At 45.1% G+C, this 499,410-nt stretch overlaps 2 protein-coding genes, 3 long non-coding RNA genes and 1 other non-coding gene across 19 annotated transcripts in view; 5 read left to right on the top strand and 1 right to left on the bottom strand.

The window, feature by feature from the left end:
* Positions 1-22,162: 22,162 nt before the first annotated feature.
* LOC116269555 lies at positions 22,163-22,269 on the top strand. The gene has a single exon (XR_004177181.1). It is a non-coding gene; the product is annotated as a U6 spliceosomal RNA (small nuclear RNA).
* Positions 22,270-131,595: 109,326 nt separating this feature from the next.
* On the top strand, positions 131,596-297,342 carry LCOR (ligand dependent nuclear receptor corepressor). 13 transcript variants are annotated; one of them, XM_031652141.1, is made up of 8 exons: positions 131,596-131,750; positions 132,791-132,864; positions 215,921-215,986; positions 216,325-216,404; positions 243,950-244,082; positions 248,833-249,120; positions 252,535-252,628; positions 282,237-297,342. In XM_031652141.1, the coding sequence occupies exons 6-8, from the start codon at positions 248,883-248,885 to the stop codon at positions 286,573-286,575; spliced, it is 4,671 nt and encodes a 1,556-aa protein (XP_031508001.1). In that variant the 5' UTR covers positions 131,596-131,750; positions 132,791-132,864; positions 215,921-215,986; positions 216,325-216,404; positions 243,950-244,082; positions 248,833-248,882; the 3' UTR covers positions 286,576-297,342. The 13 variants fall into 13 exon arrangements, with proteins under 13 accessions (XP_031508001.1, XP_031508000.1, XP_031508009.1 ...); XM_031652149.1 differs by lacking the exon at positions 282,237-297,342 and adding an exon at positions 255,374-264,884 and having other exon boundaries at positions 131,605-131,750; XM_031652142.1 differs by having other exon boundaries at positions 131,619-131,754.
* A 2,072-nt stretch (positions 297,343-299,414) lies between these two features.
* On the bottom strand, positions 299,415-487,856 carry SLIT1 (slit guidance ligand 1). Of its 2 annotated transcripts, XM_003904064.5 has the most exons (37): positions 487,230-487,856; positions 465,477-465,548; positions 464,034-464,105; positions 458,393-458,464; positions 367,015-367,086; positions 365,825-365,896; positions 365,190-365,261; positions 364,487-364,650; positions 361,666-361,813; positions 361,111-361,182; positions 360,484-360,555; positions 358,343-358,414; positions 357,512-357,655; positions 350,301-350,464; positions 349,439-349,462; positions 349,156-349,300; positions 348,464-348,538; positions 348,128-348,271; positions 344,778-344,921; positions 344,308-344,474; positions 341,417-341,549; positions 339,122-339,190; positions 335,568-335,639; positions 332,492-332,563; positions 331,632-331,703; positions 321,841-322,004; positions 319,789-319,913; positions 319,396-319,493; positions 314,878-315,017; positions 314,600-314,693; positions 311,874-312,011; positions 307,677-307,914; positions 305,878-306,008; positions 305,257-305,411; positions 303,889-304,177; positions 303,528-303,739; positions 299,415-302,716 (listed from the first exon to the last, which is right to left on the bottom strand). In XM_003904064.5, exons 1-37 carry the CDS (start codon positions 487,424-487,426, stop codon positions 302,478-302,480), a joined length of 4,605 nt encoding a protein of 1,534 aa, XP_003904113.3. In that variant the 5' UTR covers positions 487,427-487,856; the 3' UTR covers positions 299,415-302,477. The 2 variants fall into 2 exon arrangements, with proteins under 2 accessions (XP_003904113.3, XP_009213340.3); XM_009215076.4 differs by lacking the exon at positions 335,568-335,639 and having other exon boundaries at positions 487,230-487,666.
* LOC108580438 lies at positions 406,502-407,595 on the top strand. Its single transcript, XR_001891490.3, has 2 exons — positions 406,502-406,570; positions 406,949-407,595. It is a non-coding gene; the product is annotated as an uncharacterized LOC108580438 (long non-coding RNA).
* On the top strand, positions 417,274-417,736 carry LOC110744156. The gene is made up of 2 exons (XR_002524385.2): positions 417,274-417,352; positions 417,539-417,736. It is a non-coding gene; the product is annotated as an uncharacterized LOC110744156 (long non-coding RNA).
* Positions 487,857-498,230: 10,374 nt separating the features above from the next.
* Positions 498,231-499,410, top strand: part of LOC103887669 — a 78,174-nt gene continuing 76,994 nt past the window's right edge. Inside the window, exon 1 of the long non-coding RNA XR_001891491.3 lies at positions 498,231-498,393. This is a non-coding gene — a long non-coding RNA (uncharacterized LOC103887669). The remainder of the gene's footprint in view (positions 498,394-499,410) is intronic.

The raw sequence follows: 499,410 nt of genomic DNA, 5'->3' as shown, positions 1-499,410 counted from the left end.
GGAGAAGGAGGAGGAGGAGGAGGAGAAGGTGGAGGAGAAGAAGGAGAAGGAGGAGGAGGAGAAGGAGGAGGAGGAGGAGGAGGAGAAGGAGAAGGAGAAGGAGAAGAAGAAGAAGTTAAATAACTTTTGCCCAAGGGCACACAGCTAGTAATTTGCAGTGCTGAGTTTTGAAACCACGAACCCACACAGTCTGGCTTCGGAGCCCATGCTTCTGCCAGCAGTTTAGGTGGTAAATGCTTGAAGCAGACCCTGCTATGACCTAAGGGCCCCACAAGTCACCACTAGCCTTTGTTGGCATCACCTCACATTGCAGGCAGACAGCAGCTCTCTGTCATCTGTGAGTTCCCCTGCTCTGCCAGAATTGCCTTCCTCTCACAAAGGACAAACATCCGTAAAGAGCCCCACCTTGGAGCGCTCCCAGCATCCCCTACCTCCCTGACTACCTCCCTGTCAGTGTCCTATGAGACCATCAGTGTCTTGATGGCAGGGCTATGTCTCTTTCATCACTGCATCTCTGATGCCCAGCACACAGTGGGTGTTTAACTGCTTTGTTTTTAAATTATCAAGTCCTACCTGCTCATTTTACAGATGAAGATACTGACATACAGGTTGAATGACCTGCCCAAGCTCCCATAGCTTTCATTCAAAGGGCTCGTTCTTCGTTTTGTTCAGCAGAGCAAGAGGACTCAGGCATGTTCATATGGATAGGGTGGAGTGCGTGAAGACTGGACTCCATAGGGCTGGCAGGTGGCAATGGGACATTACAGGTGGGGACAGGGATAAGGAGTTCGAGGGCATCAGTGCCTCTTTTTGCCTTGTGAACTCCCTGGCTTTATAAAGACTCCTGCCCTTCCTAACTGCCTGAGACAGTTTCAACCCAGTTCCAACCCAGTAGGGCATCATATCAAAACTCGATGCAGGTAATTTGGGAACATTTGTAACTTTCAGGAACAAGTATCCTTGCAGATGAAACCTAGAAGCCTACCCCTCCTTCCCTACTCACCGAAATGGCCACTCCCCATGAAGGCCACACCACTGCCTGTGGGCCCCTCCTTGGGCCATTTTGAGTGGTGGCAGTGCCCATTTCCAGGCCCTGGACCTCAAATTCAGAGAAACAAAATGTTGGGTATCTGCTATGTGGCTCTGATAAGGTAATTCACCTGACTCATGGTCACTGGGTTAGTAAGTATCAAAGCTAGATTTTAAATTCAAATCCATTTATTATGCCAGAATTGCCTCTCTTGTAATGTGTTGTGATTAAGAAGCCATGACAGCTGTCTCATGGCCATTGTTCTTAAGGGCAGCTGAGGATGACATCTTGGAGCAGTTGTGCCACCTTGCTGATTCATATTGAGCACATGGTCACCTCAGAACGCCAGCTCTTTTTCATGTAACTTGTAGAAGCCATGCCTTTCCTTTTGCCACATCACAGTTGTACAGTTGTGTTTGCTTTGTTGGTGGGGGTGCTTGAGACCCAGCAGCAATAATTTAATGCTTAATTAAACATATGGGCCGGGCGCAGTGGCTCACGCCTGTAATCCCAGCACTCTGGGAGGCCGAGGTGGGTGGATCACCTGAGGTCAGGAGTTCAGCCTGGACCAACATGGTGAAACCCTGTCTCTACTAAAAATACAAAAAGTAGCTGGATGCAGTGTCGGTCGCCTGTAATCCCAGCTACTCGGGAGTCTGAAGCACAAGAATCGCTTGAACCCAAGAGGCAGAGGTTGCAGTGAGCCAAGATCGCACCACGGCACTCCAGCCTAGGTGACAGAGCAAGATTCCATCTAAAACAAACAAACAAACAACAACAACAACAACAACAAAACAATAACAAACATTGTATGTTGGGTTGGGTCCAGTGTTCCAGCCTGTCAAGATTGTTTCAACTCAGGATTCCATCACTGATGGCAGAATTTAACAACTGGTCTACCAAAAATAACCTTAGCAACAAGAAAAAGGGGTGTCACAGAGATTGCTCATCGCCCACCCAATATTCATTCTCCCCTGGTTTCTTAGGAACAGAATTCCAGTTTTATTTGGGGACCACAATGTGCTCCACTAAAAGACTCCATCCCTCAGCCTCTCTTGCAACTTAGAGGAGGCTAATAAGGTATGAATGAAAGGGGTGGCCCTGAAAATTCTTTATAAGAGGAAGCTGATAAGGTGTAAATGGCTGGGGTGTCCCCGAAAATTCTTTTTAAGAGACTTAACTCTGCTGACAGACACCCTTTTTGCTTGCCTCTTTTTGTTTTACTTCCTGCCTGTAATTGAATGGGATGGCTGGAGATCCAATAGCCCTCTTAGATCATGAGGTGGCCATGTGGATGGAACCCATATACTAAAGATGGTAGAGCAGAAAGCTGGGCAGAGTCTGATTCCCTGATGACCACGGAGCTCCCAAACAAGCTCCAGGTTTCACATCTCTGACATCCTTTACAGGAGAGGAAAAACAAATACATCTCCGTCTTGATGGAGCCATGATTATTTGGGTGTTCTGCTATGTGTAGCCAAACCTCATTCTTTACTGATAAGGGAATGGAAGCTAGCATTTATTGAGCACCAACTATGACCCATGAACTCTCTTATGCTCTCTCAGTTAATTCTCACAATAATTCTGCGTCACAGGTATTCACTTCACAGATGAAGAAACTGAGAGTAAGTGAGATTAGATAATGTTTCCTGGGTCATTCAGCAGGCAGCAGACCTGGAGTTCAAACTCAGATCAGAGCCGGGAATGGTGGCTCATGCCTGTAATCCCAGCACTTTGGGAGGCTGAGGCGGGCAGATCACCTGAGGTCAGGAGTTCAAGACCAGCCTGGCCAACATGGAGAAACCCCGTCTCTCCTACAAAAATTAGCTGGGCACGGTGGCGCGTGCCTGTAATCCCAGTCACTCAGGAGGCTGAGGCAGGAGAATTGCTTGATCCTGTGAGGAGGAGGTAGCAGTGAGCAGAGATGGCTCACGCCACTGCACTCCAGCCTGGGTGACAGAGCGAGACTGTCTCAAAAACAACAACAACGACGACAACAACAAACCCAGATCAGTCTGAGCCCAGAGTCCATGATCTTCCCATAGTACAATGACAGTACAATGACATATTGAATGGCTTCCAGAGAGTTCATTTGAAAGTACTCCCTAAGGACATGTGGTGCTCTCAAGTCAGGGCCACCGTGAATCCCAGGCACTTCAAGTCCCGTGCAGATGGTGGCTTCATTCATGCATGAATGCATATCTTGCACATTTTCTACTTCTGCTTTTTGAGGTGCTGAAGCAGAAAGTCTAGGCAGCTGTGAAAAAAATGTTAGGACTTGGCTTCATAGACTCCAGAGTGTTAGAGCTGGAAAACACTCTAATAGGTCATTATTGGACACATGTGGAAACTAAGGCCAAGAGAGGCACAGTGACCTTTCTAACACCGTACTTTGAGTTGGAGGTTGAATCAGGACTAGAACCCTGGTCACTATTCCTAATCTGGTGCCTTTTTGCTATATCCAACCACCTACTTTCTCCCTACCAGTACATTCCAAAAGCAACTGTAGAAATTCTTTTCTTGATCTGATGCTTTAACTTTGTAGTTCTTCTCTGTAAATCTATCACTAGCACCTAGAGGGCTAATCAAATCTTGAACCTCTTACATACACCTCGCTTGGTCATAATATATCGTTTTTCTGATATATTGCCAACTTGCTAATATTTTGGTAAAAATTTTTGCAACTGTGTTCATGGGAGATATTGGTCTGTAATTTTCTTCTTTGTAATGGCTTTTGTCAGTTTTTGGTATCAGGGTTAATCTGGCCTCATAAAAGGAGTGTGGAAGTGTTCCTTCTCTATTTTCTGGTAGACAAAGACCAGTGTTTCCTTAATGCTTAATAGAATTAGCCAATAAAACTCTCTAGGTTTAAATTTTTCTTTGTGAGATTTTGCTAGAAATTTCAGTGTCCTCAATAGATATTCAGATTTTACATTTCATCTTGTGCCAGTATTAGTAAGTTGTCTTTTTCAAGAAATTTGTCCATTTTATCTGTTTTTTTAGATGTATTGACATAAAGTTATTTATAATGTTTTCTTATTATCTTCTTAATGTCTGCAGGATTTGTAATGATAGCTCCTCTTTCATTGCTTTTTAAATTTTTTAATTCTTATGAGTACATAGTAAGCGTATATATTTATGGGGTACATGAAATATTTCCTCTTTCATTTCTGATATTGGTAATTAGTGTTTTCTCTTTCTCGTGTGTGTGTATGTGTGTCTGTACCTCTGTGTGTCTGTCTCTATCAATCTAGACAGATGTTTATTAATTTTCTCGAGCTTTCCAAAGAACTAGTTTTTGGTTTTGTTAATTTTTCTATTGTTTGTTTTCTACTTCATTGGTTTCTGTTCTCGTCTTTGTTATTTCCTTCCTTTTATTTACTTTAGTAAGTTTAAGGTTCACTTTGCTCTTATATAACAATGGTTGAACCTTTGGCCACCAATTTTATTCCTTCCATCTTTGCTAATGTAAGCATTTAAAGTTATAAATTTCCCCAATTCAATAGTTTTGCTGTATCTCCCAAATTTTTATATATTGTATTTTCATTGTAGCTCAGTTCAACATATTTTCATGTCCCCTGTGATTTCTTCTTGGAGTCATAGGTTATTTAAAAGTGAGTTAAGCTGAGCACAGTGGCCTGTAATCCCAGGATTTGGGGAAGCCAAAGCGGGAGGATCACTTGAGCTTAGGAGTTCGAGACCAGCCTGGGCAAAAAAGGGAGATCTTGTCTCTACAAAAAATTAAAAAATTAAAAAAAAAATTAGCTGGGTGTGGTGGTGTGTGCCTGTAGTCCCAGGTACTTGAGAGGCTGAGGTGGGAGAATTGCTTGAGCCTAGGAAGTCAAGGCTGCCGTGAGCCAAGATTGTGCCACCATACTCCAGCATGGGTGACAGAGTGAGACCCTGTCTCATAAAAATAAAACAAAATAGGCCGGGCGCGGTGGCTCAAGCCTGTAATCCCAGCACTTTGGGAGGTCGAGACGGGTGGATCACGAGGTCAGGAGATCGAGACCATGCTGGCTAACACGGTGAAACCCCGTTTCTACTAAAAAATACAAAAAATTAGCCGGGCGAGGTGGCGGACGCCTGTAGTCCCAGTTACTCGGGAGGCTGAGGCAGGAGAATGGCGTGAACCCAGGAGGCGGAGCTTGCAGTGAGCTGAGATCCGGCCACTGCACTCCAGCCTGGGCGACAGAGTGAGACTCCGTCTCAAAAAAATAAAATAAAATAAAATAAAATAAAATAAAATAAAACAAAATAAAAAGTGAGTTAATATTTACATATTTAGGCTTTTAAAAGTATATATTATTGTTACTGAGTTCTAATTTAATTATGGTCAGAAAGCAGACTGTATGAACCTTTTAAATTTATTGATTTTTTTGTTCAAATCTTTGTTAAAAATATAAAAGTAAAAATAAGATTTAAAAACATGTGGCGGGGTGCTGTGGCTCACGCCTGTAATCCCAGCACTTTGGAAGGCCGAGGCGGGCTGATCACGAGGTCAGGAGATTGAGACCATCCTGGCGAATACGGTGAAACTCCGTCTCTACTAAAAATACAAAAAAATTAGCCGCCCGTTGTGGTGGGCGCCCGTAGTCCCAGCTACTCCGGAGGCTGAGGCAGGAGAATCGCTTGGAACCCGGGAGGGGGAGCTTGCCATGAGCTGAGATCGCGCCACTGCGCTCCAGTCTGGGCGACAGAGCGAGACTCCATCTCAAAAAAAAAAAAAAAAAAAAAAAACCCAAGATTTAAAAACATGTATTGATGCTTGTTTGATGGCCCAGCTTGTGATCGATCTTGGCGAATGAACATTTGAAAAGAATATGTGTTCTGCAGTTGCTGGGTACAATGTCAATTAAATCAAGATGGCCTGGTAATACTGGATTGTACTCGACATTGTACGCGACACTTGTAGAGAATGTGGATTCCATTATGCCTCTGAAAAGTTTTATTTTTAAGCAGGCAGTTATTTTGGCTCAATTGAAACTGCAAACTCTGTCTTCTTTACTGTGGTGGGCAGCAGCAGAACTCGCTGCCCAGTTTCTTCAGCCTGTAATGGGTTGCTCAGAGCCTGCCCCACAGAAGTCGGCCAGAGGTTTGGGCAGAGTTCATGCACAGGGTCTGGAGCTCTCCTCTATTGCTCACTCCTTTCTGAGATAACACCCTCCTTTGCAGCTGCTGTGTCCTTTGGTTCTCCAACGCAGTTACACAGTATAGGATCTATCTGAATTTCAGTTGCAACCCAGGGCATGGAATGGGGCCTGCCCTCTGGCGAAAAGCTGTAAACTGAGAACTCCAGTGCTGTTCCTTTCTTGTAAGCATTGGCTCTTCTCCAGTGTTTGTCTACTTTTTTCTTGTTCTTCATTGCCTTTAGATTCTTGTTTGTGTTTGTTTTGTCCAGTGAATAGTGCTGCCTCTGGAATGACTGGTCCAAGAAACAACTCATGAATTGTTGGGAGCATCTTGAGCCCAAAAAAGAGGTGGACTCGCTGAGCAATGCCTGAGGTGCCACTCTGTAAGGAATGCTAAAACATCTTAGGAATAAATCAGATATACGGTGCCAATTAACTCAAGTTTTTTTGCTTCTTTTTTTTTTTTTTTTTTTTTTTTTTGAGACAAGGTCTTGCTCTGTCACCCAGGCTGGAGTGCAATGGCGCAATCTTGGCTCAATGCAACCTCTACCTCCTGAGTTCAAGGGATTCTCATGCCTCAGCCACTCGAGTAGTTGGGATTACAGTCAAGCACCACCATGCCCGGCTAATTTTTGTATTTTTAGTAGAGATGGGGTTTCATCATATTGTTCAGGCTGGTCTCAAACTCCTGACCTCAAGTATCTGCCCATTTCAGCCTCCCAAAATGCTGGGATTATAGGGGTGAGTCACTACATCTGGCCTAACTTAAGTTTCTATGTGTGACTCCATATCTAATAGATGAGATGGAAATTGTTTCCTGATTAAGTAAACAGAGTACTCAAGTGGACGCTTAAGAACAAAGAAAGTCCCCCATTAACCCGGACACACTTCTAGGTCCATACACATATATCTAACTCATTATTTTTAAAAGTTGTGTAATACTCCATAGTATAGGTATATCATTATATGTCAATTCTCTACTCAGGGAAGTTCAGTTATTGTCCTTCAGGTTAAGTACATCTTTTTGCCCCTACAAAAGCCGTACTACAGAAAATCTCCTTGAACATATTTCTTCATGTGCTGGTGCTATTCTTTTTGTAGGATAGATTACAAAAAGTATTGTCAGAGGTGTATGAACCACAGCAACCCCGTCTTGAATAGGGGCTGAGTAAAACACAGCTGAGACCTACTGGGCTGCATTGCCAGACGGCTAAGGCATTCTCACTTACAGGAGGAGAAAGGAGGTCAGCACAAGATACAGGTCATAAAGACCTTGCTGATAAAACAGGCTGCAGTAAAGAAGATGGCCAAAACCCATCAAAACCAAGATGGCAACAAGAGTGCCCTCCGGTCGTCCTCACTGCTACACTCCCACCAGCACCATGACAACTTAAAAATGCATGGCAACCTCAGGAAATTACCCTAGCTGGTCTAAAAAGGGGAGACTTGAGTAATCCACCCCTTGTTTAGCAGATCATCAAGAAATAACCATAACAATGGGCAACCAGCAGCCCTCGGGGCTGCTCTGCCTATGGATTAGCTATTTTTATTCCTATACTTTCCTAATAAACTTGCTTTCAGTTTACTCTATGGACTGGCCCTGAATTCTTTCTTCCTGAGATCCAAGAACCCTCTCTGGGGGTCTGGATCGGGACCCCTTTCCTGTAACAGTATTGCTGGATCAATGGATATGTGCACTTCAAAATATATATTATTACAGTACTTCCCAGAGAGCCTGAAGAAGTTACTCGGGAGGCTGAGGCAGGAGAATGGCGTGAACCCGTGAGGCAGAGCTTGCAGTGAGCTGAGATGGCGCCACTGCACTCCAGCCTGGGCGACAGAGCAGGACTCCGTCTCACACAAAAACAAAAAAAATTTTCATTCCACACCCATATCAATAGTCTCACCAATCTTTTCTATTTTTTGCCAATCTGATGGATTAAAAAGAAGTTATGCTTATTATTATGCTAATTAGCATTTCCTTGAATACCAGTGGGATTAAGAATCTTTTCTTTTCTTTCCTTTTTTTTTTTTTTTTTTTGAGACAGAGTCTCGCTCTGTCACCCAGGCTGGAGTCAGTGGTGCGATCTCGGCTCACTGCAAACTCCGCCTTCTGGGTTCACGCCATTCTCCTGCCTCAACCTCTCAAGTAGCTGGGACTACAGGCACCCACCACTACGCCTGGTTGATTTTTTGTATTTTTAGTAGAGACGGGGTTTCACTGTGTTAGCAGGATGGTCTTGATCTCCGGACCTCGTGACCTGCCTGCCTTAGCCTCCCAAAGTGCTGGGATTACAGGCGTGAACCACCAGGCCCCGCCAAGAATCTTTTCATATTGCCTATGATTTGCATTTTTTTTCTGGAAGTGCCTGGGGATATGCTTGCCAAATTCTAATTGGATTGTCTTTTTTTTCATTGGTTTGTAAGAGCTAAGGTATGTTAGCAACTTTTCTCCTTTGTCATATATATTCTAAGTCTTTATTCTAGCCTATCATTTGTCTCTTGATTTTGTTTATGATTTCTTTCACTATATAAAAGATGTTAATTTTTCGAAGGTGATTCATGACTATTACTGTTAAATGCGACTCTTAGGGTTTCTGAGTTTCATCTTCTACTTCAGAAGGTCTTTTTTACTTTACAATTTTATAAACAACTTCTTACATTTGTATCTAATATTTTTATTTTTTACATTTAGGCTTTTAATCCATCTGGAGTTTATTTCTGCATATGAAGTGGGGTAGAAGTGTAACTGTGTTTTCTTCCAGATGGATAGTCAGTTCTGCTAGCACCATATATTAAGTAAACCATCCTTCCCCCTCTGAATGAAATGCCATCTTTATTTATATCAAGCTCCCGTTTGAATGTGTTTCTGGATTCTTTATTAGGTTCTACTTGTATTGTTTATTTCTGTGCTATATATATGGTTTTTATTATAATAGCATTGTAGTGAGTTTTATGATGTAGTATATAAGGTTGAATTGTGCTTAACTCCTAGCAACAGATACAAATAACAGAGGTTTACACAAGAAGTAATTTTATTTCTTTCATGTAAAAGAAGTCTGATATAGGGCCAGGTGTGGTGGCTCACACTTGTAATCCCAGCACTTTGGGAGGCCCAGGCCAGTGGATCCCCTGAGGTCAGGAGTTCCAGACCAGCCAGGTCAACATGGTGAAACTCTGTCTCTACTAAAAATACAAAAAAATTAGCCGGGTGTGGTGGTGCACACCTATAGTCAGTCCCAGCTACTCAGGAGGCTGAGGCAGGAGAATCACTTGAAACCAGGAGGTGGAGGTTTCAGGGAGCTGAGATCTCGCCACTACACTGCAGCCTGGGCAACAGCGTGAGACTCAGTCTCAAAACAAACAAAAAACGTAAGTCTGATATAGGATGCCCAGGACTGACATGGAAGAACCACACTCATCAGGAGCCCAGACTTCTTCCATGATATTCTTAGCTGTGGTTTTCACTCTCATGATCTCCTCATGCTCCAAGATGGCTGCTGAATCTCCAGCCATAAATCCCTTATTCCAGATAGGAAGCAAACAGAGTAGGGAAGGGCCAAAAGGGCACAGGCCAGCTGTCTGGCCTCCTTTTTAAAAGCGTTTTTGAAACTCTCATCTAACAGATTTATTTATACTCCCATCTGAAAGGGAAGCAAGGAAACAAAGTCCTTTAGATGTTAAAAAGGCATCTGGTTAGTCTCAGCCACATCTAGTCAGGTAAACCCTCCCCATCCCCATTCTTTTTCTGTTAATTGGTTATTCTCAGATATTTATGTTTTTTAATTAATAGATGTTTTGGAATTAGGGAAAAGTAGAACAGACAGTACAGAGTTTCCGCATATCCTGCCCGTTTGTCATATAACCCCTCCCACCACACAAACACAGTTTTCTCTGTTTTTAACATCTTGCATTAGTGTAGTACATTTATTACAATTAACGAACCAATATTGGTACATTACTATTAACTAAAGTCCACAGTTTACATTAAGATTTACCCTGTATGGTATACTTCCATGGGTTTTGATATATGCATAATGTCATGTGCCCATCATTACAGTATCAAACAGAATCATTTCACCACACTAAAAATTCACTGTGCTTCATTTATTCACCCCTTCCTGAACACCCCTAACTCCTGGCAACTATTAATCTTTTTATTGTCTCTACCGTTTGTGATATGGTTTGGCTCTCTGTCCCCACCCAAATCTCATCTCAAATTGTAATTCCCATATGTAGAGGGAGGAACCTGGTGGGAGGTGATTGGATCATGGGAGCAGTTTCCCCCATACTGTTCTTGTGATAGTGAGGAAGTTCTCACAAGAGCTGATGGTTTGAGAAGTGGTAGTTTCTCCTGCGCACTCCCTCTCCTGCTGTCTTATGAAGCAGGCACCTGGTTATCATTCACCTTCCGCCATGACTGTAAGTTTCCTGAGGCCTCCTCAGACATGTGGACCTGTGAGTCAATTAACCCTATTTTCTTTATAAATTATCCAGTCTCAGGTAGCTCTTTATAGCAGTGTGAGAACAGATTCGTATAGTTTGCCTTTTCCCAAATGTCATACATTACGCAGCCTTTTCAGACTGGCTTCTTTCACTAAGCAATATGCATTTAAGTTTCCTCCATGTCTTTTCATGGCTTAAGAGCTCACTTCATTTAAGATTTAGTAATATTCCATTGTATGGATATACTACAGTTGGTTTATCCATTCACCTATTGAAGGACAGCTTGATTGTTTCCAGTCTTTGGCAATTGTGATTAACAGTATTATGAACATTTGTGTGGAGGGTTGTTGTTAGTTTTTGTTTTTCAGGGTTTTGTTTTGTTTTTTTTTTTTTTTCGAGGCAGGATCTCACTCTTTTGCCCAGGTTGAAGTGCAGTGGTATGATCATAGCTCACTGCAACCTCAAAACCTTGAACTCCTGGGCTCAAGCAATCCTCCTACCTCAGCCTCCTGAGTAACTAGGACCATTAATTTTATAATTTTTTGTAGAGATAGAGGCTTGCTATGTTGGGCTCAAACAATCCTCCTCCTTGGCCCTCCCAAAGTGCTGGGATCACAGGCATGAGCCATAGCACTTGGCCTGTGGGCAGACTTTTATGTGGACATAATTTCAACACAATTGGGTAAATACCTAGAAGCACAATTGCTGAATTATACAGCAATTTGCAGTCCCCTAATGACATATGCTGTTGAGTATCTTTTCATATACTTATTTGCCATCTGTGTATCTTCTTTTGTGAAGTGCCTATTTAGGTATTTTGTCCATTTTATAATCGGACTGTTTGGGGGTTTTTTACTGTTGAATCTTAAGAGTTTCTTGTATATTTTGGATGTAAGTTCTTTATTTCTCAGGTGCATGTCTTGCAGAAATTTTCTCCCAATCTATGGCCTGTCTCTTTACAGTCTGAAGAGTGTCAAACTTTCACAGAGCAGTAGTTTTTTGTTTTAATGAAGCCCAATTTGTCAATTTTCTTGTTTCATGCGTTGTGCTTTGGTATTATATCTAAAAAGTAATAGCCAAACCCAAGTAACCAAGCTTTTCTCTGATGTTAGCTTCTCAAATTTTGATTGGTGTGTGCTTTACATTTAGATCTATAATCCATTTTGAGTTACAGGCATACCTTGTGTTATTGCACTTCACTTTATTGTACTTCTCAGATTTTGTGTTTTTTTACAAATGGAAGGTTTGTGACAACCATGCATTGAGCAAATCTATTGGTACGTTTCTGCAACAGCGTGTGATCACTAGTGTCTCTGTGTCATGCTTTCATAATTACTGCAATCTTTCAAACTTTGTTTTATTGTTATATCTGTTATGGTGATCTATGATCAGTGATCTTAGATGTTACTATTGCAATTGTTTTAGGGCACCCAGAACTGTGCCCACATAAGATAGTAAAATAGTTTGTATCTTTCATGGAATTGGTTAATTTCATCTAAATTTTCAAATTTGCAGGCATAGAGTTTGTTCATAGTATTTCTTTTTTTTTTTTTTTTTTTTTTTGAGACAAAGTCTCGCTTTGTTGCTCAGGCTGGAGTGCAGTGGAGTGATCTCAGCTCCCTGCAACCTCTGCCTCCTGGGTTCAAACAATTTTCATGCCTCAGCCTCCCAAGTAGCTGGGATTACAGGCACACACCGCTGCACCTAGCTAAATTTTGTATTTGTAGTAGAGGGGAGTTTCACTATGTTGACCAGATTGGTCTTGAACTACTGACCTCAAGTGATCCACCTGCTTCAACCTCCCAAAGTGCTGGGATTACAGGTGTGAGCCACCAGGCCCAGCTGCTTTATTATCCTTTTAATGTCCATGAAATCAGTAGTGATGACTCCTCTTCTATTTCCTTCCTTCCTTTCTTTCCTTCCTTCCTTCCTTCCTTCCTTCCTTCCTTCTTTTCTTTTCTTTTCTTTCTTTCTTCTTTTTTTCTTTCTTTTCTTTCTCCTCTCTCTCTCTTTCTTTCTTTTCAGGGTGTCACTTTCTCCTCCAGGCTGGAGTACATAGTGCCACCTCAACTCAGCACAGTCTCAACCTCCCTGGTTCAAGCGATCTTCCTGCCTCAGCCTCCCAAGTCACAGGAACTACAGGCAGGCAACACCATACCTGGAGAACTTTTGTATTTTTGATAGAGACAGGGTTCGCCCTGTTGCCCAGGCTGGTCTTGAACTCCTGAGCTCAAGTGATCCGCCTGCCTCAGCCTCCCAAAGTGCTAGGATTACAGGCATGAGCCCCTGTGCCCAGCCTTCTATTTCTGATATTAGTAATGTACGTTTTCTTTTTCTTTTTGTTTTCTTAGCTGGCAAGAGGTTTATCAAGTGTTTTGTCAAAGAACCAATTTTCGTTTTCACTGATTTTCTCTATTGTTCTCTTGTTTTCAATTTTATTATTTTCTGCTCAAATTTTTATTTTTTTGTTTTATTTTTTTTTTAGAGATGGGATCTCACTCCGTTGCCTGGACTGGAGTGCAATGGTGTGATCATAGCTTACTACAGCCTCGAAGTCATGGTCTCAGGTGATCTTCTCATTTCGGCCTCCTGAGTCACTGGGCTTACCAGGAATGAGTCACAGCACCTGGCTCTGTTCTCTGCTCTAATTTTTATTATTTCTTTTCTTCTACTTGTTTTAGGCTTATACTGTTCTTCTTTCTCTAGTTTCCTAACGTGGAAGTGTAGATTGATTTTAGATCTTTTTTCTTTGCTGATATATATGTACAATGCTAAAAGTTTCTCTCTAAGCATTGTTTGCATACACGATACGATTTTGTTTTTGTTTTCGTTCTTGTTTTTTGCACTGGCAAGTATGTACAGGAACTGCAGATTTTAATAAGTTGTATTTTCATTTTATCTAGTTCAAAAAATGTTTAAAGTTCTCTTGAGGCTGGGCATGGTGGCTCACACCTGTAATCCTAGCACTTTGGGAGGCCTAGGTGAGTGGATCACTTGAGGCCAGGAGTTCGAGACCAGCCTGGCCAACATGGTGAAATCCCATCTCTACTAAAAATACAAAAAATTAGCCAGATATGTATCTGTAATCCCAGCTACTTGGGAGGCTGAGGCAGGAGAATTGTTTGAACCTGGAAGGCAGAGGTCGCAGTGAGCTGAGATCGCACCACTGCACTCCAGCCTTAACAATAGAGTGAGGCTCTATCTCAAAAAAGTAAAAAATAAAAATAAAGCAAAAAAAAAAAAATTAGCCTTGTGCGATGGCCTGTGCCTGTAGTCGCAGCTACTCAGGAGGCTCAGGCAGGAGAATCGCTTGAAACAGGGAGGCAGAGGTCTTGGTGAGCCGAGATTGTGCCACTGCACACCAGCCTGGGCAACAGAGCAAGACTGTCTCAAAAAAAAAAAAAAAAGAAAAAAAGTTATCCTCAGACTTATTTGACTTTTGTGTTATTTAGAAGTATGCTGTTTAATCTCCAAGTATTTTGGACTTTTCCAACTGTCTTTCTGTTAATTATTTCTAGTTTAATTCCACTGTGGTCTGCGTCTGAGAGAATACTTCCGTTTTGTTTTTTGCTTTTTGTTTTTTGAGGTGGAGTCTCACTCTGTCACCCAGGCTGGAGTGCAGTGGCATGATCTCGGCTCACTGCAACCTCTGCCTCCCAAGTTCCAGCAATTCTCCTGCCTCAGCCTCCCAAGTAGCTGGGATTACAGGCACACACCACCATGCCCGGCTAATTTTTGTATTTTTAGTAGAAATCGGGTTTCACCACGTTGCCCAGGCTGGTCTCGAACTCCTGACCTCAGGTGATCCGGCCACCTCGGCCTCCCAAAGTGCTGGCATTACAGTCGTGAGCCACTGCACCCCCGCCTGAGAGAATAATTTGTATGACTTTTTAAAAATTCATTAAGATATGTCAGGTATTCATTTTTTAAATGAACATGCCAAGCCCTTTGTTCAATTAATTTTTAATTTCCTTTTTAGATTATACCAGATTGGCAAAATGTTGATATTTATTAAATCTGGATGATGAAAACATGAGGCTTCACTACACTATTTTCTCTATTTTGTGTGTATGCGAATATTTTAATAATAAAAAGCTTTTAAAACGATCTAAGTGTTCTGTGAGTTACCAGGAGTGAAAGGGGGAAAAAAAAACTACCTAAGGCCAGGTGCAGTGGTTCGCACCTGTAAACCCAATACTTTGGGAGGCTGACGTGGGAGGATCACTTGAGCCTGGGAGGTCAAGTCTGCAGTGAGCCATAATTGTGCCATTGCACTCCAGCCTGGGTGACAGGATGTGACCCTATCTCAAAAAACAAACAAACAATGAACCTACCTAAAACCAGAACACGGTATCTGACATATAGTAAGGGATCATCGAGCCATCATTATCATCATTATCACCATCGTCATCATCATCAAACAAGACAGTTTTGGGGCTTTGTGTCTCCTCCATCCTCAACTTCTTCCTCTCCAGACATTTCATCCTATTATTGAAACATATTTAGGTCTCCCTCCGTCCTTCTCTTTCACTTCTCAACTCAGTCATTTTTTACTCTCTTGATGTGTTGCCTCTTGTGTCTCTCTCTTTGGCTTCTGGGGCAACATCTCTCCTGGCTTTCCTCCAACCTCTCTGGCCTAATTTTTTTTTTTTTTTTTTTTGAGATGGAGTCTTGCTCTGTCACCCAGGCTGGAGTGCAATGGTTTGATCTCAGCTCACTGCAAACTCCGCCTTCCAGGTTCAAGCGATTCTCTTGCCTCAGCCTCCCCAGTAGCTGGGATTACAGATACCCACCACCACGCCCAGTTAATTTTTGTATTTTTAATGAAGGCAGGGTTTCACCATGTTGGCCAGGCTTGTCTTGAACTCTGACCTCGTGATCTGCCCACCTCAGCCTCCCTAAGTGCTGGGATTACAGGCATGAGCCACCGCGCCCAGCCCTCATTCTGTCTTTCTTGTGGACAGTTTTCACTGCCTGTTCCATATACTTTGCTGCTTCCCAGGGTTCTATCTCAGGTCTGTTTCTCTCTGTCTATGCACTGTCACTGGATGATCTCTTCCAGACAGTCCATGTTCTGTTACCATCCAAATGCTGCTGCCTCCAAAATTCATAATCCCAATCTGGCTTTCTCTCATAAATTTCAGCGACATATCTCCAGCCACTAGCTAGACCCTTAAAACTCAACAACATTCACAAAACTACAATCCATAAACCAGTTCTGATAGTCCCCATCTTGGTGTAGAGTACCACCACCTACCTACCTTCCACCCAATGTCCAAGCCGAAAGCCTGGGTCATCCTCTCTTCCTCCCTCTACTTCATCACCCAGATCCAGTCTCCATGTCCACTGTGGCTTGAATGTTTATGTGTCCTCCAAAATTCGTGTACTGAAACTTAATTGCCAACGTGCTAATATTAAGAGGTGTGGCTTTTACAAGGTGAATAAGTCATGAGGGCAGAGCCCTAGTGAATGGGATTAAGGCCTTTATAAAAGAGGCTTCACACAGTGTTCAGCCCTTTTTGCCCTTCTGCCTTCAGTCATGTAAAGACACAGTATTCAAGGTGCCATCTTCAAAGCAGAGAGCAACTTTTGCGACACTGAATCTGCTGGTGACTTGATTTTGGACTCTCCAGCCTCCAGAACAGAGAAAATAAATTTCTGCCCCTTATAAATTGCCCAGTCTGTGGTATTTTGTTAAAGCAGCACCAACAGACTAAGACAAGGTCCAAAGGAAACAACTTTCTTGCTACTTTGCGTTCCCTTCTTTCCCTTCAACTGCCCCATGTCCTAATTCAGGCCGCCATCTTCTCTCGTCTGGATCCCTGCATTGGTCTCCTACCTAGACTTCCTGCTTCAAGGCTTTTCCCCCTCCAATCTTTTGTCCACTGGAGTGATCTTTCCCAAATCCAAATCTGCATGTCCTTTGCTTGTTCAAACCCCCTCAATGGATCCCCATTGTGGTTTTCATCCCTAGCTACTTCATGCTATTTTCCTTCCCTTCCTCATCATCCTCTCTCTGCTCTCCTCCATCACCAACAACCATCCTCTACTTGAAACATATTTTTTATGGTGCCCATGAATGTGTCTCCGCACACGTCGCTCCCTATGCTAGGATCACCTTCTTCCTCTGCTCAGGGCTCAGGTCAGAAGTCCTCTCTGGGGCAGCATTCCCTGCTTATCTCCTGCCCTGTTTCCCTCCTCCTGCCCCCTCGATCGCTCCAGCTTGCTCATGGTGGATTCCACGGTGGATTCTATTGCCCGTCTCTCCTGAGACAGAGAGCCCCTGAGGGCCCATGCTGTGTGCCCTTAGACACCACTGGATTCCCACTACCTGGCACAGGCCTGGCAAATAGGTGCTCAGAAAATGTTGGCCAGATAAAGGAATGGATGCCTGAAGGAACAGAGGAACAGAAAAGGCAGAATTTGAGAACACATCAAGAATTTTACTTGCTTTTAGTTGTGGAGTAGAGCCCCTGGGCAGCATGGTTTCATTTTCGAGCATTCTGAAATAATGACATATTAAATAAGTACCTAGTTTATATAAGTTATATCAAATCAACATACAGGTTTAAACTAAATTAGATATTTTCTTTTACTTGCTTTGTAAGATAAACAAGTGGTGGTAGGGATCAAAGAATCATAAAAAGTTATGAGAAAAAAACTGAACATTTGGTAAATATTTTTATGATATGAAAAATACAATATAATACTTAATGAGAAGTCTTAACACAAAATCATATATGGTATAGCGTGTATTTTGGCGAAAAACAGCCTCCACAGTCAGATCTGCATTTGAATTTGAGCTCCCCACTTACTACCTGTGTGACCTCAGACAAATTTACTTACCTCTCTGTTCCTTGCGTTTTCATTGTTAAACAGGAAAAATATGTTTTTTGATTTTGTAAAAAAGTATTTATTTATTTTATATAGAGATGGGGTCTCACTATGTTGCCCAGGCTGGTCTTGGACACCTGGGCTCAAGTGATCCTCCTGCCTTAGCCTCCCAAAGTGGTGAGATTACAGGCATAAGCCAAAACACCTAGCCCAGAAAACAATGTTTTCACCTCATAGGGTTATTTTGAAGATTGCACAGGTCAGTATCTGTAAAGGGTTTAGAATAGTCTTTGCCGGCCGGGCGCAGTGGCTCACGCCTGTAATCCCAGCACTTTGGGAGGCCGAGGCGGGCGGATCACGAGGTCAGGAAATCGAGACCATCCTGGCCAACACGGTGAAACCCCGTCTCTACTAAAAACTTCAAAAAATTAGCCGGGCGCGGTGGTGGGCGCCTGTAGTCCCAGTTACTCGGGAGGCTGAGGCAGGAGAATGCCGTGAACCCGGGAGGCGGAGCTTGCAGTGAGCCGAGATTGCGCCACTGCACTCCAGCCCCGGGAGAGAGCGAGACTCCGTCTCAAAAAAAAAAAAAAAAAAAAAGAATAGTGTCTTTGCCAATTACAACAGGGAAAACAAAAAGAATAATTTAGAATAGTGCCTGACCCCAGTAAGCATTCAAAAAATGTTAAATGAACAATAGTAATAGCTATTATTCATAAATATTTCTAACATATTTATAAATATATTATTAATCAATATAGTCACAAAAAAGAGACTGGAAGGAAATATATCTAGCTATGTATAGGTAAAATTATGGATAAAAAATATTACTTTTACTATCAGAAATAAATATTATTTTCAGCCAGGCATGGTGGCTCATGCCTGTAATCCCAGCACTTTGGGAGGATGCAGTGGGTGGATCACCTGAGGTCAGGAGTTCAAGACTAGCCTGGCCAACGTGACAAAACTCCAACTCTACTAAAAGTACAAAAATTAGCTGGGAGTGGTGGCACGTGCCTGTAATCCCTGCTACTTGGGAGGCTGAGGCAGGAGAAATCAGTTGAATTTGGCAGAGAGAGGCTGCAGTGAGCTGAGATTGTAGCACTGTAATCCAGCCTGGGCGTCAGAGTGAAGAAAAGGAAGGGAGGAAGGGAGGAAGGGAGGAAGGGAGGAAGGGAGGAAGGAAGGAAGGAAGGAAGGAAGGAAGGAAGGAAGGAAGGAAGGAAGGAAGGAGGGAGGGAGGGAGGGAGGGAGGGAGGGAGGAAGGGGGGGAGGGAAGGAAGGAAGGAAGGTTGGTTGGTTGATTTTTTTGAGATGCAATCTCACTCTTGTTGCCTAAGCTAGAGTGCAATGGCGTGATCTTGGTTCACTACAGCCTCCACCTCCCGGGTTCAAGCAATTCTCCTGCCTCAGCCTCCCCAGTAGCTGGGATTACAGGCGTGTGCCACCACACCCAGCTGATTTTTGTATTTTTACTAGAGACGGGGTTTCACCATATTGGCCACGCTGGTCTCAAACTCCTGACCTCAGGTGATCTGCCTGCCTCAGCCTCCCAGACTGCTGGGATTACAGGCGTGAGCCACCACACCCAACCAAAATAATATTTTTCAAATGGAGATAATTCTATCTACAAATGCAGAAAATACTTCTGTTTTAGCTGTAGACTGCCTTGGTCCAGGGTACTGCACAGCCTAGTTTAAGAGTCACTGCCAGGTCACACGTCACAGGTCCGTCACACACACACTCAGCAGCCCTTCTACCAAGGCGGCCCTGACCTTCTGTTGAGTCTTGCCCCTCGGGCCGTCCTAGGCCTCCAAGAGCTGGCCATATGGGTAGGCCCAGATTCCCTGGGGGTCCTCTTATGCATGGTAAGAGGGAAAGAAATCAGCTTTCTCTCCTGGGCAGTCCATGGACTTTGCTAGGGGATGAGGGCTCCTCTGTGAACTGTGAGGGAGCTGTTGCCTCCTGAACCCTTCCCTGGAGGGTCTCCTTCCTCTAGGACCCTCCCGCCTCTGTGTCCCTTCACTAGTAGTTGGTCTTGGGTCCTGACAACAGGGATCGGGGCTTGGGGCTCTAAGTTTTGTGTGTACATGATGACTTCCTCATCTGGCATTTTCTACCTTCCGATGTCCTTAAAGTCCACATATGACTTGCCTAATCCAAAGCTCCTTTTCTATTTAGAATTTCTGCAAGCCTTTCCCACCCCTTCTTCTGTGACCTCCATTGACTTAGGCACACTTCCCTTTCCCAGGCTGGCCAGCCTTCTGGCAGAAGTCCCTCAACCATCAGCCCATCCGAGTCTGACAAAGCTCATGATTTAAAATAAATATATAGACATAGATGATATAGACATAGGCATAGATCCTTTTATTAGCACTAGTTTTTCATCAATCTAAGGAATCCTCAACCAAATAGTTGACTAGAAGCCCTCACACACGTGCATTGAAATTTCCTCCTGGATATGTCACTTCCCTCAACTTGTTCAAGCCCCCAAGAAGCTGCACGGGAAAGGGTCCCGGGTTTCAGGGTTGGAGAACTCAGCAGGGCGTCCCACGGATGTTTCGACACTTCCCCTTCCCCTTCGGGGCCCTGCGCCTACCCTGAGCTGCAGAGTCGCCCAGAACAGCCGCCTCTCCCTGCCTCACTGACTGCAGGTCTGCCCAGCAACATCTCCTTCCTGGCTCATGAGGCAGCTCACGCCCTAAAAACCTCCCCTAAACCCCCTCCGTGCCCCTGCAGGGTCCTTCTTCCCCCATTTCCCCTGTCCACACACACTTTTCTCACTTGTCCCCACATTCTATTTATTTTTCAGTTTATTGTGGTTACTGTTTTACTTTTTATTTTTTATTTATTTATTTATTTATTTGAGACAGAGTCTTGCTCTGTCACCCAGGCTGGAGTGCAGTGGTGTGATCTCAGCTCACTGCAACCTCTGCCTCCTGGGTTCAAGAAATTCTCCTGCCTCAGCCTCCCGAGTAGCTAAGACTACAGGAGCCCACCATCACACCCAGCTAATTTTTGTATTTTTAGTAGAGACAGGATTTCATCATGTTGGCCAGGCGGGTCTCAAACTCCTGACCTCAGGTGATCCATCCGCCTCGACCTCCCAAAGTGTTGGGATTACAGGCATGAGCCACCATGCCTGACCCCTTTATTTTTTTTCTTTAGAGAAACCGGGTCTTGCTCTGTTGCCCAGGATGGAATGCAGTGGTGCAATCACAGTTCACTGCCTTCTCAAAATCTTGGGCTCAAGCCATCTTCCTGCCTCAGACTCCTGAGTAGCTGGGACTACAGACATACGCCACCATGCCAAGCTAACTCAGTTCATTTTTGGTAGAGACAGGGTCTTGCTGTGTTGCCCAGGCTGGTCTTGAACTCCTGGCCTCAAGCAATCCTCCCACCTCAGCCTCCCAAAATGCTGGGATTACAGGCAGAATGCACCATGTCTGGCCTTGTTTTACTTTTTAATGTAAAACTAATATACATTTATCATGAAAGAGGAGGGGCCGGGCGTGGTGGCTCATGCCTGTAATCCCAGCACTTTGGGAGGCCAAGGCGGGTGTATCACAAGGTCAGGAGTTCAAGACCAGCCTGGCCAATATGGTGAAACCCTGTCTCTACTAAAAATATGAAAAGTAGCTGGGCATGGTGGCACATGCCTGTAGTCCCAGCTACTCCAGAGGCTGAGGTAGGAGAATCACTTGAACCCGGAAGGCAGAGATTGCAGTGAGCCAAGATCATGCCACTGCACTCCAGCCTGGGCGACAGAGCAAGACTCCATCTCAAAAAGAAAAAAAGAAAGAGAGAGAGAGGAAAAGAGAAAAGAAAAGAAGAAAAGAAGAGAAGAGAAGAGAGGAGAGGAGAAGAGAAGAGAAGGGAAAAGAAAAGAAAAGGAAAGAAAAGAAAAGAAAAGAAAAGAAAAGAAAAAAGGAGGTAAAGCAAGCCCTAGTTGAGGAATTAGCTAGTTCTGGATATGGACTGTGTTGGTGGGACCAGCTTAAAGACAGACGAAAAAGAATAGAAAAACCCGCTCCATCTCCTTTAGTGTTGCCTGCCTCCCCAGAAAAATATACTTTCCTAAAGGCGCAAATGAAAATTGTGAACCCAATGCTGACTATGATCTTTTTGAGGTCCACTGAGCAATGCAATATTCTCCTTGGGTTAAATTTGTGTTACATTTATCTGAATCGATTGAAATTCAAGAAACTATAGGCAAAAAAATAATTAATACTCAGTGCAGAAAAATTAAAAATTAAAACAGCAAGTCAAAAGGCAAAAATAAAAATAAGCCGCAGTCAATCTCCTCAGTGAGCAGCAGCACTGTAACAACACAATGCGTTCAGGCTTTCCTGATGCTTCCATAGTAACAGGTCAACAGTCTCTCATCTGGAACTCCCCCAGGCAAAAATCCCTGGAACCACAAGGCTGTTTTGTTTTCGTGTTTGTTTTCCAAGTTTATAGTGAATTTATTTGGCTTCACCACCTGATCCAAACTGATGTGGTGCTATTTATATTCTTTAGTTATCTCACTTAATGTGAATACTCATATGTTTCACTGCAGAAATATTAATGAATTTGACTGTTGTGAGTTGCTACCTCAAGCACACTAAGGATATTCTGTAATTATGCACCTTTGTAAAATCTGAAAAAGTTTGAATCACAAAATACATTGACTCCCAAGGGTCAGAACAGTAGACCTGAACACTTAAAAGAAGTGATGACAGTGCTCACTTCGGCAGCCCATATACTAAAATTGGGACAATACAGAGAAGACTGGCATGGCCCCCATGCAAGGATGACACGCAAATTCATGAAGCATTCCATATCAAGAAAAAAAAATTGTTTCAGGCCAGGCACTGTGGCTCATGCCTGTAATCCCAGCACTTTGGGAGGCTGAGATGGGCCAATCACTTGAGGTCAGGAGTTTGAGACCCACCTGATCAACATGGTGAAACCCTTTCTCTACTAAAAATACAAAACTCAGCTAGGTGTGATGGCAGGCACCTGTAATCCCAACTACTCGAGAAGCTGAGGCAGGAGAATCGCTTGAACCTGGGAGGTGGAAGTTGCCGTGAGCTGAGATCACACCACTGCACCCCAGCCTGGGTGACAAGAGCGAAACTTCATCTCAAAAAAAAAAAAAAAAAAAAAAAATTAGCTGGGCATGGGGTCATGCACCTGTAGTCCCAGCTACTTGGGAGGCTGAGGCACGAGAATCACTTGATCCTGGGAGGTGGAGGTTGCAGTGAGCCAAGATTGCACCACTGCACTCCAGCCTTGGCGACAGATCTAAAAATAAATAAAATAAAAATTTTAAGAATTAAAAAAAAAAATCAGTGACGATAATGTTCCAGGCACTGCCAAGCACTTTGCATATATTAATCAAATGCTTGTAACAACTCTATAGGGTAAGTACTATTACCTTCATCTGCATTTTACATGTGAGGAACAGGATTACATCGTACCTACTGTTTCACGCTTGCTTTCTGCACTTAATATGTCTTGACCATATTTCAATTGAATATTCAATTGAATATTCATCCACAGCACTGTGGCTGCATCATGTCCTGTTGTGTGGCTGTGCTATCTTTTCACCTGTCCTCTGGCACTGGACACTTAGGTTGCTTTCATACCCTTTCTTTGTGGTGCATTTCTCTGTGAGCCCCTTCAGTAGAGACCTGTGAGTCATCCCCCTCAAACCTTTGATCATGAGAGGACAGCACACCCCAGTGGCTATTGGCTCCTTGAGAGGAAGCTGTATCTTCCTACCTCTTAACCATTTCCCTTTTAATTTATTTTTTATTTTTTCCTATTCTAACAGAAACGTGCTCATTCTTTGTACATCTCTGTCCAATCTCTCAGCATTTGAGAGATCCATTTTGCCATTGTTGGGGCAGGATCTGAGATGGCCGGCATCCTGCACTTCATGCAACACGGCCTCTTTGGTTTCCTACCCTGAAATCCTGTCGGTTCTACTGACCTACTTCCCTCTCTGTGTGCCTTGGTTTCAGGTTAGCATGTCGTCTGTGTGAGATCTGCATCCCTATTGTCTGATGCTACATATTTAGTTGAATGGGTCCTCTTTTGATGTCTTTTAATCTTGATTCTTTTCCCAGAGTTGCCACTAAAATTGTCCCATGCCACCTGTGTTAGTTCCCTGTGGCTGCTGTGACACATTACCACAAATTTAGTGGCTTAAACTACACAATTTTTTTTTTTTTTTAGACAAGGCTTCACACTCTGTCACCCAGGCTGGAGTGCAGTGGTGCAATCTTGGTTCACCATAACCTCTGCCTCCGGACTCAAAGTGATCCTCCCACCTCAGCCTCCCAAGTAGCTGGGACTACAGGCGCATGTCACCAGGCCCAGTTTTTTGTAGAAATAGGGTTTCGCCATGTTGCCCAGGCTGGTCTCGAACTCCTGGGCTCAAGCAGTCCACTCACCTCAGCCTCCCAAAGTGCTGGGATTATAGACATGAGCCACCAGGCCTGGCCCAGATATTCTTTCACAATTCAGGAGGCCGAAAGTCTGGAATCAAGGTGTCGTCAGGATGGCACACCCTCTGAAGGCATGGAGGACAATCCTTGATTGCTCCTTCCAGCTTCTGGTGGCTCCAGGAGTTCCTTGGCTTATGGCTGCATAACTCAGATCTCTGCCTCCCTCTTCATATCACCTCTTTTCTCGAGGTCTCTCTTCTATGTCTCTTATAAGAACACTTGTCATTGGATTTAGGGTCCATCCAGATAATCCAGGATGGGCTGGGCATGGTGGCTTATGCCTGTAATCCCAGCACTTTGGGAGGCCAAGGCAGGCGGATCACCCGAGGTCAGGAGTTTGAGACCAGCCTGGCCAACATGGTGAAACTCCGTCTCTACTAAAAAATATATATATATTCAAAAATTAGCCAGGTGTGGTGGCACATGCCTGTAATCCCAGTTACTCTGGAGGCTGAGGCAAGAGAATCACTTGAACCCGGAGGTGGAGGCTGCAGTGAGCCGAGGTTCTGCCACTGCACTCCAGCCTGGGTGACAGAGCAAGACTCCGTCTCAAAACAAAACAAAACCAAACAAAACCCAACAGATAATCCAGGATGATCTCACCTTGGGATTACATCTGCAAATGTTTTTCCAAATAACATCACATTCACGGGTTCCAGGGGTTAAGATGTGGGCCACCTTTTTGGGAGCCACCATTCAATCCACAATAATATCACTCTTCCCAAATCTAAGGGTTCGCTTTTTCCCCTTCACACTCTCCAGGTGGGACCTCTCGCTCTCTCACTTCCCATCCAGGACAGCCTATCGCCCTAGGAGATCTCTCAGTCACGTGGAATGTGTGGAGTTAGACTATGGGCGTGAGAAAAATGGTTTCTTTCTTCTGCTAAACCACAAAAGAATCCCAAACCAGCCCTTTCACATACATTCAACATATTTTCTTCATCAAACTGGGTGTTGTTACTTATACTAAAACTACAGGCAGTTTTTCTTTACCCCCAGAATCAAAGTTTACATTTCAAGGAGGAGAGAGTTCTTTGTTTTGAGTGCTTAGAATACAATAAGTGCTGTTACACTATCTTATTTAACCCTCATAACAACCCGAGTCTTACAATCCATTTTCTCTTCTTCAGAGAATGGAAAACTGAGGCTCAGAGAGGTTAAGTAACTTACTAAAAATCACACAGTAAGTAGCGGGATACAGCTATGTCAACCCTATAACTTTTTGGTTCTGTCTCTACACTAAACTGCCTTTGGGAATTTTCCAGATGAGGTAAGTGCAGCACAGAGACAAAAAATGGTACAGAGAAGCCAGGGGTGGTGGCTCAGGCCTATAATCCCAGCACTTCAGGAGGCCAAGGCAGGAGGATCTCTCGAGCTCAGGAGTCTGAGATTAACCTGGGCAACATAGTGGGACCCTGTCTCTAATAAATAAATAAATAAATAAATGGCACAGAGGTCACTTAGCTAATGATGGCAACAGGAACAGAAGCTTGCTCAACTCCCAGCAATTTGCTCTTTCCCACATACCATATTCTTGACTTAGAACATAAGGTATCATTTGGGCTGACAGAAAGACACACATCCTGATTAAGGTCAGAAAGAACCTGAACTTCGGAGTCAGAGCCCAAGTCTATTCCAGTTCCTCTGCCTGGTAACCAGTGCTCCTGGACCAGTCACTCGGCATCTCTGATACTCAGTGTCCTTATCTGCAAAATGGTGTGATCATGCATCCACCTCTTTGCATCACTGTGAGGACTAGGGAATGCATGCTGAAATACATGGTATGTAGAATGTGTTCCACAAACAGCAGCTATGACAACTATTCGTATTTCGATTGCATACCTCTTCAGAAGTAAAAGGCTTTTTCAATGATAAAAGAAAAAGTAATTCATGTTTATGGTAAAGAGTATAAAGCCACACCTTCCCCATCCCAAAAGATCCCAGACCTCATCCCTGAAGGTGGCTATTGTTAACAGCACCTTTTGCATAGTTCCACAAATTTTCTATGCATTTGGAAGTATATATATATTCATCACACAAATAGGATTATAGAAGTTCACTGCTTACTTTTTTCATAAGTAATTGTCCCAGTTGTGCTCCCCAGGAAGCAAACTCTGAGAAGGAATTAAGTGTGCAGGGCTGGGCGCGGTGGCTCACACCTGTAATCTCAGCACTGTGGGAGGCCAAGGCAGGCGGATCACTTAAGCCCAGAAATTTGAGACCAGCCTGGGCAACATGGCAAAACCCCGTCTCCACAAAAAATACTAAAATTGGCCTGGTGCAGTGGCTCACACCTGTAATCCTTGCACTTTGGGAGGCCGAGGCGGGTGGATCACCTGAGGTCAGAAGTTCAAGACCAGCCTGGCCAAGATGATGAAACCCCATCTCTACTTTAAAAAAAAAAAAAAATACAAAAATACAAAAATTAGCCAGAAGTGGTGGCGGGCACCTGTAATCCCAGCTACTCAGGAGGCTGAGGCAGGAGAATTGGTTGAACCTGGGAGGCAGAGGTTGCAGTGAGCCGAGATCATGCCACTGCACTCCAGCCAGGGCAACAAGAGTGAAATTCCATCTTTAAAAAAAAACATACAAAAATTAGCCAGGTATGGTGCTGCATACCTGTAGTCCTAGCTATTTGGGAGGCTGAGGTGGAAGGATTGCTTGAGCCCAGGAGGTCGAGGCTGCAGTGAGCTGTGATCACACCACCGCACTCCAGCCCAGGCAACCAAGTGAGACCCTCTCTCAAAAAAACAAAAAAACAACAAAAAAAGGAATTATGTGTGTGCGATGCATGCTTACCAGGGAGTGCTCCTGGAAGCGCCGCCTGTGGAAGGAAGGACAGAGGGAAAAGTCCGGATGCTCGGACAGCCTGGGAGGTAAATGGTCCCTCAGAAAGGCCCAGGCCTTTCCACCCCCACTGCTGTCAGTGGACCAGCCTGGGCTGGGCGTGTCCTTGGGCGTCTTTGAAGGGGATGACAGTAAAGGGCTGTCTGCCCTCCCTGCACCCAACTGCCCTGGTGTGCTCCTGGCTGACCTGTATAACTGCTGAAGACCCAGGCTCTGTGGGTGAGTCTGGCTTCACGAGGCTGTGTTACTTTTAAACCAGTTTTATATGACTTTTTACTGTCTGGGGAGAGCCACCATTACCTTGTCTTCTTCCCCTTTTGACAGCAGAACTTCTGGTTCCTCTTTGACTGCAACCTGAGGTAAAAGGTCATGGGAAGGGAAAGGATGAAGCCCTCAACAAATTTCTCTGACAAATATGGAAAATAGAAAGCAGATAAGGATTCCCATCCAGTAAAAGACAAGCACAAAGAGTCATTCACACACGTGACAATGGGCCCATTCTAGCCACTTCCCCTTTCAATAACCTTTTAGTGTTTTCCTTAGTTCAGTACTTGATGAATCAGCCACCAAGGTGAGAATTTGGAGCTGTTGCCTGCCCCACGGTCTGAAAGGGTCAGATGCCACTGCCCTGCCCAGGAAATGCCCACAAAGAGGGCTGCCGTAAAACTCAGCATACTCTATGGACAACCGTACCCCTCACCCCCACTTCCTTCTTTCAAACTTAGGCACCCACTCATTCATAGAAAAGCAAAGATTCCAGCATGGACAACAGAGCAAGACCCTGTCTCTACAGAAAATACAAATAAATTAGCTGGAGCCGGGCCCAGTGGTTCCCACCTGTAATCCCTGCACTTCGGGAGGCCAATGCAGGCAGATCATTTGAGGTCAGGAGTTCAAGACCAGACTGACCAATATGATGAAAACCCATCTCTACTAAAAATACAAAAATTAGCTGGGTGTGGTGGCGCACACCCATAATCTCAGCTACTTAGAAGGCTGAGGCATGACAATCACTTGAACCCGGGAGGCAGAGGTTGCAGTGAGCTGAGATCACACCACTGCACTCCAGCCTGGGCAACGGAGAGAGACTCTGTCTCAAATGAATAAATAAATATAAGCTGGGCATGGTGGCATTCACCTGTGGTCCCAGCTACTTGGGAGGCAGAGGCAGAAAGATGACTTGCACCTGGGAGGTTCAGGCTGCAGTGAACTCTAATCATACCACTGCACTCCAGCCTGGGTGACAGAGCAAGATGCTATTAAAAAAAAAAGAAAAAGAAAAAGAAAAAAGAAGAGAAAAGAAGCGATTGGGAGGGGTGGACCAGGCCCTATTCTAGGGATGATGACCTTTGTGAAAGCAGAAGTTAGGCCTTAATCCACACTACCACACTACAGGTGGAGATGCAAAATGGTACAACCATTTTGAAAATTAGTTTGGTAAGTTTCTTATAAAGCTAAATAAACAACACATGAGCCAGCCTTTCCACTCCTAGATAAATGAAAACCCGTATTCACACAATGACTTACACATGAGTGTTCACAGCAGCCTTATTCATAATAGCTGAGGCTGGAAACAACCCAAATGTTCATCAGATTAAAAAAATGTGATATATTCTTACAACACGCTGGGTGTGGCGGCTCACGCCTATAATCCCAGCACTTTGGGAGGCTAGACAACAGAGCAAGACCCCATCTTAAAAAACAAACAAACAACAACAACAAAAAATAACGTGGATGAATCTCAAAAACATGTTGAACGAAAGAAGACAGACACAAGAGTACATAGTGTATGATTCCATTTATATGAAACTATAAGAAAATCAGTTCAATCAGTGACAGAAAGCAGATCTATAGTTGCCTGGGGTAATAAAGTTGACTCACGCCTGTAATCCCAGCACTTTGGGAGGCTGAGGCAGGCAGATCACTTGGGGTCAGGAGTTCAAGACCAGCCTGGCCAACATGATGAAACCTGGTCTCTACTAAAAATACAAAAATTAGCCAGACGTGGTTGCAGGCACCTATAATCCCAGCTACTTGGGAGGTCGAGTCAGGAGAATCACTTGCACCGGGGAGACGGAGGTTGCAGTGAGCCAAGATTGCACCATTGTGCTATAGCCTGGGTGACAGAATGACACTCCACCTCAAAAAAAAAAAAAAAAAAAAAGAAGAAGAAGAAAAAGAATGAGGTAGACCAAGCACGGTGGCTCACACCTGAATCCCAGCACTTTGAGAGGCTGAGGCAGGAGGATTGTTTGAGCTCAGGGTTCAAGACCAGCCCGGGAAACATGGTGAAACCCTCTCTCTATTAAAAAAAAACAAAAAAAGAGAGAGAGAAGAAAAAGAAAAAAAATTAAAAAGAACATGAGGGAACTAGGGACTAATGGAAACATTCTATGTCTTGGCTATAGTGGTTACTACATGTAATACAAATTTGTGAAAATTAGTGTATACTTAAGTGAATGAATTTCATTTTATGCAAATTATTCCTCAAAATCGATTAAAAACTAGAATACATAAGCAAGAATATTAAGAAACATATGGAAAGTAAACAAAATCAGATAGTTTTGATTTTCTAGCTATTTTAACTTACTGTAATTTACATTATAACTGTGCAATAGGCCAGGGGCGGTGGCTCATGCCTGTAATCCCAGCACTTTGGGAGGCTGAGGCAGGCAAATCACAAGGTCAGGAGATCGAGACCATCCTGGCCAACATGGTGAAATCCCATGTCAACTAAAAATACAAAAAATTAGCCAGGTGTGGTGGTGGACGCCTGTAGTCCCAGCTGTTCGGGAGGCTGAGGCAAGAGAATGGCATGAACCTGGGGGGCAGAGCTTGCAGTGAGCTGAGATCGTGCCACTGTACTCCAGCCTGGGCAACAGAGCAAGACTCCATCTAAAAAAAAAAACTGTGCAATAAATATTAGAAACACTATTAATATAAATCATTCTGTTAATAAAGGAGTATGACCCTAAGATCACCTCAATAGGTGCTAAGAAGGTATTTAATAAAAGTTAAAACTCATGTTCTAGAAACAAAAACAATGAAGAGAAACTAATAATAGCTTCTGGCCAGGAATGGTGGCTCATGCCTGTAATCCCAGCACTTTGGGAGGCCGAGGCAGGCGGATAACCTGAGGTCAGGAGTTCGAGATCAGCCTGGCCAACGTGGCAAAACCCTATCTCTACTAAAAATACACAAAAATTAGCTGAGCATGGTGGCACACACCTGTAGTCCCAGCTACTTGGGAGGCTGAGGCATGAGAATTGCTTGAACCCAGGCAACAGAAGGTTGTAGTGAGCGAGATCGCGCCACTGCACTCCAGCCTGGGTGATTGAGTGAGACTCTGTCAAAAAAGAAAGAAAAGTAAAGAAAAGAAAAGAAAGGAAAGGAAAGGAAAGGAAGAGGGAGGAAGGAAGGGAGGAAGGAAGGAAGAAAGGAGAAAAAAAGAAAGAAAGAAAGAAAGAAAGAAAGAAAGAAAGAAAGAAAGAAAGAAAGAAAGAAAGAAAGGAAGAAAGAAAGAAAGAAAGAAGAGAAAAGAAAAGAAAGAAAGAAAGGAGAAAACTTCTTTAACATGATAAAGATTATCCATCAGAAACCAAGAGTGTTGGTATCCAAGACAATGTTAAAATAAAAATTTTTTTTAATTAAAAAAAAAAAAAGAAACCAAGACCAAACATCATAAGGAATGGTGAAACAGACATTTTAATGACAAGTGCCTGCTAACATCTGTGACTCAGCATTGTACTGCAGTATCATTCTGGAATCACCATTGGGCCTCTACAGGGGAGGTACATGCACCCTAAGAGATCTGTACATATGTACCTTCTAGGAAATGTATTGGAAGAATGTGGGAGCATATTTGGTTATCATAATGATCAGGGGGTTGATATTTTACATACAAATTCAAGGATTAAGTCCTTTACAAGGATTTAATAATACACTGAAAAAATTCCAAGAATGAAACTAGTGCATAGCGTGAGGGAATATTGTACTTTGCTTTTTCCAAATTTTATCCAAGGTTGTTGAGCATTTGGAAGAATCTTGTTACCTGTAGCACCACGGTAGATATTTGAGTAGCCTAGTATCAGTCTAAATTTGTGTTGTCACATTCCCACTGGTAATGTACATAGATAGAAGTATCTCTGGCAGCTTCATTATGGCTGTTAGTATATTTCTGTCCCTAACATTTACATATTGAAATAATACTATCTTATTATAGAATTCTTTTCCTTAGGTTCTCCTTAAGTTCTTATTACTTTATAGCATAATACTGATGGTTTAGAAATTATGAGATTAAGTGGCTTATATTGCCTACAAATTTCATTTTAGATTATTAAAAGTATTGTTACATATTCTTTGTTATAAATGTGATGGAATTAAGAACCACTGTTCTGGGCCGGGTGTGGTGGCTCACGCCTGCAATCCCAGCACTTTGGGAGGCTGAGGCAGGCAAAGCACTTGAGGTCAGGAGTTTGAGACTAGCCTGGTCAACATGGTGAAACCCTGTCTCTACTAAAAATACAAAAAATTAGCTAGATGTGGTGGCACGTTCTGTAATCCCAGCTCCTCAGGAGGCTGAGGCAGGAGAATTGCTGGAACCTGGGAAGTGGAGGTTGCAGTGAGCTGAGATCACCCCACTGCACTCCAGCCTGGGCAACAAGAGCAAGACTCTGTGAAAGGAGAGGGGAGGGGAGGGGAGGGGAGGAGAGGGGAGGGGAGGAGAGGGGAGGGGAGGGGAGGGAAAGAGGAGAGGAGAGGAGGAAAGAAACACCGTTCTAGTGCTATAAGCAAAGTAACTGAGTGTGATTGACAATGATATAAACAGGCACTTGTTTTATTTTTCTTTATAAATATCAACTTTCCTTTGCAAACTTAACTCCTAACTCTAACCCTATGCTAGCAAGGGTGGGTGGAGGGTCGTGAGGAAGACTAAGCATTGCCCAGGAATGTCTCTTCTGCTACATGTAATGATTTTGTTCAGCATGATGGTGATTACCTATAGAGGTGCAGAGGGGATGGTGAAGGGGAGAGCAAGGACCACAGTCTCCCTATTACACTCTCTCCTCTGTTCCATGGGTCAAAGCTCTCAGGAGGAGACTAGACCACAATAATGTATGGTCTGCAGGGTAGGCTGTGCCCCTGGGCTACGATCTTTCGTACATTGGGTTCCTTTCCATTTTCGTTAAAGAAGAGAAAAAGAAAGAGAGAGAAGGGAAGGAGGAAAAGAGAAAGTAATTTTTTAAGAAAGTAAAGAAAGAATAGTGAAAACAAGCAGAAAAAGAGAGATACATATGTGCATGCTGGGAGCAAAGAAGGATATGCTCCCAAATATTAAAGTACTTGACTGACTTAGGGAAGGAGATGTTGAGGGGCAGTAGAGATGACTCTTACTTTGTGCAATCCTGTTCAAAAATTTTTACAACATGGTCTAGCAATTCCACTCTTAGGGGTCTAGCCAAGGGAAATGGAAACCTATGTTCACACAAAAACTTGTACATTAATATTCACAGAAGCATTATTCTTAATAGCCAAAAAGTGAAAATAACCCAAATAGCCATCAACCGATGAATGAATAAATAAAATGTAGTGTATCCATATGACAGAATATTATTTGTCAATAAAAAGAAATGAAGCCCAGACACTGTGGCTCACACCTGCAATCCCAGCACTTTGGGAGGCCAAGGTGGGAGGATCGCTTGAAGCCAGGAGTTCAAGCCCAGCCTGAGCAACATAGCAAGACTTCATTTCTATCTTTTCTTTAAAAATTGAAATACTAATACACGCTGAACTGAACATAGATGAACCTTGTAGACGTTATGCTAGGTGAAAGGAGCTAGTCACAAAGGACGGCAATATTTATGAATCCATTTTTATGAAGTGTCCAAAATAGGCAAATCTATGGACAGAAAGTAGAAAGTAGATTAGTGGTTGCCCAAGACCAAGGAAATGAGGGCATTGGGGGATGACGGCTAGAGGGTGCAAAGGTTCTTTTTGGGGTAATGAGAATATTCTGGAATTTATTGTGGTGATGGTTACACATATCTGTCAATATACTAAAAGCTATTGAATTATACACGTCAAATGGGTCAGTTGTATGCTATGTGAATTATATCTCAATAATAAAATCGTTAATAAAAGCTTTGCAAAGAGCTTGTATAACTTTTATACTAATAAAGTAGTACTTTTATCTGTTAAATGTACATATTATCATATGGATTTCTTACCTATTAACAGTTGGCCAAGAAAAAAAAAAAAAAACACCAGAACTACCACAATAGGACTCTGCCCTGAGTGCCCTGGATAATTTCTCTTCTAAATATGCGGTTATCTAACAAAAGTGGGAGGGAATACAATGTAGCAAAGGCAAAAAAATATTTTTAAAGGAAAAGAAAAGTAACACACAGCAGAGGACAAAATGGAGAATCCAGAAATAGACACCACTAAATATAAATTCATTATATGATACTGTAAGCTTTTAAAAACCCTGAGGTGAGGGCATTTTCTTTGAATGGTGTTGGAATAATTGGATAGTAATTTGGGGACGAAATTAAATCAGATTTCTATCTTAACAACATACTGCAAAAAGAAACTCCAGATGGTTTGAAGTATTCAATATAAAAGTCACATTAAATAAAATCGAAAAGAAATGAGAATGGATTATTTATCAAATCTGTGAAGGATTGGTAAGTTTCTCAACTCAGAAAGTATCTCTAAAGGCAGACACTCAATTATGCAAATTTTTCATATCTGTACCTTAACACTTAAGCAAAATTAAGATAAGAAGACATCAGATTAAAACATAGGCCAGGCGCAGGGGCTAAGGTCTATAATCCCAGCACTTTGGGAGGCTGAAGAGGGCTGATCTTTTGAGCTCAGGAGTTCAAGACCAGCCTGGGCAACATGGCAAAATCCAGACTCTACAAAAAAATTTAAAAATTAGCCAGGCATGGTGTCACAGACCTGTGGTCCCAACTACTTGGGGGTTTGAGGTGGGAGAATCACTTGGACCCAGGGGGTCGAGGCTCCAGAGAGCCATGATTGCGCCACTGGACTCCAGCTTGGGTGACAAAGTGAGACCCTGTCTCAAAAAAAAATGTATATTCATCACAAATATGACAAAAGATTAGTAGAGAAAAAAAGAGTTCATAGAAAGGTCTTATTCTAGCTATTAAAAAAAAGAAGGAGAAAAGAACCCAGCAGATAAACACACAAAAGAACAGACAATCTGCAACAGGAGAATTAATAGTAAACAGAAATATATTAAAAGGCCCATATTGATAGTAATCAAGAAATGCAAACTACAGCAGCTGCATTCTGAATCCTGGCACTACTGTATTAACCTACGTGATGCTTTAGATTCGGGGCCCTTACTTGCTTCAGCAAATAGACCTGGTTTCCCCTTCTCTTTCACAGAGCTCAGTTAGTGCCCAAATATAATAACCTCATTATCTATAGGAGGTCAAAATTATCTCCCATTTACTCTTCCATTCCCTGTACCTTTATGACCCATATTTTTTTCTGGGAAAAAAAGATAGTTATTGAATGGCTGGGCGCAGTGGCTCATGCCTGTAATCCTAGCACTCTGGGAGGCTGAGGCGGATGGATCACTTGAGCCCAGGAGTTCAAGTCCATGCTGGGCAACATGGTGAAACCCTGTCTTCACATACACACACAAAAAATACAAAAATCAGTCAGGCGTTGTGGTGCGTGCCTGTACTCCCAGCTACTTGGGAGACTGGGGGAGAATCACTTGGGCCCTGGAGGTAGAGGCTGCAGTGAGCTGTGATTGCGCCACTGTACTCCAGCCTGGGTGACAGAGCCAGACAAACTCAACAACAACAAAAAAAAAAATTGTTGAAAATATGTAAAAATACACTGCTTCCAATTTTTTTTCACAAGCAAGTACTAAGTCCATAATGCATATATATGTGAACTTTTTAACCCATGAGCTACCAGATGTCTCATGATACCTTGAGACACCTTTTAGCAGACCTATTAAGTGGCTCTGATGAGAGGATGAGAGTGACATCTTCCAGTACCATTTCATCTTTCCCTGACTCCCAGCCCATGCCTCGCACTCTTCCCAAATCCCTTACCATGACCCCTGCTCACAACACTCCATAAGCCCTTCCTCCTTCCTCTCTGCATCCCCATGACTTGCCTATTACAACACGGGCAGTGTCTCTCTGATACTGACCCTTCAAGCCTCTGTTTTGACTCTTGCCGCGTATTCTCAACCCCTGACTTTTTTTTTTTTTTTCTTTTTTGAGATGGAGTTTTGCTCTTGTTGCCCAGGCTGGAGGCAATGGCGTGATCTCGGCTCACCGCAACCTCTGCCTCCCAGGTTCAAGCGATTCTCTTGCCTCAGTCTCCCGAGTAGCTGGGATTACAGGCATGTGACACCACACCTGGCTAATTTTGTATTTTTAGTAGAGACAGGGTTTCTTCATGTTTGTCAGGCTGATCTCGAACGCCCAACCTCAGGTGGTCCGCCTGCCTCAGCCTCCCCAAGTGCTGGGATTACAGGCATGAGCCACCATGTGCCATTTTTAATTTTTTTTTAAATAAAGAAAGGTATGACTTGTTTTTGTTTGGAAAGTGATGTTGTTAAATTAGCCAAAAAGCAAGAATAATTTAATTATGATATCTGATGATACTGTGCTGATACAATCTCATGCTGCAGATGGAAGTAAAAATGACATAAAGGCCATAAAATTGTGCATTCTTTTTTAGCGTTTAAAAATTGCAAAAATGGCTAAGCGTGGTGGCTCATGCCTGTAATCCCAGCAGGAGGCTGAGGCGGGAAGATCACTTGAGGTCAGGAGTTCAAGACCGGGCTGACCAACATGGTGAAACTCCATCTCTACTAAAAAAATACAAAAAAAAATTTAGATGAGCATGGTGGCATGTGCCTCTGTAATCCCAGCTACTCTGGAGGCCGAGGCATGAGAATTGCTTGAACCCAGGAGGTGGAGGTTGCAGTGAGCCAAGGTTGCACCACTGTACTCCATCTAACCTGGACGACAAAAAAAAAAAAGTAAAAATAAAAATAAAAATAAAATAATTGTATACATTATATATTTACGGGGTACAATGTGATGTTTTGATCTGTACTGTTTTTGATTCTGTGGACGTGTGTGTGTGTGTGTTGTGTGTACAATGGCAAAAAATAATGACATTCTCCAAATGTGTAGCCACAAGGCAAGAGTTAAGTAAATTGTGACCCTGTCTCCTTGCAAACATTGATTGGAATAGGGATGGACTCCTGACCCAATAAATCCATCAGCCAACAGGTGATCTATAATCTCTATAGCCTGGTGAAAATAAGGTAAATTGAGACTATTAGAGACTCTGTCTCTCTCTCTCTCTCTTAAATTAAGAAATACATCCTAGAACACAGTTGAGAGAATATCATACCCTCCCATGGAGACAAAGTTCATTATCCCCAACTCCATTCCAACCCACCGGCCGGACAACCAAAGTTAACAAGTTGGTGTGTGTTTTTCCACACCTTTTCTAAGTTCCATACACACATATATCCAAGGGTTTTACTATTTCTTTTATATGCCAAAAGTGAATTGCTTTATGTTAGGATTCAAATCCGGCTCCTGAAATAGATCAACATATTTGTGGCTTAAACAAGATGGAATTTGACCTCTCTCACACATAACATCCTGAGAAAGGTGACCCAAAACTAGTGAGATGGTTCTAAGCTCTCTGAGGTCATCTTGGATCCAAGATTCTTCCATACTACAGCCTCATCATTCTTTGGGGGTTGCCTTAGCCACATTCTCCAGGGTGGTTTACACCATGTCTGTATTCTAGTCAACAGGAAGGGAAAAGGAAGGGGGAAAGGGAAATATTACTTTTCTCTAAAAACGGAATCTCGGCCAACAAGCATATGAAGAAAAGCTCATCAGCACTGATCATTAGAAAAATGCAAATAAAAACAACAATAAGATACCATCTCATGCCAGTTAGAATGGCAATTATTAAAAAGTAAGACAATGGCCGGGCGCGGTGGTTCACGCCTGTAATCCCAGCACTTTGGGAGGCTGAGGCAGGCGGATCACGAGGTCAGGAGTTCGAGACCATCCTGGCTAACACAGTGAAACCCCATCTCTACTAAAAATACAAAAAATTAGCAGGGTGTGGTGGTGGGCGCCTGTAGTCCCAGCTACTCTGGAGGCTGAGGCAGGAGAATGGCGTGAACACAAGAGGTGGAGCTTGCAGTGAGCCGAGATCGCGCCATTGCACTCCAGCCTGGGCGACAGAGCTAGACTCCATCTCAAATAAATAAATAAATAATAAAATAAAAAGTCAGGAAACAACAGATGCTGGCGAGGCTGTGGAGAAACACAAGTGCAAAAAAAAAAAAAAATACAAGCACTTTTACACTGTTGGTATAAGTGTTAATTAGTTCAACCATTGTGGAAAACAGTGCAGCTATTCCTCAAGGATCTAGAACCAGAAATATAATTTGGCCCAGCAATCCCATTATTGGGTATATACCCAAAGGAATATAAATCATTCTACTATAAAGATATATGCACACGTACGTTTATCTCAGCACTATTCACAATAGCAAAGACTTGGAACCAACTTAAATGCCCATCAATAATAGACTGGATAAAGAAAATATGGCCCATATACACCATGGAATACTATGCAGCCATAAAAAAAGAATTAGTTCACATCCTTTGCAGAGACACGGATGAAGCTGAAAGCCATTATTCTCAGCAAATTAACGCAGGAACAGAAAACCAAACACCACATGTTCTCACTCATAAGTGGGAGTTGAACAATGAGAACACATGGACACAGGGAGGGGAACATCACACACTAGGGCCTGTCAGAGGATTGGGGGGCAAGGGGAGGGAGAGCATTAGGACAAATACCTGATGCATGCGGGGCTTAAAACCTAGATGACAGGTTGATAGGTCCAGCAAACCACCATGGCACATGTATACCTATATAACAAAACTGCACGTTCTGCAAATGTATCCCAGAACTTACAGAAAAAAAAAAACTCCACCACCACCACCACAACAACAAAATGAAATATCAATGGTACACAGATAATTTGTAATCATTTCCCCTTGGCCATAATTTAGAACCATGTACACAACTAATTGCCAGGGAGGCTTGGAAACAGAGTCTTTAGCTGATTAGTCATGTGCCTAGTTAAAATGTGGAGGTTCTATTACCAAAGGAAAATAGGGAGAATGACTCTTGGGGGGATATTTAGCAATCTCTGCCACAGGGACTATACACAGTATTCTTCACTTTGCTTATTTCATGTGTCCCTCTAAGTAAATAGAGAACAAATCTTGTTTAATAGCTGCCTAATATTTCACTGTATAGTTATATCATAATGTATTCAGGCCAGGTGTGGTGGCTCACACCTGTAATCCCAGCACTATGGCAGGCCAAGGTGGGTAGATCACTTGAGGCCAGGAGTTAAAGACCAGCCTGGCCGACATGGCAAAACCCCGTCTCTACTAACAATACAAAAATTAGCTGGGCATGGTGGCACATGCCTGTAATTCCAACTCCTCAGAAGGTTGAGGCAGGAGAATTGTATGAACTCGGAAGGCAAAGGTTGCAGTGAGCCGAGATGGCACCACTGCAGTCCAGCCTGAGTGACAGAGCGAGACTCCATCTCAAGAAAAAAAAAAAAAAAAAGGAGTATGGTATTTTCCCAGGAATAAATTAAAAAATAAATGCACATTAAATTTTCAACTTTCAGTTCTATTCCACTACTCTAATGTAACAGCTATTTTTAGTTTTTGAAATCTTATCTTCCAGTCTTTACCTGTATAACCCGAAGGTCAGCCTCCTGGTGATCCCCAATTCTCCAGCTCTCTGGGGATATATATTTTGTTTGATTTTGTTTTACCCCTCTGTCTCCCTACGCTCTCTCTTGCACTTCTGCCTCATAGTGTTCTTAGAACATTCTCTTGGGCCATCTCTTCTCCTGAAGTCTCCAGCCTCCAGTCCTTTTGCCTACCTTTCTTTCTCTGATCTCACCCTTCATCTCCACCAGCTTCTCCCCATTTCTGCCCACCTTTGCTTGCTCCAGGAAATTAAAAATGTGCTTTCTTTATTTTGAAGAGCAATGCTGTGTTACTTGTCTCACTCTAACCCAGGCCAGATTGCTGCAACACTCTAGATTGCTAAAAACATGAGGGTCTTTGAAGTATTCAGCACAATTAAGAGAGCTCCCTGAGAATTTCTGCCTCTAGCTTTTCAAAGGAACAACACATCTTTCTCCCTGCTCCACATGCATAATTCTCACATAATTGTAATCACAGTTTATGTACATACATATTTGTGCTCTACTCTTTTCCATTCGGTGTTGTTTCATAAGTACTTTTCTCATTGTGAGTCTTATCTGGTAAAACTGTATAATTCTGGCTAGGCATGGTGGCTCATGCCTGTAATCCCAGCACTTTGGGAGGTCGAGGCCGGTAGATCACTTAAGGCCAGGAGTTCAAGATCAGCCTTGCCAACATGGTGAAACCCTGTCTCTACTAAAAATACAAAAATTATCGGGGAGTGGTGCCACACACCTGTAATCCCAGCTACTTGGGAGGCTGAGGCAAGAGAATCGTTTGAACCTGGGAGGTGGAGGTTGCAGTGAGCCAAGATCATGCCGCTGCACTTCAGCCTGGGCAACAGAGTGAGACTCTGTCTCAAAAAAGAAGGTATCATTCCATCCTGTAAAGTGACTTAATTCACTTAATCATTTCTCTAGTGTTGAACATTTAAAATATTTCTGCTTTTGTTGGGGAAAATTTGTTGTAAAATATTTTTTGAACAACTAAAGTCTCTTTCTATCACTTATGTTCTGCTGGGCGCAGTGGCTTATGCCTATAATCCCAGCACTTTGGAAGGCCAAGGTGGGTGGATCACTTGAGGTCAGGAATTGGAGACCAGCCTGGCCAACATGGTAAAACCCCATCTCCATAGCCTCACTTGTGTTGATTTTGTTTTCAAAAAAGTGTTTCAAATTTATAGATGTAAAATTACATCTTGTTAGTATTTCCATTTGCATGTATTTGATTACCAGCACTATTGAAAAGCCTACCACTTACTTAAATTTGTATTTTCTTTTCTGTATATTGTCTGTGTCCTTGTCTGTGTGTAATTGGCTTCTTGATACTCTGTTTTGTTTTGTTTTGTTTTTTTGAGATGGAGTCTTGCTCTGTCATCCAGGCTGGAGTGCAGTGGCGCGATCTCGGCTCACTACAAGCTCCGCCTGCCAGGTTCACGCCATTCTCCTGCCTCAGCCTCCGGAGTAGCTGGGACTACAGGCATCTGCCACCACGCCCTGCTAATTTTGTTTTTTGTATTTTTAGTAGAGATGGGGTTTCACCATGTTAGCCAGGATAGTCTCGATCTCCTGACCTCGTGATCCGCCCGCCTCAGCCTCCCAAAGTGCTGGGATTACAGGTGTGAGCCACCGCGCCCGGCCAGCTTCTTGATACTCTCAATCATAAATTTAATGAGAGCATTTGCTGATCCTTTATTGTATCTGCCGCAGCTGTTTCCTCTAATCTCTTCCTTTCCATGTTTATAGATTTTGTATATACATACTCTTATTTTTTACCATGTCCTAGCAGCTCAACTTTTCCCATATTATTTATTGGTTTATGCTAGAAGATAGCAGAAAATAGTTAGAAATGTATGAATTCAAATTCTAACACTCTTATTCCTCTCTGCCACTCTGGGTGACTGAGCAAATTACAGAGCCTCTCTAAGCCTTCTTTCCGTCTGTAACGACCTAATATCACTAATAATGGCACTGAGCACACAATGTCGTATAAGGATTAAATGAGATAATGCATAATGTGCACCTGGCACATCGCAACTGATGAAAGTAGTTACATCATTGTATTATTACTATCATTCTTTTATTCGTTCAAAAATTAGAAAAATGATTGTTTACCACAGCTGTGATAAATGACTGACTTGCTTTTTTACTAGTAGTTTTGTTTTTAATCTCCGTCATCCCTATTCAGCTCTTTTTTTTTTTTTTTTTTTTTTTTTTTAAAGGAGTCTGGCTCTGTCTCCCAGGCTGGAGTGCAGTGGTGTGATCTCGGCTCACTGCAACCTCCGCCTCCCAGGTTCAAGTGACTCTCCTGCCTCAGCCTCCTGAGCAGCTGGAACTACCGGCATGTGCCACCATACCCAGCTAATCTTATTTTTGTAGAGCTGGAGTTTCGCGATGATGGCCAAGCTGGTCTCAAACTCCTGACCTCAGGTGATCTGCCCGCCTTAGCCTCCCAAAGTGGTGGGATTACAGGTGTGAGCCACTGGGATTACAGGAGGTGCCCAGTGTCCTATGCAGCTCATTTTGATATATAATGGGTATATCTGAAACAAGAGCGGGAGATGGAGTCCAAGCACCAGAGATCACTCATCAGGGATTCTCATGGGGGCAGTTACGAGGGGAATGGGGATCATTCTCATGGGAGGAGAAAGGCTTATAAATTAAGCCAGAGAAGTTCATTAATAAAAAGGCTGTCCACATTAACACCTGTCAATAAACAGGATTCGAAATGGCAGGTGAGGAGCTCTAGAAGGTACTGCATCTAGAAACCTGGTGGGCAATAGCGCGGAGTCTGAGGGCGGAAATGAGGAAGTGCGGTATCAGTATGGAGCAAGCCAAGCCCACAGGGGCAGTGAAATGGGCCAATACTTAACCAGTATGCACCACAATAGCCATACAGTGAGACCCAGAAACATGTTTGTTCTGCTAGAATGCACATTTCTGTTATGGGAATCAGCTCACTGCAGCAGTAAAATTATAGCCATCATCAGGGAAGGAAGAAGCGCTCAGCTCAGCTGCTACACTAATTGCATGAGCCATTTCAGCTATATTTTAGGAAAACTGCAATGAGCACCCACACCCAGGGCCCTTTTCCCCAGCTCTCAGCCAGGTTGCACTGCTTCCTGGATCCACCTGACTAGCACTCAGAGCCCACCACCATCTGCATTCTTTCAACACTTGCCAGGCCAGCTCTAATTAAAGTGTTGCCAGCATGTTCCCACTCTATCATATTGAACATTTTAAATATCTACTGTGACAGTCTCCAGCCACACTGAGGCAGTCTGGGCAGTCCAAGTTATCTCCTTATGTGCAAACCACTATTTTTATTAGCATTCTGGTTACAGATTTGCATAGATTTGGAGTGATCTGCCTCTAACCCTATTTTCCCCATAAGCCCTATTACTTTTACTGCTTGATTTTGCCAAACACAAGGTTCTTCAGGAATGCCTAAGTGTTGGGTGCTCCATGGACTGCCTCAAATCCTCTTGGCCACACCCCGATTCCTGCTATTATTTGAGGACACAATTCTATGCAGGCTTCAACTCACCTCCTGTGGCCCTGCCTCCCCACAAGCATGCGCTGCACATTCCCCTGACCCCGCAGGGTTCTCTGACGTGGTGGTGTGGTGTGGCTGCAGGAGCACCCCGGCACTCGCTGATGTGAAACCTGCAAGCACAAGGGTGTTACAACCTTCAAGATGACCCTCTGTCAATGCCAGATGGGAGTTCATGGGGGAACACTTACAACTTCTGCCTTTCATCCATTGGGTGGTCAGTTTGAGGCACTATCTGCATAACTCCTCAGAAGTTCCTGTTGGGATGGAAGCCCCCGTGCCCACAGCAGTCACCAGCATGACTGGTTTGGCTTTGCCTTCTTCCCTGGTCAGTTTCCTTAGTCTCAACCCCTGCTCCCTGGGATCACTGTCCACAGTAAACACACACACAGTTCCTTGTTCCAGGCTTGTCTTCCCAGGGGAATAAGACAGCATGTGCTGCATTAAACTTGAAACACCTTTACTTACATTTATGTACTGTTAATCAATAGTCACTGCCCAATTCTTCCAAGTGGCCTTTGTCATCCCTTCCCTGTAACTTCCTGGGTCTCCCCATGAGACTCCTCCAAAGGAGTAATGTCACACACAGCAGGGGGCTGCCAGCAGGGGGCGCCAATCCTACAGCAGCATCTGTTCTGAAGGTGCATCAACCAGACTAGTGTTAAATGCTTTAGATTTCACCCTGGCAGTGAGATACAGGTATCGATAAGTGCCTATGTTCAAGCCTATGTTCCTTTTACCGACGATTCATGTAAAGCACACTCCTAATGAATTAAGGACTATTTTTTTTTTTTTTTTTGAAACAGGATCTCTCTGTAGCCCAGGCTGGAGTGCAGTGGTACAGTCATAGCTCACTGCAGCCTCAACCTTCCAGGCTCAAGTGATCCTCCTGCCTCAGCCTCTCAAAGTGCTAAGATTACAGGCAGTCATCACCACGCCCAGCTAATTTTTTTTTTATTTTTCGAAGAAACGGGGTCTTACTATGTTGCCAAGGCTGGTCTCAAACTCCTGTACTCAAGCAGTCTTCCTGCTTTGGCCTCCCAAAGTGCTGAGATTACAAGCCTGAGCCGCTGAGACCAGCCAGGGACTGTTTCAAAAAGCAAGGTCAGTGGACTAGGTATTTGAACTATACATTCATGGCCGGATGCAGTGGCTCACTCCTGTAATCCTAGCACTTTTGGAGTCCAAGGCGGGCAGATCCCCTGAGGTCAGGAGTTAGAGACCAGCCTGGTCAACATGGTGAAACCTGGTCTCTACTAAAAATACAAAAATTAGCCAGGTGTAGTGGCGCATGCCTATACTCCCAGCTACCTGGGAGGCTAAGGCAGGAGAATCACTAGAATCCAGGAGGTTGAGGCTACAGTGAACCAAGATTGCGCCACTGCACTCCAGTCTGGGTGAAAGAGTAAGACTCCATCTCAAAAAATAAACTAAATAAAATAAAATGAACTATACATTCATTATGGATGACCCAAAAAGGTTGGGTAAATATTAAAAATAATAAGAGACCTAGCAAGGGAATAAAGAATTATGAGGCCAAAAACTGAAAGAAGATGAAAATTCAGAGAAGAAAGCCCAGAATTTGGGCCACTTTTCACCTGTGGAAAATTGTCGATTTTTAAAAATTAATTAATTAATTAATGTATTTATTTATTGAGATGGAGTCTTGCTCTGTTGCTCAGGCTAGAGTGCAGTGGTGCCATCTCGGCTCACTGCAACCTCTGCCTCCCGGGTTCAAGTGATTCTCCTGCCTCAGCCTCCCAAGTAGCTGGGACTACACGTGTGCACCACCACACACAGCTAATTTTTGTATTTTTAGTAGAGTTGGGGTTTCACTATGTTGGCCAGGCTGGTCTCAAACTCCTGACCTCAGGTTATCCACCAGCTTCCCAAAGTGCTAGGATTACAGGTGTGAACCACCACATCTGGCTGAAACTGTCAATTATAAAAGAGGCGTCGCCGGGCGCAGTGGCTCACGCCTGTAATCCCACCACTTTGGGAGGCTGAGGTGGGTGGATCACGAGGTCAGGAGTTCGAGACCAGCCTGACCAACATGATGAAACCCCGTCTCTACTAAAAATACAAAAATTAACTGGACGTGGTGGCATGCGCCTGTAATCTCAGCTACTTGGGCGGCTGAGGCAGAAGAATCGCTTGAACCTGGGAGACAGAGGTTGCAGTGAGCCGAGATCGCGCCATTGCACTCCAGCCTGGGCGACAGGGTGAAACTCTGTCTCAAAAAAACAAAAAATAAAATAAAAATAAAAATAAAAGAAGTGTCTTGGCTGGGCACAGTGGCTCATGCCTGTAATTTCAGCAACTTTGGGAGGCTGAGGCAGGTGGATCGCTTGAGCCTAGGAGTTCCAGACCAGCCTGGGCAACATGGTGAAACACCATCTCTACAAAAAATACAAAAATTAGTTGGGCATGGTGGTGCATGGCTGTGCTCTGAGCTACTTAGGAGGCTGAGGTAGGAGGATCACCTGAGCCCCAGGAGGTCGAGGCTGCAGCGAGCCATGATCATGCCACTGCACTCCAGCCTGGGTGACAGAGTGAGATCTTGTCTTTAAAAAAAAAGAGAGAGAGAGAGAGAGAGGCATCCTAAGAGGCTCAAAAATGTAGCTGTGCTTTTGGACAGTCTTTGGAGCTAAGGGATAAAAGTTGGAGTCTAAGGATACAACAGGTTGGGGTATCTTGCAGCTCCCCCACCTTGTTCTGGGGTTAGGGCCTCAAAATGCTACCTTCAGAGTAAGGGTAAATGAGACATCAATCCACCCTTGGATTTGGGCAATACTGGACTGCTCGTGCCCCTAGCACTGCCTCTCTGGAGGAAAATAACATAATCCTAAGCTTCAAAATATTTATATATTACTTCAGGCACAAGGTTCAATATTTGTTTAAAAAACAGATGTGGAGACAGACCCGCAGGAGATCCAGATGATGGAGTTATCACATTCAGTCAGTCACATACCTATGCTTAGTATGGTTAAAGAGATAAAAGACAAGACTGGCAATTTTGAGCTGGGCATGGTGGTGCATGCCTATGGTCCTACCTACTTGGGAGGCTGAGGCAGGAAGATTGGTTGTGCCCAGGAGTTCAATGCTGCAGTGAGCCATGTTCACATCACTGTACTCCAGCCTGAGCAACACAGTGAAACCCAGTCTCAAAAAGAAAAAGAAAAAATAAAACTGACAAGTTTGCCTGAATATTGAACTCTAAATAAAGAATGAATAGAAAATCTGTCTCTCAAAACTATGATAACCAAAACGAGATACTACTCACTCCCAGTAGGATGACTATTATCAAAAACACAGAAATCTGGGCATAATGGTCATGCCTGTAATCCCAGCACTTTGGGAGGCCAAGGCAGGCGGAACACTTGAGCTCATGAGTTCAAGACCAGCCTGGGCAACATGATGAAATCCTATATCTACTAAAAATACATAAATTAGCCAGTGTGGTGGCATATGCCTGTGGTCCCAGCTACTGGGGAGGCTGAGATGGGAGGATGGCTTGAGCCCAGGAGGCAGAGGTTGCAGTGAGCCAAGATCATGCCACTGCACTTCAGCCTGGGCAACAGAGCCAGACTCTGCCTCAAAAAACAAAACAAAACAAAGCAAAACAAAAAACAAAATTACAAGTGTTGATGAGGAGTGGAGACACTGGAACCCTCCCTTGGATGTTGCTGGGGGAATGTGAAATGGTGCCGCTGCTGTGAAAAACACTATAGTGGCCGGGCGTGGTGGCTCACACCTGCAATCCCAGCACTTTGGGAGGCCGAGGCAGGCAGATCACGAGGTCAGGAGATCGTCCTGGCAAACACGGTGAAACCCCATCTCTACTAAAAAATACCAAAAATTAGCTGGGCGTGGTGGCGGGCGCCTGTAGTCCCAGCTACTTGGGAGGCTGAGGCAGGAGAATGGTGTGAATCTGGGAGGCGGAGTTTGCAGTGAGCCAAGATCACGCCACTGCACTCCAGCCTGGGTGACAGAGCAAGGCTCCATCTCAAAACAACAACAACAACCACAACAACAACAAAGCACTATAGTGGTTCCTCAAAAATTTAAACAACATTACCATATGATCCAGCAATTCTACTTCTGGATATACATACTAAAGAATTAAGAGCAAAGATTTGAACAGGTATTTGTACACCCATGTTCATAGTAGCATTATTCACAATAGCAGACAGGTGAAAACAACTCAGCCGGGCGCGGTGGCTCAAGCCTGTAATCCCAGCACTTTGGGAGGCCGAGGCGGGCGGATCACGAGGTCAGGAGATCGAGACCATCCTGGCTAACATGGTGAAACCCTCTACTAAAAATACAAAAACTAGCCGAGGCGTGGTGGCGAGCGCCTGTAGTCCAGCTACTCGAGGAGGCTGAGGCAGGAGAATAGCCTGAACCTGGGAGGCGGAGCTTGCAGTGAGCGAGATGCGCCACTGCACTCCAGCCTGGGTGACACAGCCTTGAGACTCGTCTCAAAAAAAAAAAAAGAAAACAACTCAAATGTTCATCAACTGATGAATGGATGAACAAAACGTGTGATATATATACAGTGGAATATGAGTCAGTTTTTAAAAGGAAGGACATTCTGACACGTTACGACATGGATGGACCTTGAAGATATGCTAGGTGAAGTAAGCCACATACAAAAGGACAAACATTGCATGATTCCACTTACATGAGGTAATAGAGTAGTAAAATTCACAGAGACAGGAAGTGTAACAATGGTTACCAGGGGCTGAGGTTGGGAGAGAAGAATCAGGAGTTATTGTTTAATGCAGCAGTTCCCAAACTTTTTGGCACAGGGGCTGGTTTCGTGGAAAACAATTTTTTCGTGGAAGACAAATTTTCCATGGACAGGTGTGGAAAGGGAAGATGGTTGTGGCATGACTCAAGTGCCTTAAGTTTATTGTGCACTTTATTTCTATTATTATTACATTGCAATACATAATGAAATCATTGTACAACTCACCATAATGTAGAATCCATGGGAGCCCTGAGCTTGTTTTGTTTCCCTGTAACTAGGCAGTCCCATCTGGAGGTGATGGGAGACAGTGACAGATCATCAGGCATTAGATTCTCATAAACAATGGGCAACCTAGATCCCTCGTATGTGCAGTTCACAGTAGAATTCATGCTGCTATGAGAATTTAATGCTGCTACTGATCAGACAGGAGGTAGAGCTCAGGTGGTAATGCAAATGATGGGGAGCGGCTGTAAATACAGATGAAGCTTTGTTACCTCACTCGTCACTCACCTCCTGCTGTGTGGCCCGGTTCCTAACAGCCCACGGAGTGATACAGGTCTGTGTACCCTGGTTTAATGGGTACTGGGTTTCAGTTTGGGAAAATGAAGTGTTCTGCAGATAGGTGGATGTGATGGTTGCACAACAATGTGAATATGCTTATGCTACAAAACTGTACACTTTAAGAAGTTTTAGGCCAGGCACGGTGGCTCACGACTGTAATCCCAGCACTTTGGGAATGCAAGGTGGGTGGATCACAAGGTCAGGAGATCGAGACCATCCTGGCTAACACGGTGAAACCCTGTCTTTACTAAAAATACAAAAAAATCAGCCAGGCGTGGTGGCGGGCGCCTGTAGTCCTAGCTACTCGGGAGGTTGAGGCAGGAGAATGGTGTGAACCTGGGAGGCGGAGCTTGCAGTGAGCCGAGATTGTGCCACTGCACTCCAGCCTGGGCGACAGAGCAAGACTCTGTCTCAAAAAAAAGAAAAAAAAGTTTTAAAACAATAAGTTTTATATGTACCTGACATGTTTTCAGGGAAAAAAAAAAATTTATATTATGTGTAATTTACCACATTACATGAGTATAATAATAAAAACTTAAAAACTCAAAAGATAGTTGGGAGGTCCAGGCAGATGGATCACTTGAGGCCAGGAGTTAGAGACCAGCCTGGCCAACATGGTGAAACCCCATCTCTACTAAAACTACAAAAATTAGCCAGGTGTGGTAGTGCGCGCTTGTAATCTCAGCTACTTGGGAGGCTGAGGCACTAGAATTGCTTGAACCCAAGAGGTGGAGTTTGCAGTCTGCAGAGATCACGCCACTGCCCTCTAGCCTAAGCAGCAGAGCGAGACTCAGTCTCGGAAAAACAAACAAACAAACAAACAAAAAACAAACCTCAACAAATGGGTTTATACTTTATTAGCTACAGTCAAATCAGTCAGTGAATGGAACAGGGGTCAGAAGAAAATTCCCAGAATGCAGCATAGAGGAATAGAAGTTACCCCAAAGAATAATACAGAATTTATGCTCTAGTGTCTGACATTGATTTCATGAGTCCTGTTTTGGGATTTCCCCTTTTATAGTAGAAGTTAGGCTTAATATGAGCTACCTTACATGCTCACCCAAAGGAAAAAGAATGGCAGCTTTGACATAAGCATGCATATGCATTGTTTCATTTAATTTAATTAATTTCATTTCATTTCATTTATTTAATGATTCTAAGAGAGAGGAACTGTGAATCCATTTTTGGGATAGATATTGAAGTCAAGTAGCTTGCCCAAGGCCACATGCCCAAAAGCCAAGATTCAATATAGGCTGATACAACTCCAAGCCTGTGTTATTTATAATACCTCAGACCGTGCCTCAAATGTTTATTTATTCATTCATTTAATAAATACTGTAAAAAATGAATTAAAAAATAATTATTGTGTACCTATTATAAGTCAAGACTAGGGGCCAAGCAAGGTGGCTCACACCTGTAATTCCAGCACTTTGGGAGGCCGAGGCAGGCGGATTGCTTGAGCTCAGGAATTCAAGACCACCCTGGCCAGCATGGTGAAATCCCATCTCTACTAAAAAAAAAAAAAAAAAAAAATTAGCTGGGCATGGTGGCATGTGCCTGTAATCCCAGCTACTAGGGAGACTGAGGAAGGAGAATCACTTGAATCCGGGAGGCAGAGGTCACAGTAAGCCAAGGTTACACCACTGCACTCCAACCCAGGTGACAGAGAGAGACTTCATCTCAAAAACACAAACAAACAAAAAAGAAAACAGTTAAAAAAGAAATATTTTTCAATGGTTCCTCTTCTTCCCTGACTTATTGACACTGCTTTGGGGTTAATATGTTTCCATTTCTTTCTTTTTTTTTTTTTTTTTTTCATGCTCTCCAAGCTGGAGTGCAGTGGCATGTTGATGGCTTATGGCCACCTCGAACTCCTGGGGCTCAGGTGATCCTCTCATCTCAGCCTCCTAAGTAGCTGAGACTACCCATGCCCAGCTAATTTTTGTGTTTATTGTAGAGATGAGGTTTCACCGTGTTGGTCTCAAACTCCTGGGCTCATTGATCTATCTACCTCGGCCTTCCCAGCATGCTGGGATTACAGGTGTGAGCCACTGTACCCAGCCAATAAGTTTCTGTTTGGTTGTTGTTTGAGATGGAGTCTCACGCTGTTGCCCAGACTGGAGTGCAGTGGCCCAATCTTAGCTCCCTGCAACCTCCGCCTCCAGGGTTCAAGTGATCCTCCCACCGCAGCCTCCCAGGTAGCACTTTGGGAGGCTGAGGCAGGTGTATCACCCAAAGTCAGAAGTTAGAGATCAGTCTGGCCAACATGGGGAAACCCCGTCTCTACTAAAAAAAAAATTAGCTGGGCATGGTGGCGGGCACCTGTAATCCCAGCTACTCAGGAGGCTGAGGCAAGAGAATCATTTGAACCCAGGAGGTAACCCAGTTGCAGTGAGCCAAGATTGTGCCACTGCACTCCAGCCCGGGCAACAGAGCAAGACTCCAACTCAAAAAAAAAAAAAAAAAAAGTGTACTTATCATGGGGCAAGGCAAGCTGAAGAATGGGAGACAATTCTCAAATCCACCTCATCAAGAATTTGGAGGGTAGAGTTTTTCATGGATAGCTCAGTGGGCAGGGGGCTAGAGAATGAGGAGTACTGATTGATTGGGTCAGGGATGAAATCATAGGGGATCAAAGCTGTCTTCTTGTGTTGAGTCAGTTCCTAGGTGGGGGTCACAAGACCAACTGAGCTAGTTTCTTGGTATGGGTTACTGGTCTGAGTGGTGCCAGCTCGTCCATCAGAATGTAAGGTCTGAAAAATACCTCAAACACCAATCTGATGTTTTGCAATAGTGCTGTTGTCTGTAGGAGCAACTGGGGAGGCTACAAACCTCCAGTTACATGACTCCTGAACCATAATTCTAACCTTGTTAGTTTTACAAAGGAGGTTTCAATCCCTGAGCAAGGAGTGGGCTAATTTTGGGAAGCACTTGTTATCATCTTTGTTATAAAGTTAAAGTATAAGCTAAATTCCTCCCATAGTTAGTTTGGCCTACACCCAAGAATGAACAAGGACAGTTTGTGACGTTAGAAGCAAGATGGAGTCAGTCACGTTGCATTTCTCTCACTGTCTTAATTTTTGCAAAGGCAGTTTCAATCTCATTGTACGCAGAAAAAAAAAAAAAACACTTTTTGTGTAATAAAGAAAGAGATGAAGAGAAGTAGTTCCCATGAAAACTGTTATTTTTGCCACACAAGTGGAAACCGAAAAGGTTTCTGCAGTTTGTAAGCTAGCACTGCTTAAAAAGACTGTTTCCTGGTTGGGCGCAGTGGCTCATGCCTATAATCCAGCACTTTGGGAGGCTGAGGCAGGTGGATCGCTTGAGGTTAGGAGTTTGAGACCAGCCTGGCCAACGTGGTGAAACCCCATCTCTACTAAAAAGAAAACACACACACACAAAAAAAATTAGCCAGGTGTGGTGGCACATGCCTATAGTCCCAGCTACCTGGGAGGCTGAGGCAGGAAGCGCTTGAACCCAGGAGGTAGAGGTTGCAACGAGCCGAGATCACATCACTGCACTCCAACCTGGGCAACAGAGTGAGACTCCATCTAAAAAAAAAAAAAAAAAAAATACTGTTTCCCAAGTTTTGCAGCAATAAAAAAGGAAATTAAGAAGAATGCTTAATATAAACATTGTATATACAAACAGATTTACATAAGTTTGTTTGGACTTGCTTCGTAACAATAGGATATAAGAAATATCACATTTCTTTATTTTTCTAAATCAAATTAAACTTAATTCACTCCCTACAAGGATTGATAGAAATTCACCCTCCATCATTTTGGGAAGCTTCTATACTCCCCAAGAACTCAAGAACCCAATTTATAGGCACCACTACAGATATTTTCTAATGTACCCTAGCTCCTGAAACTGCCTTTGCAAAAATTATGACAGTAAGAAAAATCTGCCACAGTTGACTCCATCTCACTTCTAACCTCCAAGCTGCCCTTGGTCATTCCTGCACATAGGTCAAGCTAACTTTGGGAGGAATTTAGTTTATAGTTTTATCTTAAAACAAAGATGATAATAGCCCTTCCCAAAACTAACCCTCCTTTATAAAACTAATGAAAGACCACAATGTTGGGATTATGAGAGGGGCCTGAATTCTAATAAGATAGGCATAGTTTCTATAATCCCTTACCGCTCAGGGGTCATGTGGCCAGAGGTCACAAGATTTGTAACTTCCCCAATTGCTCCTATAGATACCATCACTATTGTAGAACCTAAGATTGGATTTTTAAGATATCTTTCAGACAACCCCACCCAGACTTCTAACTAATGACTCAACGGGTCCTGTGACTCAATGGATGTGGAAAATGCCACATGCTTGTGATTTCACCCACAACCAATCAGCAGCACCCATTCTCTAGTCCCCTGCCCACCAAATTTGCCATAAAAACCCTAACCTCTGAGCCTTCAGGGATACTGGTTTGAGTGATAACTCCAACACTCCCATGTGGGCAGGCCTCACTTCAATCAAACTTATTCTCTACTGCAATGCTGTGGTCTTAGTGAATTGATTTGGTCTGTGCAACAGGCAGGAAGAATCCTCTGGGTGATTACATTCCTAGTCCAACTACCATGGTCTATTCAAGAATAGGTCACCCCCATTGCTGATGTCCATTCCCTCCCAGCTGAGCTCCAAAGCTGGAGTGCCCCAGGCAGCCACGTGGTCACAATATCAGTTATCTATTGTTGCATAACAACCCACTCCAGCCGGAAGTTTGCTGCTACCATCTGGCTTACTCTGTTGGGTAAATGAACAAATGATGCCCCAGGTAATAGCAAACAGGTGAAAAGGGCACTATTGAACTTGAAAATTGGTGCTTAGCTTTAATTCACATGTAGATTGTCTTATTTGTCTTAACACAATGGCCACTTCTACTACAAGCTCATTGTGCAAATTTGCAAAACATAAACCACAGTCTCCCAGTGAAAAATTCCTTCCTCAGTATAAGGAAGGTGACTCTGGAGGCTTTTATTTTTTTTTTAATTCTTCAGGTTCCTAAGAATTGGATATTATTAGGTAAATTACCAATTTGATTGTCTAAATGGCACTCCACTATACTAAAAGTCAAAGTAACTCCCCAAATGCCTTTATAATCTAATGGCAAAATTCAATGCCAAGTGTGTCTGAAAACTCATAACCCACTCAATAGAACAAATGTGGCTGGGTGTGGTGGGCTCATGCCTGTAATTCCAGAATTTTGGGAGGCCAAGGTGGGTGAATCACTTGAGGTCAGGAGTTTGAGACCAGCCTGACCAACATGATGAAACCCCATCTCTACTAAAAAAAAATACAAAATTACCAGGTGCATGCTTGTAATCCCAGTTGCTTGCGAGGCTGAGGAAGAAGAATTGCTTGAACCCAGGAGGCAGATGTTGCAGTGAGCCGAGATTGCGCCATTGCACTCCACCCCAGGCAACAAGAGCAAAACTCCATCTCAAAGGGAAAAAAAAAGATAGGCCAGGCGCAGTGGCTCACACCTGTAATCCCAGCACTTTGGGAGGCCAAGGCAGGCGGATCAAGAGGTCAGGAGATGGAGACCATCCTGGCTAACACGGTGAAACCCTGTCTCTACTAAAAATACAAAAAATTAGCCAGGCATGGTGGCGGGCGCCTGTAGTCCCAGCTACAGGCTGAGGCAGGAGAATGGCGTGAACCCAGGAGGTGGAGCTTGCAGTGAGCAGAGATCACGCCACTGCACACCAGCTTGGGTGAAGAGCAAGACTCCGTCTCAAAAAAATAATAATAATAATAATAAAAAACATAGATAATTCAAATGCAATTTGATCTTCTTACAAACTAGAAAATGTTTCTGGAAATGTTTCTAGACAGGGCCATTCATTAAATGTTAAAAGCTATTTAATTTGCCACTAGCTAGTTCATTGGCAGTAAAAATATGAGTTAACAATATATATTACAGCAGTGGTTCTTGAATTTTAACCTGCATCAGAGGCACCCTGGAGGGATCATTAAAACACAGACTGTTGCCTCCCCGCACCCCACCCACCAGGGGTTTTACCTTAGGTCTGGGTTGGGGTCTGAGAATTTGTGGTTTTTGTTTGTTTGCTCGTTTTGCTTTAATTATTTAAAAATTTTACTTTTTAAAAAAATTTTTACAAGTCCACTACTAACATCATGAGAATTTGCATTGTTAACAAGTGCCAGGTGATGCTTAAACTGCTAGGGAACCACACACTGAGAAACACTGTATTACAGGGAAGGCAAAAGCTCGTAGGCTAACTATGAAATGGACATAAATTCTGTTTTATTCAGGGACAAAAGGGGCTCAAAATTTAGTTTTGGCCTGGAACACAGGCTAGTGGGGCTAGTGGTTGTCCAGGGTGCTGGGGAAGTGACTGGAGGAAGTGGAGGCTACATTCTAAAAGAAGTTAAGAGGATGCTGATGCCATATTTAAATATGAGAAGCTAGGTTGCTGGAACCACCAGTCTATGAATGTGGTACATGCCACAGGCATTGAAATCTAACTCCAATCTAGTGCCTATGCCCTGGTTTCTCTACCACTACTATCCTTTAAAAATGAAAAAGAAATTATGTTCACTCTAGCCTAACCTCTCCAAGCCCCAGGTGTGAATTTACATGTGATTTGCCATTATCAGGGTGTAAAGCACTTTCACATTTATTATCTTCTTTGATCAAAAGAATCCTACAAGGTAGACCCTGTTATTCTTATTATACAGATAAGAAAATTTAATCAACAAAGGATAAATGATTGTCTCAACATTAGAGCTAATAATTAGCAGTGCCAGTGCTCAAGTCCAGGCTTTTGAAGATCAAGTACTAAAAGGTTAAGCTGTCCAAATATTAGATTTCCATAAATATAGAAACCAAAAAGAAAGTTTGTTACCCTTGTTATTGCTGTTTCTCAAACATGTTAGGAGTAATAACATTTAAATACATGTAACACTTTTTTTCATGAGGAGATAGCATAAAAAATAGATACCATCAAAACAAAGATGAGAAAAGAAATAGAAAGCAGCTGGGTGCAGTGGCTAATGCTTGTAATCCCAGCACTTTGGGAGGCCAAGGCGGGTGGATCACCTGAGTTCAGGAGTTCAAGACCAGCCTGGCCAACATGGCAAAACCCCTAAAAATACAAAAATACAAAAATTAACTGGGCGTGGTGGCACATGCCTGTAGTCCCAGCTACTCGGGAGGCTGAGGCAGGAAAATCACTTGAATCTGGGAGGCAAAGGTTGCAGTGAGCCGAGATTGCGCCCCTGCACTCCAGCCTAGGTGACAGAGTGAGACTCCATCTCAGAAAAACATAATAAGAAGAAGAAATAGAAAGCATGTTCTCCCATTTCCAAAATAGCGTTATTTAAAGGATACAACTTGTGGCTGGGTGCAGTGACTCATATCTGTAATCCCAGCACCTTGGGAGGCTGAGGCAGGTGGATTACTTGAGGCCAAGAGTTCGAGAGCAGCCTGGCCAACATGACAAAACCGTGTCTCTACCAAAAATACACAAATTAGCTAGCTGTGGTGGTGTGTGCCTGTAGTCCCAGCTACTTGGGAGGCTGAGGCAGGAGAATGCTTGGACCCAGGAGGCGGAGGTTGCAGTGAGCCAAGATTGTGCCACTGCACTCCAGCCTGGACTACAGAGTGAGACCCTGCCTCAAAAAATAAAAAATAAATAATAAAGGGGACAACCTGATAAATGTTATACAAACACGCCAGTGATCATCACCACAGTCAAGATGATGAACGTATTCATCAGCCCTCAAGGTTACTTTGTGTTCCTCTGGACCCCTACACAAACCTACCCCATCTCCAGACAAGCACTGAGCTGTTTTCTGTCACTATGCATCTATACATTAGTTTGCATTTCATTTTTTTTAAGACAGGGTCTCACTTTGTTGCCCAGGCTGAAGTGCAGTGGCATGATCACGGCTCACTGCAGTTTCAACCTCTTGGGTTCAAGCGATCCTCTCACCTCAGCCTCCTGAGAAGCTGGAACCACAGACATGAGTCGCCATGCCTGGCTACTTTTTTAACTTTTAGTGGAGATGGAGTCTCTCTGTTGCCTAGGCTGATCTCAAACTCAGGGGCTCAAGAGGTCCTCCTGCCTCAGCCTCCCAAAGTGCTGGGATTATGGGCCTGAGCCACCATGTCCAGCTCCTACAGTTTTATGTAAAAGAAATCACATAGTAGGTACACTTGTTTGTCTGCCTTATTTCATTTAGCATAATTATTTTGAAATTCATCCATGTTATAGTATGGATTTTTAAATTTTTATTTTTATTTGTTTACTTATTTAAATGGAGTCTCACTCTGTCACCCAGGCTGGAGTGCAGTGGCACAATCTCAGCTCACTGCAACCTCTGCCTCCCGGGTTCAAGTGATTCTCCTGTCTCAGCCACCCAAGTAGCTGGGACTTCAGGCGTCCGCCATCATGCCTGGCTAATTTTTGTATTTTTAGAAGAGACGGGTTTTCGCCATATTGGTCAGGCTGGTCTCAAACTCCTGACCTCAGGTCATCCGCCCACCTTGGCCTCTCAAAGTTCTGGGATTACAGGTGTGAGCCACCGTGCCTGGCCTATATTATGGATTCACAGTTCATTTCTTTTTGTTGCTGAGTAGTATTCTGTTGCATAGATATACCACAGTTTCTTCTTCTTTTTTTGTTTTTCTTCAACCCCAGATAGCCACAGTTTCTTTATCTGTTCACCTATTGATAGATATTTGACTTGTTTCTAAATCTTGGCTATTTTAAATAAACCTGTATAAATAATCATGTACAAGTCTTTACATAGACATATGCTGTATACTTTCATTCTCTTGGAGGAAATTCTTAGAAGTGAAATATATGGATCATATGATAGGTTTATTTTAACTTTTAAAGAAATTACAAATCTGATTTTCAAAGTACTTGTACATTTTTACATTCCTACCAACAACAGAACAGAGTTCTAGCTGTTCCACATTCTGATCAACACTTGATCTCATTGAGCTTTTGAATTTTGGCCATTCTAATGAGGTTGTAGTGGTATGGCATTGGATTTAAATCTGTATTTTCTGATGGAATACTACTCAGCCATAAAAAGGAATGAATTAATGGCATTCACAGCAACCTGGATGGGACCGGAGACTATTATTCTAAATGAAGTAACTCAGGAACAGAAAACCAAACATTGTATGTTCTCATTCATAAGAGGGAGCTAAGCTATGAGGATGCAAAGGCATAAGAATAACACAATGGACTTAGGGGACTCAAGAGAGAAGGGTGGGAAGGGGATAAGGGATAAAAGACTACGAATTGGGTGCAGTGTATACTGCTCAGGTGGTAGGTACACTAAAATCTCACAAATCACCACTAAAGAACAAACTCATGTAACCAAACACCACCTATTCCCCAAAAACCTATGGAAATAAAAAAATTTTTCAGCCGGGCATGATGGCTCACACCTGTAATCCCAGCATTTTGGGAGGCCAAAGCAGGCAGATCACCTGTGGTCAGGAGTTCAAGACCAACCTGGCCAACATGGCAAACCCCCGTCTCTACTAAAAATACAAAAAAAAAAAAAAAATAGCCGGTGTGGTGGTGCATGCCTATAATCCCAGCTACTCGGGAGGCTGAGGCAGGAGAATCACTTGAACCCAGGAGGCAGAGGTTGGTGTGAGCTGAGATTGCACCATTGCACTCCAACCTAGGCAACAAGAGTGAAACTTCATGTCAAAAAAAAAAAAAAAAAAAACCCAAGCAAAAATAACCCCAAACAAGTAAACAAACAAACAAAAAAGAAAACAAATGACTCAAATTTTTTGAAAGATAAAAGACACTTTACAACAGAAGATATACGGATGGCAAAATAAACACACAAAAGGATAGACAACATCATTAGTCATTAGGGAAATAAAAATTTATTTATTTATTTATATTGTATACTAATAAAATATATTAAAACAAGATACATAGCAATGATCGACATTTATACATCTAATAACAAACCTTCAAAACATCCTCTGTGCTCTACCCATGCCTCTCCTGCACCCTAATGGTGGCTCAAAATAAGAAAACTATCAATGTAAATACATCAGATTAATATAATAAAAGGGAAACACCACATAATCAACTCAATTGATGTAGAAAAGGCATTTGACAAAATCCAATACTCTTTTATAATTAAAAGAAAAAAAAACTCCCAGAAAACTAGGAATGTAGGGAAAATTCCTCAAGATGATAAAATACCCAAACATGATAAAAATGCATCCAATATTGTACTCAAGTGTGAAAGACTGAAAGCTTTCCCTCGAAAATCAGGAACAAGACAAAGGTGCCTACTTTCACCAGTTTTAAATTTTTTTATTATTATTATTTTTTATTTATTTATTTTTTTTGAGATGGAGTCTCAGCTCTGTCGCCCAGGCTGAAGTGCAGTGGCATGATCTCAGCTCACTGCAGCCTCCACCTCCTGGGTTCAACTGATTCTCCTGCTTCAGCCTCCTGAGTAGCTGGGACTACAGGCGCCCATCACCACGCCCAGCTAAGTTTTCTACTTTTGGTAGAATCTGGGTTTCACCATATTGGCCAGGCTGGTCTCGAACTCCTGACCTCAGGTGATCCACCCACCTCAGTCTCCCAAAGTGCTGTGATTACAGGTGTGAGTTGCCACACCTGGCACCCTAGGGGTTTATTTTCAGAAAAATAATTTGAAGGAAAGGGAACTGTATTTATTTTAGAATATTTTATAACAGTTTTTCCCCATACCAAAAAAAAAAAAAAAAGTTAAAGGAATGTCTCAAATGTTTAACAGTAGAGAAATGATTAAGCCAATTATGCCATCTCTACATGATGGAATTATACAGTTTTTAAAGATAAGACTCATGAAGAGAAAATTCATGCAACAACATCAACAAAAAAGAGTATAACAAATTTATATGTATATATATTTGGTAAAATAACATCAAATCAAAGTAGAACACAAATTTGTGTGTACATAAACTGTGATTACAGGCCGGGCGCAGTGGCTCATGCCTGTAATCCCAGCACTTTGGGAGGCCAAGGCAGGTGGATCATGAAGTTTGAGACCAGTTTGGCCAACACAGTGAAACCCTGTCTCTACTAAAAACACAAAAAATTAGCCAGGCGTGGTGGTGGGAGCCTGTAATTCAAGCTGCTCAGGAGGCTGAGGCAGGAGAATTGTTTGAACCTGGGAGGCAGAGGTTACAGTGAGCCAAGATCCGCCATTGCACTCCAGCCTGGGCGACAAGAGCGAAAAAGAAAACCAAACCTGTGATTACAACTATGTGAGAGTTACTCGCATCGAATAGGGAAAAAGAGGTGTTCCTTTGAAAAACTGGAGGCAGAAATCCTCAGAAAGTACACTCTCTTTGCTGGGCCAAATACTTCATAGACTCTCACGGTTGTAGCAATCTAGAGCTTAGAGCGGGCCCGGGTTAGAGTGAGATAAGTAATACAGCATTTCTCTTCAAAATAAAGGAAAACGGGCCGGGCGCGGTAGCTCATGCCTGTAATCCCAGCACTTTGGGAGGCCGAGGCGGGTGGATCACCTGAGGTCGGGAGTTCAAGACCAGCCTGACCAACATGGAGAAACTCTGTCTCTACTAAAAATACAAAAATTAGCCAGGCATGGTGGAGCATGCCTGTAATCCCAGCTACTCGAGAGGCTGAGGCAGAAGAATCGCTTGAACCCGGGAAGCGGAGGTTGCAGTGAGCTGATATCGTGCCATTGCACTCCAGCCTGGGCAAAAAGAGCAAAACTCTGTCTCAAAAAAAGAAAAAGAAAAATGGCCGAGTGCGGTGGCTCATGCCTGTAATCCCAGCACTTTGGGAGGCCCAGGCGGGCGGATCACAAGGTCAGCAGACTGAGACCATCCTGGGCAACATGGTGAAACCCCATCACTACTGAAAATACAAAAATTAGCTGAGAGTGCTGGTGTGTGCCTGTAATCTCAGCTACTTGGGAGGCTGAGGCAGGAGAATCACTTGAACCAGGGAGGCGGAGGTTGCAGTGAGCCAAGATCGTGCCACTGCACTCCAGCCTGGCAACAGAGCGAGCTCCATCTCAAAAAAAAAAAAGAAAGAAAGATGAATTTTAGTAACTGAGCAGGTGACTCACGCCTGTAATCCCAATACTTTAGAAGCCCGAGGCAGGAGGATTGCTTGAGCCCAGGAGTTCAAGACCAACCTGGGCAACACAGTGAGACCTGGTCTCTACAAAAAAGAAAGACAAATTTAATTTCTTGGAGCAAGCTAAAGTGGGCAGGAGTGGGAAGCAGCTGGTGGAGCTGAACAGTCGGATCAGAGAAAGAAAAGTGAGCAGGAGTGGACACTGGAGACTTCCTATTGTAAATATGGTAGTGCTCCTCAAATTGACCTGCAGATCCAGTGCAATCCTTATCAACGTCCCAGTTGACTTCTTTGCAGTATGAGCTGATGGTGAAATTATATGAGATATCACAGAACCTCTTTTTTTTTTTTTTTCCAGTCTTGAAACAAAAATAACAAGCTGGGAGTACTCATACTTGAGAGGCTGAGGTGGGGGAATCGCCTGAGCCCAGGAAGTCGAGGCTGCAGTGAGCCATGATCACACCAGTGCACTCCAGCCTGGGCAACAGAGTGAGACTCTGTCTCAAAACAAAAATTCTCCCTCGTGACACACAGTTTACCTATATAACAAACTTGCACATGTACCCCTGAAACTAAAATAAAAGTTAAAAAAAATCTTTGAAGAAAATATGTGTACATTTTGATGACTTTGGATTAGATGATGATTTCTTAGATATGATACCAAAAGCACAAGCAATCAAAGAAAAAAATAGGTAAATTGGGCATCATCAAAATTAAAAACATTTGTGCTTCAAAGGAAACCATCATGAAAGCAAAAAAAAAACCCACAAAAATATTTTTAAATTATATAGCTGATAGGACTCTAGTGTCCAGCATATATAAATAACTTTTACAACCCAATAACAAAAACACAAATAATCCAATTTTTAAATGGGCAAAGGATCTGAATATACATTTCTCCAAAGAAAATATACAAATAGCCAATAAATAAATGAAAATCTCAACACCTTTGGCCATTAGAAAAATGCAAATCAAACCCACATTGAGATATCAGTTCACACTTCCTAGCATGGCTATAATAAAAACAGATAATAAGTGTTGGTAAGAGTGTGGAGAAACTGGAAACTTTATGCACAGGTGGTAGGTAAGTAAAATGGTGCAGCCACTTTATAAAATAGTCTGGCCAGGCGTGGTGGCTCACGTCTGTAACCCCAGCACTTTGCAAGCCAAGGCAGGTGGATCGCTTGAGGCCAGGAGTTCAAGACCAGCTTGGGCAACATGGTGAAACCCTATCTTTACCAAAAAAAAAAAAATTGGCCAGGTATGGTGGTGTGTACCTGTAGTTCCATACTTGGGAGGCTAAGGTGCGAGGATTGCTTGAGCCAGGGAGGTGGAGATTGCTGTGAATCGAAATCATACCACTGCACTCCTGCCTCGGTGACAGATCAAGACCCTGTCTCAAAAAAAAAAGAAAATAAAAGAGTCTGGTCATTCCTCAAAAGGTTAAACATAGAGGTGCCACATGATTCAGGAGTTCTGTTCCTTATGCATATATCCAAGAGAATTGAGAACATATTATATGTTCACACAAAAACTTGAACATGAGTGTTAATAGCTTCATTATTTATAATGGCCATAAAGTGGAAACTACCCAAATGTCCATCCAATGCTATACTTTCTGCCTTATAATTGGGATATTTATACCACACAGGTGGGCAAACACAGAGGGCCATAGAGTAAATATTTTAGCTTTGTGTGACAAGAGGCAAAATTTTATAGTCAGTTATAGAAAAAAATTTACCATTAAAACACGTAAAAAACCACTTTTAGTTCACAAATACTGCAAAAACAGACAACAGATGGTGGGGTATGGTGGCTCATGACTGTAATCCCAGTACTTTGGGAGGCCAAAGCAGGAGAATCACTTGAACCCAGGAGTTTGAGGTCAGACTTTACAAAAAAAATACAAAAAAAAATTGTACTTGGAAAGCTGAGGTGGGAGGATCACTTGAGGTTGGGAAGTCGAGGCTACAGTGAGCCATAATCATGCTACTGCATTCTACCCTGCGCAACAGAGTGAGACTCTGTCTCAAAAAACAAACAAACAAGCAAACAAATCAGGAAACAGTCATGATTTGGTTTCAAGCTATAGTTCACTGACACCTAGTTGAAACTATTTATGTTGAAGGTGATTAGTGATACGACTAAGTTTAAATCTGTTATCTTGCTCTTTGCATTTCTTTTTTCCTCATCTGTCTCTTATTTTCACTTTTTTCCCCCTGCCTTTTTTTTTGCATTAAATAAATATTTGTTATGATTCCAAGTTATTTTATTTGCTTATTTGCTATTTTTTTTATTTTAGAAGTTGCTTTAGGTTTTATAGTATATATCTTTTACCTATCACAGTTTTTCTTAAAATGAGATACTTCTTCATGTATAGTATAAGAGCCTTATCAAGTATACTTCTGGCCTGGCACAGTGGCTCACACCTGTAATATCAGCACTTTAGGAGGGCAAGGCAGGAGGATCCCTTGAGGTCAGGAGTTTGAGAACAGTCTGGCCCACATGGAGAAACCTCGTCTCCACCAAAAATTACAAAAATTAGCTGTGCATGGTGGCACACATTTGTAATCCCAGCTACTCGGGAGGCTGAGGCAGGAGAATCACCTGAGCCGGTGAGGCGGAGCTTGCAGTGAGCCAACATTGTGCCACTGCACTCCAGCCTGGGCAACAGAGTAAGACCCTATCTAAAAAAAATATATATATATATATATTTATTATTATTATTATTATTATTATTTTCAGATGGAGTTTCACTCTGTTGCCCAGGTTGGAGTGCAGAGTGCAATGGCACGATCTCGGCTCACTGCAACCTCCGCCTCCCAGATTCAAGCAATTCTCTTGCTTCAGCCTCCCAAGTAGCTGGGATTACAGGCATGTGCCACCTCACCCAGCTAATTTTGTATTTTTAGTAAAGACGGGGGTTTCTCCATGTTGGTCAGGCTGGTCTCGAACTCCCAACCTCAGGTGATCCACCAGCCTTGGCCTCCCAAAGTGCTGGGATTACAGGCATGAGCCACCTCACCCAGCCTATATATGTTATTTTTAAAAAACTATAAAGGTCTTGACACAGGGCCAGGCCCAAAGGGATCAATACATGAGATTTCCCTACCCTAAAAGAGGACTTGATAGTTAAAGTTGGGTGGTTCTATGTGTAAATTATTTTGGTAACAAAATTATCATGTATGATAAACATATTTACATATCTATTAATTTACTTGATTTTCAAATGTTTCCAAATTTTGCTTTTTATAGAGCATTAATGCTGCTGTCATTGAAAGGGTCTGGCACTCTTTTACCAGTGTGAAAGCAATTGGAAATGTTAAAAAAAGAAAGGTAAAAGAGCACCATCTAAGAAAGGCAGAGAAGACTGGGCACGGTTGCTCATGCCTGTAATCCCGGCACTTTGGGAGGCCGAGGCGGGCGTTTCAGGTGGTCAGGAGTTTGAGACCAGCCTGGCCAATATGGTCTGAGGCAAAAGGATCGCTTGAGCTCAGGAGTTGGGGGCTGCAGTGAGCTATGACTACACCATTGCACTTCAGCCTGGGCAACACAGTGACACCTGTCTCTAAGAAAAAATAATAATTATTATTATTTTATATATATATATGTATATATATTCCCCTCTGATTAGAAAAGGCAAAGCACCCAGCTCAGCATATATGGTGAAACCCCATCGCTACTGAAAATACAAAAATTAGCCAGGTGTGGTGGTATGCACCTGTAGTCCCAGCTGGGATTACAGGTGTGAGCCACCAGCCCAGCCAATACTTGTCGATCTTATTGATGGAAAAGTGGAATTCACTATGAATGAGACTAACCATCTTTTCAGGTATGTAAAAGTCAATATTTCTCAATATGATTTACCTGTTCATGGGCTTTGCCCATTTTGTTGTTAGGGTATTTATCTTTAAGTTATTTAATTTTTAATTTTAATTTTTTTTGAGACAGGGTCTCACTCTGTCACCCCAGCTGGAGTGCAGTGATGTGATTATGGCTTATTGCAGCCTTGATCTCTCGGGCTCATGCGATCCTCTCACCTCAGTCTCCCTGAGTAGCTGGGACTGCAGGCATGCTCCACCATGCCCAGCTAATTTTTGTATTGTGTGTAGAGATGGGGTTTCACCATATTGCCCAGGCTGTTCTTGAACTCCTGGGCTCAAGTAATCAGCCACCTTGGCCTCCCAAAGTGCTAGGAGTATAGGCATAAGCCACCACACCCAGCCTAAATTATTGATTTTTAAGAACTCTTTCCAGGCCAGGCACAGCAGCTCATGCCTGTAATCCCAGCACTCTGGGAGGCCGAAGTGGGCGGATCACGAGGTCAGGAGGTGGAGACCATCCTGGCTAATATGGTGAAACCCTGTCTCTCCTAAAAATACAAAAAATCAGCCGGGCGTGGTGGCGGGCACCTGTAGTCCTAGCTACTCAGGAGGCTGAAGAAGGAGAATGGCGTGAACCCGGAAGGCAGAGCTTGCAGTGAGCACAGATCGAGCCACTGCACTCCAGCCTGGACAACAGAAAGAGACTCCGTTTCAAAAAAAAAAAAAAAGAAGAACTCTTTCCATATTAAGGAAAGTATTAAGGAAAGTAGCTCTTACAAATATTCAGGCAGGATGCAGTGACTTGCACCTATAATCCCAGCACTTTGGGAGGTCGAGATGGGAGGAATGCTTGAGCCCAGGAGTTTGAGACCAGCCTGGGTAACATAATGAGACCCCATCTCTTTAAAATATATATTTTTTATTTTGCTGTGCCTCTTTTGACTTCGATAGTATTCTTTTCAGTAGAAACATTTTTTGTGAGTCTAATTTTCCAGTTATTTAAATTGTGGCCTCTGGATTTAATATATTCCTTGAAAATGGCTTCCAACTCCTGGATAATAAAAACAGTGCAGCCATTATTTTCAGACTCAATTTTTAATAGTTCAATCTTTTTAACAGGTAAAACTTTGATTCATAAAGAACATGGTGGTAAAGAATGAGGAATAAAACTAATTTTATATTCTCCATAATTCAATTTGTCTTATCATTATTTATTGAATTATCAATCTTTTCCTTGCTTCTTTGAAATGTCACATCTATCATATAATAATTCCCTTTATGTATTTGATGACTTTGTTTATTGTATATTGTATTATGTCCTTTCTGATTCTTCAGGCCCTTCATTTACACTGCTATTTTTTTTTTTTTTTTTTTTTTTTGAGACGGAGTCTTGCTCTGTAGCCCAGGCTGGAGTGCAGTGGCATGATCTTGGCTCACTGCAACCTCTACCTGCCAGGGAATACACCACCATGCCCAGTTAATTTTTTTTTTTTTCTTGAGATGGAGTCTTGCTCTGTCGCCCATGCTGGAGTTCAGTAGCGTGATCTCGGCTCAGTGCAATCTTCACCTCCTGGGTTCAAGCTATTCTCTTGCCTCAGCCTCCTGAGTAGCTGGGACTCCAGGCACCTGCCACCAGGCCCAGCTAATTTTTGTATTTTTAGTAGAAACGGGGTTTCACTGTGTTGGCCAGGCTGGTCTTGAACTTCTGATCTCAGGTGATCCACCCACCTCGGCCTCCCAAAGTTCTGGGATTATAAGCGTGAGCCACTCTGCCCAGCCATTACACTGCTATTTCTTAATGAAGGTTTCCCAGGTATTAAAATCATAGAAGTCTAGCATTGTGAGGTTGTTCAAAATCATCTAGAACAGTCTCCAGTCAAATTTAGACATTTATTTCACCGCACACATGACAGATGGTCACCTAGCCCCAGCTTGAATATTTCTAGCAATGGAAAACTCAAACTCCATGTGACAGATGCTTCAGTTTTTGATCACTTCTAGTGATTAGAAACTTACATCATATTGTGCTAAAATTAGCCCATCTGAAATTCCTGTCCACTGCTTCTACTTCTACCCTGACAGCATACAAAACTATCAAATCTACCAATCTGTTCATGTCTGAGGCCATTATCCTCCCTTTGGCCTTCTTGATGGAAAAACATGGTTTTTGTTTGTTTGTCTGTTTTTTTATACAGGATCTTGCTCTGTCACCAAGGCTGCAGTGCAGTGGCGTGATCTCAGCTCACTGCAACCTCTGCCTCCTGGGTTCAAGTGATTCTTCTGCCTTAGCCTCCCGAGTAGCTGAGATTACAGGCGCCTGCCACCACTCCCGGCTAATTTTTTTTATTATTATTTTTTGGTAGAGACCGGGTTTCACCATGTCAGCCAGGCTGGTCTCAAACTTCTGGCCTTAAGTGATCCTCCCCTCTAGGCCTCCCAAAGTGGAAAATCATGGGAATTGATCCTTTTACCTCCCCTCCCATAGGCCAAACAATTTGTCTACTTTTTGGATAATTAACCAGTTAGTAATGTGATTTCTTTCTTGACACTATATTTCCAAAACTACATGTCTGTAAGATAAAAATTCAAAATCTCCACTTCCTACATTTCAACCTCCTTATAATTCCCTCTCATTGAGGAAACTAATGATAATCTTATGAAGCATAACTTTTAATTTATTTTTTCTATCCATATACAGAAATATGAGGGTTTTTTTTTTTTTTTTTTTTGGAGATGGAATCTCGATCTGTCACCCAGGCTGGAGTGCAGTGGCACAATCTCGGCTCACAGCAACCTCCACCTCCCAGGTTCAAGCAATTCTCCCACCTCAGCCTCCAGTGTAGCTGGGATTATAGGCACTCACCACCTTCCCGGCTAATTTTTGTATTTTTAGTAGAGCTGGGGTATCCCCATGTTGGCCAGGCTGGTCTTGAATTACTGACCTCAGGGTGATCCACCCACCTCAGCCTCCCAAAGTGTTGGAGAGAAGCTAAGGCAGGGCTTACATGTCTGCTAGACTTGCTGTCTCCTTGCTTCTAGCACTCCTATTATCTCAAGCAGCCATATGTTTCTCGTTCACTTGATACATTGTTTCCTTTCAACCCCCACATTCTCACCACCTGTTTCTTTGTTTGAGCACCAATAAATAGCTTGGGCTTCCAGAGCTGGGGCCTTTGCAGCCTCCATACTCGCCATGGCCCCCTGGTCCCACTTTCTCTCTCAAACTGCCTTTTTCTCATTCCTTTGACTCTGCTGGACTTTGTCACTCCCATGACCTGGTGTTGGGTCTGATCACCCCAACACAAAGTGCTGGGATTACAGGCATGAGCCACCGGACCCAGCCAGTGCTAAACATTTTTCTAAGTCAATGTGTATAGAAACCTATAGCATTCTTTTTTTTTTTTTTTTTTTTTTTTTTTTTTTTTGAGACGGAGTCTCGCTCTGTCACCCAGGCTGGAGTGCAGTGGCCGGATCTCAGCTCACTGCAAGCTCCGCCTCCCGGGCTCACGCCATTCTCCTGCCTCAGCCTCCCGAGTAGCTGGGACTACAGGCGCCTGCCACCTCGCCCGGCTAAGTTTTTGTATTTTTAGTAGAGACGGGGTTTCACTGTGTTAGCCAGGATGGTCTCGATCTCCTGACCTTGTGATCCGCCCGTCTCGGCCTCCCAAAGTGCTGGGATTACAGGCTTGAGCCACCGCGCCCGGCCGCTATAGCATTCTTTTAAATAACTTCATATTTCTTATTATGGATTTGCCATAATTCATTAAAACATTCCCTATATACATTAATGGTGATTCCAGATTTTTTGGCTATTATAAAAGAAATGATGTAATGCACATCCTTACATATAAATTGTTATATACCAGTGCTATTATTTCTATAAAGTACATTTCTAGAAGTAGGATTACTGATCAAAGGGTATGTGCATGTTAAATAAGTCATTTGGTCTCAAAATGCTTGGATTATATGTGTGAGCCATGGCACCTGGCACAGTCTTTGTTAAAAGAGGTTAAGCAAAACAAATGTTCTCTTTTATTTTCTGCTATTTTAATAGTTCTACTTTTTTGTATTGGTATTTTCAATCTCTGTGGAGTTTACTATTTATAGTATGAGTTATATGAGGCAAAGTTCTAACTTTGTTTTCTTCTAGATAGAGAGTCACCTGAGTAGTAAGTGCCTCAGCCTCCCAAGTAACTGGTATTACAGGCGTGCACCACCACGCCCTGCTAATTTTTTTTTGTATTTATTTTTAGTAGAGATGGGTTTCACTGTGTTGGCCAGGCTGGTCTTGAACTACAGTCCTCAAGCTATTCACCTGCCTCAGCCTCCCAAAGTGTTGGGATTACAGGCATGAGCCACAGCACTCAGCAAAAATACACTTTTTTTTAAACAAAGCCAAAAGATAAATTATAGACTGGAAGATAATATTTGCAAGATGTAACAAAGTGTAAATATTATTAAAATATAAATAACTGAGCCAGGCACAGTGGCTCATGCCTGTAATTTCCCACTTTGGGAGGCCAAGGCAGGCAGATCATATATATATATGATCTATATCTATATATCATTATATATATAGAATCTATATCTATAATCTATATATATAATCTGTATATATATGATTCAAATTAATTAGAAAGAAATATATAAACAAGCCCATAAAATGGGCAAAGGATAGGGATAAAAATACACAGAAAGAAATATAAGCAGGCCAGGTGTGGTGGCTCATGCCTGTAATCCCAGCACTTTGGGAGTCCAAGGCAGGTAGATCACTTGAGCCCAGGAGTTTGAGGTCAGCCTGGGCAACATGGCAAAACCCTGTTTCTAATAAGAATACAAAAATTGCTGGGTGCAGTGGTGGCTCACGCCTGTAATCCCAGCACTTTGAGAGGCCAAGGTAGGTGGATCACCTGAGGTCAGGAGTTCAAGACCAGCCTGGCCAACATGGTGAAACCCCGTCTCTACTAAAAATACAAAAATTAGCCAGGCATAGTAACATGTGCCTGTAATCCCAGCTACTTGGGAGGCTGAGGCAGGAGAATCGCTTGAACCTGGGAGGTGGAAGTTGCAGTGAGCAGAGTTCACACCATTGCACACCAGCCTGGGCAACACAGCGACAGAATAAGACTCCGTCTCGAAAGAAAAAAAAAGCAAGTGGAAGCATGTTCACGATGTCAGTGATAGAAGTGATGTTCCTCCTTCCATTTTCCAAATATTCTGTAATGTGGTTTTCACAGTTTAGAAAAGAAAAATGTAACATTCTCATACTGGTTTTGTTGTTGTTGTTGTTGTCGTTGTTGTTGTTTTGAGACAGAGTCTTACTCTGTCGCCCAGGCTGGAGTGCAGTGGAATGACCTCGGCTCACTGCAACCTCCATCTCCCTGGTTCAAGCGATTCTCCTGCCTCAGCTTCCCAAGTAGCTGGGATTACAGGCACCTGCCTCCAAGCCTGGCTAATTTTTGTATTTTCAGTAGAGACAGGGTTTCACCATGTTGGCCAGGCTGGTCTCAAACTCCTGACCTCAGGCCGTCTGCCCACCTCAGCCTCCGAAAGTGCTGCAATTACAGGTGAGAGTCACTGTGCTCAGCCTCTCATATTTTCTAAGCATGTTGCATATTCTAGAACCTCATTTTGCAGTCCAAATGCAATTTATACTTCTGCCAAATAAATCTTACACCTAAGCACTCTTCTACAATCTGAACTAGGAACAAAATTCTCATTTCATAATAAAGACTTTCATTTTATTATCTTCTTTACTGGCAACTAGAAAAAGAGGAAGTATGAGGGGAAGCTTTAGAGGGGGATTTTGATCCATATAAAGAAACAGTCCAGAAAGGGAACCTCAAGTTCACCTGGCTGCCCTTATTGTACAGAAGAGGAAACTGTAAGCTAAGAGAGGCAAGACCTCAGAAACCAGAGAGGATGTAAATGTGTAGCATCTGCTGCTAAACTTTATCATAGCTCACCCAAGGGAGTGTTCTACCCTATTGTGGTCCAGCCCCTTCTCTGCAGTCACACACTTTCCAGAAGGAAGGTCCCTCTGGTGCAGGCTTACCACTAGGTGGCACTGTGCACTGCTGGGCTAGATCTGGTAAAATACCCCTGACCCAGCTAAAGTCCCTCCCTCCCTCCCTCCCTCCCTCTCTCTTTCCCTTCTTCCTTTCCTCCTTCTTGCTTTCCCTCACTCCTTCCTTCCCCTTCTCCTCCTCTTCTTCCTTCCTCCCTTCCTTTCTCTCTCTCTCTCTCTTCCCGTCTTTCTTTCTTTTTTTTTGAGACAGAGTTTCCCTCTTGTTGCCCAGGCTGGAGTGCAATAGCACGATCTTGGCTCACTGTAACCTTCGCCTCCCAGGTTCAAGCAATTGTCCTGCCTCAGCCTCCTGAGTAGCTGGAATTACAGGTGCCCACCACCACGCCCAGCTAATTTTTGTATTTTTAGTGGAGACGGGGTTTCACCATGTTGGCCAGGCTGGTCTCGAACTCCTGACCTCAGGTGATCTGCCCGCTTCTGCCTCCCAAAGTACTGGGATTACAGGCATGAGCCACCACACCCAGCCCCTCTTCCTTCCTTCCTTCCTTCCTTCCTTCCTTCCTTCCTTCCTTCCTTCCTTCCTCTTTCTTCTCTTTTTTCTTCTTTCTTTTTCTTTCTTTCTTTCTTTCTCTTTCTTTCTTTCTCTTCTGTCTTTCTCTCTTTCTTTCTTTTCTCTTTTCCTCTTTATTTTCTTTTTAACTTTAATTTAATTTAATTTAATTTGCAGAGAAGGAGACTCCCTATGTTGCCCAGGCTGGTTTCAAGCTCCTGGGCTCAAGTGATCCTCCCACCTCAGCCTCCCAAAGTGCTAGGATAACAGCCATGAGCCACTGTGCCTGGCCAGAGCTTCAGTTTCTATGGACAGATCTTTTTGGGCTTGCTAAATCATAATTCTCCAAAATTCCTAAGATCAGCCAATTTTAAGAGCAGTAAATTTTTTTGTTGTTTTTTTTACAGTCTTGCTCTCTCGCCCAGGCTGGAGTACAGTGGTGTGATCTCAGCTCACTGCAACCTCTGCCTCCCGGGTTCAAGCAATTCTTGTGCCTCAGCCTCCCAAGTGGCTGGGATTACAGCCACGCACCACCACGCCCAGCTAATTTTTGTATTTATAGTAGAGATGGATCTCACCGTATTGGCCAGGCTGGTCTCAAATTCAAGCTATCCGCCCATCTTGGCCTCCAAAAGTGCTGGGATTGTAGGCGTGAGCCACCATGCCCGGCCTGATAGTAAATATTTTTGAGGAGAAAAAATGTTCTTAATGTTCTCGGCCTCCCAAAGTGCTGGGATTACAAGCGTGAGTCACCGCGCCCGGCCATAAAATGTTTATTTTTTTGAAAGTACATTAGAACAAAGTTTGGCTGGGTGCAGTGGCTCACACCTGTAATCCCAGCACTTTGGGAGGGCGAGGCAGGCGAATCACAAGGTCAGGAGATCGAGACCATCCTGGCTAACACGGTGAAACCCCGTCTCTGCTAAAAATGCAAAAAATTAGCCGGGCATGGTGGCGGCAGCCTGTAGTCCCAGCTACTCAGGGCGAGGCAGGAGAATGACGTGAACCCGGGAGGCGGACCTTGCAGTGAGCCGAGATCGGGCGGCTGCACTCCAGCCTGGGCGACAGAGCTAGACTTCGTCTCAAAGAAAAAAAAAAGAAAATAAGTCACAATCAATCTAGGTCTAACATGAAAATATAGGCGAGGAGTTTTTAAATGAATTGTAACATACAGTAGAGCTGATAATTGGTAAAGATAGATTTTGGGGCCGGGCGCGGTGGCTCAAGCCTGTAATCCCAGCACTTTGGGAGGCCGAGACGGGCGGATCACGAGGTCAGGAGATCGAGACCATCCTGGCTAACACAGTGAAACCCCGTCTCTACTAAAAAATACAAAAAAATCTTAGCCGGGCGAGGTGGCAGGCGCCTGTAGTCCCAGCTACTCGGGAGGCTGAGGCAGGAGAATGGCGTGAACCCGGGAGGCGGAGCTTGCGGTGAGCTGAGATCCGGCCACTGCACTCCAGCCTGGGTGACAGAGCGAGACTCCGTCTCAAAAAAAAAAAAAAAGATAGATTTTGGTTTGCATGGAGTAGTGGGGTAAAGAGCTGGACATAAATAATTTGCCAGTGTTTTGTCAGTAGTTCTCAGAGGAAAGAATATACAGTACTGGTTTGAGATGGCCAGTCCCAAATTCAGTAGAAATATATTTTAGAGTAGGAGAGAACAATTCCTCTGGTTACCATACTATAGTTTAAGAGAATAACTTCTAAAAGAGCATCCAACTCCTTTTGTGCTCATTCCACCTTGACCCCTGTGATTTTGTCTCCTGTAATCATATCCACTAGAATGATTAAGTCCTGAGCACATACACGTTCCTATCACAGATACTAACAATGGACCCCAGAACCGTTGGTCAAAAGAGTCCACCACCCTCATTAGAAGCTCATCCTGCACTTATGGTGTCTTACAAAGAGGTTCAGTCAACCACACATATACCAGCTCCTCTCTAGTCTTGGAAGAGAAACTACAACAGTGAGTTTCTGGGAGCCCAGGGCACCTGAGGTGTAGGTGGTTCTGTATGGGAGAATTGCTTTCTCACCTATTAGACTCAAGATTCACATCAAGTAGCCAGCCTTCCCAGGAAGGAGGCACTTACTCTCACACCCTGAGGATGTCTTGGGAAAGTTGGCCAGGAAAGGGAAACAAAGAAATGATAAGGATTCAGGAAATCATAGGAAAATATTTATTTCTTAAGTCATGATGGTTATATTTAGCTTTGTCTAAACTCTAACCTATCATCAGACTCATGGCACTGTAAAATAATTTTTCGGCATATTTCGGATGTTATGCTATTGTTTGTATTACTTGCATAGTGAAGTTTTCCTTTTTTTTTTTTTTCCAAAACATCCTGACTTTACCTCAGCAAGATTAGAAGATAAAGAGTTTCTCTGACCCTTTATCTTTTTCTTTTCCCTCCCTTCTTTCCTTCCTTCCCTTCCTTCCTTCCTTCCTTCCTTCCTTCCTTCCTTCCTTCCTTCCTTCCTTCCTTCTTTCCTTCCTTGACGGGGTTTCATTCTGTCACCCAGGCTGGAGTGCAGTGGCATGATCACAGCTCACTGTAGCCTCAGTCTTCCCAGCCCAAGCGATCCTCCTACCTCAGCCTCCTGAGTACCCAGGACCACAGGTATGTACTGCCATGCTAGCTAGGTTTTTTTATTTTTTATTTTTAAATTTTTTTATTTTTATTTATTTATTTATTTATTTATTTTTTGAGACGAAGTCTTGCTCTGTTGCCCAGGCTGGAGTGCAGTGGCGCCTTCTCAGCTCACTGCAAGCTCCGCCTCCCTGGTTCACGCCAGTCTCCTGCCTCAGCCTCCCGAGTAGCTGGGACTACAGGCGCCTGCCACCACACCCGGCTAATTTTTTGTATTTTTTGTAGAGACAGGGTTTCACCATGTTAGCCAGGATGGTCTCAATCTCCTGACCTCGTGATCTGCCCGCCTCGGCCTCCCAAAGTGCTGAGATTACAGGTGTGAGCCTCTGTGCCCGGCAGGTTTTTTTATTTTTAAAAATTTTGTACTTTGTAGAGACAAGGTCTCTCTGTTGCCCAGGCTGGTCTTAAATTCGTGGGCTCAAGCATTCCTCCCACCTCAGCTTCCCAAAGTGCTGGGATTACAGGTGTGAGCCGTCATGCCTTGGCTAGAATGTTAAAATAATACTTTTCAGCCCTTTACAATTTGGAAGGATCGTCTCTGGCACTCTCTTATTTCAGGCTGTTTTATGCTATTGTCTACCCCATCTGACAGATAAGGAGTTCAGTCCAAGATTAATAACTGACGGTGTAGCCTCCAATGTCCAACCTTGCAAATGGTTGGTACGATCTTTTTTCAGATCTTTACACTTCAGAACAAGGATGAATTGATGGCACTGTGAGCAGCAATAACTTGAGAAGCAACTGATTTTCTATGGCTAAGGTTGTCCAAGATTTCCTTAATCTGCAGAATTTGGGGCTAAGCCTGTTGATTTTGCTAAACTTGTAAAATGCTTTTCAATACCTTATTTTACGAGTTGGAGGTGAACTTTGGACTGTCTCAACTCTTGCAATTCCTTGCCACACAAAAATCTTTTTCCTGTAATGCAAAACTGTGGTCAATTTCACTTATGTTCTTGGGCTAGTTGCCTAACTGCACAAAGATTGAATTTTATATGTAAAAAGGAAGTCCTAACAATACATGCCTTTATAGGTTGTCAAGAGCATCAAATGGCCGGGCGCGGTGGCTCACGCCTATAATCCCAGCACTTTGGGAAGCCAAGGCAGGTGGATCACAAGGTCAGGAGTTCAAGACCAACCTGGCCGAGATGGGGAAACCCCATCTCTATTAAAAATACAAAAAAAAATTAGCCGGGTGTGGTGGCGGGCGCCTGTAATCTCAGCTACTTGGGAGGCTGAGGCAGAGAATTGCTTGAATCTGGGAGGTGGAGGTTTCAGTGACTCCAGATAGTGCCACTGTGCTCCAGCCTAGGCAACAGAGCAAGACTTCATCTCCCCCCCCAAAAAAAAAAAAAAAAAGAGCATCAAATGAAAATCTATATGGGGCCAGGCACGGTGGCTTACACCTGTAATCCCAACACTTTGGGAGGCAGAGACAGGCAGATCACTTGAATCCAGGAGCTCAAGACCAGCCTGAGTAACATGACAAGACCCCGTCTCTACAAAAAATACAAAAATTAGCTGGTCATGGTGACATCTGTAGTCCCAGCTACTTGGGAGGCTGTGGTGGGAGGATGGCTTGAGCCTGGGAGGGGGAGGTTGCAGTGAGCTGAGATAGTGCCATTGCACACCAGCCTGAGAAACACAGCCAGACCCTGTCCCTGCCACACCCCCGCCAGAAAAAGAGAATCTGTACATGAAAATCCTCTGTGAAATATAAAAAACCACATTAAGACTAGTTGGATATCCATACACATGCTTTTGTGTATGTACTTGGTGAGAGTGGCGAGATTTTGGATGATCTTTGGCAGAATGGGTAGAAATTAAATTAGCAGAGAGGAGAAGAGATGAATCACTCTATGGGAAAAATGGCATGACATAATAAAGAATAGTTCATCTAAGCTAAATCAAATTCAAGGAGAAACATGAGATGCATTCCCTTCAAAAGAATGATGCCCACTATTTCTTAATTATAATTATGTACTCCTTTGAAAATTATTTCTACTGCAATAAGATATGAAATAGAAGTAAAAGGAACAAACAGTAAAAATGAAAATACAAAGATATTTTAGATGGTATAGTTTCAGTACTAAAAGCTAAAAAGAATTGGTTAAAAGTATTGAAATTAATGTAGGTTTAGTAAAATAGCTACAAACAAATCAATTTGCAAAGAAGCAATAGCATTTCTGCAACTTATTGGAAAAGATAGTGAGATTTTGCCTACCTGTGATTCTAAATGCAGTTACCTTTTACTTCTCAGTCAAGTACCTTGTCCAAACCAGTTCCACTCTTTCCCACCACCATCCCCTTGAGCCTACATTGACACTACCCTGAGAATCTCATGTATTATATGTATATATATATATATATTAGTCTGAGTCTTACTCTGTCTCGCCCATGCTGGAGTGCAGTGGCACAATCTTGGCTCACTGCAGCCTCTTCTGGGTTCAAGTGATTCTCCTGCCTCAGCCTCCCGAGTAGCTGGGACTGTAGGCGTGTGCCATCATACCTAGCTAATTTTGTATTTTTAGTAGAGATGGGGTTTCACCATGTTGATCAGGCTGATCTTGAACTCCTGACCTCAAGTGATCCACCCGCTTCAGCCCCCCAAAGTGCTGAGATTACAGGCATGAGTCATCACGGCCAGCCTATATATTTATTTTTAGAGAATAAAATTTATCTTCAACCTTCTGTGTTAACACTTTGGGTGGACAAGGATTGTCTGAGAAGAGAGCTAAAGGCCCTCCATAAAATTGTTTGGTTTTGTTTCTGTTTTTCTCCCTTTCAGTGTCTCCTAGGTCTTGCTTTCCTTCCAACCCTTCAATAACTGTTACGAAATATAATAACTAGCAGACTTTCGTGATAAGCCTGCAATAAATGCCAGTGTCTGTCTGCACATGGAAGTAAGTGACTAATTCTCTTTCTCTTCTCCACCCACTTGTTACTTAGGCACAGACTCTGGAAGGGTTAGCAGAGTTCTAGAACCACAGTCTTTCTCAGCCAGTATATCTGCCTTGCCCACCAAGACCTGGGGAGGATTTTATGACCATAGCCTGACTGTCCGCAGCTTCTGTTGTCAGAGAGGTTGGCACCCTCAGGTCCTCGGTCTAGAGAGTGTTCCTGTCTCTGGCCCCAAGGGGACTTTGGCCCTAAACTTAATTTGAAGTTGAGGAATGTTGGAGGGGCCGGGCTGGGACTGGGAGGGCTGGTGATGGGAACAGAATATAATTGAGGAGGATGCAAAATGCCCCCCCTTTTACTGTTACTAGGAGTCTCCCTACAGGGCCAAACTTGGAACCAGCAAAGGCACATGGAGGGCATGGAAGGGTCTCAGCAGGGGTTTGGTGAGTGGGTGAATTTGATTCCTCTACTCTCCTGTTCCGCTTCAGCTTAACCCTGTTTTTTCCTGTTGAGCAGAGTGCCTGGCCCCTACTGAGCCTTGACCACCTGGTATGAATTGATGTCTTGCTCTGTATTAGGTGTGGCTGCACTAGACACTTTATTGTCAGGTCATCATTTAATGTGCCCATCAAGCTATCAAAATATAACTATTATAATTCACATTTTTCTGATGAAGAAACAAAAAACTAAAGAGGTTAAATCTCTTGCCCAAAGTCACCTGCCTAGTAAGTGACAGAATCAGAGAATCACACTTTGGTATAATGTGCTTTTTTTTTTTTTTTTTTTTTTGAGACAGAGTCTCACTCTGTTGGCCAGGCTGGAGTATAGTGGCATGATCTCCGCTTACTGCAACTTCTGCCTCCTGGGTTCAAGCAATTCTGGTGCCTCTGCCTCCCGAGTAGCTAGGATTACAGGCATGTGTCATGACGCCCAGCCAATTTATATATTTTTAGTAGAGACGAGATTTCACCATGTTGGCCAGGCTAGCCTCGAACTCCTAACCTCAGGTGATCCACCTGTCTTGGCCTCCCAAAGTACTGGGATTACAGGCATGAGCCACTGCACCCAGCCAAACTTTGGTCTTATGTGCTTTCAAAAAAATAAACATTTTATGGCCAGATGCAGTGGTTCACACTTGTAATCCCAGCACTTTGGGAGGCCAAGGTGGGCGAATCACTGTTTCAGGAGATCAAGAACATCCTGGCTAACATGGTGAAACCCTGTCTCTGCTAAAAAATACAAAAACTTAGCCGGGCATGGTGGCGGGCGCCTGTAGTCCCAGCTACTCGGGAGGCTGAGGCAGGAGAATGGCGTGAACCTGGGAGGCGGAGCTTGCAGTGAGCCGAGAAGGCGCCACTGCACTCCAGCCTGGGCGACAGAGCGAGACTCTGTCTCAAAAAAATAAAAATAAAAATAAAAATAAAAATAAATAAACATTTTAGCCAGCCATGATGGCTCATACCTGTAATTCCAGCATTTTGGGAGGCCGAGGCGGCTGGATCACTTGAACTCAAGAGTTCGAAACCAGCCTGGCCAACACGGTGAAACCCTCGTCTCTACTAAAACTACAAAAATTAGCTGGGCGTAGTGGTATGTGCCTGTAGTCCCAGCTACTCAGGAGTCTGAGGCAGGAGAATCGCTTGAACCTGTGAGGTGGAGGTTGCAGTGAGCCGATCACACCACTGCACTCCAACATGGGTAACAGAGTGAGACTGTGTCTCAAAAAATGAATAATTAAAAATAAACATTTTAACTGTACAGTAGCTTTAGATTTACAAAAGAAAAAAAACTTGCAAATATGGCACAGGGAGTTCTGTATACCCCATAGCTAGTTTCTCCCACTTTTTTTTTTTTTTGAGATAGCCTTGCTCTGTCACCCAGTGCAGTGGTGTGATCTCAGCTCACTGCAACCTTCGCCGCCTGGGTTCAAATGATTCTCCTGCTTCAGCCTCCAGAGTAGCTGGGATTACAGGCACGTGCCACCACACCCAGCTAATTTTTGTATTTTTAGTAGAGATGGGGATTTCACCATGTTGGCCAGGCAGGTCTGAAACTTCTCCTGACCTCAAGTGATCCACCCGTTTTGGCCTCCCAAAGTGCTAGGATTATAGGCGTGAGCCACCACACCCAGCCCCCTATTGTTAATATCTTACATTATCACAGTACATTGTCAAAACTACAAGAGCAACCTTGGCACATTGGTATTAACTAAACTCCAGACTCTATGCCACTAGTTTTAACTAGTATTAACTAAACTCCAAATTTTACTAGTTTTTTTCCCCCTAATATCCCTTTTCTGTTTCAGCATCCAATCTAGGATATTACATTGCATTTAGGGGCGTATGTGCTTTTAGCCATGATCTAAATCTGCTTAGATGGCTGTTTCCAGCTCCATCCCTGAGCTCCCTTCTAAGAATTTCATCCAACATAGGGAAGGAGAAGGAACCGAGATCCTAAGAAGATCAGCTCTAAAAGTCACCTCTTCACTTCTTATAAGCATTTCTTGGAAGTACAATCTCCAGAACTAGAATCTAACAAGATGTTCTGTTACTTTAAAGCAAAAGAGTGGTTTTGTTGTTGTTGTTGTTTTGTTATGAGACAGAGTCTTGCTCTGTCACCCAGGCTGGAGTGCAGTGGCCCCATCTCAGCTCACCGCAACCTCCACCTCCTGGATTCAAGGGATTTTCCTGCTTCAGCCTCCTGAGTAGCTGGGGCCACAGATGCGTGCGACCATGCCCGGCTAAATATTTTTGTATTTTTGGTAGAGACGGGGGTTTCACCATGTTGGCCAGGCTGGTCTCGAACTCCTGACCTCAGGTGATCTACCCACCTCGGCCTCCCAAAGTTCTGGGATTACAGGCATGAGCCACCACACCCAGCCAAAAGAGTGGTTCTATGGTCAAATAAATTCAAGAAATGCTAGGTGCCAAATCCCTCCTGGAAGAAACAAAGTGCCCATCAACAAGACAAAATTCCTCAGGAGTCCTGCAACAAATAAGCCACGTTATTTGGTTTAATAGACAGTTATCTCAAGTCTCAGTCATTTGTGTACTGCCTTCACGCCTTTTGCCATATTAGCAACCTGAGCTGTTACAGACATAATCTTCTATCTTTAAATCTACTCACCTTTTAAAAGGTACATTCTAAAAGAGTATTTTGTATCACTACTATAAATGGAAAAATGAGGATCATTTGCCAAAATTAGTTAGAATGAGAAAAAATATTAATTTGATCCCAGAACCTGCTAAGGTCATCCCACCTAACACCAGTGAGTGTTCCATACGACAGTTTGGGAAACACAGGTTAACAGAACTCCCTTTTCCATAACACCTGTTAACATCCTGGGGATACTTTGGGAATGCTGGTCCAGTTGGTTTTCCTCTGAGGCCCAGATGATCACGAATCACGCCCAGGGCCACACAGGTAAGGTCCAAACTAAAGCTGAAGGCTGCTTCCCACCTCTCTAGTGCTCTTCCCACAACCCTACTCACATTCTAGGGTTCAGACATCTCCTGGGCAAGGCCAAAAGGGGTTCCATGAGGGCCAAGATCTGTAATACAGAAGGTTCAAATTTCATGTGATCAGGTTTTGATCTTATGTTTCAGATATATATAGATATGTGTGTGTGTGTGTATATATATATCTATATATATATATATATATATTTTTTTTTTTTTTTTTTTTGAGATGGGGTCCCGCTCTATCACCCAGGCTGGAGTGCAGTGGCGCCATCTCGGCTCACTGCAAGTTCCACCTTCCAGGTTCACGCCATTCTCCTGCCTCAGCCTCCTGAGTAGCTGGGACTACAGGCGCCTGCCACCATGCCCGGCTAGTTTTTTGTATTTTTAGTAGAGACGAGGTTTCACCGTGTTAGCCAGGATGGTCTCAATCTCCTGACCTCGTGATCCGCCTGCCTCGGCCTCCCAAACTGCTGGGATTACAAGCGTGAGCCACGACGCCCGGCCTCATGTTTGAGATTTTAAAGAGATCACCACACCCAGATCAGAAGGTTCCCCATCCTTCTCTACTCCAGGGGAGAACTTGGGTCTGATTCTTGGTCAAAGTAAACAGGCAGAAAGGATTTCTGATCCTGGCTATCATTGCTGCCTACACCCTGGCAACTCCCATCCACAGACCACTGCACTTTGGACAGTTCTTCCTAAAGTCATGTTATTTTAAAATTTAATTGTGTTTGAGCACAAGGGTGTTGGCAATAGGGGCGCCCATAGTTAATTAGTAACAGAGAGCAGTAGATAAAGCAGATACTTCCAGCTTGGCCAGACACTAGTCAGCCTTCTGTTCTCCCCAAAGAGGGCCCTGAAACATGAGTACTCAATGCACTTGTGCCTTGGCTGACTTTTCATCCCAAGAAGCTAGACACCAGTGTCACTCTTCCCTTCTCCATTCAGCCAATGGCTTGATGCCTTGAGTGGATCTGACTGTAATGCTCACTACTCCCACCCCAGCTGGTATCAAATATTCAGGCCAGATGTTAGCTCCACTGGGCTTGATAATAGCTGCTAGAGTCATTCATTCCTTTCTTCATTCAAAATGTTGACTGAACTGGGTGCAGTGGTTCACACCTGTAATCCCAGCATTTTGGGAGATCAAGGCAGGCAGATTGCTTGAGCCCAGGAGTTTGAGACTAGCCTGGGCAACATCAGGAAACCCCATCTCTATTTTAAAAAAGGCCAGGCTCAGTGGTTCATGCCTGTAATCCCAGCACTTTGGGAGGCTGAGGCAGGAGGATCACTTGAGCTCAGAAGTTTGAGACCAGACTGGGCAATGTGGCAAGACCCTGTCTCTTAAAAAGAATTGACTGGGCGTGGTGGCTCATGCCTGTAATCCCAGCACTTTGGGAGGCTGAGGCGGGTGGATCACGAGGTCAGGAGATCGAGACCATCCTGGCTAACATGGTGAAATCCCATCTCTACTAAAAATATAAAAAATTAGACAGGCGTGGTGGTGGGTGCCTGTAGTCCCAGCTACTCAGGAGGCTGAATCAGGAGAATGGCGTGAACCTGGGAAGTGGAGGTTGCAGTGAGCCGAGATCGTGTTACTGCACTCCAGCCTGGACAACAGATTGAGACTCCATCTCAAAAAAAAAAAAAAAGAAGAATTGTAAAAATAAAATATCAGGGCCAGGTGTGTTGGCTCAATCCTGTAATCCCAACACTGTGGGAGGCTGAGGCAGGCGGATCACCTGAGATTGGGAGTTCGAGACCAGCCTGACCAACATGGAGAAACCTCATCTCTACTATACATTCAAAATTAGCCAGGTGTGGTGGCACATGCCTGTAATCCCAGGTACTCAGGAGGCTAAGGCAGGAGAATTGCTTGAACCCAGGAGGCAGAGGTTGTGGTGCACTGAGATCGCGCCATTGCACTCTGGCCTGGGCAAAGAGTGAAACTCGGTCTCAAAAATAATTAAAACTGAAAAAATAAAATAAAATAAAGTATCACGCCAGCACAGTGGCTCATGACTGTAATCCCAGCATGTTGGGAAGCCAAGGTGGGTGGATCAGCTGAGGTCAGGAGTTCAAGACTAGCCTGGCCAACATGGTGAAACCCCATCTCTACTAAAAATACAAAAATTAGCTGGGTATGGTGGTGTGTGCCCAGCTCCTAGATTACCTGGGAGCTGGTAATCTCAGCTCCTCAAGAGGCTGAGGCAGGAGAATTGCTTGAACCCAGGAGGCAGAGATCATGCCACTGCACTCCAGCCTGGGAGACAAAGTGAAATTCTCTCTCAAAAAAAAAAAAAAAAAAAAAAAAATCAAGTGCCTGTAATAAGCTAGCCTTCACTATGTAAACCAAAAATAAAATTTCACTGTCCCCCAACCATTTGAAAGGACCCCTTCTCTTGGCCAAGGAGATTCCAAAGTTAACCTGAAAAACTGGTTCAAGTCATGATGAGAAGGGAGGGTCAGACATGCTTCATTGTACCCTCCTCCCTTTTGGAATTCAGGAAAAGTCAACCAGCATTAACATCAACACAGACCTTAAGTCTGGTAAGAAACATTTACAATCTATTCTCTCTGAAGCCTGCTACCTGGAGGCTTCATCTACATGCTAAAACCTTGGTGTCCACAACCCTTTAATGTAACCCAGACATTCATGTCTATTGATAACAACTCTTTCAACCAATAGCCAATCAGAAAATTTCAAAATCTACCTATGACCTGGAAGCTCCCTGCCAAACTTCACGTTGTCCCACCCTTCTAGATCAAACCAATGTAAATTTTACATGTATTGATTGATGTATTATGTCTCCCTAAAATGTATAAAAGCAAGCTGTACCCCAACCACTGTGGCCACATGTTCTCAGGATCTCTTGAGGGCTGTGTCACAGGCCATTGGTCACTCATATGTGGCTCAAAATAAATCTCTTCAAATATTTTACAGAGTTCGACTCTTTTTATTGACAATAATTTGGCACCCAACATGGGGCCTCACAGAAGACTCAGGACCACGAAGGAACTGCCTGAACTCAGAGCTAAGGTACCAGCAGGGACCTATTGAAAGTCTCCCCAACTTCAGCTTTTCCTCCAGTGGAACTGGTAAGTCCTCCTGAGCCCCGCACCTCCCTTTGGTTGACAGTCCTTGATTTATTCTGAGCCAGGTTTTTTTTAATCCTAGGAAGTGGTTGTGGAGGATCCTAACTCTGCTTTGGAGGTGCATTCTAAAGGGTCTTCTCCATTACCTTTTTCTTTTTTTTTTTTTTTTTTTTTTTTTTTTTTTTTTTGAGACGGAGTCTCGCTCTGTCACCCGGGATGGAGTGCAGTGGCCGGATCTCAGCTCACTGCAAGCTCCGCCTCCCGGGTTCACACCATTCTCCTGCCTCAGCCTCCCGAGTAGCTGGGACTACAGGCGCCGCCACCACGCCTGGCTAGTTTTTTGTATTTTTTAAGTAGAGATGGGGTTTCACCGTGTTAGCCAGGATGGTCTCGATCTCCTGACCTCGTGATCCGCCCGCCTCGGCCTCCCAAAGTGCTGGGATTACAGGCTTGAGCCACCGCGCCCGGCCTCCATTACCTTTTTCTAAAGACAAAGAGAAAGACTCCTTTTTGAGGGCACCATTTGGTTTCTAGTTTGAAGGTGCATTCTAAAGGGTCTTCTCCATTGCTTTTTCTCCCAAAATTAAGCTCAATTGGCCCCTCTGCACATTTGCATGGGGAACTGAACTGTCATTTTTGTAAATAAATGAGAGACTGAGTTTCCTCAGCTCTGAAGAAAAGGGACATTTTGCTTCTCCCAGCCAAAAGGCCCCCCTGGATGGCTGGTGTATGAGTGGAAGTGACTTGGGGGTTGAGCCCCCACAACATTAGCAACCTACAGGGAACCCCCAACAAAATTAGTTTAAAAAGGCTTATCCAAGAAGCACATACAGGAGCTGGTCACTCCATGTTTTGAGCCCTCTCAGAGATGCTAGACCTCTGGAGAGAGAAACTGAGACACAAAAGAGAGCAGAAACGACTCAGTGACGACACACTCTGGAGTCCCACCCACAACCAGCACATTTCAACCCATTCTGCTAAACCCTAGGCCACAGCTCAGCTCCTCCTTGCTTTTTATTTAAGTGAGAAACAATCTCAGAATAAGGAAAAACAAGAAGAATGACCCCATTTGGGGGCACCCTGTTGGTTTTATGGCACCTCTACTTGAAAGGGTTTGTGTAAAATGGACATATTATGGTCTTTTTGTGCACATTTTAAATTGATGAGCAAATTACATCAAGAAATTGTATCTGCTGTATGTGGGCCCTGCGGCAGAGTGCAAAGTCAACCTGCAGTAATAGATTTCCTACATTCTCTCTTTCTCTGTTTTCTTTTCTGCCTGCTTTTAATCTGCTGTTATTTTTGTACTGAGATAAAAACCACTGTTTGGATACAACCTTTTTTTGTTATTGTTGTTTTTGCAAACTGGTTAGTTTCTATTAATATCACATGGCTAGAGTTCTGAAGTAAAAACTATAGGATCTTTGTGTGAGTATGTGTGTGTGTGTTTATGTGAACGTGCACATGTTTTGTTATGTGTTTTGGGCACAAGGTACCAAATTGGCTTAAAATTAAAGAGTACTTATAAATTAAATAATAAGCCCAAAAGCTATTCAAGTTCACATGACTTAAGTAAAGTCTTTATTAAGTAGCCCCCAAATTTGTAACTGTCTGAGGGGTTCTTCCTGTCTGCTGCATAAAGACTATGGCATTGTAGTAAAGAAAAAGTTTAATAGACATGAGGCAGGCCACACCAGGTGGGAGATAGAATTTAACTCAGATAATCTCTTCTGGAAGCTTACGGGTTAAGGGTTTTTCTTTTTTTTTTTTTTTTTTTTTTGAGGCCGAGTCTCGCTCTGTCACCCAGGCTGGAGTGCAGTGGCCGGATCTCAGCTCACTGCAAGCTCCGCCTCCCGGGTTCCCGCCATTCTCCTGCCTCAGCCTCCCGAGTAGCTGGGACTACAGGCGCCCGCCACCTCGCCCGGCTAGTTTTTTGTATTTTTTAGTAGAGACGGGGTTTCATTGTGTTAGCCAAGATGGTCTCGATCTCCTGACCTCGTGATCCGCCCGTCTCGGCCTCCCAAAGTGCTGGGATTACAGGCTTGAGCCACCGCGCCCGGCCCGTTAAGGGTTTTTCAAAGGCAATTTGGAGGAAGGAGTAGGGGTGGCCACATAATAACTGCTTGCTACTGATTTGTTGAGGCAGAGGTGAAATCTTGGAGGGTGGAAGCTGTCCTCCTGTGGGCTGAATCACTTCTGGGTGGGGCCACAAGAGCAGGGTTGGCAGATCTAGGTGGAGCCATGGGTGTCAGACATGCAAACAACCTGAAAAGATATCTCAAAAGGCCAATCTACAATAGTGGTGCTTACTATTTGCAGGAGTAATTGGGGAAGTTGCATATCTTATAACCTCCAGAATATTGGCTGAGAATCATTTATGTCTGCACCTTAGCAGACATAACTCAGTCTCTTCTCTTCCCTCAAGCTTGTTGGCCTCCTAGTAGCTTTATAGAAGTGGTTGAGGCCAGGTGCAGTGGCTCAAGCCTGTAATCCCAGCACTTTGGGAGGCCGAGACAGGCAGATCACGAGGTCAGGAGATCAAGACCATCCTGGCTAACACGGTGAAACCCCATCTCTACTAAAGAATACAAAAAAACTAGCCTGGCGAGGTGGTGGGCACCTGTAGTCCCAACTACTCGGGAGGCTGAGGCAGGAGAATGGCATAAACCCAGGAGGCAGAGCTTGCAGTGAGCCGAGATCCAGCCACTGCACTCCAGCCTGGGCAACAGAGCAAGACTTCGCCTCAAAAAAAAAAAAAAAAAGTGGTTGAATTTTGGGCAAGGCCTATTATCATTTAAATGATAGCCTAAATGTCTTCCAAAGTTAGCTTGGCCTAATACCCCAGGAATAATTAAGGAAAAGGCAAGATGGAGTGGTGGGTTAGCTCAGCTTACTGTTATAATTTTTCTCACTAACATAAGTTTTGCAAAGGTAGTTTCATAATTTTATTTTTTTATTATTATACTTTCAGTTATAGGCTACATGTGCACAACATGCAGGTTTGTTACATAGGTATACATGCACCATGTTGGTTTGCTGCAGCCATTAACTTGTCATTTACATTAGGTATTTCTCTTAATGCTATTCCTCCCCTTGCTCCCCACTCCATGACAGAACCCCATGTATGATGTTCCCCACCCTGTGTCCAAGTGTTCTCATTGTTCAATTCCCACCTATGAGTGAGAACATGCAGTGTTTGGTTTTCTGTCCTTGTGATAGTTTGCTCAGAATGATGGTTTCCAGCTTCATCCATGTTCTTGCAAAGGACATGAACTCATCCTTTTTTATGGCTGCATAGTATTCCATAGTGTATATGTGCCACATTTTCTTAATCCAGTCTATCATTGATGGACATTTGGGTTGGTTCCAAGTTTTTGCTATTGTGAATAGTGCTGCAATAAACATACGTGTGCATGTGTCTTTATAGTAGCATGATTGATAATCCTTTGAGTATATACCCAGTAATAGGATCGCTGGGTCAAATGGTATTTCTAATTCTAGATCCATGAGGAATTGCCACACTGTCTTCCACAATGGTTGAACTAGTTTACACTCTCAACAATAGTGTAAAAGCATTCCTATTTCTTCACATCCTCTCCAGCATCTGTTGTTTCCTGACTTTTTAATGATCGCCATTCTAACTGGTGTGAGATGATATCTCATTGTGGTTTTGATTTGTATTTCTCTGATGACCAGTGATGATGAGCATTTTTTCATCATCATTTTTTCATCATCATTTTTCATCATTTTTTTGATGAACATATGTCTGTTGGCTGCATAAATGTCTTCTTTTGAGAAATGGCTGTTCATATCCTTCACCCACTTTTTGATGGGGTTGTTTGTTTTTTTCTTGTAAATTTGTTTAAGTTCTTTGTAGATTCTGGATATTAGCCCTTTGTCAGATGGATAGATTGCAAAAATTTTCTCCCACTCTGTAGGTTGTCTGTTCACTCTGATGGTAGTTTCTTTAGCTGTGCAGAAGCTCTTTAGTTTAATTAGATCTCATTTGTCTATTTTGGCTTTTGTTGCCACTGCTTTTGGTGTTTTAGTCATGAAGTCCTTGCCCATGCCTATGTCCTGAATGGTATTTCCCAGGTTTTCTTCTAGGGTTTTTATGGTTTTAGGTCTAACATTTAAGTCTTTAATCCATCTTGAATTAATTTTTGTAGAAGGTGTAAGGGAGGGATCCAGTTTCAGCTTTCTACATATGGCTAGCCAGTTTCCCCAGCACCGTTTATTAAATAGGGAATCCTTTCCCCATTTCGTGTTTTTGTCAGGTTTGTCAAAGATCAGATATTTGTAGATGTGTGGTGTTATTTCTGAGGCCTCTGTTCTGTTCCATTGGTCTATCTCTCTGTTTTAGTACCAGTACCATGCTGTTTTGGTTACTGTAGCCTTGTAGTATAGTTTGAAGTCAGGTAGTGTGATGCCTCCAGCTTTGTTCCTTTTGCTTGGATTGTCTTGGGAATGTGGGCTCTTTTTTGGTTCTGTATGAATTTTAAAGTAGTTTTTTCCAATTCTGTGAAGAAAGTCATTGGTAGTTTGATGGGGATGGCATTAAATTTGTAAATTACCTTGGGCAGTATGGCCATTTTCACAATATTGATTCTTCCTATCCATGAGCATGGAAGTTTCTTTCATTTGTCTGTGTCCTCTTTTATTTCGCTGAGCAGTGGTTTGTAGTTCTGCTTGAAGAGGTCCTTCACATCCCTTGTATGTTGGATTCCTAGGTATTTTATTCTCTTTGTAGCAATTGTGAATGGAATTCCACTCATGATTTGGCTCTCTGTTTTTCTGTTATTGGTGTATAGGAATACTTGTGATTTTTCCACATTGATTTTGTATCCTGAGACTTTGCTGAAGTTGCTTATCAGCTTAAGGAGATTTTGGGCTGAGACAGTGGGATTTTCTACATATGCAATCATGTCATCTGCAAACAGGGACAATTTGACTTCCTCTTTTCCTAATTGAATATGCTTTATTTCTTTCTCTTGCCTGATTGTGCTGGCCAGAACTTCCAACACCATGTTGAATAGGAGTAGTGAGAGAGGGCATCCCTGTCTTGTGCCACTTTTCAAAGGGAATGCTTCCAATTTTTGCCCATTCAGTATGATATTAGCTGTGGGTTTGTCATAAATAGCTCTCATTATTTTGAGATATGTTCCATCAGTATCTAGTTTATTGGTTTATTGAGAGTTTTCAGCATGAAGGGCTGTTGAATTTTGTCAAAGGCCTTTTCTGCATCTATTGAGATAATCATGTGGTTTTTGTCATTGGTTCTGTTTATGTGGTGGATTACATTTATTGATTTGCATATGTTGAACCAGCCTTGCATCCCAGGGATGAAGCCCACTTGATCATGGTGGATAAGCTTTTTGATGTGCTGCTGGATTTGGTTTGCCAGTATTTTATTGAGGATTTTCACATCGATGTTCCTCAGGGGTATTGGTCTGAAATTCTCTTTTTTTTGTTGTGGCTCTGCCAGGCTTTGGTATCAGGATGATGCTGGCCTCATAAAATGAGTTAGGGAGGATTTCCTCTTTTTCTATTGATTGGAATAGTTTCAGAAGGGATAGTACCAGCTCTTCTTTGTACCTCTGGTAGAATTCATCTGTGAATCCGTCTGGTTCTGGACTTTTTTTGGCTGGTAAGCTATTAATTATTGTCTCGATTTCAGAGTCTGTTATTGGTCTATTCAGAGATTCATCTTCTTCCTGGTTTAGTCTTGGGAGGGTGTATGTGTCCAGAAATTTATCCATTTCTTCTAGATTGTCTAGTTTATTTGCATAGAAGTGTTTATAGTACTCTCTGATGGTGCTTTGTATTTCTGTGGGATCGGTGGTGAATATCCCCTTTATCATTTTTTATTGTGTGTATTTGATTCTTCTCTCTTTTCTTTTTATTCGTCTTGCTAGCAGTCGGTTAATTGTGTTGATCTTTTCAAAAAACCAGCTCCTGGTTCATTGATTTTTTGAAGGGTTTTTTGTGTCTCTACCTCTTTCAGTTCTGTTCTGATCTTAGTTATTTCTTGCCCTCTGCTAGCTTTTGAATTTCTTTGCTCTGGTTTCTCTAGTTCTTCTAATTGGGATGTTAGGGTATTGATTTTAGATCTTTCCTGCTTTCTCTTGTGGGCATTTAGTGCTATAAATTTCCCTCTACTCACTGCTTCAAATGTGTCCCAGAGATTCTGGTATGTTGTGTCTTTGTTCTCATTGGTTTCAAAGAACATCTTTATTTCTGCCTTCATTTCGTTATGTACCCAGTAGTCATTCAGGAGCAGGTTGTTCAGTTTCCATGTAGTTGTGCAGTTTTGAGTGAGTTTCTTAATCCTGAGTTCTAATTTGATTTCACTGTGGTCTGAGAGACAGTTTGTTTTGGTTTCTGTTCTTTTAGATTTGCTGAGGAGTGCTTTACTTCCAATGATGTGGTCAATTTTGGAATAAGTGTGATGTGGTGCTGAGAAGAATGTATATTCTGTTGATTTGGGGTGGAGAGTTCTGTATATGTCTATTAGGCCTGCTTGGTGCAGAGCTGAGTTCAAGTCCTGGAAATCCTTGTTAACCTTCTGTCTTGTTGATCTGTCTAATATTGACAGTGGGGTGTTAAAGTCTCCCATTATTACTGTGTGGGAGTCTAAGTCTCTTTGTAGGTCTCTAAGGACTTGCTTCATGAATCTGGGTGCTCCTGTATTGGGTGCATGTATATTGAGGAAAGTTAGCTCTTCTTGTTGAATTGATCCCTTTACCATTATGTAATGGCCTTCTTTGTCTCTTTTGATCTTTGTTGGTTTAGTGTGTTTTATCAGAGACTAGGATTGCACCCCATCCTTTTTTTTGTTTTCCACTTGTTTGGTAGATCTTCCTCCATCCCTTTATTTTCAGCCTATGTGTGTTTCTGCACATGAGATGGGTCTCCTGAATACAGCACACTGATGGATCTTGACTCTTTAGCCATTTTGCCAGTCTATGTCTTTTAATTGGGGTATTTAGCCCATTTACATCTAAGGTTAATATTGTTATGTGTGAATTTGATCCTGTCATTATGATGTTAGTTTGTTATTTTGCCCATTAGTTGATGCAGTTTCTTCCTAGCATTGATGGTCTTTACAATTTGGCATGTTTTTGCAGTGGCTGGTACAGGTTGTTCCTTTCCATGTTTAGTGCTTCCTTCAGGAGCTCTTATCAGGCAGGCCTGGTGGTAACAAAATCTCTGAGCATTTGCTTGTCTGTAAAGGATTTTATTTCTCCTTCACTTATGAAGCTTAGTTTGGCTGGATATGAAATTCTGGGTTGAGGCCAGGTGCAGTGGCTCATGCCTGTAATCTCAGAACTTTAGGAGGCCGAGGTGGGTGGATCACGAGGTCAGGAGATTGAGACCATCCTGGCTAACATGGTGAAACCCTGTCTGTACTAAAAATACAAAAAATTAGCCAGGAATTGTGGCGGGGACCTGTAGTCCCAGCTACTCAGGAGGCTGAGACAGGAGAATGACTTGAACCCAGGAGGCGGAGCTTGCAGTGTGAGCCAAGACCATGCCATTGCACTCCAGCCTGGGCTACAGAGTGAGACTCCATCTCAAAAAAAAAAAGAAAAAAAGAAAAAAAGAAAGAAAGAAAGAAAGAAATTCTGTGTTGAAAATTCTTTTCTTTAAGAAAGTTGAATATTGGCCCCCACTCTCTTCTGGCTTGTAGAGTTTCTGCCGAGAGATCTGCTGTTAGTCTGATGGGCTTCCCTTTGTGGGTAACCCGACCTTTCTCTCTGGTTGCCCTTAACATTTTTTCCTTCATTTCAACCTTGGTGAATCTGACAATTACATGTCTTGGGGTTGCTCTTCTCGAGGAGTATCTTTGTGGCAATCTCTGTTTTTCCTGAATTTGAATGTTGGCCTGCTTTGCTAGGTTGGGGATGTTCTCCTGGATAATATTGTGAAGAGTGTTTTCCAACTAGGTTCCATTCTTCCCATCACTTTCAGGTACACCAATCACATGTAGATTTGGTCTTTTCCCATAGTCCCATATTTCCTGGAGTCTTTGTTCATTTCTTTTTACTCTTTTTTCTCTAAACTTCTCCTCTCACTTTATTTCATTAGTTTGATCTTCAATCACTGATACTCTTTCTTCCACTTGATTGAACTGGCTAATGAAGCTTGTGCATGAGTCATGTAGTTCTCGTACCATGGTTTTCAGCTCCATCAGGTCATTTAAGGTCTTCTCTACTTTGTTTATTCTAGTTAGCCATTCGTCTAATCTTTTTTCAAGGTTTTTAGCTTCCTTGCAATGGGTTCGAACATCCTCCTTTAGTTCGAAGAAGTTTGTTATTACCAACCTTCTGAAGCCTACTTCTGTCAGTTCATCAAAGTCCTTCTCCGTCCAGCTTTGTTCTGTTGCTGGCGAGGAGCTGTGATCCTTTGGAGGAGAAGAGGCGCTCTGGTTTTTAGAATTTTCAGCTTTTCTGCTCTGGTTTCTCCTCATCTTTGTGGTTTTATCTACCTTTGGTCTTTGATTTTGGTGACCTACAGATCGGGTTTTGGTGTGGATGTCCTTTTTTTGTTGATGTTGATGCTATTCCTCTCTGTATGTTAGTTTTCCTTCTAAGAGTCAGATCCCTCAGCTGCAGATCTGTTGGAGTTTGCTGGAGGTCCACTCCAGACCCTGTTTGCCTGGGTATCACCAGTGGAGGCTGCAGAACAGCAAATATTGCTGCCTGATCCTTCCTCTGGAAGCTTCATCCCAGCAGGGCACCAGCCTGTATGAGTTGTCAGTTGGCCCCTACTGGGAGGTGTCTCCCAGTTAGGCTACACAGGGTCAGGGACCCACTTGAGAAGGCAGTCTGTCCATTTTCAGAGCTCAAACACTGTGCTGGGAGAAGCACTGCTCTCTTCAGAGCTGTCAGACATGGATGTTTAAGTCTGCAGAAGTTTCTGCTGCCTTTTGTTCAGCTAGGCCCTGTCCCTAGAGGTGGGGTCTACAGAGGCAGCAGGCCTTGCAGAGCTGCTGTAGGCTCCACCCATTTCTAGCTTCCCTGGCTGCTTTGTTTACCTACTCAAGCCTCAGCAATGGCGGCACCAGGCTGCTGCCTCGCAAGTTAATCTCAGACTGCTGCGCTAGCAGTAAGCAAGGCTCTGTGGGCATGGGACCCACCGAGCCAGGTGTGGCATATAATCTCCTGGTGTGCCATTTGCTAAGACCTCTGAAAAAGCGCAGTATTTGGGTGGGAGTGTCCTGATTTTCTAGGTACAGTCTGTTATGGCTTCCCTTGGCTAGGAAAGGGAAATCCCCTGACCCCTTGCACTTCCCGGGTGAGACGACGCCCCACCCTGCTTCGACTTGCCCTCCATGGGCTGCACCCACTGTCCAACCAGGCCCAGTGAGATGAACCAGGAACCTCAGTTGGAAATGCAGAAATCACCTTTCTTCTGTGTCGATCACACTGGGAGCTGCAGACTGGAGCTGTTCCTATTCGGCCATCTTGGAATGGAATATTAGTTTCATAATTTTAAATGCTACAGAACAAGACAGCATGTTTGGGTTAATGCAAGACCCACAGCTCACTATTAAACAATTGTCAATGAGCATGTGTGATCCAAATGCACAGGACATTATTCGTGAGAGAATAACCAGCCTAGTGGACTGGATAAACACCACTGCAAGGCCTGTATACCCTGAGAAGGGGACTGCCCAACTCTTCCTATAAAATGCCAAGTGGAGCACCCCTGATGAAGCAGCTGATATGCTGTGGGACTGGCTTTATGACAACCGGGATGTGCTCCCACTGAATATGCCTATTACCCAGGTCATTGCAAATGTTAGTGAAGTGGCTACATTGTCCGGAGTAAATACCTATGGTTTGTCATCTTGCACCAAGAAAATTGAGGACACGGACACACATGAGGAGTTTAGGAGCAGGAGTTTAATAGGCAGAAGGAAGAGGAAAAAAAAAAAAGAACAGCTATGTCTCTAGTGAGAGAGAGGGGCTTCCAAGAGGAAAGACCGGCTGGTGGCAGATGCATCGGATTTCATAGTCCGGCTTGAGAAGGTTGGGTCTGATTTATGTAGGGTTCACAGATTGGTTCAATCAGGTGTGACGTTTACATAGCATGCAGGGAAGGCTTGTCACCCAATCCTAGTCTTATTACACAAATGAGTTCTTTCCTTGGCTGGCACTATCTTGTCTGCTCCTTACTGTATATGTGGCTGACAAAGAGAAGAGAAGATGGAGCTGCCATCTTGAACATGATTGGCACAACTGCTGGCATCTAAGTCTGCGGCTCGATTTTACAGGCTGCTCTTAGTTAGAAAGGAAAATGATTTAGGGCTGCTTTTCATTAAAAGGAAAACCTTACCTTTTCCAGCCAGGAGTGGTGGCACCTGTCTGTAATTCCAGCTATTCAAGAAGGCTGAGGCAGGAGAATCGCTTGAACCCGGGAAGTGGAGATTGTAGTGAGTCAAGATTGCGCCATTGCACTCCAGCCTGGACTTTTGTACCCTTGCTATCTGCCTAAGTAATTTCTTCTTAACTCCTGTATCATTAAGGTTAAGGGAACCCCTTTTACATGGGTACCCCAGGTGAGACTGAAGCAGGAAGTTTTCCCCGACCCCTTCATAGGCAGGAAGTGGAGTGTGGGCACTGAAGCTAGTCAGTTGCTTCAGCACCAGCAGGGGCAAACTACTCACTAGGACCCACTGTGCCCAACCCTCATGGGAGGGAGCACACAGGTAAGTGCATGAAGGAGCAGAGGTGAGTGCTTTTGGGTGCTGGCAGGAGTAAAGCTCTGTGTAGGCCCTGCAGCAGCATCTAGTGGGGAGTACCCACAACCCCCGAAGCCCCAGAAGGAGGGTTACAGTCCATGCTCTTTTAGCTTTGCCATCCACAGATGGCTTAACTGTTAACAGATCAGTGGAGGGTCAGCGTGACAGCCTTTTGCATCCACACTCATGGTACCCAATCTCTTGTTCGGCATCCAGGACAAATCAGTTGCACAAATGAATCAACAGGTGGTGAATGAGGAGGATTTTATTGCCAATGAAAGTGGCTCTCGTGGCCAGGCATGGTGGCTCATGCCTGTAATCCCAGCTCTTTGGAAGGCTGAGGCAGGTAGGTCACCTGAGGTCAGGAGTTCAAGACTAGCCTGACCAACATGGTGAAACACTGTCTCTACTAAAAATGCAAAAATCAGCCAGGAGTGGTGGCACCTGTCTGTAATTCCAGCTACTCAAGGAGGCTGAGGCAGGAGAATCGCTTGAACCCGGGAAGTGGAGATTGTAGTGAGTCAAGATTGCGCAATAGAGTGAGACTCTGTCCAAAAAAAAAAAAAAAAAAGTGGCTCTCAGTGGGAAGGGGAGCTAGAAAGCGGATGGGGGGGATGATAATCTTCCCCCAGAGTCCAGCTGTCCCCAACCAGACTCCTCTCCAAAGCAACACCCTAAAGCCATCCCTCTGAAGTCAAGCTGCTTCTCTCCAATGTCCAACTGTAGTCTCAGATGTCCAGTTGCTTCTCCTTTTCTCCTCTTCCTCTCCTGCTCTGCTGGTGGAGCCTGGGGTTTTTATAGGCATAGGATGGTGGGCGGGGCAGGCCATGGTTGGTTTTGGAAAAGGCAATATTGAGCCAGAAAGCAGGAATGTATGTTTTCACTTGGGGCTGCGGTCCCAGGCTTGAGGGTGGGACCCCTAAGCAGGGACCTGCCATCTTCTGCCCAGAATTTCCCTGCCTCCTGTCCCTATCAACATTACTCCTGCAGAATCCTGGGGAGTTCTGTTTGAGAAGACTTATTAAATTTGCTATCCCTCATGGGTCCTACAGATGCTTAATAAAATATGATGGTAATTAACAAAAAAGAAAAAGAAAAAAAGGGAAAGGCAAAGACAGTGAAAGGACTTGCCCTAGAAGGGTGATGAAAATCTTTAGATGGTTATTATGAAATGAAATAAATAAAATGAAAATTGCCGAGGTTAGAGGCAAAGGTCTTTACAACACTATCAAAGGTTGGGTGGACGAAAGGGAACCTCTGCTGGTCCCCCAACATTAAAGGGCCCCACACTAGTTTTCCACATTTGCCCCAGATTAAGGAAATTTAAGAAAAACCAAAAGGCAAAGGTTATAATGAGAAAGCTGACATTGCCTGGGGCGATGTTGAGGCAAGTTAAGATAAAAATTGACAAAAGAACCTGAGTTCCTTGGCTGGATTCCCTGCTGGGAACCCAAATCTCTTTTTACCAGAAAAGGTAACATGATCTGGGAGTAGAAAAGAAGTTCCTGGGACCAGAACATAAAAACGTACAGGTTAGGCTGGGCGCAGTGGCTCACGCCTGTAATCCCAGCACTTTGGGAGGCTGAGACTGGTGGATCACGAGGTCAGGAGTTTGAGACCAGCCTGGTCAACATGGTGAAACCCCGTCTCTACTAAAAATACAAAAATTAGCTGGGCGTGGTGGCGGGTGCCTGTAATCCCAGCTACTCAGGAGGCTGAGGCAGGAAAATAGCTTGAACCCAGGAGACAGAGGTTGCCGTGAGCCGAGATCACACCATTGTACTCCAGCCTGGGACAGAGAGAGATTCCATCTCAAAAACAAAACAAAACAAAAAAGTACAGGTTGATAGGATGATGAAGCTTGCAATGTTTAAACAGTCTATGTAAGGTAGTTGTGACTGACTCCTATACCTAAATGTCTTGTGAAAGTAGGTATTGGGCTGGGCGCAGTGGCTCACACCTGTAATCCCAACACATTGGGAGGCTGAGGTGGGTGGATCACCCTGAGGGCAAGAGTTTGAGACCAGCCTGGACAACATGATGAAATCCCATCTCTACTAAAAATACAAAAATTAACTGGGTGTAGTGGCAGGTACCTGTAATCCCAGCTACTTCGGAGGCTGAGGGAGGAGAATCACTTGAACCCAGGAGGTGGAGGTTGCAGTGAGCTGAGATTGCACCATTGCACTCCACCCTGGGTGACAGAGTGAGACTCCATCTCAAAAGAAAGAAAGAAACACAGAAAGAGAGAAAGAGAGAGGAAGGAAGGAAGGAAGGAAGGAAGGAAGGAAGGAAAGGAAGGAAGAAAGGAAGGAAGAAAGGAAGAAAGAAAGAAAGAAAGAGAGAGAGAAAGAAAGGAAGGAAGGAAGGAAGGAAGGAAGGAAGGAAGGAAGGAAGGAAGGAAGGGTGGGTGGGTATTGGGCCAAATGTGGTGGCTCACACCTGTAATCCCAGCACTTTGGGAGGCCAACATGGGTGGATTGAGTCCAGGAGTTCAAAAACTGCCTGGGCGACATGGCAAAACCCCATCTCTACAAAAATAAAAAAGAAAAGAAAAAAAGAAAGAAAATGAGTATTGTACCTGACCAGGGGATATTTTCCCTATCTAGTACTATAAACCTGAAGGCCGGTAAATCTGGGCTTTCAGAAATGTTAATTGGACATACTAAATGGGAACTAGTAAGATTGCCTGAGCCCACAGAATATATAAGGATAAAAATCTGGAGTGCTGATAGGGACAGATCCTCCACCAATAGCCCTTGGTGGAGCATTGATTGGGTATTATGGCAAAAGACTGAGCACTTCCCACTGACAACTACTGGACTAGAGAATTTCCACTTGAGGGCCATATACTACCTTGCTATGAGATGTCAGCTGAAGCTACCCCTATGCTAATGGAAATAATGGTGCCCAGAATAATTCCATGATAAAATAAAAACAATTTACATAGGATCTTGCTACCTGGGAATACGAGGAGGAGATATTCCTAAGCAGGGAGCGTCTTTTTTCCCCCAGACTGACTATGTGAAGAGCTGCTAGATTCTGCAGTGCCTGATACATAGCTCTCATCTGTCAAGAGCTGCTGTGTGAATGACAGTTTCCAAGGTGAAGAAATAACTTCTTCCGGAGGCTGCTGCTCTGGATAAAGAAGAGTCAAAAAAAAAAAACAAAAAACAAAAAACTGTCTCTTTTGAGTTATTTATGGTTTGGAGAATTTGGATGAAGTATGTTTTGTGAGCAAATTTACCTCTCTCTCTATCTGGGTTCCTGCAAATTCAAAAACTGTTCATGATTTTATGACAATATAGTTATTTGCATAAGTTTAGTAAAGTGTCTTTTCTTTTAAAATAGGACAATTGGAAACACTGGTTATTTTACCAAGACTTTGACTAGAATAACACATTTTTAGTTAAAGTTCTAATAAAGCCAAGGTAAAAGGAGCCTATATGGCCAATCGATTCTTGCTGCACTTTGTTCGAATAATCAGGCCATGTAAGTAAAATAAGCCTAAAACTTACTTTGCACACAAATTGGTCTTACTATAATTTCTCTGTAATAGAAAAGGAAGGCAAGAGATGAGAGAGAGAGAGAGAGAGAGAAACTGTTTGAAAGGAAAAGTGTAACACTTGTTACAAGATTTCAGCCCTGCCTTTTTTTTTTTTTTTTTTTTTTTTTTAGTGCAGATTGAATCATGAATTATTTCTTGGCTACAATAATCCTCTAAAGAGTATAACATTAGGCCAGGCGCGGTGGCTCACCCCTGTAATCCCAGCACTTTGGGAGGCTGAGGTGGGTGGATCACAAGGTCAGGAGTTTGAGACCAGCCTGGCCAACATGGTGAAACCCTGTCTCTACTAAAAATACAAAAATTAGCCAGGCGTGGTAGCACATGCCTGTAATCCCAGCTACTGGGGAGGCTGAGGCAGGAGAATGGTTTGAACCTAGGAGGCGGAGGTTGCAGTGAGCCGAGATCATGTCACTGCACTCTAGCCTGGGTGACAACCAAGACTCCATCTAAAAAAAAAAAAAAAAAGTACAAGATTATAATTTTTCTTCATATTTTTAGTTGGTACCTTGATGGAATAGGTTCCTTTTACCATTCTGACACACAAGTACTCTTTTGATAGTCAAAATATTAAAGTTATTTATCTTTCCTTGTTTTACTTCCAAGGAAGCCAGAATCCTGGTGTTCTGAAGACTAGAGATGTGAATCTGCCTCATTTGGCATCCCACGGGGCCCAATCTGTTTTTCACTGCAAATGCCCTGCTGCTAAGACTATACAAGCACCTCCCTCTAGACCCAGGCACTGTTGTGGAAGAGGTAGGCGTGTGAGATTGTACGGGCCAGTTTAGAGGCACAGAATTAGTTCAGACCCTCCAAATCAAGGATGGGTACAGGGATGCCTAAACAGCTGATAAAACAAGGGGCCTTGTCTTTTGAGCTACTATGTGGCACCTTTTCTTTTCTTTTTTTGAGATACAGTCATGCTTTGTTGCCCAGGCTGGAGGGCAGTGGCATGATCACAGCTCTTTCCAGCCTGAACCTACCCAGGCTCAGGCGATCCTCCCACCTTAAGCCTCCCGAATAACTGAGTTTACAGATGTGCACCAGCATACCCAGCTAATTTTTTTTTTCTTTTTTTGGAGACAGAGTCTCATTTGTCCAGGCTGTAGTGCAGTGGTGGGATCTTGGCTCCCTGCAAACTCCATCTCCCAGGTTCAAGCAATTCTCATGCTTCAGCCTCTTGAGTAGCTGGGATTACAGGCACCCGCCACCACGTCTGACTAATTTTTATATATTTAGTAGACACAGGGTTTCACCATATTGGCCAGGCTGGTCTCAAATTCCTGACCTCAGGTGATTTGACCACCTCAGCCTCCCAAAGTGCTGAGATTACAGGCATGAGCCACCATGCCCAGCCAATTGTTGTATTTTTAGTGAAGATGGAGTTTCACCATGTTGGCCAGGCTATTCTTGAACTTCTGGCCTCAAGTGATCTGCTTGCCTCATCCTCACAAAGCGTTGGGATACAGACTGAGGCACCATGCCTGGCTGTGGTTAATTTTTTGTAATTTTTGTAGAGATAGTTTTCACTCTGTTGTCCAGGCTGGTGTGTAGCACCTTTTCATCCACCCCAATCATAAATAATTTCCTGCTTCCTGTAGAAGTAAAAGAAAATTATTAGTGGTAGTATATAAAAATACCTCATGACAAAGCCCCCTGGGTATGATACTCCTAGTTATGAGATTTATGCAGATAAACGTATTTTTAAAAAATGTTATCACCCACCTTAGGACAAATTACTAAAAGACTGCAAAAAGTATTGCAGCACAAGTGTCTAAAATTCCTTAGTTTAAAAGGTTTTAACAATGCTTATGTTTTGTATAGCTGATTACAAGTCTGTAACTAAAGCCAAGATTATAGCAGCTCAATGCATAGAAGTTAAAGATAAGTAAGTTTTGTAACCTCACCTTTGGCTTTTTGTTAGCTGGCTTTTTACTTAGAGGGTAATGAATGCCTGTCCATATCCATTTCTACCTGGCCTAGAACATTTAAATTGCCTGTAAGTCTTTTAACTCTAAGTCCTTTGGCCACGGTGGCAGGCGGGAGTTCTCTACTGAGGGACAGCCATGCCACCCCAGCAACATTACGGGACAAAATCAAAATTAGGTGTCCATTGATATTACCTCTGTCAAATCTCGGCCAGAAGGAGTAGAATATAAACCAATACTAAAATTCTAAGCCCCGCCCCCCGAGCATCTGAATGGACCCCTCCTCTCCGCTGAGGGCATTCTAAAGTTAACCTGAAAAACTGGTTCAGGCCAAGATGGAAAGGCAGGTCAGACATACCTCATTATACTCCTCCCATTTGGAATTTAGGAAAAGCTAACCAGCATTAACATCAACACAGACCTTAAAGTCCGATAAGAAACTTTATTTATTTATTTATTTTATTTTTTATTTATTTTAATTTTTTTTTGAGATGGAGTTTCACTCTTGTTGCCCAGGCTGAAGTGCAACAGCTCCATCTCAGCTCACTGCAACCTCCGCATCGCAGGTTCAAGCAATTCTGTCGTCTCAACCTCCTGAATAGCTGGGGTTACAGGCGACCACCACTACGCCTGGCTAACTTTTGGTATTTTTAGTAGAGACAGGGTTTCACCGTGTTGGCCAGGCTGGTCTCGAATCCCTGACCTCAGGTGATCCGCCTGCCTTGGCCTCCCAAAGTGCTGGGATTACAGGCATGAGCCACCATGCCCAGCCTTATTTATTTATTTATTTATTTTTTGAGACGGAGTCTCTCTCTGTCGCCCAGGCTGGAGTGCAGTGGCGCGATCTCAGCTCACTGCAAGCTCCGCCTCCCGGGTTCACGCCATTCTCCTGCCTCAGCCTCCCGAGTAGCTGGGACTACAGGCGCCACCACCACGCCCGGCTAGTTTTTTGTATTTTTAGTAGAGACAGGGTTTCACCGTGTTAGCCAGGATGGTCTCGATCTCCTGACCTCATGATCTGCCCGCCTCGGCCTCCCAAAGTGCTGGGATTACAGGCATGAGCCACCGCGCCCGGCCATTTATTTCTTTTTTAATTTTTTTCAGATGGAGTGTCACTCTTTCACCCAGGCTGGTGTGCAGTTGCACAATCTCAGCTCACTGCAACCTCCGCCTCCTGGGTTCAAGCAATTCTCCTGCCTCAGCCTCTGGAGTAGCTGGGACTACAGGTGCACGTCACCACACCTGACTAATTTTTGTATGTTTAGTAGAGACAGGGTTTCACCATATTGGTCAGGCTGGTCTCGAACTCCCGACCTCAGGTGATCCACCCACCTCAGCCTCCCAAAGTGCTGGGATTACAGGGGTGAGCCACCACGCCCAGCCGAGGAACTTATTTATTTATTTAGAGGAACTTATTTATTTATTTATTTATTTAGAGAAAGGGACTCATTCTGTTGCCCAGGCTGGAGTGCAGTGGCAAAATCTGGGCCCACTGCAGCCTCAACCTCCCAGGCTCAAGCAATCCTCCCATCTCAGCCTCCTGAGGAGCTGGGACTAAAGGCACATGCCACCACACCCAGCTAATTTTTGTACCTTTTGGAGAGACAGGGTTTTGCCATGTTGCCCAGGCTGGTCTCAGACAGCTGAACTCAAGACAGCTGAACTGAAATGCCTGCCTCAGCATCTCAAAGTGCTGGGATTACAGGTGTGAGCCACTGAGCCCAGCCTGATATGAAACTTTTATAATCTATTCCCTCTGAAGCCTGCTACTTGGAGGCTTCATCTGCATGATAAAACCTTGGTCTCCATAAATCCTTACCATAGCCAGACATTCCTTTCTATTGATAACTCTTTCAACACATTGCCAATCAGAAAATGTTTAAGTCTACCTATGACCTGGAAGTCCTTGCTTCAAGTTGTCCTGCTCTTCTAGATAGAATTAATGTAAATATTACATGTACCAATTGATGAATTATGTCTCCCTAAAATGTATAAAGGCAAGTTGCACCCTGATCACCTTGGCCACATGTTCTAGGATCTCCTAAGGACTATGCCATGGGCTATTGGTCACACATATTTAGCTCAGAATAAATCTCTTCAAATATTTTATAGACTTTGTCTCTTTCTTGACAAATAGGTCATATGAGTAATAATAGATAATATTTACGGATCTCTTGCTCATGTGTTAAGCACTCCTTGTACATGATTTCACTTAATTCTAGGACAACTCTGTGAGATCGATTTTTTTTTTTTTCTGTTTTAGGTTAAGTAAACCAAGCCTCAAACAATTTAAGTAACTTTCTAAATTTGACGTAACAAATGGCATACCTGAGGTTTGAACCCAGCCGTATACTTAATGCCAGAGCCCATCCTCTTAATCCTTGCCCTATACTACCTCCTTGGGAGAAGGCATGGTTTGGGCACTCAAGGACCTCACATATGCATAATAGTTATTTTAAGGTCCTTCAAAAATCTCTGTCATTGGCCAGGTACAGTGGCTCATGCCTGTAATCCCAGCACTTTGGGAGGCCAAGGCAGTAGGATTGCTTGAGCCCAGGAGTTCATACCCAGCCTGGACAACATAGCAAGACCCTGTCTCTACAAAGAATACAAAATAAGAATACAAAATAAGCTGGGTGTGGTGGTACACATCTGTAGTATACACCAGCTACTCAGGAGGCTTAGGCAGGAGGATCACTTGAGTCCAGGAGATCGAGGCTGCAATGAGCTATGATCAAGCCACTGCACTCTACCTGGGTGACAGACTAAGACCCTGTCATATATGTATACATATGTTGGCCACACACAGTAGCTCATGCCTATAATCCCAGCACTTTGGGAGGCCAAGGTGGGCAGATCACCTGAGGTCAGGAGTTTGAGACCAGCCTGGCCAACATGGTGAAACCCTATCTACCAACAACACAAAGAGGCAGGAGAATTGCTTGAACCCCGGAGGTGGAGGTTTCAGTGAGCCAAGATCATGCCATTGCACTCCAGCCTGGGCGACAAGAGCAAAACTCTGTCTCAAAAAAAAAAACAACCCAAACCCCCCCCCCAAAAAAAAAATATATATGTCGTATGTCATATATATACATATCATATCTGGATGTGTTTTTATTTTCTGTCCTCCCCCACATCCCTGGTACCTTGTCTGGTAATTTTTATTGATTGTTATACGTTGTGTGTGTTACATTGTAAAGCATCTGGATTTTATTGTCTTCCTGTAAAAAAAAAAGTGAAAGCTTATTCATTTTTTTCCTGGAAGTAAGTTAATTTAATTTGTATCAGCTTTATCTTATCATAGTTTTTTTCTGGGCTGCTATAGAGTTCTCTTATTCTACAGATAAAATAGCCCTATTCCTAAAGCATGAAAGTTTTGGGATCCAAACTCAATGCCCAGGGAATACATCAAGGTCTTTCTACTTTTTTTTTGAGATGGAGTCTCACTCTGTTGCCTAGGCTGGAGTGCAGGGAGGCAGTCTCAGCTCGCTGCAACCTCTGCTGTCCAGATTCAAGCAATTATCCGGTCTCAGCCTCCCAGGTAGCTGGGATTACAGGCATGTGCCATGACAACGGCTAATTTTTGTGTGTGTGTGTATATATATAAACATACATATATATGTAAACATACATGTGTGTGTATATATATGTAAACATACGTGTGTGTGTGTGTGTGTGTGTATATATATATATATTTTTTTTTAGTAGAGACAGGGTTTCACCATGTTGGCCAGGCTGGTCTCAAACTCCTGACCTCACGTGATCTACCCTCCTAAAGTGCTGGGATTACAGAAGTGAGCCACCGCTCCTAGCCTTTTTTTTTTTTTTTTTAATCAAGCAGCCTCCGAAGCCAGTGTAGGCTCAGAGAGACTCTCTTTTTCTATTCAAAACTATAATTTGGTATTCCTACACTCTCCCAGCAACTGCAAGTTATCTGTCTTCTTGCAACCCACCAGTAGCTGTTTTCTGCCAGAATTTGTGGATGTTTTCTTGTGCATGTACCACTTAGTATTCAACCAAAGACTAAGGGAATCCCTTTGTATTTCTTGAGCTCCTTTTCTGTGTACATCTCTACTTTCTTCTATTCTGCTAAAAAATTACAGCCACTACCACCATTTGGAACTCTGATCTCTGCTTCTTCAGCTCAGCAACATCTTTGTACTCTAATTAGGTGTCACCTCTCTGCACCCTGGTTTGGAAAGTGCGCCTGGGCAGAAAACTGTGTTGAATACGGAGTGCATCTCATGTATTTCTATTTTCTCAAAGATCACAGGAAGACTGTCTGTTGTTCAATGCCTAGAAACAGTCGCTTCATATATTTGCCAATTTTGTTGTTTCTGATGGAAGAGTAAGCCTAATACCTGTTACTTCATCATGACCACATCTAGAAAGCCTTGGCATTTTTCTTTTCTTCTTTGTTTTGTTTTTTAAAAATTAAAATTAATTACTCTTTCTTCTTTCTTTCTCCGAATCCTTCACAATGGGCATTTTCATTTTATAACAATCTGATAATCTCTGAATTTTAACTACTAACTTGGGGAGGAATTTAGTTTAGAGTTTAACTTGAAAACAAAGATAATAATAGTCCCTCCCTAAAACTAACCCCTTCCTAGCTCAGGGACCAAAAACCACCTTTGTCAGACTAATGAAAGGTCACAAGAATAGGATCACATCTTTTAAGATGTAGACATAGTTTCTTTCCTTCTTTCTTTCTTTCTTTCTTTCTTTCTTTCTTTCTTTCTTTCTTTCTTTCTTTCTTTCTTTCTTTCTTCCTTTTCTTTCTTCCTTCCTTCCTTCCTTCCTTCCTTCCTTCCTTCCTTCCTTTCTTTTTTCTTCCTTCCTTCCTTCTTTTCTTTCTTTTCTCTTTCTTTCTTTCTCTCTCTCTTCTTTCTTTCTTTCTTTCTTTCTTTCTTTCTTTCTTTCTTTCTTTCTTTCTTTCTTTCTTTCTTTCTTTCTCTCTCTCTCTCTTTCTTTCTCTTTCTCCCTTTCTCTCTTTCTCTTTCTCTCTTTCTCCCTTTCTCCCTTTCTCTCTCTCTCTCTCTTTCTCTCTTTCTTTCAGATGTAGACATCGTTTCTATAATCCCTTACTGCTCAGGCATCATGTGGCCAGAGGTCACAAGAGTTGTCACTTTCCCAATTGCTCCTATAGATAACATCACTCTAGATGTTATCTATAGTGTAGAACCCAAGATTGGTCTTTTTTGAGATGTTTTTCATATTGACCCCACCCAGACTCCTGAGCCGTGACTCAGCTGATCCTGTGGTCCCACCCAGAGGCAGACTCAGCTCATCGCATGAGGATTGTTTCCATACCCCTATGTTTTCATCCCCAACCAAGCTGCAGCACCCATTCCCTAGCCCCATGCCCAACAAATTATCCACAAAATCCCTAAGCTCTGAGCCTTCTGGGAGATTGATCAGGGTGATAACTCCAGTTCTCCTTCATGGGCTGGCCTTGGGTCAACTAAATTCTTTCTCTACTGCAATGCCATGGTCTCAGTGGCAGGCCTCAGTGATTTTGTCTGTGCAGCAGGCAGGAGGAACCTGTCGGGTGATTACATCACTTTCTTTCCTCACTGTCACTTTCTGAATCTCCGGTCTTCATTCTGAGACTGGTTTTCTTTTTCCTGAAGTCATTTTTTAGACATTCTTTTGGTGAAGGTCAGCTGTGGCAGAGTCTCTCAGATGTTATTAGCCTCAAAATAGCTTTATTCTTCCCTCATTCCTGAAAGATAATTCTTCTAGGTACATAATTCAAAGTGGATAATGATTTCTCTAATTCCAGGTTGACAGTTAGTGATTTTTTTTAGCACCTTGAAGATATTGTTGATAAACAGATCTTCTGCCTTTGTTGTTATAAATCCTGTAGTCTAGTTGTCATTCATTTATAGGAAAATGTGTTTAAAGATGCTTTTAAAATATGTTTACCTTTGTGTTCTGGAGTTTTACTATAAGGTATCTAGGTCTAGAGTCCTTTTTAAACTTTTTGGGTTTGTTTTTTGTTTTTTGTTTTTTGTTTTTGAGACAGGGTCTCATTTTGTCACCCAGGCTGGAGTGCAGTGGCAAAAATCTCAGTTCACTGCAGCCTCAACCTGCCAAGCCAAATCAGCCTCCCAAGTAGCTGGGAGTACAGATGTGTGCCACCACATATGGCTAATTTTTGTATTTTTTTTATAGATTGAGTTTTGCTGTATTGCCCAGGCTGGTCCCAAACTCCTGGACTCAAGTGCTATGACTGCCTCGGCCTCCCAAAGTGCTAGGATTATAGGCGTGAGCCACCATGCCCAGACTAGAGTCCTTTTTATTTATCAAGTTTGCTATAAATCATATTTTGGGCATTCATAAATTTATATCTTTCATCAGACTTGAAAAATAATCATTAATCCTTTAATTATTACTTTTTCTATATTCTCACTAATCTCCCAGAAATTCATAAATTAGATTTATTCTATTTTGCACATTTGTTAATCCCACTTTTATAATTTCCATCTTCTTGTTTTCTCTATTACACTCTAGGTAATTTATTCAGATTCAGCTTCCATGATATAATTCTCTTTCATCCATGTGTAATCTGCTGTTTCAGCCATGGCTTTATGAAGTTTTAAAATGTCAACAATTATATTTTTCATTTTCACATACGTTGTTTATTTCTATTTTAAAAATTCCAATTATTTATGATCATCTTTGTTGCTTGTTTTGTAATTCCATTTAAAACTTCGTAGTATTTCATATAAAGTTATTTTATAGTTTGAATATTATAATTCCCATATTTGAAGACCATGGAGGTCTAAATCTGTTGTTTGTTGTTCTAACTTAATCAGACTGACATTTTTTTCTTATGTTTGCTGATCTCTGATTCTGATTGTAAGAACATAGGTATTTATCTTATTCTTTGGGGATCTTGAAGGCTTAAATTGGGGATTATGGCCGGGCGCGGTGGCTCAAGCCTGTAATCCCAGCACTTTGGGAGGCTGAGACGGGCCGATCACAAGGTCAGGAGATCGAGACCATCCTGGCTAACACGGTGAAACCCCGTCTCTACTAAAAAATACAAAAACCTAGCCGGGCGAGGTGGCGGGCGTCTGTAGTCCCAGCTACTCGGGAGGCTGAGGCAGGAGAATGGCGTGAACCCGGGAGGCGGAGCTTGCAGTGAGCTGAGATCTGGCCACTGCACTCCAGTCTGGGCGACAAAGCGAGACTCTGTCTCAACAAAAAAAAAAAAAAAAAAAAAAAAAAAAATTGGGGATTTTTTGATGCTTTTACTAGAAGCCAACAGGAACTACCCTTCTGGAACTACTTTAATTTTTTCCAATATTTTTCCTTATCTAGGAATCTCAGGTTCAAGAAACCTCTCTGGAACTAGCCCAAAGTTTGTCTCTGAACAATTGTAAACACTCATATGTTTACATTTACCCTTAGGGCAATACCAAACTCCAAGTCTCTTATATTCATGCTCCCATGCTTGTTTGAGCCCTTTTTTTTTTTTTTTTTTGGACCATTTGAAGATTTTACTTATTTACTGAAATAAAATGTATTTAAAAACCTTTTCCAGAATCTCCTTGCTTTAGAGTAGCAGGGTGCTTTCTAGTATGTAGCCTGTCATACTGACAGAAGTCGAAATCCTAGGAAGGCCTCTTTTTAACTTTTTTTGGAAAACGATTTATGCATACTTCAGAATGGTAAAGAAGGTAAGATATACATTTGAAAAGTGATTCAGATATATTTATTTCAAGAACAGTGAAATCACAGTAAACAAGATGAAGAACGGTAAACTAAATGTATATCTTAGTAAAAAAATCAGATATAAATTTGAAACAGAAATGATATCAGAGTATTACCAATAGAAAGGGGACTAAAATGGAAACAGGTAAGAGTTAGCCTCAGAAGGAGTATTGATACAGAGGATCTAGATACTTTTTTATTCTGAGTATAACCAGAGGCTGAAAATCCAGGGTTGGTCCCAGAGCAGAAGCTCCCAGTACAGAAAACGGTGAAATCAGCTGAGATTTTGGCATACATGTGGAACAGCAGGGAGACAAATTGAATATTTCAGATGTCAAATGGAGGTGCCTAGTCATCCCCAGAAGCCGTGTGCCAAATTTTGAAGATGCTTGGGGTGGGAGACTGAATACCCAATCTGAAAACCTCTTTAGAGCAGAACTTAACTTTCCAAAAACCTTCAAGAAAGGTAACAAACTCCTATTTCTCAACTTTAAAAGCCTTAGAGGGTCATTCCCTAGGAAAGAGAACAAATCAGAGATAGGCTGAGTCTAGTCTAATCCACTTCTACCATACCCAGGCCCCCATCCTAATCCCACCCATGCTCAGTCCCAGATTGAAATGAGATGATCAGCCCCCTCCTCTATCAGCCCGACAGATTAAAGGGTGAATTCTCTATGATGGGCTAGAACACCACCTGGAGCATATATGGTACTTTAGATACAATACTGGCATACAGTCAACATTGTCTGCACGTGCGAAGACCAAGGCTTTAAGAAAATTCACAAATCCACAATTATAATCAGAGTTTTCAATACACCTCTCCCAAGAATTAAGTAGACAGAAAATAAGTAAGGACAGAGCTGACTTGAACAACACTCTCAACTTATTTGACTCCAGCCAACAAGAGCAGAATATACATTCTTTTTTTTTTAAGACAGAGTCTCGCCCTGTCACCCAGGCTGGAGTTGCAGTGGTGCGATCTTGGTTCACTGCAACCTCCACCTCCCAGGTTCAAGCGATTCTCCTGCCTCAGCTTCCAGAGTAGCTGGGATTATAGGCACATGCCACCACGTCCAGCTAATTTTTGCATTTTTAGTAGAGACGGGGTTTTTCACCATGTTGGCCAGGCTGGTCTCATACTCCTGACCTCAAGTGATCCACCCACCTTGGCCTCCCAAAGTGCTGGGATTACAGGCATAAGCCACTGCACCCAGCCAGAATACACATTCTTTTAAATCATTTTCTTTTTAGAAATTTTGATTCATGGCCGGGCGTGGTGGCTCACGCCTGTAATCCCAGCACTTTGGGAGGCCGAGGCAGGCAGATCACAAGGTCAGGGGTTCAAGACCAGCCTGGCCAACATAGTGAAATCCTATCTCTACTAAAAATACAAAAATTAGCAGGGTATGGTGGTGCACACCTGTAGTCCCAGCTACTCGGGAGGCTGAGGCAGGAGAATCACTTGAACTTGGGAGGCAGAGGTTGTGGTGAGCCGAGATCGTGCCACCGCGCTCTAGCCTGGGCAAAAGAGCCAGACTCCGTCTCAAAAAAAAAAAAGAAATTCTGGTTCATGTTATCTCATGAAAAGGATTTATTCTCAGTGAAAAAAACAGACGAAGATGAGTACATACTATATTATTTCATTTACATAAAACTCTTTGAAATGCAGTAGTGACGTAATAGATTATAGATATAATGCATCATAGATAATAGATAACAGAAAAATAGATATAGTGACAGATACAGATCAATAGTTTTATGGGGAGGATGTCAGGAAAAGACTAAAAAGGAGAACTTAAAAAGGAGAACTCTGCTTGGGTGTGGACTGGACTTAGTGACTGCATCCAAAGAAGATAGTATAGAAAGAAAAATAGTAAGTTTATATTGGAGAAACCTGGCAAGTATCATCTTAATGAAGTGATCAAGGTTTGCATCAACCCGTGATATCTCATATTGACATTTTGTGCCAGCTGACATGATCCACGGAGAAGGACACCTCACCTCTCGTGACATTCTTCCTCAAGTCCCATAACCTCAATGTAATCATTAGAACATGACAGTGAAACCCAAACTGAGGGGCATTCTACAAAATACCTGACCAGAACTCTTCAAAGTTCCAAGGTCATGAAGAGCAAGGAAAGCCTGCCATAGGCTGGAGAAGACAAGAAGACATAGTGACTAAATGCAATGTTGGTATTTATTTATTTCTTTTTTTGAGACAGGGTCTTGCTCTGTCACCCAGGTTGGAGTGCACTGCAACCTTAAATACCTGGGTTCAAGTGAACTTTCCACCTCAGCCTTCTGAGTAACTGAGACTACAGGTGTGCACCACATGCCCAACTAATTTTTTTGATTTTTGGTAGAGACGAGTATGTTGCCCAGGCTGATTTCCAACTCTTGAGCTCAATCAATCCTCCTGCTTTAACCTCCCAAAGTGGTGGGATTACAGGCATATTAGAACCTGGAACAGAAAAAGGACAATAGTGGAAAAACGGCTAAAATCTAGTTAAAGTGTATAGTTTAGTAAATAGCATCGTTTCAATGTTAATTTCTTAGTTTTGACAAATGTACAACGGTTATGTTAACATTAAGGGAAGTTGGGTGGAGGGTATTATCTGCAATTTTTCTGTTGCATCTAAAAATCATTCCAAAACAAAGAAGTTTGTTTTAAACAATTTTATTTATGGATGGGCCAGCATTAAACAAGTATAAAACGAGTTTCCAAAAAACCCACTAAGAATATCTTCACAAATCAAATACTTAGGAATAAATCTAATGAAAGATGTGAGAAACCTGTACATTGGAAACTACAGACTATAATAGGGTCAAATTTTAAGACCTAAATATCAGAACAAGGGCCGGGCGCAGTGGTTCACGCCTGTAATCCCAGCACTTTAGGAGGCCAAGACAGGTGGATCACCTGAGGTCAGGAGTTTGAGACTGGCCTGCCCAACATGGCGAAACCCCATCTCAACTGAGAAAACAAAAATTAGGCTGGGCGCAGTGGCTCAGGTCTGTAATCGCAGCACTTTGGGAGGCCGAGGCGGGCGGATCAACTGAGGCCAGGAGTTCGAGACCAGCCTGGCCAACATGGCAAAACCCCTTCTCTACCAAAAATACAAAATTAGCCAGGCATGGTGGCACATGCCTATAATCCCATGTACTTGGAAGGCTGAGGCAGGAGAATTGCTTGAACCCAGTAGGTGGAAGTTGCAGTGAGCAGAGATCGTGCCATTGCACTCCAGCCTGGGCTACAGAGAAACATTCTGTCTCAAAAAAATAAAAAAAGAACATCTCCTTCACCTTGGAGCAGGCAAAACATTTAAAAACAAGACAAAAGCACTAATTATAAAAGAAAAAAATTTGGAGTATCTTAAAATTAAGAATTTATGCTCCAAAAAGAGAATATATCACAAGAATGAAAAGCCAATGCACAGATGGGAGAAGATATTCAAAATAATACGCATATTCTACAGAAGACTCATATCCAAAATATATAAACTATATGTAAAAAACAACTTTATAAATAAGGAATATACTGTAGTGCCCCCTCGTTCACAGGGGACACATTCCAAGACTTCCAGGGGATGCCTGAAACAACAGATAGTACTGAATCTTACATATACTGTACTGTGTTTTTTCTGATACATACATTTGATAAAGTTTAACTTATAGATTAGGCACAGTAAGAGATTAATAAAAATGTCTATTAATAAAATAGAACAATTATAACAATATACTATAATAAAAGTTATGTGAATGTGGTCTGTCTCTCAAAATACAGGAGTCCCCCTTATCTGTGATTTCATTTTCCTCAGTTCCAGTTATCTTTAGTATAGTACATGAAGATATATTGAGAGAGAGAGAGACCACATTCACATAACTTTTATTACAGTATATTGTTATGATTGTCCTATATACTTACTCTTTACTGTTTAATCTCCCGCTGTGCCTAATTTATAAATTAAACTTTCTCAGGTAAGTGTGTATATATGTGTAGGAAATAGTATGTACAAGTTGAGCATCCCTAATTAAAATATCCAAAATCCAAAATGTTCCAAAATCTGAAACTTTTTGGGTGCTGACATGACACTCAAAGGAAACACTCATTGGAGCATTTTGGATTTCAGATTTTGAACTTTCAGATTAAGGACACTCAACCAGTGTGTATTCTGCAAATATTCCAAAATTTGAAAAAATCCCAAATCTGAAACACTTCTGGTCCCAAACGTTTCAGTTGAGGGATACTTCACCTGCATGGGACTTGGTACTATCAGTGGTTTCAGACATCCACTCGGGGTCTTGGAATGTTTTCCCCACAGATAAGGAGGGAACTACTGTCTAATGAAATATAAAGACAACCCAATAGGAAAATGGACAAAAGATGAACAGGTGGCTTTCCAAAAAAAAAACCCAAATGGCCAATAAATATGTGAAAAGGTGTTTAACTTCACCAGTTACCTCCAGAATGGCTAAAGTGAAAAAACAAAAAAAGCCAAATGTTGGAACTTCCAGAACACTCCTACACTGATAGTGAGTGTATAAATTGGTACACCTATTTTTGGAAAACTGTTTCACACTATCTACCGAAGCTGAACATATGCATACTCTATGAGCCAGCAATTCCACTCCTAGGTATATACGCAACAGAAATGCACACATATGTTCACTAAAAGGTATATAACAGAATATTTATTGGAGCATTATTTGTATGTCAAATGCTAGAAACTATTACCTAAAAGCCCATTAACAGTCAAATACTAAAATGTAGTGCGTTTATACAATGAATAGCACTCATCAATGAGAATGAACAGACCACAAACCCATGTAGCAATTTCACAAGTCCAATATTGAACAAAGGAAGCTAGAAAAGAGTACATACTGGGCTAGGCATGGCGCTTATTCCTATAATCCCAGCACTTTGGGAGGCTGAGGCAGGAGGATCGCTTGAGCCCAGGAGTTTAAGAGCAGCCTAGGCAACATAGTGAGACTTCATTACTACGAAAAAATTTAAAAATTAGCTGGGTGTGGTGGCACATCAGGTACTAGGAGGCTGAGGTGGGAGGATACTTGAGCCCAGGAGTTCGAGGTTGCAGTGAGCTATGATTGAACCACTGCACTCCAGCATGTTCAACCAAGCAAGACCTCAACTCAAAAAAAGAAGAGTACATATTGTATGACAACAATTTTTAAAGTGTAAGAACAAGTAAAACCAATATATTCAGTTAAAAGTCAGGATAGTAGTTTCCCTTGTGGGAAGGAGTGTATAGTGACTTGACCTAGAATGTTGGCTTCATTTGCAAAAATTCATTTATGCTGAGGTAACAGACGATCTATATTCACAACAACACTTGCTCACCTTATGTATTTGTTGAAGGTTAGCAGAATGGCTCAGGTCATCAGACTTACTCAGGGACCCAAACTGACAGAGTAGTGTTACCTTGAATGTTTCTGGCTGCCATCCACAGAGAAAAGAGTACCCAGGAGGGTGCTGTGTCAACACTCAAATGACCCAGCCTGGGAGTCATGTGTATCACTTCTTGTTTTTGTTTTTTGAGACAGAGTCTTGCTTTGCAGCCCAGGCCGGAGTGCAAATGTGTGTGTATCACTTCTGCTCACAATTAATTCATTGACTACAACAAGCACGTGGTTCCACCCAAACAGTGGGACCAGGAAGTGAAATGCTACCATATCTAGAAGCGGAGAGAACCAGAAACATGGTAAACAACATACTTTTTTTTTTTTTTTTTTTTTTTTGAGACACGGTTTCACTCTGTTACCCAGGCTGGAGTGCAGTAGCCAGATCTCAGCTCACTGAAACCTCCGCCTCCCAGGTTCAAGGCATTCTCATGCCTCAGCCACCAGAGTAGCTGGGGTTACAGGCGCCCGCCACCACGCCCGGCTAATTGTTTTTGTGTTTTTAGTACAGACGGGGTTTTGCCATGTTGGCCAGGCTGGTTTTGAACTCCTGACATCAAGTTATCCGCCCACCTCAGCCTCCCAAAGTCCTGGGATTATGGGCATGAGCCACCGTGCCCAGCCCTTGAACATACTTTCTACTGGCTACAAGGTAATCAGTCAAAGGGTGTTTCATCTACATAACCAATTCCCTTTGGTGAATATTAATTTGGTTCTATTTTTCCACTATTATTAATAATCAACTGTTAAAATTTTGTTAATTTGTTCACTGCTTTATATGAATCTTTACATGGGTTCGAATTTCTGCCATTATGAATACCATGGGAAGACCCTGCTTTAGATGCTTTTCTCTGTTTTGGTGATACCACATTTGCTAACTGGACCCATGAGATTTCTTTTATAATTCCTTTGTTTCAAAACTTGGCTGGGCGTGCTGGCTCATGCCTGTAATCCTAGCACTTTGGAAGGCTGAGGCAGGTAGATTGCTTGAGCCCAGGAGTTCCAGATCAGCCTGGGCAACATGGCAAAATCTTGTCTCTACAAAAAATAAAGAAATTAGTTGGGCATGGTGGCGTGTGCCTGTAGTACCAGCTACTCAGGAGGTGGAGGGACCACCTGAACCCAGGGAGGTCAAGGCTGCAGTGAGCCATAATCATGCCACTGCACTCCAGCCTGGGTGACGCAGTGAGACCCCCATCTAAAAAAAAATAAAAGAAAAGAAAAGAAAAAGAAACTTATTTTGCTAGGTCTTGTTGCTGTTTATTGCTGTTTTGGGGTTTCCTATTGATGCTCCTTTTGGAGCTATTGGTTTAGATGGCTTTAGCCGGTAGGCAGGCATATATTTCCTATATACGTTATCTTCTTCCCAAAAAACTCCTAATGCTTTACATTTTGAATGTATTATACCACCAAATGGAAAATAAATATCAATTTCATCACTTTGAAATGTGTAGGTTCATACAGAGTTGAGTCTATCTATATCAATTAAGATACCATGGCTTGTATGTTATACATTGTGATATTTTACTAAGATCTACAAGTATCGCTGGGCACGGTGGCTCACACCTGTAATCCCAGCACTTTGGGAAGCTGAGGTGGGTGGATTGCTTGAGGTCAGGAGTTCGAGACCAGCCTTGTCAACACGGCAAACCCGTTTCTACTAAAAATACAAAAATTAGGCATAGTAGCATGCACCTGTAATCCCAGCTACTCAGGAGGTTGAGGCAGGAGAATCACTTGAACCTGGGAGGTGGAGGTTGCAGTGAGCAGAAATGGCGCCACTGCACTCCAGCCTGGGTGACAGAGCAAGACTCTGTCTCAAAAATAAAATAAAATAAAAAAATAAATAAATAAAACACAAATCTACAAATATAAAATTGTTTAAGACTTTTGGGCATGTGACATTGATAAATCCTAATAACTTAGATAACTCAGGCTCTAAGGAAACTTGGCAACACCTTGTCCAACCTTCTCTTTGTATAGAATTAGAAAATAGAACTTGAGAGTTAGTCCAGCCTTCTTTTATAGAAGAAGAAAATGAGTCCCAAAGAAATTCAGTGATTTGTCAAAGGTCGTAAAGCAAATTGATTACTAAAGGATATGTTCAACATATTTCAAAGGTATAATGATGACTATATTATGAACTGACCAACAGAGTTTGCCAGAATTAATAGCATCGGACAACATGAAAGAGCATTTGTGTAGCAGCATCATTATCTGTTTGGAACCCCTAGGTCTTATTGACATCATTAACACTGAATCTAGGAGAGCATCTGTTAAGAAGAAGCTGACTAAGAGAATAAAGGTTTTCAGAAAGATGTACAGAGTAATTTTCAAGAAAAATTGCAAGGGGGAATTTTTAATGCTGAGGTGCCATCAACTGTAAAGCAACTTGTAGAGTTTGTTTTCTTTTTTAAAAACTGAGTATGTCAGCCATGCGCGGTGGCTCACGCCTGTAATCCCAGCACTTTGGGAGGCCGAGGCGGGTGGATCACGAGGTCAGGAGATCGAGACCATCCTGGCTAACACGGTGAAACCCCAACTCTACTACAAATACAAAAAATTAGCTGGGCATGGTGGTGAGCACCTGTAGTCCCAGCTACTCGGGAGGCTGAGGCAGGAGAATGGCGTGAACCTGGCAGGTGGAGCTTGCAGTGAGCCGAGATTGTGCCACTGCACTCCAGCCTGGGCGACAGAGTGAGACTCCTTCTCAAAACAAACAAACAAACAAACAAACAAACAAAACAAAAAAAAACCAACTGAATATGTGAAAAAGAGATGTCATTTATCAGTTTACTATACTTACTTTATTATTTCTGAAAATGAAATGTAACCCCATTCTGTGAATAAGAGCTGTTCTGTTTTACATTGTATCAGTTTATCAATAGTTTTAAGTTTTCTGCAGTGTGTACTTTCAAATTTTTTACCTCTACATGTCAATTGATGTTGGAAGAACTGTTATTGGATCAAGATGACAATGCTTGAGAAGAAAATTATATATCTGTGTTATAGGCAAAAGAATAGTCATAAAGCATATGTAATCATATAAGACATTCAGCATAACAGTTTTAGTGACAAGTTAGTGTTTGAACTTTTGAAAAGGCATTTAAATGAGAAATCACAAATAAAATAACTATTTCAAAAAATTTTCCAAAATATTTCAAAAATAATTTTTGAAAAGCATGTGGATGAGTTAACCAAATTATTAAAGATATTCTAATGCTTTATCATCTTTCAAGAGTAGCTGTGTTGCTCAATCCATGAGCGTTTATACTCTGAAGAAACAAAAATTCCAGTTTAATGATGCAGAACTTCAAAGACTTAGCGGACAAGCATTTGGTTTTCTGTTTTGTTTTGTTTTGAGACAGTCTTGCTTTGTCATCCAGGCTGGAATGCAGTGGCATGATCAGGGCTCACTGCAACCTCTACCTCCTGGGCTCAAGTGATTCTCCCACCTCGGCCTCCAGAGTAGCTATGACCACAGGCATGCACAACCACGCCCAGCTAATTTTTAAAAATTATCTGTAGAGATGAGATTCTGCTCCAATGCCCAGGCAGGTCTTGAACTCCTGGCCCCAAGTGATCCTCCAGCCTTGGCCTCCCAAAGTGTTGGGATTACAGGCATGAGCCACCATGCCAAGCCCAAGGATTTGTTAAATGCCAGTAGTTTGTATAGACTAAGTAAAAGAGAAGTTTGACATCTATCTTTTAATTACTTACAGAGCCAAGTTAGCATTGACCTTGATTGGTGAGGCACTACAGTGAAATAAATTCAAACCAAATTATTGGAATCTCTTGAGTTTAAATTCTTCCACCTACCTGTGGAGTGACTTTGAATAAGGTATTTTATATCTGTTTGTTTTATTTTCCCTGTCAGCTTAAGTGGTTAGCTCAGGACTTTGCACAGAGTCCTTGCTCAATAAATAGTAGTTCCTATCATTGTTCAAAAAATTCATGTAAGCTACTCTGATTTTTTTCCTAAACTGGTACTTAAGATGTCTGTATTGTCTTTTTGCAGTAATAACTGCTGAATTATCTGCAAACATGTATATATATATATATATATATACACACTTATATGCTTTTTTTTTTGAGACAGAGTTTTGCTCTTTTGGCCCAGGCTGGAGTGCAATGGCGCGATCTTGGCTCATCGCAACCTCCGCCTCCTGGGCTCAAGCCATTCTCCTGCCTCTGCCTCGTGAGTAGCTGGGATTACAGGTGCCCATCACCATGCCTGGCTAAATATTTTTGTATTTTTAGTAGAGACGGGGTTTCTCCATGTCAGCCAGGCTGGTCTCGAACTACTGACCTCAGTTAATCTGCCCACCCAGGTGTGAGCCACTGCGCCCAGCCTGCATTATATATATATAAAATATATATTACTATATAATAATATATAATATGCATATTAATATATTACATATATTATACATATATATTTTGAGACAGGGTCTTGCTCTGTCACCCAGATTCAAGTGCGGTGGCACAATCTTGGCTCACTGCAGCCTCAACTTCGGGGGCTCAAGCAATCTTCCCACCTCAGCCTCTCAAATAGTTGGGACTTACAGGCATGTGCTACCATGCCCAGCTAATTTTTGAATTTTTTAATGAGACAGGGTCTCCCTATGTTGCCCAGGTTGGTCTCCAGCTCCTGGCCTCAAGTGATTCTCCTGCCTGGGCCTCCCAAAGTGCTGGGATTACAGGCGTGCCCTGCCAAAGAACATGATTAAGAACCACCCACAAAGGTGAAACTGCTTTTTATGATAAGCTGAGTGCAGTAAAGGCTAGAGCTGATGAAATAAGCAGATGTGGGCCAGGCGTGGTAGCTCATGCCTGTAATCCTAGCACTTTGGGAGGCCAATGCAGGTGGATCAATTGAGGTCAGGAGTTCAAGACCAGCCTGACCAATGTGGCGAACCCCCCCGCCTCTACTAAAAATACAAAAGAAAAAAAAAAAAAGAAAAAAAATTAGCCGAGTGTGCTGGCACATGCCTGTAATCCTAGCTACTCCGGAGGCTGAGTCAGGAGAATTGCTTGAACCCAGGAGGCAGAGGCTGCAGTGAACCAAGACAGCACCACTGCACTTCAGCCTAGGCAAAGTGAGACTCCGTCTTCCAAGGAAAAACAAAAACCCTAAACTTTGAGCACTTCATTTGGTTTCAGACACTTTCATTTTCTCTAACTCAGATGCATGTTATGCCTTTTCAGCTATAAGAATTGTAACAGAAATTTTCCATATGTTGGAGGCTTGTAAACCAGAGCAACTCCATCTTGAATAGGAGCTGGATAAAATAAGGCTGAGACCTACTGGGCTGCATTCCCAGACGGTTAGCATTCTAACTTACAGGATGGGATAGGAGGTCAGCACAAGATGCACCTCATAAAGACCTTGCTAACAAAACAGGTTGCAGTAAAGCTGGCCAAAACCCAGCAAAACCAAGATGATGATGAGAGCGACTTCCGGTCGTCCTCACTGCTATACTCCCACCAGCACCATGACAGTTTACAAATGCCATGGCAACGTCAGGAAGTTATCCTATATGGTCTAAAAAGGGGAAGCATCAATAATCTGCCCCTCGTTTGGCATATCATCCATATATAACCACAAAAATGGACAACCTTTCTGGGCATGGTGGCTCAGCCTATAATCCCAGCACTTTGGGAGGCCGAGGCAGGTGGATCACAAGGTCAGGAGTTTGACACCAGCCTGGTCAACGTGGTGAAACCCTGTCTCTACTAAAAACACAGAAATTAGCCGAACGTGGTGGTGCGCGCCTGTAGTCCCAGCTGCTCCGGAGGCTGAGGCAGGAGAATTGCTTGAATGCAGGAGGTAGAGGTTACAGTGAGCTGAGATTGCGCCACTGCACTCCAGTCTGGGTGACAGAGCAAGACTCTGTCTCAAAAAAATAAATAAATAAAAAATGGGCAACCAGCAGTCCTCAAGGCTGCTCTGTCTATGGAGTAGCCATTCTTTTCTTCCTTTACTTTCTTAATAAATACTTTCTTAATAAACGTGCTTTCACTTTACTCTGCAGACTCACACTGAATTCTTCTTGCTGGAGATTCAAGAACCCTCTCTTTCCTGTAACACATAGAAACAGCTTTCCATTTTCACCTAGCTATAAACAACTCCTTACTGGTTATCCTATTAAAAATTACTTCTTATAGTCACCTAACATAGACAATAGTAATTAGTTTTTCTATTTGTTTCCTGAAAACTAGAAGAAAATATCATATGTTCAGGCAAAAAGAGATCAGCATTAAAATATGATTTTCAGGGTTTATGAAAAAGAGAGTCACTCCTTTAAAAATCAAAAATGATGCTGAAGATATTTAATTCCTACATCCTCTCAAACTGGCCTTTTTTTTTCTTTTTAAGACAGGGTCTCTGTTGCCCAGGCTGGAGTGCAGTGGTGTGATCATGGTTCATGGCAGCCTGGACCATCCGAGTCCACGTGATATACCCACCTCAGCCTCTTGAATAGCTGGGACCACAGGCTTGCACCACCACAGCTGGTTATTTTATTTTATTTTATTTATTTATTTATTTTTTGAGACGGAGTCTCGCTGTGTCGCCCAGGCTGGAGTGCAGTGGCGCGATCTCGGCTCACTGCAAGCTCCGCCTCCTGGGTTCACGCCATTCTCCCGCCTCAGCCTCCGAGTAGCTGGGACTACAGGCGCCTGCCACCTCGCCCGGCTATTTTTTTGTATTTTTAGTAGAGACGGGGTTTCACCATGTTAGCCAGGATGGTCTCGATCTCCTGACCTCGTGATCCACCCGCCTCGGCCTCCCAAAGTGCTGGGATTACAGGCTTGAGCCACCGCGCCCGGCCCGGTTATTTTATTTATTAATTTTTCTTTTTTGAGACAGAGTTCTACTCTAGTCGCCCAGGCTAGAGTGCAATGGTGCAATCTTGTTTCACTGCAACCTCCGCCTCCTAGGTTCAAGCGATTCTCCTGACTCAGCCTCTTGAGTAGCTGGGATTACAGGTGCTTGCCACCACGCCCGGCTAATTTTTGTGTTTTTAGTAGAGACGGGTTTTCACCCCGTAGGCCAGGCTAGTCTGGAATTCCTGACCTCAGGTGATCCGTCCACCTTGGCCTCCCAAAATGCTGGGATTACAAGCGTGAGCCACCATGCCCAGCCAACTATTTTATTTTTTGTAGAGACAAGGTCTCCCCATGTTGCCCAGGCTGGTCTCAAACTCCTAGGCTCAAATGATCCTTCCACCTCAGCCTTCCAAAATGGTGGGATTACAGGCGTGGACCACCACACCCGGCCTTGCCTATTTATATGTTAACTAATCAATTAATTCTATTGTCATTTGGGAAAAGAGCTCATAAATTTAAAATCCTACTTACATCATTCTGAGTGCAGTTTTATTCTTAAAATGTCTATCCAGGAGGCCAGGTGCGGTGGCTCACACCTGTATTCCTTGCACTCTGGGAGGCCGAGGCCGGCAGGTCAGCTGAGCTCAGGAGTACAAGATCAGCCTGGCCAGCTTGGTGAAACCCCTTCTCTACTAAAAATACAAAATTAGCCAGGTGAGGTGGTGCACGCCTGTAATCCCAGCTACTCAGGAGGCAGAGGCAGGAGAATTGCTTGAACCTGAGTGGTGGAAGTGGCTGTGAGCCAAGATGGCACCACTGCACTCAAGCCTGGGCAACAGACAGAGACTCCTTCTCAAAAAAAAAAAAAAAAAAAAAAAGCTGGGCGCGGTAGCTCACGCTTGTAATTCCAGCACTTTAGGAGGCCAAGGTGGGCGGATCATGAGGTCAGGAGTTTAAGACCAGCTTGGCCAACATAGTGAAACCCTATCTCTACTAAAAAAATATAAAAATTAGCTGGGTGTGGTGGCACTCACCTGTAGTCCCAGCTACTCAGGAGGCTGAGGCAGGAGAATTGCTTGAATCCGCGAGGCGGAGGTTGCAGTGAGCCGAGATGGTGCCATTGCACTCTAGCCTGGGTGACAGAGCAAGACTCTGTCTCAAAAAAAAAAAAAAAAAGTAAAAAAATTGTATTGTTCCTGGGTGTGTCCATGAGTTTGTGAGGGTGTTGCCAAAGGAGATTAACATTTCGGTCACTGGACTGGGAAAGGCAAACCTATCCTTAATCTGGGTGGGCACCATTTAATCAGCTGCCAGCACGGCCAGAATAAAAGCTCGGGTGGCTGAGGTAGGAGAATTGCTTGAACCCGGTAGGCGGACATTGTAGTGAGCCAAGATCGCGCCACTGCACTCCAGCCTGGGTGACAGAGTGAGACTCTGTTTCAAAAAAAATAAAATAAAATAAAATAAAATTTTTAAAAATAGGGCATTTCTCCCTGCATCTTCACATGGTGGAAGGGTTGAAAGTCCCCTTCAAGACTCTGGGTTTTTTTTTGTTTTTTTTTTTTGAGACAGTCTTATTCTGTCCCTCATGCTAGAGTGCAGTGGTGCAATCTCTGCTCACTACAACCTCTGATTCCCAGGTTCAAGTGATTCTCCTGCCTCAGCTTCCCGAGTAGCTGGGACTACAGGTGTGCACAACCACAACCACACCTGGATAATTTTTGTATTTTTAGTGGAGATGGAGTTTCACGATGTTGGCCAGGCTGCTCTTGAACCTGGCCCTCCCAAGTGCTAGGATTACAGGCCTGAACCACCACACCCGGCCATCAAGCCTCTTACAGAAGAACACTACGCTTATTTATGAGAGCAGAGTCCTCATCACCTAATTGTCTCCTAAACACCTGTCTGTGATTGTTAATATTAGGATTGAGGGATGCCTAGATGGCTGGTAAAGTCTTGTTTCTGGGTGTGTCTGTGAGAGTGTTGCCAGAGGAGATTGATATTTGAGTCAGTGGACTGGGAGAGAAGATCCACCCTCAATGCCAGTGGGCACCATCCAGTTGGCTGCCAGCATGGCAAAAACAAAGCAGGCAGAAGAAGGTGGGATGCCTTTGCTTGCTGTGTCTTCTGCTTCCTTCTTTTTCCTCCCATGCTGGATGTTTCCTTCTGCTTCTTCTGCCCTTGGACTTCAGATTCCAGGTTCTTTGGCCTTTGGACTCTAGGACTTACACCAGTGTTTTGCCAGGGGTTGTCAGGCCGTTGGCCACAGACTGAAGGCTGCACTGTCAGCTTTCCTGGTTTTGAAGCTTTAGACTCAGACTGAGCCACTGCTGGCTTCTTTCTTTCCCAGCTTGCGGATGGCCTGGGACTCCACCTCGTGATTGTGTGAGCCAATTCTCCCTAATAAACTCCCTTTCATATATATATCCTATTAGTTCTGTCTCTCTGGAGAACCCTAATACAAGGACCTATCTCTTAATATCACCACAATGGGGATTAGGTTGCAGCGTGAATTTTGAGGATACGCAAACATTCAGACACAGCTTGTATACACATATATTTAATATTTCTATTTTTTGAGTTATTTATTTATTTGTAGACAGTGTTCTGCTGTGTCACCCCTGCTGGCCTCAAACTCCTGGGCTCAAGCAATCTTCTCACCTCGGCCTTCCAAAGTGTTGGGATTACAGGTGTGAGGCACTATGCCCAGCTACATATTAATATTTGTAACCCAATCATGTTAAAGTATACATGCAATTTTGTAGCTTTCTTTTGTCACTTAAAAATGTATTATATCAAGTCCAACAGAGCTTAAAGGTAAAAAGAAAGTGTATTGTAGATCTTACTGTATATCTGTGTATAGAGCATATTTTATTCTCTTTTAAAAAATAAAATAAGTAGAGATGAGGTCTTGCTATGTTGCCCAGGCTGGTCTAGAACTCCTGGTCCCAAGTGATCTTCCCACCTCGGCCTCCCAAAGTATTGGGATTACAGGCGTGAGCCACTGCGCCAGGCCCTATTTCATTTTCTCTTAACTAGCTACAGGGCATTCCACTCAATGGGCAGACATTGTGACTTGTTTTATTTTTTCCACAATGAAACTTCCTTGTACATATATCTTTATACACTTGCTGAAAATATTTTTATAAATTCCTAGAAGTAAAAATGCTAAGGAAGAAGGTATGCATATTTTATAATTAGATAAAATATCAAGATTTTGGCTGGACGCGGTGGCTCATGCCTGTAATCCCAGAAATTTGGGAGGCGAAGGCAGGTGGATCACCTGAGGTCAGGAGTTCAAGACCAGACTGACCAACACAGTGAAACCCTGTCTCTACTAAAACACAAAAAAATTAGCTGGGCGTGGTGGTGCATGCCTGTAATCCAAGCTACTCAGGAGGCTGAGGCAGGAGAATTGCTTGAACCCGGGAGGAGGAGGTTGCAGTGAGCCAAGATCACGCCAGTGCACTCCAGCCTGGGTGACAGAACAAGACTCCTTCTCGGAAAAAAAAAAAAAAATTCAATATTTTACCATAAGACCCAATCATGTCAAAAGGTGATATGATCTGCAGAGACAGCATCTGTGGAGCGGGCTTTAGGGAGGATTTTAGTATCTTTGTGGGGGAGGGAGGGTCTATCTGATATAAATAATTCATAAATTAGTTTGTAAATAAATCAATGAAATATTATTATCAATATTCACTAGCCTTATGTGCCAGCCAGGTTTTACACGGATTATATCAGTTAATCCTCACAGTTAATCCTCACAACAACTCTTTGATATGGGTAATATTATTAGCCCCATTTTACTGATGAGCAAACTGAGCTTTAGAGAGGTTAGGATTCCAACCCAAGGAATGAAAGAAAAGCTAAAGCTGTTAATCTGTGGTCTAAGATAGGAGTATGATGGAAGAATGAGCAGATGGAAGAGAAAGAGAAGACATAACGTCTAGATAAAGAATAGGCCAGAGTCCTCCAACTTTTGTTATCCACAGAGAGGCCCTTTTCTAGTGATGGCTTTAGCTGCTGAGAAAAATCACGCCAGACTGAACACATTTGTCTTTAAATAGCTTACATTCTATGTTGGAAGAACAAAGTATTAAAATTTGATGAGCAGGACAAAATTTGCCCAAAAGCTCAGGACCACCACAGATGATGTCTCACATGTCAGTAGGTGATGTTATTTATTTATTTATTGTTTATTTATTTATTTATTTATGTATTGAGACAGGGTCTCACTCTGTTGTCCAGGCTGGAGTGCAGTGTCGCTATCGCGGCTCACTGCAATCTCCACCTCCTGGGTTCAAGTGATTCTCCCGCTTCAACCTCCCAAGTAGATGGCAGTACAGGCGCCCGCCACAACACCAGGCTAATTTTGTATTTTTAGTCGAGACAGGGTTTCACTATCTCGTCATAATCTGACGGAAAGCTACACACTGGCTATACCATCACCCCTAAATATCAGGTGTGTATGTCCACTGTCCACTGTTTTCTCATGACTAGACTCAGTCATACATTTTGGTAGGAAACCTATAGAAACCTACAAAGAAAGACAAGACAATTAGGCAAAGCAAAGCACTCCAAATCTAGATCACTGAATTCATAGCAAATATAGGGATACTCTTTTACATGAATCCTGCTGTCTTTTGTAGGAATGAGAAGTAGCCTTGAAGGGGTCAAGTTGATCTGGAGATGGACACAACTAACCTTTACTTCACACCTCAGATAGAATTTACTATATGCACAATTCATTTGAAAACTACTGCTGGGTGTGGTGGCTTATGCCTGTAATCTCAACACTTTGGAAAGCTGAAGAGGGAGGATCTCTTGAACCCAGGAGTTCAAGACCAGCCCGGGGAACAAAGTGAGATCCCATCTCTACAAAAAATAAAAAGCAATTAGCAGGGCGTGGTGGCATGCACCTGTTGTCCTAGCTACTCAGGAAGCTGAGGGGGAAAGATTGCTTGAGCCTGAGAGATGAAGGCTGCAGTGAGCTATGATCCTGCCACCGCACTCCAGCCTGGGTGACCCCTGTCTCAAAAATAAAATAAGGCTGGGTACAGTGGCTCACGCCTGTAATTTCAGCAATTTGGGAGGCCTAGGCGGGCAGATCACTTGAGGTCAGGAGTTTGAGACTAGCCTGGCCAACATGGTGAAACCCTGTCTCTACTAAAAATACAACAACAACAACAACAAAAAACATTAGCCAGGTCTGGTGGTGCATGCCTGTAGTCCCAGCTACTCGAGAGGCTGAGGCACGAGAATCGCTTGAACCTCGGAGGTGGAGGTTGCAGTGAGCCAAGATTGCACGACTGCACTCCAGCCTGGGCAGGAAAAAAAAAAAAAGACTCAGAATAACAACAATAAAACCATATAGTAGGTACATGCAGAGAGAGTGAAAGAAAATATGTTGAAATACTAAAACTTGGGGGAATCTGAGTGAGGGGGACATGAGAATTCTTGTAACTTTTCGGTCACTTGAAATTATTTCAAAATTAATATGGAACACATTCATATTCATAATAAACATAAAACATATGTCTACACAAAAACTTGTACACAAAAGTTCATAGCTGCATATTCATAATAGCCAAAAAGTGAAAACAATGAAAATATACATCTACTGAAATACATAAACAAAATTTCATATCTAAATGATGAAATATTTAACAAAAAAATAAAAAAAATTGATATAGGCCAGGCGCAGTGGTTCATGCCTGTAATCCCAGCACTTTGGGAGGCCAAGGCTGGTGGATCACTTGAGGTCAGGTGTGTAAGACCAGTCTGGCGAACATGATGAAACCCTGTCTCTAGTAAAAATACAAAAATTAGATGGGTGTGGTGGTGCACACCTGTAATCAGCTATTTGGGAGGCTGAGACAGGAGAATCACTTGAACCGGGAGGCAGAGGTTGCAGTGAGCCAAGATAGTGCCACTGCACTCCAGCCTGGGTGACAGAGTGAGACTCCGTCTCAAATAATAATAATAATGAAAAAGTAAACACAGATACATACTACAACATAGATCAACCTTTGCTTAACAGGCTGCTATGAAAAAACTATATAGATGAACCTTAAAAACATGCTAAGTGAAAGCAGCCAGTTTGGCTGGGCACAGGGAGGCTGAGGCGGGCAGATCACTTGAGCCCAGGAGTTTGAGACCAGCCTGGCGAAACCCTGTCTTTGCAAAAAAAAAAAAAAAAAAAAAATCCCTGCAAAATTAGCCTGGCTTGGTGGCACATGCCTGTAGTCCCAGCTACTCTGGAGGCTAAGGTGGGAGGATTACTTAAGCTTGGGAGGCAGAGGCTGCGGTGAGCCGAGATTGCACCACTGCACTCCAACCTGGGCACCAGAGCGAGACTGTGTCAGAAAAAAAAAAAAAAAATCACATATTGTATGATTTTATTTATGTGAAATGTCCAGAATAAGAAAACTCATAGAGAAAAAAATAGATTTGTTGTTGCCAGCAGGTGAGGAGATGGGGAATGATGAATAACTGCTGATGTTTCAGGGTTTCTTTCTGGGGTGATGAAATGTTCTAAAAGTGATTGTGGTGATGGTTGCACAACTTTGTGAATATACTAAAACCCCCCGAAGTGTACATTTTATTCTTTCATTATTTTGTAATGGTACTAAGTTCTACTAAAGATAGTAGAAAAGCTAATATCATCAAGTTCCTTAAATGATAGTAAGAAAATCTTCTGGGCGGGGCATGGTGGTGGGTGCCTGTAATCCCAGCTACTTGGGAGGCTGAGGCAAAAGAATTGCTTGAACCTGGGAGGCGGAGGTTGCAGTAGGCTGAGATCGTGCCACTGCACTCCAGCCTGTGTGATAGAGACTGTCTCAAAAAAAGAAAGAAAGAAAGAAAAAGAAAGAAAAGGAAGGAAGGAAGGAAGGAAGGAAGGAAGGAAGGAAGGAAGGAAGGAAGGAAGGAAGGAAGGAAGGAAGGAAAGAAAAGAAAAACTTCCGATGCCAGAAGCCGCCTTCACCAACAATCTGTCGAGCAACGTTCTTCACTCAGAGGCTCCCATCTGATACTAGGTAGGGAAGGCCTTGGTGCCCTTTACCCATAATGAGCCCATGACAGAATGCTGCCTTGGACAGAGCCCTCACTCACTCCAAAGAGGCCAGGAATGCTAGGTGGGGAGGAATTTACACGCCTAGGTCAGCTCTGGACCAGCGCCAGTCCTATGGTACAGAGAAGGACAGTGACAGCTAAAGAGCTTGGAAGAGTCCAATGCCAGTCTTGTTTAACACCAGTAACAATTTTACCCCTACACTGAGGGCTAAAATGCATCCAATTCCAGTTCCTCTTTCTCCACCTAAGTAACTCCAGAGGTGGCACTAAGCCTGGCCCACTCACACAACCTAGGACAGAGCAATAGTCAGACATCTCAATGGGCTCAGCTTCCCAGTAATAGGAGTTACTGAGAACAGCACTGGGGGAGCCTCTGTCCACACCAAAAAGGAGCACCTGAGGGGTTACTGCCATAACTCCATCCTTCTTGCTGTGCTTTGAGAAACGGAAGCCAAATCCTACCTCCCTTCAAAGAGCTCTAGTTGCTATGAGAACCAGTACCACTCCCCTACTCAGACTAAGTGTGAGTCCCGAGACTTAGGAGGGTATGGGACCAGGAGGAGGCTCCGGGGTGTCTCAAGAGCAGCCACACTTCTCTGTCAAGGATGTTCACATAGTGAACACTCATCTTATGTTTGTCATCCAGGACCGTTAGGGAGAAGAGAATGACCTTGGTGGGACTACAGGTCTGAAAGAGCCAGGCACTCCCTCTTATAGTGCAAACTTTGAGTGCAAAGTTGGATTGATGAAGCTCACTGCTGAGGGTGAGGCAGGTCCCCTGACAGTAAGGGAAGCTGGAAGTCTTGGGTGCAACAATACAGTCACCGCAGGCAGCTCTGTGAAGGTTCACTTTGCAATCCTGCGGATGACAGAGCTGCTCTGCTGGAAACATATCCTGGCCTTGGGCTATCTCCTCATGATTCTGGCCCGGGATCCCCAGAGTCAGCTGCTCCACACCAGGGATAAAGCACCTCTGGATGTAAGGCAGGTGAAACAGAGGTGGCTGTGTTGGCGACAAGGTCATAAACAGCAACACTATGTCTCACTTGCCTTTGATACTAAAACACTGGTTCAGGCTGGTGTCAGAGGCATTAGTAGCTGTAATCTTTTCCTCTGCCAAGAGGGTGGGCACCACCTCCATCCAATATATTAGTAAACAGTAGATCTCCAATAATGATCCTCCTTTCTGACTGGTAGGATGAAGATAATGGGGAAAGAGCCCAAGAGGAATCTTTTGCAGTTGGTGGTGGTTGGGGGGCGGGGGTTGATGGTTCTAGAACTCTAGAACAAGCTTAGTGACAAGGGGGTAGTGGGCACCCAAACCCACAGCTGTATCAAGGAAACCTCCAAGAAGGGAACTGCTTCAAAACAGACAAGTCAGTAGCTGTGTAGGAACTAGGAGCTTTTGGATGTGAGGGTAAAACCATGTTGCCAGGCAGAAAAGATCTCATTTATGTGGAAAGGCAGCATCCGGCTGGGACAGTCAAACGTTTCTACCATGCTAAAACATGCACCAAAGACCCAGAGCCAAGGGCCCATGAATAAGCCAAGAGCTGCCACTCCTCTCACTGCCACCCTCCATTGTGCCTGCTTTCAGATGGACACTTTAAATGAGAGAATTTTATGGTATGTGAAATATATCTCAATAAAACTACAGAAGAAAAATAAATGTCACACATACAACATAAAGTAAAATCATAAAGTTTCCTAGGCCAGTGGCATACAGTAGGCAGGCTAAAAAGAGAGAAACTCTGAAAGTTATTTATGTATTTATTTATTTATTGAAGCAGGGTCTTGCTGTGTTGCCCAGGCTGGAGTGCAGTGGCATGGTATCAGCTCACTGCAACCTCTGCCTCCTGGCTTCAAGTGATTCTCCTGCTTCAGCCTCCAAAGAAGCTGGGATTACAGGTGCGCCACCATACCCGCTATTTTGTATTTTTGGTAGAGACGGGGGTTTCACCATGTTGTCCAGGCTGGTCTCGAACTCCTGACTTCATGTGATCCTCCCAGTTTGGCCTCCCAAAGTGCTGAAATTACAGGCGTGAGCCACCTGGCTTGAAAGTCTTTTATTAAGCAAAAAGAACCACTACATGAGTAGTTTCTCAAAAAGACCAAAAGCCTTGTGACCAAGTGACATGACTTCCCTTCTGTCTGGCTAGGTCTCGTCTCTGATGCTAGGTCTCATTTCCCCGAAATAGCACCGGAGGCAAAAAATAGTGTGATGGTTATAGAGCTGGCTTTAAGTAACTCGCCCAAAGTCACACAGGTTATAGATCTGGATTGGAACCCAGGTAGCCAGACTGCCTGGGTTTGAATCCAGATCTATAACCTGTGTGACTTTGGACAAGTTACTTAACCTCTCTGTGCTCTGTTATAAAATGGGGATACTTGACTGGGTTGTTTCGAAGAATAAATAACATAATCTTTGAAACATGCTTCAAAAAGCATCTGTTGCTTATTGGAATTTATTTGAAGTTGATTTTTTTTTTTTTTTAAAGCCTCCCATTAGGACGTACTTTTTTTTAGAAGGCCCCAATCATTTCATCCTCCCATTTGTCAAAGATCATTTCTATGTTGCATGCCACTTTTAATAAGACACCGGGTAGTAGCTGATCTAATGCTGATAAGACAAGTCCTACTCCCCTTCTCTGACACTCCTTTTCTGCTATTGTGAGAACTATAAAACATGACCTGGAGAAGGTTGTTTTCAAAGGCTGAGGTCATTGCTGTCATTCCTTCATACTCTCACAGATTGACTCCAAACTGCAGAAGCATCTTGGTTTCCCATCATTCTGCAGACTGGGCCAGGAGATAGGAGCTTAGGAAGGCCTAATCAGAGAACAGATGCTCATTTCATGCTAACAATGTGCTAGCGCTATACGTGAATAGCTTCATTTCATTTTCACGTAAACCCCGTCTTGTAGACTATTATTATCCTCTTTTTCACATGAGGAAATTAATGACCAGAAAAGTTAATTTGTCAAAGTCACACAGCCACTGAGAAATGGAGTCAGAATTCCAACCCAGCTGTCTTCAGATCCTATTAACTGCCATGTTATATTGCCTGCCCCTCCCTAGAATGTAAAAGAGTTTACAGCAAGGCCGGGCGCGGTGGCTCAAGCCTGTAATCCCAGCACTTTGGGAGGCCGAGATGGGCGGATCACGAGGTCAGGAGATCGAGACCACCCTGGCTAACACGGTGAAACCCCGTCTCTACTAAAAAATACAAAAAACTAGCCGGGCGAGGTGGCGGGCGCCTGTAGTCCCAGCTACTCGGGAGGCTGAGACAGGAGAATGGCGGGAACCCGGGAGGCGGAGCTTGCAGTGAGCTGAGATCCGGCCACAGCACTCCAGCCTGGGCAACAGAGCGAGACTCCCTCTCAAAAAAAAAAAAAAAAAAAAAAAGAGTTTACAGCTAAGGCCCTCTTTCACAGTAGCCCAAAGCAACAGAGTTCAGAAATTGTGTCTTAGCTATCTGTGTGTTCTCAGTGCCTAGGACACCGCCTGCCATGTGATAGGAACTCAAGAGTGTTTGTCCAACTGCTTAACTGTGCACGGAACATGTCATGTAGAATTAAATGAATCCCCCAGTTGCAGAGTCTATTTTCTACTTATAAGACTATTTATTTGTTTATTTACTTACTTATGTATTCATCAAGATGGAGTCTCAACTCTGTCGCCCAGGTTGGAGTGCAGTGGTGTGATCTCGGCTCACTGCAATCTCCGCTTCCCGGGTTGGAAAGATTCTCCTGCCTCAGCCTCTTGAGTAGCTGGGATTACAGGTGCCCTTCACCATGCCTGGCTAATTTTTGTATTTTTAGTAGAGATGGGGTTTCACCATGTTGGCAAGGCTGGTCTTGAACTCCTGACCTCAGGTGATCTGCCCACCTCAGCCTCCCAGAGTGCTGAGATTACAGGCAGGAGCCACCACGCCAAGCCAATTTTCTACTTCTAACACAATTTAGAGGGGTTGTTGTCGAGTCACAGAGATCTTAGTTAGAATTTGGTAGCTATGTGATCTTGACAAACGTATTTAACTCATCTGAGTCTTGTGTCCCTAACTTGGAAAATGTGGTAAATATCTACTCATAGCATTATTATTTGGATGGAATGAAACAATGCTGCAATGATAAACATATAGTAGGTGGTCAATGAATATTAGCTGTTACTATTGCCTCCCTATCCTTTCTTCCAAACAGGTCTTTGTGACAGGTCAATCATGAGTTAGTTCCCAACTCAAAATAAGTGAGGCAGAAACTGGAACTTTTCAAAGTAGAGTAGTGGAACTAGCATTAAATTGGAAATTGGGAATCTTGTCTCCTGGCTTTTGTTGCCCTTTCTCTACCCAGCAACCATGTAATCTTGGTCAAGTCACCTTACTTGTCTGGGCTTCCAATTTCATATCTTAAGGTACAGAATTGATCTCTGAAGCCTCTAGGATTGTCTGAATCCATACGTCTGAAACTAAGAGATTATGTCGAGGAATTATTACCCTTGGCTTGATTGTTTTTTAAACAAATTAACGTGGGGGTGGTTGGAAAATACATTTTTGCTCATCTTAGAGTTACACGTTGTTCATTTATTTGAAACTGAAACGTACCTCCTCCAAACACCTTAGAAACTTGGTTCAAGGCTGCAAAAGACTCAAACCCACCACCTAGCGGCGAAGACAGGAAGTTTCAGGTGATACAACATGTCCTGCCACCACACCTGAAAGATGGTTGTCCATAGCCATTTTTTAAAATCTCGTATTAGTTCTCTTCCCTCAACACTCAGAACAGTATTATGTACCCAGAAACTCAATACTTCTGGCGTCTTCATTTGACAGTACTCTTAAGCCAACGAAATACTGTGGACGTTTGAGAATTTTAGAAAGCTCAATGTTTTAAGATTGGCGGGGTGGGGTGGGAGTAGGGGGAGGGGAAGGTGCCATCCTACCCTCGAATTTGCATCTCAAGCCACCCGTACCCGAGGCCCACCCAGTCCATCTGTTTATTGGTAGATACGCCATTCCGCCAGTGGCTGGTGCGGAGAACCACCTTTGAAAACACCTAAGTCAATACACCAATGGGATCCCTGATGTCAAGTATTTAACGACTTTGCTTTACCTACTACAGTAATTAAAATTAAGTCTTCAAACTTAAATTTAAATTTCTAAAAGCAGTAATGCACTGTCTTTAATCTTAAACACCAAAGGTGGTAGAAAGAGGCCAAAATCCTAGGGTACTAGGCCTACTGGTATAGGGCGATCTCTTCTGCTTTTCTCTTTCCACCCCATTTCTTTGCCCTTTCTCCTTTCGTTCCCCATCTTCCCTCTCTCTTCAAAGTAACAGTCACAAAATTAAGACCAGCATTATGTTTAAATGAAACAGGTAGTGCTCTGTGTAGCCTGATTCAATTATTTCAAGAGGGTTGCTCATCGAAAATATTTGTCTTCAAGCCCTTTCCTGAAATCTCAAACTAAAGCAATTCCAATACTCTGCTTTAAGTATTCCTAGTTAAGTCTATTTTTGGAAATATTAAATATTCTCACTTTAGCACAATGTTCCGAAATTCCCTGAACAGTTCGCCTATGATCAGTCTTGCTAGTAGAAACTTTTTTTTTTAATTTAAAACGCTTGATTTCCACTTTTTACTAGGTTTCCCAATGTTCGCGAAGTCTCCCAATGACTTAATAACGTGTTTCCATTTCACCTTTGAAAATCTTAAGAGTTCAGTGCATCCACGGGCATCCGGGCATTTATTCTTATTTCTGCTTCTTAAACAGGCTCTGGGGAGGAGCAGTTTCGACCGAGTTCATAGCAGCAGTTATTACGGAACTTGCAACAGTTGGTGCCGGGCGATAGGCAGGTTGGAAGTGATAAATGGGGCTGGTGTAAAAAACAAAAAGCCCAGGGGAGGGCGGGGGCAGCCGTGGCCTTGGGGGACAGTGCGAGGGCGGCGCGGGGCCGGCGGGGCTGAGCTCCGGCTGTGGGAAGGCGCCGTTCCGGGCGGCCAGAGGCGGCGGCAGCCGCGGAGAAGGACGGCGGGATCGCAGCCCGGCGGGCGGCGGGCGGCGCGCGGGCGAGAGGGCCCAGGCCGCCCCCGGGCCATGCCGGGGCCACGGTGAGGTGAGGCCGGCCCTGCCCCCGCACCGCCCCCGGCGGGAGGCGCGACGCCCGGGCCGCGGGTGCGTGCGCGGCCCCGGGCGACGCGGCTGGGCGTGCGCGGGGCCGCGGCGGAGGCTGGGCCGGGCGGGCGGCAGAAGATGGCGAGGGTGTGTAGGCGGCAGCAATGCTCCGTTGAGAAACGCGGCTTTCGGCAAGAACTGGATTCGTGGCGCCACAAGCTCATTCACTGTGTAGGTGAGACCCTCCGCCGACCGCCGCCACCCCTCCGGCCGCTCCGCCGCCGGCCGCCCCGGACCAGGGAGGGAGCTGGGGAAGTGGCAATTGCTGCTCCGGCCCGCCCGCCCTCTTTGGCTCGAGCGTCCCCCCCTCCCCCACCCCCCGGAGTGCGAGCGCGCGCGACCTCCAGGCGGGCTCCCCCGTTCGGCCGAGCGCGCGCCGGCCCCTCCCCTCCGCGCGCCTCCCCGGGGCGGGCTCTCGGCGGCAGCGCGTGTTCCTCCCCCTCCCGCTCTCCATCCCCGCCCGCTGGCTCCCCTCCGTCCCCGCTCCTGCCCCTGCTCCCGCTCTTGCTACCGCTCCGGGCCCGGCGCCCCGGCGCCGCCGCCGGCTTATTGTGGCGACTCGCCCCGCGGCACTGCCGCTGTAGTGGGGGTGGCGGGAGGGGCGCGGCCGTGCTCGGCCCCCACCCGCCCTCGGCCCCCACCCGCGCTCCGGCCGCAGCCGTCCTCCTCCCGCGCCACCCCTCCCCCACGCGCGGGGCGCGCCCCCAGCCCTGCGTGCACGCGCGGCGGGCGGCAGGCGGGCGCCCGGCGCTCGGGCGTGTGCGAAGCGTGAGGTGGAGATGGGGGCGGAGGGAGCTGGAGCTGTCACAGTCCCCGGGTGCGCCTGACCGAGCCAAGTGGGGTGTCATGGCCGCGGGGGGCAGCGGCTGCACTTCCTCAGCGGGCGGCGGCGGCCGGGGAGTTAATCCTCGACGCACGGGTCGGTGTGTGCGTATTTGTGTTCGGTGTCGTGCCGCGGGGAGGAGGGGGTGGGACTGGGTCCGACCGAGGAGCCTCGGCGGGGGTCGCTCTTGTCCCCTCCGGGGGATTGGCCGGAGCCGCAGCCTCGCCCGAATGCCCCGTCCGCCCCCCGCCTCCTGGACCTTGGGCCGCCCTCGGGTGGCTTTTTCCCTGCGGGCCGGAGGGAGCGCGGACGGGGGCGCCCCGGGAGGGGCCGGGCGGCCGAGCTGCGCCTCTCACACTGTGTGTTTTGTCTGTTTTTCTCTCCCAAGGTCCCGTTTCCCTCTGTGCGGCGGCCGGCGGGACCATAAGGGCTTAACTCATATATTTAACCCCCCTCCAAAAAGTAAGTGGCCCGTGTGGTGTCTCCGCTCCGCCCGCCGCCCCGTAGCCCCAGTTCATCCTTGTGTCTGACTCTCCTGTCCTCCAGCATTGTTACTTCCCCGTCTTTGCTTCGGTGCTGCTGGTGTGTGGGGAGATGCCCTCTCGTCGTCCGCTGTCCCCCACGCCCAGTCCTCGGGGAGGCCCAGAATTCCAGCCCTGTCTCCCCCAGGGGAATATTCTTGGGAACCAGGTCTTCCAGGCAGAATGTAGGAGAATCTATCCGTTCGCTTGGGCCCCTCATCCCCTCCTTCCCGTCAGGGTTTCGTTGGAAGGAATTATGCAAATCCTGCTTTCTGGTGTCCATTCAGCGGCAATTTCATGCGGTGAGAAGTTCTCTTTGTTGTGCGAGGGGGAGAACAGACACTGATTTAATAGACATATCTGTTGGGGGGAAGGGTGGAGGGGGTGTGGAGAGGCTCAGTTTGGAAGAATTACAGCACTTGGTTAGCTCAATGTCTTTGTGTTTGAGCCTTCTGGCTTGACAGGAGGGTCTGCCCTTTACAATGTCCCACAAGGGGTGTTTTCGATAATAGATTGAAAAGCAAAACTGAAACTTTAAACAAGTGAAAAATCAGGTAACCTTTACTTGAAGAATATACGCCTTTCCATTTCTACAGGGTTTCATTACGAAAATGTATAGCGTGAGTTTCGTTAAGGATTTAGACTGTAACACCAAAATTAATATAGGCAACAATGCTTTAAGGTATGTGATACCACTTTGGTTGTCCAAAGGTTAAAAGTGCATTTTCAAACATATGCTTGTGCAAATAATAAAGGCATGAGTCATTTTTTTGGTATAATTCATCTCATGAATATATTTTAAAAATCGCCTTCTGCCAATCCAAGACCAGTGCTGCCCTCCAGGAAACAGCCTTTTGGCTCTCAGTTATCCTGTACTCTGCTCTATCTCTACTTGTTTTATTCTTTCAGACCTATTATACTTTTACTAAAATGTCACGTCGGTTTAAGTACTTTTTGAATTATTTGTTATTTCGTACTATCATAGAAGAGAGCATATAGCAGGTTTTGAGAAGCATGAAATTGCGTTTTCAGAATTGTGGGTTAGTATCAAATACTGGAATTGTTTTGAATAATTTTTGGTTCTTGTATGTTTCACATTTGTTAGTGATTGGTTTTTTCAGCAGGGCTTTTTAGTCTTTGAAAGATTTTTAAATTTATAATGTAGTCCTGTCCTGTAGATTTTCTAAGTTCCATGTTGCTTTAGTTTAGATGATTTTAATTAGTGTGTCTTATTCTAATTCTCTTTGCTTTTAATCCTGGCCTCCTGCCTCGGGACCCCATTTTATCAGTAATTGCTAGTTAGTGATTAGTTACTGCTGCTTGACAAGGTGTGTTTTTGTTGTTGTTGTTCTTTTTTGTTTGTTTGTTTTTTTGAGACGGAGTTTCGCTCTGTTGCCCTGGCTGGAATGCAGTTGCGCCATCTCCGCACACTGCAACCTCTGCCTCCCAGGTTCAAGGGGTTCTTCTACCTAAGCCTCCCGAGTAGCTGGGACTACAGGCGTGCGCCACCACGCCCAGCTAATTTTTAGTAGAGACGGGGTTTCCCCATATTGGCCAGGCTGGTCTCGAACTCCTGACCTCCTGATCCGCTCGCCTCGGCTTCCCAAAGTGCTGAGATTACAGGTGTGAGCCACTGTGCCCGGCCGTGTTTTTGGTTCTTAAAATTATGACTGACAAATTATTTCTGTAAATATCTCAATGGAATATCAAAATTTTGATTCACTTTTTGAAGGCAGATTTTAATCTGGTGATCAAATTTCTTTAAGCATACTTTTAAGTCCAAATTTCCACTTTAAAGGTAGTAAAGTTCAGAAGATTACAGAGTCCAGAGTGCAGAGCAATATTTTAATCTGAGCAGTAACATATTCGTAGTCTCCCAACTAAAATCAGTGGGGCCTTATATTTTCTCTTTTATTATATGTTATTTTGTTCTTTAAGAGGAGAGTTCTAAGTAAATTAATTGTAGTGTTAAGAACTTTCTATATTTAAAAGGACTGGCAGTGATGCTTACACAATTTAAAAGGTAACTTGTTTACTTCCCGATGTAGTAATTCCTCTTTTAGTGGAATTGGTTCTAAACAGTTAACCTATTTGATTCTCTTGACTGATGAATGCTTTAGGGTCATTTGGTTTCTGAAAGGTATTTAATTTACAGCCCTTTGGATTAAAAATTCTCAGTCATTTCTAAAATCAAATTCTCCCTTCTATTAATACTTTTTTGGAGGGTGTGGGGGCAGGCGATGGTGGTGAAGTTGGTGATTAAATGATTAGGTTCAGTTAAATTGGAGTTAGTCCTGGGTTCAGACGGTGATTATGATCAAGATGGATATTTGGTTGCCAGGTGATTATTAAGGAGTCCTCTGAGACTAGGATGATCAGTTTTAGATTCCAGGAAGATCTAGGCTCTCTCTGCGCCTGATGTGATGTAACCTTTTGCTTTGCTGCACCTTGCCCTTGCCGTATTTTCAAGAAGCTCTTCCTAATGTGGGGAAAGTTGTGGTGATTTCAGCTTAGCTGTAGCTTGGCTAAAAATAGGATGGCAGATGAGTCTCTTTGACTTTCAGAAAGTTATTTCAGATTGCCCTAATTTCCTCAAACGTTCTTGTAGCTGGAGCAATTCTAGGAAGTATTTGAATTATGCCATTTTTTAGCCTTATGGAACTACACAGGGGGGCCTGGAATTTCTTACATAGTGAGAATTGGTTATTTGATGCCACTTTTATTTTTATTTGAATTTTTTTTTAGAGATAGAGTTTGGCTATGTTGTCCAGGCTGGTCTCAAACTCCTCCTGTCTCAGCCTCCCAAAGTCGCTTGCCTGATAGAACTTGCCACTTCAGAGTACCTGCCTAATCACCTAGCTGTTTGTATGCATGCTGTTTTTAGGATGAAGGGCAGTTAGGTGTTTACTTCATTTAAATAAGTATGTGTCTTTTATCAGGCACTGTGGGCAAACAAAGTTACTGGGAAAGCTGCCTTAACCTTAAGGAACTTTTAAATCTTAGAGAAAATGTGATCAGTTATTGTACAAGGCATAGTGTGTCATATGATGATGCAAGCAAATGCTAGTGGTGTTTAGAAGTGAAATAAATCTCTCCTGAGATGATGAAGGAAGATTTCTTGAAGGTGGTAGATTTTTGCTTCATTCTAATGAATATGGAAAAGGCATTCCATTCGTGATAAATGGCATGAGCAAAAGCGGAGAAGGACAGCAATGACTTGTCAATTTAAACTGCAGTTCATGATTAGTGTAAGGGATATACACGATAGGTTTGCAAAGGTAGGTTGTAGGATTTTCTAATGCATGTTAGAAAGTGGAGACTTTTTGTTAGGCAACTTGCAGTTTGCAACACGTTTTTTTCCTTAGCCCAGGGGAGGAATGTTTCCTTTAGTTAAGGATTTCATTGTGGAACTCTAAAAAAAGGACACAGAATCCTTTTTTTGTTTGTTTGTTTTGAGACGGAGTCTTGCTCTGTCGCCCAGACTAGAGTGCAGTGGTGGCACGATCTCAGCTCACTGCAACCTTTGCCTCCCGGGTTCACGCCATTCTCCTGCCTCAGCCTCCCGAGTAGCTGGGACTACAGGCGCCTGCAACCACGTCCGGCTAATTTTTTGTCTTTTTAGCAGAGACTGGGTTTCACCAGTTAGCCAGGATAGTCTCGATCTCCTGACCTCGTGATCCACCCGCCTTGGCCTCCCAAAGTGCCGGGATTGCAGGCGTGAGCCACTGCACCCAGCCTTTTTTTTTTTTTTTTTTTTTTGAGACGGAGTTTCACTCTATGCCCAGGCTGGAGTGCAGTGGTGCAATCTCGGCTCACTGCACCCTCCACCTCCCAGGTTTAAGAAATTCTCTGCCTCAGCCTCCCAAATAGCTGGGATTACAGGCGCGTGCCACCACACCCAGCTATTTTTTTTTTGTATTTTTAGTAGAGACGAGGTTTCAGCATCTTGGCCAGGCTGGTCTTGAACTCCTGACCTCGGGATCCACCCGCCTCAGCCTCCTGAAGTGCTGGGATTACAGGCATGAGCTACCGCGCCTGGCCGACAGATTCTTTTTTTTTTTTTTGAGATGGAGTCTTGCTCTGTCACCCAGGCTGGAGTGCAGTGGCCGGATCTCAGCTCACTGCAAGCTCCGCCTCCCGGGTTCACGCCATCCTCCTGCCTCAGCCTCCCGAGTAGCTGGGACTACAGGCGTCCACCACATCGCCCGGCTAGTTTTTTGTTATTTTTTAGTAGAGACGGGTTTTCACCATGTTAGCCAGGATGGTCTTGATCTCCTGACCTCGTGATCCACCCGCCTCAGCCTCCCAAAGTGCTGGGATTACAGGCTTGAGCCACCGCGCCCGGCCCAGATTCTTTTTTAAACCACCTTTACAGGGACAATATTATCATCCACAAAAGTATTATCTTCTAAGCAAGCTCATTTGGAGGTTATGCCTTCCATTGCTGTTACAAAACTATTTTTGGAATACCTTTAGGATTGACAGATTTTCATCCTTGGAAGTTGGAGTTGGTATTTGGAAAGAGTCAAAAAGTATTTGCTGTGAAATGTGGCAATTAAAGGTATATATTAAATAATGGGATTGGCTTTCTTCCCTGGCTTGCAGACTAGCTCAGAAAGCTCAGTAGAGGGGCTTGATTTGTTTCTATGTGCCTCCGAACCTCTCTCTTGATTCATATTTCCTTTAAGTGTGTCCATCTGTTGTGTGGAATCTCAAGTTTGTGATATTGGATAGATGCAAATAAGCAAAGCTGTTACTTTTCATAGTTTCAAGTGAAAAACTTAACATCACTACTGTATAAATTATCTTCTAGTCTATCTGTGTTTCTTTTTAAATTCCTTTTACTATTCCATACACTTGCACATTGCTCTGGGGATAAAAATCCAATATAAACCATTAGCTCATTTTATTGACCATTCTTGTATTCAGCAAGTATCCCAAGTACAGTGGTCCATACCTTGAATTTTTTTTTCATTTTTTAAGTGAGATATAATTCACATACCATAACAACTTAGTGGGTTTTAGTTAATTCAAATACAAGGTTGTGCATGTATCATCACTGTCTAATTCCAGAACATTTTATTTTTATTTTTTTCAGCAGTGGGGTCTTGCCGTGTTGCCCAGGCTGGTCTTGAACTCCTGGGCTCAATTGATCTGCCTGCCTCAGTCTCCCAAAGTCCTGGGATTACAGGTGTGCGCCACCACACCCACCCTCAGAACATTCTTATTTCCTAAAAAAGAAACCCTACATCCGTAGGCAGTTCCACATTCCATTCCTCCCGTGATCCAGCTCTTGGCAGCTACTATAATCTGCTTTCTGTTTTGTGGATTTGTTTGTTCTGGACATTGCATGTAATTGGAGTCATACAATATATGGCTTTTTGTGTCTGGCTTCTTTCACCTAGCATGATGTTTTTAAGATTCATTCATGTTGCCGGGCGCGGTGGCTCAAGCCTGTAATCCCAGCACTTTGGGAGGCTGAGACGGGCGGATCACAAGGTCAGGAGATCGAGACCATCCTGGCTAACACGGTGAAACCCCGTCTCTACTAAAAAATACAATAAACTAGCCGGGCGAGGTGGCGGGCGCCTGTGGTCCCAGCTACTCCGGAGGCTGAGGCAGGAGAATGGCGTAAACCCGGGAGGCGGAGTTTGCAGTGAGCTGAGATCTGCCCACTGCACTCCAGCCTGGGCGACAGAGCCAGACTCAGTCTCAAAAAAAAAAAAAAAAAGATTCATTCATGTTATGGCATTATCAGCACTTTGTTTCTTTTATGGCTAAATAACACTGCATTGTATGGACATACCACATTTTATTTATCCGTTAATCAGTTGATGGACATTTGGGTTGTTTCCACTTGGGGCTATTTTGAATGATGCTTCTATGAATATTTGTGTACAAGTTTTCGTGTGGACATTTGTTTTTAGTTTTCTTATGTACCTAGGATGGAATTACTGGGTCATGTGGTAACTTTGTTTTAGTTTTGTGGAAACTGCCAAATTGTTTCCTAAAGTGACTGCAGAATTTTACATTCCCACCAGTACTGTATGAGAATTCCATTTATCCACATCCACTCTAACATTTGTTATTGTCTGTTTTGATTATATAATAGCTATTTTAGTAGGTATGAAGTCCTATTTCAAAAAACCAACAAATACAAAAAAAAAGACAAGTTATATTTTATTGTGGTTTTGATTTGCATTTTCCTAGCAATGTTAAACATCTTTTCAGGTGCTTCTTGGCAATTTGCATACCGTTGGAGGTAATATTTATTCAGATCCCTTGCCCATTCTTAAAATTGGGTTATTATTTATTGTTGAATTGTAAGAGTTTTGTATATATTCTGGATATACTTATCAGTGTATGCTTTGCAAATATTTTTTCTCATTATACTCCCCATTTAAGAACAAGTACATATCAACACATGACCAAATACACTGTAACAAAAGCTAAACTGCAGGATACCTTACGAAGAGAATAATGAGCATGGTAATAGAATGAAATAGAATTCTCAAGAAAAGCTTTCTTTTTTTTTTTTTGAAATGAAGTCTCACTCTGTCACCCAGGCCAGAGTGCAGTGGTGTAATCTTGGCTTGACTCGCTGCAAACTCCGCTTCCCGGGTTCAAGCGGTTCTCCTGCTTCAGCTTCCCAAGTAGCTGGGATTACAGGCACACACCAACATGCCCGGCTAATTTTTGGATTTTTAGTAGAGACGGGGTTTCACCACGTTGGCCAGGCTGGTCTCAAATTCCTGACCTCAGGTGATCTGCCTGCCTTGGCCTCCCAAAGGGCTGGGATTACAGGCGTGAGCCTCCGCTCCCAGACAAGAAAAGCTTTCTTAAACATCCTTTCTATGAGTTATTAAAATTGTTAGTTACTTGATGGGGTTATGTAATGGCACAGATGATCTAAATTTCTGCCTCTTTATGGTGAGGGTTCACATACCAAGTTCAGATAATGTGGTATACCATATTATTTAAATCTATTTTATGCCTCAATTTTGAATAGTGAATGACAAGAGTTTGGATAGAGAAGGACAGCTTTGCTGAATATTGCCCAATCACAAATGTTTTGAATGAGTCTATTCCATTTCTGAGTTTACATAGTGAGAATTTGGGTAGTGAGAGGAATCTCGCTAGCAATATTTTTGAAATTTCAGATTACATTTTTTGTTTGCATTTTATAAAACTCAGACATCTGACAAGTTATACAATTTATGGCAAATGTTTTGTTTTTTTCTCTTTTTTTTTTTTTTTTTGAGATGAAGTCTCGCTCTGTCGCCCAGGCTGGATTGCAGTGGCATGATCACGGCTTATTGCAACCTCTGTCTTCCAGGTTCAAGTGATTCTCCTGCCTCAGCCTCCCTGGTAGTTGGTATTACAGGCGGGCACCACCATACCCAGCTTTTTTGTAGTTTTAGTAAAGACAGGGTTTCACCCTTTTGGCCAGGCTGGTCTCAAACTCCTGACCTTCCGTCTGCCTTGGCCTCCCGAAGTGCTGGGATTACAGGTGTGAGCCACCACCCCCGGCATATGTTTTGTTTTCTCCTGCTAAGTTAAATATACTGTTTTTAAAGTGTTTGAATTTCGTTGACTCTTGGTTTCTCTGATTTTTGAATTGGTTAGCTTTGGTCTGTTAGAAAGTGTCAGATATAATGATGTCTTAAGGATGAAACTAAGTATCTTATGGGGTAGTTGGCAGAATTGGATTGAGCATCTTTTGCTTAATGGATTGTGAGGGGCAAGTTGGGAAAGCTGTGTAGTAATGATTGGCATCTTCTAATGATTTTTGGTCTTGTTTTTCCTCCTTTGTTTCATGTTTTAATTTACTTTTTGTTAAAGAGAGTTGTAGATTCTTTTAGCATATTACTGAATCCTTTTTCTGGATTCGTTATTGTGCAAGTCAGTGAATTTTACATTGTAAAACTAGTATTTGTTGTGTTTTTACTATAATGAAGTTCTTTTTTTTTTTTTTTTAAGACGGAGTCTCGCGCTGTCGCCCGGGCTGGAGTGCAGTGGCCGGATCTCAGCTCACTGCAAGCTCCGCCTCCCGGGTTTGCGCCATTCTCCTGCCTCAGCCTCCCGAGTAGCTGGGACTACAGGCGCCCGCCACCTCGCCCGGCTAGTTTTTTGTATTTTTTTTAGTAGAGACGGGGTTTCATTATGTTAGCCAAGATGGTCTCGATCTCCTGACCTCATGATCCGCCCATCTCGGCCTCCCAAAGTGCTGGGATTACAGGCTTGAGCCACCGCGCCCGGCCATGAAGTTCTTGTAATTGAGGATAATAGAAGGATCCCGTCATGTGTAATGTGTATTTGTTAGTATAAGAGCAGGATAAGTCAGTTTGCTAAAAGAAAAAAATGATGGCTGTAACTAGTGGTTTAGACTAATGTTTCAAATTTGGTATTGGGAGACTAGAAATTAATATTCTTCAGAGGTGTCTTTTAAAATTTCCTCTATATATTTTTAAATTTAGATTAAAGAAAAACAGAGATGGGGTCTGGGATTACAGGCATGAGCCACTGCGCCTGGTCTGGACCTGTCTAAAGGGACTTCTCTTTAGACTTTAAATGTTTTCTAGAGACTAAAGAGAAAAAATAAAATTCTACTCAGTTGTGCTTTACAATTGTATTAAAAACTATTGTAACGATACTATTCGAAGTAAAGCAGCGTTTGTTATAACTTCTGAATCATTGAAAATTAGTCCATCACAGGCCAGGTGGGGTGGCTCACGCTTGTAATTCCAGCACACTGTGAGGCTGAGGCAGGCGAATTGCTTGAGCCTAGGAGTTCGTGACAAGCCTGGGCAACATGGTGAAACCTTGTCTCCACACAAAATATAAAAATTAGCTTTAGCTGTGTGTGGTTTTGTGTACCTGTAGTCCCAGCTATTCAGAAGGCTGAGGTGGGAGGATCACTGGAGCCCAGGAGGTCGAGGATGCAGTGAGTCATGATTGCATCACTGCACTCTAACCTGAGGAACAGAGTAAGACCCTGTCTCAGGAAAAAAGAAGTTCATCACAGTTGTTTACAAAGCTTGAAAGGGATTACTTAGAAACGTATCGTTGTCTCACAAGAATTTTTAAAATGTGCAATTATCTAGATGAATAATTAACTCTTTAAAATGACACAGCAGAAAGTGTCAGAAAATCTATTAATGGTATCACCATCTTATATATCTGTATGACACATTTAATACTTTAAAGAAAACTTACACTTTTTATTTATTTATTTATTTATTTTGAGACAGTCTCACTCTGTCGGCCAGGCTGGAGTGCAGTGGCACAATCTCAGCTCACTGCAACCTCCGTCTCCCAGGCTGAAGCGATTCTCCTGCCTTAGCCTCCCGAGTAGCTGGGATTACAAGTGTGTGTCACCACGCCTGGCTAATTTTTGTATTTTTAGTAGAGACGGGATTTCACCATGTTGGCCAGGGTGGTCTCGAACTCCTCACCTCAGGTAATCTGCCCTCCTTGGCCTCCCGAAGTGCGGGGATTACAGGCGTGAGCCGGTATGTCTGGCAAACTTACACATTATTTTATTGTCTTTATTTCAAAATGTAGGATGGGAGAGGTGGATATTAAAAAACAGTGGCTCATGCCTGTAATCCCAGCAACTTGTGAGGCCAAGGTGGGCAGATCGCCTGAGGTCAGGAGTTCAAGACCAGCCTCGCCAACATGGTGAAACCCCGTCTCTACTAAAAATACAAAAATTAGCTGAGCTTGGTGGTGGGCACTTACAGTCCTAGCTACTCAGGAGGCTGAGGCAGGAGAATCGCTTGAACCTGGAAGGCTGAGGTTTCAGTGAGACGAGATCACGCCACTGCACTTCAGCCTGGGTGACAGAGAAAGACTCCATCTCAAAAAAAAAATTTACTCAATTGGAAAACATTTAGTAATCTTGTTAACACAATTAGTGTTTCCCTCAGTGTATATACTTTCCTATTATCCATAGCAATAAGTGTATGATATTTTAATGTTAGAAAAGTCTGGAATATTTATGTAACATCTCAGGTAGGAAGAAAACATAGAACTGAGCTCTTCCAGAAGCAAACTTGCTTTTTTTTTTTTTTTTTTGAGACAGCATCGCTCTGTTGCCCTGACTGGAGTGCAGTGACATGATCTCAGCTCACTGCAACCTTGCTTCCCGGGTTCAAGGGATCTTCCCACCTCAGCCTCCTGAGCAGCTGGGACTACAAGCGCACATCACCATACCCAAGTTTTTTGTAGAGATGGGGTTTCACCGTGTTGCCCAGGCTGGTCTTTGAAGTCCTAAGCTCAAACATCAGCCCTCCTCGGCCTACCAAATTGCTGAGACTACAGGCGTGAGCCACTACGCCTAGCCCAGAAGTACACTTTTTTTTTGAGACAGTCTCGCTCTGTTGCCCAGGCTGGAGTGCAGTGGTGAGATCTTGGCTCACTGCAAACTCCGTCTCCCGGATTCACACCATTCTCCTGCCTCAGCCTCCCGAGTAGCTGGGACTAAGGCGCCCGCCACCACACTTGGCTAATTTTTTTGTATTTTTGGTAGAGACAGGGTTTCACCATGTTAATCTGCCCGCCTTGGCCTCCCAAAGTGTTGGGATTACAGGCATGAGCCACTGCGCCTGGCCAAGACTTTCTTTTTGAATTAGAAGATGTGAACACCAGTATTATTTCCCATGATAACTTCTGTTATTGGAAAACCTGTTTTTTTTTTATTATTAAATAAAAAATATAGAGATGGGGTCTCATTATGCTGCCCAGGCTAGTCTCAAACTCCTGGACTCAAGCAGTCCTCTCACCACAATCTCCCAAAGTGCTGGGATTACAGGCCTGAGCCACTCCACCCGGTGAGAGCATTATTTTTTTTACTCATAAAATATTAGATAGTCTGTGACTGTTGTTTGATCTCATGATTAGCTTATTTTTCATAAAATTCGAATCATTTTATCATTATCAGTAAATGATTATTGTGTATACTTCTCTAAGTAGGTGATTTTTTAGAGCTTTGCAGAAGGTAAAAGCATGCTTTACCTTTCCTAAACTCACAGTATAAAGGGAAAGAGAGGCCAGGCACAGTGGCTCATGCCTGTAATCCCAACACTTTGGGAGATCGAGACCGTCCTGGCCAACATGGTGAAACTCCATCTTTACTAAAACTACGAAAATTAGCCAGGCGTGATGGCGGGCACCTGGAGTCCCAGCTGCTCGGGAGGCTGAGGCAGGAGAATCGCTTGAACCCGGGAGGTGGAGGTTGCAGTGAGCCAAGATCGCGCCACTGTACTCCAGCCTGGCAACAGATCAAGACTCTGTCTCTAAATAAATAAATAAATAAATAAATAAATAAATAAATAAATAAGAAAGCAAGAGAAACTAAAGGGATCTATAGAATGTGTCCTACTTGGTAAAATAAAATTCCACATGTGAAAATGTGAATTTACCACAAAGACATCTGTTTCACTTTACAACATAATTCATATCTGATTTAATACAGTAACAGGCTCCTCTGGTACATTTAGAATGATCAGTTTATACAAAAATTTTCTAGAAAGTTTTCTTTCTTTTTTTTTGAGATTGAGTCTGGCTCTGTCCCCCGGGCTGGAGTGCAGTGGCGCAATCTCGGCTCACTGCAACCTGTGCCTCCCGGGTTCAAGTGATTCTCCTGCCTCAGCCTGCTGAGTAGCTGGGATTACAGGCACGCGCTACCACAGCCCACTAGTTTTTGTATTTTTGGTAGAGAGGGGTTTTACCATGTTGGCCAGGCTGGTCTTGAACTCCTGACTATGAATGATCCACCCACCTTGGCCCCCCAAATTGCTGGGATTACAGGTGTGAGCCATCATGCCCCACCCCTAGTTTATACAAATTTTTGAAATAAGTATATGTTGTATGTAGAGGAAGCAAATGTTGAATTTGTTAAATTGAGATATGCACAGATTCAGTTTGATGATCTCTTGTTCTTCACTTTTTTTATTGTTGCCATTGCATGGGTATTTGTGAACTTTTACCTGGCTACTCCTCTTCCTTCCAGTCAATGCAAGCATGTTTTCTTTTCTTTTCTTTTTTTTTTTTTGAAACAAGGTCTGGTTCTGTCTCCCTGGCTGGAATGCAGCGGCACTATCATAGCTCACTGTAAACTCAAACTCCTGGGGGTCAAAGTGATCCCCCTGCCTCAGCCCCTGGAGTGTCTGGGACTACAGCATGTTTCATCATGCCTGGCTAGTTTTTGTTTTGTTTTGTTTTGTTTTTGGTAGAGATGAGGTCTCGCTATGTAGCCCAGGCTGGTCTCGAACCCCCGGCCTCAAGGGGTCCTCCTGCCTCAGCCTCCCAAAGTGCTGGCATTACAGGCATGAGCGTCTTTGGCCCAATGCAAGCATATTTTCTAGGTTGGTTGTAGGTATTTACCGTTATATCTGCCCACTGGATATTATCCTGTTTTCTTTTACCTTTTTTTCCATCTTTTAGATTCAGTATTTATCAAAGTTAGAAAGGATGCTGTAACTTGTTTTCTTGTTCATCCATATCATTTAAACGGAAAGGAATTTAAAATCTTTTAGTTTGGAAAACTTCAAACATACAGAAAAGTAGAAAGAATAGTATGGTGAACAAACACCCAGCTGCATCAACTAATGGCTATTCTTGTTTAATCCCTAACTGAATTATTTTGGAGCAAATCTCAGACACCATATTTAGTATTGAATCTTGGTTGTATCCTTTTGTATTATGGCACCATCTTCGTTTTCCCACCTCCCATCTCCATCAAGTGGTTCATAAGTTTAAAGAAATAAATAAGACATTTAAATATGGAGAAATTTTTGCTTCTATTTTGTTTACTTGTAATGTTTCTTAAAAGCTACCATATATTGAGTGTTTACTGTGTGACAGACAAGAGACCTTTGATGTTAACATCTGTTTTACAGGTGTGGAAACAGATTTAGGGAGATTACAGATTTCATTCGTAATCACGCAAGGTTATAGATTTCATTCGTAATCACGCAGCTAAAATGTGGTAGACCTGGGATTGGAATGCACATTTTTACGCTCTTTAACCTACTTACCTTCCCTCCCTCCCTCCCTTCCTCCCTTTTCCCTCCCTCCCTTCCCTCCCTCCCCCCTCCCCCTTACCCCAAGACAGGGTCTCACTGTGTCACCCAGGTTTGGAGTGCAGTGGCATGATCCTAACACTGCAGTTTCCAACTCCTGGCCTCAAGTGATCCTCCTGCCTTAGCCTACCAGGTAGCTGGTACTACAGGTACACTCCATGGCGCCTGGCTAATATTTTTATTTTTTGTAGAGATGGGGTCTTGCTTTGTTACCCAGCCTTCTTCAGTCTTCAGCATTATGCATATGCCCTTCTTGCAGAATTTCCATTAAGTTGCCCGTCTTTGTTTCTAATTACTAATTGCTTATGTGCTTTATGTTACATTAAGGTATGTTGGTTTCTCTACCCATAATCTTACCATAAACAGGAGTTTATTCATTTTCTGTTCTCTGGCCTTGACTAGAATACCTTGCCTCCTTCTCTTCAGCTGTTACAGTCCTATTTGTGTTTCTTTTTTTCTTTTTGATTTTTTAGTTTTGTTAGCTAAATGAGTTTCTGAGCTGAATGTTTCCACTGGCTTAATTTTCCTTCATATCTTGCTCAACTGGCCATTCTTCACCATTAGCTGAGATTGGAGCATAGGTTTAGGAGAGGGAAAGGCAGCAGAGGATATCTGACACTGATCCTACGCCTGGTGAGTCTTCTTTGTGGACCAGCCTAATTCATAGGAGTTTGTAACAAAGGCCTTGTAACAGTGGAACTGCTTGGCCTTTTCTTCTATTGATATTCTTCTCAGAGACCTCAAGGAGGTGTGGGTTGGCGGTGGAGGGGCAAACAGGGTAAAGCAGATTGAGGTCTGGATTCAGGACTCCTGAATCTAGCCAAATGCCTTTTCTTCACTTCCAACCTTCTGTGACTTAAGTTTGGTTCAGCTGGCAATATTTTAAATTGTGTGACAGGAAAGGAAGTTGCTGAGTAGTGTGTAATTACTGAGAAGGAGAAGAGGAAATTGGATAAATTTTAAAAATGAATATATTATTTTGATAACTCGTACATTATTAGTCTTAGACAAAATAATGCTTACGAGCAGGCACAGGAAGATGTGACAAAGGTAATAAGGAGAAATTCCCATCAAAATAAAACGGGAAGGTTCTTGTCTTCAATAAGAGTGAAAAAATGAGGGGAACATGAATGTTGATGAGTATTTCACGTTTCAAATGTGGCTCTTTTGTTGCGCCATAAATGATTTAAACACTAATTTCATTTGTGTTAGGTTATATGAATTTTTATTCAGCTCGTAAAGAAGCTGACAAAGTTTACCTCTTATAAATAGGCTTATCTGATTACAGTAAAATATTTTAATTATGGATGAGTATCAAGAAGTCCATAATCTTTGGTCATTGTTACTGAGAAAAACCTTTAAACTGGTCATTTTTCTATGAATGTTTAATAGAGCTAATATGTCTTTTAAAAATGATTCGATTGGCCAGAGACTGTGGCTCACACCTGTAATACCTGCACTTTGGGAGACCAAGGCAGGCAGATTATTTGAGGTCAGGAGTTTGAGACCAGCCTGGCCAACATGGTAAAACCCCATCTCTACTGAAAATACAAAAATTAGCTGGGCATGGTGTATAGCTGTAATCTTGGCTACTCGGGAGACTGAGGCAGGAGAATTACTTGAATGTGGGAGGCAGAGGTTGCAGTGAGCCGAGATTGTACCACTGCACTCCAGCCTGGACTACAGAGCAAGACTCCATCTCAAAACTAGAATTTTGTTGTACTGGCTTTAAAATTTTTTTTTTTCTTTTTTTAAATTAAGACAGGGTCTTGCTCTGTCACTCAGGCTGGAGTACAGTTGTGCATTGTAGGCTCACTGCAGTTTCAGCCTCCCAGGCTCAAGCAATCCTCCCACCTGAGCCTCCCGAGGCTGGGACCACAGGTGTGTACCACCATGCCTGGCTAATTTTTTTTTTTTTTCCCTAGGGTAGGGTCTCCCTATGTTGCCCAGGCTAGTCTTAAACTCTTGGGCTCAAGTGATCCTCCCGTCCCAGCCTTCCCAAAATGCTGTGATTCACAGGCATGAGCCACTGTGCCTGTCTGTACTGGCTTCTTAAATCAAAACAAAACAGGTATGAGTAAAGTGATCAAGCTATTTCCCTTGTGAGACTTGTATAACCAGTTTTTATTTGTGTATATATTTACTGTGTATAGTTTTTCACTGTATAGTTTTTATTAAAATAGGTTCTAGCATGTTAAAATAAATAGACATATGGTGAGAAATCCCCATACATCTACTGAAAACAGTTTCAAAAAGACCCATGACTTATGGCTGCAAATGTACAATCTTATCTAAAAGAGAACCTTCCCTTTGGTCCCCTTCTCCTTAGGAGAAGAACTTCTGCTTAACTTTATGTAACATATCCATATCAAAGATTAGTACATTTTATTGGTGAAAGGTAAAGGTATTTAACTGGATAAATGGAGTAAAGATAGAGAAGAGAAATCAGGCTGGGGGCAGTGGCTCCAGCACTTTGGGAGACCAAGGTGGCAGGATTGCTGGAGCCCAGGAGTTCAAGACCAGCCTGGGCAACATGGTGAAACCCTGTCTCTACAAAAAATACAAGAATTAGTCATGTAAGGTGTGATGTGCCTGTTGGTCCCAGCTACCTGGGAGGCTGACATGAGAGGATTGCTGAAGCCCTGGGAGGTCAAGGCTGCAGTGAGCCATAATCATGCGCAGCACTCCAGTCTGGGCGACTGAACTAGTCCCTGTCTCAAAAAATGAAAAGAGAAGCTAGAATTTTCCACATTAGCTGAGAAGACTTTTAGGAAGGAGTTACCAGAAGCTATAATAGGAATTCATGTGGGACTTAATTTTTCCAAAAAAAACCCAAAACAAAACAAAAGCACACTGGTGACAGTTCTGAATGAGTTGTTTGGTCAAGAGACCTTTGATGTTGTTAACATCTGTTTTACAGGTGGGGAAACAGATTTAGGGAGATTACAGATTTCATTCATAATCACGCAGCTAAAATGTGGTAGACCTGGGATTGGAATGCAACATTTTACGCTCTTTGACCTACCTACCTTCCCTCCCTCCCCTCCCCTCGCCCCTCCCGCAAGACAGGGTCTCACTGTCACCCAGGCTTGGAGTGCGGTGGCATGATCCCAACTCACTACAGTTTCCAACTCCTGGCCTCAAGTGATCCTCCTGCCTTAGCCTACCAAGTAGCTGGGACTACAGGTACACTCCGTGGTGCCTGGCTAATATTTTTATTTTTTGTAGAAATGGGGTCTCACTTTGTTACCCAACCTTCTTCAATGTTCATTCAGCGTTATGCATATGTCCTTCTTTTAGAATTTCCATTAAGTTGCCCGTCTTTGTTTCTAATTACTGATTGCTTATGTGCTTTATGTTACATTAAGGTATGTTGGGTTCTCTACCCATAATCTTACCATAAACAAGAGTTTATTCTATTCATTTTCCTTTTCTTATGCTGAGTAATATCTGAGAGGTAACATACAAACATTTTTAACCATTTAACAAAAACAAACCTGCCATTTTTTCCAAAATAAAGTTTAAGTCCTCAGGAAAAGGAGGAAAAAAGGCAAAAATTGTCTGGGCCTTCAACCCTTTGCCATCTTGCCCATGCCACAATGTCAGTTTCTTTCTTTTTATGTTAACTACAGAACACTCTTCTCCATTAATTTACATTATCTTGCTTTTAAAAGATCAAAATTTGTAGATAATTCAATCTTTTTAACAGTTTTAATACTTTGACCAGGCTGGGTGGGGTGGCTCATGCCTGTAATCCCAGCACTTTGGGAGGCCGAGGCAGGCGGATCCCCTGAGGTCGGGAGTTAGAGACCAGCCTGACCAACATGGAAAAACCCTGTCTCTACTAAATGTACAAAATTAGCCTGGTGTGGTGGCACGTGCTTGTAACCCCAGCTACTCAGGAGGCTGAGGCAGGAGAATTGCTTGAACCTGAGAGGCGGAGGTTGCGGTGAGCCAAGATTGCGCCATTGCACGCCAGCCTTTTTTGAGACAGAGTTTTGCTCTTGTTGCCCAGGCTGTGAAGAAACAGGAATATTCTCTTGTTAAATCATGCTCCTGCCAATCTGTAGTTTCTGTGACTCAGGAACAGAAGTATAAGCAATGACAGTAGTGATAACTGTTACTGTTACTTTTTGATCTTGGATTTTAAAATAACCACACTTTAAAAACTGGATACTGGGCATGGTGGCTCACACCTGTAATCCCAGCACTTTGGGAGGCCAAGGCAGGTGGATCACTTGAGGTCAGGAGTTGGAGACCAGCCTGACCAACATGATGAAATTCCAGTCTCTGCTAAAGATACAAAAATTAGCTGGTTGTGGTGGCAGGCATCTGTAATCCTAGCTACTTGGGAGGCTGAGGCAGGAGAATTGCTTGAACCTGGGAGGCGGAGGTTACAGTGAGCTGAGATCGTGCCGTTGCACTCCAGTCAGGGCAACAAGAGCAAAACTCTGACTCAAAAACAAAACAAAACAACAAAAAATAAAAACTGGATGCTGAAAGGATGTTCTCAGATGGCAGAATCTGAGGATTTGCAGATTATTGGATCTGAAGGCTAGGATTCTACCAGGAATATTATTTCAGAAATAGTTAGCTTTTATGGATGATAACAGTTTTTCATTCACCTTTCTTCCTCATTTAAGAAATAAAAGATGTATTTCTATCTTTTCTTTATATTTTTCTTTGTTTTTGTGCATATAAAATAAATTGATCTATGTTTTTGGAACTATATCAAATTAGGAAACTGAATTAATTTTTTAAAAATATATACAGGTTGAACATCTTTTTTTTTTTTTTTTTTTTTTTGAGACAGATCCTCTCTGTCACCTGGCTAATTTTTTTTTTTTTGAGATGGAGTCTCCCTCTGTAGCCCAGGCTGGAGTGCAGTGGTGCCATCTCAGCTCACTGCAACCTCTGTTTCCTGAGTTCAAGTGATTCTGCTGCCTCAGCCTCCTTAGTAGCTGGGACTTACAGATGTGCATCACCACGCCTGGCTAATTTTTGTATGTTTACTAGAGATGGGGTTTCACTGTGTTAGCCAGGATGGTCTCGATCTCCTGATCTTGTGATCTGCCCACGTTGGCTTCCCAAAATGCTGGGATTACAAGCATGAGCCACTGCACCCGGCCTAATTTTTGCATTTTTAGTAGAGACAGGGTTTTGCCATGTCGGCCAGGCTGGTCTCGAACTCCTGACCTCAGGTGATTGGCCTGCCTCGGCCTCCCAAAGTGCTGTGATTACAGCCGTGAGCCACCACGCCCAGCCAGGTTGAGCATCTTTAATTTGAAAATCCCAAATTTGAAACGCTCCAAAATCTGAAACTTTTTGAACACTTAAGTAACACCGTAAGTGGATAATTACACCCCCGGCCTCATATGATGGGTTGCAGTCAAAATGCAGGTGCACGACATACAGTTTATTCAGTGTCCCCAAAGGAAAAAAACATCCTCACGGTGCTTTTCAGCTGAGATACATCTTTTCTGTATATGCCCAGATTCCCCCATGCAAGCATGCCCTCAAAGTGTAATAAGATGGCATGTGTGCAGACCAGATGTGTCAGTGGCAGGTTCCCCATGATGGGACCAAGGCCTCTGTGTATCACTCACTTTTTTTTTTTTTCTGATTCTCTGCTCTCTGGCGTAAATATATTGTTGGAATTGTCAGAAAGACCTGCAGATATCCCTGTGGGTAAAACAAATAAGAAAAAGGGAAAGCATTACTAGCAAAGAAAAGCTGTTGGAAAAACTGACGGCGATGTCTGAAATGTCTTACGGAAGAGTATGTTGTTGGAATGACCACTGTATATGACCTGAAAAACACAGTAGGATAAATTATTAAAGGTCTAGGTTGAAAGTGTTGGGCAGAAGTTAATGAAAAATAGAAAAGCACTGCATAAAGCTGAAAATGATCTTGATTAGATCTTCAAAGAGTAGATCCATCAGTATCACAGTGAACACATGCCACTTAATGGTATGCTAGTCATGAAGCAGAAAGATCGAGGCTGGCTGCAGTGGCTCACGCCTGTAATCGTAGCACTTTGGGAGGCTGAGGTGGGAGGATCACGTGAACCCAGGAGTTCAGTACTAGCCTCGACAACGTAGTGAGACCCTATATCTAAAAAGAAAGATCAAGCTTGATGAACTGAAAATTGTAGGGAACTGTGAATATTCAACAGGCTGGTTGCAGAAATTTAAGAAGAGACATGGCATTAAATTTTTATTATTTTTATTTATTTTTTTTGAGACAGCATCTCACTCTGTCACCCAGGCTGGAGTGCGTTCTCTGATCATAGGTCACTGCAGCCTTGATCTCCTGAGCTCAAGTGATCCTCTCACCTCAGCCTCCTAAGTAAGGGACTGCAGGCACATGCCACCATGCATGGCTGATTTTTTTAAATTTTTTTTATTTTTTAGTGGAGACTAGGTCTTGCTGTGTTGCCCAGGCTGTTCTCAAACCCTTGAGCTCAAGCAGTCCTCTCACAGCAGTCTCCCAAAGTGCTGGGATTACAGGCATGAGCGACCGTGCTGGGCTTCTTAAATTTTAAAAGATTTGTGTTGAACCATCTGCTGATCATGAAGCAGCAGAGAAATTTATTGACAAATTTTCTAGGGTCATCACTGATGAAAATCTGATGCCAGAACAAGCCTGTAATGCTGATGAAACATCACTGTTTTGGCGTTATTGCTCCAGAAAGATACTGACTACAGCTGATGCAAGGGCTCCTGTAGGAAGTAAGGATGCTAAGGACAGAATAACTGTTCTGGAATGTGCCAATAATGCAGCAGGCATGCATAAGAGTAAACTTGATGTAATAGGCAAAAGCTTGTATCTTTGCTGTTTTCAAGGAGTGAATTTCTTACCAGTCCATTATTATGCTAACAAAAAGGCGTGGATCACCAGGGACATCTTTTCTGATTGGCTTCACAAGCATTTTGAACCTGGGATTTTGTTCATAAGCATTTTGTTCTACTGCTCATACTCAACTGCAGGATTCTTTATTCCTTGATAACTTTTGGCATCCTCTAGCTGAAATTCTCATCAGAAATGCTTATGCCATGTACTTTTCACCAAATGTGACTTAATTCAGCCATGTGACCAGGTTATCCTTAGATGAATGAAGAGTAAATATAACAACACCTTCTTCAGGCTGGGCGCAGTGGCTCACGCCTGTAACCCCAGCGCTATGGGAGGCCGAGGCGGGTGGATCACAAGGTCAGGAGATCAAGGCCATCCTGGCTAACACGACGAAACCCCATCTCTACTAAAAATACAAAAAAAATTAGCTGGGTGTGGTGGCGGGCGCCTGTAGTCCCAGCTACTGGGGAGGCTGAGGCAGGAGAATGGTGTGAAACCAGGAGGCAGAGCTTGCAGTGAACAGAGATTGTGCCACTGCACTCCAGCCTGGGCGACAGAGTGAGACTCTGTCTCAAGAAAAAAAACACACCACCTTCTTCAGCAGCACACTAGCAGGAGTGAACAGAGGTGTGTGTGTGGAAGGTTTTCAAACGAGTTTAGCATGAAGGATGCCATGAATCAAGATGATTGTGATTACAGTAACAGTGAAGATGGTGATGTTAACACTCCAGAAAAAGTGCCCTATAGATGACGTGGTGAAATCGTGTCAGTGTTTAAAATTAGAGAGAGAACATGGTGAAATAATGTCAGTTTATTAAATTGAAGAAAAACTTCTAAGACAGAAAATGTTAATGAGGCAGATGACTCTAGAGCAAACGTTTTTAAAAAGCCATCCAGAAGAATGCCTCCACTTTCTTAGAGGATCCACTTCTGGGTCTCTCAACTGCTTCTGATGTTTCTTTTCACCCCCCGCAAAATAAATACAGTGTACAGTAATTTTTTAGTGAGAACATAACGTTGTAGATGGAGACTGAAAGCCTGACGTTATTGTTTAACAGCTGATTCCGGTATTCTGGTGATGCTCCTGTGCTGCTTAGTTACCCCAAGCACATTATTTTTTCACTTATTAATGGTATGTCATATTTTTTAATGTTAGTCCTTATGTGTGAATAAGTGTAAGAAAATGGTTGCTTATTGGTAGCATATAAATTGAGTCAGGAATGATGCTGATGCCACACAATCATACGTTATTCACATAGGTGGCTGAGAAGGTGATGCCTTGGTTTCTGATGCTTCAGTGCACACAAACTTTGTTTCATTCACAAAATTTTAAAAATATTGTATAAAATTACCTGTAGACTAGGCCAGGCACATTGGCTCATGCCTGTAATCCCAGCACTTTGGGAGGCTCAGGTGGGAGGACCGCTTGAGCCCAGGAATTTGAGACCAGTGTGGGAAATATAGGGAGACTTTGTCTCTCCAAAAATTATAAAAAGAAATTAGCCCAGCCTGGTGGCACAAGCCTGTAGTCCCAGCTACTTGGGAGACTGAGGTGGGAGGATTGCTTGAGCCCAGGAGGCGGAGATAGGAGTGAGCTGAGATGCACCACTGCTCTCCAGCCTGAGTGGCAGAGTGAGACCCTATCTCAAAAAACAACAAAAACCCACAGATTATCTTTAGGCTGTGTGTATAAGGCATATATGAAATGTAAATGAATCTTGTGTTTTGACTTGTGTGCCATCCACAAGATTCTCATTGTGTATATGCAGATATTACAAAATCTGAACAAAATCCTAAACCTGAAACACTTCTGGTCCGAAGTATTTTGGATAAGGGATACTCAACCTGTGTATCTGTTTTATTCTAGGGAAACAGGCTTCTTCAGAAGCCCACGGAGATAGAGCTCCATGAAGTAGAAGCAATGGTAGAAGTAGAAGCAATGGTGATGGTGATAGTTAAGGGAGTGAAATTAACTAGAGAGTTCCATGATGAAATATATTCACTAAGTCTATTTTTAGTGAATATTTTGGCTCTATTTTTGTATCATTGTTAATATTACTTCCATAAAACAATTTCATTTTGTTCTAATGTGAATAGCTTTGTCTCCTTATTTTCTCAATTGTTTATGAACTTAAAACATTTTAAGACATGTAAACTTTGTTGAAGTTAACTCCATTTCTAACAGTTTTAAAGGTATGCTTGGATAGTAAATTTGTAATGATAACAGGAATACGTTTTATTTTGTGTTTTTTTTTTTTTTTTTTTTTTTTTGAGACGGAGTCTTGCTCTGTCGCCCAGGCTGGAGTGCAGTGGCGCAATCTCGGCTCACTGCAAGCTCCGCCTCCCGGGTTCACGCCATTCTCCTGCCTCAGCCTCCCGAGTAGCTGGGACTACAGGCGCCCGCCACCTCGCCCGGCTAGTTTTTTTCTAGTTTTAGTAGAGACGGAGTTTCACCATGGTCTCGATCTCCTGACCTTGTGATCCGCCCGCCTCGGCCTCCCAAAGTGCTGGGATTACAGGCGTGAGCCACCGCGCCCGGCCACGTTTTATTTTGTTAATATTGTTGTCACCTTTTATGTTTTTTTGAGGTGGAGTCTTGCTCTGTTGCCCAGGCTGGAGTGCGGTGGTGTGATCTTGGCTCACCACGTTGCAACCTCCGCCTTCCGGGTTCAAGCGATTCTCCTGCCTCAGTCTCCTGAGAAACTGGGATTATGGGCACGTGCCACCACACCTGGCTAATTTTGTATTTTTAGTAGAGATGGGATTTTGCCATGCTGGCCAGGCTCTTGAACTCCCGACCTCAAGTGATCCGCCTCCCTCGGCCTCCCAAGTGCTGGGGTTACAGGTATGAGCCACTGCACCCAGCCTGTTGTCACCTTTTAATATCATAAATGGAAGAATAAAAATTATTTTCTATATTCACCTACCAAAATAAGATAGTGTTTCAGTTACTTGATATCACAGTAATGGTGCATATCAATCACAAAACCTTAGTGACATATAACTAGAAGCATTTATTGAACTCAAAAGTTTGAGGTTCAGCTAATCGAGTCTAGGCTTGCTCATGTAGTCAGCTGTGTTGTTGACTAGGCAACTCTTCTGATTTTGCCTGGGCTTATTCCGTGTCTGGGGTGATTTGGCTGATCTAGGTTGACCTAAGTTGGGATAACTGGGGCAACTAGTCTCTGTTCTATGTTTCTCACCTTCAGCAGGATAGCTTGGGCCTGTTACTGTGTATTTTAGTCTGTTCTCACACTGCTATGAAGAAATACCGAAGACTGGGTAATTTATAAAGAAAAGAGGTTTAATTGACTCAGTTTCTCATGGCTGGAGTGACCTCAGGAAACTTAACATTCATGGTAGAAGGTACCTCTTCACAGGGCGGCAGGAGAGAGAATGAATGCAAGCAAGGAAATGCGGATGCCTATAAAACCATCAGATCTTATAAAACTCCCTTACTATTATGAGAACAGCATGGGGGAAATTGCTGCCATGATTCGATTACCTCTACCTTGTCCCACCCTTGACATGTGGGGATTATGGGGATTACAATTCAAGGTGAGATTCATGTGGGGACACAGAGCCAAGCCATATCACCTTGACATGACAGAAATATACAAAGAATTTAGAAGTAAGCACCTTTTCAAGCATCTGCTTGTATAATATCTAATATCTCATTGGCTAAATGAATATCTCATTGGCTAAACACGTAATTGAGTCTACAGTAATGGTAGGATGATATTATAAAGTTACCTGGCAAAGGGCCTAGTTACATGGAGCGACAAAGAATTGGGTGCATTTACAATCTATATCAGAAAAGCATCAGTTTTCATTTCTTTGAGATGGAGTCTCGCTCTGTTGCCCAGGCTGGAATGCAGCGGTGTGATCTCGGCTCAGCCGCAACCTCCACCTCCCAGGTTCAAGCGATCCTCCTGCCTCAGCCTCCTGAGTAGCTGGGATTATAGGTGCCTGCCACCACACCCAGCTAATTTTTGTATTTTTAGTAGAGATGGGGTTTCACCATGTTGGCCAGGCTAGTCTCGAACTCCTGACCTCAAGTGATCCGCTGACTTTGGCCTCCCAAAGTGCTGGGATTACAGGCATGAGCCACCGTGCCTGGCCCATTTCTTCATATTCATGACAATAGATATTCTTCAGGCACTTAATAGGTGCTAAACAGATATTTTTCCCATTAATATGTACAGTCAGTTTGAAAAGAGTGTGATATTCTTTTGTATAGGAACAGAGACTAGGGTAATTAAATAATTCACAGATGTACTAGAATTTGTGATGTGCATCTAAGATTTTCTGACTTCAGAGTGTAATTGCATTCATCTGGTTGTAATCATGTAAATGGTGTCCCTAATTTTCTCCCTAAGTTATTCCATCGTTATTTTGGGGGAAAATTATATGTGTGTTTTATCATACCTTCTCTACTGAATATCTTGTTTTAGCCCTGCCAGGATCTTTTCTCTTCTACTCTTACGGCAGTAGCATCTTGATTTTCTTTTTTCTTTTCTGCCATTCTTGAGTTCAATATGATTTGGATGAGGCTGACTTGCCCCTGGGATTGATGTCTGGCCATTGGTCACAGTGAGTGAGTGGTTCAGGGATCCCTCTGAGATGTGGTTGGTGAAGTTCTTGGGAAAGAGATTTCTTTTCTCTAGGGTAGCTAAGCTCATAGCCTAAAGTGGGAAGCAGCTACCATGTGGGGAGAGCTTGCCTGTGAGTGATGCTATATGCATTTGTGTGAGACATACAGAGTGATGGATAAGAATTATTTCTGTGTACTTGGATCCAGCTGTGCATGCTCTAAAAAACCTACTTGAGCTGATAATTACCCTTTTTTGCTCACGCCCATTTAAGTTGGGTTTTTATTACCTGGAACCAAAAGTTTATTTTTTTTTTGTTTTGTTTGTTTGTTTTTGAGATGGAATCTGGCTCTGTCGCCCTGGCTGGAGTGCAGTGGCCGGATCTCAGCTCACTGCAAGCTCCGCCTTCCAGGCTTACGCCATTCTCCTGCCTCAGCCTCCCGAGTAGCTGGGACTACAGGCGCCCGCAACATCGCCTGGCTAGTTTTTTGTATTTTTTTTAGTAGAGACGGGGTTTCAACGTGTTAGCCAGGATGGTCTCGATCTCCTGACCTCGTAATCCGCCCATCTCGGCCTCCCAAAGTGCTGGGATTACAGGCTTGAGCCACCACGCCCGGCCAAAAGTTTTAACTAACGCTGTTTTTTTGTTTGTTTTTTTTGTTTTGTTTTTGAGATGGAGTTTCACTCTTATTGTTGCCCAGGCTGGAGTGCAGTGATGCGATCTTGGCTCACTGCAACCTCCGTCTCCCAGGTTCAAGCAATTCTGCTGCCTCAGCCTCCCTAGTAGCTGGAATTACAGGTGCCTGCCACCACACCTGGCTAATGTTTTGTATTTTTTAGTAGAGACAGGGTTTCACCATGTTGGCCAGGCTGGTCTCCGACTTCTGACCTTAGGTAATCCACCTGCCTCGGCCTCCCAAAGTGCTGGGGTTACAGGCATGAGCTACCATGCCCGGCCTGTCTAATGCTTTTGTTTTGTTTTGAGACAGAGTCTTGCTCCATCGCCCAGGCTGGAGTGCAATGGTGCAATCTTGCCTCACTGCAACCTCTGCCTCCCAGGTTCAAGTGATTCTCCTGCCTCAGCCTCCCGAGTAGCTGGGATTACAGGCATACACCACCATGCCGAGCCAATTTTGTATTTTTTTTAGTAGATACGGAGTTTCTCCTTGTTGGTCAGGCTGGTCTTGAACTCCAGACCTCAGGTAATCCTCCCGCCTCGGCCTCCCAAAGTGCTAGGATCACAGGCGTGAGCTGGCCATCTAACGCTGGCCGTCTAATGCTGTTTTTATTTTATTTTTATTTTTATTTTTTTATTTTTATTTTTGGAGGCGGAGTCTCGCTCTGTCGCCCAGGCTGGAGTGCAGTGGCATGATCTCCGCTCACTGCAAGTTCTGCCTCCCGGGTTGAAGCAGTTCTCCTGCCTCAGTCTCCTGAGTAGCTGGGATTACAGGCACGCGCCACCACGCCCAGCTAATGTTTTTCTATTTTTAGTAGAGACAGGATTTCACCGTATTGGCCAGGCTGGTCTCGAACTCCTGATCCACCCACCTTAGCTTCCCAAAGTGTTGGGATTATAGGCATGAGCTATGGCGCCCGGCCCTAATGCGCTTTTTTTTTTCCTATTTTTTTTTTTTTTATTATACTTTAAGTTCTAGGGTACATGTGCACAGCGTGCAGGTTTGTTACATATATATATATATGTGCCATGTTGGTGTGCTGCACCCATTAACTCATCATTTACATTAGGTATATCTCCTAATGCTATCCCTCCCCCCTACCCCCTTCCCATAGTAGGACCCGGTGTGTGATGCTCCCCTTCCTGTGTCCAAGTGATCTCATTGTTCAGTTCCCACCTATGAGTGAGAACATGCAGTATTTGGTCTTCTGTTCTTGCAAGAGTGTGCTGAGATTGATGGTTTCCAGCTGCATCCATGTCCCTACAAAGGACATTAACTCATCCTTTTTTATGGCTGCATAGTATTCCATGGTATATATGTGCCACATTTTCTTAATCCAGTCTGTCACTGATGGACATTTGGGTTGATTCCAAGTCTTTGCTATTGTGAATAGTGCCACAGTAAACATACGTGTGCATGTGTCTTTTTAGCAGCATGACTTATAATCCTTTGGGTATATCCCCAGTAATGGGATGGCTGGGTCAAATGGAATTTCTAGTTCTAGATCCTTGAGGAATCGCCACACTGTTTTCCACAATGGTTGAACTAGTTTACAGTCCCACCAACAGTGTAAAAGTGTTCCTATTGCCGGGCGCGGTGGCTCAAGCCTGTAATCCCAGCACTTTGGGAGGCCGAGACGGGCGGATCATGAGGTCAGGAGATCGAGACCATCCTGTCTAACCCGGTGAAACCCCGTCTCTACTAAAAAAATACAAAAAACTAGCCGGGCGCCGTGACGGGCGCCTGTAGTCCCAGCTACTCGGGAGGCTGAGGCAGGAGAATGGCCTAAACCCGGGAGGCGGAGCTTGCAGTGAGCTGAGATCCGGCCACTGCACTCCAGCCTGGGCGACAGAGCCAGACTCCGTCTCAAAAAAAAAAAAAGTGTTCCTATTTTTCCACATCCTCTCCAGCACCTGTTGTTTCGTGAGTTTTTAATGATTGCCTTTCTAACTGGTGTGAGATGGTATCTCGTTGTGGTTTTGATTTGCATTTCTCTGATGGCGAGTGATGGTGAGCATTTTTTCATGTGTCTGTTGGCTGTATGAATGTCTTTTGAGAAGTGTCTATTCATATCCTTTGCCCCCTTTTGATGGGGTTGTTTGGTTTTTTCTTGTAAATTTGACTGAGTTCTTTATAGGTTCTGGATAGTAGCCCTTTGTCAGATAAGTAGATTGCAAAAATTTTCTCCCATTCTGTAGGTTGCCTGTTCACTCTGATGGTAGTTTATTTTGCTGTGCATGAGCTCTTTAGTTTAATTAGATCCCATTTGTCAATTTTGGCTTTTGTTGCCGTTGCTTTTGGTGTTTTAGACATGAAGTCTTTGCCCATGCCTGTGTCCTGAATGGTATTCCCTAGGTTTTCTTCTAGGGTTTTTATGGTTTTAGGTCTAACATTTAAGTCTTTAATCCATCTTGAATTAATTTTCGTATAAGGAGTAAGGAAAGGATCCAGTTTCAGCTTTCTACTTATGGCTAGCCAGTTTTCCCAACACCATTTATTAAATAGGGAATCCTTTCCCCATTTCTTGTTTTTCTCAGGTTTGTCAAAGATCAGATAGCTGTAGATGTGTGGTCTTATTTCTGAGGACTCTGTTCTGTTCCATTGGTCTGTATCTCTGTTTTGGTACCAGTACCATGCTGTTTTGGTTACTGTAGCCTTGTAGTGTAATTTGACGTCAGGTAACGTGATGCCTCCAACTTTGTTCTTTTGACTTAGAGTTGTCTTGCTTGTGGTGGGGTCTTTTGGTTCCATATGAACTTTAAAGTAGTTTTTCCAATTCTGTGAAGAAAGTCATTGGTAGCTTAATGGGGATGGCATTGACTCTATAAATTACCTTGGACAGTATGGCCATTTTCACAATATTGATTCTTTCTATCCATGAGCATGGTATGTTCTTCCATTTGTTTGTGTCCTCTTTTATTTCACTGAGCAGTGTTTTGTAGTTCTCCTTGAAGAGGTCCTTTACATCCCTTGTAAGTTGGATTCCTAGGTATTTCATTCTCTTTGAAGCTATTGTGAATGGGAGTTCATTCATGATTTGGCTCTCTGTCTGTTACTGGTGTATAAGAATGCTTGTGATTTTTCCACATTGATTTTGTATCCTGAGACTGCTGAAGTTGCTTTCAGCTTAAGGAGATTTTGGGCTGAGACAGTGGGGTTTTCTAAATAAACAATCATGTCATCTGCAAACAGGGACAATTTGACTTCTTTTCCTTAACTGAATGCCCTTTATTTTTTTCTCTTGCCTGATTTCCCTAGGCAGAACTTCCAACACTGTGTTGAATAGGAGCGGTGAGAGAGGGCATCCCTGTCTTGTGCCAGTTTTCAAAGGGAATGCTTCCAGTTTTTGCCCATTCAGTATGATATTGGCTGTGGGTTTGTCATAAATAGCTCTTATTATTTTGAGCTACGTTCCATCAATACCGAATTTATTGAGAGTTTTTAACATGAAGGGCTGTTGAATTTTGTCAAAGGCCTTTTCTGCATCTATTGAGATAATCATGTGGTTTTTGTCTTTGTTCTGTTTATATGCTGGATTACGTTTATTGATTTGCGTATGTTGAACCAGCCTTGCATCCCAGGGATGAAGCCCACTTGATCATGGTGGATAAGCTTTTTGATGTGGTGCTGGATTTGGTTTGCCAGTATTTTGTTGAGGATTTTTGCATCGATATTCATCAGGGATATTGGTCTAAAATTCTCTTTTGTTGTTGTATGTCTGTCAGGCTTTGGTATGAAGATGATGTTGGCCTCGTAAAATGAGTTAGGGAGGATTCCCTCTTTTTCTATTGATTGGAATAGTTTCGGAAGGAATGGTACTAACTCCTCCTTGTACCTCTGGTAGAATTTGGCTGTGAATCCGTTGTCCGGTCCTGGACTTTTTTTGGATGGTAGGCTATTAATTATTGCCTCAATTTCAGAGCCTGCTATTGGTCTATTCAGGGATTCAACTTCTTCCTGGTTTAGTCTCAGGAGAGTGTAAGTGTCCAGGAAATTATCCATTTCTTCCAGGTTTTCTAGTTTATTTGCGTAGAGGTGTTTATAGTATTCTCTGATGGTAGTTTGTATTTCTGTGGGATCGGTGGTGATATCCCCTTTATCATGTTTTTTTTTGAGACTGAGTCTCGCTCAGTCACCCAGGCTGGAGTGCAGTGGTGCGATCTCGGCTCACTGCAAGCTCCGCCTCCCGGGTTCACGCCATTCTCCTGCCTCAGCCTCCCGAGTAGCTGGGACTACAGGCGCCCACCGCCATGCCCAGCTAATTTTTTGCATTTTTAGTAGAGATGGGGTTTCACCGTGTTAGCCAGGATGGTCTCGCTCTCCTGACCTCGTGATCCGCCCGCCTCGGCCTCCCAAAGTGCTGGGATTACAGGCGTGAGCCACCACGCCCAGCCCCCTTTATCATTTTTTATTGCGTCTATTTGATTCTTCTCTCTTTTCTTCTTTATTAGTCTTGCTAGTAGTCTATCAATTTTGTTGATCTTTTCAGAAAACCAGCTCCTGGATTCATTGATATTTTGGAGGGTTTTTTTGTGTCTCTGTCTCCTTCAGTTCTGCTCTGATCTTAGTTATTTCTTGCCTTCTGCTTTCGGCTTTTGAATGTGTTTATCTTGCTTCTCTAGTTCTTTTTAATTGTGTGATGTTAAGCGTGTCAATTTTAGATCTTTCCAGCTTTTCTCTTGTGGGCATTTAGTGCTATATTTCCCTCTACACACTGCTTTAAATGTGTCCCAGAGATTCTGGTATGTTGTATCTTTGTTCTCATTGGTTTCAAAAGAACATCTTTATTTCTGCCTTCATTTAGATTTATGTACACCAGTAGTCATTCAGGAGCAGGTTGTTCAGTTTCCATGTAGTTGGCTGAGGTTTTGATTGAGTTTCTTGATCCTGAGTTCCTAGTTTAATTTCTCTGTGGTCTGAGAACCAGTTTGTTGTAATTTCTGTTCTTTTTACATTTGGTGAGGAGTGCTTTACTTCCAACTATGTGGTCAATTTTGGAATAAGTGCGATGTGGTGCTGAGGAAAGAATGTATATTCTGTTGATTTAGGGTGGAGAGTTCTGTAGCAGACATCTATTAGGTCGCTTGGTGCAGAGCTGAGGTTCAAGTCCTGGATATCCTTGTTAACTGTGTCTTGTTGATCTGTCTAATGTTGACAGTGGGGTTTTGAAGTCTCCCATTATTATTGTATGGGGAGTCTAAGAGTGCTGCTGTAAGTCTCTAAGGACTTGCTTTATGAATCTAGATTGCTCCTGTATTGGGTGCATATATATTTAGGATAGTTAGCTCTTCCTGATGAATTGATCCCTTTACCATTATGTAATGGCCTTCTTTTGTCTCTTTTGATCTTTGATGGTTTAAAGTCCTGTTTTATCAGAGAGGCTAGGATTGCAACCCCTGCTTTTTTTTTTTTTTGTTTTTTTTCTATTTGCTTGGTTGATCTTCCTCCATCCCTTTATTTTTGAGCCCTATGTGTGTCTCTGCATGTGAGATGGGTCTCCTGAATACAGCACACTGATGGAGTGTGACTCTTTAATCAATTTGCCAGTCTGTGTCTTTAATTGGACCATTTGAATCCATTTACATTTAAGGTTAATATTGTTAATGTGAACTTGATCTTGTCACTGTGATATTAGCTGGATTTATTTTGCTTTCGTAGTTGATGCAGTTTCTTCCTAGCATCGATGGACTTCATTTTGACATGTTTTGCAATGGCTGAGGTACTTGTTGTTCCTTTCCATGTTTAGTGCTTCCTTCAGGATCTCTCTTGTAGGGCAGGCCTGGTGGTGACAAAATCTCTAAGCATTTGTTTGTCTATAAAGGATTTTATTCTCCTTCCTTACTGAAACTTGGTTTGGCTGGATATGAAATTCTGGGTTGAAAAATTCTTTTCTTTAAAGAATGTTGAATATTGGTCCCCACTCTCTTCACAACTGGAGAGTTTCTGCGAGAGATCTGCTGTTAGTCTGATGGGCTTCCCTTTGTGTGTAACCCAAACCTTTCTCTCTGGCTGCCCTTAACATTTTTTCCTTCATTTCAACTTTGGGTGAATCTAGCAATTATGTGTCTTGGAGTTGCTCTTCTCGAGGGTATCTTTGTGGTGTTCTCTGTATTTCCTGAATTTGAATGTTGGCCTGCCTTACTAGGTTGGGGGAAATTCTCCTGGATGATATCCTGCAGAGTGTTTTCCAACTTGGTTCCATTTTTCCCGTCACTCCAGGCACACCAATGAGCGTAGATTTGGTCTTTTTCATAATCCCTTCTTGGAGCTTTGTTCATTTCTTTTTACTCTTTTTTTTCTCCCACACTTCTCTTCTGCTTCATTTCATTCATTTGATCTTCAATCACTGATACTCTTTCTTCCAGTTGATCAGTCGGTTAGTAGGCTTATTACCCAATCACGCGTATTTCTCGTGTTATGGTTTTCATCTCTGTCCAGATCTTTATGAGTCTTCTCTGCATTGATTATTCTAGTTATCCATTCATCCATTCTTTTTCCAAGGTTTTAGTTTCTTTTGCTGGTTACATAGTTCCTCCTTTAGCTCTGAAAGTTTGATAGACTGAAGCCTTCTTCTCTCTTCGTCAAAGGTCATTCTCCGTCCAGCTTTGTTCCGTTGCTGGCGATGAGCTATGTTCTTTGGAGGGAGATGTGCTCTGATTTTCAATTTCCAGCTTTTCTGCTCTGCTTTCCCCATCTTTGTGGTTTATCTGCTTTGGTCTTTGATGATGGTGACATACTGATGGCGTTTTGGTCAGTAGGTGTCCTTTTCTGTTTGTTAGTTTCCTTCTATAGTCAGGACCCTCAGCTATCAGAGTCTGTTAGAGTTTGCTTGAGGTCCCTCCAGACCCCTCAGTGGCTAAGGTATCAGCAGGCTGAAAGATAGAGAATATTACTGCACAGCGAGTGTTGCTGTCTGATTCTCGGCTCTGGAGCTTCATCATCCCAGGGGTGTACCCAGCTGTGTGAGTGTGAGGGTGTCAGTCTGCAGCTAGTGGAGGATGTCTCCCAGTTAGGCTACTCTCCGGGGTCAGGGACCCACTTGAGCAGCAGTCTGTCCATTCTCAGATCCCACCCTCCCATGCTGGGAGATCCACTGCTCTCTTCAAAGCTATCAGACAGGGGCATTTACCTCTGCCGAGGTTTCTGCTACTTTTTGTTTAGCGATGCCCTGTCCCCAGAGGAGGAGTCTACAGAGGCAGGCAGGCCTCCTTGAGCTGCAGTGGGCTCCACCCAATTCGAGCTTCCCGGTGGCTTTGTTTACCCACTTAAGCCTCAGCAATGGCAGGCGCTTCTCCCCCAGCCTCGCAGCTGCCTTGCAGTTAGATCTCAGACTGCTGTGCTAGCAATGAGGGAGGCTCCATGGGCGTGGGACCCTCTGGGCCAGGTGTGGGATATAATCTCCTGGTGTGCCGTTTGCTAAGACCCTTGGTAAAGCACAGTATAGGGTGGGAGTTACCTGATTTTCCAGGTGTTGTCTGTCTCAGTTTCCCTTGGCTAGGAAAAGGGATTCACTTCCCCCTTGCGCTTCCCAAGTGAGGCGATGCCTCACCCTGCTTCAGCTCTCGCTGGTCGGGCTGCACCAGCTGACCAGCACTGATTGTCCGGCACTCCCCAGTGAGACGAACCCAGTACCTCAGTTGAAAATGCAGAAATCACCCGTCTTCTGTGTCACTCACGCTGCGAACTGGAGGCTAGAGCTGTTCCTATTCAGCCATCTTGGGCCTTCCCCCCAATGCACTTTTTAATCCTGTTTCCCTCCCTTCTTTTCTTTCTTTTCCTTCCCTTCCCTCTCTTCCCTCCCTTCCTTCCTTTCCTTCTACCCTACCTCCCCTCCCACCTTCCTCCCTGCTTGCCTTCCTTCCTTTCTCTCTCTCTTTCAGCCCCCACTCTCTTACCCTATTGCTCTACCCCTCCACTCTGACAGGGTCTTGCTCTGTCACCCATGCTGGAGTGCAGTGGTGTGATCAATGAGTAGCTGACACCACAGGCATGTGCCATCATGCCCAGCTAATCTTTTATTATTTTTGTAGAGATAGGGTTTTCCTATATTGCCCTGGCTGGTCTCGAACTCCTGAGCTCAGGTGATTCTCCCGCCTTGGCCTCCCAAAGTGCTGGAATTACAGGTGTGAGCCACTGTGCCCAGCTAATACTGTTTTCTTTCTCTAGAAAGATACCTCTCTGTTTTCTTTCTCTAGAAAGATACCTCTGTGAGGGGAGCAGAAAAAAAATAGGTCACTACAGGTGGACAACGCACCAAAAAAAAAAAGTTATCTAGCCTTATGGAATTGGGGAAGGTTTGTTTACCTGGGATGATACTGTTACTAGAAAGTAGTAGTAGGGAACAGTATGAGGGGAAGATCTACTTAATTTCAGGAAGTAGAAAAAATAGACTTAACCACTTCAAGGCATTCTCTTATTCCTTTTTAGTGAATTCTTCAGTCACCTGTGAATACTAAGATATTAGTATAGATATGTATGTGTGTATATATGTGTGTATATATAGTACATGTTTGAATCTTGCAGAGTTAATTTTAATTGTAGTTATTTCTATCTCACAAGACATGTTAGACAAAAAAATAGTATTGTAATTGTTGGTTATGATACCACAACCCACAAACATGATTTAAGTAAATGGAAGAGTTTAATTAGTGTATTATTGAAATAAAAAGAACAGACATCCATTCCCAATGCCATCCTCTGTACTTTTGTATTTCTTGGAAATGTTAAAGTCTTAAATTCCAGTATGCCATTATCCCATGTGTTTTGATAGATGTTAATTTTATATGTGGGTAAATGGTTGTGTGAATTGATGCTGCTATAAATTTATTATGTCCAGCTTCAGCTGGACTCTCAGTGCTGGGAATTCTTCTGTGTATTCCTGGTCGATCCCTGCAGTTTACCACAGTGGCTCTTTAGCCTCTATGTACTGCTACTTCTCTCTCAGCTGATGACCTTGTCACCTGCAGAACAGTGAAAATTGAGGCTATTGAAAGTGAATATTCCACAGCATCCTCCCTTTTACCCAGGACTACTTAGAAAATTTTAGAAAAATATTACCTAAAGCATTGTTTCAAAGTATTGATCGCTTGAACAAAACCGCTACCCTAGATGATCTTGGGCAGGGTAGGGGAATCTATGTTTTTAACACGTGTCTCAAATGATGCTTGGACACACTGAAGTTTGGAAGCCATAGTCAAGTGAATAAGGTTACTTTAACCAGCATGCAAGGTTCTCCAAGATATCTGATCCCAGGCTGTTTCTTCAGTCTCACCTCTGTCTGTATATCCTGCCCAGTCCCTATTCCCTAACCCCTGAAAGTGTTCTTTTTTTTTTTTTTTTTTTGAGATGGAGTCTGGCTCTGTCGCCCAGGCTGGAGTGCAGTGGCCGGATCTCAGCTCACTGCAAGCTCCGCCTCCCGGGTTTACGCCATTCTCCTGCCTCAGCCTCCCGAGTAGCTGGGACTACAGGCGCCCGCCACCTCGCCCGGCTAGTTTTTTTGTATTTTTTAGTAGAGACGGGGTTTCACCGTGTTCGCCAGGATGGTCTCGATCTCCTGACCTCGTGATCCGCCCGTCTCGGCCTCCCAAAGTGCTGGGATTACAGGCTTGAGCCACCGCGCCCGGCCTCCCTGAAGTGTTCTTACCATAAAATAGCTCACTCTTTTTCTAGTGTACCAGACTAAAATTGAGTAAAAGGTAGTGTTCTGTTTATTGTGATTCAGGTTACTTAAGGAAAAATAAAAACTAAAATGAGAAAGAGGGAGTGTTGATTTTTGGACAGTGTGGTGTACCCCTAATGACTTTAACACAGTGATTTTTAAAAGAGGTTAGGTGGGAGGAATTGTGCATTTGAGAACCACTGTATTAGAAGTATTAGAGATAGTAAGGACTGTAGCTTTTCTGTTTGTGTATATTGTGATGAGACATGTGAAATGTGACCTTTAACAGGTGAAACATCTTATCTAGTTTTACTTCAAAATGTAATGCTTTCCTTTTTGTTCAGAACATGTTACTCTGAGGTTTCTGAAGCACCAGCAAATGGATTAAGTAAAGGGCTGGGGATTTTCCACAGACAGATTAGTAAAAGTTGGAGGTGGGCAGCAGGCAGAAAAAGAAGACCTTTTAGATTGTATGTGAGTATAAAATGTTGATGCTCCTTCCAGAACTACAGGGATACTTACTGATATACTATGTGTGTGACACAGTTTGCTAGAGAAACAAACCATAAATAATGATAGGCATAATAAAGGGTGAGACTATCATGAATTTCCTCACAGTGGTGCTGCAGTCAGAAAGAAATATTCAATATGATTGTCACCATTCTGGCTAGCATTTAGTAATTTGGCTTGTCATTACTTTCGGGGATGATCATAATGTGGAGTGTCATTAGGGAGGGGAAAATTTTATGAATGTTTGGATACTTAGGGTTTTTTTTTTTTAAATAACTCTGGGAGTTTCTAATATTGTTTATATTTTGCTGTCAGGAACTCGCAGATCCGTACTTTTAACCAGCATGAATGAATTTGTAACTTAGATTCTAGAACCCTGCCTGGCAGATGACCTGGTGGATAGGGCCATCTGTGTCCTTTACACAGATACAAACTATTCTTTCTCTACTGGCTCTCCCTGTTCTTTGCTAAATTTGAGAAAATAACCTTAAAAAAGTGAGGTTCTCTTCTCAACCATATGGCACATTGCAGTGTTGTGCTTATATTTATCAGGACACTTTGTATTGCAAATAACAGAAACCCAACTCAGATTAGTTTAAGTCAAAAAGGTCATTTTGTGGGTTTATGAACTTGGAAGTTCAGAGCATAAAATTAGGTTCTGACAAGACAGGATCCAGGACTTTTAACTGATATCATCAGGAATGTTTCCATATTTCCATCTGTAAGCATTTTGTTGTACTTTTGGCTTTGTTCTTTGGCAGGTGTGATGGTAAAGATGGTCAGTGGCATCTGTTGCCCAGGCTGGAGTGCAGTGGCGCAATCTCGGCTCACTGCAGCCTCAGCATCCCGGGTTTAAGCGATTCTCCTGCCTCAGCCTCCCAAGTAGCTGGGATTACAGGTGCCTGCCACCACACCTGGCTAATTTTTTTTGTATGTTTAATAGAGATGAAGTTTCACCATGTTGGCCAGGCTGGTCTCGAATTCCTGACCTCAGGTGATCCACCTCAGCCTCCCAAAGTGCTAGGATTATAGGTGTGAGCCCCCGCACCCAGTCTAGACTTATATGCCAGAAGGAGGCATGTGTCTCTCTCCTTTTCTTTGAGACTGAGTCTTGCTCTTGTCACTCAGGCTGGAGTGCAGTAGTGTGATCTTGGCTCACTCCAAACTCTGGCTTCTAGGTTAAAGTGATTCTCGTGCCTCAGCCTCCCAAGTAGCAGGCCCTGCAGGCATGTGCTACCAAACCTGGCTAATATCTTGTATTTTTAGTAGAGAAGGGGTTTCACCATGTTGCCCAGGCTGGTCTCAAACTCCTGAGCTCAAGCAGTCCACTCTTGGCATCCCAAAGTGGTGGGGTTACCGGCGTGAGCCGCCACACCTGGCCTGATGTGTCTCTTTCTGTATAATACCAGCCAGACTGAGTGGATGGAAGGACATTGGCCAGGCTTGGGTCATGTGGCCCATCCCTGAGGCAGTCACTATGGCCAGGGGAGTGTGGTTCTCTGACTTGACCAGGGACAAGTGCCTGCTTTTGGAGAGGGGCTTGAGATCATCCTTCCCTTAGGGCCTGAAGGAGAAGAGTGGTTCTTCATATGAAAATTGGATGCTGTTACCTAAGAGAAATGGATATAGGTTAGGCAAAAATCAGTAAATATTCTAACCATGAATCTAGATCTAATTTTAAAGAAATTGACTGACTTGGGCCACGTGTTGGGTTGAATTGTGTCCCCCAGAAAGATACATTGAAGTCTTAACCTCCAGTACCTGTGAATTTTAGCTTATTTATATATAGGGTCTTTGCAGTTAAAATTAAGATGAAGTCATACTAGATTAGGGTGACCCCTAATCCAACAAGTGATGTCTCCAGAAGAAGTGGGAAATGAGGATACAGACACGGAAGATGGAGGCAGAGATTGGAGTTATACTGCCACAAGCCAAGGAATGCCAAGGATTGTTGGCAACCGCCAGAAGCTAGGAAAAAACAACAAAGGATTCTTTTCTAGAGCCTTTGGAGGGAGCATGGCCCTGTCAGTACCTTGGTTTCTGACTTCTAGCCTCTAGAATTGCAATGTTGTTTTCAGCCAGTTACCCAGTTTGTGGTATATGTTGCAGCAGTCCTAGAAAGCTAATATAGACTATATTTGGCACATGGCTGAAATTTAATTTTGAGTAAGCCCATCATTCTGAAGTGCTGACCATAAGTTTTCCCGGTGGATATCTTCAGAAAATGTGATGTTACTTTGTGGTTGGTTATATTTATGGAACTTTACATTTTAGTCTATAGTTAAGAGTTTAGCTGAACCTGTGTTCCTTGTTGATGGACAGCTAAACATTTCTCAGTGTGTTCTACTCAGCAGTCATGTGTGAAAACTAATAGAAGAAATAAAGTGAAACACCTACAGTAGATACATGCCAATATCCTGAGTATAAAAGAAAGAGTATGTTTGGGGCAATTAGCTGTTGAAGTAGGGATACTTAGTATTTTGGTGAGTCCAAGCAAAAACTTAATAACTTGAACGATATTTCCAGGTTCTAGTTCATTTTCAGCAAACGAAGAGTTGGATAACACCTTTAGGGTTGGCTGGACTTTGAAAAAAAAAACATATATGTTATGAATATTCTTTTGGTTTCTAATTTATAGAAAGTGGATATCTTCTATAGGTACTGTAATTCTTGTTGAGAACCTTTGTGATGTGACAAATTCATTTTTGAGGAACCTGAGACTTTACTGGAAAAACAGATTTTAGGAGACCTATGCAAGTAGTTTTAAATCCATATGCTCTCCCTCCCAGCCCTACTAAAATTCACTAAAATGAAATAACAGTAAGTAAAGAAAATGTCATAAGTTCGTAATGATGAGTGCAGTAAGCTTCTTTTAACACTTATAAATATTTTCGACAGTGGTGGTGTGAGTGTGGGAAAACAGTATCTGTTTTTCCTCTGCTCACACCGTATTACAATAATCACAGTCTTCAACACAGAAGAGTTCTGTGACCAAATGTGGATTTTTTTCTCCCACCAAAAAGCAGGCAATCAATTCTGCAGTGGACACTAGGTGGGTCTCTTCTCCCCCTCCCCCTCCCCCTCCCCCTCCGTCTCCCTTCTGTCTTTTTTTTTTTTTTTTGAGACAGGGTGTCTCACTCTGTCACCTGGGCTGGAGTTCAGTGCGCGATCACAGCTCACTGCATCCTCCACTTCCTGGGTTCAAGTGATTCTCCTGCCTCAGCTGCCCGAGTAGCTGGGGTTACAGATGCGTGCCATCACACCCGGCTCATTTTTGTATTTTTAGTACAGACAGGGTTTCACCATGTTCCAGGCTGGTCTCCAGTGATCTGCCTGCTTCGGCCTCCCAAAGTGCTGGGATTGCAGGGGTGAGCCACTGCACCCAACCAAGGTGGTGTCTTCTGCTTCAATTCCAACACTGTCTACCTGGAGATACCATCAGATCCCACATATGAGGGCTCCGTCTCTAAGACTGACCCTCCTCCTTCGTACACCAGTCTTAAGTCTGGGCCTCTGGAACTTCTTACGGACTGTCTTCAAGTTGGGGTTCCCATAACTCCCTCTTTGCATTTGATTACTTTGCTAGAGTAGCCCACAAAACTCAGGGAAGCACTTATTTACAGTTACTGGTTTATTATAAATGATATTACAAAGATACAGATGAGATGCATAGGGCAAGGCATGGAGGAAGGGGCACAGAGCTTTCATGCTCTCCCTGGGCACACTGCTCTCCAGGAACCTCCACATGTTCAGGTATCTGGAAGCTCTCCAAACCCAATCCTTTTAAGTTTTTATGGGAGGCTTCATTACATAGGCATGATTTTTTTTTCTTTTCCTTTTTTTTTTTTTTTTTTTTTCCGAGATAGCATCTCACTCTGTTGCCCAGGCTGGAGTGCTGTGGCATAACCTTGGCTTGCTCTAGCCTCGATCTGAAGCAGTCCTCCCACCTCAGCCTCCTGTGTAGCTGGGACTACAGGTATGCACCACCATCCCTGGCTAATTTTTGTATTTTTTTGTAGAGATGGGGTTTCACCATATTACCCAGGCTGATATCGAACTCCTGACCTCAGGTGATCCACCCGCCTCATCCTCCCAAAGTGCTGTGATTACAGGCATGCACCACCAAGTCCAGCCACGTAGGCATGATTGATCAACTGTTGGCCATTGGTGATCAACTTAACCATCAGCCCCTTTCCCTTTTCCAGAGTTTGGAAGGTGGGTTGCAAGTCCCAACCCTCTAATCCTGCCTTGGTCTTCCTGGTGACCAGCTCCCATCCTGAAGCTACCTAGGGATTGCCAGCCACCGTCAAGTCATTACTGTACAAAAAGACAACACTTTGTAGTCTCTAAGGATTTTAGGAGTTAAAGAGGGTCCAAGACCAAATATATATTTCAGAATATCATGAGTACCTCTTTTAAAGTTTAGTAATTTTTTTTTTTTTTTTTGAAACAGAGTTTCGCTCTTGTGGCCCAGGCTGGAGTGCAATCGCATGATCTCAGCTCACTGCAACTTCTGCCTCCTGGGTTGAAGCAATTCTCCTGCCTCAGCCTCCCAGGTAGCTGGGATTACAGACACCCACCACCGCACACCTGGCTAAATTTTGTATTTTTAGTAGAGACGGGGTTTCACCATGTTGGCCAGGCTGGTCTTGAACTCCTGACCTCAAGTTATCTACCCACCTCGGCCTCCCAAAGTGCTGAAATTACAGGTGTGAGCCACCACGCCTGGTCCATCTTGTGAATTTTCTGATTTTTTCACATTCAGAATTGATTTTCTGGAAATTGATTCTAAAAGTTTGATAGCATCATGAGTGCTTGGAAACGTGAAGTGTGTGGATTGGGATAGCATGATCAGATTTTTCTGAGGTCGACCCTTTTTGAGAAAACATAGACTGGTGGTGTGCAGTCTTTAAACTGCTTTAAAGGAGTTTAGGAAAACTGCTCAAATTTTGCCCGAAGGCTTGGTCTTGTATTTACCTTAGGCATTTTCTAAAATAGTTTTTCTCTAGTAAGTTTAAGTTGATATTTTTGGTTTGATTTAGTGTGTTCTGTAGAATGCTAGATGTCTTCTTTCATGATGCTATCTTTTATCTGTAACCTGCCTATTTTATCTGTTGTTTTTGGCACTTTATTCTTTCTGTATCAGTTAGCATTATGTTTACTGAGTGTTGGAGGAACTGTTTTGAGCTTTTTGGTAGGAATGTCACTTTGTATGTTTACATTCTGATGTGAAACACCCATCCCTGAGCAGTTATATTTCTATAGCTAATGATGCCATTAAATATTAACTTGGCAGTAGTTTATGAACCTTATTGCCTAATTTCTTTAGGTCCAATATCTTAGAAACTCTGGAAGCACATCATAAAATACACAACAGAGATTAAAGGTTATAAGAATAAATGTGCCCAACTAAGAAGGAACCAATAGGTAGAAGAAAAAGGATGGGAAATAATGACACAGAGGACAGTCCAATATTCTGAGAGCCAAGTTGAAAAGGAAATAGATACGCGAGTAATGACTCATAGATGCTAATCCAAAATGTTCTATGTCAAATAAAGGTATATTGACTTTCAGTTGATTTTTCAAACAAGGAAAAATCCTTATTTGCTTTGGGGACAGTCTTTGTTTAGATGGTGTGGTTGGATTGTATTTTTTATTCACTGAGCCAAATGTTCTGTGAACATCTTTACTAGCTACCGAGCACTATGGGGGGATACAGTGATGTGCAAAGCAGACTCTGTTCCTGCTCGCATGGCACTTAGAATATAATGGGAAAAATAGGGACATCAGTAACACGAGGAACCAGATAAAAGCTCTGAAAAGAGACATTGTTCTCTGCGTGTATGTATGGTCATGCGCCTCTTAACAACGTTTCAGTCAACAACAGACCACATATATGAGAGTAATCTTGTAAGATTATAATACTGTATTTTTACTATATCTTTTCTTTGTTTAGGTATGTTTAGATATACACATACTTACCATTGTGTTATGATTGCCAACGGTACAGTGGCATGCTGTAAGTTTGTAGCCTACGAGCAGTAGCCTAGGTGTGTAGTAGGCTATACTGTCTAGGTTTGTGTAAGTACACCCTATGATGTTCACACAACAACACACCTGTTGACATATTTCTCAGACCATATACCTGTTGTTAAGCGCTCAAGACTATAATTGTGTGTGAGTTGTGGGGGTGGATTGGAGTAATAGAAACTCAGAAGAATTTCTGAGAAAAGAAAATTTAATTTGAGAGACGAGAGATTAGTAGAAGTTGATTAACTATGGGCAGGAGGTGGGGTAAGTGTGGTTGGTACAAGGGACCGTAGGATATCAACATATATTTTCAGAAGATGGAAGAAGGAAAGTTAGATCTTAATTTCCGTCTTAAGACTCACTCTGGTTTATAAAAAATTCATATTTTTGTCTCACCATTTGATGTGCTTAAACATGCCTTTTTAAGGTTCAGTTTTAACTGTGGAATATTAGGCTGTTTTAAAAAAATTAGGGAAACTGTGAAAATTGGAAGGGGGCGCTGGATGAGTATATTGTTAAAATTTTATGGGAAGAAAAGATATACCTAGGCACTAGATATTTCTGTAAATGCATAGCTGCACAATTGCTCCCATTGGAGAAGCATGAAGGCATTCTTTTTTTTTAAATTATTTTTTATTTTTTTGAGATGGAATCTTGCTCTGTCGCCCAGGCTGGAGTGCAGTGGCGCGATCTCAGCTCACAGCAAGCTCCACCTCCCGGATTCATGCCATTCTCCTGCCTCAGCTTCCCGAGTAGCTGGGACTATAGACGCCCGCTACCACGCCGGGCTAATTTTTTGTATTTTTAGTAGAGATGGGGTTTCACCGTGTTAGCCAGGATGGTCTTGGTCTCCTGACCATCAGCCCGCCTTGGCCTCCCAAAGTGCTGGGATTACAGGCGTGAGCCGCCGCGCCTGGGTATGAAGGCATTCTTAAGCAGACACTCCGTCAGTTTCTACCTCTCTCTTTTGAGATACAATTGAAATGTACAGTAGTTATACACCCCTATTGCCATCACCCAAAACAAGAAATAGAACACTTCTGAGTGGGGTGCAATGGCTCACGCCTGTAATCCCAGCACTTTGGGAGGCCGAGGTGGCCTACAATTGCCACTCAACTGTAGCGTAAGAGATTGGCCGGAAAAGGATATTAGCAAACCTTCAAGGAGGCTGGCAGTGTTCTATTTCTTTTTCCTTTTTTTTTTTGAGATGGAGTCTCGCTCTTGTCACCCAGGCTGGAGTACAATGGCGCGATATCAGCTCACTGCAACCTCTGCCTCCCAGGTTCAAATGATTCTTCTGCCTCAGCTTCCCAAGTAGCTGGGATTACAGGCGTGCACCACCACGCCGACTAATTTTTGTATTTTTAATAAAGATGGGGTTTCCCCATGTTGGTCAGACTGGTCTCGAACTCCTGACCTCAGGTGATCACCCACCTTGGCCTCTGGGATTACAGGCGTGAGCCACCGTGCCAGGCTCAGAAGTGTTCTATTTCTTGTTTTGGGTGGTGGCAATAGGGGTGTATACAACTGTCATAACTACTGTACATTTTAATTGTATCTCAACTAAACACGATAAAAAAAATCACTCCTATTTGCTTTTGAGAGATCAAAAGAGAGTTTTGCTCTCGTTGCCCAGACTGGAATACAATGCTGCAATTTTGGCTCACTGCAACCTCTGCCTCCCTGCAGCCTCCCCCTCCCGGGTTCAAGCGATTCTCCTGCCTCAGCCTCCCTAGTAGCTGGGATTACAGGCACGTGCCACCATACCCAGCTAATTATTTGTATTTTTAGTAGAGACGGGGTTTTACTATGTTGGCCGGGTTGGTTTCAAACTCCTGACCTCAGGCAATCCACCCGCCTCGGCCTCCCAAAGTGTTGAGATTACAGACATGAGCCACCATGCCCGGCCCCAAACAACTCTTGAAAGAGGTTATGCCACCACTTTACATTCCCACCAACAATTTATGAGAGATTCGTTTTTCCACATTCTCCTAGATTTTTGGTATTTGTCAGTCTTTTCTATTATTATTATTATTTGAGACGGAGTTTTGCTCATTGCCCAGGCTGGGGTGCAATGGCGCAATCTTGGCTCACCGCAACCTCTGTCTCCCGAGTTCAAGTGATTCTCCTGCCTCAGCCTCCCGAGTAACTGGGATTACAGGTGTGCTCACCTTGGCCTCCCAAAGTGCTGGGATTGTATTTTGAGTAGAGATGGGGTTTCTCCATGTTGATCAGGCTGGTCTCGAACTCCGAACCTCAGATGATCCGCCTGTTTCCGCCTCTCAAAGTGCTGCGATTATGGGCATGAGCCACTGTGCCTGTCCAGTCTTTTCTGTTTTAAATATTGGCCATGTGCAGTGGGCTTCATCTGTAACCCCAGTACTTCGTGAGGCTGAGGCAGGAGGATCGTTTGAGTCCAGGAGTTTGAGACCAGCCTGGGCAACATATGGAGATCTTGTCTCCCCAAAACATTTAAAAATTAGTTGGGTGTGGTGGCACATACCTATAGTCCCAGCTACTCAGAAGGCTGAGGTGGGAGGATCACTTGAGCTGAGGAGATTGAGACTGCAGTGAGTTGTGATCATACCACTGCATTCCAGCCTGGTTGACAGAGTGAAATTCTGTCTCAAAAAATGTATTTATAAGCCGAATGTGGTGGCTCACTTCTGTAATCTCTTTGGGAGGCCAAGGTGGGAAGGCGGGAAGATGACTTGAGCCCAGGAGTTCAAGACTAGCCTGGATAATGTAACAAAACCTCATCTCTGTTTTATGTGTGTAGATATATATTTAATCTACTTAATATGTAAAAATAATACAATATATTTATGTGTAAATATATATAAGTTTTAGAATATTTTGTCCATTTTTTCAAGATAGCCTACTGGAATTTTAACAAAGATGATAATTGAATATATTAATTTTTTTTTTTTCTCTTTTGGAGATGGAGTCTCACTCTTGCTGCTCAGGCTGGAGTGCAGTGGCATGATCTTGGCTCACTGCAGCCTCAGCCTCCCTGGTTCAAGAGATTCTCCTGCCTCAGCCTTCCCGAGTAGCTGGGATTACAGGTGCACACCACCACGCTCAGCTAATTTTTGTATTTTTAGTAGAGACAAGGTTTCTCCATGTTGGTCAGGCTGGTCTCAAACTCTTGACCTCAAGTGATCCACCCACCTTGGCCTCCCAAAGTGCTGGGATTACAGGCATAAGCCACCGCACCCACCGGGGTCTCAGTTCTTCTTAAGGAAATATTTAGGTACGCTAAACTGTAAGCTTCATGAGGATGTATAGACTTACCTGTGGTGCTCATCATTAAGCCTAAGCTAGGGAATGATGGGGCTCATAGGCAGGATCTGACTTCAGAGCCTAAACTTCTAACCGTAAGTAGTTTGTTTTTGTTTTTGTTTTTGTTTTTTTTGAGACGGAGTCTCTCTGTTGCCTAGGCTGGAGTGCAGTGGCGCGATCTCAGCTCACTGCAAGCTCCACCTCCTGAGTTTGGACCATTCTCCTGCGTCAGCCTCCTGAGTAGCTGGGACTATAAGCACCCACCACCACGCGTGGCTAATTTTTTGTGTTTTTAGTAGAGATGGAGTTTCACTGTGTTAGCCACAACAGTCTCGATCTCCTGACCTCGTGATCTGCCTGCCTCTGCCTCCCAAAGAGCTGGGATTACAGGCGTGAGCCACTGTGCTCGGCCCTAAACCATAAGTTTTTACTTCTACTGTAAGAAGAAAAACAAACAAAAAAACACTAAACTAATTACAACCATAATAAAATCTCCCAAAGTCAGTAGGCACTGACATATTACAGCCTTTCCAAATCAGAACAAATTTTTCGTATGTTGTCAATTTACCAGACATAAAGAATAGCTCAGATCTCATAGACTCTTCAGATCTCACAGACTAATTTCCAGTCTTTTTAAAGTTTTGGAAAATACGTGCTATTTGGAATTATATCATCCTCGAATATTAAACCTGGGCTCAAAAATCTGTTGTTTGAAACTGGAAATAGTTAATTCCAGTTTTCTTCTATTAAGATAAAATTCTTTCATCATGTCTGTGCCCTCTAAAATAACCCTCCTATTGCTTTGTCTTCCCCTTCTTCCCTCCTAGTCCTTCTGTAGTCATTCTGTTTAGAACCAAGACGCTCATGAGTTTAAGAATTAGAGCAAGAAGAAATTGGGCTAGAGATGTACAAAAGCTTTGGACAATAGTAGTTTTGCTTGTCCTCATTCATATTAGAAGTGCTGTTAATTTACTGATAAATTCTAGGTTGGAGGACAAATCTTTGCAACTGGTTCCATATCAGTCAGTAATAGTTTGTTTTCCTTCAACCATATTGAGCTCCCGAAGTATGGAACAATGAGCAGATATGAACCAAGATGCTGGGATTTTTTAAGTTTCAGATATGTATGTTTATATATAAGAGACAGGATCTTGCTCTATTGTCCAGGCAGGAGTGCAGTGGCATGCATGATCATAGCTCACTGCAGCCTTGAACTCTCAGGCTCAAGAGATCCTCCTGCCTTAGCCTCTCAAGTAGCTAGGCCTATAGGCATGTGCCACACCTAGCTTTTTTTTTCTTCTTCTTCTTCTTTTTTTTTCTGTTGTAGAGACAAGGTTTCCCTATGTTGCCCAGGCTAGTCTCAAACTCCTGGCCACTAGTGATCCTCTTGCGTTGGCCTCCTGAAATGCTGGGACTACAGTGTGAGCCACCACTCCCTGGCTCAATTTTTTTTTTTTTTTCTAAAGAATCAGAATAGGAAAAGGTCACTTTATTTAGACCTTTACTTTTTTCTTTTTTTGAATTAGGGTCTCATTCTGTCGCCCAGGCTGGAGTGCAATAGCATGATCTCGGCTCAGTACCACCTCGGCTTCCTGGACTCAAGTGATTCTCTAGCCTTAGCCTTGAGAGTAGCTGGGACTACAGGCGTGAGCCACCATGCCTGGCTAATTTTTTTTTCTTTTTTTTTTTTTTTTGGTTGTTTTGTAGAAATGGAGGTTTCGCCATGTTGCTCAGGCTGGTCTTGAACTCTTGAGCTCAAAGCAAACTGGCCTGCCTTGGCCTCCCAAAGTGCTGGGATTACAGGTATGAGCCACATGCCTGGCCTATTTAGGCCTTTTCTAAGGAGATTAGAAAATTAGTTGGTAAATTAGTTTTAAAAAGTAACTGCAGTAGTTTATCAGTTATTATCGAACCATGATATTATAGGCAGAAAGGAGGAGGAGCATTTTAGGAGGTGTATCTTACAAAACAACAACAGTAAATAAACTGACTTAATAACCTTCTGAAGTCACAATATTTGCCACTTTCATAGAGTCAAGATAGAATCGTGGTCCTCAGTTCATCTTCTCCCCATGAAGTTTTGTAACTTTTGGTGGAGTCCCAAATAGACTCACATAGTCCGTGCCACATAGAAGCAGTTCTTCTGATCAAAAACACCTGAGATGAGGACTGCTCCTGAAATACTAGCCCTGTAGCTTGCCCCACAGTCTGTAGCTAACTCACATGCTACTGTCTCTACATAGGTAGCCATGTCTGATAGTCCACATAGCTGGAGTTAGGTGTGAACTCTATTGTGAGGGCACATGTGGCTTATGCCATTACCGCGGTGTCAGTAAAAAGTATTGCTGAAACTGTGGAAATTTCAGAGATACCATCAGTATCAGCAGCCACACAGTTTAGCCTTTGTTACGATGAGATTTTAAGAGTATCCAAAGAATCAGAGTGACCTGAACTGAGTGAAGATTTTAGCAAGATACAGAGGCAGTGCTGTTTACAAATGAAGGAGGAGGCTGGATGTGGTGGCTCACACTTGTAGTCCTAGCACTTTGGGAGGCCAAGGTAAGCGGATCGCTTGAGCTCAGAAGTTCGACACCAGCCTGGGCAACATGGTGGAACCCTCTCTCTACAAAAAATCAGCTGGGCGTGGCGGTACTCACCTGTAGTCCCAGCTACTTGGGGGACTGAGGCAGGAGGATTGCTTAAGCCCAGGAGGTCTAGGCTGCAGTGAGCTGAGATCACACCACTGCACTCCAACATGAGACTCTGTCTTAAAAAAAAAAAGGAAAATTACCCTAAGGAGCAAGCTAAATTAACGTAAGACCATAACTGACAAATTATAATGAAGATAAAGACTACCAGTTAATTCTTCTTATAACAATAATAGCCTTAGTGTTTCAGAAGCACAATAGAGGAAGATGTTCTTATTGTATAAGTATAAGCTGTTTGGGGTTGGGCAGATATTTATGTGATTTCAAATGAGGTTTGTATTTAAAAGGTTATTTTTATTAAAACAGTAAGTGTATTTTTTAAAAAACCTATAGTATTAGATGACAGCAGGGTTACCCCAAATCCCATATGCAGAAATAACTGCCATTATTAACACTGTAGACAACTTTTATTGCATAGATACAGATAGAAGGGTGAGCAAAGGGCTAAGATGGATGAGTGGAGGGATGGATGGTTGGAAAGATAGACATAAGTTTAATAAAAATTGAGTTATATATGCTGCTTGTATTTTTAAATATTAACTTTAATTCTATTTGAATTTAGCAGAAAGGGAAATTGAAGCCATTGGTACCTTGAAGTAAATGTTAATTCACAGCACGAAGTACTGTAATTAGTTTCTAAAAGCTTCTTCTAAGTTTGTGGGGAAAAAGATTATGAGGGAAAAAAAACTAAGTCATTGGAATTTTTTTAACTTTCCATTTTAGACAGTGATTGTGCTTTAAAAGGTGAGGAAATTAGCATTCTAACATTTCTTTTCATCACTTTTTCCCTGAATTGCTGAGTTTGTAAATTATTTTAGTTTTATGCTCTCCAGGTTTATGAAATTTACATTCTTTTCTTTAATCCTAATTCCTGTGGTTGTGTTAAATTGATTCTATGTTTGAATGGATTCAATATTAAGTTGTTTTGTTTTTTGATATATATATATATAATTTTTTTTTTTTTTTGAGACAGGGGCTCCCTCTGTGGCCCAGGCTGGAGTGCAGTGGTGCAATCTCAGCTCACTGTAACTTCTGCCTCCCTGGTTCAAGCGATTCTCCTGCCTCAGCCTCCTGAGTAGCTGGGATTACAGGAGCCCACCACCACAGTCCGAATAATTTTTATAGTTTTAGTAGAGATGGGGTTTCACCATATTGGTCAGGCTGTAAATAAGTTGTTTTGATGTTAATTCTGTGGTGAACAATGATTAAAATATTCTTCTAGGATTAAACGGTGTGGAGGAAGGGATAGCATCATGGAATTTTTAGAAAACCAGCTGTTGGGTTGACTGAGGGACATTCATGAGCTTTTGCCAACCTCTCTTGCTTGTAGAAAAGAGGACAATGGGGCACTTCAAGACCCAGAAAGAATTTTCTTGAAAATGATTTGCTTTACTGAATGGAAATTCCGTTTTACTAAAATAGAAAACATTAGATATAGTCCAAAAATATTTATTCTTGAGCATATGTATCATGTACTATAAAACTATTATTTTGTAGCTTTAGTAGAGATCAGTATGGTTGTAAGATGTCTTGCACAGTGTTTGCAGATTTCTGCTATTTTTTAAGTTTTTATCACTTCCACGTATGCCATCATTAAAGATTCTTTATGATTCTTGCGTATCTGGATTCCCATCCAATCTTTGACCTATATTGCCAGTGTAGTTTTTCTAAAACATTATGCCATTACCTGTCAATAATCATTCAATGACTCCTCATAATCTTCAGGATAAAATCTGAACTCTAACATGGCTCTCCACGCATATTTTAGTTTACTGCTTACTATTTTACCCAATTTATCTCCATGTCCCAGTAATCAGCATAATAATAGTTAACATTTATGTAGTATTTTTTATGCCAATAACTGACCGAGCAGTCATAATAAACTGCTTGTAATTCTGCAAATCATGTACTCTCAGTACTCTGCAAATAGACCATGTACTCTACGTCTACATGTAGAGTACCCTGTGACTAGAGTACTTTTTTTTTTTTTTTTTTTTTTGAGGCAAAGTTTCACTCTTGTTGCCCAGGCTGGAGTGCAGTGGCGTGATCTCGGCTTCTGGGCTCAAACGATTCTCCTGCCTCAGCCTCCTGAGTAGCTGGGATTACAGGCACGCACCACCATGCCCAGCTAATTTTTGTATTTTTAGTAGAGACCGCGTTTCACCATGTTGGCCAGGGTGGTCTCGATCTCCTGACCTCGTGATCCACCTGCCTCAGCCTCCCAAAGTGCTGGGATTACAAATGTCAGCCACTGAGCCCAGCCTGTCAATCTCTTTAATTATGTAACACTTGCTTATTCTTTGAGATTCCATCCAGACGTCATTTCTTGGAAGCAGAATTTCCATACTCATTTTCTGCACCACCACCCCCACCCCTTAAAATTTTTGTGAGCTGCCAGGGCAATTCATTATATAATACCTAGTCTAAAACGGCTGGGTGCGGTGGCTCACGCCTGTAATCCCAGCACTTTGGGAGGCTGAGGCAGGCGGATCACAAAGTCAGGAGATGGAAACCATCCTGGCTAACACGGTGAAACCCCATCTCTGCTAAAAATACAAAAAATTAGCCGGGCGTGGTGGCAGGCGCCTGTAGTCCCAGCTACTCGAGAGACTGAGGCAGGAGAATGGCGTGAACCCAGAAGGCAGAGCTTGCAGTGAGCCAAGATCGCACCACTGCACTCCAGCCTTGGCGACAGAGCGAGACTCCATCTCAAAATAATAATAATAATAATGTATAAAACAGAACACAGTTTTTTTCTCTCTTACTCTCATCCTGTGTTGCCCCTTTTTCTACAGTGGTTAAAGTTCAGTAGGACTCAGTTTAAGAGCAGAGGAAATAGGATTTTTGATTGTTCATCATCACCACTGCCTTCTTCAGACCATGTGTTTTAAAACATGTGAGCCAGGTTTGATGGCCCAGGCCTGTAATCCCAGCACTTTGGGAGGATGAGGTGGGCCAATCATTTGAGCTCAGGAGTTAGAGACCAACCTGGGCAGCATGGTGAAACCCTGTCTCTACAAAAAATGTAAGAGTTAGCTGGGTGTGGTGGGGTGCCTGTGTAGTCCCAGCTACTTGGGAGGCTGAGGTGGGAGAATTGCTTGAGCACAGGAGGTTCTTCGAGGCTGCAGTGAGCTGTGTTTGCACCACTGCACTCCAGCCTGGGCAACAGAGCAAGACACTGTCTCAGAAAAAAACAGCAGAAAACACACGTGGTCCACTGGTAGGAGGCATAAAATTAGTAAGATCTTGCTTTCGAAGATCCCACATTCTACTGGTAAAAGACTGACTTTTAAATAGCTGATTATATCTAGCTGGGTCAGAGACTTAAACATTAAAAAAAAAAAAAAAAGAAATAAAAAAAAAACATAAAAGAGGTAGAAGCAACATAGACAGTTTTTTCCCCTATCATATTGTCTTAGTTCATTTTCTGTTGCTGTGACAGAATACCTGAGACTGGGTAATATACAAAGAAAAGACATTGATTTCTTAACAGCTATGAAGTCTGGAAAGTCCAAGATTGAGGAGCCATATCTGATGAGGGCCTTCTTGCCTCTAATCGTGGAGGATACCTCATGGAAGAGAGCAAGAGTGCCAGCTCAGGTCTCCCCCTTCTTAAAGTCACTGTTCCCATCATGAGGACCCCACCCTGATGACCTTACCTAATCCTAATTACCTTCCAAAGGCCCTACTTGCAAATATCATCCAATATATGAATTTGGGGATTAATTTCTCAACACATGAAATTTGGGGATACATTCAAACAATAGCACATATCGAAATGGGAAAGGCCTTTAAATTATAAAAGAAATGGTGTTTATATAAAAATTAAATACTTTATGTGACAAAAGCCATATAATCAAAAAGCAAGAGAAAAAAGACTGCAGCTTTTATTAATACATAACTTTCTGCCATGTATTAGAATGAACTCTTAATATTCAGAAAGTTAAAAAAATTTTTTTTTTTTTTTTTTTGAGACGGAGTCTTGCTCTGTGCCCCAGGCTGGAGTGCAGTGGCGCGATCTCGGCTCACTGCAAGCTCCGCCCCCCCGGGTTCACGCCATTCTCCTGCCTCAGCCTCCCAAGTAGCTGGGACTACAGGCGCCCACCACCTCGCCCGGCTAATTTTCTTGTATTTTTAGTAGAGACGGGGTTTCACCGTGTTAGCCAGGATGGTCTCGATCTCCTGACCTCGTGATCCGCCCGTCTCGGCCTCCCAAAGTGCTGGGATTACAGGCTTGAGCCACCACGCCCGGCCGAAAGTAAAAAAAAATTAATGACTCATTAGAAAATACGGACAAGCAATGAATAGGCAGTTCACAAAGAATTAAAAAGCCCAATTGGCTTTTTTTTTTTTTTGAGACAGAGTTTCGCTGTTGTTGCCCAGGCTAGAATGCAGTGGTGCGATCTCAGTTCACTGCAATCTCCGCCTCCCAGGTTCAGTGATTCTCCTGCCTCAAACCTCCCGAGTAGCTGGGATTACAGGCGACTGCCACCACACCCAGCTAATTTCTTGTATTTTTAGTAGAGATATGGGGTTCATCATGTTGGCCAGGTTGGTCTCAAGATCCTGACCTCAGGTGACCCACCTGCTTTGGCCTCCCAAAGTGCTGGGATTACAGGCGTGAGCCACTGCACCCAGCCAATAGACATATTTAAAAATTGTTCAGTCTTTATTATAATCAAGGAGTTGCAAATGTAAACATCAAAGTAAAATCTTTTTGCCTATTGTGTATTGGCTAAGATAAGGTGAAGCATCCAGAGGACCCAGGGGTCATCTCATGTGCTCTCACTGGCCTAAGATGGAAAATAAACTATTTTTTAAAAATGGCTACAATGGATTTAGCTATATCAAATCAACAAAAATCCAGGAATTCATAGTGATACTTTGAAAATGGGCCAGGTACGGTCGCTCATGCCTGTAATCCAAGCACTTTGGGAGGCAGAGGTGGACGAATTGCTTGAGCTCAGGAGTTCAAGACCAGACTGGGCAACATGGTGAAAACCCCGTCTCTACAAAACATTCAAAAATTAGCTGAATGTGGTGATACGTGTCTGTAGTCCCAGCTACTTGGGAAGCTGAGGTGGGAGGTTCACTTGAGCCCAGGAGGTTGTGGCTGCGGTGAGCTGTGGTCATGACACTGCACTCCAGCCTGGGTGACAGAGTGAGATCCTGTCTCAAAAAAATAAGTAAAATAAAAATAATTTATTGATCATCTTTGGAGATTGCAAGGGTGTCAACTCATTTTTCTGATTTTTTTTTTTTTTTTTTTTTTGAGACAGAGTCTCGCTCTGTCACCCAGACTGGAGTGCAATAGCACAGTCTTGGCTCACTGCAAACTCTGCCTCCTGGATTCACGCCATTCTCCTGCTTCAGCATCCTGGGTAGCTGGGACTACAGGCGCCCGCCACCATGCCCAGCTAATTTTTTGTATTTTTAGTAGAGATGGGGTTACACCGCGTTAGTCAGTATGGTCTTGATCTCCTGACCTCGTGATCCACCCACCTCGGCCTTCCAAAGTGCTGGGATTACAGGCGTGAGCCACCGTGCCCGGCCTAAAAATTTATAATAGGAGAAGAATGAAGCATTTGTCCTCCCTATCACCCACAAAGTATATTACAAGGTAATCACATAGTTGATAGTGGAAAGCTGTTCATTGAATAATTTAGTTAATGAAGAAAAATGAAAGAGAGTACTATTTGGCATCCATATACAGTAATTGTTCCAGGCAGATTATCAGTATATGCTAGTATATTTAAAAGTGTAGAAAAATGACAATGCAGACCATGTAAGGTGTATAGGCCATTGTGACAACTTCCACTTTTACTTTGAGCAAAATCGGCAGCATTGTAGGCATTTGAGCAGGAGATTTGACAGGATGAGATATGACTTAGTTTTAGCAAACTAACTGGTTGATAATTGGCCAGGAGTGCTGGGAGCAGAATTGACATATACACCAAGCTGAAAGCTATTGCATCAATCCAGGTGAGAGATGAAGGTTGCTCGTACCATATACTAGTAGAGAACAGAAGTGATTAGGACTGTAAATATATTAGATTGATAGATCTAACAGACTGCTGATAGATTAATGTGAAAAGTGAGAAGAGAGAAGAGGAAGATTAAAGAGAGGAGGTTAGGAGGACTCTAAAGTTTTTGGTTTAAGCAATTGAAAGTTTAGAGTTGCCATTAACCAAGAAGGAGGCGACTGGGTGGCACAGGTTTGGAGACAATAAAGAGTTCAGTTTCGACTACTTCCACGTAGTAGGTACTCTTTGTGAGCATAGTATTGCTGAATATTAAATTCCGGGGGTATGAGAAAGCTGTCATGAGGTGGCCTTTCATTGTCAGCCTCATATTGTTCATTAACCATGATTTCTCATTTCATCAACTTGATGTTTTTGTATTTTGTTTTGTTTTTCCTTCTCTTCTCTCTTCTCCGTTTTCTCCTCTCTCCTCTCTCTTCTCTCCTCGTCTCTTCTCTCTTCTCTTCCGACATTGTCTGGCTCTGTTGCACAGGCTGGGTTGCAGCAATGCAGTCATAGCTCACTGCAGCTGTGACCTCCCAGGTTCAAGCAATCCTCCCACTCGCTTCAGCCTCCCGAGTAGCTGGGACTACAGGCTCACACTTCCACATCCGGCTAATTTTTTATTTGTTGTAGAGACAGGGTTTTGCCATGTTGCCCAGACTGGTCTCGAACTCCTGAGCTCAAGCGATTCGCCTGCCTTGACTTCCCAAACTGCTGGGATTACAGTCTTGAGCCACCATGCCTGGCCTTTATTTTGCTTTTCCATTTAAGATGTGTATGTATCACCCACTATATGCTGAATACTGTTTAGTTTTTCAAATATCTATTTAGTCCTCATAAAAACAGTGAAATATATTGTCATACAGGTTTCACAGGTGAAGCACAAAGAAATTAAGGAACTTGCCCAAGACCACTCAGCTAGAAAAGGTAGAACTAGGACTTGAACCCCTTGAACCCCAGTGCTTCAAGAGTTCATATTCTAAACCACTATGCAGTGCTGCTTTCCTTTTTTTTATTTCCCGTTATTTTATTGTAGTCACGAATGGAGAGTAGGATTGAAGCAAAAGCCAGAAGCTTATTCCAAGCCATCTCCACACAGAGTTTGTGGCTAATGAGTACTTCCGTAGCTTTAAAAATCATAGTTATTTTCATAATATAAAAAACAAACAGTAAGACTGCTAGTGCTGGTAGAAAAGTTGTAGAAATTATATCTCATTGTGCTCTTAGGCAATATTTAGGAGACCTTCTGAAATGTAATGGTTATCTAGGTTGAAGACTGTGTATCAATACTGCATCTTTTTTTTTCTTTTGAGACAGTCTCTCATCTCACTCTGTCGCCCGGGCTGGAGTGCAGTGCATGATCTTGGCTCACTGCAACCTCCGCTCCTGGGTTCAAGCTTTTCTCATGCCTCAACCTCCTGAGTGTGCTAGGATTACAGGAGTGTGCCACCACACCCAGCTAATTTTTGTGTATTTAGTAGAGGCAGGGTTTCACCGTGTTGGCCAGGCTGGTCTTGAACTCCTAGCCTCAAGTGATCTGTACACCCCAGCCTCCGAAAGTGCTGGGATTACAGGTGTGAGCTACCACACCTGGCCAATACTGTATCTTTGTGATTCTGTTTGCATGTCTGGCATGTTACAAGAAGTATTGGTTTGGGATTTGTGGATTAATGGTGTTTCATATGTTCCCATATTTAATGTTGCTTCAGTTGCTTCACTGTTAATACTGAAAATTCTTAAGGATCTGGCTGGCCATTTGCATTCAGGTATTGGTTTTGCTCTATTTGGTTTGAACTGACATTGCCTCAAAAGGCAGTGTAGCTTTTTAGTACATACTCCTCTTTAATAATGTCAGTGACCTTTAGAGCTGTCAGTTTGAAATAATACAACTTTGCAAAATGTTTTATATCATTGGTTTTCCCTGGAGGGCATAGTGAGACTACAAAGGTGATGATAATGGTGGCCTTCTAGCATTGAGAAAATATATTTTAAGGTCATCTTGTTTAGGTTATCTATATTCCTTGTTTTTTTGTGGGTTTTTTTTTTTTTTTTTTTTTTTTTGGAGTCTCACTCGGTCATCCAGGCTGGAGTGCAGTAGTGCAATCTTGACTCACTGCAACCTCCACCTTCCGAGTTCAAGCAATTCTCATGCCTTACCCTCCGGAGTAGCTGGCATTACAGGCATACGCCACCATGCCTGGCTAATTGTTGTATTTGTAGTAGAGACGGGGTTTTGCCATGTTGGCCAGACTGGTCACAAACTCCTGACCTCAGGTAATCCTCCTGCTTCGGTCTCTCAAATTGTTGACATTACAGGCATGAGCCACCACCCCTGGTCGGTTATCTGTCTTCTTAATGGGGACCACATAAATATAGAGCAACACTATATGATTTAATTCTGCTTCTCTTTGTTGGCATTAGTGAGTCATCGGTACAATTTTAGAAAAAATACACAGAATCATATTTTTCCAGATAGCCAAGATGTAACAGTTGATATTTGTTTCTTGTATTGAACGTAGGTGAACCACTGAACACAGTTTGAGTGACTGTCAAGTCTTTCAAGAATCAAATATAACTAGTATCATTTAGGATGCATAAGAAAAATAAATTCGTTACATATAGTGGATGTCTTAGTGCATTTGAACTTGATTCTCTCAGATAGCCTGGTTTTTAGGCTCATCTTGACTGTGGTCTGTTTTTGTAAGTCTCAAGAGCTAAGGGTGGTTTTTCGTGAAGTAGGGACAGAGATTGTATATGGTCTGCAACACTTGAAATATTTATTATCTGGCCTTTTACGAAAAGGTTTGTCTAACTCTCTCCTAAAGAAGAGAGTATGTAGATTTGAATCCCAGCCTCTCTCCTTTGGTAGCTGTTTGGCCTCATTATCTGACTCTAGATGGGAGATAGTAACAGTACCTATCTCAAAATTGTTGTGAAGATTACATAAAGTAATGAGTATCAAGTTTTAGAATACAGTTTAATGATGGTTAACTGGCATTTTAACATATTTAATATGTAGTATAAAATGGTAATATATGCTGTTGGTCTATGAATATGGCAGATACCAAGTCTTGGCTTTGTGATGCAAAGTGATGTTTTTGTTGTTGCTTTGGGGTTTTTTTTTTTTTTTTTTTTGAGATGGAGTTTTGCTCTTGTAGCCCAGGCTGGAGTACAGTGGCGCAACCTCGGCTCACTGCAACCTCCACCTCCTGGGTTCAAGCAATTCTCCTTCCTCAACCTCCCAAGTAGCTGGGATTACAGGCACCCGCCACCACGCCTAGCTAATTTTTGTATTTTTAGTGGAGACAGGTTTTCACCATGTTGGCCAGGCTGGTCTCGAACTCCTGACCTCAGGTGATCCACCCATCTCAGCCTCCCAAAGTGGTGGGATTACAGGCGTGAGCCACCATGCCCAGCCAAAGCAATGTTATTTTAATTGAGAATATTAACCAATATTTGTGGTACCATGATATTTTATAGATTGTTGTGGTAGAAATATCCTCTTAAAAGCCATGTAATCTGTCTTCCACTTTTCAGTGTTTGGTAATTCACTATTTCTCTTCTTTGGATAACACTGACTTACTTATTTTTAGTTGATGTACTGGCTCTGTCTTCCTCTAGCTTCCTCTAATTGCTATTCATTTGAGTTTTGTTGTCCTAGATAAGCAGCTCTCAAACTTTTTGGTCTCAGGACCCCTTAAAAATTATTGAGCTCTTTGAAGAGTTATTGTATTAATTATTTTAACTAATAATCAACCTCTTAACATATTAAACAACATATTAATGAAAAATTGTTTTTTCCCAAAACAAAAAATAAGTAGGAAAAGGGGCATTGCTTTTACCTCTTTGCACATTTCTTTAATGTCTGGGTTAACAAAAGGTAACTGAATTCTTATATCTACTTTTTCATTAAACTGTAGCATGTGTTATCTTGGTTGAAGTATGTCACAAAAATCCAGCCTGATACAGAAAGTTTGTTGGAAAATATTAAAATAGTTTTTCAGATAATTGTAGATATTTTTCTTTGATACACTAAAACTTGAGTAATGGTGGGATTTTTTAGTTAATAAACTTTATTTCTAGAGTAATTTTAGTTTCACAGCAATATTGAGCAGAAAGTAGTGTTCCTATATGCCCCTTCCCACACATGTACAGCTCTCCTCCACTGTTGACTTCTCCATGTTACAGTGGTACATTTATTATAGTTGATGAACCTACGATGACACGTCATTATCATCCAAAGTCCATAATTTATATTAGGGTTCACTATTGTTGTTGTATATTCTATGGGTTTTGACACGTGTTGATCATTGTACTGTTGTACAGAATAGTTTCACTGCTCTAAAAATCCTCTGTGCTCTGCTTGTTTGTCCCTCCTCTTGCCTAACTCTGGCAACCACTGGTCTTCCTACTGTCTCTATAGTTTTATCTTTTCCAGAATTTTATATAGTTGGAATCCTATAGTATGTAGCCTTTTCAGCTTGGCTTCTTTCACTTAGTAATACACTTTAATGCGTATTACTCCATGTCTCTTTATGGCTTTATAGTTCATTTCTTTTTAGCAATGTCTAGATGTGCCATGTACCATAGTTTATCCATTCACCTACTACAAGACATCTTTGTTGCTTAAAGTTTTGACAGTTATAAATAAAGCTGCTATAAAATTTATGTGCAGGTTTTTCTTTCTTTTTTTTCTTTCTTTTTTTTTGAGACAGAGTCTCATGCTGTTGCTCAGGCTGGAGTGCATTGGCACAGTCTCGACTCACTGCAACCTCTGCCTCCCAGGTTCAAGCAATTCTCCTGCCTCAGCTTCCCGAGTAGCTGGGATTACAGGCACGTGCCACCACCCCCGGCTAATTTTTGTATTTTTAGTAGAGACAGGGTTTCAGCATGTTGGCCAGGCTGGTCTCGAGCTCCCAACCTCAGGTCCTCCACCTGCCTCGGCCTCCCAGAGTACTAGGATTACAGGCATGAACTACTGCTCCCAGCCTGTATGCAGGTTTTTATGTGGACATGTTTTCATTTTGTTTGAGTAACTACCAAGAAGTGCAATTGCTGTATCTATCATATGATAGGAGTATGTTTAATTTTGTAAGAAACTAACAGTCTTCCAAAGTGGTTGTACAATTTTGCATTTTTGAGAGTTCTGTTGCCCCATGTCTTCACCAGCATTTGGTGGTGTCTGTGTTCTGGATTTTGGCCTTCTGATAGTTGTATGGTTGTATCTCATTGTTGTTTCAATTTTCAGTTCCCTGCAGACATATGATGTTGAACTTTCATATGCTTACTTGCTTTCTGTATGTCTTTGGTGAGGTGTTTGTAGAGGTCGTTTGCCCATTTTCAATCAGGTTGTTTGTCTTCCTGTTGTTGAATTTTAAATATCTTGTGTATATTTTGAATAACAGGCCTTTATCAGATGTTTTTTGCAGATATTTTTTTCCCAGTCTGTGGTTTACCTTCTCATTCTCTTGAATGGTAGTTTCTTTTTAATTAATGAATTATTTTAATTGACAAAAATTGTATATATTTATGGTGTCCATGTTTTGATACATATGTACATTGTGTAATGGCTAAATCAAGAGTGGAAGTTTCTTAAGAAATAATGGATTTTTTAAAAGTGATATTTATAGCTCACAGATATAATATATTACATATACCATATAACATTTCAGATGTTTATACTGTTAAATATATAATAATTCACCTCATTTGTAATAATTTTGCATAAATTATACAAGTTCGGGGACTTCTGAAGATTCAGGAGGTCAAAACTATTTTCATAATAATTATACTAAGCTGTTATTTGCCTTTCACTCTTCATTCTCTCACTAGTGAAGTTTTCCAGAGGTTATCGTATGTAATTATACCATCACTGACAACTAATGGAATGTGAGTCCATTTTCTGTTTAATTTCAAATACAGCAAATATCAAAGATATAATTTACATAAACAAAAGGTCTTTAGCGGTTTCAGTAATTTTTAAGAGTATAAAGTGATCCTGGGAGCAACATATTTGAAAACTGCTAAAGTAGTGTATTTGGATTCCTGTGCAGGGCATAAGCAAGGGGTTCACTTTGTCCAGCGGGACTCATCCTTTCTCTGTACCTCGGAAGAGAAGAACTTCCTTTGCCAGTGTTTGGATTCCGCACCCCGCCCCCCCCCCCCCCCCCCCCCCCCCCGCCCCGCGTCAAACCTTTCTGCAGTGTTTCTAGGACAGCACTTCTCAAACTTTAGTAAACGTAAGAATCACCTGATCACCTGGAAAGCTTGTTAAAACTAACATTCTTGAATACCATTTCCAGATATTCTGATTGATTAGGTCTGGGTTGAGGTACAAGAATTTACATTTCTGTGGAACAAGCTGCCCAATGCTGATATGGCAGGTCAGTGGACCACACTTTTGAGTAAGGTCTAGGGTCCTAGCGTTTATGCGAGAGTCTCAGTTTCATTTCTTAAGACCCTTCTGCCCCTGCATGTGTATTAAAACCCAAGTTGCCATGTTACCCATATTAATCAGTGCACTCAGCACTGTCCTCCAGATTTTCCATTTCTGGTACATGAGGCATTTCCTACCTACCTTTTCAGCTTAGCTTGATGTGTGTGTGTGTTGGGGAGGGGAGTGGGTATATGTGTGCACTTAACACATATTTTATCCATTATATGTAGTAATAGGACTTTTAAGATGTCTTCACATACTTCTCTGAATAGTTTGTTCCCACCAATAAACCTATCACTGTTCAACTGGAAGTTTCCTGTAAATCTATTTATAGACCTTTTGGAAAAATGCCCTTAAATAAATACCACATTATTTTGGCTTTAGTATATACTTAATTTAAGGAAACGCACTGCTTTACAGTTATTTAGAACATCACTTCTCATTTGAAAATGATAAAGCTTTCAGATTTGGACCCAGTGTGTTTTGAGCCTAGAATGTAACAATACATCTTTTTAAAAATTGCATTCTTAATCGTTTGTTGACTTGTCATTTGTTTCTCTTTTAGCGTTAGAATGTTAAATAGGTTTTGTTTTTGTTTTTGTTTTTATTTTTTTGAGCCAGGGTTTCACTCTGTTTCCCAGGCTGGAGTGCAGTGGCATGATCACAGCTCACTGTACCCTTGACCTCCCAGGCCCTAGTGACCCTCCTGCCTCAGCCTTCCAAGTAGCTGGGATCACAGGCCAGTGCCGCTGCTCCTGGCTAATTGAATCTTTTTTTTTTTTTTTTTTTTTTTTTTTAAAGTAGAGACAAGGTCTCCCTGTGTTGCCCAAGCTGATCTCAAACTCCTGGACTCAAGTGATCCCTGCCTCTGCCTCCCAAAGTGCTGAGATTACAGGTGTGAGCCACCGAACTTGGCTAAATGTTTTTTTAAAAAGGATTTCAGTTAAGAATTTGGGTTGTTCAGGATGAACCAAAAAGAAAAAAAAAGAATTTGGGTTGATCAGATTTTACTTAAAGTTCTAATTATAGGATACTTTAGATTTTATTTTATATTTTTGTTAAAAAGGATGCCCTGTTTTAATATTTCTTGATATGTTTCCCTTAATGATTTTAAAGATTGTATTTGTTTTTTGAGATAGAGTCTGGAGTGCAGTGGCTCTCTCTCAGCTCACTGCAACCTCCCCCTCCCAGGTTTAAGCGATTCTTGTGCCTCAGCCTCCCGAGTAGCTAGGACTAGGGGCATGCGCCCCCATGCCCTGCTAATTTTTTTATTTCTGGTAGAGATGAGGTTTTACCATGTTGGCCAGGCTGGTCTCGAGCTCCTCACTTCAAGTAATCTGCCCCACTTGGCCTCTCAAAGTGCTGAGATTACAGGTATGAGCCACCGTGTCCGGCTAAAGACTTTGTCATGTATCATTCTAGTTCTTTATATTTGCTTTGTTGAACTGCACTCAGAACTTCAGTAATCAGTTCATCACCACGTAAGAGGTATACAGGTTGAGTGTCTCTTATTCCAAATGCTTGGAACCAGAATTGTTTTGGATTTTGTAATATTTGAGTTATGCTTACCAGTTGAGCATTTCTATTTTTTTTTTTTTTTTTTTTGAGATGGAGTCTTGCTCTGTTGCCCAGGCTGGAGTGCAGTGGTCAGATCTCGGCTCACTGCAAGCTCCGCCTCCCGGGTTCACGCCATTCTCCTGCCTCAGCCTCCCGAGTAGCTGGGACTACAGGTGCCCACCACCTCGCCCGGCTAGTTTTTTGTATTTTTTAGTAGAGACAGGGTTTCACCGTGTTAGCCAGGATGGTCTCGATCTCCTGACCTCGTGATCCGCCCGTCTCGGCCTCCCAAAGTGCTGGGATTACAGGCTTGAGCCACCGCGCCCGGCCCCAGTTGAGCATTTCTAATCCGAAATCCTCCAATGAGCCTTTCCTTTGAGGATCATGACGATGCTAAAAGAGTTTCAGATTTTGGAGTATTTTGGATTTCAGATTTTCAGATTAGGGATTCTTAACTCATACTGTTTAGTTTATAATATTCTTCCCAAAAACGTTCAACAACTTATAGTATTCTCTTTTAGCTGTAATGACATTCTTTCTAATAATTGTAGATTCAGAGAAGAATATATGACACTTAGGACTTACTGATTGCTTAGGGTCCTTGTATAAATCTAATTTGGGTTGTTTTTTCCTTAAAAGCATTGCCTTGTACTTACCAACCTTAAGAGATTTTACTGGATTGTTTGTCTAATCTTTAATGCCATCTGTAAACTCTCTACATCTTTTCCTGAGCACTTGGAAAAATTAGACTAGATCCTGAGGTATCCTACTGCTTACACATCTCCAGTCAAAAGTACCCATATATTCTTATCTTTAAACCAGTACTCTAATCATATAACTTTATATTCTTTTACTCAGCAAATTGGGAACTAAAGATACGCTACAGTATTCTGAAAGTGTGACTATTAGTTGTAACTTTAATAAATAGAGCAAGAAAACTGTGACAAAAATAGATTGATTTGATCCTTCAGGGTCTCCAGGTGTGGTCCCTGGGCCCCTGGTGGTTCCTGAGACTCCTTTAGGAATCAGAAAGGTCAAAATTCTTTTCATGATGATATTAACGTGTCATTTCCCCTTTGCACTGTGTTGACAGTTGTACTGATATGGAAGAAGTGATGATGGGTAAAATTGCTCTGGTGCACAAATTAAGACAGTGGCACCAAACTTTTATAGTAGTCATTGTAGTCTTTCACTGCCTTGCACTCAATAGTATGTGCCAGTTTTACCTAAGAATGCCCACAATGAAGCAATAAAAATATACTACTTTTACTAAATCATAAGCCTTGGGGTTCCTTAATATTCTTTGCAATGCAGTTGGAAATATGCATAAAAGCACTTATGTGATCGAGTTGCAAGCTAAACTAGCTACTTTTTTTTTTTTTTTTTGGAGACAGAGTCTTACTCTCACCCAGGCTGTAGTGCAATGGCGCCATCTCAGCTCACTGCAACCTCTGCCTCCTGGGTTCAAGCAGTTCTCCTGCCTCAGCCTCCCGAGTAGCTGTGATTACAGGTGTTCACCACCACATCCAGCTAATTTTTGTATTTTTAGTAGAGACAGGGTTTTACCATGTTGGCCAGGCTGATCTCGAACTCCTGACCCCAGGTGATCCACCCACCTCAGCCTCCCAGAGTGCTGGGATTATAGGCATGAACCACCACACCTGGCCTACTTTTTTCTTTTTTCCTTTTTTTTTTTTTTTTTTTTGAGACGGAGTCTTGCTGTGTCGCCCAGGCTGGAGTGCAGTGGCCGGATCTCAGCTCATTGCAAGCTCCGCCTCCCGGGTTTTTACGCCATTCTCCTGCCTCAGCCTCCCGAGTAGCTGGGACTACAGGCGCCCACCACCTCGCCCGGCTAGTTTTTTGTATTTTTTAGTAGAGACAGGGTTTCACCGTGTTAGCCAGGATGGTCTCGAACTCCTGACCTCGTGATCCGCCCGTCTCGGCCTCCCAAAGTGCTGGGATTACAGGCTTGAGCCACCGCGCCCGGCCTCTACTTTTTTCATAGAATACCATTTTACTTGGAAGAATATCTGATGAACTGTGGTTATTCAGATTTCAGTATTTAGCAAACATTGTCTTAAAAATGAATGAAGTGGGCCAGGTGTGGTGGCTGATGCCTGTAATCCCAGCACTTTGGGGGGCCGAGGTGAGCGGATCACGAGGTTAGGAGTTTGAGACCAGCCTGGCCAACATAGTGAAACCATGTCTCTACTAAAAATACAAAAATTAGCCAGGCTTGGTGGTGGCCACCTGTAATCCCAGCTACTCAGGAGGCTGAGGCAGGAGAAACGCTTGAACCCGGGAGGCAGAGGTTGTAGTGAGCCAGATCATGCCACTGCCCTCTAGCCTGCGTGACAGAGCAAGACTCCGCCTCAAAAAAAAAAAAAAAAAAAAAGTTGTCAATTTCATCTTCCAAGAAAAAAAAAATAGAATATTGGAAAACTTAAATCCACCACTGCAGGCATGAGAACTTCCCTTAAAAGACCTTTCTGATAGGATCAGTAGTGATATTAACAAGTGTAATTTTTTTTGTGTGTGTGTTATATTGTGTGATGAAATATGTCAGCATTTGGAAAATGCACATACCTCAGTGAATCAATGCTTTCCAAATGACTAATAATGATGTTACAGATAAACATTGGTCAAGTGCAAAATAGACTGATGGATTTTTTGTGTAAGAGAAATTGTGTTTTTTAAATTAAGTTGTAGTAAAACCATTTTTGTGTACAGTTGTATGAATTTTACCACATATGTAAATTTGTATACCCAATACCACAACTAAGAAACAGAATAGTTTTATGACCTGAAAAAGTTCCCTGTGCTGTCTTTTCTAATTGCCCCACCCAAAACCTCTGGCAGCCTCTGATCTATTCATTTGCTATAGTTATGTTTTTTTGGAGAATGTCATATAAATGGAATCATACACTACGTAACCATTTGAGACTGGCTTCGTTCACTCAACATGTATTTGAGAGTAATCCAAGTTGTATCTTCTGATATTTCACTCCCTTTTAAATAATTAAAATTCACCATTTGAGCCATTTTAAGGTGTGTATAATTCAGTGACTTTTAGTATATTCACAGTGTTTTACAACCATTACACTAATTGTATAGCATTTTGATCACCCCCAAAAGATAGACCATACCTATTACATAGTCACTTCTATTTCCATATTTCCTCCATAATATCTTTTATGTCTGTGAATTTTCCTGTTCTGGACATTTCATATAAATGGAATCATACAATATACAGCCTTTTGTATCTGGCTTTCATTTAGCGTATTTTTGAAGTTCATCCATGTTGTTGTATGTATCAGTACTCATTCGTGTTGTCAGCTCAGGTTGCCGTAACCAAAATATCACAGGCTTAGTGGCTTAAACCGCAGATACTTACTTACTTACTTACAGTTCTGAAGGCCGAAAGTACAGATCAAGGTCCATCTGTATTTGTTTCTGCTGAGGCCTCTTCTGGCTTGTAGGTAGCTACCTTCTCACTTTAACCTCACACAGCCTTTTGTCTGTGCTTATACAGGGAGGCAGCACAAGTGATCTTGAGCGTGTGTGCACTTTCTCTGCACTTTCTCTGGTTTCTGTCCTGACAAGGACACTAATTCTGTCAGATCAGGGACCCACCCTTCTGACCTTATTTCATCTTTGTTGCTTCCTTAGAGACCTTGTCTCCACATATAGCCACACTGGGGTTAGGGCGTTAACATGAATTTTGGGAGTAACATAAATTTTGAGTCCTTAACAGTTCCTTTTTATGGTTGAATAATATTCCATTGGATGGTTATACTCCATTTTGTTTATCCATTCTTTAGTTGGTGGACATTTGAGTGTTTCCACTGTCAGATTATTATGAATAATGCTGCTGTGAACATTCATGTATGACTTTTTGAACACCTGTTTTCATTTCTCTTGAGTATATACTTAGGAGTTTCCGGAATGCTGGGTCATGTGGTAATTCTATTTTTAACTTTTTGAGAAACACCTAACTTGTTTTCCAGAGCATCTGCACCATTTTGCATTCCCACCAGCAATGTGTGAGGGTTCTCATTTCTTCACTTCCTTTACCAACACTCGTTATTTTCTTGGTATGTGTGTGGTTTTTTGTTTTGTTTTGTTTGGGACAAAGTCTTGCTGTGTCGCCCAAGCCAGAGTGGCAGTGGCATGATCCTAGTTCAGTGTAACTTTGAACTCCTGGAGTAAAGTGATCCTCCCACCTCAGTCTAGGACTACGTACCACATCTGGCTGACCTTTAAAATATTTTGTAGAGAACGGGTCTGGCTGTGTTGTGCAGGCTGATTTCAAACCCCTGGCCTCAAGCAATCTTCTCACCTCCACTTCCCCAAAGGACTGTAAGTGTGAGTCACCCCTGCCCAACCTAAAACTGATTTTCTTATGCTGATCTTGTATTCTACAACCTTGCTGAACTTGTTTATTAGGTTAATGGTAGTGTTTTGAAGATTCTTGAGAATTATGTATATATAAAATCATGTCATCTATAAAAGTAGTTTTACTTCTTCCTTTCCAATTTTGATGCCTTTTATTTCTTTTTCTTTTTTCTAACCACCCTTGCTAGAACTTCTAGACAGTGTTGAGTAGAAATGGTAAGATCAGACATCCTTGCCTATTTTTGATATTAGGGGAAAGCTTTCAGTCTTTTGCTGTTGAGTATGTTAGCTGTTTCATAACCAGGGTTATGAAAAAGCTCCTCTCGATTCCTAGATTGTTGAGTGTTTTTATCATGAAAAGATGTTGGACTTTGTCCAGTGCTTTTCCTATGTCAATTGAGATTATCAGGTTTCTCTTTTCCCCACTTTATTCTGTTAATATGGTGACTTTTTTTTCAACTAATTGATTTTTGTATGTTGAACCAGCCTTGCATCTCTGGGATAGTTCCGTGATAGATGGTCATATGCTGCTCAGTTTGGTTTGCTAGTATTTTGTTGAGGATTCTTGCGTCTGTATTTGTGAGGGAGATTGGTCTGTAGTTTTCTTATGATGATGTCTGTCTTTGCTATCAGAGTAATACTAGATTTACAGAATGAGTTTGAAAGTATTCACCCCTCTTCTCTTTTTTTGGAAGAATTGGAGGAAGGATTGATGTTCTTCTTTAAATGTTTGGTAGGATTCACCAATGAAGCCGTATGGTCCTGGGGGATTTTTTGTTGGAAGTTTTATTACAGTCTTCATCTTTTTACTTGTTACAGGTCTTTTCAGTTTTTTAGTTGAGTCAGTTTTGGTAGTTTCTAGAGGTTTATCCATTCATCTAGATTATCTAATTTGTTGGCATACAATAGTTCATAGTATTCTCTTGTAATCTTTTTTATTTCTGTAAAATTGTAAAGATGTCCCCAGTTTTATTCCTGATTTTAGTAAATTGAGTCTTCTTTCTTCTTTTTTCTTGGTCTGTCTAGTTAAAGGTTTGTCAATATTGATTTTTTTTCAAGAAACTTTGGGTTCATTGATACTGATTTTTGTCTTGACTCTTTTTTTTTTTTTTTGAGACAAGGTCTCACTCTGTCGCCCACCCTGGAGTGCAGGCAGTTCTACCTCAGCCTCCTGAGTAGCTGGGATTACAGGTGCACGCCACCACGCCCAACTAATTTTTGTGTTTTTAGTAGAGACGGATTTTTACCATGTTGGCCAAGCTAGTCGCAAACACCTGACCTCAGGTGATCCACCCGCCTCAGCCTCCCACAGTGCTGGGATTACAGGCGTGAGCCACCGCACCTAGCCTGTAGTTACTTTTTTGAGTAACTATTTAAGAATGTATTGTTTAATTTCCACATATTTTTAAATTTTTCAGTTTTCCTGTTATTGATTTCTAACTTAATTGCATTGTGGTTGGAAGAAATACTTTGTGTGATTTCAGTCTTTTGAAATTTACTGAAAATTTTTTTTGTGGTCTAACATATGTGCTACCCTGGAAAGGATGTTCCAGTGCACTTGAAAAGAATGTGTATTCTGCTGCTGTTGGTTGGAGTGTTCAGCATATGTCTTTTAGGTCTAGTTGCCTAACAATGTTGTTTAAGTCTTCTTTTTCCTTATGTATCTTTTGCTTAGTTGTACTACCCATTATTGAAAGTAGGGTGTTGAAGTCTCTAGCTATTATTGTTGAACCATTTCTTCCTTCAAGTCTGTCAGTTTTTGCTTCATAGAATTTGGGGCTGTGTTGTTAGGGGCATATATCTTTTTAATTCTTAAATGTTCTTGATTGATTGACTCTTAACATTATATTATGTCCTTTGTCTTTTTAAGTAGTTTTGTCTTAATGCCTTTCTTAGTCCACTCGGGCTGCGTAAGTGGCTTATAGAAAAAACAATTTATTTCTCACAGTTCTGGAGGCTGGGAAGTTCAAGATGAAGACACAAACAGATTTGGTATGGTGAGGGGCCGCTTTCTGGTTCATGTATGACTGTCTTTTTGCTATGTTCTCATATGACAAAAGGATGAGGAATCTCTTGGTGCCTCTTTTATAAGGGCACTAATCCCATTTATGAGGGCACTGACCTTGTTTTCCTAATCAGCTTCCAAAGGCCCCACTTCTTAATACTATCACCTTGGAGGTGATAGGATTTCAACATATGAATTTTTGGGGGGACTCCAACATTTAGACCATCGCAGTGCCTATTTTGTCTGATACTAGTATAGCCACTCCATTTCTTTTTTGGTTACTGTTTGCATGGGCTTTTTCTTTTCTTTCACCTTCAACCTCTTTGTATTCTTAGATCTAAATCAAATGTCTTGTGTACAGAATATTGTTGGATAATGCTTTTTAAATTCATTCTGCCCATACATGCCTTTTAATTGGAGGCTTTACTCCATTTACATGTAATGTAATTGCTGATAAGAGGGGACATTTGCCATTTTGTATTTCTTTCTGCCTGTCTTATATCAGTTTTGTTCAAGCCCTCCATGACTGATTTTTGTGTTACATAGATATTTTCTAGTGTACCATTTTTATTCCCTTCTCATTTCTTTTACTACATAATAGTTATTTTCTTAGTGTTTGTGCTGGGGATTATAATTAACACCTTCATTTGTAGCAGTCTATTTTGAATTAGTAACAACTTAGTTTCAATAGTATATAAAATACTTTGCTGCTATATAGCTCTCCCCCCTCCAGTAAATCTTTATGCATTTTTGTCCATCAACACAGAGTTATAATTATTGTTGTGTGTAGTCTTTTAAATCATAGGGAACAAAAGAGGTGTTAACAGACTGAAAACATAACGTATCTGCCTTCTTTCCTTCCTAACACTTTATAATATAATGCCTCTAATATGCTTTCAGATATTATTCTAAATAATTTACAAATACTTGTCTAATCACATTATAAATTTATATCCAAGGAAAGTGAGGTGTGAAGAAGACAAATAAATTGTACAAGGTTTGGCCAGGTGCGGTGGCTCATGCCTGTGATCCCAGCACTTTGGGAGGCTGATGCGGGCAGATCACAAGGTCAGGAGTTCTAGAACAGCCTGGCCAATATGGTGAAACCCCATCTCTACTAAAAATACAAAAATTAGCTGGGCATGGTGGTGGGCGTCTGTAGTCCCAGCTACTTGGGAGGCCGAGGCAGGAGAATCACTTGAACCCAGGAGGTGGAGGTTGCAGTAAGCCAAGGTCGCGCCACTGTACTCCAGCCTGAGTGACAGAACAAGACTCCATCTCAGGAAAAAAAAAAAAATTATCCAAGGTCATAGAGCTTTTAAAAGGCAGAATCAGATATTTGAACCCAGGTGATCTGGCTTCGTAATTCACGTTCTTAACCACTACATCTCACTTCCTAGAGTTGTAGTACTCCTTTTATTACACTACAACAGTGAATGTAAAATTCAGTTGGATACATAAAACGTACATTCATGTTGAAAATGAAGGAAAAATAAAGTGAAAAATACTGGGAATCATTTGGGAGGAAAGATAACAGTTGGAAAGGACTTTCGAACTATGGCCTGGAAGACCACATAGGATCAAGACTGTTGATATTTGAGATAACTTTTTTTTTTTTTTTTTGGTAATGGAGTCTTGCTCTGTCACCCAGGCTGGAGTGAAGTGGTGCGATCTTGGCTCACTGCAGCCTCCGCCTCCTGGGGGTTCAAGTGATTCTCCTGTCTCAGCCTCCTGAGCAGCTGGGACTACAGGCGCTCACCACCACGCCCAGCTAATTTTTGTATTTTTAGTAGAGATGGGGTTTCACCATGTTTGCCAGGATGGTCTTGATCCCTTGACCTCGTGATCCGACCTCCTTGGACTCCCAAAGTGCTGGGATTACAGGCATGAGCCACCGCATCTGGCCTGAGAGTACATTTTAGAAGGAACAAGGTGAAGAGAAGGATGAAGACACAGAAAATCAAGGCCTGCTTGAGAAGGAGATTGTTCTTGAAGGACCTTGAAAAGGAGTGTTGAAAAGATTCACTTTTGGAAGAATTTGAAAGCCAGACGAGCAGTTTGAATTTTATTATGCAGGCAGTAGCTAATCGTTGAACATTTTTGAGTAGGGGAGAACTATTAAGAATTTTGTATATAAATCTGAAAGCTGACTCAAACTTTGGTACAGTTTAAAATTTTCTAATGCATCCTTCAATTGGGGCCAGACTGAGGGTTTATCTTTTGTACTGCAGTATATTATGGTGTATTAGAAGTGTGGTAAAAAGTAATGATTTTTAAAATATATAAATTAGATATATTTAGATGTGTTTGATTATATTAAAAGGAATCGGTTTCCTTTCAGAGTCCTCTTGTATGACATTTGGGGTGGGGTAAGATGTGTCTTTATTTTAATAACACTGCCATATATAACAGTTCAGATCAGCTAGTATTTTTTGAGTACTTACCATCAAGTTGTTTGCTAGATGGTAAAGATAGAACAGTAAAAAAGACCTGATCTTAATTTTCAGTCTCTTTTTCTTTCTAATCTTTAAACATTGGAATGCTCCAGTGTTTGGTCCTGTTCCTTCCTTTCCTTAACTTAATATGATCTTACCTCGTTCTAAAGCTTTAAATTCTATCTGTACTTTACTGATTGCCAATTTTATATTGCCCCATCTCAGTGTCTCCCTTTTAACTTCCCAGTCACCTGTTCGGTTGCCTTCTTCATAGATCTACTTTGATTTCTAAGTAGCATCTCAGACTTATCTCCAAAACTGAACTAAATCTCTGTCTGCCAAACATTTATGCTCGTCTTCTCCATCCTAGAAAGTTAGACTACCATTTACTCAGTTCACAGACCAAAAGCCTAAGTGTCATTTTCCCTCACAGTCCACATCAGCACATCATCAAGCAAGTTGGTTTTATCTTTGATGTGTACCCTCTATGTAGTCACTGCCCTCTACCTCCATTGCTACCACTACCTCTTGCCAAGGCTGTTGTCATAATAGTCTCCTAATACTTTATCCAATAATCTGTTCTCTGTACAGCTACCTGGTAATCTTAAACAATATGTATCTGATTATTTTATCTCTACCACTACCTAAATATAAAACTTCAGTGGATTTCTATTAAAATTCAAAATCCAGTCTCCTCACTGCTATATGATCATACCTCTAAATCTCTTACCTCATCTTGTACTGCCCATCTTAATCACCTTGCTGAGCATGCCTGCTTTCTTACTAATTCTCAATATACTATACTTCATACCTTAACTACCTCAGTGCCGTTCACTCTGCCTAGAACACACATGTGTCTCCATATGGCTTGCTCCCTCACTTCATTGAGTGCTCAGAAATGTTACCTCCTTTGCCTGTAATCCCAGTGTTTTGGGAGGCTAAGGCAGAAGGATCGCTTGAGACCAGGAGTTTGAGACCAGCCTGGGCAACATAGCAAGACTCTGTCTCTAAAGAAAAAATTAAAAATAAGCTAGCTGTTGTGATGCATGCCTGTAGTCCAAGCTGCTCAGGAGGCTGAGGCAGGAGGATTGCTTGACCCCAGGAGTTGAGGTTACAGTGAGCTATGATTGTGCCATTACAACCCAGCCTGGGCAACAGAAAGACTCTGTCTCTAAAAACTAAAAAGAAAAAAAATCTTGCCTCCTAGATAATTTTTTTCTCAGCTCTCTAAATGCTCTCTTCACTGCTTTGTACAGTAGCACATATATGGATGTTACTGACATTTCTGGTATTTAGAGGCGTGTGGGATAAGGAGGGATCTCACTATTACCGTATAGTCATACCTTATGTCATTGACTTTTTTAATTCAGAAATGTATTAAGACTGAAATACTTATCTCAAATAGAGTTCACCACTTGTGAGGAATGGGGGAAAATATGAGTAACTTTAATTTCTTTTCAGTAAATTACTTGCAAAGTAATTTTATTAGCTTTATTATTATTATTACCATTTTTTTTTTTGAGACAGATTCTCTGTCTATTGCCCAGACTAAAGTGCAGTGGCATGATCTCAGCTCAGTGCAACCTCCGCCATGCAGGCTCAAGCGATTCTCCCGCCTCAGCCTCCTGAGTAGCTGGGACTACAGGCACATGCCACGAAGCCTAGCTAATTTTTGTATTTTTAATAGAGGCGGGGTTTTACCATGTTGGCCAGGCTGGTCTCGAACTCCTGACCTCAGGTGATCCACCCACCTCGGCCTCCCAAAGTGCTGGGATTACAGACATGAACCTTGACACTCGGCCCATAGTAATTTTAAAACAATACAGAGTTATTGAGATCTCCACACACCAAAGATAATAAATGCATCTCCTAACGGTATAAAGCTCCCGCAAGCATGCTAGTTCTAGGTTGGGGCTAACTCTGGAAAGAAGAGAGTAAATGGACAAAAGAATAGGGAGAGGATGGGAAGGGATAGAAAAGGAATCCCCACCTTTCCAACCCTAAGAACTTTCAAAGTTTAGTTTTTATCTCTGTTCTTTCAACTGTAGAAATTTCCATTTTAGGTAAAGTAAAGGAAAACATTCAGCTTATAATTTTGTTTTTACTTAGTTAACTCCATTATTCGCAAGGAATAGGAGGTCTTCCTTTAAACTTCCACTGAAGTAGAGAAAGAGAAAGAGAGAGACAGAGAGAGAGAGAAGCAAAAAAACCCAAAAGAATGCTTACCTCTCACACTGTAATTTGTACTTTTGGTATCTTTGAGAAAAAAATGTGATGTAAAAAAGAGATTATGGATTCAGTAGTGCTTTTTAAATGAGTACGTATTTAAACATATTTAAATATTTAACACATCCTGTTTGTAGCAGGATATGTTAAAAAAGAGTAGTTAGTGGCTATATAAGCACATTTTTATTTAATTTACCAACAGTGCTCATATGGATTTACCGACCTTGTAATGACGGAGGTCTTCAACGGGATTGTGGCCTATGGATTGTGAACTGATGTAATTGACTCATTCCTAATCAACCTCAGATTTGCATTTAAATGGTTTCTTTCTAAGCATAGTTAACCTAGACAGTTTGATATACTAGAAAAAATGAAACAAAACTGTCCTTGTATTTCCAAAGACTTAATCTGACCTAGCTACTCACTACCTCTGTGATTTTGGTAACTTATTTAATACCTTTAAATCTCATTTATGGCATTATGTATGTAAATACTGTATTCTGATAATGTTCTAACTACTCAGTATATCTTTCTTTTCCCTCCTTAATGTATTAATACCATTGTTTTTCAGTACTTTATCTGTTTTATTTTATTTCTATCTTCACTATGATTACAGCTTTCCACAAAAAAAGTTTGCTGGCCTCTGTTCGTGGGCCAGCAAAGAGAGCCCTTAATTATGTTCTGGTTTTGGTCCATAGATACAGGGAACCTAGTTGAGCTGGAGCAGAAAGCCATCTTTTTTTTTTTTTTGTCAGATATCTATTATCCTTCTGTTATTTCTGTTTTTTCAAGTCTTCAGCGTAGCTGACACACAAAACAAGAGTCCTCGTAAAATCTCCAACCTCTCAATTATAATGATGTAGGAATTTAAAAGAATGTATTTGCATTCATCCAACAAATATTTATTGAGCATTTACTTGAGAATGGTAGTTTAAAGAACAGGCTGATGTTAAAAGATGGATAAACTCCAATTCTTTGCTCAAAATCGAGTGGATTAAATACCAAAAAAGAGTGTAGTTTATAAATAGTACAACTTGAGTACTGATGAGGATGTTCCTAACTTTGCCTGGGGCTTATGGGGTGAGATGGGTGATACCTTAGAATTAGATTGAGGGTTGCAGGAAGAACACTGTAGGCTGAGGCGATATTGTGCTTAAATGGCATGGAAGCACTGACTGTGTATTGTGACTGATCAGTACGGCCAGAGCATAGTGTATGTATACAGAATATGGTAGTAGGAGAGACTGAAAAGGTAATTTGGGGTCAGAACCTATAATGATCATGCATGGCATCCAGAAATTTGAAATCTTCACTGTTGTCAGTGGAAAGCTATCAAATGTTTTTAAAACCTAGAAAGAATGATGCTTTAGCAGCAGCATGAAGGGTGGATTCTGGTGGTAGAGATGGTGGTGTAGGGGAATACTAAGATAAATTAAAAATTAAGAGATGTTATTAATAGGTAGTGTGATGAAATGAAAAGAGCCTGGGCTTTAGAATCACAGGCATGGTTTTAAATCTAGGTATTGGCTTTTGCAGTTGAGAATGAATTGGCTGCTTTGATTTTCAGTTTTGTTTTGTTTTGTTTACATGTTCCAGGTAGTAATAGTACTTGTTTTACAGTGTTCTTCTGAAGATTTTGTTATGGGCATGAAGCACCTGCTGTAGTGCTTGCCTGATACCAAATAAGGGTGCAGTTAATGATAACTGTCATTATTATTAACATGAGTGACATTTATTATAATTGTTAAGGTAAAAAATAGTGAAAACCTGAATGAATTTAAGGATGGAAAAGAGAGAACAGATTGGGAAGAATCTTTCTGAAGTAAAATGAATAGGACTCAATTACCGGAATACTTGGTGATTTATGGAAAGAATGGAATTGTGACTAACTAAAGTCTCTATCTAACCTGAATAACTTGGGGGGAAGGTGTTCGTGATGCCATTTTCCTGGTAAGGAATACAGAATACAGGAGGAATCTGTGATTGAGATGAAGGAAAGGAGTAAAATGATTTTGATTTGGTGGGCGTTTTTAGGTATTTAGGAGATTTTGGTGATAATATGAAGTAGGAAATTAGAAATTTGGTCTTAGGGCAAGAAATAAAGGATTGGAGAGTTATAATTATCTGCGTAGTGGTGGAAAAGCATGTTAATTTTGACTCTTTGACTAGAATTATAAATATCTTAATGGCAGGGCATATTTTTAAACATAACCCCTGTATCCCCACACTGCTGAGCTCTATGTAAACACTTGATTAGTTCTTATTAAATGTGAGATTTAAAAAATAATATCCTTAATGGCTTTGTGAATAGAAAAGGTAATGCAGTTACTTTGATTTTTAACTTTTAAATGTTCACTTTATTTAAATTTATAAACTTAAAACGTAGTTCTCTCTAAATACGGATCTTATTCTGTAACTAATTTTAACAAACCTTTGAGAAATATCTTAATTTAACTTCTTAAAACATTTAAATCTGTAAGTGTAAATTAAATTTATTTTCTCTGTAAATATTAATTTAATAAAACCTTAGCTACTTAAGTAAATCTTGTAAATCTAATATTTTAAAATTGTAAATGTAAACATTGTTAAGTTTTGTGAGTATTCTTGTTCAGGATGCAAACTTAGTAAAATTTCAGCTTAAAATCATAAAGTCTAAATCAGCTATTCAAGTATACATTTTAAATTAGAATTACAAGACTGGCTCTACTGGGCCAGATTTTCTTAAAACATTACAAATATATTTACCAAATAGGCATAAAGTACCTATTTGGTAAACAGCTTTATTGAGACATAATTTACATACCTTGCAGTTCACCTATTTTAAGTGTACAGTTCACCAATTTTTATTATAGTCACAGAATTATGCAACCATCACCACTGTCTAATTTTAGAATGTTTCCTTTAATGCGAAAAAAAATGTGTTGTCCATTTGCAATTATTTTTTCATTTTCACTCAGCCATAGGAAACCACTAATGTACTTTCTTCTATCCATAGATTTACTTTTTCAGTACATTTTATATCAATGGACTCATAGTATGTAGTCTTTTGTTTCTGTCCTTTTTTCACCTAACACAATGTGTTTTGAGACTTACTCATCCATATTATAATTTTATTCCATTGTATGGATATACCACATTTTGTTTATCACAGATTACCTCTTAATATACAATACTTAAAATTTTAATTGTTTTAAATCATCCTATACTTGGTTCTTTTTTTAAAAAAAGAAACCTGAAAATAAGTAAATGAATCTTTTGTAAGTTAGACAAAAATACAATAGAATAAACCCAAAGAAATGGATAATTGAAAAAAATTAGAGCAAAATTTAATGAAATCAGTGATATAATAGAGAAGATCAAAGTAGGTTTTTAAAAGAAAAAAAAACTTAAAAAGCTGATAGGATTGATCAAGGAATAAAAGAAACAAAAATAGTATGAAAATGAAGACTGACCACATATTAGAGAGTAAAAGACAAGGTATTTATAGCAGCCTGCCATTAGTTTTTATATAAACAGTCTTTTCCCTTTTCAGGAGATCTTTATTCCCAATCATATTTTTCTTAATGGAACTACTTTGGGTAACCCTTACCCCCCCCCCCCCGAGTGAATGGCTGTTCTACTTCCAAAATCAGAGAATATCTGTAAATGTCTTTTATCAATATTCATAAGCAACACATTGTCTACATTTTTCCTCTAGGATTTTGTAAATACTGCTTCATAGGCTTTTTTTTTTTTTTTTTTTTAACTTTCTTTTTTCTGTTTTAAGAGTTGGGGTCCGCCGGGCACAGTGGCTCACGCCTGTAATCCCAGCACTTTGGGAGGCCGAGGCGGGCGGATCACAGGTCAGGAGATTGAGACCATCCTGGTTAACACAGTGAAACCCCTTCTCCACTAAAAATACAGAAAATTAGCCGGGCGTGGTGGTGGGTGCCTTGTAGTCCCAGCTACTCGGGAGGCCGAGGCAGGAGAATGGTGTAAACCCAGGAGGCGGAGCTTGCAGTGAGCCGAGATCGCACCACCTCACTCCAACCCGGGTAACAGAGCAAGACTCTGTCTCAAAAAAATATATAAAAAGTAAAAAAATAAATAAAAGAAGAGATGGAGTCTCCCAGTGTTGCCCAGGTCAAACTCCTGGACTCAACCAATCCTTCCACTTAAGCTTCCCAAGTAACTGGGACTACAGGTGTGTGTCACCACATACCATACCCAGCTCTCCATAGATGTTTAGCATTTACATTTACCAGTGAAATGACTGGTAGTCTAGATCTCTTTCCTCTTATTTTAAGTAAAATTAAGTGAAATATTTTCCATATTTGGAGCTTGTAAATTTTTATTGTTGAAATTCAGATATTTTACCAGGAGAGTCTACATGTGTAGTTTCCCCTCCAACCCCCAGTTGCTGCCCCAGTATTTCATGGAGCCCATCAGATAAGAAGACTCAAGTCCGTAATCAACATTAGGAAGTTTTTGTTTCCTTTTCCTTCTTTAAACTTTTTTTTTTTAATTTAAATTTTTAAAATGTTCATTCTTTGCCTTTTCTTGTTCTAAAAATCCTGTTTTACAGATATCACACGTCTGGCCACCTCATTTCTAATCTTTTTATCATGATGTATGTGTCTTTGACACTTTACTATACAATATTAGGGCATTTCGTCTTTCCTTCCTTCCATCCGTTCCTCTGTCCGTCCGTCAGTCCACCTTCTTTCAGTGGTCTCCCTCTGTTGCCCTGGCTGGAGTGCAGTGGCGTAGTCTCGGCTCACTGCAGCTTCCATCTCCTGGGCTCAAGTGATCTTCCACCTCCTTGGCTCAAGTGATCTTCCCACGTCAGCCTCCCAGGTAGCTGGGACTACAGGTGTGTGCCACCACCCTGGGCTAATTTTTTGTACTTTTTGTAGAGACGGAGTTTTACCATGTTGTCCAGACTGATAGTAGGACATTTCTTAAGTTGATTTTCTAAATTGCTATTTTGTTGTGTATTTTTCTACTTAATTCTGTTTGGTAATTTTAGTAGTTTTTCTCCTTCCCCCAAGCATTTGTTGTCTGCTCTTTTATTCAGAGCTCTTTACTCTTTAAAAAAAAGGAAAAAAAAAAACTATTCCTCCCTGGCCTCAATAAAATTAGTATGTATAATTTTTCTTCAAGTTCTACTGTTTTTGTCTTCATTAATTCTGTTTCAGTTTGGGCCCATTAGTTGTGATTAAAGTGCTACTTCTCTTTGGTATATCTGACCAGGTTTCGTCATCAGTTCTTGTGCTGGGTAATTCTGAGAGTGGTAAGTGAGCCAACAAATAGGGTTCATCATAGTGCATCATCTGGGAGAATGTGCTCAGGAGGAGAGGAAGGATTATTAATGAATGTAGTTCTCTAATAATGAAATGAATCACCAGGGGTAGTAAGGGGAAGAGAAGCCTGAATGGTCATTGTTCATTATCTATAGAAGTTCATCTGGTCTTTGATTTAATAACACACTGAGATAGTTGGAGTGTCAATTAAAAAGAATTGATTACCTTAATTACCTTGGATAGAATATAAAAGATTGTATAATCTAGTGCTCTAAAATTATTACCACAATTACTATTGTACCAACCCAGTACTTTCACTTTGTGATTGACTTGGTATGAAGCTCAGTGTGGTGGTGGCATCAAGTCACACATTCTGAGTTTTAAGCAAACAACTCCAGATAATATCATTTGCCTCTTTGTTTATTAGGACACTAATTATTATTGCCAGCAAGCACTTTTGAACTGATACTTTGTAAAATATAATACAGTCATGTGTTGCTTAACAATGGGGGTGCATTATGAGAAATACATCCTTAAGCAGTTTCATCATTTTTCAAACATTGTGAAGTATACTTTCACAAACCTAGGTAATATAGCCTACTACATACATGTGCTGTTTGGTATAGCCTGTTGCTGCTAGCCTACAAACCTGTACAGCATATTACTGTACTGAATACTGTAGGAAATACCACCATTGTCACACAATATCATTGTCACACAGTGGTAAGTATTTGTGTATCTAAACATAGAAAAGGTACAGTAAAAATTGTCACACCTGGATAGGGCACTTACCATGAATGGAGAGTGCAGGACTGGAAGTTGCTCTGGGTGAGTCAGTGAGTAAGTGGTAAGTGAATACGAAGGCCTAGAACATTGCTGTACACTACTGTTGACTTATAAATACTGTATACTTAGGCTACACTAAATTTATTTAGGAATAAAGTAATTGCAGTCCAACATTACAGTGGCTATAATCACCAAGCAGTAGGAATTTTTCAGCTCCATTATAATCTTATGGGACTATCGTGGTATATGCAGTCCATCCTTGACTAAAACATCGTTATATGGCACATGACTGTACTTTATTGAAGATTGAGCAGCAAGCTCAGTATAAGCTTGAGTACAAGATCCAGGGGACCTTGATGTGGAAATTGCTCATTTTCTGGTATATTCCTACATTTCCTTCAACACCTCTCTGAAACTGCTAGTCTCTATACTGGTTATCTCAGGAGAGGTTCCCAAGACCCAGAAACCATTTTTTCATTCTATTAATTTTTTTTCAAAAAGAACAGGCTGTATTGGTGACCTTAGTTAGCTTTGTATTTGATATATTCCGACTCTTTTACTTTTTATAACCTGTTTTCCCCCTTTTCATTGGAAATGGATTGTGATTTAGATTGAAGGGGGAAATTTGTGGGAGATATTAGTCTTTTATCTTCTGTTTTTGAGAGCTGTGTGATTAAATCAGAAGCTACTCAGACATGTGAAGCCTTCCTATAAGAGAAACATTGTTCCTATAAGAGAAACATTGCTTCCTAGGCTTACTGGAGCATCAATTCTGCTTGAGGAGATAAGACATAAATGAATAAAAGAAAAATGAGAACATAGGGTTTAGATAGCCTGTGACAAATTTTATTTTACAAAATACTTGAAAAGACAGTATCTTGTAAATGGCAGAAAGCAGAGAAAATATTAGGCAACTGACTTTTATTTAAAATCAAGCAACAATCTGAGAATTTTGAGGATGAGAGAACTGGAAACTAAAGATCAATGAGGGCAGGTAACACGTCAGCTCAACACTGCCTGTTGAAGAGTCCCTGGCAGATGACAGACTCTCAGTTAGTATATATCGAATAAATGAATATGTATTTGTTGAACAATTTGAAGATTTTCTTGAAGGAGAGATACTATATTTGAGCAGAGGTGAGATGCAAAGGCTTGAGAAAATATTAGGAGGTAGGAATGATCACTGAACACAACAGAAGACCATCCTGACCAGAGCTGTGGGAATGAGCAGGAAAGCTCTGGTAAGTAAGCCAGGTGACAGTAGGTAGGGTCAAATTATAAGCAGTTTTGATTGCTGAATTAGGAAGTTGGGGTTTGTTCTTTAACCAGTGTGAACTTTGAAGAGGTGGTGGCATCATTGAAACAGTGTTTTAGGAATAGCCTGAAGACATGGGTTTTAGGAATAGCCTGAAGACATGGTGCAGGTTGCAGTGAAGAAGAAACGAGATCAGCCTTGAGACTAGTTGTGATGTTGGATAGGACTTCTTTCAAAAGTAGTCAACTTCCATAAAAAAAAATTTTTTTCTTTATATGTGATGTGTAAAGGTAGTTTTTAAGCCCTAGTGATTGAACATAACGGCATGGCTGTCTTTTTCAGTACTTAGTTTTCCATGGCATTTTGTTATTGAACTTTCTGGCTCTTCTGTGATATCATGGTATACATTTTGAATGTATTTGTTCTTCCCTTATTTGCCTTTTGTTAATGTCAAGCATAGCACATCAGACATTCCCTGTTGCTATGCAACTGCTAAATTCAATATTTAATATTAATAAAACTGAGTGGCATTAACATCCGTTGAACAGAGGGTAGCAAAATATGACTTTACAGTATCTAATCAATAATATTTGTTAGGTTTAATGTATTGTTGCAGTTATGAACAAAAGAGGAGTGACTTGTTTACAGTTGCTATTTTGAGCAAAATTAGTTGTGATTAAATCTTTGTGTTTATGACCAGATTTTTTGTTTGCTTTTGTTCTTTCTTTGTCATTGCTTTTTAATCTGTGACTCAAGTTTTTGTTAGTATTATTGATCTTCTGCCCAATTTTCTTACATCAGATTCTGTTCTTTTTTAACATTTTTATCTCCTAAAGCTTTTATTTGCATTTTTCTTTCCTGGCATTATTTCTTGCTATATTTACTTTTTTCCTTTTCAAGAATTTATGCTCAGCCCGCAAATTTGGAATTTGTTACAATTTTATATAAACCCAGGTGAAAGAATATTAGATTTGCTCTTCAGGATAAGACCTACTTAATAATTTCCTTTAGCTATTTGCAGTGTGTGTTTGATGCTTGCAAGGTGTTGAAATACTTTATTATTTGTGAAATCAGATTTTCTTTTGGGAGGGCAGGTAGGAGGGCTTAAGAATTGGAGATGGACTGTGGGATTTATTTATTTTTTTAAGTCAGATAGTTCTGAAAATATCCAATCTCTAGGGCCAAGATAGACAGTATCTAGCAGTTTCTTCTCTTCTCTTACCACTACCTACCCACTCCTACAACGCTACCCCAACCCTTTTTCCTCCCTAGTGTGGAAGAGAGGGGACCATAGCAATTTAGTGGAATATATTTTAATTTTAGTAGGTAAATAATAAACAGACATAGATACCTCCCATTTGTTTGAGTGGGTAGTTTGATTTTGTTAATGTCCTTGGAATAATTTTGATGGGAATTAAAGAGAGTTGGAAAACAATTACTCCCTAACAATAAATGAAAAATCTGGAATCTAGGATGTATCATATAGTGTAGAAAAACCAGCTCTCTAATTACAGTGTAAATAACACAAACTAGAGATTACTGAAAATTATGGCTTAATACTAAGGCAAAGAAATCCCTTACATTACCATCTTCTTATAGCCAGATACACAAAATACCATTTTCAGAGGCCATCATTTCTACCTCCTTACCTTCTAAATCCTTTTCTGTGGTTGTATTTGTGGTAAAGAATTGATACATGTGAGGGGGCCTTATGTATCCCGCAGGATGTAGTATTTTAATTTAAGTGGTACCTTTTAAGCATGGGAGTGCTTTTTAACAATTAAAATTGCAAGCCCCTAGGTGACAGATTATGTTGCAAAATACACAGTGCCCCTAGCTACTAGGAATTCAGTAACACTTTTTATATTTACTTTATTGCAGTAACAGTCCTATGCTTTTGAAAAGTAGTATGTATACTGAATGCACAAGACATTAATTTCTTCCCAAAGGCCACACTGAGAGTGCATATGGATTCATAAGAGTCCTTGTTTGTAATAACCATTTGAGTTCCCAGTGAGGTCCATGGCACACATTTTGGGAACCACTGTTTTAATGTGTTATTTCTGGTATGTTGTATAAAGATACAGTCTGATTCCTGCTCTTGTTTTCCTCCTTACTTTCTTGACCCATAAAAATTGCAAGATGAATCCCAGCACTTTGGGAGGCCAAGGCAGGCGGATCATGAGGTCAGGAGATCGAGACCATCCTGGCTAACACGGTGAAACCCTGTGTCTACTAAAAATACAAAAATTTAGCTGGGCGCGGTGGCGGGCACCTGTAGTCCCAGCTACTCAAAAGGCTGAGGCAGGAGAATGGCGTGAACACAGGAGGTGGAGCTTGCAGTGAGCTGAGATCACGCCACTGTACTCCAGCCTGGGCAACAGAGCGAGACTCCGTCTCAAAAAAAAAAAAAAAAAATTGCAAGATGGTGAAGATATATTCAAATTGTTTATCATTCAGTAGATCATCAGTATTTGAGATAACAAGCCAGAAAAAAAGTTTTTGATTTTTTTCATTTTCTACTTCTTTCACACTGGTAGAAGGACATAATAATTTAAACATTTGTGTACAAGTATATTTGTTTTTTTTTTTTTTTTTTTTGTATGTGTAATCAGTGGGGGTTTACATTTATAAAGGAACCAGCACATAGTTATTGTGGCAGTGTTAAATAGTTACAAAAGTCTTTTAAGTCTTGTACCTTCTTTACAAAAGTCTTGTACCTTATGTTTGTGTGATGTAGTTTTTCTCAGTAAAGATTTCATAAACTGTTAACTCAAAATCTGTTGTCTCAATTGGTATTTTGAAAAATGCTATTTAGATTATTTTAGAAAGTTGTGAAAAATTTGAAGCAGTTTTTGACTCATTCATTGAGAAAAGTACCTTTTAAAATGGAGCCTGAGAGTTTGTACAAAGAGGTGTTTGGGATTTTGTAAAATGATTAGAGAACCTGTGGATTTTCATTCCTTCATTGGTCTTGTTCTTGAATGTGCTCAGAATTTGTGTTGAATGTTAATCATTGACAGAAATGCAAATGCCCCTTTTAGATTTGTCATTGACACTCTTTTTCTAAGCATCCCTTTAATAGTAATCCAGGATCCTTGAGAACTGGAAGAAAACATCATTTTTTTTTTTTATGCAAAGATTATTCAATACTAGAATGAATATTATTGTGGTAATGGATTTTGTTTTTATCCTTTCAGGGTTTGAAAGTATTCTTGAAGGGCTGTTTGGACCTGCATTATTAAAAGATCTCAGTTTATTTAAAGGTATTCAAAATATTTTTGGTATTTCAAATTCTTCCTGGTGCCATACATGATACCTTGGTGATTTAAGCCTCAGTCTCCTTTTTATTCACGGTTTCATATGGATTAAAGTTATATTCATGTAAGCATCTTTTTGTGTTCACTCGATATTGTTGATATATGTATGAATAATGTATTAACTAGTGAGCAGTTAAGACTTAAGAATTTTAAGAGTTAAAAATTTTAAGACAAATATGGCCTAACTACTTAGGTTTTTGTTAAACAGTATTTTTGAAATTAATTCTGATTTATTTTCTGAAAAATTCTCTTTTATGACTATTAATTTGTTACTGTTTTTGCAGACTGTGAACCTGAAAGCATTTCTGATTGGACTTTTGATGAAAACTGTTTATTCTGTTGCTTGAGAAGAGATAAAGTAAAGGTAACTAAGAAGCTTGTGAAACTTTTATTTAGTGTAATATTTTAAAGTTTTCATTTTTTAAAACATTGTATTACTTCATTGGAGGATTTGTAGGAAAAGGAAGGTATGGTTTTATACTTACGAAAGAGTTTGATAGTAATCCTGGGTTTTGCAATTTAAATTATTTCCATCCTGTTGAGTAGCCTATTAAGAAACCTATATCCTACAATGCATTTGTTGTTGTTGTGGGATTTTTTTGTTTGTTTGTTTGTTTGTTTGAAACAGAGTCTCGCTGTGATGCCCAGGCTGGAGTGAAATGGCACGATCTCGGCTCACTGCAGCCACCGCCTCCTGGGTTAAAGTGATTCTCCTGCCTCAGCCTCCCAAGCAGTTGGGATTACAGGTGCCTGCCACTACACCGGCTAATTTTTGTATTTTTAGTAGAGATGGGGTTACACCATATTGGCCAGTCTGGTCTTGAACTCCTAACCTCAAGTGATCTGCCTGCCTCAGCCTCCCAAAGTGCTGAGATTACAGGCCTGAACCACTGCCCATGGCCCATGCATTATTTTATTTATATAGTTCACTAGGCAGAATAATTAATTAGGTCTCAAACTGTTGTGTTTATTTGAAAATGAAATGTGTGGCAGTTCATTAATGGGAGTTATTTTTAGCACAAAAAGAACAGTAAGGTAGATCTGGATCAAGCAGTTGCTAATTCATGTAGATTTGTATACTGTGGTTCTACTTTAAGACACTTCATAACATCTGCGCATTAATGCTGTTATTTTCAGTTATATAAACTGACTGAACCTTTGTGTATTTGTTGTTTTATTGCTTTGTTTTATACATAAACAGAATTTTGTTAGAAAACATTTCACTTGTTGGAAATACTTATTAATAATGGTTTACTGTCTTTTACTTTTTTTTTCATGGTACATCGATTCTCTGTTTTAAAGCCTTGGGAACACTTTCTTCTGCCCTATACACTCTTAACGTAAATCATTGACCAGATTTTATCAGTTTTTCCCTCATAATGAATTTCATTTTTTTTCATTTCCACAATCATTACTATAGTTCTCTCTGTTTTCTTCAGTCTCTTAAATAGTCCTACAAGGTTAAACTCCTCCCAACCCTCACCCCTTAAATGGTATAGAAATGTTACCTTATGCTTAGTCTTTGATGACTTTCTCATTGTCTTCTGGATTCATTAACCTAACAGTGCCTCAATACCCTCCACATTTTAATCCACTTTTCTTTCTAATGATGTCCCACTAGTCTTCTATACAGTTTTCTTTCAACTAAGCTATTTCTCTATAACTAGAAATTCCCTTCCTTTTACTCTTAAGCACCATCCTTCCTCTGCTTCTATTGCTGTTTCAACCTTTCACACTGTTGTCAATATTATCTGTGCAAATTACTTGTCAGTTAATATTCTGCCTTATTTTGTTCATCCTTTTTCATGTTAGAATCTTTTGTTCCTAACTACATTGTCAACTGCTAGAAACTAGGCAGACCATACTGTATGCTTCCTTGTACCTCTGCATATAACCATTATATCACTATTTGTGTTGGCAAGTTGTTTTAAAATTTGAAAGCCATTGTGTAGTCAACTTAAGTACTTCTTAATGTTCTTCTTTTATGGCTTCTTTTTCTTGTTTTCTACATGAAAAAGTTGTTGCTCTAACTATTTGGAATGGTCTGTTTTTGTTGAATTGAGGAAGAAAGTATTTTAAAATTTAATCTGTTTCCAAAAAGACTAGAAAAGAAAGCAACATTGTTTTGAGTTAAACTTCCAGTGAAATTGAAGTTCAGAATTTTAAACTCTGTGTGTGTGTGTGTGTGTGTGTGTGTGTGTGTGTGTGTCTGGTGGCTTTTTATTGAGCAAGCCATTTAATAGGAATTTTTGAAGAATAAAAAGAAGAAACAGTTACTAATTTTTTTTTTTCAGGTTAGGATAAGGAAGAGAGCCATTCTATGCTTGGTAGTTGTATATAGTATATTCTTGTAATATGATTGAGAGTTTTCCCTTGCTGTATGCGGGTAAAATATTATATGAATTTTTTTTTTAAGAGACAGGGTCTCACTGTGTTGCCCAGGCTGGATTAAGTGATCCTGCTTCTTCTACCTTCCAAGTAGCTGCGACTACAGGTACACGCCACCACACCTAGCTTGTGTGAATATTTTTAGAAGAAAATACAGATAGAGAAAGTCATGAAATGGTGAAGCACTTAAAACAACTGTTTTACTGTTTGTAGCTCTATAGTTTTTAGTTGGTTTTCTAAATAGAAATAATTTTTCCATTTGACAACTCAGCTGGTTCTGGGAAAGCTGTTTTTCTCCATTAGATATTATTTCCTGTCTTTGGCATTTATTTTCGGAGACAGTCATACATCTGTAATGGAAAATAGGAAAAGAGAAACCCTATATCATGTGAATTGTCAGATTTACAGTATTTCTTCAGTTGTGTTAGACTTAAAGTGTTTGTGTTGGAACTCTTTGCAGTCACTTGGAGCGTCTTGTCTGAGAAGAACTAGAGTCTGGAAATTAAATTTTTTTTTTTTTTAGAGATTTATTGTATCTGTTGGATTGAGGCTTGCATTTTAAGGCTGGCTTAAGATTCTAAAATAGAAGGAACTATCTGGAGAATATGGTAATAGCCAACAGGTGGCAACATAGAGCATGGTATTGGAAGCTCGAGTTTGAGATTGGCATGGTGAGATAATCTAGGTAGTATTTGGAAAAGCACTTAGAAATATTGACCTGATATTTGGGAAACAGCAGTTATACATACTTTTAGCTAGTTGGATTTTCAGTAAATGCTAAATCTGTAGAATGGATAAAGCAAATACATTATTTATATTTACCTTTAGAAATATGTAGGTGAAAAATCTGAAGTAGCCTCTTTGGGAAGTAGAACAGGGATTCACCTAGAGATTAGGAAAATTTGAACTACGCTTCAGGATCCTACGGAAGTTAGAGAATGTAATTTGTAAAGGAAAGGTAGCTAACATGTTCTGAGCATTTACTATGTGCCAGTTATTTTTACCTGCTCCATTTTTGGAGACAGGGTCTTGCTTTGTTGCCCAGAGTGGAGTGCAGTGGTGCAATCTTGGCTCACCGTAGCCTCCGCCTTCTGGGTTCAAGCGATTCTCATGCCTTAGCCTCCCAGGTAGCTGGGACTACAAGTGTGTGCCACCATGCCCAGCTAAGTTTTGTATTTTTGGTAGAGACAGGGTTTCACCATGTTGGCCAGGCTGGTCTTGAACCCCAATCTCAAGTGATCCGCTCGCCTCAGCCTCCCAGAGTGCTGGGATTACAGGCGTGAGCCACCACGCCCTGCCGCTCCTATTTAATCTTCAAAACAACCCTATAAAATTGATTAAAGACACCCTAGTTTTCTAAATAAAGAGGTGGAAAGGGTTAGAGATGTTCAGTTATGGGCAAAATCACATAGCTAGGATTTGATGCATGTTTTTAGAATATATGCATTTTGTTAACAGTAGGAGCAGGAACATGGAAAGTGGAGAGCAAGAATTAAGTAGGCCTTGGAATTCAGTTGGAAAGAGGGAGGGAATCCTCAGTTGCAAATTTCTCAGTTGGAAAGAGGGAAAGTGTATTTGAAATGACCAATTATAGCTGTGTTAGGAATCTGTGAGTGAATTACTGCCTGCCTGCCTGCCTCGGTTACCTACTTACTTCTTTCCTTCCTCCCTTTTTCTGTTTTATGGGCATATAAAGTAGGCACTCTAAAATATTTATTAAATGAGTGACTAAGAAGTCAGGAGGCTTAATAAACTTGGAAAATTATAATAATAGCCGTTTTGAGTGTTTTTACATATATACACAATTCTCTGTGTACTGCTTATTCATGAGGCTTTTCTTTAACTTTTTTTTTTTTTTTTGAGATGGAGTATCACTCTGTCATGCAGGCTGAAGTGCAGAGGCATGATCTCAGCTCGCTGCAGCCTCCATCTCCCTGGTTCAAGCAATTCCCCTACCTCAGCCTCCTGAGTAGCTGGGATTACAGGCGCATGCCACCATGCCTGGCTAATTTTTTTGTATTTTTAGTAGAGACGGGGTTTCACCATGTTGGTCAGGATGGTCTCGAACTCCTGACCTCAGGCAGTCCACCTCAGCCTCCCAAAGTACAGTTACAGGCGTGAGCCACTGCACCCGACCTTCTTTAACCTTTCTTTAAGCTTCAAATTTTTAAATTAATTTTAGCCTTATAAAACAGTTGTAAAAATTGTAAAAGGAATTCCCGTATATTCTTTAACCAGATTCTCCAAATGTTAGCGTGTTATATAACCACAGTACAATTATAAATTCAGGAGATTAACAATGATACAATAGTGTAATCTGCAAACCTTTGCAAATTTGCCAGTTATCCCACCAATATCCTTTATCTCGTCCAAGATCCAGTCCAAGATTACAGTCTGACTGATGTTATATCATTCTTCGTGCATCATGTCAGAAAGCACATGGTGATATTTACTTTGATCACTTGGTTAAGGTGCTGTCTGCCTCTTTTCTCTAAGGTTTCTTTCTTTTTTTTTTTTTTTTTCTTTTTTGTAGCTAATGGATACATTGTTGGGGGAGGTACTTTGAGATATTGTAAATATCCTCTTTTTAAATTATACTATTTTTTTATCATCTAATTTTAGCATCCATTGATGAACATTGGCTGAAAAAAAATATTACTGTGGTGTTTACCAAATGATTTTCTATTTCCATTATTTCTTCTACATTTATGAGTTGGAATTCTATTGTAAGGAAGAGCTTCTCTCTCCCCGTTTATGTTGTTGTTTTAATATATCAGTACGAACTCATGGATTCTTATTTCATTCTGTGGATTATAATTCATTACAGTCCTTGTTTACTTAGCAGTTCAGATTATCCTAGGCCATTTAGAGCCCTTTGAAGTTGCCTCTTGTGTCCTTTTTGACATCTTTGTTTTCTTTAAAGCACTTTTTTTTACTTTTTGGCATGAAAAGATGTTCCAGTCTTAACATGTACTTTCCCTGTCCCAGCCCTGGATTTCTCCAAAGAACTCTAGTTCCTTTTAATCAGAGAACTGTATAAGAATTCAAGGTGTGGGCACTAGGTGTACTGTTGGTACTAGAGTGTCATTGCTTTGAAACATGTATGTTTACTAAAATACACGTGTATCTATGTTATTTTATATATCAATGAAAAACCATCTAATGAGATTTTTTGATTACAGATATGTTGATAGTATGAAGAGCTAATCCAGTAGTAGAGGGTGGGGGAGACATAGGAAGGAAGAGAAATTACTTTTAGTAGTTAATTCCTAAAAACGGACTGCTTCAGTGATGAATCTGTTCTTGTGTATGGCTGGGATAGAGATAGCTGTTGTAAAGTACAGATAACATGGATGATTCACTAAGGATGATGGGAGTGTAGGATGTTATACCAAAATATAAAATTAGTTTATGTACTTAGGTTTAAGACTAAAGTAAGTTCAGTATTTGATTGGCATATTAGAAGAATGTTTTAAGAAGTTAGAACTTAAGGCTGGGTGGCTCACGCCTGTAATCTCAGCACTTTGGGAGGCCTCAGGCAGGCAGATCACTTGAGGCCAGGAGTTTGAGACCAGCCTGACCAGCAAGGCAAAACCCCATCTCTACTGAAAATACAGAAAAATTAGCTGACTGTGGTGGCCCATGCCTGTAATTCCAGCTACTTGGGAGGCATGAGAATCATTTGAACCTAGGAGGTGGAGGTTGCAGTGAGCCGAGATCGTGCCTGGGCAACACAGAAAAACTGTCTGCAAAAAAAAGAAGGTCGAACTTGATCTGTGTTTTTGAAGAATATGTAAGTCTGGATGAGCAGAGATGAAAGGTCACATCCTGGTTGGAACAGGGCATTCATTTTTGGAAGTAACCAGTGATATGGTTGAAGCCAGATAACCTTTCAGTGCCCAGCTAGCTCAGGAGTCATGTAACTAGATCTTTTTCACTGTATCAGCATATTTTGCTGAATGTTTCTTAATTTCTTCCAATTTGTGAATATGCATTAAGTTTGATTATGTCCCTTTAACATTTTAGTTTTTATTGCATTTTATTTTGTTTTGAGATGGAGTCGCGCTCTTGTTGCCCAGGCTAGAGTGCAGTGGCGCCATCTTGGCTCACTGCAACCTCCACTTCCCAGATTCAAGTGATTCTCCTGCCTCAGCCCCCGCAAGTAGCTGGGATTACAGGTGTCCGCCACCATGCCTGGCTAATTTTGTATTTTTAGTAGAGATGGGGGTTTCACCATGTTGGTCAGGCTGGTCTCAAACTCCTGACCTCAGGTGATCTGCCTGCCTCAGCCTCCCAAAGTGCTGGGATTACAGGCGTGAGCCACCATGCCTGGTCTTTATTGCTATTTTAATACATTGAATTTTTTTTTTCCCCAAGCCAAACTGTATCCAGCTTTATTAAAGATACGTTCGATAAACAATTGTAGTATTTCAGGCAGGACATGGGCAGACAGTCATTAACAGTATAGAAGAACTTTCAAACTCCCTTCTTCAGTGGACTACCAAAAATCAGAAAGCCACTATAAAACCGAATGAAGTCTTCATCTGATGCTCTGAATGGGGAAAGTTTAGAGTGAGGGTTGACATTTCACATTTAGCATGTTGTTTAACAGCTTTTCAAGAGCTGACCCAGACTTTAAGGAAGTGAAATGAAAATGGCAGTATTTATCTGAAGATCCACAATCTAGAAATGGAACCACTGCTCTTTTGAGGGGTGCCATCACTGGAAAGTCCACATTGCCTGACACACTGGTAACCAATTATTGGGGGTCAGGTCCCAACAGATGTCTGGATTTAAGGGAGTTAAGTCTATGCTGACAGGTCGAAAGGAAGAAGACATAAAAATGCATTTGTTTTTCCATACCACAGGCTTTTGTGCCATGGTGCCCACATGTATCAAAGTCAGGGAATCCCGCCTCCTGGGAGCCAAGAGGAAGTCTCTCAAAACTAGAAGGGAAAGGTGTTTTCCCCGCAACAGTCCAGCTTCGGAGACATTCTATTAGTGGCCTGTGCCCCTTCCCCCAAAAGCAACAATGAAGTATTCCATGTGCTCACAGCATAGCTTAAAAAAATACGTAAGTGAATAAGTCGGGCACGGAGGCTCACGCCTGTAATCCCAGCACTTTGGGAGGCTAAGGCAGACGGATCACAAGGTCAAGAGATCAAGACCATCCTGGCCAACATGGTGAAACCCTGTGTCTACTAAAAATACGAGAAAATTAGCTGGGCGTGGTGGCATGCGCCTGTAGTCCCAGCTACTTGGGAGGCTGAGGCAGGAAAATCACTTGAACCCGGGAGGTGGAGGTTGCAGTGAGCCAAGATTGCGCCACTGCACTCCAGCTTAGGGAGAGAGCGAGACTCCGTCTTCAAAAATAATAATAATAATATAAATAAAACGAAGCAAAACAAAATTCTGCATTTTTATGAAACTTGGTAAAAAATAGAATTTCAAACTATACAGTCACCAGAAGTACAGTTATCAAAAATGCACAAACTTCACTTGGCATCTGCAGCACCTTCAGCTTTCTGTGCCCGGTCTGATTTGGCATTTCCCATTTTCTGCAGGGTTATTCCCCTCCTTGCCAGCATCAGCTTTTCCCTTTTTCCCTTTTTCCCTTTGTGTACCTTCTCTCCCTCCTTTGCAGGGCCCTTTGAGGCTTGGGCTCTGGCTTTGGAGGAGCAGGGTTAGCAGACAACCTCGCAGATCTCTGTGATTCGTCCTTCACCTTGGCATTATCTCCTCTAGCATCCCCTTCAGCCTTTCTCTAGGCATATTGGCGGTGACAGGGGCAGGATGTAGGTGCTGGCCACGGGATGCAGTGGTGCGTGGCCTTTGGTAGTCCAAGGGTTGTTCTCACATCTTCTTCACGCTGTTCCCATTGAAAGTTTATATTGAGAGCAAGCAGGTGATAAATCTATTTATGTTGAATATGTTACTTTGGGCATATTCATACCTGCTCGATGTGACTTGCCTGTCATCTTACACCAGAATACCACAAATCAGTAAGTATTTACCTGTGATATAAAAGGAACTATGGAAGAAAAATTTCAATAAGTTTCTATGTATTAGGAGTGAGAAAGAAACATGAGATATTTAAAGAAGATATATATATATATATAATTTATTATTATTATTTTGAGACGGAGTCTTGCTCTGTCGCCCAGGCATACAGTGGCACGATATTAGCTCACTGCAACCCTCACCTCCTGGGTTCAAGCAGTTCTCGTGCCTCAACCTCCTGAGTAGCTGGGACTACAGGCACATGCCACCCCACCCAGCTAATTTTTGTATTTTTAGTAGAGATGGGATTTCACCATGTTGGCCAGACTGGTCTTGAACTCCTGACCTCAAGTGATCCGCCTGCCTTGGCTTCCCAAAGTACTGGGATTACAGGCGTGAGCCACTGTGCCCAGCCTGTATATGAGATTTAAATAGAATGCAGAGTTAAATAGATATCACATATTAATACATGTTAATTAGATGCTCAGTTAATTGTCCAAATCTAAATTGCTGGGTCTAACCTTGTTGTGTTTCCAGATGTTTGGTACAGATTATTTAGAAGGATTAAAGAAAACTGCTTGATATGAATCAGTGCTCAGTAAGAGATTCCATGAAATATCAAAGAGTTTATTTTTTCTCCTCCAATTTGTAGAGTTGTTTGCAAAACAGGCAAAGAGAAATTATTGTTGACTGCTCTGTTCAGTTTTATGTGGTCAGAGTCAATGAATAGACTAATCATTTGGCAAGATTATTAAATGTCTGGTTCTGTGTTTGGCCAGAGAGGATAACAAGTAAAAGACCTGGTCCCCCCTTGTTTGTGGAATATTGGGGAAACTGGGTGGCAAAAGCAATTAGACTTGTAATCTATAAGGAGATTTAAATCATCTACCCTGTGCACCCAGAACCAGAGTTCTCATATAGGCAGGGAACATTAAAAGTAAAATCCCATGCTCATTCCCATATTTAGTATTTTAGAGACAGTGGCTAATGCAAGAAAATATAAGTACGGTAGCAGTTTGAGAGGTGCAGTAGATGACACTGGAGTTGCTTAATCTAGAAGATAGAACTCAAACTGAACCTTAAAAGGATCTGTGTGTGTTTTAGAATGGTTTGGTAATTGTTTTTAGAATGTAGTATAGAAGGATTTACAGCGAGTAAATTATGGGAGGGTCTTACAATAATTCAGAAAATGAAACTGTTCTAGAGTCATGGCTGTGAAGATGCGTAAGGAAGAGATGTGCGTAGAGAATCTGGAATGAAGAATTGTCGAAGCTTAGTGATTACGTAAATACATAAATGAGGGAGAGGAAAGTGATACTGACATTAGGCTTCCACCCCAGATGGCTTGGCATGATGAATTAAAAGTCAATTAGAAGTCAAGAAGAGAGAAGGGGAAGTTTTGGTGCAGTGGCCAGTTTTACGAGGAGAGAATGGAGATAGCTCAAAGCATTTTGAGGTGAGAGTGAACATTTAATTGGAAGTGTCCAGTAGATAGGATTGTGAGAAATGAGTTGAAATAAAAGGTCTGGGGTGAAGATATATTGGAGAGGGTTTCTGAAAACATGTGATTGGATTATTTGAGCAAATGAAGTTTTTGAGGAGTAAAGCACAAAATACTGAGTTTTATAGAAGACCTTCATTTTAGGAAGTAAGGATCAGATTAAAAATCAGACAGAGTCATAAAATAAATGAGTTACCCATTTTGCATCAGTTATCTTCCTGGCCCCATACTCTATAATGACTGGGGGGATGGATTGTCATGTTCGTCAAACTAACATGGACTCCTGTACCATTTCCCAGAATGGACCTCAGATGGGTTGAGCAAGTACCCTCAAAACATACTACAGTGGGCTTTGAGAGAATAGGCTCTCAAGAATTCTGGTTGTGAGGGACAGACTATAAGTCTGACAGCATTGATGAATATGTGGATGTTGGTGGGAGTTAAGAAATGAATATACACTACTAGCTTGAAAAGTTGTCAGTGAAAGGAATGATGAAAACAGCACCATAGAAGAATAGGCAAAGGATTAAAGATTTTGGGAGCTAAAGGGGGAAGCTTAAGTACTATACTCATAGAAGAAGCTGAGAGGAAGAAATTAAAACTTAAAAGCAGGGAACAGTTGGAAAAGGCAAGATTGTAAGAGATATTAGTTACTGAACATTGGTAGGAGATTCCTACTGGAATTAGAATACAGTCAGTGTAACTTCAGGAGTTACAGTTGGTAGGAATTAAATGAGGCATGAATGCCTGAATATAAGAACCGTGGCCAGCTGACTTTGCACTCACAGTGACTGGTGAGAAACTCTCAGATATGAAATCAGTGTTTAACACAATAGTAAGGTGGAATAGGCCGTAGTAACTGTACTCCTCTCATCTGCAGCGCTGTTCAAAGTTTTCTAGTTATACTAGCAACATAAAAAGTAAAGTTTCAAGAAAAATAATAAGATTTCCTTATCTAGCAATGAGTTTTTAAGTATAAAAAACTACTGAAGTCTAGATATTAAACAAAATCTTATTTTTGTATTTTACATTTTGTCAGTGTAAAGACCATGAAGCAATTGGAATGTATACACATTGAGGTACCTTTCAACTCTAAAATAATGTGATTCTCTGAAAATCTGTTTTCAATAGCTTGATTAAGGAGATTCTTAGATTGCTTAAGGAGATTCTTAGAATTAATCAGTGATTTGAGTAAGTTTAGAATATGCCTACTTATATAAAAATTTGGGTTAGAGTTACATAGAGCCTCAGTGTTTCATTTGAATGCCTTAATAGAGTCAGTATTTTCTTTCTTTCTGCCCATGAGTGTAGGTCTCACTTTTTTCTCTCCTTTCTTATGAACTGGTATTTGCACATTAGACTTTCTTTGTTCTTTCCCCTTGATTATGAGAGCTTGTATTTGTTCTGCTCTCTAATCCCCTGCTCCCCTTTTATTAGGTCTCCATCTTTTTTGAAGTTATTTGCATTTTCTTCATGGATTGTACCTTTTTATTTTTTTAAATTACAATGAAATATACATGACAACATTTACTGTCTTAACCATATTTAGGTGTACAAGATCAGTAGTTAAGTACTTGCAGTGTTGTGCAACCAGTCTCCAGAACTCTCTTCATATTGTAAAATTGAAACTCTTTGTCCATTAAACAGTAACTCCCATTTCCTCCTCTCTCTAGCCCCTGGCAATGACTATTCTACTTTTTATCTCAATGAGTTTGCTTATTCAAGATATATGAGTAGAATCATATAGTATTTGTCATTTTGTGACTGGCTTGTTTTGCCTAATGTCCTTATGTTTTTCTATATTGCTTTATGTGTCAAAATTCCTTCCTTTTTAAAGCACAACAATATTCCACTTACGTATATATCACATTTTGTTCATCCATCCATCAGTGGACCCTTGGGTTGCTTTCACCTCTTAGCTGTTATTAATATTATGAACTTAATCATAAAGAAACATCAGAAAAACCTAAATTGAGAGAAATCCTATAAAATAAGTGTTCTAGCCGGGCGTGGTGGCTCAAGCCTGTAATCCCAGCACTTTGGGAGGCCGAGACGGGCGGATCACGAGGTCAGGAGATCGAGACCATCCTGGCTGACACGGTGAAACCCCGTCTCTACTAAAAAATACAAAAAACTAGCCGGGTGAGGTGGCGGGCGCCTGTAGTCCCAGATGCTACTCGGGAGGCTGAGGCAGGAGAATGGCGTGAACCTGGGAGGCGGAGCTTGCAGTGAGCTGAGATCTGGCCACTGCACTCCAGCCTGGCCGGCAGAGCGAGACTCCGTCTCAAAAAAAAAAAATTAAAAAAAAAAATAAGTGTTCTACCCTATTTAAAAAATGTCATTGTCGTTAAAAATAAATAAAAGGGCTGGGCCCAGTGGCTCATGCCTGTAATCCCGGGACTTTGGGAGGCCGAGGCAGGTGGATCACCTGAGGTCAGGAGTTCAGCACCTCAGGTCAGCCTGGCCAACATGGTGAAACCCCGTCTCTACTAAAAATACAAAATTTAGCCGAGCATGGTGGCACACACCTGTAGTCCCAACTACTCAGGAGGCTAAGGCAGGAGAACTGCTTGAACCTGGGATGCGGAGGTTGCAGTGAGCCGAGACTGCGGCACTGTACTCCAGCCTGGGCAACAACAGTGAAACTCCATCTCAAAAAATAATAATAATAAATTAAAATGAAATTAAATAAATAAATAAATAAATGGTTGAGGAACCATTCTAGACTAAAGGAGACTAAAGAGTAGTGGAAATCAAATTTAATGAGTGATGCTAAATTGGATTTTAAACTAAGAAGGGAGAATATAAAGGTCACTGGGGTAATTGGTAAAATTTGAGTAAGATTCATATATTAGTTAATATTGTATCAGGGTTAACTTTCCTGATTTTGGAAACTATGTAGTGTGGTTCAGTAAGCAGATATCCTTGTTCTTAGGAAAAAGGGAAATACACACTGAAATATTTAAGAGTAAAGAGGTCTGAGGGGTATGATGGCAACAACTTATTTTCATATGGCTCAAGAAAATGCCGTTTTGTACGCGGTAATTATGAAAAACAAAAAAGACTAAATAATAAGGCAAATATGGCAAAATAACAATTTGTGAATCTAGGTGAAGGGTATATAGCTATTTTTGTAGTATTCCTGCAACTTTTCTGTAAGTGTGAAATTACTTCAAAATAAAATAAAATATTGTAGTCTGTTAAGTGTGCAATAGCATTTTATATAAAGAAACAATGTATGTAACTTAAGAAATGCTTTATTGTTGGAAAATACTAACAATTATGTGAGCCTTCAGTGAATTGGAATCTTTTTGCTGGTGAAAGGTCTTGTCTTGATGTTGACTGCTGCCAACTGATCAAATTGTTGGTTGCGAAAGTTGGTGTGGCTGTGCAATTTCTTAAAAGAAGACAACAATGAAGTTTGCTGCATGGATTAACTTCTTTTCAGGAAAGATTTCTCTGTAGCATGTGAGGCTGTTTGCATTTTACCTGCAGTATAACTTCATTCAAAATTGGAGCCAATTCTCTCAAACCCCACTGCTGCTGTATGAACTAAGTTTGCTTAATATTCTATATCCTTTGTTGTTATTTCAACAGTGTTGACAGCATCTTCACCAGGGGTAGATTCCACCTCAAGAAACTACTTTCTTCAAAACATGATGTAGACTCATTTAAAAATAAACCACTTTTTTTTCCTCATCTATAACAAGCAACTCTTTATCCTTTCAAGTCTTGTCACGGGATTGTAACAGTTAAGTTACATCTTAAGGCTCCACTTCAAGTTCTCTTGCCATTTCCACAATATCTGCGGGTCCTTCCTCCACTGACATCTTGAACTTCTCCAAGTCATCCATGAGGGTTTGAATCAGCTTCTCCAAAACTCCTGTTAATATTTACATTTTGTTCTCCTCTCTTGAATCACGAGTGTTCTTAATGGTGTCTAGAATGGCAAATCTTTTCTAGAAAGTTTCTAATTTACTTTGCCCAGATCCTTATAGCCTTGCAAAATGTGTTTCTTAAGTAACAAGACTTGAAAGTCAATATTACTCTGGGATACGTGGGCTGCAGAATGGGTATTGTGTTAGTAGGCATGAAAACAACATTAATCTCCTTGTACATCTACATCAGAGCTCTTGAATGACCAGGTGGATTGTCAATGAGCAGTAATATTTTTAAAGGAATGTTTTTTCTTTTTTCTGAGCAGTAGGTGTTAACTGTGGACTTAAAATGTTCAGTAAACCGTAATGTAAACACATGTGCTGTCATCTAGACTTTGTTGTTCTGTTTATAGAGTACAGGCAGTGTAGAGTTAGCATAATTCTTAAGGACCCTTGAATTTGGGGAATGGTAAATGAGCATTGGCTTCAACTTTGGTCACCACTGCATCAGACTTTAACAAGAGAGTCAACCTGTTCTTGAAGCTTTGAAGCCAGGCATTGACTTGTCCTCTCCAACTATGAAAGTCCTTGCTGGCATCTTCTTCCAGTATGAGGCCTTTTTGTCTACATTGAAAATCTGTTGTTTTGTGTAACCACCTTCATCAGTGATCTTAGAGTGATCTTCGGGATAACTTGGTGTAGTTTCTGTATCAGCACTTGCCACTTCACCTTGCACTTTTGTTATTATAGAGATGACTTCTTTCCTTAAACCTCATAAGCCAACCTCGACTAGCTTCCAGCGTTTCTTCTGCAGCTTCCTCATCTCTCAGCCTTCATAGAATTGAATATCTGGGTTAGGGTTTGGCTTAAGAGAATGTTGTAGCTGTAGTGGTCTTCTATCCAGACCACTCAGGCTTTCTTCATATAAGCAATAAAGCTGTTGTACTTTCTTGTCATTTTTGTGTTCACTGGAGTAGTGCGTCTAATTTTCCTTAAGAACTTTTTCCTTTACATTCACAAGTTGGCTAACTGACATAAGAGACCTATGTTTTGACCTGTCAGCTTTCAGCATGCCTTCCTCACTAAGCTCAATCATTTCTAGCTTTTGATTTAAAATGAGAGACATGCAAGTCTTTCTTTCACTTGAACACTAGAGGTCATTGTAAAGTATATTAACTGGCCTAATTTCTATTGTTTTGTCTCAGGGAATAGGAGGTCGGAGGACAGGGAGAAAGACAAGGGAACAGGTGTTCAGTGGATCAGAACATACCTAACATTTATCAGTTTAGTTCACCATCTTATACAGGTGCAGTTTGTGGGACCTCAAAATAATTACTACAGTAACATCAAAAATCACTGATTAGGAATCACCACTATGAAATAATAACCATTAAAAAGTTTGAAATATTGCAGATATTACAAAAATGTGACACAAAGTGACCACATGCTCCTGGGAAAATGGCACTGCTAGACTTGGTTGACAGAGGGTTGCCCCAAACCTTTAATTTGTGAAAGACACAGTATCTGCCAAGTGCAATAAAGTGAGGTGTGCCTGTATTTTGTGCCATTGATCTGTATGTCTATCCTTACACCACTACCCCAGTGTCTTTATTATTATATCTTTATATGTAGAAATCTAGTAGTATGAGTCTTCTTATTTTTTTTGTTTTTCAAACTTGTTTTGCTAATCTAGGTCTTTGATCTTTCTTTATAAAGTTTATAAAGATTATAATCATCTTACCAATTCTTGAAAAAGCCTTTTAGGATTTTGATTAGGATTGTATTGAAACTTAAATTAATTTAGAAAGAATTGGCACGTCAGTAGTAGTATTTGAGTTTACATAGTTTATCTCATCTGTATTCATGTTTAATTTCTCTCAGCAGTTATTTTATACTGTCATTTCCCTTCAACCCAAATAACTTCCTAAAACATTTCTAGTGGCCCTGAGAGAGAGCTACTTTAAATTGTGGAGAAAAGCGTAGGGTCAACTTCTGTGCTTTCAATGGGGCCGCTCCAAAATGCAGGTGTTGCCAATATGATAGTATTAAGAGGTAGGGCCTTTTAAGAGGTGATTAGGCCATAAGAACTCCTTCCTTCTTAATGGAATTTAAAAAGGGACTTGGTGCAGTGCTAGGCTAGCTTACTTTCCCTTCTCTGCCTTCTGCCGTGTGAGAGTGCAGCAAGAAGGCCCTCACTAGGCACTGAATGCTGTTTCCATGATCATGGAATTCCAGGTTCCAGACTGTGAGAAAATAAGCTTCTGTTATTTATAAATTACTTACTCTCAGGAATTTTGTTATAGCAGCACAAAATGGGTTAGACATACTCCATATTTGAAAATATATTTTAGATATTTTATAGCCTTTCCTAGAAAACATAATAAAGGCTCATATTAGATAATAAAAGTATATATTTGTAAAGCTTTTACTGTTATTACAAATTATGAGAAATATTTTTAATGTTATTATTAAAGCTTTTCCTGTTGGAAAATATCTCAGCCCATTTAGTATTGTATCTCCTCCGCTGCTTTGGGTGATGGATGGCGACACCAAAAAGCACTGGTAGTTTTTTTTTTTTTCTTTGAAATGGAGTCTCACTCTCTTTCCCAGGCTGGAGTGCAGTGGTGTCATCTTGGTTCACTGCAACCTCCGCCTCCCAGATTCAAGTGATTATTCTGCATCAGCTCCCGAGTAGCTGGGACTACAGGTGCACACCACCATGCCTGGGTAATTTTTTTGTATTTTTGGTAGAGATGGGGTTTCACCATGTTGGCGAGGCTGGTCTCAAACTCCTGACCTCAAGTGATCCACCGCCTTGGCCTCCCAAAGTGCTGGGATCACCGGCATGAGCCACCGTGCCTGGCAGCATTGATAGTTTCTATAGCTCTTTTTCTCTCTGCTTCTCCCTACCACCTTCCACAATTCCCTTAAAAGAAATGACTTGGGCCAGGCGCGGTGGTTCATGCCTGTAATCCCAGCACTTTGGGAGGCCGAGGCGGGCAGATCACAAGGTCAGGAGATCGAGACCATCCTGGCTAACACGGTGAAACCCTGTCTCTACTAAAATAAAAAAAAAAAAACCTAGCCAGGCGTGGTGGCGGGCGCCTGTAGTTCCAGCTACTCGGGAGGCTGAGACAGGAGAATGGCATGAACCCGGGAGGCGGAGCTTGCAGTGAGCTGAGATCGTGCCACTGCACTCCAGCCTGGGCGACAGAGCGAGACTCCGTCTCAAAAAAAAAAAAAAAGAAATGACTTGAAGGATATTGGGACGTGGGACACAAAGTAGTGCGTCTACCAGAGAACATAACAACCTGAAGATAGATGACCTACACTTTCCCCTGAAAGCTGTATACAAAATTAAATTTTATATGCAAACATATATAAATACATTCTTCATTTGTTTCAGCAGCAGCAGTTAGGAAGTAAAAGAAAAATCCTTTCCATAATGACAGGAAAAAAGTAAGATAATAAGTATGTGGGAACTATATGAATAAACTTTGAAATCCATTAAAGTCCACTTGGGTAAATTTAAAGCAGTTCCTAAAAGAGAAGACTGAATATTTTAAGGATATTACTCTTTCTGAATTACTTTCTAGGTATAATGCTATTGTGATCAAAAACGCATTGTCTGTCTTTGGGGAGCTTTTGCGGGGGGGATAGCAGAATTCACTAATCTAGGTCTTTGATCTTTCTTTATAAGTGATTTTAAATATATAATCTGAAGAATAAAGCTAGAATGGCCAGGATATTTTAAAGATATAAATAATGAGAGGGGATTTTCCTTCCTCTAAATACTAAGACTTACGTAATTTTAAAAATATGCTACTGCCGGGCGCGGTGGCTCAAGCCTGTAATCCCAGCACTTTGGGAGGCCGAGACGGGCGGATCACAAGGTCAGGAGATCGAGACGATCCTGGCGAACATGGTGAAACCCCGTCTCTACTAAAAAATACAAAAAAACTAGCCGGGCGAGGTGGCGGGCGCCTGTAGTCCCAGCTACTCCGGAGGCTGAGGCAGGAGAATGGCGGGAACCCGGGAGGCGGAGCTTGCAGTGAGCTGAGATCCGGCCACAGCACTCCAGCCTGGGTGACAGAGCAAGACTCCGTCTCAAAAAAAAAAAAAAAAAAATAAAAAATAAAAATATGCTACTGATGATGGATTTGAAAAATAAATCAATAAAAATGGAATTAATGTTTGTAGAACTATTATGATGATTTTATAAAAAGTACCCTCAAACATTGCTTGGAAAATTAAGTGTTATTCAGCAGATGGTGCTAGAATTATTGGTTAATCATTATATTCCTTCCAGTAAACTCATAGGAAAGGAAAAAAGCTATGTAAGAACAATAAACCATTAAAACATATTGCTCCTTACCAGTAATCAGAGAAGTGCAAATTGAAACAAAGAACCTTATTTTTTTTATTTTTATTTTTTTTTTATTTTTTGAGACGGAGTCTTGCTCTGTCACCCAGGCTGGAGTGCAGTAGTGTGATCTTGGCTCACTGCAACCTCCGCCTCCCAGGTTCAAGCTACTCTCCTGCCTCAGCCTCCCTAGTAGCTCAGACTACAGGCGCACGCCACCACGCCTGGCTAATTTTTGTATTTTTAGTAGAGATGGGGTTTCACCATGTTGGCCAGAATGGTCTCGATCTCCTGACCTCATGATCCACCTGGCTCGGCCTCCCAAAGTATTGGGATTACAGGTGTGAGCCACCATGCCTGAGCCAAAGAATCATTTTATACCAATGAAATGTGATGTCTACAAGTGTGGCAACATTAGTACCCCCAACACTGCAAGTGGGAATACAAATTGGTGTAACTTTTTCTTAGAAAAAAGTTTAGGCCGGGCGCGGTGGCTCAACCCTGTAATCCCAGCACTTTGGGAGGCCGAGACGGGCGGATCACGAGGTCAGGAGATCGAGACCATCCTGGCTAACACGGTGAAACCCCGTCTCTACTAAAAAATACAAAAAACTAGCCGGGCTTGGTGGCGGCGCCTGTAGTCCCAGCTACTCGGGAGGCTGAGGCAGGAGAATGGCGTGAACCCGGGAGGCGGAGCTTGCAGTGAGCTGAAATCGCGCCACTGCACTCCAGCCTGGGCGACAGAGCGAGACTCCGTCTCAAAAAAAAAGAAAAGAAAAAAGTTTGCGAATATGTTTCCGTAAAGGAAGAAATTGTTTCTTTTGATTCATGCTTTCTCTTGTAGTAATCTATCCCAAGGAAATAATGAGAATCTAGAACAAGTTCATTAAAATGCAGTTATAGTAACAAAATAAAAAACTGGTCTAAGTGCAAATTATGGTACATTTATTAAGGTGTTTTTGGAGAATATGTAAAGATATAAGAAAGAAAATCCTAATATTGAGAATAGGTAAAATGATCTTCAGTGTGAATCTCATTTAATTTTTTTAAGTTAATATATCTGCATATGTGTTTTTTAGGGGAATGTATCAAATGATTAGCAGTTCATAGCTAAGATTGTTGAGAATACTAGTTGTTTTTACTTTTTCTTTATAACTTTGTGTACAAGGTAGCTTTTTTCAGGATCTTCCAGAGAATGAGAAAAACAAGCATTATTTATAAAAGCATAAACCTTGTAGGATTTCTGTGCAATATGTTTGTTTTAAGAAAAATGAAAATATAGATGATTGTGGCTTATAAATTTTTATTGATAAATGGTGAAACCTTTATTTGTATAGAGGAATAAAAGATAAAATAATACACGTCCCCAATTAAGTTAATATAAAGTTTAGTAGCTTAAATGGAATTGGTTTCAATTTACAGGTGGAAAGACTGTTTTTGAGATGGAGTCTCGCTCTGTTGCCCAGGCTGGAATGTAGTGGCACGATCTGGGCTAACTCAACCTCCATCTCCCAGGTCCAAGCAATTCTCCCGCCTCAGCCTCCTGAGTAGCTGGGATTACAGGTGCGCGCCACCACATCCAGCTAATTTTTGTATTTTTAGTACAGACGGGATTTCACCGTGTTGATCAGGTTGGTTTCCAACACCTGTCCTCGTGATGCACCTGCCTCAGCCTCCCAAAGTGCTAGGATTACAGGCATGACTCACCGTGCCCAGCCGAAAGACTCTTAATAGATTAAAACACAAATAAAAAGATACACTTGAATTTTTCAATATTGATTTCTCTTATGTAGTTCATTAAATAATTCACTTTGAAAAGACTTCTGACTCAACAATTTACAGCTCTCTAGTTTCTTGAAATTCCATAAGTTGAAGATTTTTATAGCATTTGTTTAATATATTTTTGTGCTAAGTGTTTTGTCAGGAAAAAAGTTGTGATGTTCACCTTAGCAAATTTCACAGCTTTGGCAAGACTTGTTTCTAAATACGACAACTCTCATTTAATGGAGGAAAATAATAAAATGATCTTTAAAATAATCCAGATTCAGAGGATTAAAATAAGATGGTAATAAGCTTTATAATCTTTAAATTGATTCTCTAGGTAAGATTACCTATATTATTTTTGTGTAACTGAATTTAAGCCAAAAATCCATTAAATAAACAGTATAGGACTATGAGAGATGGAGGAAACCCTTTGGGTTAATGGTGGTGTCACTGTAACAAATGGCTTAACTCTTCTACTGTCATCCCTCCCTCATGTTTTCAGTTGTTTATTAAGGAGAGAGCTTCTTAAAAACTTAAGGACTACTTTCTACCTTAGAGCTATAGAGTCATAAGCTCTGGGAACTTCTAGGCATATATGCTTCTAAGAAGCTCACAGTAGATTATATAACAGTCGCTTCTGCCTATGAGCCAACCAATCTAGGTGGACCAGTTTCTGCATCCTGAAGGAAGCAACTCCTCCTAGGAAGTAGAAATTCCAGTTGAAATCTGCAACTTTATTTGTATTTTTTTTTTAAGATGGAGTGTCACTCTGTCACCCAGGCTAGAATTCAGTGGCGCAGTCTTGGCTTACTGCAACCTCAGCCTCCTGAGTAGCTGGGATTACAGACTTGCACCACCATGCCTGGCTAATTTTTGTATTGTCAGTCGAGATAGGGTTTTGCCATGTTGGCCAGACTGGTGTCAAACTCCTGCCCTCAAATGATCTGCTCACCCGGCCTCCAAAAGTGCTGGGTTTACAGGCGTGAGCCACCGCACCTGGCCTACGTCTCCAGCTTTACTCCTATTTAGTTTTATGCCAACAACTTGTTTTTTAATAATAAATAAATATTCCTAAATGTATTAAGAATAATAAATGCAAAGAAAATAGTTTTTGAGTTACAGAAGAAGATTTCGCATCATTTTGTTATTTGCCATACTATACATAATGTATTATTTTAGAATTCAGCTGAGGGGAGACGACATGAGTTGGTTTCTTTAACTTTTCCTTATCTTCTGGCGCTATTTTACTTTTTTTTTTTTTTTTTTTTTTGTGAGACAGAGTCTGTCACTATTGCCCGGTCTGGAGTGCAGTGGTGCGATCTTGGCACACTGCTACCTCCACCTCCCAGGTTCAAGTGTTTTTCCTGCCTCAGCCTCTTGAGTAGCTAGAATTACAGGTGCATGCCACCACCCCCGGCTAATGTTTGTATTTTTAGCAGAGATGGGGTTTCACCACTTTAGCCAGGCTGGTCTCAAACTCCTGACCTCAGGTGATCTGCCTGCATTGGCCTCCCAAAGTACTGGAATTACAGGCTTAAGCCACTGCGCCTGGTCATCTCCTGGCTATTTTATTAGCTCTGTTTGTTGTATGTCATATAAACTTTTTTATTCTTATTGGTTCATTTTATTGGAAGGGTTGACATCACAAACAGAATTCCAGCAGGGTGCCTGTAATCCAGCACTTTAGGAAGCCAAGGCAGGAGGATTGCTTGAGGTCAGTAGTTCTGCAACAACCTCGGCAATAGAGTGAGACTCCTTCTCTACAAAATATTTTAAAAATTAGCCTGATGTGGTGGCACACACCTGTAATCCCAGCCACTTGGGAGGCTGAGGCGGGAGGATGGCTTTAGCCCAGGAAGTCAAGGCTTGCAGTGAGCCGTGATTGTGCCACTGCACTGAAGCCTGGGCAACAGAGCAAGATCCTGTCTTTAAAGAAAACAAACTTAACAACAACAAAAATAAACAGAGAACTCCAGAACTCTCTGGCTTAGAAAATCTCACACCTAAAAGTGTTGAAAATGATGAAGACCTGTGTGAATAGTAAAGAGACACCTGGAAGGTCCCTCATATTCGTAGCAACAGGTGAAATGACAGAACTGTTAGACGTTTATTTATTTATTTGATTCATGAATCAGGCAGTCTCCTGAGCCAGAGTAGGCTCTGAGGATTCCCCTGTTAGATGTTTAACAGAGAATCAGAATAAGAGACAAGCTAAGAGCCCTCCTGGGGTTGGAGGAAACCTCAAACATTGGCAACAGCATGCCCCTGCAAAGGGGCCCGGCTTTTACTGGATCAGGCAAAGGAAATTAGAAACTAGTTTCAGATGAATTTTTAAAACTTACCAAAATGAATGAGATGTAGCTAACAGTACTTAGAAGTTTAAATTTAAAAAGCAGATCTCAAATCAATACCCTAATCATCCACATTAGGAAACTAGAAAAAGAAGAGCAAACTAAACCCAAAGCAGGCAGAAAGAGGGAAATAGTAAAGATGCGAGAGCAGAAAGAAATGAAGTAATGTAAAAAATGATAAAATCAACAAAACTAAAAACTGTTTTTTTAAAAAAGATCAACCAATTAGGTAAACTTTAGCTCTGATCAAGAAAAATAGAAGACTCAAGTTACTAATCACAAATGAAATAGAGGAAGTCAGAAGTAAAAAAAATTGGGGAATACAGTGAACAATGTGTATGCCAGCAGTTTAGAGAATTTGATGAAATAGGCAAATTCCTAGAAAGTTACAAACTTACCAATACTGATGTAAGGCGAAACAGAAAATCTGAATAAACCTATGATGCAGATTGAATTGTGTCCCCCTAAAACATGAATCCACCCCTGGTACCTGTGAATGTGACTTTATTTGGAAATAACAGTAGTCTTCCCGCTTGTAAAGGGATGCCTGAAACTACAGATCGTACCAAATCCTATATATACTATGTTTTTTCCTGTACACACATACCTATGATAAAGCTTAATTTGTAAATTAATCACAATAAGAGATTAACAACTAATAATAAAATTGAACAATTATAACAAAAGTTATGTGAATATTCTCTCTCTTTTCTCAAAATATATTACTGTACTGTACCATGGGTAACTGTGGAAAGCAAAACTGCAGTTAAGAGGAGACCACTGTAAGGTCTTTGCAGATGTAATCAATTTATGATGAAGTTATACTGGATTAGAGTGGACCCTAAATCCAATGACTGTTGCCTTATAAGAAGAAAGAGACTTGGAGACACAGACACACACACAGAGGGAAGAGGACCATGTAAAGATGGAGACAGAGATTGGAGTTACACTGCCACAAGGCAAGGAATGCCAAGGATTGTCAGCAACCACCAGAAGCTAGGAAGAGGCAAGGAAGGACTCTTCTCTAGAGCTTTCAGAGGGAAAATGACCATGCTGACACCCTAATTTTGGGTGCCTGGATTCCAGAGCTGTGAGAGAATAAATCTCTGCTGTTTTAAGCCACCCAGTTTGTGAAAAAATGTAGCACCCCTAGGGAACTAATACAACTTAGAGCAAGCATTGAGATTAAATTAGTAATTTATAAACTTCCATCAAAGAAAAGCCTATGGCCAGATATCTTCACTGGTATATATATTTTTTCTTTCTTTTTTTAAATAGAGATGGGGTCTCATGATGTTGCCCAGGCTGGTCTCGAACTCCTGGGCTCAAGCGATCTGCCCGCCTCAGCCTCCCAAAGTGCTGGGATTACAGGTGTGAGCCACCACGCTCTGCCTTCACTGACATATTCTATTAGACATTTAAAGATGAATTAATACCATTTCTTCACAAACTTTTTCAAAGTATAGAAGAAGAGGGAAGACGTCCTTATTCTGTGAGGCCAGTATTATTTATACGAAAGCCAAAGATATCACAAGAAAACTACAGACAAATACCATTTATGAGTACCAGCACAAAAAAGTCCTCAACAAAACATTAGCAAACCAAATTTTGCAATATATAAAAAGTGTTACATACCACAACCAAATGGAATGTATCCCAGGAGTGCAAAGTTGGTTTAACACCCTATCTATCTATCTATCTATCTATCTATCTATCTATATCTATTTATTTATTTATTTATTTATTTATTTTGTCTCACCCTGTCGTCCAGGCTGGAGCACAGTGGCACAATCATGGCTCACTGCAGCCTTGACCTCCCAGGCTCAGGAAATATTCCTGCCTCAGCCCCCAGGTAGCTGGGACTACAGGTGTGCACCACCATGCCCAACTGTTAATAATTTTTTAACTGATCTGTAGAGACTGGGGTCTCCCTCTGTTGTGCTCAGGCTGGTCTCGAACTCCTGGGCTCAGGCGATCCTCCTGCCTCAGCCTTCCAAAGAGCTGGAATTACAGGCATGAGCCACTGTACCTGGCTGGTTTAACACACTTACGTCAATTACTGTAATACAATGTATTAATACAGTAAGTGACACAGACCACATGATCATCTCTGTAGACACCCTCCAAAATAGCATTTGGCCAAATCCAGCACTTTTTCTTGATGTAAAAACAAACCCAACAAACTAGGAATAGAAGGGAACTTTCTCAACCTGAACTACAAAAACACCCAACTAAAAGATGGAACAGCTTCCCCCAAAATCAGGAACAAGGCAGGATGTCCACTCTCACCATGTACATCCACCGTTGTACATGAGGTTCTAGCCAGGGAAATTAGGCAATAAAAAGAAACCAAAGTCATTCACATTGCAAAAGAAGAGGTAAAACTGTCTCGGTTTACAGATGACATGATGATGTATATAGAAAATCCCAAGAAATCTACAAAACACTGTTAGAGTTTAACAAGTTCAGCAAGGTTCAGAATACCACATCATTTTTAAAAAAACATAATTGTATTGCTATACACTAGCAGTGAACAATATGAACATGAAAGTTTGAAAACTACAGTAGCGTCAAAAAGATACAACACTTAGGAATAAATATAAAAGAAGTATAAGACTCATATGTTGTAAATTACAAAATATTGCTGAAAGAAATTACATGGAAAGACATGTTCATGGATCAGAAGACTTAAAATTGTTACCATGGTATTACTTCCCAAATTGATATGCGGATTCAGTGCATTTTCTACCAAAATCCCAACTGACTTATTTGCAGAGATTCACAAGCTGGTCCTAAAATTCATATGAAAATTTAAGAGACTTCAAATAGTCTAAACAATCTTGTAAAAGAAGAACAAATTGGGAGGATTTACACTTTACCAGTTTCAAAACTTACTATAAAACTACCTTGGGCAGCTTAATGTGATGCTGGCTTGAGGATAGATATATAAATAGTGGAATAGAATCGAGTGTCCAGAAGTAAAATGTATGGCCAGTGACTTTAGACAAGAGTTCTAAAACAGTTCTTTGGGGGAAAGAATTGTTTTTTCACCAAAAGGTGCTGGAACCAAGTGAGTATCCACATGCGAGAGAATGGGGTTGGACCCGTTCCTTATGCCATACACTAAATTAACTTGACATGTATTATAGGCCTAAAAGTAAGCCCTAAAACTATAAAATTCTTAGAAGAAAGCATAGGGTTAAATCTTCATGGCCAAGTTTTTTAGGTATAACATCAAAAGCACAAGTGACGAAAAATACATAGATTGGAATTCACTAAAATTAAAGCTTTCGTGCTACTAACAGTACCGTCGGTACTCTCAAGTAATAAAACTCAAAGAATGGAAGAAAATATTTGCAAATCATATATCTAATAATGAACTTGTTTCAGAATATATCAAGAATTCTTACAGTGCAACAGTAAAATGGTAAATGACTCAATAAAAAATGAGCAAGGATCTCGGCCGGGTGCGGTGGCTCACGCCTGTAATCCCAGCACTTTGGGAGGCCGAGGCAGGTGGATCATGAGGTCAAGAGATGGAGACCATCCTGGCCAACACGGTGAAACCCCGTCACTACTAAAAATACAAAAAGCCAGGCATGATGGTACGTGCCTACAGTCTCAGCTGCTCGGGAGGCTGAGGCAGGAGAATCATTTGAACCCGGGAGGCGGAGGTTGCAGTGAGCCAAGATCGCACCACTGTGCTCCAGCCTAGGCAACAGAGTGAGACTCTGTCTCAAAAAAAAAAAAAATCAATGATCTGAATGGACATTTTTCCAAAGAAGGTATAATGTGCCAATAAGCACATGAAAAGATGCTCAACATCATTAGTCAATTAGGAAAATACAAACCTTAAACCATGAGATGTACCACTTCTTATCTACTAAAATGGGTGTAATAAAAAAGATAACAAGTGTTCATAAGTATGTGGAGAAGTCAGAACCCGTATACATTGTTTTTGGAAATATAAATGATGTAGCTGCTTTGGCAAATGGTTCAGCCTTCCTCAAAATAGTTAATGTGATAGAGAAATTTATAAAAGAGAATGTTGGCAAATACAGCTATAATAAAGGTTCTCATTATTTATAAGACCTAAAATATTTCATTTAAATTTTTTAATACATTATATAGCAAACTTACTGTGCCTTATATAGCAGTGTTTAAGGATCATTATTTTAGTTTGACTATGCCAGTGCTTCATATTAAGCTTTTTACAATATATAATCCATGCTAAATACATATTTTGGTTGTGCTTTTCACATAAATCTTAGGATGAGAAATTATAGAAAGCCAGTTGCAAATATCAGTGGGTATTTTTTAAATTTTTGAGGGAATCATTTGTGCATTATAACATGTCTTCAATGTGTTGTTTAATTCCTTTTCATTGTGCTATGTCCCATTTTCTTATTTAGAGCACTTAGATATGGAAATAAAGACATTAATTCATACATTAAAGTGATTTCAAATAAATTATATGCGCTAGAACTTAAAGAACACTTAAATATGCACTTAGCTTTTTAAAAATACTTTTATTTTCTGTTATTGTAAGATACAAGAGTGGAGGTAGGTGCAAAGTATTGTCAACTTGGTCCAGTGCTCCTGCAGTCTGGGATTAGAGGCTGGGAATCTCAGGGATGATTATAGTACAGCGTATTGGAACTTTTTGGTCAGAGAAACTTTCTGATCTACTTTTCTTTTTTTGAGACAAAATCTTGCTCTGTCACCCAGGCTGGAGTGCAGTAGCATAATCTCAAGTGCAACCCCCACCTCCCAGGTTCAAGTGATTCTCAGGCCTCAGCCTCCTGAGTAGTTGGCATTACAGGCATGCGCCACCATGCCCAGCTAATTTTTGTATTTTTAGTAGAGACTGGGTTTCACCATGTTGGCCAGGCTGGTCTCGAACTCCTGACCTCAAGTGATCCGCCTGCCTCAGCCTCCCTAAGTGCTGGGATTATAGGCATGAGCCACAGCGCCCGTTTGGATTCACTGTTTATATTTCAAAGCTGTTCAAACATAGATATACTGTAACAAAAGACAATGCATTGCTTACACTCAGAACATGCAGTGCATTCTAGTTTTCAGTTCATTTTGCTAGTGCTGCTTTTGACCAGTTAATCTATTTTACAACCCATTAAAGGTTTGAGAACCACAGTTTTTGAAAAGTAATCTAAAGACAGAATAGTGAATTGAGATGTATTCTGAGTTTTTCTTCCTAATGGCCTTTTAAAAGTGTTTGTGTTTTGTGTCTGGTGAAAAATAGATCTCATGCTAGGATCCTCAAATGAGATTTGGAATTTAAAATTTTTTTTTTCTTGTAAATTAAAAACATTCTGTCTGAATTGAGTTGCCTGTGAAAGATAACTATAGTATAATAGAGTGCTTTCAAGGAAATTATCCCTCTGGCACTTAAAGTTTAATTAGACTAAGTTTTGAACAAAACTCATAGTAAAAAAAAAAGTGGATAAAATCCAACTAAAGAATATATTTACATTTATTTTGCTTTTATACTTTTTCATAAAATTTATACTGAAGTTTTAAAATATTTTAATTGCATCAAATTAATTTGCCTTATTTGCTACTAACTTTGTCTTTGATTTCGTATCTGTGCTTTTGTTATTGAATGGGAAAAGACTTGTGCAACTATTTCACCAAGTATTTTTGCAGGGACACTTAGTCGGTCTGGATGAACCAGCTTCGGGAGCTGGGCAAGAAGCTCTGCTTAAACAAGAGCAAGCAAAAATCATTCGATTCGAGAGACAAGCAGAAGAATTCCTCAATGCAGTCTTTTATAGAAAAGGTTGGTTTCAGTGAAGATGATATTTAGCATCTGCTTGTCTTGTATTATTAATCTCCTTAATTTCGATGTCATTTTTAAAGTTCCTCTTAAAAAGATTATTCTTTATTGATGATATAATTTATATTGTTCTATATCCCTTGGGTCAAGTTCAAATTGGAATTAGGGTTAAGGTAAACCCTGTTTGCCACATTTAGGCTCTGACGTGATGGTGAGTTAATAGTTTAGAAAATTATTACGAAATTCTAAAAATGTTAAGCTCTCAGTAGTACTATATTTTGTTAGACAACTTATAGAGACAGTTACTGTTTTAATCACTGATAACTAAAACCAACTGTAGTTTTTTTTTTCTTTTAGTGATTCCAACCTGAAATTTCATTTGGAGAGAAAATGTAGTTATATCATAAAATTAGATTTGTAAGCATTTTTTTCCTTGATACAGTCTTGTTTCACTAAAATTTTCTATATTAAAATTAGGGAAATTATTATTATGTAGTAAAACTTTTCCCGCTGCATTTGAGGTGGCATTTAATAGCTCACCCTCTTGCATTTTTAAAATTTATCTTTCTCCTTGAAACTTTTGTAGGCATATTTTACATTTCTTTTGAAATACAGAAAAGTTCTTCAGTCATGGAGTCTTGAAGCTTATAAATCCTTCATAGAGGCATTCAGATTTATTCTCTATTCACAAAGCATAATTGCCATCAGCCAGAACCTTCAGGAAAGTTCCCTTCATATTGCCTTCTAGTGAACAGTCTTTACTTTTAAGAAATTCTAAATGGATTTATACTTCTTATACTTTTCCTCCATTTCCAAGATGGTGGTTACTATGATGGGTTCTAAAAGTTTCATACAAACTCTTGATAATCTTAAATATTCTTATTTAATCTTCAGCAGACTCAGTGATTCCATTTTCTTTAATAATTCTTCATATGTTCTAGTTTACACCTCTCATTCCTCTGGAAATTCCCTCCTTCCCTTTGACATTGGTTAAAAGTCTCATAAGTGCTGGTTCTGTTGGGTTTCTTTACAGTTGGACACTAACTGGGCTTCTACTTAATGTGATCAGTATTTCCAAAAGGTGGTGTGAAGTGCAGTGTCATATAAAATTAAGAAATGCACAGAGATTATTGTCTGTGGCACTTTTTTCCCCATTTTCTTCCATGAGCACTCTAGACAGAATTAAATCGTTTACTACATCCTTAATTCTCTGTAAACACCCACTAGCATCTCCTGACCTAAATCTCCCAGCTCAGTCTCCTATGTCTTATTATTCCTGCACACTGCTCAGAATTCCAAAATTATGTTCAAAATAATTGTTTTTTTAGTTTTATGAACATTTGATTGTTAAAAGCAAATTTAAGTATCAACAACTGGTAGAGCAGTTCTATCAGTTTGCTTACCAAATAAAATGTCTTTGCAGCTCCTCTCCTGAAGGATGTACACAGAGTCATTGATCTGATGTGTTGTTATAGCAAGCTTCATTATCTGAAAAGAGGACTTCCTCTCCCTAATTTACGTGGAGGAACCACTTTTCATCCACTCTTTGCTTAGGGGACATTAATAAGGTCAATCATAAGACTCCTACAGAAAAGTTCTGTCGCACTTTTCTACTAGTCCCATCCCTTTGTCATAGAGGAATAACTTTAAAGTTTTTATAAAGTTTTAAGAAATTAAGCTTTTGGTTTATAACCTTTAGGGGAGGAATTCGTACCTCAGAATCAGTCTCAGGATAGATTTCAAAAGATGGGAATGCTCTGAAATTGTAAGTTGAGTTTATTTGTTTAAGTACAGGCATGTGATGCCCAGAGAAAGAACTCTTGCTCTGGAATTTGGATATTTTCTTCCCCTTTATGTATTAATATTGATATTTTTAGGTATAATTCTCTTGTAACCATCTCCAAGATAGCCATTAGTACTCTTTAAATTAATACCGAAAATGTTTAGTATCCAGGGATATAATGGACATTTTAATCTGAAGAGAATCTTTTGTTTTAATAAATAATTCAGATGCTTAGATTTGGTCCCTTGTTTCAAAGTATTGTAAATTCTGTGTTTTAAATAATTTGTGTAAAGATTATGTATAGTTAAGTAGAATCAGAGATGGAATAAAAGTAGGCTTTTATGATATGGAATCCATAATAAATTTCATTTTAAGAACAGTAAACCTACAAATGTCATAATGACATTTCTTTTCAGCTTGCTTCGTCACTTGTATTAAAAAGGTTAGATTTGCCTTTTAAGATATACTGTGATGTAACATGTTTTTCTGCAGTTTTATTTTTGATCTGATTTGTTGCTTTTATTTGACTCAGTTGTGCTGTGTTCCCCTGGGTGTGGATATGTTTGTAGATGTGTATTTTAAGTATGTCAAAGAATGAAATCTGTTCAATAAATTTTCACAAGATAGAGAAATTCAAATGGCAGAGATGTATTTCATAAACACTGTCTTGTCTCATGACTGTGTTTTCATTCAATAAAGAGACAAGATTCTGCAGACATTGAGTGCTCAAAGATAGTGGTCTATGGTCCCTGTCCTAATATCTTTGACTCTTCACAGAGCTCTTTATTAATACTACTTAAACACAGAGGCATCTCATAAATTCATAAATTTTATTTTACTTTTTGTATGGAAATTTCCTTTATGTATTACATGTTCTCCAACTATTCAGGGGTGAAAGGGTAAACTAATGTACTAAAACTTGAAATTTATACAATGGGTCATATGGAGATTTATGTAGGGAGAAAAATGGGTCTTAACTGGAAAGTTAAATGACTATTAAGAAAATTCAGTGGATGGAGATATTTAAAAAGCAGTGTATGTATAAAATATTTATTAAAACACTGAGGAACCATTTTCAGTAACTGTAGCAACTTCTGAACCTTACCTGGTTCCATACCTTTATTTTTAAACCACCGGAAATACTTACAGTCTCTATTTATGGAGAGGACATTTCAAGTTATAAATACTGCTTAGTATGACAGAAACATTGTTACTAGTAGAGTGAGCCTCACTAAACCCCAGAAGATGAAATAAATAGCACAACTTTGTGAGCATCTTCTGGTATTATCATCCTTTAGGGGGGAAAAAAACCTGTTCTTAGGAGTCCTATGAGGTTTTGATGATGTATTTGTTTGTTTGTTGTTTATTGTGGAGATTTTAGATTTTAGTTAGTAATTAGAGTCAGTTTTTCTTTAACTTTATAAATTAAACTCTTAATTTGTAAGTTCCTTACAGCTCCAAAATACTGTGGGTAAAGTTATTTGCCTTCTATAGCTAATCTTTAAAAGACTAAAGAAACCTTGGTTTCCTGAGAACTGTCTTGGAAAGCCTCAAAGGTGTCTTGGGAAGCAAAGGTCACAGGTAAAACAGTAAGACCAGGGGAAGAGTTTTAATCGAGGGTCTATCACTAATCCCCTATATAAATTTGTAGTGGCCGCCTACTCTTTTGATCACATTTCCCTTTTTTTTTTTTTTTAAGGACTATTTCATGTTGATTGACTATTTAGTATTCAACTAAATTGAATACACACTTTAGACCAGGCAAGATTAGGTATATAGAGGTACACAGAGGTAAACAAACACATTTTCTTCATTTTATTTTTTTTAAAAGGGCTATTTCATGCTGATTGATTTGATTGACCTGTTTAGTATTCAGCTAAATTGAATACACACTTTAGATCAGGCAAGATTAGGTATTTAGAGGTACACAGAGGTAAACACACACAGTCTCAGCTCTTGAGAAGCTTAGTCTTCCTGATTGACTATTATAGTGTGGTAATTATAGAGGCATGATGATAATATATTTATACAAGTCATTTTCCCTTTCATCTTAACCTCTTTTGCCCTTCAGAGTCTCTCCCAGTGCTAAAAGGTTTTTGAGTTAATGAGTTCTTATGGTCTAAACTTAACACTGACTAGATATTGATAATTTAGATGTTTATTTCATTATTTCCCTATTGTTTTACTAGTTGACAGAGTTTATTTAAAGTATCCTTGGAAAATACGTGGTTTTTCTTAGGTTTTTGAGATTTGACATTTAAACACCTAGCCCAGAGGTTCTGAAATTGTGGTCCCCAGACCAGCGGAATCTAAGAACTTGTTCGAGCGCCAGTTGAGTGCCAACTTGAGCCCACCCTAGAACTACTGAATCAGAAACTCTGGGGAGAGAACCCAACAATCTGTTTTTGCAAGCCATCAAGGTGATTCTGATGAACATTAAAGTGTGAGAATGGTTGCCCTAGCCTAAAATGGATCTGAAAATTAAGTATCTCCTTTTATAATCTTGGTACGCCTTCTGTCTTTAATATAAAGTAAATTCAGCACTCATGAACTCAGTAATGCATTCTTCAAATATTTAGGAGAAGGTGACTGAGGAAAAAAATCTAGGGAAACCTGATGTGACCTATAGGTATGTTAACATGAGAGTAATTATTTCCTAAGAGAAGGGTTTTGGGATTTCTGTGTCAGGTAAGTGATTCTTGCCCAGAAGATATTCTAGTTGTTATCCCTTTATTTAATTTTATAATGTTCAATTATTATATGGGGGAAAATGTTTAGAATTATTTTAATGAAAATTTTATTTTTAAAAATCAACAACTCAAAAGCTTAGAAAATATAAGTCAAAGGGGAGATACTATTTTTAAGATAACTGCATTTTAAGAAAAATAAAATGAAATTTTATGTTTACTTGAAAGCTGTTTTTTTAAGTACATTGTCCCACTTTAAAAGTAAATAAATCTTTATTTACAGACAGTCCCTGGGTCTCCGACCCCAATATTCCCCTAGTGGCCCGTGAGATCATGCAGCGAATGATCCAACAATTTGCTGCTGAATATACCTCAAAAAATAGCTCTACTCAGGACCCCAGCCAGCCCAATAGCACAAAGAACCAAAGCCTGCCGAAAGCATCTCCAGTCACCACCTCTCCCACGGCTGCAACTACTCAGAACCCTGTGCTCAGCAAACTTCTCATGGCTGACCAAGACTCACCTCTGGACCTTACTGTCAGAAAGTCTCAGTCAGAACCTAGCGAACAAGGTATGGTCTGATGTCAAGGTCTCCTCTATCTTATCAGAATACTTTAATTTAGGGAGAAAAAAAAAAGTGTTGGCAAGTAGAGCATCAGCAACAATAATAGCATAAAAACTAATGTGATTTTTAAATTATTTCTTACTATGCAATGATGGAGAAGTACAGCTAAAGTTGTTACAGCCTTATCTGTCAGCAGTTCATGGTCATGATTGATGTACCACTCAGGAAAGTCAGGTGGTTAACAGTTGTCACTAATCTTTCATTTGCTTGATATTTATATAAGCATTTTATATTTTCCATAGTATTTTTATGTTTTTTAAAACTCCTATTGAAAAGTAAGTTTTCCCCTTAACTATAAATTTTCTAGGACGAGCACCTATCTGAGAAATATGCCTCTACTTGTAAGTATAAGTTATATGCTCTGCAAATGAGATCATAAGGAAAAACATGTATTTGAATTTTGAAAAAGAAACTACTAGGGTTACAAATAGAGAAAGCAGCAAAACATACTTTAGGTTGTTAAGTATATTCAATGTTTTATAAATACAGAAACACATACATAAACACACACATCCACTGACTAACTTGAAAGTATTTCCAAAAGGAAATTTGTTGATGAGGACACTAAATGATGAAGTTAAGAAGTTATCAGTTTTGTTTAGCAAATGTTTCTTGAGTCTCTGAAGTTTATTTTCTTCAGTAGATATTCCTGTTGCTTTGTGATCTCATTTTACCTTTAATTTACAAAAATTGAAGCAAGCATTTCAACTCAGCCACTGTTTGAACCACTACAAATTGTAAATTGGTGATGTCTGTACTAATGAGATTTTATTGTCATAGAAATCTTGAGTATACAGAAAGGTTATGAGATTATGTAGATTTATTGGTGAGAAATACATGCTTATTTTGGAAAATACATTTAATTCTTAAATAACCTCTTTGAAATGAATTTTCTTTTGAGTAGTTTTCCTTTGCTTTTATCCTTTTCCTGTGTGGTGAACAGCAAACAAAATATCTGAGTTCTGAGAGATTTATTGACAGGAGACCTCCTCCTTGTTCACATTTCTCATGTACCTTTGGTTATCATATTTACAAAGTTGTATCTTTTTTATTGATGATTGTTTTCCACAAATTGGTAGTTTTCATTAAAGATCTCTTCACTCTAAATATTCCGTCAGAAGCTTCAGGTTTATATTAGGAGAATGACAACATAGAATTATATTTAAACTATTAATGGAGGTTAACATAAAATGATACCACTTAGTCTAATTTAACTGGTTATAACTACTGTTACACTTAAGAGATGATACATTGTATTGACAGCATGCTCTTACAAAGAGGAATTTGAACTACATGATAGCATTATAGTATGTAGACTTCAAATGAAGTAAAAAAATTTTAAATTATATTTCCTTAATGAATGTGTTTTCAACTAAAAAGCACAATATTTTTAGTGGTAGACTTAAAATATATTGCCTGTTTGATTAGACAAATTGACTATTTGACTTGTCTTTAAATAATAGTGTCTTTGGTTGGAAATGTTGTAAGCAGTACATTTGCTACTTAGATGTATAATTGGGTTAGATGTCTAATAGGATAATTGGTTCTATAAGCTTATAATTATATTTTTAGAAATATTAGTGACTCTAAAGGACGAAACTCTTACTTATGAGTGTAGTGATTTTTTGTTTACAAACTCAGTTGCCTGTTTATTTCTAACAGCCTGAAATAAAATGTCCTCCGATACAATTTGTAAGTAGCTTCTACCCTGGGGTAATTTTTAACGTAACTAGATTGTAAGACCCCTCTGCTGGCCAACTGAAAGTCAAAGACATTGTGTATTATCTTATTCTGTTAATTTCGGTCAGAGTGGTAGGTTTAAAATATTTCTTTTCCAGGTATTTCAATAAGGAGAAAAATGTCTTTGAGGGGAAAGAAAGTCTTCTAATTTTATGTATTAACATGAATTTGCGATTTGGTCTAGTTGCAGTAAAAAATGGTTGTACTTCCAGGCTCTCATCAATATCAAGACAGTTTCATTCTTCTTTCTTTCAGCTTTCTTCACCAATTTTTAATGTCTTCTTAATTGAAAAATTCTTACATTCATAAAATCCAGTACTTGAATTTTGAATCTCTGCAATTTTTTTTAAAAGACTGAATACAGGCCGGGCGTGGTGGCTCACGCCTGTAATCCCAGCACTTTGGGAGGCGGATCACCAGGTCAGGAGATCGAGACCATCCTGGCTAACACGGTGAAACCCTGTCTCTACTAAAAATACAAAAAATTAGCCGGGCGTAGTGGCGGGCGCCTGTAGTCCCAGCTACTCGGGAGGCTGACGCGAGAGAATGGCGTGAACCTGGGAAGCGGAGCTTGCAGTGAGCCGAGAGCGCGCCACTGCACTCCAGCCCGGGCGACAGAGCGAGACTCTGTCTCAAAAAAAAAGATTGAATACAAGTATACATTTTTTATAGTGGTCTAGAAAACTGTTAGGACACACCCAAATCATAAATCATTAACTAATTCATCTTACAGTAAGACCATCTTGTTTAGTATATACATGTGCTTTAATGACAAAAACTTACATTTAAAAACAATTTTTAGGCCGGGCGCGGTGGCTCAAGCCTGTAATCCCAGCACTTTGGGAGGCCGAGACGGGCGGATCACGAGGTCAGGAGATCGAGACCATCCTGGCTAACACAGTGAAACCCCGTCTCTACTAAAAAATACAAAAAACTAGCCGGGCGAGGTGGTAGGCGCCTGTAGTCCCAGCTACTCGGGAGGCTGAGGCAGGAGAATGGCGTAAACCCGGGAGGCGGAGCTTGCAGTGAGCTGAGATCCGGCCACTGCACTCCAGCCTGGGCGACAGAGTAAGACTCCGTCTCAAAAAAAAAAAAAAAAAACAAAAACAAAAACAAACAAACAAAAAAAAACAATTTTTATATCTTTTTTAAAATTTTCTATATCCAACTTGTATGTACTTTTGGAGTTTCAGGTAGATTTAGCTCTTGAGGGATTTGGTTCTATAGTTTGTATGCCACTGTGGGACATTAAAAACTTGTATGCTTTGATCAAGGAAAATTTAGAAAATGGAGTCTTAAAAATTCTGGTAACAGCGGACCTCATGCTATGTAAACTGCTATTTCTAGTATTTCACTATATCTTAACATCTTCAGTAATATGTTTTACCTTTTCTTTTTGCCCCATTAATAATATATTTAGCCCTTGAGGATATTAAGTATAACATGCCTTGCTAAATTTATGTTGTTTCAGGATTGAATTGATTTTTATAACTCAAATATATGACTAGCGTATCTGCTTAGTTGAATAAGCCTACTTACTGCTTTTTCATTTTTAGCCTACTCAGTTTACATTTGCTCCTAGCTTTTAATATCCTCAGGTGTTTCTTTGTGTCTCTGCAGACGGTGTACTTGATCTGTCCACTAAGAAAAGTCCATGTGCTGGCAGCACTTCCCTGAGCCACTCTCCAGGCTGCTCCAGTACTCAAGGGAACGGGTAAGGGAGAATATTTGTAGCCTTACACAGTTTCATATAGATAATTCATCAAAGGTTGATGCCAGTCTCCTTTTACATTTTAAAAAATAACCCTTCTAAGTAAGTCATTTATAAATATGGACCATAGATCATGTAAAAATGCAATCTGTGCAAAGTAAAATTGGCTAGTACAGATGAGTTTTTGTCAGTTTAGTACAAATAGTAAATAACCATGAGTATGGCAATTATTTCTTTAGACTTTTTGTTGTGGCATGTTTTGGAGTGTGAAACTCAAGTTAAATAATTCTGAAGTTTAGATATAAAGACATTGTTATGTGTGTTGAAGCCGTTTAATGAAAATTGAGCTCCAATACTTGGTATCTCTAGTGGGATTTGTGTGTATGTGTGTTCATTTTTGTTTCTTTTGGGTTTGATTTTGGTGGTTGATTTAAACTGTACTTTAACTCTGGCAGTTCAGAAAATGTAGTTTTCTGAAAGACTGATTGTAGATGTTGATGCATAACCATCTTAGGCTACCAAGACATTATTACTTGCTCAGTTTTGATAATGCTTAGGAGACTAAAGTAAATTCTCTGACTCCCTGATTTTATAGTATAAGAACTGTCTTCTCCCTGTGTGTATCTAATAACCAACTAGAAAAGTCAGATAGTAATAAAGACATTCAGATACCATGTTGAAAAGCATTTCTATAAAACTGTGTGACAAAAAATCAACTTTATCTAGATACGAAAAATAACTTGGTAAGTTTAAATTAGTTAATACTTAGTCTTATTTAACTTTCAGATTATCAATGTGGGGAAGTTACTTAGATATTAAAGGAACAAGTGGATGCTAAGTGGACTAACCTCTTCCAACTTACTGTTAACTACCTTCAAATAGAAGGATTCCTTTACAGACTTCTAAAATCTCCCTTTCTCTAAAATTCCAAAACTTTTCATTTCCAGAAAGTACTAATTTAGTCCATTATGCATAGTTTACTAATCTTTTTCTTAACTCTTTCTTTTCACTATGGTTTATACTAGATAGAAGTCAGCATGTTCCCAAATCTTTGGGTTCTATTTATATATCAAAAGGTACTTGAGCCGAGTGTGGTGGCTCACGCCTGTTATCCCAACACTTTGGGAGGCTGAAGTGGGCAGATCACCTGAGGTCAGGAGTTCGAGACCAGCCTGGGCAATATGGCAAAACCCCGTCTCTACTAAAAATGGAAAAATTGGCCAGGCGTGGTGGTGTGCACCTGTAGTCCCAGCTACTCAGGAGGCTGAATTGGGAGGATTGCTTGAGCCCAGAAGGTCACAGCTGCAGTGAGCCATGATCACAGCACTGCACTCAAACCTGGCTGACAGAGCGAGACCCTGTCGCCAAAAAAAAAAAAACCTCGAGTTGTGTAATTTAAGGACACATGTAAAAGTCCATGTGCAGTTTGCATAAACACATCCTTTGCTTAAGATTCACTGTAAACTTGGCTACCAGGTTCATGTATTATATGGCTGAAGTTGCTGTTTTTGTCCCTCTGAATGGAAAGTGTTTTCTACTGGTTTTATGGAAGAAAAATGCACCAATAGGATTGCCCATCTTTTAGTTGAATATTCAGTGTTATCCTAATTGTGTTACTGATGATAGTAGTCCCCATACAGTTTTGTAGAACATAACTGGTTTATCATTTCTGAGAAGCCCTCTTTTATGCCTAGTTAATGTAATCACCCCCTTGGGCGTGTTTTGCCACATGTCAGTCTTAATATTGATAATCTTTCCCTATTGTGAAAGTCAAAACCTTATGAATTAACTTTGTCTAAATAATTGACTTTTTAAACATTATTTGAAAGCCGTCCATTTGAAATTTCAAAATAGGTGTTGGTATTTCAAGAAGGGAGGTTTTTTTTAAAGCCAGAGAAAACTGCTAAAAACTTGTTTATATCCCTCTGACAGTAATTACCTTGAGTAGAACTTAAGGGGTAAATAAAGAGTAATTTCTTTTAAGCTTGGATTATTTCAAATGGAAAATCATGATACTCATGTATCTGCAACTAGTAGTGTTTTAAAATGAAGACATGTGGTAAGTTATAATGCAGTGGGTCTTTTGGTTTGGTTTGTTGGGGAGTTTTTTTTTTTTCTCCTTTGGGGCTGTTAGTCATATATACATATTTTTCCCCCCCAAGCAAAATAAGCAATATTATTTGGAATTGTTTGATTTTTGATGATGAATATCAACTTGTTTGTGGGATAAATGAGCAATTATCTATGGGTTCCAGTAATGTATATGGTTTCAGTTTTAAAACTAGTTGTCATGAATGTTGAATATATTGAATTAAAATAACTAATTTGGCTTACTCTTTTATTACTGTACTTGTTTAGTGGTAACGTCACATTGGCAACACAATTCTGTGTAGATCTATGGAGAGTGATGATTACTTTGTAATTAATAATTAAGATGCTATTTTCAGACAGTTGCGCGAAACTTTTTCTCCGAAAATTTGTGAACCCAACCAGAGACCAGCTGACAGGTTTAATTTTTCTTTGCCCAAAAAGCTCCTGATTTTTTTTCTTTTTCCTTTTTCCTTTTTTGTGAACAAGTTTTAAAACTAACTGCCGAGACCATTTTTTTTTTAATTTTAGAGAAAAATAAATAAATAACACAAAGTGATGTTACCCAAGCAAGGCCTTCTAATAAAGGAGTGGTCCCCTCACCCATCCCTCCCTACCTGTGCAAGTCCTGCTCACATCAGTTTCCTTCCATCCAATTAGGCGACCTGGGAGACCCAGCCAGTACCGCCCAGACGGACTTCGGAGTGGTGATGGGGTACCTCCAAGAAGCTTACAGGATGGAACCAGGGAAGGTTTTGGACACTCCACATCACTCAAAGTTCCACTGGCTCGATCCCTGCAGATTAGTGAAGAACTACTGAGCAGAAACCAATTGTCCACAGCTGCCAGCCTTGGGCCATCTGGATTACAGAATCATGGACAACACTTAATATTATCCAGGGAAGCCTCTTGGGCAAAACCACATTACGAGTTCAACCTCAGCCGTATGAAGTTTAGGGGAAATGGTGCACTCAGCAACATCAGTGACCTTCCTTTTCTTGCAGAAAACTCTGCTTTTCCAAAAATGGCACTTCAAGCAAAACAAGATGGAAAAAAGGATGTGAGCCATTCATCTCCTGTAGATTTAAAGATACCACAAGTTCGAGGAATGGATCTTTCTTGGGAGTCTCGCACTGGTGATCAGTACAGCTATAGCTCTTTGGTAATGGGTTCACAAACGGAGAGCGCGCTTAGTAAAAAATTAAGGGCTATTCTTCCAAAACAAAATAGAAAAAGCATGTTAGATGCTGGACCCGATTCTTGGGGCTCAGATGCTGAGCAGTCTACCTCTGGACAGCCATATCCCACATCGGATCAAGAAGGAGACCCTGGCTCCAAGCAGCCTCGGAAGAAAAGAGGGCGTTACAGACAGTACAACAGTGAGATACTGGAGGAAGCAATCTCAGTGGTTATGAGTGGAAAAATGAGTGTTTCCAAAGCTCAGAGTATTTATGGGATTCCCCACAGTACACTGGAGTACAAAGTAAAGGAGAGGCTGGGCACTTTGAAAAACCCTCCAAAGAAAAAGATGAAATTAATGAGGTCGGAGGGGCCAGATGTTTCTGTAAAAATTGAATTAGATCCCCAGGGAGAGGCAGCACAAAGTGCAAATGAATCAAAAAACGAGTAGGAATACTGTAGAGTGCCAATTACTGTACAAACTGGGTGAGCACTACTGCATCATTGTTCAGCTATCATTGCTTGCACGTAATTTCATTTACTGTGACACTTGTTTCTTTGCAGATTTTGCATTGACTTGTGTGTACAGAGATGAAATGTGCATTCTGAATGTTGCATATTTTAAATTTTTCATGTGCAGTATGGCTCGGAATATGTTTGGCCTTTTGCATGTTTCTCTACAAAAGAGAATTGAGTTACCTCACAGAGAACAGATACATGGAAGTGGACTCCTTGCCTGTAGAGCCTGCATGCTTTTTTGTTTTGTTTTGTTTTTTTGTTTTTTCTTAAGTTATATTTGTTTTTACTTTTTAAAAAAGAAGAGGAAAAAAAGCCCCCTTTTAGAAACTACGTCTGTCATACTGGGAGCTTTATCACTGCAAATTGGAAAGCCATCTTGTAATACAAAATTACTCACATTTTTCATCTACGATTCAACTAATTGAAGGATTAAACTAAAGAAAAAACTAAGAAGAACAATGAACCTTTGAATTTGAGAAATTTGGTTATTCACTGACATAATTATTGGGTCATTTATAGTTACACTTTATAATTTTCTTCTCACTATTAAATTTACTTAACAAATTAGCAAGCTATTAGTGCTCACCCAGAGGGGAAGGCGGTGGAAAATGTGCACACACTACCTTCAGAAATGCTTCAGTTAATTACTTTGAACACTACCTTTGCTGTAATTTCATTTGAGATTTTCTAAGGGTAGAATTTGGTCTCACCAACAAGTGAGGATATAGCCTTATCTCATGGAGGACGAGCTCCGTATTTACTCAGGAGCAGTCAGGGTACATTACATAAAACAATGGAGGATGCCTCATTTTAGCAAACTAGGTTTCTTTGTAATCTTCAGTCCTTTTACAGAATTGATGTGCTAACTGACTGAGTATCGTTGAAGCAACTAAATTAAGATATTCAAGATCTGTTTATTGGGGATGGGAGAAATAGGGAAAGAAATGTATGTAACTAATTATGATATTGCAAAAGTGATACTTAGATTTTACAGCCTCAGTAGTCTGCCCAGTATCCACGTTAATGAAGGATCCATGTTTGTAGTGAGAGAAAAAAAACAACCCCAAGGTAACCTGATAAGATTTAGGATGCATATCAGTTCTAACAATAATTCAATCAGAAGTCAAACTCATTGGAATTCCTTTTTTAACTGATCCAAATACTAGTAGAAGGGTGGGAGAGGTTTTTTTTTTGTTTGTTTTTGTTTTTTTTTAATTTTGTTGGTTAGAATTGTTTTCTCTTTTTTTGGCATCCTACATAATACCCCCTTCTTGACTTTTTCTGATAATTAGCTGATATTCGTGGTTGTTTAGCACACAGTTCAGGACCTTTGAGATCATGTTTGTATAAGCACTCCTTGAAGAATATCTAAGCTTTTTTTGAGATGGGCTTTTAAAATGAAAGTAAGGAAAGTTTATTTTCTGTGGTTTTTGCAAGAATAAGCAAAGCCCATGGAATTTAATTTTTCATTGTGATCAGATTACTATTTGTGCAAAACAAAATCCACACCACATATACTGTATATTCTAATCTGCTGAGAAAGGTGGTCAGGCCCTTCTAAATGCTTAACCAAAAACAAACATTGGAGTTTCAGTATTTAAAATAAAATTAAACTTGGAGCGTTGGTTAGATGTTGATTTCAGATGGATACTAACAGTTTGAGGGGAGGTCCAGATATTTCCAAGGCATAAATTCTTGCCTGGAAACTTTGGAGCAACTAATTAAATTAGGTTAAGTTTTCCCTCAACACACCTTTGTGTGTTCAAAGGTTAGGCACACCATTGCTGTTATTAAAATACATGTACTGCTCATTCTTGACATAGCTTGGGTGTGGGTTCCTCTTGATTTGGTTATTTTGTGTAGCAGTTTAATCAGTGGATAACTGAGCCTGTTTCCCCTTCGATTTCTAGACTTCTTAACAGAAAAAACAGTTTGGGTTCAGTAGCATTTTATGATTCTACAATATTTTGTCACCTAGCTGGAAGTTGCAATAAAAATTCCTTTTGAAATGTATGGTTTTCATCTGCAATTGAAGGAAATCTTAGAAAGTTTGCTGAAAGCAAAGGACTAAGCTTATGAAGGAACGCCTCCTTTGTTACACACTTAAGAATTTGTCAGCACACAATTAATTGCAGCCATAGTACCTTTTTGTGTAATGTTTGGGATATTCAGTAGCCCAGGATTGCTGCAAAAAGGTTCTTTGAGAAAATTAATTTGTGCTTGCTTTTATCCCCTCTCAGAAAGACATCACTAAAGGCCCATTAAAAATCTGGCCCTAAAAGTTCAACTTTTGTAGAGTTTACTGTTCAGAGAGGTTTAATCCTATGTGGTAGTCTATATAAGTGATGTATGAGTTGAGTTATGTAAATTTTGTCATTGTAGTGTACATGGAGTGATCATTTTACTAACATAAATATTTTCTATGTGTGTTTCAGTGGATGACAATCGAGCAGCAGAAGAATGGTGTGCCTACCCTTTAATGCTGCAGTTTAAATAAGAGAACTTGTATTGTGTCATTTCAGATTGTAGGCTGAGAGTTGTAAATAGTGAAAATTTGAGTACTTCTATTATTTGTTTTGGTTAGAAAGTGAATTTAAAAAACAAACCAAACTCTAAACTTTCTCAGATTAAAAGTCCTGAGACCTGAAGATTGTAATATTCATGTCTGTGAAGCTTTTAAACATTACACTTGAGATCAGTCATGACTTGATATTCAGGTAAATTTTCTTTTCCAAGAAGCTTTTGAATAAGCATATTTCCTCCAAAGGTCTCTCTCTTTCTCTCTCTTTTTTTGAGTGTAGATTATTTTAAAGCACTAATTGCATTACATTGGTAACTGCAATATAAAATAGCCATTATTGTTTTGTGAAGCATGGTTGAAATTAGCTAGTGGTCCCTTTTAAATTTCATGAGCCTCTCAAAAAAGAAAAACTTAAAAAAAAAAAACAAAAAGCTGCTGGAATATTTCGAAAGATATATATTTTACCTTATTATAGGTTTTGTAAAGTTAGTTTGTAATATTCAGGTGCACTTTTAATGTTAAATTTTGTGTTCAGAGTTCCATTATACCATGTATTTCTCGGAGGTGGCTCATCACACGGCTGACTGGCAGTCTTGGTGCCGCAGTGATTCCTTAATATTTGATTTATATCTTGATTCGCCACTATTCTGTATTGGCACTTTCAGTGTAGATATTCTGGTTTGGGGATGTCCTCACAAATGTGTAATAGAGATTGGTCTATTAGCACGCTTAATTTCTGCTAATCAGAGTTTTGCATGGCCCAAACAACAGTTGACCATTTTTATGGTATGGGAAAGTGTAGTTCACAACTGTCTTTGTCATGAAAGCTATTTTTCCTCACATTTTCCAGTAGGCAGATAACATTACTTAAATTATTAATATATAACACTCTTGGAACTATTGATAGGAAATAATGTATTTAAAATAATTTTTTGCATTTTCAGAGAACCTTGATATTATAGGGTAGATACGCTATGGCACTATAAAATCAAAAACACTAATTCTGTGCAAGGATATCTAGTTGGTATTTTTATTTTTAGCTTTCTCATTTCTGAGACAGCGTGGTCATCCAGCTTGACAGTAATGTAGTATATTACTTTGGTCAGTGGGCTTATAAGTGACTCTGAATTATGTTTGTGATGAGCTCTACACTTTTTTTCTGTTCCCCAAATACCATGAAGGACAAGGTCACTCTTTCAGGAAAAATAATTTATATTTGTGTATAATACTTTTTAATATTAAGTTTGTTGTTCTGAAGTTTAGATGTTGCTTGATAAACCTTTGCTGCAGCAGATCATGAATATGAGTAAGGCTTTGTGTGATAATAGGGGTCCTTATGTGAAGTTAATTACTGTTCAGTTCTGGTGAGCAAGCTCAACAAGTGTGAAGTGTGTATTAGCTTTATTTGGTACACTTTTACTTTACGATATTGAAGTGCTTTTAGAACTCTGGTTATCTTATATAAACCATTACCTCAACCAATTGGCATTTCTTTTCCCCAACATTTATCTTAGCTATAGTATGAGCTATGTGGGATCAGATGGTAAAAACTATAAAAGGCACAATGAGAAGTTTAGTTCCCAAGTTTCGGAGAGAACTCTAAATTAGACTAAAAACAACTACCTGTTAACACCAGTATCATAACTACCTTCTGTCATTAGGCAGTACATAGCAACCTTTGAGCTGCTAGTGAGCTATCTGTTCTCCCTCTACCCCCAAGTAAGCACACAGTGCCAGGCCTGGTTCTAAGCCTTTGTGATTCTCTTACATCTCATTGACCCATAATAGTGAAGCATGGATTCATTTCTTTTCATAAAACAAATTGAGTCAGCTCGATGTCAGAAGCTGAAAATATTTTGAGTAGTTATAGCAGTTATATGACAGATTGGCATCATTTTCTTTAACAGCTTTTATCTTTGTAGATTTCCTTTTGAGACCATGTATTTTTGCTTTTATAATTCTTTCATTAAATTGAGGTTGTTTTCATATTAACCAGTCTTTTCTGTGTATTCAGGTTGCTGTCATTGGTGATAGAATATGGCAATAGACAGAATTGTGCTCCACTTTATGTTTTATAGGAGATATTGAAAGTTATACGCTAAATTTTGGCCTTCTTGAAGATATCAAAGATTGTTTTCCTTGTTACCTTTAATTAGAATTTGGTCTTCATTAATGCTTTGGTCAGGCTAGTATTACTAAAAACTTGATGGCTTCAGCAGAACAGCCCATTTAGGAGACTATTAAGCTATCTAGGAATTTTTTAAAGAAAATTAGTTGCTTTCAAAATCTGGAAAGGAAAAACATATAATTGTGGTACAAAGAAGACAGAACTCCAGGCTCTTTCTTCTTAGTTTATTTTGGTTTAATTCTGTACTGGAGACTTGAATAGCATTTGTGAACATGGTGATGGAAAGAAAAATAGAGGACATTATTTGCGTATCCTCATTCCTGAATAATCTTGCAGTCACCTTTTAAAGAAGCAGACGTTAGCCCTGTAACACAACACTGTAGCTATAAGCCCTAAGTGTTCGGAAGGAGATTGGGGTGGGGAGGGTGGAGTAGGATGGAAAAAGCATGTAGACTTCTGAGAAGAGGCTAAAAATTCTGCCCTGTAATACTAAAAGTGAGTCACAAGATAATGTGGTGAAGTTAGGCCATCTTGATTTGATAGAAAAATCTTGTAGATTGTTTAAAAATGAGAATCGAGGCTAATTAATGTTGATTTGACAATAGAGCATGAGCTAATTCTGCAGCTGTTTGGGGGGTAATTTTACGGTTTCCAGTTCATTTAGAGCTGTATCAAGAAAAGCTAAAAAGCAAGCACTTTTAGTTAATCATAGATTTATTGGATGTAGCAAATATTATTATAATATTTAATCTCTATTATTTGAATGTGGAAATGAACTTTTTACCCCATCTTGAACTGTCATTGAACATGCTCAAGATGATCAACACTGGAAATGACCCTACACACATACCAAAAAAATCTAAAGCAGTAAGACATATTTGAAGATCCATACCTCTTAAACTTTTTAGATTTGTCTTGGGAAAGAATTTATGAACCTGTAACCAGTATTAGTGCAGTCTTGGGTTCCTTGTTCTGCATAATTGCACCCTTTCTCAGGTATGTCCTGACAACATAAATTTTAAAATAATCTCTTTAGAGATTAGATTCTCAGTGGATAGTGTGTAAGGGGACTAGGGGTGGGGGGCTGGGGGTAGTTGGACACAGGACACTGACACAGTAGAGCAGGGATTTTTAACAGTCAGTAGCCAAATAGAATTTCAATCTACAATATTTTTACCCCCTCAGAATGAGCGAAACAACTTCTATTATTTGGTATGCCCGGTGCTACACTCCTAAAAGTCTTTTTTTTCATCCAGGTGGCTTTTTTTATTTTTCCTGCTTGGTGGTGGAAGGTTATATAGTAAACTTCACTGTCACTAGGAAAGCACTTGTCCAAAATGTTTAAAGTACTAGAAAAGGGATAATTCAGCACTTTTTCTGTTACAACACTAAAGTCTTAATTTATCTTCAGAGTCTTAGGTACTGTAAGTTTTAGGATGATTATTTAGAAATATAAAACATACTACATAATATGGGGTCAGATCACATTTATATAAATCTTATTTTAAAAAAAGACAATAACATTTTGTACCTTTCTAGCAATTCCAAGTGATTGCCTCATTTTCTCTTATTAAGCATTTCAAGCTTAAGAATTTGGAATTTGAGAGAAGGTGAGGAGGAAGATTCCCCAAAATAAAAATTTGTTTCAGACCATTTTAGAAAAATAAATCACTAGGAAAATGGGTAGGGATTCTCTCCCCCTTTAAGTCTTCAGGGAATGAGCAGTATTTAGAATCTTTGGCTGAAATTCAAGCCTTTTTACTTTGTAAATTTTTAATATTAATTCACTGACATGCTTTTTACACCAGAGGACTGAAAATGGATCTTAATGTTTTTAAGTTGTGGAAGGGTATATTTCTAAAACGAGGGGGGGATGATTAACTAGGTTAGTATTACCAGCATTAGTAACTTTAAGGAATTTTAGTATGTAATAGCAAAGTGTTTGATTAAAAGTCTAATCCTATATTGCTAGTCGAAATTAGTTACATTCTGATCTAGGAATGATAATAGTCATTGGATATTGATATGCCGTGCTGTCAGAAAACCAGACTAAGATAGAAACCTTTATCTGATTCCCACATGTTGCTTGTTCTGATGGGATGTATACTTTACAGCAGCTTATTGCTGCTTTGAAAAAAAATGTATAAACTATACATTTGGAGTGTTTGCATATAATTCTTTATAACCTCCACTTAAAGCTGTCAGACATTGGTATTTTATCAGTCCATACTGTTTAATAAAACTAATGTTCTTAGGAATCCAGCTTGTACACACTGTTTAAAAACCCTCAGGGACAGTTTACACACTCTTCTCACTCAATTCAGGTACTTTGATGCTATTCTTAAACCTAACAGTGACTTGTATTTTTCTGTTTTGCTTTTATTTCAACGTGCTGGTAGCACATCTGATGAATGTCAACTTTAAAAACTCAGTTCAGGTATCCAGGTATAACTCAGCCAAACAGATTTTAAAGCTGCATATAACTCTCCAGCACATGGTGCCTCACACTCTTATAGTGGCATTCTATATATTCAGTTATTACTACTGAGCAGATAATATGGGGGTTCCTGTTAACAGTGTATTTTTTTTTTAAAGTACATAAATGTATAGCCAGCACACTACACACACACACACACACACACACACACACACAGTTAAACTATGTATTTTTAAATGCCACTAATAGCCAGCACAACTAAAACAAAAGACATTCCTAACTGCTCTGTAAGCTGTTAACAGATGCAGTTCCTTCTTGATGTGGCTCTTGCTTCTTCACGATAACTACTACTAAATTCAAGCACTGGTCCTTGGGTGTCTGACCTCTACATTCTAGTTTATGCAATGTCTTTAGAGAATTTTGTGCACTGGCCACTGTGATGGAACCATTGGGCCAGGAGTGCTTTGAGTTTATCAGTAGTGATTCTGCCAAAGTTGGTGTTGTAACATGAGTATGTAAAATGTCAAAAAAAATTAGCAGAGGTCTAGGTCTGCATATCAGCAGACAGTTTTGTCAGTGTATTTTGTAGCCTTGAAGTTCTCAGTGACAAGTTTTTTTGATGCGAAGTTCTAATTCCAGTGTTTTAGTCCTTTGCATCTTTAACGTTAAGACTTGTCTCTTAAAATCGCTTTTGTTTTCTGCAGTACTATCTGTGGTTAACAAAATAGATTATTCCTCTGCTTTAATATTTGATATCTTACATCTAAAATAAATTCTCTCCACATATAAAACCCATAGTCTTTGGAGATATGGAAAATGGCATCTTTCAGATTTCTAGAAGTTCAAGTGTCATACAACTAAACAGGAACCCCCTTTACTCTTATGGACCTCATTTCAATATACTGTTTACAGTTTGATGGAATTGTATAATTTAATATTTCTCTTGTACTGTAGTTTATATTTATTTACAGATTTTTTTTGTACTGTGTGATTTGAACTTTTTGTTCCTCGCTATGATCAATGTTTATATAGTAGAGCACTTATGATCACAAATTAAGTTTTTTGGTTTGATTGCACTACATTAAATTTTTTAATGCAGTTCTGATTTTTGACTGGACTAAAACTGTGTCTTAATGTATGTGATGAGTACTTAAAATTTTAATCCATGTGGTCCCCCCTCTTTTTTTTTTTTTTTTTTTTTGCATTGTACGTCAAAAGCGCTAGTTCTTTCGTGCATGTGTAAGATTTAATGGTTCCATTGTATAATTTGACCATGACATTTTGGAGAAACATTCCCAGCTGTAATGTTGTGTATGGTAGTTCTCACTGGATGCTAGACTTTGCAAAACCACTATTCTTCTAATAAATTTTGTTGTGAAAAACTGTTTCTAAAGCTTGGTTTCTACTTCCTAAGATTTTAGTGCTTTTTGAAAACAATTCACAAAATGGGTAAGAGTTGGATTGTACTCCAACTCTAAATACACATGGTAATCAAAGTTAGTGATTTTTTGTGATAAATTCTTTCTAGATGAAATCTCTTAAAGTTGCTGCTATGAGATTCTGCTTTCATAATTCAGGTGCAATACTGCCTTGTAACAGTGTCTTTACTCATTTGATACCTTGGCACTCAGATTACCTCAGTTTTCTTTGAGGTAATGAATCCAAATGAATAATTGGATTATTCATTTTAAAAAATGTATTCAACTAAACAAGATACAGTGATGTTTTCATAATACCTTCTGTCTTGAGTGAGTTTTGTATAATTTTCTTAAGAGTATAAAACTTAATGCCAGGATTCCTTATCAGAAAATAATAGTGACTATTTTTTGTTTGCTGTTTTCTTGAGGCATACGTATGAAAGCAACATTGTCAGTCAATTAAGGTTATATGGTAGTTCTCATTCTTGGCAGGATGCTGATAATTCCTTTTACCAGAACACATAAAGAACAGGTATATGTTGGTCAACATTTAAATTTTTTTTTTTTTTTTTTGAAACAGAGTCTCACTCTGTCACCCGGGCTGGAATGCAGTGGCCCAATCTCAGCTCACTGCAAGCTCCACTTCCCGGATTCACATGATTCTCCTGCCTCAGCCTCCCGAGTAGCTGGGACTACAGGCGCCCTCCACCATGCCCAGCTAATTTTTCAATATTTTTAGTAGAGATGGGGTTTCACCACTTAGCCAGGATGGTCTGGATCTCATGACCTCGTGATCCACCCGCCTTGGCCTCCCAAAGTGCTGGGATTACAGATGTGAGCCACCGCGCCCGGCCTTAAATTGTTTTTAGAAATTATAAAGAAGCTTTGCATTATAAAGTGGTGCCTTTTCTAAAGTGGTTAGGAGAGCTGAATTCTAGTACATTATGATTAGAAATAAGAGAAATGTATTTCAGAAAACTACTTTTTCAGGCTCATAATATAATTACCTGTAGGCAGTTTGAAGTGATTTTTGATGATTTTTTTTTTTTTTTTTTTGAGATGGAGTATCGCTCTGTGGCCCAGGCTGGAGTGCAGTGGCCCGATATCAGCTCACTGAAAGCTCCGCCTCCCGGGTTTACGCCATTCTCCTGCCTCAGCCTCCCGAGTAGCTGGGACTACAAGTGCACGCCACCTCGCCCTGCTAGTTTTTTGTATTTTTTTTTTAGTAGAGATGGGATTTCACCGTGTTAACCAGAATGGTCTTGATCTCCTGACCTCGTGATCCGCCCTTCTCGGCCTCCCAAAGTGCTGGGATTACAGGCTTAAGCCACCGCGCCCGGCCATTGTTGATAATTTCTAATGGTGGTTTTGGTTTTGTTTTTTGAGATGGAGTCTCGCTCTGTCACCCATGCTGGAGTGCAGTGGTGCGATCTTGGCTTACTGCAACTTCCATCTCCTGGGTTTAAGCAATTCTTCTGTCTCAGCCTCCCGAGTAGCTGGGACTACAGGCTCATGCCACCACGCCCGGCTAATTTTTTTTGTATTGTTAGTAGAGACGGGATTTCACCATATTACTCAGGCTGGTCTTGAACTTCTGACCTCAGATGATCCACCCGCCTCAGCCTCCCAAAGTACTGGGATGACAGGTGTGAGCCACCGCGCCTGGTCTCTAATGGTGTTTTATATTTAAAGATGATGCTATTGTTGTTAATTGGTCTAGTTTATCTTTTAATAGTTTTTGTCACACACAGACTGGCTATCTAGCTGTTTTCTGCCTTTGGTCTGATGTTTATAAAATAGCAGTTTATATTAGTACTACAGACTTGTTCTGTTGGCTTTATTTGTTCCCCTTAATTATGCCACATACTTAATCAAATTTTTTTTAGAAAGCTAATTATTTCACTGTAAGTTCCAAAGGCCATAGCTTGTTTGTTTATTGTCATTTCCTGCCATTATTCATTATAAACTGGCGGCCAGATCAGTAGTAAGATTACAGTTTCGCATCTCGTAAATGAATTTGCTTTATTTTAGTGATCCTATCTTCAAATTGATATTCAGCTTTTCAGTTATAAAGGCCCTATTTAAAGAAAGGACTTTTTCTTTTTAAACTGGAATTTTCTCTGATTCTGCTGCTATTTTGGAAATTAATTCAGGGGGCCCTATATCTTAACAGGTGTGGAAATTAGGGAGATTGCATAAGGGAAGTGAAATGCAGAAAACGGAAACTTTTTTTTTTGCCATATCCTGGAGTTGTGAATTTTTTCCCCCTAAGGACTCTCACCAAACACTGTATTCAAATATAACAGCATATGCTCAGGTCATGTGGTATTAGGTTTTGTAGCTGAAATGAGTGAATAATCCTTTTTTTAATAGAAAGTGTTAAGTAATATAGTAGATAAGAGCTCTTGTTACATTGTGTTCACTTTATTTGCTTCTAAAAGGTAAGCATTTTAGCACAGAATTTTATTTATCAGATTCTTACAAATCACTGAACTTCCTTTGTTTGACAGGATCTCATTCTTATTACCCAGGTTGGAGTACAGTGGTGTGATCACGGCTCACTGCAGCCTCGACCTGCTGGGCTTACATGATCCTCCTACTTCAGCCTCCTGAGTAGCTGGGACTGCAGGCACGTGCTGCCATGCCTGGCTAATTTTTACAATTTTTTGGTGGAGACAGGGTTTCAGTATGTTGCCCTGGCTGGTCTCGAACTCCTGAGCACAAGTGATTCTCCCACTTTGGCTTCCCTAAGTGCTAGGATTATAGGCATGAGCCATCATGCCTGGTCGACTGTAGAGGTTTTATAGGTTTTATAGGCATGTAAGAATACTACTGTTTCTTGACTAGTCGTTTTTATTTATTTATTTATTTATTTATTTTTATTTTTATTTTTTTTTTTTGAGATGGAGTCTTACTCTGGCGCTATCTCGGCTCACTGCAACCTCCACCTCCCAAATTCATGCCATTCTCCTGCCTCAGCCTCCCGAGTAGCTGGGACTACAGGTGCCTGCCACCATGCCCAGCTAATTTTTTTGTATTTTTAGTAGTGGTGGGGTTTCACCGTGTTAACCAGAATGGTCTCAATCTCCTGACCTCGTGATCCTCCCTTCTCGGCCTCCCAAAGTGCTGGGATTACAGGTGTGAGCCACCGCGCCCAGCCGACTAGTCATTTTTTAATGTTTGTTGTTTATCAGCAGTATGGAGTGGTAATGGTTTGATACTTTTTGAAATAGAGTCTGCCTGTGTCTCCTAGGCTGGAATGCAGCAGTGCGATCTCAGCTCACCGTAACCTCCACCTCCCAGGTTCACAAGCGATTCTCATGCCTCAGCCACTCGAGTAGGTGGGGTTATAGGTGTGTGCCAACATGCCCAGCTAATTTTATATTTTCATTAGCATCGGAGTTTCACCATGGTTGGCCTGCCTGTTTTGGAACTCCTGGCTTCAAGCGATCTGCCCACCTTGGTCTCCCAAAGTGCTGGGATTACAAGCGTGAGCCAACACACTTTGCCTGGATTATTATTTTAAAGTTATCTTTCAACTTGGTACACTAGAAAGATCACTTGTTTTTCCTTCTGTAAAGTGAAGGTGTTACAGACTGAATGGTTTTTAGACCTTATTTCAACTCTGAGTTGAAATATTTAAAATGATAGAAAATGTTATTTTCTATTTAATGTGAGACAAATATGCAAATCGTATCTGTACAAACATTGGGAAATACAGTAGAAACTTCATTGAATAAGGTCTTGTAAACCCAGGTCTCACCTTTCCATTGAAATATTTTCTAAAGGAAAAAAAGATCTGGATGTCATGTTTAGATGCCTTTTATTTAAAACAAAGTCTATTTTAAGTTTTGTTATGAACGGTATATGAATATGATGATACTTTTGCAAATATTAACTTGAAAAGTCACTTTAAGTTATGTTATTCATAATTTTTATTTCTGTTGTGTGCAGGGTAGGTCTACCTTGAATATTAGAGCACTAAGGGTCTTGGGAATCATCAGATATAATCAGTCTTAAGCAGAATCAACCTTTTAAAAATATAGATGCCTGTGTCCTACACTAGACTAGATCCACTGAATCAGTTTATAGGAATGCAGCTTAGACATGTTCAGTATTTTCAAAATGCTCCACAGGAAGTTTTTCAGGTTTTTTATTATGGTTAAAAGAAAGCATTAAAATTGCCATCTTAATCATTTTCAAGTATACAGCTCAGCATTGTTAAGTACATTCATGTTGTGACCACAGAAAGTTTTTATTAACCCGCTGATGAAGAAGTACTGTTGATCCCATTCTACTTTTTCATTTTTTTAGGTGAAAAACATGGAACTTGGAACCTTGAGGGACTTATCCCACCTCACACAATGAGTTGCCCATAATACTCATGATTTCATACCATCTTACTTATCTCTGTACCACTTGGCATTCTTGACTCAAGCTACAATTAGAATTAGGGATTGTACCTGCTAATAATTTTCCATTAGATTCAGTTTTAACTTATTAAATTTTAACTATTGAGTTCAGCTCTTGAGCAAACTTAACACTGCTTTTTAGGAAGAGAATGAAATCTGTTTTGTGAAATTAGCCATAAAAATATTGAAAGCATATAAAACTTCAGTGTTAAAAATCAACATTAATAGGTGACTTTCAGAAAGCCCTCATAAAGGAAATGAGTCTTGAAGAATAGGCAGGGCATGGATAGGAGAGGAGAGAATACCCCAAGTTTGAGAGAGAGGATTTGATGGGCCCAGTGTTAAATGCCATGTCTCACGCCAGTAATCCCAGTGTTTTGGGAGGCCGAAATGAGAGGATCACTTGAGCCCAGGAGTTTGAGACCAGCCTGGACAACATGGTGAGACCCCGTCTCTACAAAAAATAGAAAAATTAACTGGCTTGGTGGCTCATGCCTATAGTCCCAGCTACTTGGGTGGTGAGGTGGGAGGATCACTTGGGCCCAGGAGATAGAGGCTATAGTCAGCCCTGATGGCACCACTGCACTCCAGACTGGGTGACAAAGTGAGAGACCCTGTCTCCAAAAAAAAAAAAAAAAAAAATTTCAGCCTTTTCACTTGCTTACTACGTGATCTTGAACAAGTTATTGAACCTTCCTGAGTTTCAGTTTTCTTATCTGTGAAAGAGGGTCATAGATTTGCTATACGGTTTAAATGAGATTCTGTTGTGTAAAATAGCACTGTGGCAGGCTCTTTGCAAGTGTTCTATAAATGAAAGGCGTTGACAGCACGTGATGGGCATGAATTTAGTGTGAGGGATAGAAGAGTGAGAAAGTCAGATTGACATTATGCAAGAAACTGTATTGATTAGAACATTGAGAGTAAGGTCGTTGTGTTCATATTAGACTGAAGCAAAGGGCAGCCAATCTTGTTCAAGAACATAAAAATATTGGGACTGTGATTGAAACCTGGAATGCTGCTTTCCTGCATTTCATGGTACTGTTTTAGGGTAATATAATCAAACCATTAGTTATTGTTTCTTTTCAGAGACTAAAATGGAATAAAAGTTGTTTGGAAGTAGAAGATGCTTAAGATTAGAAATTTAAAAGTCATAGAATTAACTGTGTGCATTTCCATTGTATACAAAATTTTTTGTATGCTTTAAGGTTGAAGTTGTACATGCTTTGTAGACTTTTTGCATGGGTAGTAGAGTTTGAACAATGATCTAAGAGCTGAGGGTGTGAATGTGTATGTTTAATTATCAAAACTTTTCCAGTGGAAGAAGTTGGGGACAATTCTGCCTATTTAATGTGGTTTTATCAGTTAGGGGTTCTGTGGATTTCAAACCAACAGATCAGATCACAGCTGATATAGTTTAGAGGTACTCATTTCAACAATTTTTTTTTCTTTTTTTTTTTTTTTTTGAGACAGAGTCTCGCTCTGTCACTCAGGCTGCAGTGGTGCGATCTCAGCTCACTGCAAGCTCCACCTCTCAGGTTCATGCCATTCTCCTGCCTCAGCCTCCTGAGAAGCTGGGACTACAGGCGCCCGCCACCACACCCGGCTAATTTTTTTTTTTTTTTTTTTTTTTTTTGTATTTTTAGTAGAGACGGGGTTTCACCGTGTTAGCCAGGATGGTCTCGATCTCCTGACCTCATGATCTGCCCGCCTCAGTCTCCCAAAGTGCTGGGATTACAGGTGTGAGCCACTATGCCCAGCCTTCAACAACTATTAAATTGACTCCAGGCTAGGGGTCACACCTGTAATCCCAGCACTTTGGGAGGCCAAGGCGGGTGGATCGCCTGAGCTCAGGAGTTCAGGATCACCCTGGGCAACACGGTGAAATCCTGTCTCTACTAAAATACAAAAAAAAAAAAACGGGTGTGGTGGCACTTGCCTGTATTCCCAGCTACTCTGGAGGCTGAGGCACGAGAATCGCTTGAGCCCAGGAGGCAGAGGTTGCAGTGAGCCGAGATCACACCGCTTCACTTCAGCTTGGGCTGCAGAGTGAGACACCGTCTCAAAAAATAAATAAGAGTAAAAAATAAATCGACTTGAGGTATTTTTGCCAAGAAGACCTGGCAGTGTAATTTTGACTAGACAGACATGGATTAAGAAAAAATATGTATCTTCTTGGATTTCTTCTCTACCTACCAGGTATTTTTTCAAATTGGGTTGACCAGCTACAGCCTATTAATGGATTGTAAGAACCTAACCAGCATTTTATTTTATTTTATTTTATTTTATTTTATTTTATTTTTATTTTTATTTTATTTTATTTTGGAGACAGAGTCTCACTCTGTCACCCAGGCTGGAGTGAAGTGTCATGATCTCGGCTCACCACAGCCTCCACCTCCCAGGTTCAAGTGATTCTTGAGCCTCAGCTTCCCGAATAGCTGGTATCACAGGTATGTGCCACCACACCCAGCTCATTTTTTGTGTTTTGAGTAGAGATGGGGTTTTGCCCTGTTGCCCAGGCTGGTCTCTAGCTCCTGAGCTCAGGCAGTCCTCCTGCCTCAGCCTCCCAAAGTACTAGGATTACAGGCGTGAGCCACCATGGGCGGCTGTAGCCAGCATTTTAAAAAAGAAATAGAATCAGAGTACATAGGATTATAGTAAAGATAATGTTTCATGGAAACTTGTATCATTATACATATCTACATACAAACTGGAATGTGTGTACTGGGTCACTTTGTAAAAAGCATTTCTTGTTCTGAATGGCTGTTGAAAACCTAGTGGCATTTTAGAGCCGTTACGTAAACCATTCCTTTTCATCCCAGTTTTTCTGGTACCTTAGAGAGCACACTTGGACTGCCTGTGTGCTTAGTCAAAACCTACATTCTTATTGTCTGCCCTTCAAAATTCCCTTCTTTCCCTGGCTCGTTGAACTCATTTTTATTGAAAGGTTATTCTTTTCCCTTCTGATTATATGTAAAAATGTTTCCTCTACCCCTTTCAATTCCCTTGAAAAATGCATTTGGGAGAATTATTTTCACTACATAGTAATTTATTTGAATAGTCCATTTGTGACTGACTTAATGCCTGCCATGAGCTGAGCCCCAGGCTTTAGGCATTGAGGCTACCAAGTTGAAAAGGACAAAGTCCTTGACCTACAGGAGGTTCACTGTCCATGGAGAAGGCGGTTAGGTCAATAGTTACCATGCAGCATAAAGTATTGTTTAACAAAAGATGCAAGCAGACTGAGAGTAGAGGAAAAACTACCTAATGCAGCACCAGGGACAGGGTGCTGAGGAGGGTTGTGTAAGCAGTGGGGAGCTTATAGGGGTTTCATGCAAGAAAGTAACCAGATGAGATTTGGGCTTTAGGAAGATGGCGGTTCTGGATAATGTGATGCTTACTCTAAAATGAGGAGAAACTAGGGACAGAGATATACAATATAGCATTTTCCAAAGAAAGTCAACCCTTGTAGTTAAACTGGATGGTGTATTGGAGACAAAGGAAGTGAGGAAACTAATAATAAAAATTGAGGTAGAATAAATATCTAAATTGAGATAGAATATATAGCATAGAAAATCTAAATAACAGGCCTTATAACTCTTATGTCTGCATGTGTGCCTACACATTCAGTTACATTTTGTCCTCCAAGATTCCTGAGTAAAAAATTGAATGTAGAGATGATTTTATTAATACTTAGTTCAGTCCTACCCCCAGAACATCTGCAGCTGTAGCCTTGAGTGTTTCTAGAGAGGAGTGGGGTAGGGAATAGTTATAAAGGACTATTAATTCCTATAGTGCCCCAGAGAGGATGATAAATATAAAATACCTTGCTTATCCTCATACTTTAAAAAATAAAAATACTTAAAAAGTAAAAATTTAGTGTTATTGCTCACCCTATGAATATCAATGAGGTAAAGGGGTAAAATATTAAAAATATTAAAAATTTTTTTAAATGTATGTTATCCAGTCCAAAATCTCACATCTCTCAATTTTTTTTTAAATTGACACTATATATACCTTAGATTTTGCATAGTCTTACCAAGGATGATGAAGTTAAAAACAAAAGTCAATTTGGTAGGGGGAAAAACCATAGAAGTAGTTTGTCAGAGATGTCTGTTTTGTGAGGCTATTTCATTTCCAGAGAGCAGATGGAGGCATTGACCTGTTGTGCTTAGTGATCCTTGCTCTGACTTCCGGCTCTCCAAGTAACTTTCTGACCATATTTTGGCATCCTGGGTACATTTGTCTGTAGGGTAAAAATATGTTAAAGAATGAACATGAGAATCTTCTTCATAGTTTATATTTTTTATTGTAATTTAATAAATTTGACAATCTACTGAAAATGAAGAAAAATAGGAGATACAATATATAAGCTTTAAAGTGCTTCTATGATATTTAGGAGATCTATGGGATATTAAGCCTTAAGATACAGAAAGCTAGCAAACTATGACTTCATGCTCAGTAAATTTCCTCTGAAACACCTATTTTTCCCCCAGTTTCGATTATTAATTCGTGATTTTTTAACCTTAATTCTGCTCTTTCAGTGAACATGGTTAAGAACATGGTAAACTTAGCTATTACAAAGGGATTGCATGCCTTTTGTTTTAGATCAGTACCTCCATACACTTGAACAAATACCATGTTGCCATTAGCAATGGTGAGTCACTGAGGCTGGGACTTTTATAGGGGTGAAGAGATACAGCCTGGTTTCAACCCCTCGCCATTCTCTATGATTCTGATCTCATAGAGATCAGAAAGGGGATAATTTAACCCCAATTTTGAGAATTGCTTTTTCTGTATCTAGGTTCTGTCTACATCCAAATTCAGATAACTTGGATTTCAACCACCTGGAAATCCCATATTTAACTTCATTTCTCACTTTCCTGTATTCACTTTTGCCTACCCTTTCACTGCTTCTCCTAATCCAGTTCTGTGGAAAGAAAAGTTTGTTCAGGGGTTTTAAAGTACACCTATGGCTTTCTAAAGAGTGGAAAAATAAAATTTCCACACCCCATCCCAACCTTCTCCATTATGTGTACACAACTTTGTCATACCCCTTGGAATATCCTTATAGTCAGGTGTGGAGGATACACAGATGTGAAATAGCCAAGAGCAGATAAATTTCTCATTGTAGAGCAGGGACTTGTCAGCAGATTTTTTCAAGCCCTCCTGGCTAATACTTTCTGTGCTTAAAGGAGAAGAAGTGAGAAAATTAGGGGACAGAATTTCAGATTATTGTCTGGCAAAAAATATAACTGTTATGCCTTGAAGAGGGGTGAGGAAGCATTTTTATGTTTTATTTAAAGAGTCAAGCCATAGTAATTTACAACTCTTGACTATAGTCAGCTCTCTAAAGCTTGCTTTCCCCTTCTGTTTTCCTGGGACTCCCTGTTTCTGCTATTAAGATTAGCCCCTATCTAAACATCATTCACTGTGGCTGTTGATCTTTTTTGTCAAGAAGAATGTATTTTGGTCATCAGTGATATTGCCTTTGCCCATCAAGCAGTTATTGGTAGTTAGAGAGTAAACACCTCAATTCGTCACTCCCAAATTCTAGACTCTCAGACTTGTCACTTCACCTCCATGCCACATCTCTTCTCCACTTGATCTTTTACCCTAAGATAACATAAGCTTTGCCCACCCACCAGTATTAACCACAGGAATGCTTTCCATCAGGAATTAGATGTCGTATTATTGATTTGGTAGGCAAGTTCAGCTACGTCTAACTTGTGGTGTAGATAAATATCATTGAGTAAATCATTAAAGATGGGGTTATGAAACAACAATCATTCTTAAACTGTAGCTTTTAAAGGGTTTATGAATATTATCTTATCCTTTTACCACACCCTTAACAATTAGGCATGGAACTGAAGATAGGAAGACAGTGGTCAAGGTCATGCACACCGTTTCTCACCAAGGAGATAAACTGAAAACTAGTTCAAGTATTGGAAATCCAGTTTTTTCTTTTCCTTTATGAGAAGTGGGAGTACTTCCTCCCATTACCAATCCCTAGGATCTCACTGTGCTTTAGTGGTGGTTTTCAGGTATTTCTGATTAACGAATAATTCACTTGACTATTACAGAGAGTCCTCTTAGTGAGCAGAAGCAGCATGAACTAGCATGAGCTCAAGTCATTTCAACATCTGTTATGAATTACTGTTCTTATAAAGACCTTATTTAGTCAGATGTGAAGGACATCATATGATACAGACTATAATCTGCACCGAACTAAAACAGTGCTTCCTGGACCTTAGGCCAAGTTGAGGAAATGGTTTGCAGGACAGAAAATCACCTCTTTCTGGTTTCCCTACTAGCTGCCCAACAATATTCTAAGTTAATGCAAATGCTATATTTAGGGTCTGTTACAAATCTAAGGTCTTGGAAAAATTGAATAACTAGAAGCAAAAGTAAAGACAAGCTGTTTAAAAGAGGAAGAACTGGCTAACACCTTTTTTTTTTTTTTTTTTGAGACGGAGTCTGGCTCTGTTGCCCAGGCTGGAGTGCAGTGGCCAGATCTCAGCTCACTGCAAGCCCCGCCTCCCAGGTTCACGCCATTCTCCTGCCTCAGCCTCCCCAGTAGCTGGGAGTACAGGCGCCTGCCACCTCGCCTGGCTAATTTTTTTTGTATTTTAGTAGAGACAGGGTTTCACCGTGTTAGCCAGGATGGTCTCGATCTCCTGACCTCGTGATCCGCCCGTCTCGGCCTCCCAAAGTGCTGGGATTACAGGCTTGAGCCACCGCGCCCGGCCACACCTATTTTTTAACATAAAAAATAGTAATAGAATTAAATATCAGGAAGTCAAGATTTATTTTTAAAATATTCAAATGATAAAGTGAAATTCATCTAAACTTAGGTGCTATTGGCTGGGTGCGGTGGCTCACACCCGTAATCCCAGCACTTTGGGAAGCCGAGGCTGGTGGATCACTGGGTCAGAAGCTCAAGACCAGCCTGGCCAACATGGTGAAACCCCATCGCTACATCACTAGTAAAAATGCAAAAATTAGCTGGGTGTGGTGGCACATGCCTAATCCCAGCTTCTTAGGGGGCTGAGGCCCGAGAATTACTTGAACCCAGGAGGCAGTAGTTGCCGTGAGCCGAGATTGCACCACTGTACTCCAGCCTGGGCGACAGAGGGAGACTCTATCTCAAAATAAAATAATAAAATAAATACTTACGTGCTATTGAGAAAAATTCTAGGGAAAAAAGTAGGAAGCTGGATAACTTTGAGGCACAGCCAAAACTGATTTTATTGCTATATTGTAAAGTTAGCTGTTATGACAGGGCTTTTTAATGACACCTGGACAAAGGTTACTATTAATGTGAAGGCCCCTCAGATCGAAGGGAAGCTATTAGTGGGTTCATCATGCCTATGTGTCTAGTTGCCTACCTACATCTCAGATTCAGAATCGTGTAAATCTCCTAATACATATAGTACAGAGCTCTTCAGAAACATACACACCCTAACAACCACCAGCCACTACCTTTGTTACCTTTATTCCTTTCTGAGTAAATGGTGCTCCCAGGATGAAAACTCAGGAAGCATCCTAGATCTAGATGTCCCTTTTTCCTCTCCTCTTTTTTGCTAGGAGAAAACAGGAAAACATGAAACATGAAACATGATCCCTACCTGCGCTCAAGTAGCTTACATCTGCTTGGGAAGCTAAGACAAAAACAAGACAAAGTCAATACAAGATAAAAATTATAGGATAAATATTCAAGACCCTGGCTAGGCGCAGTGGCCCACACCTAGCACTTTGGAAGGCCGAGGTGGGTGGATCACCTGAGGTCAGGAGTTCGAGAGCAGCCTGACCAACTTGGCGAAACCCTGTCTCTACTAAAAATACAAAAATTAGCCAGATGTGGTCATGGGCGCCTGTAATCCCAGCTACTTCAGAGACTGAGCCAGGAGAGTTGCTTGAACCCGGGAGGTGGAGGTTGCAGTGAGCCAAGATCATGCCATTGCACTCCAGCCTAGGCAACAAGAGCGAAACTCCTTATGTGTGTATATGTATATACCCACACACACAAGGCCCCAGATAATTGAGTTTTACCGAGCACAGTGGCTTAGGATTTTCAGGAAATAATGCAATCAAACCAGGTGGGGTGGTTTTGAGCTGGCCAGTGACAGGCTGACAAGAATACCCTGATACCTGCTCTTATACATTGTCCCTGATCCTTTTTATGAGGAAAACATACAAATGGTCTTTTTTGTTGATGCCATTTTCTCTGGAGGTTGCCATTTGCAGTTCTGTGGAAAGAAAAGTTTATTCTTTTCATTCTCCTGAGCTTCCACAAACTACTGCTCTAAGTGTCTCTTAAGGTTGCTGTAGCCTGTGTCAGTCTCTCTGATGCTACTGTTTTTTAGTATCCATATGCTGTATTACATTGTTCCAGGTTAGAGTTCAGTGGATCCTGAACATGTTTCTTTAGCATGCCTTAGTGGTGGCATTGAAGGCGCCACTGCCTCTTGCCGTAAGATTGTGAAGTACATTCCTACCTACCTGTGGCTGTCTAATGGGGACTAGCTTGAGCCATACGGCCGCAGTTGTTGCTTCAGGGCTGGCTGCACGGCCCTTTGGAAGAGCTTCCATTAGTTAAAGGTAATGAAGATATTGGGGTGCTATTAAGTTATTGAAACATGGGACAGCAGCAGATTAGAGTCTCACAATCATAAAGGAGGTTAGATAATACCTGTGGACTAAATTATTACTCATTTATTCTGTGTGAGCATCACTTTAGAGGAAAGTGCTTCTTCAGCTTTCTTCATAGCACTCTGTCTTCTTACTGCCTGCATACCTCAATGTCATTCATCCCCAGGCATCTCGTTAATTCCAAGTACTAAAGCTTGCTTCCAGAACCCAGCTATAGGCATGAAGCAGTACCTAGAAAATTTTTGCAAAGAGTTAGGTAATGATTGTGCTTCTTGCATTAGGAAGAACCGTTTTTCTCTTCAGTATTTTACAATTAGATGCCATATTTCTTTACCCTCTTCACAGACCTTTGTCAACCTTTTTTTGTGTATTGCTAAAATGCACTTGGAGTATGTTCTTTGATGCATTGAAAAGGCATCCCACTTATTTATAGTCACCTACCTTGGAAACTTCAGGAACATATCCAAGAACCAGGAACTAAGGAATAAAGGCTTCTGAGCAGCAGAAGTTGTGGTTAGAAAATTCATTTACTTACCCCTAAAACTGTTCCTCAAGCTTTCATTCAGAGCCTATTTATTTTTACTTAAAGTACCATTCTGGCACTTGGGATATGGCTTCTCAGCTAGTGAGTAAAATTCTTTCCTAAAGTTAGAAGTAGGACTGCTAAGATCAGCCACTGTTTGGAAGCCAATAAGAAAGAAGATTTAATACAATACAGGCCACCACTGTGGCTTTTTAGGAAGTCAGACTTAATTGAGTCGCCCCCCAAACTATTAATCTAATTCAATTTAGTATAATAAAAATAATAGCCAAACTTCAGTAATAGTCCATATGGTAATGATCCCAAGTATCAGGAAGAATAAATTATGTTCCAAGATGATATAATTTTTTAAGACTTCCGTCAGAAAAAATTTGAATCTTTAAATATTTGCTTTAAAATGTTTGGTACTTGAAGGTTAAACTTTATCCAGAAAATGTGCTCCTTTTAGGTTATAAGAAAGCATTAATGCATGTTCTTGATCTCCAAGTTTGTTTGTTTGTTTGTTTGTTTTTTGATGTGGGGTCTCACTCTGTCACTCAGGCTGTAGTGCAGTGGCATGATCATAGCTCCCTGCAGCCTCGACCCCCTTAGCTCAAGCGATCCTCCTACCTTAAGTCTCCCAGGTAGCTGGGACTGCAGGCTCATGTTAGCAAGCCCAGCTAGCCCAGTGGTTTTTACTGAAGCACTTTTAATTTGATTCACTGACAGTAATAGTAGCTGATATTTGTATAAGCTTTGTAGGTTTTTCCTTGGAGAATTTCCAAGTGGTAGATGGGGCAGGTACTCTACTAAGACCCGACGTGGTTAAGTGTTTTGGACAAGGTCACGTAACTAGTAAGCAGCAGGACTACCTACTGGTTCTCCACCTCCTCACTCGTACTGTAGCCTGTAACACATACTGTGCTGTTGCTTTCATCTGATAGACATAGCGACAAAGGTCCTCCTAAAGGGGTCCAGGGGTCCTTCAGCAGGGGCCTCCTCCTGCCTGCTCCATGAACAGAAAAGTCTGCAGCTGTATGAGGAGTCTGTTGAGCTCCCTTGTACATCTCATTGAGTCAGAGAGTTGGAAATGTCCTAACAGTCAACTCATCCAAGGGTGTCACTGATGTCTTGCCTGTTCCAAAGGAAGAAGATAGTATTTGCCATTCTTGCAAAGCAGGAGGAGCTTATTCCATATGTTGCCTTTTTGAAACTTTTACTAAGTCCGCTTTACAAATAGAAAAGTACTCAGTAGGTTTTTTCTAGCTGCTTTTGTCTTTTCTTTCCTTTGGTACATTTTGTCCCCATCGCCAGCATGTACTTCAGAGTTCACCGTACTTGTGTACCTTTTGTAATACTTCTATAATAATCTTTTTTCCTAGTGTATTCACAATTCAGTTATCATTGGAAAGTTTGAGGTAGGCATTTTCTAAGACATTTCTAGTCTTTCAAATCCATGGTCTAATGTAGGCCCTTTCAGAAACCCATGGCACTACTGACTAAAACTGCTTTCTTGCTAGTTGTGCAAACAAAAACACAGTGTAACCTTTTCTCTGGTAAAGCAGTTTAGGTTAAGCAACAGATTTGACTAATTTCTTGGTTTTGTATTTAGACATGTTCAGCAACCTTTTCACCACTTGATCTTAAAGATCTCCCTAAGTCCTGAACAGAAACTGAAATTGTCTGAGCACCTGCCCTTTTGTGCTTTGTGCTTTGTGTTTTATGTATGTTATCTAATATCTCACAACAATCCTTTGAGATACTGACATTCAGTCCCAACTTACAGATGAGGAAACCAAGGTTCAGAGAGATGAAGTAACTTGCCTAAGATCCTGTAGATAGTAAATGTCAGAGCCATAGGTGGAATCTCGGATCTCCATATTCCACAGCCTGTGCTCTTTTCCTCTGTGACCCCATTGCTCAGAAGCCAGTGGAGGGTGGGAAGGTAGGAGGTGACGTGGGTTGTCTAGGGTCAGCCTTCCTGTAAAGGTGTCTCATGACTGAGACAGAAAAAGACTGAAGAAAAGAATTAGCCAGAAGATATTATCAAACATCTGTCTATACATTTAAGCTGCCTCTGTGCATTGCCATATTTCATGGCAAGTCACATAATAATCTCCTGAGGAATTATAATCCGTACAGAGAGAGAGGAAATTTGAGAAATTATATAAAACTCCAGGAAATTGGAGCATACCTACTGCATGGGTTCAGTACAACCCAGACATCCAGAAGCACAAAGCAGCTAGTGAAAGGCCTGGCTGTCTAAGCAGGTATTGCCTGTGGCATGTCTTGAGTCTAGCATCACCCTTTCACACAGTCCCCACTGTCTGCACTAAGCTCTAAATATTTGTCCTGGGTGACTTACTTAAATGGTGGAAAGGGGTTTTTAACATAGAATGATTTCTTGTGGATGATTGTAAAAGGTGTATTGAAGGTCTTAGAGAATGTAGCAAGTGGGCCTTGAGTAAAGATACAATACTACTTGCAGTGACAGGCCTGTACAGTTTAGTGTGGCTTCATAGCTATCTCCTCACTTAAGAGACTGTGAATTGGGACTTTACTCAAGTAAAGTACAGTTTACTGTACAGTTTAGTGTGGCTTCATAGCTATCTCCTCACTTAAGAGACTGTGAATTGGGACTTGCTTGTCATCTCACCTTTTAAAGTATGTGAAGTTATTGATTTCTATTCCTTTATGCTCCTAGGAAAGGGTAGAAGGATTCCCGCATTAGCATGACCAATTGGTCATGCCGAGAAACTATGTTAAAACTGTAAGTTCTCGGCTGAGTGCGGTGGCTCATGCCTGTAATCCTAGCACTTTGGGAGGTCGAGGCGGGCAGATTGCCTGAGCTCAGGAGTTCGAGACCAGTCTGGGCCACATGGTGAAACCCTGTCTCTACTAAAATACAAAAAATTAGCCGGGCGTGGCGGCGTGTGCCTGTAGTCCCAGCTACTTGGGAGGCTGAGGTAGGAGAATTGCTTGAACCCGGGAGGCAGAGGTTGCAGTGCGCTAAGATCGCACTGCTGCCTTCCAGCCTGGGCCACAGAGCAAGACTCTGTCTCCATAAAAAATAAAAAAAATAAAAACTAAAAAAAACTGTAAGTTCTGTAAGTACTTCTAACCCAAGATTTGTACTGTAGTGCACCTCAATTCTTGTCAGTGTTGTGAACTTATAAACCAATGATTATTTAACAGGAATACCCAGACCTAAAATAAAGTAAAGTATATGTTGACCAACTAGAGTTAATAGTGTGGTCAAAATTTTAGTTTTTTGAAAAAAAAATGTATTTGCGGCATTTCTTCTCTTTAAAATAAAAATGATTTTTGAGGGATTACTTTTTAAACTATGAAGATTACTTTTAAAGTACTTTTAAAGCATGAAAATTTGAGACTATAACAGGCTGACCTTATAATTAGGTAAATAATTCATATTTATTGAATCAAAAGTATATGAACAGACTTAGAAGCAGTTTTGGCCAAAGTACCCACTCTTTTTATAATACAGATAGCCAAGCAAGGTGGCTCACACCTGTAATCCCAGCACTTTGGGAGGCTGAGGCAGGAGGATCTCTTTAGGTCAAGAGTTCAAGATCAGCCTGGCCAACATAGCGAGATCTTGTATCTACAAAAAATTAAATAAATAAATAATGAAATGAATAACATTGGGTGAATTTTATAATGTAAAAATGGTTCTTTGGTAAATGACCATACTAATTCCTTCTTTCTCTTTCTCTGTCTAGGGAGAACTCAACAGAGGCAAAAGCAGTAGATTCTAACAATCAGTCGAAGTCCCCACTGGAGAAGTTTATGGTCAAACTGTGTACTCATCATCAAAAGCAATTCATTCGTGTTCTGAACGACCTGTATACTGAATCTCAACCAGGCACTGAGGACCTGCAGCCTTCTGATTCTGGAGCAATGGATGTATCCACTTGCAATGCTGGCTGTGCCCAGCTCAGCACCAAACATAAAGAAAAAGATGCTCTGTGTCTTGATATGAAGTCTTCTGCTTCTGTAGATTTGTTCGTAGACTCGTCAGACTCTCACAGCCCTTTACACTTGACGGAACAGACCCCGAAGGAGCCTCCTCCTGAGATAAACCCTGTAGATGGAAGAGAGAATGCCTTGACTGTTGTCCAGAAAGATTCCTCTGAACTTCCAACCACTAAACCGAATTCTATTAATAGCAGTTCAGTGGATAGTTTCACTCCGGGATACCTCACTGCATCTAATTCTTCCTCAGTGAACTTCCACCACATCCCTAAAAACTTGGAGGGGCAAACCACTGGACAGGAGCAAGACACAAATGTGAACATATGTGAGGATGGTAAAGACCATATGCAGAGTTCAGCTTTAGTAGAAAGTCTAATTACCATAAAAATGGCAGCTGAGAATAGTGAGGAGGGCAATACCTGTATTATTCCTCAAAGAAATTCGTTCAGGGCTTTATCAGAAGAGGCTTGGGACTCAGGGTTTATGGGGAACTCATCTAGAACTGCTGACAAAGAGAATACTTTACAGTGTCCAAAAACACCTATGCGCCAGGACTTAGAGGCAAATGAACAAGATGCAAGGCCAAAGCAAGAGAACCATCTTCACTCGCTGGGAAGAAATAAGGTGGGTTACCATTTACATCCCAGTGATAAGGGCCAATTTGATCATTCCAAAGATGGTTGGTTAGGCCCTGGCCCTATGCCAACTGTACACAAAGCAGCAAATGGACACTCAAGAACCAAGATGATATCAACCTCTATTAAGACAGCTCGGAAAAGTAAAAGGGCATCAGGGCTGAGGATAAATGATTATGATAACCAGTGTGATGTTGTTTATATCAGTCAACCAATAACAGAATGCCACTTTGAGAATCAAAAATCAATATTATCTTCTCGGAAAACAGCCAGAAAGAGTACTCGGGGATACTTTTTCAATGGTGACTGTTGTGAACTGCCAACTGTTCGTACACTGGCCAGAAATTTACACTCCCAGGAAAAAGCAAGCTGCTCAGCACTGGCATCAGAGGCAGTTTTCACTCCTAAGCAGACCCTTACAATTTCAGCCCCTAGACATACAGTAGATGTGCAGCTTCCCAGAGAAGACAACCCTGAAGAACCTAGCAAGGAAATAACCTCTCACGAGGAAGGAGGTGGAGACGTTTCACCTGGAAAAGAACCTCAAGAGCCTGAGGTTTGCCCCACAAAGATGAAGCCGAGTCTGAGCAGCTCCCCCAGGTCAGAGGAAACGACAGCCTCCAGCCTGGGGTGGCCTCTCCCCGCTCACCTTCCTGAAGAGGACCTGCCAGAAGGTGGCCCCACAGTCTCAGCTCCCACAGCAAGTGGGATGTCTTCTGAACACGACCAACCACCACTTGCACTGTTGGATACGGAGGAGATGAGTGTACCCCAGGACTGTCACCTGCTTCCCTCCACTGAAAGCTTTTCTGGGGGAGGCAGTGAAGATGTCATTTCTAGGCCTCATTCTCCTCCTGAAACAGTCAGTAGAGAAGAAAGTCCTCAGTGCTCAGAAAATCAGAGTTCCCCAGTGGACTTGGAGCCCCCCATGAGTCTGGGAAAGGCTGAGGACGACCAAAGCATCAGTGCTGAGGTTGAGTCTGGAGACACCCAGGAGCTAGATGTCAACCCACTCTTGAAGGAAAGCAGGACTTTTACTGATGAAAACCCCAGTGGAACTGAGGAAAGTGAGGTAGCAGGTGGTACAGGAAAATTAGAGGGAGAGGATGATGATGTAAAATGCCTGTCAGAAAAAGACACGTGTGATCCAAGCATTGACTCACTCGAAGAGAATTTAGACAAGAAGAAAAAAGGTAAAAAATTTCCTGAGGCCTCTGATAGGTGCCTAAGAAGTCAACTTTTGGATTCTTCCTCTGCTGACAGATGCCTAAGAAATCAAAGTTCAAATTCTTCCTCAGCTTGTCTTGAAATCAAAGTTCCTAAAAATCCTAGTGCAAAACGTTCAAAAAAAGAAGGGCACCCTGGTGGGACAACACCTGAGGGCCTTCCACCTGACAGTTTCCACACGGAAGCTCTGGAGGACACAGAAAAGCCAAGTGTCAGTGAACACTCCCCTGAGAAAGATGCCGAGCAGGAGGGCGAAGGAGGGGGGATCATCACCAGGCAGACTTTGAAAAACATGCTGGTCAAAGAAGTCAAGGAGTTAGGAGGAGAGATTTTCCCCAGCAGGGACCCCATAAGCACAGCTGGACAGCCACTGCCTGGAGAGAGATTGGAAATCTATGTTCAGTCTAAAATGGATGAGAAGAATGCTCATATCCCCTCAGAAAGTATTCCTTGTAAGAGGGACCCAGAACAGGCAAAAGAAGAGCCAGGGCATATTCCCACACAGCATGTGGAGAAGGCTGTAAATGAGGTAGACAACGAAAACACCCAGCAGAAAGATGATGACAGTGATGCCCCATGCAGCTCTCTTGGGTTGTCAAGTAGTGGAAGTGGTGATGCTGCTAGGCCACCAAAATCGGTGCCAAGGCCTAAAAGACTGACCTCTTCAACCTACAACCTAAGACACACTCATTCTCTGGGCTCCTTGGATGCTTCAAAAGTGACTTCAGAGAAGGAAGCTGCACAAGTAAGCCCCACAATGCCAAAGGAAAATGGAGCTTCAGAGAGTGGAGACCCCCTAGATGAGGATGATGTTGACACCGTGGTAGATGAACAGCCAAAGTTTATGGAATGGTGTGCTGAGGAGGAGAACCAAGAGCTCATTGCCAACTTCAATGCCCAGTACATGAAAGTTCAGAAGGGCTGGATCCAGTTGGAGAAAGAAGGACAGCCAACACCAAGAGCAAGGAACAAATCAGATAAACTGAAAGAGATTTGGAAAAGCAAGAAAAGGTCACGGAAATGTAGGGGTTCATTGGAGGGTCAGAAGTTTTCTCCTGTTCAGATGCTTTTTATGACAAACTTTAAATTATCTAATGTTTGTAAATGGTTCTTAGAGACAACTGAAACCCGGTCTCTAGTCATTGTGAAGAAGCTCAATACTCGCCTTCCAGGAGACGTGCCCCCTGTCAAGCATCCTCTTCAGAAATACTCTCCTTCCAGCCTATATCCCAGTTCACTACAGGCTGAGCGCTTGAAAAAGCACTTGAAGAAATTTCCTGGAGCTACCCCTGCTAGGAATAATTGGAAAACGCAGAAGCTCTGGGCTAAATTTCGAGAGAATCCTGATCAAGTGGAGCCAGAGGATGGCAGTGATGTCAGCCCCAGCCCTAATTCTGAAGACAGCATAGAGGAAGTCAAGGAAGATAAAAACAGCCATCCTCCAGCAAACCTGCCCACTCCAGCCAGTACCCGGATTCTTAGAAAATATTCCAATATTCGAGGAAAGCTCAGAGCCCAGCAACGTTTGATCAAGAATGAGAAAATGGAATGCCCAGATGGTCTGGCTGTGGAAAGTAAGCCAAGTCGTAAGAGCGTATGCATCAACCCTCTGATGTCCCCCAAGCTTGCCCTGCAAGTGGATGTAGATGGGTTTCCTGTTAAGCCCAAGAGTACTGAAGGAATGAAGGGACGGAAAGGGAAGCAGGTGTCTGAAATCTTGCCTAAAGCAGAAGTTCAGAGTAAACGCAAGAGAACAGAAGGCAGCAGCCCTCCAGATGGTAAGAACAAGGGGCCTGCGGTGAAAGCCAGCAAAGAAAAGCATGCCGATGGAGTCACCAAAACCCCTGCTGCCAAGAGGCCAGCTGCAAGGGACAGAAGCAGCCAACCCCCCAAAAAGACATCTTTGAAAGAGAATAAAGTGAAGATCCCTAAAAAGTCCGCTGGGAAGAGCTGCCCTCCCTCCAGGAAAGAAAAAGAGAATACAAACAAAAGGCCTTCCCAGTCTATTGCCTCGGAAACACTGACGAAACCTGCAAAACAGAAGGGGGCCAGTGAATCCTCTTCAAGGCCTCAGAAAGCCACGAATAGGAAGCAGAGTAGTGGAAAGACTCGGGCCAGACCCTCAACGAAAACCCCAGAGAGCAGTGCAGCTCAGAGAAAGCGAAAGCTGAAGGCAAAGCTGGACTCTTCGCATGGCAAACGGAGGCGGCTGGATGCAAAGTGATTGGAAAGATGGTAGCCAAGAGTAAAACTGTTCTATAGAAGTAACCTTTTATTTTGCATTAACTAAATCTGCTTTTATAAGCTTATCAAGCCTTTCAAATTTACAGTTAATGGAGAACACCGTAATTTGAGATGTCCGAAAATGCATCTCACATGGAGAAGGGAACTTGCAGAGTCCTTCTCTGAGGCTAAGGGAAGTTATATATTATATTCTGGTTGTTCCTTGGGTTTTAAACTTGGAACCAAGCAGTTTTCGTTTTTAAAAGTACAGTGCCTTATTTATCCTTTTTGTTTTTAAATTTACAAAAGCTAAAAAGCTGATCTATGTGATTAAAGGCTTGTATTTTATACTTGATGCACAAGCACTTGTACTGTAGCCGAGAAGACCACCATCATGCACATAAAAGGAGCTTTTCAGCAGCCACCCTGCAGCATCTGCCCACGAACAGATGCCCCTCTTTGCAAACCCCAGCAGTGAACTTCCCTCTCTGTCTTGTTTGTTTGTTTAGATGATGTTTGAAAGCTAAACCAAATCATTTTTATGGTATGCAGAGGATTTATAATTATAAAAGATTACTATTTCTGTTACCCCCCTTTTTAAAAAGATCATATTCATTGTTGGTCCCTCCTCTCACCTTTGATGTTTTGTCATTTGAGAGCATGTATTCTAAATTTTGTGCCCATGGGACGAGAGATATGTCACAAGTGTTAATTTTGTTTATAACCTCTAAAACATCATTTGCATCCCCAAACTGTATTGCTAATTCTCACCATCTTCTTCATTTCTGGTCTTGCTAGCACTCCTGCAAGGCTTCCATCCTACTTTGGGAGGGAAAAGTCTAGGATTTTTTTTTTTTCCATCTTGTAGCTGTAATTTGATGATTAGGATGAAAATGACTCTTCTTATTTTCTTTCTTACCGAGAGTACTTCCATATTCAAAGAAAGCCAAACTTATTATTTCCAGTAATAGAAAGGTTTAAGAATGTGTATGTCCATGTGTGTTTGGGTGCATTTGCATGTGGTTATCAGCCACACATGTCTCCCAATCCCAATTTTACAGTAAAATTCTTTCTTCCCCATGCAATGTGCTTGGGTGTCCCTGAGTTGAGTAATTAGCAAAGGACAGGTGGTTTAAAAGTAGCCCAGTGTCTCTGTGAGCAGCCCCAGTACCACTTTGGTACCAGACTCAGATCTAAAACAGCATAGAATTATGTAAAGGTTAGAGCAGCCTTGCAGTTAAAGGAAGCAACTCCAACATCTGTGGGGAGCCCACACACCCCCTACACCCAGAGCTGATGTTTAGCTGTATGCTCCAATGTGAATGTACTTGTTGGAGTAGATATTCATTCTGATTGATTAACACCATCCTAGTAGTTAAATGCTTGTAGTATCCCTCCTGCCATGTCATGTCAGGCTCTGTTCCGTGTCTCAGAAGTGAGAACCACCATGTTTTAATGACTTCGTTTGCCTTTCCCAGGTGAAGCCTGAGATTGGCGCATTGGCTTCAACCTAGTGCCTATGACTTTGCTCCATGATTACAACGCAGCATGTACTTGACTTTTCCATTGGGCCACTCTGCAAAAAAAGGCTTGGTTGTTGAAGCCTCATCCAGCTTCCTTAACCTGTTCTGTCACCAAAATCGGCTTGTGTGGACAGCTGCTGCCCTGTCCTTTTTATTTAAAAATTTTCCATTTAGGTTGTTTCAGATCTCTTTAGATAAGCCCAGATGGACTTTTTCCTGAAAATCATGATAATACAGGCCTTCTACCCATTCTGGTAAAGGTTTGCTGTATATCATGGAAACTTCTGATGATTGGATAAAACTGGAGAAAAGTATTTGATTGGTGAGAAATTTAGAATTGTGTTGAATTTCATAGCTAGAGAAGCTTACTATCTTATGAAGCCCTGACTGTTTTTCATATCTTCTCTGTCTGATGAGTCTTTTTTTTTTTTTTTCTGGTATCTTTGACTTGGGCCATTCAAGAGCTGCCTATATTAATGAAACTGCTGAGTGTGTATGTTGGCAACTCTTTCTCAGCATTAAGTTGCACAGAGGCATTAATGTGTTTTGAATAGGTTCATTTAATCTTAAATGGTTTTAAGGTTTTAAAAATATCTTTTCATATAGTTGTCACTGGATATTGTTTTTGTGGTGACTTAAACAGCTGATGTTTGCCAATGTCAGGCATGCTGATTCCTGTACAGAGGAGGTGCCCCCTTGGCTGCATACAGACTACCTTGTAAGGTGCTTGGATTAGGTTAGGGAGAGGTGTAAGGTAGTGAGTGGGTGGAACTTTTCCAGTTCCAAGTTTGTAATTCATTCCATTCGTTTTCTAAGTTCTTTTTCATTTTTAAAAACTCACTTACAGATAATAGCCTTCTTTCCCATTCTAGGCTGTGTGTGAGAAAAGGTGTTAATGTGTATGTATGTATTTTATATACCTAACAATGCAATGGATCATCTTTAAAATCAACTTATACTTTATAATAAGGACATTTAAATAGACCGAGAGTCTACATAATTATGACACTTAAAAGTTTAGAATGTTTATATTTGTTGAATCTCACTTTTGCTGATTCAGTTAATTTTGTTAATAGAAGAAAGAAAACAGCAAAACCTGAGGGCCAATCCTGAAAGGCCCTTTGATAGCTACAGCAGGTACTGGCAAAGCAGCTTCCCAGACACCTCCAGGCTCAGGCGTGGGATTGACTCAAGTCTGTTATTGTTTTCTGTCATTGCAGAAACCTTCTTCCCAGAGCCATCTTCAAGAATGGCTTACCACCAAATGCAAAAGCAGTCCATCTCACATTCCGATTCCAAATCAGAAAGGAAATTCTGCTCCTGGGTGTACACTTGGTGAAATGACAGTCCCAGTCTTGGGGCTGAAGTTGATGACCAAAGGACACTGGTATTCTCTGAGTTTCTGGAGAAGCTGGAAGATGTCTGGGAAGCAATCCCTGAAGCTGCCACAGCTCCCCTAGAGGAGGCCCCTCTTTAGGATACCCATCTTCTATCCCATGAGACTCCCTGCTATAGATGGACACGCAGGAGACCACTCCCTCACTTGGGGTTCTGAGCCTCACCCCAGCACTTCCTCAGACAGGTAACAATCTTGCAGCACATCAGGAAGGTTGCGATCCTTTGTTCTGCTCCTGAGGCTTCCTTCATAGGAATGCTATTAATGTCTGTAAGTCACCAGTCGCTAGCCCCTTGGATTCCTTGTTAAAGACTTCTATGCAGCCTTATCTAAAACAATAATCTTAGGCTGTGAGTCTCCTGCTGTATTGTTCCTAAAATTGTATGGGTAGAAGAGGCGCCCTTAGTCCCTTTACATACGTGGTGCTTTCTAATGGGATCTTCTATGTATCACATACTATGCAGGTGAATTTCTCACTGTTAAGATAGGTCATCAGTAGAAGGCATCACTTTAAGATAGTTACTTTGAATTGAGGTTTGACCTCTTTTCCTGCTTTGTAATGGGTTCGGTGGTGAGGGTGGGAGCTGTCATTCACATTTATGGGCAGCATTCCTGTTGATTAGTGGACCTAAGAGTCAAATAGGAAAATATAGCTTGCTGTGTGATACAAGCTGGAGATGCTGTAGTGTTACTATCGGCAGGTTCTGTGCGGGCTGCCTTTCGGATTCCAGATGATCTGTCAAGGGTCTGCAAACTGGTCTGGTCACTTGTTTGTGTAAATAAAATGTGTTTGGAATATAGCCACACCTATTTTCTTATGTACTGCCTGCGGCTGCTTTCACACTGCAAGAGCAGAGTTGAGTAGCTGCAGCAGAGACCCGTGTGGCCCTTACAGCCTAAGATACTATCTGGACCTTCAGAAAACATCACTGACCCTGCTTGAGAAAGTCATCCTTTTCAGGAACAAATATTCTTGATTTTCCTTCTCTCTTCTGCCCTTTTCTCTCTGTTCCTCTTTACTTCCTGTTTTCCTTGTCTCAATTTTGTTTTCTTTTACTCCTCTATAGTTGTCTTGCTACAAAGAAGACATGTTATATTGATATGCACTACTGTCCCCTTAAACTTGAGCAACCGTAGCATTCCATCTTTCTTTAAAAAAACCCATCACAGTAGCCAAAATAAGGCCATCTTACCCTATGGAGCCAGAACCCATTAGCAAATAGGGATTCAGAGTTCTAAAATTATGTGGCCGGGGCCTCTCATTTCACTCACACAGAACTGACTCTGGCTTTGTTTCTTCTTTATTAAAGTAAACCAAGATGTTGTTTCTGGTAAAATTAGTTGAGACTACTTTAGTTGGATGTCACATTTAGATGTGGAAAACGTTTTTTCACAGAGTAGAAACAAAGTCTGATCACAAACCCAAGCATTGTTTATTCTCACATATTTTGTTCAGCTTTTAGGAAAATAAAAATGTGTTGGCACTGATACCTTCTCAGTCACGTGCTTTCAAAATAATTTTATTAAAGGTAAGCCAACAAATAAAACATAGAGGCTTTTGAAGTGCTTTAATAATGATTTTAAAAATTGGAGTTATAACCAGAGTATGACTGAAAAACTATTAAAGTCTTCCTCCTTCTCCAAAAACTCAAGGATAAGGGGATATATCTTTTTTTTTTTTTTAAATAGAGACGAGGTTACGCTGTGTTGCCCAGGCTGATCTCAAACTCCTGGCCTCAAGCAGTGCTCCCACCTCAGCCTCCCAAAGGATTACAAGTGTGAGCCACCGCACCAACACAAGTATAAGTTTCTTTGCTGTTTTTTTTTTTTAAATGTGATTCAATGTCTTGTCAGTGAAAAATTTTTGTCAGTGGCCCCAAATCACTGATTGTTTTAGTTGTTTTGAAACAGACAATTATCATTTTGAATTCTTAGTATTACTTTGATGTCTTACTATGACTTGATATCCACTGAAATACTGGAATTTTTTTTAAGTATAAAATCAATTTGTGTAAGGCAGTCTTCATATCCTAGCAGTAAGTGCTCTTCCCCATGCTTGCTCTCAAATCCTTTTCAGGGGAAAAATAAAAAGATTATTGTATTTAAAATGAGCAGAATTGTGGAAGGGCCTTCCCCCCACCCCCTCCAGACAGGGTCTCAGTCTGTCGCCCCAGGTTGGAGTGCAATGGGCGTATGGTCTTATCTATTAGGGTATATAGTTTAAAAGTGTAGTTTTTTAAAAGTATAGTCATCTTCATTTTTATGACGCCCACTGCAGCCTTCATCTCCCAGGCTCAAAGAGATTTTCACACCTCAGCCTCCTGAGTAGCTGGGACTACAGGTGCATGCCACCACACCTAACTAATTTTTTTTTTCCAGTTTTAGCAGAGATGAGGTCTCGCTGTGTTGCCCAGACTGGGAAGTCTTTTGAGGCAGCCTTCAATATAATTCATCCTTTGAAACCTCAGAACAGAGTCCTGTATTCTACAATGGATGGATTGGAAGACTTGAAGACCCAGCCTCTTTCCTTTATAGATAATCAGACTCGGGCAGAAACTCAGAGCTCTCAGGGCTTTGCTGTGCTGTGCCGTGTCATGCCGTCCTGGAGCCCGGGGAACCACCCTGAGCACTTTGTGGAGTGTGTCCTTGCTCAGGCTTTTGCCTTGGGATTGAACCGAGGCTGGTCAGTTCCTTCCACTTACCTCCTCTCTGTCTGATCTTCCTTTTCCCAGAGCCTCAGTGCTTGATGCTCAGTGCTCAGGAGATGTCCTTTGCTCCGTTGTTCAGAGGGGCAGTTGTGTGGTTATGCTGCCGGGTGAGCACAGACACACATCCTTTCTCCCCTGGCTGGGGCCATCCCACACGGGGTGCTCAGTATGCATGCCTCACGAAAGCATAGACTGTCCATTTACAAAAAATCAGGTACTCACGGTATTACAATATGCCAGGGGTTGGACAAATGGATTTTTTACCCTTTTTTAAAGGGTTGTGTAAAAAAAAAAAAAAAAAGCAACTATATGTGGCCCACATAGCCTAAAATATTTACTTCCTGACTCTTGTATAAAAGCTCTACTGATCCTTGCAATAGTCATTAAAGATCAAATTGTGTAGACAGGCAGAACTTTTTTTTTTTTCATATAGTCCAACATTTTTTCATACAGTCCAGCAATTCTTTTAGATTTTAGAGTAGCTTGCCTGTGCATCTCAGTACACAGCTGCTGTTACAGATTATTCCTGAATAATGCTTTTGCATTAAGAAAAATTATCCCCCTTTGCCAGTTGTCTACTTGTTAATGAATTGTGGGCATGTGATCATATCTATTAGGGTATATAGTTAAAACTAAAAATGCAGTCTTTAAAAGTACAGTCTTCATTTTTATGAATCAGAGTGAACTTGACTGTGGTAGACATTCCATTAACAGCAGTTCAGCACAAACAAGTTACTCATGAACTGAAAGCCAAGAACAGTGCCTCTCCCTGAAAGTATGCGATGTGTTGGTTTTACCCCTAGAACGCTTCATTTCTCTTTTGTATCATATACTTGAAGGTTTCTCACTCTTCAAGCTCTGGTTGTGATATACGAACATAAATGCCTGGTGTTTGCCTGTTTGACTTCCGAGTGCAGACCACACATTCTCTTAAAACCACCAGCATGTCTGTGGCATCTTGTCAAGACACCAGCAGCTTTAGACAGAACAAGTTCAGGGCTCTCCAGTCCAACCTGAGCCACCTGCTGGTTCTGAGGAGCCATCCTTGGCACCTTGCCCTTCCTCCTCCTGCCTCTGCTTATGCCGCCAGCTCCCTTCCAGGAGGCATATTCTCTGGGACAGTCCCCCACTTGCCCAGTGCAGCCCTGAACACAAATTTGTCACATTAGAAGCATTTTTATCTCAAAACTCTGTTTTTCCTCTAGTATTTAGTTGTTGGGTTTAAATGCTATTCAATTTATCAACTTTTTTTTACCCCAGTTTTCTATGATCTGCACCTCATAGTTGTCTTGTAGCTAAAGCTGCAGTATTTGGGAGCTAATTTTTGGGAAAGAGACTATACAAACAAGATTTGCATAATTTTGTATATTTATACCACAGGTAGGGATTATTTTTAGAGCCACTATAGCTTAAGGTTATTGATTTCACTAGTGTGGTTTCTGCATTCTAAATAGTTCTCGGAGACTGTTAGTAACTGGTTTCAAATACATATATATAATATTTATACACACCACTGTGGAATTTATTTCACTGTGTAAATAGTGATATTTTCCTGTTCAAATGCTTCTATAGAAAGTATTTATTTTAACAAGAAAATTAACTGTCAAAAGGGCTTTCCAAAAAGTGTTCTTTCTAGCCACCCATCCTCCCCAGCTACCATGCTCAACCATTGAGTCCCCAAACAACAGTGAAAGCAGAAAGGTGTGGCCTTGAAACCTTCACTGTATTTGGGCAGATGCAACAGAAGCGCATCTCCCCACTGTCACCCCATCCCACAACAAAGTGGGACTCCCATCGTGGGTATGGCTGTGCCAGCATGGCATCGGGCGTGCCCCACGCAGTCTACTTCTTGCATGCACAGTTGGTACATTCAGCTGTACACTCAACAGCCTGTACAGGAAAATGAGCCTTAGTTGTAGCCCCAAGGAAACCCAAACCCATGCCTGTGAGATATGGAGAAACCACTGGTTGCCTAGAGAAAGCATTAAGGTGTATTTCTAGTTCCTCTCTCGTGTTGGTGAAAGACACTGTTCACACTCTCATTAATCATGGGAGATAAGCATGTTATCTTCTGCACCTTGACTATGCTTGTGAGCACCTGGCTCTTCTCTTCCTCCTCCTCCCCTGCCTGTCTCAGTGTGCATCTGTGCAGATGTGGGCCAGCCCCCCTGTAACCAGTGGTTACAGAATGATATCATCTGTTCTAAGATGTGGTCAGCTTTACTTCTCAGGAGTCCTGTCCTACAATTCAGAGCACCCCTGGATGGGATGGAACCAGTGCTTTATGATCATGTTCCTCTTCCCTGTGCCCTGTCCTTGGGCACCTCCATGTAAGTCATGATCCTCATTGTGCAGGGCTGGCTGGACTGAGAATTGCAACTCCAGGACAGCAGGGAGCTTTGGGACTAGGCACGCAGGGGTTTTGTCCATTTGAACCATAATTTGCATATTTTCTTATGGCCTCCCTTTGTCTTTTCTAAACGAATGAGGCAGACACTTGAACAGTAATGCTGGAGAATGTTTTTTTTAAAAGACTTTGTAAGCAAATCTGATTTTAAGATGAAATGTGAATGAGAAACTAGGTGCCAGGGAATTTAGCACTGAACTAGACAGTCAGAACTTTTTTAACTTTGCAGGAAGAAATAAATTTTGCTCTCGTCTAAATGTTCACAAGAAGTAATGTTGTAAATAGTTTTCTAAAAATATTTATTACCTGTGCTGTATACAAATTCATGTTTTGAGTGATGTTGGTTTGCATCGTAGTATTATAGAATATATTTTGAGCAGTGGACTTCCTTTCATAACACAGTTCACACATGGAGAAAGAACAAAAACCAGCAGGTTGAGAGCTGTTTGGGGCGTTTGATCTGTAATGTTACATCAAATCTAAGCTTTAACTGCCCCCTCTTCTCATCTGGTTATATTATATATATATATATATATACACACACACACACACACACAGGTGTATGATAAACTGGTCAGTGGTCAGTACCCAGATCTGCAGAGCAGATTTCCAGGTGTTCTTTCTGATGTGTTGCCCATAAGCAATAAGATCTTAGGTAATAACATTTATTCCGGGGCCCACACTGGCCCTTGTCTCAGAGGATAGGGTGGGGGTAGAACAGCTCTTGCTAAGACCTCTTGCCTTTGCCAGAGAGGTTGCTATACTTGAATTTTTGCTTCTGTTTGTCTGCACGCTCCTTCATGTCATAGAACTGTAGCAATGGATGAGAAATCTGCCAGCACCAGACACATCAAATCTGGGTGTGTAGATTGAAAAATTTGCAATTTTTCATGAATTTGTAGAGTTTCCAGAATCTAGTTGAGGCAAAGCTCATTTGGCTGTAGAGTAAATGTAAGACTTGTTACAATAGAAATTTAAGTGGCCAGTTCAATGTCCTTTGGCTATATTTGACCTACCATTAAAAGCTAGCCCATTTCATATAAGCATCTTCTGTGCCTGGGCTTGAAATGTCTAAAGCTGCCTTCGTGTCTGGGATTACACCATGTAGGTCAGTATAAAGAGGGCAGTCACTCCTCCATTTTTCCCAGCGTGTCCAGTTCAGCAGATTTCTAAAGCTGTTAAGCAGCCTCTCTTTTTGACCGTCCTAAACTTTGTGAAAATAAATACCCCACACCCAGATAACCATTAATAGAAGTAATGTAGTTTTTTAGGCTTTTGGAATATGTCTTCTCTTTTGTATTTATGATGGTGTTTGGAATTTTTCACTAGTGTTTTTTTAGATTGAAGTGGGTGCATTAGGATAAAACTTTCCCTTGCTGATCCTGAAGGCAAGCAAGAGGAAAGAAATTGACCTGTATTGTATCACTGGGGAGGTGACTACTTCTTGTGGTGGTAGGGGGTGGGGGGAATGGGGCATTGTAGGTTATGTGGGGGTACAATAGAATTCTGGCCTGAGGCTCCCCAAGTCTTATTACGTTGTATGAAAAATCCCCTTATTAGCCTCATTTAATCTCAATAGAAGCCTGCTGTTTACCCTCAGGGAACAAGTAGTTTTCAAAATTGAGCTCCTCCAAGGTCATTGGCCAATACTGTGTGCAAGCATTGGTCATCTTTGTAAACTCATGGCATTATTTCCCCGTATGCATTATAATACTAAGAAATTCATCCCCAACCTGTATGAAAAGCACAGCCCAGGGCCCTAATTGAGGCTAGCGTGAATGCCTTTGAGGGGCCAGGGGGCCATAGGAGGCCCATGCAATTTAACTGAAGCTCAGGTGCCACGTTGGATTTTTATTCTTATTAGGCCGCAACCCTTCTGAATGAGTTTAGGGCAGGGGCTGCTGATCCGGCTGTGGATTCAGGGAGCTCTAAAATGAATCTCTACCGTTCCTTTAAAGGTCTTTCTGGTTCCTCCCAGTGTTGTCATTGCCGAGGTCGATCTCGTAGTTGTTCAGTTGTGCTCTTTTTGCTGTCTTGTGAGTCTTAGCCAGTGATCCAGCTGCCCAAGGACAGGGCCTCCAGAGGGCCTAGCACCGTCCTGGTACCAAGCGTGTGCTCCCGGCCTGTGTGACAGTGTCTTTCCAGAGCAGTGAAATGAGAAATTCTGCAAGTGGCAACCCAGAAGATCAGTGTGTATCTCTTGGGCCTGGATTTCTACTATGTTAGTGAGTGTAGGAATATACTGTGTCTTTAATGGATGAAAATTCAATGTATGCTGTGAATTTGTTGGTTTGAAACATTGAAATTTTTCATTAGACAATGTTTACATACCTCACCTGAAGAACCTTTGAGAGTGTATATATAAAATTTAAAAATATATTAAGTTGCTTTAAAACAATATGTATAGCTATAAAAGTTGGAGTTATTTTAACTTTGAATATGTACCAAGTCTCTTAAATATTGAAATCTTGTAGACTTCTTGTGCTTCTGTGTTTTGCTTTCCTATCAGGCCATGTAGGAAACTGTGTTCTTGTTATTGGTAGAGGGGCCCTCACTGAAATCCAAGCTTGGAAGGATTTCCTGTGTTGTTTCCGATTCTCTTGTTTGGTTTTGAGGGATGGGGTGTGGAGCCAGAGGATGTGTGGGAGGGGTTTCTCTAACATTGACATCTATTCCATGAGCTTTTCCAAGGCGCTTATTTTATGGCAGCGTATTAAACTTCTTTGATATTCAAGTGTGTCTGTGTAGTCACTGAAGAGGGCATAGAATGCCTTGGAGCCGGTCATTCAACTTGCAGCCTAAGGCAAAATTGATGAGTTGCCAGAAGGAACCACAAAGCAATACTTCCACCAAGTGTCAGGGCTTAGAGAAGCCTTGTTTGCTAATGTCAGTAATACATCATTTTGTGAGTTCTGCCTAACTTCAGGGAAAAGAAAAGACAGTGGAGGAATCCTTGAGATTCCCATGGCAGGGTTGGAAAGGTGCCAGTATTTCATCCTGAGGGACAGGGAGCAATGAAGGGCAAGCTCCTGACCTCAGGCTAGCCACTGAGGAGTGTGCAGGCCACAGGCCAGGGCTGCCCAGCTCTCAACGCCTTTGTTGGAGTATGGCAGAAAAAGTCCTTCCATTTGCTAGCCTCATGAGTTTTTTCATTGTATTCTTTCAACTCTGCTTGAAGTGGGTCAGCATAAGGACCCACAAGAAGCTCATTTGACTGTGCCATCACTGTGCAGAACCACCTCCAGCAAAAATAACCCCACAGCTGACTGCCAGGCCACCCCTCTGAATCTGAATTTGGAAGACTACCTCATTCCAGATTGGTTGTTTTCATTGTTAAGATAGACCTCTTTTCCTCCAGTAGTCATCCTGTAGTGGAATAACGAAAATACTCAAGAGGTGCAGACTGGCTGCCTTGGGGTGAGGGGACATCTCAAAAATTAACTCTGAGGGCTTTGGGTTTAGGGATGATAGAGGTGTCATCACCATTCTCAGAAAAACTTGGCAGCCCTAGTAATCAGGATGTTGCCTGTTGGAAGTCTGGGCACTGCTTTTTGGCCTCCATCCTCCCAACCAAGCCCGGCTGTGCCCATTCCCTTGGCTGGGGATTTCCTTTTAGCAGTGAAATTTGCCACTGATTTTTCTTTAACTCAGAAATAGCAAACTGGTGGCCTACAGATGTGTTTTCTTTAGCCTTGTGTTTAAAAAAATACTTTGAGCTTTTCTTTACATAAAGATTGAGAGTTCTGACTTCTCTTTTAAAACAAAAATGAAAAAGATGAAGATTTGACTCTAACTCATGGTAAGAGTCAGCTGGCATGAGACTGGAAAAACGTGCCTTTCAGGACACCACAGCCCCTGACTGTCAGTTCCCATTTGATCACTGTTTCTTCACGGCAGGGGAATGGGTCTGTGTGCGTGCTGCCTTATCAGATGTGGCGACACAAACGACAGGCCAGTTGACTGACAGGTAACCAACCGACTGGCCTTGCGAGACAGGAGCGTCCAACCCCATTGGAACCCATTTTCTCTCCTGCACACTGTTCATTACATTTCCTCCAAAATCCCTAAATTTTTTGAAGGCACGGAAGTTATATCAACTGGCCACTTTCAAGATGACCCATGTGCTGTTAAGGTGTGGTTTGTATGACCATTGCCCTGGCCCAATTTTCCACGGAAATCTGTCCATGGTTGTGGCTCATGGTCCTGGCTCAGGCTTCCGTTTAGTGTCAGTGACCCTGCCCAGCCTGCCTGCCGGGGCCTGGCCTTACCCAGACATCCATCCTGAGTCCTATAAAATTGTGCTTGCAGTGTTCTCATCTGAATGGTGACGGAGCCACTGCAGACGTATGTGTGCCTGCTTTCTCCACCAATTTCTAAGAGCCACTGTGCTAGGGACAGAAAAGTGAAACTCACAGGACATCTGAGAAGTCACACTATTGATTGCTCTGATGGCTCCGAAACCCTCAGAGCCAGATTAAAGATGGGTGTGGCTCTGTGCGCAAACTTACAGAATGTCCATGTCACGGCAATTACTTGAAGGGAGATGAGGATGAGCAGCCTCCCCAGCTCGGCCGTGCACTGACAGACCCCGGGGGTCTATCAGACCCCTCTCCCAGGGCCCCCTCCTTCTTCAGGAGGAATGGACTTCAGGAAGGGCAGGGAGTTCCAGGAACAGACGTCCTACGTGTGTAGCCCCTTGGAGCCACCCCTGGATGATGGCCCATATGTGATCAGCCCAGAAGCCCTAGGAGAGAATGCTAGCAGCACCGGGCCCGCTTCTCAGTGGAGAAAGAGAGACCAACAAGGCAGAGTGAATCAATGTCATGTTCACATGGAAGACAACAGACAACATCGACATAGTCTAAAACAATACTTCCAGGGCAGGTGCGGCTCCCTCATGGGCCTGTTCTAAACCAGCCTCTAGGAGTCGATTCAAACAAGACTACAGAAACCCCCAACAAAACGTGCTACGACCACATAGCATCTGAAAGGCAAAACAAGACGCTGGATGTTGACTTTAACATATAAAAATACTATAACAAAATGAAATACAAATATATATTAGAATCTGTAAGTATTCTGTATAAAGAGATACTTTTGCGGTTAGGCTACCAGCAGGCAAAGAGGAGACAAAGTCCAGCCTTTTCCACTTCCTGACACCTTCACCGGGAGCCCCGGCCCTGTTGCCAGTGGTGTTGCAAGGCCACAGCTCCCTCGGGACGCACCCTGCTGTATCTCTTCATGTCTAAAATGCAGAGCGAACTAGGGGTCTTCACAAAGGGGGGCAAGATGTGGAGAGAGGACTTCTCAGAGGGGCGATTTCGCAGTAGCCGCTTTCCGGACTTTCAAGCGGAGTGTGAACAGGCAACGTGAGTGCTGACTCAAGTCCTTAGCAACTCGCTGGTTGATGGCCAAGTTGGAGAAAAAGTTGGTCCTGGGGCACACAGCTCTCCGCTCATCTCATGGTGGATTCCAGTCCTCAGACTGCACCGAGGTCAGCGCTGCTGTGCTAGGAGTCTGGACCATGTGGTGGGGCTGGTCAGGGGAGCCTTAAGCTCACATGGTGCTCCCTGGGAACAAACACACCAGCCGCTCACCTCCCAGCCCCATGGCGCCAGGTGAGGGGTGAGCATCACCTGTCTACAGGTACCCTTTCCACCTCCTGCAGAATGAAGAGGCCTCCTGCCAGTCAGTGCCCTTCAAGCCTGGGAATTGACTTCTCCAGGGTGGTGGGGAATGGTGGTGGCCAGGGAAGCTATCTTTCTCAGGGTTGGCGAGTCCCAGAGCAGCTTTCTTCCAGGGAAGAGGCAAGATGGCTGCTCTTGAGCTTTTCTGCCCTATCCAGCCCGGTGCAGATGCTCTGCAGGGTCCCAACGTGGCCTGGAAACTCAAAGTAAGAGAGGGATGCCATGTGGTCCTGGGAGAAGCCCCATGAGGCCCAGGCTGCAGTCTACTTGCGGGTGGGGCCAGACATTGTGGCCTTGCTCAGAGCTCCAAGCAAGTAGATCCCAGCCCCCTGGTGAGGGGCAGATCCTGCCATGAGGACACCTCCCATGTTAGGCAGGGCAGGGCCCTCTTCCCATCACAGGGACCCCAGGACTCATAGTTGCTAGGTTGAGTCCCCGTGGCATGGGACATGCCAGGCACCCTCTACCCCAGCTCTAGCCTTCTAATCAGCATCAAGGGCTCCCCTCACTGCCCTGGGCAGGGGACATGGGCAGGGGACATGGACACAATGACACTCTGAGCCTCACCTGAACATACACCCAGTCATACCTCCTGGTCACAGGTGGAGGGAGCCGGGGCAGAGACATGCTCACTGCCGCTGCCCACCGGAACTCCCCGGGGGTGTGCCCGCTTGGTGAGGCCTCTGGGGAAAGAGAGTGCAACTTTGCCTCCCTTTAGCCAATTCACAATTTGGCCTCACAAACCATCTTTCTACATTTTCACTGTGTATGGAAGAGAAGACGATGCAGTCAGGCAATCATGTACTCAGTGCCTCGTCCAACACTTGCTCCTTCATTGCCAGCAACCCTCTGGCCTGGGCCACTGTTTGTGGCTGGAGCCACCCCTCAGCTCAACTCTTCCCGGGCATCCTGGTCGTTCCTGCGATGCTCTGGGATGAGTTCACATCTGTCCATTAGGCCAGAACGCCCACAGTCCCCAGCCCTGGGTTAGGCACATATATACTTATTGATGTGATCAATGAAAATAGGTCTTCTAACTCCTCTGGCCTCCCAAGACCACAGTCGGGGAGTCTGCACTATTCCTTTAGTCATCCTGCCCCTACCTCCGGCCATTTTACAGCTGAGGAACCCGAGGCCCAGGCAGGGAAAAGTTTGCCCCGAGTGATAGAGCCAGTGGGGACTTCCCAATGCCTGGAGCACTGTCCCTTCCACTGCTCCCTACTGGCCTGCAGTGTGAAGGACTCTGAACCAGCTGCTCCCTGGTCAAGCACCCTGGGCCAGACCCTCACACCCAGTCCCTCTGCCAATAGGTCACCGACAGCTTGTGGCTGACTGGTGGCTGGGGAAGCCCAGGACCAATGCCCCTTCTGTGGCCAGTGTCTGGAGGCAGATGATGTTTGTTTACCTAGAGCAAAGAACCCCCTGTCCTCTTTGGTGGGGTCTGCCACCCTAAGCAGCTCCTGTGGCTGCTTCCTCCACATAAGTGCTCCTTGAAGCTACAGTAGTCATCCTAGAACTTTAGGATTCAGAGGCCTGGTCCTAAGAACCACCTCCACCCACAGCTTCGTTCCCAAGCAGTGGCTGCAGTCAATCCAGCGGGGAAGGGTCCAACCCTCCCTGGCCAGCAGGAGGCGGCATCCCCGCTCCACAGCCTAGCCTACCACCAGCAGATTCTGTAGCAGCAGAATGAACCAGGCTGGCTGCCCGGGGAGACTGAGAGTGCTTCGTGGTTGCCTGCAGAGGGGTAAGAGGCTTCCGGGGCCACAGACCCAGCTCCAAGCCAGCCTGGGCCACAGGCCAGAGGGAAGGGTTGGTTTGGAAAGCTGTCATTTTTCTTCTCCAGACTCAGGTAGCAGATAAGGAGGGGTGTCATCGTTCTGCACTTCTTGGCCTGACCTCACGCACACATTCATTCAACAAATATTTATTAAGCGCCTATTTGTGCAAGGCACTTCCGGAGAGGGCAGCCCGCAGTTCAGGCCTCGCCCACCCCCGCTGCCCCCAGCTATGGCGCAATTTGCTTTTAAAAGGCTGCTCTGGCACCACCCCATCCAGGAGGGCCCAGCTGCCCAGGAGCCGTCCTGTGATGACCTGCACCCCAGCCCAGCTGCTGGCGACTGTCTCTGCTGCTGCAGCGGCTGGGCCCCCTTGCCCACCCTCACCCGCCTGTCCACGCCCAGCGCTATGCGCAGAGGGCACAGCCACACTTGGTGGGCTTTTCCACCTCCTCGGCAAAAGAGGTCCCATCGCTGCACTCAAAGGTGAACTTCCTCCGCTTCAGCCGAAGGCCCTGGCAGCAGCCCTGGCCTGGGCACGTGCCCCGGCACTCCACCCATGACAGGGGGCGCGTGGTCTGGCAGATGGCATAGCCCCTCTGGACCTGGTGAAAGTCCCGGACAGGGTCCCCCCGGCACTCGGACTCTGGATGGGACAGACACCAAAAGAAAGCCTCAGGGCACACCCATGGGTGAGCTGCTGCCTCCAGGGAGGCAGAAGGAAGAGGAGGAGTAGGGCAGCATCTGTGGGGTGGATCCTTTGGCTCTCAGACCCCATCTCTGTCCCCAGCATACTTCCGCCTCCCGCTGACATGCACAAGCTTCTTCCCAGGGCCTACAGTCTGGTCCTAGCGCCAGGGCCCTCCAGGACAGATTGAACTGCCGGAGGGAGGCGAGGTCCCCATTGCTAGAGGCATGCAAGAGAGACTGGAGGCCCTGGAGGCAGTAACATTATGAAAAGGATTCGTGCTGGGGAGGGGATGGCCTAGGGGATCCTTAAGGTGCCTGAGTTCTGGGTTTCTCCAGCTTCTCCCTGCCCAGCCTTAACAGTCCGGATTCCAGCAGAAGCCATCTTGGTCAAGCAGGCCAGGGATGGCCTGGGAAGGAGTCCCCACCCCTCAGACTTCCTGCTGCCACTCCCAGGTCATGAGGTGATGGGGCCAAGGTACAGAGGTTGGGCCAGGAGCTGTTACCCTGGGTGGTCTCTTCTGCAAGGAGAGACCCCAGCCAGAAGAGGCACATACCCTGGATAAGGGAGCTGCAGGGCAAACTGGGCCAGGAGAGACCGGGAGCAGTGCCCAGAGGGTGAAGGGACCCTGAAAGCCCCATAGCAGCCCATGGTACCGGGCTGGGGGAGGACAGAAGGGCTGCCGAGGTTGGGAGGAAGAAAGAGTCAAATTGCTAAAGCAATTTGTGGGGGACCCTGGGGAGTGCACATCAGGAGGGGGGCCCCTGACCTTGCTCACACAGCTCGCCCGAAAAGCCGGGGTCACACACACAGTGTGCCCCCTTGGTGGCTGAGGCCTGGCAGTGGCCATGCAGGCACTGCAGGCCTCTACAGGGCTCTGCCAGGGCCCTGGCCTGGTTGCACAGGGCCCCCGAGTACCCATCCTGGCACTGGCAGCTGTAGGAAAGAGCGTCGAGGGGCACACATTGCCCATGGACACACCTGCAGGGGACAGAGAAAAGCGCTGTGAGGACAAACCCAGCCAAGCCCCACCTGACGCAGCCCACCCGGTCCTGACTTCACAGGTCTTTATTCTGTTCCCAAGATTGAAACAAAGGGAGTTGCATGCAACTCCAGTGCCCCAGGCTCACTTGTGGCCGTGGCAGGGACCATCAGCAGGCTGGTCACAGTGCAGGCCCACCCAGCCGGCCTCGCAGTGGCACATGGGCCCTGGGGTGGCATTGGGCTGGCAGATGCCATGCAGGCAGTAGAGCTTGAGGCAGGGTTCGCAGCCTGGCACCACGCCTGGCTTCATCTGAGTCTTGGTGAAGTCCTGCAGCTCGTTGTTGATGTATAGGTTTCGGATGCAGCCGTGGAAGCCAGTGCCATTGAGGATCTGCCACAGGCGGAAGGCAGCTGAGTTGACATCCACGGGCATCCCTGGGGTAGGGGAGAGAGCATAGCTGGGCTGAGTCAGGCTCGGGCTATGCCGGGCACCCACCTCTGAGGTCTAGGCAGCTCCATGGCCTTCCCTCATGCCTGCGGCCTCTGTCCTTCATCTCTGCAACCCTGATCCAAGGTCCTCTGCCACCTTGGAGGGCCCAGGCTCCTTTCCCAGAAGAAAGGGAAAAGCTGCTTCCTCTGTGATTGGAGCTGGGGTGTCAGGCCTGGTGGTGGCCAGCTGCTGCGTGCGGCTCTGAGGTGCCTGTTCCTAAAATCTGGCTGCCCTCGCCAAGGCGCCTTCTCTACCTGGGACACCAGCTTTTACCTCCCGGAGACCCCAGCCGTAGCAAAGGGGCGGAGCCGAGACATCATGTGTGCCGCTGGATCACTGCTTTTGTGGCTGTCCCTTCTCAGCAGCCCTCTGAAGTAGGGCTTGTTAAGCCCCATTTGACAGATGCTCATGACTGGCCTGAAGCTGCACAAGGAATAAGCTGCGGAGCTGGGCTGAGACCCAGGGCCATCCCTCACCTCTGCCCCAGCCTCAGCACGCCCCCCACAGGGTGTGGAGACAGCCCCGCTGCATCCAACAGCCTGCTTGTCAAGACCGAGAAATGCTTGCAGGTGGTCGATGGGGTCATCTAGCCTGCAAAGCCTCTAAGGCCAGCCCAGGCAGTCCCTGGTTGATGCAGGGACTCCAAACCTGAGTCTTCTTGCAGTGGCTCTGGGCCTCTGAGGGCCCCAAGACTGGGAATGGACCCTAAGCCACTGAAAAGCCCCTTCTAGCCCAAAACCAAGAGGAAAGGTGCCCAATGTGTCACAGACAGCCTGGACAGTCCCAGGACCTCTCCTAAGCCAGGCCTTGCACCCAACCCAAGCGTCTATCCTTCTTGGTCAGTCTGGGCCAGGCAGAGAGCAGCTGGGCCTCCAGGCAGTGAGGCCAGTCCACCTGCAGCTTGGCCACCACCAGGACCATCTTCCCACTTGGCATTTCCCACAGTGCAGTGCCTAGGCACCAGCTTTCCTGGCTGGCCTCAGGCCAGAGAGCAAAAGAGACCCCGCCAGGGCCAGGTCCTCACCTCCCACATAGAGTGGCGCCTCGCTGTTGAGCGTGTAATGTTTGCCAAAGTTGTCCATGGTCATGGGGCTCCCACCATCAATGGAGAGATTCACCATCTGGTCAAAGGCGACCAGCTCAACAGTGTGGAACTGCCCGTCATTGATCGTCTCAGCACTGGAAGAAGAGGGGGTTCCCCATCCCAGGGAGTGGGTGTCAGTCTGGACCATCCCTGCCTGGGCACTTCCCCAGAAACACCAGCAGGTTCTCCCCAGGAGACCAAATCTCTAAGGAAAAGGACTGTGGGGGCTCAATGGCCTATAACCCGATCCCTCTTATTCCCCTTCTTGGACTCCCTGGGGAAGGCTGAGAGGTTTGAGGCAGGGGTCTCAAACTTATGAGTCTCCTCCTCCCCATTAGGGAGCCTCCTCTAAGGTGGTAGTGGGTTGGGGAAGGACGGAGCCACTGCACAGGCCTCAGAGACCTCAGACCCAAACTGGGGCTAAACCAGATGGTTCAAGTGTCCTTCAAACTCAGCCCAGGTTTCTAGAGGTCTCGATAACCACCTGCTTTTGGCCCAGGAGACCTCGCCCTGGCAGTCCCGTACCCCTGAGGGCAGCTGGGGGGCATGAGGAAGCCCTACCTGTAGATGGCAGAGCTGGGGTAGCTGCCTGGGTCGTAGCTGACACGCACATGGCCCTGGTACAGCTCAACTGCAATGTGGTCGTTGTCCCCGTTGTACAGAAGGATCCCATTGTCCTCTGCCGTGGAGACCTGATGGGCAGTGGCACTTTCTCTCCCACCCCACCCCATGCAGCAGCAGCACAGGCTAGCAGGTGGGGCAGAGAGGGCACCCAAGATTGGAAGAGAGATGCTCTGTGCAGAGCTCTCTTCCCCCACCTGGCCAGCCTCCCCAAGGCCATTCCTCCAGGGGGCACCAACAGGGGCTGCAGCCTCTGGTTCAAGCCCCATCCACTGCCAGCCTGGCCAGGTCTGGGCAGGGAAGGGTGACGGGCCACTGAGGCCTGGAAACTCTGTGCCAGGAAAAGCAGCCAGGAGACCTCAGGACAATCTTCCCAGAGAAGAAAATTAGACTGGGACCCCTGTCTGGAGGGTGTGGGTAGCCCTGTTCTGTGGGCCTTGGGGAGCTAGCTGCTGAGTGGGGGAACTACAGAGAGGACAAGTTCAGGAAGGCTCTCTGACAGCCAGAGTCATCCAAGCCTAGTGGAAGGAGCCACTCAGAAGGTAGTGTCTGTCACTGGAACCGTGCAAGCAAAAGTGAGATCTTTGCCTCAGGAGGGAGATCCCTCTAAGATGCTGTAGGAGCCATGATCATTTTTCCCTCTCTTGTCCTCCTCCCTCCATTTCTTCTGGTAAAGACCCTGAGCCCCCTGGTCTGTGGAGCTGGGCACATGACCCAGGCTGTCTAGTCATACTGTCCCATCTCCTTGGACTCAGCGGCTGGTTCAGAGATGGGCATGTGACTAACGCCAGGCCAATCAGAGATCTTCCTTGAGCTGACCAAATTAGAGCTGGCAAGGAAGAGCCTTTGTAAATCACTGTCCGGTAAAAGATGAGGATAAACCAAGGACGTGCCCGAGGCAATGGCTGGTTATGGTTTTGGTGAATTTTATTTTTGGCGGTTAGGCTAGCTGTTGTCTTGCCATGTAGACTATGTAAGTGGATAGGATGTTGGAGATGTGACGTAGGGGAAGAGAGCAGAATGCACATGTTTGAGAGGCTGAAGAGTTCTGAGAAAAAAGGAAAAGAGGACAAAAGAGAGGGAAGAAAGATGTGGCATTTGTGACAGGGAATGGAATTCAAGGGAAAGAGAAAGATGACTAAAGGAGAGTTTAACGTTCTTTATCATGTGCTGTGCAATATAAGCCACTCTCCTCTCCATCCCCCAAAAATATTTAGCAAAATATTGATATATTTCATCAATGCTGTTGAAGTGGGACTTGCTTTATTTTCCCCTCAATAGGAAGATGTTCTGAGATGGAACTGAAGGCATGAAAAGGACAATTTAAGGGACCCTAGGGACATACGGTTAAAGGTATAAGCCCAAAGTTAATTCTGGCCACGTTCCAGCCACACGTAGAAAGCCTGTCTGCAGCACTGGAGGCAGACACTGAGGAGCAGCCTCCTCAAGAAATGGGACAAGAAATGGTGGGAGCGGAGGATGGCAAGTTTGGTTTTCTGGATTCAGTTACCCATGAGACCACGTCCACCCCTGCCCTGGTTTTGTGACACTATAACCTTTCTAATTGTGCTTAAATCAGTTCAAGCCGAGATTTTGATACCCATATGCAAAAAGTTTTGATTACACAGAGTCCTTCCAGTTCCCCAGGCACCATGCAGGGATGCATCTTGATGCTCTGGCCTAAGCCAGGGTCCCCTGCTCCCTGACTCCCCTCTGTGACCAAGCCCCCTGGCACGCACCTGCAATGTGATGTTGGCCCGTGGCCAGTTTTGCAGGTCAGTGAACTGCAGGTAAGTGTCCCGGTCCACAAAGTTGACACTGAGCAGCTTCTCACACTCAGGGCCACCGAAGCCTGGGAGGCACTGGCACACGGGCCTGTTGCCCTGGTCCACACAGTTGGCCCCATTCTGGCACTCAGTCCCCTCACAGGGGCTCTTGGGGGTAGGCAGATGGGGAGGGATCTCACAGAGCTGTCCACTGGGAGGAAAGGACACAAGTCAGAGAGGGCTGAGGAGGAAGGGGGTATCTTCCTCTCCCATAGCCCTGGAGAGAAATACACTAAACATCTTGAGAAAATGGATTCTTAAAGTGACAGAAGATGCTCCTAATAAACACTTTTCATGAGAGAGCTAAGAGCCAGAAGGATACCAGGATACAAGTATGGTCCCTGGTCCAGCAGCATCAACATTACCTGGACACTTGATAGAAATGGGAAACCCACTGAATCTGCTTTTTAACAAGATCCAAGGTGATTACTGACAATGTCAACAACTCTGCAAGCCAGATTTTACTATATACATTTTACAGAAAAGAAAACTGAGATTTAAGACACAAGCATAAAGAGGAAAGAGTCAAGTTACTAAAATAAGAAATAAAAGAAGGGACATTACTACCAACCTTATAGAAATACAATGAATTATAAAGGAATACTATGAACAATGATATACCAACAAACTAGATAACATAGATGAAATGCACAAATTCCTAGAAATATGCAAACTACCAAAACTGAACCAAGAAAAAAATAGAAAATATGAATAGACCTATAACTAGTAAAGAAATTGAATTAGTAATCAGAAAATTCCCAGGCCCAGATAGTTTAACTGGTGAATTCTACCAACCATTTAAAAACAATAAATACCAATTCTTCACAAACTTGTCCAAAAAATAAAAAATGAAGGAACATTTTCTAACTCATTCTATGAGACCAGCATTACCCTGATACCAAAAACAAAGACATCACAACAAAAGATATCACAAAAAACTACAGACCAATATCTATTATAAATATTGTCACCAAAATCCTCAACAAATTACTAGCAAATCAAGTACAGCATAAAAAGGATTGTATACAATGACCAAGTGAGATTCATGCCAGAAATGCAAGGCTGGTTTGACCTCTGAAATTCAATTAATGGAATATATGACATTGATAGATGAAAAAGCAAAAAAAAAAAAAAAAAAAAAAAAAGTTCATCTCAATAGATGCAGAAAATGCATTTGACAAACTTCAACATTCCTTCATGATAAAGACACTCCACAGACTAGGAATAGAAGTGAACTGCATCAACCTGATAAAGGGCATCTACAAAAAACACACAACTGACATCAAACTTAATAAATGAGAGACTGAATTTTTTCCTCCTAAGATTAGGAACAACACAAGGATATTTGCTATCACAATTTCTATTCAATATTTTACTGGAGGTTCTAGCCGTGGCACTTAGGAAAAAGGGAAAGGAAAAAAAAGGAATGAAGGAAGAAGGGAGGGAGAGGGAGGGAGGGAGGAAGGGAGGGAGAGAGGGAAGGCAGGAAAGCAGGAAGGAAGGCAGGCAGGCAGGCAGGAAGGAAGGCAAGCAAGGGAAGGAGAGAAGGAAGGAGAAATAAAATGTATCCAGATGACATGATCTTGTATAAGAAAATCCTACAGAGTCCATTAAAATGCTATTAGAATTAATGAAATAATTCAGCAAGATTGTAGAATACCAGATTAATGCACAAAAATCAAACAAAAAATGAAATTAAGAAAACAATTCCTTTATAATACATCAAACAATAAAATACTTAAGAATAAATTTTTTAAGTGCAAAACATATACTTTGAAAACTATAAAATGTTGAAAGAAATTAAAGAAGATCTAAATAAATGGAAAGGCATTCATGTTCATGGATCAGTATGCTAATATTGTTAAAATGGCAATACTGGGCCAGGCATGGTGGCTCACACCTGTAATCCCAGCACTTTGGGAGGCTGAGATGGGTGGATCACCTGAGGTCAGGAGTCCAAGATCAGCCTGGCTAACATGGTGAAAACCAGTTTCTACTAAAAATACAAAAAATAAGCCAGGCGTGGTGGCACACACCTATAATCCCAGTTACTCAGGAGGCTGAGGCAGGAGAATTGCTTGAACCTGGGAGGCAGAGGTTGCAGTGAGCCAAGATTGTGCCATTGCACTCCAGCTTGGGAAACAAGAGCAAAACTCTGTCTCAAAAAAAAAAAAAAAAAAAAAAAGGCAACACTAGCTAAATTGATCTACAGATTCAATAGAATCTTTATCAAAATCCCAGTTGACTTCTTTGCAGAAATCAACATGCTGATCCTAAAATTCATACAGAAATTCAAGGGACTCAGAATAGCCAAAACAATCTTTAAAAAAAACAAACTGGGAGGACTCACACTTCCCAATTTCAAAATATATTACAAAAACTACAGTAATCAAGAAAGTGTGGTACTGGCATCAGTACAGTCATATAGATTAATGGAATAGAACTTGGAGTCCAGAAATATCCTTACATTTAAAGTTAGTTGATTTTGACAAGAGTGCCATGACCATTCAACTGGAAAGAATTATCTTTTCAACAAATAGTGCTAGTACAACTGTATATCTGCATGCAAAAGAATGAAGTGGGGCCTTCTACCTCACACCAAATATAAAAATTAACTCAAAATGGATCAATGACCTAAATATAAGAGCTAAAACTATAAAACTCTTAGAAGACAACATAGGTATAAATCTTCATAACCTTGGATTAGGCAACGGTTTCTTAGGATACCCACAACACAAGCAACAAATAAAAAATAAACTAGATGTACCCAAATTACACACTTTTGTGCATTATCAAGAAAAGACAACCAACAAAATGGGAGAAAATACTTGTCAACATGTATCTGGTAAGGGGCTTGTCTAGAATATATAAAAAGCCTTTACAACTCAATAACAAAAAGACAAATACCTCAATTTCAAAATGAGCAAAGAACTTGAATAGAATTTTTTTTCCAAAGAAGATATTTTTAAGTGGCTAATAAGCACACGAAAAGATGCTCAACATCATTGGCCACTGAGGAAATGCAAATCAAAACCACAATGAGCTACCACTTCACACCTTCATATACTGGTGGTGGGAATGATGCAACCATTAGGAAAAAACAGTTTGGTAGTTCCTCAAACAGTTAAACATACAGTTAACATATGACTCAGAAAATCCACTCCTAGGCATATATCCCAGATAATTAAAAATGTATGTCTACATAAAAACCTGTACACAAATGTTGATAAGATCAGTCTTCATTATAGCCAAAAAGTGGCAACAAAGGGAGAAAGCCTATCAACTGATGAGTGGGTAAACAAAATGTGGTTATGTCCATACAACGGAACACTGTTTAGCCATAAGAAGGAATGAAGTGCTGACACATGCTACCACACGGATGAACCTCAAAACATGATGCTCAGTGAAAGCAGCCAGTCACAAAGGACAACAGATTGTACGACGATTCAACTTACAGGAAATCCCCAGAACAGGCAGATATATAGACACAAATATTAGGAGATTAGTAGTTGCCTGGAGCTGGGATAGAAGAGGGGCTGGTGTGACAGATAAGGGGTATGAGGTTTTTTTGGGGAAAATGAAAATGTTCAAAATCGATTGTGGTGATGGATGTACAACTCTGGGAATAAATTAAAAGTCATGGAATTTTACATGGAACTGAGTAAACTGTATGCTACGTGAATTATATCTCAATAAAGCTATTTTTTAAAAAATGAGTGAGCGGAGCATGGGATATGGGTGGCTGGAGAGAGGGTGGGCCCTCCAACCTCCCAGGGGAGCCCAGTGGGCTGGTAGATAACCTTTGTGGCAGGACATGTCTTCAGAGGCTCAGCTAGGCAGATAAGTGACAGCACACTGCCCTGTCATCTGCACCCACCTCTCACCCCCTGCACCAAACAGGTTAGGGGTCCTCTGCCTAGGCCCTGGGCAGTTACATGACTTGCCCAAGGCTGCACAGCTGGTGACTGGCAGAGCCATGGTTAAAACCCCAGCATCCAACTCCCAGGCTCTGACCCATACCCCTTTCCTTCGCCATGGCTGGAGGCTCCTGCCACCCCAGGGGCTGACAGCCACAAGGAGTCACTCCTAGTGTGTCCAGGGGCCACTCACCTGTAACCCTCAGCACAGAGGCAGGAGTAGCTGTTGACTTCATCCATACACTGGGCCCCATTCTGGCAGCGGTGGTCCCTGCAGTCATCCTGGTTCTCGCTGCAGTTGTCACCTGCGTAACCTGGCACGCACTCACACCTGGTGTGGGGGGGGCATGGGTAGTTGGGGGGTCAGCTACACAGAGCCTGGGAGGCCAGCGATGCACCAGGGCTCCCCACACACAGTCTGTACATGTGAGGGAGAACCTCAAGTTCCACTGAGGCTGTGGGGATCTCCAGGAGGTCACACAGAGCTCTGGATCTAAAAGGGCCCCTAGCCCATCCTGGGAGCCTTTCCTAGTAGGAGAAGAGAGCTCACGTGGACTTGAGGTAGGGGCCTGGGGCTGAAAGAGTAGACCCCAGTGGCAGGGGGAGATGGAGTCTTGTCACGGAGGACCCACCCTCACCAGCAACAGCGCTTCCAAGGCCAAGTGTCAGCCCCTTCCCGACCTCTCCAGCGGCTCAGCTGCACCCTCCCTGTTCTCCCAGGACCCGCTACCACGTGGCTGAGCTCCACAGACTCCCCCACTCCTCTTTCCCCAGCCTCCCAGTCCTCAGCAGGGCTAGTGCCCCCTGCTCAGTGGGTGCCTTGACCTCAGGTCAGCCCCCAGCTTCCCAGCTCCCACCATGCCTCACTGCTGGCCCAAAACACTCCCTTTGGGCTACTGTCTGCCTATCAAATAAATGAAGGACACTCCAGTAGTCCTTTCTAGTAATGGCCTTGCTCTCTGTCCTACAGGCCTCCTGATCCCCCGACACCAAACTCACCTCACCAAGCACTTCCCTGCCTTCACACCCGTGGATTCCAGAATACTGTCTCCTTTCTCCCAGCATGGTCCAGCCAGCTCACCTCCTCCAGGAAGCCTCCAGAGAGCACTCCAGCCCTCACTGAGCAGTCCCCTTGTCTGATCTCCTTCTAAACTCCTAACTCTGAAGCTCAATCACGCAACCTGGCAGATGGGTGCTCTTGCCTGGGTTTTTTACTCATTTCCTTGTCCAGTGTTTTTCGGCCTATAAGAAATACTTTCAAGCCCAGTACGTACACACACACACACACACACACACACATACACACACACTCAAAACCAGATTCATACAACAATACTGATTATCCTTATTCTATAAGATGGCACGTTGCTGTCTGATACTTTGTTTCATCCTTTAATGTTAGTCTTGACATTAATATTAAACAGGGGCTGGGACTCCCTTTATATCCAATTGATCACAATCTACTAATGAGTCTGGAGTTACAGTCTGAAAAATGTTATAGTAGCTAAGCCACCACTTACTCGTTCATTCATTTAATGACTATATATTGGATATATGTCTTGGGTTGCTGGTAATGCCAGGCACAGCTGAGCATGTCAGTTCTATCTTTCTACCAGGACAGGCAGTTAAGAGAACACGCACTCAACACTCCACTGTGTGCCACAGTCCCGGGTCCAGAGCTAAGCACAATGCTTACCCTTTGTGATTGAGGGACTGTGCTAGCAGCTCCAGGCTGGACAATGTGCAGTCCTGCCTTATCCCACCCTCCAAGGAGGGCGCATGCTGCCCAATCTACCACTGCTGATTGGTCTGCCTGCCAAGCCCCACCCCTGGGAGCCCCCGCAGGAGTACAGTGTCCATCCACCATTTGGATGAAGGCTCTTGTGGGCCCATCGACCGTGGAACCAGGCCTCAACAATCCTGGACTCTTGCTTCCTGTCATGGGCCTCAGGCTGCTCCAGTTAGACAGGGGGCTCCTGGGGGACTCCATCCGAGTCCCTGGGCTTGGGTCCCTCAGCCACAAGCCCCAGGAAACTCTGCCCTGACCACCCCTTGCTGGCCTGACTGGTGGAATGGAGAGGTCCCAGAAATGAGACTATGTTTGCAAAACTGCAGTGGGAAGCATTATTTTTAAAATGTGTGACCTTTATAAAGCTTAAGTCTTCAAGTAACAAACACTTTCACATATGCCGATAACAACCATGATGAAAATACAGACCGACAACTTTTACCCAAACCTCCTGGGACAGACAGGTTTTGGAATTCAACACCTTTTAGATTTTGGTAAGGTCAGACAATGCATATTACACAACCTACTGGTAGGAGCTGAGGCAACCTCATAATCAGACTTATTCACATTTCTGCCACAAAATCTACACATGTTCACATTACATGGGATGAATAACAACAAAAAGCAATCTCATACCAGTGCAGGGCAGCTTTTGTTACCAAATACGTCCAGGTCAGATAAGATTTGGCCATGAGATGGGATGCTTTCCTGAACTTTGTGGATTTTGTAATTGGGGATAAGAAATGGTGGATCTGGAATAATAGCCTAGAGCACTTCACAGATGCCAGATCTGGAGCTAAGCGCTTTCCATGCATTTTCTCATCTTACCCTTGCAGCCACCCCAGGAGGAAGCTACTGTTGCTCCCAGTTTACAGATGAGAAAACAAGCTCAGGGCAGGCAAGTGACACAGTCAGGGTCAGGCTGCAAACCCAGGTCTCTGTGGCCACAAAGCTGGGCACATCACCCCCTCTACCCCAACCCCGCATGGATTCTCAGGAACCCTGTAGAGCTGAGACCAGACTCACTGGACAAATGAGGAAATGAGGGTGGGGTGCGGAGCCCAGACTGGAATCCAGTCTGACTCAGGGGCCCAAGCTCCTCCCTGGCCCTGGAAATGGGCAACACTGACCTGGGCCCGTCCGGGGTGCCCACACACTGGGCCTCGTGTTGACACGGGTTCAGATCCGGAGAGCACAAGTCCACCAGCTGTTCACAGGCCCTTCCTGGGGAAAGAACGAGCAAGGGGCAGGAAAGAAGCTGTTCTCCTGTGCTCTGCTGGGTGGCCAGACCCACAGGAATCCTCCTGCAGACACTGAGGCAGGGACCCCCTTCCACTCCTGGGCCTGGGGGCTCAGGGCTGTCTCTGTCCCCCACCTCCCCCAGACACTGCTGCCCTGGCGCGCTTACCCTCATACTGCAGGGGGCACTGGCAGGTGTAGTTGCCTACGCCGTCCACACAGACACCCCCATTGGCACAGGCGTGATCCACACAGTCATCCGTGTTCACCCCACAGGTTGGTCCTTCAAAGCCGGTGGGACAGGAGCACCTGTGCGGGGAATGGGAGGATGGAGAGACAGCCCTCCTGGAACACTGGTGGAAGCCTGTGGCTACTGGTCAATATCACCATTCCACAGAGTTAGGGTCCCTACTCCGGGTCAGGCCCTTGCCAGGTGCTGGGCAGGGTTAGAGGTGACCAAGACTGACCCTGCCCTCATGGGATTCACTCACAGTCTAGTGGGGAGGCTAGAGGAGATGGGTGGTGAGAGGAGAGGTAGTGAGGACCAGGATGGTGTAAGCACTGAAGCCAGGGAGGTGGCACAGAGGGGCAGGAGACACCTGGCTCCTCCTTGGCACAGAGTGATAAGGGCAGGCTTCCTGGAGGAGGTGATGAATTAACCAAGGACCCTGACAAGGGAGAGCAGGAAGGGGAGGAAGGTGACTGGGGCAGAGGTGTGCGTAAAAGCCTGGAGTGGCCAAGCGCGGTGGCTCATGCCTATAATCCCCGCACTTTGGGAGGCCAAGGCAGGTGGACCACCTGAGGTCAGAAGTTGGAGACCAGCCTGGCCAACATGGTGAAACTCTGTCTCTACTAAATTACAAAAATTAGCTGGACATGGTGGCATGTGCCTGTAATCCCAGCTACTCAGGAGGCTGAGGCAGGGGAATTGCTTGAACCTGTGAGGCAGAGGTTACAGTGAGCCAAGATCACGCCACTGCACTCCAGCCTGGGAGATAGAGCAAGACTCTGTCTCCAAAAAAAAAAAAGCCTGGAGTGGAAGGGAACCCCACAGCCAGTCTTCTCCAGGGGCCCTGCCCATCCACACAGTCCAATACTTCAGGAGCACAGACTTCAGGCACAGTGAGCAAAGGGCTGCAGTGAGCAGGAGCCTGGTCATGAGGGGCCCTGGGGATCAGTGACCTTCAAACCAGGATACACCTTCCCCTGGGGCAGCCAAGGTTTCCAAGGGGTGTGCGGATCAGAGAGAGGTCCAAGAAATTAATTTCCAGATTTTCAAATATCTGCACGAGCTCCTCCCTAAACTCTAAAATGGTGGCATCTGTCCCAGCCCCAGCCCTTACAGACTGGGGGGTGATGGGACAAACCCTACAGGTAGAAAGGTGGGCATGCTTCCAGGCACCAAATAAAGGGGCAGTTAGGAATCCTGATGTTTAGAAAGTGAACAAATACATGCAATCTAAGTCAAGAGGTTTCCAGTTCTGTGCACTGGAAATAATTGAAGGAAGGCCTCATGGAACTGTCAGCTGATAGAACATTAAAAATAATCTTGATGGCAGGTCACTGTGGAGATTTGGCATATAAACTGGGAGGGCTTTCAAAGAATTAAGTGACATGGCTATAATAAAACTCCTAATCTCACCAGTTTATTTACATGAACAAACTTTCCCAGCATGTATATCTATAAAAACAAAACGAAACAGGAGAAGATCAACCGCTGTGTCCTCCCTCATTCGGCAACATGTACCCATATGCCAGCTGAGAGAAGAAAAGAACGAAAACGCACCCCATCCATCTCATTAAGAGAGAGACACTCTAATAAAATTTTCCTTCTATGTGTAATAATCTTCAACCCAATTCCATAATACAGTTATGTCGTTTCAAATTATTGTAGGGATAACTCACTGCAAAAGAAACTTTAAATCAGAAGCTTATAGTGATGAGAAATAAGAAAAAAACTTTAAGTTTTACCTTACGTGTACCCATGTTGGGGACAGAGTACTCAAGAAAAGACTCTAGCATAAAAATATATTCGGTTAGAAAAAAAAGACAGGAGGGTAAGGAGTAAAATAAAATACTAGTTAGAGGAAAAAAAAGAACAAGGTAAAATGTTCAACTGTTAAAGAAGAACTTGTTTGTGTCATTTTAAAATGGTGTCCAATTGGCCAGGTGTGGTGGCGCATGCCTGTAATTCCAGCACTTTGGGAGGCCAAGGTGGTTAGATCTCTTGAGGTCAGGAGTTCGAGACCAGCCTGGCCAACATGGTGAAAACCCATCTCTACTAAAAATACAAAAATTAGCCGGGTGTGGTGGTGCATGCCTGTAGTCCCAGCTACTTGGGAGGCTGAGGCAGGAGAATTACTTGAACCCAGGAGGCGGAGGTTGCAGTGAGTCGAGATCTTGCCACTGCACTCCAGCCTGGGTGACAGAGCAAGACTGTCTCAAAAAAAAAAAAAAAAAAATAGTGTCAAAATGATATGCTGTTTAGATTGCATTAGAGAATGATAAAAGAGTGATTTAATGTCATATTTTTAAAACTTAATTTTTTTTTATTTTAGAGACAGTTTCACTGTGTTGCCCAGACTGGAGTGCAGTGGTGTGATCATACCTCACTGCAGCCTTAACCTCCTGAGCTCAAGCGATCCTCCCTCCTCAGCCTCCTGAGAAGCTGGGACTACAGGCACTCGCCATTACACCTGGCTAATTCTTAATTGTCTATAGACATGGGATTTGCCATGGGGATTTTGCCATGTTCCCCGGGCTGGTCTCCAACTACTGGTCTTAAGGCCCTTCCACCTCAGCCTCCCAAATAAAGCGATAGTTTTATTTTTAAATGTTAATAATATTTACAATATCTGGAAAATTACCTCCTTTGCAATGAAAAACTTACAATGAAAATTTTAGCTGTCAATCTAAGGATGTGTGAGGGAGTGTTTAGTTTTTAGAATGTGTTTGGGGAGTCTGTGAGTAAAAAGACACTATTGTAGGAAATGGTCTGCAGTTAAATTTTTTTCCCTGAAGGCTGGAGGGGACCAGCAGCAGGGTTTTAAGCTGGGGTGACAGGGTCAGCTTCGCATTTCAGAAAGTGGCCTGTGGTAGGAGCTGGGCAGGATAGTGGGAGTGGACACAGGTCAGGGGATAACAGGCGCCCCAGAGAGCCTCGGGGTTGAGGGGTAACTCGTGGAGGCACCCCCTTTCCACCTGGAGAGCCCACTCTCCCAGCCCCCAGTTTGTAAGGCGGTGAGGTGAGGGGTGCCCCATCTCCCCATCTCAGGGTGAAGGGGGTGTCCTTTCAGCCCCCAGCTGAGGCGTCTCGGGAATGAGGAGGGCGCACCCAGGGAGCTGCTCACCGAAGCCCGGAGGAAGCTAGGCGCAGAGTGTAAGGACGCCGTTTCCAAGGCAACCGGGGGAAGAGAGGCCATTTAGTGATTCATTTTTACATCTGGTAATTTGGGTATGCAGAGGCAGGCTCAGCCATTTCTGCCCCCAGATTCAATATCATTTTCTGAAGAGCCAATGTATTGTGCCAGCAATTTACTTTCAGCAACTAAATACTATGTATTCCTCAGAAAAGCTCTGGGAGGGTGGGGCTCATTGGGCGGTCCTGGGGGAAGCAGCCAGTGGGAGGGGCTTGCGTTGTGATGTCAGCTCTGGAAGGACTTAAGAGATGGGGTCATTAGGGCTGGCCCCTTCACTGAACAGCAGAAAATGGGCTGCTCAGGGCAGGGCCAGAGGGCTATCCCCTCCCACAGTGCCCAGTGTGACTCATGAGATGGGGGAACCCCAGAGAAAGCAAAGAGCCCTTGGCTCCCACCTCTGGGCAGGCCTCACCCACCCAGTGGCAGCCCCAGCTGTGTCTCAGGGGCTCAGGGTGGCAGCTTGAGGGGGCTGGCCAGGTCCCTGCCTGCAGGCAGCACGGTCAGGAGCAGACTGTTCGAGGGAGATTGGAGGCTTTGGGATGAATTGAAATTTTCTTTTCTTTTTTTTTTTTTTTTTTTTTTTTTTGGAGGCAGAGTTTCAGCTCATTGCAACCTTCGCCTTCCAGTTTCAAGCGATTGTCCTGACTCAGCCTCCTGAGTAGCTGGGATTACAGGTGCCCACCACCATACCCAGCTAATTTTTGTATTTTTAGGACAGATGGGGTTTCACTATGTTGGCCAGGCTGGTCTCAAACTCCCGACCTCGTGATCCACCCACCTCAGGCTTCCAAAGTGTTGGGATTACAGGCGTGAGCCACCGCGCCCAGCCTGAATGGAAATTTATAGGAATTTCAAACACCCCTGCTGTGGTCCTTGGCACTGCACTGTGTATGCTTTGGCCATGGATTCCCAGTGCCTTCAAAAAGGCCCCCATGGCACCTGGCAGGAGCAGGAAGAAGGCCTGGAGCAGGAGGCAGCAGAGCCCACTCCAAGCCCTGGTCAACCCTGGAGCTGGGGAGCTGTATGGCTCAGGCATCCACTGGTCTCTCTGTGCTCCCACCGCATCTGGGCAAGGAAGGGGTTGGCCCAGTGAGCTTGGAGAGCCCTCTGGCTATGATTTGGAGTACATGCCTGCCCCCCACCATGCGCCTCCACCTCCCCCCAGGGCACAGAAGGTCTGGGCCATCCCTGAGGGAGAGGAGGGCCCTGAAGCACAGGTGCTGGACCCATCAGCACTCACCAGGCTCCTGCCCCTCCAGGTAACTCACATGAACGGGGCATCCTTGCCCTCCTGTGTATGGCAGGTGCCGCCGTTTTCACAGGGGCCACTGGAACAGCTGTCCAGGGACACCTCACAGTCTCGGCCCTGGGGGGAAAGTCAGTGATGGGGACCCCAGGGAGACCCGGGAGTTAGTATGAGCCCACAGCCAGCCAGACCCTCAGCAGCTCAGCCTCTCCCTGTCCCAGGAGTGACTTGTTTTCATTCATTCATTCGTCCACTCCATTAATTAATTAATTCTTTCATTCATTCATATGTTAAGTCATTGATTACTGGTTCACTCAAGCATCTGCTCTGAGTCAGGCGGTGCTCCGGGCCCTGGGGACAGCCCTGCAGTGCACAGGAGGAGCCCTCCTCCTCCCCGGCATCTGCCTCCACTCACCTTATAGCCGCTGGGGCAGGCACACCTGTACACCTCAAGGGGGTCGTTGTGGCAGATGCCCTGGTTCTGGCACGGACTAGACAAGCAGGGATCACACTTGGCCTGGACAGCCAGAGTTGGGGGACCTGCAGCAAGGGGAGGATGTTAGTGCAGGGGGAGGGGTGGGCAGCACAGGGTTGGGCACAGAGCAGGCGCTGTGCACCGTGGCCATTAGGGCCGCACGATCCATGTAGGAAGGGCACAGTCGCTACCACCGAAGTCAGCCAGCCCTTCCTCTTTCCCCTCATGCCCTTCTGAGGCAATGACCCTAGCCTGACACCTGCTGACTAGGAGGACAGAAGGTGGCCACCTTGGCAGAGAGGAGACGGTGACTCTGTGAGCACCGTGCCCAAGCTCGGCTCTGCAGGTTGGCCACACCAGGGAGCAGGAGTTGTTCCCCTCCACACCTGAGCCAGGGAGGATCATTTTCCCCCACCTCCCTGCTACAGCAGGCCCCTCCAGCATCTCCAGGATGCACTGGTTGTAGAGGTAACCAGAGGAGCTGACAGCCAGGCCACCTGGGACGCCACTCGTGAGTGGCAGCAGGATCTCAGGAGATGAAATAGCAAGACCAGTGAACTCAGGCTTCTCTGGAAGATGCCTTCTAGAAGGGGTGGAATATTGCTCCTGCTGAAGAGGCATGAGCATGAACAGAAATACAAACTTTTCAGCAGTGACTAGGACACATGACAGACTTCTGGGGTGAAGATGGGGTTCTGTTTCCTTTTTTTTCCTTTATTTTTATTTATTTATTTTTTTAGACAATGTCTTACTCTGTCACCCAGGCTGCAATGCACTGGCGCAAACATGGCTCACTGCAGCTTCAACGACCTGGGCTCAAGCAATCTTTCCATCTCCATCCAGTAGCTGGGACTACAGGCACACACCACCATGCCCAGCTAATTAAAAAAAATTTTTTTGTAGCGACAGGGTCTCTCCACGTTGCCCAGGCTGGTCTCGAACTCTTGGGCTCCAGCGACCCTCCCACCTCGGCCTCCTAGAATGCTAGGATTGCAGGTGTGAGCCGCCACGCCCAGCTGGGGTTCTGTTTCTTGGTCCAGGTGCGGGTTACCTGGGTGAGTTCAGCTTGTGAAACTTCAGCAACCCATTCACTCATGATCTGTGTACTTTAATGTGTGTGTGTTCTCTTTCAATAAAAATAATAAAACAAAACCAAACCCCTTCTCACCAGCACCAATCCCACCCCATTAAATAAACACAGAGCAAATGTTTCAGCATAAATTGACTTGCTCCCAACAGCCAAGCCGCAGATCAGGCCCCTCTGAGCCGTTAGGCTGTGACAGCATCCTGCACACAGGGTGGCCCAGGGCCTCCTCATTAACCTACAGCTGTCAGCTTCATTTCCGACGGTGGCCTCCGAGCTTGCAGAGGGCAGGGGCCGTGCTCCACGGCCTCCAGTGTCTTCCCCCTCGCTGTACCCCTGCACATAAAGCCCAGCCCCGGCGGCCACTCAGCCACCTGTCTGTGCTCAGCAGGGCTTCTGGGGCTTGGGCCATCACTCAGTCCCTGAATGAGTATTTACACATGCCCACAGTGGAGCGTCCCAGGGCAAAGCCGGAACCAGCCTCCAGTGACACTCTGGCTCTGCATTTCTGTAAACGTCGGGAGAGTGGCTGCTGGGTCCCCTGCTCCACCAGGGACTGAGAGAGGTCTAAGTTAACTGCTGAACACAATTCCTACCAAAGGGAGGTCTGAGCGCCTGCTCTGCTGCGAGGCTTGGAGCTCCCAGAAACACCGCTGCTCTGTTTATTTTCCTCATGTAACCACAGGGAGGGATTACAGCCCTGACGGCCTGAGATTTTTCTGCCTGGCTCTTTTTGTCCATGATATGTCAGGACTGGAAGGCAGTCATCAAGCCACAGGTGGCTTGTTCCTGTCCCCTGACTCACTGCCCAGCAGTCGCCACAGGGACACAGGCATGTTAGGAAGGCCCTGCAGTGTTGGGCCAGTTCCGTGGGCCCCCAGCAGCAGGGGCCGCGCTCCTAGGCTCACCTTGGCATTCAAACTTCTTGGCAGGTGTGGTGAGGAGCAGCTTGCCCTCCATGTCCAGGGGCCCAGCACAGCGGGCAATGCCCGGTTCCTTGTAGCCAGTCTTCACCCAGCTGGACAGCCAGCGGAGGTGGCAGTCACAATACAGGGGGTTGGCACCAATGGCCCTGAGCAGAAAGCAGAGAGAAGCAGGCATTACAGCTTCATGGGGTCCCTCGCCCACTGGAAACCTAGAGTCCCAGGCACCGCACCAGGGACTGGCAAAAATCTTAGCCTCCATTTTGTGAGCATTTACTGTGTAGCGAGTGCTGCTTCTCTTTTTTTTTTTTTTGAGATGGAGTGTCGCTCTGTCGCCCAGGCTGGAGTGCAGTGGTGCGATCTCAGCTCACTGCAACCTCCACCTCCCAGGTTCAAGCAGTTCTCCTGTCTCAGCCTCCCAAGTAGCTGGGATTACAGGCACACGCCGCCAAGCCCAGCTAATTTTTATATTTTTAGTAGAGACGGTGTTTCGCCATACTGATCAGGCTGGTCTCGAACTCCTGAACTCAGGTTATCCACTCACCTCAGCCTCCCAAAGTGCTGGGATTACAGGTGTGAGCCACTGCGCCCGGCTGCCAGTGCTGGTTCAAGCACTGCATATGCATTGTCTCACTTAGTCATCCCCACACACTACTATCCCCATTTTACATGTGCAGAAACTGAGGCTCAAAAAGGCTGAGGAATTTGCCTAAGATCACACAGAGAAGCAGGGAGCTGCTGGGGCCATGCTGTTGGGGCCAGAGCCTACAAATGCACTGCCTCTAATGTGCATGGGGAGAAAGCAACCCACATCGACCGCTGCAATGAGACAGCTGCTTTTCCTGTGTTTGTGCACCGAATCATCTCATCAGCTCCACTGCACAAGTTTTCTCCTCTCCATCTCAAAGACGTGGGCACCGAGCCTCCTATGGAATAAGTAATTTCCCTGGGGTCACACAACCAGCGAAGGGCAGCCCCTGGATCCAGATGCGCCACTGTCTGCCTCCGAAGCCCATGCTCTTTTATTTTTCTTTTCATTTTTAATTAAACAGAACACATGAGTGCATTCTCATTGTCAGCCATTCTCAAACATCGCAGACAAAGTGTCCGCCCTGCACAACACTGTGAATGATTAAATGCCACTGAGTTGCACACTTTTTAAAAAACGGCTAATTCGATATTATGTGAATTTCACCTCAATTTTTTTGAAGGCACATTCCTGTGTTACTGATGGGGGTGCAAAATGGTAGAGCGCCCGTGGAGGGGAATTGTGTGACACTTATCATATGACTCATGCACTTGCCTTCTGATCCAGCCATTGTTTCTGGGCGTTTACCTGCAGGCACACATAAAGACATCTGTGTAACAGTCTTATTTGTAACGGAAAGACTGCAAATCCTATGTTCATCAGTGGGGAGTGGTTATATAAATTGTGATACATCCACATTACAAAAAATAAAAGTCTACACCCCACTGTCACTGCCCTCCACAAAGGGGCACGTGGTCACAGGGTCACCATACTCGGATGTACAGCCTTCCAGGCCTTTCCACACGTACACACATGGTTCCTCCTTACAAATCACATCACTACTGAGCAGCTTGCTCCTTGTCACTAAACAGCACGTCTCGGGAATCTTCTCGGTCAGCATATAAGCATCTATCTCATTGTGTCCAACTGTTCTGCAATATCCCAGAGTGGATACCCCATGGCACAGTGGACAGCGTCCCTGTTGCTGGACATTCTGGTTCTTTCCAATGGCAGTGAACACACATGATACATGCCTCTTTGGGTTTTGGTTTTTTTTTTTTTTTTTTTGAGACAGGGTCTCACTCTGTGGCCCAGACTGCAGTGCAGTGGTATGATCTCAGCTCACCGCAACCTCTGCTTCCCAGGTTCGAGTGATTCTTGTACCTTATTCTACTGGGTAGCTGGGATTACAGGCGTGCACTACCACGCCCACCTAATTTTTTTTTTTTTTTTTTTTTTTTGTATTTTTAGTAGAGACGGGGGTGTCGCCATGTTGGCCAGGCTGGTCTCAAACTCCTGGCCTCAAGTGATCCGTCCACCTCAGCCTCCCAAAGTGCTGAGATTACAGGTATAAGCCACTACGCCTGGCTCCTCTTTGGGTGGTGTATTTCTCTAGAACAGATGACTAGGAGTAGGATTTGGAGGGCAGAGGAAGCACATGTAATATGCTAATAGCCCACCCCCACCCACAAAGGTTGTATCCACTTACACTGGCCATCAGTACAAGGCTGGGCCTGCTCTCATGCCTGCACCAACATACTGCCAACCCCTTTGTTTCTTACCGATCTGATGGGCAAGCTCAGAATCTCTCCACTAAACCACATGAGAGACTTAGAGATGGACAAAACATGGATTTGAGGGTAAGAAAGAGCCAGAGTTCTGGCTGGGCGCAGTAGCTCATGACTGTAATTGCAGCACTTTGGGAAGCCAAGGCAGGTGGATCACCTCAGGTCAGGAGTTCCAGACCAGCCTGGCCAAAATGGTGAAACCCCATCTCTACTAAAAGTACAAAAATTAGCCAGGCATGGTGACGCATGCCTGTAGTCCCAGCTACTCGGGAGGCTGAGGCAGGAGAATCACTTGAACGCAAGAGGCGGAGGCTGCAGTGAGTTGAGATCATGATACGGCACTCCAGCCTGGGCGACAAGACTGAAACTCAGTCGAAAAAGAAAAAGAAAAGAAAGAGAGAGAAAGAGAGGAAGGAAGGGAGGGAGGGAGGGAAAGAGGGAAGGAAAGGTGGGCCAGAGTTCTCTGACTCAGCAAATAGGAAAATCAACGCCTTATGCCTGAAGTTCATTGATATCAACATTATTTTGAAAATATAAGGCTAAATAACGTGAATGAGAATGGGCACATTGACTAAGGAACCAATGGATGCCCTGCCATTTTCCACCTGTTTCTGGGCAGGACAGAGGAAGCAGTTCCCCTTGAGACCTGTACAGCCTGATTAAAGCAGCAGTGGCTCTGAGCAGGAATTCCTCAGAATAGCTCAGCTGATGACTCACTATCTTATAAAGCAGGCTGAACAAGACCGGGACTCCGGCCCCCACGCAGCTGCCCCATGCCTGGGCGACCTTGAGTGGCTCCCTTAATATCTCTGGGGGTCACTTCATGTTTCAGTAAAGAGCCTGCAACCTAGAGGGAGAAGACAGACAAGCATGCATGACCTAAAAGAGGTGCCGAGGGAACAACACAGCTCAGAAAAGAGAGCAGGTTCGACTTTGGCATGTGTTTCATTTTTTCTTTCCTTATTTGCTGACAGTATCCATCCTGGCTAGTGGGATGGGTGATTTTTTTCTGAAGTTCCAGTGTGTTTAGAAAAACAAAGACTTTTTAAGATAACAGGAATTCAAAAATGGTGGTATATTTAAAATGTTTGCACTCACCAGATTAGTATTTTTATACTAATAAAAAGTGTGATGTCACAAAAGTATGTGATTCAAAAGATAAATACATAATTTATTTAAAAGTATATTTTGGCCGGGTGCGGTGGCTCACGTCTGTAATCCCAGCACTTTGGGAGGCCGAGGTGGGCGGATCATGAGGTCAGGAGATCAAGACCATCCTGGCTAACACAGTGAAATCCCGTCTCTACTAAAAATACAAAAAATTAGCCGGGCGTGGTAGCAGGCACCTGTAGTCCCAGCTACTCAGGAGGCTGAGGCAGGAGAATGGCATGAACCCGGGAGGTGGGGCTTACAGTGAGCCGAGACTGTGCCACTGCACTCCAGCCTGTGCGACAGAGCAAGACTCCATCTCAAAAAAAAAAAAGGTTTTTTTTTATAGCACACGATAAGGAGTGTGGCCTAGCAATGAGCCACAAGTTGAAAGATGATTGGGAATGCCTTATTTCCATCCTGTAGCTCATTTAGAGAAAAATGCCAAAAAGATGAAATCTGAGGCCATGTGAATGAGAGGGCCTGTGACGTGGCTTACGGTCCCTCCATAAACGGCAGCAAAGTGACACCTGAGATGTAAGTGCTCCTTCTCCTCTCTCCATCTTAAAAAAAATATGGGTGCAGGCCAGGAGTGATGGTTCACGCCTGTAATCCCAGCACTTTGGGAGGCTAAGGCAGGTGGATCACCTGAGGTTAGGCGTTCAAGACCAGCCTGGCCAACATGGCGAAACCCCATCTCTACTAAAAATACAAAAATTAGCTGGGTGCGCTGGCAGGCACCTGTAATACCAGCTACTCTACTCAGGAGGCTGAGGCAGGAGAATCGCTTGAACCCAGGAGGCGGAGTAGTGAGCCAAGATCAAGCCACTGCACTCCAGCCTGGGCAAAAAGAGTGAGACTCCATCTCAAAAAACAAACAAAAAACAAAAAACAACAACGACAAAAAAATATGGGTGCAAAGTCACATCTAAAGCTATTCAAAAATATGAATTCTGGATTGGCCCACACTTGCTTTTCTTTGTTTCTATACTGAATAGACTCTGAGCCACACCTGAATTCAACATTACAAGCTTTCATTTATCCAAAGGCTGGGTTTTCGTGGCTGAGGACTGCCTTGCCCTCTCTTCGGTAGTACTTGTAGTTTGTATTCACCTGGGGACTATTTCTCCCGACGAAAACTCCTGTGAACTCAGTGGGGAGTGGACAGCCAAGGCCCGACTGAGATGTATTTGGTGGGCAGGGATTGGGGAGGCAGACACCGCAGCCAGGCCATGTCAGTCCAAAAGGACTGTGGATTCAGGTTTATACCCCAGCCAAAGTATAAATAACCCTGTGTTGTTGATCTCTGGCATAATATGGAAATAGTTGAAACAGTAGCTATTTGATCTGTTCATGCCAAGGCCCCACCCGGCTCCTACTTGTGTAACCTGGACTGAAATAGCCTCCCCGGGCTGTCTCACAAGTCGCAGAACCATCCATCCCACTCCTAGGTGATCAATCTGTGTGCATTACTGTCATTTGAGGGCAGAAACCACTAAATCCCCAGCTGTGTCAGGCACTAGCAGGCACCAGTCAATGTTTGGTGAATGAATGAATGCCTGTCTAAAAGCATGAGAAAAGCACAACATCTCAGTGCAAAGGAAATTCAAAAAGAAAGGAACCATCTATCATCCCATAAATGCAACTGATTTGATTTTAGTATATTCCCTTTCATTTCCTGTGTGTATGTTTGTACATCACAGTGTACAGTCTACTTTATTCTGGGTTTTCATCAAATAATAAGTTATAGTGTTGGCCAGGCATGGTGGCTCATGCCTGTAATCCCAGCATTTTGGGAGGCTGAGGCGGGTGGATCACCTGAGGTCATGAGTTTGAGACCAGCCTGGCTAACATGGTGAAACCCCATCTCTACCAAAAATACAAAACTTAGCCAGGCGTAGTGGCAGGCGCCTGTAATCCCAGCTACCCAGGAGGATGAGGCAGGAGAATTGGTTGAACCCGGGAGGCAGAGGTTGCAGTGAGCCAAGATCACGCCACTGCACTCCAGCCTGGGCAACAAGAGCGAGACTCCATCTCTAAATAAATAAATAAATAAATAAATAAATAAATAAATGTGTTGTCATTATTAATTACTTGCTATTCTGTCATATGGGCATGCCATAATTTACTTACTCCTTCCATATTTCCTTTCATGCCAAATTCTTAATGAATTTGGACACCTAGCTTTCCAGCCTACAGCAAATTAGAGGCAACAAAATGCCAGATTATAGCAACAAAGACAGACACTGGGGAACCCTAGCCTGGGACATGGTGCATAGTAGATATTTGCTGATGGCTGACTGGATGGATAGATGGAAGATGAGTTAACTGCAAAGTAAATAGCAGACGATTGTGCAGGGCATTGAAGTGCAGCACAGTGAAGAGTGCTCACAATCGTTACAGCTTGTTTGAACCATGTGAGACCTTAGAAATCATCTTGGTGCAGGTGAGAAAAGAGGCCTTGAGAGAAGAATAAATTGTCTGAAAGCCCATTGCAAGTTGATGGCAGAACAAGAACCTAAAGCCCCAAGTCCTGATTAGTCTAGAGTTCAAGGGTTTTAAATATGATGACTTCCCCTCTTCCACATGCCCCTCCTCCACACTGCGAGTGGACAGGAGAGGCCCTGGCCAGAGTCAGATCAGGAACAGGGCATCTCAGTAACATCAGCACCTTTGGGAACCAGGAACACTGGATGGCAACTCCTGGCTGTCCCTCAATTATCACTTGTCATAGAGCGGTGTGCGAGGGCCTCCCTTCAAATTGTATACAGCTTTCATGAAGCCCGGAGTGAATGCAGTGGGTCTGTGTCATCTTTTTACCATTCTTCAACTCCTTATAAGTGCTCAAGAACTCTTTCTGGAAGAGTTGCAGGTCTTGAGTGCAGAGGCGACAACCGATGTGTGTGTACACATGACATATATCACATCAATACTACACGTGCATATGTGCACGCACATGAACATGAGTATACACACATCCTCCAGGCTGCTGCCTGTTTCCATCTTAAACCCCGGGTATAAAGGGCAGAGTTTATCCACAAGCTTTCTTGATAACAACGGAAGGTTTCTTTCACACAGATGCTATTTCGCAGAGAAATTAAGCTTAGGTGCAATTAATAAACACATTTAATCAGTAAAACTGATGCCATTTTCTACAAGTACCGCTAACCTGATCTTTACTTACTGGTTTATTTCTTAGAAACTAGATCTGGCTTCTGGCCTGATATTACTGTTCTCCTAAAGAAAGTCTTAATTTATAGATGGGTATAGGCTCAAAATTTGTTTTTGCAGCTTTGGTTTTTTTGGTTTGCTCAAAACATATGTTGTTTGCTCACTTCTCATTTGAAAAACAAAACCTGTATATTTTGAGTTGGAGACAAGATGCACTTGGGTGTTAATTTGGTTCTCGTGAGGAAGGAGAAAAGGCAGCCAACCACGCATCTGCACAGTTAAACCCTGAGTAGAAGAGAAATATTAAGGGCGAATGCAAAGATGTAAAATGTAGACTAGATGCTGAAAAGGCTAAGGTGGGCAGTAAAAGTGGACACTCAGCTATGCCCAGGGCTATGCAACAAAAGCTATGTGGTCCCAGGGTAGCAGCAGCCCCTGGTGCCCAGCAGAGACAAGCACAAATGCTCTCTGGAGAGGAGCATCTCCAACTTAGCTCTTCAGAATTCCTAAAGATATGTCAGCAAAAATGAGCGTGCAACCAAAAATTACCCAACACAGATGGAAACAAGCCCTGGTGAATTCAAGTCAGTAGGAACAATAAACAACACTGTCCCAACCTGACCTATGTCCAGAGGCACCACCTCCAGCAGGGCTCACTCCTGCCTCCTCCCATCCCACTCACCGTCTGTATGTCACCATGGGCTTTCCAGGAGTTTGCTGAAACTCAATTCCCCACAATTCCCCTTCTGTATACAACGAAGGGCAAACTCCTTAGCAGGCACAAATGGTCCTTCACAACAGAATTCCAATGTCCCTTTCCAGATTCATCTCCTCCCACCCCACATTCCTTCCCCAACCAAACACCCTTTATCCTATGCTGGACAACACAGCATCCCTGAACATCCCATTTTTTCGTGTTCACACCTTTGCACATGCTGCTCCCTCTTCCTAGGATGCCCTTCCTCACTTTCTCCAACTGGCCAACTCTAGTTCCTTTCCAATGACAGCATAAATGGTACCTCCTCTGTGAAGCCCCTTGGACTTGCTCAGAGTTAGTCACTGCTTCCTTTGAATTCTCTTTATAAGATCCCAAATGGTCACAGTGGGCAGAAACCTTGTGTTAGGAAATTCTTCAGCACTGGAGTCACTCTGGTTGCCCAGGATGTATTTATTAAGGCAATAAAGAATAAATAAAGAGCTTTGGAATCAGACACACCTAAATTCAAATCCTAGGGAAGCTGCCTAACTTTTTAGAACCTAGGACTGTAAAATGGAAATAATAAATCAAATCCTACCACCTGGGACAGAGCCCCTTACCCCTCCCACTTCCATGGCAGACATTACAAATCAATCACTGCACCCCTCCCACTGAGTCCAGGTCCAGCCCTGGAATCTTCAGTGTGGTCCTCAAGACAGTTCTTGCCAATCATGTGGAGCTGGCGCATAACACAAAACTCACTTCCCATTTCAATCATGGGGTAATCAAGACCTTGTAGATGAAGTAGAGTGCAGTATTTGACTCAGGCAGACCCTCAAAGAGCAACACCTATTACTATTTTATCTCCCGATGCTATTTGATGCACCGCTGATTTAACATGCTTTCTGAAGGATGGGGAACATTACCATACTAAATATACACTCTGGTTTTAGAGTTTAAAATGCAGAAAAAGTGAACCTTAGAGAAAATCTAGTGAGACTGATGAGTGAATGAACTTCAAGAAGAGTGGCTGGGGGCCCCAGAAGCTCTCCAACCTGGGTATGTCTGCCCACCAGGCCCTTTTAGGGCTTAAGGATGGGGCTGAGGGCAAAAGGAGACAGTTGCACCTGAGGTCCCAGGCATAGTCCACGTGACCACAGTTCTCCTATCCTGCCTTGGCCAGTAGTGCCAAGAGATGCCAGGAGAGAATGTGTGCCTGCTCAGTGCCCTGCCCAACCTCCAGAATTAGGATGGCCCTGTCACAGCCCAGTGCTTCTTGATTTTGTCTATTTTTTATATGGCAAAATATATATATCACATGAAATTTGCCACTTTCACCATTTTAAGTGTACAATTCAGTAACATTGATTGTATTCACAGTGTTGTACAACATCACCACTACCTATTTCCAAAACGTTTTCATCACCCCAAAAGAACTCTGTGCTTACTGACCACCAACTCCCCATGGCCCCTGCCTCCAGCTCCTGGCATCCACCATTCTACTTTTTGTCTCTATGAATTTGACTCATATATACAGAATCATATATATGGTACCTCATATATATGGAATCATATAATATTCATCCTCTTGTGTCTGACTTATTTCACCTAATATAATGCCTTCAAGATTCATCTGTGTGGTAGCACGCATCGGAAATTCATCATTTTTATGGCCAATATCCCATTGTATGTATATAGTATATTTTGTTTACCATCTGTGGACATAGACTGTTCCCACTTCATTATTATGAATAATGCTGCAGCAAACATTGGTGTACATGCATCTGTTTCAGTCCCTGCTTTCCATTCTTTTGGATATACCTCTTAGAGTAGATTGCTGGGTTATATGGTAATCCTATACTGAGATTTTTGAGGAATCAAGCCCACCGCTTTTAAAGAATTCTCATAGCACTGCTAGCTAAATGGTTTTGGAAGTAGTTCTATATCGAATTATAGCACGGATTGGGGGCAGTAAATTTCTAGAGCTCATCCCCCACTGTGTGAAGTCGGAGGCACAGTACCAGCGGAGCGCCTAAGAGCACTGGCCTAGGAGTCAGAAACCCCACCACCCCGCAGCTGTGCAGCTTCCAGCGAGCGTCCCACTTTTTCTCCATCCATTTCCTGGTGTGAAAGATAAGAACCACAGTACCTATGTTGTAGGACAATTGTGAGGCGCACATTAGCTGAGGCAGGCAAAGTGCACAGCAATCGATCAATGGTCATTACAACCTTCACTGCTGCTTGCGAGGAACTGTTCTACTCTATTGCTGTGGCTGATGAACCACTGGACGTATAAGAGTCCCAGAAGGTGCACATGGGAAGTTCACAAGCTTAATTTCAATGTAAAAGCAACAAATTCTGACAATCTCAGGAGGTGGGGTCTTCTCAGAAACCAAGTCCTGTTGAAATCCAGAGACCCAGAGAAAGGGGCTGGAGTACTCACAGGTGAGACAGGGAGGTCACGTCTGCAAAGATGCCCTCTTGGAGGGTGGAGATGTCATTGCCATGGAGAGACCTGAGAAGAAAAGAGGCTGCTGGTGCCTTATCCATGGACAGAGATGGGAGACCCGCTGGAGGGAGAGACCCAGCCCTCTGCAGAGACAGGACAGGCCGCGCCTTCCCTCTAGGCCTCTCAGTCAGTGGCTCAAGGGAGATGGCCCCCAGCTCAGAGACCCTGCCCCACTGGCCACAGGGAAGAAACCCTTGAGGTGGACCGCCCTGTCCCCCAGCCCTTCAGAGGACTGAAACACTGCGTTTATATTACAAACAGGACCTGTGCACCCAGAGCCCTCCCTCTTTTAGCAGAGGAGCCTAAGCGGGAGGCGCTTCTTCTTAGTGAGGAACTTAAGAAGGCCAGCCACAGGTTAGGGCTGGGAGAACGTCACCTTGCCCCTGGTGGGCTGACTGAGGCCATCATCATGGACGGATCGAGGGCTTTGATCCCAGGGCAAAACCTCCCAGTGAGAACTCATAGAAGAGGTTCACAAATCCCTTGCAAACATTTTTAAATCTGAACAGAAGTCTCACATGCAAATGAAGGGCCACCTTATTTTGGATGTCCCCCCGCCAACACCACAAACTCATCTTGGGGGTGACAGCAACCCCCATTTCTCAGATCATTTCCTATGCACGCCCTAGCTTCTTGGGAATGAGAGTATCCACAGGAGCTTAAGTGACAGCGCTCTGGACTCCACCACGGCACAGTGTGGGCCCTAGACATGGGAACATTTCTGTCCACCAGGGGGGTGGCGGGACCCTCGGTGGGGTGGATTTCCTGGCGGGATGGCGAGTGAGGAGACTTACAGCAGGCGCAGGGAGCGGAGTCCCTGGAAGGCCAGAGGAGGGATGCACTGCAGGGCATTGTAGCTGAGGATCCTGTGGAGGAAGGAGGCGGAGGAAGGGCACCGTGTTAGTGCCTGGCCCCCGTGGGCACAGCCACCGCCCAGGACGTAGAGGCCCCTTTCACCCAGCAGCCTCCTCGGGCTCTGTGAGGGGAGGCAGAGCAGCCGGCAAGCGCATGGGCTGGGCTGTGCCCTGAGAAGCTGGTGGTCATGGGCATGCCCCCTAATCCCCTTCTGTCTCAATCAGTTCCCTTGACTGTAAAATAGGGACAAAAATAATGCCAACTCCATAGGGCTGTCCTGGGGGTAAAATCCAGGTGAAGCCCTTAACACCATGCCTGGCTCCAATCAATCCTCAACAAAGGAGAGTTGCTGTTGTTATGATTGAGAACATTGCCTAAGGGGCTGCCCCAGCAAGGTGCATAGGCAAGTTCCCTATGAAGGTGACACCCAACCAGGACCTGCCTGCGGGGAGCTCACTGTCTCAGCTGACCACTTCCAGGGTGGACAGGCAAAGTCATCTACAATAATTTACTGTTGAAAAGCTGTGACAGAGAGGAAGGTGCTGTTACTACGCCCATCTTATAGATGAGGACACTGAGGCCTTGAGAGGTGAAAGAACTTCTCTGGGGTCACATTATTAAGCCATTAAGAAGGGGCCAGATGCGGTGGCTCACACCTGTAATCCCAGCACTTTGGGAGGCTGAAGTGGGCAGATCACCTGAGGTCAGGAGTTTGAGAACAGCCTGGCCAACATGGCAAAACCCCATCTCTACTAAAAATACAAATATTAGCCAGGCATGGTGGTACACGCCTATAATCCCAGCTACTCGGGAGGCTGAGGCAGGGGAATCACTTGAACCTGGGAAGCAGAGGTTGCAGTGAGCCAAAATCATGCCACTGCACTCCAGCCTAGGCGACAGAGAGAGACTCTATCTCAAAAAAAAAAAAGTTATTAAGAAGGGATTTTCATTACAGCTTTCAGTTTCCAGAGCCCACAGGCTAAGCCACTGTCCCAAAATGCTTCCAAGTAATTGAATCCATCCAGGGCAGACAGGCAGATGAATAAGGGAATCACACTTGCAACAGCGCCATGCTGGAAACAACCTGCGTGTCCCCAGCAGACGGACGGATGAGCAAACTGTGGCATATCCACGCCTGTGCAGGGGAACACCGCTCAGCAATGAAAAAGAGCCACCGGCACACGCAACACCACACCACGCTGAACCTCAAAATAACCATGCTGGGTGCAGAAGCCAAGCAAAAACGACTTTTTCCATTTGTATGTAAAACCCTAGAAAATGCAAACTAACCTATAGTGACAGAAAGCAGAGCAGTGGTTGCCCAGGTCTCAGAGCTGGGAGAGGCAGGAGCAGGGGATTAGCAAGAATAGCACTCTTTTCTTTCCTTCTTTCTTTCTTTCTTTTCTTTCTTTCCTTTCTTTCTTTCTTTCTTTCTTTCTTTCTTTCTTTCTTTCTTTCTTTCTTTCTTTCTTTCTTTCTTTCTTTCTTTCCTTCCTTCCTTCCTTCCTCCCTCCCTCCCTCCCTCCCTCCCTTCCTCCCTCCCTCCCTCCCTCCCTTCTTTCCTTCCTTCCTTCCTTTTCTTTTTTCTTTCTTTTTTTTTTTTAAATTTTTTTACAAAGTCTAGCTCTGTCACCCAGGATGGAGTGCAGTGGCATGATCTTGGCTCGTTGCAACCTCTGCCTCCCAGGCTCAAACCATCCTCCCACCTCAGCCTCCCAAGTAGCTGGGACCACAGATGTGCGCCACCACACCTGGCTAATGTTTTGTATTTTGTATTTTGGCTTGGGCCCACATCCTGCTCCTGGAGAATGGCTGGGTCAGGGCCCCTTCCTTTTTTGGGCACTGGCTCTACTGTTCTATCTGTAAAATGAGGTGTGGGGAAGGTGAATGAGATACTTTTACACACCAGGCAAATATAAGGGACACTTGGTAATATGTTCTGATCAATTGCTTGGAATATAATTAAAGCCAGCTTTTAAATATCTTAGAATATGGCCACAAAAAATGTTCAGAGGGTCACCGCTCACAACAATCCAAACTGGAAGCAACCCCAAAATCCATCAGGACTAGAATGGATGAGGAAAGTGTGGCCTGTTCCTCCAAAGGAACACTAGCTAGCAATGAGAGCGAACAGACCACAGCTGCCACGGTGGCATGAATGGATCCCACGGACAATGCTAAGCAAGAGAAGCCAGATACAAAAGACTATTGCCCATATGATTCCACTTGGACAAGGTTAAAAATGGACACAATTAGACTATATTATTTAGAAATGCATATGTCGATGGTAATGCTGTAAAGAAAATAAAAGAAGTGATCCTCATCAAGTCAGGACAGCAGCTGCCTCGGGGTAGGGGAGGAGAGAGCAATAAGGATCAGGAAGGGACAAGATGCTAGCCTGTTCTATTTTTTTTTTTTTTTTTTTTTTGAGACACAGTCTCGCTCTGTCACCCAGACTGGAGTGCAATGGCATGATCTCGGCTCACTGCAATCTCCGCCTCCCAGGTTCATGCGATTCTCCTGCCTCAGCCTCCCGAGTAGCTGGGACTACAGGCATGTGCCACCACGTCCGACTACTTTTTGTATTTTTGGTAGAGACGGGGTTTCATCGTGTTTGCCAGGGTGGTCTCGAATTCCTGACCTCAAGTGATTCACCTGCCTCTGCCTCCCAAAGTGCTGGGATTATAGGCGTGAGCCACCGCGCCCAGCCAAGTGTCCCTAATTTTTGACTTGGTATCTACGCGTGTGCCAGCTTTATGATTATTTGTGAAACTGTACATTTTTTTTGCACTATTTATTTTTTGCATTAACATTTTCTGTATATACCATATGTTGTATTTCACAATGAAAGATGTTTTTTGAAAGTCTTTTAGGCTCTCGGGCTGGGCATCCTCTCCAGAGGGCAAGGAGTCTGCAGGTGAGGGATCGCGGTGCAACGCACAGCACAGGCTGGGGCTTGGGAATGACTCACAACCCAGGCCCCGGGGCACCCACCCCAGCCCTGCTGGGACTCACAGCGTGGTCAGCTGGCTCATGTTGGTGAAGGAGGAATTGCTTAATGAGCTGATCTTGTTGTTGCTCAGGTCCCTGGAAAAGGCAAAGGCATCATGGTTGAGAAAGAACTCACTCAGTCCTGGCTCACGCTCCTGGGCTTCTTCCCCTCCCTCACTCTGCCCAGGGCCATTCCCCAGCCAGGCTGGCCAGGGGTGGAGAGGAGCCCCGGTCACAGTGCTTGCTTAGCTACAGCCCTGCGCTGCTCCCTCAACTCCCTCGGGTACACACCAGGCAAATATAAGGGACACTTGGTATATGGAGGCTTGGCGCCTCCATTTCCTGACCCCTACCCCCACCCCTCTGCAAGCAGAGCCTGGCTCTGCCCCTTTTCACCATGGAAACACTCCCACCAGGGTGTCGGTGGCCTCCCGACCAGATCCAGCACTCTCTCCTTTCTCTCCTGCCAGCACCTTAGGCGGGCCGGTTCGGAAGCCCTCCCTGCAAGGCAGTCCTATGAGGGAGAGGGCAGCCCCGTTTGACAAAGACCCAGAGTCTCAGCGGGATCTATGACTCTCAAAGGGTCACCAGCTGGTCAGAGGCAGAGCCAGATTCAAACCCAGTCCACTGGCCCCAAGCCCAGGATGCTGCCGTGGCCTCTCCGCGTCACCTGTGGCATCTGACACAACTGACCGCCCTTCTCCTCTTCTCAAAACTCCCATCACCCGCTTTCCTCCACTCCCGACTGTCTTCGGGGGCCTTTGGCTGTGCCTCCTCAGTCCCTGGTAGAAGCTTCCTTCGAACTCAGCCCAGAGGCATGGGGATCGCTAAACCCCATCTATGCCCTTTTTAGTTCAATCTGGGTGCCCTTGGGGATGCCCCTGTGCTGGCAGTGCCCCCCTCCCGTGGCCCCGGCCTGTCCTCTCATGAACTCCTCCTCTTGATGCCCACAGACACTCAAACTCCGTCCATGTCTTGTGCTCCCCACCATGCCCCGTCCCCCAGGCTCCAGCTCCATAACACCGCCTGCCCACATGTCCGCCCTCTCGTCCCACCCATCTGATCCGCCCCTGGCTGGTGGCCCTGGTCACCTCTCACGACGTGCCCTCCTCCTGAGCCAGCATCCTCTCTCTCGGGCTCCTGCCTGGATTCTGACCTCATCTCTCACCCACTGCTTTGCCCTTTTGATCCATCTGCCATGAGGGTGGCACCACAGAATCTCTCTATGACGCAAAGCCGACGAAGCCACTTCCCCACTGAAACCCCACAGTGGTACCCATGTGCCTAGCATGTGGACTCCAGGCCCTCTAGCTGGCCACCTGGCGCTCCTGGGTCTGGTCCCTGCCCCCCGCCCCTCTGCTTCCCGCCCCAAAGGTTTCCCAGGCTTAGGATTCACTAAGTTTCTTGAAGTTCTCTGAGCAGACTACACTCTGTGCCCCCATGCAGCTTATTCCCTCTGCCCACCAGTGAACTCGAACTCGTGTTCCAAGATGCCCTCCCCACCAGCCCCCTCACTGAGTTGATCACATCCTCCTTGAGCCACAGCCCTAATCGGCATTGACCTCTGTTGGAACCCTTATGTGTTCCCTCCCCTCCCCCGCATCCTCCCTAAACCATGACGGTCTGGAGAGGGGGCCATGACTTCGGGGCCTTCACATCTGCCCACTTCATGCACTCAGGAAACATTTAGAAAATGCAACGATGTGCCCTGCCTTCATCTTCTCCTCCTGAACGTTCCTCTAATCTAATTCCAAATCATTCCACTGTCTTTGGAGATATATGTAAGTGCTCTACTGAATGTTCAACACACTTTGTGGTCATTCCCTGTGATGAGGAGGTGGTGGCACAGCCCCCAAGAGGCAGTTTCACTGGCTCAAAGCACTCTGACACCAGCCACTGAATCACACTACTCCATCCCCTCTCCACCCCTCCTATTGGAATGTTCAACACACATTGGCCAGATCATTAAGCAAAAACAGATAAATTGGAGTTTCAAAATCCTGTAAGCCAGAGCTGCCCAAAGTAGCCAGTCCTTGAACTAAATTTCACCAACCCACAATAAGAAACTTGGGCCTTGGCTGGGCGCGGTGGCTCACGTCTGTAATCCCAGCACTTTGGGAGGCTGAGGCGGGTGGATCACAAGGTCAGGAGATCGAGACCATCCTGGCTAACATGGTGAAACTGCATCTCTACTAAAAATACAAAAAATCAGCCTGGTGTGGTGGCAGGCACCTGTAGTCCCAGCTATTCGGGAGGCTGAGGCAGGAGAATGGCGTGAACCCAGGAGGCGGAGCTTGCAGTGAGCAGAGATCGTGCCACTGCACTCCAGCCTGGACGACGGAGCGACAAAGCGAGACTCTGTCTCAAAAAAAAAAAAAAAAAAAAAAGAAAAAAGAAACTTCAGCCAAGATCCGGTCACCACACATAGCTTACTTTAGCAAACATTGTTTCAATAGCAAGACTTTCTCAAGGAAGGAAGCAATACATGGATTTAGATTCTGGTGTAAGCACCTTATCTAATTACAAACCCATTACAAACAGTTCTGGGACTGATGTGGGCCCGTAGACTGCACTTGGAGTGGCACTGCTGCAAACTACACTAAGATGGAATGTTCTCTGGACTTCTTTTTGGTAGAATCTGGCCAAGGAGCAGATAAAGACAACTGAAGTGAGGAGTTAAGCAGGTTAGAAAACTAAAAGGAGCTGAACTTATTATCCTGAGGCTTATTTTGTATATTTCCATGGAGTAGAAGGGGTCAAAGGTGGAAATAACAGAAAAGCAGAGGTGTAGCCTAAAGAAAAACTTAGTTACAGGTATGTATTTGTAGCTGCCATAGTTCATACTTGGTTTGAGAGCTGAGCTGGACCGAGAAGCCTTCCATCACCCTCCACTTCTCCTGGATCCTAACCTTGCAAGAATAACCCCTCCTTTTGTGTGTGTGTGCGTGCGTGTGTGTGTGTGTGTGTGTGTGTGTGTGTGTGTGTGTGTGTGTGTGTGTGTGACGGAGTTTCGCTCTTGTTGCCCAGGCTGAGTGCAATGGCGCGATCTCGGCTCACTGCAACCTCCACCTCCCGGGTTCAAGCTGTTCTCCTGCCTCAGCCTCCCAAGTAGCTGGAATTACAGGCATGTGCCACCGTGCCCGGCTAATTTTGTATTTTTAGTAAAGATGGGGTTTCTCCATGTTGGTCAGGCTGGTCTTGAACTCCAACATGAGTTCGAGAGGTTATCCGCCTGCCTCGGCCTCCCAAAGTGCTGGGATTACAGGCATGAGCCACAGCACCCAGCCAGGATAACCCCTCTTAACAGTCACGACCAGCCTCAAGAGAGCTTTGGGGAGATGGCCGGGGCAGGAGGAGGAGGCAGGTCCAACCCAACAGGGCCTGGAGCTATGTAATTGCCAATGATGGCCACTAGGTGGCAAAACAGCTCTAGGCACAGCTGTTTCCAGAGGGGAGCGGGGAAAGGAAAAAAGCAGGATCTGCCCAGAAGTGAGGTCTGTAGGAAATTCCAGGAAAGCCAGAGTCCTGACGGTTAGATGCCAAAGGCCTTCCTGTCCTCAAGCGGACTGGATACTTACACGAGCTGCAGGTACTTGAAGGTAGACAGCTGTCCCGGAACCAGCGTGAACTGGTTCCCGTCCAAATAGCTGCAGAGAGAACACAGCGGCGTTAGTGCCCATCTCCACCTCTGGTGGTGCCCCACGCTGGGGACAGCCTTCCCTGCAGCCAGGGACTTCTCTCTCATTTCCTCTCCTCCACAGAGGCCACACGATGGGCCCAGAATTGCTTATAGGAGGAGAAAATACGTACCTTGTTGAAGCCATTTGGGAAGGTGCCACCCAAAGGACTTGGTAAAAAGCCAAGAGTCACATGGCTTCTCTTGGTTCCCTTCTCACTTCCCTTCTCACCCTCCCAGCCTCCTCCTTGTCCATGGACACTCCCTGAGCACCTACCTTCCCCTCCCTGCTCTACTCTTTTCCTGGCCAAATAGATCTGATTTGCATGTTACTGGGCCCTGCCAGCTCCCAGGGCGCCCTCTCCGCCTGCTGGCATGGGCTGTGAAGCGGATTCACAGCCAGACTGCCTAATCAGTTTCCCTCATTCCATCAGCACCCCTCTGCCTTCCTGCCTTCCAGGCTCTGTGCCCTGATGTCACTTCTCCACCTCGCTCTGCAGCCAGTGCCACCGCGGCTCTCTCACGGCTTCCTTTCATTGCACTGTCATGCCGCCCGCCGACTGTACACTACCACCCATGCCCAGGCTCCTGTTGCAGTCTCTTCTGTCTGTTCTCTGCACCTTGGACCTCGCTTCTGGCCTCCACTCTACTCACTGCTATCCAAGTCACTGCCCTTAAAACCAAGCCCACCGAAATCCTCCTAAGCCCTAAGATTCCCAAGGTTCCCATTTCTACAGGATAGAGCTTGGGATTCAAGATGCTCTGAACCTCCCGCTCTTCCCTTCATCGTTGACCATTCATGCCTCCAGCCTGAAGGTTGCTAAGCAGTGGCCCAATGCCAGGTGCTGAGCCAAGCTAGACTCCGGCACAGGAACCCCCTGTACCCCCAATAACTACAGCCTGCAGGACAGCTCTCCCCCACTTCCCAAAAGCCCCAGAGAGGAGCAAAGCAGGGCTGTGCTCATCCTTACCCCTCGCTCTGCATCATACAAACTGACTTCCCACCCATCTCATTTGATCCTCGAAGCAGCCCTTGTCCATATACCCAAGTAGTCCCATTTCACAGATGACAAAACTGAGGTTTAGAGAAGTTAAAAGATTTTCGCAAGCTCTGAACTTCAGCATCTTCAGTCAAAGAAGGTAGGCTACCCCACCCATCCCATTATTCTCAGGGCTGCTAGGAGGCTCCAAGGAGAAAACTAGGATTCATGAGGTCTGTAGGACACTAACTCTGCAGTAGAAAACAGGATGAAGATGGGGCAGGCCGGGCCCAGGAAAAGGCCCATAGTGGTTGATGTGCTTGTGAGGAAAAGGTCAGCCATGCTGGTAATGCAAGAAACAACAAATGAAAGCTTCATCACTGGTCCCGGGAGTGGGGGAGAAAAGCTCAGCTTTGGAGGCCTGGAGGGATCGACCCCAGAGCACAGGAAGAGGTCAGAGTTCAGGAGCTGGCCAGAGCCTTTCATCGGGAGGTGTCTGCTGAAGAGTCCCAGGTCTCCATCCCTGTTTGTCAAATGCATCTATGTCCAATCCTCCACATGCGCTCAGATACCAAATACCAATCAGCCAGGATTTCAGCACCACCATACTCAGTGCTGACTCAGGGAAGCAAGAAGGCCGCCTTCTCACATTGTCAATGGGAGTGCAAAGGAAACAGGTTTTCTTGGAAGACCATCAGGCAAAAGGCAGCAAGAGTCCTGAAAACGCACCGCTCTTTGACTGGCGATTTCAGTGAAGGGGTGTTAGCATTGGTTCTATTTATGACAGTAAAAAAAAATTGGAAACAACTTAAATATGCAACAAAAGGGGGTTTGTTATCTGGATCATAGTAGATTCCTGTGAAGAACATTACACTGCTGGTACAAAAATCACATTTGTAAGTCTTCATGACACAGGAGCATGACACAATGATAGGTGGGAAAGCAATGTTTTCCTTGTTTTAAAGGCAGAGCTTAAAGGGAGGAAGCACTCGCTGCCATGTGGTATCAGGTGAGCGCAGAGGGGGAATCAAAGAGAAGCTCAAAGGCTTCCTGGAGGCAGCGTTTTCTACAAAGCCCAAACTCCAGCTCCTAGTCAGCTAATGCCTGCCCTGGGTCACCTCCTCCTCCCACTGCCAGGCCCCAGCCCCTCAGGAAATGTTCCCGCTGTCCCCGTCCGGTGGACCCCCGTGAAGGGGGCAAGGCCTTGAGCTACTCACAGTTCTGTGACATTCTTGGGAATGCCCTTGGGCAGGGCCCGCAGGTGCTTGTTGCTGCAGCGGACCACGGTGTCCAGGCAAGCACACTCCTGTGGGCACTGCGGGCGCGGCAGGCAGCCCCCCTCCTCCTGGCCTAGGGAAGAAGGCACAAAGTCCTTGTCAGGAAGGCGGACGAGCCGCTGTAGGGCCTCCTATAGTCGGGGCCATGCTCTGGGGTCTCTCAGAACAGAAGACCCCTCTGACACTACCTCTGCCATCAGCAAGTCTCTGCGCCACACCTCCCCCCGAGCCGCCACCACCACTAGGAATGAAGCCCCCAGAGCAGTTTTGAGGTTAAAATAGGTCTTGAGTTGATCTCTTTCTCCTCAAACTCAAAGTGGACCTGGTCGAAGTAGGGCAGGAGGATGGCCCGCACACCATCCCATCCCTGGAGTGCCGGCTACTCCGGGCACCGGATCGACATTGTCTCCTCAACAGTGCAGTCAGGGGTGCAGCCTTGCCCCTAGAACGCAGGCATGAGGAGGACGGAGACCTGGGCCTCTTTTCTCCTCTTTTTTCATTGATAGAGCCCAGTGCCTAGTGCAGTGCCTGGCACGCAGCAGCCCTCAAAACACATGAGTTGAGCGAATGAATGAACAAGTGGATGAATTTCCATTTTACTGAGCTCTGGAGACGTTAGGCAACTTGCTTGACTCATAAAGTTGGTCCAAGGCAATGCAGAGTCTGAGCCCAGGTCTGGCTGAAGCAAAATCTGAGCCCTCAATACCACACCATTCCTTCATTGATTCATTCATCTATTCAATAAATCTGTGCCTTCCTTTCTGCTGACTGGGTGTCTGAGAGATGATAATATCACCACGGTCAGAGTTCTTGAGGACACTGGGATGCTGGTAGCACATGCTCCCCGGTGACAGTAACTATCAGTTATGCAGGCCCCACATGATAAGGGTGAAGTCACTGAGTCCTCAGAACAGCTCTCTAGTGAATATGTTACTATCAGCCCATTGGAGCAATGAGGAAACTAAGGACAGAGTGGTTCAGAAACTTGCCCCAGCCTGGAGCAAGCAGCCTGACTCCAGAACCTGCTCCATTGGCCACCAGGTTCTCAGCAGCAACATCTTAGAAATACTCACATCCTTTCACCTCTAGGAAGCTGTTCTAGTGGGGAGTGGAATATATATGTAGGGAGCATCTAGAAGGGTGCTCCTGGCAGCACGATGCATTGGAGTGGGACAGGGGAGGTTGTCTGAATGCCCAGCAGCAGCGGCTGCTTACATCAATTGTGGTGCCTTCCAGATAGCGGTTTTCACAGGTGGCCCTGCAAGATCCTTTGTGTGCCACACTCGTGCACGTAAGCACACAGCAAAGATCTGGAAAGCCACATAGCAAATGTCGACAGGAGTTATCCAGAGTTGGGGCATGGGGGCTGGGGGGTTAGTGGGCACATCAGTAATTTTTTTTTTTTTTTTTTTGAAACAGATTCTCATTCTGTTGCCCAGGCTGGAGTGCAACGGTACAGTCTCAGCTCACTGCAGCCTCCACCTCCCGAATTCTAAAGATTCTCCTGCCTCAGCCTCCCAAGTAGCTGGCACTACAGGCATGCGCCACCATGCCTGGCTAATTTTTGTATTTTTAGTAGAGAGAGGGTTTCACCATGTTGGCCAAGCTGGTCTTGAACTCCTGACCTCAGGGATCTGCCCGCCTCAGCCTCCCAAAGTGCTGGAATTACAGGCATGAGCCTCCGAACCTGGCCTGTCAGTAACTTTTGTTAATCCTCCTTCTGGTTGTCCTTGGTGGTGGTTGTTTTTAAGGAATGAGGATGCATTTCTTTTGTAATAAGAATGATAAAAGGAAACTGTATCTTGGAAAAAATAATGCTTCCAAAGGATAGTTAATGGCATGAGAAAATGCCCCAAATACATAGTTAGGTTTTAAACAAATCAGAATTTTGTAAAAAGACTTGCAAGCTATTATTGTATGACTTAATAAAAGATATATGTAAATAGTAGTCTTTTTTTAATTTTAGAAGTCGGAAGCAAAAGTATTCTTAGAAAATTCATTACTTTTGTTTAGAAAAATACCCTGATGGTGTTTCTTGGGGTGAAAGTCAAAGCTCCCCACTGCCACGTGCCTGGCCGGGCCAGCTGAGGGTGGAGCTGCCACCGGAGTAGACTACTGGGGGCGGGGGGTAAAGGGCAAGGAAGGGAGAGACCCGGGAGAAGGGAGGCAACTTAGCACCCAGAAGCGGAGAAGGGGGCTGGAAGCTGAGGTCAGCCAGGGAGAAATTCCCTGCGGCAGGGTGCTGAGAGATGCTAAGGACAGGATGGCTGCACCGAGAAAAATCTGCTTCCTACAGCGACCTTCTGTGCTTGGTGCCGTGGGGAAAAAATGAGGGATGGGGCTACCCTGAGAAGTCCCAGGAAACAGGGCATTGGAGCAGAGTGACTAGGGTTTCCTACATACAGGGGAGGGGGATTTGAAAGGATTCCATTGCATATTAAGATAAGGTGATCCCATGAGTCTAGAGCACTTAGGGACAGTCAAAAGGCAGGTCTGAGTTCACCAAAATTACAGAAAGAAACTGCACTAAAACAGGAACTGTTTTCTCTGAGCGATAGGACAAGAGGTAAAGTTTATTTCCTTCTTTTATCCGTATTTTCCCATTTTTTAAGGATAGGAACTTTACTGCTCTTATAACCGCACAAAGACACCACCAGGCAGGGGCGTCTCCTCGCCTCTCCTGAAAACAGGGCCTCCCCTCCCCACCAAACCTCTCCCCTCAAGGGCATGCCAGGGGGTGCTGCCTGTCCACCCCATCTTCCTAACCTGCCCCACCCCACTGGTTGGACCCAGGGCTCCCTCTCCCTCGCCACCAGGGGGCCACGAATTACCTTCCTCACACCTGAAGTCAGGGAAGGCCACGTCCTGCAGGGGAATCTGCCGCAAGAAGTCAGGGTTCTGGCATCGCGGGTTCCCCGTCACGATCTTGCGCTTCCGTAGCCAGCCTCCCAGCCAGGCCAGCTGGCAGTTGCAGTTGAAAGGGTTGGCCAGGAGGTTCCTGGAAGAGGCAGGCCAGGCGGCCATGGAGACACTCTGCCCCTCTCAGCGGTCCCAGCAAACCCCTCTTGTCCACCACGGCCACGGCCACACGGCACTGTCTCCCAGACCACCACCCGTCACCAAGAGGACCGGCTCTCAGGACCGGAGGGAGACCTCGAAATGTGGAACCCACGTTTCAGCAAACCATGAAGACCCAGCACCCCCGGGGTGAGCGCTTTCAAAGGGGCTGCCTGAGAGGACCACACCCTTGGGACAGTTGCTTCCAGAGCCCCCGCCCGCCTGTCCTGGAGGCCGGACTCACAGTGTGGAGAGGGACTGGAGGGTGTCGAAGGCCCCTGGGGACACGGTGGTGATCTGGTTGTCGTAGAGCGAGAGGAGCCGGACGTTGCGCAGGCCCGTGAAGCTGTCGTTGTGGATGCAGCTGATGCGGTTGTTCCGCAGCATCCTGGGGAGGAGCGGGGGAGGGGAAGGGGGCCCTTGCAGGCCTGCCAGCCGTCCACCTGGGCCACGCAGCTTCAGCCACCGTGGCTGGTTCACAGCTCTCCTCCACAGACCCCGAGCCGCAGAGCCAGGAACCCGCGCCAGTCAGGCCCCGGTCAGGTGAGGCGAGTTCTACACACCTGTGCCCACTCCAGACACCCACCCTGCCTCTGAGAAGCCTCGAGGCTCTGTCTCCCTCTCTCACTGCCATTGTCCCGGCCCCCATGCTGGCCTCGCCTCCACGCCCTGGGTGACCAGAGTTCTTGCCTGTCTTTAGGCCACGCTCCATATCAGCACCCAGGAGACTTCCTAAAACCTAATCCATCATATCACTCTCCAGCTTCAAGTCCACTAACGGCCTCCAAACTGCCCACAGAGTCATGCTGAAACTCCTTACTCTGACCTGAGACCACGTCCACCCAGACCCGGACCATCTCAGCCCCTTACTCTGACCTGAGACCATGTCCGCCCAGACCCAGACCATCTCAGCCCTGGCACGTGCCTGCCTCCCCAGAGATGGACCAGCCCTCAGCCTGCTACACCACTGTGACAGTTTTCTAGAATACTCTTTTTCCTCATCTACATCTGGGAAAACTGCTGCTCATCTTCAAAAACCCAGCCCAAGCCTGATGCAGTGACTCATGCCTGTAAAACCAGCACTTTGGGAGGCCAAGGATTACTTGAAACCAGGAGTTTGAGACCAGCCTGGGCAATATAGTGAGACCTTCTCTCTACAAAAAAATGTAAAACTTAGCCAGGCATGGTGGTGTGCACTTGTAGTCCCAGCTGCTTGGGAGGTTGAGGCGGGAGGATCTCTTGAGCCCAGGAGTTCAAGGTTACAGTAAGTTATGATGGCACGACGGCACCCCAGCTGCCTGGGAAACAGAGCGAGACCCTGTCTCCCTAAACAACAACAACAATAACAACAAAAACCCAGCTCAATTTCACTCCCCAACCAAAAGAAAAAACAAAAACCAAGCCAACACAGAATAGCCATCACAAAAGAAATTAAAATGGTTTACCAACATTCACAAAAATGTTCAATGTTACTACTAATCAAAGACATCTAAGCAATATTGATTTTTTGCCTGCCAAATTGAAAAAGAATAAAAAGTATAATAATAATAATAATGACGTTCAGGATCTGTGACAGTCTGAGTGACTGGGCACTTCCACACACTGGCAGGAGATGCCTTTGTACCCCCCCGGAAGTGCATTTGGTGAGATGTATCAAAATCCCTAAAATGACACTTCATGATTTCACTGGACTACTCCATCTTCAGGAATTCCTAACAAGAGTATCATCATGCATTATCCACGAACTTCACAATAAAGATATTGTCACAGAATGAATGTGTTCCCCTCCAATCCCTATGTTGAAGTCCTAATCCCCAATGTGATGGAATTAGGATGGGGGGTCTTTGGGAGGTGATGAGGTCATAAGGGTGGAGCCCTCTTGAACGGAGTTAGTGCCCTTATCAAGGAGATCCCAGAAAGCTCTCTTGCCCTCTTTCTACCATGTGAGCATGCAATGAGAAGTCAGAAGTCTGCAATGCAGAAGAAGGCCCTCACCAGAACCCGTCCATGCTGGCACCCTGGTCTCAGACTTCCAGCCTCTAGAACTTCTGTTGTCTATAAAACTCCCATCTGTGGCACTTTGTTATAGCAGCCTGAACTCACTAAGGCAGGTAATCAATACAACACTGTTTATAAAAAACAAAATAGAAACAGCCTACTTTGCCAATAATTATATAATACCTAGTCATTCAAATTGATGCAGAATACTTTTTTGTATTAGGAATTAAATGTGGAATGGAAAAAAATTTTAATATGTAATAGTGCTTATGTTAAGTTTAAGGAAAAAGCAGGTTACTAAATAAAATGTACTATTCCGTTAGAATATTTCTGTATACGTGCATGTATGCATGTATGTATGTGTGTGCACATGTATGCATATGCAGGTTTAGAGATATGTAAAAGACTGGAAAGACAGTTGTTTATACCAACAATTAACAGTGGCCATTTCTGGATAGTGATGGAGTATGGGCCCTTCTCTTCTCCTCTGTCCTATCTTCCTTGGAAAGAATGCAGCTGACTAGACAGCCCCCATGCCCACATTTAAGGAATACTAGGTAAGCTTAAAGAAAAATGAGGCAGCCTGTAGGAACAGCCTGGAAAGATGGCAAAGCTATATTCACAGGTGAAAACAGCAAGCTGCAAAACATAGTGCATAATAAAATTTGCTTTTTGTAAAATAAAGGAACAAAAATCCACAGGGAGTCTCGTCACACATTCGTCTACTTCTAAAATTTCCATGATACGTGCTCAGAGACAAATCTACATCCTGCTGCAGATTTGGGACTTATACCCAGGCAAGTGGCTTCCTAGAGCTGTGGTGTCCAACATGGTAGCCACTAGCCACATGTAGCTATTTAGATTTAAATGCATTAAAATAAAATGAAATTCAAAATTCCATGCCTCAGTAGCACTAGCCACATTTCAACTGCTCCACAGCCACATGAGGGGGCTGCTCTGGACAGCGTAGACATGAAACATTTCCATCTCTGTGGGAGATCCGATGGACTGCCCTGTCTATGGGACGCGCTGCACATCCACAGGATCATCTGAAGAGCCAGCTCTGCTGGGGCAGATGGAGGGGGTGTCCTGCATCATGGAGGAGTGGGTGACCCCAGGATCCCACTGAGCTCCAGATTTTGGTCAGCTCAGGCTGGGCTGGGGGTTATGGGATCCCAGCATCTCAAGGACAGTGCAACATCGCTGCTCCCCCATCTACACCCACTAAGTCACCCTGGCAAGGTCATCCAGCCCCTCCTGCCTGCAGTAGTGCCAGCCACTCCTGAACTCATGCTGTGCTCTTGCAGCCTGACCAGAGGGCAATGGGAAGGGACCTCTAGGAGGGCCCACATGTCTCCATCCCTTGATGTCAACCAGGCATCGGCCCCATGCCCCAGGGTACAAGAGAACAGGCCTCACCAGAGAGTCACCAACACTTGATTACTTGTCCCAACACAGTCAGGGTCCTCAGTTCTCCCCATCTGCCTGAGAGCTGGGCCCAGGGGAGGAGCCCCTCCAGCCTCTCTCTTCCTTTCCCTTGGCTTCACCTACCTCCTGCAGCTGGACCCACCCTGCTTCCCAGCCCTGCACACTCACAGGGTCCTCAAGCCATCCAGACCCCGGAACATGCCGCTCCGGATGGACTCCAGCTGGTTGGCAGTCAGGTGCAGCTCATTCACAGAGGCTGCGCCCTCGAAGGCCCCATCTTCAATTTCTGACACCTTATTGTTGCTCAGGTTGCTGGGAGAAGAGGTGGGGGGAGGATTACACATGGCCAGCACCCAGGAGCTCAGTCCCTTCCCTTCCTGCAGGCAACACCCCCATGCACAGAGCTCTGGCCCCCACAATGGGAGCTGCCCCTACCCTGGCATTTCCCTTCTCCATCCCCGGCCAGCATCCCAACAGACGCCTTCTCGCCAACGGGTAACTCACATTTTCTTCAGATGTGTAAGTTTTTTAAACATCCCAGTGGCCTCCAGGATGGAAATCTCATTGTTATTCAATCGCCTGTAAGAGGCAAGAATGAACTTGCACGTTCACAAATGATAGACATTTCAAATCCCTTCCAAACTGAGAATATTTGGGACTCAAACAGAGAAGACTCCCGGAAGAATGTATCTGGCAAAGCAAACTGATCCTATTGAAAGGAAGGCTGGGCCTAGTACTGGGAGAGGATATGAATGGGGATATTTTTAACATTAAAAATGCCACGAAAAATTTACAGACGTAAATGACAGATGCTTGCAGGCATCTATGCACATAGACATATGTGTACACAAATTCATATTTTTAGATAGAGGAATAAAAATAACAAAGGGTTTTGGAATCATGCCCCCAGAAGAAGACAAACGCATCGTTGAGAAAAGCCATCCCTGATTCAGGCTGGTGACCTGCCCTGAGTGCCAGAGACTGGCATCTGCTTTTGAGGGGTGAGGGGGGCTGTGAGTGAAGCAGAGGGAAGCCGGGATGGGGTTTCTTCCTGCCCAAGCCAGCAGCTGGCATGTCCTGAGCCAAAGGCTCCAGTGGTTCAGCCCCAGACAGGGCTGGACCAAGAAAATCCTGGAGTAGACCAAGGAGGGTTAGTGGTAGAAAGAGACAGGGGAGGGCTGGTGGGGGACCCTCACAGTTCGGCCGTGGACTGGGGGATGCGCTCAGGGATTTTGGTGAGCTTCAGGCTGGAGCACTCCACCACGCTGGCCTCACAGCGGCACTTGTGGGGACAGATCACGTCACTGTTGCACTCGCTGTTCAGCTGGTAATCCTCTGTGCCTGCCATGAGAGGGTGGGGGCAGGGGCTGAGGGGCCCAGGGCAGGCTCCCAGCAGTCTGTGTCAACCAAGGCCCCCAGCCTGCCCACCCACTGCCACCATTCCCACCAGGCTGGCCTTGGTTCCCCCCACTCTCTTACCTGGAATGAAGTACTGCTCTTTGGCTGGGGAGAGAAGCAGAAATACCACAATGCAGGAATCAGCCAGGACCTGCAGTAACAGCCCAGGCCCCAGCCCCACTGCTCAGCTGAAGGCACCCCAGACAGGGCTGAGGAGCCCATCTGCCCAGTCCCTGTGTGCAGAAGAGTGAGCTACACAGCACGCATGTTCCTTGCCCAGGCTGACGCTGGGGGTGTCGCATCCAATTAAACCTCTTGCAAGGAGTGCCAAAACCATCGAGCTCTCACTTGCACTGGCACACGGTGGGGACTGTGCTAACTTTACAGGTGGGGATGGGGTACAGGTGGCGTCAGGTCCTTGACCAGGATCTAGGCTCAGAAGCTGCCCCACACTGTCCCCAGCCAGATGCCATGTGGACTACAATTGCTAAGGCTGTTTCTGCATCCCAAAGCCTGGAGGAGGCTCCTATCTCACCAAGGAGGGTTCCCAGGCCTCCTGAGTGTCTTAAAAGACTTGATAACAAAGGCATAAGAGAGAACTGGCTGAAAGTGGAGGAACCTGAGTCCTCCCTCTGGGACCTTCAGCAAGCCTTGCTTCTTCCCTAGGCCTCAATAAAATGAGGTGAGACTGAACTACCATTCAGATCAAGTCTAGAATTTTGGGCCCACACCTTCCAGCCTGGATTCACAGTAATGAAAGACACCTTTGTGGGAGCCATCCAGGAAACATCAGGGGGTCCCTGAGCAGGCTGAAGACAGACAGACAAGCAGACAGGTAGGCAGGCAGGCTGGTAGGGAGGCAGGTAGGTGAACAGGTGGGCAGGCGGGCAGGTGGGCAGGTGGGCAGGTAGGCAGGTGGGCAGGTGGGCAGGCAGGCAGGTACCTGAGCACCGGAACTTCTTGCTCTTGATCTGCCCGATGCGTTTGTTGGAGAGGCGCCGGGGACTGGCACAGCGGGCCCCACTTGTCTCAATGGGATTGGTGCGCAGGAAGTCTGCCAGCCACTTGAGGTTACAGTCACAAATGAAAGGGTTCTGGGCCAGGTGCCTGTCCAAAGCAGGCAGATCAGCTATGAGAAACAAGGGCTGCAAACCCACGCTGACCTCCACCTGGACAGGGCCTTGTTGTGGCTGGGGCCAAGGAGGCTGCCTGTGGCCTGGAGCCTAGGGTTGGCCACAGCGGGAAAGGGAGAGTGGGGTGAACCCCCAGGGTGCAGCCCATCAGCTCTGGAGCGGTCCTGCCAGCGCACTACAGGGGAAAAGTCTCTGCCACCCAGAGCTTCCTGCTGTCCCTGTCCTACTCCCCGTCAAGCCTCATTCTGCCCCCTCTCTTTCCACTCACCTTTCCCTCCCTCTGCTCTGCGACATTTCACAAGCATGAGCGGAGACAGGAAGGACCCAGAGACTGGCCAGAGCACCCCTGGCCTTTCACAGGCAAGGAAGCCAAGGCCCAGAGAAGGTAACAAAACCCAGGACTGCAGGTGCCCAGGCCACAGCCTCTGACCCTCCCCAGTGGCCATGGGCCCTGGTTTGTCCCCTTTCCTTCAGACTCAGGTAGCAGCCTGTCTCCTATAGGGAGTGCTGGGGCCAGGGTGGCAAGGCCTGCTGGAGTCCCTGGGCTTTACAGGGAGTCACCATTCCCACCCCAGACCACAGGAGTGACCTCTCCTTGACCATTTTACAGCTGTCTCTCAACACAAAGAAAACTCAGAAACCATGACTGAGCAGCCCCTTCCTGGGGAATCACTCCGATTCTCTCGCAGGCTGCCTGTGTTGTCAGGAGGGTAAACCTGGGGATGGTAGCAGGGAGCAGATGGCCGTGATGTGTGCAACCCCATGCTGGCAGATGCCCACGGGCGGGCTCCGACAAACAGTGGGTTCAGACCAGCCACCTCTGAGCCACCACAGCACTGGGCATGCCCTGCTCACGGCTGTCCAAACCGAGGCAGCCTGGGAAGAGCATTCCTACACCTGTCCTGGCTCTGGACAATCGCTCGAACCTGGGAGGCAGAGGTTGCGGTGAGCTGAGATTGCGCCACTGCGCTCCAGCCTGGGCAACAAGAGCAAAACTCCGTCTCAAATTAAAAAAAAAAAAGAAAAAGAAAAAGAAAACGAAGTACGGGGAGACAGAGCAGCGGGCCAACTCAAAGGGACTTGCCCTGCCATGCCACTTTTCCTCCATCTAAGTGCCATCAGTCAGGCCATCTGACTTACTGGTCTCAGCCCAGGCCCCTGCAAGGGGCTGCAGAACTCTCCAAGCAGAAGAGCAAACCCTTGCCCAGGGTCTGTGCCCAGCTCAGCTCAGACCTTGGCGGTGCTCTCTGCCGTCCATTACCTCCTGGGCTCTGCCCTCCGGCCCCCAGTTGGGAACTGGGTCCCCGCTACCTCTCCTTTGCAGTGTCCTTCCCTATTTCCCGCCTGAGTTCTTGCTCCTCTCAGCTCCACCAGGTGGACCAGGCCCCTCCTACCTCTTCTGCATCAAGCTCAACATTTATTTCCCCTATTAAACTTTCAGTTTCCACAGACAGGGTGTGTTTGCTGATACCCTGGAGGCAGAGTTTGTAGCTAATTTAAAACATACCAGGATTTAAGGACTGCTTATGACTCCTCCCCACCTGCCCATCCACATCTGCCTGTGACTTAGTGCCCCAGCCCCTGCCTGAACCACTTGCTTCCCTTTATTACCATCTTGGCAGAAAGTTGTGCAAAGTCAATCTAATTGTGTTGTTTAGCCATGTATTAAAATACTCAAGGTGTGTGGCGTAGAATATCTCCTTCCTAGAAACAGGCTGTGCCAAAAACAACCTATAAAACTTGAACCACCCACAGAGACAGGTGGCTTCTGTGTAAACTTTAGTATTTTATACAAATTAGAATTTTTAACAGTTTCAAAGGGCAGGAAGCTGGAAAGGGAAAACACTCAGGAGGAAGAAAAAAAATCCATTTGGGAAAAAATAACTGTGTTAAAGGAACACCCAAAAATGTGCTGCATATGTGGCCATGCAGCTGCCTCTGTGAACAGTTCTGGCAGCGGAAGGAAAGGAAGAGAGGACTAATTCTCAGTGTCTTTCTAGATATATGCATTAAGGAGTCACAGCTAAAAATCTTTGGAGGCAGAGGCTCAAAATCATTAGTCATTAGGGAAATGCAAATTAAAACCACAATGAGATACTACTTCATGCCCACTAGGATGGCTAGAATCAACATGCAAAAAAAAAAAAAAAGACAATACCAAGTGTTGGTGAGGATGAGAATGAGAGAAATTTGGAGCCCTCATAATACACCACTGGTGGGAATGCAAAAGGTACAGCCACTTTGGAAAACACTGGCAGTTTCTTTTAAAAAGTTAAACAGGAATTTACCATATGAACCAGAAATTCCAAAAGAAATGAAAATGTTGGCCAGGCGCGGTGGCTCACGCTTGTAATCCCAGCACTTTGGGAGGCTGAGGCGGGTGGATCATGAGGTCAGGAGTTCAAGATCAGCCTGGACAAGATGGTAAAACCCTGTCTCTACTAAAAATGCCAAAAAAAATTAGCCAGGTATGGTGGTGAGCGCCTGTAATCCCAGCTACTCAGGAGGCTGAGGCAGAGAATTGCTTTAACCCAGGAGGTGGAGGATGCAGTGAGCCGAGATTGCTCCACTGCACTCCAGCCTGGGCGACAGAGCAAAATTCCATCTCAAAAAAACAAAAAAGAAATGAAAATGTTGGTTCACACAAAGATTTGTGAGTGAATATTCATAGCAGCATTGTTCATAATGTCCCTAAGGTGGAAACCGCCCCAAATGTCCATCACCTGGAATGGAAAAGCAAATTGTGGTCTATTTACACAATGGAAAAATTATTTGGTAATCAAAAGGAACAAAGTACTGATACATGCTACAATATGAATGAGCCTCAAAAACATTATGCTAAAGAAAGAAGTCAGTCACAAAAGATGACATATTGTATGATTCCTTTTTTTTTTTTTTGGAGTCAGGGTCTCAGGCTGTCACTCAGTCTAAGTGCAGTAGTACAATCAGCTCACTGCATCCTTGAACTTCTGGGCTCAAGGAATCCTCCCATCTCAGCCTCTTGAGTACTTGGGACCACAGGCATGAACCACCACACCTGGCTAATTTTTAAGAATTTTGTGTAGAGATGGGGATTTCACTATGTTGCCCTGGCCTCAGGTGATCTGCCCACCTCAGCCTCCCAAAGCACTGGGATTACAGATGTGAGCCACTGCACCTGGACTGCACGATTCCATTTTTATGAAATGTCCAGAAAAGGCAATCTACAGAGAAAGAAAATAGATCAGTGATGGCCAGTGGCTGAGTCTGGAAATGGGGACAAGGGATTTTGAAGGCAAGGTGATGGAAATGTTCTAAAGTTGAATCATAGTGATAGTTGAACTCTGGAAATTTACTAAAAATCATTTAATTGTATACTTAGAACAGGTGAATTTTAGTATGTAAGTTATACCTCAATAGGGCTATTTCTTTTTTTTTTAAATGTTAAATCTCTTGGGGCAAGTAAAACTGCAGCAAAATCAATAGTGTTACACAGGAACTCGGCCACAGATCTTGGAGCTACGGACAAATCAAACATGATTTGGTAAATTTAAATCTGCTCAGGTTTAATAAAATAAGACTCAGTCAAGAAGCTGAACCACTTGAGGTTCTAATAATATTACTTGATTAGTACCTTGGATTTATATTTCTTTTATTCTTGTTCCAAATTGTAGTCGTTAACATCTAATAGATGTGCATGAAAGTTCGGTGTTGCTTTACAGTCTTCAATAATGAGTTCTGTTCTTACAGAAAAAGCACAATTAAAGGGGAAGCTAAGTAATTTCTCGGTGATGGTGAAGAGATGCCTGAGATCAAATTCCTGTTTTACCGAATGTTCTGCAACATTGGGTGTGTCACATAACCTCCCTCAGTCTTTGTTTTAGGTAAAATCAGGATGATAGCACCTATCTTCATAGCATCTCTAAGTATTAAGATAATACATGCAAATAACAATGGCTCACATGAGTCTCTCACTCCATTCCCCATCCCCAAGGTTTTCCTGTGTGTGGGTCCCTGGCCAGTAAATCTCCTTAGCATGTTTCTTTCAGACATTCTGCCAGCTGCTTCAAATAGTCCACCTTGCCAGTGTCTCCCTGTACCCTCTAATTTCACATACTTGGCAAAGTTTCCCCATGGGGCTTCCTCTTCATCTCCCTGGCTATAAGTAAATTAATTAGCAGGAGTTGGGCTGCAGGCGAATTTGTGGGCTTTAATGAGTTTGTCTTTGTGGCTGACATCTCTGGTGATATGCAGAGTCCCCAGGGGTCCCGAGCTGTACCTTTTACTCAGCCTGTTTGGAACCTATCCCAATACCCCAAGTAGATGTTATCTGATGATTGAGCACTGCCTGGCACAGACAGGGGCAGGGATGACAGTGACAACAACGGACATAGTAATATTAATAATTAATGCTCATTAAATGCACACTACAGGACTCACAAGTCAGCACATCCCGTCTTACTGTAGGCTCAGAATTAAAGATGTAGAATGAGAGGACCATTTATGTGCCTAAGTGTAACCACACAGCAGATGAGAATTTTCCTTACGTGGAAACATTCCAGTTAAATATAAGGATTCTGTTTTAAAGCATAGTCACAACTGCATTAGAAATGAAAAAAGAATGTTAGAATTCTGATATGGTTTGGATGTTCATCCCCACCAAATCTCATGTAATCCCCAGTGTTGGAAGTGGGGCCTGATGGGAGGTATTCGGATCAGTGTTCAGTGTTCAGTTGAATTTGTATCAGTCTACTTTTGTGTTTCTATAAAGGAATACCTGATACTAGGTAATTTATAAAGAAAAGAGGTTTACTGGGCTGACAGTTCTGTGGGCTGGACGAGTATAGCACCAACATCCACTCGGCTTCTGGTGAGGCCTCAGGAAGCTTACAATCATGGGAGAAGGCAAAGCAAGGTTAGGCATGACAGTGGATCCCTCGTGACTGGCTTGGTGCTGCCCTCGTGATAATGAGTAAGTTCTTACTCTGAGTTTATGCAAGATCTGGTTATTTAAAAGAGCATGGCACTCCCTCTCCTTCTCTTTCTCCTACTCTTGTCATGTGACTTGCCTACCCTTGCTTCACCTCCCGTCATGATGGTAAGCTTCCTGAGGCCTTACTAGAGGCCAAGCAGATGTTTGTGCCATATGTGTACACCCCACAGAACTGTCAGCTAAGTAAACCTCTTTTCTTTATAAATTACCTAGTCTCTGGTATTCCTTTATAGTAACACAAAAACAGACTGATACAAATTCAAAATCACCATTTCAGGATTGCTAATGAATTAATGGATTCAAGCACTGAGATCAATGGCTGTTTTTATTACAAAAGGGAGACAGCCAGACATCTGTCTGCCTCCTGATGGGAAGTCCACAATCCCATCTATAAAGTCATCTTGCCAAATAAATCAATCATAACTGAACCTGACCAAGCTCCTAGATCCAATTTTCAATCTGCAGGACACAGAGGGGACAGAGGAACATGTGAAACTACACCACAGGGATGCAATCAAAAAAGTGTAGACCCTACAGAACCAATGATGCAGTGTCTTCAACAAATGAATTACAAGGAAAAGGAAAATGAAGAGGACACATAGATTAAAAGCAACTTAAGAGGTACATCAACCAACATAAACCAACATCAGCCAATTATATTGCACAGGCTTTATTTAAATCCTGATGTGGTGGCTAACATCTGTAATCCCAGCTCTTTGGGAGGCCGAGGCAGGTGGATCATGAGGTCAGGAGTTTGAGACCAGCCTGGCCAACAGGTGAAACTCCATCTCTATTAAAGATACAAAAAATTAGCTGGGCGTGGTGGCGGGCACCTGTAATCCCTGCTACTTTGGAGACTGAGACAGGAGAATCACTTGAATCCAGGAGGTGGAGGTTGCAGTGAGCTGAGATTATGCCATTGCACTGCAGCCTAGGTGACAGAGCAAGACTCTGGCTCAAAAAGCAAACAACAAAAACAAACAAACAAAAGAATTTCATAACATGCAAGAGACACTTGGAAATTTGAACACTAATTAGATACTCAATGATATTAAGGAATTAATTGTACAACATTGGAAGCTGGGTGATGAAAAATAGTACTCTTTTTTTTTTTTTTTGAAACAAGGTCTCTCTGTTGCCCAGGTGGGAGTGCAGGGGGTGTGACCACAGCTCACTGCAGCCTGAACCTCCTAGGCTCAAGCAATCATCCTACTTTAGCCTCTCAGGTAGCTGGGACTACAGGTGTGTGCCATCACACCTGGCTAATTTTTTTAAAAAAGTTCTTGTGGAGATGGGGTGCCCAGCCATGTTACCCAAGCTGGTATTGAACTCCTGCGCAATCCTCCTGCCTTGGCCTCTCAGAGTATTGGGATTACAGGCATGAGCCACCATGCCTGGTCCACTGTATTACTCTTAATCTGCTTATAATTTCCACAATAAAATATTATAACCAATTACCAGATTTACTGCTCTCTAATTTTTTATTCACAGTCACCATTGTCATTACTGTATTTCATCTGATTTGACATTATGAATTGTAAGAGGCGCTACTATTTTTTGTACTATCAATAAAAAACAAAATGCTGCCAACTAAGTGATGTACCACTCATTATAACATGCATCCCAGTTTCAGAGCTGTTAATGTGGAAACAACATGTGTCTTAGAATCAATGTGATATATTATCATCATCATCACCATCAATATTATTGTTAGCTAAAGCCAGCATTTATCAAGCACTTGTAATGAGCTAAGCTTCGTACAAACATCCTCTTTAATCTCATAACAACCCTATGGGAAGGCGTCCCCATCTTACAGATAAATAAAAATGAGGCCCAGAGAAACTGCCCAGAGTCACACAGCCAATAAGAGGCCTAGGTGGACTTTGAACCCAGGATGGTCTAACCCAGGTCTGTGTCCTTCCTCTGTAAGAGGCCACCCCCAGTGAGCCCAGCAGCCCAGAGCCAGACCACTGCCTGTCCCTGGAGGCTGCAACCTCCCCCAGGCCCGCCTGCGGGGAGGGGAGAAGAAGAAGGCATCAGGGCACTCACAGAGTCTGGATGGCCCGCAGGGAGGTGAAAGTGCCCTTGGCGAGGCTCTGGATCTTGTTGTCATACAGGGAGAGCAGCGAGAGGTTCTGCAGGTCCTGGAAGGCATCGGGCCGGATGCAGTTGATCTTGTTGGCATTCAGGAGCCTGTGGGCAGAGCCAGGACCAAGTGGTGAGGAGAAAGGCTTGACATGAGACCCATCTCACGTCCTGGGCACCTTCTTTGGCCCCGGCCTGCGTTATTACAGGGAGAAGCCCACAGGAGCAGGCCTTCTCCATGCACAGGGACATCTCGGTCAACCCACTCTTCTCTCTTTCCGAGAACTGCTCGGATGCCCTGTGGGATTCTGGGAAAGCAGAGAGCCACCTTGCAAAGGCATTTTGGTTGGAGGGGGGGCTCCTCCTCCTTCCCAGAGGTCCATTGGGTTCCCCAGACAGCTGAGTTGGAACATTTGTGTTCTGTGCCTCTTGAGCCCTGGGAGAAAATCCTTGCCTGAAAGTTCACGGTTCAAGGAGACCGAGTTGGCCTGAGTGTCCCCCTGGAGGAGAAAGCTCTGTCTCCAGCCACACCGAGCTCCTCAGGAGCATGGGCTGTCTCAGGAGCCTCTCTGCTTTGGCATCCTGTGAGCAGCTGTGAAGCTGCCTCTACCTCCCTCTCTAGCCTCTGCAGAGCCCTGGAGACTTTCTCAGCCCTAGTGGGTCTGCCTGTCTTCCAAGCTCACTGTCTCAATTGAGTTCCATACCCCAAAGAGGCCGAAAGGGACAGTCTAGCAGGCCAGAGGAATGCTGGCCCTTCCCTGGGTCCCACCCAAGACACCCAGGATTCATTCTTACAGGAGCTGTAGGGTGTATAAGCCTCCAAACACACCGCGGGGGAGGTCTGTGATCTTGTTTCCATAGAGGACCCTGGAGAAAAGGCAGCAGAGAGGAGAGTTATAGAGGACAGCCCACCAGGGTGATAACACAGCTCTGCAGATGGCCCCAGCTCAACAGTGCTGCCCCTAAGCCATTTACATGAAGCACATCCTAATGGTGTATATTTGTTATAGCAACTTGTCCACCACCCTCACACATGGACCCCACAGAAGGCTGCAAAGGGGTGCTTCCTGGGAAATTCATCTGGTCTAGAATCCAAAAGGAGATTGTTGAGAGAAGAGAAAACCCCATGGGCAAGAATAACTAACATATTTTCTGAGAGTTACAGGAAAAAATAGAATGCCAGACGGCACATGCAGTGTGAGATCCGGATGGTGGGACTTCAAGCATTTTTTTAAATATACTTTAGCATTTTCAAAGTTTTCTGCATTGAGCATGAATTCCATGTATAGATTTTTATAAAAAACAAAGTTCAAAAAAAACACACGTAGACATGGGTGGGTTCAGGGGGACAGTGAAAGCATCCAGGAGGTTTGGGGAGGGGGGTTGTATGCCATTCCCAATATCATAATCGGACCCCACAAGCTACCCTCGTAAATGTTCAAGCTGAGTAAAAAATCCTGGGTACTTCTTCTTCAAACGTCGCTTCAAGATCATTCCTGGAGTGGGGCACAGCAACAGCAAAGGCCCTGCAGGGGAGCTGTGTGCACCTGTCCTATGTGGACAGGTGACAGGGCCAATGTGGCTGGAATGGAGGAAACATGGGGCGGTAGCTTGGGCTTTACCCAACCAGCATCAGGAAGCCATTGAGCCAGCATCAGATTCCCATTTCAGAAACACCCCTCAAGCTGCTGGGTGGGAAATGGAGCAGAGGGGGCAGGAGCTGAAGCAGGGAGGCAAGATCAGGGCTGGCCGAGATAGACAGTGTTGGTGGGGTGTACTGGAATCATCCACGTTCCTATATGCAGGGAGGAGGCTGTGGCCAGGTACCCATGAACAACAGAAAACCACTTGATTGGGTTCTTCACTTTTTACCTTTTTAGACTACCATGTTCCAACTTAGGAGAGCTTTATTCACTTCTCAGAGGAAGGGGCCTGCATTTTGGCAGGCCACTTTCAGAATCTGGTCTCCTCAGCCAATGACAGCGATCCCTCACCAGGCTGTCATGTACAGCTGTGTAGGGTGTATACTGCACAACTTCAGGGGTGCCATTCACAATTAGCCCCAGCCTCTACTTGGACTCTGCTCCAAGAAAAGATGGCATGCACAGAAGGCACTGAGCTGGCAGGCTCCCACACTCCCCGGGGGAGTTCCATTCTGTTGTACTTGCCAGGCCTCTAGTCTATGCCAAGCACGTGTCCTGGGCTGCCAAGGAGCAGGTGAAAACACTCATCCCCTAGAGTAACAAATGGCCCCTCCTACAGGGAACTCGCCCAACTCCAGGGCACCCTGAGTGTGCTCTCCGTACAGACAAAGTGCTGTAGGACCTCGGGGAGTGAGGCACTCGGTGAGTGGGAGATGGGGGTGCTTCACTACCTTTTGTATGCTCTATTGACAGACTTCCCCAGTAGAGCCCGAAGGAAGGGAAATACTGGAAGGAGGAGCCGGCAAATACTGTCCAAGCAGCACCCACCACATCTTGGGATTCATCACATTTGGGATAAAAGATAGCAAGGTGTGGCAGACGTTATAACTGGAGCTGGTGCTCACTGGCCCTGCGGTGACCGCAGAGGCCTCAGGAGCAGAGTACACTGGGCTTCGGTGGGGGGACAGGGCCAAGATGGTTGTGCAAAGAATGCTGGGAAAATCCTCACCGTGGCAGGGAGTGCATCCCAGTTGCCTGGGGCAACAGCTCTGCCTAGCTTCTCCACACTTCTCCCGCTCCCAGCATCAGAGGGTCCACCAGTGAGGAAGAGGGAGCTGGAACAGCAAACCCTTTGCAGCCAAAGGATGACCCACTGAGGCTGGGGTGGGCAGGGACTGTGTGAAGGGGGGCATAGTCCTGCTCCTCCTTCTGCGTCCACCAGGGCCCTGGGCCCTGCCAGCCTCCTCAGGGGATGCCCTGGGCCGCTGAGGAAGCCTTGGCACTGCTACTCACAGTGAGTTCAGGGAGCGGAGGCCCTGGAAGGCGTCGGGCGCAATCTCAGCAATCTGATTGTTGCTCAGGTCTCTGCAAAGTGAGCAGAAGGAGAGGGGCATCTGAATCCCTCAATGGCCACTGAGCCCTGCCCAGTTCCTTCCACCTCCTAGATGCCACGGAAGCAGGGCGGAGTGCTTTGAAATGACAATAGTGAGAGGCCAGATCTTTCCTCCATTTGAAAAGCCCATGGCCGCTATTTCCCTGTGCAGTCTGAGGGCTGGGCAGGAGGGGGCACTCCAACTTGGGAAGTTATGGACAAAGCTTTCCCATGCATCCTAGCAGTCTCCTGGCCCCCTCCCATCCTTAATTGCTCCTATTGGTACCCAAGCTGAAATGGGAGGATGACAAGCAGCTCCCGTCACAGGCCAGGCTCAGGCTCAGCACTCCCTTCAGGCCTCATGATAGCCCTGCAAGGAGGTCCCTGCATCACAGCCAAGCAGCCTGAAGGGCAGGAATGCCAGGTGACTGGCTCAGGGCCACTCAGCTGCGGGATGCTGAGTTAGGGCCTGCCCCAGGGCTGTGGGGCCACCCAGGATCTCCATCAGCCTTGTACCAGCTCCCCAGGAAGCAGCGGGAGGCACTCACATCCTCCGTAGCTTTCTGTAGGGTGAGAAGGCTCCAGGGGGGATGGACTTGATGCCATTGAGCTCCAGGCGTCTGCGGAGAGAAAACAGAGGGGAAGCACAAGGGCCTAGGTCAGCCCAGCCGTGGGTGTTATCTGCTGGGCTCATCCACCCTGAACAAGCCTTTGGCCCCTCCTGCCCCTGTTCCCTTCCCCCTTCCAGAAGTTGAAGTCTGGGGTAAGGACGCTGGAACAGACAGAGAAAATGCTGACTTGAGTTCCATTATCCCAGGCATTTGTAACTGAAAGGGGCCCACAAATGATGCTGAGAACCCGATTCTAGCAGACTCACACCACTGGGTGGGACCACAGACGGACACTCCCTCCCCAGCCCTGCAGAGTTTCCCAGTCCTGGACACAAAGCTCAGCCCAGCAGGGGCAACCTGTGTCTTCTCCATGGTCACTGAGGGGCCTTGGGGCAAGCCCTGAGGCAGCGCCTACTCCAGCTCTTCACTGGCCCTCCGGAGCCAGGCCAGCCGAGCGGCTGTGCCCCAGCATCTGCCCTGCCCTGTACTCACATCTCCGTCATGGTCTCTGGCAGGTTGGCCGGGATGGCAGTGAGACCTTTGCCACGACAGTCCACGATGCCATTGCTGCAGGTGCACATGGCCGGGCAGGAGCCGGAGGACAGGGTGCAGGTGGGCACGCGCCCCGCTTCCCCCTGGCCTGCAGAAACAGGGGGGTGTGGCCTCAGGCTGTCGTGCATCAGCACCTCCCTTGAGCCCAGATACAGACTGATGGATGGGACAGGGTGCACACTGCAGTTTCTCTGGATGAGGATGAACCAGAGGGGATCACTAATGAAATAAGATTCTGGACTTTGGTATAACTCTGTGGGCACCTGGCACACAGTAGGTTCTTGTCAGATGTCTGCTGAACTTGAATCTGAACTGAACTGCACTGGTGTGTGATTCATACATGAAGAAATCCTTGCCCAGAATTCTGAAGCTCTGGATTCTAGTCCAAGTCACTTAACACTTCTGAGCCTGAGTTCCCTCATCTGTCATATGAAGGTGATAATGACTGTTTCCTAAACACTCAAGCACTTACTCTATGCCACATTCTATAATAAGTGTAGTACATGCACTATTGCACTTAAACTTAAGAGGAGCCTATTACTGTTGCCATTCTACAGCTGAGAAAACAGAGTCCTCGATATTAATTAATTTGTAGAAATTCTCACAGCTAATAAGTGGTAAAACCAGGATCCAGCTCAGTGTCTAAAATAAGAGCCTTTGAAAAACTGGAGGTACAATTTATACAAAGTGCTCTTTCTGAAGCATGTAGTTGGTGGAACCACTACCTAGACATAGAACATTTCCATTACCCAAGAAGATCCCTCCTGCCCCTTCCCTAAAGTAACCACTATTCTGAGATCTATCACGAAAGATTTGTTCTGCTCGTTTATGAACTTCACATAAATGAAACAGTAGTTTCTCTTGTGTCTGGCTTTTTTTGCTTAATATACAATCTTTGAGATTCACCATGTTGCTGTGTGTATAAGTAGTTTGTTCTTTTTCATTGCTGAGTAGTATTCCATTATATGGATATATCATAATTAGTTGGTGGACATTCAGGTTGTCTCCAATTTGGGGCTATTATGGAAAAAGCTGTCTTTAACATTTTTGGACATTTTTGCAGAAAAAAATGCACGCACCTAGCAGGAGTGGCAGGGTCACAGGGTGGACAGACGTTGAGCCTTAGTGGATCCTGCTACACAGTCCCGCAGAGTGGTTGAGCCAATTGATACCCCCACCAACATTCTAACTTCGAATATTTTCCATGGCTGCCCCAAAGGGTGGGCACCAGAACCAAATGAGACAAAGCTACATGGATTCCTGGCATATTGTGACAGTGGCCTTCAAAGGAAAAGGGTTGCCAGGCCGATCAGACTCCAGAGGAGAAACTAATGTCTGAAAATAGAAACCACAGTCTTCCGAATGCAAAGGAAAAGGTTTCATTTCAAAATAAAAATTGTCCATAGAAACCTCAATCTTCCAAATGCAAAGGAAAAGGTTTCATTTCAAAATAAAAATTGTCCAAGTGATTTACCCATTCCCATTCCTAAAAACTGTGGCAGCTGCAATGATGCAGAGGCAGTCCTGGCTCACACATGAGACATACCCACATGTACACACACACGTTTTCACACACAGGCACACACACACTCATACACACATCTGCACGCACACACACACAGCAGTGCTGAGCATATTGGTGTTCAAGCCCAGCCATTGCTCTGGGTGTCTGCCAGTGCAGTGGAGGAGGTGACAGCCACAGCCAAGAGCCTCATACTGAGGAGGGGAGGCTGTGCCTAGGAGATGCTTTCCTTCAGAGCTCTGTGTGGCTGGCAGGCCCAGTCCACAGGTTTGGGAGAAACAGTCAGCCTCTAAATCCTCTGTCACAAATCTGAGAACTGTCCATTCATTCAGCAAGCATTTCCTGTGCCAAGCAAAGTGCTGAGGATGTGCCAGAAACACAATGCGGGACCTCATGTAGGATCACAGAAGGCTCCCTGGGCCCTGCAGGGTGAGGAGGAGTCGGCAGGCAACAAAGAGGGAAGGGTGTGCCCAGCAGGGGAGCAGCCTGTGAGGTCAGGGCTGGGGGCACCTGCACCAGGAAGGGGCAGAGGCAGGCACAGCTGGGGAAGCTGCAGGCAGCGGGAGGCAGGGGAGGCGGCGCTGACCCTGGCCAGGCTTGCAGAGCCTGAGGGCAGTTCAGACTCTCGACACAGTGCTGATGGCCAGGTGAGTACACGAGCAGTGACCGCCCAGACTTGTGGGTTCTTTTTGGTCTTCTGGCTGCAGTATGGACATCAAAGGGGCCAGGGAGGACGTGGGCAACCAGCTATCACAGAACCCCAGGGGGAAGGTGAAAGGGCGTGGGCTTTGAGGCCCACCTCTTTTGGAGCCAAGTTTAGAGGGCCCAATGCAATGACTTGTCTAGGCAGCAGAGGTGAGGCGATCGGAGGAGGGAGAAGGGGGTGATAGCAGGGGCAAGGAGCCCAGAGGACATCGGAGGAGGCACTGAGTAGGCCAAAAAGAGGATGAGGTGGAACAAAGGAGGTGGTGAGTGGACGAGGCAGTGAGGGGACAGGAGGGAAAAGGAGAGGAGGCAAGAAGTGACACGCAGAGACAAAGGCCATGGTGAGAATGGGAGGTGATAGATGGGGCAGGAGGGGCAGACAGTGGGGTCAGGAGGTGATGGGTGGGGCCAGGTGATGGGCCGGGTCAGGAGGTGATGGGCAGGCCAGGTATTAATGTCGAGATTAGGGGCGGGAACAAGAGGCAGGGCAGGAGGCACTGGACAGTTGAGAGCCCAGCAGAGGCCTGCACCCACCTGAGCAGCTGAACTCACTCTTCTGGACCTCTGCCACATTGAGACCACGCAGGCTGGCTGGGCCCGAGCACTGGGTGAACAGCCCGATGGTTGGCCGCTGCCTCAGCCACTGTGAGAGCCAGGCCAGGTGGCAGTCGCAAAACAGGTGGTTGGAGTGCAGGCGGCTGCAAGAGGACAGGGTGGCTCACAACCCATTTGGAGCCCCCAGCCCAGCCAGATTGTGGGAACCCCCAACCTCAGGCAGGTGGCTGCCCCTGGTGCTGTGTTCAAGCCAAACACAGTCTACATTTAGTCAAGTAGGCAGCTCAACTCCAACCCGGGGATTATCCACAGCCCCATGGAGATCCTGCTGCTGTCCCTCCCCTCCCACATGCTCTGGGCTCAGCTGTGCCCAGCAAAGCCCAGGTCATCGCACTGACCTCGCACAGGCTCACTGCCCCAAACCGCCTGGCTCATTTTCAAGCACAAAAACAAATCATTTGTTTTCCAGAGAAAAATCAAATTAAGTGGCACTGGATGCCCTGCAATTATATAACTCCTTCCACCTCTGACTGCATGGAGCCCCCAGCCTGGGCTGGCCTCTGGGGGTCTGAGGGAGAATGAGCTCCATGACCTGTCTGCAGAACCTTCGCCTCCTGCCCCACCCACCCCCAGCATCAGCCGGGCTTGGATGCCCTGCTTCCCGCTGCCCCGGCTGACTCACAAGGTCCGTAACTTGGGCATGTGGTTGAAGCTGGACACGGGGATGGTGGTGATATTGTTGTTGTTCAGGGTCCTAAATGGGAAAAACCAGAGTCATTTAGCACCTGCCCAACAGATGATGTGGGACAGGGCCGCCCTGCTAACGAACGGGGAAGCTCTCGACCTTAAAGTGGACCAGCACGGGGCTGGACGTGGAGGGGCTAAGCCAAAGAGCACGAGGCATATCCCACCCCACAGGAAAGCCCTGAGCTGGGACGGTGACTGTGAGCCGATGGCACCATAGACTCCAAGGCTGGTAGGATGGAGACATGGAGCAGGGCGGGTGATGGGACATGTCCCAGGCTTGGGTTGGCTTGGAAGAAAGGGTGGGGTTTGGATAGGCGGGGGGAAAGGGGGAAGCATTCCAGGCCAAGTGCCAGAAACCCTTGGGTTTCATCCTGAGCAGGTTACATTGGGACACACTGCTTGCTGCAGGCATGACCCCATGAGTGCTTATCCTCCCCTCCTCTGAGTGCTTCTAGGAGGGCAGGTTTCCCCCTTCCTGTCTCCCTGACGCCCGCTGCCCAGGCTGTGGCACTTGGCACCCGCATAGCAGGGCCCTCCACACCCCTCCTTCCTTTTCCATGCTTTACTTACAGCACCTCCAGCCCCCGCAGAGCACGGAAGGCCCCTTCCTCAATGCAGTTGATCTGGTTCTTGTCCAGCTGTCTGTGAAGGAAACGAAGGTTGTAGAGAGAAGGGCACATTGCCTAGAGTAAGGGTGTCCAAACATTGTGACCATGTGCTGCATTCATTCAAAAGAAGCACCCCCCTAGTTGTTTGTTACGTGTATATGTGTCAATCCAAATAGTAAACGTTAGTAAAAACTTAACGTTTTTTTCTAATTTTCAATTAAAATCATAAATATAAGTAAACGTTATATTCTTCTACTCAACCTTACATTTCCCTTGGGGAGCAGGCACCCCCCTACACACACACATATTTTGGAGACCACCTAGTGGGTGCTGGCAACTGAAAAATGGAAGAGTCACAAAGCAGTGGCAGCCAGAACTGGCAAACAGATTTTTCAGCCTGAGTGCCAAAGAGGTTGACTAGAGGTGGCTACCTGGAGTGCTGTTGTCAGGGTAAACTGAAGCTGTGAGGTGAGCTCTGTGGGAAAGAATGTGGTGATTGATTATCAATGTCTGCCACAGGCATGGGAGGGGGTGTGTGTGACAAGCTTGCCAGGCATTTGCCATCCCTGCTGTGGTCAGACCTCAGGGAGGTGGTAAGCCTGGACCAGAATAAATTTGAATAGTAATAATAATAAGCCATTACAATTAAATATCATTTGACCAAGTATATTTATTTCCATGTCTAATTTAAACCTCAGAAAATGCCTGTGAAGTAGATCTTATTATCCCCATTTTCCAGAACAACATATCGAGGCTCAGTGATGTTCACTGACTTGCAGCAGCGTATGTGACATGTAACCAGAAGAGAAGATTCAAACCCAGCTCTCCCAGCCCAAATATGAGGCGAGCACAGACACTGTGCCATCGAAATGGACTGAGAACATTGCCCACGCTGATAACATGCTTCACCAAGTCCCCAAGGGCCCCCTCCATTGGCTCTCACACGGAATCACAACCAAGGGAGAGGCAAGGGCTGCCTGTTTCCTCTAACCCCAGATTATTCCAGAAGACCGTGCTGGCACCAATCCTCTGAAGCCCAGGTCAGCTCCCTGGCTGCCTGGACTACACGGCTCGCTCAGGTATACCCTGAGGACACTGCCAGGAGTGGCCCTGGAGCTCCTGCACCCTTCTCCCTCCCAGGCCTGTACTCACAAATTTTTGAGGTCTGTAGCTCCCCGAAAAGCCTTCCTGGGGATTGCCTGGATGGCGTTCTCACTCAAGTCCCTGGGAGGATAAAGCCAGAGGGAGAGAAAACAGCGGTCAGAAAAGAGGTTCCTGCAGAGTGCTGTGATGACTCAGGGAACCAGGGCAGGTGGGCTGGAGGGCACTGAACCGGTCACTGCTGCACCCCAGCACCTAGGACAGCGCCTGGCCCACAGAGGCCACTCAGCAAGCATTTGTTGAATGAATGAATGATGAAACTGGAGAGACACAGCATGTCCTGGAGGGAGCTCAGTCCCCAGCCTCCCCTTCTCTGGGCTGGGGGCTTGCAGCTGGAAGGAGAAGCCTGGGGCAGCTATGACCAGCCCTGCCAGACCCCACCTGATGTAGTTTGGATATTTGCCCCCACCCAAATCTCATGTTGAATGGTAATCCCCAGTGCTGGAGGTGGGGCCTGGTGGGAGGTGATCCAGTCATGGGGGTTGATCCCTCCTGGTTTGGTGCTGACTTCTCGATGGCAAGTGAGTTCCAGGAGCTCTGGTTGTTGAAGGGTATGGAGCCTCCTCCTCCATTCTCCCTCTCCATTCCCCCATGCAAAGTGCCTGCTTCCGCCTCCGGCTTCCACCACGAGAAAAATCTCCCTGAGGCCTCCCCAGAAGTAGATGCCTTTGCTTCTCGCACAGCCTGCGGAACGTGAGCCAAGTCGATCTCTTTCCTTATAAATTACCCAGTCTCAGCACTTCTTTATAGTAATACGAGAACAGCCTAATGCCCACAGAAGTCAGCCCACCGGACCCACAGAGGCCAGTTCAGTCCCCCACAGCATCGTGCAGAGCTGCAAAGGGGCACACAACAGAAGTGCTTCTGGAGGGGGATTGATGACCACTGTCTGGCACCAGGCTGGGAGGGACGGCACCCTGGGCCATCTGTGGTGGGTGTGCCTGGGGATTACGCTCTGTATCTTATGCTGAGCAAGCTGACTCAGTAAGGACAAAATTGGCCCCGTGACCCAGCCAGCCAGTGGCCCACCCAGGTCTTTAACTCCAGGCAGGGCCTGACTCCAAACCCGGTGCTCTTGGGGACTGCAGGCAGCAGGGCACCTCCGAGAGCCTGGGCCACAGGGAGTCAGGAGAACGCGGTGGGGCTGGGATCACTGAGGACTTCACAACTCCCCATGAATGCCCTGATGTGAGGGAGGGGACGCTGTCGGGACTGCAAATCCTCAGCCTCGGTGACTGCCAGGCCAGCTTTGGGGCCCTTCCTCCACTCCCTGGCAGGACCGGGCCTCTGACACCTGTCCACCTGCCTCTCTTCCCTCTCAGCAGCCTCCCTGGCATCCACAGACGTGTGCAAACGCCCCTTTCCAGGTCAGCTTTTCCTACTCACAGCCACACTCCCCCCAGGCCGGCACTGCCCTGAGTACTTCCCAGGAGCATGGCGTGGATACGATCACCATCCCCATTATACAAAGGAGAAAAGCGAGGCTCAGAGAAGCTAAGCAACTTCTTCAAGGTAATCCAGCTGGTGGGTCGTGGCTCCAGAATTTCAACCCAGGCATTGAGGTCCCAGAGCCCCAGCTTGTACAGCAGCCCTGGGGGTAGGAATTGCCATTGTGCCCATTTCACAGATGAGGAAACTGAGCTCCAAGATGTGAAATAACTGACCTGAGTTGGACCCAGGCTCCCTGCCCCAGAGCCTTGCCCCGGACACACCCGGGTCCTGAAGGTGAACAACCAGAGGCGGACCGTCCTGATGTAGGCCCCAGTGCCGGGCCGTTCCACAGCCCCACCTCCTCCTCCTGGGCCAGGCCTGTGGGTTTTGACAGTGCCCTTCCTTTCAGCCCCCACCACACAGGGTCCGAGAACGCAGTCCACAGCCCCCTACCCCACCGCACACTGCCCCTTGAACTGTCAAGGCCACCGCTGCCCTGTCTGGGTTTCCCTGTTGAGAAACCTAGTGGTGTGCACAGAGCTCTGAGTCAGAAAGGTAGCGGGCAGCTGAGCTAGAGGGCACTGGACCGGCTGCTGCTGCATCCCAGCACCTAGGAGAGTGCCTGGCCCACATCAGCCACTCGGCAAGCATTCATTGAATGAATGAATGGATGAATGAATGATGGAACTGGAGAGGCACCCTGTCCTGGAGGGAGCTCGGTTCCCAGCTACCTCCTCTTCTCTGGGCTGGGGACTTGCAGCTGGAGGGAGGAGCCTGGGATTTGAGTCCTGGCCCTCCCCTTCCTGGCTATGCATCTGCAAGGCACCCTTTCCCTCCCGAGCCCAGTTTCCTCATGCACAAAATGGGAAAAATGAAAGCTGGCAAAGCAATTGCCTGCCAGTCCCCACAGAGTGGGCACCAACATCTGTGCACTCCCTCCCTCAAACCCAGCCCCTCCTGTCCTGTCCCCCTACAGCCTTCAGAAAAGCAGCCAAGTAGCTGTGTCTGAAGGGGCCTTGGCACCATCAGCGCCCCTCGTTCTTGCTCTCTCTCCTGGAAGGGAGATGATTCAAGCCTGCAGCATAGACACAGCTGTCCCTCCTCCAGAGCCATCCCACCTGCCATCCCTGAGGCATCTCCCCTTCCTGCAGGGGAAGCTTCCTCCTCCCGCACTTGCCCAGCCCCATCTTCCCTTCCTGCTCTCCACATGGCATCTTTGGTCTTCGATCTTGGTTACTTGTGCCATATCTCCAGCTCCCCTGTGTAGTCTGTCAGTATTCCTGGAGACATTCCCCAAATTCCACCCATTTAGAAGCTGCTCCCCAGAGGGTCCCCAGTGGCCTGCTCCCTGCTGCCTGTCTTTATGCAGCAACTCCCCCAGCCCCATGTGTCTTGAGAGACACATTTCAGTCTTTGCCTGCCTAATCCTTGTTATCATCTCTTCCTTGCCTAGAGAGCTCCTTGGCTGCCACATCCTCTTCTTAGTGTCTCTGCTTCATACAAGAAATTGCTACCCTGGTGGTGCCTGCCCTAATGGCTTGATGGTTCTCCTGGTCTGTAGACTTGTGGGCTTGTTCTCTCCATCTTCCTAAGTGGGGTGCTGCCACTGAGCAGAGTGGGCTGGCAGGGAAATTACTGGATTTGCAGCAGGGCTGTGCAGGCCACACAGGAAACAACAGACTGCCCACACTGGAGTTCATGGTCACGCGAGTTCCTCAGTAACCAGGAGCCCGGGCTGACATAGGAGCCCAACATGAAACCAAACCCGCCTTGATGGAGTGCCTGCAGGCACCAGTGACAGGCTGGGCTTGCAGATGCAGAGCTAACCACACGTGCGTGGTCTACCCTAGAGCATTCATGCCCAGAAGAGGGCACAGATGGGAAACCAGTGAGTGGACCTTCAATCCTTCATTCCAGAAATGTGTACTGAGAGCTGATGGTCTGCTGGGGACCCCCAAAGACTTGTTTTCATGGGGTGTACATGCCAGCTTTCAACAACGGCTGGAGGAGCAGTACTGCCAAAGAGACGGGAGAGTGCAGAGAAGTGAGTGAGCAAGTCCGCCGGAGGGAGGAGAGGTATCTCTGACCGGATCTTACAGAGTTGATGCATCCCAGACAGAAATGAAAAATGAGGAAAGGGCGTTCCAAGCAGTGGTAACAGCATGTACAGAAGCCCAGAGACGGGAAGGAATGAGGCAGGCTGGGGGAATCTCATGCGGTTTGGTATGACTGTTGTGTGTAAGTGGGAGATCGTGGTGGTTAAAAGGCATCCACAAATTATTTCACATTCCTCCCTTCAAAAGACAGAGGCTCATTCTGTTACTCTTGAATGTGGGCAGGACTCAGTAACTCACTTCTGAAGAACCACATATGATGGAAGTGGTAATCGATAACCTCCGACACTAGATCATAAAAGACACTGTAGCTCCCTTCTTGTTCTCTGGGAAAACCCAGCCAGGTCGCGGGACACTCCAGCAGCTCTCTGGGGAGGCCCACATGGAGAGGAACCGAGGCCTCCTGCCAACAGCAGGCACAGGCTTGCCAGCCCTGTGAGCCAGCCATCATGGAAAAGCATTCTCCAGCCCCAGCTGAGCCTTCAGATGACGCAACCCCTCAACATTGTGATGCAATCTCATGACAAACCCCAAGCCAGAACCACCCAGCCACCTACAGAGACTGTGAGATGTTTATTGTTTGTTCTTAAAAGTCACGGTATTTTGAAGTCATTGGTTATGCAACAGTCGATGACTCATCCAGTGGTGCTTTGGGGCATGACCCTAAGGAAGGGAGGGGTGTGCTTAGGATCAAAGTTAATGAGCTGAAATCATGTTAGAGACTTGGCTACATCACTTCTGCTTTTTTGGGGCCTCAGTTTCCTCATTTGTCCAATTCATAGGCTGGACCAGAAGATTGCTAAGCTCTTCACCAGTGCAGACCCACCCACATGCCTGCAAGACACATTGCTATGGTCTGAATGATCGTTTCCTCCCAAAAAAGGCATAGGTTGAAACCTAATCCCCAATATGATGGTATTAGGAGGTGAGGACTTTGGGAGGTGATAGGTCATGCAAGCTCCATCCGTATAACAGGATTAGTGCCCTTATGAAAGAGACCCCAGGGAGCTGCCTTGCCCCTTCCTCCATGTGAGGACACAGCTAGAAGGCACCATCTATGAAGCAGGAAGCAGCCTTCACCACACACCAAATCTGCCAGTACGTTGATCTTGGACTTCCCACCTCTAGAACTGGAGAAATAAATTTCTGTTGTTTATAAGACACTCAGTCTATGGCAGTTTGTTTTTGTTTTTTTTAGAGACAAGGTCTTGCTGTCACCCAGGCCAGACTGCAGTGGCACAATCAGAGCTCACTGTCACCTTGAACTCCTGGGCTCAAGCGATCCTCCCCACCTCAGCCTTCTGAGTAGCTGGGACTACAGATGCGCTGGGACTACAGCTGCTCTACAGGTGGAGACAGGGTCTTACTTTGTTGCTCAGGCTGGTCTCAACCTCCTGGCCTCAAGTGATTCACCCAACTCAGCCTCCCAATACGATATTTGGTTATAGCAGCTGGAACAGACTAAGACACACATCAAGTGAGGTGGTTGCTTCTTTAGGGGATTTGGGGTCCCGGAAAGGAGGTGAGGAGAGTTGCTGGCCACATGCCTACTGAAAGAGGGGGTCTGGGGAGAAGACAGACACAGCCTCCCGCCTTTGCTGACCCACAGAGACTCAGGGAGATGAGAGTACCAGCATTACGAGCCAGATAGGGGCAGGGAGGAGTGGTGGCCTGAGGATGTCCACAGAGTCAGGAAGGCGGGACCTCCAGTGGGACCCTTATCTCAGCCCAGCCGACCACTCACCCTTTGGCCAAGCCTGGGAAGGAATGCTGGGCCGGCACTCACATTCATTCATTATTCCATTTAATCCTCACCACAACCCTGCAAGGAAGGTTTTTTTATTCGTATTGATTTGCTTATCGATTTAGACCCAACCTTGTTCTAGAAAGGCTTTAAGATGGCTTATAGGGATTTTCAAAACAGCAAGAGAGCAAGAGCGAAAAATGAGGCACAGAGAAGAGGAGGAATCAATGGTGGGTACTAAGAATGCATGCACCATGTGACCACACGCCAGGCACGGCCGATCGGGGCTCTGAGCTTTATCACTGAGAGCCAACGTGAAAGGAGAGCCAGTCAGTTCACAGCACCCACGGGACACGTATAAGTCTAAAAGGATCAGCTTCTCAGGAGTACAGCTGGTTTGGCACTCAGATGAGGCAAGAATTTTCCCAGGGGTCTTTATTAAAAATGACAGTGTAGCCTAATCAATAACACTAGATCCTTATAATAAATGGGGTTTGAGTGTCTGTTTCTTATAATAGCATCAAAGTACGATTCAGCAAAAGCAGTTCTATAAGGACTCACACCAGGAACTAAGTAGGGAAGAGGCAGAAGGCAGAGGCAGACTCCAGGCAGGCCCAGTCTATGCAAAGACGCTGGGGCATGAGAGAGCCTGGTATGACTGGGGAGGAGCAGAGGCTCTGGGAAGGAAGTGTCAGCTGGGAGAAGCCTCATACAGGCCAGGGAGAGTGACGGGATAGACTAGAGAGGGCTGTGATCCAACCATCTTTTTAATTATTTTGTTTATTTATTTAGAGACAGCATCTCACTCTGTCACTCAGGCTGGAGTGCAGTCACTCAATCACAGCTCACTGCACTGTTGAAATCCTGGGCTCAGCGATCCTCCTCTGTCAGTTTCCTGAGTAGCTGGAACTACAGGCGCATGCTACCATGCCTGGCTAAATTTTTTTAAATCTTTTTGTAGAGACAGGGTCTCACTATGTTGTCCAGGCTGGTCTGAAACTCCTGGGCTCAAGTGATCCTTCCACCTCAGCCTCCCAAGTAACTGGGACTACAGGCACAGGCACCGCGCCAGGCTCTGACCATCTTTCAGGCTTTGCTGTGGGGCACCAAAGCTTAAAGAGGAAAGACACAACCCCCAGGCAGGCAGGCGGCAGGTGAAGCCAAGGGCCAGTCAAGAGATGAGGGATGGCCCAAAGCTGGGTGTGGAACTGCCCCACCCTGGCCAGCCAGCCTACAGCCGGAAGCAGCCCACACTCTTTAAATGAAGACAGGAAAGTGAATTTGGGGCCCCAGGAGAGGCCAGAGGAAAACAGGTGAACCTTGGAAGCCTCAGGAAAATGCAGTCTGATGGCAGCAAAGTGGGTGGTAGAAGGAGCCTGCACCTGCAGACAGAAAGACCAGGTTCAACTCCTGTTTCTGCTATTGACCAACCATGGACCTGGGGAAATTCTGCACCTGAGAGCTCCAGGTGCCCTATTTGTAAAATACCTACCACGTGGAACTTTGGAGAAGATTGTGTGAGTTTATGTACTTAAGCTTCTGAATCACAACCTCCGTTTAGCAACACTCAAGAAATGCTGGCTGTTGTCCCTGCCCTAAGCACAGCCTAAGCAACTCTAAGGCGCTGTTGTTTCAAGCTTTTCCACGAGGGGGCGCCAGAAGCCTTCCCTGGACCTGGATGCCTCAACCACATCGCAAACCATAACAAAGATACTCGCTTTTTTTTTTTTTTTTTTCCTTTTTGCTCCAATTGACTTCCTACCTTGCCAATATTTGTCTCATCTTTCCCAAATCCCTTTGAAATAAAGTGTATCATGTCTTCTGCCCCTGGTCTGCGTGGAAACCCCCCAAAAGCACCACCTAAGCCTTTCCCCATCAGTTTTCCCAGAGCCCTGGGACACCTTCATCTCCCTCAGACCCAGTCATTGCTGCCTGTTCTCCTCCCATGTGTCCTTGAAGTGAGGAGATGCCCGGGATGTGTCTAGGCAGAATGAGACATCCTGAGAATGGCCGTCCTGGAAGCGGGCGGGATCCACGACTGGAAGGACAAACAGCCAAGCCCAGGGCAGCAGGGGCCTGTCCCAGCCCTGGGAAGCAGAGCCAGACAGGGGTTCAGAAGGAGGGCAGGGGTAGGACAGTGACAAGGACACCATGACAGATCCCCAGAGCCAGACTCGGGACAGAGCTGGGGAGATACAGGGCTGGGGCAGAAGCTGAGGGGCAGGACGAGGTCCCAGACTTCTGATAAGCACCTGGGGGAGGCGGGGATGCTGGTTCAGGGAACACGCACTGAGAGGCCAGGGTGCAGAGGACAAAGCCCACAGCTGGGTGTCACAGGGGAGACTTGGCTCCACTCACTTAAACCAGTGGCCTTGGGCAAGTCATGTAACCTCTCTGGCCTCAGTTTCCCCATCTGCAACATGGGGATGGAAAGTGGCACTTACGTTGCAGGATCTGATGGGGGAGGCGCCCCTGCCTAGTCCCTCACCTCTGTTGATATTCCTCCAGTTTCCCAGACCTCTCCTGCCACCCACAGGACCTGTGTACTTGCTGTGGCCTCTGCCTGGAATACTCTTCCCTCACCTTCACCCAGGAAACGCTGTTCCTCCTTCACACCTCAGTCTACGAACACCTCCCCTGAGCCTGAGTCGGCTGCTCCGTCCGCAACTGACTCCCAGCACCCCCACTTTTACTCTTCGGCACAACCCGGGCTTGTAGTAAAATACAGGCGCACTGAATGTGATGAAGTACTGACTCTGGTGAACGTCCCTCTCCCTCTCCAGACCATAACCTCCCGGCAGCCACTCTCTTTCACTTTCCCTTGTATCCTGGCACATTGCAGGGACTCAGTCATTTTTAGCTAAATGAACTAAAATGGATCCTTACATGAGTCCCCTGCTCTAATCCCTCTCCAATTTCCCGGTCAAAACAAGGAGTTAGGACTAGCCAAGGGAGAGGCAGGAGCTCAGGGTCAGACAGGCTGGCTCTGTACGGCAACAGACCACAGCTCCTCACCTTTGCTGCGGCTACTTGTACCTGCTCTGCCTAACCAGGCTGCAGACCCAATGAGATGCGGGCTCAGAAGGGGAAGGCAGGCAAGAGCAAGCACTTGTCATCGTTGTATCAACCATGCCTCTTCCCTTCACACATCTTTTGGGATATTAACAACCAAACACCCTCAAGTAGTTCCAAGTTCACACCAGCTCAAGGCAAGGGCCCTGCAGGCAAAGCCTGAACCCCATCGCTAAGATCAAGTGCCCCAGGAGGCAAGCTCCACCAACAGCAGCTCCCACTCCGCCTGGAAGCATCCGGCAACGCCAGTCGGCCGCCCACCCCTGAAGAGAAGGGGGCTGCCAGGCCCACACCCTGACTTGGCGCCATCCCCAGTCACCCCGCTCTCACCGCCCCTCCTCCTGCACACTCTGCCAATCCCCCCATCCTCTACCAGGGCTGGGGGAGGCAGGGGCTGGGGAAGCCAAGGTCAAGACCCCATGTTCTGGCTGCTAATCTGCCTTCACGCTCTAACCTGATTGGTCCCTGCTGGCAGACCAGCCTCTAAGGGGATTAGCAGTGGGGGCGGGGGTGGGAGTACACAGAGAGCCACTGGACACCCGCCAAGGCTGGACTGGGCTCTGGGTTCTTGCTGCCCACTCAGGTTCCACTGCAGGGCACAGGCCTTACTTTGTCTGCCTTTCATGCCACATGGAAGCTCTGGGCAGCCTGGCCTGTCTCCTTGGCCCCCTGCAGCCTGAGTGGTTACCTTGAACCGGGGCAGCCCAAGGGTTCCAGGGCACCTCATCTGGGGGTTTAGATCCTTGTCAGAAGATAGTTGGATTAAGGACTCAGACTCTGGCCTCATGCACATCTTCTAACCCCCAAGCCTCAGTCTTCTCGTGGTAAAATGGGAATAATTATCACATGGCTTAACCACAGCTGAGTGTAGGGCTCTCAGCCAGGACTGGCAGAGTTGGCTGCCATTGCCCACACTTTAATAATTGTCTTTTGGGCTCTGTAGGGAGGAGGAGGGAGGGTCAGGGCCTGGGAGTCAGGAGGCTGAGGCTCAAGGCCACCAACACACTCCGTGACCTCCGGCAGGACCGCAGTTAGTTCCCAACATCTGCAACAATATTGACTTCCCAGGGATGCTGGGAGGATGGGATTACATGCTGTGTCTGTCACACACTCAGTGTGCCCACTGATAGCTGGTGCCAGCACGGGGCAGCCTCACACAGCTGTTATCAATACGTGGCTGCCCGGGACTCCACTGCGGATAACTCAGCAAGTGAGTCCCTGGCACCTGGTGGACTGGCAGCATCATCATCACCGGGGAGTTTGTTAGGAAAGCAGATATTCTGGGCCCCACCTCCTGAGCCTGAACCTGCATTTCAGCAGGATCCCTCAGTGTCTCAGGTACACACTGAAGTCTGGGAAGTGCTGCCTCCAGCAGAGGAAAGGTGTAAAATGTTTTAATGTCCCCAGCTGGAGCCAAAGCAAACCGGATTGTAACCTCTGTACTGGTTAGCATTTCAAAGCAAGGGTTGGAGGTGCCAACTCCTATTCTTTGGGCGCTGAGGCGGGGAGACTTAGACACAGACACCCCTAGTGAGTGGAGAGAGGGAAGAGCAGCTACCAACCCCTCAGCTGCAGCTCACCAAGGCTCGCCTTCCTGAGGAACAGAGAAGGCACTCACAGAGCTGGCGGACGGGGACCAGCCACTATATTTGTCCCACAGGCCCTTCCTGTATTTCTGCCAATTTGCATGGAAGACGCCTGAGGGCACGGGTGAGGAGCAGGTGTGAAGCTCCCAGGTGAATCAGCTCCAGCACTCAGCAGAGGGAGACTTGGCATCTCCAGCATGGCCAGGAGGTCAGGAGTCCCAGCTCTGGCTCCCTGCTCAGGCCAGGGAATGGGAGACAGACTCCTAAGGGCTGTCTGTGCTCTAGGTCCCCGCTGCAGGATGGCCTGGTAGGAGGGAGGCTATCAATACCCATGGGTGGGACGCTGGGATGCACGTCCTGCTCGGAGATGCTCCTGGGATCTCGCTGGACCATCCTGCCTTGTCTCTGCCCATCCTTCACACCTCCCTTTAGATCCTATACTTCCCACCTAGAGGGGGAATTAATTCTGCAAGTACCCCTCCCTGCCTGCTCTCTCTAGCCCATGAAACAACATTCAAGTGCCCCAGATCTACCCTGTGTAGATCTGCATGTGTGCACACCTATCTCCAGGTCAGGGACTAGATCTAATTCACCTTCAAGGTGGGTTCTGGTGCGCATTCGATGATAAGAACCTGAATCGTGCTGCCTTGGGCCTCAACTCAGAGGCCAGGGCTTTGTCCACTCACAAACCTCAGGTGCTCCCAGAAGATGCAAGTAGAAAGCTTATCAGTCAGCTAATTCTCAGTGTGAATCTGTCTGTTTCATCTTCTCCAGAAGTTCAAGCTCAGGTAGGGGCCGGGGCCGGGGCTGGGGCCAGGGTGCAAAGGAGACCCAGCAGTGGTGTCAAAGAGACCACACTGGTGCAGTGAAGGGGGAGTGGGTCCTGCCCGCCACAAGCCCAGTTTCCTTTAGTCTTGTCCCTCACCTCTCCGTCTTGTGAAAATACATGATGGAACCGGGGGCAGCGGCTCACACCTATAATTTCAGCACTTTGGCAGGCTGAGGTGGGAGGATGCCTTGAGGCCAGTTTGAGATAGGCATGGGCAACATAGTGAGACCCATTCTCTCTAAACAGTTAAGAAAATCAGCCAGGCATGCTGATGTAGTCCTAGCTCCTTGGGAGGCTAAGGCAGGAGGATTGTTTTAGCACAAGAGTTCAAGGTTACAGTGAGCTATGATCATGACACTGCACTCCAACTTGGGTGACAGAGTGAGACTCAATCTCTTAAAAAAATCACACAGGACAGGATAGATCCTGGAGCTGCCTTAGCCACCTCCTCTGGGCCTGGCTGCAGTCCTTTGAGTGGTAAGTTCCCCTTCCTAATCCTGGGTGCTCTCCTGCCCCACTTCTCTGCAACCCTGACTTCCATGAGCCAGACCAGCTGGAGTGGATGTCAGGGTCATCAGATCAGCGAGCTTCCCCAAAGGAAGTCTCAGGGCACAGTAGCTAGTCTGGGAGCAGAGCCCTGCAGCCTGGATTCAAAACGAAGCTCAGCACCAACTGGTGCCTCTTTGGGCCTCAGTTTCCTTTTCTGTAACATAAGTTTGTAAGAGGAGCCTGGCACACAGTGGGTGACAATCAGTTGTATTGTCTGTGAGGCTTCCAACTGCCGCTACTAAATCCTGAGTGGTACAGCTCTGTGACCCTGAAGAAATGACTGCTCCCTCTCCTTTCCCACCTCTCCTACTCCTAAGAGAATGATAAGATTCATGGAATTAAAGCCCGCGCATGCTCTCCGAAGTCTGGAGATTTTTTTTTTTTTCTTTTTAATTATTGAACTACAGTCTGGGCACAGTGGCTCATGCTTGTAATCCCAGCACTTTGGGAGGCCGAAGCAAGAGGGTCACTGGAGCCTAGGAATTTGAGGCAACCTGAGCAACACAGCAATACCTCGTCTCCACAAAAATGTTTTTAAATAATTAGCCAGGCGCGGTAGCGTGCCTGTGGTCTCAGCTACTCAGGAGACTGAGTTGGGAGGATTGTTAAGCCAACGAGGTGGAGGCTGCAGTGAGCTGTGATCATGCCACTTCACTCCAGTCTGGGAGACAGAGTGAGACCCTGTCTCAAAAACTTAAAAAATAAGTAAATAAAATAAAATGTGGAACAGCCAACATGGTCCCAGGGAACTCCTGATATCCAAGTTCCTGCAGGTGGTTTGGGGGCCTGACACTGTGAATGGTGGGGTCCGAGTTTTGCCCTTATTCATCCCACCCACATTTACTGAGCACCCAGCATGTGCCAGGTCCCATTAGCTGGAGAGGTGCCCCCCTCCCCTGCCCACTGCGAAGCCGCAAACCCTCCTGTGGCAGCCGCCTCCTTCTCCCTCCAGCACCACCAGAGTTAATGGTGCAGAAACCTCATTAGGCAGAGACATTAAGCAGTCTTGAATGGCCGCACCATAAAAGCACCGAGGGTAACATTTCCTTGAACCAGGCTGTTTGCTATGCAGCTACTGAGCATGCGTTCCCACAATAGAGATATGAGGGGCACATCCCACAAGGCAGCCCCGCTTTGAAGTGAAAGTTCAGCCCTGCCAAGGAACAGCAGCTCAGAGGCTGAGTCCCACTAAGCAGCAAGAGGCTCAGGGGCACACAGGAGACACAACCAGCTTCGTTCTTCCACTCTGCCAACAGCAAGTGGCAGGCATGAGTCCTAGCCACCAAGGCAAGGGCACGGCACCAGGCAATGAGGGTGAATGAAGCATGCAGAGGAATGCAGGCCCCTCTGCACATGAACACCAGGGCAAGGCCTCCACACTTACTCAACACCAGGTGCTGAGTGCAGAGACCTTGGAGGCCCCTGGTGACCTGCTAGTCCTGGGCGGGAATGCACCGGGGAGTGTGAGAGGCAAGGCTCCTGTCCCAGGCACCTACAGGGAACAGTTAGGACCAGTGACTTCAGAGGGTCACAGGCCAGCCACACAATGGTAGGGGCAGGGGAGGTGGTGCAGGAGGACAAAGAATTGATGTACAGAGAAAAGGACACGAGCTTTGGAGCCAGACAACCCTGGGCTTGATTCCAAGCCCTACCATTTCCTGCCTGTGTGACCTTGGGCAAGTTACTTAACCTCTCTGAGTCTGGTTACCCATGGGTAGAGGAGAGTTAATCATGTCTCCCTCTTGCTGAGTTGTGAAGATTAAATACCACATGTACCACTTACATAAAGTTGAAAATAGGCAAAACTAATCTATGCTGTTGGAAGTCAGGATTTAGTTAGTCGGGATGGGAGGTGCAGGGATTTGTGGCTGGAAGGAGGTACAGGAGGCTTCTAGGAACTCAAGATGTTTTACTTTTTGATCTGGTGTTGGTTACATGAGTGTGTTCACTTTGTGAAAATGTGGTGACCTGTACGCTCATTGGCACACTTTTCAGAATATATGTTATACTTCAATTAAAAGTTTTAAAAAGTAACATGGGAAGCACTGATTCCAGCACCTGGTGCTTTGTAGGCATTCAACAAATGCCAGTACCCTCCCTCTCCAGTCCCTGCTGGAGGAGACAAATGGGGAAAAAAAATCTGCCAAGTGACAAATACTCCAAGAAGCCAGGCTCACAATTTTAAGCAGTGGGGAAATTCCCAGGCTGGGAGGAAACTAGATGGAGGACAGTGTGGCAGAAACAATCCCCAGCCAACATTAAGGAGGGACTGGGGCCAGCTGCCAATAGACACGGAGGCGGAGATGGGAAAATGGGAACTGTGCAGATGTGAGTATCTGACTCTGCCAGGTGAAGATGCTGCATCTTCCAGAGTCTCCAATACAGCAATGCCAGTTCAGGTTCTGTGTCTCCCTGGAGAACAAGCACAGTGCCCCGCTCTGGGACAAGACTTCCAGGTCACAGGGTAGAACTGCAGGAGCAAGGATCTGGGAGAGGCAGGGCTGGACTGTGGGAAATAGGCCCATGGAATAGCCTTCAGAGTAGGTCCAAATGCCTTCTCTGCCTTGTTGCAGGAAGCAATGAGGGTATGTTATAAAATAGAGAAAACAGAAATCAGAGAAGTAAAAAAAATAAGGACAAAAATAGGTAGAAATATCAAACAAAAGAGAGGTGCAGCCTTCAAAGTCCTTTGCATCTGCTACCAATGGGCCCTGGGCTTCTCGCAGCCTAGGGGGCCTGCGGGGACAAGTCTATGGATAAAACAGCTTGAGAGCAGAGTGGCCTTTCCTGGGTCTAAAACCAAGCACAGAGGCCTCCTACAAGTCTCTATAAAGAGATGATCGTAGGAGCTCATTTCCTGCAAGGAGCTCCCTGCTACCCCCTGCCAAAAAATAGAGATGACTGTGGAAGAGAAAAGCAATACCCTCACTAGCATCCCCAGCGGGGCCCAAAAACACTCAGCCATACCTTCCAAGTCACTGGAAGCTAAGTCACAGGTCAGCTAATTCTGCAAAGGATCAATTTGCTAAATTTCTTTGTTTCCTTTAATAGTTTGGTTTTAGTTGGGCAGTTTCCCATTTCCCTTCACAATAGCCTTTTAAGGACAGTGAATTGCCCCACCCCAGCCTCTTCCTGTAGGAAGACTCCAAGCTCCACCATTCATCTGTAGGAAGAGGCTGGGGCGGGTTCACTAGAGTTCAAACACCTGAGCTGGGGCAGAGACAAATGGAACAGTTCTTAAACTGCTGTAATAAAGATAAAATGCAAACCAGTCGACTCACACCAAATAGTTAAAAGAAGTAAATCAATTTGACGAATTGGTCATTTGACAAATTGGCCATTCCATGAATTGACTTTTGGCAAATTGGCTTTTAGCAAAAATGACATTTAGCAAATTGGTCTGCTTCTGTCATGGCAATGCGTTTCACAGGACAATTATTCACACGCTCCCAGCCCGGACTCATGGCCTGGTACCCGATCTCAGAAGTCGTTCTGCAGGGTCAGCGCCACCACCTACTACATTGCTCTTTGCTGGACTGACTCAAGCCAGGTGGGTTTTAGGGTATTTTTAAGAATGCACAGGCTACGCAGCAGGCAGGCCACCTTCACACGCATCATTTTTCTCAGGAAAACGCATCCAGACTCTGAAGGGCAGACTCTTTGGGTTCTGTCAGTTGAGGACCAGGGGTGGTCCTGGACCAGGGGTGGGGCTGGGAAAAGCAGGATTTAATGTGGTTTGAAAAGAGAGAACTGAGGAGAGGAGTGACAGGGCTGGGCAAGTATAACCCAGGCCGTGCTGGGGGAAGGGGCTCTGTTCAGGGAAGTGACCAGGGCAGAGGGGCTGCGAATCCAAGCTTCTTCAGGGAGAAGCTGGAGTCCCACCAATGTGGCAGGACAGCTAATGTCAAGACTGACGTCTGACTTGAAGTCATGTCAGGAGCAGCCCACCAAGGAGGCCAACAGAGCACCACTGAGTCCCTGGGGCATTTCTATTCCCTCTTCCTCAGGGGAAATGGGGTCTATTTCTCTACCAAAAAGACCACCATGCCCCATTCTTCCACATCTCAGTCTTCTACAGGGCTGTCACACCCTGTCAGTCTTGGCCTCAAGAGTTTCTCAGAAGAAAGAAGGGGACTGAGGGATCGGAATAGCAAGAGTTCAGCTTCCCCGGGACATCTGCAGCCCCTGAGGCCCCCTTCCACAAGCACAGACAGGGATGCTCAAAGGGAATAAGACCCTAACGACTTTCCAGGCAGGCAGAAACACAGAGCCCTGACTGTCACAGGAGCAAGGAAGGTTTCCAGTTCGCTAAGGGTGATCTGCAGGTGGCCACAACAAAAGCCCAGAGTTACGAGGAGCCACAAGGAGTCGCTGTCTGGGGAGCTGTCCGTGGTACTGAATCCATCTGGCAGCTCCTCCTCTGCTCAAGGCTAAAGACTCACCTTGGATCCCAGCCACCTTCAACCTGGCTCATCTAGCCCACACATCAAACCTTGTCTACTCAGCTCTTCTTTCTCCAAAGCCTACAGAGAGTCTGGTCCATAACACACACCCAGAAAAACAGGATAGCTCCTCTATGAGTCTCAAGGGACCCACCCTTAGACTCCTAGGAGAGGCATGTGCTGAGGGCAATGCACATCACTAAGCTATTTCTATATGGGGTGAAGCTGAATCCTTCCCCAATTCCCACTTCTCCAGAAGTCAGACCTCCCCGCTGCCTGCCTGGACACAGATGCAAGCACAGAGAGGTGCTGAGAGGGCATCTGGACACAATCCAAATCCTTGCACAAAAACTGTTCACTTTACTCCTAAGACATGAATGGTTGTGACTGGCTCCTGTGTAAGACACAATTGTTATTAGTGGTGGTGGTGATGACAGTGGTAGTGGCAACATTTATCGTGCATTTACCATGTGCCTGGTACTGTGCTAGGTATTTTATACGTTTTATATACATTATCTCATTTAATTCTTTTATTTTAATTAATTAATTTATTTATTTATTTTGAGATGGAGTCAAGCTCTGCCACCCAGCTTGGAGTGCAGTGGTGTGATCTCGGCTCACTGCAAGCTCCACCTCCTGGGTTCACACCATTCTCCTGCCTCAGCCTCCTGAGTAGCTGGGACTACAGGCGCCAAAACGCCCAGCTAATTTTTTGTATTTTTTAGTAGAGATGAGGTTTCACTGTGTTAGCCAGGATGGTCTCGATCTCCTGACCTTGTGATCCACCTGCCTCAGCCTCCCAAAGTGCTGGGATTACAGGCCTGAGCCACTGCGCCCGGCCTCATTTAATTCTTAAAACAACCTCATGAAACACATGCTGTCACCACTCTGGTGTGGGATATTAATAGTCAGAGAGAATGTGTGTGGGAGGGGGCAGGGAGTAAATGAGAACTCTCTGGGCTTTCTGCTTAATTTTGCTGTGAATGTGAAACTGCTCTAAAAAAGAAAGTCTACTGTTTGTTTGTTTGTTTGTTTATAGAGACAGGGTCTTACTCTGTCACCCACACTGGAGTCCAGTGGCATAATCGTAGCTCACTGCAGCCTGGACTCAGGCAATCCTGGGCTCAAACAATTCTCCTGCCTCAGCCTGCAGAGTGGCTAGAACTCTGGGCACACCCCCACCATGCTCAGCTAATTATTGTTATTTTTTTTAGCAAAGGGGTCTCACTATGTTGCCCAGGCTGGTCTTGAACTCCTGGCCTCAAGCGATGCTCCCACCTCAGCCTCCCAAAGTGCTGGGATTACAGGCATGAGATACTGCACCTGGCCAAAGTCTATTTTATTAAAAGTACTCTGATTATGCCTATTTTCCAGATAATATAACTGAGGCATAGTAACTTTCCCAAGCTGCCTGACTGCAGAATCCACAAGCTAACCCACTATGCTACACTGGCACAGCACATTAGAATCTTCAAACTGATGGGCAGGTGTGTGGGGAGGCTTCTGGAAGCATATGTATGTCGGCAGTGACACTTGATGGATGAACTTGGAGGGAGTAGGTGAAAGCCTAGAAAGCAGAGTTCGATAGTGAACATTCATAATGTTGACATTGAGTCATCAAGGAAAGGTGAAATTATGTTCAGGGCCCTCTGTTTTAGAACTTAGATGCTTGTATAATAAATTCTAGACATATTCTCATCAAAAATGGCATACGGTTCACATGTTTTCCCTGAGCAGCCGTGCTGCAGGGAGTGTGGAATGTCAGCTCCTGTCTGCCATGAGCATTGCCTGGGGACTTCTCCTTGCCTCCCAGGATTCCTGTAAGTGTCTCAGGAACTGTCACTCCTTCCAAACCCCTGTAGATTTGAAAGGCAAAGAGGTAGGCATTGGAATCTTGTGGTGAGAGGTTTCTATCAGAAGTCCCTTACAGACATGCAGCTGCATTTGAGACTGCATCCTCGAGGCCTCCGAGAGTGAAGACTGTGGTGGCAGCATCTCAGACTCACGATGCAATCTCATCAGCCTCCTGAGTTCACAGCAATTCTTATGCCTCAGCCTCTGGGCCGAGTAGCTGGGATCCCTCAGCAGGTGAGTGACTACCATGGCTCCTGGCTACATGTTTTGTGTTTGTTAGTAGAGACAGGGTTTTGCTATGCTCTGGCCATACTGGTCTCAACACTCTTGGCCTCAAGTGATCTGCCTGCCTTGGCCTTCCAAAGTGCTGGGATTACAGGCGTGAGCCACTGCACCCAGCCACTGTTACTTTTCTTATACCTCCCAGGTGGGTGCAGATACCCTTGTGGACAAGTAAGATAGAGATTCAAAAGCACTGCTGGACTCTCTAGAAGGGGTCGAAATTCTCTCAAAAATCTATGATGTATTTAGCTCACCACTTGCCTAAGCTACCTCTACCCATGCTTGGGTTAGTGCTTCTTAGGCACCCTGCTACCTTTCTCTTTTTTTTTATTCCTGAGACGGAGTCTTGCTGTGTCTCCCAGGCTGGAGCTGCAGTGGCGCGATCTCAGGCTCACATAGCAAGCTCCGCCCCATCTGGGTATCACGCCATTCTCCCGCCTCAGCACTCCCAAGTAGCTGGAGTGACTACAGGCGTTAAACACCATGGGCTTTACCACTGCCCGGCTAATTTTTCATATCTGTATTTTTGGAGAAAGTAAGAGTCATGGCTGGTGGTTTCAGGCCGTGTTAGCCAGGATAGCTCTCGCTATCTCCTGACCTCGTGATCCACCTCGCCTCGGCCTCTCCAAAGTGCTGGGATTACAGGCTTGAGCCACCGCGCCCGGCCTCTTTTTTTTTTTTTTGAGATGGAGTCTTGCTCTGTCACCCAGGCTGGAGGGCAGTGGCACAATCTCGGCTCACTGCAACCTCCACCTCCCAGGTTCAAGTGATTCTCCTGCCTTAGCCTCCTGAGTAGCTGGGATTACAGGTGCATGCCACCACGGCCAGCTAATTTTTGTATTTTTAATAGAGACAGGATTTCACCATGTTGGTCAGGCTGGTCTCGAACCCCTGACCTCGTCATCTGCCTGCCTCAGCCTCCCAAAGTGCTGGGATTACAGGCGTGAGCCACCATGCCCAGCCAGCACTTACCATAGTTTTAATCAATCATTTATGAAATTATGTAATTAATATCTATCTCCTTCATTTAATTCTGTGTTCCAGAAGGGCAAGGGCCATGGATGTTTACTTTATGCTCAGCAAAGAGGTGGGATGTAATCAACATTTGATTATTATCTTTGGGTACTCAAAAAGGTCAAAACTAGCCCTTGGAGGGGTCTGTGATGTTTTGACTTAACAGACGGTCCTCCACCACTCTTAGAGTGGCCAAAAGCCAGAGCACTGACAACGCCAGTGGCAAGAATGTGGGGCAACAGGAACTTCTGTCCCTTGCTGGTGAGGATATGAAATGGTACAGCCACTTCAGAAGATGGTTTGGCAGTTCCCCACATCACTAAACATACTCTCGCCATATGATCCAGTGATCATGCTCCTTGGGGTTACCCAAAGGAGTTACAACTTATGTTCACACAAAAATCTGTACGTAAGTGTTTATGGCAGCTTTATTCCTAACTGCTAAAACCTGGAAGCAGCCAAAATGGCCTTAAGTAGGTGAATGGATGAGTAAGCTGTGGACCATCCAGACAATGGAATATTATCCAGTGATAAAAAGAAATGAGCTGGCCAGGCGAGGTGGCTCATGCCTGTAATCCCAGCACTTTGGGAGGCTGAAGTGGGTGGATCACCTGAGGTCAGGACTTTGAGACCAGCCTGGCCAACATGGTGAAACCTGTCTCTACTGAAAAAAAAAAAAAAAATTAGCCAGGCATGGTGGTGCATGCCTGTAGTCCCAGCTACTTGGGAGGCTGAGGCAGGAGAATCGCTTGAACCCCGGAGGCAGAGGTTGCAGTGAGCTGAGATCGTGCCACTGCACTCCAGCCTGGATGACAGAGTAAGATTCCATCTCCAAAAAAAAAGAAAAAAAAAGAAAGAAAAGAAATGAACTATCAAGTCAAACTGGAATGCATATGAGTAAGTGAAAGAAGCCAGAATGAAAGGTTCTAACTGTATGACGTTCTGGAAAAAGGCAAAATTATGGAGACAGTAAAAAAAAAAAAAAAAAAATTAGTGGATGCCAGCAGGTGGTGTGAGAGACGGATGAATACGCAGAGCATGGAGGACTTTTAGGGCGAGGGAACCACTCTGTGTGATACTACAACAGTGGATCCATGTCATTAGACATTTGTCCAAACCCATAGAGTCTGCAACACCAAGAGTGAATCCTACTGTAAACTACACACTCTAGGTGATAATGATGTGTCAACATGGATGTATTGATTATGACAAATGTACTGCTCTGGTGGGGGGTTTGATAACGGGGGAGGCTGTGCTTGTGAGGGAATGGGGAGGGGGTAAATTGGGAATCTCTGTGGCTTCTGCCCAATTTTGCTGTGAACCTAAAACTGCTCTTAAAAAATAAGGTACATCAAAACAAACAAACAAACCAAAAAAAAACAGGTACCAGTCCCCTTGAAGACTGACTGGACTGGATAAGTGTATGACGCCCCCAGCCACCACCACCCCCCAACCTAGCCTCACACACAGCTGTTGTTCCTCTAGGGAGCTTGTTCTCCAGCAAATGACAAAGATCCCTGAACCAGGCCCAGCCTGCCTTTGTGACAGTGTTGGGCAGAAGGGCCACAGCCCCAGAAGGAAATTCTGACTGTCCCCTCCAGTCCCCTCTCACCATCCTCCTGCTTGCCTCCCTGTTCCCCCCAAAAAACACTTTTCCCCATGGTCACCAGGGCCCTCCCCCATCTCCATCCCTGCATTTGTCACATTGCATACCTGCAAGTCTCAAGCCTCCTGATAATAATGATGGCAGCACAGCTGTGGAGAAGGATGCACCTGCCCTCTGCCAGCCTCCTGGAGGAAGGCACGCTAATGTGAGTGAAGAACAAGCCGGCACAGCCACGCCATGATCCAATAGTGTGCACACAAAGGCTCGCCTCAAAGCACGGCTCTCTGCCTCTCTGCCTGAGCCTCCTGATCATGCTCTTGGCTCCTGCCCGGAGCATCTAGGAGCAGATCTGATTCCAGCCTGGGGAGCCCAAGGTCTCCACTCTAAGCTTCATCTCCAACTCAGATTTACCAGAGCTGTGCACTGGGGAGATGGAGTCTTGATCAGCCCAGACAATATTTCCCATTTTCATCTTTCTTCATTTGAGAACACAGCCAGGTTGGAGAACAAGCCAGGTAAACTAAAGCCTTGCCACCCAAAGTTTGGTAAGAAGATGGCTGTACCGGCAGTGACAGAAATGCAGAATCTCACTCAGCCTGCAAGACCTGCTGCATCCAAATCTGCCTTTAATAAGGCGATTTGTGGGTGCATTCAAGTGGCACAGCACTGGATAGAGAGTGGTTTTCAAACTCAGCTGCACACTGGAACTATCCGGGAAACTTAAAAAAAAAATACTGATGCCTGGACCCACCCCAGAGATTCTGATTTTATTGATCAGGGAGGGAGCCTGGGCTTTGGGATTTTTTAAAGCTCCCAGGGGATTCCAAAGTGTAGCCAGGGTTGAGAGCCCTCATTCTACACATACGATCTCTAACACTATCTTCTCTGTCCCTCAAACCCCTCATTGTGTTCTTCCCCTCCCAGTGCCCCTCTTATGGTGCCACCTCTTTCTCCAACCCCTTCTCACAGTATTTCCAATGCCCCAGGATGACTGATGCTAACTAGGGGTTAAGGATGTTGGGCCTGGAAGAGTAGTTCGTACTAGGTGGTGAATGATCAACAGCCCTAATTTCCACGTGGTATGTCAGGGGGAGTCCTGGCTTAGGCTAGTCCATCATTGGTGACATCTGACCAGTCTGGGAATGTAAATGAAATGCTTTGGGCAGAGAGGGCTTTGCTGGTCACCCTGGATTAGCTTCTTTTTATACAGCTAACCGTACTAAACAGGAAAGAGTTATGCATAGCATGGGTGAAAGTTTGCTACTAAATTTAGACAGTTCGGCAAATACGCCTGTGTGTCTATCTGTGCGGGTATGCCCAAATCTCTGCGTCCTGCTAACATTTTTGTAGGAAAGAGAACAAAAGAAAGGGGAGTGAAGAGAGCACCTTCAGAAGCCAGGAACCAGGGCTGTGGGTGACAGGATCGCAGGGGCCCACCTTCACAAAGGAATGAAGCACTGTGTCTGCCACAGCTCTTGGTGACTTGGTGTCAATATCCCCACCCAAAACCCTCCCCTCATCCTCATGAGGTGTCATGGGGAGGATCCAGAGACCCAGGGAAGAAAGAGGCTGGATCACACTTGTTTATCAGATGAGCAGTGGCCAAACAGAAGCCAGAAGCCCTGGCCACCCCCCCAGCCTGCTGGTGCACCTCTGGGCTGCACTCTGCAGGGAGAAACTGCAGGAGAGCAATGGCTGAAGCCCTGCAGGAGCAGCAGCCAGCTCCCAGGTGCCGGTGCCACCACGGTGCAGCCATCTGGGGGAAAGGCAAGGGAACCTGGGACACAGAGAGAAAGGGAGGCAGTCCAGAGCCAGGAGACCAATACAGAGAAAAGGGCAAAAACAGAATGAAAAAGAAAGAGAAGTGAAAGGAGAATAAAAGACAAAGAGTCAGACAGGAAGACACAGGGAGAGGCCAAGCCCCTCACGGCTGGGGCTGGGGCTCTGAGCTGGGAAGCCTTGGGACTTGGCTTTTTGCAGCAGTGAGGGGTGGCAGCAAGCCCCTGTCGCACCTGACAGCCAACTAAGGTGCAAATGAAAAGATCGCAGCGTGGGGCTGCTGGGGCCCTCGGCTCAGCTCCAGGGCGCTGGGCTCTGCCACTCGCTGTCTCTCTGGGCTGACCCGGCAGAGAGATAATTTGCCCATGGCTAGAGGTGTCAGACTCTGAAGATGAGTGTGAAGCCTGTAGGTGACCTGCCCACAGGGATGTGTCCTGTGTGACTAATCCCAGGCAGAGGTGGGAATGGAATTCTGGCCGCTGCAGCCCCTTCTCCAAATCACATCCCTGTGAGGCAGTGGATGGAGTCCTGTCCTCACTCACGGCTGGGGGAGGGAGGCTTCAGCTGGGGGAGTAGGCTGACGGATCAAGGCCAGCAGGGACGGCCTGTCATCGTGGAGGGGTGGGGTTCACTGGGGAGGATGGCTCATGTTCTGTCTCGTACATCACAAATCCAACAAGCATTTCCCATGTCAGTAAAGGGCAGAAACTCTGGACCCAGGTTGTCCGAGTTGAATCCTGGCTCGGCTTCTCACTAGCTGGGTGACTCTGAGCTGGTTCCCTAACCTCTCCGTGCCTTACTTTCTTCTTGTATAAAATGGGAATAACAAATAGTAACGGTATCTAGCTGTGGTGGGGATTCGATAAGCATGTGACAAGCATTCAGCTCAGTCCTGGCTGGCACATGTGCCTGTCACCAGCATCCTTGCCGCTGCTGTTCATCCAGGCCCTCTCCGTTCTCAGGGCCGGACCACGGGCTTAGGCAGAGCAGCAACCAAGGCAAGGGAGCTCCATGCTTCCATCCCACTGGGAGAGCCAAAAGCCACCCACGTGATTTCAGAGATGGAGTGCCGTGAAGGAAACAGAACAGGAGCCAGGATGGAGAGGGAGTGGGAAGGAGGGGCCCAGCAGCCCGCATGGTTGGGGGGCTTCCCTGTGTGTCAAGGGAGAAACGAAGTGACAAGAAGCAGGGAGCCAAGCAGAGTCCTGGGAAGAGTGTCCCAGGCAGAGGAACCAGCAGGCATAAAGGCCATGAGGTGGGCAAGAGCTGGATGTGTCAGGGAATAGAAGGAAGGTGGTGGCTGGAGCCATAGGCAGAGACTGGGTCGTGGAGGGCCTCGGAGGCATGACTGGGATGTGGGTTGGACTCTAAGTGAGTTGAAGGGTATTAGCAGGACAGCAGCAGGGTCTGGTTGGCATTTTGTAAAGAGAACTGGCTTCTGGGAGGCAACTGGATTATAGGGGTGTTGGGGGGCAGTGAAAGCAAGAAGCAACCCTCTTGACAGCCTTAAGAGGTAAAATTTTTAGGATGAGGACACTGAGCGCTGCCACAGGGTGGAAAGGGGCGGAAGGGGGTGCAACCAACAGCTCCCTTCACTGAGTGCTTGCACCACACCAGGCTCTGCACCTTGGCGCTTTCACAGAAGAGGTGAAATTGCAAGCCCCAAGCCATCCAGCAGGTGTTGGGCCATGGCAGGCCCTGGCTGCTGTCTCCTAAGCCCACGCCCCATCCATGAAAGTGGCCCTCTGCTAGTGCTGAAGGGGGTGACAAGCAAGCCCCTGGGGGAGCCCCGGTTCTGAGTATGGCTGCAGAGCACATCTGCCCCCTGCCTCACTGCCACAGGAGTGGTTTATTCGATGTCACAGGCAGTGCTGGAGGAGAAACTATTTTGTGATATACTTGAGATCATTCATTGACATCAGCTGAGAAGATAGCTACCTATCCCAGCAAATGTTCAGTCTGGTATGATACTGTTCTATCACCTATCCCCATACTGAGAATTTGCGTCTTACAAAAGGCAAGTGCTATGGATTCAAAGCACGGATTTGATTTTTTTCCATTTCACATGAACTTTGCAGTGCATCTGAAAACCAATCAGTGTGGATGTGCTCAGACATGCTCCATGCACCACTCCTGCCATCTTCTCCCCTGGAAAGGGACTTCTCCTCATGTCTTTCCGTGAAGTGAGCCAGGTTCCTTAGGGGACTCAGCTTTGTCTATCTACTACTGATTAGGGTCTATCCTCTGTGCACTTACACACGAACTTGTAGATTTTTGGGTGGTAGAATTGCAAACCATTACTGTCTGGTAGAAAAAATAATCTCAAGGGTTAGTTTATTAACCCTGTCCAACATTAACCAATTTTGTATTGAACTTTGTAGTTTTATTTCTGTGTTCCCTGTTTTCACTGATGATAAGCTCTCAGCCCCCCAAATTCTCCTTGAAACAACTTTACCATCCTGCTGGTCCCTTCATTCATGAATTAAATATAAACTTTTGGCACATACCACTTTATGTTTGTATGACAGGCACATTTCTAGCTCATTTACAATCATACTTTGACCGTGTTTTTATCTTCATTTTGCAAATGAGAACACCGAGGCTGAGAGAAGCCAGGGAGCTGGCTGAAGCGCACAGAGCTCGTAGGAGCATGGGCAGGGCTTGGACCCCCCTCTGTCCAATGCCAAGCCCATGGGCTAAGTGTCCTTGCAGTTCCCAAGTTGAAAAGAGCCTTAGAAACGATCTAAACAAGCCAGAACTAACTCTGCGGCCAGGAGTGGCGAGAAGTCTTGCTCACAGTCACACACTAGTAAAGGTCAAAGGGCAACCTTGGCAGAAAGGAAGTTTTTCGGCTAACCATTGCCTCATCTTCTTACATTTATCTCAAGTCTTTGCTCAAACCAGGCCACCCACAAGGAGCAAGAAAGAGTGACTAGCACGCAGTGACATTTGTGAAGACTGCCTTCACCTGCTTGCTGTCAAGGCAGCTCCGGCACAGGTCACTCCTGAGATTGTCAAGCAGGGTTCTGAGCTGGGGCCTCTGGAGGCTCTGAGGCCTCAAGGGTGGGCTGCCCAAGGTCTGTGCAGCCCCTAAAACTGTGTGCACATTGTGCTTATGTACATGGTACATCCGATTCTCAAAGGGATCTGCGACCCCAAAAATGTCACATACCCTGCTTTGAGAGACTGTCTCTAGAAGGCTCCTGTCAGAAGCAAATGAACTAACTGGGAAGAGACATGCGCTCATCTCCAAGCACTTGCATAGGTTAACCTGCTGAAGTGGGCCCAAGGATTTGTGAATATGAGAACAATGCGATTCAAAAGTCAGCCTTTGGGGCATCTCATTGGTCAAGCACCTGAAAGGCTCAGAAGCCATAAGAGCATGTGTGAGAGGCTAAGGCCCAGAGACCTATCTACCTACATGCATGCTATTTCTGGTGGCAAAAGAGCAGCCAAGGGCCAGAGGGTCTCACCCAGCACAATGGGACTCTCCCCATGAAATCTCAGCTCCTTGAAGCAGGGATTCTTACCTGCTATTGTGTCAATTATTCCAAAAGCTTCTGGAAGAGAGACTGGTATATAGTAGATGCTCAATAAATATTTCTTGACTGAATGATAATTGCCCAAAAGGAAAGAAATATGCCACTAACTGGGGATAACTATAAAATCCATGCCAACGGCAAGACCCAAAAATGATAATAAAAATAGTAGTAACCAACACCTACTGAGCCCTTTGCAGTGTGCCAGGCTCTGTGCTAAGTGATCTGCATACCTTCCCTATTTATCCCTCACAACAATTCCACGAGGCCACTGGACTATTGTTGGCTCCATTTCACATATGAGGAAAGTGAGGTTCAGAGAGGTTTTGGAATTTGCCTAAGGTTACACAGCTGGGAGTCCAGTCTATAACCTGGACCAGGTCTGCCTTAATCCACATCTTAACCACCATACAAAACACTGCCCTCCCCGGATTTATCGGAGAAGTGACAGAGGGAAAACCAGAGCAAAGAGAAAAAAACTGTGAAGTAGGGTGAGAAGAGGGCAGTGCGGCAGCCAGAAGGCATAACCTGTGTTGCAAAGCTCTCTAGAACAGCTTTTTTGAGACCCTGGGAGGGTGGTGGGTAGGGGAAGCGGAAAAGCAGCAAGATGTGGCAGAGGTTGCCAGGTGTCCCCAACCAAAATCCATTCTCCCCTTTTTCCTTCTTACAAGAACTGCAATTAGATTTGGCCACCCATGTGCCCAGAAAAACATTACATTTCCAACTTCCCTTGCATCTTGGAGTAGCCAAGGTTTAAGTAGAAGTTGCTGAACAAACAAACTTCCAGGCAAATCTCTTTGAAGGAGGCTGACTCAGTTGGGAAATGTGCCCTTCCTTCACCACTTTCCTTCTTCTTCCTGCCTAAAGCCTGTATGAGGTGGCTGGAGTTCCAGCAGCCATCTTCAACCATGAGGTGACCTTGAGGATGGAAGATAAAGCTTAAGAATGTTGGAGCAAAAGATAGAAGGGTCCTGGGACTCTGACTCCCAGCTGGCTCTGGAGCTTCCATATTTTAATGTGAGAGAAAAACTCCCATATCTTAGTTGAAGTCATCTTTTTAAAAAGTTTTTATATTATGTAGAGCCAAACCCAATTCCAGCAGGCATAGAAGTCACCTTTGAAGAAAGACCAGCAGAGCTAGCAGTACCCAACATTCCATTTGCAGAAACACCGTCTTGCCAAGGCGTGTGGAGGATGTGCAGGCACCTGTAGGCCTGACCACAGCAGAGAAACAAAGCCCTGAGAGGAAGGGAATAGGCCTCCCTCACACCCACACTCTCTCTTAGGCTGGTGACAAGGGAGAATTAGGAGGATACAAACAAGAAATGGCTGAAATGTGAGTGAGTGCCAAAGAAACCAGCAACGGCAAAGAGGGGTATTTTCAGAAGGTGACAAAAACCACCTAGGAAAGGGGTGCCCCAGTGCTAAGACTGACATTCACCTTCTGAAAAGGCAGCTAGGTCACCCGTCCCCAGAGGACCCCCTGCATCCTACGTAGAAGAAAGGCCAAGGCCACAAAAGCATGTTGACCTGTGGGAAGAATTCAAGGCAGCTAGAACCACAGCTGGGGCTGGAACCAGAACCTCCAGGGCCACCGCCAGGCCACAGGGGACCTTTGTGGGAATTAGAAAAAGGCCCCCCTTCTTCAAGATGCTTCTATTTATTTGGAAATTATCAAAATAAATGTGCAAATCTACATCTATAATCAGAATGGTGTCCTTTAGAGGTGTCACCCTTGGGCAGTTGCATAGCCTGAGCAACAGAACATGGTGACCCTGCATAGCTGTCTGGTCCCACCACGCCTCCACTGACTGTACGGCTCCAAAACTGGCCAAACTCTATGCTCCTAAGGATGTCTCAGCCTTATTAAGTGATGCTCCTAAGGATGTCTCAGCCTTATTAAGTGATGCTTATGTGAGGCCATGTGGCCCCTAATTAGGAAGACAGGAGGAATTTCCACTCTAAAAAATGATACAATGTCGAGTTTGGGCACCTGGGTTAAATAGTATTTGTAAGAAAAATGCAGCTGTGTGGAGCAGGCGACAGTGGCACTAGGACCAGAAATTGCCTGGTCTGATAAGCATCGAGCACAGTGCCTAGGGAGAAGTCAGAGTCTAATAAGAAGTCATGGAATGCATCAATCTATGACTAAATGAATGAAGGCATGAATATCTCTGAATTTTATTACAATTAATTAAAGCTACTTTATGTCATCTTATCAGTTTTTTCTCCCCTTGGGTGGAAGGAAGAACTTTTACAATTTATGGAATTATTTTAAACAACTAAATGCAAATGAGCACATCTCAATAAATTATTTAATTCTCCACTTTAATTCTCTACCCTACCCCTGTCCCAACTCCCAGAAAGAGAGAGATAGACCGGGTGCAGTGGCTCATGCCTATAATCCCAGCACTCTGGGGGGCCGAGGCAGGTGGATCATCTGAGGTCAGGAGTTCGAGACCAGCCTGGACAACATAGTGAAACCCTGTCTCTACTAAACATACAAAAATTAGTCAGGCATGGTAGTGGGCACCTTTAGTCCCAGCTACTAGGGAGACTAAAGCAGGAGAATCAGTTGAACCCGGAAGGCGGAGGTTGCAGTGAGCAGAGATCGCTCCAGTGCACTCCAGCCTGGGCGACAGAGCAAAACTCCTTCTCAAAAACGAAAAAAAGAGAAAGAAAGAAACCCAATTAAACTACATCCATGCTTTCCAGCCAGCATGCAGCTGCTGACCTCACTACATCCTAATGCTGTTCTTATGGACCAGCCACTACTTCCCATGGAAGGTCCCTCTTCTTGGGGCTTCCTGGGGCCTTCCATGTCCATTTTGCACCTTGCTTCCTTGCATAGCTTCAGATGCCAACTCTGGGACAAGCAGGGAGAAGCTAATGTGTCCCAAATGAAGAAAGGGATAAGACTGAATCCCGTGCCGGGGAGATTCTTAGTGAGAACTGAAGTCCACCTGGCAAAGCCGCTTGAAGCTATTCCCCCGGGTTAGAAAAGCCACTACACCGCAGCAGGAAGAGAAGGAACTGCTGCACTTGTTGAACCTGCATCTGTGCCGGGCCCTATGACGGACATCACATGGATGGGAAAATGCTCCAGACCCTCGTTTCCTGCACCAGGTGTGTGACCTTGGGCGCGTCCCTCTGCCACTCTGGAATTCCGTGTTCCCATCTGAGGACACAGACGCTATCATCTCTAAAGCAGTGTTTCTCTACCACTAACGTGTACACAAATCCCCTGGGGACTTATTCAGACGGGCAGGTCTGGGGTGGGCATGAGCATCTGTGTTACCGGGCCAGCTCCCTGCAGAAGCTGATGCTGCCAGCCACAGGGCACCCTTTGAGTTGAGAGGTGCAAGGTCCCTCCCGGATCTCACCTGGGGCTGTGCCTCCTCCCCAGTGGCCAAGCCGAGAAAGAATCTCTCACCCTGAGTGAGGCTGGCAGCTGTCCACCTACCTCCTGCCTCTGCCCTGGTGTGCCAGGCACTCTGATTTCAGGCACCGTTAGAATTTCACCCCAGCAAACAAAACAGCCAGCTGCGGCCCGAGCTTAGGGACCCAGACCGCTGCCTCCTGCTTTTTACTTTCCAAACGAAATTTGAGATGTCACTTGTTTTTTTAATCACAAAAAAGGCTGAGAAAAGAAAATAGATATTTCCTTCATGTCTGTCTCTGCTTCCTGCCCCCGCTCACCACTTGCCAGAAACTAGTCTTGACATCCTCTTGCCATCGCGCCCTCGAGCCCCCCCACTGGCGCCCTGTTCCCCCAACCCCTCCTGCCCTCCCCACCGTTCTCTGAGCGCACCTCTGGCAGAGCTGCCTTGCCAGGCTTATTTTTAACAGCTCTGATTGAAGCCGGGAGCCCGCTGACATTTACACTCCCTCATCATTATCAGCTCGAAGCTTCCAGCAGCCAAGCTAAAAAGGCTTCATGGAGCCCGAGCAGGAGGGGCCGGGAATGAAATGTCAGCGGCTCCTCACTCCCACCTCTTGCGGAGCTGCTTCGCCACCTGCCCACAGCACAGCCCACCCGCCCCAGCTCGACCCCGAGACAGGGGAGGCGGAGAGCCCCCTTCCCCAGCAAACCCAGAAAAACCCAGGGGCCAGTGGTTTTCTCGCTTCTAGTAACCACATTTTCTCTCTCAAGAATCAGGGCACGTGGTGTGATTTAGAAATGCATGGGTGTGAAAAGACTCATAGAGGCAGAAAAATTAAATCCCATTTAGTTTTGTATTTAATGAGAGCCACCAACAAGCCCCTCCTGGGTGGCTTTACCCTCATTTGGACAAATTTAAACCGCCCAACCAGCTGTCTGCTGAACGTGCAGCCTTCCTGCTCCTCTCGGAAGTTCTGAACCAGCCAAAGCGCTCATTTTTTCTCAGGGATACTAGGAGGGCAAGATGAGAGTGCACAGTGCCTGGCACCCCAAAAGAGGCTGACTCTGCCCCCAGGCTCCTCACCAGCACCTGCCTCGCCTAGGCTGGGCTCCCACCCAAGGGCCTCCACGTCCTGCACACACACTCCTGCGTCTAACACTGCAACCACATCTCATCCTCGCAGCTACTACGCTGATGGGCCTGAGAAAGAGGATCCCAGAGCATGGAGTGTCTTGATGCTTTGCTGTCTTGGGAGAGATTCACTGTCGTGTTTTATGTCTGCTAAGCAAGGTCAGAGTTCATGGGAATGCATCTGGCTCATTTGGAAACTTCAGTGGTAGAAGGTCTCAGAGACCACTAAATAATTTACTCCCAGGTCATGGAGGAAATAATTTTTACAGAGAAAGCATTTCCAACTCAACGCACTAAAAGGTCACTTCATTAAGATGGTGGAGGTGGGGTGGGAGTTTAGAGGTGAGAACGATGCTTCTGTGGGAGGAAAAACTAGCTGTTACAAGCATAGAAAGAACATCTACAGTTTAGATTTCTTTATTTATCAAAGATGTCTTGCCTTTCCTATGTGGATACTAATACAAAAGCAAACAATCTAAAACTTTTCGTAGTGGGTGTTTTTTAAGTCTCAAGGAGCCCCCTCCAGGAAGTCTTCCCTGATTTACTCCACTCTGATCATTCATTCACTTTTGCTATCCTGCAGCCCTCTGCTATATGTCCCAGTCTGCAATCTGCAGCCCCAGGCAAAATATTAAATTTCTCATTATTTCCACTATTCCAGGAAGGCCTTCCCCAGCCATACATAGTCTGTGGGCAGCCATCGGGCCTTGTACTTCTCTGCCATGCTCTTCAGAGATATGGCAAGCTGTGTTTGCTTTGTTCAGAGTGCTTCCTTTCACTTCCACACGTACATTTGCAATCACCAGCCTAATGATTTTGTTAATGTTATCATTTTGATATTGCCATTTCAAATGAATCAGCAAACCCAGTTTATAGTTCAATCTGCAAAATTCTGATCATGCTGCCAGCGACCAGGGTCGGGCAAAAAGAATAGCCTTGAACCATAACAGCTGGAACCACTGTTCCTCAAGTGCCTTCCACAGATAGGACAGTGGTGGGGTTGTGCAGGGAATGCGAACACGCATTCAGGCACAGCCCTGCCCTAAGGAGTCCCGAGAAAACAATGACCGGGATGACCCGGGCGGCCAAGAGTTCTGGGGCTCTCGCTATGGGCCAGACATGTTGCTGAGTCCCGTTTTCTGTTCACAAAAGCCCCACTGCTGCTCCCAACTCAGAGCTGGGGAAGAGAGGCTGAGGAAGTGGTAACTGGGATGAAGCCAAGCTGCTAGGCAGGGAGGGGCAGGGGCCGGGTTTTCAGTCAGAGAAGACACCCCTCGGCTGGAGGGACCTGGGAGAGGTGAGGGCTCCTAGGGTGATGGTGAGGACTTGGTGAGGCAGAGCCAGTGAGCAGAGGCAGGAAGCCCAGCGTGTGCTGGGACTAGAGCTGAAGAGCCTGGTGTCCAAGTGGTGTGCACAGAGAAACAAGTTAGGAGGTGCCTGAGCTGGGCAGGTGCCCAAGGCCTTTGAATGCCATGTAAGGGAGGGGAACTTGAACCCACAGCCACAGGACCGCTGAAGACTTGAAAACAAGAGCGAATCAGCGTGGTGTCTCAGGAAGACAACACCTAGCACCAAGTAGGATGGCTGGGAGAGGGGAAGGGCAGAGGAGAGTCCCTCGCGAGGCCACAATAGTCCTTACAGCACCAGTGATGGGGCTCCCAACTCCCAAATGGAGGGATCTGGCTTCCCCTAGAAAGGGACAATGCCTGGGGACATGGCGGGCAAGAGTATCACGTGGCTGTCAGTAGGAACTCCAGAGCTGGCCTCACCAAGTGACCCTGGACAGTTCACTCAGCCCCTCCCATCCCCAGTTTCCTGAGCAATAAAGCAGCAGGAAATGAGACCAGCTCCTCAACAGGGGTGTCAGGGGACCGAGGGAGCGAGCATGTGTGACGTGCCCAGCCCAGTGCCTGGTTCCCAGTGCCCCTCACCATTGTTAGCTGTCATGATTAACGTGAATAGCAACAGGAGGTTGGAGTGGAGGTGTGGGGGGTGTCCAGTTTGGGGGGATGCTGTGACTGCCCCTCCCTCAGGCCATTAGGAACGTGAGACAGGACTAAGAGAAGGGCCAGGGCTTGACTTTGGGGTTCCTGGGGAAAAGGGAAGGCTGAAGCCACAGGAGGGCCTGAGATCTCAGGAAGAGTTTCAAGGAAGAGATGCAGGCAGACGGGCACCGCCGCACCAGGCTGGCCTGCCCCAGCTCGGCCATCCAGAGCAGCAGGCTCAACACAGCTGAGCAGGGCTGCAGCCATCTTGGAGTTTCTAAAAGTCAAAACTGCACCAAGGGAAGAAGGGAAGAAGAGTCCAGGTGCTGCGGGAGGTGGGGTGGTGGGGAGGTGCGGCAGGCAGAGGCCAGGAGGAGAAGCTCCTGGATCTGTTGTACATCTGGGTACGTGTCCGTCTGTCTGTCTCTGGCTGCTGCTGGCTCACCCAGTGTCCATCTCTGCCTGTGGCCCGGCCCTCTTTCTCTGCAGGTGTACATATGTGTGTGTCAGGTACGCAGGGAGTGGCGTGCTTCCAGTCTTTCCTTTCACTTATCCTTTTCGAGTAAATCCAGCTTGATGGTCCCCTGCCCTGACCTCGGAGCAGGGAAAGGCAGTCCCAGAAGGAGAGGGCAGCTCTGGCACCTTCTTGCCTGGGGGAGGCCAGAGACCCCGGGCAGTGGCCCCACAGCGTCTGGTTACCATGAAATGGAATTTATACATGAAAATCAGGAGAGAAGCCAGCCCAGGGCACACCAGTCATGGCTGTGACAGAACTGACAGCTAATTAGAAAGCTCCATTTGAGCCTTACGTTGAAAAGCCATTTAATAATTAAATGTCTTATCTGTATTTAAAATCTTCTGACAATATATACTTAGAGTATGGCCAGAGAACCAATTTTCTCACTTCCATCACCCTAGAAGACACAATATTTGAATCCAGGCATCTCCCCATTGACAATAAGTGACAAGATGTCACACGATTTGAATCAGGAAGTGTTCTAGTGTTGGAGACCCTTCCTGCTGGCTCTTGGATTGATACAGCACAGAGACTTCGACTCAGAAACATGTTTGGCATGAATACGCCCCTTCCCAAGTCATTGAGCTGGGACCGGGCACTCAGGGAGTGGGTGAGGGGACCGTCGGCCCCGCAAGGGAGGCACAGCAGGAGTGGTTCACCTGCATGCAGCCAGCAAAAGGTGCATTGATTGTGCAGCAATAATAAAATTTTTGTCCGGGTGCAGTGGCTCATACCTGTAATCCCAACACTTTGAGAGACCAAGGCAGGAGGATCACTTGAGGCCAGGAGTTCAAGATCAGCCTGGCCAACATGGTGAAACCCCACCTCTGCAAAAAAAAAAAAAAAAATTGAGCCAGGCTTGGTGGTGCACACCTGTAATCCCAGCTACTCGGGAGGCTGAAACAGGAGAATCACTTTAACCCGGGAGGCAGAGGCTGCAGTGGGCCACAATCGTACCGCTGCACTCCAGCCTGGGCAACAGAGTGAGACTCTGTCTCAAAAAACAAAAAATGTAAAACAATAATTGTTTATTCATCCATTAAAATAATGACCATAACAATAAAACCAATAATAAAAGTCAGTTCACTTTTCATTAGCATCACACACTGGCAATTTTAAGGCATGTCAGTGATACAGTACTCCTCCCCACCAGGGAGGGGCTCCCATTGCCACCCCTTGATATGCCACTGCCTCAGCCTTAGGTGACCACAAGGGCAAATGGCCTGGAAGCCACAGAGCTCCCTGGCTTGCTCAGGGAGGAGAGGAAAAGTGCTGCTGCATATTTCTGGGGACGGTGCCGACGCAGGCCGGTTTGGGCCCCACGGGTATTGTCTGCCCACCTACAAGAGCAGAAAACAGTAAGAGAATGGACCTCTCTGTGCATCAATGAAGCTGAACCCCTTCATGCTGGCACTGAGCCCTTAACGTTGCCAGTGTCCCCAAGGGGACTGTGGAGGCCATGCAGCACTAGGGAGGGAGAGTAAATCCCAAAGGCACATTCAGAAGCCTCGCAAGGAGACCAGATACAGGTGGGAGAGAGTCACAGGCCTCCCGCTGGGGACACAGATGGAGTGTGTGCAGAGAAGAATGGAGAGGGAGGCAGCAGAACCAGCTTCCTGGGTCCTCTTCCTATTGGATGGAGTGCTCCTCCCCAGACAACCCAGAACACTGCTGCCCTCACATCCAGGACAACCTCTCAGGGAGCAGAAGGCTGTACCTCCATCTCCCCTCCCGGAAGCAAAACCTCTAGTTTCTCTTGCCAGCCAAAGAAGCTAGTGAACCCCTAGTGGGGGAGTGCACACACAAAGGAACTCAGACCCAGGGGGGAATTTAAACATGACCTAGTTCAACCCTCTCTTCTGGCAGACGAAAAGAAAGCCCAGAGAGGTCAAGTGCCTTCTCTGGACTCACGCAGTTTGTTAGCTGGTGCTCTTCCCATTGCCCCCACCCACCATGCTGCTCGGAGCAATGTCGTGTCACAGAGCCATTGCAGTCAGCCTGCCCTCCTCTGACAGCTGTGCCAGGGAGGATGCGCTGCACATGCCTCCTGGCCTCAGACGGCAGCCTGGACTGGCTGTGAACAACCAAAGCATGGCCCTAGTACCAGGCAGCAGCAGCCCTGCTCTGGGAGTGGATATGTGTTTGCGTGTCTGGAGTGCTGAGTCACGCCTCTTGAGTCACAGCCAGTAAGACTAAATATCTCTCCCACGGTCTGATCACTGTTGGAACTGGCCTGAACTGTCATTAAATTCAGGAGTGTCATGGATCTTGGAAAATACTAATTGCTCCTGACCCAGCTGGGATCCTGCCCTCAGGGTGATCCCTATTCTCCTGGGATCAAATGTCACTTCTCAAAGGGTGGTCGTGGACCGGCAGGGTCAGCCTCACCTGGCAGCTTGTATGAGCAGAATCAGGCTCCTCCCGAACCTCCTGAATCAGGACCTGCATTGACACAAGATCCCAGGGTGATGTAGATGCACATTAAAACCTGTGAGGTGGCCGGGCGCGGTGGCTCATGCCTGTAATCCCAGTACTTTGGGAGGCCAAGGCAGGTGGATCACCTGAGGTCAGGAGTTCAAGACCAGCCTGACCAAAATGGTGAAACCCTGTCTCTACTAATAGTACAAAAATTCCCAAGCATGGCGGTGGGCACCCGTAGTCCCGGCTACTCAGGAGGCTGAAGCAGGAGAGTCGCTTGAACCCAGGAGGCGAAGGTTGCAGTGAGCCAAGATTGCACCATTGCGCTCCAGCCTGGGCGACAGAATGAGTAAAACTCCATCTCAAAAAAAAAAAAAAAAAAAAAAAGAAAAAGAAAAGAAAAGAAAGAAAGAAAGAAAAAAAAAAAGCTTGTGAGGCACTGCAGGGAGGCACTGCAGGGACATGCAAAGGTGACAACCTTAGAGACTGCCAAAGCTCACTCTGGACACCATCAGAGGCCATCGCAGACCGTCCTTCACAGGATGTGTGTGTGACATGCTGCCATGATCACTCTGTAACAGTGGCACAGGGGAGGACGGGGGAGGCCCGGCTCAGCAGCAGCTCAGGGTACTGAGTCGTAGATGACAGCAAGCTCAATGTGCACCGTTGCATGATGTCACAGTACAGCCGCCAGGCTGGCAGATCTGCTTATATACAGTGTCCAGGGAGCGCAGGCCCTGGGGCCCCACAAACCTGGGTCTGTGTGCCCACTCTTCATCAGCAGCTCCAGGACCAAGTGTGTTCAGGTCTCTGGAACTCACTTCCATATCTCCACTGTGATGTAAGGATGTGCACGGATCCTAAATATGAGAAACTGGCAATCACCAGGTCCCTGGCAGGCGCTCAGAGTCTGAGCTACCATCAAAATCTAGGGTGCAGGGGGAGGCTAACTGCTGCTCTGAATACCCTAAGGAGGGCAGATCTAGGCCAGGTGACCAGGGCTTGCAAGTCCCAGGACAGCAGGTTGGGCTTGGTGCCCGGAAGAACTGATGAGCAGCTTCAGCCATGCAGGAGAGAGACTGTACGGGCAGCGACCTCTCCAACAGCCAGCGTCCAGCAAGGATAGGTGCGAGTCCATCAGGGAGTCCAGGAGAGGGCTGGCTGCGTGCCTGGCAGGGGCGATGAGATGGGGAGTCGGGGGCTTCTTCATTTCTGCTGCTCTGAGGTAACGCGGCCAGCCTTCTCCACGATCCAAACAAGGTCTCCTGCTTCCCCTCTCTTTGCAGCAGGACAGATCAGGACAAAACCATGCTGGAGTGGGGGCCACACACCTGCCAAAAACCCCCAACACTCTTTTTCCCAGCAGCAGCTTCCAAGCAACTCCCGATGCCCTCCCACCTGCTAAACAGAAAGCAAACCACCATTGGTCTCCTTAGTAACGACTTCCAAGGCCCCTTGGTGAGGATTTTAACAAGCTTCCAGCTCTCTCCTAAAACTGCCTAATTTTTACAACAATCAGACTCCTTTTTTCTCCTCTAAACGTTTATTTTAGCACATCTGAAAAGCACACAGTGTGATTTCCAGACCCAAGTTAGACAGCGATTTCTTCATAAAGTACAACGCCCTCCATTAATGAACCCTCTGGGAATGAAGTTCCTTCTAACAAAAACACTGTTCAAAATAAAGCTGGAAGAAAGCCTCACACAGCCCCTAAGACAGACGTGAGTGTTGTTGCCCAGTCACAACCATGACAAGGCAGTGTAGTTACACGGTAGGGTCAGAGGTGGGCAGTCTCCAGCCATTCCCAGCAGGTGACCTTGCCTGGTTACTTGATCTTCAACTTGGTTTCCTTGTCTGCCAGATGAGGATGATGACAGGCAACTCCCACGGCAGGAGTGCAGACTGCAGAACACTCACTCATGCAGTAACTACCTGCTGAGCAGCCCCTGTGCACCAGGCCTTGTTCCTGGGGCGGGGATACAGCAAGGAACACAGTCCTGCCCTGTGGAGCTCATATTCTGTGGCGTAGCGGGTGGAATTGAGTACCAAAGAGAAGAATCAAGCAGGTGAGGGGTAAAAGCACTGGGGATGCTGAGTGGGAGTTACCTTTTTCTAGGGTGGCGGGGAAGGTCTTTGAGCAAAGACCTGAAGGAAGAAGGGAGTGAGCCCCATGGGTGTCTAGGAGACAGAGTATTCTAGGCAGAGAGAACAGTCAGTGCCAAGGTCCGGAAGTAGGAATATGCTTGGTGTTCACGGAAAACCAAGGAGTCCAGGGTGGCTGGAGTGAGAAAGGGGAAAAGTAATCAAGAGTAGGGACTTTGGATGTCACTGTGATGAAGCAGTAGCCATCAGAGGGTTCCAAACAGAAGAGTGACCTACATTTAGAACATGATGCACGTAAGGCACCAGGAACGTGCCTTGCACACAGTAAGTGTTCAATTAACATCAGCAACTGTCATACACCTCAGTTTCTATCCAGTCACTCCACACAAAAGCAAATGTATGTGCCCACTCAAAACTCTTCAATAACACCCCGCTGCCTACTGAGGCATCCCAGGCCCTTCAGTCTTGGATGCAAGCCCCTGTAACAAGGCCCAATCCACACCTCCAGCCCCCACCCCACCACACATGCCCAGCTACAGCCTCCCTCTCCCTGAGTCCACACATCTTCCCTCATCTTTGCTTTCACCTGTGCAAGTTCCTTCCTCCTGTCAGCACCTCTTGAAGTCCTACCCAACGTCACAACCCATCTCAAAGGCTGCCTCCTCCATGAACTCATCCCTCATGCTCCCAGAGGGGTGTCATGCCTCCCACAGATTGCCAAGCATGCTGGGTCACTCATGGATATCTCATCCTTGATGCTGGTCTCATCTTCCCAGCAAACCCCACCACCCACCCTTGTCACCACCCATGAGATGGTGACCTACCAAGCTTATCTGCGGGGCTTAGCCCCAGTGCTGAATAGGCCACTTTTAAATTCAGCTGAATAACACCAATAAATGTACGACTCCTATTTGGCCCCCTCCACGTGACAGAGACGTGACAGAGTCCCCTCCATGTAACAATACTCAGCCAAGACGCTGAGGGGGCAGAGGTGGCTCCTTCCAGTGTCCTAGGGACCAGCATAATTATAAATGGAAACAAGGGGGGTATGCCCCTTCCTTAAACATAAAAAAGTTAGCAGGAAAAATAAATCTGACGACTGCTCAGTTCCATTCACCACCATCTCCGAACATAGATGCAGGTAAGTTATTTGACAAGATAAAAACAGGTCATGATGAAGAAGATGAGGAGATTCAAAAACACACACAAAAAGGCTGAGCGGGGGTGCCTGGTCACACTCAAGCTCTTTCGTGTGCAGAAAGGGCACCTTGTACACATAAATGACGCCCCAGGAGCAGCAAGAACCAGATGAAAGGGAACCCAAGGCCCTCCTTGCCAAGTCAGTGGCAGGGAGTACTCTGGCTACATCACAGGGGCCTCCAGTGACCGTGGTGTAATGAGAGCAGGGAACATAAATCACCATCCCTGTCTTTACAGAAAACATATCAAAGACTGCTGAACTCCCACATGATTTTCTGAAGCGGGCAGAAGAGATGGCAGATCAAACCAGGGTCAGAATCTTCCAGATGACTGCCTAACCAGATGTGGATAATCACAGGACCACAGGGCATCTCCGGAAGGTCTTAATTAAGGAGCTCGAAGTGAAAATGGGGCCAGGACACATGAACTATTGTTAGCCGTGGCCCCTCTGGAGGCCACAGGTAACAACATTTCAAGCCACTTCACCAGGTTAGTCTCAGCCCAGACTCTGCCCAGGGCCAAGAACAAAACAGAGAAATTGACCAGCCAGAGAGACAAGCACACCCAGAATCTGGTCCGGAGGCCTCCGCCAAGGGCACCATCAGGTGGATGCTGGGAAAGGCATGCGGGAGGTCAGGATATAGGACAGAACCTCCAGGCAAGAAGGTCCTGCAGATGGTGACCATAGTGGTCATCCACTGGTTTTTGTTTTGTTTTGTTTTTGTCTGCAGCTTCTGCTCACCCTACTTCCCAGGGACTTCCCAGTAGTAACCCCAACTCTTGTCTGGAGATCTGCCCCTTCCCAACTCTGGTCTTATGGTCAGGTGGAGATGACCAGCTCCAGGGCCAGCCCATCATTTCCCTGGCCATGAAGGCTAGTTCTAGATGGAAACAGAATCCTGTCAAAGCCATTATGATGGTGTGAGACTTCTGAGCCAGAGGCTAACATCATTTCTGGGGGACTTGGAGGTAAGGCAAGGCCAGAGCTGGAGCTGCTGTAAACATCTTGGGACATGAATGAAGAAGGGGAGAATCAGAAATCAGGCCTATGTGGAAGAGATTAGGGGAGGAAGAGAGACAGAGAGAATGAATGAATGAATGAATGAATCTTGGCCCTGGTAGCATCATTTGAGCCCCTGATCAGGCCTCATCTGACTCAGGTCTGCCAGACTGCAAAGGAAGGAAGCTAATGGGTACTGAGTGTTTATTGCCTGGTGCAGTGCAAGTGTTACTGCATTTAGACCTTGCAATGACCCTGGGAGGTAGGCTTATTTGGGGGAAATCTTTATTTGTAAATAAGGAAACAAATTAAAGTGTTGGTTTTTTCTTTTAAACTTGCCCAATTAGGTCATTCACGCATAGTGGAGACAGAATCTAGAGACCAGGGATCAGCCCCAAGGCTATGATCTTTGTGCTGTGCCGCTGTACCCCTGAGCAGACATGCCAGAGGTCCAGAGAGGGCTGTGCTGGCAGAGTTCATATTTTGATAACGGAACCCTAGAGTAAGACTGCCCTGGAAACGTCAGCTCAAGGGACTGATGGGCATAATGCTCTTTGGGAGAGAAATGCCACACCTGCAGCGACATGCATCCTAACACTCTCCAAGGACTGGGGAACCAGCGGAAGAGCAGCTGATACATGTCAAGGCACACAGTAATCCTGGGTAATCCATTCAGAGCTGGCAGTAATGGAAACTTTCTGTACAGCAGTGACTCTGAGCTATCAGTCACAACGCAAGAGGGAGCCTTGAGGGTCCTCCAGGATGTTTGCCGAGGGCACAGGCCCAAAGCCAGAAAAGGTACCCAACAGGAATACCATCAGGAAGATGTTGGAAACAAAAGACAAAGCACTCTACCTGGGGGAGGTACCCCTGCAGCTGGAGGGGCCTCCTGGAGACATGCTCACCTGAGCTGGCTCACGTGCTGCTAAGGCTGGATGGAATGGCACATGGCAACATGCTTTGTCAATGGTAACATGTTGTTATTTTAACTCTATGCTTAGTTTGTAAAGACTCACTCAGCCTCCTTTGTTAAATAAAACCCCGATCTCTCCCCAGGTAAGGCAGGGCAGCTGGCCAAGGAACGCCGCCTCTATTCCCCAGGCCTCCCCTTCTCCCCGGATACCTCACATCCTAACTGCATCACACGAGCCCCCAAAGCTCTGCTGATTCCCCTTGACACTGGAGCCCTCTTGGTCATGGACCAATTCCTGTTCTCAAAGACCTTTCTCTTTATGCCATAGAGGAATATTTGAAGAATACTAAAGGAAAACAAAGGAAATTGCAAGGAAATGCATAAGCAGCTTCCCCCAAGGTCTGGTTGGGAAAGTTCAGGTCCTGCCTTGCTGAGGCCCTGCAAAGGCTCAAAGACCCTGCCCCACCCCCACGTGCTGCCCTTTGAGCTGTGAGTAGGGTAGAGGACAGGGAGCCAACCCATTGGGGCAGGGAGCTCAAGCAGGAGCTGGGCCGGGGACAGGTAGGTGTCACCCCCACTACCCACCAACCACACTCGAGGCCCATGTCACCCACACAAAGGAGAAGAAGACAAACCGAGGGGTCACTAACCTGTGGGCAGAACCAGCAGCACTGCACGAAGAGAGATGAAAGGGGTGAGGCTCCAGTCCGGAGGTAAACACAATCCTAAGTGGCACACACACAAGTGCCCAGCTCTTCCCTGCCCCGAGGTATCTGCCCCAGAGTTCACTGCCTGGGCTGCCCTCCTTTCTTCCCATCTTCCCTCCCTTAGGAAGTCCTGTGACCCCTACCATCCTCCTCCTCTCTAGGGCTGGTTGTGCCGTCCCCTGGGGCGGCATCAGCATACCAGTGGTCGCCTCTGTGAGGACCTTCTGGAAGGTGCAGCATGGGGAGGTGGGTAGGAGGGTAGGCTCTCCTTGCTGCCTGGGTTTACATCCCAGCTTTGCCACTTCCTTTGTCATTTTAACCACATCACTTCACCTCTCCATGCCTCAGTTTCCTCCTCTGTGAAATAAGGGGAGTAACAGTGCTGAGGAGTGAATAAAATAGTTCCCAGGAAGCACTTGGCTCATGCAGTAAATATGAGCTTTTATGCTTTTAACTTGTCCTTTTCCTCCACCAAATTGAGAGCTCTCGAGGGCCCAGGCTCCATGTCACCCCTCCCTGCAGTGCCCCCAGCACACCCCAACATCTACCTCCCCCATGGCAATGGTAGCAGCCACCCAATGGGGCCCTCATGAAAGGCCCAACATGGTATCTGCTGGTGGTTAAGAGCCAGGTGCAGTGGTTTATGCCTGTAATCCCAGCACTTTGGGAGGCTGAGGCGGGCGGATCACGAGGTCAACAGATCAAGACCATCCTGGCCAACATGATAAAACCCTGTCTTTACTAAAAATACAAAAATTAGCTGGGCATGGTGGCATGTGCCCGTAGTCTCAGCTAGCCGGGAGGCTGAGGCAGGAGAATCACTTGAACCTGGGAGGCGGAGGTTGCAGTGAGCTAAGATCGTGCCACTGCACTCCAGCCTGGTGACAGAGTGAGAGTCAGTCTCAAAAAAAAAAAAAAAAAAAAAAGCCACACTCGGGACTCGGTGGTCCTGAGATCATGCACAGGCCCAGGGTCAGAGTACAGTGACAAGGAACAAGTTCCTTTACTTCTTGAGCTTCGGTTTCCTCATCTGTAAACATGAAACAAAAATTACAATCTAAAAAAACAAATGAAAGGCCAGGCATGGTGACTCACACCTATAATCCCAGCACTTTGGGAAGCCAAGGTGGGAGGATCACTTGAGGCCATGAGTTCAACGCCAGCCTGGGCAACATAAAGAGACCTCATCTCTACCAAAGAAAAAAAATAAAACCAACCTCACAGAGTTACTGTGAGAAATAGGTGAAAAGACACTTCAAGAGCTTAGCACAGTACCTGACACTTAGTAAGTCACAATAAATACAATGGGTTCGTTTTTAGCGATAATGATGCCGGCACTCCTATCTGTAATGAGCAGTGAGTGCTCCGAGACCATCTGCAACCTCAGCTACTCTCTCCAGAGGTGCTTAAAGGAAGAAAGTAGGGCAGAAGGACTGCCTCCGAGATGCTCAGGGAGGAGAGGTGATCAGAAGAAGGTTCTGGAAACATCCCGACAGGAAACCTTCCCAGTGAGAAGCTGTGGGTTCCTGCTGCTCCCTGCATCTCTTGCTCTCTCTAACTCTGCCATCTTCCCTCTTCACCCCATTAGCCTTGTCAAACAGAGAGGAAGGGATGAAAGGATGAGTTTGGAAATTAACATTTCAAAGTAAATACTGGAAGAGTGCTGCCTGAGCCTTGGAGTGGCAGGTGCACAGAGGAGGGGTGAGGGACGGGTCTGGCGTGTGTGCTCTCCACAGCTTTTGTGCCTGATCAGTCATCTCATTTCCCTTCTGTAGCACATTAAAGAGAAACATCGCCGACAAACCTCTCAGTCCCCGCCAAGCTGTTGGGTGCAAGCTGAGCCAGCAGGCAGACACAGCCCGGTCCTCCTGGCTCTTCTCTTGCAAACCTCCATCAAATGGGCCAGAATTTGAGTGGGAAAGAACACTGTGTTCAGCTCAGTTTACTCATATACCACACCCAGGCAGTAGTTAGGACAGACCTCTAATGCCTTCCCAGAAGAGCCCAGAGCAAAGGGCCAATCCCGTATTCATTGACCCACTGTCCATCCAATAATCACTGAAACTAGATTTTACTTTTAAAATATGTGTCGGCTCCTTCTCTGCCTATCATGGAATGAGGACATTCTGTGCCTGGGAAGAAGGCACAGAAACAATTCCACAGCTTGAAACCATATAGAGGTGCCAGTCCTTCACTCAATGCCTAATCAAAACAGTTCCGATGACAGAGCCTCTCCTCATAGGCTTTACATTTGCAAAACGATCTGCTAAGACCCAGTGGAGTTGATGCACATGCCCATGACCTAGCAATTCCACTCCCAGGTATTCACCAAAGAAGCTCTCCCAACTGTGCACCAGGAAGCACCTGCCAGGGTGTTCCAAGCATTATATGCAACTGAAAAACCTGAAAACAATCCAAATATACACCCAAAGGAAAGTGAGTCAATTGTGGTAATGCCACATAATAGTGAAAAATGCATGAACCACAGTCCACATCATCATGGATGAATTTCAGAACTGTAATGTTGAGTCCAAAAAATAAAAATAAAACCAGGCTCTTAAAGGAATATACATAGTTTGGGTTCTTTATGAAAAAGTTGGAGAATAAGCAAAAGTTAAGCTAAGGCTTAGAAATATACATCTATGTAGCAATACCAAAAAGAAAATCAAGGAAGTTATAAACACAGAAGTCAGTACAGTTTCCCTCTGGAGCTGAGGCTGGGGTTGAGCTGGAGAGGGCATGGGACCTTCCTGCCGCTTTGCTATGCTCTTTTGCTTAAGTTTGGTGGTGAATTCATGGATACTCATTTTATTATTATGCTTTGCCACTAACATTTACATTAAGACACATTCTAAATTTTCTTTTTTTTTTTTTTTTTTTTTTTGAGACGGAGTCTCGCTCTGTAGCCCAGGCTGGAGTGCAGTGGCCGGATCTCAGCTCACTGCAAGCTCCGCCTCCCGGGTTTACGCCATTCTCCTGCCTCAGCCTTCCCGAGTAGCTGGGACTACAAGCGCCCGCCACCGCGCCCGGCTAGTTTTTTGTATTTTTTAGTAGAGACGGGGTTTCACCATGTTAGCCAGGATGGTCTCGATCTCCTGACCTCGTGATCCGCCCGTCTCGGCCTCCCAAAGTGCTGGGATTACAGGCTTGAGCCACCGCGCCCGGCCTAAATTTTCTTTTGTTATCAAAAAAAATCATTTCTAAAGCATTATTTTCAAACAGAGGGTTGGCCGGGCGCGGTGGCTCATATCTGTAATCCCAGCACTTTGGGGTAAATCTCCTCAGGTCAGGAGTTTGAGACCAGCTGGCCAACATGGTGAAAACCTATCTCTACTAAAAATATAAAAATTAGCCAGGCCTGGTGGCAGGTGCCTGTAATCCCAGCTACTCGGGAGGCTGAGGCAGGGGAATTGCTTGAACCTGGGAGGCGGAGGTTGCAGTGAGCCGGGATCGCACCACGGCACTCCAGACTGGGTGTCAGAGAGAGACTCTGTCTCAAAAAAAAAAAAGAAGAAAAGAAAAGAAAGAGGGCTGACCCTAATATAGGTAAGGACATCTGAAGGCAAAAAGGGACTCCAAATGCTTCAGTCGGCCAGCCGAGAGTCCGAGTCATTAAAAACCACAGAGACAAATGAACAACAATAATAGCTGTATTCACTGAGTGTCCATCATGTCATCGGCACACGCTAGACTCTTTACAGAGATTATTCTAATTCTCACAGTCACTATGCAAGATGGGTGTCATTATCACCGTGGAAACCACAGCTCCGACAGGTGAAGTGACAAGGCCAGGGTCATCAAGCTGCTCCCGCCGCAGAGTGAGAAACCAAACACACCCTGTCTGTCCATGCCTACAAAGGCTGCGTCTTTCCATGATGCCAAGCAGCCTCTCAAATATTTATAGACATAAATGGTGAATGAACCAAAGCGCAATTCAATCCAACACATATTTATAAATATTTATAACCAAATGTTTTGCTTTGATAATGCCTATTCTCTGAAGTGCCTGGTGTCAGACAAACAGGGCTTTTGCTGCGGGAGCCGGCTGCAGCTCACCTGGGAGCGTTCGCTCGTTTCCATGAACACACGCTTATGTCTGTGCTCGCATCCATACCCAGATGGCCCACAGCCCTGTTACTCATAGTCGTCAATTTAACACACCATGAAAATAAGACTCGAGTGCCCAGGGACCACAGGATGCTGTTTGTGAGGGAATTTGTGCCTCTCTGCTGCCTAAAATCTGCCAGAGGCTCCCCATCACTTTCAGGATTAAAGCCAAGCCCCTCAGCTGAATGGTGTGTCTTGGCTGAATGTGCCGAGCTTGCCCCTCCCCACTCGCACCTGCACCCTGACCTGACAGGTCAGCTCCATTTCTGAGTTCTCAAACATATCACGTTCCCTTCGCTATCCAAGGCTACACAGGCTGTTCCCTCTGTCCTTCCCTTCTTCACCTCTCTCTTGGCCTAGTTAAGGTCTCCTGGACCCTCAGAGCCCAGCAATGATGCCCCCTCCTCCAGGAAGTCTCTGCCAAGCTTCACTGCCGGGCTCCACCACTCCCTGACAGAGTGCCCCGTGGTACTCACCCCTCGGCACCAGCTCTCTCTGTTTTCTCCTCCATCCTCCCACGGTTCTGAGCTCCTCTTTCTGCATCCACAGCCTGCAGGCTGGGAGACATGAATTCAGAGCATACTATAAATAAAAGTGTGTGTCTCCTGGGCCTCAGGTCCCAGGACCACATAAAGCAATGGGCCAGGACAGATAATCCACACTCATGGGCAGGAACTGTGCTGAGCCTTCACAGCACTATCCGATTTAATCTTCACAACCACACTATGAGGTACTACCATCCCCATTTCACAGATGAGGCAACTGAGATTTAGAAAAGTCCAATATCAGGAACAAAACCACGCAATCTGTAACCCAAGACTGATTCCAAAGCCCATGATCTGTTATTAATTTGTTTTTTGTTTTGTTTTGTTTTTTTGAGATAGGGTCTCACTCTGTCACCCAGGCTGGAGCTCAGTGGCACAGTCTCTTCAACCTCTGCCCCTTGGCTCAAGCAATCTTCCCACCTCAGCCTCCCAAGCAGCTGGGACCACAGGAACATGTCACTGTGCCCAGCTAATGTATGTATTTTTTGTAGAGACAGGGTTTCACCATGTTGCCCAAGCTGGTGTCAAACTCCCAGGCTCAAGCAATCCTCCCACCTTGGCCTTTCAAAGTGCTGGGATTACAGGCATGAGCCACCACGCCCAGCCCAGTGATTAAATGTTTTAAATAAGCAATTGGATGCCACTAGATCTTGAAATCAGAGGACTTTAGGCCTGAAAGGTATCTTGGAAAGCAATATCAAATTTGGTGGTCATTTTTGTGTCCCTGATCATTTTTTTCTAATCATCTACAAAGATGCATTAATTGATTATAATTATATATAATTTGATATACAGCCTCTTGCAATGTCAAAGGATTGTTCATCCGAATCAGCTCTTCCGTACATTTTTCTTTCTTTTTTGGGGTTTTTTTGTTTCTGTTTTTGAGATGGAGTTTCACTCTCGTTGCCCAGGCTGGAGTGCAGTGGCACTGCAACCTCTGCCTCCCAGGTTCAAGCGACTCTCCTGCCTCAGCCTCCCAAGAAGCTGGGATTACAGGCGTGTACCACCATACCCGGCTAATTTTGCATTTTTAGTAGAGAAGGGGTTTCACTACGTTGATCAGGCTGGTCTCGAACTCCTGACCTCAGGTGATCCACCCACCTCAGTCTCCCAAAGTGCTGGGATTACAGGCATGAGCCACCATGCTCAGCCCTGAACATTTTTCTTTTAGGATTTTTTTTTTTTTTAGACGGAGTTTTGCTCTTGTTGCCCAGGCTGGAGTGCAATGGTGCCATCTCGGCTCACCGCAACCTCTGCCTCCCAGGTTCAAGAGTTTCTCCTGCCTCAGCCTCCTGAGTAGCTGGGATTACAGGTATGCACCACCACACCTGGCTAATTTTGTATGTTTAGTAGAGACAGGGTTTCTCCATGTTGATCAGGCTGATGTGAGTTTTATGGGTGTTCCAAAGGGTGGCCTGACCTGGTATAAAGACACGCCTACCGTCACATGGAGAGTCTCACTAGACTCCCAGGTGGGGCAGGGGTGGGAGTGAGGCATTGAGGGGAAGACATCCACCCCCCTACCAGGTGCCTAAAGCCACTCCAGCTCTCCCAGCCCCTCAAGATACTCAGGGACTGTCCTAGCAAGGCAGGGAGTGAGGACAAGGGACCCCGCAAAGGAGCACCCACCTGCCCAGCTTCTGACCACGTCACAGTGTAACTGTCTATGGTGGTAATGTTACAAGCCAGGGGAGCAAAGGACAATTCACTGCAACACTTAGGGTCAACATGGAGCAGCCACGGAGGCCCTGAGCCCCCTCAGAAGCACCCACTCCCACTCTGGGGCCTGCCCATGGGAGGCCAGCTGATGGAAAGGGGACCCAAGTGATCATAGAAACAGCAGAGGGCATTATTATTGCACATTCTGAAGTCTTCCTAGTAAGATCAAAAGTACAGGCTGGGTGCAGCAGATCACGTCTATAATCCCAGCACTTTGGGAGGCCAAGGCAGCAGGATCATTTGAGGCCAGGAGTTCAAGACCAGCCTGGGAAACAAGACCAGCCTGGGCAACAAAAATTTAAAAATTAATTGGGTGTGGTGATGCACACTTGTAGTCCCAGCTACTCTGGAGGCTGAAGTGGGAGGATCAGTTGAGCCCAAGAGGTTGAGGCTGCAGTGAGCCGTGACTGCACCCTGCACTCCAGCCTGGTGACAAAGTGAGACCCTGTCTCAGAGAGAAAAAAAAGGACAAAGTAGGTGATGGAGTCATCTACCTGGATACTTAGAGTCATCCCTTAGCTCAAGGAAGAGTCCTAAGGAAGCTCGTCTCCCCAGCATCTCTAACCAAAAAATAAAAATCTAAATCCAAGCCCTCACTAGCTGTGTAATGTTGGGCAAATTCTTGGCCACTCTGAATTTGTTTCCTCCTCTATGACATGGAGATAATAATAATTCCAGCTTCATGAAGCTGTTGAGAGGATTCTATAAGATAATGATGTAAAACCCTTAGCACATGATACATGGCACCTCGTGCTGTTGTGACGGTTCCTGCCGTGGCCCATGACAGTCTCTGCTGTCTGTCTTGTTCACCATCACTGCCTGGTGTCAGATTAGATGCTCAGCAAATAGCAGTGGCCTGGCAGAGCACAAAAGGGTCCTTCCCATTGTGACATCAGAGGCCATGTGAGCTTCAAGGAAACATTTCGATCGTGGAGTCTGAAGGCTGGCCCAGCGCAGGGGTCCCTTCTCGGCTTATCCGTAAGGTTGGTTTAGGGGTTGCCCACCTGGGCTCTGCTTGACCTTGCCCAGGGCCAGAGAGCTCACTATGGCTTGAGGCTCAACATCCACTCCCAACCTGCTGTTCCTTGGAGCTGCCCTGAGACCTGCCTGCCAGTACTCATCCTACTCCTTCTGGAGAACAGAAAGTAAGCCCACTCATTCCCATGGCTGCATCCACGCCTTCAAATCCTCTTAGCAGCTCTGGAGACCTGAAACCTCTCTAGTTTCTTCACTGACCCCTCACAGGTGCGGGGGCCAACTCTGGGTGCCTGTAAGTTTGGCAAACTTTCTCTGGAGATGAGGAGCATGGAGCCAGGTACCACAGTCTGAGAAGGGTGTGCCCAGCAGCCCTCAGCTCCCTGATGGCCCTCACTGACCAGGTCTTCCAGGCCTGGAAGAGCCCTGGGCATCCTGACCCCTGAGTTCCTCCTATCTTTCTGTCACTGGGTCATTGCTGAGGGGAGGCTCAACAGCAACCACAGCACTGGGCACCTGAGCATCCTGGGTCCTTCTCTAGAAATCCAGTCCCCACCGAGGAGCCACCCGGCCTTCTCACTGTACTGTGAAAACGGTGTTTCTCTGCCCTTCCTTCTGAGGAGCCAAGGCTCAGAAAGGAAGCCTGTGTCAGATTCCAAGTCTTTTGAAAACAAAGAAAACATAGACTCCTCCCATGAGGACTGGGGCACCAGGGATAAAGGGAACCTTCCCATAAGGTCAAAGGGCTCTATCCTTGATGGGCAGAGTGTGAGAAGCAGAGGGCCGAGTTGACAGAGCACAGGCTCTGGAGTCAGACCTGCACCCAAGCCTTGGCTGTGCCAATTCACCTGCTGTGTGACCTTGGGCAAGCTGCCTGACCTCTCTGAGCTTTAGTGTAAAAGTAGAGTCAACAAAATACGTTTCATGGGCTGTTGAAATATGAGAATGAAATAATGTATGGAGAGTCCTGCTGGCAGCCTGGGTCAGACAGGTACTGAATAAGTCTTCAATTATGATGAGAAAGCAGAAAAAGGAGGAGGAGGCAGCAGTAGGAGAGGAGAAAGAGAAGGAGGAGAGAGAGAGAAATAATAATTCAAATAATTCATCACCACCCCACTTCACTTCCTCCCTCCAGCTAGAGGACCGTCTCCTGAGCTAGCAGAAGCCCACTGCAAGGATTCCAGGTTCTTCTTCCTTAGGGCCTGTCCTGAGCCCTGGGGTCAACACTGCTCTCCCAGCTTCCCCAGAGGAGGGAAGAGTGGAGGCTGCTGATGAGAAACACCCACTACCCACAGGTCTAGCCCGGCATCCTGGGCCTCCTCCCTGAGCTGCTGACCAGGAGCCCATCCTGTCTCCTCTATGCCTGGCGGGCAGTGGGGTTTCTGTCCCCGGTCCAGCTCATTTCAGGAGGCAGTGGGGCTGGAGGCTGGGCATCCTGCCCAATTAACACTCTCAAGAATGCCAGCGAAGCAGCTGCCGTGCAGTCAGGCTCCCCAAGGAGAGGGGCCCAGGTGTTCCTGAGTCCTCTCTGGTGCAGGCTGGGGGTGGGAGAGCCTGTCACTAGGCCTGGCCCTCACCCCAGAGCATCTGGGCTTCCTCTGTAGGGGTGGGGAGCATCTGGCAGCCCACATCCCCTCCATCCCCAGCCCACCATGGAAACAAGAGGATGGGTGGGCTCTGGAGCTCCGAAGACCTGGCATTCGCTCCTGCCCGCCCCTCCCCCCGCCCATCAGCTTGTTACCTGTCTGTGAAATGACAACGCACTCTGCTGCCCACTGTTGCAAGGTAACAGGAAAGCATATGGTTTGAAACTTGGTCCGCAGTCAGTACCCAACACTGTTTTCTCTCCCTCCCTCCCCATCCCTAACTACAGTGGGTGGCAGAGACATGCCAATACCTTGCTTCATAGAGAGAGGAGAAAATGAAATCAGAAAAAAAAAAAGCAATTTTATCTGTGTTTCTACGAGACAGAGACTTAGAAAAACACTTGACATGAAGAGAAGTTCCAGGGACATGAGTTCCGACATCAAGGACCCCTACCCTGAAAGATCTGAGAATAAAGCACGTGAAGTGGGCATGCAAAGAGCAAAGCAGGTACATTTAAAAAAAAAAATACAGGGAAATGTAGGACAAAGAACAAGGTCTATTAAATAATTATAAGGAAAGATAGCTTCCTGTCTCTAATAACTTATTTGCTTAGAAAATTTGCTCTAAACATACTCTCCATGTCGATATTTGCTTGATGTTTGCTTGCATTTAGCTAGCTTAATAAAGGTGTTCGTCTTCATGTTAACAACAAAAAAAAAGAAATATGACTATTCAAGGTTATAAATCCACGAGGGCGTGGATTTCCAGGAACAATCCTTGAGGCTCTATAGCATACTACTGCCACCTGGTGACAGTGTACCTAAATTGGAGGGGTAGGATTTGAGAGTATATAAATAATCTCTTTGGTTGCTGAGTCTAAAAAAGGCCATGAGGCTTGGGCCATGCAAGTGACCCACAGGCAAGTCACTCAGTTACCAGCAACTATTTTGAAAAATCAGTGAACTAAGATCCACTCCTGGCTCTCCCTGAGGGCAACTCATATCCGAGTTACAACCTGAGTTCCTTCTCTATAAATGAAGAAGGGACTTAAAGATCTCTGAAGTCACTGCCAGCTCTTATATTTGAATGTTCTGTAAACATTTTAGAAACCCCAGGGGGATCTGTCAAAATGCAGAGTTCTGGTTTCAGTCTCAGATTCTCAATAAGCAGGTCAGGGGTAAAGCTCTGAAATCTACATTTTTTAATAAGCATTCTCTAGTGTTTGAGCACGGCTATTCCAAATCTTTGCATTTACTATTTAAGATTCTGCTTTATTAAATCAAGACGTTTTGAGGTGTCTGGCCCCATCACAGTACCCTCACATTTCCTGAGGGCCTGAATATCACATAATACTCAGTGCAACTTTACAAGGACTGTATGGTATAAGAAGGTTTTAGGCCCATTTTGCTGATGGGGAAATTGAGGCTCAAAAAGGTGACACAAGCAACTTGAGGTCACAGGTTGAGTAAGCTGGAGCTGGGTTTGAACCCTCAGCTTTGCGTTCCCAAAGAACACAGGGCCTTCAGGACTTTGTCCTCCACTTCTTGGTGCAGCAGGACTTGGGGCACTGACCTAGCCATGGAGTCAGAGCCCACTCCCCACTTTTAAGGGCTTTCTGCAGGCTTTGGACACACTCCAGACTCCAGCCCATGCATCTCTTGGCCTCCCTTGGCATCTCCTGTGCCACCCATCAAAGTGCCCCTCTATCTCCAAAATGGCCATTGTAGGTTCTGACCTTCAACAGAAAAGGCGAAAGTATGACCAAACCTGTTCTCACCTCTTCTGCCCAGGAGAACACACATTCTTAAAGGGGAAGGAAACGTGGCTCGTCTTTCCTGCAACTGCTGCTTCCACTTAAAAGACATACTGAATGATTCAAACCCCAGCTCCGTCACACACTAGCCATGTAACCTTGGGTTATTCCTGGTGAGGAAATTATTATTTCCTCACCAGAAAAAATGGGGATTAAAAAAAATCCTCTCTTACAGGATTGCTGTGGGGATTAAAAGAGACAGTACATGTAAAATGTTATTCATGACAATAAATGGTAGCTTAAAAACAAAAAGCATACACACACATGCACAACATATGGTTTGGAGAGAAAGGGAAATATATCCCTGCTCTGACATGTCTGTTTCACTCAGGCATGCACAACATGACCCTGAAGCTGGAAGGTTCCACGCAGCCCAGCAGTGATGGGCCATTCAGGCAGGCACTGCCTGGGGTCTCTTAAGGGGCAGTGTTCTAGCCTGGGAAAAGGGTATCTGGCTAAAGTCAAAATTAGGAAGAGTTCTCTGTCCTCACCACCCCTCTCACCTTCCTGTAAACCCATGGGAAACTCCTCAGGGGAACCCCACCCTCACAGGGAGGTCAGGGGTCAGCTCATCGTCATCCTATTGGCACAGAAATGGTGGGCAGATCCCCCTTCCCCGATCCTCCCAGGTGGGGAGTGGGCTTATTCCTCTTTTAATGGAAAGGGGCGGGGAAAGCGAGTGGGTCTGGCCAGCCTGGCTGCTGCCTCCGTGTTCTTCAATTACAGGGACAAAATGATTTGATGCAGGAACCAAGTCGACATCTGGGTTCCAGTTAGCATCTGACATGGGGCCTTGCTAATTAATCTGGAAACATGAATTCACAATGGCTCAAATGCGAGCGCAGTCAGGGAGAAAGCTGGCTGATGGGCCGTGAACAGAAGGTGGGGTGCGGCGGGGCGGTGCGAGGAGGTCATCGGGAGGGTCTGGGAAGACTCAGGAGACGGTGCCTTCGGTTCACCCATCCTCCCTGGCTTTGCATCTGACCCCCAGGGACAGGCGGGAGGTGGCCCAGCAGCAGTGGGGAGGGCCCCGGTGGACGCCCACTCTATGTTGGCAGCCAGCAAGGAAGACAAAGAGACTCAAACATTTCACCCCATCAGCCAGATTAGTCCCTTCGTTCTCACCTGGAGCAAATATGCCCAATGCTGGCAGACTGGCCTATCTTCCTGGTGCTTCCAATTCTTCTCACTCAGTCTTGAAAGTTTAGGAGGAAATATATTTATTTTTTTTAAGGGATATATACATACACATATACGTATATGTACATAGATTCAAAAGCACTTACCCATTTAACAAATATTTATCTGTCTGTTACCTTCTAGTTGAGTCTTTATTAGGCCATGGAGCTAAGAGCTTTACAACACTACGACATTTAATCCTTATGAATACCCCTTGAAGTTTTATCTCCATTTTACGGTTGAGCAAAACAGGGCTCAGAGAGGTCAAACTAGTTGCCTAGGACTGCACAGCTAGTAAGCGCAGGGTCAGATTCAGCCCAGGGTTGGGCAAGAAGACAGTGTGCCAGGCCTGCTCCCCACCACCACTTCCCTGTGACTGTTGAGCTCATCCCCAGCTGCCCAAATGAGTCCCAAACAGCTTTGGGGCTCCATGAGAAAGGCCCTGTGAGATTTATTCGAATACACAGCACTGCTGTCTGAAAAGTGTGTGTCCTCCTGATTCAAATCCACTGCTCACCTTTTACAGTTAAAGAAACAAAATTCCGGGCAGGCTCAAGGACTTGTGTCAGGGGTACTGGAGCCAAAACGCAGTTTCCTGACTCGCAATCCTGCTTCCCACGGTGTGCACGGGCAGCTCTGAGCGGCGGCGCAGTCCTTCCTGGCTCCACATTTTCACAGGCTTTACACCTTGCTGAGGGCGCAGGGCAAGTGGCCCACCCTCTCTGTGCCTCCTCCCAGGATGTTCATGATGCTAAGCAGCCGACACCTCCGGAAGAGTTCGGCACAGTGCTCGGCACACTGCAAGTGCTCAGTAAATATTAGCTGTTCGCATCACTTTACCTCATTGCTCCATGGTACTAAGATAAAGGCCCCTATCAGCCACTGGACTCTGACTCTCTCTTCCTACCCTATGGGAGAAGCTGCCTGAAATGAGAGCCGATCCAAATAAAATGCTTACCACAGCTCCTGCCACCTAGAAGGGTTCAGTCAAGCTTGACCAATATTGTCACGACGATTACTAGATTACCTGGACCGCCTTCTCTCTCCAGGCACTGTCCCCCTGAAACTATTAGATGTCAAGACGGTCTCCCTGGCCTGGAAGTGCCAGCATCTCACACCTCTCTCTGGGCTGACAGTTGGCACTACTTTGCATTCCCTCCTTCTGTAGACCTATTCATTGCTCCCCAGTTTCCTTTGGCTTCTGAAAATTAATTATCAGTGATTTGTTAAGTTCATTAGCTCTGCCTCTCAACAGCATGGAAGGCCCGCCATCTGGACCCACATTTTCACTTTCATGCGCGTTGTTCCGTAATTACACAATAAGTGGTGTCACCCTGCGAAGCCACGCTGAAGGCAGTCGGCTTACCCCCTCCCTTCGGCAGACTTGGGAAATCTCTCACCAGGACAAGCTGATCTGTCCACCCTGCTCTTGAAGCTGCAGGGACCTTCAAATATGTGCACAGCCCCGCCAGCTTTCCCTTCTTAAACGCAAATGCACCCTGACTATGCACTGGGGCCTGTGGAGGTGCCGTTCATATGGTCTCTTACTTAAGCCTTTAGTAACTCTGTGAGGTCACCATTATTAACCTAGTTACAGATTAGGAGACTGAGGCTCAGACAGATGAAGTAACTCACCCAAAATAATGTATCGTTGTCCAGTAGTGGAGCCAAGATCTGAACCTAAGTCCTAATCACACACCAGTAAACCCTGAGGCTGAGTGCAGCACGATTCTGCAAGCCTACCCTTGCCTTCTTGCTACATCCAATTTCCCTCCTGCTTTCCTCTGCAGGACCTCTCGGACGTGTAGTTCTTACCTTAGCTCCATTCCATCTGCCCATTCCTGCCTCATCAGCTGCAGTCCCGCTCAACCCCATTGCTTTACCGATGCCAGATTCTTGACAGGATGGACACATATGGCTTAACGGGAAGAATATATTCTACTTATTGAGCACACACTACCTGATCGTTGCTATAATATATTCCTGGATTACCTCATTTAATCCACACAGCAATCTTATCAGGCAAGTAACCACAGGAATTAACAAACACATTTTACAGATGGGAGACCAAGGTGTAGAAAGACTGAGCCACTGCCCACAGTCATCCAGTTAGTAGTTACGGAACCTTCGCTTGAAGCCAGGCATTCTTTTTTTTTTTTTTTTTTTTTGAGACGGAGTCTCGCTGTGTCGCCCAGGCTGGAGTGCAGTGGCGCGATCTCGGCTCACTGCAAGCTCCGCCTCCTGGGTTCACGCCATTCTCCCGCCTCAGCCTCCGAGTAGCTGGGACTACAGGCGCCCGCCACCTCGCCCGGCTATTTTTTTGTATTTTTAGTAGAGACGGGGTTTCACCATGTTAGCCAGGATGGTCTCGATCTCCTGACCTCGTGATCCACCCGCCTCGGCCTCCCAAAGTGCTGGGATTACAGGCTTGAGCCACCGCGCCCGGCCTGAAGCCAGGCATTCTGACTCTAGTGTCTACTTCTCCATCTCCCTAGCAAAGACAGAGCCAACTACATTTCTGAAAGGAAGGCTGCTACAGAGATAAGGATTCCAGCCACATGGAAGATGGGATCTCCCATGTCTTGAGATGAGTACCAACAGGTTCCCACAACTCCATTGTAGGCAACTAAAACCTTGTTTCAAGTAAACAGTAATCAGAAGGGAAGAGGATTCTTGCCTCATTCATTCAACAAACATTTACTGAATATCTAATAGATAGCAAGGGACATTCTGGGTATTACAGATACAGAGAACACAGATGTGCACCCCAGCCCTCCAAGAGAAACAGACTCCTGTTGCAAAAAGGTGAAGCCACGGTGTCCAGAGAGCACGTGGCAGAGGAACCCCATCCAGCCCACGAGGTGAGGAGGGAAGCCTTGCTGGGTAAGTGGTGTTTCAGCTTAGACCCAGAGGATGACAGACATGGCCTGGACGATGTGTATGTGTGTGTGAGTGTGTTACACACCTGCATGTGCATCTGTCCAGGGAGGTACATACTCTGGGCCAAGAGAACAGTGTATGAAAGCCCAGAGTGGAGCCTGAGGAAGGCACATCTGAGAGGAGCTCAGAGAGCATCAGGGGAGCCCTTGTACTCATTCAGCGAATGTTTGCCAAACGCCAGTGATACTTCCTGGGAGCTCCTTGTCCGGAAGCTGCTTGCTAGTGCCAGCAAACTAGATCTAGCTTAGCAAGTCCGTCCTAGAGCTGCTTCTTCTCTGAGTTCCTCAGACAGCCTCCAAGTCTGTGCCTCACCTGCTCAGCAGCTTTATATTTCACCTATTTCACCTGTCTCTACCTTGAGGCTCATCCCCTCTGGCATCTCCAGGCCCTTCGACTCCAGTCCTCATCAACAGATGTCATTTATCCAGGAAGGAAAGGGGGCTAATGTTTGTGGAGGCCAGCCCTGCACAGGGAACCTTCAAACACCCTTCAAAGAACTCAACGAATATCCCCAAAACAGAGATGCTATTACTATCCCCACTTTACAGATGAAGAAACTGAGGCTTAGGGAACTGCAGTGACAGTTGCCACACGTCACAGATCTTGTCATGCTCTTCCCAAAGACATGATCTTCAGAAGTCAACGCCCAGCCTTCCCTAAAGGGATTGCCAAAAACTCACACATGTCAAATAGTTTTCCCCTAAAAATCTGACACCTTTTATCAGCACACCACAGTTTTGCAAAACAATAGACTCCTTCAAAATTCCTGTGGAATGTAAAATTGTGAGCCCTCTAGCCAGAGAAGAAGTAGAGCAACCTCCCTTCATTTGGCAAAGAATGCTAAGCATGGGGAGAGTGGGCCATTCCTTTCCTCCAGAATGTCTGAACCACCCTCAAACAATTTCAGAACAAGCCCAATACTAGGCAAATTTGGAGGCAGGCCGGGCGCAGTGATTCATGCCTGTAATCCCAGCACTTTGGGAGGCCGAGGCAGGTGGATCATTTGCGGTCAAGATCACTTTGAGACCAGCCTGGCCAACATGGCGAAACCCCGTCTCTACTAAAAATACAAAAATTAGCTGGGCATGGTGGTAGGCGCCTGTAATCCCAGCCACTCAGGAGGGTGAAGCAGGAGAATCACTTGAACCTGGGAGGTGGAGGTTGCAGTGAGCTCAGATTGCATCACTGCACTCCAGTCTGGGCGACAGGGCAAGACTCTGTCTGGGAAAAAAAAAAAAAAAAAAAATTGGAGACAGAGTAGAAACATAGTGCGGTGACCCAGTCACAAGATTCAACAGCTGGCAACTGAAACACAAGAAGGGTCCACGGCAGAGCCACAAAGCCTCAGCTCTCAAGCAGACGGACCAGCCGTCACGTGGAGTAGGATGTGTTCCAAGGAGTCCTCAAATCCTTCCATCAGACATTGTTGCCTGAATAAACAGTACTCTCTTCACATGTATGCAGGCTCAGGGGATGAGTGAAAAACAAACCCACTTAACAGCATTATGCAGCGGAAGCCTCGGGGGTGAGACCACACAGGAGTTCACTTTCTGCATGATACAGCTTTGGGATATATGAATCTTATCCTGAGTATGCATAACCTTATACATTTTTAAATAATCTAAATATGAAACATCCTATGAAATTCAAGGTAGCTCTTGTCCCTGCACATTTTCTTAAAAGACACATGCTCAAAATCCAACCAAAACCTGACAGGGCAGGGGAGAGAAGGACTACGAAGCTCTTTGACATTCAAAAGTACCCTTTGGCCCGGGGAAGGTTGGGCCCCAGGGAGGGGGTCTGTCAGCCCCGTGCTCCACCTCAGCATGGTGGCTGCCCTCCCTCGAGCCTTGCTATTCCAAGGTTGAGGCCATTTCATGCCTTATCAATAATTCATGGGTACAAACAATAATGTCAGCTGGATCTCCTCTGTGGATGGAGAGGGGCCTCGGCAGAGGCTGCAGGATAAACCTCTAACCATCTAGGAGCAAATGTCCACTGGGGTGCGCACCCGGTTTCCCAGGGGGAGATGAGACTTAGAAGCACTTTAAGAATCAATTCCAGCCTGGGAGGGCTAAGCTTTGCAGACAGTCTCGAAGGAACCCACCTGTTCCACTCAGAGCCAATGGCACCCCTGGGAATACAGAGCATGGGGTCCCCTCCCCACCTAGGAGCACTAGGTATACCTAGTCCAGCCCTTGGACAGAGAAGCAGCATGGACATTAGAAGCATCACTCAACCAGGAGAGGGAAAATTAGGTTCTAGTCTCAGCTCTGCCACTTACCCGCTGTGTGACCCAACATAAGTTGCTTAACCCCTCTGAGCTTCAGTGTACTCTTAATAAAATGAAGACGGAATAGAGAAATAGGCAAAGGATTCAAACAGGTAGCTTAACAGAAAAAGAACACAAATGGCCTTAAAAGCATTAAAATGGGATGCTCAACCACACTCATAATTAAAGAAATATAGGTTAAAACAAGGTGTATTTCAGCCCATCAAACTGGCAAAGTGAAAAATGTCAATAATGTTCAATACTAGAGAAGGTGTGGAGAAACAGAGCTTCTTGTATACTGTGAAGATGGAACAGCCTTTTAGACAGCAACTGGGCAATAGGCATCATAATGAAAAATGCATCTTTTCTTTGACTTAGCACCTCCATCTCTAGGAGTTGGTCCTACTGATCTTGCCATATGAGAACACGGAGTCAAACAAGGATGTTTCTTTGTAACAATGTTTATGAGAGGAAAAAGACTGAAAACAATGCAATGTCCCTCCATGAAATACATATAATAAGACTGTGTAAGCCTGAGCAACATGGCAGAAATCCTGTCTCTAGAAAAAATACAAAAATTAGCCAGGCCTGGTGGTGCACACCTGTGGTGCCCTACTCGGAAGGCTGAGATGGGAGAATCACTTGAGCTCAGGAGGAGGAGGTTACAGTGAGCCAAGATCACATCACTGCACTCCAGCCTGGGTGACAAAGCAAGACCCTGTGTCAAAAAAAAAAAAAAGTAGGCCGGGCACAGAGGCTCATGCCTGTAATCCCAGCACTTGGAGAGGCTGAGGTGGGCGGATCACCTGAGGTCAGGAGTTCAAGACCAGCCTGGTCAACATGGCGAAATCCTGTCTCTACTAAAAATACAAAAATTAGACGGGCATGGTGGTGCATGCCTGTAATCCCAGCTACTCAGGAGGCTGAGGAAGAAGAATCATTTGAACCCAGGAGGCAGAGGTTGCGGTGAGCCAAGATTGCACCACTGCACTCCAGCCTGGGTGACAAAGCAAGACTCTGTCTCAAAAAGGAAAAAAAAAAAAAAGAGAGAGAGAGAGCCTGAGTCCGTGGTGCTAAGAACAGGAAGACCAGCTGTAGATGTGCTGATATACAGCGGTCTCTTAGCTCTACAGGAGGGAAATAAATAGGTAAGCTCCCATTTTGAAGAAAGAGAGAGAGAATATCTGTGTTTTTATATGCAGAGAACATTTCAGGAAGTCTCCACATGAAGCTATTTTAGTAGCTGTCTCTGGGAAGGAGACCTCGAGATCTGAAATAGGACGGAGACTCCTGTTCATTTTATATGTCTCCGTCTTATTTAATTTTTTTAACTAGGTATTAGATTTTTAATAACTTTCAGATGTAAAGGTTCTGTTTCGCTTACACAGGAAGCACCTTGGCTGTGTGACAATTTAATGCAGCTGATATGAGAGAGGGCTATAAACTGTAACAGATGTGCGCGTGCACATGGGACACGTGGGACATGGGTGTCTCTTAGAGAAGAAGATCCCACAGGGCGAACAATGAATCGGATGCAGTGCCCACTGCTTTTTAGAGTTCACGCCACATTCATCCCCAGAGGAGTTTGAGGAGCCACCAAAAGTATCAGAGTCCAAACTGGCCTTTATCCGAGAGGTTCAGGGTGGTGGAGATGAGGCTTTAAAAGCTTCCCAGGAACCAAACCTCTTCACTGATACATTTTACCTGATGAACCATCTTCCAGACCAGAGACTGGCTCTCAAAGAGCAGGTCTGAGGGATGCACAAGGGTTTTGTTTGTCGACTGACAGATTTCAACACCAGCCCATAAGCTCCACTTTTACAGCCAGGGCAGGAGGCATTCCCCAGCCTCACTGAAGCCTAGCTGGGCACTCAGTGCACACTTGTGGAATACATGAATGAGCGGCTGTGGAGCAGTTCCTGAGCATCCACAGGCTGTTAGATCTGGAAGAACTTTCCAGAAGAAGCCCCTCAGTCCCACGTATGGGTGTGACTTGCTCAAGACTCACAGCAACAAGAGACAGAACCAAGGCTCAAGCCCAAGACCTATGACCCTCGACTGGCACTTCCTGCCCTTCTCACCTCCCTGAGCATGCACAGATGTCACCTTTTTCCAGATACAACATACGGCCAAACACTCCTCCCATCTACGCCATTCTCAGGTTTTAAAGGTTTTGAAGGCCGGGCATGGTGGCTCATGCCTGTAATCCCAGCACTTTGGGAGGCTGAGGCGGGTGGATCACAAGTTCAGGAAATCGAGACCATCCTGGCTAACACGGTGAAACCCTATCTCTACTAAAAAAAAAATTTTTTAAATTAGCCGGGCGTGGTGGCAGGCACCTGTAGTCCCAGCTACTTGGCAGACTGAGGCAGGAGAATGGCATGAACCTGGGAGGCAGAGTTTGCAGTGAGCCAAGATTGCGCCACTGCACTCCAGCCTGGGTGACACAGCGAGACTCCATCTCAAAAAAAAAAAAAAGGTTTTGAAGTTGGTTTCCAGTCTGACATTTCTGTAAAGTATCCAAACCAATCAGACTCATCAGCCAAGCCTTACAGTTTAAAAGAGAAAAGGGCTCTTCCCGCCCTATGCTGTCCGTAACTTAGGACAATGTCTCTGCAGTACCTGCCAGACGCAGGAAGACACAACTCACTCCCTCCTTAGGAAGTGAACTCAGGATCTCTCCTGGACAGGGCCAGGTCACTTAAGATGTGCAGAAGCAGCCTGACCAGCAAGGACCTCATCAGGAACCACATCCTCTGGGTACAAAGATGAGCCAAACAGCCTCCAAGACCTCACCTCTATGTGTGCAAGTTCCACTCTAAAAATAAACACTCACTAGAGCTTCAGGGACCATGCGTCGGCCCATGGTGGCCTCAGCACCAATCAGTGTGCAGGGAGGACTCCAGCAAAGTAAGAAAGCGCAGCGGGGAAATCAGCAGCCTTGGGGCCACTCCCAGCTCTGCTCCTACCCGGCTATGACTCCAAGGAACTCCTGTCCCAGGCCTCACTGTCCTCATCTGCAAAGACAGGACATGAATTAGAACCTCTCTCAGGTTCTTTCCAGTTCATATATGACTAAAGCAATGATTCTTCGGGGACGAGACGTAGAAACCCCAGAGGCAAAGCTTTTTCATGAATTGACAAGCAGCCGCTCAGAACAGGCCCAGCTCCCACACTGGCCTCCAAGAAGCCCCTGGGAACCCACCATGCAGGGTCAGGGAGCGAATGCACCACCGAGCCCCTGCTCTCAGGCCTTGCATTGATGTCTTCTTCCCGCCCTTCCTGCGGTCAGCCCCCTCGGCCCCTCTGCCTCTTGTAAGTGAGGCTGGCCTCAGCCCTGGCCCTCTTCTCCCCTCCTCCGTCCATGCTGCTTCCTCTCACCAGACCTCTACAGTCCCAGGGCCCTGTCCCTCCCCTTCCCTGCAAGCCTGAGCCAGAGAGTCCCAGGGGGCTCTTCATCACATTTGAGAAACAAACCTTTTGAACAAATGTGGGTAATCATAAAGACGGGCCCAGCAGGACAAGCAGGAGTGTTCATCTCTCTCCTGGCACGATGCCCCCACCATGGCTAGAAGCACACGTGTGTATGCACACACACTCCCCAAATCCCACTCCTCTTCAGCAAACAGTTGTGAGCAACCACCAGGAGACACCCCACCAGCTCACCCCCACAAAGTTAACTTCCCAGAATGGGTCTTCCCCACCTCCCTTGGGCTCTGGGAGCAGGAGTTTAATAGGCCCCTCCTGCCCTGATGCCCACAACCTGCATTGTGTGTGCAGGATCCACAGAAAGTATTGCAGCAAAGAAAGGCACGCCTGGAGCCCAGAACCCAAAGCCCGGGCTGGCGGTGGTTGCTAAGAGACAGAGGATGCCCAGCTGGAATCGTGACTGAGGTTTCTTATTTGTGCAAGAGCAAGATGAAGAGGAAAGGAGAGGACGTGTTTGCTGTGATGAATTGCGGCCTCCACCAGATCCTGCCGGAGGGAGAAAAGATCTCACTTAGGATCATACTCAATGATGCTCAGGCCCTCCAGCCTTCCAGCAGCAGAACAAGCTATAAGCCCCATTCCTTCACTGTTCCTTAAATATCTGCCCTGGAAAACTAAGACAAAAAAAATCTTAGGAAAGAAAAGTTAGCTATTTTATTTCGTAAGGTGCAGTGCGGTGGAGGAGCAAATCCAAAGTGAGGCGCAGACTGACTCCATTTAGTCCCAGCTTCTCTGCTTCCTGCTGTGTGTCCTTGGGGAAATTGCTTAACCTCCCTGTGCCTCAGTTTTCACTTATGTTAAAGAAGCTAATATGGCTGGGTGCGGTGGCTCATGTCTGTAATCCCAGCACTTTGGGAGACCTAGGTGGGCAGATCACCTGAGGTCAGGAGTTCGAGACCAGTCTGAGCAACATAGCGAAACCCCCTCTCTACTAAAAATACAAAAATTAGTCAGGTGTGGTGGTGCGCGGCTGTAATCCCAGCTACTCGGGAGGCTGAGGCAAGAGAATCACTTGAACTTCTGGGGCAGAGGTTGCAGTGAGCTGAAGTCACACCACTGACAAAGCAAGACTCTGTTGAAGAAGAAGGAGGAGAAGGAGAAGGAGAAGGGGAAGAAGAAGAAGCAGCAGCAGCAGCAGCTAATATAAGTTCCTCACAGTGTGTTGTGAGGATTAAGTTCAGTACCCATCACAGTGCCTGATCTCAGTTAGGACCCACGCATGTTCACTGTTAACTAGATGTGGACTGTCGCAGCCGGAGCATCTAGCACAACTCCTTATTCTAAGATGAGGAGTCGAAGCTGCAGAATGGCCCTAACCAGGGGAGAGAGGGTCATTTCCATGCTGCTCCGACATACCCTCCCTCCTCTGCCCTGGGAGGACCTGTGGCCCATCTCACCAGCCTCCCAAGCAGGCATCCCAGGCCAGCACTCTGCAGCCCCAGCTCTGCTGTCTTCACTCCCTCATGCTGCACACAGGCCCTGAGCACCTCACCATCGGGTAGCAGGCATGGAGTGAAAACAATGTGGACACGGCCCTGCTCCCCCGACCCCACCCAAGCTTACTGCTGATGGAGGCTTCACAGCCAACACACACTCAGCCCCTTCCTGCCCCCAGCCAGACCATTTCTCAAGAACAAGGCGGCCCCTCTCCACAAAACCCACAACTACTCACCCGGCTCTCGGGTCCTGGCATCGCTCCTAGATCCCAAAGCGGGTGAAGGCAAAGAGAAGAGGGAAAACAGAAGGAAATGACCTCTTCTGGCAGGGCAGTCTCTCTGCCGCCAGGAACAGGAGCCAAGTTCAGGGAAAGGGGAGGTTTGGGACAGCACCCTGAGTGGGCTGATGAACAAAATTCCTAAATCTTAAATCAAGCACGTGCTCGGATGCACGGATTTACTGGCATTAAAAAGTCTGGCCGGTACGGCAATTCCTCAAAAATTAAACATAGAATCGCCACATGATCCAGCAATTCCACTCTGGGTACATACCCAAGGAGAATGTACAGGGACTCAAACAGATACTTGTACACCTGTGTTCATGGAAGTATTATTCACAACAGCCAAAAGGTAGAAGCAGCCTCAGTGTTCATCCACAGATAAATGGATAACAAGCATGGTATTTAATGTGGAATATTATTCAGCCTTAAAAAGGAGGCACATTCTGACATATGCCACAATGTGGATGAACCTTGATGACATTATGCCACGTGAAATAAGCCAGTCGCGAAAGGACAAACATTGTATCATCTCACTTATCCAAGGTCCCCAGCATGGTCAAATTCATGGAAACAGAAAGTAAAATGGTGGTTGCCAGGGGCTGGGCTCTGGAGCCTGACTGCCTAGGTTCAAGTCCTGGCTCTTCTTCTTTCTAGGTGTGTGATATTGAGCAAGTTACTTAACCTCTCTGTGCCTCAGTTTCTCCATTGGTAAAATAAGGATAGCTGCACTTATACTTCGTAGGGCTACTGGGAAGATTAAATGAGTTAATATGTGTCAAGCATTTAGAACATCACAAGGCGCACAAAAACACCACATCAGCACCACTATTGTTTTTGATGGGGGAGGGGGTTGCCATTTGGTCCATGGTCTGGATGTCTGTGAACATTTCTGTCCTTCTTTCTTCTTCTCTGGATTTGCTCAGGGAACATGCCCTGGGATCTGGATCCCCAAAGAGTCCATGGTTCCCTGAGCGGGCAGGACCTTGACCACGTGGACATTCTCAATCTTGGTCATGAAACTGTGGTGGCTGGGACATAGAATGGAGCCTGTGGGGCCCAAGCACACCCCGCCAGGTGAGGCCGACACCATGGAGCAGGCCGAGCAAGGGCATTGTGGGCAGCATGATCCCGCCCTTCCCCATCGGTTGGCACCAAAGGAGGGTACTTCCTTCTGCCCTAAACAGCCACACAGGCCAGAAACAGCCTTCTCCTTCCTGCACAGCTGTCCATCCAGGGCCCATGGGACGCTTCTAATGCCCTTTAAAATTCCGCCAGCATCTCTCACCACACACACTCTCATCAAAAACAGGCCCATTGAAGCAGCTAATTCAAACACATTCGCCTGGGTGCTGACAGCTTCTGGTGGATGTGAAGCCACAAACAAGGCCTTTCTTCAGGCCGCACCCACCCAGCCCTGGACCAGGGGGTGGGGAGTGACCAGTAGTACTACAGGCACACAGGCCCATGCCTCTGCCAGCCATGCTGGGCATGCCAACAACACACTCACCACATTCACAAGCACTCATTGACACCCCACTACCAGCCAGGCCCTGGAGACCCCTGTGAACAGCAGATGTGAGTTCTGCCCTCTGGAGGCTGTGACGTTTCCCAAATGGCTCCACCACCGTAAAGGCAGAGGACTGGAGCCCAGCTGTCCCAAGCACAGAGCTTCTTGAAGGTCTCTCGTTTTATCTTAAATGTTCTAGCCAATTCTGCATTTTACTCCTTAATACCCCATTTGTTTTCCGATAGTCATGATAATAACAGCCACAAACATAAACTGAGACATGCCAAGTTTCAGGCGCCATGCAGAGCTCTTTGTGTGTATCACTGCCTTTGCTAAACCCAGCCTATGCATGGGGACTAAGAATCCGCGTGCTGCCAATGAGAACACTAAGGCAGAAAGAGGTTAGGCAACGTGCCCACGTGGCAGAGCTGGGCTTGGAACCCAGCCTGGCCCCCAAGTCCACTGCTTTAACAGCTGTATAAGTGAAATATGTAGAACTATTTTTAATCACTTAACTGCCCATCCCCCAAATGTTTAAAGTAGAAATGAAGCTCCAGGACGATGCCCCATTGAAGCCCTGTGGCTGCATGCCCCAGGCTCACTGCCCAGGACCCCTGGGGTGTCCAAACTCCTGCAGATCCCTGCCTTCAAGGTTCAGGTTCTAGGCACTGCAAACTGAGGTGCCCCTCTGCCAGCCACAGCCTCCTCCTTTGGCTTCCCAGACCCTGGCCCCTGCAGGCTTCAGTCTGGCCCCTCTGCAGGCTCAGGTAACCCAGGGTCCCAGACAAAGCCAACTCAAGGATCCCCTGCAATCTCAGTCTCTCCCCTCCCCACCAGGTGACAGATTTTAGGATTGTAGCACTCATTCTTTCCCATGGTGACCCTTCCCAGCTCCGATGTCTGAAAGTCCTCTTGGTTCTCTGAGCCTCAAACCACCTCCAGAACTGCCCCCATGCAACAGGTGCCTGTCCACAGGCAGATGGCCAAGATGTGGTACCCAAGTTGTCCAGCTGATTGCCACCTTGGCTGCCATCCCAGGTTATCAACTCAGTCATCCGCCCATTGCCACCACCCTCTTCTGAGCCCTGGGCCCTGTCCCTAAACTCCAACAGAATCTAAAATGCCAAGGGCCCCAGCATTTCCAGGGGTCACCCACCCCCGTTTTTCACTGTGTATTCCCCTACCTTTGGAGGGTCCAGTTACCACTAGGCCCCCCACACATCTGCCAGGATGCTGGAGCTTCCTGTGCCTCTGAGATGCTACACCTTGTCGACTGCCTCAATCTCCAGGGCCAGTGGGGCCAGCACTCCTGGCTCCTAGCCTATCCCCTTCCCTGCCTGGATGGAGGCCTTCTTCACAAGAGGGAGCACAGCTACAGCTACACTGTCAGGCAGCCGAAGATGAGCATCTTTGGGGGGTATGAAATGGATCACTGGCAGCCCCACATCCGGGGCAGGCGCCCCTGAGGTTTAGATGAAAACAGTCACCGGTCATAAAGTAAATTCAGGTGAGCCTGGAAATTGGGGAGTTGCATGCTCATGGCAGCTTTATCACAAGAGCCAGAGTGGAAGCCACCCAAGTGTCCATGCACAGTGGAATGGATGAACAAAATGTATACAGACAATGGAATATTATTCAGCTTAAAAAAAAGGAGGGGGGGGAATCCTGACACACGCTACAACAGGGATGAGCCTTGAGGACATTATGCTAAGTGAAATAAGCCAGTCATAAAAAGACACACACTGGGCCAAACCGGTGGCTCATACCTGTAATCCCAGCCTTTGGGAGGCCAAGGTGAGAAACCTGTAATCCCAGCCTTTGGGAGGCCAAGGTGGGAAGATGGCTCGAGCCCAGGAGTGTGAAACCAGCCTGGGCAACATAGGGAGATCCCATCTCTAATATTTTTTTAAAAAACTTATTTTTAAGACAAACACTATGATTCCACTTCTATGAGGTCCCTGGAGCTGTCAACTTTATAGAGACAGAAAGTAGAATGGTGGCTGCCAGGGACTGGCAGGCGGGGCAATGGGAGTTATCATTTAATGGCAATAGAGTTTCAGTTTTATAAAGTCAAAATGTTCTGGAGATCGGTTCCACAATGAGGCAAACTTAACATTACTGAACGGTACACTTAAAAATCATTATGATGGTAAATTTTATGTTATGTGTATTTAACCACAATTTAAATTTTTTTAATAAAATAAAAGTGAAACAAGGACTATTTTGCAAGTAGATTACATATAATTACATATCCATCACCTTCTATTTACTTGGAATCACATTCATGAGAAGTTGTGCTGAAAGGTTTGGGGAGGGAAAGATCTGGATGTTTCGTGGGCCTACTAAAAACTCACTCCAGCGCCACCCCCAGGTCCTGTATCCCCTGCTCAGCACCCGGTCCCCTGGGTCACTCTGATTTGCCATCATTTCTGGACAGCCTTGTACCATTGCTGTATTGGATGTGGATTGTTTCTTTGCTGTCACTGTGCTGCTGGGCTATCTGGCCACGGAGCAGACACCCCATTAAGCTGCTGCGTGTTTCCTGGGGCGCTATCAGGCCTACCTCCCAGCGAGCGGCCCCTGAACCTTGGTCAGATTCCTTGCAGGTCTTCTGCCATCTCAAGAGGCTGGGGCGGCCTCACTTCCTCTCCCCAAAGAGGTGTGTTTGCTCTGCTCTGGGTGGGGGATCATTAGCTCACCCCATCCCGTGCCACCCACCTCCTCCCACAGCCCTTGTGTCCCCACAGTCACAGCCACAGTTGCGTGACAAATGACTAAGGAGGTCTTGGGGACGCCATCTCATTCTGCAGGCATTATTGTGCCTGACCTAAACCCAAATACCCAGGCCCCAGTCTCCCGGGTGACACCTGAAGGCCGCGGTTTCCTGGCAACCAGGAACAATGGCCCCTGGGAAAAGCACACACAGTTTGGGAAAGGGCGGCCTGTTCTCTCTGCGCCCCTGGGTAGGAGGAGACCACTTACGTGGGCCGAGTCTCCATTCAAGCCTGAGGGTGGGGGCCTCGGAGCCCACCTGCCCACCCTAAGCCCGAGCTGCAGATCTCTCCCACCTGGGTGCTGTGAGCGCCTCTTCATGGGACAAAAGCCTCTCTGAGCCCACCCCTGGCTCTCCTCTCCCTCGGCAGCCATCCCTCCATGCCAGGCCCAAGTCTGGACTTCGTTCCCCCAGAGCTGATTCAAGGTGTTCAAGCTCCTGTTTGGGGGACTTCTGTTGTCACCTTTTGCCTGCAGAAATGACATGCTCTTTCCCCTTTGATTTTTTGGGGCCAGCTTCCCAGTTTGATCACGTGGTTCTGGATAAGGGGCGAGGACACAGGTTTTGTCATCAGGCAGTCCTTTGGATGAACCTCCCTCCCAGCCACTCACCCACTCGCTGTGTGACCTGGGCAAGCCACCAAACGAGGAGTCTCCTCTCGTGCAGCTCACATTGACTTCCATCCCCAACAGGACCCACCAGCTCTGAAAAACAGAGACCACAGCCTTTTTTCTCACCACGATACCCCCAGAGACCAGAATGAGGCAGAAACAGAAATATTTGTTGAGTGTGTTACAAATGAAAAATTAAAGATCTGACCTAGGAAAAGCCAGAGGCCTACGGGCCCAGCCGGGCCCTCGAAGGCACGGGCTTCATGAACGGGACCCAGTAGGCACAGCCAGGAAGGCTGGGGAGCCAGCGGCGCATGCTCCCTTCCCCATCACCTGACCGTGTGCCTGCGTCTTCATCTGTCCGTAACAGGTCAGCCAGTTAACATGGTTCTAAAATACTTAGGCCCGGTGTCCACTCACTGCACAACTCCATCAGTGTCTCCCTGAAAGAGGAGGGACTGGACATGCAATTCTACCCTCCTCCCTAGAAGGGAGGCCTCTTCAAGAGAACAGCAGACCTGAAGAGCCAGGGCGACAGAACAGCATTCCTTTGGGAGGTAGAGAGCAACAAGCAGAAATCCATGAAAACCTGCAATCAGCAAGGGGAAGTGGGGCAAGCTCAGCGTCCTGGGAACTGGAGGCCAAGCAACAGTGAGGAAGCCAGGGTGGAAGCAGCTTCCCGCTGGGCAGCCTGAGGCCTGGAGAGGTAACCCCGGGGGGCTGCAGTGAGTACCCACAGCTCAGGCACTCCGCAGCCCTCAGGGCAGCTCTCACTGGATGCTGTGCTCAGGTGTCTCCCCCAGAGGGGCTTCTCAGCCAAGTGGAGGAGGGGCTACAGAAGGGGATTTAAACAGCCACGGATGGTTTTCCGAAAAGGACAATGACAGACACCAGGTTGGGGAGTGGGTCCTCTGTTAAAACCACTTCTCTTGGGCATAAGAAGAGATCATTCTATTTTACCTGCTTCATAAAAAAACACCCCAGGAGCTGACACACTGTGCTCTGGGGAGGGATAAAGAAGGGACGGCGGTTGGAAAGGCAACCCGGACCCCTGGGTGGGCTCCTGGATTCCTGGGGTCCTTGGAGTGATGATGGAATTTAACATTAGGACGGGGCCCTCGGGCTGGCTAACCTGAGATGTCAGCATCTGCATTTGGCATTGGTGATAAATAAAGAATGGCAACACACTCATAAAGCCATATTCTAAAGTCACTATAAATCCTTATAGAATGTACAGTACCAAGAGTGAACGCTTGTGTCAACTCTGGCCTTGGGTGATGCTGTGTCACCTTGTCCCTTCATCCATTGTAATAGGTGCACCCCTCTGCGGGGAGAGGCTGTACCCACGGGAGGGCAGGGGGTGTGTGGGGAATCTCTGTGTCTTCCATTTGGTGTTGCTGTGAACCTAAAACCATTCTTTAAAAATAAAGCTTTTTTAAAGTGGCTTTACCATGAAGCTAAGGAAACTTATATTTCAAGGCCACTCACTTGCATTGGCCTCTTCCACAGTGTGAGTAGGTCACCATCAATGTGTCCATATGCTATTATAATATTGTAAATCGTGTCATATAATCTTTTTGTATCCTTACTTTTAGAAATCCCCCATCAAAACACAAAACAAAGTAAAACACAACAAAAAGCTTCAGGGTCCCGCCCGCAAAACAAACAAAAGCAAACAACCCAGTTCCTTACATGAAAATAAAAAGCAAACCATCTCTGTCCAGCATTTTATAGAATACTGATGAGCATGACTGGGCCCTCCCTGAAAGCCAGGAAATGAGCAGAAATGAGTGATCCTTCCATGTTTAACAAAGCTCCTAACCGCAGAGCTTGCAAGATTTGAAGGCACACTATCGGTGTGTAGGAGGCAACACTGTGTCCTTGTGGCATGATGAGACATGCCTGGGGGCAGTGGCCGGGTCACTGGGAACACCTCTCAACCTAGGTCCCTTCTGGATGTGAGCTGATATTAACAATGGAGACAGGAGATCAGAACAGATTGAACAGGGACAAGTCCTCCCTGTTAGAGTCAAAACCGATAACTGTCAAGGTCTCACCCTCAACAAAGACGGATGCTCTTGGAGTTAAATGAGCTGGAAAAACCAGCAAGCATCCCTCCAACCTGGACTTCACACCAAGCAGGGCTGCAGTGAGGTCAAACAAGAGAAAAAGGAAGCTCTTTGCAGATTTAACCACAATTCTTTTATCAGCATTAAAAACAACCAGTTTTATTTTATTTTATTTCTTTAAAAACAATGTGTTCCTCTTCCTAAATAATAAAGGAAATCCTTTATATAGTCAGGAAACATTAGCTATTAACTGAAGCACTTTGGAGAGAGACATCTTCGAGGCTCACTCCTCTCTTGCTAGAATGAATTCCACAAACTTGATATCCAGACCAAATTTCCAGAATCTCAGCCACATTTGGTGCCTGATTCTCTTTGTTTGGGGGGAAAAAAATCTACAAATAATCAGAAAACCACATCTGGAAAATTTTGCTCTAACATATTCTAAGTACAGGATGAGGATTAAGATGCTGGAAATGTAATTGTTTTTGTTGTTGTTGTTGTTGTTGTTCTCCACATTTTCTACTGTTAGACGGACTCTGACTTAACTATTAAGAAAAACACAAATTTAATGTTTCTTTTCCTTCCTTCCTTCCTTTCTCTCTCCCTTCCTTCTTTCCTTCCTCCCTCCCTCCCTCCCTCCCTTCCTTCCTTCCTTCCTTCCTTCCTTCCTTCCTTCCTTCCTTCCTTCCTTCCTTCCTTCCTTCCTCTCTCTCTCTCTCTCTCTGTCTCCCTCTCTTTCTTTCTTTCCATCTTTCCTTCTTTCTTTCAGACAAGGTCTCACTCTATGCCCAGGCTGGAGTGCAGGGGCAGAATCTGGGCTCACTGCAGCCTCAACTGCCCAGGCTCAAGTGATCCTCCCATCTCAGCCTCCCAAGTAGCTGGGATTACAGGTGTGCCCCACCACGCCCAGCTAATTTTTGTATTTTCTGTAGAGACAGGGTTTCGTCATGTTGTCCAGGCTGGCTGCTTAATGTTTCTTGATGGTTTACCACATGTTGGGCCCCATTAACAGCATTATCTCATTTAATATGTGCTCAACAATTTGAGATTGGTTCTTACTATGCCCTTTTTCCACATAAGAAAACTGAGTCTAAACAAGATTAAGCAACCTGCCAGGTCCCCTAGTCAGTAAGTAGCAGAGCTATTAGATTCCAGAGTCTAAACTCAACTTCCCTGTTGTGCCTGATTCCCAATTAAGATTACAGTTGATCCTTGAACAACATGGGTTTGAACTGCCTGGGTCCACTTACATTGGATTTTTTTTCAGCCAGAGGCAGATGGGAAATACAGTATTTGCAGGTTATGAAACCTGTGTATACCAAGGGCTGGCATTTTATATACATGTGTTCCATAGTACTGACTGCAGAACCAATCTACCAAGTACACCAGTGGCCAATTGTACTTGGGTAGCACTAGAGAATACTACATGCGAAGTCCAGATGGAAGCTACACAGTGGCCCCCTACTTAAAGGCCTCCGGGTCACCTGTGCCTTCAGCAATGTACAGCGGACACCTGCATTCACCTCCACCATCAACAGATGGCGCTTATCAGCAAGGGATGCACTCTTGCAGGGAGGCTGGGGACAGTCATCATGGTCTGGTCTGTGGTCAATGTTTAAATGACCAGTTGTCCACAGCCTTCACTTCGGGACGACTGAGGTCTCATGCCATGTCCAGCTGGCTGGGAAAGATGCTATTAAAAATCATCAATACATGAGTTCCGGGCCTTGCTTATACAAGTCTATGGTAAGGATCTGCCCAAAATGATTTCCTGTCCTTTGTTTCCTATAAATGGAGTTGTGACTTGTAGGAAACTGGTTTGTTTTTTTCTAGTTGCCTTTAGAGGAACAAGACATTCAGACACCCAGGTGTGGGGACCAAATTTGAATATATGTGAGACAGAGGAAGATGAGGAGGGTGATTATGCTGGAACAGCTGTATAACTGATATGTGTGCATCTGTGCCTGCGAAATACAATGTTTCACTATTTGTTTCCTTTTACATTCCAATCTTTTTCATTTCATGGATGGGAACCAGGAGGGAAAAAGTCAGGCTGCCAACCAGTCATCAAATTCTCACAGCTTACATCACCCACTTGAGAATCAGCAACCCGCAGCACCACCAGTCAACACTCTGCCTAAGCCCAAGACCATATCTAATCCACCCTGATATTCCCTGTGCCCGACAAATGACTGCACGCGGCAGGCTTGTAATGAGTTGGTCGGGTGGATGAATGCATCCATGCATCTGGAGAGGGAAGCAGAGCCCAGGGTCCTCACAGCCAAGTCAGGGAGAGTGAGGCTGGAAAGGAGGGCTGCCTCTCAGCCAGGCATCAGGCTGGGGGCCATCTCAAGAATTCAGTCGCCTTCAGGAGGGACACTCACCATGGGAAACTGGAGGTACTCAGGAGTCTAAGACCAGCTGCTACTTTGCAAACATCAGCCAGGAATCGCATTAAGGATTCACGATCCTGGGGCCAGGAGCCTTGGAGGAGAAAGTGGCTCCCATCAAACGGGGCATCCCCATTCTCTTCTTTCCTAAATGTTTTCTAAGCACTGTGGAGAGGAGAGCTGGTCACACACACAAAGAAAGGGAAATACATAAAAAGCGGCTTTGCTTTTTTGTTTTGGTTTCTAAGAAAAGAGTATTATCAACTTGATCAAGAACCAATTGCTCTGTGACAGACGGGGAACCAAAACCCCCGTCAACAAGCACGCTATTCTGAACTCTGGTACACCCCTGGTTGTTTGGGGAACCTCATGGAAGCCGTAAAAGTCCAAATCCAAACTGCCAAATGGCTTCCTCCAAAAGCCCCCAGGTAATAAATACTGTCCCCTTTGAGAGCTGACATGTCCAAAGGATTCTCCTAGAAATGGTGTGCAGAGTTCCGGGGGCCTGGATGAATAGGAAAACCCGGTCGTTGGGTCCCCTACAAGGGCACTGCACGTCAGTGTGCACACAGGGCACTGGGCCCTTGGCACCAGCCGAACAGTTGGGGACTCCCGAAATCGGCAAAGCCTCTCACAAGGTGGGTGCCCTTGGGGGTCCAACCACAGGGTCTCAGCAAGGTGCCCATCACCCCTCACTATGAATGGGTAGGCAGCAGCAACAGAAGCCTCTGCTTTGTGCTGATTTCTGGCACTTAGCCCGAGGCTCCCCTCTTCCTCTCTGTCTTTCCAGGGGCCTTGCAGGGCAATGAAACCCCAGCATGGCTTTTCCTCTTCCCGCCATCCCTCACCCTAACCACGGCCCTGGGAGCGGGAACAGCTCCGGCTCTGGCCATGGGGAGGGTGAAAGAGTGGCCCCTGTCTCCCTGCCAAGGCGGGTGTCTCGCCACCAGAATTTATGTGCCAGCGTTCCTCGTACCAGCTTTTCCCAGGTTACCTCCCTACCCATTACTACCCCATTAGTTGCCATGTGTTTTCCCCTCACTGTCACCAGCCCACACTGCCTCTTTGTTACCCTGCAGCTCTCAGGCGGGCCCCTCCCCAACAAGGGGCTAAGCTTCAACTTCGAATTGTGAAATATTTCCTCCCTCTCTCCTGTTCCCCTCCCACCGCCCTCCTTGGGCCCCAGAGCCTTTAGTAAAACAAACCCGCCAAAGGGAATTCTCCGCTGTGTTTGCACAGCACGAGTGGGCCCCCGAGTTGCCCGGAGCCCCTCATTCTCCATAAACACACTTCCCCTCCTTATTGGTATTCAGTCAATACCTTCCTTTCTAACCCTTCCCTGCTTGGCCTCCGAGATCAGCCGACAGAAGGGCCTTTGTTGAAGGAGCAGAGGGGTACAAACACCAGGGCCCCGAAGACAACTGCGTGGACTTCAAAGGGGGAAATGAGTCATTGCTCAGCGGGCGATGGCTGGGTGGGGGCAGCCCAGGGGAGAATGGGCTCCTCGGCACCTCTGGTTTTGCCCAGGGATAAACCTCCTGTGTCTCTTTACAAATCAGACATCATTTCCAAAGCGATTGGTTGATTTTTATTGTTCCAAATTTGACTCTGAAATGTGGGCCAGAATATGAGGTCTGGTAAATATTTTGTTACACAGCTCACTGGAACCGCTTTGCTGGAGGGGATGCCTTCCAACACTGAGGCTTGGGCTAAGGGACTTCCAGGCTTCCACCAGCTGCCAGTTGCTTATGCCTGTGAGCAGATTAACCATCCGAAACACCGCTTGAATCGGCTTCTCCCCTGCTCACAAGTCCTCCTTGGCTCCCTTGTTGGAGGCTCCGCATCTAAAAGCACCCCGAGGCTATCAAGCCCTGGCTACCCACAACAGCTCCAGCATGCAGTTCTGGCAGATGCAGATTCAGCCCCTCCCTGAACTCTTCCAAGAACGAGGTGACAAACACAGCAGCCCACCCTTCAGCAGCCAGCTCGTGTCTAGGAAGCCTGCCTCGTGCAGAATAACATCCACTTCCACCCCTGGACCCAGCTTCTGGAACAAATCTGCTCCCTTGTCCTCATGACAGCCCTTCACATAGATTTGAAAATTACTCTCAGGGTTCCTCTACATTTTCTTTTCATCGCAACAAACAGCCCCAGGCCCCTTGACTCTATCCCATATGAAATGGTTTCCAGATGGCTCCCAGTGTTAGCCGCCCTCCTCCAAACATGTTCAGAGACCTCCCCAAAGCACACACAATAAAACAGATCCTGGTTCTGAACACTGTTCTCTGGATGTGCTTGAATCACCACAGACTAGAACAGGACTGTCCCCTTCCCTGGAGAGGATACCTTGCCTCTATTAATTCAAACTGAGACTATACTCTTTTAGCCACCTTAGTGCATTGTGTTGTGTTGTATTGTATTGTATTGTATTGTATTGTGTTGTGTTGTGTTGTGTTGCGTTGTGTTGCGTTGTGTTGTGTTGTGTTGTGCTGTATTGTACTAGACAGGATCTCACTAAGTCATGCAGGTTGAAATGCAGTGGCATGCTGATGGTTCACTGCATCCTCAAACTCCTGGGCTCAAGCAATCCTCCTGCTTCAGCCCCCCAGCCTCCCAGTAGTTGGGACTACAGGTGTGTACTGCCACACCCAGCTAATTTTTTTGTTTTTGTAGAGTAAGGGTCCCTCATCTCTGGTCCTTGGCTGGTCTCCAACTCCTGGACTCAAGTGATCCTACTACCTGGGCCTCCCAAAATGCTGGGATTACAGGCATGAGACACCATGCCTGGCCTCTTAGCATACTCTTGACTTATCCTCAGCTTGAAGTCATCAGCCCTTTCACAACAAATACTGCCAAACCAGATCTCTCTTCTTATTTAAAAAAAAAAAAAAAAAAGTTGGAAGACTCACACTTCCTGCCTTCAAAACTTACTACAAAGCTACAGTAATCAAAAGAATATGGTACTGGCATAAAGACAGACAAATAGACTCACAGAATAGAATAGACAGCCCAAAAACAAACCTTTGCATGTATATGTGGACAAGGGTGTCGAAATCATTCAATGAAGAAAAGACAGTCTCTTCAACAAATGATGCTGGGAAAACTGAATATCCCCATGCAAAAGAATGAAGTTGGATCCTTATCTGATACCATATACAAAAATTAATTCAAAATGGATCAAAGACCTAAATGTAAGAACTAAAACTAAAACACCTAGAAGAAAACATAGAAGGAAAGCTTCATGACATTGGACTTGGCAGTGCTTTCTTGGATATAACACCAAAAGCATAGAAAACAAAAGCAAAATAGAAAAATGAGACTACATCAAACTTAAAACCATGTTTGTCAAAGGACACAGTCAAAAGAATGGAAAGGCAACTTATGGAATGGAATAAAATATTTGCAAATCATATATCTGATAAGGGGTTACTATCTAGAATATATAAAGAACTGCTGCAACTTAACAACAAAAAAATCAAACAACCCAATTAAAAAGCAGGCAAAAGACTTGAATAGAAATTTCTCCAAAGATGATATGCAAATAACCAACATAACTAATCATGTTGTGCTCAACACAACTAAGATGTGCAAACTAATCATCAGAGAAATGCAAATCAAAACCATGATGACATATCACCTTATTAGGAGGGCTACTATTTTAAAAAAGAGAGAAAATAACATGTTGGCAAGGATGTGGAGAAATTGGAATCCTTATGCACTGATGGGAATGTGAAATGGTGCAGCTGCTATGGAAAGCAGTATGACACTTACTCAAAAAATTAAAAATAGAATTACCATATGATCCAGTCATTCCACTCTGGGTGTATATCCAAAAGAATCAAAAGCAGGGTCTCAAAGAGGTACTTGTATACCCATGTTCATAGCAGCACTATTCACAATATCCAAGAGGTGCCAGTAACCCAGCTGTCCATCACAGATGAATGGATAACCAAATTGTGGGGTATACATATAATGGAATACTATCCAGCCTTAAAATGTAAAGAAGTTCTGATGCATGCTACAGCATGGATGAACCTTGAGGACATGATGTTAAGTGAAATAAGGCAGGCACAAAAAGACAAATGCCATGTGATTCCATTCATATGAGGTATCTAAAGTAGTCAAATTCATAGACACAGAAAATAGAATGGTACCTACCTGAGGCTGTGGGGAGAAGGGAATGGAGGAACTCTAGAAGGGGTATAGACTTTCAGTTTTGCAAAATGACAAAGTTCTGGGGATCTGTTCAACACAAATGTGAACATACTTAACACTACTGAACTGGACACTTAAAAAGAGTTAAGACAGTAAGCTTTATATGTTTTTATCACAATTTTAGAAAAGCCACTACTGACGAGAGGTAGGACAGTCTAGAACTGGAAAAAAAGGAGGGATGGGGTTTGGGTTTCAGTGAAGCAGAACAGAGTTGCAGATACATCAGTGAATGCTGAAGAGTCTTTGTGAATATGAACATTAACACTTCATTTACGTACAACAACCTCTGCTGCCTCCATGAACTTCTAATGCCAAGATAACCTGAAGTCCAAAAGTAACGAAACTATGTACATGTTCTAGGAAGGACTTTTGACGCTTAGAGGTTCAATGTTAAAGTTAAGATTAGATTAAGCAGGCTGGGCGCAGTGGCTCACACCTATAATCCCAGCACTTCGAGAGGCTGAGGCGGGCAGATCACCTGAGGTCAGGAGTTTGAGACCAGCCTGGCCAACATGGTGAAACCCTGTCTCTACTAAAAATACAAAAATTAGCTGGGCATGGTGGCGGGTGCCTGTAATCCCAGGTACTCAGGAGGCTGAGGCATAAGAATCTCTTGAACCTGGGAGACGGAGGTTGCAGTGAGCCAAGATCACACCATTGCACTCCAGTCTGGGCGACAGAGTGAGACTCCATCTCAAAAAAAAAAAAAAAAAAGATTAGGTTAAGCAGAGATCTATTCCAGTTAAGAATTCATGAAAAAGGTAAGGCACTGTATCCAGGTGTTTATTTCTTCAAATCTTGCTCTGTTATAGATCAAGAATTTAAGGGTAATAAGTTCTAATTCATGTTAATATTCATGCCAAGTTAATCTAATGAAGAACTCTACATTTAAAGCCAACTCTTGGGGAATGCATTCAGAGAAAGAGGCTGTAGCCATTCTTCTTCCAGTGTATAAAGTCACTATCCCATTTTCAGTCTATAAACCAAAGAAAGGAGAGACTTCAGGAGTAAAGCTCTCAGGCAGCAGGCTAAGCTGCCTGCCAAATCCTGAGTGCACTGAGGCAAGATGCAAAGGGAGCGATAAGAAGCTCTGTACCCCGCAGAGAAGACAGGCAGTGGAACTGAGGGCAGGCCCCGCTGAGTCAGAGACAAACAGGGAGGCAACCTGCAGGCTCCCGGGCCCAGCCTGCAACCTCCCGCCGAAGCCGGGATGAAGCGGGAGCCGGCAACCCCCCAGCCAAAACGAATTCGTGAGAACTTCTAGGACAGCAAATTGTCCTGTGCATTCAAGCAATGCGGCAGGATGGGACATGTCCGCCCACCCCTCTATCGCTTGCAATGGTTTGGGTGATGATCATAATCGCAATACCTACACTACATGCTCCATACAATCACCCCCAATCGTCATAACACCCCCAACACTTTACAGATGAGGAAATAGACACAGAAAGGTTAGGTAACTTGTCCAGAGCCCCACAGATAATCAGTACCCAGGACCACTGGAGGAAAAGAGAGGACTCAATGCCAAGGAGCCTAACTACCGACCGGAAGAGCCAGCAGAGCTGCCTCTGGGGTGCTCCTGGACTGGGGTGGTATGTGGGGGCATGTACAGTATTGTTATTAAATGATGTACAGTATTATTATCAGTTTTTGAGACAGAGTCTCACTCTGTCACCCAGGCTGGAGTGCAATGGTGCGGTCTCCGCTCACTGTAACCTCCGCGTCCCAGGTTCAAACGATTTTCCCGCCTCAGCTTCCCAAGTAGCTGGGACTACAGGCACCTGCCACCACACCCCGGTAATTTTTGTATTATTGGTAGAGACAGGGTTTCACCATGTTGGCCAGGATGGTCTCGAACTCCTGACCTCATGACCCGCCCTCCTTAGCCTCCCAAAGTGCTGGGATTACAGGCGTGAGCCACTGCGCCTGACCTATTTTTATGCTGTCCATTTTTCCTAAATGGCAAGCACTTCCTTTCAGATGAGCATCCACCTCAGCAGGCTCTGGTCAGGCCCAATTCTGATGTGAGAAGCCTGACCCCTCTCTGCCAGGCTGTGGTCCACTCTCGTATGCAGGATCCATGTGAGGGTCCACTCGTGACAGGCCACTCATCAGTTCCAACAAATGGCCAGATAAAGGTCAGCATGTGGCTGGACCCAAGAGGACTGAGGGAAAAAGAGTCAGAGATTAAGACTTGGGTATGGGGTTATCAGCTCCTTACCTTCCCTTTATTCCCCTCTCCCTACTCCAAAGCTCCTGCAAGAGGAGGAGACACTCAGAGCTCCTCTGAGACAAGGATAAGGCTTCTCCAAGATGCTCCACGTAAACGCTGGGGCCAAAGCCAGACAGACTGCGGCAGTGAGGGCCACAGCATGGGATGGAGAAAGTGGGGCAGGAACAGGCCCAGATGCACAAGACAGCAGTTCCCAGCCATGTCACCAAAAAGATGCCTTTTGATACTTTTCCCACCCCACCCCAAACCCAACATTTGAAAGATCTGAGCTATTATATTTATTAATAATGTATCTTCCCATATTTGTATTACTCAACAGCTGATCAATCAACTGTGAGCCAGGGTTTCTCATTAGCATCAGAGAGCCAGTGTTGCACCACCAAACTGATTCCAAACTATAGGATTCCAGCCCCAAATCAAAGACTACATTGGAGTGATCACATTTTGCCTTAGGGCACACACTGCAAAGAGCTTGAGGAAGCCCATCGTTACTTCTTTGAGCTCCTCAAGATCCACTGATGCCTGGCTGAAAATTACAAGTACAAACCTGGGTCATGGCTTAAGGGAAGGGCCTAAGTAGGAGGTGGTGATTCCTGGCCCATCCTAACCAAAAACTGAGTCAGTCAAACCCTACCATGTACAAGTCACCACCACATCCCTGAGTCCAGCCTCATGCCCGTCTCCACCCACCGAAAGGACTGCTTCCTCTTGGATCCCCTCCTCCCATGACTCCCTCCTCAAGCTTTCCCTGCCTCCCAGGAAACAGGGGCCTTCTTTAGGGCTCTGTGACTACCCCCACAGAGAGGTACCCCAGCCTCCTCCATTGAACACCCCCCAGTAGATTTTATTTATCCTGCAAGCCAGCACTAAACCCTAAATAACTGTCTTCGTGTTTCTGGACCACAAGTTCAGGCCAATCACAGGCCGAGGAAAACAGAAGTCAGCTGAAAAGTTCTGAGTCTACAAAATCCATGAAGCTGCAGCCCAGCACAGACCCATAGAGCCCCAAGCCCCGAAATCAGACAGCAAGGAACGGGCAGCTCTGGTCACACCCCTTTCTCAGCCTTCGAGACAGTGTTTGCCACCAGAAAGAAACCACACTTGCCAGCCTGCTAACCCCACTTGTGCTGGGGAAACAAGAACGACCCTGCCTGAGCCTCTGTCCAATCTGGTGGAGAAGGCAGGGCAAAGAGATATGAGGAGAATCGTGGGGGCTCTGACAGAGGCTCAAGCAACTGCTAAGAGGGCACTGAGAGGTGGAGGCAACCTACTGTCCATCAACAGCTGAATGAATCAACAAAATGTGGTCTATCCAAATAGTGGAATATTATCCAGCCATTAAAAAGAATGATATATTGATATGTGCCACAATGTGGATAGACCTCAAAAATGCTATGTTAAGTGAAATAAGCCAGTCACAGAGGGCAAATCCTGTATGATTCCATGTCTGTGATGTACTGAGAACAGGTAAAGTCACAGGGCCAGAAGAGAAGTAGCCAGGAGCTGCAGGGAGGTAGACGAGGAGCTATTGCTTAATGGGTACAGAATTTATGTTGGGGATAATGGAAACATTTTGGGTATAGATAGTGATGATGGTTACACAACATTGTGAATGTACTTAATGCCACTAAACTGTGCACTTACACAGAGCTGAAATGATAAATTATGTCTATTTTACCATGATTTTTAAAAAGTGTTACAAAGGAAAAAAAAGAGGGCACTGGGGAGGCAACAACCAATTCTTTCTGGGGAGGGAGGAAGCTGTAATGGGAAGGTTGCATTTCAAGCAACCCGTGGGAGACCCAGGAGAGGCAGAGGTGGGCTCATCTGTCCCTCTTATTCATGGCTCAGGTTCAGAGAGGTGGGAGGAGGGGAAGGAGGCCTTTGTAGGGGGTGACTGAGGCTCACTCTCCACTAAGTCACTCTGCTCTTCAAGAACACTCCATGGTTCACTCTCCCTATCACCCATCCAAACTCTTCACTCCAGAACATTCTAGGTCTAGAGCCCATCTACACTTGCTTCCAGGCTGAGCTCACACAACACTCTAGAACCGTGTGGCCCCTGCTCACAGAGAATTGCATTCCCATCCCTGTGTCTGCACAGCTGCTCCTTCCACTGGAGTCCCGTTCTTCCTCTTCACCCTCCTGTGTCTCCCATACCCTTCAATACCTTGAAATCCACCTTCCCAGAAGACTCATGAGCAGTCTCCTTCTTCTTCCTGTTTCTCCATATTCTCCCATTTTCTACAATGAAAAGGGTGTACAGCATGGTGAAGAAGAGCACACCCTCTGGGGTGACACTCCCTGTACTCCAAGCCTGGATCTGCCAACAACTAGCTATGCAACCAGTTTACTTAACCTGTGCCTCAATTCTCCCGCCTGTAAAAATGGGAAAATAATAGCACCCATTGCATAGGACCGTGACAATTAAAATGAGAAAATCCACATAAAGTTTTTGGGACATGAGTGCTTAACAAACAGTAACTATATATTGCTTTGGTATTAGACTTTTTTTTTTTTTTGAGGCAGGGTCTTGCTCTGTCACCCAGACTGGAGTGCAGTGGCACAATCGTAACTCATTATAACCTCAAACTCCTGGGCTCAAGCGATCCTCACACCTCGACTCCTGAGTAGCTGGGACTACAGGTGCATGTCACTACACCTAGCTATTTTTTCTTATTTTTTGCAGAGACGGGGTCTTGCTATGCTGCCCAGGCTGGCCTTGAACTCCTGGCCACAAGCAATTATCCCATGTCAGCCTCCCACAGTGTTGGGATTATAAGCGTGAGCCACTATGCCTGGCCTAAACTTTATTTTTTTTTAATTTTGCATGTTAGCTCAATCTTTAAATGCCTTATTTAACTAGAAAACTAAATCCCTTATCTCCTATCTTTCTCTGCTTTTCTCTATTTTTCAAATGTTCACTCTCTAGCAAAATTATTTTCATAATTTTTTATTTTAAAATTGTATTCTTCCAAAGAATTTTTTTATTTTAATATGTTTTAATTGACAAATAATGTTTGTATAATTTTTGAAATGATTTTCTAAAATCCTCAACTCCCTAAAAGTTATTCATAAGACCCCGCTCCTGCATGCACGCCTCTCTATTCAGAATCTTCTCAATGGTTACAAATTCCATTTGTCTCACACTGATTTTTGTAATGCTGTAGGAGAGGACCAGTGGCTTTTCATGCCTTTGAGCCCCTGTAAATGCAGGGCACCCCGCGTTTGCCGGGCATTCTCTCGGGATGACCCACTGACCGCTCGCCACCCCCCATGGCCCTCCTTCAGGTCCCGGGCTCCCTCGGATGTCCACATTTATAAAACCCTGTGTGGTTCTTAGCCAGCAGGGGCAGAGCCGGATTCAAAGCCCACAGCCGGGCACCAGGGCTGTGTCTAGGACATTCATCCATGCTGGGCGCATCAGCCCGCTCTGGCAAGTGGATGTCAATCTGAGGCCGGCCGCCCTCTTCCCGGAGACTCCTGTGCCGGCCCAGTGGGACGCTCGCCTCTTTCACTTGAGCCTTGACAGCAGGCGCAGATTTAATGATTGGAAAGCACTTCGAGAATCCAGAGTGCTCCATAATTGCCAACTCATAATCCCCAAATTGTTCTCTGTGTGGCTGCAGGAGGTGAAGCGTCTGTGCTTGGGGCCTTCGCTTACTTAGCATGGCTCTCACACTGAACCGGGTGGGGCAGAAGCAAAGAGGAGCTCTACCCAACAGGAAGTCCCTCCTAAGACTCACCATGCCTGATGGGGAGCAAGGCTTCTCATGAGCTGGATAAAGAGGGGTTTGATGATGATGCAGATTCCTGGGCCCTTCCACACTGACTGACTCAGAATCTCTGACGAGTGTGACCCTGGGAATCTGAATTTTAATGAACTCCCCACTGAGACTCTTAATCATACTCTAGTTCAAGGACTGACAGTTGGACGGTAAGTATGTGCGTTTGGGGTCAGGTGGGCCTGGGTTTGAATCTCAGCTCTCATTCTTACTGTCTGAGACTTCCACAAGCTTCTTAATACTAGGCCTATGAGATGTTAAAAGGTATTCCCTGCAAAAATAAATTTTTTTAGATTCACGGTCAGATATGTTTGGGAGACGCAACACTCCACTTCTGCCCTGGGAGCTGTACGGTGCACATAAGCGTGTTAAACGGGCTGAATAGTCCTTGACAAAGGACTCTGCTTGGCCCAGCTCTTCCCCAAATTGTCTAACCAAGGAAGCTCCTTTTTACCATTAATGCCAGGAACATCTTAATATCTTGAAGGACAAAGCTAGTGAAATTCCTTTCTGGGAAAAGGGAAGTCTAAGGAGTGATGGACAGCCATCTTAAGGAACCCCCAGGGGACTCTGGCAGGAAGGAGGCACTGGCTGGGGAGGGGCGGCTGGGAGCCCCCTTCTCGTGTGCTGGTGTCTCGGGGCACTCCTGGCTCGGTTCTGCAGCTCTGCTGCCTGGCATGGATGCATCACAACAGCGAGGTCACCTTCCTGCTTTGGGTAATTTCCCTCGGAGGCAAGACAGATCCATTTTTAACAGCTCTTCATTTCAGCGGAGAATGCCCTCCTGCCTCTGATGGGGGTTGGGGACCGAGATGGGAAGGGAAGCTTTGTTCTTCTGACCAGTGCTGACAGTTTAATTAAACCCAGCTTGAGACAGGGTCGATAGGGTCAGGCATTCTTCAACAGGGCTCCTGTGAATCTCACATCCACGCCTCTCCAACCACCAGGGCCCTGTTAATGAGTTATGGTGGTCCTTACAGCAGGGATATAAATAAGGGGAAATAAATGCCCTGGGCTGCCCTTAATCACCCACCCCCACCCCTTCCAGGCTCAACAGAGACACAAAAGGTCAGTCTTGTCGGGACACATATTGGTTTCAAGGCTAAAAGGAAGCCCAGAGGAACTGGGTTTCCAGAAGCGGCTTCTGGATGAGGAGGAGATCAGCAAGAGCAGGGCTACACAGCAGCAGAGATCCTCCCCAGATCGGAGGCCAAGGAGGAGGCCTGCGTGGCGGGTGGACACCCTGCTCCCCACCTGAACCTGGTGAAGACTGAGTTTCACTACTGTGAGAAGCAATCAGGTTTCCAGCATATCCCTCTAACCCTCAACTTGACACCTGTGTATGCCCATGAACAAAACATCTCCACATCCTCTGAGGGTTCACTGTCAGGAGATGGAGCTGACCCCCAAACCCAGGTAACCTGCCACCAGGGTATACCTGCCCCCCGCCGGCAGGAGATATAGGTCCAACCAGTGCAGCACCTGCCCCCACCCGCTCCAACCCACTGATAGGTCAGAGGGCGGCAGGCTGCTCTCAAAAAGCACTGATGATAGACCTGTCACCTCCCAAGAGGCAGGGCTACACTCATCCATCTTACGCAGACATCACTCCCAGGGTTCACAGTACCCAATACAGAGCCTGGCCCACAGGAGGCCCTCAGGAACTGTTGGATCAGTGGGTGGTGAGTAGCAGATGGAAGGTGAGGAGGAGTGAATACAGGGGTGGAGGAAGGTGGGGAGGAGTTGGGGGATAGATAGGTCTCTGGGTTTATAGGTGGGTTGGTAGATGTGTAAGTGGGGGGAGGGGGAGGGTTGATGAATGGGGGTGGGAGAGTGGATGGATAGGCAGGTGGTGAGTGGGTGGGGAGTGCTGGATGGGAGAATGGATGGGAGGGGATGGGGGATGGCGTGACAGGTCAGGAGTAGGGAGAGAGATGGGTGGGTTGACTGATGGATTGGTAGATAGTGGGAGGGTAGATGGGAGGTGAAGGGCAGTGGTTGATAACTAGGTGGATGGACAGATGGGTGGACGGATGGAGGAGGTGGGTGGGTGAGGAGGTGAGGGGTGGTATGTAAGGATGAGCTTTACTGTCAGACAGACTGGGGTTCACATTTGGCTTAGCCCCTTGGGTATGTCACAAACCCGCCGAGCTTGCATTTCTTTATCTACAAAATTCGGGAAGTGCTGACCTTGTAGAGATGTTCTGATGATGAAATCAGGTATATTTGTAAGTTGCTCAGCATAAGCCTGGCACACAATAACCTTCCATTCTTTCTAACCATTACTGTGATGATTGCAGTCCCTGAGACCTTTCATGAGGCCCTGGGAGAGCGAGGCAGTGAAGGATGTCATGGGGCAGGTTCACTTCTGCAATGGGGTGGGGGAAGAGGGTGTGCTCTCTTCTGAAGAGGTGTGAATGCTGCTGTGCAGAAACTCCAGCCCCACCCTCAATGGGGGCATCCCTGAGGAAGTACAAAATGCATCTGTAATTTCAGGGCACCAAGAAATGCCTCCAGGGCAGCATCACCTATTTGCTCCACGTTTGCTCTCCCCAGCCCGCTCAGGAAAGTGCCCAAGAGGACAGAAAGCAGATCTCCCACATCCTCAGCCCAGGCACTGACTGTGCCAAGGCCATGGCCCTCCTGCCCACCACATGCCAGCCTCCCTCCACAGCCTCCTCAGGGTGTCTCTGCAGCGGCACCTAAGCCCTTCAAGAAAAAAAAAAAAACCTGCTGGGGGAAGGTCCCTGCAAATTGAGGGGATGGTTGTGAGTTAAGAGTGGTGAGGTTGAGTTGGCACAAGGGACGGAGGAAGCCGACATCAACACGGGACACAGGTCCAGGTGCAGGTCACCCTGGGGCTGCACCACCCTCCAAAGTAGCCCCGATGTGGACTCATTTGACATTTCCTGGGCACCTCCCGCATGCCACAGCGTTCACATCTGACACAAGAGAGTGTCACAGCTCTCTTTGTCACATCAGTCCCATGAGGCAGCCAGCCCTTACTATCTGTATCTCACAGAAGAGCAAAGAGGCTCGGTTAAAGGAAGTGCTGCAACATCATATCACAGGCATTCACTTCACCTCAGACAACACAGGCTTTTCACTTCTTATTTAAAAACTGGGAGGTTTCCTACCATAAACATAACACACGCTTCTTAGAGAACATCTGGGCCACAGAAGAGCAAAAAGCCACCCACAGACAATCCCTGTTGGCATTTTCCAGGTATGTTTTCATGCGTTATTTAGAGTGATTTATCGAGTAGTCATATTGTCAATGCAGTTTGGAATCCTGGCTTTTGATATCAAACACATTTATCTACATTACTTGACATCTTTCAAAAAGGCCATTTTTGATGACTGTATAAATATTCCATCAAGTAGATACATCATCATTTACTTCATCATGCCCCCAGCGTTGGCCATATATGTTATTTCCATATTCTTTTCATTATTCTATATTTCAATATTCTAAATAATACAGCAACGAACACGTCTGTGCTCATGTTTTATTATTTCTTTAGGGCAGATCCCCAAATACGAGATTCCTAGGTCAAGGTTTAAGACCACTTTCAGGCTCTTCAGGGCCTCTAGAAGGCCTGGTGTCTAATTCCAACCCTATCATCAAGTTGCTCTGTGGTCCAAGGCAAATCACCTCTCTGAGCCATAGACCCTGCATGGGAAAGAAATGGACAGACTAACCCCACAGCAGGGGAAATATCAGTGCAGAATAACCCCTAACAGGATTTTAACTTCTGGAGGCCACACAGACAAAATCAACTGAAATGTGGGCTGTGCCACCACCTACAGACGGTGACCACGCCTTACCCAGCACATTTGGTCTCTCTCTAACCCATTTTCATGCTGATTTAGCATAACAGCCTGTGCATGAAAGTCCATAATTTGCTCCAGATGGGAAGGATTAGTAACAGATCCCTCCAAAGCAAAGGGGAGGTCAACAAGTGAGAGACCAGGAATGCCAGGCACTACCTTCTAAGGGAATAGGTCCCACCCCCAGCTCCCGAGATAGGGTGGACACCATCGTGTCACTGCACCAGTGGATCCCACAATCCCCGCCAACAGCTCACTGGTCTGGTGTGACCTCTTGACCTAAGATGGGCCAATCAGATTCTTTCTCCAAGAAACCCAGAGTTGGGGCCTAAGACACTGTGTGGATCTGAGCTCTGAGGTCACAGGAAGTAGGAGGCGAATTGGCACCATGGCTGACCCGAGTCATGATGGAACCGAGATGCTGCTGATGAGCCCAGAACACTGGTTTGCAGGGAAGAGCAGGACAATAAAGCAGATATTCAGAAAGAACTAGAAACGGCCCTCACATCTCAGTGGGGGTCCCTGGGAGGGCCAGCTGGATCTCACTTCCTGCTCCGGGAGCCTGGGAGCCTGCCAGCTGTGCCCCTACAAAACCCCACCTCCACCTTTACTATCACCAGCCGGCAGGGTATTCTGTTTCTGGAACCAAGCGTGCCGAGTGCTCCTTGGCCAGACCAACTCTGGGAGTTAACAGAGATACTTTAGAATGCCAGGTGCTCAGGTCAATAGAATGGGCCAGGGCGGATGCATACACAGTAATATTAGAAGAATATTAACAAGTAGATCTTTAAACACTCGCTCCTCTATCCTTCCCTATAACCATCTCCAAGGTGACCCGGTGAGTCCAGACACCAGGGACGAACAACCAGATGAATAAGGTTTGTTGAATCATTTCCCCCAGACAGTGCCTATTTTGAGATGGCCTGACCTGGAGGCCACCCAGTGCCTTGGCCTCAGTGGAAACTAAGCAGGGCACACTGTGTGGGAGTCCTCCCAGAGCCCTGCAGGACTGCAGGGCTTGCCTCTTGGTTTGCATGCCTTGCTTACAGATGAGGTTAAGAAATGTCAAGGGGAGAGCTAAGGAAAAGAGTCTGCCTTCACCCAAATCCTGCTATGCTCCTGGATGAGAAATGTTTCCTGCTAAGAGTTAAGGACCTGATGCGTGGAAAGAAAAGGCAGTAAGTGTTAGGGAGAAGTTCTGGCTCTAGAGCCTAGAAACACCCTCCAAAGGGCCACCAAGACTTCCACTGCCCCTCTGGAAGTCCCTCTGTTGGCTGCCAACCAGCCCCTTCCCCAAAGCAGCTGACCTGGGACCACTGCAATGAGGATACCCAATGTGTCTAGAGGCCTCTGCTCCCAGCCCCATAGGGTGCCAAGAGCAGATGTCACACAGACTGCTGTCCTCTGCAATGGCTTTTTGCTCCTTGAATTAATCTCCTTGTGCCAGCCTTTGGTATAGAATCTGGCTATTTAATACTCATTAAAATGTAGATGTCCTTTCCTCTAGGACTCCTGTAAAATATGAAACCATGAAGAGGGCGGGGCTAGGAGTCAGAGGGCTCCATCCTGACTCTCAGGAAGTCACTTCCTCTTTCCAACCAGTCCCACTGGCAGTAACACTGGGAGACATTGCTTGCCTCACGGCCACATGTGTCAGACAAGACATCAAGCACAGGAGCACCCACTTCACCGAGGGGCTATTTGCTCACCCTGAGTTATCAGGGGCATGATGGATGAACATCCGCTGAGGGCCAGCTGCAGGCTTGGTTATGTTACATGCACAGTCCCAGTTCACACGCCTGCTAGCCCTACCATGTACGGGTAACAGAAATGGGCTCTGAGCAGTTAAACCACCCAAAGTTATGCCTTGAAAAGCCCAGGACCACCTGACCCTTGACTTTCTGCTTCCCAGGCCACCTTCCATTTCAGGGGGGATCCAAGTTTCCCAGACACAGGCCAAGGAGGCAGCCAAGTTGTCACTTTCCTCAGGAAGGAACACAGGGGTGTGCAAGGCACCAAAGTCCAAAGAGAAGGGTGGACTCGAGTAAAGAAGGGTGGGAGTCCCCTGCAGAGCTATCCTTTACCCCCAAGGGCAGGTGGAAGGTTATGACAAAAGAAGTTAGCTCCCCCCTAAAAATGAATATGGCTGGAGATGATCTCAAGTAAAGGGCTGGAAGTTGGTGGATTCAGATTCACATGATGGGTCCTGGAGATTTTAAAATCAATGAGGGAGAGTGAAAGTGGGCACACAGAGCTTGATGGCAACTATACAGTATACATATGCCTCGATCCCAGCAAGGTGAAGGGCAGCGGATCACTATGGGAAGGAGAAGGGAGGCAAATCATGCCAGGAAAGCAAGGACAAAAGCTTGAAAGGTTAAGAGGACATAGGAGGGGAAAAGAATTGCACAACTGAGACCAAGAGAAAAGACATTCAAGACGAATTTTTGCAGAAAGGCAGAGCTGTAATAACACTTGCAAGTCAGCAGAGAAAGAACAGCAGAGAGAAAACAGGAGCTGCTGGGGCCAAGGCAGGGCAAGGCCAGCTGCCTGCATGTGGCCAGCAACAGCATGGTCCACATAGACCAGTGCATGGCCCACAGGTTCAACAGACATTACCACGGAGGCACCTGCTGGGAAGAATCTTCTGCCTTTCACAATGAAGTAGGGAAAAATCAATGCCTGGCACAGAATGGATTGGGCAACCTATCAGTTACAGGAAAACTGGAGAAGGCCCAACTCAAGCCCAAGGGTGGTGACAAAGACCAGCAAAAGAGATCATCACTAAAGGTCACTGTGGAGTGGTCTCCAGGCCAGGAGGAGGAAGCAACAGGAAGTGATCAGAAAGACCATTCCAACAGACTAAAAATTAGAGTTCCATTGTAAAGATAAAAGCTTGGCCAGTCACGGTGGCTCACACCTGTAATCCCAGCACTTTGGAAGGCTGAGGCTGGTGGATTGCTTGAGCCCAGGAGTTTGAGACCAGCCTGGGCAACATGGCAAAACCCTGTCTCTACAAAAAAATTTAAAAATTAGCCAGGCGTGGTAGTGCACACCTGGAATCCCAGCAACTCTGGAGGCTGAGGTGGGAGGATCGCTTGAGCCCAGAAGGTTGAGGCTGCAGTGAGACAAGATTGTGCAACTGTATTCAGCCTGGGTGACAGAGCAACATCTCATCTCAAAAATAAATAAAAGTTTGAAGGTAAGATCAACAACAAATTCTGGAGATCACTGGGCTTGGAGAGAGGTCTAGAAATCATGGCAGAGGCAGAAAGAACTAGCTGTGTTTAATCAGAGGAGACAAAATCAAGCCCCCGACTCTAGGAGCCCATGGTCAGACCCCTTAGCACTCAGGTAACCCTAGGTTGCCACCTCCCACCCAACCCACACCCCTCAGTCTTCCCTACACTGCTTATTATCCCTTTCTCTACCTAGGTACTGACCCATAAGTTCCTTCAGGGACGAACCAGTAGTGCTGTGCCAGGCATGCAGAAGGCCCCGCCAGTGGTTCTTAAGGTTATTAATGACAATAATTAAGGGAAATAAAAAACCTCACAACTCAAAATTCAAAAACCTGACAGCTCTTCAAAAGCTAGGTAGTTATAGAAAGCAAAGCTAAGAAAAATATAAGTTACTGGAGAGCAGATTCAGGGCCCAGAGTTAAAAATTTTCTAATTTACTTATTTGTCCAGCGATAGAGTTGATTGTTTGCAGAAGTGCTGAGCTCCCCATCACTAGAGGTAGCCAAGCAAAGACTGCGGTACCATATGCTAAGGAGCTGCAGAAAAGATTCCTTGGATAATCTAAAAGGTCTTGTCCAACTCAATTCCCATAAAATGAAATATATGGTAGAAAAATTACAGACACATGTGGCAAATCATGGTGCAGCAGAATTAGCAACTATCCTTTAAACTTGAAAGAAGTACACTGACAGCAAATAAAAATACGACCATGGTTAATAACCTTACAGACCTCATGACCCTAAAAGGTAGAAAGAACTGAAAACAGAAATAGGTTCAAGAAGGGCTTAGTTGAATGAATAAATATTCAGCTCCAGGCTGGTTACCAAAGGCGCAGTGAGAGACGTGTAAGAATGAGCCCCTGTAAAGGCTGGCATCACCATCCACAAGCGTGCCTGCTGGCAGAACACCCTTGTACCCACACCATCAGCGGCAGCTCACACATCTGGATGAACTGTGGGTTCTTCCAAGTGCTTGCGATGGAGAAATACCCTGCACAGCACTTTCCTACAGAAAGGGCCTGGCCTTTGATGCCCTGGACCATTCCTGCCAGGGGAGGAGCACGGGGTCAAGGTCATGAGAACATCCAGGCCCCACTGACCGAACACTGTGCCTCCCACAGGGTGAGAGACAAAACCACAGGGAGAACTTTCTGGCCACAGAACGTCACTCACAGTCTTGACAAAGCCTGGTTATTCTGGAACAGCAGTTCTGGTAACATGTGCAGCTGGTTTCGGTTCAGTCGCCTAAAAAAGAGAAGAAGAATTGGAAATTACCTAGACGGCCAGGAAATCCAAAGGACTTCTCAGAAAGCACCAGACGGATTCAGAAGCAGAATGTCCAGCGTTCAAATCCTAACAGGGTCCATGTGGCATCCCAGGGAAATTACCTTCTCTGGGCCTCAGTTCTTCATCTGTAAAGTGGAGATTCCACCACCCAGCATGTGGGGAGGATAAGAACAGAGCGTTTGTGGAAGCCCCTCACCAGCACCTCTCCTTCCACTATTTCTTCCCATAGCCGTCATCATCATCACTTCACATTTGCAAGCCCTGTGTGGTTTCTAAGGCACTGGTTCCAATGCTATCTCCCTCTGTGAGTTGGAAACCTGACTACACTTGAAATGGGAGACATACCCTAATGGCCACACAGCCCTGATTTCATCCACATTTGGTTTAACAGAGGTTTCCCTTTTTTTTATTGTTTGCTTTGGGTCTTTTTTCAAAATGAAAATAGCAGCCAGGCACGGTGGCTCACAACTGTAATCCCAGCACTTTGGGAGGCCAAGGCGGTGGGATCACCTGAGGTCAGGAGTTCGAGACCAGCCTGGCCAACATGGTGAAACCCCATCTCTACTAAAAATACAAAAATTAGCCAGGCGTGGTGGCAGGCACCTGTAATTCCAGCTACTCGGGATGCTGAGGCAGGAGAATCGCTTGAACGCAGGAGACAGAGTTTGCAGTGAGCCAAGATTGTGCTACTGCACTCCAGCCTAGACAACAGAGCAAAACTCTGTCTCAAAAAAACAAAGAAAAGAAAACAGCTTTATTGATTTTTTTTATCATAAATAAAAATGCATGCTCAGCCAGGCATGATGGTGTGCACCTGTAATCCCAGCAATTCGGGAGGCTGAGGTGGGAGAATCACTTGAACCAGGGAGGTGGAGGGTGCAGTAAGCTGAGGTCTCGCCACTGCACTCCAGCCTGGGCAACAGAGTGAGACTCTGTCTCAAAAAGAAAAAAAAAAAAGCATGTCAAATAGCTCCTGCCTGTAATCCCAACGCTTGGCGGGGCTGAATGAGAGGACTGCTCGAGGCCAGGGGCTTCAGATTTGCATGGGTAACAAAGAGAAATAACAAAGAGAAACCTCATCTCTACAAAAAAATACAAAAAAACTAACTGGGAAAGTAGCCCAGGCCTGTAGCCCCAGGGGTGTCTGAGGGGTCTTAGGACCAATCCCCCATGGATACCAAGGGACAACTGTATGATAAGCCATCTCAGCCAAAAGCTTTCTTCCAGAGGGAAGGGGAAAACCTTAATTCCACGTAGCCAGCAGTAACTGGTCTGTGGTTACCTCCTAGAAGGTCGTCCTTCATCTAATATGTGAGAAAGGCCATTGCCACCACATTGGGCACTGCCATGTTCCCCATGGTACAGACAATTAAATCAACTTTTGGAGACCCACTGGAAGTTTACTTTTAAGGGCAGGCTCCTAGGGAAACACTTCATTGCCTTGGGGGGAAAGAAAACACCAATACAATCCTTAAAGCAACAGGAGTAGACATCAGATAGCTCCAAATTCTTTATCCTTGGTCCAGTAAATTAATCCTGTATTTACACTGACTGATAACCACTGGTTTAGTTTTGTTTTCCCCCCAAGACTTTCTCATTTTTCTGACTTCCGCTTCTGAAAATTATTTAGGAGGAAAATGATTCGATGCCTAGCTTAAAATGGAAAATTAAAGGACACTAAAGAAGGGGCTCCACATGGCGAGGGACATGAAGGTTACTGAGAATGGTAACAGTACTCGTGGCCACCGTCATAATCAGCCCTTACTATGTGCCAGGCAAACGGCAAACGCATTAGGGGCATGAGCTCATCGCAGGCGGGAAAGCAGAGCATAAAGGTGGGCCTCTTTCTCCTGAAAGTGACAACAGCACTTTGCATTCATGCACTCACCCTGTGACTCCCAACAAACACCCCCCACAAAGGTTTCCTGCCACCACTTTGCCACGTGGCTTGGCTCTTCATAGGTACCCAAGATAGGTTTGCTGACTTTGTTGAGTTGCTCATCTTTGAAAGATGAGAGAATAGGGACACCAAGACGTAAGTGACTCGCCCAAGCCATTACTGAATGGTAGATGTGGGATCCTGAAGCTTGCCTTTCTCTGCTCCCCATCCTGGCTGCTCCCATGGTACGATCCTGGCCACTGTACGGTGCCAGGCCGGTTCCCAGAGTGACCGGGCACACTCCACTCCTCTCCAGCTGCAGACCCGCTGAGGCCACAATGTCCTGATCCCTCACGGCCAGCTCAACTGCACACTGCTGCATCTACACTGGAGTTTGTAACTGCTCACAAGAACCAGTTATGTCCACTCCCAAACCTGTTTATGCCAGAGGCACTTGTCATTCTAACTCTGTAATTTAATTACTATTATATAAATGAATAAAATGCTAGTGGAAAAAGAATCATCTCTATGAAAACTAAGTGGAATGCTTTAGAAAGATTCGATGAAAGGAAAGCCGATAATTAAACGGCTCTTGAATTAAGTAAAAGACGGTGGCGGAGGGGGGTGGGCGTCACTTTAAAAATCAGGACTACTTCCCCAGATTGCTCCCAAGGCCCTTTGGAAAATCTCTCTCCACCTTCTAAAAACCAAAACCAAAAATCATAAACATGGTATATGTGTGTGGTTTAGGCGAGGCAAACAACACAGAAAGAACTCCAGTGTTTCACACCAAAGAGAAAGACCTCGGCCAAAAAAAAAGAAGAGGGGTTAGTAAATGCACATTTCCATGTTTTAACATCAAATGAAATGTCTAAGGTGTGTGTGGGGTTTTGTGGTTGTTGTTGCTGTTTTTGAGACAGAGTCTTGCTCTGTCGCCCAGGCTGGACTGCAGCAGCATGATCTCGGCTCACCGCAACCTCTGCCTCCTGGGTTCAAGTGATTCTCCTGCCAGAGCCTCTGGAGTAGCTGGGATTACAGGCATGTACCACTGTGCCTGGCTAATTTGCATATTTTTAGTACAGGCAGGGTTTCACCATGTTGGCCAGGCTGGTCTCAAACTCCTGACCTCAAGTGATCCACGCCCCACCTTGGCCTCCCAAAGTGCTGGGATTACAGGCATGAGCCACGGCGCCTGGCTGGTATGTGTGGTTTTTAATGACTCTGCACTTTAATCACCTTTTACGATTAACTGATGCAACACTGGTCTCCAACAACTCAGTGGGAGGCCACTGAACTGACCACTCCGGAAGGTGCCTGCAGGGCTGAAGTTGCCACTCACCCACTGGGGTCATGTCTCGACCCCCCAGACGCTTTCCCTCCTCCCCTCCTTCCCGGCACCGGAGGTGGAGCCAGGTTGGGTCAGGTCCAGATCAGCCCCTCATAGCCAGGTCATTAACATGTATTTTGTTTTAAGTCTTCTAAAGAAAACAAATGCAGCATTTGACATCTGGTCTAGCTGTGGGCTTCTTATCATTTTGTTTGAGGCCTGGATGTGGAGCACAAAAGAAAGATCGCCTTGCTTTCTTCCAGGCTGTAGGAGGGCAAAGAGGCAATCGTATTCTTTTCCTTTTATTTAATATCTTATTTTCTTTAATATAAAAATGAAAGGGCTGGGCACAACAGATCAGGCCTGTAATCCCAGCACTTTGGGAGGCTGAGGCGGGCGGATCTCCTGAGGTCAGGAGTTCAAGACCAGCCTGCCCAACATGGTAAAACATACTAAAACAACAGTTTTAGTTGGTTTTTTCAGTTGGTTTTTTTTTAGTTTTAGGCTCTACTAAAAATATAAAAAATTAGCTGGGCGTGGTGGCAGGCACCTGTAATCCCAGCTACTCGGGAGGCTGAGGTAGGAGAATCGCTTGAACCCAGGAGGCGGAGATTGCAGTGAGTCGAGATCATGCCACTGCACTCCAGCCCGGGCAACAAGAGTGAAACTCTGTCTCAAAAAAAAAAAACAAAACAAAACAGAAAGGTGAGGTATCAGGTCATCTTCATTAAGAGCTCAGACTTTGAAGGCAAAATGATCTGGGTTCTAATCCCTTCTTCTGCACAACTGGGGACAAGTGACTTAATCTCTGTGTACCTCTCTTTCTCATCTGTGAAATACCACTTAGAGCAGTGTTGTTTTAAGGATTAAATGAGATAATATAAGGCAAAGAGCTGCCCCAGGTGCCTGGCATAGAGTGGTGGTAGCTATAATCATAATAATAAACTTGTCATAAGAAAATTGATTAAAAGAGAAAGACACAAAGAATAAAAATAAAGTTCCCTATAATCCACCACTCACTATAATGAGAGTCAGTGGTTCCAGTTGTCTTCTTCCTCCTGTATTCTATCCACATGCAAATTGATTTTAGTAATACTATTGTCATTTTCTATCTTTTCCATTTAACATTATATTGCAAGCACATTCCCATGGCCTTAACTGTTCTTCAGAAATGTGATTTTATATCTTATGTATCCACTAGAATGAATTTCCAATTTTTTTCTATTGAAATAATGTGCAATGGCTGGGTGCGGTGGCTCATGCCTGTAATCCTAGCACTTTGGGAGGCTGAGGCAGGTGGATCACCTGAGGTCAGGAGTTCAAGACCAGCCTCGCCAACATGGTGAAACCCCATCTCTACTAAAAACACAAAAACAATTAGCCAGGCGTGGTGGCGTGCACCTGTAGTCCCAGCTACTCGGGAGGCTGAGACAGGAGAATCGTTTGAACCCGGGAGGTGGAGGTTGTGGTGAGCCGAGATCATGCCACTGCACTCCAGCCTGATAGACACAGCAAGACTTGGTCTCAAAAATAAATAAATAAATAAACAAACAAACAAATAAATAATAAAATGCAATTTATATCCTGATATATAATTTTTAGCCATGTCTCTGATTATTTCCTTAAAATAAAACGGACTTTCTGGTTCAAAGAGCATGAACTTTAGGACTCTTAACACCTACATACAGCCAGTCCACTTTCAGAAGGAAGCGATTGGCGACCACCGTGACTATGAGTGCCCATCCCCCACCTCACCCTGCCATGTTTCTTTTTTTCATCGTTGCCAAACTGAAATGCAAAACTTGATCAAGACCCATTTTCAAACTTAAAAGCCCTATTCAGCAACAAACCATGTGAATCAGAACACGCCTCCACCTTCACATTTCTGGACTGTGGCCCTGTGCACCTAAGACACCAATCTCCCAGGGCTTCCCTGATGGGTCCCCTTGGCACACCACGGCTTCCTTTAAGGACACACAAATCAATGAACAGCAGTTATGTCAGGATGAGATGACAGGAAGAAATTTCACTTCCTCTGTATTATTATGTAAATTTTTTGCCATCACATATCTTCAGGGAACAACAACAGGGACAGTTGCATGGAGAATGTGGGGTGGGGACCCACTCCAGGTTTCTCTGTGACCATGCCTTGTGATCACTTTCACAGCTGCAGCTGCTCCTGGCTCCATCCGCTGGTGGAGGCAGGCTGGGCGTGGGGTCCCCTCCTCTGAGTGCCCCTCATCCCCGGCAGCAGCTTGGCCTGCCAGTTCCCTCACGTGCCAGCCCCCCGCCCTCCTGGCCCGCACCCTGCCAGGACTCACAGCCGCTCCAGCTCCTTCATGTCATCAAAAGCCCCGCGTTCCACTGCTCCAATCTGGTTCTCCATCAGCTGCCTGGGGAAGCAAAGAGACAAGGACAGCTACAGGGTGTGGGACAAGGGCTGCTAGCAACAGCTGGCATGACGGAGGGGCAGAGGCAACCTCTGCCAGGGCAGCATTGGCAAGGGAGTAAGACAGGAGCCATGCCCAAGCCTCACACAGGCCTACGCCTGGCCTGAGCAGACCCAATTTCCTTACACCTTTGCAAATTCGCCGACATGGGCTCCTCAGGGCTCCCAGCATCTTACCTCACTGCAAAATACACTTGCAACCCCCAACCCTCTGAAGTTGCCTGCCAGGGCAGAAGGCCGCGGGGCACCCGAGCACCATGTCTCCGCTCCAATCAGGCTCCAGGGAGCGAGGCCCAGCAGCAGGCAGCACAGGCTGGCTTGAGCTGCTGGCGCACGTGCCCTGGCCTCTTTGGGCCCTGAAGGCACATGTCCAAGGGACAGAACAGGGGGGACCGGCCAGTATCAGGGGGAGGGGAGCCTGTGCCAACTGGGCAGAGCCCACACAGGCAGCAACACACTCTACAATTGGCAGACAACACCCTCTCTGCCTGTACCCCCACCCCGACTGGCCCCATCTGCTGAAGACAAGAGTGGGGTGCCCACGCCAACTGAACCACCTGGCTCTGTGGGACTCTGCGTCCCCTTGCCGCCAACGTGCCCTGAAACCCAGAGCATCCGGCTGGTGGGGCAGCATTTTTCACCAACAGATTGACTGTTGCCTGATAACTTTTGAGATAGTCAAGTATGTTTTTCCCACTGCATCTGTCCCTCTCCACCCGCAAGCAGGTGGCTTGCGTGCCCCTGCATGGGCCTCAGATGACGTTGGGGGCAGGGCGGGGGGGGGGGGGAAACGCCACCAGACACTTCTCTTTCTCTGCTTTGTTTCCAAAAGCCTGAAGTGTGAGAGGCTCCCTCTGGAGGCCTGGGGGCAGAGGGGAGGGGAATCCCTGGAGAGAGTGTGGGCTTCCCCAGACTCAGAAGGGACACACCCAGAGCCTGGGAAGGGGCAGAGGTCAGGGGGTTCTGGAGCAGATCCCTACCCAGCGGCTTGTCAGCTCTGACCTCAGAGACGGTTGGTCATGAGGTCCCTGCTCCTCCAAAGACCCTCAGAACTGCAGAGGCGGGAGTTCTGAAAGAACTGAGGTCCTAGGATCCCTGCACTACCCCGAGAGCACAGGACGTCGGATCTTACGACGAGTTAAGACTCAAGACTGAACATCACCCCACCCGACACCCCTCAGGATGTCTTGCCAAGACCGACTCCACAGTGGAGGGGCCCAGCCAGTCCACCACCCTACCACCCACAGCCAGGGCCCTGCCCAGGACCACCGTGGCACTGCCGGGGGTGGGGTGGGAGGGAGCACCCCATACTCACAGCACCCGCAGCTGCTTGAGCCCCACAAAGTCATTCTTGTGGATCCGAGTGATGTTGTTGCCATTGAGTTCCCTGGAGGAAGAAGGAGAGAAGGAAGCAGTGAAGTGAGCAGGGTGAGCCCCCAGGCCAGGGGCTCTGCTCCAGGTGCCCGCCCCCCTGGATCAGCCAGTCATCTCATCAGTGGGGCTGGGGGCTTCTGTGAGTTGAGTCTGTGTCGAGGCCCAACAAGCTGGGCCCTCTTTGCAGCTGACGTCCAACCCGCTGGAACTGCAGGGCACAGGGCGCATCACTGGGAGTGCTGTGGAAACCGAAAACGTGGTTTCTGCCACTAATGCAGCTCGGTCTAGTTGGAGAGATGAGACATTCACCCAGGGAAGAATGTGGAAACTAGTCAAGGAGAGAGGCTATTCAGGTAGAATCCTCGCTAAGCCTCAGTTTCCTTATCTATAAAATGGGGACGACAACTGTGTCTAACTTACAGGGTCAGCACAGGGTAAAAGCAAGTAAAGGGCATAGCCTGCGCTTGCAAAGGGCCCCATGGGGACACCAGTGTTATCGTCTGGTGGCACTGGCTCCTGCGAGCTGTCCATATTCTGAGCAGGAGACAGCAAGGAGGGCCAGGCAATTTTAAAGGACTGAGGAAACGGAACTCAAGCTGAGGCTCCAAGACAAGGAAGAACTGCACACGACCGGGAGGGAGCAGATGTGCCCCAAGGACCACACTGCATCAGGCCTGGAGTAGCTGAGGGGTGAAGCGGGCAGCAGACAACCAGAGAGTTGGAAGCTGTGAGAAGCAGGGCTGGGGGAAGGCGGGCCAGATTACAGAAGGCTGGAGAGAGCAAGCAGAGAAGAAACCGAGGGCCAGCGGAGGCTCTGGGTCAGGGGGATGGGGGGCCTGCCAGGAGGCCAGTCCTGCAGCAGTGAGCAGGAGGGTGGCCAGGAAGGGAGGCCACCCCCACCATCTGGGTCCTGGGGCCAGGCCTACAGCTCCTCCTCTCACCCCATGCCGGGCTGCCGGGCCCCTCCTTCCTTCCAAGGCCACCTTGGACCCACCTGAAGAGCTGTCTGCCCCACCCAGCCTCACTCAGCCTCACCAAGGCAGGCCATTCCAGGAGTGAGGCTCTCCCTACCCCAGAAAGCTCCCCCACTGAGCCCCACACAGCAGAATCTCCCTCAGGCCTCACTCCAGCTGTCCCCTCTGCCATCTATCTCCCTGGGGCAGCTCCCGCTTGCCTCCACCTCTTCCTCAACACTGTCATGTTCACACATGCACATGCGCAGGCGCACACACACGCCCCATGTTCACCTGCAGCCCAGTCTTCTCACTTAGCCAACTTTAGTCAAAAGTTCTGGGTATGGCCAAGAGCTCAACCCAAGTCCAAGCTACTTTGAGAAACAAAGTCCCTGTCCTCCAGGAGTTTAGAAATTGTTTGGTCTGGCCGGATGCAGCGGCTCACACTTGTAATCCCAGGACTTTGGGAGGCTGAGGCAGGTGGATCACCTGAGGTCAGGAGTTCAAGACCAGCCTGGCCAACATGGTGAAACCCCATCTCTACTAAAAATACAAAAAAATTAGTCAGGCATGGTGGCGGGCACCTGTAATCCCAGTTACTCAGGAGACTGAGGCAGGATAATCACTTGAACCCGGGAGGTGGAGGTTGAAGTGAGCTGAGACCGTGCCATTGCACTCCAGCCTGGGCAACAAGAACGAAACTCCATTGAAAGAAAGAAAGAGAGAAAGAGAGAGAGAGAAAAAGAGAGAGAGAGAGAAAGGAAGGAAGGAAGGAAGGAAGGAAGGAAGGAAGGAAGGAAGGAAGGAAGGAAGGAAGGAAGGAAGGAAGGAGTTTGGTCTGGGTGATGTTCTAGGGTTGCTTCCACTAAGATCAACAACACATGGATTCCTTTTCTGCACCATCTAGGAACTGGAGTTACGCACACCTTCACACCATGCAGAAAAATAGTAACTGTGCTCATCTTACAGATGAGAATGGCTCTAAGAGGCTAGGTGCCTTCCCAAGGTCACCTGCTGGTAATTGACAGAACAGAAATCTGAACCCACGGCCATCTGACCCACGGGCCAGGCTTTTTCTACCAGGTCAGGCTGTCTCAACATTCAACGCATCCTCTCGCTGCCCGTTCCGTGGGCCTAGCTCCTGATCCTCAGAAGCAGCTGCAAAAACTCATTCCCTGCTCCTCATCACTTTCCTAACAGGATCTCTCAGAGGGGCCTGAGGCCTTTCCAAGCTAACACAAGCTATTGGTGAGAGCCCCTGACTGAGCCGCCTCCCCACCCTAAATGCTGCAGGGACACCTTCTCCAAATGAGATGGCTCTGCTCAATGTAAAGGTCATTTTTCAATGAACTAAATATTATTTCCTGAAACAGCCACTCTGAGCCTCACTGTGTTGCACCCCAACCTGCTCCCTCTGTACCCCGGCCTTTCTTCAAATACTGAGAATGTCATCATGAAGCCCTTTAAAAGTGGTTCTCTTCCCAAGCAGGGCTGGTTTTCTTTGGGTTGAAATGTTTATCCCCAAACCTAAACCCAAAAGGCATTTTTGGTTGTTGTTTTTCTATTATAAAAATATGTCAGCATTGACTATAAGAGGAAAAATCTTAAACAAGTTAAATGGACATTAGTAGAGCATTGCTTGGTTGAATTCAGCACATCTGCGAAACTGCCATCTGTCATGCAGCCATTTAAAACGGCACAGATCTGCTTGTCTTGACAAAGAAAGTTGTGCATGACACAGAATATGGGAAAAGGTCACAAGACAACCCTTTTCTACGAACCTGCTTGATATGGTTTGGCTGTGTCCCCACCCAAATCTCATCTTGAATTGTAGCTCCCATAATCCCCATGTGTCATAGGAGGGACGCGGTGGGAGGTAATTGAATTGTCTGAGCAGGTCTTTCCCGTGCTGTTCTCGTGATAGTGAATAAGTCTCACGAGATCTGATGATTTTATAAAGGACCGTTCTCCTGCACTTCTCCTTGCTCCCACCATGTGAAGAAGGATGTGTTTGCTTCCCCTTCCACCATGATTGTAAGTTTCCTGAGGCCTCCCTAGCCATGTGGAACTGTGAGTCAATTAAACCTCTATCCTTTATGAATTACCCAGTCTCAGCTATGTCTTTATTAGCAGTGTGAGAATGGACTAACACACTGCTTATGTAGAAACACACACACACACACACACACACACGAATACAGAATGAGCTGGGGGCTGTGTGTCACATAGTAATGGCTGTCACCGCTAAGTGGTAGGACTCAAGGTGACCTCAGTTTCTTTTTTATACTTTTCTGCAGTGTTATTTTTTTAAAGACATCTGTTTTTATAAACAAACATAATATCCAACATATAATATCCATAATAGCCAACATATAAATAAAAGTTACTGCATATAAAAATAAGAGTGCTATGCACATTACTGAATATTTTTCCATTTCCAAAACAAAGAAAAAAATGAAAGTCATACGTAATCCCATCACTAAGAAATAACTCCTTTTAATGTTCTGAAATATTTGCCCTCAAGCCTGTTTTTGTTGGAAACTACTTTTATATACTTAAGATAATTCAACAAATGTTTACAGAAGACTTACTATGTGCAAAGTGTTTTGCAAGGTTCTGAAGAGGATGAATGAGACATAAATGTTACCCTTTCCTTCTACAATATCATACGCTGTGTGTTTTCCACCTAAGATTCCGATCGGCCATGAAGTGTCCCTTCATTTGGATATATCAAGTTACTGGACCACTCCCTCCCTGATTCCCTGTGACTGGTATCCCTGGGCTGGTTAGATATTGTCCAAATATAAATTATTGCATAAAGGTTGATGAGCATTTGGGAGGAATACATTCCTGTAAATGCAATTACTTGGTCAAAATCATGAAAAATCTGATGAATTTTACATATCATTCATCACTCATTCCTTTTCTTTTTTTTTTTTTTTTTTTTTTTTTGAGACAGAGTCTCGCGCTGTGTCACCCAGGCTGGAGTGCAGTGGCGCGATCTCGGCTCACTGCAAGCTCCGCCTCTCAGGTTCACGCCATTCTCCTGCCTCAGCCTCCGAGTAGCTGGGACTACAGGCGCCCGCCACCACGCCCGGCTAGTTTTTTTGTATTTTTAGTAGAGACGGGGTTTCACCATGTTAGCCAGGATGGTCTCGATCTCCTGACCTCGTGATCCACCCGCCTCGGCCTCCCAAAGTGCTGGGATTACAGGCTTGAGCCACCGCGCCCGGCCCACTCATTCCTTTTCACGGCAACTAAAGCAATTGACTATGATAATTATTCCCATTTCACAGATGGCAAAATTGAGGCAAAGACAAACACTGACTTATCTTAACAAGGCAGGACCCAAAATGGAACTCAAGAATCCCTGAGGATGGAATTCCCACTAAGGCAGGACAGAGGTGGAGAGGACATTCTGATGACACCCCACATTAGCACACCTCTCTTCTTACCCTTTTGTACCAGCCCCCACAGTGCAGGTGCAGGGGTGCATTCCTTAGTCCCACTCCTGTTTCTCACTTCCTACACCCCACTCCACACAAGACCTAAGACAAGCAGGGAGAAAAAGACAACGGCACAGACAGCAAGGCAAGCACAGCCTCTCCCTTGGGGACCCTGCTTCCGGGACAGAATGTCAAAAGAGGCCCAAGCCCATCCCAGCCTGCCCCCATCAGCCTTGCTGTCTAACGCAGAGCTTAATGCCTCCTCTCAGGGGAGAGCCCCTCACCCCAGCCTGCAGTCTGAGAGCTCTCACTAAGCTCCCAGGTCTGACGGCTGCTGCCTAAGGAGGTATTATTGCCACTTAGGCTGAGAAAGTGACCTCCACGGGGTAGCCCACCCTCTCTCCCACCAGGATCAAGTTCACAACCTAAGCCAGCTACTTCCCCTCATCAAAGGTTGCTAGAATAAGGCAAGGAGGACATTTTCCTGTCGCATCTGATTCCTCCAATGGGAGGTCCTCAATGTTGCCACGGAATCCCCTCCCCCAGCAAGCTGCCAGGGGAGACTGGGAGATGCTGCTAGGACCTTAAGCCCAGGGCAGCCAGGACAGCTGGTGGAGTGGGCCCACTCGGGCAGGTCCCAGCCTCAAGTCTCAGGAAGATCCCAAGATCCAGAGCCCACCTGGGCTCCCTGAGGTTTTGCCACTAGAGCCCATACCTGCCACTTCTTCCTGGGCACCAACTGTGTTCAGGCTCCAGGCTCTGACCCTAAGCATGCTTCATCTCATTTCACTCTCATTTCACAACCTATAACGGCAGTCATACGCTCTCCAACTTGCTGAGGAGGAAACGGAGGCACGGATGCATGAAGCAACTTGCATGGTGCTACACGGCTAATAAGTGGTGGGGCAGGATCAGACCCCAGCCAGTGTGATTCCACGTTCTGTCTCCTACGTCACAAGTCCTCATGTTGCTGGACTCTCCCTCTGTCCCCTCATCCCATGCCCTCACCTCGAGTGGCTATGCCTTGGACAGAGCTGAAGAACATAACTTGAGGGCTTTGTAGAGGACACGGCTGCACTGGGGCTCCGTAATGAAACCATGTGCTCTGCCTACACAACAATTTCGGGGGCTCCCCCGCCAGGCTGAGCTAAGTGTTCTTAGTCGCCAAGAGTGTGGGCTCTGGAGCCAGACCATCCGGCTTCAAATTCCTGCTCCACCATTACACTGGCTGTGTGACCTTGGGCACGTAAGTTAGCTTTTCTATGCCTCAGTTTCCCCATTTATAAAATGAGGATGATGGTAAGACCCACCACTTGGAGATGTGGTGAAGTTTAAATGTCTTGATATTTCTAAAACACAAGAATAATGCCCGGCACACAATTCGTGCTCTCTACAGCATTATTACCTGCTGCGATTATCTTGACTACTGCCACTGCTGTGATTTTCCTCCAGGACTATGGCTCCACCAGGAGGTGGCGTCCCCTGGCTCAGCTCCAGCCGGTGCTGGACTGGCAGGGCCAAGTTGAACTGGGAAGAGTCACTCACTTCCCTGCAGGACCCAGGAAGCTGAAGACCAGGGAAGACACCCTAAGACAGTTCTCCCTCTTCCAAAAGTCATGAGTTTACACCCATCCTTCTCCCCAAGGAGGAAAAATGCTCAGTGGCAAACGGCCCTGATTTCCCTCCGTTCCTGTGTGGTCCTAGCCTAAAAGGAAAACCTCGGTGGCAAAAGATTTTGGAGAAAATCCTCCGAAGCAAAGTTACCAAGGAAAAAACAAAAACACATAAGGATGTCTTGAATCCTCTCAGGAAACAAGAATTTGATCCCCAGTCTCTGGGTATTTGTGAGGAACCAAAAGAAACCCTGGGATTTCCTGGGGCTGCAGGAATAAACTCCCTGGGCCCCTCATGGGCTGTTCTGGGGGCTCCTGGCGCCAGCTTCGCAATTTCTCACCCTGGAGCTCCAGCCACTCCTGTTACCTCAGGGACTAGAACGTTCCTTCCTCATCACAGCCTGTGGTGGATGGCTCACCACCTTGTGGTGAAAGGTGAGAGGCTTACCCTTCCTGCAGGGAAGAAAGAAAGAAAAAGAAAGAAAGAAAGGAGAGAGAGAAAGAAAGAAAGAAACAAACAAACAAAGAACGAACGAACGAACGCACGCTATCACCGAATAAGACAAGCCTGCTCGGGAATGGTACACCCAGCTCTTTGCTTTGAAATCTTACCCTGGCCGAGGCTGCGGCGCTGAGAGTCTACAGAGTCAGACAGAGAGAACGGAGGAAAGAAAGAAATTCCCTCCCCAGCCACTGCCCAGACAGCAGTAAAGGGGCCCACAGAGGCCTAACACCCCAACCTGCAGGCTGGCCCGGGTGCATTTCCCACATCCCACCCGCCAGCTTCCACACCCGCCCCACGCCTCTGTCCTCGAGCCCGAACCCTGCAGCGCTGCCTCACAGGCTCCCCACGTTCACCTTGGCCCCCCTCCAATCTGCTCTCCAAGCCACAGCCAGAGTGGTCTTTTCAAGATGCAAATCTGATCATGTCACTCTGCACTTAAAGCCTTCAATGGATCTCCATTGCTCTTGGAATCAAGACAAATCTTCTTAGTGGCCGGGCGCGGTGGCTCATGCCTGTAATCCCAGGACTTTGGGAGGCTGAGGCAAGTGGATCACCTGAGGTCAGGAGTTAGAGACCAGCCTGGCCAACATGGCAAAACCTGTCTCTACTAAAAATACAAAAATTAGCAGGGCATGGTGGCAGGTGCCTGTAATCCCAGCTACTTGGGAGGCTGAGGCAGGAAAATTGCTTGAACCCAGGAGGCGGAGGTTGTAGTGAGTCAAGATTATGCCACTGCACTCCAGCCTGGGTGACAGGGCAAAACTCCACCTTACCAAAAAAAAAAAAAAAAAAATCTACTTACCGTGAACTACAAGCTCCTGAGTGGTCTGTTCTGTGCCCACCAACCCAGCCCGCCCCATGCTCCTTCTGACTTCCTACTCCCTCTGCCTAGAATGCTCCTTCCTTCCTCTTTGCCTATGAACTCCAATTGGCAAACCTTCCTATCACAGGCCCACAGAGCGCCCTGACCCTCTCCTTTGTAGCACAAATCAGAGCCAATTGTTTTTTGTTTTTGTTTTTGTTTTGTTTTTGAGATAGAATCTGTCACCCAGGCCAGAGTGCAGTGGTGTAATCTCAGCTCACTGCAACCTCTACCTCCCAGGCTGAAGCTATTCTCAGGTACCTACCACCATACCCAGCTACATTTTTTTGCATTTTTAGTAGAGGCAGGGTTTCACCATGTTGGCCAGGCTGGTCTCCAACTCCTGACCTCAAATGATCCAACTGCCTCGGCCTCCCAAAGTGCTGGGATTACAAGCCTGAGCCACCTCCCCCAGTCAGAGTCAATTTATACTGATTTGGAGGATTCCCTGACTGATGTCCCAGCCTCCACATGAGATTAGAAGCAACCTGGGGACACAGACTATGTTTTATTGCTATTGTACACCCAGGGTGCAACACAGAACATGGCACATGATAGATGTTTCAATAAGTATTTCTTGAATACAGGAAAGAATTTGCATTAAAATTGACATTTTAAATAGCATTAGTTGAGCAGGTTTTCCATGTTTCTTTGTCTCCCTACTCCAAAAATAAACACACACACATTAAGAAATGCTCTCCCCAGCCAGGCATGACAGCTCACTCCTATAATCCTAGTGCTTTGGGACTCCAAGAGAGGAGAATTGCTTGAGATCATCCTGGGTGACACAGCAAGACCCCATCTCTACAAATAAAATTTTATTTTAATTAGCCAGGCATGGTCATCTCAGCTACTTGGGAGGCTGAGGTAGGAGGATCACTTGAGCCCAGGAGGTTGAGGCTGCAATGAGCTACGATTGCACCACTATACTACAGCCTGGGCAAGAGAGCAAGAACCCTGCTAAAAGAAAAAGAAAAAAAGAAAGAGAGAGAGAGAAAGGAGGGAGGGAGAGGGAGAGAGAGAGAGAGAAATTTAGAAAGAGAGAAATAGGAAAAGAAATGTTCTCCCCAAATGGACATCACCCCAAAAGAGCTCCACGCAGAGGATGCTCCCATGTTACCAACAACTTCCTCTCTTCCAGGTCCTTCCATTCTCATAAGTGAGCCCAATATGAGCAAGGAAATCGCGTCCTTAGGGTCCAAGCTGCTAAGTGAGACAGCTGGGTGATTCCAGACACCCTCAGGAGGAAAGAGGAAAGGACGGGTTGTCTTCCTCCTGCTCGGGGGTGGTCTCAGTCTTCAGGAGAGCCAGGGTAGCCGGTGGAATGGGGCAGGTCCCTTCCACGGGGCAGCACTGGCCTGGCTGCTTCATAAACATGAGCTCCACGTACTTCTCACAACATCCCTTGGAAGTAGGCGTCTTTCTCATCACCTTACAGATGAGGAAATGGAGCCTACAGGTTGAGTGTCAGAGCTGGGAAGCCAATCCAAGTGGTTCAGTCTTTGGGCCAAATAACTCAGGCCTTGAAGGCACAGGCCTGGGCTGGAATCCCAGCTCCACCCTTTTTTTTTTTTTTTTTTTTTAACACAGGGTCCCACTCTGTAGCCCAGGCTAGAGAGCAGGGGCATGATCACAGCTCACTGCAGCCTTGACCGCCCAGGCTCAAGAAGGGGTAACAAGGATCTGAGCAAAGCCAGCATTGGCCTCAAGCAGCGGTGAGGCAGGAGGGCCTGAGGCCCCAGTGGGTGCAGCCTGGGGTTTCCAGGAATTGAGGTTGATGGGGAAGAAGGGGGTCACAGAGGGATCTGTGAGCACAGCTGCAAGCCTTGGTAGGTATTGGAGGACTCTGAAGTCCTGGAGACCTGAGCCCAGAAGGGCAGAGTGAGCACACAATCTGACCCCAAGGAAAGGGTAGCTGTGGCTCCCGAAGGGCGAAGGCCTCTGGCCAGCCTGCCTTGGCCTACGGGGTAGAAGAATAATTATTCCTCAGCCCTTTAATAGGAAAATACCAGCCCCCCAGCTGCAGGGCTTCCACTCTGCTCCCCCGTTCCCTTCAATATCAGTGCTTCCTTCTGGCCTGGAGCAGCCTAGAGCTCAGCAAGCTCTTCCCCTGCCCCAGCACATGCACCAGGCTCCCTGTCCGAACAGCCTTCAGGCCTCCAGTCAAACGCCCTCCTCTAAACCAGCTTCCCCAGGTGCCCACTTATCTCCTCTGGAGCTCGGACAGCCATTGGAGTTGCAGGTCAATAGGGAGATCCTTTGGCGGTATGATGTCAGAAGCCTGTAATCCCAGCACTTTGGGAGGCCGAGGCGGGAGGATCACGAGTCAGGAGATGAGACCATCCTGGCTAACATGGTGAAACCCGTCTCTACTAAAAATACAAAAACTAGCGGTGGTGGCGCCTGTAGTCCCAGCTACTGGGAGGCTGAGGCAGGAAGAATGGCCTGAACCTGGGAGGAGCTTGCAGTGAGCCAAGATCGCCACTGCACTCCAGCCCTGGGTGACACGGCCGAGACTCCGTCTCAAAAAAAAATAGGAAGTCCTTTGTCTAAGGCCAGTTTCCCAGCTACCTGCAAGGGGAGAGGCCGCAGCTGGTTTGCTCACTGCTGTATCCCTGGCACCTGTGAGGATACCTGGCACATAGTAGGTGCTCACTGAATACAGGCTGCCAGAACAACCCTGCCCACTGAGCCCACGGGCTGCTGGCATACCATGGTCGAGGCTTTGCACGCACTCCCGTCAGCCAGCTGGGCCTTCCCCACATCCTCAGGCCTCAGTAGGTGAGGAGTCAGGGCTCCCAGCATCCCAGTTCTCCAACCCACCAGTCTGAGCCACAGCCAGACACCAACTCCAGCCTGGGACCACCCTCTGACATGTGATCAGTGGGGAAGCCCCAAGGAGGAGGAGGCAGGGACCCCATGCCAGGGCCCATTTGCTACCGATCCACTCCACCCTTGCGCCTGGGCTCCTGGGGACCCATCTTGTTTCCTTGGCTGGAGAAACAGCAATTGCTACAGTAGTATCCCAACCAAGCCAGCTCATTTAAGCCTCACAGTAGTGCCTGGCTCAGAGGCTCCTTGTCAGTCTTGACTGATAGATGAGGGCACTGAGGCCTAAAGAGTTTAGATGACCTGTTTCAGGTCACCCAGCTGGTTGAGGAGCAGGACTTGAGCTCTGGCACATCTGACCCCAGGACCCAGCTCTTTTAAAAAAAAAAAAAAATTTAGTTGTTAATTGTGGTAAAAATATACATAATATAAAACCTACCATCTTAATCATTTTTAAGTGCATAGTTAGTTCTGTAGTGTACTGTACTACTTTAAAATGTATATATTCAGATTGTTGTGCAAACCAATCTCCAGAACTTTTTCACCTGCAAAGTGCAACTCTATGCTACAGAGCTCCCCCATTCTCCACCAGTCCCTGGCAACTGCCCTTCTACCGTCTGTCTCTGAATGTGACTCCTCTGGGTACCTCAGATATGTGAGATCGTTTGTCGTTTTATGACTGGCTTTTCCACCCAGCACAATGTCCTCAAGGTTCATCCATGTTGTAGCATGTGTCAGAATGTCCTTTTTAAGGCTGAATCATACTCTATTCTATATACAGAAACCACTCTGCATTCAGTTCTTTTGGGTATTTACTTGGAAGTGAAATTGCTGGGTCATATGGTGATTCTATTGTTAATTTTTTGAGGAATCGCCATACTGTTTTCCACAGTAGCTGCACCATTTCACATTCCCACCAACAGTGTGCACATCCTTGTCAACACTTATTTTCTGTTTTTTTGACAGTCGCAATCCTAGTGGGTGTGAGGTAGTCAGGGCCCAGCTCTTAATCCCAACTCCATGGGATTCTGTCCTGAGGCCCAAAGTGTACCCCAATCCCTTCACTTCTGAGGCCCCACCTTGCTCTTGCCAATCCCCTTCCCAGGTCTGTGGCCTACTCCCAAACCACAGCCCTGCACCCAGGGCTCCACTGACAGCCCCTAGGCCTCCATGCTCTCTATCCATGCAGGCCCCTGGGAGGCCATCCACCACTGACCTCCTCCTGCACCACCACCTCCCTGAATCTGCCCAACTCTGCTCACCATTCTCTACCCCAGACCAGACACCTTGCTCCCTATACCAGCCTGCAACTTGGGTCCACCCAGCAAACATGTGCAGGCGGGAATCAATCACGGCCAATTTGCCTTTACAGCCCCAATGCTCAGCTGGCAAGTGTTTTGTAGATACTGAATGAATGTCTGGCAAATAATGAAGGAATGAGTGAATGAAGTCAGGCCTCATTAAGACTACAGAGCAGAAGTCAAATTTAAAAACTAAACACAGGCACGTCTCAGAGCCTCAAGACTCAGGGAATCTCAGCATACCACTTATCAGCTGGCTGTTCAACCCTGGGCAGATGGCTCCACCTCTCTGAACCTTCTTCTCATCTGCAAAGCAGAGGTGAATAATACCTTCCTCCCAGGAGTGTTATGAGGAGTAAAAGAGGGACTCTGGTAAAGCAGCTCATTTGAGGCTGGCGAGAGGGAGGGGCTCTAAGCCACGACCATGACCACAGCTACCATCAAAATTCCCTCTCACCTCTCTCTGCCTCTGTCCTTCTCTGGCCCATCGCCAGCTCTCCCCATTCCCGCATTCCCCAAGACCCCAAGGCTCCCTCCTTCCCTCTCCAAGAGACTCCAGTCCACCTGCCTCTATGCTGCAAGCAACTCTCTCCTGAGCTTGCTCCCCTTCAGAGCTCCCGTGCCTGTCTTCTCCTCTGCAAACTTCCTTACCACCTACTCGCTGCCGGCCATCTGCCTCCTGCCTTCCGCTTCTCCCAGGAAACTGCTCTGCCCGCTTTACCAGTGACCCCGATCTCATGTTCCAGAAGCTTTCCTTGGACCTCCTCCTCAGACAGACTGAATGCTTTCCACGCTGCTAACCCTCCTCCTCTTCACCAAACTCCTTCTTTGGCCTTTGCAATAACCATTCGGCCCAGGTTCAAATCCACAAACGTGTAGCCAGGGCTCCCCGCTGTCAAACACAGGACAGGAGTTCCTCCCGCCTCTCCACCATCTCTTCCTTCGACGCCTTCCCTTCCTCCTGCCCTCTAATGTGGGTGGGAGCTAATGTGTGTAAGTCCTCGAAGGATGTGCTTTCTTCTCCAGGAAACCCCAGCACCAAGCAGTGTTTCTTAAACTGCGTCCTAGGCACTCCAGAATCCAAATCACCGGAATCGCCTTGCTGAAGATCTACAGAGCCAGCACCTCTAGGATGGGCTGGGAATCTGCATTTTGTGCCAGCCTCCCAGGAGATCCTTATTCCTACCAAAGTTTCTGTTCCACTGCCTTCATAGGTTGAAGCGCTTCCCCTGAGGGTCCCCCCATCTCTCTCTCCAGCCTGAATACTCTCCTGAGTAACCTTCCCCATCACGACCTCTGGGGCCATCTTTTTCACGTAGATTTTTAGTGGCAGTTCAAAGAAAACAGGCAAAAGCCAAATTCACAACTTCTCCTCCAGGATCAGTCGCCCTTTTCCAGCTTTATTCCAGTCCCAGGATCACTCTCTCAGGCTCGAGCCTCAGAGTCCGCCAGGCCGTTCCCACTTACTCTCTCTGCTCTCTCTGCCTTGGTCCAGACCCACTTCCCCTCGTATCTTGGCCTCTGCAATAGCTTTGAACTCTATGACTGTAGTAGATTCCTATGACAAATTATCATACACTAGTGGCTGAAAGTAACACAAATGTATTATCTTTCAGTTCTGGAAGTCAGAAGTCCAAAATCAGTCTAACCATGTTAAAGTCAAGGTGGTGGCAGGACATTAACAGCAGATTGGATAAAGAAAATGTGGGCCGGGTGCGGTGGCTCACGCCTGTAATCCTAGCACTTTGGGAGGCCAAGGCGGGCAGATCACAAGGTAAGGAGATCGAGACCATCCTGGCTAACACGGTGAAACTCCGTCTCTACGGCCGGGCGCGGTGGCTCAAGCCTGTAATCCCAGCACTTTGGGAGGCCGAGACGGGCGGATCACAAGGTCAGGAGATCGAGACCATCCTGGCTAACAGGGTGAAACCCCGTCTCTATTAAGAAATACAAAAAACTAGCCGGGCGAGGTGGCGGGCGCCTGTAGTCCCAGCTACTCGGGAGGCTGAGGCCGGAGAATGGCGTGAACCCGGGAGGCGGAGCTTGCAGTGAGCTGAGATCCAGCCACTGCACTCCAGCCTGGGCGACAGAGCGAGACTCCGTCTCAAAAAAAAAAAAAGAAAAAGAAACTCCGTCTCTACTAAAAATACACAAAATCAGCCGGGCATGGTGGCGGGGGCCTGTAATCCCAGCTACTCGGGAGGCTGAGGCAGGAGAGCGGCGTGAACCCCGGAGGTGGAGCTTGCAGTGAGCCGAGATCACGCCACTGCACTCCAGCCTGGGTGACAGAGACTCCGTCTCAAAAAAAAAAAGAAAGAAAATGTGGTACATATACACTACACAGTACTACGAAACCATAAAAAAGAAGGAAAGCAAGCCTGGCGCAGTGGCTCAAGCCTGTAATCCCAACACTTTGGAAGGCCGAGGTGGGTGGATCACCTGAGGTCAGGAGTTTGAGACCAGCCTAACCAACATGGTGAAACCTCGTCTCTACTAAAAATACAAAAATTAGCCAGGCATGGTGGTGGGTGCCTGTAATCCCAGCTACTCAGGAGGCTGAGGCAGGAGAATCGCTTGAACCCGGGAGGTAGAAGTTGCAGTGAATCGAAATTGTGCCACTGCACTCCAGCCTGGGCAACAGAGCAAAAACTCCATCTCAAAAAAAAAAAAGAAAAAAGAAAAAACAGATGAGGGAGAAGGGAAAGTTCTTTCTTACGGTAGAAAGTTAACTAATAGAGAACAAATGATGGAGTTGAAAATCATCATGAATGCTAAAACTAGGGGGATGAAAGCTTGATGAGAAACAGAATGTGCACTTAGCTTCAAACAATCCCCCAACAAATTACCTGTTAATACCAAAGAAGAAAACAACAACCTCTCAGCAGAGAAGCCTGGCAGACATCAACTTATCAAGTGATTAAAGACAAAATCACCAATACTGGCACAAACCGACATCACCTGCCTTCTGACATGGTGCACCAGGAAGGACACAGAGTCATTATTTGGCGTTCCCAGCAAAAATGTGTAACCCAAATGTAACCGTGAGGAAAGATCAAATGAAGTCAAACTGAGGAGCATTCTGCAAAATAACCGGCCTGCATATATCAATAATGTCAAAGTCAAGAAAAACAAAGAAAGGCTGAGGAACTCTTCCAAATTAAGGGAGACTAAAGACCATGACCATTAAATGCCATGTGTGATTCTGGCAGGATTGTGGACCTGGGAAAAAACAGCCATGAAAGACATTATCCGGGCAATTGATAAAAACTGAGTGTGAATTCTGGAGTATAGTTTTGCACCGATGTTTAATTTTCTGATGTTGATAGCCTTATTGTTCTTAGAAAACACCCACCAAGTATTTAAAGGAAAAAACTTACAATGTCTCCAAGCTATTATTAAATAGTTCAGGAAAAAAATTACCTATTAGTGTGTGTGATAGAGGAGAGAGAAAGTGTGTGTGTGTGTGTGTGTGTGTGATTATGATAAAGCAAATTGGATTGTGATGTTTGCACAAGACCATAAGTTTATTAAAAATCATTTATTTGTTTTTTAAAATTTAATAAAAAGTTTTACACACCCCCTCTGGGGACCCCCATTTCCCTGTCCCATGGCCTAGGTGCCCACCCATTTCTTTAATCTCCTCTCCCAGAACTCACCAACACAAATCTTCGCCCCTCAGGGGGGTCTGCTTCTCACTCTCCTTCCCAAATACATGCCACATACCTTCTGAATGCTCCCAAACTCCCTTACCCTCACTTCCCCTTACTACTTAACCTAAGTCTTGCCCAGTCTTCAAGGCCCGGTTCAAACCCTACCTCCACAACACAGCAACAATCCAATCCCTCCTTCCCATCGAGCGACTCTCATCAGACTCATCTCCACACTGATGGGGCACTGACTATGTGCCAGGCATTGCTCTATTCTAATTATTAATCTTTATTCTTGCTGCCTTCAGCCAGCTTTCCCTAGCATTAACCTCTTTCATAACCATGGACAGTTATCAAAACTAAGAAATTAGCTGGGCAAGGTGATGCATGCCTGTAGTTCCAGCTACTCGGGAGGCTGAGTGGGAGGATCGCTTGAGCCCAGGAATTTGAGACCAGCCTGGGGAATATAGTGAGACCCCGTCTCAAAAAAAATCATCTCATCTGAACTACACAGCCCTATGAGGTAAATGCTGCCACTGGTCCCATTTTACAGATGAGTAAGCTGAGCCGCCAGTGAGTTGTCTAAGATCTCTTGATAGGTGATGAAGCCAGGATGCAAACTGGGCCATTCTCGTACTGAAGCCTGGGCTGGTAGCCACTGTGCTCCTCGTCTCTACGGACATCCTTACACATTTGTTCTTTCTCCCTCACCAGGCTGAAAGCTCCTCAGGCCTCTCTCAATGACTCTATGCACCCTGCAGGTGCCCAACAGCTGTCTGTCCGCCACAGGCTGGGTTTCAGAAAGGAGAGGAGGGGGTCATGAGCTCCGTCAAAAAGAGGAGCCAATTCTCCACACCCTCCCCGCCCCCCAGCACAGCCCAGCTCCCTGGCTACTGCCCAAGGCCCGGCCGTCATCTGCTCTGGGTAATAAGTATTTGTATGGCGATAATTACAGCATTTCGGAAGAAAATCCCATTAAGCAAGAGCCCCGCCGAGCTGCTAATGCCGGCACAGAACTGGAGGCGGCAACTCCGCCAAGCACCCGTCTGCTCCCAATAATGCAGGAGCGGCCCAGCCCCAAAAGAGCACGGCCGCCCCTGCTGGCAGCCTCGGGCAGCCTGGACCACCGACAGCCCGCCCGCCCCGCACAAGAAGGGGCACCGAGGAACATCAGCACCCCCGCTTGTGCCCCAGGGTTCCCATCGGCTGCCTGATGAGGAAGAGGAGGGCCACCCTGGGATCCAGCATGACGCCCAAATTTCCTTCACATCCCTGCAATTCTCTGTCACTTTAATAACAATAATAATACTACCATTTATTGGGCACTCGCTGTCTGCCAGGTCCTGTGCGAAGCGCCTCTGTGAGCATTACCGCATTTAATCCTCATGACCACCCTTTGAAGCAGGCCCTATCATCATCCCCACTTTATGGGCAAGGAAATGGGGTTCTGAGAAGTCGCCCTTTCCTCCAGACCACTTATCCCAGCTTGCAGTTATGTGCTTATTCTTATATTATGTCATTCATCTCTATCTCCCCTGCTGGACTAAAACTGGGGTTTCTGTTTCCGTCCGGCACTATTCACCCGGCACAATGCAGACGTTCAATAGATAGCTATCTGTTGAATGAGGGAATTAAACCCCATCACTTGCCCAAGGCCTTCCCAGCTGCTGAGTGGCAGAGTGGGGTTAAAAACCTAGGCAGTCTGGCTTCACAGCCCTGCCATCAGGACCACCCGCCCTGCATACGGTCCCCCCTCTGTCTCCAAATCCCCAGGGAAAGGGGCAGAGATGCCCAGGAAAGGTAAATGAGTGTTCTAAATAGACAGACTGCGCTCTAAGCAGACAGACTGCAAGAGAGCCAGCGCTCAAATCCTTACCTCCCGAGCTCTCTTCTGCCCCACCCAAACCCTTGAGCCTCTAGCTTGAGCTTTCCAAATAATAACAATAATATCCTAACGATTGAATCACAAAGCATTTTCACAACCATAGCATGAGTGAGTGCAAAGGCCCTTTGAGGTAGTAGGTGTCATCAGCCCCAGAGGCCAAGGCAAGGGCGAACACCAGCCATGTGCCAAGTGTGACACGTTGCCTCACTCACTGCTCACTATCAACCTGCACAGCTGTCATCATCCCCTTTTACAGATGGGGAAACTGGGTCTCAGAGCAGGGAGAGGCACAGAATGGGGGTCCTAACACCAGTCATTCAGAGCCCAGCAATAAGCCAGTGTGCTGGCAGCCACACCAAAGCCTAAGCAAGCAGGGGACTCTTGCCCTGCCAGGAGGAACCTCCCCTGCACAGCTCAGGTCTCTGCTGCAGGAGACCCTGGTGGCCTGCTCAGATCCAACCAGGCCCTGATGGCAGATGTGGCTGCAGTGGCCCCTGACCTCATTTACCAAGGTCACCATACAATTATTATTTGGAATTTCAAACAGGCTCCCCAGAGGATCAGCCTCAGGTGCCCTGGGCAGCCTCCCTTATGTGTGACCACTCAGCCCTGTTAAATGAGACCTCGAGCTCAGGGAGCTGAGTCTAGAGAGGGCCTCCCAGGCCTCTAGAGCAGGCATGGAGATAGGGCAGGGTGGGCGAACTGGCAAGGAGGGAAGGGCACATAAGGAGGACGGCAAGGCTGGGCACAGTGGCTCATGCCTGTAACCCCAGCACTTTGGGAGACTGAGGCAGGGGGATTGCTTGAGCCAGAAGTTTGAGACCAGCCTGGGCAACATAGCTAGATCCCCATCTCTACAAAAAAAGGGAAAAAAAGACCTGACAAGCAGCAGAATGTGCTGGGCCTGGAGGCAAAGAAAGAACAGTAGGCCTTCCCAAAGGCCCTGCCTGCCTCCCTCCATCCTCAGGCAACTTCCCCTCTCTGCACCCACACGGGGAATCTTCCACAAGCCTCAAATACCCAGTGTGCCGAGGGCTGGGGGCACCAGCGATGTCCACGCATACTGCACTCTCACACTCTCCTGGACACTCTAGTTAAAAGATTTTTGTAATTAAAAATCAAGTCCAACTGAAAGTCAAGGTCGTTGTGGAAGAAAAAAAAATAACTTAATGGTGACCATGGCTGGGTCCCTCTGCGCCTGGGCAATACAAAGAGAGGAAGCTTCCTGGGCCTCCTCCGCCGCCTCTCCCAGCCCTGGCTCTGTATTTTAATTGTTCATTACAGTGAATTATTTAGCATCCCTTCGCTGCCCAGCTGACCAGCCCCACAGCCCCTCTGGCTGAACCAATTTCCTCAGCAGCTCTGGGGCCTACCCAACCTCTTCCCCAAAGTCCCCACAGCAAACCAATAACAATTTCTTTCCATTTCGGGGGACACGCCTGGACCCAGAGTTATAGAATATATGATCATAAAGTTGCCAGGCCTCACAGGCTGCCGCAGAAACTGCCCAAAGGACAAAAGGCAAATGCACAGCTGCAGTCCATAAAAATTTCACAGCCTCAGAAGAAGCCACTGTTTCAGGCTCTGATACTGCACAACACTCATATTGATTAGAGAGAGCATTTGCCACAGTTATTTTGAGTCTGCCTGGGCTCTTACCAAGGCCTCTTTCAAGATGTTCTTTTCCTCTTCGAGCAGCTCTTTCACGGGCTGCCTGGAGAACAGGCGGGCTCCCTGCACTTTCCCAGTCCAGGAAGCTTTGCCCACATGGCACAGATCAGACCTGCTCCACTTCCCCAGGATAACTCACCCCTGGATTCCAACTAGCAATTCCAGAGGAAAAGTTCACATATAGAAAGGTTTCCTGACCCTTCCCAACATCTCTTTCCAGCCTCAAGTCCCACTCCACTCACTGGCCACTGGCCACAGCATGTTTCAGCCCCAGGGACAAGCTGGTCCATCTTCCCATATCGGGCCAGGCACGCTCACACCTGCAGGCTTTTGGCTCATACTCAACACCTGCAGGCTTTTGGCTCATACTCACACCTGCAGGCTTTTGGCTCATGCTCACACCTGCTGGCTTTTTGCTTATGCTCATACCTGTAATCCCAGCACTTTGGGAGGCGGAGGCAGGAGGATTGCTTGAGCCCAGAAGTTTGAGACCAGCCTGGGCAACATAGCTAGATCCTCATCTCTACAAAAAAAGGGGGGAAAAAAGAGGTCTGCAAGAAAGCAGACCCCATGACCTGAAAAGCAGCAGAATGTGCTGGGCCTGGAGCCCAGCTATTCCCTCTGCCTAGATTGCCTGCCCTCTGTGCTTGGCAAAATCCAAACCAACCTTGATAAAGTGGCCCATCCTCTGAGAAACCCCTTCACTCTGGAAAAGGGCTTCTCACCCCAGTGTTCCCACAGCCTGTTCCCTGAGGCTGCCGGGCCCTCTTCTGAGAGCTTACCATTAGAGGTCCTCTGCCCAGTTCTCTAGACCATGTGCCCCTTGAGGACAGGGATGGGCTCACTCCCTGCTGACACCTCAGCACCCAGGGCAGTTCCTGGCTCAGAAACATTTGCTGAATTAAAATAATGAGATTCCCCTCCCTATCCTATCGTAATAATGGCTCTCACTTAGTGAGCATGAGAAGGTACCAGGCATTTCCCATACATGATCTTCCATCCTCACAAGAACCAGATACCTTATGTCGCCTCAGCCCCATTTTCCTGATGGAAAGCAACTAAGGTTCAGAGAAGTTAAGTAACTTGCCCAAGGTCACACAGCTCATAGGTGACAGAGCTGGAGGACCCAGGTAGTATAGCTCCCAGAACGCCACCTCTTTCCTCTGTACTAGGAAATTTCACTTTCATCTCACTCTGATCACAAAAGAGCTAAAGAGTTCATGGAAGTCTTAAACACTAAAGGTGGTGAGTAAGGATGGAGGAGATGACTTTAAGACTCAAGATTCAAAAGCAAAGAAGAGGAGCTAATGTGTCTTAGATCTAGGCTGCAACCAGGATAGCAGCTTCAGGAGAAATTCCGGTGGACAAGGCAAGGGAAGCAGGGAGCAGGTACAGAGGGGACAGGCATGGAGGGTGACCAGGCCACCGCAGAGGTCCTCTGGACAGATTTCTGACCCTCAGTTCCTCTCCGGGTCCACACAGGATAATGCACACACTGCCCATGGGAAACTCAGTTTGGTACCACCTCTCCCCAGCCCTGTAACACACAAGCATTCACACACACACACACACACCATCTAGATTGCATCTAGATTGCAAATTCTCTGAAGCCTCCACAGAAATTTTTCAGATGCAGCCAAGAAGAGTCTGGGGCAAATATGTGCTCACTGATTGCTGGCCTTGGTACAGAGTCTGATTCAGGAGACAGCTCTCCTCAGGGTCAGATTTCTGTCTCTGACCAGCTGGGGGCCATGAAAATGTGCTCGAAAGTTATCAAAATATGCATGCCTTTCCTGAGAGCCACTGCAATCACCAAGGAGTGTGGGAAGGAGGAGTAAGTAGGTTTCAAAGGAGCCAGCAGCCTTCTCCAAAGCCCTGTCCAAAAATCTCCTGGTGCAGTCACCTCTGCGAGCAGTACAAAGGCCCTGCATGTGACCAAAATCTACACACACACACAGCCCATTACGGGGACTCTTATGGCCTCACACTATTAAGGTGGCCCCTTAATACTAGGAATTGACACAGAAACACATTATGCAGGAGACTCACAGAAAACAAAGTATAAAGGTCTGTAAATACACACACGCAAACACACACACACACACACACACACACATCCTACTAGCTTAGTGGGTCTAGAAAAGGGTCAAGTTTCCTCAAGAATTTACGAGTAAGAGGGAACAGGGGAAGAGAAATGCTGTTTTTTTATGACTTGTCATGGTCAATATCTTTAACCTTGGGCCCCCCTCTCCAAGCTCTTGACCTCTTGGCATTATCCACCCGGTTCTCCATCCAAGACACACCTACCCCTTTCCGGGTGCTGAATGTTACACACCCCAAGCCACATACCCAAAGCCCTCAGGTCCCATTGTCTGCCTGCGTTGGGGATGACTGGGTGTGGAGGGAGGCGGGTGAGTAGAGGACCAACGCGTGGCACCTGCAGGGGAAGAATTCTCAAGGCTCTGGGGCAAACAATGGAGAAGAAGGGGCAGACCAGAAACTTCGCCTCCATCCCATCCTGCTGCCCTTCGTCAGGAGCAAGCTCTGGGAGCGGTAATCTGCGCAGCTGGCTCAGAACGCGGCCGTAGCCCCATGTGCCCAAAAGGAGACATTGTCCTGGCCAGTGTGGGAAGTGTCCCTCCTGGGTGCAAGGAAGGCTTTCTGGCACCAGTTCGCAGGCACCCTGGAGGAATAAAGCGCTGGCGCAGTGGGGAGGGCGGGTGCGGAGTGCAATGTGCAGGTGTGAGGACGGGAGCTGACAACCCCGCCGAGGGCCCTTTGAATCCCAGGGAAGGGGAAACCACGGCGCTCCTGGCTCCTGGCTCCTGGCTCGGGAAAGACCCCAGTAAGAACTGACCCGTCTGTGGGCTGCGGAGCCCAGGCGGGCCCCAGTGGTCCTGCCCCCACCCCGAAGTCCGGAATTGCGTCTGGGTTGGAGGGCAACCTCGGAGCCAGGGAGCCAGGGGCGGGGGCCATACTCACAGGCGCTCGGTGTTCCGCGGGATGTTCTTGGGAATGGCCTGCAGCCCCGTGCCGTGGCAGTCCACCGTGGTTCCGGTGCAGGTGCAGAGGGCGGGGCACGCCGAGGCTCCCAGGCTCCACGCGGCTGCCCACAACAGCAGCCAGAGCTCGGGTCGGACCGGCCCCGCGGAGGACCCCCACCCGGGCGTCAGCGCCATGGTGCCCTCACGGCGTCCCGCTCGCGAGCCAGACGGCGGCAGCCGCTGACCATCCCCGTCCGGGGCCGCCTCCAGGTGCAGTCCCGGGGCAGAGCCACCAAAGAACCCGCGGGCTTGCGCGCGGCGCCCCTGCGGGTTGGGAGGCACCTTGCTCCTCCAAGCGACGGCGCCTGTGCGCGGACGGAGGGAGGGCGCCTTGGGCGGAGGGCGCTCGGCTCCTCTGCCGTTTCGCCGCCTGCGTCTCCCTCTCCCTCCCTCCAGCTCCCAACTGACTGCTGCGAGGAGGAAAATGGGCAGGCCCCGCGCGCGCACGCACCCTAAGCACACCACACACACACACACACACACACACACACACAATCACACACACACCCGCGCGCTCGCTCCCACCCGGCAGTCATCCATCAATCGAAAAGCACACATCCAGGGCCGGGCTCCTCCCCGCCCTCCCCCCGCAGCCCCCCTCTCCCGACGACCACTCCGCGGCTGCAAGCCGCCTAGTTTCAAAGGTGGAACCTCCAAGGCGCCGCCAGCGGGCAGGGGGCTGCGGGGGAGGGGAGGGAAGGGAAGGGGGGTGTGGCTCGACCTGCCAAGTCCTGGCTCTACACACACGCGCGCGCACATGCACACACACACACACACACACACACACGGCGAGGATGCACACATTTAGACGCACGCACCCCGGCACCCGCGGTCCCAGCTGCTATTGCAGGGTGGGAGGGAGGTCTTATTTTGCTGCTTGGACGCCTTCCAGCGGGGTCAGACCCGTTTCCCCCATCCCCCGACGGCAGCATCGGCCTCTAGGCCCCATCTGACTCGCTATGCCAATTCTTGGTTAAGGGAAACCCTGTGCTTGTGCCCCAGGTGGCATCCTCAAGCCACCAACCTTACTTAGCCTGGACTTTGAGAGTGGAGCTTTGCCGGGGGCGGGGCGGGCGGGGAGGGGCGCTCCACGAAAGCGCTAGGCCAAGTACAGTCTCCTTCCTACCTCCATGCACCCACTTCTCAGAGGGTAACAAGCCAGCCCCATGCCCAGTATGAGAATGGCTCTGATCGGGACACTTGCTCAGCAGGGCACATTTGTACCATACAGTTACACGGGCTTCTTCCCCTGTTGTAGAAGAGAGGGATGAGACATTAAGGAGACTTGGAAATCTGGCAAACATCTTCCTCCACTCACACCGGGGTTCCTCCATTTCTGACAGGTGGAAACAGATGAAAATGAATATTCCATCTTGTCATCAAAGGAGACAGAGAGGGCTGGCATAGGGCTGGGCGGCCTGCTTGAGAAAGAACCCCACAGGCCACCCCCATCAGACCCAGGCCTCACACCCAGCTGGGTAGGGACCTTCCTCACTGTAAGGCATGTGTGGACGTGGGCATGAACAGGACATCCAGGTGGGGAGAGAATTCTCCTCAACCCCAGAAAAGATGAAAGATCTCCTCAAAGCTAAGGACAGCTGTGGCCTGCTGGGGCAGTGTCCAGCAGTCGGGGCCCCGACGTGAGGCTGCCTGGCAAGAGGACACTGCTGGGTAGCCCGAGAAACACCTCCCGTCTCAGGAATGGCGGGGGTCCAGACACAGCATGGATGCATTTGGTGGGGAGAGTATCCGGCGGGGTGGGGATGGGGGATGTTGATAGACTCCACAAGGTTGAACCCTTACCCACAAGGTACCCAAGGCTCAGGCGTTTTCTTTGTTTTTCTTTTCCATGTTGATGAAAAATTTGCAGTCTCTCTACTGTCATAGCACAGTATGTTACAATTTATGCGGCTGATTTCATGGGCTTTTGACAGTTCTTTTGAAAGTTTTCACCCATCCCTGTCCATGACCTGCATCTGGGCAGTGGGTTCTTGAACATCAGTTCAGTTTCTCAGGGGGCAGGGCTTTCTCGGGGTGCCTATGTGGTAGGATATTAGGGAAGCTTCCCACAAACCAGGCTGGAGTCTGAGAGGGCTGCCCCTGCCCTGCAGCTCACCAGCTCCTGCTCCATGGGGCCCCAGCCCCTCTATCTGTGCCCTCCCGGTAGCCTCAGACAGAGTAACATTCCTCTGTGCCTGCTGCTTTGTTTATCCCCTCTTAGCACCTGCAGCTGCTTCTCCACACCCCACAACCCTGCCCACCTCCTGGCATCCTCACTCGCTCACCCAGACACACACCCCAGCACCTGGCGCTTAGTAGGCCTGTCACAGACAGCACTTAGGCTGTTGAAGATGTCTGGTCTCCAGCCTTCTGCTGCAGCAGTAGCTCCCCGGTCCCAGGACCTTGGAGGGCCCCTTCGAAGCCAAGACTCATGTGGAGAAGGGAGAGAGTGTTGATTAGCCGGGTGACATGCCCCTTGGTCCTCAGAGTGACAGAGTGAAGGGGTGTGAAGAGGGTGTGAGGAGGGGTGGGAGTGAGCAGGGGTGCAAGATTAGCCCTGCCTGTGGCTCCTGAGAACCAGCCCCTGCCCTAGAAGCTTCCAGACCAGCCTGGACAGTGAATCCCAAGCAGGCCCTGCTGCCTGGCAAAGCCTGGCTTTTCCTCTGAAGGGAGGGAAGGAAGGAGCCCCCGAGACCCAGGACAAAGACTCCCCCGACAGCCCATCACGGGAGGCCCTGCCCAAACAGCGGGCAGCTCCCCAGCTTGGCTCCCGTCCCTGGTTCCTCCACCCCAGAACCTGGCCAGCTCCCCGATTCAGGAGGCGGCTCACCATGAATGAGCGCAGCTCATTAGCGTGCCCGGCACATTTACTTGTGAAACAACCGCCTGGCTGGCCGCACACCCCCAAGTCCCCCTCTGTTTTTTCAATTTCCTCTCCCATGCCCCTCCCCATCTTGGGTCTCCCTACCCCCTCCCTACAGCCAGGCCACCTGCTCCCACTGCACGGGTGGGGAGGAGGCAGGCCTGGCACATTGCTTCTGCCAGGAATACTCCACCAAGCCCGGCCCTGCTCACCTGTCGCCAGCAGGGCAACCCCCTGGAAGGGAAATTTGGGGTTGAGTCTCCCCAGCCCAGTGACGTGAGTCCCCTCTGAGTCCTCTCAGCCATGTGTGCTGGGAGTTGAGGGCCACTTCCCACGTGTGATTCAAGGAGAGAGCGCTCTCTTTACAGCTTCTGCACGGAGTCCTCTTCCCCACCTCCACCAGCCCCTTCTGGAGCACCAAGAAGCAGGAGAGCCTGGGTGAGGCTGAGGAGCACCATGGGGTGGATTTCCAAGCTGCAAAAGGCAAAAGTGAGACAGAATGCCTGCTAAGTAGACATCAGATAAACACCACTCACGGAGTATCTGTGTACTACATATGCTGTACTGGAACTCAGCAATTCAACAGGGGACAAGAATGGCCCTGGCCTTCAGTGGGCTCACTGTCCAGTGGGGGCACAGAAACAGGAAGCAGGAAAGCATATTCATTTGGGTGTCAGCGAATGTGGAATTGCAGAGAACCCAGAGTGAGGGCACAGAGTGGGGCTGGAAGGCTCCCTGGAAGAGGAGGCACTGGAACTAGGTCTTGAAGGATAAATAGGCATTCTTTGGGCAAAAAACAGGAAGAAAGCCTCTCTCAGCAAAGAGAAGTACATGAGGCAAGTCACACAGACTGGGAGCAGCATTCTCAATGGCTGAGCTGGGGCACGTCCAGCAAGGCTGGAGCGTGGCAGGGGATTCAGGTGGGAAGCACAGATGGAGGTTTCGGAGGTAATGAGGACACACCCCAGAGGCCCTGGTGCAGCCTTTCTCTGGCTTCACTGGGCTTTTAGCATCACCTGGCCTGGCCCTGTCCTCAAACACATGTCTATGTATGCATGTGCTTGGAAATGCACTACCTCTGGAACCAGTGTCTCTGCAACCTGGTGCTTCCAGGGAGGTGACTTGGGAGGTAGCAAGGAGACAGTTGCAGCAGATGCTTGTTTTCTACTGTTTGGGGTTTTTTTGTTTGTTTGTTTTTTGAGATAGAGTCATGCTGTGTTGCTCAGGGTGGAGTCCATTGGCACAATCACAGCTCACTGCAGCCTCCAACTCCTGGGCTCAAGCGATCCTCTCACCTCAGCCTCCCGAGTAGCCAGGACTACGGGCACGTGTCACCATACTTGGCTAATTGTTTTTTGCTTGTTTGTTGTTTGTTTTTTGTTTTGTTTTGTTTTTTGCAGAGATGGGTCTCCCAGGGTTGCCCAGATTGGTCTCAAACTCCTGGATTCTAGTTATCCTCCCATCTCAGCCTCCCAAAGTGCTGGGATTACAGACCTGAGCCACCACACCCAGCCTTTGTTCATATTTTTTACCCTGTGTAGAATGAGCTAATTTCCCCCTACCAATACATTTTAAACCCCCCCCCCCCCCGGGGTGTTTATCATACACGCTGATTCCTGTGACCTATCCCCAACCTTCCCAATCAGAATCTTCACTGTTAACAAGCTGGGGATGGGGGATTACAGGCGGTGCTAATTCTGATGCAGGTGATTCCAGAGACCGTGCTCTAAGAATCAAGGCCTGGTGTGCCGAGTTATGAGTTTGGAATTAGACTGAAAACTCTGGGGAGCCACCGAAGGAAGGAGCCTGGTAGGGACAATGGGTCTCAGACCCATCTGCCTTCCTTCTCTCCAGGTTCCACACACCATTAGCAAGGATGAGGCACATCAAAGAGAAAGATGGTCAAGGGAGAGTGGCAGGAAAGTATAAGATGTCAGAGCCAGAAGGGGATTAAAAAATGATCAAATCCAAGCACCAGTAAACAGTTAGAAGCCCAGAGAAGTGAAGCAACCAGCCTGACCTCACATGGCAAAGGAGCTGCAGAGGTGGGCCATGAATGAGGCCACACGCCCGGGCAGAACACAGCATGCAGTCCATCCTTGGCACTCCTCCTGGCCCTGCCACCACAGGGGAACTACGAAAACAGGAGTCCCCGGCAAGTCTGTGCCGGCAGGACTCATGATATTTTAGCTTTAATCTCTAAACCCCTGGCTATGCTCAAATTTGGAGGAGGCTGAATTGTTGGAGGCTCTCAGTGGCAAAGCCTACAGCAAGGATAAGCTCCTAGTAGCTTTTATAGCCCAGAGACCACCATAGGCATCCAAGATAACTCTGGTAAATAGAAGTACTAGAAGCAAGAGAGAAGCAAAGTGGGTGCTGGGGTGGGAGAAGAGGGGGAAAAGAAAGGGAGAAAGCAGGGAGACAGCCTGCATTGACAGCAACCATTCATGTATTCATCAGACATCGATGGCATGCCAGCTGAGAGCCACGCACTGGAAATAGAAGAGATCTGTGCTTTGGGTTCATTGGCTTTCTTGTATCTTGTTCACATTTTTCATCAAATTTAAAGTTTTTGGCCGGGCGCGGTGGCTCAAGCCTGTAATCCCAGCACTTTGGGAGGCCGAGACGGGCGGATCACAAGGTCAGGAGATCGAGACCATCCTCGCTAACACGGTGAAACCCCGTCTCTACTGAAAAATACAAAAACTAGCCGGGCGAGGTGGCGGGCGCCTGTAGTCCCAGCTACTCGGGAGGCTGAGGCAGGAGAATGGCGTAAACCTGGGAGGCGAAGTTTGCAGTGAGCTGAGATCTGGCCACTGCATTCCAGCCTGGGCGACAGAGCGAGACTCTGTCTCAAAAAAAAAAATTTTTTTCAACCATTATTTCTTCGGTTTTTTTTTTATGTTCCCTCCTCTCTTTCTTCTTTTTTGGGGGCTCCATTTATACACAATTAGACCATTTGGAGTTGTCTCATAGTCCATGGATGATGCCCTGTTCCTTTTCTTAGTCTTGTTTCTCTCTCTCTTTCATTTTGATGAGTTTCTCCTAGTGTATTGTGGTGTTCATTATCTTTTCTTCTACAGTATCTAATCTGCTGTTAATCCCATCTGGTAAGTTTTTTTTTTGTTTTTTGTTTTTTGTTTTCAGATGAAGTCTCGCTCTGTCACTGCTGGAGTGCAGTGGCACAATCTCAGCTCACAGCAACCTCCGCCTCCTGGGTTCAAGCGATTCTCCTGCCTCAGCCTCCCAAGTAGCTGGGACTACAGGCATGTGCCATTGCACCTGGCTAATGTTTGTATTTTTAGTAGAGATGGGGTTTCACCATGTTAGCCAGGCTGGTCTCAAACCCCTGATCTGAAGAGATCTGCCCACCTCGGCCTCCCAAAGTTCTGGGATTACAGGCATGAGTCACCATACTGACCCCATCTGGTACAATTCTTATCTCAGCCATTGTACTTTTCATCTCTAGAAAATCTACTTGGATTTTTTTTTTTTTTAATCTTCCATGTGTCTTCTTAACATGCTTGTATTTTCCTCTACCTTCATGTACATATGGAATATAGTTGTAATAACTACATTACCAATTCTATTATATGTATCATTTCTGGGTTTGAAATGATTGATTGCTTTTCTTCTTCATTATGGATCATACTTTCCTACTACGTAGTCCGCCCTTATCTACATAGGGAAACATTGTCCAAGACCCCAAGTGGATGTCTACACCAAGGATAGTACCAAGCCCTATTATATTATGTTTTTCCTATACCTACATACCTTTGATAAAGTTTAATTTATAAATTAGACACAGTAAGAGATTATTAACAATATAACTAATAAGAAAAATAGAATAATTATAACAATATACGATAATAAAAGTTATGTGAATGTGGTCTACCTCCCTCTCTCTCAAAATATCTTATTGTACTATACCACAGATAACTGAAACCACAGGAAGTGCAGACATGGATAAAGGGGAGCTACGGTACTTTGTACCCTGGTAATTATAGATTTCATGCCAGACGTTGTGGATTTTACCTTGTTGGGTGCTGGATATTCTTGTAGTTTGAAAAAATATTCTTGAGCTTTGTCCTGGAACAGAGTCAAGTTGCTTGGAGCCTGTTGGATTCTTTTGAGGCTTGTTTTTAAGCTTTCTTAGGCAGGACCAGGACTAGCCTGTAGTCAAAGGCTGATTTCCCTACCCTTCTGAAAGCTCTCCCCAATGCCCTGTGAATTAGGAGGTTTCTGCTCTGGCTGGTAGGAATGCCAGCTAATCCCAGCCCTGTGGGAACTCCAAGGATTGTTCTGCCTGCTCCTTTGGGTGGAACTTTCCCACCTTCAGATAGTTTACACACAGGCACTGATCAGTTCTCAGCTGCAGACTGCGGGGGGAGAGGGTGGCACAGCAGGGAAGAACCATCGGCAGATCTCTAGCTGCTCGTTCTCTCTGTGCAGCAATTTCCTCTCCTGTCTTCCGTGGGAACCCGAGCCACCTTGGCCTCGCTGGACTCTCAGCTCCAATTCCTCAATTCAGATTGATGCCGGGTTCCACCTGGGTCCCCCTCTTGCTCTGTGGCCTGGAAACTCTCTCCAGGCTGTAAGCCAGGCAATTACAGGGCTCATCCCACTTGTTTCTCCTCTCTCAGAAAACACTGCCCCACATTACCCATCGTTTAGTGTCTCATAACAGTTGTTTCTATTTTTCCCTGGCTTTTCAGTTGTTTAAGCCAGGAGGGGTAAAATTGTCCCGTTATGTCTTCTTGGACAGAAACAGAAATGTGGAAGAGATTTTTGACAATACCTCACGCCCTCAAAACATGCTGTGTGTGCTGGGGAAAGACAGTCAAACAAACAGAAAATTACATGACCCTGACAAGTGCCCCGAAACCGGCCAGAGAGGACGGGACCTCAGCCACACAGGCTTCTCGCAGTTTATTAAGCACATAATGCTCGGTGCAGGCGGGTCCGTACCTAGAATGGTCTTCCCATCATAATGGCTGGCATGGCCCCCTGCATCCTTCAGGTCTCAGCTTAAGCAGCAACTCTTCAAGAAGCCTTTCCTCACGCGGGATTAGGTCAGCACCCCCATCCCACCAAAGGGGAATGGGAAGTCATCCAGGGATTTAAGGTGAGGCATGAGATATGATCTATGATCTCTCCTCTAACTGTCTTCTTCCTCAGCCCCTTCTGCCTCCCATGGCAGGTAGGAAGGAAGAGACCCTGTTTGGAAGCCCATCATAGAGCCAAACCCTTCTCTATCATATACCCTTCTCCACCACACCCCCTTCTCCACCACACTTCCTTCTCCATCGCATCCCCTTCTCCACCGCACCCCCTTCTCCACTGCATCCCCTTCCCTATGGCGTCCCCTTCTCCACCACACCCCTTTCTCCACCGCACCCCCTTCTCCACTGCACCCCCTTCCCCATCGTACCCCCTTCCCCATCGCACCCCCTTCTCCATCGCATCCCCTTCCCCATCTGCATCGCCTTCTCCATCGGAGTCAGCTTTCAGTCCTCCAAAGTCCAAGAAGATGACAAAAATGTGGCATCAGTGAGCTCATTAATCCACCTGCATTTTGGGGGCCTCGTCTGTAAAGAATAATCCTACCAACTAACAAATACTTCCATTGTACCTATAAATTTCCGGGGCTCATACTGTTCCAAGACCTTTACCTATTAAATCATTTAACACTCCCAAGAAACTTAGAAGGAGCTGGAAGCACAACGACGTTTGGGAGCTCACCCAAGGTCGCACAGCACATAGGTGGCAGAGCTGAGATGTAAAATATGCATTTATTTAAGATCTGCCTCCTGGGGTCAGTGTGGGGATTGAATGGGTAGTACAAATGAGAGCACCTTATGAGCTAAGTGCAGTTGCTCACACCTGTAATCCCAGCACTTTGGGAGGCAAAGGCAGGCAGATCACTTGCACTCAGGAGTTTAAGACCAGCCTGGGCAACATGGTGAAACACTATCTCTACAAAAAATATAAAAATTAGCTGGACAAGGTGGCTTTCGCCTGTAGTCCCAGCTACTCAGGAAGCTGAGCTGGGAGAATCGCTTGAACCCATGAAGTCAAAGCTGCAGTGAGCCGTGTTCACACAACTGCATTCCAGCCTGGGCAACAGAGCAAGACCCTGTCTCAAAAAAGTAAATATATAAATAATAATAAATTTGGTCAGGTGCAGGGCCTCACGCCTGTAATCCCAACACTTTGGGAGGCTGAGGCCGGTGGATCACTTGAGGTCAGGAGTTCCAGACCAGCCTGGTCAACACGGTAAAACCTTGTCTCTACTAAAAATACAAAATTAGCCCGGCGTGGTGGCGCATGCCTATAATCCCAGCTACTTGGGAGGCTGAGGCAGAAGAATCACTTAAACCAGGGAGGCAGAGGTTGCAGTGAGCCGAGATCATGCCATTGCACTCCAGCCTGGGCAACAAGAGCAAAACTCCATCTCAAAAATAATAATAATAATAATAATAATAAATTTAAAAACTGAAAAAAGAAAGTGCCTCATGCTGCAGTACAGGCATGTCATTAGTGTGTTCATTGTTTTAAAAAGCCAAAATTGGTAATAGGGATAACTTAGGGAACAGGTCTGTCCAGAGAAAGTTCCGTTTGACATTATGTACAAGTAATTTTAGAGGATTCCTTCTTCTTCTTTTTCCTTAGCTCCTTCTGCAAATGTGTGTGTTCTGGGTCTGCTTGTGTAACTGACACGAAACCCAGATATTCTTAGACCTTTTCCTTCCCTCACAGACTGTGGGTGGCCTTCTCATTACAAATGTAGTTGCCCTTCTCAAAATGTCAAAAACCCAGATTTAGCAGCTCCTAGCCTAAAAACATTCAATGAACCTAAAAGTAAATCTAATCTAATTAAAAGAAAATACACCCAAATGTTAACGTCATTGGAATTATCGCTGACTTTTAGCCTCTTATTTTATACCCTTTTATATTTTCCATATTTTCTACAATAAGCTACAAAAAAATTTAGAAATAAAAATGTAATTACCAAATTATAGTTTGAATAAAATTACCACTAAATTTCGTATACCAAATGTATTGATTTTATGTGAACACACTAAATACTAAATAACACATTTTCTATTCCTGCACTGAGAGAGCTGCTGCAGATCTGCAAAGGGCGCTTAAAAAATAAGCAAAGAGCCGGGCGTGGTGGCTCGCACCTGTAATCCCAGCACTTTGGGAGGCCAAGGCAGGGGGATCACCTGAGGTCAGGAGTTCAAGACCAGCCTGGCCAACATGGCAAAACCCCATCTCTACTAAAAATACAAAAATTAGCCGGGTGTGGTGGCGGGCACCTGTAATCCCAGCTACTCAGGAGGCTGAGGCAGGAGAATCGCTTGAACCCGGGGTGGCGGAGGTTGCAGTGAGCCAAGATCCTACCACTGCCCTCCAGCCTGAGCAACAGAGAGAGACTCCATCTCAGAAAAATAAAATAAAATAAAAAATAAGCGACAGTTTGTATGAAAATATGTAGATCAGACAAATTTATACAGACAGGGAGTAGATTAGAGGTTGCTAGGGACCGCAGGGAGATGGGAATGGGAAGTTACTGTTTAATGGGTACAAAGTTTCTGTTAGGTGTGAGGAAAAAAAATTGGAAATAAATGGTGATGATTGCACAACACTATGAATGCAATTAATGCCACTAATTGTACACTTAGAGCGGTTAAATAGTAAATTTTGTCATATGTATATAATTAGCACAATAAAAAATAATAAGTGATGGCTCAGCTAAGGGAGAAAATGTGGTCCAGAACGCGGGTCCTCCCCTGGTCTTTGTCTCCTGCTGTCAGTGATCGCTAGCATTAAGCAACTGCTGCCCAGGGAGTTAAGAAACTTGTTCATCATGCCCCACTGACAGGGACAGAGGATCTTACCCCAGGCAGTCTGATGCCAGATGTCACACCCTGAACCTTTTTACTGCACTCCACAATGACAAAACTGCCTGCTGTTGATGTCACATCTGGAATGATGTCGCACAGGAACGATCTGCAGGTAACGCTGTAAGGGAGTTGCTGTTAGCTCTGTTTACAGAGGAGAAACCGGAGCCTTGGAGGAGTCGTCGACTGCTGCTAGGTTATGCAGCCAGTGGGTGGCAAAGCCCCCTGTTCACGCCCAGACCTGGCACCTGCAAAGGCCAGTCAGCGGTGTCAACACCGCTGGCAGATTTAAAATCACCGTCGCGGTACTGAAGCTGGGTCAGGGAGCTGAGGTAGGCCAGGCTGGAAAGGCTTGGAGAGGTTTTCAGGGAGGGCGGGATGAGTTTTTTAAATCGACCGTTTGGTGGCTGCTTTGGGCTTCCGCCAAGCCCGTTTGGGTCCTTGGAGGATCGCTCATCCTCCTCCATAAACGTTTATTCACCAGCCCCGGCCCGTGTCGTCGGGGCAGCGGCGCGGAACCCGGAGTGCTGGCTGGGTTCGCGGACACTGGCTCCCCGGCGCGGCGGCGTGGCGGCGCGGCTCTGCACGGCGGGACTCCCGGGGGAGGGAGCGCGGGGCTGGGGCCGCGAGGACGCGGAAGGGCAGGGCGGGGCCGGGCCATCTGGACCGCCGCTGCGGGGTGGGCGCATTTGTTTCCTAAGAGGAGCGCCGAGCAAACGGAAACCGCGCGCCTCTACTGGATCAATCAAAACAGCGCCTCCGGACAAACGGGAATGGGGGCGGCGCAGAGGCCCTACGGGAGGTTTCAGGCACCATCTGTGAGGGGCGCACCCACGGAAGCTCTGGGTTTGTCCACTCTGAGGCCCGTCCAGTTGTCCAACCACCCTGTCCTCAGCGTCCCTCGGTGGGGACAGATGCATACCCCCGCTGCCCAGTACAGCCGGACGCGACTTCGGAAAGAAAACCTTGCAATCTCCCTATTTTACGGATAAGGAAATAGCGCCCCTAGAGGAGAAGTAGCTGCCCCGAGGTCACAGAACTTCCGGGGGCAGAGCCGAATGCCTTCCCTCCGCCACCCTGCTTACAAATTGAGATGAAGTCTTTGTGCGTCTACCTGCCCACCTATCTATCAGCTTCTGTGCAACTCATGTGTGCAGTCTAGCCCTCAGCGCAGTCTCTGGAACCTAGTAGGTGCTCAATAAATGCTTGTGAAACGGAAACGAACTGAAATGGAACTAGAAAACCCATGTCCTTAATCTTTGAGGAAAGACAGAATTTAGAAATCTAAGAGTACTGACCGTTGTGTAGAGCCAGAGTAGCTGGAGGCTGGATGAATACACCCAACCCAG

Source organism: Papio anubis, chromosome 11 (genome assembly GCF_008728515.1).
Source record: "Papio anubis isolate 15944 chromosome 11, Panubis1.0, whole genome shotgun sequence".
Taxonomy (NCBI): domain Eukaryota; kingdom Metazoa; phylum Chordata; class Mammalia; order Primates; family Cercopithecidae; genus Papio; species Papio anubis.
The sequence above is the reverse complement of the archived record's forward strand: the minus strand, read 5'-3'. Positions and strand labels throughout refer to the sequence as shown.

What these genes read in the sequence shown, in the direction of transcription:
- LCOR (XM_021943539.2), top strand. Translation starts at nt 132,997, where the DNA reads ATGCCCTCTCGTCGTCCGCTGTCCCCCACGCCCAGTCCTCGGGGAGGC. An exon ending in TTCAGCGGCAATTTCATGCG is followed by an intron (nt 133,226 to 215,920) that starts GTGAGAAGTTCT and finishes TTATCCTTTCAG; the next exon opens with GGTTTGAAAGTATTCTTGAA. An exon ending in TGCAGTCTTTTATAGAAAAG is followed by an intron (nt 244,083 to 248,832) that starts GTTGGTTTCAGT and finishes CTTTATTTACAG; the next exon opens with ACAGTCCCTGGGTCTCCGAC.
- SLIT1 (XM_003904064.5), bottom strand. Translation starts at nt 487,426, where the DNA reads ATGGCGCTGACGCCCGGGTGGGGGTCCTCCGCGGGGCCGGTCCGACCC. An exon ending in CTCCGCTCCCTGAACTCACT is followed by an intron (nt 358,415 to 360,483) that starts GTGAGTAGCAGT and finishes CCTTTTCTCCAG; the next exon opens with GGTCCTCTATGGAAACAAGA. An exon ending in TTCAAGTACCTGCAGCTCGT is followed by an intron (nt 335,640 to 339,121) that starts GTAAGTATCCAG and finishes TGCCTTTTCCAG; the next exon opens with GGACCTGAGCAACAACAAGA.